We start from the raw sequence: 576716 nt of genomic DNA on the forward strand, positions 1-576716 counted from the left end.
CTACGCTTGCCTATCATAATATTATACAGAGTTTTGCATAAAGGCTATGGAAAAGGTTTTTTTTCATGAATTTTCAAAACATATAGACCAAAATTTGACCAGAATGACCCCCTGAGTCACCTTCTTTCGGCTTACCTGTTACAGTATACCTTGTTTGAAGAACCCTGTATATTAAGTTAAGCATACCTCTTGTTTGTCCGCAGACTGACCGCCTCGCCTGAGTCACCCTTTCGGCTCTGTAGCTATACCCTTTTCGCAACACCCTGTATATTAACCATACCTCTTGTTTGTCCACAGATGCGGTGTGCGTGGGCACTGGTGCTGCCGCTGGTGCTGGGCGCGGCGGCCGGATCCGACGTCCTCATGGTCACGCTGGGCGGGACCAAGTCGCACAAGATACCCTTCTGGGAACTCGCCAGGGGGCTTATACGAAGGTATGCTTACTACTGTTATTGACTTCATACTTGTTATCAACACTACAGAGCTGCCGATACACGGATTCGTTATCGACGTTAATTAACGTCACTATATCACAATTCGTAAAAAATACGGCGATGTGATTGTTGAAACGCGTTAAACGAGTTTATCGACGTCGATAACGAATTCGAATAGCGGCCGCAAAGAGTATATTTTTGCATACGATGCCACTCGAAGGATTAACTTTAATAATATTGTGAAACCCGCATCGAGTGTCCTAGATCCCCTCAGTGTAGTTAGAAGCACCTAACGATAGCGCAAAAAGGGAATCTAGCCTAGCACCACATACTCTGTGACGTCATGCTTCTCTAGAGAATATGTCGCCCCCGACCACTGAAGGCTAATGCAGTTTATCTAAGGCCGAGTTTTTTGATCCGTAGTCAACTTTAACCATTAGTCAAGTCACTTGTCAAACATGACAGCTGCATACGAATTTTGTTGGATTTTAACTAATGGTAGCCATTTTTGACCAATGGTTGAGTTAACTAGGGATCAAAAAACTGGCCCTAAGTCGTTTAATTAAGAAAGGAAAAAAACTGTCTCCTATTTTTTTATCTTCTAAAATATAAAATAAATTACTTTTTTTATTTGAATTTCCAAAACTCATAGACCAAAAGTTGTTCATAATGATTCTCTGAGTCACCCCCTTTCGGCTTAGTATGCCCTTTTTGCAACTACGCCAACTTTCATTACAAACAAAAAATACAACCACACCAATAACAACATCCATCTCTCATCCCCAGAAACCACAACATAACCTTCTTCAGCGCGTTCCCCCCTGACTTCCACCTGGCGGGGCTGGAGGAGGTGGCGCCGCGCTCGCTCGCGTCCTACGTGCGCGGCTACACGGACTGGGACCTGGTCGGCGCCAGGATGCGCGGCCAGGAGCCGCTGCAGCCCGCCGACATCGTGCGCTATGGATATGAGGTAATTGTGATGAGAATTGGAGACTTGTAAGAGAATAGGCGTAGAAAAAGAAGATTCGAAGGACGAAGCGCTTCGAGAAAAGGTAGGCACAGTCGCTAACATTTCGCTTAGCTCGTCTTGGTTCCACTTGTCCTCAGATACTTTTACAATAAAAGTAACAAAAAGACGCAAAAAAGCGCACTTTAAAAACTCTAGTATGGATATCAGTAACTATACAGGGTGTTGCAAAAAGGGTATACTAAGCCGAAACCTACATGTGCAGCATGGTATATCTAAGCCTGAAACTGAAATCAGAATTTTTAGGGCTTAGATATACCATGCTGCACATGTAGGTTTCGGCTTAGTATACCAATTTTGCAACACCCTGTATAAGGAGTGGGCTGCTATTACACGGATAGGCGTAAAAAAGTAAGGATCGAAGGACCAAAAACGTTGCGCTCTTTCAAAACACTAGAACAGCAGTCATAGTTGAGCTGGTGCCCCCTGACTCCCCCCTGGCGGGGCTGGAGGAGGTGGCGCCGCGCTCGCTCGCGTCCTACGTGCGCGGCTACACGGACTGGGACCTGGTCGGCGCCAGGATGCGCGGCCAGGAGCCGCTGCAGCCCGCGGACATCGTGCGCTATGGATACTCGTATGAGGTAATTGTGACGAGAATTGGAGACTTGTAACAGAATATGGGGTAGAAAAAGTAGGGTCGAAGGACGAAAAAAAGGCGCGCACTTTCAAAATGCTTGTACAAGAGCAGTTGAGCCGTCGTGCGGTATGGATATGAGGTAACTATAAGACGATCCGAAGCTTATTGTGAGAATAGGCGTAGAAAAAGACAGATAGAAGGACAAAAAAAGGCGCGCACTTAAAATCTTCTAATATGGAGGTAACTATATTGAGGAGTCTGCTACTATTTGGACGATAGGCATAGTAAAAGACGGGTCGTAGGACCAAAAAAAGGCGCGCTCTTTCAAAACACTAGAACAGCAGTCATAGTTGAGCTGGTGCCCCCTGACTTCCACCTGGCGGGGCTGGAGGAGGTGGCGCCGCGCTCGCTCGCGTCCTACGTGCGCGGCTACACGGACTGGGACCTGGTCGGCGCCAGGATGCGCGGCCAGGAGCCGCTGCAGCCCGCGGACATCGTGCGCTATGGATATGAGGTAACTATGAGGGCTTTTAGAGACTATTAGGAGAGCAGGCGTAGAAGAGAAGAATTTAAGGACGAAAAAGGCACGCACTTTCAAATGTCTTGAACAAGAGCAGTTTAGACATCGCGCGCTATCGATATGAGGTACCTAACTATAAAACGAGGCAGAGATCATAGTGAGAAAAGGTGTAAAAGAAGGGTCGAAGGACAAAAAAAGGCGCTCACTTAAAAAAGTCTCGTATGGATATGAGGTAACTATATGAAGAGTCGGCTACTATTTGGACGATACGCATAGAAAAAGACGGGTCGAAGGACCAAAATACGTCACGCACTTTCAAAACTCTCGAACAAGAGCAGTAGAGCTGGTGCCCCCTGACTTCCACCTGGCGGGGCTGGAGGAGGTGGCGCCGCGCTCGCTCGCGTCCTACGTGCGCGGCTACACGGACTGGGACCTGGTCGGCGCCAGGATGCGCGGCCAGGAGCCGCTGCAGCCCGCGGACATCGTGCGCTATGGATATGAGGTAACTGTGAGGGCTTTTAGAGACTATTAGGAGAGTTGGCATAGAAAAGAAGGATTGAAGGACAAAAAAAGGCACGCACTTTCAAATATCTTGAACAAGAGCAGTTGAGACATCGTGCGGTATGGATATGAGGTAACAACTATAAGACGATGCGGAGGTTATTGTGAGAATAGGCGTAGTAAAAGACGGATCGCAGGACGAAAAAAAGGCGCGCTCTTAAAAAAGTCTCGTATGGATATGAGGTAACTAGAGGAGTCGGCTACTACGAGTATTAGGACGATAGGCATAGAAAAAGACGGATCAAAGGGCCAAAATACGTCACGCTCTTTCAAAACACTAGAACAGTCATAGTTGAGCTGGTGCCCCCTGACTTCCACCTGGCGGGGCTGGAGGAGGTGGCGCCGCGCTCGCTCGCGTCCTACGTGCGCGGCTACACGGACTGGGACCTGGTCGGCGCCAGGATGCGTGGCCAGGAGCCGCTGCAGCCCGCGGACATCGTGCGCTATGGATATGAGGTAACTATGAGGGCTTTTAGAGACTATTAGGAGAGTAGGCGTAGAAAAAGTAGCGTCGAAGGAGGAAAGAAGGTACGCACTTTCAAATGTCTTGGAAAAGAGCAGTTGAGACATCGTACGGTATGGATATGAGGTAACTATGAGACGACGCAGAGATAAAGGTGTAAAAAAAGGATCGAAGGACGAAAGAAAGCGCGCACTTAAAAACGTCTAGTATGGATATGAGGTAACTATATGAGGAGTCGGCTACTATTAGGACGATAGGCATAGAAAAAGACGGGTCGAAGGACCAAAAAAAGGCGCGCTCTTTCAAAACACTACAACAGCAGTCATAGTAGAGCTGGTTCCCCCTGACTTCCACCTGGCGGGGCTGGAGGAGGTGGCGCCGCGCTCGCTCGCGTCCTACGTGCGCGGCTACACGGACTGGGACCTGGTCGGCGCCAGGATGCGCGGCCAGGAGCCGCTGCAGCCCGCGGACATCGTGCGCTATGGATATGAGGTAACTATGAGGGCTTTTAGAGACTATTAGGAGAGTAGGCGTAGAAAAGAAGTGTCGAAGGACGAAAAAACGTGAATCATCGTGCGCTATATGGAAGGGTTGAAAGACCAAAGGGGGTGACGCATTTTGAGTCATTAAAGTATTGAACAATGTAGTTGAGCTTGTCGCCCCTTACTTGCGGTCGGAGCTATAATGTTGACAGAGAAACACTTCAACGTCAGTTGAAAACACTGTTTCTCGTTTATCTTACTACCAGGTCAGTTCATTATAATATGTTATAGTTCTTTCAGGATTTCGTTATGTAACTTTCATAATGAAGCATGCATAAATAATATGACTCGAAAAATAACACCGTTCAAAAATTGACATTAACATTATGTTGAGCTTTTACAATTAATAATCGTAAATGCCTTTTATATTAAAAGCTTGTGACGGTTAATTAACTTGATTTTAATCTCTTACGAGAATTCATATTTATGCATTGTATAGCAATTTTCATTTAGCAAACAATGTTTTCAATTTTCGTTTTATAGGTCTCCTCGGAATACATTATGGATTATATTGTTTTTATTAAAATTACGAAGCGACATGCAAAGAGGATAATATTGGTTTACTGGGCCACCAAACTACAATAGCCACAGGGGTCCCATATTTCAGTAATTTAAGTAACTTGCATATATAAAAAGTATTGACCTAATTATACCTTATCACGATGCTGAGATCACAGTTTATTGCGGTACACCCGATTCCGCGTCGTTCTATGGGCATGGAATTAATAAGTACTTATAAGCAGTGGCGGCTGGTGCCTCAGATACCCGGTGGTGCACTTTATGGGTTTAGTAAATTTTGGAAGAAAAATAGATTAGGTACCTATTACAATTGAAAGTAAAAAAAATATAAGTATATTTTACCTTATTTATATTTTAAATCCATTCTGCGTTCCTTTTTTGACGCGAAATTGCCTCTCCGCCGAAACGAAAACAACACACGGAAAGCAAAATAAAGCATTTAGTCTCTCACATCCACATAACCATTTCTATTTATTGTACATTTCACTTTTGAAGATTCAGGTATAAGTTTATTTTTTTGTTTTGCACTCCTGTTTTAAGATGAGAAAAGGCCGAGGCGGCCCAGCAGATTTAAATGTCCAGTCTATTTTGAAATGTCCTACTGCTTTTTATGAAGTCCATATTGTATTTTGCACTCATTTTCACTCACACACACACATATACACTCACGAAATATTTACTACTTTCTTAGTTAATAAGTAATTAGAGTAACAAATTAATTACGTATTCGCGCGCGAAAGGTGAAACTGCGACAATGACATGACAACTTGACAAGTGCATCGTTCGTAGGTCACGCCACCGGTCAAGGCCGCCGCCCGCGCCTCCCGTGGCGTCATTCGTATGATTTCGGCAATTTCCGGTCGCGTGCGGCGCACGAATTTATCCTAGAACTGCATACAGTTTGTACTGAGCATCTTCCGTCTCACGCGCCGGGCGATTTCCATCCTGTTTCATACTATGTGTAGGAGCTCGCTCCGTGCGACAATCCGAGCGCACGAGGCCGTTTTTGTTCAAGCAAAAATAAGATCTAATTCTTTCGCAGTAGAAATCAAAATAGGCCAGCTCGATTTAATTTAACTCGTAACGTTCGAATGATTTATGTAATTTCTGTTTAGGGTAGGTATTACGGTTGTTATATTGGTATTTTTGTGAAGTTTTCTTTAGACGTACCTAGTACCTACCTAGTCTAGTATGGTATAGGAAGAAGGAAGGTACCTACATATTTAGAAGGTTTTTAAATGGTAGTGCGTTGCACGGGCGCACTTAAGGTGCAGCCGCCACTGCTTATAAGTACATATTACTTTCATGTCTATGGGTTAGTTAGTGACGCAGATTGCTGTACCGAAAAATCCAGGTTTGATTCATTACCGGATGACCATATTAGTAGGATATGTTCCATTGGGCAATTAAAATATTACAGAAATAAATGGACGGCTAGTCTATCACCATCCCTCAAGCACACCCAATAATCAAGAGCCAAATGTCTGTAAAAATAAATAACTCTAGAAAATCTAATAGATATCAAGAACTATGATATATGATTACTTATAACAATTATGTTTACCATACGATAACCGTGTAAATACTCACATCACTTTTATTCTCTCTTCCAGGCATGCGAAGCTTTCCTCAGCGACATAGAGACCAGATCCTTCCTGCGCTCAGGAAGGACCTTCGATCTCATCATCCTCGACGGCGCCTACCCAGAATGCGCCATGGGCATCGTCTACAAACTGAAGGTCCCCTTCATCTACATCAACACCGTTGGCTTCTACACCGTCTCTTTATCCATCGCTGGAAGCCCAGCCCCCTACTCCGTCACGCCATTCTTTGGACGCGGCTTTACTGATCAGATGAATCTGTTCGACCGAGCATTAAACGCTGCCTACAACTTGGCCACAGTTGTGATGCATTCGTTCAGCGTGTCCATACTTCAAGGGGTGTTGAGAGCGCATTTTGGAAGTAAGATGCCACATGTGTATGATATGGGAAAGAATGTGAGCTTCATTCTGCAGAATGGACACTATTCGGTGTCGTATTCAAGACCGTATCTACCGAATGTGGCCGAGATCGCCTGCATTCATTGTAAAGAAGCGAAGCCTTTGGATGCTGTAAGTATTACTACGAGTAGTTGATGTTTATATACCTAATTATTTATTAAGTACGTATATATTCGTCGCGTTGGAATGTCGGTGACAAACACTAGAGCTAGAGGGTTTTCCCTGAGGTGAACGGATTAGCCAATAAGATTAGCAACAGTCCCAGAATGTGCTAGATTAAGTAGGTAGGATTATAACTAAACTTAATACTAATACCTACAGTCACAAAGACTACTTAGTTACTAATTCGGTAACATATTTCATCATTTAAAAGGAAACCTTCATACTGGCTTTCCTCAACCAGCTACCTAAAACTAAAATAACTACTTACAATCGCTAAGTTTATATACGAGTATAAATGAAAAGCAAATGTGAAATCCCAATTGGGTTCTCGAAACTTCAACACAGCTCACTGTGTCAGCAAGAAACACACGAGCATTCTCGAGCTTTGTCTCCGAGATAAAGTTTACAATTAAATTTTCAGTGTATTTGTTTTCACTTGAGTTTCCAGCTGTTGTGATAATCGCAAGGCTGATTTCACCGCTTAAGACTAAAATCTCTTTGAAGCTACTTCTAGGCATCTCAACTGTACTATCTTGTCCTAACTAATTTGAAATATCTCTGTCCTACGTCTCAGAATCAAAAGCAAAGTCATTTCGGGGAATCCCGTAAAGACGCAATGTTTGCTTCGAGTAGTCCCCGCTTTATGCGCTGTTGAATAAACTAAGAAAAGTAGGAATAGGTAAGGCCCCTGTGAGTTATAATTTCAAGGACATAATCACATCAAACGCAAAGGCGAAGCTATCTAATAAATTGTGGCTGGCCAAAAACACACAGACAGAAGAAAATGAGTCATTATGCCCACGGGACGTGCTCTTATTCTTTTAAATAACCCATATATTCTTCCATGGTGACCCCAAGACATTGTGTAATCACGGAAAATGTAGGGCAATGTCACAGTTTACTCGTCGGACGTCTCTGCGTAATTCATTGCTTTCCTGTAAATCTTATTTTATTTTATTTTATTTTATTTTACATTTACGGAAAACTTACAGCTATTAATAATTGGATAGCAATTAAAACGTATAGCTAAAAGCCAATTATCAGTTTTCACTGATACAAAACTTAATACAATAATAAAGAACACATGATTGTACCTACACTCATACTTAATTATGCTAACAATTACTTAACAGAGTAATTTGCTAATTGCTATACTTAATTATTACACTACAATATGATTATATAACTAGGTATCTAAATTTTAACTAAATAACTTAATTAATCAAGAATTTATATAGTAGGTTGTACCTTCCTACATTAAAAACAAGTCTAAATGTATACTTACCTAAACTCATACATAAAACTTAAACATAAAACAATTATACAAAGAAACATGACACTGCTTAAAGGTAATTCACTTCTACTGCCGCTACGCCAAAGACGATACGAAATTGCGTATATAAGTTTCTTTAACCGTTTCTAAACTACTGCCAAATATATCGACCTCGCTTGAGTTGCAGAGACTGTTAATTGCATTACTTGTTCGTATAGAAAAGAAGTTTTGCCGAAAGTTAGTGCTGCAAGCGGGTATGTGCAGGGTTTTGAATTTCCTGGATGGTCTAGTTGGGACATTGAAGTTTACCATCTGAAGCAGCTCCGGACAATCTATGTGACCTCTAATTATTTTAAAAAAGAAAATAACGTCGGCTACTGTCCTACGCAGTTTGAGGGGAAGGAGATGGAGGCGTTCACAGCGGTGTTCGTAGTCGGTGTAGGGAATCTTAAATTTAAATCCGATGTAGCGTGTGAACTTCCTCTGTATCTTCTCCAGCCTATTAATATAAACCTCGTATTGAGGGTTCCAAATCTGACTGGCATATTCAAGATGACTTCGAACATACGCGCAGTACAGCAGCTTTACAGTCTTCATTGATTTGAAAGGCTTAGAGGCTCGCATGATAAAGCCAAGAGATTTGGACGCTTTACTAACAATATTGTCAATATGCTGGTCAAATAGCAATTTGCTATCATAGGTGACACCTAGATCACGCGATGAGAGCGCCCTTGCTAGGTTATGACCCTTGATTGTGTAAGAAGCTTCGAACAAATGTCTCTTTCTAGAAAAGGTAACACAGTAGCACTTGGCGACATTAAGGTCTAACTTGTTACTCGCACAATAGTGGTCAAGTCTACAGATATCCTCTTGGAGACGTAAGGCATCAGCAGCATTGTTGACGACCGCAAATACTTTCATGTCGTCTGCAAAAAGTAAGTGGGAGGAATTTTTAAAACAGGAGTCAATGTCGCCGATGAAAACAATAAACAGCAATGGACCTAACAGAGAACCCTGTGGTACTCCAGAAGGGATGTTTCTCCAAGCAGAAGTGTAACCATTAAGTACTACCGCCTGAGACCTATTGCTAACATAGGATGTAAACCATCTGAATAAATTACCTCTAATGCCAGCAAGATGAAGCTTGTTCAGGAGTAAACAATGGTCTATTCGGTCGAACGCTTTGCTGTAATCCGTGTATATTGTGTCGACTTGATCACCATTATTCAGCTTACTTGTAACAAAGTCACTAAAAATTAAAAGGTTGGAGACCGTGGATCTTTGTTTTAGAAAACCGTGTTGGGCTGGACTAAAGGTATGCTTCAGAGCGCTGTAGTATCTTGTAGGTAATTTACTGCCATTACTCAGGTAATTTGTAGAAGCTTGTAGTAGGATTATGCTCCCCGCTGTCGTAACTTATTAGGCGACATAGAGAATACGATAGTTTGGAAGATGAGATATTTTAGTAAATATGGCCTATAAATGTATAAATATAATTGGAGATTGGAGATAAAATAATATCTCGATTCGTCTTCCGAAAGTGTGATTAGGTATAGTACTGAATGAAATAAATATTGCGTCATATAAAGTAGGCAGTTGATAATATATAATTCATTAGTAATGATAATATATCATCCATTGGTGTATCAATAAAAAAACGGGTAAAGCCGAACGAAACCGCAACAAGCAAAAAGTTCAATTCGCGGAAAGTAAAACATTTTACTTTTTTGAAACCATAAAAATGCTTGTTTGTTTTATCCGGAATTTTATATTTTTCATTGCGTTCTCAACCAAACGTGAATATGTAATACGTTGACACTCAAGCGTTGGGTTTTGAGTTTTCCGTGTAGCAATGCAATACAAATACGCATTACGATGAATGATTGCTTGTTCAGTACCTACAGGGGCAGGCTATTACAAAAATAGTATTTTAAGCCAAAAGAGAGTGTCTGAGCTTTTAATCCAGACTTTCTATGTTAATTGGCTATGGAATTTATGCGTAAAAAATGCCCGTGCGAAAAATAATCACTAAACAACAAAGTTTGTATGGATTTTCGTCTTAGAATATCACTTTTGCTACAACCTACATAAAACACGTATAAAAATGCCAGTAAATATTCCACTGTCAGGGATCCTCCAAAACTAGATCGTTATTGCCGTAATCTCCACGCTTGGCAGGTGGATTAGATATCACATTACAGATGCCAACACTCAAACCAGAAAATAAATACCTGTTCCGGCCGGGAATCGAACACAGGATTCTTGCACCCCAATCAGAGGCACCGATCGACTTCTTCGCCATCCGACTGTCACCCTATCTTCCCAAAACCCTCAACACCCCTCCACCCACAGGACCTAGAAGACTGGATCTCCGGAGCCGGCGACGCGGGCTTCATCTTCGTCTCGATGGGCTCGTCAGTCCGAGCCGCCAGCATGCCTCCGGCCGCCCATCGCCTGTTCACCAGAGCCCTGGGCCGCCTGCCGCAGCGTGTGCTGTGGAAGCATGAGGCCGACCAGAACATGACCGAGGTGCCTCCCAACGTGATGCTGAGGAAGTGGCTGCCGCAACAGGATTTGCTTGGTAAGCGAGTGTTTGTTAAAGTCTGCTGTAGGGCTAGCAATTTAAGACGTGACCAAACTCAAAAATTCTCTAACGCGCTAGCTCAAGGTCGCCACAACTCTCTGTCCAATCATCTAACTACCTATCCTATCTAGCCTGGCCTATCTAAAAGTGTAATACACGTAGAAAGCTGCTACCGCTGCTAAAATAGATAGAGATATCAATCGGTGCTGTTAACCAGCTTTTTACAATGTAGGCACCATAAGCTTGCTGGTCCATCCGGCTATGTTTGTTTTGCTAAGCTAGTAAAGTTTTATTAAAATCCAATAACCGCTGATTATGGCTGGCCTATTGACTATTGGGTTACATTTACGACGCAATCGGAAACGTAATATTATGGAGAATTGTTAGGTTGGCGGAAGAGGCTTAATTTTCATTGCGGTAATTAAAAGACCCAAACGACTGCCATTAGAAGCGAAGCCAATATTTTCGTGTATTGAAAATATTGGTGGAGCTTTGTCAGTGATTGAGGCAGGTCAAAATATACAGTCGTAGGTTTATCAAGGATTATTTATATATGTAACTATGTTCTTATATAATAATAAATATATATATATATATATATATATATATATATATATATATATCTATATATATAGCATTATAAATCAATCTATGTACAAGAAAATAAAGAAAATTGCGAAAGAAATACTTACGTTTAGTGTAAAAAAGATACAAGGTCGTCCACAACACATTATATTTCTTAATATCTATTGTAATGTATTTGATTTTATATTTAACACCTCTTTTACCATTTGTAGGTGTGTGCTATTTGTTGTATATTTAGAGTATTTAGCATCTTTAGCATAGTAACGCCCCGACAACTTTGAAGTGACTTCTTAACCCCGGTACAAATATTAAAATATTCTTTGGGACCTTGAGCTGATGGCATTAAGTTTAAATTAAGGTTTCTGGTCTATGTTCACAAATATGACGATGATCTGTTGCGGTTGTCGGTTATGAACACTAGAGATGGACTGGGTTAGGTAATCACCTTGGTGTAAAGGATAAGCCAGCCGGGTGCGCCGGCCGTATATAAAGACCAGGTGATAGGTAACTTCAGGACCCTCCTTTCATGCACCCCAGAATCAAGACATTAATAACAAACAATCTCTTTCCAATTCCAGGTCATCCAAAGATCAAGGCTTTCGTAACCCACGGTGGCCTTCTCAGCATGTACGAGACAGTGTACCACGGCGTGCCCGTCGTCACCATGCCAGTGTTCTGCGACCACGACGCCAACGCTGCCAAGGCCGAAGCAGATGGCTACGCCAAGAAGATCGAGCTCAGAGGACTATCATCCGACCAGCTCTACAAAGCCATCAAAGAGGTCATAGAAGAACCAAAGTACAGGATTGAGGTTATGAAGAGACAAATCCTTCTTAGAGACCAGAAGGAAAGTCCGTTAGACAGAGCCGTGTACTGGACGGAATACGTGATACGGCATAAGGGCGCGTATCATCTTCAATCGCCAGCTAAGGATTTGAACTACTTCCAGTATCATATGCTGGATGTGGCAGCCCTATTTATAGTAGCGTGCTGTATAATCTTCGCTACAATGTCTTACGTTTTACGAGCTAGTTTTAAAAGATTAGCAGAATTACTCCACGGCAGAACAGTAGAGCAAACGAAATGTCTAAAGGAGAAGAAGATGATGGATCATACAAATAATAATAATATAATGATGAAGAAGAAGTTGTAGATAATAATTAATGTGATGTGAATGTACAGTTACCATGAAAGTTACCATTGTGTGATACGGGCGGCAGGGTGTGTAAAAAATTGTAAATACTCGATAGTTTGTAAGGCTAAAGTAATTAAAAAATTATTTTTATGTCTTGATAGTTTCATTTCCATGCTAAAAATAATGCCTGAAATAAATAAAATCGATAGATATTATCAATTAATTATCTACTATGAAATATGCCAAATGAGTGAGATTTAATAATAAATCAATTTATTTTCAGATTATTAAATCCATACAATGTGTTAGTAACAATGTTGATTTGGGAAATAAATCAGCAAACAAAATGTGAAATAAAACCGGTGATCATGAGGGAAAAAAGCTCGCGGGAATACCTATTCCAGAATAATAAAGTCCGAAACGTTACCTCTATCATGAATATTCTTGTAGTCTAGAAAATTCCGTTGTATCCAGGCACTTCATAAAACTAGGAATCCTTCTTGGAACGAATAGAGTGGATTTATTACAAAATAGCAACAATCCAATACCGCCGGCGAAGAATTGCCGCTGTAAAACTCGTGACATCCCAATATGTAATAAAAATATACACCACATGTTTAGATAATAAAAATAACGGAATAGTTTCTGTTGAACCGTAGACTAAATTACATACCTAATATGTAAGGGCACTGTTACAAGTATTAATTACTCAATTAGGTATGCTAAAGAAAACACCAATCACTTATTAAAATTAAAATAAATATATTCATCGATTACAGCCAATACTTTTTGCTGTGTAACAGCATCAATTCTTTTAACTATCGGAATCAAAATATAAGTACTTAACTATTTATTTTATTCCTTTGCCAACAATTAGGTAGGTATCTAAAGTAAGTTTTTGCTACTGCACTTTACTTAGTAAAAATTGCAACATGAAAGTAAAATTAAACCAAAATTTAAACTATAATGAGTTATTAATTACTTTTTCATTGTTTAGACTAGACTTAAGTATAGTAGGTAAATCATGTGATCCCACACATAAAAATAAAATTATTTAACTAAAATTAAAGTGCCTTCTAAATAAAAATAGAAAACGCAACGGAGTGTGTTTATTGCCTACAATAAAAACCGGCCAAGTGCGAGTCGGGCTCGCGCACAAAGGGTTCCGTAGCAGCAAATATAATAAACTTATTATGTCACCTATCTCAAAAACTATAAGAGATACTTTGATCAAACCAAAAATCGTTGAAAGAGTTAATTAGCATGCATCACCTCTATTTTTTTTAGAATTTTATACCCCGTAGTTATAAAAATAGAGGGGGGGGGACATACTTTTTACGACTTTGAGAGCTGATATCTCAAAAACCGTTCACTTTAAGAAAAATGTTTTTTAGAAAACTTTATATCATTTTGAAAGACCTTTCCATTGATACCCCACACGGGTATGTACATCGAAAAAAAAATTTCATCCCTCAGTTACATGTATGGGGGGCCCCACCCCCAATTCTTTTTTTTACTATTTAGTGTCATATTTTTGTAGCGGTTCATACAACACATATTCCCATCAAATTTCATCACTGTAGTACTTATAGTTTCCGAGTAAATCGACTGTGACAGACGGACAGACGGACATGACGAAACTATAAGGGTTCCGTTTTTGCCATTTTGGCTACGGAACCCTAAAAACGTACCTAGTTACTTAGGTACTTACTTGGGTTCCCATACCAATAAATCGCTTAATAATCTAAACTTTATAAGTAAGCCTTGAATATTTTTTTTTCAAATTAATCAAATTTTATTTAACTAACAAGCAACCTACTAATATGAAAAATTATGTTATGACGCATCCAGGACTTCGAATCGAAAATAAGATTGACCTACGCTCATAAATAATACCCACTCAGCTATCAGTCTCACATTCACATCCTTTGCCGAGCCTTCCTTACAGTGTAAACAAAAAACTTGGTCGCCACCCCAGTATACCCCACTCTGGCCTGGCGACTCCAAACAACATAGACCTTGAGGAGTCGCCGAACAATCGATTACATGTTGATTTTGGCCGGCTCCTGGGGTTGTCCGATGACGCTGACATCCTTCTGTTCCACTTCTTCAGGCTTGACCTTCGTCACTGCTGCAGAGCCGGGGCTGGATGCGAAACTCATTATGCGGTCTGTGGGTGTGGAGGAAAAGATGAGGGTAAAAGTAATGATGTAAATAAGAGTAAAAGGATAGTAGGTAGTCAGGAGTGATCTCCAAGTCAGCCACCCACTTTTCGTATTAATTTGTTCACGACCGCCCGACCCCAAACTAGGCAGAGCCTGTTAGGTATATGGGTTTCGGATAATTGATAATCTACATAGACATTTATACGTATACGTACCCATATCGACGGAACACAATCCGAGTACAAATATTTAGAACTGGGGACCTTCGGCGTAGCAGTAAGGGTCACTAACCGCTATATCTACACCATTCGGTCGTCTGACGATGTTTCCTCATGATGATGTTTTCCTTCTATTTAAATTTCTTTTACAAGGTCTAATAAAAACCATGATACGCTAACAAGCACAAGTAAAACAAAACTCTCAACACACCGTCCTCATCTTCCTACCTTTGTAGTGGTAGATGGTGCATCCGATGAGACCGAATCCCCCGAACGTGACCAGCAGCCACTTGATCACCCCCACCGCCTTCTTCGGGTAGAACAGCTGGAACTTCAGCATATTCACGAAGGTCTTGTTTAAGGCGAGACCCTGGAATAAGCAAGGCATTGTAACCATTGACTATATATTACTATCGATTTTAATTATATTTATATTACCCTTCTTTAATTGCATAGCGATCGCAAGTACCGACTGTCTAGTCAAGCCGCTAGCGTGTATCTTGCGTATATCTATAACAATTTGAATAACATCTTATTCAGCGCCCCTGACAGTAACGTGAGAAACTAACAAAACTTGAACAAAACGCATAGGTACAAAGTCTGGTGACTTGCCTAACGAATTACTGTCGTCAGCTCCACTCGTGATCGCTATGCTGTGCAATGCAACATAGTGAGAGTGAATTTGCGTTTTTATCACCATGCGCATAATGCTATTATAAATCCGCTCTACTCTTAAAGAAACGAGAGTAGAAAGAAAGGAGCCCTGCATTGACAATTTTGAAGAAAGTATTTTGGTACCTAAATCATACGGAAAGAATCTCGATTCACCTTTTATAAAAAAGACATACAACATTTCAGAAATACAGTATTCTAGTTTAACAACTCACGTGAAGAGTTTCCCATAGCAATCAGCATAATTGATAAATTAAAGTCCATTATTATGACGACGTGGCGGTCACCACTTAAATGGAATATTGCACATTTTTGCATTGATTTATACGGTTTATAAAGCTACGTGTCAAGGTCAAGGGTGGTCAAGGACAATATGTTTTATTGTTATACCGGGTGTTGCAAAAGTAGTATTAAGCCGAAAGGGAGTCGCTCAGGGATTCATTCTTAAACCCTTGCTTTTTCTAAAATTTTCTGAAGTCGTAACACTAAAGTTATGCTTAATTTCCCTCAGATAGTCATCCCCTTTAGACATAGTATATCTTTTATGCAACACCAATCAATCACAGCAAATTTTTAAACCAATTTGCATTAGTGGAGTACGAGTACCTACATTAATTATGACGTGGCACCATGAAACAGTGTAGTGATACGATAAGTGATTTTATTTGCTAACCGTACTATAATCGCCTATTCTAAAAAGCACTAAACACTTTCGAGTCTCTTCTAGAACTTACTTCATCGATCCAGAACAGTGGCACGATGGTGTCGGGTAGATTGTTGAGGAGTTCCACCTTGTCGTGCTTTAACAGCTGCATGTTGAATTGCACGCGCTGGTTGGCCACCATCGGGGTTCCACTGATCTGTAGACAATCAGAATTATATTATTATTATTTAAAAAAGCAACAACACTATTACCAGTCTTTTACTAGTCCGTAATCGCTAACTTTGTAACAGACACAACTGCCAACATCGAAAATAGTGCAGTTGCAAAGTAACCATTGTTGGACTTTATTTGTGGTATGGAAGAAGTCGTGGATGACAGATTAATCCAGGGGATTCATCATGTTCATTCATCTTGGACAGATATCCTGCAGGGTTGGATGATGAATAAAGGAAGCCTATTTCCAGCCGTGCATTATTATGATGATGATTGCAATTATAGAAATGGTTCTCGACAAAAAGAAAGAAGGAAAACAAAAGCAACAAAATAGATTATATTACTCAGGGACACTCAGAGTAGCTTCAAAGTCCAAAAACTTTCCGTTTGATGAACCATTCGACTAAAATAGCGCATCAAGGCAGTGCCTACCGCAATTTACAAACAGACCTTTGATGTGGAAGTACCTATCTGAAATTATACGAGTATTAGCTGTAACTGTAATCACGGCTGTGAACGAAACAGCTGGTACTGTGATCTGGAAGACCTAACCAGGGCACTTACGTTAACCACTCAGTATTTTTAAGGGTCGATAGCAATTACGGGAATATCGTAGCCTTGTAAATTAACTTACATTCAATTCGCTAGGGCAAGATTAGGTCGGGAAAACTTGAAGGTACAAACGAGTTACTAAAACGTAATTATTGGCTACATTTACAGCTGTACTACAAGATACGCTACATTTGAACACTTTTATTTGCACATTTTATCATTTGATAGTTAAAATAAGTTGATATGATATTCAAGAATGCTGGATATAGGTTTCTCCCTTGAGCTAGTTTGTCAACAGTAAGATTATCGTTAGTAGCTGACTATGTAGGGTGTGTGTGTAGGATGTTTTGTATAAAGTATACGTCACTGAAGAGTCACGATTCACAAGCAATAAAAAAAATCCACCTGACACTGCCGTTCCTTATGTCACTGGAACTTTTAAATTGCTCCCGAGTATATTAAAATTTGCTAGCACTCACCGGTTCAAAATCAATCTCAATGCCATGCTCATTTACATCAGGGTTCAGTCCTTTGACATTCTTCAGTAGCTCCGGATCACTATCCAGGAAATGTGGCATGGACGCGTACATGGGAGCCTTCATGCACTTCATCAGGTCCATCAGACCCTTCGGAGGGCAGGGTCCGTCGCAGAAGCAGTTCAGCTCAGGGTCGTTGGCGAAGTCCCCGATGTTGGCGATGTAGCGGTGGGTGGTTATGCCTCGGTAGAAGGACTTCTTTTGGTACCACGGTTTGAAGGACCTGGTGGAAAGTTTAAGGTTATTAGGAGAAATCAATGATCTATCTTATTAATAAGTTAAGAATAAATACAATTTCCCTTCAGATTAGACCCCTTCAACTACAAAAGCTTCGTGAAGCCCGAAGGTAAAACCTAGAAGGTAACTTATTTACATTTCTGTTTTGGTAGGATTATAACACAAAGCCCAAAATATTCGGCCCACAAGTCCCACAACGACATCAATTCTGAATTGCTGAATGAATCCCCCGACCTTCGCCTTTAATGAGCATTCGCTACATGAAAGAACAGACGATTGTTTTAATTAAAACCGTAATTTCAGTAGCAACCTGAAAACTATGGATACAGGAGAAGTAAAACGTGCTTGTTATTTGGGTTATTCAATTTCTCTAAGAATATTTATCATCTTCCGCTATGATTTTATATCTAATAGGATCTCTGATTTCTAGCGTTTATTATTGGTTTATTCATTGTATTAAATATATATTCAAAATGGAAAGCGATATTATAATAACAATTCCTTAGTTGGTAGCCGTTAATTTTTCATTAACTAAAGCTAGATAAACCAACTAGGTACTTAGGAAGAAGCCAGGTCAATCCAGGTCATATCATATTTTTATTGTTCTGAAGCAGTACATATATTCAAATAAATCCGGTTACGTAAGGTTCCAACTGAAATGAGCTTGAAGGCAACGTGCGATAATCATTCTAATTTTCTACCTCTGAGGTTTGGGGTCAACTCGACTTTAACACAATTAAAATTATACATTCCGACTTCTCACAATTTATATGAAAAAGCGAGGGTTAATTTTATTACGAAGATGAAAATTCTGAGCTTACTCATGTAGGTTAAATCTCAGTCAGTCCGAAAGTCTTATTTATGTAAAGACTAATATTATAATGTAGGAATTGTGACACAATACTCGTATTGAATAAGGGAACTATATCTTAATTATCTTAACTAATATTATAAATGCGAAAGTAACTGTGTCTGTCTGTCTACTGAAGTACTTTTGGCGTGAAAGAGTAACAGACAGACAGACACAGTTACTTTCGCATTTATAATATTAGTTAAGATGAATGAAATTTGGTATACATATGGTCTAGACGCTGAGAAAGAACATAGGCTACTTTTTATCCCGGAATTCCCACGGGAAAACTTTTTAAGGCGAAGCGAAGCTTGCGGGAACAGCTATAGTACATATAAATTACGAGATTCCTTATCATCATCATACGCCCGTAATCGTCCACTGCTGGACATCTCCCAAGGAGCGCCACAACAGCCACTACCGACAACCTGTCTAAGGTAAGGTCGTCGGTCCAATATAACATATAGGCATTGGTCACATACGACTAAACTCACCTGCACAGATCTCCAGAAAACGACTGCAGCCGATCATGTTCGGTCAGGAAAGGCGGGAACACGGTCCCGTCGGTGCCCTGGTACTCGTTGCAGTGGTCCCGCCACACGTCTTGTTGCGGCTTGCCGTCGATGGCCACCACCTGCGTTTGAAGAATTTGTTTACTGTTATTTTTACTAGATAGCGCTGCCGGATGCATTCTTCATCAGGCTATGGTTGACATGGTTGTGTTTACCAATCACTTATGGAGCATGGGTCTCCTTCCAATGAAGGATGGATTTGTAGGTCTAGTCCACCACGCACGATGGCCTAGTGCGGGTTGGTGGACCACAAGCAAGCTTGTGCTGAGAGAGTTGATGAGTAAGTGGTCAACCCGAGTAACCCGACTGTCAGATGTTTTCTAGTTGCCCGAAGGCCTCTGACTAGGCTTAACGACTGTCCAAGCAGCAACCGGGACCTACGGCAACATCTGCTTTACTCTTAGTTAAATCCTGTGCGAACCTATCAACCTTTAGTAATTAGTTTTACTACTAACCTGGCCCACGTCCATAACGTTCTTGATGCCGCGCTTCACCGTCACCACGTGCGGGTCGATGGTGCCGTTGCGCTGGAAGAGAGGGTGAGGTTTGTAGTGGAGAGTTGAGGGTTGGGGGTGTGAGGGGAATATTATTATGCTCTTACATAAGATTAGGTCGATTTATTGCAGTGATTGGCCAGTCAGTGGGGACAAAAACTAAAAGCTAATTACAGATTCGCGCCTTAGGCGACTGTGCCTAATTTACCAGTTCTAATTGGTTGGTTCAGTCGCAATTTTTTCTCCCCAACATTGTAATTGGTCAGAACCAAAAAAGCACACTCGCTGGTGCTGCCAAAGTTTAACTTGGTTTCCTTCCGCGTTGATCTAGCAGAATGTACATATCTACAGCTCCAGTAACATTAAAAATCATAGGTTGGTATAGCAGTTTCACTTTCAAAATATTGCATTGCCTATTATGGCTTTGGGTATATAAATATGTAATGAATACTTTATCGATAGGTTTTAAAAATATTATTATGCCCAACATCTATAGACTTACCGACCCAAACAAAGAGAACCTAAACTGATTATTAGGCTCCATCACAAGTCCATTAACAGCTTCCTTCTTCAGCGCCGTGCACACAGCCTTCGGAGCAAACTCGGTCCTGGCGCAATTGATCATGGTGCCTCGGAACATGATGTCCAGAGCCTTGACCCTGATGAAGACATCGGCGGGGTTGTCGAAGATCCCGTTGATGGCCTTCCCGATCATGTTCATCATGGCCGGCTTCTCTCGGGAGACCACTGTGGCCATTGCCTGTTGGTGTGGGGTTTGGTTTGTGAGGTGGTAGCTTACGAGTGGAAGTCTGGTGGAAGAAACATACCTAGTAGGTTGTCTGTAAGAGATCGCTCTTAAAGATAAGGGAGCTTATCGTGTATTATTTCTATAATTTGTATGTAGGTATTTATGATTTATATAATATTCTATTCTGTTCTAGTACTTTCGTACAGAGCTAGGGAAGAGCCGTGGAGGAGGGGAATTATAGGGAAGCGTGAAGAAGAATATGTACCTGTAGCACTAAGCGTCACGTATATGAGATACGAGTAAGAAGTTGGATAGGCACATAGAACGACTGCTGATGATGTGTTATTTGGTTCCGTTAAACAGTGCGATGGTAGAAATAGGATCTGAATGCAGAGACGTAATTTTTTTGGAGCTACTTGACCATCATGTATAGACACACAATTACACATGACAGTCATGTTAGATAGGCAATGAATCATACTCAATATTAACTACAAAAACTAAGGCAGTAAAAAAATCATTGTAGGTATCTTCGAAAGCTTTTAATATCGCAAGAGAACAATAGACACTAACAAAGTCTGCATATAACCGGAAGCCAAATGTAAAACTTAACATAAATTCAGTTCTCAGCCGGACCCCGGAGGGAAATTCCGCTGCGGACATCGCGTCCAATTCAACTGACAGGAAATATTGCACGATTCAGAAAACTGAGTTATATTTATCTGGAAACTAGCCTTTGCCTGCGAGTTTTGCGTCAAAAGAAGCCGTAAAGGCTTTAAGATTCTGAGAATTAACTTGGATACATAATTATACTGAAGGACTTTCTATAATTATTTGCGTAGATATCGTCATGTTTTATTACAGGATCGAATTAGGTTCATATTCAGTCGTGCTCAGTAATGGTTACGTGACCAAACAAGTATTTATATTTCTGATTGGAACTTCTTGAAACCGAATAAAATTGAGACATAGTTACTACCTCTATAATTGCCAGAGGAATTTTGAAGAAGGTAGGAAGCTGACACCATAGGTTAAAATTATATAGACCACTTTACATCCCGGAATTCCCAAAACTGGACAAAACTTTTTTCAGGCGTTGCGGGAAACAGCTACTTGAACAATAACTCTACAGATGTAGGGTTATCACCACCGAACGCTAAAAATCAATAATCCTTGTCAAATCTATCGTAACTTGTATGAAACTGACGGAAACTTGAGCCGACGAGCGACGGGACGCTGCTTAAGGAATGTTAATAGCCAATGTTTGGTGGTGGTAACCCCACTAAACTCACCAGCATGAAGACGTGTGGCATGGTGATGACCTCTTCCCCCGTCAGCCCAGGGCCCGACTTCTCTTGGTTGAAGTAGAAGGTGTCCCGCTTCTTGTACGTGATGGTGTCGTCCTCCTCGTGGTCCTCGATCTCGACCTTCTCCTTCCATTCACTGGAAACAAGGTATACAGTCTTTATAGTCATTCAATTACTTCGCAAGGCATAGGCCTTACATCATACTCTTCCTTAATTGGAAGGAGGGCGATGCCTCAGCACCCAGCAGTGGGGATGTGATGGGTTGTGATGATGATAATTTCACATGGATTTATCGCGCGAGATTCGCATGACCTGTAAAAGCTCAGAGGTGATGTAGCTTTATGCTGGTGAAAGCATTTGAAAAATCAGTCTAATACTCTTATGACAATTCAATACTAACAATCAAATATTTTCTCCTTTTTAAATATAGCGGAAGGACACAGTACAGTACGTTACGGTAGATAGCCATACCCATAATTCTGTAATTATTGAATAAATTGTACAAAACTACTCTCCTTTAGTTCAGGAGGTTAAAATAGCCTAGCAGTATACTGAATAAACAGTTGAATCAAAAAGTTAATAGGAAAAGAATTAAAGAAACTGCCAGGAACGCTGAGAGAGATAAAGATAAGAAAATTCACTTAAAAGTTTTCACTTCATATTAAGTTCCTTCTCATAGGATGAAAGTGTCTGCGGTTTGCACTACAGGATTTTTTGAGGTTATTTTCAGGTCATAAAAGCTTATATTCTATGAATGCTTAGGAAAGCTTCATACCAACTTAAGTTCAAATTTTACTCCTTATGAGATAATTTTACACGGGCGACGAATTTACATTTTACACGGGCGACGAATTTACAACTCTACTATTGATTGCAAAACCTTGTATTTTTACCTTCTGTACACCGCATTAAGATTTCGACACAAAAAGAAATGTAGTAAATAGTCTTGCTACTACTACAACTACAACATAGTGTTAGAATATTAGTTTTAAAATAGACACAATTTTTATTGCATTATGATAATTATAATATATTATTATGATACGCCACTACAGCGGGTCACTTTCGAAATCGACGAAAGAACGAACGAGAATTGTCACGCAATCGCCACGCTTAATACAACGAGATAGGGCCAGTTTTTTGATCCCTAGTTAACTCAACCATTGGTCAAAAATGGCGACCATTAGTTAAAAACCACTCAAATTTGTATGCAACTGTCATGCTTGACAAGTGACTTGACTAATGGTTAAAGTTGACCACGGATCAAAAAACTGGCCCTTAGACAGTCGATTTAGAGAGTGACCCTCTCAGGGGTGGCTTCAAGCGGGTGGTCGAGAATTGCCCGCAGTCGCAGCCTTAAATCTGTGAATTTCGTCATGTCTGGAGCCAGTACCAGCACGCCAGTAGACACCTGTCACGCAACAAGACTGGGAGAAGTCTCGCGACCCCCCGAGTGGTATTTCAAACATTCATGGATATGCTCCTAAAGTACCGTTAGCAAAAATATATTCTGTATGTTTCTATTTTTGACTGGAAATTAAAGCTGATTAGCTGTGCTGTTTTTTAGTGTGAAATAAATAATACGGTATATTCTAAAGCATTTTTTACCTTATGATTTGATAAAGTCTCTTAACTTCTATGTTTATTTAATAGCTTCATTGATGATAGTTTTACAATCAAACTTAATGTTATAAAAAAACAGACATTATATATTTTTTTAAATCTCGTTCTGATTCATCAAAAGTTTTTTTTGCAAACTCTCCATCACGTAAAAGCTAGAGAGGCCTATACTCACATACCTAAGTAGGTGTTCATTTTTCTAGACCCCGGGGTTGAAAAGTGGGGGCATCAATCAGATTTTCTTCTTTACTACCTATCTTATTCAGATTTTTTATATTATTTGTGCGGAGTCACCTCTGACTACCCCTTCGGGGATTACAGTCGTGAGCATACCTATGTATGTATATTTATATGCATTGTTGAAAATGAGACTTACTTCTGCAAGTCAATAATAATTATGTTTTATATAATACGTTATTATTTAAATAATACCGACATACAAGCACTCACATACTAGGACTAGCCAGTCCAATATATTGAGAACCCAGTTTTAACAACACATGTTGGTTTTAAAAGAAACATTTTGAAGACACAAAGTACAGTCGAATCCATAAATAATATATTTACGCAATAGCAACACTTGATAAACATAGTGCAGATTAAAATAATCCTTATTTAAAATCAGGATCGTATATACCATTTGAGTTCAAGGGTAAAATATGTGTCATATATAATTATTGTGGAAACTTTGACATCCATAAAGGGGTTGAGGTAATAATTTCCATCGATCCGCAATGAACTATGTGAATTATTAACGTGAAAAAGAACCGCGTACGTGTGAAAACATATGTGCAGGTTCACACCAACTGCGACTTATGCCACCACGTGAATTACTAAAGAAAATGCCGTTGGAATCCTACTAGGTACACTCACGGACAATTAAAAAGTTCCTTAGAAAAGCACCAAATTTTTCCTAAACATATACACACATACTCACGGAACTGATATTTATTTACAAAATGTCGTACTAAATACCTAGTTATATTTACGCCAGACCCGACATTGCGTACGAATATACATAATTTCAGCTGAAGCCTCTTAAAAGAGCTTGATTGTTACATAAAAGTGGATTTGTAACACCTATTTGACGTCTTCCGGTTCCGGTAAAATCTTTCAGTGTGAATGTAATACTTTTCTCCTTTACTGACCCTCTAGTACGGGTTTGGCTATTTATGAAAACGAAAAAAAAGTTTACGTTTTATCCTGTCATCTGCATACATTATGTGTGATAGTTTCCATTAGAGGCGCCACTTGGTATGCGAGAAAACGTAATCTTTTATAGTTTTCGACAAACTAAAAAAAAAAATCACGCACTCACGCCTTGTACTAATGTACTCCCTTGCGGGGTAGGCAGAGGTGCATTGCTGCACCCACTTTTCGCCAGAGTGTATGTTATAGTCCCAATGTAATAGGGGCGGGCCTATTGCTATTTTACGGGCACATCCAAGACCCGAGAACAAATATCTGTGTTTAACAAATATCTGCCCCAGCCGGGAATCGAACCCGGGACCATCGGCTCAGTAGTCAGGGTCACTAACCACTAAGCCATTTTCGACAAACTATCAAACCTGTATTAGACCCCCCCCCCTGGTGGGATTCCGGAGTGACTTATCAACTGTACTTTATATGTAACTATACGTCCGGTGCACCCTGGGCAGTCAGTGACCATCAACTGATCTGACTGGCTAATCCTCTTGCCTCGGTGAAAAACCCTAGTTCAGCTCTTGTGTTATGGTATGTTATATAACATATCTCACAATATGTTAGGTTATATAACATATCCGGATACTTGACGGAATCCTTAGACAACTAATTATAGACAGATGGTCGTTAGAGCCCTGCGAAGCCCCTTGGGTGAGGCCTATGTCCAGCTGTAGAGAGTTGTTTGCTGATGATGATATTAATCTCTGAAAGATCGCATCCGGAACGAAGTAATCCGACAGAGAACTAAAGTCACCGACATAGCTCACCGAGTTAGTAAGCTTAAGTGGCAGTGGGCCAGCCACATCTGTCGAAGAACCGATGACCGATGGGTTAAACGTGTTCTGGAGTGGAGGCCGCGACTAGGCAAACGTAGTGTGGGACGCACTCCGGCTAGATGGGGTGACGACTTGCGAAAGGTGGCTGGTTATGATTGGATGCGGAAAGCTAAAGATCGCATCCAGTGGCGTGCTTTGGAGAGGCCTACGTCCAGCAGTGGACTGCTATAGGCTGATGATGATGATGATAGTAATTAAGTAATTAATTCTATCTTTACATCAATAAACAATCATTTTCAACAAAAAAGCCAATTTAGTTAATACCCAGAAGGGTTGAAGAAAACGATCGTGAGGAAATGGTAGATTGTGTTATTTTTAGTTTTTTTCTTAGAAAGAATCGCGAATCAATTGTAACAAAGGACTATAGATAGTTCTGTTTCTAACCGAGTTCTATTTACTTTATTTCCGTAACTGAGATCCCTTTGAAGACTATAAAGTTTTAAAGTTTGGCCACAGCTGAAGTTATCTAGTCAAGGAGTCAGGCCTAGGCGTAACAGAGTTTAAGGACCTAACTTTTGTGAAAGTTTTTGATCAATCAAATAATGTCCAAAAGCCTCAAACAAGTAGGCCTTCTTACAAACAAATACAGTCAAGACCAATGTTAACAGACTCGTATACACGTGCAGAATTTACAACACTTCTCTTTTTCGGTCTAGACATCAAATATGCAGTGGAGAGTTAGTTAATTAAAACGAAATGTGAGATTTTCCTTCATGTAAACTGTCACCAAAGTTACTGCAGGAAATTTATCAAAATAATAAGGAAGAGGTTGTTAAAAGATAATAGGCAAAAATGAAAGAAAAAAAGAAAATAACGAACTTTGGCCGCCATTTTGAATAGAGCGAAATATTGTTCCTTCTATAGTTACATAGATGAAAGAAAAATATAAAAAAAATATTACTTTTCACAATGAATAGACGCTTTCCGTCTGACATTAGCTATAACTACAGAGTACTGTCGGGCACCTTAATAGCACCCTTCACAAATTGATATTTATCCAGTGTAACGTATCATGAACCAAAGCCCATATTTTCCTACGTTAAGTGAGATTATAGTGTTAAATAGTCGGTTATTATCCACTTCAAGACAATAAATAGCATTTCCGTTTATACATAGAAAATTCATATTTTTTTTGTTTACAAAAAGCGTTCTGTGATTGATTTCTTATTGTATGTTTTACTCTTTAAATTCAACGTGCCTAACATTTGTCTTCTTGTCTACGATCGTAAATCCAGCGCAGCGGGCCGGAGGGCGTCCCACACCACGATTGCCTGTTCATGTGTAATACACTCGCGAGCAACGAAAAAGTTCCAATTAAGTACTGCTAATTGACTAGACTAATGACACTGTCTGCGATATTGAAGTACATTTAAACAACGCATCAGAATAATATCATGACCAACTAAAATCGAAAATATTGTAATTAAAGAGAAATGAAATGATTAAAAAAATTAGGGTAAATTGGTGCTGGCATTTTTAGTGGACCTTTTTCATTACACGTGAGTGTAATTAACAGCGGGTCGCAACCTCTGCTGTCTGTACAGTCAGCTGCATAAGTAGCTGTACACTTTTGTACCTTGTCAAACTCACAAACTGCCTATTCAAACATTGTAGTCGGTTTGCCAATGTACAAAAGTGTCTAGCTATTTATGCAGCTGACCGTACCTCTGTATATGTAAATTATCAATAACTGTTTTTTTGTATCTGTAACTAATAATTACATACTGTATGACTTACTCGAAATGATAGGGACCGACTTCCTTGATGATGGGCACGCCTCCCTTCTGAACTTCTTCAGGATTGGTGTAGTTGTAAAGGTAGACCTTAAAGTTGAGGGCAAAGGGTATAGTTTCCCACATCTTGCGTACATCCGTCTTCTTTGAAAGGGCCATTTCCTGTAAAAAAAAGAGTGTTAACTTGAATGTTGTTCATCGTGCTAGCTCCCAGCCTAGTCTAGCTTTAGTGTTTATCATCGACACAGTAAACAGTGGAATAAAGTGATAGTAATAGTAAGTTATAATAAAGGGATTTTCATAAATGTATGGAGAAACGGTGTCGGCAATGCAGATGACTTTTGCGAATTTCTATACAGAGAACTACTGAATGAGATGCGTCCGTTGCGTATGATGTCGATAGGTGGACGCTTACCTTAACTAAATAAATATGTGGGGACATCTCACACACGGCCATCCGACCCCAAGCTAGGCAGAACCTGTGTTATGGGTGTCGGACAGCTGATATATCTACACAAATACATACAGGGTGTCCCAAAAGTCAACGTCATCCCTTAAACAGCTGATAGGTCAGCTCATGAGAGGCCAGAATATCACAATATGACCTTAGTAAAAACTCGATAATTTTCGAGATATTGACACTTTTATAAATTTGCTGAAAATCGACACCTTGGATCAGTTTTTTGCGTGCCGCCGCTACAAAAATCCATATTGTTAGAATTTGTTTGGTGTTGCATCACCCTGTATAGCCCTGCTATTGATCGCAGTCAAAAAAATTATCGAGTAATGTTGTATGTTTAAAAAATACACGGTTTTCAAAGTCATAAAAGGTAATCGTATTTTTTTATAAACAACTTTGACTCTACATACTGTAAAAAAAATATACCACGCAAACCTGGCACCTTATTTGAAAAGATTGCTCATTTAATGCAGTTTCCAAAATGGTATGAAACGTTGCTATTGTTTTAATTAACAAAAAAGTTATTGCTATTTTAGTACAAAACGACCTCGATGTAAAATTGTTTGAAGGAAATTTATCTGACTGAATTTATTAAGGGTAAGTCATGTTGGAATGAGTAAAAGTAAAATAGGTGGTGTGGCCGGGAGTGGGAAAAGAGACAACGTTGTCACAGTTAATTAAAAAAACGCATTTTGAGTATCTTTCTCGAAAAAAGTGGACTATAGCAACTCCACATTCCCCATAAATGTAGCGCATGGTAACGTACATTCCTGAGTAGTGCTAATGTGTGATATTGTACAAGTAAAACGCTTACACATGTACATTGTACACCCACAGTATCCAAAAAAGGGACAGATCAGTTTGTCATTAACATTACCTCTAATTACTTGTTATTTATATTAAATTTATTGTTAAACAAAGCCAAACTCTCAAAATTATGATTACGACCATTAATGAGTATAAGTTTTTGCTGATTATGTACTTAATATAATAATGTGGTGTTATAATTTTGAGAAATAAAAATAAAAGTCATTAAATGTTTGTTTGTTTTTAATAAGGTGTAAAAACGCAAAATATGTTTTAAAAGAGTTTGGTAAGTTTTTTCTTAGCTATTTTTGCATCATCTATGTTGCCATGGCTGACCCCACCACCTATTTTAGTTTTACTCATTCCAACATGACTTACCCTTAATAAATTTAGTCAGATAAATTTCCTTCAAACAATTTTACATTAAGGTCGTTTTGTACTAAAATAGCAATAACTTTTTTGTTAATTGAAACAATAGCAACGTTTCATACCATTTTGGAAACTACATTAAATGAGCAATCTTTTCAAATAAGGTGCCAGGTTTGCGTGGTATATTTTTTTTACAGTATGTAGAGTCAAAGTTGTTTATAAAAAAATACCATTACCTTTTATGACTTTGAAAACCGTGTTTTTTTTAAACATACAGCATTACTCGATATTTTTTTGACTGCGATCAATAGCAGGGCTATACAAGGTGATGCAACACCAAACAAATTCTAACAATATGGATTTTTGTACCGGCGGCACGCAAAAAACTGATCCAAGGTGACGATTTTCAGCAAATTTATAAAAGTGTCAATATCTCGAAAATTATCGATTTTTTACTAAGGTCATATTGTGATATTCTGGCCTCTCATGAGCTGACCTATCAGCCTTTTAAGGGATGACGTTGACTTTTGGGACACCCAGTAGATAGATAGATACTAAATATAAATATCAACACCCAAGACCCGAGTACCAATATCTGTTTTTAAACAAATATCTGCCCCAGCCGGGAATCGAACCAGGGACCTTCGGCATAGCAGTCAGGGCCACTAACCACTACGCCATTCGACCGTCTAAGTCTAACTTGAACGCACTAAGATTTCACATTGTAATACTTGAGTATATGCCAGGGGACAGTGTGCAATTGATCGTGAATCGTGATGGCTAATGTCCACTCTAGTATATGGATTGGCTTCAATGCGCATGATGTAAGGCGGACCTAGACCTACAATAATATTGTGCAATATATTTATTGTGCAATAAGTTTTTAATCGAAATGACGTTTGCGCAATCTTCAATATTAACCCTAGATGATGAATTATATTGCACAATTGTCAATATTGCGCAATATAATTGATCGTCTAAGGGCCGCCTAACGAGGATGTGCCGTAAATTGTGACATTGTGACATTGTCAATTGGTTAGAACTAAACTTGAAACTTAGTAAAGTACCTTATAATATTTAATATATTTGGGTATTATACTAAACGATCTGATACAAAAAAGATTGAGACGCTATTTGAAGACCATAAAAGTATTACATTGCAGATAGTGTTGTGAAGGGATAGGTACGGTGGCCTGCGCCTAAAAGTATACAGCCGGAGTTTTTAAAATAGCGATCTCAAGCTCACATGCTGCTGAAGCACATCCACATAAACACCACTGCTACAAACATCACACACAGCACGTCCCCGGATTTATAACAGATGAAGCTGGTCCCTTCATCATCAGGGATCGCTATTTTAAAAACTCCGCCTGTATACTTTTAGGCGCAGGCCACCGTACATTAAGTTTAATACTTAATCCAAATGTGCTTTGCAAAGTGCGAGCAACAATAAGGAAAAGCTCTACCGCATGTTTTACTGAACAATATTCGTATTTTATATTTATGACTCCGATGTTATAGGTGTACTACCTCTATTTTTTATTACTGTAGTTGTTAACAGGCATATATAAGTGTATCTAAGTTGCGTACTAGGTTTAATAAAAACTAATATATGTATATGCACTCACGACTGTAATCACCGAAGGGGTAGTCAGAGGAGGCTCACAAGTGAGCCACCCACTTTTCGCAGCACAATACTAATAGGTAAGGTAAATATACAATATTGCCACATTAACTTACTATAAGCAATGCCCAATTGCAACTTAGATTAGAATAATGCAGGTTTTAATACGTTTTGAAACAGGAATTTATGAATTAAATTTGACCGAAAAACTTGCAGAAACTGTGGGTTTCCCTTCTCGTTTTACCGCGTGAAAAGTTCAAAATGTCGCATGCATATTGGCACAACTGCACAGGCAAATGTGAACAACAGAAAATGCTTTTCAATATTGGACTCACTTTAGGCTTATATTGCCCAGGGGCAACGTTCTGTGGTAAGTAGGTATACTTTTTATTCAGGTAAGTATGTAGTAATAGTAAGTAGGTAGGTATCTAGAATATACCAAAATATACCTAATACTGAATAAAATTGGCGCTTAGCTATCCTAAACAAGCAAAAAGTTGTGAATAAAAGTTTTACTAGAGTAAAACAAAAGCTAAAATAATATCCTTCATTTTCAAAAATAATAATATTATGGATAAATATAAAGAGGTAAGTAAATATGGATATATGGATTAATCATCTAGTGGTGAAATATGATTTCCATAACTAAATACACTCACGTGCAAAGAAATAGTTCCACTTTCGAAATTAAGACACCAAATTAACCCATTTTTTTAAACAATTAATAGGATATTTGAACAAAATATTTACGTTTATATTTGGTAATATTCTGATGCACCGTTAAATGTACAAAAATATTGCAAAAAGCGCCATTAAGTTAGTTTTTTTTAGTTAAGGAGTAATTAGGTGTTTTTCCTCACTGGAACTTTTTCATCGCCCGTGAGTGTACTTTCTTACAATATAGGTACCTATCCTGTTTTAATAAAAATAATTTATGATTCAAAGTAACTGTAGAAATGTTATGAATAAAAATAGCAGTAAATCGTTCAATTTTCCGGTAAACGCTAAGATCTACAAAGACTCCAGTAAAAGCCCTATTTAAACTATAATAAGTACGTCGGGAATTTACAGAAGCATACTACAAACGTAAAAAGAAAGAACCTATCTATCTGCTGTTGAAATCAAAGGAAAGCTAAGAGGATTCCACCGGGCATTCCTATAAATAAAATAATATTGACATTGACTGTAAGCGAAGTAGCTAAATACCTACAATTACTATTCTAGCAGGATTAACCTTGTTTTACTTAGCTCAGTTACAAGGTATTTTAGGTCACATGGGAAGCCTTTCGAATCCCTGGACCAAAGAGCTTATCTTAATTTTTCAATATAGGCTATCTCTAATTAGCTATTTATATATTATTACAAAGTTTTGTAAATGCTTAGGTACTCGGAGTTAATGAACAAACTATAGCTGGTGAAAGTGGGCCCTATGGTCCCGAACTGCATGTAAACTCAGCTTTACACAGCATCAGTGGGTAATCGATAATCGCATCCGGTCACACGATACTTAGCACTAAAAGGTTTACATCCCTGAAGAGCTAGGGTACCTTTTTAAATATTTCTTCTACTATTTTCCAATAACATGAGCCAGTTTGAATTAAATTGCTTCATATTCAGAAAGTTTTTGGTTTTAACATGTTAATGAGATACCAAAAATAAACGAACCCGGCTTCGTCCTATATATTGTATAATACTTAAATGATATATTATCATAATAATATATTGTAAATATTGGCTCGGAAATATTCTACCCTTGTAACTATTATATACATATTAAATCATCTTATCTGACCTCTCATCGGTACGTGAATTGGCACGTTTGTAATGGGTCAACTATCCTAACTAATATTATAAATGCGAAAGTAACTGTGTCTGTCTGTCTGTCTGTCTGTTACTCTTTCACGCCAAAACTACTGAACGGATTTGAATGAAATTTGGTATACATACGGTCTAGACCCTGGGAAAGAACATAGGCTACTTTTTATCCCGGAATTCCCACGGGAAAACTTTTTAAGGCGAAGCGAAGCGCGCGGGAACAGCTAGTACCAAATAAGGAGACTTCTTGTTCCCTCTACTTATACCTACTCATCCCGTAAGCTGTTATAATATGGGGAGCGAGAAAGGGGCCTCCTCAAATATACAGTGCCAGCGACTGACGCTAATCTGACTGCCTAATTAGACATTCTTTCACCACAGTTTCAGACCCTAGTCGCGCCCTAGTTTTGGACCAACATACTAGAATCAGACATATGAAACTTTGCAACGAGGAAAAACGAATTTCTTGAATTGCGGTATCCCTAAATTCATGAACAAGAAAAATACGTGTAATGACAGAAGTTTCAAAACATGATAAAATTATAGCTCTAACAAAACTTTTTTTCGGTGTCAACACTTGTTCTGTTGCAAAGTTAGCATTCACGGAGTCTATAACGTTGTGTTATCATACCTTCTTCAGTTGCCCCTTCAGTATCGCTGGGAACATGACCCATCCGAATAGGATCCCGAACAGGAAGGCGCCGCCCGCGCCCGCCGCGAACTTGAGATGCTTCGGTAGCTTCATGCTTCACCCTCTGCACCACCTGTTAATACATTGCTATTTATATTTATAAATTCATCATCATCACGACCCATCACGTCCTCACTGCTGGGGCACGGGTCTCCTTCCAATGAAGTAAGGGTTTAGGCCTAGTGCACCACGCTGGCCTAGTGCAGGTTGGTGCACCCCAACACAAGCAAGCTTGTGCTGAAAGAGTTGTCGGGTGGGCAACCTGACTGTCAGATGTTTTCAAGCTGCCGAAGGCATATCTGAGTAGTAGGATTTTTTCGGAGTTTCTATTGGGAGCTTTGAGTATCAGACCGACATACCCATCTATTCCTCCATACCTCGGGTTAAAAAAAAACAATTTTACCCCTGGGGACATCGCGGCTCTTTGCTAACTATAGCAGCTATATCGCTGATTTATACGTAACAAGTGTTATTTTTTCCAGGCCCTTCTCTATTTTAGCATCGACTAGCTATGCAAAATCGATCATTATTACGCTTTTCCAGCCTATTAAGTTATTAACATTGACTTTGATTGCGAGTTAACCCTGTCGTCGATAATAATATGATTATATATGTCTGGAATTAACCCCGAGATCGATAGTTTGTGGGCAATAATACTGACGTGGTGTGGGCGCTCGCATGGCACTGAATTGTCTTGAATAAATTAAATTATGCTTAGGTATGATTTAAATTAATTATAGATATTAAGTTAGTATCTAATTGAGCTACATGGAAGAAGGTAAGAAGGCGGTTGAGAATTACTTAGAAGCAGCATCCTTAGGTTTAGCAACCTTTTGTTACAAGGTACTTAAACGTATGTCCGCAACACAAAAAGGGCATCTGACATTAATTTTTAAAAAATCTGCAAAACTGCATCGTCGAAATAAGTTAGTTCTACAACATTACAGTCCATCCTCAACGAGGGTTAAAGGTCCCCTTCACACTGGTTGCATGGCCGATATGGATAGCACGTGATATTATTTCTATATCTAAGTATTGATACCACGTCTTGGGCGTCTACACTTCTTGTTATTCTTACCTGAAAGCCTAGCACGGGGCGCAAGATGCATTCACCTGCGATGAAAAAGTTCCACCTGCCATTGAAGGTACAAACATCACTAGAACTTTTTCATTGCTCGTGAGTGTATTATTAGCACACTGTATGCCTGGGCGCATTTTCATACAAAGTACATGTGAGTAATCTTCCTCATATAGTAATTATTATTCCTCATCTTTCCTCGGTACGAAATATGACATAATATCATAGAAATTGCCTCAAGCGGACATTTTGATGAAACTGTCTACATTTATACACCTTGTGCAGTGACTGCGAATGGGCAGATAAGTTTGTTTCTAGTTATTACATTTCTTATTTCCCAATAAAGTGATACGTGATTTTTTGCTTTAAGTTATTTAGGTTAGTGCTCATTCTTACATAATATTATTTATATAATATTATTTATTTAAATTAAAATATTTAGGTACTTACAATATAAATAATATAGACTGCAACAAACTAGTATACGTACAATCTATATTGTATATGTATAACTCTCCATTAGCGCAAACTTGTAAAGGAAATAAGAGTAAACAAACTACTTTGAGTCAGGGAACATAAAAAAGGGAAACATAAATTGAGGCCTTCATAAAAAGCCGATTTAATCCCACTTCTGCCCGCCAAAAGCGACTAAGCTAATTAAAAGTATCCACACTCGGACTAGTCGTCTAACTTCGTTTACAACGAATAGGTTTTTTTGTGAATTTCGTAGCAAAATATTCACTAGAAGCTCCCGTATGGCTGGGCACAGTTCCGTTCATTTTATCTTTACAGTCCCTTGAATTATCGCATATCACTGAAGGGAGACTCTTGTCTGAATAGCAATAGAGAGTGAATTTATTAATAATGCTTCGGTGTGTTCTAGGACCCAGGGGTCAGTCGGTAGCGAACGCAGAGTAAATACATTTCAGAACTTCCGTTGTGAGAGTGAGTTATCCAGGAAGAGTGCTCAGTGATTTTTTTGTTGCAGTTATTCATTCAAGATGCATTGCCCTGCCACTGGTATTATGTCTGGTGACAGTGTTTCTATATTGGCACTAGGTTTAGTTGAGGTTTAGTCTGTAGAATCTGTATAATCCTGATCTTGACCGTAATAATTATAAACAGTTAGTTTGGCATATAATTATAAAAGGGAAATAGGTATTTGCTTGTAAGTGGGTATGAATTGAGAATGAATATTTTTTAATGTAGGTACCTATCTGCCTTATCATCTCCTAATAAGTAGGGGTGGGTTGAGAATCTTTGCATTTACTTTCTACCGGATACATAATAATATTTTGTATATTTTATAATAATACTTTCCATGTTTTGAGCATTATAAAACAATGGAAGATAAATAAACAAAAAAAAACACAAAAAAACTCCTATCTATTTGTACGAAAAGCTCGACTGGCGATGTAGCCGAAATGCAGCAAGGTACCACACGCCACCTCTTGTATTGCCACAGAGTAAAACTGCAGCCTTCCGAGGCAGCTTTAAGTACCAGGCGACAAAGTGCTGGAACAATATTCCCCCTCCACTGCGCAAACTTAAGTCCAAGCACCTCTTTAAGATTAAACTCCGCCAGTACCTAACATGTATTTAAGCTTCCAGCACTTATCGCCTTATCCTGTATTTTATTTTAATATTATACTAGTTTTTATTGATTAAGCATCAACCTTTTATGTATATTTATACAAATCACACTTACCCTATTATATTATGATATGTATATATATTGTTTTAAACTATTAACACAAAGATTCTAATTTAAACATAAATCTTTCGGAGCAAACACAGCACGTTTATATCATATTATATTTTAGCCGCGTACCACCCTAACTCGCTGGTTCTGGCAGAATTACCAGCGCTGTATACTTTTTTGTACAGCACATGCTGAGTCAGAGCCATTTTACTGACATAATACACACCACAATTATTGTTATTCATTATGCCACTGTACCTACATTGTTGTTTTGTATTTGTGATGTATATTTTGTGAGTGAATAAACGATGTGTCTATGTCTATGTCTATAAATATTTGTAAATACACATTTAGACCAGCCCGGAAAAGTTTGCATTGAACAAGTTGCTCTTTCAGGACGACAATGTGCCCTCTTAAGTTTGTGTTTAATCTCGATACTAAATTGACAGATTATTTACGATTTATCAACAGTCGAATGTCCCGCGGTTAAGTCGTTCTATCGGCGGGACAATCGAATGTCTATGAACCGTTCAGAATCTGTCAAGTGTCAATTTAGCATCTGAGATTAAAAAGCAGACTTTAGATTCCTCAAGCCACTGCGTACCCGGCCGGCGTTAATAAAATATGTCAGAAAAACTTACTAATAAAGTCGCGAAGGGTTCTGAACTTTTAAGTGGAAAACTAACAACTATGTACATAGCTGGTGCAGCGCTCGGCTTATATTTTGATTGAAATTGAAATTTTAAATATGAAGGAACTTGAAACTTTTGGTTTTATGGAGGAACACGGGTGCTCATTAAAATTAATAGGATGTGAATGTGTTTCATAGCGTCCAGTTGTTATTGTTCTAAATTATTTGAAATGTACGTTTCGTACTTTCGTACGAGTAAATAAAATGTAGCAACGACGAAATTAAATTCGTAGATGTATATTAATCAACGAGTACCTAATAAATAAATAACTCACTAGGTATGAGTGTTGATGCAATGTTGTTCATTTATTGTTGCTTCTAACTAAATCAGCCTCCAGTAAACTTCCTTTTACACAAATTTTCAATGTAAGTTTAGCGATATACCTATACATCAAATAAATGTAAATAGACTTTACTTATTGGACAGAATTAACATCCGGATTTATTTTTTTTATTCTAAGACTACCCGGCACCCTATATAGACATTGTAAAACCGGCATTAATTCTTATGGTAGAAACTATCACCCCAACATATACATAAATGACTTTTATAATCTTATTGCGTGTAGGTATGTAACCAGTCTACTCGATCGAAATAAATTTTATATACTATACTTATTTATTTTAATATAATTATTAATTATTGCAGTATATTTACAGACCTTATGGCAACGTCCGGGTGAGAAGGCGGCTGAAAGTGAACTCAGTCGTAATGCAACTCAACCGTAGAGCGGGCGGTACGTTTGGACAGACGGGTACAAAAGTGGTTAGCAGTGGCGAAGGGTCCGTACATACAGCGCGATTCCATTTTGCATTGCCTTATTTTATCTTCAAGATATGTCGTAATAGGTACCTTTTTACACACATCAGTTTCCCCTACAATGTGGTCAGCAGCCAACGTTCGACCGTTGCTGGACATAGCCTTACTCTCTCCCTGGAGCACTACAATACTTTCGTAATCATAATGTAATGAAAAGTCAAATAGCTTTTTCTACACTTTAACAGTTGTTAAATAGAAGAAGTTATCCAGAGTGAAAAGAACCATTTTTGTATCCCGCTTTTATCGGCAAGTTAAAAAGATGTACATAACTGAAATGGCGTTAGCGTCACTTTAAAAAGCTTTTCTGATTATTTTGTAGTAAGTAATTAATCTAGGTTCAGAGGTCAGGGAGGATATCACCCTTCTGATTTTTACCTATCTCTCCTTAGCCACAGTCAAACCATATTAACATTTGGTTTTGTGGGATGTATGTACTTATCATACTATCTAATACTTAACATAAGTTGCTTTTCTTGAATAAAGATTTATTCTATTCTATTCTATCTGACAATAGTTTTCCCCAGGTGAGTCCGCCAGTACCGCCCCGCCTACAGCCGCGGCGGCGGCGGGCGTGACGCAGGCATGGGAATTTCGCCATCGTCGTCGAACCACTAGCTGACCACTTGGTTTTACTTTCCGTTTTCTTCGTGTTTGCTTTCTTCTGAATATTCTAAACGAAAAGTGCGACGGCAACGCACAGAGTAGAGGTTTCGGAGCGCTCGATCTCGTAGAATTAAATAGTACAGTATTATCAGACAGCTCCCTTTCGTTAGTTTTTCGTCAATACAGAGTAAACCTCCTGGGCAATGAGCGACTGAAACGCTATCCTGCATAGCTATAATATATTATTATATTATATATATTATAGTTCTTTCGCCACGGTGACAAGCCCAAGATGCGTTTTGTGTGAAGAAGCCTGGTAACAAAGTTTGCGTTTTGTGATAGTGGAATCTTCTATCAGTATACCTATATAGGTACCTCTATAAGTATTGAATGTTTGTTTGATTCTGTGCGTCTGTGCGCTTTCTCTCTTATATCTACATAGGTACATAGTTTTGTCGTAGATATTAAGACCTCAATATTGAGGGAGACTTAACCCGCCCAAATCCTCCTATGAGGCGGACCCACTTCATCGCTACACTAGCCCATGGTCATTAGGTAAACGTAATGTTGTTTAATGTATTCAAAGCTAATTAATTACCTTCTCATTAATAATTAATACGTAAGCAAATCAGTCAATATTGAATAAGTAGCCCACGTTTGTTTGTGTTGTAGTCTCCTCTCGAGAACTTTCCTTTACCTACCTACGTTTTTCTACAGATATGATCATTGCCATTTTAGATGGCAGATTTTAAGGGCTTTGATGCTGAGACATATTTTAAATACTTAATACGGCTGTCCCATTTTAAAACACAGTAACAGCCATGAGACAAAATGTTCAGGAGAGCCAAAAAACATTTTTGTCCCTTCATTTCAATGCCCTGGTAAAACTATGACAGATATCTGAACAAATGTAAGCTTAAAAGAAGCGGCAGAACCTAGGCTTTACATACAATACTATTTCATTTAAATATAACTAAAATTGTTGCTGTAATGCACAAAAGAAAACACTTACTAGGTTTTATTTGGTTTTCTCACCCTAAAACCGCCCTCACTGACCATTTCAAAACCTAGTAAGAGCCATTATTGTGTAATTTAAGACAAGTTAAGTATATTGAAATTGCAATAATTGCGTAATAATTTCATTTTTTATATGTTTGGGATCCTTCACATATTATAAATCCAATTTTGCAGCACTTTTACACGACGGCACTATAAGTAATAGCTGAAATACGGGCATATTTTTATGTTTTTTTTTTTTGTTTTATGTAAATGAATTAAATAGCCATATTAAGAAGGCTCTAACATGAAAATTATTTATGGCTGCCTTCAATTAGACAATATTTCCTAAATTTCTATCTAAAAATCAGTTTTCTCTTATTATAATTTGTTTTTTTTTTGGTTTATGCAAAATAGGGCTAGTAGAAAGGTTCTGACGAGAAAGGTCTCTATGGCTTTTATAAAGAAGACAAAATTTACTTATGTTCTACTTTTAATTCAACTCTCTAGGTCTCATTGGTGCAAAGATACAGGTCGGCTGTCCCATTTCAAAACACAGTAACCGCCAACTTTAAAAAAAAACGGGTCTTTGATTTATACATTATTTTAGGCGATTCCGCACAAAACTGCATTGTCAGAATATCAAAAAACCGCTTAGAAACGAAAATAAAATTTCTAAAAACCTAGTAACTCCACCCTGCGAAATCAAAAATGCCACGAAAACCATTTCAAAACATAGTAAGAGCCACCAACCATTTTAAAACACAGTAAGTGAAAATGACTTACTAGGTTTTAAAATGGTCAATGGCGCTTACTAGGTTTTGAAATGGTCAGCAAAGGACAATTTTCGTCCGTTAATTTTAGTAAGTCACAAATGGCATACATTATTACTAACACTTTTTTCGAACAAAATATCAGACATTTCAGAACCTGTATCTTTGCACCAATGAAACCTAGAGAGTTGAATTAAAAGTAGAACATAAGTAAATTTTGTCTTCTTTATAAAAGCTAAAGAGACCTTTCTCGTTAGAACCTTTCTACTAGCCCTATTTTGCATAAACAAAAAAAAAACAAGTTATAAAACTGATTTTTAGATAGAAATTTAGGAAATATTGTCTAATTGAAGGCAGCCATAAATAATTTTCATGTTAGAGCCTTCTGAATATGGCTATTTAATTCATTTACATAAAACAAAAAAACAAACATAAAAATATGCCCGTATTTCAGTTATTACTTATAGTGCCGTCGTGTAAAAGTGCTGCAAAATTGGATTTATAATATGTGAAGGATCCCAAACATATAAAAAATGAAATTATTACGCAATTATTGCAATTTCAATATATTTAACTTGTCTTAAATGACACAATAATGGCCCTTACTAGGTTATGAAATGGTCAGTGAGGGCGGTTTTAGGGTGAGAAAACCATATAAAACCTAGTAAGTGTTTTCTTTTGTGCATTACAGCAACAATTTTAGTCATATTTAAATGAAATAGTATTGTATATAAAGCCTAGGTTCTGCCGCTTCTTTTAAGCTTACATTTGTTCAGATATCTATCATAGTTTTACCAGGGCATTGAAATGAAGGTACAAAAACGTTTTTTGGCTCTCCTGAACATTTTGTCTCATGGCTGTTACTGTGTTTTAAAATGGGACAGCCGAGGTTCTGAAATGTCTGATATTTTGTTCGAAAAAAGTGTTAGTAATAATGTATGCCATTTGTGACTTACTAAAATTAACGGACGAAAATTGTCCTTTGCTGACCATTTCAAAACCTAGTAAGCGCCATTGACCATTTTAAAACCTAGTAAGTCATTTTCACTTACTGTGTTTTAAAATGGTTGGTGGCTCTTACTATGTTTTGAAATGGTTTTCGTGGCATTTTTGATTTCGCAGGGTGGAGTTACTAGGTTTTTAGAAATTTTATTTTCGTTTCTAAGCGGTTTTTTGATATTCTGACAATGCAGTTTCGTGCGGAATCGCCTAAAATAATATATAAATCAAAGACCCGTTTTTTTTTAAAGTTGGCGGTTACTGTGTTTTGAAATGGGACAGCCGAATACTCATTGTATATTGAATTTATGTCAAAAAAGATCAAAAACAAACCCTATCCTATAATTTATTAACCAAGGGCTCGAGCGTGTGAATCAAAACGGTATTTTTCTGTCAATCATACATTTCAAATAACAGCACCTTCAGTTGAATAACAAACATGAAATTCTAGGAAATTTTACAATTTTATTTCTCTTCACGCCATAAAACATAGGACCAATAAAGGTAAATTTATTATTTCTTTGAACTATAAAATTAAAAGGTTAACGAAATATTCAATCAATGAATGGATGGCGTCCCTGGTCACCGCAATGAAGGTCCATTTAGTTGATGGTATTTCTAACAAAATAATTATATAAAGAGAAGTTTTCTGAAAATAAACTTAAACGTGAGGATGATAGGCAAGAAACTACATATTTTCTAAGCTGCGATGCAAAGTCTGCGACAGTAATCATAATTTACAATGTAAATTGATTGATCAGGCACTTCGTTTACAATGCAACGTCGCATTTCAAGCCCTAATAGGTCATCAATAAATTCCAAATCCAGGTCAAAAGTAGCATTAACATAAGACCTAAAATAACAAGGTGAATATCGGTGTCAAACCTGTAATTGAAACTACAGGTTGCCACCTCCCCACTTAACTCGTGCCATGAAACAAAACAACGAGTAGGTAACTGAAAGAAAAGTAGCAGAATTATTTAGTATTCCGAATGATACGTCTATTCTTGCTAGCCTGTAATTTTTGGTTAATAACTTATTCAATGCTGTATATGTCTTTTTTCTATGACGCTTTCCCGGATTTTCATACGGTGTTTTAACCCGTGTAAAAATACGGGGCTGGTAATATACTCGCAAGCAAAGAAAAAGTTCCACCTCTTATTCGCCGTTCCATATGTCACTGGAACTTTTTGATAGGTTTCGAGTGTATAGTAAGATGTATGTGTGCTCTGGCATTTTGATATCGTACCCATAAAATTTATTAATTAATGAAAGTATAGGATTAATTTCTCAAATTTTTACTATTGTCCAGTATCTTTTCTCTAATGGTGTTTGAATGATCAGTTGAAAATGTAATACGATTATACTGTTGAGGTATTATTTTATTCTATCTACCTACGTATGAAAAATAAGTAGGTACCTATGTAATTTAAAATTTAGCTCACATTGTTCCATATATTCTGAGATTCCTTTAAATCTAGAACAACGCTGGACTATATTATGATAAAATTTACCCATCGTTGCTTGCGTTGCCTAGAGTACACCCAATTATGGTTATAATGAAAGCATAATATGAGAGGAACAGATTACAAACTATGGAAGGTGCTGGAACGTTACTTCTATAACAAGCGCTACTGGCCCACTAGAGCAAAGGCCGGTTTACATGTAGAGAAACAACCACGTGCAAGCTAAGCACTTACCAATGGTTGGCCCTTTCCTTGACCATAGACTAATATACCAATTAGTCTATGCATTGACCAAGCATCCCCTTGCTTGGCTTCAGTGATCCGCGTACCGAATTAAAACAGAATTGTCATTATAGAAGTATCCATCATTCAGTAGCACCTACTACTTACTCAAATTAGTGTCTCAAATAACAATATACGGAGGAATCTAAATTCATAATTGCAGTACAGTAAGTAAGTATCAGAACAGTAGAATATTGGAGAGACATTGCATTAGAAGAATAAAAGCATTAGCTGTTTGGATAGCCTAGATAAATAACAGGCTAGGATTCCTAAATAAACAGACCTGTTTTATATTACCTGGGGCACACGATCGTCGAGTACGGGGAGGTTTTGTGCGAGGTTTATAGGGTTTGAAGAAGGTAAACCAGGGGAGGAAAACTGTCCGAAAAGTCGTGATTTAGGTGACAATTTTGGAGGATTTTCTCAACTTGCTCTTGTTTTAGGCATGTAGGTACCTACTTTGGTGAAAAATACTACTTTGACAAAACAGTTTAATCTAGGTTTTACACCGTATTAAAATAGTTAGACTGATGCATAAGGTAAGGGTTACACAGCACTAAATATCAATTTGATAATACAACGTGGCGTGGACTCGAGGTCCGTCCTAGTATAATTGATTTGCGTCCATGTTTCTGCATCGTACGCAACAGACGCATCGCATTCAGTAATCTTTGTTCAGACATTCACACAAGTGCGCCCACTTTATCGGTATTGCCTACGCCGTTTCTACATACATTTTTTAAAATCTGTTTGGTCCGATCCGTACAAGGTACATACCATCGATAGGTGGACGCTTTCTTTTAAAGCTGCGTAGTGCGTACAGACCGGCCCAACGAACGGCCAACGATGGATATTTATCATACATAATACAGGGCATATTGCAGCAACGAAGGTCAACAAAACCCGTTCGTTGGCGTTCGTTGGCCGGTCTATACGCAGCTTAAAAGGTACTTCGGCCAACGATTCCCCGACAGTGTCTCTGTCCCTATCGCTAAAGGGAATTCACACGTGAATCTCGACGCTATGTTATAATTGTGAGCGCTAAAAAGTAGAAAGTTATCAACCTGCGAGGTAAAACAAATTTATTGTACCATATGAATAAAGTTATGTTTAACTTTCAACTTATAAATGAGGCGATATTCCCAAAAGACAATGCTAAAGCAGTAAAGTTTAATTGGACAAAGTTGCTGCTTAATATTATAGCATTAGATTAGAAGTTTTATTAAAATATATTTTATTATTTTTAGGGGACACTACTAAGCAATTATACGTGTAGTCAAAGACCATGTAAAATACCCAATTTGTGGAAAGACAGGTTGGGAACTAAAGGGAACCTTAAAACGATTAAGAAAACTCGTGATTTTCTTTTCTTAATAAGATTTAAGCAAAAACTCTACAGGTACATATGCAAAATAAAATCATAATAATAATCTTTAAGAGCTATTAACCTCTAAGTAAATAATGTATTAGTTGCTTGAAGAACTTGTATAATACCTAATTAAAAAATATCTACATTATTTATTTCAGCTTGAAATGTTCTATCTTGTGTCCGACCGCCAAGAAGATGTTTTCCATAGTACACGGGTTGGCTGAAACAAAGGTATGAAAGGGTTTTTACATTTTTTGTTGTAAATAAATTGCTAGGTAGTTCAGTTTGGTTACAATAAATAAACTGTAAAAGAAGCGCAGTAATTAACTCATTATTAAGGTAAATTCGGCTTGATTTTTATCCCACCTTGTAAATTTCAGACATTGTAGTTTAACAATGAATGGAGGTAATATATTCGTATATACGTTCTAGTATGGAAATAATTAAGTCATCGAAATAGCTTCCAGAAGGCCTAACAAGAGGCGCAAGAAGCGCACGTCAAGACCTCACAAAAAAATTCCGTCGCACGTCGATCTCATAGCCGCGCAATGTGCGCGTCTTGGGCCCCGTGCTAGCCCTTCCACCAGTAAGGCAACAACTCACGTATATCGACCCACTGGTCATCATATCCGGCCTCGAGCCGCGCCGCTCGCACCGCCTCGCGCAGGGCGTGGGTCACCACCACCGCCAGGCACAGCGCTGGCTCGCCTGTCGCTGGAGGAGGAGGAAGGGTGTCATGAGCAATAACAGTCATCATGTTAGTGTGTATACAGTGTATGTAAAACCTACGCGTGCAGCATGATATATCTAAGCCCAAAAATGAAATCAGAATGTCAAAATTCGCGAAAAAAATATTCATTCTCCTAGTAACAACACATGACCAACAAAGTATCTATATATCCTTTTTGCAACATCCTGTATATTAGGAGATTTATTCAGTGATTGGTGGAATCCTTTCATCATGGCGATAAACCCTAGACGGGCTTTAGTGTGTCGAGATTGATACCGACACGCTAAGCAACAGAACTTCAACTACCTTAACCTTCTTCAACACACTCTAAGTACCTTTAGAATTGAGAACCCCACTGGGATTGCTGGAGTTCCTTCGGAAGTGTATCCTCATGTCTGCGGGGATATCCTTCAGTCCTGGAGGCTTGTAGTTCCAGGTCCTGGTGGTCAGCAGTTCCCCACTGCTGCGGTCGTACACCAGCTTCTCCGACGTCCAGTAGCCCAGACCCATCACGAACGCTCCTTCTATCTGCAGAAGCAAGATTTTTGTGTTGTCATGCCATAACTGGATACTTGAATTGATATCTAAAATCTCAAACAATTCATGAATATAAGGGACTGCAGCAATAGTTTTAATGTTGTTTTTAATGTTACTGCTTACCTGTCCAATATCGATTTCAGGACTCAAACTTTTCCCTGTGTCTTCGACTATATCTACTCTTCTTACGTCATGATTCCCCGTCAAGATATCGACTTCGATTTCAAGAATAGCAGCTGCATATATGTCGTAGCCTTTCAGCCCATCGTTCATAGAATACATGTAAGACGCCTGCAAATCTATTCCGGCCAGATACATTTTCTCTACCATTTCTTCCCATGAGAGTTTAGTCACTTTGGATTTAAAGGGTTCCATTCTTTTGAGGAGAATCTCACACGCTTTAATTGTCGCATATGATACGCTTTCACTGCCTACGCTTCCTCCCGTTACCATGGCGTTGGGAGAGGTGAATGAACTGGTAGGTTTGATGCTTATTTTCTCAAGCGGTGCTCCCAGCATGTATGCGCAGACTTGAGCCACTTTTGTGTTCATTCCTTGACCCATTTCCACTCCTCCATGAGTGATCGTTATGGTCCCATCACGGTGGTATATGGATATCAATGAATTAAAGTTTCCGAAGTAAAATAGATTGTAAGTCATCGGAAGTATCTTCATTGCACGTTTCCTCCATCTATTGTTTTCATTAAATGTTTTGACATTCTCCATTCTGTCTTCGTAGTCCGAGTCTCGTTTCAATTGGTCAATTATATCAGGTAGAGGATTATTTTCTTTGGCCATATTTTTGAGTCGTACTTCCATCGGGTCTAATTTGAGATTGTATGCTATTCTTTCCATAGCGTATTCAATCATAGCTATCCCTTCGGCGGAACCTGCAGAAAAATAAAACAGTCTAGTTTTATTTGTTATAAAAAAACACTACTCATCACTTCGTCAGTAGGTATAGTATCACACATCATTTCTTTCATTATAATCATAAGGATTTTCAAGAAGTGTTTGAAACTCGACTCATTATCTTAAAAAATCGGTACTACTACTACGTGTATACATTGAATTGCAGCTAATTATCCACATAGGTACTTAGTATTTTTTTTCTTAAGCCACTGTAATGTACTTATGAAATGTTGATCGGCAATCAGTTTGATCTAAGCCTTCACTAAATTATGACGACAAAAATAAATGTAGTTGACTGCATGTAATGTATGAAAGTAGCCGTAGCATGGAAACTCAAAGAGCCACATCATATCCTTTTATTCCGTGAAACCCTTAAAAGTACACAAATTATTGTTCACGTCGAGTGTCGTTGCTCCCAGTCTGCATGCTTATTGAATTAGTCGCGACTGAAATTAATTCTGCCAACGACTTCAATAAATCTGCATGAACTAGCGTTCCTAGCTTATCAATTGGGCTATTAATCTTGTTTTTTCCTATCAAAGCATCTACATGGTGTGTAAAATTGACTGAGTTGTACACTTATTAGGAATGCTGGGTTTTGAAAGTAATACTTTGCAACAGGTAAAAAAATCGCAGATGATAGAAAGTTTTTATTTGGCGTTCCGAGAAAAGGGAGGAAAGCGCTAAAAGCTTTATTATTACAGTCTGTAAGTACCTATGTGATAATTTGATAGTAACAGTAACGGTCATTTTAGGATTAGGTATTTGTGGGAGACGGACATCAAACATATTATATTATTTATCGGCTTGGCAGTTCCATGAAAATTTGCATATGAATTGAATTGAACTTTTCATTCATTTTATTTATATTTTTTCCGGAAAATAGATATGTTGGGAAAATGCCTGCACTGAATGTAGGTACTACATAGCAATCGTGAAACGATTCCTTTGATGAAAATAATGTTCTGGGAAACATTTATGCTCCATTTTGCATATCTGACTTACTTATCGATAGAAACAAGTGCCAACACCAAAGTTTATTAGAGCAACAATTACAACAGTTATTTCAGACACTGACGTTGTACGTCTTATTCTTTTTCATTCATTAAGGGCAACCAGTAAATAAAAGCTTTCTATCATCTGATATGTTTTACCTGTTGCAAAGTTGGCCTCTGTAACAACACGAGTGTGTTGCCACTGGTTGCCACCGACGATATTTTAATACGTAACTACTAGATGGAGTGTCAGTGCAAAACAAACGTCTCGACAAATACCACACCACTTCTACCACAGCAAACAAAATGCGGACAGATTTTGTTTTGTTTTTGTATATGACATACTATCGTTTTCGTATATTGTTAATCTAAGGTTAACACCAATGCAATTACTAATAACGTATAGCTAGAAAAACCGAATTATCGAAATTTGCTGAAAGTGAACATTTTGAGAGAATCGCTAATCCGCCCCGGTACAGTTGGATCACGAATCTTGTGAACGGGTAAATGGATGAACGGGTCCCCTACGGAATACTAAGCGGAGGGCTTAGTGTAGGTTTTTTAACCGGCTTAAAAAAAAAGAGGTTCTCTATTCATATTCTAAGAAAAAAAAAACATACATACATGTTTTTTTTCGTAACCAGTCGAGCAGTGAAACCTTACGCAAAATGTTATAACGCGTAGTGCAGTGCGTGTATCTGCTAGGTGGCGACTCTTACTACCCATACAAATTCACGTTTACTCGCCGTTTCTCGAACGGTGTAAAAACTCGCACTCCCCATGTGGGTAAGGGCGCTGAAAAATGTAAGTTATATGGAATTTGTTACGTAAACTGTGGCGTGTGGGAGAATCTGTGTGACTGAGGGATGGGAGGGTTTATGTTGATTTCTTTCCCAAGTGTGTGGAAGCGATGAGGGTTACGTGTTTGCCTGGTTTGTGTGTTCGTCTCTTCCATGATATAATATGAAAACCTAAGTACTTATTACGATGTAAAAATATACACCTATGTGTACATACATAATTATACAGCGTGTATTTAGACGCCCACCAAAAATTATTTAATACTATATCCAATAACTAAGCACTTAATTAATTTTATTGATGCTACGTCTTAGGATAAAAATATATATTTTGGGGACGTTTCAATAATTTATTATACTCATGAAAGTCATAAACCTAAAATATAGCATTCTAAAATTTTCGACCATGAAGACGTAAAGTGAATAAAATAAAATAATGAAATTCTGCCAATGTATGGCTGCTTTCTCAAATGAAAAATCTTGATTAGTAGGTACATGTAACTACTTAACAAATGTGGAAATAGACCATTCCATTCCAGGATCAAATTATTCCTAAACAGAAAAGACAAGCTTAATGACGCCGCACCGTCGTTTTAACTGCAATATTAATGTATATTTAGGTGGAATTTCACCAAACGAAAAACGTATTTAGTGACCTGTCAAATGTATGTCAGTTAGTACAAAAAGATTTGTTGATTTAAATACAATTTTAAATACCTACGTTTAGCGTTTGGTAAAAGTGACCCTTAAAAAAGCATCGGAATATTACCAAATAAAAAACGTAAATATTTAGATCAAATTCTGAATTAATTGTTTTAAAAAATTGGGTTCGTTTCTTGCCGCCATTTTGTTAGTGGAACTTTTTCATTGCTCGTGAGTGTACAAATACGCTACACAGTCGAGGCAATCTCAACAAAGAGCCAAGTTCGTGTGAATTAGCCTTGTCCTCGGTGCTTAGTTGCAGATACGTTGTTTGAGGAAGCAATAAGGCTTCACTCGACACTCGACACAACGGCACACAGGCCGCCATTGCGGCAACACTAATTGCTAATTATCATCGTTTAACAGACAGATTAAACTGATATTTAACTAACACTGACACCAAATTAACTATGTAACTATTAAATGTAATTAACTATTAACTCAGTATATATTTAGGTACTGCATCAACTCTACATGGCTACAAACACTCGGGGTAACATTACCTATGATCCAAAAAAACAAAATGAAAATCCGTTCAGCCATTTGGGAACTACGCTACAAACTGATAAACAGACACGTTAAACTTATAACACGCCTCTTTTTTCTTGGCGGTTAAAGTTACAACAAATATTACCTGGAGCCCTACACCAAGTGGTAGAAGGAGTGTCGGTGAAGGCGCTACCTGCCTCGACGAACCACCTCTTGCGGTTGTAGCAGCTGTAGAAGTGGTGGATGGTCATCTGGTTGATGGCCTCGTTCTTGGACGCGCCCAGGTCTTGGTAGAACCAGTTTTTGAGGTACTGGATCTCGCCGTCTTTGTTTACGCCGGCCTGGAATGAAACGGTTTTGTGGATATAGAAATAAAATGTTATGCCTATTAACAATAACAATCACGGTGTTAAAAAGGATATGAGAGTAAGATGAAAACAGACACGTAGGGGGTAAAATTTTTGTTCTATGACTCCTTATATGTATTTTTAAACGAATTTTCAACAGTCTTCAGTTAATCAAAGTCACCCCTTTTCGTGAAACGCAATACTATGCATGCTAGAATAGAATTACGAGTACTACTGTAATTGTTATTCTATGATGTTACCATAACCATACCAACGCAATTTTGGAACTAGTTTCATCATAGTCTGTTAGATTATTAACACCTATGTTACATTGTAAGTTTAGCCTAAAATTAAATTTCCATCTTGAATCAAATTCTTGAAAGATGTGTCAAAAGCCAACCACTAATCCCTTGTTATAATGTAACAGGGGCGTTAACAGAGTATGGTGAAACTACGGTTTAATCTATCAAATGTCACTCTAACCTCAAACTTATAGCAAGCCGAGCACCGTTTCCCAATGCACTTCATGTTCGTCATGAGTGGCAGCACAAAGCGGCAGGTCCTGCCCTGCAGCCGCGCCGCCAGCGCCGACGCGCACGCGACCTGCGCCGCGCGGCTGATCTTGCCGCCGTAGCCGCCGCCCACCCGCCGGACTATTACGTTTATGCTGAGGGGGGGGAGCTTTTGTTATAATAATAATAATAATATGTAGGGTCATCTCACACACGGCCATCCGACCCCAAGCTAGGCAGAACCTGTGTTATGGGTATCGGACAGCTGATATATACAGCTGATCAACAGATTTTAGGTGGTGTTTAGAAATGTCAGTCGTAGGGCACTGTTATATACATACCTAACAGTTATACCTATAACATTTTTTTCTAGCAGTTTAACTACTGATCCCAAGATTCGCAAAATGGCAGTCGTAGGGCACTGTTATGTTTTTATTAAGTATATACTTATCAGTGATGGTCAAATAGGTATGAATGTTCTGAAGATTCTCAGTTGTGGCGGTCTTTTGTTCTTAAGGGCCCTTACAGGGTGACGTGCCGCGCCAATTTTGGGTTTTCAATGCTCTTCACACAGCACACGCAGTGACACGCACACATGTAAGTTTGCACAGTGGGTCGATAAACTTTTACTCGCCAACTTTATTGACAATACTAAGCCGAAAGGGGATGACTCAAGGGGTCATTCTGAACAACTTTAGTTCTACGAGTTTTGCAAAAACGCGAAAAAAAAAAATCGTTTTCCATGGTAAAAAGTCACGTGTCAACAAAGTTTCTATGATAAAGGTTTTTTTTGGTTAATTTTTAAAACTCGTAGAACAAAAGTTCAGAATCAGTCTCACTTGTTTTAACCCGAAGGAGGAGAGTAATGTTTTTTGATTGTATGTATGTATGTTTGTAAGTATATTTTTTGGTGTCAGCATAATATTTTTTCATATTTTTAGAGTTTCGTACCTCAAAAGGAAAAAAGCAACCGTTATAAGATCTCTTTGTTGTCCGTCTGTCTGACTGACTGTCTGTCACCGCCCTTTTTCTCAGAAACGGGTAAAGATATCAAGCTGATATTTCGCATAGACATGAGGAGTACCCAAAAAAAATTGGGGTACTCCCTCTCCCATACAAGTAAATTGGGGCTGATATTTTTTCCGGTTATTTTGATGGTGTAGGTAGGGTATCGTTGAATAGGTCTTTTAATATAATAGGTATAAAAAAAGGTTAAAATATAATTATTTGGCTTTTACCCTTAAATTTGGGGACCACACCATAGACAAATCCTAATTTAAAAAATGATTTCAATAGATGGCGTGATTTTATGTTGGGTAACTCAGAATAAGAAGTGATGATATCTCAGAATAATAATGGTTAATGGTGCTATTCCGCTGAGCATCAAAACCGGTGGGACGCTAATGAAAAGTGGTCATGGAAATGCACCAGGGTAGACCCTGCTCCTAGAACAAGGCATGAGTTTGTGATTTGTGTGCGTGAAAAGCGAGGATGGAAACTTTGAATATTTTCTTGATTTTTTTATTATTGATGCAATAACATATAATTAGTATTATTCTGAGTTACCCACCGAAGTCACCCCGTGGCAGGTTGACTAGATATGTACTTTTGCAAATCATGCCATATATCGTTGTTTTTATTAGTGGCTACTGTCTATAGAAGATATTCCGTCATTGACAATTTTACGTTACGAATGAATTTAGTAAACCCAGTAAACCTAACTAATCCAGAGGAAACCTAAAATATCTTTCTCTCTCTCAAACTCGATTCTATTCTATTCTCTGTGGGGGTGTAAGTACCTGCACCTGGCTCTCTCGAGTGGAACCTTTGTGCATATCCCCAAGGTCTAAACTGCCTTCCTAAGCTTGAACCATTTCCCACCACGCTGGTCCACTGCGGGTTCACATATCTAGATGTGCTAAATCTAGATATGCAGGTTTCCTCACGATGTTTTCCTTCACCGTTAGAGCGATGGTATACATTGTACTTAAGTTAAAAGAACTCATTGGTACATGTCAGCGCCGTGATTCGAACCCGCATCTCTTGCGTGAGAAGCGGGCGCTTACCCGACTGAGCTACCACCGCGCCCAAACTCGATGCTTTTAGCTATTAAATCTTTGAAATAAAATTCAGTCACCTCCGTGTTACTGCCCTCATCAGATCCTCACGACACCATGCCTCAACCAGCACCATGAGACTGTGTTTTTGAATCCTAACCTAATCTTCCTACGTATTGTCATCACTTAGATCCATTCACTATATTCCTGCTCCTCATCCCAGGGCCGTGGGGAGGCACGTCAGCTTTTTAAAGACATCAGCAGCAGACTAATAGAAGTCTCAAGGGACCCTAGGGCTGGCACTTACCTATCACAAAGGCTAAGCATCGCTATATAGCGGGGTAACGCGGCCAGCGTCTTGGGTACCCTACCCGACAGTGGCAGCGATCTGGCCAGCATCTTCTTTTTAGTTTAATTTTAATTTTATATTAGTGAGTTTTAGTTAGGCATTAATAATTATAATTTAATCAAGAAGTACCATGGACTTAACTAATAAAAAACATTATCATTTAATTTATTGAATATAGTATAAGAATTATGCTTCCTCAATTTCAAATCAAATTATGTTGGTGTCATAAAAGTTGAAAAAGTGCAATGACAACCAATGTGCAGTGATTTTGTGTCTGTACACAATTAGATCGCGAGCTGTCAGTGCCGCCTAAACCGACGTGACCCTTCTTTGGAGGCCACCGGCCGACTGAGTCAAACGTCGCTTGTGTTTATGATTTTATAACACAGAAAGCCGCCATAGATATTTGTATGAAGATTTGAGGGAAAAAAATTGCTCAAGTTTGGGATTAATTTACACAAAATAGGTGTGTGTTTATTAAAAAACAAGGTATTTAGCGCCTAGTCCAAGCATTTATCTTTATAATTTGATAAGAATCATATGAAAATTCTTGATAATTACGACACAGTTGTTACAATACGGGAGTGTGATTTACTGGTTTTTCGTAATTAATTTACAGTTATCCATAAGCATTTACTTAAATTCGAATGATTCAGCACCTAGCTAGACTCTTCGGCTACCTGTGTGATTTTTTTCAAGGCTGTAGAGCATCATTTACTACATAATTCTATGACAATGCCAACCCTCGATTGCCTATTGCCGACCCTTAATGTGATGTAAAATGTTATTATTTAAATGATTACAACCGATTACAACCTACTACTATTTATTTACTGTATGATAAATATATATCTTAATTCTATACGCCGGCCTCATCAAACCTAAACATCCTAATAAGTACATAGTATATAATTATATAATATATATATTTTTTTGTTGGTACTTTATGTTGCTTCTGGGAACTACAAACTGCATACTACTACTTTAACTATTGTTACTTAATTATGTAAGTCGTTTTTATATTACTTATATGTATTCTTTGTTCTCTTCATGTTTATAACCTTTATATTTAACTATGTCCTCTAGAAAGACGATGATTTAGGACTTTAAGCTTCTTTACTGTTTATTTTTTATACGTGGAAACCTGTAATTGGCTTTGTTATGTAACCCCTACTATAATGCACAAATGTACCTAGATATAAGCTGTTGGTTTTCCCATCAATAAATAAATAAATAAATAAATTTCAAACAAGTAACTATGTATAAGTTAACATAAGTCGTGCGAAAATGGATCGTAGTATTTGATACTGGGATCCATTGTCTAAATCTACACAAATACATAGATAGATACATATTAAATATAAATATCAACACCCAAGACCCGAGTACAAATATCGGTTTTTAAACAAATATCTGCCCCAGCCCGGATCGAACCCGGGACCTTTGGCATAGCAGTCAGGGCCACTAACCATAATAATAATTACTTATCCATTAATTTACATAAAACATTTCGGAGAAATCAGAAAACAACTGAAAAATAAAGCAAAACTCAATCCAAAAAACATTCCAAGTAGCCTGTGGTGGATATTATCGTTGAAGATTTTGGATCCTCTAAAAGCCAAATTGTTATTCTAAAAATGTTGAGGTAGGCCCTTCAAAAATAAGTGGCAACCCTTTTTCATGAATAACATGAATATAATAGGGGCTAGCTACCCGCTTAGGTATAGCATTGTTGGTCAAGTATAACCTTCTAACGAATAAACATACCCATATGTTTACAGTCTTACTTCTAAAAGTTTTTTTTGTAAGTTACTTATAAGTACGTCGAGACTTATATCTTTCGAAATTAAATAGTTTGTCTCTTGCTCTGATAGTATAATGTCAGAGCAAGAGGTCATAGATTTAATTTTATTTAGCTTTGTTGTGCAAGACGCCCTTAGTCTTGTATGGATAACATTAAAAACATTAGGATAATTGTAGCAAAAACTTACCTGTTCACGGGAATTTTCAAACACTCTGCAATGGCAATATTACAAGCATCCAGCCACTGAGTAGCCGCATAGACTTCTAATCCATCCTCTGTATGTCTAGTGACACAAGTCTGAGTTTCCATCGTATAATGATACTGGGACTCAACCTTGTAATCACCGTAGACCACACAATTTACATCATGACCTTCTTCTTCAGGTTTAATTGTCGCGTCTATTGTTACTCTACTCTCTCTCTCCGGTGAATTTAGTACATCATCAATGTAGATTAGAGGCTTCTTCTTGCTGATTGATGCGTATTTGATTTTAACCAAAGTAGCAGCTTTTATTGCGATTTTATCTCTCGAAGCTACTATAATACCAGCTGGCTGACCAAAGAATAGAACCTTGCTCGAGCAAAGTATCTCTTCGTCTTCGGAGACGAGTGGGACTTTGGTTGGCATAAACGAGTTTTTGCCGGGTATATCTTTGGCCGAGTAAAATGCTACGACACCTGGAAGTTTCTGAAACAAAATAAAATATACAGTGTAAATAATTAAACTAATTGACGCACCATTAATTACTTTTCAGTATGATATGAACGAATTCCATTCCACAAATCTGTATTTTGATTGTTACTAAAATCGTTTTTAACTTTACTTACAAGAGCCTCAGTTGTATCAAAACCTTCAATAACACTTCCAGAAGGTACATCAGCTGTCACGAAGGCTGCAAAAACTTCATTGACATCAGTTTTCATATCATTAGCAAACACCGATTCTCCGGCACACTGTACTAAGGCTTCTATCTTGGGTATTGGTTGCGTCAACGGCCATACAGATTTGTCTGTGTCAAATGATTGGGTTCCTTGTGAGGTGGCTCGTTTGATGACATCTCCTCCTGATCTGTACCGCTTGTCTAGTCTGTCGTCTGGGCAGAGGTAGAGGATTGCCTGAAATTAAAAAAAAAAATCAAGTAGAACCAAAACCTGACGTCTTTTAGGAGAGAATGAGGGTATAGTGCCACAAACTTATCTATTCCGGTGAGAGCGAACTAAATTGGTCCATACCTCATTACTTACTAAATGAATTTCATATTGACATAGATTATATGGACCAATTTAGTTCGCTCTCACCGGAACAGATAAGTTTGTGGCACTATATATGTATCGATCTTGTCCAGAATGGCACTTGGATGCCTGCTTATCATCACTTCAACAGATGATGTTCACTTTAAGTGAAAAAAGAAAGAAAGAAAATGAATTTATTTGATACTGCACAAATACACCCACAAAATATTACCAATATGTTAAGGGATACCCTGCATGTTTTATTTACGTAGAGAGGTTAGGTACTAAATCAAATAAATGAGCCAACCTTATAAAACAACGCAATGGCCAGCATCTTCCTGTATTCAGCTGAAGGCTCAGGCGGAGCTTCTTCTGGATCCAACTCTTCACTCAAAGTCTTCAACGCTAGTTGCAACGTTGCATCGGTATATAAGTCTTTGCCAACTAAAGCTGCTTCGGTTTTCACCGCGTGGTTGAACTTAGGGTGGATGGAGCCAAAGACTATGCTGGCTCGTTCTATTAAGTTGGTTTGTTGGTTGAACTTGAAGAGGAAGCCAGCGTTGACTGCCGCATGCGAGTTTTGCGATCGCGGCATTATCTGCACAAATAATATAATATTAGAAAACCAAAAAATCAATTAGCAACATTAGTATTCCAACATACTTTGACAATTTTATAAATATCTATAAGTAATCTACCTGTTAAACTTATTCTACCACCCAACCACCGTTTCGCAACAGAACTACCTAATAAAACGATGTCTTCTTCTTTTATTTACCTCAATAGACTTTCCACGAGCAGTAAGCCCTACATAAAAGATATATTTTCTTGCACACGTGCATTGCATTGTAATGCAGCACAATCAATTTAAACTTAAGGGGATCCCTAAAGCTAAAATGCTAAAGTCGGCTTGATATACTTGATTAGATTGGAAAAACGGTGGCTTCTATCACATTGATAAAAATATATTTTGTAGCAGAGGGTATACTGAACATGTTAGTTGCTTATAAATTGGTGCAGGATTATAATAAGTATGTTAAAAAAAATTGCAAACACACCATGTCTTTTGCCATTTTTTGACTTATTATGAAAAAACCCTCGAAATCAGAGGGCCCATTTTCATGGAATCTTATATGTATGTGTAGGTAATTAAATTCTTAACAAAGTTACCTTAAAGAGTTGGATTTAATGGACCAGAAGTCAACTTTTTTTGCAAAAAACTAATAAATTCCGGTTTAAAAATGATGACACCGTGACAGATTTCAGATTTCTTCAGTCGTCGCCCTGGTGGCGGCCTGTTAGGAGCGATACCCACGCCATTTTATTTTTTATCAAATATTTCACAAAAACTGATTAAATCAATAAATTATGACTACAAGTATTATAATACATATGCATTTGCTATGGAAAGTTAATTTTCTAATCATTTTAGATGCAGAAAAGCCGAAAATTCTTAGAAAACATTTCGCCTTTTCGATTTGTTTACATTTTTTACTATAGAGTTACAGATGCATAGATAAAGGTAAACATTGCACATAATGACACTTATTAGATTCTCCGAATAAGAACTATACGGTCAATGCAGTATGCCAAAGCGCGAGCCTGTTTATATTCTGAGGGGTAATTTATTTTATTTTAACGGTTGTGTATGGTAGGTAAGCTACACAATATACAGGGTGTTGAAAAGTAAGTTCATAATTTGTTTTATTTGAAACCAAAAACCGTAGTTAATTAAAAATATATATATTTTAAGATGTGGTAGTCTGTACACTACAGGTTGTTAAAAATAAGTAAGTATTTTTAAAAATTGAAGATCTAAAATTTACATAATTTTTTAAATCTATTTAACAAGCTTTGCAAAAAAGCGGTTAAGTGCGACTGTATCTGGCCATGAAAAAAATGAAATGTTTACTGTAGCTATGAATTTTATGCGTTACAAGTGGAATAAAATACCGCATAATATTATGTACAACTATGTAAGAGCCTAGTTTTTAAAAAAAAACTCGTAAGAAAATATTAAATACACAGGTTTTTTAACCCCTGAAGGAAATAGAGGGGTGTTATAAGTTTAAAGTAAGGGCTGAATTTTTTTTTTAAATTAGGGTGATAGGTAATGTATATTTTTAATGATTTTTTCAAATAGATAAATGTTATACCATTTTTAAATTGCCATAAAATTACCTATAGTTATAGTTATAGAAAAGGGCAGGGCTACCAGTGCCCATTCGCCACTGCAACCTAAAAGATCTATAAATTATGACTCCCCATGCCGAGTCTCACTCTACAGGCCCAGGTCTTTTATAAACCTGATATTACCTATACAGGATGTTGCAAAAAGGGTATACTGTGCCGAAAGGGTTTGACTCAGGGGTTATTCTGAACAACTTTTGTTCTCCAAGTTTTGGAAATTCTCGAAAAATAAATTCGGTCTCTATAGTAAAAAGTCACGTGATCGAATAAGTTTCTATGTAAAAGGTTTTGTTACGTGAATTTTCAAAATTGTAGAAGAAAAGTGGATCAGAATGGCACCTAAATCCACTTTTGGCTAAGCTTTATACCCTTTTTTCAATACCTTGTATAAAATATCGTCAGCGTCACCTTAGATCGTAATCATCGTAACTCCTCGTGACCAAATTTTAGAGGAGACAAAAATACTGTTTTATTTGTAGTTCTAGTTGGCATACTACCCACCTAAAGTTTTTTTTAACTAGCCTAAAAATGATTTGTTTAGACAGTCTATCTTCCTGTTCAACCGCAGCCTGAGTGCCAGTGACCCAATGACTGAAAGGAGGCCATTAGTGCTCCTAAATAAATAAAGCAGGCCTGAAGATTATCTTTCAGTGTACCGACACATCTGATTGCTGTAAGAGCCTGATAAGCTCTTCGAACGAGTCATACCTCTGTGGTGGTACGGTTTCGACCTTTCGGACAGTCAGTTTGGCATCCGAAATGCGGATTCGAATAGTGGGTACAATACTTTGCGTTCGTTCACTGTCGGAGCAGGATAAGAACCACGGGCGAGTTGTTGCGCTGGCTGTTTGCTTAAAAATAGTAACCGCGTTCAACTCTATCCCCTAGAGGGCGAACCTTCCATCTATACCATCACTTGTCTTCTTATCTGCAGAAAATTGACAGAGGTCATACGTGTCTAACAAGTACATTAAGGATGCGAAAAGAGAGGGTTTGTTTTCACTGAAGAAGTTCAGTTGCGGAGTTCCACAGCGGTAGGTCTTGGACCCCTCTGCTGTGGAACTTGGCATACAACGCGGTCCTGCAAATCAAGCTCGCAAACGGCGTTAGCACAGTGCATTTTTCTAATGTCACACAGGTCGTGAGGTAGGCTGAGAGCCTCCTTCGGGGATGACATCCCAATGATTCATTACGAAAAAATTGCTGCAGCTGTGCTCGCCATGCAGTGCATGGGCTACTTCCGAATCTGGGGGGCTGTTGCAAAGGAGTCCGTTGCCTCTATACGGTACGGGTTCCGTGCGATCTATGATCCTTCCGGGAGCACCTGTCTTGTCAAGTCGAAGAGAATGGCTCGTATTCGACGCAACCTGCAGTACTGGTGGGATTGGTTGGAGGACAGGACAGCAGGAAGCTGCAGCAGCCGTCATGCTGTGATTCGACGCATAGATGCAAAAAAAAGTTGAAAGTAACTTCATGTTAATAAAATATTAGATCTTAATTTAACAACATAACATTGCAAAAGAAAAATTAACATTGTTGAGTATGTTATTGTAATTTACTAAAGTAGTAATAAAAACAAAGGCTTATTGCATAGTTTTCGTTCACGTTCGCCTACATCGCACGTTGTATATGAGAATAAAGGGTATAATTACTAAGTTTTCTTGTTTAAAAATCACGGTTTGGGGTTTAGAGGAAAACAAATGGTAAAATGCGGAATACAGTTTTTTTTTTCGAATAAAGAGGAAAACATGTGAATTCAAAAAACGTTTCTATTGACACCAAAGAGTACTTTTCGCCGAGAAAAGTGGAGTTACAATGTTTGCGATCTAAAGTGATGATAGAACTAGAACTTATTTTTTCAGTTCACCTGCTGTTGAGTGAAATCGTAATTAGGTAAATGACTCCTTGACATGAAAATAACTTTTTTTTTATAATCGTTATAACAAAACCGTTTTTTTTAATACAGCAATATTTGTAGGTGTACTTACAGTGAGCAAAAGAGCGCAGCAAGGTGTAAATTTTTTGGTTTTTAAGAAACAAAAATATTATTTCTATCATATCCCAAATACACATAAGTACTTAAAAAAAAAATACACACTCTCGCCTTGTACTAATGTACCCCCTTGCGGGGGTACTTACATGTTATTATTTTTCTGGTGACCTCCCCATATCCCTTTGCCAGCTACGTAACCTTTTGTGACACCCTGTATATGCAGAGTTCTGCAAACTACTGTTCTGCTTTTGAAACACCAAAAAAAAACAGGTCGTCTAACTAAAAGGTCACGTGACCAAAAAAAAATTATATGAAGAAGCGTTTTTTTCATGAATATAAAAAATTACGTAGGATAAAAGTTTTTTTTATTACACGGGGGCAGAGTTTAATACAACACCCTGAACTATTAAACTCTGATAATATTTTCGCGATTTTTTTACATTCTGATTTCATTTCCTGGCTTAGAAATAACATCAATAACATGCTGCACACGTAGGTTTCGGCATAGTATTAAACCCTTTTTGCAACAACCTGTATAAATATCGGCACGGGTACGACTTTATATATAATTAATTATTAAATATTAAAAATACTTTCAAATAAAAATAAATATTTTCGTATCACAAAACAATATTAGGTACTTACTTAGTATATTTTTAACAAAGTGGCATGTCTTCACTTTTATGTTTTCGAGTACTATGTTAAAATTTCATGTCATTGTCCGGAGAACGCCCCGCATACCTCAACCCCCCCTCACTAGATTTGACAGATTCTGATTTTCTTCCAGCTTTAGTGACAGCCTTAAGTCTTTCCATTCTTAGAAACCCGTTATGAAGTTATAACGATCGGCAGTTAGTTATACCTTCGATAGTTAGCTAGTCGCAAGTGCATTTCAAATTGGAACTTGCTAATAACTACGTCAGCGCAAACCGCATAGTAATTAATGCTATAGTTTTTAATTATAAACGTTTCAGGCTAGTTGGTGCTACTAGAGGGTACTAGAGGGGGGAAGAAGGGGGTTGTTGCATGAGTAGAGAAGCCTCCCAGCGCCACCCTTTATAGCTCTACATTTCTAATCAACGCGTGACAAATTGCGGGACCAACTTCACTGACCTTCTTTAAAGAGTTAGCATAACTAACATGTGTAGTAAGTACGTTTAATATAACTTTTAACTTTCATAATGATGACCGAATGGTGTAGTGGTAAGTGAACCTGAGTACTATGCTGAAGGTTCCGGGTTCGATCCCCGGCCGGGGCAGATGTTTGTTTAAATACAAATTTGTAATGGGGTCTAGTGTGTTAATATGTAATATTCCGATACCAATATTACACCCTCTGCCTAGCTTGGATTCGGATGGCCGGGTGTGTAATACTGTGTAATGTCTCAATAAATATTGAGCAGATTACAAGATTTTCGAACCTCCTTTAAAGTTGCGTATCGTCAACTGTCACTGTCAAATGTAAGGTGAAATTTGATAGTTCCAAAAGTGACTACGTTGGCGCTGTTTTTTCCTATAAATGTTTGTGTAGTATCGAGTTGCCACGTTAGCTCGTGATAGACCTTCTGGTATAATAAAATTCCATCGTCTCTACAAAATAATGGTTAGGTAACTAGTACCTTTTTTTAGGAAATATTACAATAAGGTCAAGCCAAACACGGATTTGTATTGGTCTTGTTGTTAAAACCGAGAACATCCTAAGAATAAAACGTAAGCAACAAGTTACATTTCTGAGAAAAACCGTCATTAGCTTCGGTCCAGTTACGTCTGAGGCGAACATCACAATGACCTTTACTTGAAATGCCTGACAAAATAATTTAATCCGGCTTTAGAATTGAATTAATTATTTCTCAAAATAATAAGTATAGTAGTAGACTTAGTATACCGGTTCAGAAAGGCTAGGGCTATGGTGACTTTGGATCTAAAATATGTTCCGCAGTTATGCGAAATATTTGAAGGAAATCCGCTCCCACCAGTGGAATGATATAATGCATCCATAGCAAAGTAGCAACGCACATCTTTGATGGAAAATCTTATGTCGGTTAGGAAGCTTATTTACTTATAATAAGAGTGTTTGTCAAGTTTCAAACATTAAATACCCTATGTAATAGGTATATATCTACAAATAGGTGCATAATACAACAAATAAAATATACAATACACTAACAAGAAATGAAAAAGTATTGTGTTAAAAATAATATAGGGTTATTGCGGTCGGCTTTTTCTAAGTGGAACTTTTTCATTGCTCGTGAGTGTAGCTGTATGTATTCATATATTATGTACCTTGTAAGTTCTCACTGCACAGCAATGCGACAGTGGCGGCAGCATGACGTTTATAATAATAACACCCCTCATGTCAGTGTTTAGAAAATCCATCATTGATATCGTCTTTTGTCTATGCTCGCCGTTAGCTGTAAAGATAATTACCTACTTATAGATTTTATACATTTGTTCAAGTTTAAAAGTTCATGTATAGTATGACCTAGCGTTTTCCGCATTAAAAGGGAAGCATACAAATAATTAGGTGTGTGCTTTTTTTTACATAGGAATTTTTGGTAATGTAACTGTACCTATATTTTTTCGACTAATTAAACTTGAAAACAGTATTGTGTTCCTTATAAAGGCAAGCGTCCACCTATCGGTACCGTACGTATCGGACCAAACGGATCTTCATAAATGTATGCAGAAACGGGATCGGCAATGCCGATGAAGTAATGCGATGCGTCCGTTGCGTACGATACCGAGAGGAAGACATATACTTTAAAGGTCTTCAAGACACACCGACCTACGCATAATACCTACGAAGATAATAAAATAAATATAAAGCCTTACCTACGGTGATCATCGCGCGGACAGTTTCCAGCAATAAGAATAAATCTGACTGAAACTCGTTGTGCGAGTGTTTCAGACACAGGTTCCCGGCGATCGTACCAATCTGTAATTAAAAATATATTTTGTATTAAAATTATGCAAGTGGATTAAAAGAAATACTAATTCTAAATTATGATTATGCTTGATATCATAATTATAGTAAAAAAAATGTAAAATTGGATAATTACCCGTAACAAAAATTAATTACTATCGTTATTTCTTTCAATTATAGGTACAAACAAAGGAGAAACGATAAAGTACCTGTTAAAAAAAATAAGATTTATAAAATTCCGACTTTTTTGTGCCCGTATCGTATCGTACAGATTAGAGAAAGTTCAGCAAATTGTGCGAAACAGTCGGAAGCTGAATAAAATAGTAACTAATTACAGAGTCGTAATCACTAATGACTGTTCGTGGAAATCAATGGCAGATACTAGAGAATACACCCTGTAGATGGTGAATTGCGGGTACGTAAATGAGAAAAAGTATAAAGAAAAATGTGTTTAATATTTTAAATCATTATTTAAGTGGCTAAACATACCTACTATAAAGCTTGAACTGGTAAGGAAAACTGAAAGAATTAAGAAAGTCATAATTTATAACCCAATACAATTCCAGATAGGTACATACTTTTACAACACGTAAACCCATTTATAGTGCCACAAACTTATCTGTTCCGGTGACAGCTCACATAAATGTTCAATATTTCTTAATTCTATAAGATTTCAAGTTTGCTCGTATTTTTAATTCGCTTTTGCGGTGTTAATAAACCCTTCTAATCTATATCAATGTATAATTCATTAGTAAGTTATGAGATATGGATCAACTTAAGTCGCTCTCGCTTGGGGGCTTGTCGCTCACGTCCGTAGGTACAAACCCTAGTTACCCTACACGTGCCCCCTGGGTGGTGCTAACGAGTGACAACGCCGAATGTCGGGCGGCGGTAAATCGACCCGACCTCCTCTCCTAGCAGAGGCGGCGATCTCCCGCCGTAAAAAAGGAGAATCACCAACACGCCTGCCAAGCGCGGTGATTATGGCAAATACACCTCCTAATGATGGAAAAAACAAAGCCCCGGCCCCCAGTCCCCGGCAGCCCCGCTATCCCGGACTCCGGTAGCGGTCACGGTAACGGCGGGGCAGGGGGTGCGAAGAATCTCCGGCAGAGAGTCGGCTACCAGCCCAACCGACCCTTGCACCTGGCAACATATAACGCACGGACACTGAGGGAAGACGTGAAGATAGAGGAGCTGGAAGAGGAAATCAGCAAGTTAAAATGGGACATTATAGGGTTATCCGAAGTCCGACGAGAGGGAGAGGATACGGAAATTCTCCAGTCCGGAAACTTGCTGTACCACCGGGAGGGCGACCAACTGTCCCAAGGGGGTGTCGGGTTCATCGTCAACAAGTCCCTCGTCAACAACATCGTTGAAATCGGAAGTGTGTCGACACGGGTTGCGTACCTCATCCTGAGAATATCTAAACGATACTCAATGAAGGTCATACAGGTTTACGCACCCACATCTAAGCACACCGATGATGAGGTCGAACTTGCGTATGAAGACGTATCGTCTGCCCTGCGTAAGTTCACTACTCATTTCACGGTGGTGATGGGAGACTTTAACGCGAAACTCGGAAAACAAGAAGGCGGCGAGACGAAAGTGGGGTCACATGGATTTGGAGTCAGGAACCATCGTGGGCAAATGCTGGCTGACTTCTTGGAGAAGGAGGGCCTCTATATGATGAACTCCTTCTACAAGAAGAAGCCACAAAGGAAGTGGACGTGGATTAGCCCCGATGGGAAGACTAAAAACGAGATCGACTTCATATTGACGGATAAGAAGCACATATTCAATGATGTCTCAGTGATCAGTAGGGTTAAGACCGGCAGCGATCACCGACTCGTAAGAGGCACTTTGAATATAAACTGCAAAATAGAACGCTCCCGTCTAATGAAGTCCACGCTCCGTCCTACTCCTGCTCAAATCCAGGATCCCGAAAGCTTTCAGTCTGAGCTTTGCGACCGCCTGATATGTTTAGAGAATTGCGTTACAGTTGACGATTTAAATAATAGGTTTGTGGAAACTGTCCGAGAGGTAGGATCGAAATATTTTTCGTCCCGAACCAACCGAGGACCTCAAAAACTCTCAGATGGGACTCTGAGTCTCATAAGAGAACGGAGAGAAATGAGGTTGCAGTCTTCAGTTGATATGGTCGAATACAGACGTCTAAACAGACAGATCGCCAAAGCAAGACGTTGCGATATGAGACGCTACAATTGCAAGCGCATTCAAGACGCAATAGAGCAAAACAAGGGCTCCAAAGTCTTTGCTAGAGATCGATCTGTTCGGCAGACTCTGTTGACCCAACTGAAGACCGACACTGGCAACACCGTTTCATCAGTGCCCGAAATTCTGGGAGAAATTGAGAGATTCTACGGACAGTTATACACCACAACACAAAACCCTATTACCAGCGGTGCTCACGACAGCCGAGCGCCACTCACCCGACACTATACCGAAGATATTCCGGACGTCAGTCTAGACGAGATTAGTATAGCTCTCAAACAGCTAAAAAACAACAAAGCTCCGGGAGATGATGGAATAACGACAGAACTTCTGAAAGCCGGCGGTAGACCGATTTTAATAGCACTTCGGAGGCTGTTTAATTCCGTCATACTCGAAGGCACAAGCCCGGAGGCATGGAGCAGAAGTGTAGTGACTTTGTTCTTCAAGAAAGGCAACAAAGCCCTATTGAAGAATTATAGACCCATTGCACTTCTGAGCCATGTGTACAAGCTGTTTTCGAGAGTTATTACGAATCGTCTCGAGCAAAGACTCGACGACTTCCAGCCACCCGAACAAGCCGGGTTCCGAAAAGGCTATAGTACCATAGATCACATACACACGCTTCGGCAGGTTATACAGAAGACCGAGGAGTATAATCTACCTTTATGTCTAGCGTTTGTGGACTATGAGAAAGCCTTTGATTCTATTGAGCTCTGGGCGATGCTTCAATCCCTTCAGCGGTGCCATATAGACTATCGCTATATCGAGGTGTTGAGATGTATGTACAATGCTGCCACAATGTCAGTTCGATTACACGAACATAGCACAAAACCGATCCAGTTGCAAAGGGGCGTGAGACAGGGAGATGTTATTTCTCCGAAACTGTTAACCTGTGCACTGGAAGATGTTTTTAAGCTTGTAGAGTGGAAAAGACTGGGCATTAACGTCAATGGCGAATATATCTCTCATCTACGATTTGCTGATGACATAGTTATTATGGCGGAAACGCTGGAGGAGTTAGGCGAAATGCTCACAGACCTCAATGATGCCTCTAAACAAGTTGGGCTGAAAATGAACATGGACAAGACAAAGGTCATGTCGAACGAACATGTTTCATCATCGCCCGTAACTGTAGGAGGTGTCACCATCGAAGTTGTTGATCAGTATCCCTACCTAGGACAAGTGATCCGATTAGGTAAATCCAACTTCGATAAAGAGTTAGCTCGTAGAATCCAACTCGGATGGGCAGCGTTCGGGAAATTACGACACATCTTCACTGAAAACATACCTCAGTGTCTGAAAACAAAAGTTTTCAATCAGTGCGTGTTGCCAGTGATGACTTACGGAGCCGAGACGTGGTGCTTCACCAAAGGGCTTATCCACAAGCTCAGAGTTGCTCAGCGTGCTATGGAAAGGGCTATGTTAGGCGTGTCCCTGCGAGATAGGATTCGTAATGAAGAAATCCGCAGGAGAACTAAAGTTACCGACATAGCCAAAAGGATTAGCACGCTGAAGTGGCAATGGGCTGGCCACGTAGCCCGCAGAGCCGACGACCGCTGGAGTAGAAAGGTTCTGGAGTGGAGACCCCGTGTCGGCAAACGGCGTGTCGGTCGCCCCCCAACCCGTTGGTCTGATGATCTGCGGAAGGTAGCGGGAAGCCGCTGGATGCAGATGGCGGGTGACCGTTTGGGGTGGCGATCGTTAGGAGAGGCCTATGTCCAACAGTGGACTACGGAAGGCTGAGAGAGAGAAGTCGCTCTCACCGGAACAGATAAGTTTGTGGCACTGTAACTGTAGTTTAATTTATTCCAGTGACATAGACCACTAGCGATCGTAAAGTGACCCTGTGTTCGTTTTTGCGTTTTGGCCAATTGGCCTTCACCTAATGTATAAACATTTATTTATATTGAGGTTTATAAACTGTACTACGCTTTAGAATATGTACCACCGTGAAAAACTACTAAATGCAACGGATGAATGAAAGAGTTGAAACGGTAATCACCCCTCTTAGCACCGTATTGGAAATTCCGCAACCAAAGTATATTCACGTGGGAAGCCCCATTAATTGTTGCAAATCTGTTGAACTTGTGATGTAGCTTAAAGCATTGCAGTTTCCTGTTCAAAGTTTTCAGTTTTACATGTTATTCAACTAGGCTACAGTAATTACTATCGGAAACTGTATCCACGATTATTTATTTATTTATTTATGAGTACACTAATGAGCAATTGAAAAGATCTAGTGACATATAGAACGTCAATGGCAGATGGAGCTTTTTAATGCACGTAAGTGTACTTTTTAGATGAACGATCAGGCCCTGTAGCACGGGGCGCTATTAAGACGTGACAAAAGTTCTCCGTCGCGCTCGCTCTTGAGGCCGCGCTATGTGAGTGAGCTCGATGCAAAACTTTTGTCACGTCTTAAATGCGCCCCGTACTAGCCCTTCAGGTGAACTTAGGGCTAAAATCATTATCAAGCAGTCATCCTGCAGGAGGTTTAAGGTACAAAAAATATGACTGTAAGTATTCGGATTCGGACCATCTTATTCTCGTTTTATTTTTATATTAAGTATTATTATTATTTTTTCCTGACATGTAATGAATATTATGAATAATAAATACATTTTTTTTAAGTCAGTCGGATTGCCACGAGGAGCTTTAAGCTAAAAATGTTATGCTGTTTGTGTTTTAAAGTTTTTGATTTTCGTCTTTTATAGTTCTTGGTGCAAATAAAGTGTACTTATTGTATTGTATTGATAAAATATCATAAGTGCTAATAAAACAGAGCTATGCTATGAATACTTACATTCCTCACAGGAACATGCGCCACCAAATCCATGTGGTCATAAAACTGCTTCAGGTACGAGAAGTCTTCGTTTTCTTCGGACAATTTCTTGAAAAGCTCCATCATGTCAGAAAGAGCCATACCTCCTCCCAATATTAAGTTCACGTCTATCGAATGTCCTTTAATTTCCTGCACGTTTGATATGTCGATCACTCTTTGTGGGTAATCCGTGACGTGGTATACACCTAGAATAAAAAAAATATATTTGAATATTGACGACAGAACCGCTCCTTGAAGTAGAACGGCTGATGATGACGTCATCTTAATTTTGGAACTAGCTACAGTAAACTTATAGCTAATTTGTGTTATGGGTTCGGAAAAAAATTATTATAAACTATTTATAAAAAGGGCGTAAACAAAATTACTTTAAATCTAATTTTAATTTACTTTGTGGGAAATTTTACAAATTGGTATTTATAATCACGTCTGTATGTTGTAAATCCGGCCATTGTGTTGTTGAAATATTACAACAAGGCTACCTACAATGATATTATTGCTATCATAAAATGAACCAAAAGCCTATTATTCAATTAATGTCACATTACCAAGCCACTTACCCTGCCCAGTGTTCCCTGCAATCAACTTATAGTCCGAACCATCACCCATGGCTTTAAAAACATCAGCCAACGAAAACGCTTTGAACCACTTGTGCGTTCCGCAATCAATCTCTATCATTTTATTATCACTCTTCTCCAGAACGCACCAATCTTCTTTCTCATCTTGTTCTGGAAGTGTCTTGTTGAAATTTAGCTTGCCGACTAGTGCATCAGTTTTCTTTTCGGCTTTATGCTTGCAGTTTCCGTAGGAGCATTTGACTCCACATGCCTTGAACATGCCCAGGTCTTCTAGATCGCAGACCTTATCTAGCAGGCGCTGGTCCGCATCAGTGGCGAAGGTCTTGAAGGCATCGGCGATGGGTCGGTAGCCGGTGCAGCGGCAGAGGTTTCCGGCAAAGGAGTTCTCGATTTCTGTTGTTGTTAGCTTCCCTTTCTTGGATTCGTACAAGCTGTTGGTAGGAATAAAAGGTCGATTTAAATAGTGGCGAGGGGAGTATAGGTACATGTCTTATAAATGCTACTATTATCCTTCTTTTGGAGTTCTTGGGTTCGTAACTTTGAAATTAAAGGAATTCTTTCAGCTTCTATGGGTGAAATTGAGTTGTTTTACCCAAGTATTCATATTAGCTAAGGACAATAATTCCTCGAGTGACGTTAGTATTACCGACTAAAGCTAATCTATTTTTTGACCAAGACAAAAACCCGAGCCTAGCTCTACATTTACATTCCTCCATGTCAAACACCAAACACTAACCTATACATGTTCATGACCCATCCAGGGGTACAATACCCGCACTGGGTTCCGTTGAAGTTGGCCAGTCTCTGCTGGATGGCGTGGTAGCCGTCAGTGCGGTTGCCTAGACCCTCCACCGTGGTCACCTCCCAGCCGTGGCAGGATAACACGGACACTAGGCACTGGAAGCAGAGAGGGGTAGGGTTAGTAAAGTGAATCCAAGGTAATTCTTGCCTCCGTTTTTCTTCAAAGACAACAAGAGCCCCTTTTGCCAATTACATAGTTTTAAAAAAAATCACGTTCAACAGATATTTTTTTATATTTGCTTGAGCAATTTTGATGAAATCTGTTATAAACGAACCCTCACACCCTGGATAACCAGTAAGTCAATGCTACTTTTTAAATACAAAGCATGCAATACTAGTATAATAATTATATTATGCTGTGTACCTACGTATGTAGCTACGAGTACTATTATTAACATACACCTTAATTATATTAGTAGGTATATTCATGCTCTTTGACTAAAGTCTGTGCATGTCGTTCTCTGGAAGGTTAAGATCATGCCATTAAATTATAATAATGTTATTAAGCAGTACACATACCTATTATAACAACGTATTGCAGGCCTTCATAACTTCTTCTTTGTAATACTCAACTAAGAACTGTACCCATGTTCAACATAAACTACCGAGTTTTTTCTTCAATTGTTTTATGTTAAAAAGGTTTTTTATTAGTACGCAAACAAAAACTGTAGAGGATCTTTGATCCGGATGTTAGTATAGTTATAAAAATGTCTGAGTGAGTTCCAAACACTATAGTTGGGTAAACTGTTAGGTATGAATATGTAAAGTATAATTAAGATTCCATAATTTAACAGTAAATACTTATCTATTTTTATACTGAACAATTTTAAGAAAGTAAGTAGGTTAATCTTATAACGAGACTATTTTTTCCGAAGAATCCGTCCCAAGACTATTAAGCTAATCTTTTTGTTCCTTTAGATATAAAGGTAACGATCGTTAGCAAGATTTATTTTTGCCACAATTAAAAACCTTTTTTTTGTGATACGAATTAAAATTGTGCCAGTGCCATAAAAGCCGTCAGTTTTAGATTTATAATTTACTAAAATAAAATTAGCATGCCTCCATTTTCTATACAGGGTTATTGGTAAGTAGACCGGATCCTTTCAGGAGGTGATAGTGGAAGGCATTTCCAGTCGATTGAACCCAATAATGCATTATCCTAAACTTTACCATTTCTAAGATATTTAATATTTAAGGTTTTTTAATTTTTTTGCCAAAATTTTATGCTTAAAACCAAAAATAAAAAAAATCAATCATATTTCAATAATTTTTTTGGTTGTTTTGCATAAGCAACACCCTAATAAAGTAATTAAAATAATCAAATGTGCATTATTCGACTTAAATTAGACATAATAATTCAAAATAGTTAAACATTTTGAAAAAATATTCAAAACGCAAAAACTAATAAATTAAATTAAAAAAGATTTTCATATGACATTTTTTTGTGCACTTTAGCTTAAAAACATGGTCAACTAATAAGCTTTCAAACAAGATAATTGAATACCAAATCGATTAAGGTATCACCAAGATATGGCCAAAACAACCAGCACAGACGGACAAAATTCAACAGGAAAACTAACAAAATTGGCCCAATTTAAAGGTAAAAAGTGTGATTGTTTTCAGTCCTGTTGACTTTAGTATGGAAACCCCTGCTAAGTTTTCTCCGCTTTGTCTGGTTGTTTTGGCCATATCTTGGTGATACCTTCATCGATTTGGTATTCAAATATCTTGTTTGAAAGCTTATTAGTTGACCATGTTTTTAACCTGAAGTGCACAAAAAAATGTCATATGAAAATCTTTTTTAAATTAATTTATTTGTTTTTGCCTTTTGAATATTTTTTCAAAATGTTTAACTATTTTGAGGTATTATGTCTTATTTAAGTCGAATAATGCACATTTGATTATTTTAATTACTTTATTAAGGTGTTACTTATGCAAAACAACCACAAAAAATATTGAAATGTGCCTAGTTTTTTTTATTTTCGGTTTTAAGCATAAAATTTTGGCAAAAAATTAAAAAAACCTTAAATATTAAATATCTTAGAAATGGTTAAGTTTAGGATACTGCATTATTGGGTTCAATCGACTGGAAATGCCTTCTTCTATCACCTCCTGAAAGGATCCGGTCTACTTACCAATAACCCTGTACATGTACTTAGTGCGAATATAGAAGAACATACTAATACTTTGTTATTTTACTAGAACTATAAAAAAACACACTCACGAGCAATGAAAAAGTTCCAGTACCATATGGAATGACAATGGCAGGTGGAACTTTTTATTGCCTGTGTGTTTCACTCGTGAGTAAGTACATAACTTTGTAAAAATTGTTTCGATGTTGCCGTTTTGGGATGAACTTTTCGTTTCGACATCGTAATATATTGTTTTTATTTTATCTGCATATTTACAGCAAACAAAAGGAGACGATGTATGACGTGAGACGCATATGAGGTGTCATCTACAGGGGTTCATTTAACTGCTTCAGCGCACAGCGGGGTGAACTTAAAGTTCTGTTTCTTGGAAGACACGCCGAGTCTTGTCATGCAGTTGATGTGTCTCGTATGATGATAATGTAGCTTCATATACATATTACAGTGTAGTTAATTTAATGTTTTATTCATGTTAGGTTATTCCGAACAGCCATTAACAATAGCACTGCGGCACAGGTAAAACCTCAACCTTATCATGAAAGTGCTATAAAATATGTATATGTTTTGCTTCTATTGTTTTATCATCACCATTATGATGGTATCCGTCCACTGCTGGACATAGGGCTCTCCTGAACTACTCTACAACAATCTTAAGTCATCCTCATCTAGCCCTACCTACTACCTGTCTAGTCTTTATCTACATTTATAAGGTCGTCAAACCAGCAGTTCGCAGGGCATCCCACGCTAATCTTTCCCTTCAAAGAACATCAGGATGTAGACCTAGGCAGACAAAGGACTTTTGTCCACAAGATATAGATCTCTTAAATAGTTCTACTGGTTGACAGAAGAAAAAGAGGCGATCCCTTTACGTTACGCTTTGCTGTGTCTTTTAGTCTTACCAGGCCCTGTAGCACAGGGCGACGGGACAAGAGTTCTCTGTCGCGCGCGCTCTTGCGGCTGCGCGATGTGAGTGAGCGCGATGCAAAAATCTTGTCACGTCTTAAATGCGCCCCGTACTAGCCTTTCAGAGCGGTATTCGATAAAATTCAGGTCTATCACCGGCAATATCTACTCACGGAGTTGACCGCCATGACCCGGCGCTCGCCCGCGTCCCGCGCCGCCACCGCCACGACGCAGGCGCCGCAGCCGCCCTCCTGGCACATGGCCTTGGTGCCGCGCAGGTCCAGCACCGACCGGATGTACTCGTTCAGGGACACATCCGGCCCGTACGCGCCGGAGACTGGAACAGGAATCACTTTTATGGCAACTGTGGGGTTACCACCAATGAACATTCATCATCATCACGACCCATCACGTCCCCACTGGGGACGGGGAACTGGGGAACGGGTCTTCTTACAATGACGGAAGGGTTTAGGCCTTGTCCACCACGCTGGCCTAGTGCGGCGGGTTGGTGGACCCCAACACAAGCAAGCTTGTGCTGAGACCAATGAACATTAGCAATTAACAATCCATAAGCAGCGTCGCTCGATTGTCAAATGTAACTAACTTGGATCTGACAGATGTTTTAGCGACGCCGTTTATTGATTGTGTCGGTGGTGGTACGATAGCTGTTCTATTTTATTCTTTGTGGGGTGTGAGTAGGTACTTGGATCTCTCGTATGGAAGCTTTGTGAATTATGCCCTTAAGGTTTTAACTTCCTAAGCTTGGACTATTTACAACGCTGGTCCACTTCAGGTTGGTCAATTCACTCTTCTAGATGTACTAAATTTATATGTGAAATATCAGATAAATCGTTGATTAACATGAACACAACAGTCCGCTGTACGGGATTTGTTTTATGTTATAAGTTTGGTTCATGGAACTAAATATACACCACCGTATGTTACCGTGAAAATATACGTACTTACCATAAAATTGATCCAGTGGAACGGAATCTATGTATACATATGCCGATAACGGCTTGCTAGTTATGTATTTTCATACGATGTTGACATTATTTGAAAAATTGTAAAAGGCACTAGGTATTCTTATTGTTTTTTTTTCAATTGGTTAGATTAGGGTTCGGTATAAAATGGAAAATTCCATAAAACAGGGTCCAGGGGTCATCCATTATTATTATTATTATTATTATTAATATTATTTAAAACGACCTTTTCAAACATTACCCAAACAACTGTCGAGATTCTAAATAAACATTTAAATAAGAATTCGAAATGTGTACTTACCGAACATATTATAATAATAATTAGTAAGTACCCAATATTGTTGTTCGGTGAAAAATCAACATTACCATTTATTTAATATGAGTAAAACTTGACCTGAGTAAAAACCCTGGAAAATTATCATTCCATCTTTGGTCAAGTCAACTTTTGAATTAATTTTCAAGGCAAGGTTTCCACGGTTTTAATAGTTCACCCACAACCTTCCTAAATATCAATGTAGGACATACATAACACTCGTTTTTTAAACACCGACAAAAACGGAGGAATTATGAGTTCCATCAATTATCATTACAATGTAAGTTACAGAAATTATGTATTGTGTTTATGTATTGTATATCTGCTCCAGCCAGCAATTGAACCAGAACTTAGAACTGTCAGCGGAACTTAAATAATAGCAATTAATAGAAAAAAGTAAGCACAATAGGCGGCCTTATCTCTAAAAGCGGTCTCTTTCTGGCAACCATAGGGTGAATGAAAGACTTATGAAATAAATGAGGAACGAGTAAACGTACTGCATTTAAATTAAAAAAAAACTACAGATATTTTAAAGTACCTAATAGTAAGAAAGATTACTCACTTTTGTGTGTGACTCCATTGATTTTGAACTCCACCTCAGCCATGGCCGCTCTCGAGCAGAACCTGCCAGCCTTTGAGCGAGAACCCGACAACCTGTGGATAACGACACAGTAATCACTGACCGAAGCAAATTGAACACTATTCAATTATAATCATTAGGCAGCAAATTGCAAGCGACTAGCTGTTGCCTCCGAGCTCTGTGTTTATTCCAAATAGACGACAAAAAAAACAGAGCTACTTTTTTCTAAAGATTCACTTCGTTGACACATAGGTAGTAGACGAGTTCTCGTGTGGAGATCACGAATAGACAAACGTAAACATTATGGGTCATCTCACAACTCCAACATTATAAGTGACCAATCTTGTTTATTGCTTCCACAATGACATGGTGTAAGTCTTCGACCAAAGGGTGTATGTATATAATATTGCATGATGTAATATATTATTTTATATTCAAATACCTGTTACTTGAAAATTGATTTTAGAATTCGGTCTGTAATACGATATGATAATTGACAGTTGTAAATAACTTCAGTAAATAAACACTTTCGCGACGAAGTGTAAGATCTACTGTGGCTAAAAGATCTACTGTGAACGTTTTTTATACTTATGTAGTTTTTTTTATTCTGTCTATATGTACTTTGTTTCTCATTGCTGCTACAGGAAAAAGGCCTCCCAAATCGTTTATAATACTCTAAAATTTAATAGAAACAAAATCTTTACAGTTATGGTCGGTATGTCAGCGATTATTACCACATTCATGCAATCATTAGGATTAAAATTCCTTTTCACCATAATATCCATTATATTAGGTATATGGCACTGGAATAAAATGTATTGCTGTATTGTTTTAGATTTCTTACCATCCAAACTCTATGTGCTTATAGAGTTTGGATGGTAAGAAATCTAAAACAATACTGCAATACATAATAGAAGCAGCAAGAAATAAAAAAAAAACACAAAACAAATATGTAGGTAAATGCAATCAGTTAAGTACCTTACCTTATAAGAAAATAATATCATGTACTTTTATGCTTATGTTTTTAAACGGTATACAAAATAATAAAACACTTAACTCACAGACTTCCGTATTTATAAACCACGATATAACACAATGAAACATCGACTTGTACTGGCGCCCACGGAAACTATGAAGGTGGAATAACACTGCCAAATGATTATAACTAAAACCTTTTGACCACTACTGTACTATACTATATTCATACATTTCATAGAAATGCTGATGGTAGATACGCAGTACTACGCACCTTCATAATTTTTCTCTAGCAATCTAGAAAAAGTTCTACCCAGATTATTATGAAACCAAATGCCCAATATATATTTTTATATTTAATTGAACACAATATTCAACGTTTTTTTGTTTTCGAAGCGGTCGTCATTAAGCTAGCTAGCTAGCACTGGACCTTTTTCGTTGCTTGCGAGTGCATAACAGTAATATTCTCGGGCCGTAATAACGTAGGTATCAACCTAATATCGCATATCTTATTATAGCATATGGTAAATATGGCATGCAGTGTAGTGGAATACAAACTTTATGGTAAGTCTTCCTTACTAGTACAGTAGATACCTTATCGTAGATATAATATCATGTTATCTTCATCATAAAACTTGACGGTCAATATCAGTAGTGCATCCAAAATTGTTACACCTAAATAAATATTATTGAATGATAAAGTAAAATACTTTGATATAGCGACCTTAAGAATGATTTGTCTACAGAAATGGTCAACATTTAATACGAGTATAAGTTATACAGAATGACCCCCTCAAATCCCTTTCGGCATACTAAACCACTTTTGCAACACAGGGTTTGTGTATATTTTGTGGAAATTGGACAACCTTGAGGTACCGAATATACAGAAATATGCTACTATTTTCTTTGTATTGTAACTGTACGAGTCTGAAATCTGAATCAGGTGACAAACACAAGAGCAAAGGCGATGTTTTGTCACACTCTCGTCACACTAGTGAAAGGATTGACCAGTCAATTAGCATAACAATATAAACTGTGAAACCGCCCCATGTTGGTACTTACTGTATGTACATATAATTTGATCACTACAATATTATAAAAATTGGCAGGCGTGGCACGCCATAGTACATTTCTGTGGCATTCACGGCAATAATAGCACCTCATCACTTGAGTGCCTAAGTTCTTATTTCCTGTCACATTGCTTGTGTACAATCATCAGGTGAAAAAGTGTGTAATTTATTTTTTCCCTACTCATTTCCACAATAAAAACGCACAGGTGCAAATATAATATAAAAATACAAATTAACAGCTACGGTACTTTTTTGAAAAAAAAAATCACCAACTTATTGGTAAAACCTATATTTTTAGATTTTCTTAAAAGTTTCATAAAGTTATAACTTTTTAATTTTCTTACAGAATAACCAAGTTGGTATGCACATAATATCATTTAGTTTAGGACCTAACTCTCTCTGCCCTTCCGACCCAATACCCACGACCCATCTATGTAGCTAAATAGCCAATGTAACACAAACAAGAAAAAGCCATGTCAACTCATTACAAACATTACCTATCTCACATTAGATCTAACAAGTTCATAACTTGCAGTTCTAATAACTTAATCAGTACTGCAACTGCGGACAACAAGCTAATTCTGTACCATTAACATGCATTAGTCCTTGTTATCTAATAAACTGATGGAATAGTCAAATTGCATGATTTTGCATCAGATAATTGGTATGCAGTTTATTGCGAGAGAAGAGAGGCTGAAAATGACAGTTGGATAGTGGAGTAGGCCTACCATGAATTCTCTACCACACGAGTGAATGATTAGCAATAGCAGTAGAACTGGGCTTATAATTATGTAATAATAAGGGTCTTTTGGAGCGACTATTCGTATTAGTTACTTTTATTTATAACGTGTAATATACGTGATCTGAGCACTCTCGGACATGACAGCCAATTTGTAGAATTAGATTATGTCCTATTTTCGTGCTATTATCGTTGTTTTACGTAATATTATTATTTTTATATTCTAATTATACTTTTTATCGGGAATACCATTTCGGAATGTAGGTCGTAAAATATATTGGAAAAAATATTCCATCGTAATTATATTTTCAATTCCTTAAAATATTTCATTCATTTTCTTTCAGTTTGTGAAGGAACGACAGTTACCACCGTCAAGTTTAACAAAACATGACTGTTAACATAACTTGTGAATACAGGGTGTTGCAAAAAGGGTATACTAAGCCGACACCAGCATGTGCAGCATGGTATATCTAAGCCCGAAACTGAAATCAGAATTTCAAAATTCGCGAAAAAAAATATTTATTTTTCATAGAAACTTTGTTTTTTACTATGGAAAATGAATATTTTTTTTCGCGCATTTCCAAATTCTGATTTCAGTTTCGGGCTTAGATATACCATGCTGCACATGTAGGTTTCGGCTTAGTATACCAATTTTGCAACACCCTGTATAACTAGAAGCCTGAATTTGCAGTCTTACAAATGTATTATGTTTTTATGGCATATCTAGAGCTTCGAAAGATCTAGAGGTATTATTATGGCGGAACAACATCATGGACAAGTAAGCAAACATCCTACCAATAACAGAGCGTCCGAGCATAATGCATGTATGTAAATGTACACAAACCTAAGTTCTAAGATCCACATGCATACTAAAGTGGCTTGAACTTCAAGACCAGTAGGGTTACTCTAGATCATAAATAAGTAACGAGGTTTCAGATGGAGGCGCTAATCATAACTCTATCCCGTTGCAATAAACCAACCTTTTGCATGACAATTTTGCTTTCATTCGTACGTATTTTGTTAAGATAAAATCACCCTCCTGTTATTGCAATCGAAGTAGTCGTATAAGTTTTATAATATTAGTAACAATGTACCAAGGGAAAGAAGAATGGCGAAATCTGACCCGCTTTGCGTAAGTTAGCAGCCACTAACCAAACCTATTTTAAGTTATTGATAAAAATGTCTACTATCAGGGAAAAATATTTAAAAAAATCTAAACTATGGGGTTCTTGAGGTATTAGGGTTCAAAAGTAAATTAATTAATATATTTTTTTTCGTTAAATAAGTTTTTGATGAATAGTACACGCACAAACAAGTTTTATAATCTAAATCATGAGATTCCCAATACATAGTGCATCACAAAATGTATTACATGATTTTATTTCTGCAAATAATATCAAGATTATTTTTGCACATTTCACACTCGGAAACCTATTTTTATAAAGAGATCAATTTCAAAAATTATTTCATTCTATTCAAGTTCCCGTTATCCCGAAGTAACATAGAATACTTTAAATCCAGGAATTCCCACGGGAACACTTTTAAAAACTATTTTTAGCTCAAGGGTAACATCTAGTACAGTAGAAAGACTTGATCTTTCGGCACTTATATCTTCGTTCTCCCATGCCTCATAATAATAAAATTAATACCAGTATATACTGTAGTCACGGACTACACATCAGTGTATGTTTCATCAATGGCCGCTCTGGGTCATGGCGCTATAGAGAAATTGCCATTCTCCTTTGTTGGTATTCCAAATTGTTACCCTAGAAAATTTGAGGAATCTGGGAAACAAAATATGTCCGAAAATTTACCTTCCCCTAGATTTAAAAATAGAATTTATCCAGAATGCACACTATTAATTTATTTTCTAATATTGCTAATCTAGGATGAAGAATTCTACAAACATCCCAAACCAAGGCTGGCTGTTTGAGGTTCATACGTAGTCGGCTTGATAGATAATCCGTGGTCCATTTAAGGGTTGGGTGCCAGGTACCTGCAATGATCTTTGAACTTTAGCTTTTGAGTAAAATGTTCGATTTTGATATTTTAAGAACAATAAATTGTATTTATATAATCTTACATAACATTTTTACATACGTTACGTGTGAATTTATTTACTTGTAAACACTGTATACGATATTTTTTTTGTTTCTATTAATATTGAGTAAGAGCCGGTGCAATATACACGTTGTAATGTTTTGAATGACGATATAGATAATTATTTTATGTACAATGACGGCCATTTAAATTTGTTAAAATAATATAAAAAGGTACACAGTGGTTACTACTCGTATTTACCAAAATCTTAATCTATGTAAATGATCTGAAGCTATCTCATCTCCATATTATTGGTAGATGCTGATCATATACCTACATAATATTTATTTATTTTGAATAGTTTAAATTAAATATGGGAGTTTTCATGATATAGACATCAAAAGTCTAAAAATAGATTATGAAAAGATAATAATAATAGATTCAATAAATAGCAGACGTAATGTTTTTGTTCTTAATTAAGTATATCCCCTTACAGATAGAGTTTAATATATTTTCAGTGGTAATTGGTCACTTAATACTTAGGTTAAGTATTTTTATTTATTTAAAACAATTCAAAAATGGTACTTATCTTTACAAAAATGGTACTTTTTACTTTATAAAGCGGGCAGGAAACTGTCCAATAGCAGTAATCTCTTCTCGACAGTACGTACCGGAAGTGGCGGTACGTACTTGGCGGTCCGCAACAACCAACTCGTATTATAAAGATGACTATCGGTCACCAGAGCGCCGACTGTATACTGTGAACTTCCGTTAAAATTGTCTATATACTTTTAATTATAAAGTGTATAAGATAAAAAAAAAACATGGGAGCAGAAAAGAGTTATCCGCAAGGTTATTCTGAAAATCTTATTAGGTTCTCTAATTCGAAAAAAAATAACACACGAGCAATGAAAATGTTCCACTTACAAAATTTTATATCGACTCCAAATGACCCCAATTAAAACAACATTTAGAATTAGGTATTATTTGAGTGAAATATTTTTGTTTATAGATAATGCAGACTTTTCTGTTTAGGAGTAATTTGGTGCTTTTGTCACTGGAACATTTTCATAGCTCGCGTCGCGTCGCGAGTGTAGTATACAGCTCAATATTCAAAGGTTCAGAGTTATAGTGGTTGGAGAAAACTCATCGATTTCCAGTGTCCGCTCTGTCGTAGTATTTATTTGTGGCTACCGATGCGAATACGGAAATGAACAGCTGTAAGTATCTGTCTATTTATGAACTTTAATATAAAGTGTACATTAAATAAGAAGCGTCCCTAATCGAGATAGCTTCAGCTTCAGTGATCGTAACTGATCATTGAAGTTAAGCAACACATGGCACGGTCACTCATCGGATGGGGTTCCATCCGTTCAAAACGTTGTTTTTTGGACGCTTCCGTGTTTTGGACGGCACATTATGCCGTGCAAGCACGTGCACACAACTGCCTCTGTGGTCTAGTGGTAGAAGCTTCGCTTCATGACCCAGAGGTCCCGGGTTCGATTCCCGGGTGGGACCATTAATTTGTGTTTCTAAATTGTGGTTCTAAGTTTGGTTAGGACATAGAAGGCTGATCACCTGATGTCCGAAACTGTGAAACGATCCATGCTTTCGGATGGGCATGTAAAGCAGTCGGTCCTGCGCCTAGCTCTCTCCAGTCGTGTCGGTCAATCCGTCCCATTGGGCTATGAGAGTGATGGAACAGAGAGTGCTCCTGTGTACTGCGCACACACTTGGGCACTATAATCTACTCCTGCATAGATGGCTGATCTCAATTGAGATTGGCCGCCGTGGTCGAAATTCGGCTAGGAGGACATCATCACATCATGCCGTGCGTCCCGGTTGCTGTTTCTTGTGTTGGTCGCTGAATTAGCATTGGGCCCGCCTGGTGGTCTAGGCCTAAAAACTTAGACAAAAGCCCTTCCTTGGGAGGAGACCCGCGTGCATCAGTGGGGCCGTGATGGGTAGTGTTAGTGTGTGATGATGATTAAATAAATTTTTGGCATAGGTATATTCTGGATAGTTTCAAAAAGCTTGTTATTTACAATTAGGCTTTTCAGTAAACATACTTTTTTACTAATGTTCTTTCTTCTAATTTCCGCTAGCTACCGATCCAAATACCTATCAGATCTAACACCGGCATGACGAGAAAATTATTAATTTTAAAGGATTCACCTGATTAAATATAATAACTATAGTAGCCTCTCTCTCTCTCGAGGAAAAAGTGAATTAAAAAAAAATATAGTTACTTTTAGTAACAATCTTTCATAGTAACTACCTGCCATGCCTACATAGACTAATTGAAACTACCCATAAAAACCTCTTTTTTCACAGAAACATGAGAATTATTTTATAAATAATTCATTAGGCTACAATGCGAATATATTTAGGCGCCCAATTTCATGGCAATTTATTACCGTGGTAACGCTTAATTATTAAATTTGTCGTAAGCTTTGTGAATAACAAATCTGAATAAATAATATTTTGGAGAGCAAACATTCCATTAACAACATGTGTGTTTTCGTTAAAAAATATAACATTTTCATGTTTTCATATTTCAAACGAATTGCAGGGTTAGCCAGATAGGATACAATTACATCACTTTTCTTACTTATAGGTACAACACGATAAAATCAATTTCTTTCAGTCAACTCAAATTATTAAGGGATAGTGATCAACTGATCAAGAGGAATAAGTTTAGCCTAAACAGCCAGAGGTCCCGGGTTCTATCCCGAGTGGGAAAAAGAACTCGTGTTTTTAAATTGTCATTTCCAACGTAGGACTGTTATGAGAGTGATGAATCAGATAAGTACTTCTCACGAGTACTATGAACACTTTCACATCGTAATCACCCCATGCGACTTATTTTTTAGGAAGAAAAACGCAATCGGCTGATGATACACACTACATAAATGTATTTCCATCCCTCACCCGACCAAATTAACGTTTAAACTCGTTTCTCTTTCCCAGCACAATACTATCAGCTCGTCTGCCTATACCAGCTGCTGCTGCTCGAGCTATGCTCTTCGAAGGCAGTCTACAGGAGAGACCACGCTAAGTTCAGTTTGGGGTCGATGTTCGACACCGGCCTCTCTTTCCTCCACCCGGCCGTGGCGGCGGGTTCTAGTCGGTGTAAGTATTGCATATCTTTTGTCATTATTTATTTATATATTTACGCACATAGACATATGTAAAAAAAGTTGGACTTATCGCCCAAATGCAATTTTTTCAAGACAACCACTTAATTTTAAGAAATAAAGGTACATATAGTAATCAGAGAGTCCAAGTGACCCTTAAAGAAGAAAAACGTAATAAAATCCCATCCAGTATATGCCTGTCAAAATGAATGGATTAAAGTTATTTTGTGTGATAAAAACCTTTACCTCTTTATTGCTCAGTGGATAAAAATCATTGTATTTGAAAAATCATTAATGTCAATAGAGAGCGTTTATCCAATATTGTGAAACAGGGCCCTAAATTCAATTCAACTTTAGGCTCCCTTGCCTGCCACACATACAAAGTGTGTATTTAGAAATTTGCTTTTCTAAATTTAATTGCGACATTAAGTTTGTTGTTTTTGTTCATTCGTCTTCAGTTTCCAACATAATTTGTACGGGCTCTTGCTTCTGGACGCACCTGTGGCTAACCCATGAGCTTTTGTTGAAAAACTTCTACCCTCTCGCAATATTGTTCGCAAAAACAATTGAAATCAACTCTTTTGTGCAACTTTTCAACTTTTCTTAAATTAATTTTCTTGACAAACTTCTGTGAGAGGCTTCGCAAAGCACGTAAAAGCACAAATTGTACTAAAAATATCTACAAGCTTTTGTTCCGATTTTGAGTTTTCAAAGTATTGCTCTAAACAACTTTCGCGGTCTGTTCGCCGCTTCTTAGAATATTCTTTTTTGCAATTTTTTCCCTCCTTTGTTTAGTCTAGGTGTGACGCACGGCTAAATGCAGATTGATGTGGAAACTTTTCAGAAAAAAAACTTTAATTTTCCTTTCCCTCTCAAATGTTTAATAATTTAGGCATTTTCTGTATCTATGGTTGGCTCAGCCAATTCATCACTGACTGAAATTGTATAACTTAGTTTGTTAATAGTATAACCTAATCAATAAAATTATTACCTAGTAAATTAACGATTTTGTAGATCTGTGAATGCAATAGTCTTCTTCTTCTTAACGTAACAGTGACAAAAGCGAAGGACTAGCGATTGCCACAGTGTTGAAAGGATTATCCAGTCGCCAGACGTATGTATGTATGAGGTTTAGTTAATTATGAGGAACGGCAGCAGGAGAGGTCAAGTAAAACCATGAATGATTTATAACTAATACTATATTCAATTGTCCACAATAGTTATCTAGTCTAATTAGAACTAAATTTAGAGACGTCCGATATTAGGTACGTCGCGCCGAGAAGTGTCTAAGTACTATATAAGAAAATATAACCTATGCTTAATTCTACGTAATCGGAGGAATACAAATCTACGTCACTCGCGTGTCGCGTCACTAGGCATCGTCGTCACCGATGCCGCGCCTGCACATAATCCCTGAGTGCAGTGTCTGGATGACGAGGCTGCGTAACAAGTTCATACGCCACTCCTTTTATTATACGAGATGTAGTATAATAGGATGGATATAAAAATATTGTATTTTCTTAACTTCTCTCCTCTCAGCCTATCCCACTACAAATCACTTTTTCGACATCACTAAAGGTGAACTGAATTCTACCAGTATTAAGTTAGCCTTAGTACTTACTTATTTGTTTTATGTACGGTGGCCTGCGCCTAAAAGTATACAGGCGGAGTTTTTACAATAGCGATCTCAAGCTCACATGCTGCTCAAGCACATCCACATAAACACCACTGCTACACACATCACACACAACACGTCCCCGGATTTATAACAGATGTAGCTGGTCCCTTCATCATCAGGGATCGCTATTTTAAAAACTCCGCCCGTATACTTTTAGGCGTAGACCACCGTACAATAAATATTTTAGTATACTCAACAATATTTCTTTCCAGGTGACAATCTGAAAAGCTTCTTCGGACTCACCTACGAGCAGATCCAAGAGAAAAACGCTACTGATTTCTTCAAACAACTCACTATAGACCTTATCACCAACGACACAACGCTGAAATACAACCTGACACACCACCATTTGGGAAGGGTTCTGAACAATGCTACCCAGGTACTATTATTATTTTTAGGGATCTATTTATTTATGTCCTCCATCTAGTGTGCCCGTAACTTAATGCGGTGTCAAGGGTAATGCATCAAAACACCTTTGTGTCAAAAAAAGAAAACTTGAAAATATATAAGTACATAAAAAAATATAGACTAATAAATTAATTAATAATTATTGAAAATAAATATATACCTACTTGTTAAGTATATATAGGCACATCTGTGGTCAAACCGGGTCGCTGAATTAGTCGTAGGTGGGATCCTTTAGGCGCCCACTGCTAGAGTCGATGCGGCGTCGCGGCGGCGTCGTTTTAAGGTGCCATCAATAGCCCCTGGAATATGTATCATTAACAATTAATTTCTCGCCCCGCCTGCTCCTCGTCTTCTGCAGTAAGCGTTCACCTGGCTCGCTACAAAACATAGAGAAGACCTGTCTCTTTGTCACTGCCGCTGCGACGCCGCCTCGTCTCTCGTGCAGTGAGCAATACATGTAACAAAATCATAATAAAATGTAGTATAAACAAAAGACAGTCCTAAATCAGCATCACCACCTTTCACAATCACAGATAGTGATCCTGATCCATGGATTCCTGGAGAGCTCCGACGGCTGGATGGTGCAGGCGGTGGCTCCAGGGTTCCTGAAGATGAAGAACTACATGGTGTTAGCACTAGACGCTCGGAATGTGATCACGATAGACTACTTCCGGTCCTCGACCTACGCCAGGTTCATGGGAATGAAGTTGGGGTCAACGCTTGCGCAGATTATTCAAAGTGAGTAAGTTTTTTTTTGAAACCCTTGACAAAAAGAGGAGTTATAAGTTTAACGTGTCTGTGTATCTGTTTGTAGTAGCGTAGCTCCCAAAAGGCTAAACTGATGTTCGTTTTGTTTTTTAGGTGGAATTTCACCAAACGCTAAACGTATTTAGTAGCCTGTCAAACGTCTGTCAGTACAAAATGTATTTAAAATTTGATTTAAATACAATTTTAAATAAGTTTAGCGTTTGGTAAAAGTGACCCTTAATAGGTAATGTTACCCCGAGTGGTCGTAGCCATATTTTATCAAAATCGGCTTAGCCGTTCAAAAGTTATGCGACTTTTAGTGTTGAATGTGTGGTTGGGTTATTGTATTCTAAACGGTATATGGTTACCAAATAATCTCAAGGGTGTCGCCAGCATTTTCCACATCGTTGGGCCTCAGTTGTTCTACGTAATTACATGTACTTACTACACAGAGTAAGTACCTACCTACTATTTGTTATTATCTGATCGCACGAGGTGGTTACAATAACAACGATTCATTATTATTATGTTTGTCCAGTTTTTCTGTAACACATGAAGCAAAAAATATGAAGGTAGCTCCTATATTTGGAGTTTGGCTGAGGAAATGAATAGGAAAAATATCATATTTTGATAATGGCTTAGCAAAAGTCTGGAAATTATAATATAATATGGAAAGTATAATATGAAAGTACTAACTTTGAAGGGTGTCTTGGAAAGAAAGAAAGCAAGAATATCGTTTTGTATTATAATATACTCACGAGCAATGAAAAAGTTCCAGCACTAAATATTGATAAGTACGTAGGTAGGTACATTAAACAGCGCATTATAATATTCTCCAACTAAAAAAATAAATATTTCGTTAAAATTTAAAATGAAATATTTTGTGAGTTAAACTTTTTCATTGCTTCTGAGTGTATAAACAATAAATAGGGCATTGTAGGTATCATAATCATACCTGACTTCCCAAATAATCTCTAATCTTCCACAGACGGCCAAGACCCCTCCACCATCATGCTAGTCGGTCACAGCCTGGGCGCCCACGTGGCGGGGATAGCCGGGCAGAGAGTCGCCGAGCTGACCGGGCGAAAGCTGGCCCGGATCACCGGCCTAGACCCGGCTCTACCGTGCTTTCCCCCGGACAACCCGGGCGGAAGACTAGATGCAACTGATGCGGACTACGTCGACGTGATACACACCAACGGAGGCATATTGGGAATGAAAGAGAGTGTAGGTAAAATATGTTGTTGTTTTTTGTGTGTGGCTTTTTTTTAATGTAGTTGTTGCTGTCCTATATTATGGTACCCCGGTGGTACAAAGGGCCTTCGCAGTAGTGTGCCACGCAGTCCTGTCTGATTTAAACCAGATCAACATAGAGACCTAAAATCCATTCGTTATGCGCAAAAAATGGTGTTATCTCGCGTCAACAGAGGTAAGTATGGTTGTTGCTGATGATGTCAACTTTATTGAAAGTGGCAAAGAAAGGAAATTACCAAGTTTTCAACTAGGAATGTTGTTACGTAGAATTGGTAATATTGAGTCCACACTGAACTTTCAACTCCAAAGTTCCGATGTAAAACTTTGCAAATACCTACTAGACGAGTTTCTGTATCCCTGTGTCAAATCTTAAACTATTCCTAACCCTTTACTCTTACCCATAAGGTTCAAAGTTGAAAGTGTCCTGTTTGACATTTTCTACTGTACCACCTAAAATGTTAACTTTCTTGACCCGTAAAACTTAGGCAATCTAGCCTAAAGCGACTTTTAAAGTGCCTACTATTGAGCAGAAACTATCTGAACGAAAACCGGTCTAAACTGAACCCTATTGGGTTCTTATAAGGATCATAAAAAATCGTAGGGAACAAAAATTTAAGTATACCAATAAAATACGCGAAGTTTTTCGAATTTCATAAAAGGATCACGAACATTGAACTATGTGATCGAAGATCGAACTCACATTATGAGTACCCTAATGTGTAATTCAGGAAAAAACCCATGTCCTAGATAGTTTTAAAAATATACGTACAGTCGTACATAATAAAACAGGGTCATGTTTTTGTCCATCATATTCAATGTTTTTGTTTTTCACGTCCATGTCAACAAGGAGACAACACGTTTGTTGTTTCAAAACAACAAAATCTTACAAAATAATTACGTAGGTATACGAACAATTTATAGACCCATATTATCAGATGTTATGAACCTAGTTTTGAGACCGGTGGCAGCTCAGTCGGGTGAGCGCCAGCTTCTCAATCAAGAGATGCTGGTTCGAATCCCGGCGCTGACATGTACCAATGAGTTCTTTGAATTTATGTACAATGTATTCCATCGCTCTTACGGTGAAGGAAAACATCGTAAGGAAACCTGCATTTAGATTTATCACATCAATCTAAATATGTGAACCCACCAACCCGCATTGGACCAGCGTGGTGGGAAATGGTCCAAACTTAGGAAGGCAGTTTAGACTTTGGGGATATGCACAAAGGTTCCACTCGAGAGAGCAAGGTGCAGGTACTTACACCCCCACAGAGAATAGAATAGAATAGAATAGAATAGAACCTAGTTTTCTTCAACTGAATTTATGAACATAACTCACTATACTTAGGTATATGTTATTTAAATAAATATGTAAGATAGATCATTATTTAGTAATTTCTAAAAGACTATCTCGGCTGAGAAATTATAATACAAGATAAAAAGGGGATCAATTCAGTAAAATAAGTTAATGAACGCCCCGCGCGGGCCTTAACAAATCTAAAAAAGAGTACTAGGTACATAATAAGTAATTATAATAACTGATTAGAATTAAAAATGGCTAAACTTATTTCGGGAAGCATTCATTATAAAACAGCAGAAAGCAACACTCCACGTCATTAGGAGCAAATGAGAGAATCTTGAATATCACTCTAATGAACTCTCCCAATGTAAATACAGCTTGTGCAGACGGAGAAAAATAATTAAATTATGTTTAGTTACAAATTAAGAACATTCTAGACTCACATATTGCGTGCCCCGTACACGGATAGTCGGACGGACACTATAAATTTAGATGCTTGTTTATACACTCACGTGTAATGAAAAAAATCCTCTTGCCATTGACGTTACATAATGTCACAGGAACTTTTTCACTGCTCGTGTTTATAATAGGCGCCGCCTGTTTTCAGTTAAGTTAAAAGAAGGTTAAAAGTTAGAAAGAAACAGGCAAATATTATTATTTTTTATTTATTTAATTCTTCATTGTACAAATATATAATAAATGCACAAAAGGTGGGCTTAATGCTAAGAGCATTTTCTACCAGCCTACCTACAGGAGGTACAGGAAAACTGGTACAAAAAAATAAATAAATATGAAAGATAAAAGAAATATTATAATATTATCATATCCGTACTATACGTATACATACAACTATCATGTGCTAGTTGCTATGTTTGAATTCTTCTTTTTATTATACAGATCTTAAGTTGATGCCTTGCTACCATTGTCTCTATACAATCCTTTTATTATACCAAAACAGCAAGCGTGAAAGTAATTTGACACTTTGTCGATTTGAATTTAATTCAATTTCACTGAACAAAAACGAACCGCGCTCCCCTCGCGTACATTGCTGAGTGCCCTGAGAATGAATAACTCATACGTTTGACGTTTGTCGACTTAGATTAACAATATACGCACGAGATGGAGTGTCAGTGCAAAATAAAAAACTTGACAAATGATACTCCACTTCTATCTGTGAGCTCTTATTTTGGGGTTCCGCTCATCTGGCATAATATTTATTGACCAAAACTCATTTCGCATATCTCGTATGGTCTAAACTTTTTTGGCCGAACCATCACTTTGCCAAGACTTATGTGGCATAAGGCTCGTTTCGTCTAAAACTCTTTAGGCACAATCTTTAAACACCTAAGTTTCGTTTGCTCAAATTTATGTTCGTCTATGCCTATGTATAATCTTGTTTCTCCTAATGTTATCTTAATAAATAATATATTAAGTATGTAGTAAATGTACAAATTGTGGTATTTTTCTCCTACATCCCGAAAATCACGATATTGTATGATCAAAAAATCGAAAGTTAACGACCAATTTAATGATCACAAACCCCATGAGATCGAAACCTAAAAATAGGTGCGACGACGAGCAAAGCGAGGAGGAGCGTGTTAGGTGCACATGTTCATCAAAACCAAAGCGGAGCGCAGCGAAGCGGAGCGGAGCGTTTTCCAAACAGCGGAAACAATACAAGGCACCAGTTTGCGCTATGTAGGGAGACGCTCCGTCAAAGTTAAAGCCACACAAATATTATTACTTTGTATAAACCTATGCCATAGTTAGCATTATTAGGCTATTCAAGATTTGGCCATACCATTATTAGGCTAAACAATGTTATGCGAAATAACTTTTTACTAAACGAGATTTATGCCATACGATTTTCGGCGTAACGAGACTTTGACCAAACGTTACTATGCAATACGAGATTAGGCAAAAAAATCTTATGCCAAAAAAGGTAGAACCCTTATTTTGAATTCGTACGTTTAGAAGTTTGTGATTTCATTCATTGTATGGTTGTCATTAGGTTGAACTTAAAACGGTTTGGCAGTGTAAAAATTAGGACCGTTCAGCTTTTTTTAATGTGACACACCATATGGTTCATATATTGTTAATCAAAGTCAAAACGGAACAAATTCCCTGTACAAAATGTATTTTATTTTGCGATACGCGTAGTAGATACCTGAAGGTTAATTAAAAAATACCTTTATCCCCAGGTCACAAGGACTTCTATCCCAACGGAGGGCTGAGTCAGCCGGGCTGCTATCTATCCACCTGTGATCACAGTCGTGCCTGGGAACTGTACGCGGAGTCTATCGGGGCACCGAAGGGATTTCCTGGTATGTTTTGTTTAAAAATATAGGGCTAAAAGCCAACAAAGTGTCCCTGACAATTTATAGCAAAATATTGGGTGGGTTCTTATTGGATTTTACCACCTACTCGGTTCAGTCCTGTGGGGGGGTTACAGTCATGTTTACACAAGCAATGAAAAAGTTCCAGTGACAAATAGTTAGCACCCGATTATACTCCTAAACGGAAAAGACTAGCTTAATGACGCGGCCGCGCCGACTGCAATATTCCCAACTAAAAACGTAAATATGGGTGGTCTGAAAAGTTTCCGACCTAACATAGATACAAATTTTTTTTTCTTAAAATTTATTTTTATTCTTCTACATAGCCTGTAAAACAGTAATTAGGCGGCGCCAAAACACGGATTTAGTGCGCCTAAACTGCGCTAACAGAGCATTGGAAATGTTCATTTGAACACGTCGTTGGTCTGAAGTTAGCAAACGCGGCAGCCAACGCGCGGACAGCCTTCTCATGCCTAAATCTTGATTTAATATGTGATAAACACGTTTTCTGGACATTTTCATTGCCTCTGCTATCTTTCTCACTTTAATTCGGCGGTCGTCTAACACCATTTGGAGAACTTTAGCGATGTTATCGTCAGTAGTTACAGTTTTTGGACGTCCCGAACGTTCATCATCTCCGAAGCTCTTACGGCCACGTTTAAATTCGGCTGCCCAAAATTTTACAGTGGTAAATGACGGTGAAGAGTCCCCGTACACAGAATCTAACTAATCTTTGATTTGCGTAGGGGTATTCCCTTTCAAAAACCAATATTTTTAGACAGCTCGATACTCGATTTTTTCAATTTTCACAGAAATGCCCACATCGACTCACTCAAACGACTGTAAAATAAAAACCACGCGTCAAAAATGGCTGAAACTTTGAAGTGTTGCTGTCAAAAGATGCACAGTTACATTCCCTGACTTTAATTGATGTGTGTTGCCATCTTCACGTTGCGGTCGGAAACTTTTCAGACCACCTACGTATTTCGATGAAATTCTAAATGAAATGTTTAAAACATTTTGTAAGTGAAACTTTTTTATTGCTCTGAGTGTATACGTGAAAACGGAAGTGGATCCTAACTAATTGTTACAGACCATATTTAATCGATGTATTTAATCCGTTAAAAAGCCATTGCGATACGGTATTTAATTTTTTAAATGTATGTAAATGTAAGTAAATAACTGATAATGATAACTGATCTTTGGAAAATCGCACTCTTTAATGTCAGAAATTTATAGTTGGACTGTATATATAATATATCAACATACATTATTATCTACCTACCTATTTTCCACAGCGCGAAAGTGCGAAAACTGGACGTCATTTCGAGAAGGACATTGCTCCAAGACTGAAGTGACATACATGGGATTGAACTCCGTAAAGGGAAGCCAGGGAGCCTACTTCTTAACCACTGGACCTAAGCCCCCGTTCGGACTTGGACCGACCGGCAGTGGGTGACATGACACGAGAATTATACATTTAAAAATAATTTTGCATTTTTTTTTCATTTGTGTTTAGCCCAATAGAATGGTTTATTTTTTAATTAATTTGTATTGTTTATACCTCTCAGAAACTATTTTCATATTACATTGCGCGACCAATGTAATAATTCCGATATTTCCAATTAAGTACCTACTAAAAACGTAAATATTTTGAATAAAATTTAAAATAAATGTTTTAAAAAATTGGGATCATTTCGGCTGTGCCATTTCAAAACACAGTAAGCGCCAACTTAAAAAAAAAACGGGTCTTTGATTTATACATTATTTTAGGCGGTTGCGCACAAAACTGCATTGTCAGAATATCAAAAAACCGCTTAGAAACGAAAATAAAAATTCTAAAAACCTAGTAACTCCACCCTGCGATATCAAAAATGCCACGAAAACCATTTTATAATAATATAATATGTGGGGCCATCTCACACACGGCCATCCGACCCCAAGCTAGGCAGAGCCTGTGTTATGGGTATCGGATAGCTGATATATCTGCACAAATACATAGATAGATAGATAGATATTAAATATAAATATCAACACCCAAGACCCGATTACAAATATCTGTCTTTAAACAAATATCTGCCCCAGCCGGGAATCGAACCCGGGACCTTCGGCATAGCAGTCAGGGCCACTAACCACTACGCCATTCGACCGACCATTTTTTAAACATAGTAAGTGAAAATGACTTACTGTGTTTTAAAATGGTCAATGGCTCATACTAGGTTTTGAAATGGTCAGCAAAGTCAAAGTCACAAATGGCATACATTATTACTAACACTTTTTTCGAAATAAATATCAGATATTTCAGAACCTGTATCTTTGAACCAATGAGACCTAGAGAATTGAATTAAAAGTAGAACATAAGGAAATTTTGTCTTCTTTATAAAAGCCATAGAAACCTTTCTCGTCAGAACCTTTCTACTAGCCCTATTTTGCATAAACCAAAAAAAACTCAAACATAGTAAACTAATTTTAGCTCAAAATTTAGAAAATATTGTCTAATTTAAGGCAGCCATAAATAATGTTCGTGTCAGACATGCCTTCTTAATATGGAGATTTAGTTCATTTAGATAAAACAAAAAACAAACTTAAAAATATGCCGGTATTACAGCTATTACTATAGTGCGGTCGTGTAAAAGTGCTGCAAAATTTGATTTATATTATGTGAAGGATCCAAATCATATAAAAAAAGAAAAAACATATAAATTATTACGTTATTATTGCAATTTCAATATACTTAACTTATCTTAAATTACACAACAATGGCTCTTACTAGGTTATAAAATGGTCAGTGAGGGCGGTTTTAGGGTGAGAAAACCATTTAAAACCCAGTTAGTGTTTTCTTTTGTGCATTGCAGCAACAATATTAGTCATATTTAAATGAAATAGTATTGTATGTAAAGCCTAGGTTCTGCCGCTTCTTTTAAGCTTACATTCGTTGAGATATGTATCATAGTTTTACCAGGGCATTGAAATGAAGGGACAAAAACGTTTTTTGGCTCTCGTGAAAATTTTGTCTCTTGGCTGTTACTGTGTTTTGAAATGGCACAGCCGAATTTGTTGTCGACATTTTGTAAGTGGAACTAATTCATTGCCCGTGAGTGTACTAAGAAAATATCCGTGGTGTATTGCTAATTTGCTAGTTAATGGACTCATGTTTAACTTCTATAAAGCTTTGCCCGATCCAGTCTCCACTTTAACTTGGTGATCTAACTTAGCTTTGCAATACCAATTGAAAGTTTCAAATTGTTTCAACTATCGCATCTTGTGGAGTTGGCAGAGGTCCAAGAGATAGACATTTGTACACATTTGTAACCCAACCAACATTAAATCTCCCAACATTGAACACAAAAATTTGAATAACTTTTCAACGACTAAGCCGATTTTGATAAAATATGGCTTAGAACACTCGGGGTAAAATTACCTATTAACCAAAAAAAACGTAAAATGGGTTTAAAAGTTTTTGGGGTAACTTTAATACAGATACACAGTCTAGTTAAACTTATAAGACTGTATTTTTCTTTAGGGGTTAAAAATACAAAGGTTAAATATACAAATTCCAATGGCCAGGTATAAACATCCAGTTCCAGATTATACATATAACCTAACCTAACAAAAAAATTGCTAATTATTAGAGTTGTAAAAATACTGAACTGTAAAAATAACCTAGTACAGTAACCATAGTTGGTCACGTTAGTTGATTTGGAAAGAAAAGAAAATAATACACCTGCCATACGTACCTAAGTTAATTTTCAAGTTTGGAAACCATAAAAACTTTTTAAACTTCTGCAAACAAACCGACGTAAAAAAGTACTTGCGAAAAAGCCTCTAGTCATTTATTTCCAAATTACGCACATAAACATTTCTAAAGTTATATTTAAGCTGTGTTTATCGTTGCAAAATATAAACTTAAAGTGTCACTTTTGTGGATTCTTGTGTTATTTCCGTTTTTTCATTCTTTAGTCGCGGAAAATTTTAATACTTTCCGAGAAAGCAGTAACACAAAATCCTTCAGCTACTAACTTGTACAAAGTGTTGTTTATTTAAAACGCTTTTTTCCAACTAACATCTTAGTTGGCTTCATATTCTGCAAATAAACCTTGGAACAGTGTAGCAACTACCATTTATGACCAACCAAACGGATTGACGATATTATGCTTAATGAAAGCAATATCTGTTTGTATTTTCTTACCACTCTACCCTTTTCTTGACTACCCTTAATCCTCTTCGAGGTAATTGGTAAGAAATTACTTTTACTACATAATAAAACCGCCAATGGTTTACAATTTCGTACTCAGGCACCTACTTGCCACATGTTTTGTGATTTGTGTGCAATATTCACAATTTAATTATCAATGTATCATAATTAAGATGTTACTTAGATATCTTAGGTGGAATTTCACCAAACGCTAAACGTATTTAGCTGCCTGTCAAACGTTTGTCAGTTGGAACAAAATGTATTAAATTTTTTTTAATACGTTAAGCGGTTGGTAAATGTTACCCTTAGTGTCCTTTTTTACTATCGGCGGCGGTGACAGAGACTAGATGTGTGTTGTATTTTATTGTATTGTAGACTAGACTGAAAAACACCTGAGCTGGATAAGGATCTGGAACTAACCGTGGCAAAAGGAATAGCCAAACAGACTCAAAAAAATATTAGATAGATAGATAGATAAAGCGTTTATTTGATCCAATTTCTTACATACGCAACAAATCACAATGACAGATATTTATACACAGTTGTATACTTATAACTAAATAGTACCTATGATAAAGACAGATTTGTACTTATTACGAGTCATTGATTCCCCATGAGATCCATAATGGGATCCATAATCCCACATCAATTTGAATTTTAATCCATGTATTTTAAGGTCGTAGATATGCTCTTTAAATTTAGTAAACACGTTTAGTACATTTTATCAGAATTCCTCCGGCTATCACTGACCTACCTGACCTAACAATAATCAAATCAATTTATAATTCATACTAACCAAACTGACCTTTATTGCAGACCTTTTGATAAATATTTTACTAGTTGGGCAGTTTTGAACTGTGGTTTGTTCGGTTACAAACAGTAACGGATTCAATAGTACATTGTTACCCAAGGGGTGAAAGCCCCTTATTTTAGTCCCCCAGGCGGGGTATGGTGGCTGAGCATAGAAATTGCGCTAATATTTATAAATACTTTGCTTTTCAAGACGAATGCGAAAAAAATTGTACTTTAAAACGGCTGAACCTATTTTAATGAAATTTCGTATGGAGTTAGCTGACACCCTGGATTAACACATAGGCTTTTTTATCGTGGAATTCCCACGGGAAAACTTTTTAAGAAGAAGCTCGCGGGAACATCTATTAAATAATAATTACCACTTATTATTGACTCATACCGACTGCATCTTGATAGCGTAAATTCGTAAATTGCATATAACTTCGACAAGGTTCCGGAGCATTGTCATTCTACCATTCTAGGGTGACTTACACAAGACATTTAAACGTATTTAAATCTATTGCTGTCTTGTTCTGTCACTATACTGTCAAAGCAAGCGAGCAATAGATTTAAATACGTTTAAATGTCTTGTGCAAGTCACCCTTATACGAGTTTCATTCAGTCTCCGTTGCACTTCAGACTCTTCAGGCACTTCGCTAAGGCTCAAACACAGGCAGCCATTGTCTCTCGACGTAAATACACTGAACACTCCACTTACACCATCTTACCGTTTCCGGGAAAGGTTTGTTTCAGGTCATTCTATCATAAGATAACCTAAACGATGGTAAAACCCCCGATATTCAACAGTAATAGTAGTATAAATTGAACGTCTAAGTAAATTTGATAAAATATGACTAAGAAACCGATTTACACAGTAGCTTTAATCAGATTTTATTCATGAAAATTCGTTTCAGCCGTTTGGGAGCGCTACCAGAGTCAGATTCGTTAAACTTACAACACCTCTCCTTTTGCGTAAGACGTTAAAAATCAAAGTATCAGAGGACTACTGCGTAAACCACGACTCTATGGCATTGTACTAAACTTACCGATTGCATGATGGCTCTCGTTCGTTCAGTTTTTAGCTAGCTAGAGAACTCTCTCTTCAGCGAAAAGGTACGGTTGAAGGATGCGCTTTGTGCATCGCTTGAGGCATTAGTCAGTACTTGTATTATTTATGAAGTAGGTACTCTGTAATGTAAGCTCACCAGATTTTTTTATACCTAGGTAACAAAATTTTATCTAAAGATGAACAGGAAGTGCCATTGTATAATCCTGAATTGATTTAATCACATATTTTTATTCATAATGTGTGTTTCTTTGATGGTGTGATGAAATGGTGAAGTGTGTTATCTCGTTTAAAATAATGTGCCAAAGTTTAAACTTTGCTGCTGGAGTCTGGAACTAACTAAAGCCTTGGAAAAATGTAGTTTGCATATAATAGGTGTACCCAACATCAGCTGTTCTAGATGCCGCAAAACTTTCTAAATTGATGGAGTTTTCTACAAGGTTACTTGCTACATGCATAACTAATTATTTAACTTCTTAGTACATCTTAGTATCAAGGCAAAATGGTGATCTTACATTGTTGAACTTTTTTAAGAATCATAATATTGGGCCGGTTTTGTTGTTACAGTGCCAAAAGTTCTGTTCAAAGAGTTGTATAGAATTTAAGATATTTAAGCTCTAGACTCCGACAATGCTAACTTCGTAACGAGTACCTAAATGATTGGAGTTATTTTTTCTTTAACTAGTATCCCTAAATGAAAAAAGAAGAGTGGGCCTTATGACGGTACATATAAGACGTTGATATACCTACTGCCTCTGTGGTCTAGTGGTAGAAGCTTCGCTTCATGACCCAGAGGTCCCGGGTTCGAGTCCCGGGTGGGACCATCAATTTGTGTTTCTAAATTGTGTTTCTAAGTTTGGTTAGGACATAAAAGGCTGATCACCTGATGTCCGAAACAGTGAAACGATCCATGCTGTCGGATGGGCATGTAAAGCAGTTAGTCCTGCGCCTAGCTTTCTGCAGTCGTGTCGGTCAATACGTCCCATTGGGCTATGAGAGTGATAGAACAGAGAGTGCTCCTGTGTACCGCGCACACACTTGGGCACTATAATCTACTCCTGCGTAGATGGCAGATCTCAATTGAGATTGGCCGCCGTGGTCGAAATTCCGCAAGGAGGACATTATTATACCTACCTTAGTAAAAATAATAATACCTAATAGCGAAAACTATTTTAAAATCTATGTGGTCATGATACGCTGTTAATATTTCAATTTACTAAGAAAAGTTTGGTGATTTATACGTACTTATATTTTATTAAATAATTATGAAGCTAGAATCATTTGCTCTTAAAAAATTCCTTTGTAAATTCAATTTGAAAACAGGTGCTTATTGCGTTGCTATATTTTATACGGTAAGATAATAGCCAAATCATTATATAATATATTTTCCGCTATCACAAGGGCACTAGTAACTACCACTATTTATGTGGTAATTAAATATTTTATTATGATTAAGCATAAGGCTTACGTGTTCATGATATTCATGGGGTTCCTCCAAATCCTACATACAAATCAGACTGGCCAATCCTTTATCCTTTAATATCTAAACAACAGATTCACTAACCTCCAGTCCAGTCTCATTGACCCTTCTATCTATTTTATCGTGGCGAGCTATTTTTCCGCATTTAGCCTCTTAGATGGGTCATTGAGTGAAATGGGGTGACTAGCAATTAAACTACCCAAGCTTACGGCAGAAAGCCAGTAGACAACCTAGGTTACTTATCACTTCCCGGAGAGACCCCGGAGATCGGAGGGTTTTTGCTCGCAGTGTCTCCACTCCTCTGCAATGTAAGAAGACACGGGAGGCTGTTTCATCTTCTTTCGTAACTCCTTGACCCTTTCAGATAGTCCTAATCGTCGTACTGATAGCTGCTATAGCGGAACTGATTGCGATTGGGAAGTATGACGCTACCTACAGATACCCGTGGAACCGTCCGCACGCGTACACAATATGTGCGGTTCTGTTCACCGCTACATGTCTGCTTGTTAACACCTTGTTTTTGATCGGGCTTCGGAGGGTAAGTTACTTTTTATAAAACGTATAAAACGATATATCTTTGTTAATAATTCATTTATACAGGACGTGGCAAAAAGACTATAGTATTTAGCCGAAAGGGGGTGACTGCTGACTGATGACTCAGAGGGTCATTCTAAACAAAATTTAGTTCAAGAATTTTTCAAAATTCGTGAGAAAATATGGATAAAGACTCATATCAACTCTACTATATCTGGCGTACCCTGTTCCATAACTGTAGATGTAGCGTAGATGTGGGCGCGTAGTAAAACTTTTGTCACATCTTGATGAGCGCGGCTTGCGCTCCGTGCTAGCCCTTCTGAATAGCTTTTTTTACCACGGTGACAAACCCTTGACAAGGTCTTATCACCGACACGTTAATTCTATTCTATTCTATTCTAAGGACCACCATACATATTTCCAGGGTAAATCGACGTTGGCGCTAAGCTGGCTGGTCCTGTCGACAGTGTGGGTGCTCCTCAACATACTGCTGCTCATCATCATCAGCTGCACGCACCGGGTGGCAATGTCACTAGCTTGCGTGATCCTGGCTTCCATATTCAGTGTCGTGTATATTGGTAAGTTTACGGAAAGACAGGAAATAAACTACCATCTAAAAATGTTACCACTACCACCATCGCACATTGGCATCAGCAATTCCTGTTCAATATTTTGCTAGAATTGAAAGAAAAAGTTGATTTCTGATTAGGTATATTATGTTTGACCAGAAATATATCATTTGCGCCCTTTGTATGTATGCATCATTATTATTATTATTTATACATTTTATTTGCACCAAGAACACAAATTACAAAAAAAAAACAAAACTTAAAAAAAAAACATTACAAAAAGGCGGCCTTATTGCTTATAGCAATCGAATATTAACCATTATGTATATTTTTCAGTTCTGCTGCTCTACGGACTCCTCATTGGCTTCAGCTACTGGGTTGCGTTGAAGAATTCTCGCCGAATAATTCCACAACAAATATAATTTCATAACATTTCATTTCATGTAAAATTTTACTTATTATTATTAAATTCTTTATTGCACATAAATTAATTTGTACATAGGCGAACTTAATGCTAAAAGCATCCAGTTAACCTTGGGCGTTGTGGAGAAAGTGATAGGTAGTGCGCCTTATATAATAAATATGGTATATACTATATATTAAACCTTTTATAATATATAAATATAGTCGTGTCGCTAGTCTAAGGTTGCTTGCACACGACCGACAACCTATGATAGACTTTAACCTGCTAGACAAATGGTGCAGTGAGCACAGAAGAATAATACATACTATAGGTACTAATATTATGAAGGGCGTTGAAAAAGTTGTATACTAAGAAAAATGAAAATAAGGTACTGCCGCTAGCATCATGGGCACATTTTCGTCGGCTATGTCTCGGGGCGGTTTATTTACTTAGCAATATCTAAGCTTAGTTAGTCTTATTTTGTGATATGATTATATGGTTTGAATAACACTTTAGATAGATAGATAGAGTACTCTTTATTTGTACACCGAGAAATAACTAGGGTACAAAAGGCGGTCTTATCGCTTATGTAGCGATCTCTTCCAGACAACCTTTGGATGGATGGAGATATAAATGGGGTACAGTGTAGTTACTCAAAGGAATATAGTTTAATTTAAGTCATTATTATTTACACACTTAATATAATATACTATGTAAAGGTTGTTACAAAAGTGGTACAATCAGCCAAAAGTAAATATGGTTAGAATAACACATTAATATAATACAATTTTCAATAATAATTTAACCGCATAACAATCGTAAAACTCATTTAACATCGTAAATATTTATTCGATGCAATATACAGCAACGAAATGGAATGCAAATACATCCCACTACCTACAGCTATATTACTATTACATACATACATCTCACAAATCTATTATTTCACCCATTATTTCAACTATTGTGATCAAATAGAATTCTATATTTGTTATTTATTTGAGGAACCGGATTCTATTCCGGAAAGTTATTTAACCTTTGCAGATTAATAACTATAGCAACCGATTTCTCAAACGATATTAAATGCACACAATTAATTTTGAATTATGATCAGGAATAACTGAAAGGTGCTCGTTCTCATAAACCGATATTCATTTCGGTTTAAAGGGTGTTCGTATAATATAATTATTACAGTGCAACATTAATGCGACATTCTTGAATAAACACAGCTTGAATAAACATTTAGTTCGTATTAATAAAATCGTAGGATGATGGTCAATGTTAGATCATGTAGGTAAGTGAAAGAGCGGTGGTAGCTCAGTTGGGTAAGCGCTCGCTTCTCACGCTAGAGATTCAGGTTCAAATCCCGGTGCTGACATGTACCAATGAGTTCTTTGAATTTAAGTACAATGTATACCATCGCTCTTACGGTGAAGGAAAACATCGTGAGGAAACCTGCATATCTAGATTTAGCACATCTAGATATGTGAACCCACCAACCCACAGTGGACCAGCATGGTGGGAAATGGCCCAAGCTTAGGAAGGCAGTTTAGACCTTGGGCATATGCACAAAGGTTCTACTCCAGAGAGAGGTGCAGGTACTTACATCCCCACAGAGAATAGAATACAAGAATATAAGTAGGATTTCAGTAGATTGGTATTAAACTTAACGCCTGTAGTCGACGAACGAGCAAAACCACATTGCCCGAGCAGAGCGTGTTGCATAGCGACCTCACACACATCGAGATGAATAACTCAAGGAAGACACAGAACAAACACAATCTTGTATTCCGTCAGACGTTAAATGCGGTTAGAACATGGGAGGTTATTCTAAAAGTTGTTGCAAAAGGGTATAAGCGAATCGCGATTTTACAAAACTCGTAGAACAAACGTTGTTTAGAATGACTCCCTGAGTCACCCCTTTCGCCTTAGTGTAGCCTTTTTGCAACATCCTGTATATGACGAAAAACTAAGTTCAGGCGCGAGCCACGACTCTATATCCTAAAATCCTAATCCTAACTAATATTATAAATGCGAAAGTAATTGTGTCTGTCTGTCTGTCTGTTACACTTTCACGCCAAAATTACTGAACGGATTTGAATGAAATTTGACTAGATAGTCTAGACCCTGAGAAAGAACATAGGCTACTTTTTATCGCGGTATTCCCACGGGAAAACTTTTTAAGGCGAAGCGAAGCTCGCGGGAACAGCTAGTCATTTAATAAACGTGACGATTGCACGTAACTCTCGTTCGTTCGTTTTTCGTCAGTATATAGAGTTACCCCCCTGGGCATGTATAAAGTAGTATATAATGTATATAATGCACGAAGCACCGCAACACGGCTCATATTCCTTATGTTCAATGTTGCAGAAAGCAAAATGAAATGTAAATGCATTTTATAGTTTTTATTTAGCCTATATTAAAATTAGAATAGAATATAACTTTATTGGTCACCAAAAATTGCAAAACAAACAAAGAATACTTATAAACTAGGAACAATGGACAAAAGGCGGCCTTATTGCAAAGAGCGATCTCTTTGAGGCAATCTTAAATGCAGGGAACAAGTTGTAACCGTGTCATAAACGATGACATTACACATATTTTAGTTCGTACTCCAACAAATATCATAGTCCTTGTAGTCCAAACACAATGGTGCACATTTTTCAATTTCAGAAGCTGTAAATTTTGATGTTGAAAATATCTCCCACTATTTCACTATTATCTTCCGCTAGAGACACAACGGAATTGGGAACAAATGGGAAATCAATAAAATATATTACACCTATGTGGCGGTAACAATCAAATGATTTACTTCATTTATCTGTCATATAAATTAAAGTTAATGCTTCACTTTTGTACATAGGGTGTCCCGAATAGTGGACCATCGGAAAACTATTGATACAGGGTTGTCTGGAATCCACAATACTTTTCTTTTTCCTTGGCTAGGTAGTTTTTGAGACACTTATAAATACCGATTTTTAATATTGACAGGATTATCCCCTATTGCTGCGTGCAGAAAATGTATCGCACCATTTTTCATGCATTTTTTTAGTTTTTATTTTTGCAGATAGTTGGGAAAAAAAAGCTTAAACATGTAATTTTTTTAATACTTAAAATTTGAAAATGATGCTGGTGTTTAAAGTGCTTTGGTAAACTAAGAAAATTATGTTTTCACCATAACAAAAGTCTACCTCTGTAATTTGAATTGCCAATGTAAGCCCGCATTAGTGCACTATTCCTAGCAGAAGCCATTTTTGCCGACCGTTAATGAACATCAAAACGGGGCCCTGAAATCTGAACTTGACCATTATTTTAATCGGGGCTTACTCAAAGCTAGTGATTCCGGGAGCTCAGAAAAATCACGGAAAGAGTACCAAAAAGCCAATCATCCTTGACAGCCGGCAAGGTTAATTGGATTATACCGGTTTGTTCAAGTTTAATCCGGATTTTACCGGTGCTAGTTAGGTACCTCGTGTGTCGTAATGTCAGTGTCATCCACGAGGAGTTTGGGTAGGTACTTGTTAGTAAACTAGCCTAGTTACTCGATCTTAGATTAACAATGCAGGAATAAGATCTTAGATTAACAATGCAGGAATAAGGAGAAGGTGTATCACATACAAAAACTTAGTAAATCACAAATCTTCTACCAAACTAATTCAAAATAAGAGCTCAAGTGTAAAAGTGGGGTGTTATTATTTTGTCGAGACGGTTCTGTTTCCCTGACACTTCATCTTGTGGTTTGGTTGGTTTGATTTTGTGTTTGTGTGAAAATAAACTTATATTAGGTACTACGTAAATAGGTACTTTCAATTTAATTTCAGAAATTTCAAGCTATTTTCTTGGCTATTTTCTCAAATCTCAGAGCGAGAAAACTATTTCAACATTTTGAAAAGTTTATAAATTCTTAGAATAGTTTTCCGCATTCTGGGGCACCGCACTGAACCCTGTTTCTTTAGTTATTATTTTACAGGTAAATACGTTATGCTGAGGTTCCTTACAATCTGAAATGTAATTTACCCAATGGGGGGAATTTTGTGATGTTACTCTGCCAGATGAATGTACTGAAATCACACTAAAACACTGTTTCGTGTTAAAATTAAATAGGTAGTTAAAATATTTAACCAAAAAGCTGATATTTATTTTGGTATTTCAGAGTTAGTCCCATGAATGTATGGTTAGGACTAACAAAATTCCACCCTATCCATAAATTAATTATCATCACTCCTATTTTGAAAAATGTAAAATGACTCCAGTATGTACGATGTGTTTGCTACAACCTTCTAGGTTCTTAATAAGGTAATATCTACTATACAGGATGTACTTAAATGGATTTGCTCCTGGAAAATAACACAATTTTTTTTATTAAAATATGATTATTATCTAATGTATAAACGGAAAAAATTGCGAGATTAATATAAAAAGTTGAAATAGGGTATGTTTATGTTTCTTTGGGAAAAGTTGTCTGATACGTCTAAGTAGCACTTTCAGATCATCTGGTTAAATAACACACACACACACACACGCGCACTCACGCCTTGTACTAATGTACTCCCTTGCGGGGTAGGCAGAGGTGCCTTGCTGCACCCACTTTTCGCCAGAGTGTTATGTTAGTCCCAATGTAATAGGGGGCGGGCCTATTGCCATTTTACGGGCACATCCAAGACCTGAGAACAAATATCTGTGTTTAAACAAATATCTGCCCCAGCCGGGAATCGAACCCGGGACCATCGGCTCAGTAGTCAGGGTCACTAACCACTACGCCATTCGGTCGTCTGGTCTGGTTAAATAACATAAAACAAAAATCAGCGGTTAACATAAAAAAGAAGCACTTAAACTTTGTTGGAGTTTATCTTGCACTGCCTTTGAGGCACTCAAAACAAAGTGGTTTCAAATCAGTTACATGCGCGCTAAAAAGGGTTTCAGTGGGTACATATAATATAAATAAATGTATGAGTGTAATATACTCATGTCAAGTATTCGTTTGACAAGCTGTAGGGTATAGCTATGATGGTATCCTAACTAAAATTATAAATGCGAAAGTAACTGTGTCTGTCTGTCTGTTCCTATTTCACGCCAAAACTACTGCACGGATTTGAATGAAATTTGGTATACATATGGTATAGACCCTGGGAAATAACATAGGCTACTTTTTATTCCGGAATTCCCCCGGGATTTTTTTAAGGCGAAACGAAGCTTGCGTGTACAGCTAGTTTAAAATAAAATGATGCGTTGAAGTTGAGCTACTAGAAACTCAGTCCTGTCAAAAAATTGGAAGATGTGATGGGTGGTGCAAGCGTCCACCTACTGGTATCGTACGTATCGGACCAAACGGATTTTCATCAATGTAGGAGAAATGGCGGCATCGGCAATGCCGATGAAGTGGACGCACTTGTGTGTATTTCTATACTAAAGAATACTTAATGCGATGCGTCCGTTGCGTACGATGCCAAAAGCCGATGACGCTTACCTTTATGGAACGGAACCATGAAAAGCTAAAACAATACGGTCGTGTATTAAACTTAACTCAATTACGAAAGATGAGAAAATACAGGCAATATTAAATAGTGCAGAACAGACGCCATCTCAAACTTTGGAATTTATTTTTTAAAAGATAAACCGCGATGTCTGCCTAATCTAAAGTTTTGAACTGGGTGAGCACGTAAAGGCGAAAGTTTCGCAAATAAAAAAGAACTTCGCTTGAAAGAGTTTGTAACTTTTGCTTTTCTTTTTGTCCTCTTAATACCTACTTAATTAATTGTAATTTGTTCACATCAATGTCATTGATTAGCCAACTGATTATATTCAGAGAGTAAAGAATATTTTGTTAAAATGCCCATGGGACGGATTAAGGAACTAAATTTTAGTAATACATCATACATTTTTTTTTTAATAATACATCATACCATTCATACCTAACAAAAAATAAAGGAGGAAAAAAATATCAATAGTATTATAATGATAAATTATCGTAAAAATTAAGTTTTTTTTACTTCTATCACTTTTGTAGCATTTGTAGCACAGTACTACCAACCGATACAATAATCGTAGTAATTCGTAGCATTATTTTATATTTCTAGAAAATATCATACGTTGTCTTTATAACCCCAAGCCACTTCCTTATAATATTTTTATTTGATTTTTTGTGTTTTTTAAAGTTTTAATTTTCTCTTCAGTCAAATAACAAATACTGTGTGTAAGAGTGTGTACATTAAATGCTAGGTATACTTATTAATTTCCTTGCATCAAGCAAAGCTTACTTTTTTCTAACTGTTTGCCATTTTAATATTAAATTAAAACGCTCGTGTATAAGAATTTTGCAATAAAGAGCTTAGTTTATATTTAATTTTACCTTTTTCATACAAAGTATGAAAGCAGAAATTCTTTGAGGGGATTTTAGGATCTAGAAAAGGCGTCCACAAAAACGTCCATAAAAACTCTTCAGATACCTAAGTACTTAAAACCTAATAAGGAAAGATTTTTTGTCGTAATAAAACCACAAAGAAGATATTAGCACACTCCAACGATTTTATGAACAAAATTTCATGGTCAAGAGCGGAGGGAGAGTGGCCAAGTCTGTCCAAGGGATAACTGGGAATAGTAGGACCCAGATAATACGTAAAAAATATAAACTCACGTGCAATGAAAAAGTTCCACACCGTATGTCACTTACTTACTCAACTTTTTTATTTCTCGTGACTCTCGTGAGTCTTGAGTGTAATAAACACATTGTGGTCCTTGTGGTCCTATTATTCATTGAACAGACTTGGTCGTTCTTGGGTTACGCTTCCCAATAAACTCGCGAGCAATGAAAAAGTTTCACTCACAAAATACCACATAACTTTGCGAAACAATGAATTGAAAATTTTAACTTCTTAGATATTTACATTTTAAGTTGGTAATAATATTCTGATGCGCTGATAAATTTACTGGAACCTTTTCATTGCTTACGATCGAGTGTATTTCCTCAACTTTTTACGCTGGGTCTTGAAATTTATCAATCTGTGTGTGCATGGCATATTTTAATTTCAAGAAACATTTTGTAGAACTAAAGTATATTATCTCGTCATTCGAAGCGTCTTCGCAACCGTTTGTGCAGGCATTCAATTGTTTTTGAGAAACAAAAGAGCTCCTGTCGTAGGTCTGACTCCGACAGGTTGTTGCATCAGGGAAGGACTCCCCGTGGGTATAAAAGGGGGTGGTGTAACCCTTATCCCGTTAGTCTCGGATGTCGCGCGGCCCGGGAGACACGCCCGCTCGCGCTGCGAAAAATATATCTTTCGGATCTCGAAGTTTTGCGATCGGAGCAAATTTTTTTCGTTGCGCAACTAAATTATATATTAAAGTGATAATATTGCCGGTGATAGGTACTTTATTCATGCGGTTTATTTGTCAACATTTAATAGTATCTTTTGATTGAATAATTTCAGAAACGATTAAGTACATTAATGAGTAACTAAAACAACAGATTGTGGGTCTGGATTTCCTTATTGAAGGTAACGTATTTTTTCATTATTATATTTAACTAGCTTTGTTTTCTCGTAGAAATTCCGAGATATAAAATAATGAGTTAATCGAGGGTACAGTAAGAGGCAGATAAACTTGACCCCCCTCAGAAGCATTGTTACTATGAGAGGGGGTTCAGGTTTCTCTGCACTTGACTGTACCTAGAAGGATTAAGCTTGCAATTTTATACATAACTACATGAATACACTGCTCACGACTGTAATCTCACTTTTCGTTACGTTGGTACTTAAACTGAGCAGTATTGCCGGTTTTGAATGAATACAATGCACTAGAGTACACATCAAGAATCTAGATGTACAGGTTTCTTCACGATGTTTTCCTTCACCGTAAGAGTATGTTAAATTCCTTATTTCTATTTCCTTTAATTCCTTGGTATATGGCAGGATTCTAACCCACGGCCTCACAAATGAGTACAGAGACCTTACCCGTTACGCCACCACGACTAATAAAATTAATAATCTGCAATTTATCATGTTGGTTTTTCGAATAAAACAGTAAAGATCCATGTCCTAGTAATAGGGACAGAACCTACTCCAGTTTCCTGAAAAATAAAAACTGTTATTCCAGACTTTTTTATTTACCGGAATTTCATAATTCTGTTAAGTACTTTAAAATTTACCCCGGCTAATCCATTTATATATGCATATGGCTACATTAGGAAACAAATAAATTTTGCCCTCTGGCTATGCATATTCTACACGGATATCCGGTCTGATTCCCATATATTCTAGGTAATTAACCCAGTTCGGTACATCCGCAAATATTTATTTGAGTGAGTATATTTTTTTGATCGTTTTATTTTATTGTAGGTAGGATAAAATATATAGCGATATTAATAAAAACCGGAAAGCTAGGCTAGCGACAGAATAACAGCGTCACGGGGCAATCCTGTTCCGTGACAACAACGCTGAGTCGCCCGGCCCATTCACACTACCACAACTAGTGTGAACCAAGCCTGTAACTGTAATTCAGTTAATTTATTACACAACTGCCCACAAAATTGTGAAAAAAAAATATGTTTATTTTACGTATAGTTTTTTGAAAAATATCTTAATTATGTCGTGTATGTTGTGATTTAGTGTGAATAAATGAATTGAATTTGAATTTGAAAGTGCGGGTCACACTCACGCACAAGAGGTTCTAGGAGGTCACTCTATATTATGATGAAAAACTATGTTTCGGAGCGCCCTGCCCGAGCCACAACTCTACCTCGTTGTATTTAAACGTTTCGATTGCATGACAGCTCTCATTCGATCGTTTTTCGTCAGTATAGAGTAACCCCCCTGTATAATAAGCTGAAACATAACTTTATATTATTATTATAAATTGTTTTGTGATTATAAATGGCATAGATTTAGTAATATGGAGGTATTGAAGTTAATATGTTTGTATGTACTATTTTCCCAAATAGTCTTAGACGGTAGAGCGTACAATTTTGCGTCTCTTGCACCATAAGTGGTTTTGTCTTGTGTTTACGTTAAATATAGACCTACCTTCTAAGGTTCAAAGATAATAAATCTTCTTAAATAAAATGTAATGACAAGGTCAGACATCATATACCCTGCCCAGAATATGTAAAAAGACCTTTACGGCTGATTCTAAACGATGAAATAGCAACTTTAATACTATTAAAGTTTTACTATACTGTATATCTTTTTTGTCGGGGGTTAAAAAGAGATCCTGTAAAACGGGTGCTGTATGAATGAACTGTAACCTCTATTTCATATCAAAACATATCCATTCTGTAGTATTATATAGGTTAGTATATAGCAATATGACGACCGAATGGCGTAGTGGTTAATGACCCTGACTACTGAGCCGAAGTTCTGGGGTTCGATTCCTGCCTGGGGCAGATATTAGATTAGATATTTGTTTAAACACAGATAATTGTACTCGGGTCTTGGATGTGCCCGTAAAATGGCAATAGGCCCGCCCCCTATTACATTGGGACTAACATAACACTGACGAAAAGTGCGTGCAGCAATGCACCTCTGCCTACCCCGCAAGGGAGTACATTAGTACAAGGTGTGAGTGTTTGTTTTTTTATATAGAAATATTACTACCATTCCAGTTTGTCATCAATGCAAATAAAATACCAACAGAGTATAAAATTATACTTATGTAACTAATTATATTATACTGGGCATCAAAAGATTACGCAATAAGGAAAACCATATCGGAAAATAATATATTAATATAAGGTACTTGCATCTTTTTATGTAAATATACTTTGTATGTGGTTTGTGGTGAGTGGCGTGATTCTAACGAGGAGTATTTGTACTGTAGGTTATACGTATGTTACTAGGTATCGTATTATCACCATACAATGGTAAAAGTGGCAATTTTAGTTATAGAAATGTACGAAAGATCCCGTTTTTTACAGTTCTTCCTACAACTATATACCTACAATGTAAGTTGTGCCAAAAGGAGTTGACTCTGGAGGTCATTGCTATAGAGAAAAGTTGTTCATAAATTACATCCAGAGTAAGCCCCTTTCGGCTTAGTATACCATTTTTGCAACATCCTGTATACCTATTTGACGGCAGCGCCAGCGGCACGACTATGATACATACGAAATCTAAGTGGAATTTCCCTAAGCTTTTCATATATCATTCGCATGTCAGCTCAGCGTGCGTGCACAACTCAGCTATGCTCACAGTTACACCTATGTCAAAGTAACTTCACGTTAAATGCCCACAACTTGACAGCTTACATATTATATTTAATCGCACAAGGGATTTGTTATTCTCGTAAGGCCAAAAAGGGTCTCAAAAATCAAATAAAACTAGACCACACTCACATAATATGAGCAAAATATATTAGGTATAAAATCACCTACTGTAAATCGAAGATTTATGACCTAGAAAGGGTTGTAGACGTTTTCAAACGGTCTGTCAGTGTAACAGTGATAGTGACAAAGATTTGAATAAACTAGCGAGAATATTATTCTGTAATATTTTAAAAAAGGTGTATGTTTCCACATCTATCGTCGATATATTTATAGCGCTTAATTTAATGTCCTTCTTTTTCGTTTAATTACATTTATTGAATTAATCATAGGTGGTTCTGTCATTATTCGTTTAATTCGTAAATATTTATACACTCATTTGCAATAAAAAGTACCTACCAGTCAAAAAATCGTCAAGTTATTCCTGGACGGAAAAAGCTAGCTTAATAACGCAGTCTGCAATATTGAAGTACATTTATAGGGTTACCAGAATATTACCAACTAAAAACGTAAACATTTTGTTCAAATTTTCTGTCAAATGTATTTTTAAAAAATTTGCCATTTATTTTTGGAATTTTGTAAGTGGAACAGTTTTTTTGCACGTGAGTGTAATATACATAATAGATAACATTTTTCAAAACTAAGAATTTGAACCATGGAAGAAAATGGGTTCCGCTCATCTGGCATAATCTTTATTGACCAAAACTCATTTTGCATAACTCGTATGGTCTAAACTTTTTTGGCCGAACCATCACTTTGCCAAGACTTATGTGGCATAAGGCTCGTTTCGTCTAAAACTCTTTAGGCACAATCTTTAAACACCTAAGTTTCGTTTGCTCAAATTTATGTTCGTCTATACCTATGTATAATCTTGTTTCTCCTAATATTATCTTAATAAATAATATATTAAGTATGTAGTAAATGTACAAATTGTGGTATTTTTCTCCTACATCCCGAAAATCACGATATTGTATGATCAAAAAATCGAAAGTTAACGACCAATATAATTATTACAAACCCCATGAGATCGAAACCTATAAATAGGTGCGACGACGAGCAAAGTGAAGAGGAGCGTGTTAGGTGCACATGTTCATCAAAACCAAAGCGGAGCGTAGCGGAGCGTAGCGAAGCGTAGCGGAGCGTTTTCCAAACAGCGGAAACAATACAAGGCACCAGTTTGCGCTATGTAGGGAGACGCTCCGTCAAAGTTAAAGCCAAACTAATATTATTACTTTGTATAAACCTATGCCATAGCATTATTAGGCTATTCAAGATTTGGCCATACCATTATTAGGCTAAACAATGTTATGCGAAATAACTTTTTACTAAACGAGATTTATGCCATACGATTTTCGGCGTAACGAGACTTTGACCAAACGTTACTATGCAATACGAGATTAGGCAAAAAAATCTTATGCCAAAAAAGGTAGAACCAAGAAAATGAATAGGTACATTATTTACCGACTTCCGATTTAAGCCTAAACTATAGCGTGACGAGTTGTGGCATTTTATAAACGTTATCCGTGCCAGCTAGATGCAGTAAAGCTAAAAATATTCTTGAAAATTTACTGTGAGAATTTTCCACCAAAGTACTAGGCAGTTATGAGCGCGGGGAGTAATTTGTTCTAATTAATTTATTCAGCCTGACGATAACCCTGGATGCGGAACTATTTAGCCCAGTTGTTTTCATTACAGAGAAAAAAACTGGAGTATACAATTAAAAAGTTCCAGTTAGATAACAACCAAATTACTTACTTCTAAACGGAAAAGGCTACTTAGCTGTGTGCAATATTGTAGTAGCTAAGAGGATGGGCAAAAATATATGGGAGCTGGGACCACCCTCCAATAGCAATAAGACTAACATCGTTGGATAGGTCTTGTCGATTAAGGTATTGTACTGCTCTTTAGTCAGAAGTATACTTGAGTATGCCTCTCAAGTTTGGAATCCAAGATACGACGTGTATATTTCCAAAATTGAATCAGTGCAACGTAAATTCGTCCGATATCTTAATTTCAAATTTAAATTACCTAAAAATAGCTATGAGTTTAACTGTAATAAATTACATTTGCTTCGTCTAAGTATTAGACGAAATGCCGCTGATTTAACTTTCTTATTAAAGATAGCTCAGGGCAAAATTGACTGCCCTGCTATTGGAGGGTGGTCCAGCCTCCAATAGCAGTAAGATGAACTGATGACTATCGGAACTTATAAGTCAAATATCTCTGAACGGACAACTGTGACAACAAAGCTGTCAAAGCAAAAGGTATTCCTATTGACAAGACCTATCCAACGACATTAGTCTTACTGCTATTGGAGGGTGGTCCCAATCTGCCCATTGTCATTTAACAGCACATCAGAATATGTTCTATTTAGAGTCGGCATTTTGTAAATGGAACTTTTTCACTGCTCGTGCGTGTACTCATCTTTTTGGTTGACTGTACCTATAGTTTTCTCTACTTGAAAAAGTCGTTTTTCACTGGCCCATATCACTTTTTGACAGGTTGTATCGACTACCCTTTTCAGATACCCTTACATCCGTCTAACCTTTTTCAACAATAGAAAACAGTGCGATATGAATCGGGTGTGAATAGCGAATTCGACCAAACTCGATTTTATTTAGGGTTTTATTCAGATTTTATTTTATTCAGACATCCAAATGGGAAACGGATTATGATATGACATAGATGGTAGGTATACATTTATGGCGGATGTGGTGTGTATTTATATACTCTGAACTATTAGTAGGGTTTTTAGAGTCATATACATTCGCGACCAAAAAAGTTCCATCTGTCATTGCCGTTCCTATTATGTCACCGTTCCTATTTTTCATTGCTGTGTTTTGTTTGTTTGATTTCTAATAATTTTACAAACTTAACCTAACTTTCAATCGCGCCCAAAAATATAATAAAACACCCTGCAAGTTATGAAAAAATATTAATCGCACTATCGCAAGTAACTTGGCCATCGATAGTGTCAATTTTAAAAAGCATAGGTATTTTGAGGTATTTTTGAATACATTTCACGGAATATCAATTATATTTAACAAACTTTGCGGTTCTCGGCGGTATGTAAATGTCCAATCAACATTGTTATCCCGAGAGTATTGTAGCCGTCAATAATAGAGCGAATCGCGCTGCGGACTATTAAACATTTACTTTCAAATCTACGACTTTTTTACCGATTTCGCAAAAGCCCCCTATCGCTAACTTGTTAGACAACGATTTTCGGATCCAAAATGTATTTCATCATCAACACGACCGATCACGTCCCCACTGCTGGGGCACGGGTTTCCTTCCAATGAAGGAAGGGTTTAGGCCTAGTCCACCACGCTGGCTTAGTGCGGGTTGGTGGACCCCAACACAAGCAAGCTTGTGCTGAGAGAGTTGTCGGGTAAGTGGGCAACCCGACTGTCAGATGTTTTTCAAGCCGCCCGAAGGCCTCTGACTAGGCTTAATGACTGTCGCCGAAGCAGTGACCGGGACCCACGGCTTAACGTGCCGTCCGAAGCACGGAAGCATCCAGAAAAGAACCACTTGAAATCGGTCACCCATCCAATGGCTTACCGTGTCAGTTGTTGCTTAACCTCAGTGATCAGTTACTATCACTAAAATGTATTTAATTTGACACTAATTACTTCGTAAATGTTTCTTTGTTATGATTTCGCGATACCCCCTCAATTCTTCATCAGTCTTTAAAAAATAAGAAAATTTTAAATTGTTGAAAATAAAAAAAAAAACAGCAATCGCCATCACAGTTACGCCTGACAATGACATGTCCAATTATATATTCATATATATTAATTATATACATATTATATCAATAGTTAGTTAGTTTATTTTGTGAATGTCCGATAAACTTGATCAAGATAATAGTTTTGGCTATTAATAAGCTTCTAGACAAACGGTTGTAGAGACAAGGGCGTACCCAGGTAGGGGCAGGGGGGGGCAGCTGCCCCCCCCTAGAAGATAAAATAAACGTAAATTTTCGTAAACATAGTTTCCGCTCTCGACGAAACAATCAGAGCCATCTACAGTGGCTGATCAAATTATTATGATCACTTGATTTTTTATGAAGAAAACGACTATGACTACGATCTAATATTTCAGTCATAAACCACCAGCAAACCTTTGAGTCTTCACGTCCAAAATTCCCCAGTGTCTCAAGACGAAAGTCTTTGAACAGTGCGTGTTGCCAGTGATGACCTACGGTGCCGAGACGTGGTCTCTAACTTTAGGCCTCTTGAATAGGCTCAGAGTCACCCAGCGAGCTATGGAAAGGGCTATGCTCGGCGTATCTCTACGTGATCGAATCAGAAATGAAGAGATCTGTAGAAGAACCAAAGTAACCGACATAGCCTATCGAGTCAGAAAGCTGCAGTGGGCCGGACACATTGCTCGGAGGTCTGATGGTCGGTGGAGCAGAAGAGTCCTAGAGTGGAGACCACGTACCGGCAAGCGCAGCGTTGGGCGGCCCCCCGCGAGATGGACGGACGATATAGTGAAGTCCGCGGGGAAGCACTGGATTCGGGCCGCCTCCGATCGGACAAGGTGGAAATCATTGGGGGAGGCCTATGTTCAGCAGTGGACGTCCTATGGCTGAGATGATGATGATGATGATGAAACCTTTGAGTATTGTACATATATCATTTTGTTCACAAAGCGTTTATGCGTATGGCAACATTGGATTTTATACATTGTAATAATATTATGTCAAAAATCATCCCTATCTGTCCACTTGGTGAAATTTGCTTTTGGAGATTATAAGTTCTGTAGTGCAATTCATTTGCTTTATATTGTTGTTTTTTGAATATATAAATTGTTTAGTTAATGGAATAACAAACATTTACCTTTAGATTTCACCATTAAAAGTGGTTTTTTATTTCGGTTTTTGTTAATTTATAAAATTTATATAATGGGTAAGGGTAAATACTAGTGTTGCCACGAATAGTGAATTGGCCGAATACCGAATACCGAATATTCGGCGACGCTGCCGGCCGAAGCGCCGAATATTTGGCCGCCGAATATTCGGCACTGCAACCTGTTTTTTTTGTTCCATGAACTGCTTTGAAGAAGTCGCTACAGATTATTGAGAAATGCTCATTATTAGGAGTTAGAATGCTGTGGCAAACGAGTTGAATTTTTATTTTATAATAGTTCGCCTAGATCGGATGGCCGATCCTTACAAGTGGTGGTCACTGGTCAGCAAACAAAAAAACAATACCCGAACCTTTTGAAATTTGCAAAAACTTATATTTCTTCACCTGGAAGTATATAGTGAGAGGTTATTTTCTGAGGATGGTTACAATGAAAAGCGCAATCGTGGTCTACCAAAAAATGCTGAAATGCTCGTTTTTATCCAGCACAACTTACTACTGATTAATTTTAAGTACTAAAATATTGTGATTTGGAAATAAATACACAATTTTGATTAAAATAACAAGTAATTTTTTACATGATTTACTATTCGGTATTCGGCCCGAATAGTACGCACTATTCGGCCGAATACCGAATACTGAAAAAACTGGCCGAATAGGCCGAATACCGAATAGTTGCCGAATATTCGTCGCATCTCTAGTAAATACATTCCTGAGGCAAAAATAGTTGAAATCAAAACATTACTACTCATTAAAAGTCTCTCACAATGTCAGATAGCTGAAAAGTGCAGTGTTGCTCAGTCAAAAGTCAATAACATAAAGAAAAAAATTGAAAAGAACAAGCCCTTTTGAAACATAAAAATGACTTTTCTGCAAGTGATCATAATAATTTGATCACCCACTGTAGGATTAAAGCCGAATATATGTAATTTGGAGAAAACAACATCTAGTGCTATGTAGTTACGGACGATAGGAGCCATCCATTAATCACGTGAGGTCGTTTGGTGAGGTTTGGGACCACGAAGCCAATACCACGAAGAACGTTCTATACAACCTATTCAACTTCTTCTGAGACAAAATATAAACAATCTCGATATGTCTCTTTAATACGTCTGTAACATTTGAAAACCTAGTAAGTGCCATGTTTGAAAAAAATACGGGTCTTTGATTTATGCATTATTTTAGGCAATTGCGCACAAAACTGCATTGTCAGAATATCAAAAAGAAACGAAAATAAAATTTCAAAAATCTACTAAGTCACCCTGTCAAAAAAAATATCAGATAAATCATTTCAAAACCTAGTAAGAGCCACCAACCACTTTAATGTTGACTTTACTTAATATTTTTTAAAATGGTCAATGGCTCATACTAGGTTTTCAAATGGTCAGCAATGGTCAATTTTCGAGCTTTAATTTTAGTAACGCACAAACATTATTAAACTTTTTTCGATCAAAATACCAGATAGTAATATAATACATGTCATACAGATACCCATATGCGGTTATTTGAGCTATTACTTACAGTACGGTTATATAAAAGTGCTGCAAAATTTGAATCCCAAACATATAAAAAATGTAGCAACACCGCAATAATTGTAATTTTAATATACTTAACTCGTCTTAAATGACACAATAATGGCCCTTGCTAGGTTATGAAATGGTCAGTCAGGGCGGTTTTAGGGTCAGAAAACCATTTAAAACCTAGTTTGTGTTTTCTTTTGTACATTTCAACAATATTAGTCATATTTAAATGAAATAGTATTGTATATCAAGCCAAGTTTCTGCCGCTTCTTTTAAGCTTACATCCGTTCCGATGTGTATCATAGTTTTACCAGGCCATTGAAATGAAGGGATAAAAACATTTTAGGCTCTCCTGAACATTTTGTCTCATGATTCTTACTATGTTTTAAAATGGTACAGCCGAATAGTAAAAAAAAGCATAAAATAAATAAACATAAGCAACTTATAACCGTAATGTCATGTTAATGTTATTAATTATTGTTCTTATTAGTTCTCTATCACAAATTTTAACATCACGATTTTTTTAAATACCTATTCCCGACCAAACATCATCTTGAAACAGGTATGCGCTGCCCCCCCCTAGCTGAAATCCTGGGTACGCCCTTGTGTAGAGATAGGACGAGAATGATAGATAGATAGACATAATGGACAAATTATATTTGCTTAATTTGGTCCATTCTATTCTATCTATCATTCTCGTCCTATAGATAATAATAAAGGGCTTAAGTTAGACAAGCAATTGAAAAAGCATCTTAAAATTTTGTAATAAATACGTAGATAATATAATAAACTGCTGACTGTTCGATTTATCAAAAACTTTTTTACAAGTATGCAATAACTGTGAACAGTGACGTTGAAATGGTTTATAGCTTCCGATTCATACATTTTTCGTAGCTGTAGTTGGCGGTATCTGTTCAGTAAACTGGGCCCTGAGTGCGAGTTCTTACACAGTTCGAGAAGCGGCGAGTAAACGTGAATTCGTATGGTGCGGGAGAGTCGCCACCTAACGGCACACGCGCTGCACTAACTCCGCGCTTATTTTGCGTTAGGTTATACGAATTAATTAGCGAAGACCATGACAATTCTTGTCCGTTCGTTTGTCGATTTAGGGAGTGACCCCTCTGTTCCTGATATAGAGTACGTTCGGCCCTCTCTGTAAAGTCGGCGTCTGATGCTAGCCTGCCTAGCTAATCACCTCAGCTCGGTAATAAACCCTAGTCTTGTGTTTTTGTAAGAAGAGAAGCCATATTATTAGAGGAACTGTCTTTATGAGTTACATAATAGCCATGCGAGTATCGGGGTCACTCGTTATTGTAACCAGCCGAGCAAATATCATCATGCCAATGATATAAAATGTGAATATTAATTGCTTTTGACACAACATGACGCATGTGAAAAGCGTATTCATATTGCCCTGTGGATATTTCACTGAGTTAACAATAAATAATCGTCCTGATTACATAATTAAGTACATAATTGTGACAAGATAATAATAATAATAATAATAAATTTATTTATTCCAGGTCACAACCCATATTTTTGATTAAATAACATTAACATTAATAATTATTTATAAAGCAAGATTACTAATAAATTATATAAAATTAATTTACACATCTGTATAAATTACACATGTGGTGGAATTTTGTATAAGAAATCATAGGTATAACATATAAACGGTAAAATAATTAAGGCAGGTTAAATTGATCCGACAGATGAAAAAATGCATTTTTTTTTATTCAGGAAGTTTGCATAGGTACATTTTATTTATTTGTTTGTTTGTCAAGGTACAATAGTACCTATGTATTATATATAAGTAGGTAGTTATGAAGCTGATAGTCCATAGATCTCTATTTTAACATTTTAGCCGCATCCTCATAGTTCCCAAAACCCATAATGTAAGTCTGCCTACAGCCGTAACTTATAATGTACCTAATTTTCATGCCACTTAAGGCAAGGGTGCGATTTACTGCCACAGATGGGTCAAACGACTTGACGTGCATAACAGAAACGTGGTATTGAACATTTGGTTCATGTTATTATTATAATATACTTTCAAATGAAATCAAATACGGTTTATTCGACGTAGAATTTTACAATGACATGTCGAATGTCGGTAGTCATAATAATACTCTACCACTATTTCACAAAGGCCCCGTACTAGCATAGATAAAAAAAATGTCATATACTTTGGTTTATTACGTTACGAATAAACTAATATGAATAAAAAATCACAGTTAGTTTAACTATCAAATAATTAAGCCACCTTTAGGAGATTATAACGGAATTTGAAATACAAATAGCGTACAACTGCGTAAAGCACGCGTATTTGATGGTGATGTTTACCCCGAATTCCTACGGGAAATCCTTACGGGAAGCACACTCGAAAATGTTAGTTATTAGTTGAACTTGTTTGAAATTTACTGTCGGTACTACAGTTTCTTCCAATAAATCAGCCGAGAGTTGAGACCAGATCTGATATTGTCAATACTTGCTAGGCTATCATGGAGAGTACGATCGTCCGATCCGATCAGGCCTGACTTATACAGTTTTGCCTGATCGGATCCGACCACATATCCGAGCTTATTCACCTTCAGATTACTACACCTCAAATTATACACACATGACACGGATTTTCATCCGTTCAGATAGAACTGAAAGTAAAACTGTCCGAACATTTGGCACTTAAGGTTGAGATATTACGTTCGTACAATGAGCGCTGAAGTTTCAGCTTCTGCAAAGAGAACGCTCAAATAAGGAGTCACATAATCTTTATAAATTCAACAAATCTCTGGCGGAAAGTAGAACTAATATCCCTAAGGTACTTTTGTCAGGAATATTTTTCTTCAAAGAATCCCTGAATTCTAGATTCGCCACAATTTTATAGCCTCTTTCGCTGGTGGAATTTAGAATACTTACAATGTAAAAAGGATTTATGTCACACGGTTAACGCGGGCGCGGCATCCACTTATGTATTGGCGCGTGGGTCTGTTGTACATAGGTAAATTATATCTGCTTTAATTTTGGAAAACAACGTATTAGGGTTCGCGCACATTACGTCATAGCGTCCCGGGCCGCATCTATTCTATTCTGTTATTTTTGGGGGTACCTGCATTTGGTTCCCTCGAATGTAGTTTTTGTGCATATCCCCCAGGTTTAAACCTGCGGGTTGGTGGGTTCACGGTTTCACAAATCTAGATGTGCACAAATTGATAATGTGTCTCGTCGGATCTATGCCTCTATGCATTCTCTTATTCGCCTTAAAAACTTTCTACCTTTCAAGACAAAACTTTCTCTGGCAACCTCTCTTCTCTTGCCCATTCTTGACTATGCTGATGTGTGCTACTTGGATCTGACGGAGGCATTGCTTAATAAACTGGAACGCTTGCAGAACACCTGTATACGTTTTATTTTCGGTCTCCGAAAATATGATCACGTGTCCAGTTATCGTGCTAAGCTAAAGTGGCTTCCTATTCGAGATAGGAGGAATGTACGTATTCTCTGCCTTCTTTTTTCTGTCCTCTTTGAACCTAATTCCCCTTCTTACCTTAAATCTATTTTCAACTTTCTATCAGATACGCATAACAGGCACCTCCGCTCCTCCCATAATCTTTTGTTGTCCTTACCACTACATCATTCAGGTTTTATGCTTAATTCCTTCTCCGTTACAGCTGTCCGACTGTGGAATGACCTCCCTGAGTCTATCAGGAAGGCTCCCAGCCGAGCAGTATTTAAATCACTGGTTCGGGCTCATTATCTCAGCAGGATAGGATAGAAGAAAGATCATCTTTTCTTGCACCTCTATTGTTGTGTGTTTATATAATAATATTATTTATGTATTTATGTATTATATATAGTATACATATATATATATATATATTAGGCATATAGGATTATATATTATCTATTAGTAAACTCCATAAGTATAAATTGTTGCAGGATTTTATATTTATTTGTTGCACTTATTTGTTTTTTTTTTTTTTCTCTCTAAAATCGTGTAAAGTTCTTTTTTTTTTTTTTTGCACTCCCATACAATTTGCTCCCGGTACCTCCTGCAGGTTGACTGGTAGAAAATGCTTCTAGCATTAAGTCCACCTAATTGTACATATTTACTTCTGTATATTGTGCAATAAAAGTATAAATAAATAAATAAATAAATAAATGTGCAGGTTTCCTCACCATATTTTGCTTCAGCTTCATCACATAAATTGTAAAGAATATTCATTGGTAGGTACTTGCCTGGATTAGGATTCGAACCAGCATCTCTGTGAGAGTATTTTTCAGGAATGAAATCAATACGCGGGTAGAACGGAACTATAGGAGGCCTGTAATATCCTGTTGGTAAAGTATCGTAACTTTTAACTTTATCGGGAAAGAGAAAAGTTTGATAAATTGTGGTAACTTCTTGTAAGTATTCTTAAGAGTCTCAAGAAATAATAACATAATACGTACCTAATTACATTTTGTAAGAACTGACGAGAGGCGGCACTGAATCAGGATTTAATATTATTATTTAAGAATCCAGGGAAACACATTTACCAGCATTAGAACTTTTTTCTCGTTTTTCATTCATTTCCTTTTGTTAAGCTAAAACAAACACAACATTGTATGCTAAATATAAATTCGTAAAATTATGTTTCCTTTTTTAAGGTAAACAAAAATTGTTTTAATATAATGTGATGTTGTTTAGTAAACAGTAAAGTAAGAAAAACCTCCCCGAAGGGGTACTAAAAAAATATGACTGCCCAGTAGTCGGTCAGTACGGCCATACATGACTCGTAAAGTGCGGTAAAACTTGCTTTTACTAAATAATAGTCATTAATAATACTTACCTATGTGTAAAATTTTCGGTTTTCTGGTGGATTCTCCGTATTTTAATCATACCTGCAGGGCGATGACGAAAAACAGAGCTAACGTATAGAATCGAATGCGAGTGCGACAACTGTCAATTCTATAGGTAAAAAGTGTTCGAAAGTGCTGTCAAGTTGACAATAGACGCACTCGAATTCGATTCTATATTTTTCGTGATCACCCTGCTGATCCTTTTGTTTTATAATTAATAACTAACACAGCAAAAAAAAAACAGGTATCGAATGTTATGCCAGTATATTTGTCAGTATAGCTGACACCATAAAAAATTGAAATGCATTTTTACCGGCATCAAAAAAAGGAGACGGTTCTCAATTCGATTGTGTGTATGTTTTTTTTCTCGTATGTCTACCAGTATTAGACCGATTTAGATAATTCTTTTTTCATAAACAGATTACACTAATTATGTTTCGTAACTGTCTACTTTGTTTCAAAATATACCAAGCTCAGGAGGCTTCGTAAAACAGAGAGGGAATACTATAAATATCTAAGCATCTTATTTAACAAGAGTAAAGTAGCTAAGTTAATTTTCCCAAAAACCTCCTTTCCCTGGGAAAAAGCAACTTTATGGTCCTTAACAGGTTTATTTTCTCTGTAGGACTTGCGGCTGTTCACTAGTTTTTGCTTCTTATTTCAGAGGTTGCGCCTTCTAAACATGAAACCAAATAACCTAACCAACGTTAAAAAAATCCCCAACATAAACTCTAGGGATGGCTTGCACAACAAAGTTAATCAAAATTAAATCTATGACCTCATGCTCTGACATTATACTGTCAGAGCAAGAGACAAACTATTTGACACAACTTTTGTACGAAAAAGTCGATTTTCGTAAAATATAGATAAACCTAAAATTGGTTCATCCGCTTGGGTGACCCTTGTTTTTGAAACCCTCTTTTCGCTTACTATACGACTTTTGAATTTACAACAGCCTTTATAGTAGTCAAATGAAAACCTCCACTGGGGACATTTTCATGAGAGCCAATGAATTGAATCTAATTTCAAACATCTTCGGGAACCTGAATAGAAATCAAATTACGATTTCTAAGATTAGACTTCTTTATGAAGGGTATTTTTATAGGTTAAAATCGGCTACAGTTATTGACATTTATACAGTAGATATCTTACCTTGTAGTATATCTACTGGCAAAACTGAAAAACTTTCCTAGGTAGTTAAATTTTTCAGGAACAATAATAATATGTCGTCGTAAATTATTTATTAATGGTTGGTATAGTTAAAGGGTAAGATACCTACCTACAATTTTATAAAAACTTTCCCTAAGAATATACCCTTGGATACAACATATAGACACCAAAAATATACATATAACTATATATTTACTCTGCCTTTGCGGATGCGGTTGTGTCGGTCGCCCCGCACTCTAGTTCTTAGTCAAAGCCAGTGGATCAAGGTTAACAGCCCTGGGTCATAGCCGGATAGTCACTCTTCCTTCCATTTATGTTTAAAAATATGTATGTAAGATACGGCTTTACAGCTAAACGAGAAAGTAGCGTACCTAATGTAGATTAAAATTTTCATGCGAAAAATTCAGACTCGAGTCAGGTTCATAAATACTTTAAACCCTTTGCAAACTAACAAACTGTCAATGTTTAAATGGATTACAACGTTTGTGAGTTTGATAAGGTATTAACGTATAGCTTCAGCCCATAATACCGTTGTTTCAGCATATACCTACGCGTATACAAAAACGGGACACGGCATACTTTGACCTCTATGCTCGAATCAGGTGGTGTAATGTCAGTATCAATCGCGCTTATACGAGCTTAGAAGCGCTTCAACGCCCGTACTAGTTGAGTTCCACAAAAGAGCTTTTACGCACTGAAAAATACGCTAGGTAGTCTGAAACCGCTGTTCTGAAACTAACTGTTCCGAAAGTCCACGAGCCTTACTCTGTTGTTTGTTTTTGTTTTAAAACATTTATTCCTCTTAAGCTTATTCTATTACAAGAAATATAAATATTCTGCCAAATTGTTATAATAGTTTAGTGGCAGACCATGCTCTTATACTTAAATATAGGTACTTAGGATAGTGACAAACATTAAACTAACATAATTACTCAATGCCATATACCTACAACCAACCTATGCCAATATATACCTACATATGCCAACCGTATTATTAAAGATACTCGTAGCCAAATTTTCATTTTTAAAAGATAGTGAGAGTTCAACTGAATGTTATTATTAATCTCCATTTTGTGTAAAAGTGACCGCTTAAATAAGAATTCTTTTTGGTTGTATAAGCACCGGTATTTAAAATGAAGCTAAAGTTTTGTAGCCATTAACACGCCACTGGATTCATTTTCAGCCATCTGTTCCGTCAGTAAATTAGTAAGTAGGAAAGACTGAAAGGATTTGAGCATTTATAACCTCAACCATGTCACTGAGTATTAATTATTTAAGTCAGCTCAAGACCAAATTCGAAAGAAAATTAACTCCTCAACTTCAAGACTTAGGTAGTTTAATACATAATGTAGTTAGGTACTTGTATTATGTAAGCAGCGGCATTTCGTAATTATACTAAAATAATGTCACCCACCTGACTATAAAACCTGCTGTCAAGCTTAGATACGTAGTTCATTTCTAAAATTTAGATTTAAGATCGGTAAAATTACCTACATGCAAACAGTTTGTCTACTAGGAACGCAGCCTAATACCTACATATATTTGTCTATGGTTGGTCAGTAAAACAGTTGTTGATGATAATTAATGTACTGATAACTAATAATTGTAAATGTATAAGTTCGTTCTTCTATAAATATGTGTCTTACCTATAGTGTTGTAAACTAAGTCAGTATCAGAGCTAGCCGCAGAATCAGCCGCAAGGCAATGAACATGATACTGATCTTGAATATTAATGTTATCATACTAGGTATCTTGACTTTAATATTAGGTATTATAGTATAGTGTCTAGTTGTAGATACAAGGCTGCGTTCCCAGTAGGGAAACTGTGTTCGCCAGTTACTACGCGCGCGTAACGTTGCAAATTTCGAGCGCAAAACTAGCAAAATATAGCAAGTAACAGGAATCATCTCGGCTGAAAAGAGGTATAAACCGACAGAAAACAGTTTGACTACTGGGGTCCTAGCCTGAACGTAAAAGACATTTTTCATCTCCTTCATACCTCGTCTGTGATAGCAAAATACAGTTAAGTTTAGTTATAAGTTACATATTTGCACCCTTTATTTATGTGAAGAAAACTTAGGTTTATCTTTTTCCGAACGATTACAGTGTTTCTCTGATAAACTCGAATATGCAACCACGCACAATGATTCAGACAAATTTTTAATTTTAGGAGACTTTAACATGAGCTTCATTAAATGGATTTCAACCGAATGTGGTCTCGAGGCGTTGACCGTATTGACCACAGAATGTTACTCAAAAAGTTCCTTCAGTCTGGTATTCGAGGAGACTTGTACCGCTGGTTTTCATCCTACATCAGTAACAGATCTCAGGCTGTAGTTTTAAATGGTTACACGTCTCACTGGACATGTATTCCCTCTGGAGTCCCTCAAGGATCCCTGCTCGGGCCACTCCTTTTTATCATTTATATAAATGACATTGGCACCTGTTTCCGTCACTCTAAATATCTTCTCTTTGCTGATGACATGAAAGTCTTTAGGGTGGTCAATAGTCCGATAGATTCTAGCCTTCTCCAAGATGATCTTAACCGAGTTATATCGTATTGTATCCTAAACAAGTTAGATATTAATGTTTCAAAGTGTTTTTCGGTATCGTTTGGCCGTAAACGAAATCTCGCAAGTGTTTCTTACAGTATTTACACCGAAACCATTACAAGTTGTAATAAAATCAGAGATTTGGGAGTGATAATGGACACTAAGTTGATTTTTGGTCACCACATTGAGAGCGTGGTTAATAAAGCATATAGAGCTCTTGGTTTTCTTATACGGTCTTGTAAACATTTTAAACGAATGAAATCGATCAAAATGCTCTATTGTGCCTTAGTAAGAAGTCATCTCGAATATGCATGTCAAGTTTGGAACCCACACTATGAGATCTACAAATTGAAGCTGGAATCCATTCAGAAAAAGTTTATTCGGTACTTGTGTTTCAAATTTAAAATCCCTAGAATAAGTTACGAATTCCATTGTAATCAATTCCATTTACTTCCTCTTTATATTAGAAGAGATGCGTCGGACATCGCATTTCTCCTGAAGTTATGTCAGAATTTCATGGATTGTCCTGAATTATTAACCTTTAACTGCCGACGTGGCCTAAACGCGCGACTAACAACGAGGTTACGTCTGAGAGACGTAGATATTTGAAAAATCATTTAAAAATAAAGTATTCGTTTAATTTAATTTATAACCACCCATTCAAATACTACAGTTAAATGGCTTATAATATATGGATAGTCAATAAAACAATTACTTAATTTAACAAGAAATCAGCCTGTATTGATGAGACCCCAAGTTTAATTTGAACATTTTTAGGAACTTTTATTAGACATATATATATTTTTATTTATACACATATCAGTAGAATTTTTTTATGATTTTACTCTTTTATAACTAACAAAGTAAAATAAAAAAGAATCAGCACAAAAACTTAACGAAATAAAAAACTGACACTCAATCAAGTTAGCATATTTATGGCTTGCAGCTATTGCATATTTGTAGGCAAAATGTAAGGCACATGAGTTTCTTCCAGAGACAACATGATTTTTTTGTGCGTCTTTTTAGTAGACTTGGACAAATGGCACAGGTCTTCCGAATACCCAGCTATTCTTGAGCTTATGCTCGGGCAGGAAGCGGTGAGGGCATATCTGTAGGACCAATAACTGGTTCAATGGAACAACGTAGTTCTCGCGGTGGTCTGATATTTCATCGCCTCGCACGTCCTGTCTCCTTTCTCTCAGTTTCCTATGATTATCAATTGCTTGATTTTTATAATCACTAGGTAGTGTCCTCTTTTTTGACCCTGAACTACCACTTTCAGACATTCCGTAGGAAAAAAACATATGTTAATTACGATGTGACGACCTCAAGACACTAAGGTAGTACATGAATTTACAACGTGGTGACGACCAAGAGACGTATCAAGTTTGGAACATAAACACCGTACTTACGTCTGTGAGACGTCTCGAGCTCCGCATAAAGCACCTGTGCACGCACCGTAAGCGGGACGCCTACAGCAAGTAGAACACGCGGGGGGAGGAGGGTACTGAGGGGCGGAACCTTGGCAACGCTTCGGGTGAAAAAATATTGTCAAAATAAAAACGAGGCCGTCTGTGAGACGGGTAGGTCGGCAGTTAAAGGTTAAATAAAATTAACATTTTAGTTCCCCAACGTCAAATCCGCCGTAAGTTAATTTTGCATGTGCCGGTGGTTCATACGAATTACCGTCGTAACTCATTTCTTTTAAGAGCATCCCACTTGTTTAACTCACTGGCAATTGAATGCAGTGATATTGATTTATTTAATAGTGATGTCAAAAGCATTTATTATTTCTTAACTGATAAGTTTAGTTCTAAGTTTGTCTAGCTTTTTTTTGTGTTGCAATTATCTTACCTTTAAGAATGTAGGTTTTAGTTTTATTAAAATTTTATTCGCGGTTGTACAAACAGCGGCTTCCCTGGCTTTTTTTTAATTTGTAAGCTATTAGTGAAAACTTTTAATTGGCTTTTTGTTTTTTACTTTTTACTATATATAATAAATGTGTTAGCTGTAAGTTTTCTTAAATAAATAAATAAATAAATAAAAATCCGAATCATTCTCAGGGGATTCACTAAAGATAAATAGATAGATAGAATATTCTTTATTTGTACACACATAAAATATACTTACATAACTTAAATTCTAACACATATGTACCTACCTACAAAAATGGCGTTCTTATCGCTTAAAGCGATTTTTTCATGACAACTCTAGGGTGGAAGGATATTTATGATCAAAGAGGAGTCAAGTGTACTAAAGAATTCTATACTCTATATTACGATTTTTTTTCAGAGCGCTGTTGCCTGACCTTAGTGCTTGAGCCACGAATCAATGTCGTTGTTATTGTACAGACGGTCGAATGGCGTAGTGGTTAGTGGCCCTGACTGCTATGCCGAAGGTCCCGGGTTCGATTCCCGGCTGGGGCAGATATTTGTTTAAAGACAGATATTTGAACTCGGGTCTTGGGTGTTGATATTTATATTTAGTATCTATCTATCTATGTATTTGTGTAGATATATCAGCTGTCCGACACCCATAACACAGGTTCTGCCTAGCTTGGGGTCGGATGGCCGTGTGTGAGATGTCCCCACATATTTATATTTATTTATTTTAAACGTGCCGACAGCTCTCGTTCGTCAGTTTTTTGTCAGTATAGAATTACCGTCCAGTACCTACCTTCACCAAATAGCGTATAATTTATTATTTTAGTAAAAACTGTCTGTAGCACGCTAGCTTCGCTTCGCCTTAAAAATATTATTTCCTGTGAAGGACTCCTGTCCGTCGGCCTGTCTCACCCCTTGAATAGCAATTAAGAAACACTCTAATTTTAGTTAGAAAACGTTTACTGTATGGAAATAAAGAACAATACCGATAGATTTTTTATCTAGAATTCACGACGTTTAAAAAACAGATTTTTGGAAATTGCACCATGCGTTATTGAATTATTTATGCGCTTTTAATTTCATTTTTATAATTTAAAATATATTAACTAAGCGAAATACAAGTATCATACTGGAAAGTAGTTGGAATAAATATTGGACCAGACATTTATCCAGACTTTATAGGTATAGATACGTAATATAGAAACTATAAGGTTATAGGAGAGTATCAACTCCGAAGGGATCTATTTCTGTTTACAAAGTTGGTTTGCCAGTTTCCAAGTAAGTTTACGAATTATCGAGACTTTCCATTAAACTTACGGAAAACCTACAGTTTGCGATACCTACTCGTAAATTTTACAATAGTTTTTAAGCCTGGAAGTTTGTTAGATCTGTATCATTGGCGAAGAGTCGTGCGTTTCTGAAGTTTTTAGAGAACAAAACATACAAACATAAATACAGTAATGCCCACGACTGTAATGCCCGAAGGGGTACTCAGAGGTGACTCGCAAGTGAGTCACCCGCTTTTTGCATATTGTACTCACTTGCGGTCGCGAGCTGTAGGTACTTATCGCAGTTTTTGAAAGAGTACTAGAATCGAGTAACTATTTGTTATTTGTCTGCCTCTTACTGTACCATTATGTATTCTTGGTTCTCACATATTTCGATATATCATTTACCTATATTTCTTGAACGAGGGATTTGAGGAACCACAAAGTTACGGAGCGTTGCTGTTCTAAGCACTAGAGTCGTGATGGCACGTAAATTCTCCGAAACTGCGTATTTTGTCAAGCAGTAGCAGTAGGTATCCCTGCTGAAGCTGTGGGTCATAGTAGAACTAGCGAACCCCGACATAATATATGTACCTACATTGCGGTTGCCGAAGCCTCCAGTTATTTTACCTCTAAAGGTGGCAATTGGCCGCCAACTACATGAGGTAGGAGATGATGTGTCACAACATCACTACTACATAGTTTGTAAGTAATAGTCACTTCCATGGAATTAATTTGGATGCTAGTGACTGGTCGTTTGCTGCAAATCTCTGCATCTTCTGCAGCCAATTGCTACCTTAATAATACGGTGCCCTCCCAACACCCCACAGGGTAGTGAAGAGGACCTGGTCCGAGAGGAAGTAAAGTGTAGTAAAGGCAAGTGATATTGCAGGGGCGGTGTATTGGAAAAATATACCGTATTCTTTTTATTTGAATGAGAAAGAATTTATATTTAAATTGGATCTGAAATAGTCTCTTACGATTCAATTAACGGGAAACTAGGTATTACTTCAAAAAGAAACTGGTTTCAAAAATTCATCGCGACTTCTGTCTTGAATTTTTTTGTATGTCCCTTTTTTTGTAGGTCATTTTACTTTTTTCACAAAATTAATCACGATTCTTTCCTTTACAGGTACCACCAAAAACAGTCGGCAGTGATGTGAAGTGCCAGTGGAGTGTATATTTCACTTAAGTGTAGTGATAGTGAGCAGTGAACATGACGACGATATACCAGGACGTCATAAACGACACAGTGGTCAGAGCGTACGATGAGGGATTCCCGCTTCTGATGCCGCGGTGGGGGTACGTCGTGTCGGCATTTGTTTTGTTCCTGATCGGATTCTTTGGGTTCTTTTTGAATCTGATGGTGATTCTACTGATGTTCAAGGATCGGCAGGTGAGGTGCTTTTATCAGTAAGTTTTTTTTTTCACTTTTGTCGAAATATCCGTGTTTTCGCAAATCCCAAGAATTTTCGTGAAAAAGAAGATAAATCGATAAAACTTATTGTTAATGTGTTTAACCTAAATGGGTGTTGCATATTCCCGCATCTTAAATTCCCATAAGTATTTATATATTTATTCTTATTTAAGAAAGGAATTACTGCTACTGAAAATATAATATCGCTTACATTAGAATAGAATAGAATAGAATACTACTTTATTGACTTAAAAACAATTTACACAAATAACAATTTACAATATAACGCAATAGGCGGCCTTATCGCTAAAAGCGATCTCTTCTAGGCAACCTTTGGGTGGAGGAGAGACTTAAAGAATAAATGAGGAAGGTGTACAAAATGTAGTAAACATTCATGTTTAATAATAAATACTTAAATACATACATACATAATGTAATCAAAGTTATATAGATTTATATATTATATAGATATAGGTAGGTACTATTGCAAGATGGAGGAAAGATAATGATCTTTTACCTGTTTTTTGAAACCTATAGCTGTCTTCGCAAAACGGATATTTACAGGTAATGCATTCCACAGTCTTATAGCTGTCACAGTAAATGAGTTACTGTAAAACTCAGTAGTATGCGATAGGAAATCTAATAAACGCATTTGATTACACATTAGATTGGTAACCATGGTGATATCGAAAAAAATCTGTTGTTTCATTCTTTCCATAGGGATTTTTAATAGTCAGCGTTTTAATATTTGAACTAAAATACTTTTTAAATGGAATAAATCACGTGTAAAGACGAGAACTTTTCGTGAAAGTACGTAGAAATGCCGTGGCATTTGTCCAGAAGTTCCAAATATCTGTTGGCCCTGGTTGTGGCATGCATGTTTATTTTGAAGTCATAATATCATACGGTCTACGTCTACGGTCGGCACTTAGTTACCTTTGCCTGCCAGAAAGTTATGTGCATATCTTGGAATAATTTATTTACTTTCTCCTTTCTTTTTGCACCGTGGCAGCACTAAGTTTAGCCTGGGCCTGAATTAAGTAGATTATAAAAAAGGTTAGAAAAGTATATTTTGTATCTCGTTTTTATAGGACGAGAATTATAGCCCATACATATAGGAATCGTAGTGAATACATTTATTTCACTAGTCTGGTAAGTTTATACCTAACTGAAAGTCTGAAATAATATTATTGATAATTTGAAATTCAATGTCGTTTCAGAGTCGAATATTACTATAGGTTAGTTAGTATACCTATTCTCAGAATGGCACAGCCTGAATAATCTAGTGCTGGACATGACCCTTACTATTCTCTAGTATGCGATTCTCAGAATCACACAGCTTATTATAATCCCCTGCAGGCTTAGATTAACAATATACTTACGAACAACATGGTGGTGCACATACAAAAACAAAGCAAAACCTTTCCGCATTTTGTTTACTGGAAAACTGTTTAAATTCAACCTATGACAACCATTGCATCAATGAATGAAGTTACAAATCTCCTTAACGAACTATATATATTCACTCACGTCTGTAATACCCGAAGGGGTAGTCAGAGGTGGCTCACAAGCGAGCCACCCACTTTTCACAGCACATTTATACTCACGTGATTGGTTGTTAACGAACTAATTCAGAATAAGAGCTCAGTGGTAGTAGTAGGGTGTTATTTATTTTTCGAGACGTTTCTTTTGCACTGTCACTCCATCTAGTTCTTATTAAATATATTTGACTGCAGGACACGGATCTCCACACATGGCAGGTGGGGTGGCGACGTCCTACAACATAAACAATTAGCACACATGACCGACCCCAATAGCAAAAGCAATAGCTGGAATAGCAGTCAGAGACCACTGCACTATCATGTTGTCTCGGAATAAAAAAAAGTTAAATAATACACTAAACGACACAATTTTTGCATTTATAACTATGCTGCGTAAAGGTTAGCAAGCATCCACCTATTGATATCGTACGAATCGCATCAAACGGATTGTCATAAAGAGTGGAGAAACCGCATCGGCGACGTCGATGAAATTGACAAACTTGTATGAATTTTTACAAAGATTAATGCGTCCGTGGCGTACAATGTTAAAAGGTGGACTCTTACCTCAAATGTGCATCTTAAAACCATTACATTTTCCAATGCTCTCAAGGTGTAGAAAGGAAAATCAAATGCCTTTGAGCAGCAGGTATGCATGTATGTATGTAAATGAATGTTGGCCGTTGAGTTTCTTTGTATGCAACGTCGGTGCCTTGAAATGCATATATGTATGTATGAGAAGGCTTCTGTCCATTTAGATCAAACAAATGCGCGATGCTTTTGACTCTGCTGCATATATTCAGGACCTGACTTCTGCTTTACCTTCGGTGATAAATATGGTGATAAAAATAAAGCTATGTCATAATATCTACTTCAAAAATTATAGTTTATTGGCTTACAAACGCAACTTTTGCTCATCCTAATCCTAACTAATATTATAAATGCGAAAGTCACTGTCTGATTCTCCTACTATAGAATAGATTTAACATATTAGGTTTTGTATTTAATTCAGACAACTGAAAAACTTTAATACCGCGATGTAGGATCTTCATATTAATTGGCCTCCGTTCCATACAAGCTCTCTGTATTGCGCTTTTAGTGCCATCTGTTGGATATATCCGGAACTGTCTGTCTGTCTGTCTGTCTGTTACTCTTTCACGCCAAAACTACTGAACGGATTTGAATGAAATTTGGTATACATATGGTCTAGACCATTGGTACTCAACCTTTTTTATGTAAGGGCCACAAACACGTTTAAGTCATGGGGTCGCGGGCCGCAAGCAATATTTTTTTTAACTATTATAAAGCGATATAAACTATCGAATAAAAAAAAAAAAAAAAAACACGCACTCACGCCTTGTACCAATGTACTCCCTTGCGGGGTAGGCAGAGGTGCATTGCTGCACCCACTTTTCGCCAGAGTGTTATGTTAGTCCCAATGTAATAGGGGGCGGGCCTATTGCCATTTTACGGGCACATCCAAGACCCGAGAACAAATATTTGTGTTTAAACAAATATCTGCCCCAGCCGGGAATCGAACCCGGGACCATCGGCTCAGTAGTCAGGTCACTAACCACTACGCCATTCGGTCGTCTATCTACTAATACTATCGAATAATAATATAAAAAAACACTTGCATATACTACTCTGTGAAATAAGAATCGGAAATAGATCAATAAAATAAAAAAATAATGTTATTCATACAAATTTATTTTATCATCTTCAAAGTATGCTCCTTCAGAAACGATACACATACAGTGCAACTAAAAAGTCCTGACAAAAAAGAGTGCGATTTTGCTAAGACTTTTTATCATTTTCAGTTATTTATTTACATAAACATACATTTTAAAAATAAAATACCGATTGATAATTTTCTTTAACTGGCTTTTTAACGGATTTGGCCTTAAATAAATATAATGGATCGATTAAATACGGTCTTAAACAATTACTTATAATCCACTTTCGTTTTTAGGACTTTATAGATGTACTGTACGCGATCACAACATTTTTTTAACGCTGTTTCCAGCGTTGTATTTAGTACTCGCGCCGAATTTTCCTTCTTGTCATCCATCGATTGTTAGTTAAAGTCATGTTGACTGTTTTCTTTGACTATCGTGGTGTTGTACACTCGGAAACTTTCTTGCCAGAAAGAAAAATGGTAGGAAAATAATATTATTTGCGGGTTATGTAGAATTTAATACAGCAAATTCGACGAAGATGTGTGGAAAAAAAATATAGAAAAGATTTTGCACCTCGATATCGCGCCTTTCGCACAAGGATCATCATTGTGAATGAATTATTGATTTGAGCAAACACTCAACTAATACCATCGAGCATCCACCATATTAACCAGATATGGCTACAGCTCACGGCTCTAGCTTCTTTTTTCCCTAAACTCAAATTACCACTTTGTGGCACTGTTTTCAATAGATAGAAGAAAATAAGGAAAAATCGCCGCGAGTACTAAACATACATAAATCATAGAGGGCGCTGCTTAGTAAACATTGCGAATTTATATCTCCGTACAAACATTTTTTTAAATAATAGTAAAAGTTATTCATCCGCTTCAAAAAGTGCTTTTGGACATTAATTACACAACTATCCTCAGTGACAAATAATAAGAATACGAACATATTTGTTCAAAACAGTGTTCTCTTGTGAAATAATAACTGTGCCAAAAAATACTGTAAAGGAAGTGATTAAGCTACTGATATTCCAAGTGCTATACAATAACTATAATAACATTGAATTATCTGCAGTTATAAGTGTGGTGATATTGCTTCTGTGCTAAAATATTCATAATTATTTATCATAATATCCTAATCAAATTTCGCTTATCATCCTCGACACTAGCGCCATCTAGCTACACTCTCTCGAACTAGTTCGTCTGCTTAGCGCTTTATAAGATCTATAGATCTGCATTGACACCTACGTTAACTCACACGCTTGCCTCATCGCTTGGATCTACCAGTACTGCGGATCAACGTCAGAGGGCGTAACCGGTAATAATGTTCCACTCGCCCGGTAAATATCAATCTAATCCGGACCTATCTGTAACCGATGATCGAGTCGTAAACGTAAGTCAGCGCAAACGCAAGCAGCCTGAATCTGAGATGATGGACGCGTTCCAGTTGCTTTCTTCTGAGATAAGAGGTTGGCGTTTAGATATGGATAGTAAGATCTCAACTATTTGTGACAGTATTTCTGTCATCAAACAGGATTTGGACACCCTACGCACTACCTCAATGGAAATAAAAAGTGAAATAAATTCCCTGCGTACCAATCAAGTCGCTACTAATGACAAGGTTCGGATTCTGGAGAATAAACAGCAGGATACTTCTAAACTTATCACTGAGCTCCAGTCGTCAATCGAATTTAACTCCGCTGAGCACAACGACCTCAAAACAAAAGTATCAAAACTTGGTTCCACCTCAATGCCGGAGCAGGTGACGAACACCGTGGCTATGCTTGAACATAAAATAGAATCCATGGAACAGCACGCCCGTGATTGCAACCTGGAAATATCTAATCTTCCTGAAAAACGAGGAGAAAACTTACTGAAATATTTAGAAAAAATTGGATCGGTCATCAATTTTACAATACAACAAAGAGATGTTTTATCAATCCACCGTGTGCCGCACGCAAACTCGCAAACTACACAACCGAAGAATATTATAGTAAAATTAGCCTCACGTTTATTGAGAGATAATATACTGAGCGCTTATCGCTTAGCAAAGGGTGTGAAAACCGATGTCCTGGACATACCTGGTCCCATACACACCATTTATTTTAATGAACACCTAACTCTGAAAAATAAACAGTTATTTCGTCTATGCCGCGATGCAGCCAAGCTCCACAAATATAAATACGTGTGGATTAAGCACGCCACAATACTTGTTCGGGAGACTGATACCTCACCTTCAATTGCGATCAAAACGGAAAAAGACATTGCTAAAATTCGCTCTAAAAACTAATGTGTACTACGTAATTTTATATAACAGATATTTTTGTATAGTTATGCTGTTTGTTATGTTTAAGCTACTGGGTATAATTAATATTGTAACATTTATTTTATATCCTGAATCTATCTTTATTTACAAACTACTTCTGGGTTTGATATATAGTAGTAAATATTACTGTAAATTTGGATGCGAGTGCACTGTGTTTCAACTTTTCATGTTTCAGTTATACCTACTATTCTCCAAGCGCATGGGTCCTATCGATGGTGAAATTGGATCTGGTACTTACACAATAATTTATCTTAGTAACCTATTTCTATTTTTGTACTAAATTATAAAAATGGATGATAAACTGACTATTTATTACCAGAACTGTGGTGGGTTTCGTACTAAGCTCAATACGCTATACTTTAATATCCTCTCAAATAACTTTGATATTATTGTTTTAACCGAGACTTGGCTCGTACCACATATTTCAGATAATGAATTTATTGATCAACGCTATACTGTTTTTAGATGTGACCGTGATCGTGTTTTGACAGGTAAAAAGGACGGCGGTGGCGTACTTATTGCAGTGTTACGTAATCTTCAACCATCTGTCATTATATCCTCGTTATCTCCTAATATTAGTGAGTGTCTAATTGTTCAATTGCCTAGCTCAACCCCTAAAAAATATAATCTAATTTGTGTATCATACATCCCACCGAAAACCCCCGAAGCAGCTTATAACATGTTACTAGACAAGCTGGAGTTAGAATTGGGTAGGCTAGACTTTGATAGTATTATACTAATAGGAGACTTTAACCTGCCCTCACTAAAGTGGAGTGTTAATAATACTCACATGGAATGTTTAACATCCGGCGACCCTTCCCCCGGTCGCCATCTTGTCGACCTTTTATCAAGAATGAATATTAAGCAATATAATTCGATTTTTAACTCAACTGGTGGAATACTGGACTTGGCTTTATCGAATACCGAGTGTGAAGTTTATAAACCGAATATTCCGCTTTTGCCAGAGGGTAAGTTCCATCCATCATTCTATTTAATAGTAAAGTTTAACGCTCCCTCACCACCACTAAAACAAAGTAATTCTTTAACTAAGTTTAATTTTTATAAAGCAAATTATGACAAACTTAACTCTAGTATTTTGGAAATGTCCTGGTCGTCCCTTCTAAATCATCTTTCTGCAGAGGAAGCGTTAAATGTTTTCTACGAAAAAGTATTCGAAATAATTAAATTAAACGTTCCTCTCTGTAGTTCCAAAACACGGAACTTCCCGGTCTGGTTCTCGAAATCTTTAATCCATATTCATAAAAACAAAAGTAGATACTGGTTAAAGTGGAAGAAATACAGTAATATTTCTGACTATGAAATTTTTTCTCTGTACAGGAAAAGATTTAAGAACGAATGTGAAAAATGTTTTAATAAATATATTATAAGCGTGGAGGATAGTATACAGTTGGATGCCAACAAGTTCTGGTCGTATGTTTCTAACCGTAAACATAAGTCTGGGATACCCTCACAAGTTAAACTTAACAATAAAGTGGTAAATGATCCTGTATCAATCTGCAATATGTTTTCATCATTTTTCAAATCAGTCTATGAACCAAGTTCACTTGATACCAGCTCCTGGCAACCCCCTTCTGTTCTCTCTGATAGCGATGTTCATCTCAGTGATATCCATTTATCTCTGCAAAAGATTCAATATGAATTAAAGTATTTAGATGCTAATAAAGGACCTGGTCCAGATGGCCTCCCTGCCATATTCCTAAAGAATACTTCTGGAAGCGTCTGCACTCCTCTTTACATTATTTACAACAAATGCTTGAGGGAGGGAACCTGCCCGGCTTTGTGGAAAATGTCGAACATTGTTCCCGTGCATAAGAGTGGTAGCAGAAGTGAAGTAGATAAATATCGACCTATATCTATCATGTCAGCCTTGTCAAAGCTCCTGGAAAGACTCATACATTCTGTAATCTATCCGGCTCTCCATAAGATCATACTGCCCGAACAGCATGGTTTCGTCAAAAAGCGTTCAACAACTACTAACCTTATGTTATTTACTTCGTTTATTTTTGAAAGTATCGATAATCGAGAGCAGGTGGATGCTGTTTATACGGATTTTCAGAAGGCCTTTGATAAGGTTGACCATGTTCTCCTTCTAAATAAGCTAGCGTATAACGGAATTAGAGGTAATCTTCTACGATGGTTCTGCTCATATATCTCGAATCGAAGCCAGAGAGTTGTGGTCAACGGATTTGCCTCCAATTCTGTACGAGTAACATCAGGAGTTCCCCAGGGCTCTATCTTAGGGCCGTTACTCTTCGTAATTTTTATAAATGATATAAAAAAATGTTTCCTAAATACGAAATTCTTACTGTATGCGGATGACCTTAAAATTTATAAAACAATTCACAGCATTGCAGACTGCAATCTGTTTCAAGATGATCTCGACCGCTTTTCTAATTATTGCATCACAAATAAATTACATCTTAGCCTTTCTAAGTGTAATACAATAATATTTACCAAAAATAAAAATATAACTCGCTTCACTTACACTCTCTGTGAGGCCCCCTTGCGAGAAGTTACTACGGTGCGCGATCTGGGTGTTACCCTTGACTCTAAATTTAAACTCGACCAGCATATAGAACAAATCGTCAGTAAGGCCTTCCAAATGTATGGTTTTGTCATGAGAGCAGCTGTAGACTTTAAGCGACCTTCAACATACCTACATCTTTATAAAACAATTATTAGACCACAACTTGAATACGCTGTGCCCATTTGGAATCCTTACTTCAAAAAATATATAAATATGATTGAAAGAGTTCAGCGTAAATTCCTTCGTTCAGTACACTTTAAATTTTTCAAATTCTCCCTCAGTTATCCTCAGTTACTAGAAAAATACAAAATTCTCTCTCTTCAGTCCCGACGCCAACTTTTGGAAGCCATGACTTTGTACGGAATCTGCCACAACAAATTTGATTGCAATCAGTTAACTAACAGTCTATGCTACTTAGTACCAAGAACCGTTCACCGTCGTGCTGTGCGCGTGCGACGATTGTTTGCCATGAGGACCAATCGCACCATTTCTGGTTCACGATCTCCCCTGTATCGCCTGGTTGAAACCTATAATGGAACTTTTGTGGACGTGGATATTTTTGCCCTTTCACCATCCTGCTTTAAAAACCATTGCACTCGTGTACTTATTTCTAATCAACAGTGTTTGTAAATGATTTCTTGTTCTCTTTCTTCTTGTTCTTGTTCTGATGTTTACACAAAATCCACATTATGCTTATAAATAGTGATTTATTTTTATTTTATTCACTGTTTGTAAGTGTGTGTTTATTTGGTTTTGTATTTACTGATTTATGTTTAATGCTATCCTAAGTATATTCTTATAGCGTATCCTCTTTTATAAATATTGATTCTTTGTAACCTGTGGACATTGTCGTGGGTTGTACATTTATGTAAGTTTTTAAATTTAACACAATGTATTACACTTTAATGTATAACTGTTTATTGTCCCTAATAAAGTAAAATAAAATAAAATAAAATAAACACAACTCTGAAAACAGCGTTTAAAAAAATGTTTTGATGATTGGATAATTCGTTGGCGTATGTGTACCGTTTCTGAAGGAGCAAACTTTCAAGGTGATAAAATATATTTGGATGAATAACAAACATTTTTTGTTTTATGGATATAATCCCGATACTTTTTACACAGAATGTATATGTATATTCTCTATTATCTCTCATGGCACGCGGGCCACTGATAAAGGCCTGGCGGGCCACATGCGGCCCGCGGGCCGCAGTTTATAGTATAGCTGGTCTAGACCCTGAGAAAGAACATAGGCTACTTTTTATTGCGAATTAGGTTGTAAGGGGTTAAAAGGGGGGGTTAAAAGTTGTATGCGAATACTTAATTTTAAAAGATAAAAATACTACGGCTGACTGGCGTAGTGGTTAGTGACCCTGACTGCTATGCCGAAGGTCCCGGGTTCGATTCCCGGCCGGGGTAGATCTTTTTTTAAATAAACTTTATATTTAAGCACTTGATGAGCAATAATTAAACATTTTGTTCTAGCGTTTTTGAAACTTCGATCTGTGAGTGGATAAAATAGGGGTTCATATTTTGTATGAAGTTCGTCATTTTTGAAGATAAAACATTATATTTTGTATTTAGGCACTACATAATCACAAAAAAATAATAATTAGCATTAAAAAAAAAAACAGTGTGGGGGTGTAATATAGGGGTTGAAAGTTTTATGGGTGTTGAGTTTTAGAAGTTTAATGTATATAGTAGCTATGTCCGCTCCTAGATGGCGTTGTCGGATCGGATATAGATCGCGGTATGGTTTGATTTTAGCTAATGTACTTATAGTTTGTATGTATTTGAAGTAAGATTTTTGAGGTCCTCGAAAACAACCCATAAACGACTGTACTTTTCAATACGAGGTTTCATTCATTGTCATTTGGTTCTTAATAGTTCTTATGCGTCATTTTTAGGGTTCCGTAGCCAAAATGGCAAAAACGGAACCCTTATAGTTTCGTCATGTCCGTCTGTCCGTCTGTCCGTCTGTCACAGCCGATTTACTCGGAAACTATAAGTACTACAGTGATGAAATTTGATGGGAATATGTGTTGTATGAACCGCTACAAAAATATGACACTAAATAGTAAAAAAAAGAATTGGGGGTGGGGCCCCCCATACATGTAACTGAGGGATGAAATTTTTTTTTTCGATGTACATACCCGTGTGGGGTATCAATGGAAAGGTCTTTTAAAATGATATAAAGTTTTCTAAAAAACATTTTTCTTAAAGTGAACGGTTTTTGAGATATCAGCTCTCAAAGTCGTAAAAAGTATGTCCCCCCCCCTCTATTTTTATAACTACGGGGTATAAAATTCTAAAAAAAATAGAGGTGATGCATGCTAATTAACTCTTTCAACGATTTTTGGTTTGATCAAAGTATCTCTTATAGTTTTTGAGATAGGTGACATAATAAGTTTATTATATTTGCTGCTACGGAACCCTTTGTGCGCGAGCCCGACTCGCACTTGGCCGGTTTTTTGAAGATAAAACCATGAAACTTATTACGTAATACGTACGTGTTTTTTAGGAAAAATGTGCAGAGATTTTCCATACGGAATTCCCATGACTGACACGCACACGATATCAACGCACAGGCTAAACGTAGCGTAGGCACTTGAAATTTGGAAGGGACGTAGCTTAGGTACCGTATTTTCCCACAAAAACCGGAGTTAGCGGGATTTCCCCGCACGCGTTCATACAAGTATTCATTGTAACGCGTGGAATATGCACACGAGATGCGGGAAAATGGCGTGCTATCCCACGTGCGTGATGAAATCTGCATGCTGTTAAAACAGCCGTAAAGCTTAGTTACAATAGGATATTGCAAGATACCTAGATGTTTTCAATCTAACATGTCTGCACACCTTAGTAAAGTTATGGTTTTGTTTTGAAAAATGGGAGTTAAAGTGAAAAACAAAGTAGTATGAAAAAAACCAAAACTGCATAAGTTAGATGCTTGAAATTAAACATTTATAAATTACTATTCTGCCATTGCTATACAAGTCTTTGCTCAATGAAGACATGAAAATCATTTTTAGTCAAGTATCTTCGTACTTATTTGTCAATTTTCATCTAATTTAATACCACCATGGCCTGTTATTGGGTAGGTAGTTCGGGAGTCGTCCACGACAAAATAATTTTAAGGCGAAGCGAAGCTCGCGGGCAACAGCTAGTTGTAAATAAATTTACTACGAGTATAGCATATACCTAACCTATGGTACGAAAATATTTATTGTTACGGAAGAGCGTGGCCTCCTAACACAGCCAGACACTTAATAGAAGGTCACAACCATAAAATGTTTTGTACAATTTTGGAACTACTTCTCCAACGAGAATGTTGAAAGGTCCGACCTAGGTATATAACTAAACAAAGAAACGTCCCAACGCTACGCTACATTAACAGTATGTATATAAAAAACAATACATTGCTCGATTTCATCGACACATCAAAACAAATAAAAACACTCGGTTAGTATAAATTGTCTGAACACAATAATTATATTCGATGTGTGTATTTGACGTCAATATTATTCAAACTAAATACATATTCTGGGTTCCGAAGCGATAAATAAGAATGGCCAAATCTGACCCGTTTTGCAGCCACTAAACAAAACTTTTTTTATTCAATTATAAAAGTGTTCTAAATGTGAGGGAAATTTATTTAAAAAACTAAACCAAGTTTAAAAAAAAATTTGTATGAGGGAAACATCTAGTCAGTACAAAGACTTGATCTTTCAGCACCTAAGTATATCTTCGTTCTCCCATGCCTCATAATAATAAAGTTTACACCAGGATACACTGTAGTCATGAGCTACACATCAGTAAGTATATTATGTTTCATCAATGGCTGCTCTGGCGGGTCATGGCGCCATAGAGAAATGGCCATTCTCCTTTATCACAGTAAACTATAGGTACCTAAAGAATATCGTAACTGAGGGCCAATCATGAAGTCAAAACCAAGTAATTAGTGTCAAATTCAATAAAAGTCAAAGCAAGTTCGAAATAGGGAGCCTGTATTATATTTTCTAAAAATAATCACATAAACTGACTTTAAAACATCCAAAACTTATTACCACCCAGGTTAAATGTCTAGTATCCGCAACATCATATTAAGTAATGGACCATAAATTAAGTCCACCATTTGTACTATTATTTCTAATATTTGTACAATTAAGAAATGTGTAAACTGTACCAATGCTATAGGAAAACCATTTTTTATCCTGACATTAATAAAAAAAATACTGTGAAAAGCTGAGTGAATTGTGTGACTAAATAGTAATAGGATCGCATTTGTGTGCAGAGTAGGAAACTTCAATTAAATTGTTATATTCTTTGTTCATTGGAAGAGCGTGTTTGAAGCTGTCAGGCGCAGGCCTACATCCTCTACTCAACCGTCATTATGAGTAATATTAATAAATTCGTTATTGATTTCAATTTCAGAAACATACATAGAGATTGTAGGAAGTTGCCTTTATATAACTTTGAAGGGGATGGTATTTAATTTGGGTGTTTTCGAATGGAAATACAATAATAACGGCAGTTGCAGGTTTCATTTATTATAGTAAATTAGGTACTTATAGAAACATTGTAATATAAAGGTTCTAATGTGATTCCTTACGTTCATACAGAAAATAAATAGTATACCAAATTCCCAGAGTAATAACTATCCTATAATATTCTTAGATAGGTTTCAGGTTTGTTTATACTATTTTTAATTCTACTTAATCTTGAATCTTTAATAATATCATACCCCGCACTTGTCCTTAGCCCATTTTTTTTTATTCTATGAAATTAATCTCAGAAACAACCTTCTTACTTCACGAAAATCTAATTCTTTAGGCTACAGTAATTTCATTAATGTTTATTATATAAGTTTCCTCGGAAATCTTTTTCCGGGGTATTATTACGATGTTTCCGTTGTATACTTAAATACCTATTTTATAATAGGTACTTAACTAAATAGGTGGTAGCTCAGTCGGGTAAGCGCCTTGCTTCTCACGCAAAGAGATGCGGGTTCGAATCCCGGCGCTGACAATACATGTACCAATGAGTTCTTTTAACTTAAGTACAATGTATACCATCGCTCTTACGGTGAAGGAAAACATCGTGAAGAAACCTGCATATCTAGATTTAGCACATCTAGATATGTGAACCCACCAACCCGCAGTGGACCAGCGTGGTGGGAAATGGTCCAAGCTTAGGAAGGCAGTTTAGACCCTGGGGATATGCACAAAGGTTCCACTCGAGAGAGCCAGGTGCAGGTACTTACACCCCCACAGAGAATAGAATATTATAATAGAATATAATAGGTACTTAACAAACACACACAGAGCCTCAACCAAGAATTAAGGGTTTCTGTTATTATCTCCACGGTTAGCAGGCGGGTTGGAGATAGCACACAGAACAAGCAATCAAAATGCGAAATTCGGTCGGTTGGGACTTTGGGACTCGAACATAAGGGACTTCAGCATACGTCAGTCTTATAAATCAATAACTAAGTACTAACGCCGTCTGTTCGTAAATTATACTTATTATGGCCAATTTCTTCATCGTTAGCCTATAGCGGTCCACTTCTGGACGTAGGCCTCTCGCAAAGCACGCCACTGTATGCGATGTTTAGCTTTCCGCATCAAATTTCTTACAGGAGTTAATATATCTAACCATTAAATTGTGTGACAATTCAGCCTGCCAAAGTGCTGCTTGGTAGACACATTAGTTGTGAAATCCACGGTTAGTTAATTTATAATATCTTAGAGAAGAATCTGGCTTCCTTGTACGTAGGTACAATCAGCAAAAGATATATGTGTACCAACCCTGCACAAACACTTTAATGTTAAAATCTAATGACGGTAGACATGAAAAATACAGAACTTGTCTATTTGTGTTGATAAAATATTATTAGATTCATCACCTATCTTATGACCCAATGATCTACAATGTAGGTGGATCTTGATGTTTTTTGTCAACTGTACATAGATTGTGTAACTAGCGTCAACGTGAAGATTATATCGTCCATTGTAGTTCCTTTGTTGCTAGTACAATGGCGTCGCTTTTACACTTTAGGCTAATTAATAGCAGCTTAAATTGTACGTTGTACAACCAAATTGTTTTTTATCGTTAGTTTAAAGATTTTCGTTTAGACATCGTTTTAGAATTGGCGCTTTGGATTGTTTAGAGCTGATTTAATTTGCTAAATTCCTTAAGCATGCCGAGTTCCATTTTTTTTTTATGAAATAATATTATTAGGTCTCTTACTAAGTACCGAAGAAGCTAGTAAGAATGATTAAGATAGCTACGGGAACAAGTAGAATGCGGGTTAGAGCTGGAGGGGGGCTAACGGACGAGTTTGAAGTCGTGACCGGACTCAAGCAGGGTGACGCCCTTTCGCCTGTTCTGTTCAATCTAGCTCTCGAACACATCATCCGAAAAGTTCTACTGATTGATGGGGGAGTAGAGTTGAACGGAAAGCACAAAATTGTAGGGTATGCCGATGACCTTGCGATCCTTGGGCAAAGTGAACGAGAAGTGGTCAAAATGACGGGGAAACTGGAAGAAGAGGGGAAAGGTGTGGGTCTCAGAATCAGCCACGAGAATACCGAATACCTTCACATGAAACGACATAAAGACCGCTCAACAAAGCGAAAAGACCTTCACGTGAATGGTATAACTTACAGGGGTGTCGACAAGTTCAAATATCTCGGGTGCACAATTACAGACACAAACCGGAGGGAGGATGAAATCGACATCCGTATAGTTAACGCCCTAAGATGTACCGCAGCCCTTCACAAGGTGTTAGTGTCCAAGTTGTTAAGCAGAACCACTAAAATCCGGATCTAAACAACTGTCATCAGGCCGATTTTAATGTATGGGTGCGAAACTTGGACGCTAACTTAAAAGGAGGAAAATAAACTTCTAGTGACGGAACGGAAGATTCTGGGGCCGACAATAGGAGAAGATGGGGAATGGAGGCAGAGGTACAATCGGGAGATTTAAAATATAGTGTCCGAGCCCAACATCATCGGAGAAATAAAATCTTCCCGACTCCGATGGCTAGGACATGTGGAGAGGATGGGAGAGGATCGAGCCGTAAGAAAAGCATATCTTGGTCAACCTTCTGGGCGTCGCCCGGTGGGGCGGCCGAGATACCGCTGGAAGGACGAAGTCGCCAAAGACCTGAAAGAGCTGGAAGTGTCCGACTGGTCAGAATTGGCACAGAAGAGAAGATTGGCGCACTTTAATGTCGGAGGCCAAGATCCACTTCGGGTCGCTGAGCCAGCGGAGTAAGTAAGTAAGTAATATTATTAGGTCTACGTATGTTTTAAAAAAACATACTTAATTATTCGTAAATTTGTTAAATAAAATTGTAAAGCTAACAAACGTTTTGTTTAAACTTTTATATTAAGGGCGTTGTCCTATATTCCAGTTCAGTTATAAGTAGGTAGTCAACTAATCACATAATTTTATGTAATGGCTCTACGAATTTTCAAAAGCACGAAAACAAAAGCTGTTAAGAATGACCTGAGTCATCTTATTTCGGGTTACTACTCGTATATTGTGTGTATATCAAGAATTTCTAACTTCTTCTAATTTGGGTGATTCTATTCCACTTAGTATTGTTTTAAATTACCTTCTTACTGAAAAGGAAAACATTATCATACAAAGTAATTATATACTTAGTATAAAAATTGTGCACAGCTCTTCCTCCTATTATTACGATGTCCGGAAATTCAGTTCAACAGTTTCGTATTATCTCACGACGCCTCGGAACGGAAAAAAGCATGAAAAGGCAACAAAACGGCGTGTACTGAAAAAATCCCAGTTAAAATAAAGTTGGATATTTCCAAAACAAAAGAGATAACAGGTACCGGTTTGCGAGAAAAGACCCTGAAGGAAAACTTGTTTTGGTAAAGCTGATTTGCATTATTTCATTCAAGCCTATTCGAAAGATAAAGTTCCTACAACAATAGGGCTATCTAAAGCAACACTTCCCCGGCTAAACTGCTCCAGTACGTTTATAAAACGGCTATAACAATAGCTTGTCAGTTCTTTCTTTTACGGAACATGAGCCTTATGTTAGTAACTTTGGGTAAAACAAGCATGCTGCTTCTTTTTTGCCATTTGATATGGGATGGTGAGATGAGGTGCACGAAGGAACTTAAATCTATCGCTTTATATGGGCAGAGGTTGACAGACATACGTATTTAAGAACAACCTTAGTTTAAAGTTCCTTGAATTAGACTATGACTAATCAAAGAGCTTCGTTTGGTTAATAAGAACAGTAGCGTTTTCTGCTGTGCTTTCTATTCGATTGTTTCAATATTAAGAAATTGCGTTGGCGTTTATAAAATTACCCTTTGTGGCCCAAGTACATACACAATATCAATCCTGTGGGTTGACTGGTAGAAAATGCTTGTAGCATTAAGTCCACCCTTTGTACACTTATTTTTATATTTGTGCAATAAAGGATTACTTAAATAAATAAACAATAGGTACCTTAGTGTTTATATGACATTCACAAACTTTACAAATTCTCATATAGGTAAGTACCTACATAAGTGACAAATTTTTTCACGAATTAGCATGCTCGCTAATGGCATTGTTTATAACTATGAAGATTGGGTAAAAACCTGACAACACCCAGTCAACCCTTGAAAAAGGCTTAATTCTCATGACACGTTATGAATGAAAAAATGTTAAACCGAGTAAATTGTTCTACAGTAAAACTAAAAATAAAGCCGTAACGTATGAAGGAAACAATGTTAAACCAATTAACAGTAGTTGGTACAGTCAACTTCAGAAATACCTATATGACAACTTTTGTAAATAAGAAAAATAAAACAGACTATTCATATTTTCACGAAGTACAAAAGTGGAGTCGACTGTACATGTCACAGGGGTGGGAATCGAACCCGCACCTTTATTTAAAAACTGTTGTTAATTATCAGTAGCCTGTTTTGGAGAATAAGGCCCTGTTTCACAATGTCTGGTTAGTGGCTACCTTTGAAATAAAATACATGTTGTCACTCCCTGTTATTATTTTTTTGACAGTGAGAGCATGTATTTTATTTCACAGGTAGCCACTAACCAGACATTGTGAAACAAGGCCTTAAAATTTTATAATGTTTTCTGATTAGCTTTGATGAGTAGTTTCCTAATGGGGGTAAAATTTCCTAGAATATGCCAACCCACTTCGATGTAGGTAGGCTTTGAAACTCGATAGCCATTATTGATCAAACAGTAACTATTTGGCTACTTGAGTTCTTAACACTATAATGGCAATAGAAAAACGCGAACTCACGTTAATTTTTTGTTACAGGAGTCAGAAAATTATAAAACTATACAGGGTGTTGCAAGAAAGGGCTTACATATTATACCATGCTGCACACGTAGGTTTCGGCTTAGTATACCCTTTTTGCAACACTCTGTATATTTGTTAGAAGAATGATACAAAATAATAAAATAGACGACACTCAGAGTGTTCACAGACAGCTAACTAGTTATTGTTCTGTGGCATAGATCATACAACAGGGTGTTGCTGTTGTAGGTTGTCGGCTTAGTATTCCCTTTTTGCAACACTCTGTAAAAGCTTTTCGTCCCATCAGGATACTTTATATGATTGCTAAGCAGTCTAATCAAGCTTTTATATGAATTCCTTTATGTCTAATTTCACCACAGTCTGTTAGATCATTAACACCCCTATTTTATTGTAATGTCAGGAATTACACGTCATATCGATAAATTCTTAACAGATGTGTCAAAAGTCAACCATTAATCCCTTGTTATGAGTCGTGAGCACAAGTTTCGATCCTCCGTTAACGTTGCGTATCGTCAACTGTCACTGTCAAAATGTAAGGCAAAGTTAGTTCCAAAAGTGACATTTGTTTTTTCCATAATGTTAGGTGGAATTTCACCAAAGGCTAAACGTATTTAGTAGCCTGTCATACGTCTGACAGTTAGTACAAAATGTATTTAAAATTTGATTTCAATACGTTTAGCGTTTGGTAAAAGTGACCCTTCGTGTAGATTCGAAAATAGTATCGAATCCCATGCTCGCAACAATGATCTATGTAACAGAGTATGGTGAAGCTAAGTCTTACCCTGTCGGCTTACCTTACCCTCCACAACTATTATAATTCTTTCTCTCCCTCTTAATCAACCCCTCTCATTCCTCAGCTCTGGACGCCCTTGAACATGACCCCGTTCAACCCGGTCTTTCTTTTACCCTTTACCCTCCACAACTATTATAATTCTTTCTCTCCCTCTAATCAACCTCTCTCATTCCACAGCTCTGGACGCCTCTGAACATGATCCTGTTCAACCTGGTGTGCTCGGACTTCTCCGTCTCAGTTCTGGGGAACCCCTTCACGCTGATCTCCGCTCTGTTCCACCGCTGGATCTTCGGCAAGACCATGTGTGTGCTGTACGGATTCTTTATGGCGCTTCTGGGTGAGTCTTTTATACATAAGCGAGCAATGAAATAGTTCCAATAAAAAAATACTGAAACACTAAATGGCCTCTATTTAATAAAACTTTTTGAGAACATTTTAACACAATATGGATACGTAAATAGTTGGTAATATTGTAAATTGAAAGTATTACAATATTGCAATTGGTGCTTTTCTCACAGGAACTTTTTCATTGTTTGTGAGAGTACGTTGTAAAATATGGCATGAGCCCTATGGCAACTGTCAAATCCATACATTTTATTTGTCATTTGTTCCTTTTCAAGCATAGAACAACGCGGACGCGATAATGACTTTATCGACATCGATAACAAACCCATGCCGCGGACGCAGGGGGTTATTCTGAACAACTTTAGTTAAGAATGATGAGAAGATTCAACCCGCTTTCGGCTTGCTATTAATTAAATTAGTTCAATAGCTAAAACATCCTATAACTTTTTTATGAATAAGGGGGTATTATATGTATACTAGACATAATTATAATAATATGTAAGTATACATACGACCTTAGGTACTCAGATTTATTAATCTCAGATGCTCATACAATATTGATGAGCCGCTGAATGCATTATCAGCACTAAGCTAATTGACTCAAACAGTTTGCGAGATCGATCAATCTCCGTCCTATTATACCCTTATGTTTATATTGTTTATCTCGAACGTTTCCCTCACTAATCCCTCTTGTGTGAGGTCAGTGAAAAGTGTATAAAGAAGCAGTTAATATCCTGAGTGTCTATAATGATAAAGGAAGAGAAATAACGAAATTTAAGACCGACAACGATAACTTGCAACGGTTGGAAGATGGGAGTTGATTTTTTCAGAATCTAACATTATTAAATCATCCGTTATTATTCTTATCCATCCTTATACCAAACAGTGTATTATAATTATTCTTTCTTAATTACTTAAAACGTATAACATACGCATAATATCATAATATTTATACCCCATGACAGCTGTGCACAAGTTATAAACCACGCAACACTGAAAAAAAAACACTAGTTTTTCAAATGTGATATCTGTCTGAAAAAACATGGGGGGAAAGTTTTTACTGGGCCAATAAAATCAATTCCAATATGTTTGCTTTCCGATAGCTGGAATGTGCCTCACATACTCCCTTTATACAGGGTGTTGCAAAATTGGTATACTAAGCCGAAACCTACATGTGCAGCATGTTATATCTAAGCCCGAAACTGAAATCAGACTTTGGAAATTCGCGAAAACAAAAACAAAAAATTCCATAGTAAAAAAGTCACGTGACCAACAAAGTTTCTATGGAAAATGATTTTTTTTTGCGAATTTTCAAATTCTGATTTCAGTTTCAGGCTTAAATATACCATGCTGCACATGTAGGTTTCGGCTTAGTATACCAATTTTGCAACACCCTGTAGTTGTTATAAACGTCTAGCGAAGACGATGCAAATACGTAGTAATGCTGTGGAAATCAAAAGAGCTTTTCGAATTTTTTATTTTATGTAAAGACTAGTCCTGAATCAAAAAGTATTTTTTTTTTTTATATTTACAAACGCTATTTATTTACAGTAATCGCAGAAAACTTGTCATGTTTGTTTCGGATGACGAGTTGCTATTTATATAAAAAGTTTCAATAGGTACTTTTGAAAGTTTGCAATTAAACTCATTGCTTGCACTGCCACGGAGAATAGAATATGACCTATTGAGTCACCCCCTTGTATTAATACAAAACTTTTGCAAAACCCGGTACCTACCCATATAATATTTTTTCCGCTGTATAAGTACATAATGATTCCACAAAAATGTACAACTCTCCATAGACCCTTAAGATAACGAGTAATATTATAGTTCTAAGTAGGTATACTTACTGGTAATTTGATCAACAATTTGAAATTAGGTTGAGTATTATCCTTTGATAAGTAAATCCATTCTGACTTGGTGAGTGTTGCCTTTCATAGAATAATTACATACATTACGAACCTAAAACGTTTATTTTTATAACTATTTAGGGTGTCCAGAAAATCTTATTTTCTTCTGGAGAGAATCTTTTCTAGTAAAATAATATGGGCTAAATAATTATTTAATTTTTCATCTTAGATAGCTCTCCAAATAGTAAGGAACATTTTTCGATCGTAATCTTCCGGCATATTATTAATATTACCTTCCTACCTATTCCTACTTTACTTTATGACGATAATAATTATTTATAGCGACCATAAATCACGGAAAAGGTACATATTGTCGCGAATGGGGGTGCAGTTTGTGGAGTCGAATTAAAAGATATTCTGATTATTTATCGATTTTATATTTTATTCAACACAAACACGCCATTTTGGTTTCGCTACGACGTCTCTCTTATTAATTCAATATTCGATATTCAAAATACAATCATAAAGCGTTCTAAAGTCTGTTTTTAATCTCATACTAAATTGGCAGATTCTGAACGGTTCATTACAGTCGATTGTCCCGCCAATAGGACGATATGTCATTTATTTGCAGGACAATCGACTTATCATTAACCGCTCAGAATCTGTCAATTTAGTATCTGTGATTAAAAAACAGACTTTAGGAGGTCCTCACACCGACGACCGAATAGCGTAGTGGTTAGTGACCCTGACTACTGAGCCAAAGGTCCCGGGTTCGATTCCCGGCTGGGGCAGATATTTGTTTAAACACAGATATTTGTTCTCGGGTCTTGGATGTGCCCGTAAAATGGCAATAGGCCCGCCCCCTATTACATTGGGACTTACATAACACTCTGGCGAAAAGTGGGTGCAGCAATGCACCTCTGCCTACCCCGCAAGGGAGTACATTAGTACAAGGCGTGTGTGTGTGTGTGTGGACCTCACAATACCTAAGTAAATATAGTTTATTTGATATGAGTGAGACTTATATGGACAGTTTTTTTTACAGTTGCCAACTGAATACTCATTTTATGCAGAAACTGTACTTTTCTCGCTCCGAGATCTCATTTCACTGTTTGAAGTAGCTGCTCATAGTGCTCCTAACTCTCATTGTATCCTTGTTTTCCTCTAACAAGTCAGATTTTCCAACTTTAACCCGCCAGTGGTGACGTATATGTCTGTGAGACCGGGTGGTTCGAAAAAGTCGAATAACTTTCTCGCTAGCCATCGATTTTTGTTGTGATTTCGGGTAGCTGCCTCATTTCCCATCCCCCATCGTCAGCCCACCCCGCGACGGTGACTCGTGCGCAGGTTTCGGAGTTTTGGCGCCAACCCGGTGCGTGAGACCGGGGTCACCGACTATGTAAGTCAAATTTAAAGATGTTTTTTTAATTTTTCATACATTTTTTTTATTTTTCTTGATTGTATTTTTGTTTTGTGATTGTAAATTTCATGATTGAACTATTTTTAATAGATAGTTGTAGGTATTTATACAAATATAAGTACTTAATAGATTTCAATAAGTTTTTACAGTAATATCAGCTAGTTTCAGCATGTCCTTGAAAATGACGACGGAGATAGCTGGACCTTCAAAAAATTGTCAATGTTATGATTGTGGATAGCGAAAATAACAGAAAAAATTAATATATTTGTCACAAAATGTAAGAAATATATATATGTGTTACGACCATGTAAGTGCCGTCTTGCAGAGACTGTTTGGCTGTGGAGAAACAATGACTTTTAGTGTATTATTATTATTATTTTTTTGGTAGTAGTATATAATTTTTTGTTTTTTCTTATGAAGTTCGTAGTGTTATAAAACTATAAAAGGTGGACTTAGTTATAAAAAATTACATCATTGTTGTATTTTTTTAATTTTTAAGATGATAGGTGAAAAATTATGTAAATATTAAGTGTTCTAAGTACCATGGTAAAAGGACTAATAAACGAGCCGTGATTTATGATAATGCTTTGTTTTTTTGTCAAACAAATACTTATCTTTAAAATTGAAATAATTTTAAGTAGCATGTGTAGTTAATTAAGTAAAAAAAATAAGTTTCAAAATCCCGGTGCGTGAGACCGGCGTCACCAACGATGTAAGTCAAATTCACGTCACCACTGGCGGGTTAACATAAAGTAAAATACAGTTTTCTAAGCACCTGCTAGCGTACCACCACCCAACTTTACCAATCTGTCAAAGCTGACATTATCTGTATGGACCTGACAGATGTTTGACAGATAAGCGATGCTGCTTACGGATTGTTGATTGATATAATTATATTGGTGAACATTAATAGGTAGACTTACCCTCATCCAAATTCTAGTACAGTAGTACCTAAGTTGTAGTATTTAAGTTTTTGATTGAAATAAATGAATAGGTAATAATATTAATCTTTGTTTTATTCCCAAAACCAACTTTTACTAGGTGTCAGTGGTAAAACCTAGCATTTACCAAATTCTAATGGTAAAAGCCCGAAAAAAATTACCCATTTTCACAAATTCTTACATTTACCAACTCATGTTGGTAAATCCTAAGATTTACTGGTAAATCCTAGGATTTACCGTTGTTCGGGCTTTTACAGTAACATATACATTTATACCTCTCGGGGTCAGGAGGCTATATATATTTTTTAGTATATGTATTAGCCAGCTAATTTTATTATAGCAGCAACATTTACACTTTAGAGCTCATTTTATTACAAGCTCTAATATACTACTATAATTATCTAATAGGTACGGTGGCCTGCGCCTAAAAGTATACAGGCAGAGTTTTTAAAATAGTGATCTCAAGCTCACATGCTGCTCAAGCACATCCACATAAACACCACTGCTACACACATCACACACAAAACTTCCCCGGATTTATAACAAATGTAGCTGGTCCCTTCATTATCAGGGATCGCTATTTTAAAAACTCCGCCTGTATACTTTTAGGCGCAGGCCACCGTACATTAACTTTTTAACTTCCGTCAGTGCTTTAACATCACAGTAGGATAATACTAATTCACTAACCGGGAAGCGAGCGTTGAAATCCAAACGTTTCCAACATTATTATTTATTATTATAATTTGAATTTCTCGTGAAACGGCCGCGAGTATTCGCTTTCTGAGTCGTGAGCACAAGTTTCGATCCTCCGTTAACGTTGCGTATCGTCAACTGTCACTGTCAAAATGTAAGGCAAAGTTAGTTCCAAAAGTGACATTTGTTTTTTTCCATATGTTAGGTGGAATTTCACCAAACGCTAAACGTATTTAGTAACGTGTCATACGTCTGTCAGTTAGTACAAAATGTATTTAAAATTTGATTTAAATACGTTTAGCGTTTGGTGAAAGTGACCATTCGTGTAGATTCGAAAATAGTATCGAATCCTGTGATCGCACCTCTGAAAAATAAAACGTCACGTTTTAAGATAAACTAGAGCTATTAAAATACCACTAGCATTTTAAAATGCTCCCAGCAGTTGTTTATAAAACATTGTACTTAAACTAACATTATATTTTATAACTGTTGTGTGTTTCCGACGTGTTCCGAAGTGTTTATTTTGCTTCGTACAATATAATATTAAGAAACTTTATGTTATAAACGCAACTGTAATGTTTCAACTCTTCGTAACTATCAGGGTCTGCCTTTCTTTCTTTACATTTTAAATAAAACTTTTTTTTATAATAAACAACCTTGACTACATTGTATAGGTATGTTCTATGTGCTACATCCTAACTAATATTATAAATGCGAAAGTAACTGTGTCTGTCTGTCTGTCTGTTACTCTTTCACGCCAAAACTACTGAACGGATTTGAATGAAATTTGGTATACATACTTTGTAGACACTGGGAAAGAACATAGGCTACTTTTTATCCCGGAATTCCCACGGGAAAACTTTTTAAGGCGAAGCGAAGCGCGCGGGAACAGCTATTAACTATAAGGTATATTCCAGACTTAACAGATTATTAACTAGACCAGAGCCACCAAAAGATTGTAATTTTTTTCTACACTTGCAAGTACGAAATGTACCTGAGGCTCACGAATAATTATGTCGGGAAACAAAGCTTAAGCGGCTCTGTTTAAGTACAGAATGATGATAAATCCAAGACAGTTTACGACATGGAGACGGGCGGGTGGGTGTCCCAACTTGAGGCATTCTCAGTTTATCACTCTCTCTGGCTGAGCCTGGTTTACTGGTAAACTTGGGATTAAGAAAATAAATTATATTACGCAGGCATATTCTAACCAAATTGAGAACACTCGAAAAATTGTCAAAAAAATATTTGGATGCTTTGGACCGCTTTTTGTTTGTGTGTGAATCAAAAATATAAAACACATTAAGTAATTTTAATGAGTTTATATCTGTTTTGAGATTATGTGGCCACAGCATGTTAGCCAGCTTGGACAGAGTATTTTTTTATCTATGGCATAAACCCCGCTTTTTTGCATTAAATGCTCAGGAAAGATCTGTGAAATTGAAGCGTCGCGATTCAACGCAAACGGAAAGGACGGGCGGACGCGGACGGGGCGAAGTCACGACGCTTTAACACTTTTTGTATGAACATGTTCAGAAAGGACATACCCGTCTTACTCCTGGATATCTGCAATCCCCTGTACATGCAACGAAATATTATGGTAGATTCCAACGGTATGACAGTCTAAATCCCAACTAATATTATCAATGCGGAAGTAACTGTGTCTGTCTGTCTGTCTGTTACTCTTTCACGCCAAAACTACTGAACGGATTTGAATGAAATTTTGTATATATATGGTCTAGACTAGAGTGTCTAGACCATATGTATGAAAAAACATAGGCTACTTTTTGTCCCGGAATTCCCACGCGAAAACTTTTTAAGGCGAAGCGAAGCTCGCGGGAACAGCTAGTTATATATATATTTGTCGTAGAGAGTGAAAAAAATAGTACCTATTATTTTACGGCAATTTGTATAGCGAAAAGCGGTGACTCACTTGCTAGCCACTTCAGATTACCCCTTTAGGCATTACAGTCTGGTAGAATATGTATGATAACATACTGAGTTCCTTTTTAATATTAATCGATGCTTGGATACACCCATACACCTTTGTAAAGCAAATAATCTTTCAGGATTTACGAGTATAGGTATTATTAGTACCTAGATACATACTACATGAACCAACATATCAAATAACATTTCAGACACAACTCATGAAATTCATCAGCAGTAGTCTTGTAGTAGGTAAGTAGGTACATATTATTATGTATTATAGAGGTACAATATACATGACCTGAATAGATGATTAATACACGCGAGCCTGTAATTAAAATACTGGGACTCATTCTAAAGGCACATTATTAAACTTGATCACTGTGACTGACTAAGTTAAATTTAGAATCTGGAAAATTAAATTTAGGTACTTATGGCTCGTTTACACAGTGTGAGCTGCTGCCTGGCCAGTAGACAGCTACTCGGTTTGTGTATTCGTACGCCAGTAGCTCGGCTCGCCTTTGCTGTCTACACGACACTGACGACACCCAGTCCTAGGCCGAGTCGAGTCGCGGCGTAGGACACAAAAAACACGGGTTCCACTGACAACTGTCCAGCTGGCACTGGCGAGCTCTGCCGAACGCGTCCAAACGATGCGAGCGACGGCCGAGTCACTGTCATGGGCGAGTTGCTGCCGGGCGAGCAGGCGAGTGAAAACAAAAAATGTTCAAGTACCTACCTACCTAACTCGGATGCGAGACTGACCAACTCGTACGTACGAGTTACTCGTCAGTTACGTCCAAACAGTGCGAGTTACTGCAGTGCAGCTACTCGGAAGGTTGACTCGTACGCTAGCTCGCACTGTGTAAACTAGCCATTAGACCATAATTAAAATTGAATATTGAAGACAAAAAATTTAATTTAGTCGTTTCAAAAATATATAAAAAATATATAATTATAAACAAACAAAAAACCCGACTGCACGCTAAAAAGATGAAAACAAGTCCCAATGTTATTGGAAAGTATCGTAGGCGGGGACCAGCAGAAGGTTTACCATTTAGCTGAATTGGTCCCCGCCTGCGATGCTTTCCATTAACATTGGGCCTTGTTTTCATCTTTTTAGCGTGCAGTCGGGTTTTTTGTTTTTTTATAATTATATTTTTTTATTTGTAACTTTTTAGTTGCTTTTATAATATGAAATTTAAAATACAAACATACATACATACATACATACATAAATACATACATTACCCTCCTCCTTCGGCAGTCGGGTAAAAATTGACGCATTCTGAAGTTTTCACTGTCTCACAGCAGATTGGACGAAGTCCCACGTTACGCAAGCCAATTGATCGTCGTATGTCAAATGTCTATTTATAAACGGGTGTACAGATAACATTTCACCAGCATTTACTTTCGAGATTCGCTTCCCTTAAAAAGTTTTCCTGTTGGGATTCCAGGATTAAAAGGCCTTTGTCTGTAGTTCCGACTACGTCTACTCTATACAATAATTGAATCCTGGAATTTCCACCGGAAATCTTTTTCAGTTCTATGTTGACCTCCGCCCGGTGCAGGCGTTGACCTGTAGTTTAGAAACTATGAATAGTATTAAACTCAATGTAATTAAAACGCTCAAACAGCTTTCTTAACTTTTAGACGACAATAAGTTGGTACACTCTAAATTGATAATCGACCGATACCCATATAAGTGTAATTTTTTAAAGAAATAGAAAGAAATAGAAATAGTTTTATTTGCACGAAAAGTGGTACAGTATAGGTGTTTAAAGAGTTTACATTACAATAATATAGGTTCCTCACAATTCACCTGTTAAGGCATGCAAAAATTTGTCACAAAGCTATACACTATAATTCATGTTAATTTTAATGTTAGGTATCTTAAAGTAACATTATTTACATAATTAAAACTTAAGTAGGTGTATTAAAATTTACAGTTATTTACGATATTATAAATGTAAGTTAGTTTTATTAGTTATTTGATACAAATATGATTAAAGGGTCCGATGCTGAGTTGGCTCTTGTAAGTTATTAGTAACTCAAGTAGAAAATACTGCTTAAGTATAGTATGATACCTCTATTTCCTGGTAACAAAATTCGGAGGTAGGTATTTATTATTTGCTTTAAAATAATATAAAACGATGCAAATTTGATTGTGTAGAACTAGCTAATAAAATAGGAACTGCTTGAAGTGGTTATAAAGTGAAGAAGTCTGGTAAGTGCCAACTAATTTATCAGGACCACTTCTTAAACAATTCTGGTACCTAAACACAATTAATTACTTAAAGTAATTAATTTGCAAGCAGTTTTCCTTAGAAACGACGAAAAAGTGTTACAAATCTCCAAGAATTGCCTGCTCTTGTACAAAGGGGTGTAGGTATAAGTTTCAAGCTACTTACCGTTCTGTCTATCTAAATAAAATGGCTGTTGAAAGTAACTACTATACAGGGTTATTGGTAAGTAGACCGGATCCTTTCAGGAGGTGATAGAGGAAGGCATTTCCAGTCGATTGAACCCAATAATGCATTATCCTAAACTTTACCATTTTTGAGATATTTAAGGTTTTTTTTAATTTTTTGCCAAAATTTTATGCTTAAAACCGAAAATAAAAAAAACTAGCCACATTTCAATATTTTTTTTGGTTGTTTTGCATAAGTAACACCTTAATAAACTAATTAAAATAATCAAATGTGCACTATTCGACTTAAATTAGACATAATACCTCAAAATGATTAAACATTTTGAAAAAATAATCAAAACGCAAAAAAATAAAAAAAAATTAAAAAAGATTTTCATATGACATTTTTTGTGCACTTCAGCTTAAAAACATGGTCAACTAATAAGCTTTCAAACAAGATAATTCAATACAAAATCGATTAAGGTATCATCAAGATATGGCCAAAACAACCAGCACAGACGGACAAAATTCAACAGGAAAACTAACAAAATTAGCCCAATTTAAAGGTAAAAAGTGTGATTGTTTTCAGTCCTGTTAACTTTAGTATGGAAACCCCTGCTCAGTTTTCTCCGCTTTCTCTGGTTGTTTTGGCCATATCTTGGTGATACCTTAATCGATTTGGTATTGAATCATCTTGTTTGAAAGCTTATTAGTTGACCATGTCTTTAATCTGAAGTGCACAAAAAAATGTCATATGAAAATCTTTTTTAATTTAATTTATTTGTTTTTGCGTTTTGAATATTTTTTCAAAATGTTTAACTATTTTGAGGTATTATGTCTAATTTAAGTCGAATAATGAGCATTTGATTATTTAAATTAGTTTATTAAGGTGTTACTTATGCAAAACAACCAAAAAAAATATTGAAATGGGGCTAGATTTTTTTATTTTCAGTTTTAAGCATAAAATTTTGGCAAAAAATTAAAAAAACCTATTAAATATCTTAGAAATGGTTAATTTTAGGATAATGTATTATTGGGTTCAATCGACTGGAAATGCCTTCCTCTATCACCTCCTGAAAGGATCCGGTCTACTTACCAATAACCCTGGATATTGCCTACTTTCAACAGTAAATAAACCTACTACTACTGTTTGGTCCAAACAAGAAGATAGTTCTGAAGCCAAACTAACCAATGCGATTACACTTTTGTGTTCATTCTTTCAAAGAATCATTCTTTCATACACAAAAGTGTAATCGCTTTAAACTTCAGAACTATCGAAGTGTTTTGTTTGGACCGAACTCTACCAGACTTAAGTAGGTAAAATGTATAATGTTTAATTACAAGATGTACAAAATAATATACTACTAGCAGTTCCCGCGAGCTTCGCTTCGCCTTAAAAAGTTTTCCCGTGGGAGTTCCGTGATAAAAAGTAGCCTATGTTCTTTGTCAGGGTCTAGACCATATGTATACCAAATTTCATTTAAATCTGTCCAGTAGTTTTGGCATGAAAGAGTAACAGACAGACAGACAGACAGACACAGGTACTTTCGCATTTATAATATTAGTTATGCAGAGCTATGTAGAGGTAGAGTTTTTACTATTCACCATGAACATCTGAGAAAGGTATTGCTCTCTATGGGGTCATACTTCTATTGAATAACAATCGGGATGAAAGGATTCAAATAAAACCAACGCAAGGCTGACCTCGATCTCAAACCTGCGAAGCACTTAAACGCTATTGAAATAGAAAATATTAGGTACTTATTACAAAAAGTTTTACCGGGTTTAAAGCGTGTTTTAAGGTATTTCATAGTACAAAATTACTTCTTCCTCATTTTCGCTTCTTCTGGACAAGTTCAGTTAGTTACAGTTTAAATTACACCATGGTGGCCCTAAAAGCGATCTATTCCAGGCAAACTTTTAGTGAATGAAAGAATTACGGAATAAATGAGTGGCGTACACGTCATTTCAATAAAAGTACTAAATATATTTTTCAGTTTTTAATAATTGATAAACACAAAAATACGAGTAGTATGGTACAGTGCTCTGATGTTTAGCTCTTGATTACTGAAACATTCTGAAACGTCCGGATGGCATCGGCAATAACTCGTGACCCAGACCAAGATATTAATATGCAAATATTGCAAATATACGCCGGGATATTGCTAAAGACAGAAGCCAGTATATAATCTTATATTGTCTTATTATAGAATAATTCCGTAAGAACTCGATTCCGTCTCCAATTCAATGTGATCAGTTTTAGAAACAGCCATGATAGATACGACTTTACTATACGTATATAACTTTTGAAATTTATTCCCCGTTTCAATATAAAAACCCGACTGCGAGCTGGATTCATGACTCCAATCTTGTGAAAAGAGGATTAGTTACAGACGAACGAAGAACTTCAACCAAATAACCACATAATTATTTTGAAAGATTAGGTATGTATGAGGAAATATAATGTACCCATGTGCTAGAAATAAAAAAAAAAAGTTAAAACTGAATGTTGATGTTTTATGATAAGACTACACCTCAAAGAAATATCTATTTTATAGGGTATACATGAGTAGATAGATATAATAATATACAGAATTTATGTAGGTACCTACTGACAAATAAATATAGGAGAAAATGGCGGTTACTAAGAAAGAGGGTGACTTACTGCCAGTTTTGATAAGTCTACGAGTATCTACCGATGACTGGTAATTACTTTCATACTTGTTTGACACATTATACATCGGCCGGCACATATAGCTGAGCGTCACGACTCACGAGGCTCGCGTTCTTCTGGTTTACAGAAGAAAAAGAGGCGATCCTTTTACATTAAGGTTATATGTGCGGTGACCATTAGAGAGTCATTCTGAACATCTTTTGTTCGGCGACTTTTAAAAAATCGCATTATATTTTAGTTGTTTTTCCCAATTATACTATGGTATTTCCATAAAGGCTTTGTTGGTCACGTGAATTTCCAAAAGTCGTGAAACAAAAAGTTGTTCGGGATGACACCCTGAGACACTCCTTTTCGGTGTATACCGCTTTTGCAACACCTTTGGAATTTTCACTTACTTTTAAGCAGAACTAAATAACAAAAGAATTTCAAAGGAAACCAAAGGAGTTTTTTTTTCGCGACAAGTGCTGAAGCTGGAAGACCAAGAAAACAAGGAAGAAAGAGATACAAAGATGTGTTAGTCCTCGGAAGGGAAAGAGACAGCAGGCGTCGTTTGTTGTGTCGATGGGCAAGCCCAAAATCCACTAGAAAGGGCGAGAAAGAATTCTAGAGGATCTTGGGCGCGCGTACTCGACACTACTGAACTACAAATTCACAGAAGAAAGGTTTGATCATTGGCAAATATATCAAATCTTACAAATACACCTAAATAATTGTTATGGCTAAGCGCTTTGACGGAGGTACATGGAGGACCAGAATGAATGAGGATTTTACAGAAGAAAGATTTGATTATTGGGAAATGTAATGTGCAATGGAGGACCTGAGAGTAAAGATTGAGGATTTCTCTGAGGATCTACATTGTGTATGTGTAAGTATCGAAAAACTTCTGTTCTGTACTAAACAATCCTATTATTTATCAAACCGAAAATAATCCAGGTTGTTGCAAAGTGGTTGCAAAAGTAACTACTTAGCAATAAGCCGAAAGGGGGTGACTTTGTTTAAAGCAGTTGCGTAGTAAATTTTTTTTTTAAACCTGTACTTATATAATATTTTTTTAAACTATTTTAAGTTGCTTATTAAATTTTGTGTGTTTAGATAAAACCTAAATAAATAAAACATTCTCATCATCATTAAAAATAAAATATTCTCACTGTAAGTAATTGACAATAAACTAAGATTTAATTTGGATATTTCAAGAAGGTCCGAAGGTCAATTTTCCTTTGTAAATATTTAGTAACAAAGAGCTTTGCCAAAATAACTTAATAACTTGCATACTTTGTTGTGGTTGGTAGTTCTGTTTTGTGTCCGCTTTTAAACAACTATGTATAGCTTTGTAATTAGGTATATGAAAAATATTGTAAGTATGACGACCGAATGGCGTAGTGGTTAGTGACCTGACTACTGAGCCGATGGTCCCGGGTTCGATTCCCGGCTGGGGCAGATATTTGTTTAAAAACAGATATTTGTACTCGGGTCTTGGGTGTTGATATTTATATTTAGTATCTATCTATCTATGTATTTGTGTAGATATATCAGCTGTCCGACACCCATAACACAGGTTCTGCCTAGCTTGGGGTCGGATGGCCGTGTGTGAGATGTCCCCACATATTTATTTATTTATTTATTGTTAATAAGTTTTGTTTCTTTCTTGGGGACGTACACACGGCTATCCGACCCCAAGCTAGGCAGAGCCTGTAATATGGGTATCAGACAGCTTATATGTATGTCGCAGGCATCTGGTTTAATCTCCTTTTTGATTGAACCACTAGCCCGTTCATTGGATGGCGCTATCCAATTGTATGACTAGACCGAACGTTGATTGTACTAGCGTCATAAAACTAAATCCATTTAATTAAATTATGCATGTATGAATAACATAAACTATAAACATAGACAGAAATAAAGATAATGACACTGTTATATCTCTATCTCTTCTTTAACGGGTCTGTCACTACTCACTAACTTCCAATCACCCTGTATATACAGATGTATGTAGATATCTTTACACACATGAAACTCTCATCTTATATCACTCCTCATTCTTTCCGCATGTTAGACTGAACTTGGCTGGTTCTGGTTCAATCTAATTTCGTCTACAAATCCCTTTATAAATCTTTTAGTTCTACGCTACGGGAATTGCAGTGCGGTATTCGAAATTTACCAGACACTGAGCTTGATGTATTGCTGTTGTAACAGCTAAAAATGTTGTCGTTTAAAACGCGAAATAAGGGTACCCGTACACGACCGACAATCGGTGACTGACTTTATGTACATAGATAGATAGATAGAATATTCTTTATTTGTACGGTCGCCTGCGCCTAAAAGTATACAGGCGGAGTTTTTAAAAAAACGATCCCTGATGATGAAGGGACCAGCTACATCTGTTATAAATCCGGGGACGTATTGTGTGTGATGTGTGTAGCAGTGGTGTTTATGTGGATGTGCTTTTGAGCAGCTTAGGTTGGAAGGAAACGAGTATTTTGATCAAAGAGGGGTCCAGTGTACTAAAGAATTCTAAAGGAATAATTAAAATAATGATTTTGTTTTATTATTATAAAGTCCCTACAAACTAAATATCTATAAACGTATATGTAGGAGGAAAATAGAGAGACGTTATACTTAACTAGGAAACATTATAATATTATATGATACAGAACATTATAAACGCGTTTTCGTAAAAATATAATATATATAGATTGTAACTACGAACAGACACTTCGGTACTTACGTATTTCATAGTACCTACTTATTGGTAATCCTTCTTTTACGTAAAATATATGGAAATCTCTACACAAGTTGGAAACTTGTAATGAAAATGCCAAGAGTCCACAAAATATATTGCTTTCCCTTTTAAAAAGTTGTTACTTCATAAGATGTAGTCTATAAAAGGTTTATTTTAGGTGTTCGTTATCCAGCAATATCAGACGGTAGACAATGCTAACTTTCCAACGAGAAAAAGAGGGTACATATTATTATGTCGCAGTAAGATAGTTATAGCCGTAATATAGTTATATCCCTAGGGATATGATTATATACCGGAACATAGTTATACGAAAGCGATTCATTACTATCTCACTAGGAATATAGTTATAAAACGGAACAAGTTTAGTGATATAGTTATATTACTAGTTCAGTGTTATAAATGTATTACTTGATTAAACTTAGTGAAATAGAAATCTACCTCATAGAATTAAATAAAACGATAGTATATTGGTTTTATCTTAATTAAAAAAACAACTTTGTGTTTCTGCAGTTAGTTACTTTGTGTCATTGACACGTATTAAAAGTAATTTTAAATTATACCTAATTAAAACAATCATACACTGCCGGGCAATGAAAAAGTTCCACTCACAAAATTCCGACAGCAAACGAAACCAATTTTTTCAAATAAAATATTTAAAACTGGAACAAAATATTACCGATTTTAGTTGTTAATATCCTGATGCTCTGTTAAATGTACTTTAATGTTGCAGAAGACGGCGTTAAGCTAGGATTTTCCGTTTAGAAGTAATTAGGTGATTTTCTCAGTGGAACCTTTTCATTGCCCGTGAGTGTATTTTTATTATCTTACTGCGACACATACATGATTTTTTTGCAAGTGCAGTTGATTGTGCTTCTATTTTGTCAATTTCTGGAAGTGAAACGTCTATCCATTCCATAGAACAACAGATTCTGATGTACACTACTTACCTATTTATATTATGATTTAGTTTATATCTTCTGAGGTATTGCACCCTAAAAAATATCAAAACACTGTCTTCAAAGGGAGTGCACGTGTTTCGTCGTATAGAAAATAAAATAAAATAGTGAATAGATTTTTGTCGAAAAATTCTCATTTAAGTTTGTAAATTCTATTTACAAATACGAACATCAAACGGGTTGGTCTGAATGTTTTATGAAAGCAATTTATGTATGGTCAAAGTGGCCTATTGAGCGAATGCAAAAATATGCATTCACTTTTCATTATTTACAGGCACTACTTGTCAAGCCATCGCTACGTTTGATGCTACAAAGATATATACCTACTGGATTTTTTCATACTTGGCATAAAAAGTAAACTATCTTAGTGTGTCTTTATAATCAAAATAAATTATAAAAGCTGGAGTTACCTCGAGAGTTTTCGTTTTCTTTTGTCGTAAACATAAAACAACGCGGACTCGAGTGTGTGACAGTTGCAGTGACTTGGTACTGTCTAAAATATTATATTTCACACCCAGCTTTCATAAGAACAACTTAACGCTAGAAGTTCTTATACCAAAAACGACCCAGCTTGGCAAATAAATCAGTGAACTTTAATGCAAAAAGAGCGAAACAAGTTTACGTCGGCAGGGCCTAAAAACATAGGAAATACCTAACCAAGTTTATGTACTAGAGCCAACTACATCACAGTTGTAGAGGACAACCAACAAGAAACGCTATATATTTAAGAACGTTATTTATATAATAATTAAATTTATTATATGAAGTTGGACAAAAGAAGGGAAAATAGTCTTAAGACGGGCTTAACGCTACGGTACGATTAAGCTACCCGAATATCCTGCAATCCTTTTTTAGCATTACGAGGACAGACAAAAAGCATTTTTAAAATACACATACACATTGACGTATATTTATCAGTGTTTCTGAAAATACAATAAAATAAAATAGTGAGATAATTTTTGAAATCGGGTTTGTTAGCCAACTTTATGTCTCGGAACCAAAATGTAAACCTTGGAAAATGTGAAGCTTTGCAAATCAGCCCATCCAAGTTGGCATAGTCTTGCAGTCTCCTTGACGGAGTAGCTTCTGCCTAGTCGAATAGTCGCCGGAGTTGCCTCTGACTAGTCAAATAGTCTGCTCGATGCAGTTGTAGTATTTCTGCAGAACTTCAATTGTTGCATCGGTATAATGTTAGATTGTTAGCATTGAATAGTCATGTCCAATTATAGTGTTCAGTAACGCCATACTGTATTATAACCATATAAATCCTTAATATTCTGCCAGGTCCTTCTATTCTATTCTCTGTGGGGTTGTAAGTACCTGCACCTGGCTCTCTCGAGTAGAACCTTTGTACATATCCCCAAGGTCTAAACTGCCTTCCTAAGCTTGGACCATTTCCCACCACGCTGATCCACTGCGGGTTGGTGCCTTGACATATCTATGTACATGTGCTAGATCTAGATATGCAGGTTTCCTCAAGATGTTTTCCTTCACCGTAAGAGCGATGGTATACATTGTACTTAAGTAAAAGAACTCATTCCCTCATTCACTCCCAGTACCCACCTAAAAGAAAACCATTTTTCCGAAGGATGACTCATAATTCATAATTCATTTATTTTCTGTTAAATTTACATCGTCAGCTTAATAATTAGGTATAATTAATTAATACAAATTAATAATTGTATATTAAACAAATTTACAAATTGATAATAGGTATGTCACAATGTGTCATTAAATAATTACATAATATATAACAAAAGGTATGTCAAATTAGTTAAATTAAATTAATACTTATGTCAAAGATAATTAAAATACAAATTTTTGTACCTATTGTACCTTAGCCATACTTATTTGTCATTAATAAATTCGTCAAATGTGTAAAAAGCCTTCTGGCTCAAATATTTCTTCAGATTATTTTTAAAAATATTGTAACTTGGTGACTCCCTTATGCCTTCTGGTATTTTATTGTATATTTTGGGACCAACAATGTCTATCGACTTTGTGGTCTTGGCTAGCCGATGTTCGGGGACAAACAAGTTATTTGGCCTTCTGGAGCTGTACCTACTAATTTTCGAGGTAAATGTGAATTCTGAAAGGTTCAGTCGCACATACTTGGCGACCTCCAGAATGAACAGACTGGGCACAGTCAGGACTCCTAACTCGATGAACAGCTCTCTCGCCGGTTCATCAGGAGGTTTCCTCATGATCCGTCGGATCATCCTTTTCTGGAGTACGAATGGTCTGTGCCAGTCAGCGGCCAGTCCCCAAAACTCTATTCCGTAGATTAGAATGGACTGGAAGTAGGCGTGGTAGGCCGTTATTACGTTTGACCTGGACAGAGTGGGGGCGAGGCGTGAGATCGCAAAGAATGCACTATTTAGTTTTGCGCACACATCCTCAATTTGGTCGTGCCACTGGAGGCCTGTATCGAATGTGAATCCTACAAATTTTGCTGACCTGTCATACGGCACAGTAGTGTTGTGAACAGTGACTGTGGGTAATTCGGTTGTGATGTGAAAGTTGTGTCGCAGCGAAAAATACAAAACTCAACTGGCAATGAAATTCGAAGTCGCTATCCTCCTACGTATGTTTGTATGTATGTGTGTGTATATATGTGGAGGTCAACTAGGAGAAACTTTACTTTAGTCATCAAACATTGGCAGTTTCGTGAGCGGAGCCGGTGGTCGATTGGTAAAGTTTTCCGCTTCCTATTTCGAGTAACTTATGTAGGAGTGAACGCGGGCGACAGGTAATTATGATGCGACATGGCTTATACCTAAAGGATCTATGCAGTATTTGTAAAATATATCTGGGGGCACGGTAGTGCCCCCACCAAGTCGAGCAAAAAAGCGGCACGGCCGTTCCATCCTTTTCTCGAAGCAATTCAGGCCATTTTTGACCCCCTGTAACTTCGTTGTGGATAAAACTAAAAGACTGTATTTTCAATAACCATGCAGGCATTGTAAAGATACGGTATATTTCAAATTTCATTCAATATGAACCAGTAGTTTAAGAATTATAACGGGTCAAAGTTTCTTAATTTTGTCACTGACTCACTCACTCACTCACTCACTCACCGATCATAAAAATTCTAAGGCACTTCTAGCAGACCTAGAAGCTTCAAATTTGGAATATAAGTAGTGTTTGGTGTATGAACCAAGGAAAAACATTTGGGGGCACGGTAGTGCCCCCACCAACTCGAGTAAAATTTTTCAATTTTGGTCCAGTTTTCTAGATAGGTACATAACTGCTTAAATAATTTCATAATCACATATCTGGGGGCACGGCAGTGCCCCCACCAAGTAAATATAGGCGCACGGTAGTGCCCCTGCCAAATCGAGCAAAAGATTCGCGTCATGCAAATTAAATCCGCAAAGGATGGATTACCTACCTACGGACAAATTACATCAGGCTACCAGTGCTACCACTTATAGTAAATTTTTCTTAATGTACAATGAACTTTGTGTATTGGAAACTAAGGTTGAAATTTAATTAGGGAAATTTGATGCAGTACGAAGTATCAAAGTTACGTTTATTCATTAAGTAGCCAAAAATAAAGATTCTTGATTCTTACCTTAAGTTTGCGATTTATGTGGGTAGGCAACCTACCAAACTAAGTTAACGCACCTACGTACCTAGAACGTACGGAAAAGAAAAAAAAGTAGATCTGTCTACAAAATACAAAAAAAATGAGATCCCATCAAAAACAATACTTGTCAAAAAAAACCAAGTCTCGTAACTCAGTTGTTCTACGGTAAAAAGTTGTGAGATCCATGTAATACCAAGTTTTATCCACGCACGCATCTCAATCTTAAAAATATTTAATGTTTTATATAAATATAAAACACGCATGGAAACACGTGTTAATCAAATTATTTAGTGCGATGACCAAGTCAATATAGGTATTTATATAAAACATTAAATATTTTTAAGATTGAGATGCGTGCGTGGATAAGACTTGGTATTACATGGATCTCACAACTTTTTACCGTAGAACAACTGAGTTACGAGACTTGTTTTTTTTGACAAGTATTGTTTTTGATGGGATTACTTATACATGTAGGTAGGAAGCGTCCGTAGTCGAGCGGGCTCCAGTGATCGTAACTGATCGCTGAGGTTAAGCAACAACTGACACGGTCAGCCATTGGATGGGTGACCAATTTCAAGTGGTGCTTTTCTGGACGCTTCCGTGCTTCGGACGGCACGTTAAGCCGTGGGTCCCGGTTGCTGCTTCGGCAGCAGTCGTTAAGCCTAGTCAGAGGCCTTCGGGCGGCTTGAAAACATCTGACAGTCGGGTTGCCCACTTACCCAACAACTCTCTCAGCACAAGCTTGCTTGTGTTGGGGTCCACCAACCCGCACTTCGCCAGCGTGGTGGACTAGGCCTAAACCCTTCCTTCATTGGAAGGAGACCCGTGCCCCAGCAGTGGGGACGTAATGGGTCGTGATGAAAAAGCATAAGGCTTACGTTTTCATGATATTCATGGGGTTCTTCAGAAGGCTGCACTGATGTTCTTCACGGGGTCCTTAAATTAAGTTATCACACGTCTATGAACTACTACAGACAGACTATACAAATAATTGTTATTGTTGTTTTGTACAGGTATCGTAAAAAATAAAAAAATCAGTAACTAGGTATATTTCAGTTAGCTAACTGAACCTGGCACATTACTCACGTCATACATAGGCTAAAGTAACGTACCTAGGAACATTTTCGACTACACCAACTTTGAATGAAGCTATCGCAGCGTACAACTAAGATTTTAATGCAATTTCCCTGTACAGAATGAAAAACAATTTAAAATGACTCTTTGCCTTTGGAGAAGAACGTAGGCAAGAAACTCCTAAGCCGTCTCAAAATAGGACTTAAAACTAGTTGGTTTAAGGACACCACACAAGAGTAACGTGTCAATGTGTTGAACGTGCCAGCTTTAGATAACTGGGCTATACACTACTTTGGCTAGATGTACCTACCGTAGAGATCTCGCTTCACATTTCTTAGTACACGTGCTCTTACTGTGATGGAAATCATCGTGAGGAAACCTGCACATCTAGATTCTAGATGTGTATCCTAAGTGCACTGTATATTATTCCAAAACGGCTATATGGTTCGCAACCTATCACGTGAGTACAAATGTGCTGCGAAAAGTGGGTGGCTCACTTGTGAGCCACTTCTTACTACCCCTTCGGGGATTACAGTCGTGAGTGCATATGTATGTATGTACAAGCGTAACGTGTCAATGTGTTGAACGTGCCACCTTTCCATAACTGGGCTATACACTAATTCTTTGGCTAGCTGTACCTACCGTAGAGATCACACGCTTCACATTTCTTAGTAAATGACCATGTTTCCGTTAGCTCACTGATAAATTGGCACCCTGTTTAATAATATTGAATATGCGTTACACAAACTTAATATTCAGTTTGGCCATATTAAAAAAAATATTATGCAAAAAATATATTAGTGTTATTGAATAAACCCACGCATTCAGAAATAGCCGGAGCTGTTGAGGGTGAACTATATGCGTCACACTCGAGTATTCGTAATAGCATAGTATTTTTCTACTACATAATAATATGCAGTTACGTAATTATACCGTAGTAATATATCTTGCATGTTACACAAACACCTACCTAGCTATTTTGCAGTTGTGCTAATGACTAACTTTCCAAATCTTTACATTTTGCTGTCACGTGAAAAATAAGGTTCCAATGAAGGAAACGAAAATAATGAACTCGCAGAAGAAAAAATCCAGTAAAAATTATTACATTATCATTATACATCGTATTCAAAAAATATAAAGTCAACAGACGACCGAATGGCGTAGTGGTTAGTGACCCTGACTACTGAGCCGATGGTCCCGGGTTCGATTCCCGGCTGGGGCAGATATTTGTTTAAACACAGATATTTGTTCTCGGGTCTTGGATGTGCCCGTAAAATGGCAATATGCCCGCCCCCTATTACATTGGGACTAACATAACACTCTGGCGAAAAGTGGGTGCAGCAGTGCACCTCTGCCTACCCCGCAAGGGAGTACATTAGTACAAGGCGTGAGTGCGTGTTTTTTTTTTTTTTTTATAAAGTCAACTGTACGTAGGTCTAGGTAGGTACCTACTAAATAATTTTATATACTTTATACAAAAGTCACTCGATAACTTTCTCATGACGAGGAACCGATCAACCGAGATACCTACGCTCCTTTCAGCTTAGTACTTTTTTCGCAAAGCGACGATAGCACTGAAAATATACGAGAATTGTATTGAAAGTTTCATACTACGAGAGTCGAACTACTCCAAGACTGGGAGGTCACTTTACGTAACAAAAAAACTAGTAAATGAGATCTGCTGCCGCTGCACGGGTTGGTTATCGACGTAGGTAAACGACACTATATCACGGTTCGCCTTAAATACAGCGCTGTGATTGGTGGAACGCGCATTAGACGAGTTTATCGACGTCGATAACTGGCCCGTGAAGCAGTCGCAGCGGCCGTTTGCAATCGGTAGGTTTACTTGAATTAGATAGAGCAATAGCGCTCCGATAATAAGTATTTGTTGTAAGTATTTAGTTTTCTTTGCTAAAATTGTCTTAAGTTTTTTTTTTGCACTCCCATACTACTCCCTGTACCTCCTGCAGGTTGACTGGTAGAAAATGCTTTTAGCATTAAGTCCACCTGATTGTACATAATTAATTACTTTTGTATATTGTGCAATAAAGAATAATAAATAAATACTTGGTTTTTCGCATGCTAGAATGATCCCCCGACTAGACTTCCGTTGAGTGAGATCCAATTCTCTTTTTTATTAAATAACTTGTCTTTGTTGTCTAGAATGTTGCATAACACAGCCAAACTGTACTACAGAACAGTGAATACTGTATATTATGTACCGTGGGTCCCGGGTTCGATTTATGACTTTTAGAGCTCATAAATTGCGAATAATGCGTAGTTATGTTAGTTTTTATGATATAAACTTAAATATTATTTCATTTACTTAGACCTATTATGTTTGAGGTGACTGTTGTTCTTAGCCAAATATCCAGTAAGAAGTAGGGTAGGTAGTTTAGTAATAATGATAGCAAGCAAAAATTGTACATTCAAAATTTATGTTTCTGAATATCGGCAACATCATACTGTGGGGTTAACACCACCGAATTTAGAAATGACCGATTCTTAAGCAACGTCGCTTGCTTGAAAAATCTGACGTAACTTGTATGGATCTGATAGATCTGCTTATGGATTGATCATTGCTAATGTGTCGGCGGTGGTACGGCTGCGGTAAGTTACAGACTGTAACCCCTATTTCTATTCTATTCTTTGTGGGGGTGTAAGTACCTGCACCTGGCTCTCTCGAGTGGAACCTTTGTGCATATCCCCAAGGTCTAAACTGCCTTCCTAAGCTTGGACCATTTCCCACCACGCTGGTACACTAGATCTAGATATACAGGTTTCCTCACGATGTTTTCCTTCACCGTAAGAGCGATGGTATACATTGTGTTTAAGTTAAAATAACTAATTGGTACATGTCAGCGCCGGGATTCGAACCCGCATCTCTGGCGTGAGAAGCGGGCGCTTACCCGACTGAGCTACCACCGCTCCCTGCTACTGTGACCCCTATTACTTACTAGAACAAACGGTCCTTGAGCAAATTTAGCCCATCCATTACTGGCTAACTCACGTAAATGCTTTGCTTGTTACTAGTTAACTATGCTTTCCATGCACTTGAGTATTTCGCACTGCCCTGTTCAAAGGTCGCTATAGCAACGGGGTTAAGGCGCTTAATTGAACGCCCCGGCGATCAGATTAGTAAAGTTGTCTGATAAATTATAAATTGAATAAGCAGTTGTTTATTTATTTAGATTAGATTCGCCTGCCGCGCCGGTTCGGTGGTAAATACTTAGGAATAATAACGATTTAAATCAAAGTATATAATATATATGTAGTTACTAATAGCTTTAGTCATCAAAAGGAGTAAGAAACCTCCCCGAGTGTCGTATCATCTGTTCCGTATACAGGTTGTTGCAAAAAGGGTATACTAAGCCTTAAGGAGGTGACTCAAGGGATAATTTAAAAACAACTTTTGTTCTACAACTTTTGAAAAATATACCACAAGTAACCACTTTTGCAACACAGCAGTGCAAAAAATTGGGGTCGTTTGGTGTCGACATTTTGTGAGTGGAACTTTTTCATTGCTCGTGAGTGTCTACTTTAATAACCAGCAAACACAGGGTTTAAAGCGCCTACCTGTCAAATACACACATCACTACTCGTATCCATTTATCCATTTAGGCCAGTGATATTTACTTAAACGGTGCTTTAACAAACAAACAAACACGGAAATTGCTAATTCAGTATAGGTAACCATTTTCCACTCTCATATTGTATCTACGTCGTGTGATATATTGCAAATATGTATGATATTTTGTACTAAGGATTTGATTACACATAATCATTTTTTGATTTACTTATAAAAGTCAAAAGCTAAAATACCAACTGTTTCTAAAATTGCATGTAAGTTTTGACTTGTTCAATGGTTGCAAATATAATTTTGAACGATTGTTAGTTATAATATTGGAAACGTGCCTAAGTCAGGGATGCCTTGTATATTATTATCTAGCAAACGGTTGATGGGAATGCTAATAGCATTAAGTTCGCCTTTGTTCCAATTTACTTTGTGCAATAAAGAATTTAATAATAATAATGGAATGATAGATGACAATTTTGATATATTTTTTTATTTTTTAAATAATGTCTTCCTTTTACAGTAAAAGAAACAAGTGGTTTGTCTAAGAGGATTAGACAGATGTTCTTTATTAGTACGCAAAATAATATAATATTGTACCTACATTACATTATTCTTAAAAGACGAAATGCTTTCTTTTCTTTGTAAAGTTAAGTACATACTTAGTATTCATCCTTCTCTGCGGCATCATAATCAACTTATCAGAACCGAAATATTATACATATACTTATTTATATTATTTTCATTTGGGCCGACATCTTCGTCTCTTTGTAGATAACAATCCAAATTACATGATCGGACTCACCTGACTGTGTATAATTGTGTATTATGATATGATATGGTTCTATTTTTAACGTGAGACGAATAAGGAAAAGTTCAAGAACGGAAGTTGTTCAGAGTCACCATAATAAATATACCCATCCTGTATACCTATATGTTTTTCACGCCAGATACACATACCTAACAGAAAATTCAATGTTAAGAAAACACAATAACATAAGTCGTTACAAACATATATTATAAAATTTCTCTAGGTACCTAAGCAAAGATATAACTTATTTGTTATTATAATAGTCCCATGGTCTATGAGTGTTCCCCTGCCAAGCCAATCTTCTGATGTCTTAATGTTTATATCTTGGCAGGGCTGGTAATGAATGCGCAATTTAGTTGCATGCCTGGGATTAGTTTGTGGATCCAAATGGACTACATCTGGCATCTATCAGCACCAGCAGTGACAGAATTGAGACAATTCTATTCTATGGAATATTATACTCTCGACCCAAAGTTGTCTAAAAGATTTTTTTTCACGCTTTTTTAACGCTTTTAGTGGCAAGACAGCCTTTGACTGATAATCATGTTACAATAAGGGTGGGTTGCATCAACATCCCGGTTATCGTAATAGTTAAGGTTAAACTTAGCAATGACAGAGTCGTTACAGTTAACATTTTACTGCAACGTGTTGCACCATCAAATCGTCGGTCATTGTTAATGTTATTAGGGTTGCTAATCGTTTGAGACATAATTATCCCCAAAGTTATTGTGGGAAACGTTTTTATGTAAGGCAATACCAAATCTAGCTGTCGGACTGAAACCGTCACAGAGTACATTGTAGCCAAATTGTAGCCGTCATTCTCTGTCAAAGCACTCAAAGTCAACATGTCATAGGACCTAAGTCTGTTGTTCCTCCAAATATTGACCAAAAAATTCATATACCAAAAGATCAACAATAAAACCCGCGACAAAGTAGACTCTAATAAGCCTTTATTAAGAGCGGTGGTAGCTCAGTCGGGTAAGCGCCCGCTTCTCACGCCAGAGATGCGGGTTCGATCCCGGCGCTGACATGTACCAATGAGTTCTTTTAACATAAGTACCTACAATGTATACCATCGCTCTTACGGTGAGGAAAACATGGTGAGGAAACCTGCATATCTAGATTTAGCACATCTAGATATGTGAACCCACCAACACGCAGTGTACCAGCGTGGTGGAGAAATGGTCCAAGCTTTGGAAGGCAGTTTAGACCTTGGGGATATGCACAAAGGTTCCATTCGAGAGAGCCAGATGCAGGTACTTACACCCCCAGAGAATAGAATAGAAGCCTTTATTATTAATTATCTTATTAATTCATTCTTAACAAGTTGAAATAAAAACTAACGATGTAATCTATTAAAATAATTATTTATTGATATCCTTCGATTATGCTCATCATTCCTGTTAACTGCATAGACAGGTTCCTCTTCATTAGATGATGAATCATCATAAAAAACCTAGCTGGTGGTACAGCACAGGGTCTCTATTTTGTTAACATAATATATTATGCAGCTATGCCGTAGCCACAATAATGGGCTGCACTCTTCTTAGTTCTTTTCTTATTTTCATTGATATATTTCTGTATTTGAGTGATTGCAAAATTTCTGAAAACAAGGTTATTCAATTAAAGAGTTACGTAGGTTACTTTGATATTAGATTGCTGCGCTGGACCGGCAACCGGCAGGTAGCCGGTAGTGGCTGGATAAGGAAGGCCGAGGGCACAGTGTTGTTTCGCTCCTTGGAAGAGCCCATGGCTAGAAGTGGACGCTTATTTGGTGGTGAAGATGATCATTACACCTACAACATAATAATAGGTGCACTTACTTCGTCGTTGGAGGCAGTAAGAAAGGTTCTAGTTTTAAAGCCAACACACGAGCCACATTTTTGAGACCTGGAACCTGCGAATCTATCAGTTCTCTGAAAGTACACCTTTCTCTTCATATTTCGTAAGTTCCGTACTTACTCCACCTCAATCTCAATTTCTGAGGAACTTGTTTCAAGCACTATTTCACGTAGAAGCGACATGATAAGAATTATTGAATATTAATATTTGTACGTGATACTGTTACTTTGAGGTTATACAACGGGTTTGACAGCTACCTGACTTTATCAATCAAATCAAATATTCTTTATTCTTTAACAAACTTATAGCTAGTTACATACAAGGTTGGAACCACCTAGTAAGCATAAAGATACTTGTGACAGGTGGTCCCGCTCTTTTCATAGCATACAGTGGCTGTTTTCTAATTAGGATGTTAAGTAAGTACAAACATTATTTTTAAATTAAGTAGGTAATAGGTATACAAATTAGTTATATTTAAAGTAATACGGTTAGTGTGTGTGTGTGTGTGTGTGTGTGTGTGTGTGTGTGTGTGTGTGTGTGTGTGTGTGTGTGTGTGTGTGTGTGTGTGTGTGTGTGTATATGTGTGTATATGTGTGTGTGTATGTGTGTGTGTGTGTGTGTGTGTGTGTGTATGTTTGCTGCTACATCCCATTTCATAATTTATTTTTGCTGTAAATAAATAATTACATAAATATATAGTCTACGATGAATATTTTAGGAGTTTCTCTACGTCACCGTAATCAAGTTTATCTAGCCATTCTGTAACAGTCCTTTTACAATCGCGAATAATCATAGGGTATATGCTAAGAACTTTGTTTGCCTGTTTGTATACGTGAGCTGCTTGCTTGTCGTATTGATTACTTGCAAATGCCGTTTTTTTAAAAATGGTAGGGATAGCAAGATCCTTTCTCCTTCTATTGAGAAGGGATTGATCAAAAGAAAAATGTTTATGAAACCTTAAAATTATATTCAAAATGTATAGCTTTCTCACAGTTAGGACATGGCTATTAGAATATAGCAGAGTAGTAGGGTATCTGTAATGCTTGAAAAACATCACCTTAACTTTAACTTTAACAGTAACCGGCCAACATGGGGTGGTTATGGTTATCGTTAAAGTTATGACGTCATTTTAACCATAGTTGAATGGTGCAACCAATTTTTCGCTTAACCGATACTTTGACAGACGATGTGACGTTTGTAATAGTTAAAGTTAAATGGTGCAACGCACCCTAAGTTTTGTAATTGTGTTTTGAATTAACATTGTCAAAGCTAAAATCAAATCTAATGTCAAATCTTTGTTCAAAAATAAAATTTTACCCCCTTATTCATGGAAAAGTTATAGAACGTTTTAGCTATTGAACTGTTATGTTTCTTGTTTTGCTATTGTTCAATAATTAAAACATTCTGTAACTTTTCTATGAATAAGGGGGTTAGTTTTCAAAGTTTAAGATAAGCTTCCACCTATCGGTAACGTAGGTACCTACGTATCGCACCAAACGGATTGTTATAAAGGTTAGAAGAGGCGCGGCGTCCGTTGCGTATGGTGCCAAAAGGTGGACGCTTACCTTAAGATTATGTTTTGCCTTATCGACACACTCGACATTAAGTAGTGCTTAAGTAATTAAGTAGTTGTAGTTTTAGATAATTAATTATTTTTATAGTCAAGCATTAGCGCCGCCTAGCTCAAGGCTATATTATTATTAAGTTGATTCTTAAAATATTTCTTACTTTATATCAAAATGGACAGCTTTCATGAGTAGTTAATAAGTATCAACACATTATTTTATTGTGTTCTTCTTCTTCTTATCGTGTCGACGACAAACTAACAAAGTCGCTAAATAATACATGCCCAGAACTGGGCCACTGATACTGCACCGCTTATTATGCCTGTGTCCGATGTGGCAAGCAGTGTAAGGCCCGTATAGGCCTGTTCAGCCACATGAGAAAATGTGGCTCTCAAAACCCACAGCCGCTGTAACAATCATCTGTCAAGATGCAGTGGCCAATGATGAGTAGCGGTCATGAGCTCTTCCCGCGTACAGGTGTAGGGACACGCGGGGCATGAAGTGAGGTGCGCCATAGTTTGTGGCGCTTCACACAAGCAGTTCAGGTTTTGTGCATCCGTGAATCCCCACCTAGCCATATTGTCCTTACTACGACCGACCTGTGTTCTAAGTCGGTTTAAAGACTTCCAGGTCTCCCAAGGCAATTTATGTCCAGGTGGGAGGTTCATTTTATTGTGTTGGTGCATTTGTTATAAATTATTTTGTATAATTTTTTTATTCCTATAGAGGTATAGAGTAGATACTTAAAAAGCAGTGATTGTAATCGTCACAGCAATTTAGTTACGTATCAATGAAATTATAGCGTTTGTGATAAGTAGGTAATTTTACCCAGATTATTATAATTATATAATGTATTGCAAATTCACAACCACTGCTTATAATTAGTTATTAGTTTCACCGCCTCTTTCGTAATCTCTGAATATCTGCTATTTCATAGAAAAGTTTCATTCAGAAATTGTGGAACAGGCTCTTAGTATACGTCACTAGAGTGCGACAACCCTAACTTTATGCCACGGGTAAAATATGGGAGACATTTTCTTTATTTAACTTGTAGTTAGCCCTAAATAAACAAAGAATAGTAAGTCAGTTTAAAAAAATACAAATAATAAATTCAAGCGCTAGTAAACATTTTTTATTGTTGCACATTTTTTCTCTGTTGCAAAGTTACTTTTGTCGCTCTCATACATTCTGTGTAAAAAGTATCTTCGCTAGTATATTCGCTTTCTTTTCAGATCATTCGCTAGTCCCACATCTTCGCACTCCTTCTAACACAAGCATCTTCTCACCTTCTACTATTCTCGTGTACCCCACTTGGTCTATCTAGCGATAGAGTGGTTGCTAATGCATCATCGCTAGAATGACTGAGGTGGATACATGGGACTTTCTTCGTTCTTACTAACAACTTCTGCAGCTATTATTTTGCCATAATTTTTATCTATAGTTATTTTATTATAAATATAGTTAAAAGGGTGTTAACAAGACGTATTGTATGAATAGAATTGGAACAATGTAGGTACTCGTTGTTTAAATTTACCATCTGTAATCTTTCGGCTTACAATACCCTTTTTGACACCCTGCCTGTAGACTTGTAGAGCTTATTTTCTATCATACTACCTAATCTTAGGGCTGATTTTTCAATTGTCAGATCAATGTTATCCAAGTAATAAAATTGTTGCTGTCACTGTCTAACACAAACATTCAGTCGCGACAGCATCATAATTATTCCACAGATAACTTTTATCTGACTATTGAAAAATCAGCCCTAGTGACCAAAACAACTGCGTATTTATTTAAGTTAAACGTTTTTCAACTATATACTGACGTGGAATTAAATAGAAGAGGAACTCTGACGCTTTAATGTAACGTTTTTATAGTTGCATGTATAAATCCTACCCTTTGAGGCTGTCCTGTGTTCACATAGCCGTTCACGTATCATATTTAATACGAACAAGTCCACAAAGGTTTGTAGATGTACCTTTTAAACCGTGCGCTATTGTGAAAAGCCCTCATACTAACATCTCTAGGTTAGAAAAGCGTTGACGTAGGGATAGTGAATTCGTTATACATTGATGCTCAGTAAACTCTTTTCCTTTTTCAGTCTGCCGTTCTGTCGTCAATGTATTACGAAGTCAGTGTTATTGTCGTAACGCGAGTTGTCTTGTATCTGAGGTGCACGGTAGCGCACGGTACGAAAGTGTTTTATAGCGTAGTTCCTAATGTTTATGAATACTTATTTAAATAATAACTTGTAGGTGAACCCTTTAAATGTATACATAATTTATCCGTAAGGTAACTTAAAGCCGACATGATTGTGTAAGGTTTTATTTGAAACAAAATCTTCTGTTAGCCTTTTTCCCTCGCTTTCCTTACTCATATTTATAGAACGGGATTTATCTTTTAGTTATAAATAGCGATACAAAATAATACCTGTTCGTACATATTTATTCAAATGAAACCGTTTTTGCTTGAAGGGTATCGACATTTCTCGATATTGAACCCTCAGGGGCTCTTAACTTAATCGCTCTTTGACTTCAAGAGGTCTATGGGCTATTAACCAAAAAGCTTTCGAGTGGATCCAGGAAAATGTGTAAGGATCAGACTGTTGTTATTATTAGTAGACCCAAAAATATTGTGCTTTATTTGTGAAACGGTAATTTATTTTGAGGACCGCTGGTTATTCGATTGTGTCTGAGTAGAGGGGTGGGAGGTACATCTACCGTCTGGAGGTTTACTCTAGATTAAGGGCCAGTTTTTGGTCCGTAGTTAACTCAACCATTGGTTAAAATGGCAAGCGTAATTTTAAAACCCACACAATTCCTATGCTGCTGTCATACTTGAGTTTCTTGATACGTACCCTAAGTTTGGAGGCTGTACTGCTAAGCGCCTCTTCATTCATAAAATAAATAAAATAAACATTAATGATGATCTCTATGACTAGTCGTAGTTGTATCTTCTAGTTTGACATGTTAGAAAATTAAATAAAACTAAACAGTTGGTTTGTGTTGAACTGTAGCAGCGTACTCTATTATATCTACCGATGGCAGTAAAGAATATCTCGTATGTCTGAATAGACCATTAAATATGGTGAAGAGACGTTTTGCAGGGTTATTAGTCGCAAACCACACGAACAAGCATCAACGTTCCGTTATAGCGGAATTTTCCCGAATAATGTTAGGGAAAAATTTATAAAAAAAATCTTTTACTGTCCAAGCCATCCATCTTTGGAACGCTCTCCCCTTGAACATAAGGCAAGCCCCATCACCTGCATCTTTCAAACGCATGGTAAAAAATCATTATCTTCAAGAATAAATATATTATTTTATTAATCTATGTTAAATTCTATTTATCTAATGTATTTTTTGTTGTATTAAGCGTACTTTGAGCTGATATAGGTATATTGTATATTTATCCATACTATATATGTATATAATATATATATATATATATATATATTATATTTATTTATTTATGTATTTATTGTGTGTATTTATATGAGTATTTAATTAATAATAGTTAGTAAGTATCAATGTCATTTGGATATGTATTTTTCTTTTTAAAATATTATTTGTAAATACACCTTGTAAATGCCCTTTTCTATGTTTATTTCTTTTCTTACAACGGTTGTCTGGAAGAGATCGCTTTTAGCGATAAGACCGCCATTTGTGCATCTCTGTTATTTAAGTTAGATTTAAGTTTTTTTATGGTGTGCAAATAAAGATTATTGTATTGTATTGTATTGTAAAAATGTATGTTAGCAAATACACACAAAATAACAGAAAATATGCGTTTAAACTCCCGCAAAGATATTAAGTGTACGAGTATGTATAGCAAAATAAATACTCTTTGAGGTTGTGCAACATTATTAAACTCGGATTAAAGCCAGTGAAATAGAATTGATCTAAAACTTGGATACAAAACTTAATAAGATACATTTTTTGTTTATTTTAAATACTTCTGTTTCTTATATATTTTCTAGTTAAAAAACATGAGATTGCCGTTTTACAAGTCACTGTACGTAAGTAGGTACCATTAATGTCAGTAATCTCGGCTGTGAAGAGGCTCTTTAGACGGAATTATGCCCTAAATCTGAGTAATGGCTGGCTGACACAGGTTTTAAGGAATCAGATTTAAGAAAATGTGAATGCTAGCATTATCGGGCAAATTTTGGTAGCCGTTTTTCTAGTAAAACTTTGCGTAACAGCGTGTCTTTTATGAATTTCATAAAAAAGTGCCAGATAAGTTTCTGTACGACTTTCCTTTACGGGATATTTATACACTTACGAGCAATGAAAAAGATCCACTGTACTGAGCTTCGTAGTAAACTTTTCGTCTTGTGTCGGTAAGCTTTACGGCGGCGTAGTATTGACTACTACTTGTCCATTCAAACCTTAATCGGTTTAAGAGCACTGTATGTATTATTAAGAAATATTATAAATAAATGAACAATAAAAAATAAAAAAAAACACGCACTCACGCCTTGTACTAATGTACTCCCCTGCGGGGTAGGCACCTAGGTTGCTGCACCCACTTTTCACCAGAGTGTTATGTTAGTCCCAATGTAATAGGGGCCGGGCCTATTGCCATTTTACGGGCACATCCAAGACCTGAGAACAAATATCTGTGTTTAAACAAATATCTGCCCCAGCCGGGAATCGAACCCGGGACCATCGGCTCAGTAGTCAGGGTCACTAACCACTACGCCATTCGGTCGTCCTAATGAACAATAAACAAACAAACTACGCGTCGTAGCACCTACTCGTACTACGCGTCGTAGCACTTACTACGAGTCGTAGCAAGCTACGCGCTGTAGCTTATAAAAATTGCAATTTGGTGTCGACATTTGTAACTGAAACGTTTTCACTGTCGTTTTTCAGTGTATAACTTTGTTTTGTGTTTTGGAATTCCTTTTATTACTGGAGTGTCTGGAGTAGAGTCAATCTGAATGGCAGCTATCGAATCGTGCGAAAGTTTATGCACCTTTATTTTTACAGTGAACAGCGACGGACGCAAGCGAGAGCTCACGAAAGGTTTTAATTTGATATTGATTTCCAACTGAAATGAAAAATAAATATGGACTCACAAAGAGTTCTTATTAATGAATTGAAATTGTGATACCGGCTGCGACGCTAGTTCGCTGCAACTATAACCAATGACTTGTACAATACAAGTGTTGTATTATTTTGTTATCATTGACAGAAATTAAGTTATGTAGCAAATAATTTTGTGGAATTGATCACTGTTTTGTTGATGTGAAGGTAGGTAATTTATCTTAAAAGGCTTCCACAGTCAGTACCTAATGCGGGGACAACCATATTATCCAGTTCAAACTTAGAAAGCATACTTAAAGACAATCACGTTCAAGTATGCTTAACAAAATACGTATTTAAAATTTGTAATTTTTTTTTATTTTTACAGGAAAACTTAACTACCTATATGACAACAATACATTAATTAAGACTAAATATAAAATACGTTTAACAACTGCTAATGAATAGAGTGTCTTGCTCTGTAGGGTATAGTAGGTTTATCACCACCGAAAATCAACAATCCTTAAGCAGCGTCACTAGCTTGTCAAATCAGACGTTACTTTTATGGATCTGACAGATGTTTGACAAGAGAGCGACGCTGCTTATGGATTGTTAATTGCTAATGTGTAGTTAGTGATATGGTAGCTGTAAGCCGGAAGGGGGAACCTCATATCTTAAAACAGCGGTTTTGTACCTGTGTGATAATTTACATACCCTTACTGCCTCATCTACATAATATCTTTCCCAGCCTCTCCGACAAACCATGAGACAATTTTAATACCTTACCTTGAATCGCTAACAGTACTGTAATACATGTTTAATTAAAATCGAGAGAAATAAACTTCAATAGACTGAGCCGTGGCTCTACAGACAGGAATTTTATCATTGGGCGTCCTGAAGGCAAGTTGACACACTGGTCATCTTTCATCACTATTATTTAAAGCAAAGTCTGTATGTACATAATATTATGTATGAATGTGTGTATGCTTAGATATTTATAATCAAAACGTATTTTGATGCAGTGTTTTAATTGATAGAGAGATTTAAGAGGAAGAAGTTATTTTTGAGTACCTATGTAATTTCCTGTCCACCTTCTGTAGTTACAGAGGAATGTGCGCTACATACTGTGCCAGAGGGTGTCCGACGCGAACTTATAGGTTTGCGAAGCATATGAGGAAGAGGGTGTCCCACGCTCTATATTATCTAGTCATGTGAGCAGACTTGCGGCCTAGTTCCTTTGCTTTCTTCAAAATGAGTTTGTGATACACCTTCTTTTCAGGATTTCATTCATTCCTTACATATAGAGTAGCATTGACTTTTCTCACGGTAGCTCACTGATAAATTTCCACCCCGTATAATACAGTCTTCATATTATTACGAAGCTGTCACAGGCAGAAGATGCTACGTCTTTCTACCTATTAATGTAGAGCCTTGTGAGTGACACAGGCTTACGGACCACGCGACTGGGCTATTCAATTCTTTACTCGAGGAAGTGATATATATAACAATTATCTTGTTGCAAAAATAATATAGCTACTTACCTACAGGGTATTAATATACATATGGGTGTAAAAAAAGGTGAAGTAAGCCGAAAGTGGTGGCTGAGGTCAAGCGGTCGTAATAAACTACTTTTGTAAAAAAAAACAAGAATTTGTAATAGTCTTGTTACGACAAAGTAAAGTTATTCAGAATGTGGATCCACCTATTTACAGGCTACAGGTTACATTTGAACATGAACAACAATTATTGAAATTGAACCAAATTTAAGCTCAATGTACAGATTGTATAGTGCTACTTTCTAACACTAATAAAGATCTGACAATGATGTCTATTCTGAAGGCGAAAATTCTAATTTTAATGCTGTCAAAACCTTAAATTCTTGGTTTAAAATTCGACTCTATGACTGTTCATTGAAATCTCATTTTATACTAGCATTTTTTTTGTTTGACAGCGTTAAAATTATAATTTCTGCCTTCAGAATCGACATCAATGAACAATAAAATTTATCAAACATGTTACATAAAAAAAAACAGACCCGTCCGGTGTCCAAGCTTGGCACCTTCAACACAAGAGCTAACATCCCCAGGGACTAACAGCCACTCAAAGGAACAAGCTGTTTCCAAGAGTTTCCCATAGCCTTAAAAGGTCTTCCCTCCTGAATTCTCTAATTCAAAGTGACGTACTTTCATACAAACTTTCAACCGTTATTTTACCCTTCTAACGTAATTAATTCACTTTAGCTCCATCAGTCTTGTTAACCTAGACACAGTTATGGTCTGTAGAATAAATCTAATAATCTACAGGGTTGAATTTTATGAGTGGTCAAACCATTTTCTGTTGTTAAATTTATATAAAAAGAAACATTTAAAATGACCTCTTCCAAGACACACTTGGGCTCGCGTGACGTGCACGCTGTCAAACGCAGGAGTCATTTCTGCTTTCTGCGTTGTCAAAGAAACGCGACGATCCGTTACGAGCCGTTCTGGAAACGTTGCGATTCGTTACTAGGCGCGACGATACGCTGGCGGAATTATCGTCTGTGGAGATAACCCAACACTAGAAGAAAGGATTCTCTAGCCTGTGGAAGCAGGGTGGAAGATAGATTAATGAAATGATATTTTATCGTTACATAGAAAAAACTTATAAATTAAGTATTTTCCAAGTCTGATGCATCACTCGTCTATTGATCATAAAATTATTACTTTTGCGTTGGGGTAGCATTAATATTCTCAATTTTACTGACTATATTCGTATATTCCACCAGAAATTGAGAACTAAGTTTCATAACTTTTCAGACAGATCTTCATCAAATATAAATAATAAAAAACCGGCCAAGTGCGAGTCGGGCTCGCGCACAAAGGGTTCCGTAGTAAGCACAATAACTTAACCAAAATTACAGTTAAATCAACCTATCTCAAAAACTATAAGAGATACTTTGATCAAACCAAAAATCGTTGAAAGAGTTAATTAGCATGCATCACCTCTATTTTTTTTAGAATTTTATACCCCGTAGTTATAAAAATAGAGGGGGGGGGACATACTTTTTACGACTTTGAGAGCTGATATCTCAAAAACCGTTCACTTTAAGAAAAATGTTTTTTAGAAAACTTTATATCATTTTAAAAGACCTTTCCATTGATACCCCACACGGGTATGTACATCGAAAAAAAAAATTTCATCCCTCAGTTACATGTATGGGGGGCCCCACCCCCAATTCTTTTTTTTACTATTTAGTGTCATATTTTTGTAGCGGTTCATACAACACATATTCCCATCAAATTTCATCACTGTAGTACTTATAGTTTCCGAGTAAATCGGCTGTGACAGACGGACAGACGGACAGACGGACAGACGGACAGACGGACAGACGGACATGACGAAACTATAAGGGTTCCGTTTTTGCCATTTTGGCTACGGAACCCTAAAAATCATCCCTTGGGAGGGCTTAGGGGTTTATTCTAGGCGAACTGTTAGCCACTGTTTTAGTACTGAAAATGAAGGTAGGGTGGATTTATCCAGAAAACTCTTTAAATTCAAATGAATTATTATTTAATATATTCGCCATTCCGTAAATAATGTTTATTTTTCAGGATGGAAAGACAGTTTAGTGAATCCTAAGGTACTTTCTGAAAACTTAATATAATAGAATCCTGATATCCCGTACCTTAGACTTGTGATACCTAAATAATAATACAAATACAATTATATCGATTCTAATAGCAAAAATTCTAATTTTAACGCTGTCAAACTATAAATTTTTCGAGCGAAAATTACATTTACGGGACCATTGATAGAGTGGAATTTTAAACAAAGAAATTAAGATTTTATCAGCTCTAAAATCAGAATTACTGCCTTCAGAATAGACATCATTGCAGGCACACAAGTCACAGACAGAGTCGGTATACTGTGATTGTACAAAGACAGACATGTTGTCAAAAAAGAAATTCCTTCCTGGTGCTTCCTGGAAAATATGATATTAACACCTGTCGATAAATTTGTGGCTGATGGATGTACCTATGTGACCGGTGACAGGGGGTTACTCTTTATGACGAAAAACTAAGTTTCGGAGAGCAGGCCCTGTAGCACAGGGCGCTATTAAGACGTGATAAGAGTTCTCCGTCGCGCTCGCTCTTGAGGCTGCGCGATGTGAGTGAGCGCGATGCAAAACTCTTGTCACGTCTTAAATGCGCCGCGTACTAGCCCTTCTGCTGCGCGAGCCACGACTCTATCGTGTTGTATTAAGCATGCCGATTGCGTGTCCATTCTCGTTCGGTCGCTGGTTGATTTAGAGAGTGACCCTCCAGGACTGATTCTAGGAACCGACCAATGTTCATAGTTTTCCGATCCATTTAATGATTCAAAGAATGTTGCTGAATATTCGATTTGAGCCCAATTTTTACCGGACGTAATAAATACCTACCTATAATCATTTCAAAAACTTTTCGAATGCATGGCCAAGCTTCTTACTGATCAAGTTTCACTATTGGTCCAGCTCGGAAGTTGCTAAAATAGCGGAAAAAATAAAACTGTTTCATGGTAAATTCCGTACCTACTCCACCGAAATCTATGGACAAGTTAGTTGAGTGATGAAATTTCAGCCTTGGCTCCCGTACACAAAGCTACACTTAACATGCTTGATTTCAGTCGCGTGGGGGTCATTCTATATGACGAAAAACTAAGTTTCGCGGCGCTGCAGCGAGCGATTGCTCACGTTCATTCGTTTTTCGTCAGTATAGAGTAACCCTCTAGGGTCTCGCGATGCGACGTCGGATCGCAGCTTTGTATTCAAGCCCTCTTTATGAGTGTGTGATGGCTTATGCACAAGGTATCGGTTTTACAGGATCCGTTTTTACAAATTTACACACACACACACTGAATAAGGGCGCGTACACATAAACGTATTATGTGAATGAGCCAGTTCACACACAATATCTATAAAAAAAACTGTCTGAATGATCCGTACAAGTAAATAAATCTCCTAAACTGAATAAAATAAATTTTATTTGGTTTATACCTACTTACTGTACCTATATGTCACGCGCGGTGTAAATTGTGACTCTTGTTTTGCCAGATTTGTCTTGGCATTACGACTTCAAACTTTTCTTGAACATACGTGTAACGTGAGTGAAACCAAAACTTCAGTTTTAAAAGTTTATCGCTTTCTAGAAATCTTTGTGTAACTTTTTGTTTAAATAATAAAGTAGATACAATATTGCAGATGCATGGTACTACGCTTAGGAAGCAATACAACAGGGTTTTGCAAAAGTGGTATACTAAGTGGAAAGGGGTTGACTCAGGTGGCCATCCCGAACAACTTTCATTCTACAAGGTTTGGAAATTTGCGAATTATTTTTTTGCGTCTCCATAGAGAAACTTTTTTAATTTTTTCCTATACATGTGAAAAATAACCTGATCCATAGGTACAGTGGGCCTTAAAGACACCTGATCCCCTATCAGTACCAATGTCACTTTTAAAGGTTTTTGTGCAGGCTACTGTACATCCGCTAAAAAGCCGTTCCAAATCACAAAAAGTCTCCTAGTCCAAAAACGACTAAAACAAAATATACATAGGTGCCTAGATATCTTTTTGATTTTACAACACTAGAGCTTTCTAAAAAACAAAAGAAACAACTAAAACAAAAAATATTGATTACTCGTCAATATGTATACAGGCATCAGCATGCGAATACCGTTGAAACATTATGCAAAGTTTCCTTCACATACCTGCTACAGTTACAGATACACACCGTATCTATCTGTTACTAGGGGGGGGGTCACTCTCTAAATCAACGAACGAACGAACGAACGAGTCATCACGACACATCACGTCCCCACTGTGGGGCACGGGTCTCCTTCCAATGAAGGAAGGGTTTAGGCCTAGTCCACCACGCTGGCCTAGTGCGGGTTGGTGGACAAGTAACGGTCGAGTATCGCCACGTATGTAACTGGCACGCTTAACATAACGAGTTAGTGTCTTATTTAGCGCTGCAGTTTTGGTTATTCCTAAGATTTAGAGTGCTGCGCTAACCACGGCTTTATCTCGTTGTATTAAGCGTGCCGATTGCGTAGTTTAAGCGGACAATTTTATCGTTCGTTGGTAGATTTAGAGATTGCCCCCCCCCTGGTATTCAAAGCGTTATGCATACTATACGAAGGTGAATTGTAACAACGGTGCTTTTTTTAACAAACTTCGAAAAAAGGAGGAGGCTGTCAATTCGTCTGTATAGTGCGACAAACTTATCTGTTCCGGTGACAGCGAACTAAACTGATCCATATATAATTATTTACTAATGAATTATATATTAATATTGATTAGATGGGTTTATTAAAACTGCAAGCGCGAATTTACACTACAGGCAAACGTAAAATCTTATAAAATGAAGAAATATTAGACATTTACGTGAGCTCTCACCGGAACAGATAAGTTTGTGGCACTGTATGTATTTTTTGTTTATTTCGCGTGTTATTTGTTTATGAACGTTTCGAAAACCGATTGTAAATTCTATAAATTAACCGGAACTGCTGGTATTTACGAAACTACTCGTAAAATGTCACGACACACGATTAACAGTAATTACACAAAGCGCCTCCTACAACCTTCTCTATATTATCTGTACGCCTACTCTTGAGAGGCAATGTATTGCATCTGTCTTGCGTTCTAAACATGAAAACAAACTTAACTTCTCTTCAAAAGCGTTTTTACAAAAAGTAAAAAAAAATGTCTGATATACTTATATAATACCTTAATAGGTAACGCCTCTTTTAGAACTTAGCACTAAAATAATAATATAATAATAATAAATCATCTTTATTTAAATAAAATCCAAGTAAGTACCTACATGTGGAATTTACTGTAGTTTCTGCTAGAAACGACCTTTTTGGCCTTATTTCAAAATATCTTTTAAATTGTAGGCATCATGTTCTTGTTTCTAGGAGCTTAAACCTCAACCTAGCTGAACTATAGCAAATTTGTCTTTATACTTTTTGGAAATACGATTTTGTAGAGATGTTATTATGATTGTTTCAAAATTGAGAACGCAAGACAGACGCAATACATGGCCTATCTAGAGTAGGGGCACCGCACACCCCCGCGCGTAACTTACGCAATATCTCAAACGGTCCCGGATCTACCGCACCACATGTAGGTAACAGCTCAAGAGATCTCTCTGAGCTATGGAATAATCTACAGGGTATACATACAAAAACGTTTAATTCCGAACAGCTAGGTATTGTTTTCAAGTTTTATTTATCATCTCAAAACCCTCTAGTTTATGTCACCGACATGATATGGATATTTTGAAATTCACAAAACATACTTTTGATTTCACATTATCTTCTAGGTATAGAAAATTTACGTAACCAACACATTTTGTGTGAAAGCGATGAATTTCCATAGATCAATTTTTTTACAAAATGACACCACTGTGTGACATTCTTTCGTCTTACAATACGCTATTTTTGAAACACCCTGTATATAGGTTGTACTTAATCGTCCCACTTGACGTTTGCCTCTTCGCGGTCTCTGCTCGAGAACTCGTCTATCTGAAACTCTACACTTGTGTACTTCTTAATAAAAGTTCACAGCAATCTTGCCTCTGGCAGAAAATTCTTAACCATACTCCTTTGAAGTCAAATGGTAGGTTGTGTTATGAAGTGTGGACTGCAACAATGGTGTTATAATTTTTGTGCGACAACTATTCATCAAGAATTCGTTGTATACTGGCATCAATAACAACCGACACACATAATCTAAGCAAAGGCAACGTTAAAAATCCACATTTACTTAACACTAACTAAAAATCGCATAACTTTTCAACGGCTAAGCTGATTTAGATTAAATATTAGCTTAGAACACTCAGGGTAACATTACTTATTACCCAAAAAAAACAGATCGAAAATCAGTTCAGCCATTTAGTACTTACGCTACCACAGACAGCTACACAGACACGTTAATCTTATATCACCCCTCTTTTTGGGTTAAAAAGGCACAACAACCCCAACCGTGCCACCCAACACTCACACCTACCCGTATAACAGCTCACCTTCCTCCGCAGGTATTACCTCCATCACTACCCTGACCGTGCTGTCATTCGAACGCTACATGATGGTGACTCGACCGCTCAGCTCGAGACATCTCAGCTCAAAGGGAGCCATCTTGTCGATCATGTTCATCTGGTCTTACTCCCTGGCGTTGACCACACCGCCGCTGCTGGGCTGGGGGAACTACGTCAATGAGGCTGCTAATATCAGGTATGTGTGAAACATTATTACACTCCCTAGCAATGTTTTTTTTAGTGATAATAGCACTGACTTGGGGTGCTTACATAGAGAATCGGGTTCCCTGTATCTACCGGTACACCCTGCATCTACTGTATGTACCGGTAACCTGATTATGCGAAAGCGCTCATGACATTCTTTTTTAAATCCGGGAAATGCTCCGTGAGTGAGCGCTTTCGCATAATCAGGTAACCGGTACAGGTAGATATAAGGAACCCGATTCTCTATGTAAGCAGCCTTACACCTAAACGGATAAGATGATGCCGCCTGCAATATTGATTTAACAACGCATCAAAATATTAACAACTAAAAACGTAAATATGGTCGGGTAAGTAATACGAGGTATAAAAACGCATGGTATAACATTCACAAGGTATACGCCCATATGATATAAATTTATTAAGTATAACGATCACTGTGCATAACAAACGAAAGGCATAGTTACTAAATACATAATTTTGTAAAGAATAACGTTCAAAAAGTATAATTTCAATTGATATATCGATTAAAATATATAACGCTTATAACATATATTGTTCACCGTATATAATAACATTATGTATAATGAACAAAAAAATATATTATTATTGGAGCTATGTTGGGAGACGCTCCGCTCCGCTTCGCTGCGCTCCGCTTTGGTTTCGACGAACATGTGCACCTAACACGCTCCTCCTCGCTATGCTCGTCGTCGCACCTATCTTTAGGTTTTGGTACTAGGGATTTTCACAGCATTATTATTATTGAAGCTATGTTGGGAGACGCTCCGCTCCGCTTCGCTGCGCTCCGCTTTGGTTTCGACGAACATGTGCACCTAACACGCTCCTCCTCGCTTTGCTCGTCGTCGCACCTATCTTTAGGTTTTGGTGCTAGGGGGTTTGACGGCGTTGGGTAATTAAACACAGATTATGCGATATGAGAAGAACTTTATACAAAATTATAGTATATATTTTAATTGATATACGTAATGTATGTTATACGAATCGATATTAGTCCTCGTGAGTGTTAGTTATTTTGATATTATATGAAATGTACGATATACCAATTGAATCTTATACCTTATGAAAATATAGATTTTGTTGTTATACGTAACGTTCATTATATGTTGTGAACGTTATTAATGTGAAATTATACATTTCGTTTTTATACGTCGCAATACGCACCCAATATGGTCAGATGACGACAGATACACTCGATTGTACTGCCAAAGTTCCCCTTGGTTTTCTTCCCCATTCATCGGAGTAAAACCCCTGAAACAAAACTACGTGAAATAAAGTAAACTTTTATGTACGGTGGCCTGCGCCTAAAAGTATACAGGCGGAGTTTTGAAAATAGCGATCCCTGATGATGAAGGGACCAGCTTCATCTGTTATAAATCCGGGGACGTTTTGTGTGTGATATGTGTAGCAGTGGTGTTTATGTGGATGTGCTTGAGCAGCATGTGAGCTTGACATCGCTATTTTAAAAACTCCGCCTGTATACTTTTAGGCGCAGGCCACCGTACCTACTTCCATTATATTCATATAACGTATAATGATGTTAAATCAAGAAGAATCTTGTTTGTCCGCCCGTGGTCTGCCATAAACGTAATCTATTGCTTTGTTTATCAAAAGTTTGCGTGGTCCAGTAGTAGGTACTTACTGGTAGTTTATAACCAAAACCTGCCCGTAAAATAACATTGCAAGTGCTATAATCTCATAGATAAGTTAATATTTAGCGAGCATAAATTACGGAAACTAAATTTGGAATGTTAATCCAATAATAACATTCCAAAATAATATAAAATTCACTAGCGGTGGCCGGCTAGATTCTGTTAGCCCTAAAATGTTTTCCGTTTGTATATAATGTATTCCGGTATTTTTAAAAATCCATAATGTTGTCAGGTTTTTTATTTTTCTATCAAAATTCGTTCAGTACTTTTTGCAAACACACACACACTCACAAACACTTTCGCATTTATAGTGTTATGTGATGGTGATATGTTTTATGTAGATGTGTATTCAACTATAACGGGCGTGTTAACGTGAACTTAAGTTCTATTCAATGGCGCCTGAAATCTGTCAAATTTACGTTACATTTGAATGTGAATTGCAATTTGCATCGCTACAAGACATGGCTGGGTGCAGCAGCTCTTATTTACACACACAATAGAGACATGATTACTGTGGCACACGCAACAATAATATCTCGCTTAATATTTCCAATATCCCCGACTGCGTTTTTAATATTTAAAAAAACTCTACAGTTGAAATGAAAATGTACGGACTACACGTCAGAAAAGAATGATTATGATAATGCATCGGCCGTGAAAAAGTATTCACACAACAGTCAACGTATAAACGTAGCGTTTTAACAAATACAGCTTTGTAGCAACTAAGAGTCACCAGTAATGAACCCCCCTCTACGCCCCATCGCCCTTTTCATTTGTTTCTACCCCCCCTCTAAGAACTTGTCCGACAATCATCTGTCTCTTTCTTTGCGGAAGTGGGCTATTTTTTGTCCCCGTCGCTCCCTTTTGTAGTTAAGTAATTAAAGTTGGTAAACAAAACCCTTGGACTTGAGGAAGTAATAGATTGAATGGCGCGGAACAATGCGAAATAAATAAATTACGGTATAAAGGAAAGGGTCATTAATTTAATACTACATAGGTGTTGCCGGCGAGCTTCACTTGGCCCTAAAAGTGTGCTCGTGCGAGTATCGGGATAAAAAGTAGCCTATTTGTTAATCCAGGGGATCAGCTTCCTGCATACAAAATTTCATGAAAATTTTTCGAGCTATTGTCCCGTGAAAAAGTAACAAACATCCATACTCACAAAAATCGTGTTTATAATTTTTAATAAGGTAGTGTTGCTATTTCCGAGAGTCCGGTCAACCCTTACACCAGCGAGCGACATGCTCAGAACATAAGCATCGAAATCATTCATCATCACGACCCATCACGTCCCCACTGCTGGGGCACGGGTCTCCTTCCAATGAAGGAAGGGTTTAGGCCTAGTCCACCACGCTGGCCAAGTGCGGGTTGGTGGACCCCAACACAAGCAAGCTTGTGCTGAGAGAGTTGTCGGGTAAGTGGGCAACCCGACTGTCAGATGTTTTCAAGCACGAAGTCGAAATCATAAATTTTTACCGAATTGTTATTAGGAGGAACTCGGAATCTGGTCAGCAAATTTCATAACTGAACTATTGGTTCTACAAAAGAACCAATAATTATATAATATATGTATATAACTTGTTGTTACCACGCTAATTAATTAGTTCATGGAAATATATTCGTGGTGGAATTAAAGTTATTCCTATATTTCTATTCTTAGAACTATGCTTCGTTATTTATTGTTTCAGGCTAGTTCGGAATTTTCAATTAAATTAAATAACAATTTCACTAATTTGCAAAAATAAATATTAATATTGAACTGAGCCCTTTTTGTCTTACTAGGTTCCTCTATACTTACCACTTCTGCAAGTTGCAACAGTCTGTAGATTTGACTGTCGGTATTTCAATTTATGTATGAAGGTTTTGATGAAAACTGTCACAATACCATAAATTGTTAAAAAAAAACCAACCCTACTTTTTGCAACATCCTGTATATTTATTATAACGAAAAACTTATAAAATCCCTCTTTTTCCATCGAGGATTAAAAACTTTCGAAATTATCATTAGGAATAATAAAAGACAGTAGTACGCTTCTACTCTATTATACTTATAATATTATATATAAAGTTACGTGATAACCCTATTTCAACATGCCAATGTTGAGTCAGGTTTGGGCGGTCCGAGTGTGAATGTGATAGTCAAGTTAATGTATTTCAGCCTAGGGTTGCCAGTTATAGGCCATTAGGTTCAAGATTGCGTAATCTTTCCGTTTCAGCTACAATACGCTTGACCGCGAAGAAAACGACTCTGTTGCGTAAACAAATAAATTGTTTACTAGTGCTTTTATTATGAAATTTTCGGATTTTAAAATTAATATGAGCTTTTCTCTTTGAGCTTTGCAGCGTCTTAAAAGGTTTTCCCGTAGTATTCCGTAAGCAACCTAATATAAGGAAATCTAAGTCTTGCAAACCAGGTATCAAATTGTATTTTTTTTTGTATTTACACATTGTTTATCTCAGGAAAAAATTCACCTCTTGGATAACAATGTACTATTAATTTTGTCACTGAAAATTGTAGGTCTGCTGGGTGCGAATGATAAGTGTCTGAATGCTTTCCCTGTGACACTGAAGTATTAGGAACCTCCTTAAGACCTAGTTTACCCACATTCCTTTGCTGGCTCTAGTAACAGTAGTTGGGTGTTTTAGCTATTTATAAAATACGACACCACTAAATATTCTTTACCTAGCTGGTGAGTTACTAATCTGTTTTATAATTTAATGAAGGATATACTCGTACCTACATAATGTAACGATGATCTTTTACTATAGTAGTACGTGGCAGCATGCAATATTTAAGTATAAATAAATATATTTTAATATGATAAATCATGTGTAAGATTAAATTTATCCCATACAAACGCTAAGTACCTATAGCATGAATCGCATAAGAGCCAGCCCATATTGCTGCGGTGCGACACTGCACTACACTGTTTTCCATTTTAAAAATATGACGCACCGCAGCAATGGGGCCTCGCCCTTATTCTATTGTTTTTTTAAAACATAATTTAGCGACAATAAATTATCGATTATCAAAGGTGCGGTGCGGTGCGGTATCTGAGGTGTGATCACAGGATTCGATACTATTTTCGAAATTTTAAATACATTTTGTACTAACTGACAGACGTATGACAGGCTACTAAATACGTTTAGCGTTTGCTGAAATTCCAGTTAACATTGGAAAAAACAAATGTCTCTTTTAGAACTAATAAATTTGCCTTACATTTTGACAGTGACAGTTGACGATACGCAACGTAAACGAAGGTTTCGAATCTTATAATCGCTGCACTGATTATGGAGTTTGCACGACACAGACGCGCATGAAGTTCGAAGCCATCCATAACCAAACTCCATGAACTTATTCGCCAAAGTTTACAAAACTGTACGTTTATTTACGGAGCCAACTGTACCTGTGATCCCGTGATCCAACAAGAGTCACAAACGAGACCCATCCGCGATGTTATCTCTGACTAACTACTGTTACCTAACACAACATCCTAACGAGCACATCCATTTTCACTGTCCCCAAAGGCCGTATCTCGTCTTACTAGAACATAGATACGTATACATATACCTCAAAGGGGCTTTGATAGGTTTACTTTGCTCTATTCGTTTGGAGTACCCATGTGTGTGTATGTCTAAAAGGTTTAAATTCTGTTAGTTACTGCCATCAGCTAACAAAGGTCACGTTTGGGTTAAGTCCTAAAGACAAAGGAATGTTTCTCAATCAATTCCACCGCTTAAAAAAAGCAGGAAGTAAAAAAAATAATCGCTTGTAAAGAGGTATAAAAATATAAAACCTTACTGCACACATTAAAAAAGCTATTTGAATATGGTTTAAACATAAATGCCATAGAAAATGTATAAATAACATAGTTATGTTAGAATTATGTTTTTATAGCATAATTATAATATACCTTTAAAATATACCTTATCCCTTCGATTCCAATGTGATTATTAAATGTCAATAGTGTGATTGATGATGTATTGGAATCAGAAGATACACGGTCTGTTACTTTTCCACTTTATTGGGAGGTATAAGTACCTACTTACACACCTCCAAAAAAAGGGGACAACAGATTTACGATTATTTGTTTGTCAAAGTTCGCACTTTATAGAAAATGCTATAAATCAATTAGGTATAGGATTTGACCTTGCAACCGCTGCCGCAATGGTGTAACTCATTTTGTTTTTGATAAGTATCTGTTGTCTCAGATTTTAAAAAGAAAAGTCACAATCGAAGTATCTACTTCTTCTCCTTCCTGACCTCAACTAAACAAACGAAACATAAATTTTACTGCATCTCCTGCGTAGAAACATAAAGTTTAGCTACCCCAACTGTCCATAATATCGGTAACTCCTCAAAAATAATATGCAGACAATTATATACGAGTATGTACTTGGGGCCAAAATTTGCCAAGAGTAGGGTCGCAATAAAAAGTGTCATAGAAAGGACGCAATAAAGTTTCATTGGAGGAATGAACATCAAAAAGGTAGGGTCGATTCACCATTAGAGCCTCTTATAGTCCCTTCACAAGCCCAAGGTACCAAAGAAAAAAGGCACCTGTTAGAGGGAAATACGAATCATAGGCTCGAGCTACAAAGACCCAAAGCTATACCCATATCGCGGGCTTCATGGCAAAGGGGCGTAAGCGCAAAAAATCGATTTTGCGTTTTTCATGCCAATCGATTCCTATACTAGTAATACACGTTCTGTAATTTTTTTGAAATTTTCAGTAAACTAGATTTTGAGATATTCATAAATAACATAAAGGCGTATACGATGTATCAATAATTTTGTGTCGTATCAAAAAGGCGTATAGACGGCGTATAAACATCAGTAGGACGCATTTCAATAATTTCGCCATGTCAGAGAGGCGTATAGACGTCGTATAAGAATCAGTGGGGCGCATTCAAATAATTATCGCCATGTCATATAGACGTATGTGCATTTTTTTAACAAAATAAAATGACAATATGCTTTCACTGTTGATATTGATGCCTAGTCCTTTCCAGTCCAGAGTTTTAATACATCTTCCAATGCATCACGGAACAGTATCGGAGAAATTACGTCCTCTTCCCTCACGCCCCTTTGCCTATGGATAGATCTTGTGGCTGGTTCTATACTTGGACAGTAATCGTTTCAGTGTCATTAGGCACTTCAGCGCCTCGATGTATCGTCAATCTATTGGACATATCTGCAAGGATGCCAGAACAGCCCAGATCTCGACAGAGTAAAAATTTTCGTAGTCTACGAAAGCTAGGCACAGAGGCCGATTATATTCTTCCTTCTTCTGTATAATCTGCCGAACTGTGTGTATGTGGTCTACGGTGCTATAACCCCCACGAAATTCGGCATGCTCCAGCGGCTGAAATTCATCAAATCAAGTCTCGTGATGACTGTTATAAATGTACATAAACATCTTATTCACGTGGTCAAGAGTGTGATCAGTCTATAGGTTTTTAAGAGCAAATTTGTCTCCTTTCTTGAAAAACAATAGACCTACACATCTGGGGTTCTGGCTGTTGCGCATGTGAAGCGTACAATCGTGCATTCCGGCTCAGATTCGACGATTCTGCTATGGCTGGTTGTCAATTTTTTCGTTAGGGTCCCTTCAAGTCGCCTGGCAAAGACATTCGATCCCCGGTTTTGTTTAATAGCTTCTTCAATCCGGAGTGTGTTAAACCACTGGAGGTCACGATGAAAATAGCCTTGCGTATCATTTTGTTGAGAGCCTCTAGTTCTGACGGAATGGTCCAGCACATGCCGTTTGGTCTCCGTAAGTCCAAGAGTCCCCCCTGAAAGCTTAGACTTCCTTCCCGTGTTTTACATTGCATAGAACCTAGTGCCATCTTTCTGTATTGCATTGATCACGTCGTTGCAGTGGTGTGGCGCAGAGTTGGTCAGAGGGTGGACTTCATCAGTCGCCGTTCTTCAAGCTTTAGGTCGATATTCAGAGTTCCTCTGAGTATACGGTGATTAAACTGACCTGAGATATCTGAATATGTGCCTCTTAATCAGTCAAGATGATGAAATCGATTTCATTTTTCGTGACAGAGTCCGACTTGCACCAGGTCCACCTTCTTTGGGGCTTCTATTTGAAGAAAGAGTTCATCAAGGAAAGCCCCTGCATTCTGCGAAGTTCCAGCCTCAGCCCTCTGTCATTTCTTTAAGGAGTTTTTTGAGTTTATGTTCACTTAATTAAGAGTAAATTTTGTTTTAACAGTAATTTTTGTTTTATTTTGTACTCTTATTGTTTCTAATAAATTATTCTGTGTTTTTTACAGCTTTACTATGTATTAAATAGTTACTTAAATAGATTGTTATTTTTTTATAGGCGTATCATCTCTCTTAAATTGAGAACATCCGTTAAATTACGCCATGGCAAAGGGGCGTATGAAATTCGAAAAAAATAGAAGCAGTTACATTTTTGGTTATATTTTGCTATCAGTATATTAAATGATTTAAGTGTAAAACAAATAAAATATATATAATATAATTGGATAACAAATAAAAAAGTTTGTTTATACGCCCATTATTCCTATAGATAATATGATAAAAAAAGGATAGCAATACAATAATTTCCGTCAAGGCAGATAGACGTATACGCCATAAAGTGTACTTAAAGCATAGATATTATAAAAATTTAGTTTTAATTAAAACAAAAAATAATTAACTACAGTATATGCAAAATTATAGCAAGCTAGATTACTTATTTAAAAAGTTATGATGTTTTTTTGCTCTCCTGAAAAGTAGGGTCGATGCGCATACGCCCCTTTGCCATGAAGCCCGCGATATGTGAGGATAGCTGTGGTTTATGAGAGAGACAATTGATATGAAATGTCTGGATGGTCGGAAAAGTTGATTTCGCTGTCCGCAATGAAACACAGAACACTATTACGCAAATTATAACGTGGTGATTAAAACCTAATTAAAAACTAAATTTTACCTATACCGTAATAAATATTCGATAACAATCATATTTTATGCTATTACACTAATCCGTTGCCCTGAACAACAGTAGGGTAAGATCAGAGCATTGTTAAAACCGCTTAGCCTAGGTACCCTGCCTGGCATGCCGCTACACTTTACAGAAGCTGAAAAATAAGGAAGATGATATTATGTACAAAGTGCCAAGATCAAGAAAACCAAACACAATCGGTGAACCGCCCTCCAAACTTTGAATAGATTATGATAGAATGTCCCTTCATTGATGAAACTTATCCTCTGTATGACGTAGGCATCTACTAAAAACGATTTTTCGTGCTTTAAGCCCTAAACGGATGAAAAATGGGGACGAAGTTTGTATTGGACAGCAACGTGAATCCATGAGCGGATTTGCCGAATATTTTCCATGAATTCTTTAACAAAATTGATGGAACACATGTTTCGTGTTTTATTGAAACTGATCGCCTGAGGGGTTAAGAGGGGGTAGACAGTTATTTCGACTGAGTTCAAGGACTAAATAAAAACAAATAGTGGCATACAAACAGTCGTGTTCAAAAGAGCATAATTCTAACACAAGGCATGCAATGAATGTCCGCAGTCGGTGTTTCCGCCCCCTGCATGCGGGGGCGGGCGGGGGCGGGGGGCGGTAAGCTTATTCTGTGCAAAAATCACGGTCATTTTTGTTCCACTCGAGGACTTCTCCGCTGAAATATTCTCAATTTATGTGCAGGCACGGGGTTATTTTGATTTTAGCATAGATATAGGCATACAAGTTGTGCCGTAAGGCCTAGACCTACTATGTAGATCTGAATACGGCGCATCATAACACCACTACAGTGAAAAAATATTTATTTACTTACCCTAGATTCCTTGATAGAAATAGATTGGTGTTGTAAGTTTAACGCGTAGTGTTTGTCTTTAACCTCTTAGCTGCGAAAAAACCATACTCTAGTTCTGATTTACTCGGGTGTGAAACTTACAGTAAAACTCTTGATTATCCCAGAATTGGACTATCTCCAATCAAAACATGGCCCCAAAGAACGAAAGTGTTGCATGTTCTAGTTTAGTATGCCGTTGAATTCCTTATATTTTAATCAAATGTTTTTTTACTCAGCGAAGCGAACGGATGATGATTGTGAATTTGTGATGATGCCGAAGTACCTATACCTACGTTCTATAATAATTAGGTATATTTTAGAATGTGACAGAGTGATGTTTTTATAACACAAGAGGATTTTTATCCAGATTTAGGCCTATTTTTGATTATACCTATCAAGCTGTTTTCTCTCATCTCTCTCGTTGACTGTACTCAATCCTATCCCATACGAGTACAATACCCTTTTTGTGAAGTGTGGAATAATCCGATGGGTGGACATGTGAGATCATTCCAGTTATGCCCGGCATGGGACGCCGCGTGTTTTGAAACTATACAAGGCCAGAACGCACCCATAGTGTACTAGCACTGTATAGTTTCAAGTGAAAAAAAATATTATTTCACTTGAAAATATACACGATTTGTGCGTACTAATCGCGTATACTTTCAAGTTGGGATTTACGGAATCGTTCTTGAAAATATACATTGCTATTACGCACATTGCTTGATTGGCGTACTTGACGCATATAATTTATACCTACATGCTGATTCTGATTTACTTAACTATTTCGGTGCCTATATAATGTTAATAAATAAAGATGAACAAGCTCTAATTTGATTGATAAGTTGATATTTAAGTATAGCAATCATACTTGCAAGTATGAATAGTAATATCTTATTATTTATATGAATTAAGAGTAATTCCAATACACTCATGGCTCCTGAACGGAAAAGACTAGCGCAATGACGCCGTAGGCAATATGTATATTAAAGTACATTTAACAGCGCATTAAAATATTATTATAACTAACCAACTAAAAACGTAAATTTTGATCAAATTCTAAAAGAAATGTTTTAAAAAATTGGGGTCATTTGGTATTGACTTTTTGCTATTTGGTCTTATTCATTGCTCGTGAGTGTAGTAGGTATTACCCTATAGAACTATTACAGACATATTTTTCCTCAATTTATGAATTCACCGTAATTGTCTTTTATGAAATGTTCTACATCCTCTTCTGAGATCATTTTTACTATTTACATACTTCTACAGTTTAATTTAAATCAATTTACTTTTTAACTGTACGATGTAAACAAAAAACACGTTACGAAAACAATGCCAAGTGCGGAATGATCATGCAATGTTTAGAAAGCAATAGACTTATTACTATTTCGCATGAAAGAAAGAGAGAGCAACAATTCAAAAGGGGTACCTGGTAACTAATCACGTATAGTTTAAAGTGCTCGCATTGCCGTTTGGCACTTGAAAATATACACGATTAGTACGCAGTGGTAACTGCTGCAGTATATTTTCAAGCCATAATTTTGGCCCAACTTACTTGAAAATATACGTGATTAGTGCGTAATGGCCTTGTATAATTTCAAGTAAATCATGGCACTATTTTAATTTGAAAATATACGCGAGCAGTCCCAACCTCTGCGTTCTGGCCTTGTATAGTTTCAAAACACGCTGGGACGCCCCTCACTCGAGGGTGCTATTATTGAGAATATTCAGTATTCAACCAGGGCCTCTAGTACGGGTTTTGCAATTTACGTATAAGAAAAAGTTTTGGTTTTCTTCTGTAATATTCTGCATATATATAATAGGTACTATCTGTCGACAGTTAAATCATAGTTTTACCTACTGATCATATTTCAGAAACCTTTCTTTAACTATATTAATGATGATAATAAGTAAAAATTAACGTTATCTAAATCATTGTTTTTATAAAAATGTTCTGTATTATCTCTTTAGGTAAGTAAATATATTTTGATAATAATAATTTTATGATAGAAATAAATGAAAACGTTAAAACGTTGAATGTATGACGCAAAGTGACCGTAAACATCCAGGATAGCATGTGACTCCCGGGTAGGCCGATTGCTTTTAAATATATACTTTTTTTTAAATATAACGTATTGTAGCTATACTGCAAAAAACTTTTTTTTTATGTAGCCTAGGTATTGTGTCCCAATGCTGGGCAAAAAACAATTAAATCTCAAAAATGATGCACACTTGAACACCATCTTTTCAGTTGAGGTACAGTGGGAATACTTTGACCAAAATAAATATAGGTACTCACCAAATTATGTGCAATAGACCAACTCAATGAACTATCAATTTACTAGCAGTATGCGTAACCTATACGGAAAACTGATGGACGCCCTAAAGCCTTGTTTGCCCTAACCCAGTAATTTTGTCGAGTAGAGATTAATTTATTGACTAATTCACTTGCTAGATACACGTTCATTTACTAAATTAGCCAATAGCAAGTGATTTTGTCACTATACTAGTGCAAACAAAGCTTAACACCGGCCGTTGGTGGCCGCCCTTTCATCATCCGTGTGTGGCCTCCCTTACACCGCCCGTGTGTGGCCAGCCTTACACCGGCCGTGTGTAGCTGCCCTTACGCCGGCCATGTGTGGCCAGCCTTACACCGGTCGTGTGTGGCCAACCTTACACCGGCCGTGTGTGGCCAGCCTTACACTGCTGTACACCAGCGGTCCGTAAACTGAGGCCCTCGTAAATTTCACTCATGGCCTGTTTCAAAGGCTCGCACGACGTATGGACGGAAAAGCTATTTGCCCACGAAATAGCCCTTATTTTTTCGCTCAACTAAACGCCTGGCCGTGGGAATTGGAAATGCATCGGGGTTTATTATGGATGAATTCGAATCAGCTGCGGGCCAATTTATTGCATGAGAAGTTTGGTTAGGTTGCAGTGGTTACGCATAACAAATTAAACATTAGACGAATAAGTGCTAATTTCTCCATACTCGGTTATCTAACCGACAGGGATTGATCTATAAATTAAACGTCATCTCCATATAAAATTCATGACAGATGTGTCAAAAGTTAACCACTACTTCCTTGTTATGCTCTAACCGAGAATGGAGAAATTGGCACTAAAGATTTTAAACTTTCACGAAGATTATTGTCATGGCAGATCTGTGTATGATTAATATTGCTACGATATTCATATAATCCGAAAATCCGTGCCATTGCGTCCTTGATCCTTTAATTTACAGAATCGTGAAAAGTTTTCTACCGATTATAAATTACAATGAGTATAAATATTGTAAAGTCTGCGATGTGGTTTTGAATAACTTCAGTTGGATTTTAAATCGATCTAAGAACCATTTATTTATTTACCCCCATTTTCTACCTGAAGTAAATCTACCTAAGCATTAACTTAATTTCCACTGAACCAATCACTTTGCCAATCGATGCATTCCACACTCAAATTTAGTTTAAAGTTGTGAAACAGATTTTGTTAGTTAACCAAATTACCTATAATAGAATAGAATAGAATAATATTTATTTCAGACAAAAGTCCATAGTTGTGTTAGTAACAATGCGTACATAATAACTATTATGAAATATTGAGATTATGAACAAGTAAAACGTTAATTATATACGCCCACTACTTTTTGTTGTTACGTCGTCGTGATAACATGTTTTCTAATATAATGTACTTCCTACTTCCTGGTAAGGAATATTACAGCGCATATTTTTAATAAGAAAATTGTGTCAGTGGAATACAGTTATTCAGGATTAAGCATTTTATAAGCGCTCCCTCACTAGTATCGTTGTTGAACATAATAATTACAAGTTATACAACATACTAACTTTTTTTGTATATTTACTGTTAGCTGAGTGAGGTTAGAAAGTTGGTAGGTACATATTAGATTACATATTTGATGGACACTTGAGTGAGGCCTACCTACACCCTTCCTTCATTGGTAGGAGACCCGTGTCCCAGCAGTGGGGACGTGATGGGTTGTGATCATGATCATGACTTTTTGGTGTTGGTTTGGTGTTTCTGTTTGACATGAACAGTCTGTTCATTTCTACCCTCTCTGTTCCAGCTGCTCCGTGAACTGGCACGAGCAGTCGATGAACACGCTCACGTACATCCTGTTCCTGTTCGCGATGGGGCAGATCGTGCCCTTCATCGTCATCACCTTCAGCTACATCAACATCATCAGGACCATTAAACAGGTAACTGTCTGTTGTATGATAATGGACCGTTGCGGTAAAAAATATGGCTTTATGATCAAAGTTCTTAGTACAAATTCTATGAAATACGTAACTTTAATATCAACAAACTGTTAATATTATTGTTTGTGAGCTATATTTACGACCTCATAAATTATGGAAATTAATTGAAAAGGTAGTTAGGCTATATAATATCATGTATTAGACATAAACGTAGCCATTATTATCGAATTATGTTAATAATATTATAGTTCGTGGCACCGCTGAAATATTCAACTATGAAATAATATTTAGTAACACAAAATCCATAATTAATTAACCAAAACATAAATTGGTTAATAAATACGAGTCAATGTTTCAGCAATTTCAATATGTCAGGCCGAGTTCTGTTTATGCACTCGTGTGGTAATCCGCCAATAACAGCAATAAATAATCCACTAATTAGTAATATTTGTGTGTTGTTCATCCAATAATAATTGCTCCATGGAAGAGAAATGTATGTAAGTAACAGTACCTAAGTTTACAAAAAACAAACGATTACGTAAGCAGCCTTGATATTTTTTTTGCTAAGATTACATTCTAGTACCATTAAATTTCAGAGACCAGACCCAACAGTTAAATCGTAAAGTTAAATAATTGTTCAATTCAAGATCAATGCAATAGTCCATTTTGTTCATTTTCCATTTGATACACTTCAACCCAATTTTATTAAGTACTGTAAATCAATCCTTGATCATTCTAGTGCGTTTAGTTAGTGCGCTTAGTGGTATAGCACATTGTTTCTCCTAGAACGTAATCAATGTTAATACGTAAATACATTTAATAATTGAGTACATTTGGACGAGGCTGGTTCGTGGTATCCCTAAATGGCATTTACCTCGGCCTGGCCATTTAATTCTAAATGCTACGGTTTGTGATGGCCGACCGCCAAGCATGCATTGTAAATGTTTAATATAGGTAGGTGCTTCCAAGACTTATTGTTCATATAATCAGGGTAGGTATCATTTTAATTGCTAATGCGACGTTACTACATTAAAAATAGCGTGCCTGCACTATCTAAAGATATTCTCCATATGTTCACTATAGGTACCTACATAAATGTTATACGTTATAACTAGGAAAATAGCTTTTTTATACGCTGCGTTTTTTTATAGTATCATAGAAGTATCTAATAATACCTAAATAGTTAGTTACGTTATGGTTAGCAGTTACCAAACTGACAAACAGGATAAAGATGGGGATTTTCACTCGTTTTATTTATGGAAAAATACTTTTAAATATTTGAAATGAAAATTGTATAGAGTCGCTTAGCGTGACACACATAGCGAGTAGGTACTTAGAGACTTCCTACTTGGCAGTGACAAAGTAAGTTGCATCGTCGTACATACCCTTCTGTGACTACACTTTGTCAGGGGTAGTATAGTAGTGTTATTACATACTTACCGTTTCTCTTTAAAACACTGACACGCGAATCTCATTTTTTAGTGACCTTCGTACCACCTTTCCGGGATAAAACGTTTTACTGCCTTATTGAAACTTAACCCTTTACGCCTCTTACAACCTAATCACCTATAGACTTGACTAACTTAACTTTACTTTGTATTTTATTATCAAGTTGTTATTAAAAAAGGCACAATGTTACCATAATTATTTTATAAGTAAGAGATAATATTGGTACCTACGTAATGAAAAAATATGAAAACTTTTGTGAACTGGCGTAATGCTTATTAGTTTGTGTATGACAAGTTCGATTAAAAATATTTCATTTTAGTATCTATACGTATTCCTATTCCATGCAGAACTAGATGGCATTTTTATTCCTAGAAGTCCTATGTGTAGAACTAATTGGACTATGACTAATTGGACTACTTCTCGTCAGCTGTATTCTGGTTCCTGACAGAACTGTCTGATTAATTTAGTTCCCATCTGCGTACACTTCATAACAATCCACTTTTGATATCTAAGATTTACAATATATGAACAAGATGGAGTGTCAGTGCAGAAACGTCTCGACAAATAACATCCAACTTCCACCACTGCTGAGCTCTCATTTTGAATTAGTTCGTGTAGAAGATGTGTGACTTTATTAATTGGTACAATGGTTGTCATTAGGCTGAAATTAAAACTGCTTGACAGTAAAGAAAATGACGACAGATTTTGTTCTGTTTTTGTATGTGACATTCCATCTGGTGCGTATATTGTTAATCTAAGATCACTATAATATAAATTAGAATAGAACAGACATCAAGGTGTCTGGTTACTTACATTACCTACGACAAAGCGGAGAGGTTTGGTTCGACATTTGAAACTTAACGCGCCCCATCCCTAACCGTACGGTGGCTTTTGAAATACCTCTGGGGGCCTATCACGAAGTCAAAACGAAATAAAATTTACGAAGTAATTAGTGTCGAATTAAATGCATTTTGAATTCGAAAATGGTTGTCAAAATAAGTTCTTGATAGGTATAACTGGTTAAGGTTCCGTTCCCAATAGGGAAACTTTTTGCTGTTACTGGGCGCCACGCTGTAAATTGCGCAGTGTGAGCGCAAAACTAGAAGACTGTGAATACTCGGCACAATAAGTCGGCCGCGAACAGTTTTTCGACTGGGAACGTAGCCTAAGGAAGAAATGTACCTCCTGATGGAACATTTCCTTCACGAAAAACTAAGTTCCAGAACGCTGCTGCACTTACCACAACTCTCTCTCGTGGCATTAAACGTACAGATTGGATGAAAGGTCTCCGAAACTTCGTATTTAAAAAAAAAAACACGCACTCACGCCTTGTACTAATGTACTCCCTTGCGGGGTAGGCAGAGGTGCATTGCTGCACCCACTTTTCGCCAGAGTGTTATGTTACTCCCAATGTAATAGGGGGCGGGCCTATTGCCATTTTACGGGCACATCCAAGACCCGAGAACAAATATCTGTGTTTAAACAAATATCTGCCCCAGCCGGGAATCGAACCCGGGACCATCGGCTCAGTAGTCAGGGTCACTAACCACTACGCCATTCGGACTTCGTATTTTGTCCCTAGAATAGCCCCCTCTATTCGTCAATCTGAGACTTGAATAGATCTTGATTACAATGGAGTACAACTGCTATTGAAATGTGCAAACAGGAAGAGACAAGGCGGATAATAACTGTGGCACGTGAGGCTGTGGGGCATGAGCTTTGTGCATTTAATTGGTAACTACCGCGATAAATACACTGAAACGGATAAAAGTACCTAACGAAACTATCTGTACCCGTATCACGAAAATTCGAGCTAACGAATAGAATCGAATGCGAGTGCGACTATTGTCAACTTGACAGCACTTTCGAACACTTTTTACCTTTCGAATGAGTTTCTAAAAGAATGACCACAGAGTACATAATATTATTCTGACAATGACCTATGGAATGATAGCTGTCAAACTTTCGCAAATCTATACACCGCCATTTTGTTGTTGACAGGTTGACAGCACTTTCGAATAGACTATCGAATAGAATGTGCTGCGTTTTTTCCGGATCGCTCTACTGTTGCCCGAGCACAGGATTCGAAACCTCCGTTTACGTTGCGTATTGGTTGCGTATCGTCAAATGTCACTATCAAAATGTAAGGCAAATTTGTTAGTTCCAAAAGTGGCATTTGTTTTTTCCATGTAAGGTGGAATTTCACCAAACGCTAAACGTATTTAGTAGCCTGTCATACGTCTGTCAGTTAGTACAAAATGTATTTAAAATTTGATTTAAATAAGTTTAGCGTTTGGTAAAAGCGACCCTTCGTGTAGATTCGAAAATAGTATCGAATCCTATGCTCGCGCCTCTGGTTTCACGGTACTAGATCCCATTCCATGGGGAAAGACATCTGACAGAACCCTTATTGCATTCAAATAAGGGTAGTTTTTGTTTGTATCAGATATCTTTCCCCGTAGAATGGGATATAGCTAGGGACTGTCAAAACTTGATGTACGCAGCCAATTATAAAATTGTTAATTTTTTAAAAGAATTTACCTTCGAAATCGCTGCCAATAGTTACTGTAGTTACAAAATCCCTTGTAGATGGCCTATCAGGATACCTAGCACGGGGCGCAAGACTCCACATAAAGACGTTACAAAAGTTTTCCGTCGCACCCGCTCTCGAAGCCGCGCGATGTGAGTGAGCGAATGTGAATTCCCAAAGAAAAAAATACCGTTTTTATATTGCTAATTTTTATTTTGGTTCTTCCACTATATTAATATAAAATAGCCATAGATAGACGTGGTATCTGAAGCCCTGTATGTTTATTCAGAACTCAGTGCGTGTGGGGCGCGCGGAGACCAAGGTCACGGCCATGGTGTTCGTCATGATCGTGGCCTTCACCGTCGCGTGGACACCCTACTCGCTCTATCAACTACTGTCCCACTGTTTAATGTGTATTTTGTAGATATTCGACAAAATTGACGTCATAATTTAGATGGATGGATACTGAAGACACAAAATTTAATTTTAGCACTGACAAAACTTAAAATTACATCCCATAAATCGTACCATAATCAAAGGTTTCTCGTTGGACATTACTAAAATTGAATTTAGAACCATAAGATTCGTTACCAATTACCTACTAAACTTTAGATAGATGTGGTATCTGAACGTGTGTATCTTTGTTCAGAACTCGGTGCGCATGGGCCGCGTGGGGCGCGCGGAGACCAAGGTCACGGCCATGGTGTTCGTCATGATCGTGGCCTTCACCGTCGCGTGGACACCCTACTCGCTCTATCAACTACTGTCCCACTGTTTATAATGTATATTTTGTAGATATTCGACTAAATTGACGTCATGAATTAGGTCGATTAATACTGAAGGCACAAAATTTCATTTGATCACTGTAAAAACTAAAATTGTCATTTACACTGTTAATACTAAAATTGCTTACTCTCTACAAAAAAACTCGTTCTGATATTGCTAATTTCAATTTTGGTGTCTTCTCTACTAGGATATAGGTTTAGTTCCATAACTGTAGATAGATGTCCTATCTGAACTATTCTGAACTCGTTTATCTTTGCGCAGAACTCGGTGCGCATGGGCCGCGTGGGGCGCGCGGAGACCAAGGTCACGGCCATGGTGTTCGTCATGATCGTGGCCTTCACCGTCGCGTGGACACCCTACTCCGTCTTCGCGCTCATTGAACAGTTCGCGCACGAGGGCATTGTGCGTATACTATTGATTTGTTTTCTTTTCTTTTGCGTTTTAGATGTATGTAAGTACCTACCTCTAATTTGTTTTTTTTTTGTCTTAGATGTTGTATATGTGTCGAAGGAAGGCAAAGGTTCGCTGATAACATTCCCACCTGGTATGTTTATTTAGTAGTTGAGTAATGTACTTAAAGCTTAAAATATAAAACCCTACTTAACAAAAACTAGGTATTTATATGGTATAAATTGTGTCATGAGTACTCAGATTTTATCTTTAAAATAGTGCAAAAAAATCTCGGCTCCTTACTAATATACAGGGTGTTGCAAAAAGGGTATACTAAGCCGAAACCTACATGTGCAGCATGGTATATCTAAGCCTGAAACTGAAATCAGTATTTTCGAGAATTTTCAAATACTGATTTCAGTTTCAGGCTTAGATATACCATGCTGCACATGTAGGTTTCGGCTTAGTATACCAATTTTGCAACACCCTGTATAGTTTATTTCCATTAAACTTCCATTTAATTATAAAATTTAGGATGATTTAATACACATTACGTCGCATGGATAATAAAGACAGCGTAACGTAAGTAAGTGCTTAACTTTTTCGCCAAAAGTTATGATAAAAGACTGAGTTTACTAATAACAGAGCTTTCGTCTCGCTAGAGATGTTATTGACAAAGTTTCATATAAAACTTAAATTGCGTACGTCAAGTGATGAAGGTTTTACTTAAAACTTACAAAACGATAAAACAACAAAGCAACAAAGCATAATTATTCAGTAAAAGAGACTTCTTCAGGTTTCAGGACTGTGAAACCCGGTAGGAATAAATCTAAGATGTTGTAAATTATTATTTCGCGTAAATTTCTTCGGAAATAATTCAGCTTTTCATGGTTTCTAGTTAAATATTTTAAGTAAATCAATAATCTTATAACAGATAGTTCGGATTTCAGGAAGTTTGTGATATAAATTTGATAAGTTTATCCGAAGGAAATTTCGAATGTAATAAATCTAGATATAACATAACTTACCTCGTTACTACAGAGTACCTACCACCCGAAGTTGAATAACTTTAAATATTATTTATTACTAGCTGTTCCCGTGAGCTTCGCTTCGCCTTAAAAAAGTTTTCCTGTGGGAATTCCAGGATAAAAAATAGCCTATGTTCTTTACCAGGGTCTATACTAAAAGTATACCAAATTTCATTCAAATCCGTTCAGTAGTTTAGGCGTGAAAGAGTAACAGACAGACAGACAGACAGACAGACAGACACAGTTACTTTCGCATTTATAATATTAGTTAGGATGTTGGTATTTTCTTATAATATAAAAGGGTGTTGTAAAACTAGTTACGAATTAGGGATGACATCATAATAGTATATGTATTACCTACACGTCTTGGGTATATTTCTAAACTGCCCGAGAGACAATAAAAAAAGCCAATAAAAATATAGCACAATGAAGTAGTGGAATGTCTTTGACATTTAACAACAAATAGAAAAGTTAAATGTCAAATCCATTTTAAAACTTCGGAGCTTTTTCATCCTTACTTTGAAAGTTGTAAGGGTTACCTTTACGGATTGTCAACTAGTCGTTTATTTTGAAAACTCGTAGAGCAAAAGTTGTTCAAAATTACCCGCTTTCGGCTTAGGGCTGTTTTTTCAATAGTCAGATAAGTGTTATCTGAGGAATAAAAATGTTGCTGTCACATCTGAATGTTTGTATTAGACAATGACAGCAACAATTTTATTTTTCAGATGACACTTATTTGACCATTGAAAAATTAGCCCTTAGTGTACTTACCCTTTTTGCAACACCCTGTATTATAAATCAAATAACTATTTTCCAGATATCCCCGGGTGCGGGGGTGATACCGGCTCTAGTGGCAAAAAGCTCCATCTGCTACGATCCACTCATCTACATCGGCATGAATACACAAGTGAGTATCGCACAGACGAAATCCGTAAACCATCTTTCCATTTACATAGATGCCCTATTGAAACCTCCAGTTCTAAAGAAATAGAATACGATATTCGTAATTGCTGCGCTGAAAATGTTTTTCAACTACGGTAACTCAAGCATACAAGTAGAACCGTCTACTTGTATGCTTGAGTTGCCCTGAATTGTGTGCCATCGTTTGCACATCAGTACTTACTGAAAACTAAGAAATAATAAACAATATTTTCGTCTCTTCCACATAGCCATGTCCCATATTATTATGCAATCGGTCCCTATCATGTGTTCATAAAAACTTGAGTCGCCGTCGATATCCACTTCAACTATGCTCGACGGGAAAAAAATGTACTGATCGATTTTTCCGCCCTATTTCCTTCTTTATAGAGGCTTGAACATGAGACGAATGGCGACCGACGCAGGAGATTAAAAAATACATGTACATATTCAAGATCTTTTGAATAGATTTTTTACCTGAAAGCAATCACAAGCAGATCAATTTAAGGGAATGAGTACAGATACTGGCGTATTTAACAACCCCAATATTGCCTTCATCATAATATATATTATCTCAGTATACGATGAAGCAGGTGAAACTTTTTACGATCAGCTGGCGGATTGGGAAATTTACGACATTTTCTAATACGATCTAGAAACATAAATCTAATCTCGGCACCTTACACCCAGTGACAAGTTACAGGCTTACGGTAACAAATCTGACGATGGTTATGTAATTTGCTTTCAGACCGAGTAACAAAATAATTGCGTCAGCGGCAAAATTACCTAGTTACACAATACTAGAGGTTTTCTTATTTCAAAACAAAACATGTTTTTATTTCTAAATTGTTAGAAATAAAAACATGTTTTGTATTTACTGTAATGTATTTACTCTACTGTTAAATTGACCTCTTGGTTCACCAACCAAGGAGACGGTGTTTCGTAGTGTGCTCTTGATACATGGTATATTATAAAGTTTACTTTTTGTTCACAGTTTCGTCAGTCAATCAAAAGGCTCTTCGGCATTCACGGCAAAGGAGGCCACACGCAGACTGAAAAGGGATACGATAATACGATTCTCCTTCCGACAAATCGTTTTTCTCGCATCAATGATAACACAAGGTTCAACTCATCTGAGAGTAACGTCTCAACAATACACAAGAAACAAGTTATAGTTAAAGACAAAAAGATAACAGTTACAGACGATCTCTGTGACTATAATAATAGTGAAATTAATTATCAAATTAACAAAATAGATAACATTAATCTGTGCACCATACAAGAAAACAAAACAGCTTCAGACAACGAAAAATCTGGTGAAACCATTTACGAAGAAGATAACAGCAATGGAAAACAGAAACTGGAAGTCTTCGGTGAGAATTATCAGTTATTTGATGATACGTCTCCGGTACTCACTATAATAGATTCCGAACATTTAGCATTTAGTAAAACGAGGCTTGTTTGTAAAGTGAGAGATGCCAATGCAGAAACGGTTGAGAATGTATACGGCAACAAAGCGTTTGTGGAACATTCTAGTGATATTACAAGTAACGAAGCTTATGAGACATCTAGTGATCAACAATTGAAGAAGAATAAGAGACTGCAGAGTAGTTATTCCACAGATATAGCGGGGATACAAAAAGAACCAAAGAAAAGAAAATTATCATCCGAGGCTATAATTAAAGGGAGTGTCACTAGTAACTTTTTTGAGGATCCGAGACACGGCCACGAAAGTTTCAAAACATATCTGTACATGATGAACAGAAATCTAGATGGAGATGATAATTTCGTAGTTTAAATTAAAGGGATCAATGTTGAGGAGAATGTTGTTGAAAATCATTCTTCCTTTGAAAATGAATTGCGAACAGACGCGGAGTCGTCCCGTTCATTGTAGGAGTATTCAAGCGGTGCTGTCTTTCCTGTAAAAGTTAAGAAAATTTAAAATGCGAGCTCTCGTCAAGTATCTGTGATATAGTTGGTACAAGTGCCAAATAAATCTAAATGGTTTATAAGGGCAATGAATAGAAACGAATTTTTAAGCTGAAATTAGGCTAAATAAATGTTATGGAAAATTATTTTCTTCACATGTGAAGAGATGTTTTGTGTTCACTTAACTATCTATGAAATTGTTGTCTGTTTTGGCAAAACTATGAGTAGTGTTTAAGAGTGCTTTATTAGATTTGTATTTAAGAGAGTTAGTTGCAATAGTTTTGTATTGATTTAAATTATTTATTGAAATATGTTAAATTAAATAATACCTACTTAGTAACGGTACGACGATTATTTTAAAAATTACGAGGTTTTAAAAGTTAAAGTTAAAATAACACGATTACTTAAACTTTCAAGTTATAGGTTTGTGTAACCGACTAAAAACTAAAATAATATAGATAGGTACCTATTATAGGAATGCATGATGCATAAGCTATCACAATAACATTGGTCCATTTTTATTAAAATTGATTAACATCTGCCTACCTATTAGAAGGTACGTGTACAAATATACGGTATATGTTTGCCTAAGGTGAAGATCTTACAAAATAAACGAAATGATGTATGAAGGTATGTTATCACTAGGTACTTATTTTGAAACCTATGCACTTTATTGGTTAATTTAACTAATAGAATAATAATATGTACCTATTACAAACGAACCTTTATTGGTTATTTGAACACTGAACAATGTTTGGAGTTTTAACCAGTATTTTACTTATTTAGTAATGATTTATAGCGTTATCATGATTTAATTATATTTAGAAATAAATTTTGGTCAATTAGTCTATTCGATGTTAATTAATTATAACTATTTTTAGGTACTTTTGTTTATCAATTTAACCAAAGTCGATGTAATTTTTTAACATGTTTGGTTTTAAGTTGCAAAAATAATATTTTTTATTCAATGGGTATTAATTAATTTGTTAATTTTATGTATCTCTTCACAACCCATCACGTCCCCACCCCACTGGGGTTTAGACCTAGTCCACCACGCTGGCCTAGTGCGGGTTGATGGACCCCAACACAAGCAAGCTTGTGCTGAGAGAGTTGTCACGTAAGTGGGCAACCAATTCAGTTAGGAGCACTAAAGATAGCTCGACTACGAACGCTTAATCTTCTTCACCTATGTATCTATGATATTTAGTTAATAAATTAGTTATGTTGGAAGATTTTTTCGGAAGATCAAGGTCAGTATATAAAAAAAATGTGACGATGCAATCAGGGATTCTCTAAACGCTTGACACGGAATCCCTTAGATACATGCTTAGGGCATGATTTTATCGATTTCGCTCAGTTCCATGGCATTACATGCAATTTAGCAAGACAATTATTTCATTTCACTAATTAGCTTTTATCTCGAAAACCGTAAGAGATATAAAAAAATTACTGAATTTTCACCACCCCCTGGGTATCTACACCCCACTAAAGACTTTAATTATTTAAGTTTAAGAATTTTAGTGGCACCCCCCCTAATGGCCTCTCACAGAAGTCCCAGGGGGGAACACTAATCGGGAACCACTGGTATACTTACTAGAGCATGATTTTATCGTTTTCTTGGTCTGCCAATGATACTCGATGCAATTTAACAAGAAAATTACGTTACATTTCACTAATTAGCTTTTATCTCGAAAACCGTTCGAGATATCGAAAAAATAACCGAATTTTCACCACCCCCAAGCTATGTACACCCCCACTCAAAACTTTTTTCTGAAGTTGTCAAATCAAATTTGTCTGGAAGAAATCGTTTTAGGACATAAGACTCCTGTACCAAGATTTGCTGAGCGAAAGTCGGGTAAAGTTTTTGTCGAACCGTTAAGAGAATCCCTGATTGCGGTGTTTTATGTTTACGTATATTTCCTTTTAAGAATACCTAATACAGTAAAGGGCAGATAAACCTGACCCCTCTCAGAAATCAGATTGTTACTATGATAGGGGGTACAGGTTTCTCTGCACATGACCGTACCTATCATAATTGAAAATACTTGTACCTACATACCTGTCGATGTTGTTTTATAAATTTTCAATCAGTACCTACTTGATACTTTTTAAAGATAAACCTTATACTCATCGTGTTATTTTTTATTGTCTCTTAATTAACTTACTGTCAACTCGATATTTATATTCATACCTAGAATTATTTTTAATAAACGATTGAAAACTATATTCATGAATTTAATTTTCCTCTTAATTTTAACCAAAAAGGCAGTGAGTGTGAGTCACTTGAAAAAAACAATGGTTCAATATTTTTGTAGGCATTTTAATTTAAATAATCTACATGAGGATATAATAAGGATATTAATATACAAATTTACGCTTAGGAAATACTGAACAAAACAATAAAATTTACAAATTTCAAACTTTTACACATGTAGGTAGATAGGTTCACATTTTAATAAATTAATATTTCTTAAAATTACAATTTATGGGTAACAAAATGTGGGTGTAACTAAAATTATATTTACAGACTGACTAAAATTAAATTTAAATAAAAGACCTATATATTTTTTCTCGAAACTAAATTAATTACATACTCATTTAACGAAAAAAATATGTAAGTTTAAACAAAATTTTGGTTTAAAATTATTATGGAAGTGAGGACACACAATTTCACAAATAGGTATCTACTATAAAACTCCAAAATCTAAGACTTGTTAGCTTGTTATTTAAATATCCAAAGCTGATATAAACGTACCTAAAATTGTATCAATCCCTATGTTTTTTTTATTACATTTATGTAAAGTTAATTTATTTTTAGATTTAAGTATAGATATCTAAGTACATTTTAGTACATGATTTATTTAATGTTCGTGATGACGTTTGCACAAATTATTAATTCCAAATTAATCAATTCCGATTATACAATATCAAGGTTGTTGATGTATTCGGGCAATATTTTTTATGTAATATGTGGCCTGCCATCTAGATTGCATAGTTACCAAGTTTGGTCGGGACAAGTATAATCATCTATCTATAATATCTCAAAGTCTGCAATCTGATACCAATGCCAGTCCTATATTACTGAAAATTACTGCCCGTTTACAAGCGTGTCACATTACCTAAAATAAATATGGCAGAGTTCTAAAATACTTATTATATTTTAGCAATTTATTTTTATAATCAACATTTTGAGTAGGCTATTTAAAAAGTTAAATTAAGTTTGCCAAAACACAAAAGTAGTCACCCTAAATTACTGTAAACTCACTCAAATCACACATCACTTGTATCGGTTACAGTAAAAATTACAAAATCTAAACTAAAATGTTTATGGAATCATCCAAACAGTCTTAAGACTTTATATATCAGTCAGTCCAGTAAAACTACGCGTTCAAAATGTGTGTAAAACGCAATACAAATGGTTTAAAAAATTAGGCACCAAAATAGCCTTCGTTGTTGTTGCCTTAGTAAAGTCAAATTTAAGCTTTATCACGTCAAAAGCAGTAATGACAAAAAAGTGGCTTACTTACATCGGATACCAATAGGTATACACTTAGTTATTATTGTTACTAAGATAATAATAATTGTAAATTGTTCTAAACCGTACATTCACAATACATCACTATTTAGATATTTGTATGACACAACTAACGTTTCAGGATATACTAGAGACCCTATGTCTAATAATAAGTAGGTATATTTTCCTAAAAACTGTCCACTTTGTGACAAATTTTCATGAACCACGAGCTTCGACTTCTATCATTGGATTTGAGTACGATTCTCATCTTTATTATCACTGACTTAGATCCTATCCTTACATTAACCTTCACGTTTGAGCTTACGCACATCGATACATAAACATAATTATGTATGTCAGTATTAGCCGTTCTATTCGACTTTGCTCCATTTACTATACCAAATCTTGATACTTTTTCATTCATAGAGAAAGTATGAGAATTGGCAGTATCAACTGGCGTACATACATCAGTAGAATACACCTTCTACTAGTTCTACTCAACGCAATCTACAGAACCACATAGACACTATAACCCGACCAATTTACGAAGCTGCTCAATTCTTCTGTCTCTCTCTCGAGTCTTCCCGGCAAATACCTCTCGGTGGTGAGTCTCGGCCTTTGTGACTGGCTTTCGACGTTTTCCTAGACCTTTTGAACTTGGCCACGTCATCTCCGAATACGTCTCCTGTTCTTAAAGCTGAGATGAGGTCGTCGAACTCTCCCTTCTGTCCGTTGGTGAGAGTTCCGTCTCTGGAGGTGTCGCCATTAGTGTGTCCGTTGCAATCTCCGTTTTTGTGGGATTTCCCGATGCCGAGCGATTTGCCGACGGAACTCAGGAGACTGGATGCCTGCTTGCGCTCCATGGTGCGTTTCTTCAGCTGAAATAATGAGTCATGATTAGGTAGGATTCTAGCGTAAGTATTACTTTAACGTTTGATGGATGGTAGATTTAATCATCATAAAATATTAAAGTCCATAACATACAAAACGGAGCCTCCTCAAGTGACGTATCGCTTGCCACTGACATTTGTTCGAGGTGGTCAGCGACATTCTCTAATATGAATGGTCCATTGGCCATTTTCCCACCACCATGAGTCACCCTAGTCTAACTCTAATATTTGCCACCGACACGCTAAGAGTATAAACACTCTTCAGTGACCTCACCTCCTGGTCGTGCCGGTTCCTTCGCTCCTCATCATCCCGTCTTCTCCTGGCCGCGTCACACTCGGCGCGGGCCTCCGACAGTTGCGTCAGGAATGAGGCCACGGCTCCGAACAGCTGTTCTGGTGATGACGAAGACTCTTCGCCGAATGCGTGCGCGCAGGACTCTAGACGGCTCTTCATGTCCTGGTAAAGATAGAAGGATGGTAAGGGATGTGTGCAGAGAAGTATTGGTGGGGACGTGAGGATGATAAGTTTCTGGGGGTGGTTACTTTGGTTAAGTATGCAGCTTATGTTATAAGTATTTTTTTCTGAAAGTAAGCTGATAATATAGATTGATATTCTTCATAAATTATGCACAAACAGGATACGCCATGAACCTAAGTATAACACAAATTGAGAGGGAGTTAGTGTTACCATTTCACAGCAAATTACAGTTAGTAGGCAGCACTGGTTATTTTCAAATATATGTGACAACTATACGATACGCCTAAAATTAGAAAATCTAAAGTGCTTGGTTCAGCAATCGTCCGCCAGTAGTTAGTGACTTGCTAATTTGAAATCACGGCGACGGTACTTATTATTCTTTCGAACAGTAACTTATTCTCCCTAGACTCTATCAACTTACCAATAGCTTATAAACAAATTTCTCTACAAAACCTGCAATTATAAACCTCTGTACCTGCAGCTGCGTGCAGCAGCAGGCGGCGCGCGCGTGGAACTCCCTCATGACGGGCGCGTACGCGTCGAACATGTGTCAGATACAAATAACGCCAGATTTGATAACCATGACCGACACTATAGCAACTAACAACCCTTAGCAGCGTCGCTCTGCTGTCTAAAATCTGTGAGATCCATACTAATTATGTCAGATTTGACATTTTAGCAACTAACAAACCTTAGCAGCGTCGCTCTGCTGTCTAAAATCTGTCAGATCCACACTAGTTATGTCAGATTTGACAAGCGAGCCACGCCGCTTCTTAAGGATTGTTATTGCTTATGTGTCACTCGGTTGTATAGATCTGACAGATATTGGACTATCGAGAAACGCTGCTTCAGGATTGCTAATGTGTCACTTGCTTTTAAAACCTGACGTAACTTGTATGGATCTGACATACATTTGACATATGTCACCCACCTGAAACAGGTCCTGCAGCTGCGTGCAGCAGCAGGCGGCGCGCGCGTGAAACTCCCTCATGACGGGCGCGTACGCGTCGTCCGCCCCCCCCGCCCCCCCCGCGCCGCCCGCCGCCGCGTGGTACTCCAACTCCTTGGCCACCTCCCGAAGCCCCGCGCCCAGGGATGACACGTCTTTCTCTAGCTGTTCCACGCAGACTTTGGCGGCTGCGCGGACGTGGGGTAGGTCCTCTTCGAGGAGGAGGATGTCTTTGAACTGGGGGGAAGAATTGAGGTGGTAAGTTGTGGTTCAGGTGATAGAGGGATGTGAACTCTTGTGAGTCATTTAGTCGGAGAAGTACGTTTGACTTGACAAGAGCGGTTTGAAGTTGCTACAATTGTATGGATGTCAGTTTATGATATGTTAAGAGAAGTAGTAGGTAATGTTCCTTGATAAGACTATTACAAATCAGGTGGGCAAAACGATTCGACCAGCTGTCGCTTGAAGAAAAATTTTGGTCAGTTTTCTTGCAAGTAAAGAATCGAAAGATATAAATTTAACAAGGCAAAGGTCGTTATTACAGCCAATACAAGCTAACAACATTGGAGGCGTGATGGGTCGTGATGATGACATCTAATCGTACCTGATTCTCGAGCACCTCGACGAGGTAGTGCAACAACGTAGTGTTCCTCGTGACGCTGGACTTGGTGTCCGCCAGCTTGTTCAGCGACGACAGACGGAACCCGGACGCATTGCCGCGAGCGCCCCTGGAAGAGAAACATATTTGGATAAGTACAAGAATGGGTATGATATTATTAACGTGATAAGAAGTATGGTTGAAGAAAGCACATGATAAGGCACGGTAGTCAGTTTAAAGAAGGCCTTTGCCCAGCAGTGGGACACAACACAGGTTACATAAACAAAGAAGTACTTATACAAAGATTTTATCAGTTCTTCTATGCTCACGATTTGAGGCATCTTCAGTCTTTACCAACCAACTTTGCTGACAATGGAAGTTAGGATTGCTTGTAGCTACGAGATACTGGAGTATGAGTAAGTAGATATATCGATATCGATACGCAAGTATGTAGGTACTGTGAGTTAAATTCGAAAAGGGAGTAGGGGCTACTGTGGAAACACCCTCCCCAAAAGATTTTTTGCAAGACTAGCTCTACGACAGAAGATGGAACTACGCACTACGCACCGAACACGGTCTATACCTTCACCCTTGGAATACGACGCCATCTTTCGCTCTTATCTTATCTTTCTTCTATAGCCGCAAACATGAAGACACATCAAACCCACCTGTTCATATAATTGCCCAGCGCCAGCACAATTTCCAACAAAGCCCTGAGTCGTCTAGACCGCTGCATGTCCCGCGCGGCCCGCAGCACTATCTAGGCGCGCGACGTGGCTTCTGACGAGGCTACTGCGAACTTCTTCTTGAAGAGCACCGTACGCAATCAATAGCGAACGATTTTTTGCAACACTAGCGCTACGACAGACGATGGAAATACACCGAACACCTATACATTTCATCCTTAGAATACGACGCCATCTTCCGCTCTTTTCTTGACTTTCGTCTACAGCAGATTTTTTTACTGCATAGCTGATACTCAATGGAATACGACGCGACGCCACCTATCGGTCTTATCTTAGCTTCCGTCTATAGCCGACTTTTTAACTGCATAGCTAAGGCTAAAAACATGAATGTCTTCTATATAAAACCCACCTGTTCATATAATTCCCCAACGCCAGTACAATCTCCAGCAAAGCCCTTAGTCGTCTCGACCGTTGCATGTCCCGCGCCGCCCGCAGCACTATCAACGCTCGCAAAGTGGCTTCTGAGGACGCTACTGCGAACTTCTTCTTGAAGAGCACCGTACGGACTCAATAGCGAACGATTTTTTGCAACACTAGCGCTACGACAGACGATGGAACTACGCACCGAATACCTATACCTTTCTCCCTTGGATTACGACGCCATTCTCTCACTCTTAGAATCTGAGCTTTCGTCTATAGCAGGTTTTTATACCTTTCACTCTTAGAAAACGACGCCACCTTTCGCTCTCACCTTCCCTTTCTTATATGGCAATTATCTTTACTGCATAGCTAACACTTGAGACACGAACACATCAAACCCACCTGTTCATATAATTCCCCAGAGCCAGCACAATCTCCAGCAAAGCCCTGAGTCGTCTTGACCGCTGCATGTCTCGAGCCGCCCGCAGCACTATCGACGCGCGCGACGTGGCTTCTGCGGAGGCTACTGCGAACTTCTTCTTGAAGAGCAGGGTGCGGACGCGTTGGTTGTAGTGGGGGATTCTGGAAGAAGTATTATAATGTTAATAGAACATTTTAAGTGCAGGTGGTCAATAGGTTTTATCTGGGAGGTAAGGAACCTGAGCCGTTGGTATCAATAACAAACCTAATGGTTATTGGTCAAGTGGCACAATACATAAAATCACCTATGAACGGTAGTCCTTTCTCTTATGATTCATATTCACGGGTATGACAATGACTTCCGTGACCAGATCTCCGCTCATCTTCAATACTGAAGATTAAACTGCTCTATCTTGAATCCGTATCTAGCAGCCCACCGAGCCATACCACCCTAGCCGAAGTATCCTCCCTTTGCTATCCCCTTCACACCTCCTGTCCTGTTGCTCCTCCATGTCTGTGTCAGCTGCTGACGGCACTCACTTGGAGATCTCGTAAAGGAAGCGATCGGCGCGCGCCATGTTGTCCAGCTCGTCCTGGTGTTCCTCCAGCAGCGCCGCCTCCTCCGCGCTCGGAGTGAACTTGAGGAGTTGTTCCACCATGTCGATGGGGAGTTGTTCCTGGCTGTCCATGCGGAGGATCGCTCTGGGGAAAGGAGAGAAAAACAATTGAAAAAAATACTGACGAATTGAGAACCTCCTCCTTGTTTCGAAGCCGTTTAAATATATTCTACAACGGTAAAGCTCTCTCTACTCTAGCGAGGCAATAGGTAAGAATAACATTGCTACTGAGCAGGTCATATTTTATTTTCACAAACTGTACAATAAGTCATTTCACAAATCTCAAAAGTCGATCAAAGCGACAAAGACTGACCCGACTATAATTGAAATAAAAAGGTACGATTCCAGGTAAGTTGCCTCGCTTGGCTCAGCTCTTGAGGTCTGCTAAAATTGCCGGTTTAGTAGAATTATCTTACTTTTAGGCCTAAACTATCAGGCGGTGACTTCTTATGTCTGAGGCCAAGATCCACTTAGGGTCACTTCACTCCTCCACTTAGGGCCAGCGGAATAAGTACATAAGTAAGGTGTACCAACTAAATTAATATTTATAAACCAAAAGATTTCTAATAGTAAAGTCCACAACATACTGGCAGATCTCCTCGTCACTCATCTTGAGTTTGCTCAGCAGGATGGTGCAGTTCTGTGCTCTTCGTCCGTCGATGACCGACAGGATCTTGGTGCGCGGCTTGGCGCCCAGCTGCCGGAGGTCTTCCACTGAACCCTCGTTCTGTGGGGAAGGGAGGCATAGTTATGTTGGTTATTTGTGCAGTAAGGGAAAAACTGGGAAAGTCATTATTCTTTATCTGCGCTTTGAAATGCATAGGGTGTATGAAAGGAGCCTCTTCATGTAACTTATTAACTGCCTAGGCACCTATCCATTGGCAACTAACAAACTAATGTAGGTATTTAGCGAATCTTTCTACATCTACGTTTGACATTGACACGCTTAGACGAATATTCCTCTCTATCGTTAAATTTAGGATACATAGGTCTCCTCATGTTTACCTACGCCAACTTTTCTAGTTCTGTGCCGTCTTATAATTAATTTGTTTCCTTGCTCTCGACCAACTCTCGACATATTACTCTTTATAGAAGAAAAAATCAAAACAAAACACCAACTCACCTGCACTCCATTCTTCTGATACGCGCAGAACATCTTATCAATCGTGTTCAAATCGATCTTATTATACAACTTGGTATCATCCAACTCTTGCCAGATCGTTCCGTGCAACTTAGCATCAGGCAGTTTGCTCCAGTTGAAGCTTTTGAGCGGGTTTCCTGGCTGGGGGACGTTCTTCTTGGGCTTCGGCGCCATGGGGGCGGGAGGGGCGAAGGGGGCGGGCGGGGCGAAGGGTGAGGGCGGCGGGCCGGGGGCGGGCGGCGCCAGCGGGGGCGGAGGGGGGCAGAACGACGGTGGGGGTGGCGGCGGCGGCGCGCTTGACGTCTCGATGACAGCTGATTTGAGGTTGCTGACCTGGAAGTTTAAAGTTGGATTATTAGTTGAGAAGGGTACCACTTTAGCACAAAAATATTGGTGTCATTTTAAACTTGTTTATGTACAAACCTTAGCATCATCGGGTATGCTTCCTTCACTGACTAGTTTTTCGTATCTCGCTCTTTCAGCTCTTTCTTGGTTGAGCTAAAAACAGATAAATAGTTATTAATTATGAGTTCATTAATTATTAAGTAGGTACTCGTTATAAAAAAATACTAATGTTATTGAGTCAAAACACAATCTCAACCTTCAATCGTTAGTGAAGAAGTTGGTTATAATATCTTTTATTTGTTTATTTATTTAATCTCCGCGTATAGATACATATAGACTGACTAGATACCATCATCAGAATCAATTATAACACGGAAACCTCACTCCATCTCTGTCCCACCTGTTGCTCGAGCTGATGACTCCTGTAGGCCGCCGCTCTCGCTCGCTCCGAGCACTCCATATGTGCTGCCGTCTCTTTCTCCAGTCGTTCCTTTGTTCGCGCCATACTTGACTCGAGTTCTTCCTTCTCTTGAGACTGTTGGTCCAACTGCTTCTCCTGATTGGTCCAACGTTAGTTTGCGGTTAGACGTGCGATGGGTTGTGGGTATTAGGGCTTTGGGATTAGGGTAAGTTTGGTTGGGATGGCGGAATGGATGGTAGATGTTTTGGTGGGGTTTTGGGGTTTATTTTAAGGGTAAGTTTGGTAGACGATGGTGTTTTGTATGGGATGGTGGAATGGATGTTTGGTGTTTTAAGGGTTTAAGGGTAAGGTCAATGGATGGTCCGTAACCAGATTTATGGAGTGTGTTGAAAATGTTGAAGATTTATTGAAGCATCGATTGCAATGGAATTGGGCTGAACTATTTATTATGTCACAATTCTACATATAGTGAGTATTCATAAAAATATATATTTTGTATTGATTTTAAAAAGTTATGTTGCTCATGCTCACAAACCGATCTGAGAGATGATTTATTAAGCTTAATAAAGTATCCTTGAACCATATTCTTTATTACTTTTACCCATAATATATAAAATCATACCTTCTTAGCGAGTTCTGTGGCCAAGTCCACATTTTCCTTCTGTAGGTTCTCTGCCTTGGTCCTGGCAGCTACTAACTCCTCCTCTTTGGCTAACAGGTGTACGATTTCACCGACATTGATTTCCAATGGCGCGATATCTGGGTTGTAGATCTGTAAAACCATAAATTATATTTCTTAGTCATATCGTTAATTACTTTTGTACTTTAACTACCTACTTACTACTGTCTTAGTTGGCAAATATTATGTAAAATAATGTATTATGTATAACCTACTCTTGCGTAGATGGCTGATCTCAATTGAGATTGGCCGCCATGGTCGAAATTCGGCTAGGAGGACATCATCATTATGTAAAATATTAAAAAAAAACTGAATACACTGACGCTTGTTTAAACTGAGCTCCAATAGTGGTCCTATCCCAATCCCTTGGGAAAACTAAGCTTCTTGGGAAAACCACTATCACCTTCGGTTCACATTTCACAACATGATGCTATGTGCTAACTACCACTGCAGCTCCATAGTTCCTTAATCTACCGCATGGCGCCACCATCGCTAGTTCCTCACCTTCCCGCACGGGGCGCTAGTGTCGCTAGTGTCGTCTCGCCTCTTGTCCTGTGACGACGTGGAGCGGCTGCCACCATCACTCACTATTTCTCCTGCATCCATCGCTACTCACAGCTGCATAGTTCCTAAATCGACCGCATGGCGCCACCATCGCTCCCTAGTTCCTCACCTTCCCGCACGGGGCACTAGTGTCGCTAGTGTCGTCTCGCCTCTTGTCCTGTGACGACGTGGAGCGGCTGCCACCATCACTCACTATTTCTCCTGCATCCATCGCTACTCACAGCTGCATAGTTCCTAAATCGACCGCATGGCGCCACCATCGCTCCCTAGTTCCTCACCTTCCCGCACGAGGCGCTAGTGTCGCTAGTGTCGTCTCGCCGCTCGTCCTGTGACGACGTGGAGCGGCTGTCACCATCGCTCCCTAGTTCCTCACCTTCCCGCACGAGGCGCTAGTGTCTCTAGTGTCGTCTCGCCGCTCGTCCTGTGACGACGTGGAGCGGCTGTCACCATCGCTCCCTAGTTCCTCACCTTCCCGCACGAGGCGCTAGTGTCGCTAGTGTCGTCTCGCCGCTCGTCCTGTGACGACGTGGAGCGGCTGTCACCATCGCTCCCTAGTTCCTCACCTTCCCGCACGAGGCGCTAGTGTCTCTAGTGTCGTCTCGCCGCTCGTCCTGTCACATCGCTCCCTAGTTCCTCACCTTCCCGCACGAGGCGCTAGTGTCGCTAGTGTCGTCTCACCTCTCGTCCTGTGACGACGTGGAGCGGCTGTCACCATCACTCACTAGTTCTCCTGCATCCATCGCTACTCACAGCTGCATAGTTCCTAAATCGACCGCATGGCGCCACCATCGCTCCCTAGTTCCTCACCTTCCCGCACGAGGCGCTAGTGTCGCTAGTGTCGTCTCGCCTCTCGTCCTGTGACGACGTGGAGCGGCTGCCGCCGGGCGCCTGTTGTAGCACCAGCTGCTGCGTCACTCGGTCGAGGAGTAGCCAGTGTTGCGTGTGCGGGTTGTACTCGACTGGGGAATGGATAAGATGTGTTATCAGTTATTACAAGATTCCGTGGTGTATCGGTAACGTAAGGTTTCATTCAAGTCAAGAATGTAAAGGAAGTATAGAAAAGAAATAAATTAACAAGTGATAACAAGTACAAGCAAACACCATATTGTTAAATTGAAATGTCTGTAGTGTGGCTTTACACTCTAGCATAGACTAATTCTAGTTCTCTCTGTAAAGTTGACCAAAGTTTCTTATGAAGTTGGTTGGAAGATTCTGTAAAATTAGGGCAAACTGATGGTAAAAGAGCCCTAGATGTATCCTACGGTTCAATAACTGTTCAGTAGTCGAATCTAAAAACATACAAACTAGAAACGTCTTTACAACTTACTAGGCAACAGCAGCAAATGTTGCAGCAGCGACAGTAAATGAGGATACGCAGCCGTGTGGCTCAACTTCCTTCTCAATAACTCGAACATTCCACTAGCACTCTTCGTATCCACGTGCTGCTTCTCGAACCTTCTCGCCAGTTCCTTCTCGTCCTCCAAACGGATCATCTCGAAGAAGTCGATGTGCCGGTCCAGGGTTTCATTCTCGTATTTGCGCAGCTTTTCAATCACTGAAATGGAGATGGAAAATGTTGAAGTTTCGTTTGGCAAAAAAGGAAAATGAGTCTTTTCATTTTAATTACGTCTCAGTGAAATTGTAAGTACATAGCTCTAAGGGTACCTAAATGTATTGTGATTTTTCTTGCTGGAATGGTGTTCCAAATGGGTCTCCAATTCTTTAACTTCAAAAACCATCTCCACGATAATCTTTATAAAAAATTACACTTTCTCGGATAGAGTGTTGGTACGTCTTGGTAGAGGCAGCCTATGCTTAGCAGTAGACGACTTAAGGATAACACAAAAAATAGTATTTCTCACCCGGCTGAATCCCCAACATCAGAAACTCGTATCTCAAGTGCAGTCTGAACTCCAAGCTCTCCTCCCCAGGGCCGTAGTTGAGCACTGCGTTCACAAACGACATGATGGCGGTCTTGAGACCTAGGTCGTCGCGGTAGGCACCAGTGGCGCGGTCTAGCTCATTCACGATGCCCTGGAACCTGGCACGTTCGCCCGCGTACTTCTGGTAGTGCACCATCGCTTCTAGCACCTGAGGATTGGGAGAGGGTTTTATGGTTATGATTAACTTGGTGAATAGGTAGGTTTCTGCCTTTATGCAAGTTTGGTTTTGAAGCTGACATGCAATTTATCAATTGAATACCCAATTAATAATAAGTGATATGTGTAGAGACGTGATTACAAGGCATATACCTATATAACCTAGCCTACTCTAACAGTAACTTAATGGCAAGTAGGTAGGTAGTTGAGAGATAAAGAAATTACCCGATAAAAAATAGATTCCTGTAATTGTTACGTTTGTATAATTTTTGTTTTGCAGCTACCGAGACCTAAAAATGGGACAAACGCAAACGAGAATGCACTTCAAGAATATTTTTTTGCTTCTTCAGCGCCGATAAGGGTAGGCAGTTATTTAAGTAAACCACAGAATCTTCACCTTCTTATGCCCCCCTGGTACCAGGCACACCGCTCCCAGGATCTCTAGCGCCGCCACCTTGGTCTTCACGTTCTCCGTCTCCAGCGACTGCGCGATCAGGTCTATGCTGGTAGGGTGCGCTAGTACGTGGGCTCGGCCGGTCTGGGGAATGAAGGAGAAATTGTTAGTAACAGTACCTTCTGTACCCTTGGTAGGTACTTATGTTAATTTATAAGATTAGAAGAAGCTTTGAAGTTATGTATTTTTTTTCTTTATTTTTTCATGATGATGATGATGATACTAATTGACGTATTGGATGTGCAATAGCTAAGGACCCTCTAGTCTAGATAACTTTAGGAGAGTATAAATAATTGGCCAGAAGTAGCCGTATGGGGCCGAATCCCTTTAGCTGCTTTCCTATGTTTTTAGTTACTATAACGGTTATAGTATAACCAATATCAAACAATCAAACTCTAGTTAGTCCAGCTCTAGTATTTGTCACTGTCACACTAAGAAGAACATAACGAACATGACACAAAACACTCACCGAATTATTCATAAGCGCCTTAATAGCCAGTATCAGGTTATGCCGCGTCACGGAGTCGTCTCGCGGCGCTCTCTGCAAGGCGTCCAGCAGAGCGCCCAGACCGCCCAGCTTGGTGAACCGCAGCACGAAGCTGTGGGCCCTGGTCCGTAGAGCTGTCTTCAGACCGTCGACTAAAACGCACGCTTCGGGAGGGATGGAGCCTTCTGATGATGCGAACGCCTGGAATAAAAGTGTGTTTTTGTCAAGATGATGACGTTGCTATTCCATTCTGTAAGGGGCAAAGCTTCTGGACGTTACTCACTCAGGTAGCTTTTAATAAGAATCCATTCTTATAAAAACCAAACCAAAACTCTCATTCATGACAAAAAATAATCACACAACCTTATATCAATGAGCAAGGCAAATATGGTGTGCGAAGCCATCGGTCCGCTAGACCGACTACTTTTAACAGCAGTTAACATGTCGCGTTCTTTGGCAGAGACCTCTGTGTCCATCAGTGCACGAATAATACGAGCTTTTGCCGCTACACGGGTTCGTTATCGACGTAAATAAACGTCCCTATATCGCGATTCGCCATAAATACGATTCTATGATTGGTTGAACGCCAATTAAACGAGTTTAACCACGTCGACAACGAACCCGTAGCCTCTGGTAATCATATAGAAGATGAAACTCACGTCAGCGATCTCATTGAGCGCCTTGATGTAGTCCTCGACCTCGGGCGCCGTGGTGAGCGGCGGAGGCTGCCCGGGCGGCGGGCGGCGGCTGCAGTAGATCTGCCACTTCTTGGCGGCCGGGAGCGCCATCATGGCCGCCCGGTTCACGGCCGTCAGGTCCAGCTCTTCCTGGAGAAGGAGAGAGAGAGAGAGAGTGGTTAGGAAGGGTGATGGAAACGTTTATTTGTGGACTAAACAGTTCGCTTCGCCTTAAAGTTTGTCCCATTGAAATTCCGGGAAGAATAGTCTTAATTCATAAAAAAAGTGTTAATAGGTACCGGGTATAATTTTCGACATTACCATAGTCGATCTTAAGCAATAACCTTTATTTATGTATCTTTGCAGGTAGGCATGGTTATAATGATGATACTGGTGATGTGCCACTTGTAAGAATGTATGCTGCAATATTTTTTCACATTACGTACCTATCTTGCATACTTTACTCACACACAGAAAATCATGGACGCTTAACATATTTTTTTCACATAAGGCCTACCTAATTGCATTCCCCAAAGTGCTAAGACACCGTGACCCAGAATGGAGAGAATGTAAATGAGAGAGATGATCCAACTAAGCCGGGGTCCACTTAACCACCAACTCCCGTAGCGGGTGACGATAAAATTTGCTCAAACTCCATAAACTCGATATTGTGACAGGAGAGTCAAACATGGTCATTGCTAACAGCCTGCGAAACCTGTGCCGACCGGATTTCCTTGATAAGGAAAAGCACAGTTTAAAACAACATGTTTTCCTATAAGTTTAACGAGTAAACTTTAGTTTAAAACTGTGTTAAACGCTGGAAAACGGAACAGAAAAATACATGGCCGATGGCAGTGAAGCACGATACAAAAAAAGAGACAGTGGTGGCATTCAGAGCTTTTTAAATAAATTATTTACATAATAATAATAATGTATTTCAAGTTTCAAGGGTTTCAAGGGGGTGTGAGGGTTTCAAGGGGGTGTGAGGGTTTCAAGGGGGTGTGATGCGCAAGATAAGGTCATTATCAAGAGTGACCTCTCAGCCTCTCCACCCCAACTCTTCACTCACTTTCACGTAGTGAAACCCGTTAAGTCGAGTAACTTGATGGAAGATTGGGTAACCAACCCCAGTGGGAAATCAGGTCGGCGAACTGACGAGTGTAAAGGGGGCTCGGTGGGAGCGGTAGCTTGGTGTCACACTGGGTGAGGGTCCCACTGAGTTGGGTACTGCTGGAGGCAGGACAGTACTCTGGACGGTGAGAGTCTCGGCGTCTATAGCCTTAGTCAGCTAGGCTACTGCCAATCCCTGCTAAGCCCGGTACCTAAGCCCGGGTTAGAAAAACGGGAAGGTTGGCGTCTGGTCGGCGGCCGGCTGTAAAAACCCCTGCCAAATCTGTATGCATGTCACGTCAAATAAATAATGTAAATGTTAGGGCGTCCCCTGCAGGCGACGCGCAGGTGCAGCACCCGGCGCCTGTGAGAAGTGGACTAGGGTTGTCGCACCACCCTGGGCGGGGGCGACGTAAGAAGCGAGTCCAGGTCAGGAGGCTACGAATAGGGAGCTGGAATGTAGGCACGATGACAGGAAGAGGAGCAGAGCTTGCAAACATACTACAGAAGAGGAGAATTAACATCGCGTGCCTACAGGAGACGAAATGGAAAGGAACGAAGGCGAGAGAGTTGTCAGATGGATACAAGTTCTTCTACTGCGGGAAAGACGGGAAGAGAAACGGGGTGGGGATTGTGTTGGATAAGGATTTAAAGAATAATATAATAGAAATTAATAGAGTCAGTGATAGAATAATTTACATAAGGATTTTACTGGGCGACCTGGCGTTGACTATTATGAGCGTATATGCACCCCAAGCTGGATGTGATGAAAGGATAAAGGAAAAGTTCTGGGAAGAATTTGATACCACCTTAATGAATGTACCCTCTGATGATCAGCTGGTTATAGGAGGCGACTTCAATGGGCATGTTGGCAAGAATAACCATGACTACGAACGCGTACATGGAGGTAAAGGATTTGGCAGTAGAAATTTTGAAGGGGAGTGCATATTAGAAATGGCTACAGCATTTGACTTGGCTCTGGTTAACACATACTTTCAAAAGAAAGATGAACACCTTATAACTTATAAAAGTGGTCAACATGCAACACAGATAGACTACATGTTAACCAGAAGAACTGATATTAAAAAAGTCAAGGATTGTAAAGTTATACCCGGGGAGCCTCTAACTAGTCAACATAGATTATTAGTCGTAGAATTAGATATTGATCTCAATAGAATTAATTATAGGCAAAAACATGTACCAAAGACCAAATGGTGGCTACTGCAAAATGAAAATTTTGCAGCAGATTTTAAAGATAGAATAGTAAGAAAAATTAGAGAAGTAGAATTTAATGAAAACATAACTGTGGATGATGATTGGAATGTCATCGCCAATACCATAAGAGAATCGGCAAAGACTGTACTGGGAGAGACAAAAGGAGTCAAGAAGATAGAAAAGGAAACATGGTGGTGGAATGCAGAAGTACAGAGGGCCTTGAAAGACAAAAAGAATGCATTTAAAAATTGGCAAGAAGAACTAACAGATGACCAATTAAGAGCAGAGAAAAGGCAAATATATCAGCTTATGAAGAAGAAGTCTAAAACATCTGTGGCGATTGCAAGGTCCCAAGTACAAGAAGAACTGTATAAACAACTTGAAAAGCCGGAAGGACAGAAAGCGCTATTTAGATTGGCGCGTAATAGGGAAAGAAATGCAAAAGATATGATTCAGATACGATGTATGAAAGATGAGAATGGAAGAGTATTAACAAAAGATGAAGAAATAAAGGTGAGATGGAAGAATTACTTTGAACAATTGCTGAATGTAGAGAATGATAGAGTTGGTTTACCGGAACCGCAGGGCCTTAATTTAGGAATGGTAGATAAGATTAATGAATGGGAAGTCAAGCTTGCATTACGAAAAATGAGTAATGGGAAGGCTGTTGGCCCAGATAACATACCTGTAGAAGTTTGGAAATTATTGGGAGATGATGGTATTTATTGGTTGACCTATCTTTTCAATAAAATCTTCGCAGAGGAGTCAATACCAACTGATTGGAGAGGGAGTTATCTGGTGCCAATTTATAAGGAGAAAGGAGATATTCAAGATTGCGGAAATTACAGGGGAATTAAGTTGATGGCACACACGATGAAATTGTATGAGAAGGTTATCGAAAGTAGGATTAGGAGGGAGTCGACAGTATCGGCAAACCAGTTTGGCTTCATGCCTGGAAGGAGTACAACGGACGCCATATTCGCAGTGAGACAATTGATGGAAAAGTTTCGAGCTGTACAAAGAAACCTGCATATGGTGTTCATTGACCTTGAGAAGGCTTACGATCGAGTCCCGAGAGACCTGTTGTGGCGGTGCTTGCAGAACAAGGGTGTACCCGTAAAGTACATAAGTATTGTTCAGGACATGTACGCAGGTGCCAACACACAGGTCCGCACCGCAGTCGGGGTCACCGACAGGTTCGAGGTCAGAGTAGGCGTGCACCAGGGTTCATCCCTGAGTCCATACCTATTTTTATTGGTAATGGATGCATTAACATCGGCAATTCAGAAGGAGGCGCCCTGGTGCATGCTCTTTGCAGACGACATCGTGCTTGTCGATGAGAGTGGGGATGAATTACAGGTGCAACTGAACCAGTGGCGAGATACCCTAGAGAGTGTGGGATTGAGACTGAGTAGGACCAAAACAGAATATATGTTCTGTCAATTCGGAGGGCCTACTTCAGCTGCGTCGATATCTCTGGGTACTTCGCCACTGGCAGTAGGTGAGGATTTCCGATACCTCGGCTCCCTTCTACAGAGTGATGGAAGTAGGGTAACGTAACGTACCTTGGGACGCTTGTACCTCGGGACATTGATTGTATTTTAAAAACCGGCTAAATAAACACATTAAAATTCTACCCTAGGTATAGTATTTTACTCGCTTGGCAAAACTAGTGAGTCTCGTGATCATACCAGCATCGAGTGTGTGTTGAAGACAATATGAAGTTTTTTGGAGTCAAAAGTAGCTTTTGTATAGTTTTTTGTGTTGCTTTATCTCATTGAGGCATGCTCAAAATAAAGACATGGATGTCACGTATAACTTTTCAGTTATTTAATTTTATGACATGGAAATTATCTGAAAGATTCCTATTAATTAAAAATAAAGATATTTAAATTTTGGTTAAATATTGCTTTTTTGTACCTTGGGACACGGTTAAATTTGTACCTTGGGACACTGTTTCCTATGGCTTTGTACTATGGAAAATGCAAACATCTAAATAACGCCTTATATCTCTGTTCTTATTAGTGCCAGAGTGAAACTAGACAGAAGAGAGATGCAGTAAATCAATAAGAACAGAGATATAAGGCGTTATTTAGAAGTTTGCATTTTCCATAGTACAAAGCTATAGGAAACAGTGTCCCAAGGTACAATCGTGTAACGTACCTTGGGTCAAAACAAGCCTTTTTACTTTTATCTTAATTTAATAAAATCTGGCCACACTAAAGTTTTAGCACAACTACTAGTGATAATAGATTATATATCCTACCGAATAAACAAAATTTCACATTAATATCTTAGTTGTACGCTGCGATAGCTTCATTCAAAGTTGGGGTAGTCGAAAATGTCCCTAGGTACGTTACGTTACCCTATTGACAGGGATGTGACGAGACGAATGAATGCAGGATGGATGAAATGGAAACAACTCACCGGCACGACGTGTGATCGCAAGATGCCAATTAAGATCAAAGGCAAAATATATAAAAGCGTCATAAGGCCGGTGATGTTGTATGGGGCTGAGTGCTGGGCAACCAAAGTATGCGATGAGAAAAGGATGCATGTGACAGAGATGCGAATGTTGAGATGGATGTGTGGTGTTACAAGAAAAGATAGAATACGAAATGAGTATATAAGGGGAAGTATGAAAGTGGCTCCTATAGTGGAGAAGATGAAAAGCCATCGTCTTTCTTGGTTTGGGCATGTCATGAGAAGAGAAGATGATTATGTGACAAAAAAAGTGTTGGAAATGAGACCCGAAGGAAGGCGCAAGAGAGGAAGACCAAGAAAGACGTGGCTTGATTGCGTGAAAGAAAATATGAGAGAGTGTGGAGTGAATGAGGATATGACAGAGGATAGGGTTAAATGGCGTGACATGACCACCAAAGCCGACCCTAAATAAGGATAAGGCAAGGAAGAAGAAGAAGAAGATAATAATAATAATGTATTGGTGTAATGCTTCGTGCGAATGAGTTTGAGTCTCTTAGGAAATAAATTAACATTCCGCTTCCGTCTTCGGGTAAAGTATCACGGTGGGTATCACGATACCCATTTTCTTTCTTTCTATTTCCTATCAATTTGGTTGTCTGGAAGAGATTACTTTTAGTAATAAGGCTGCCGATTGTGCTATTTATTTTCTTTTCTTTTTTGTAACTCTGTTTCTGTTTGTGTGCAATAAAGAGTATTTTATCTTTATCTTTAAAGTATGCATTGCAATCAGGGCTACGCTCGAGGGCAAAACATTGTAATTTAATTATTGTACATACTTAAATTAACAATAAAAATCTAGGATTGTAATATTCCTAACCAATAAATCAATGGAATGCAATAAAGTTATTTCGTTTCTCTTAAAACTGGAACAAAGCCATTTAAATCTAAACAGTAGCATTACAGGTGCAGCTAATCAGTTTTACTTCAGTCTGTGTTGAACAATAATATTTCAAAAGCTCATTCGTTTTGGATTATCTACTGATTTAGCCGAAGGCTCACTTGGTGCAATTACTAAATCGTCTAGATGCCTTCACTCCTTCGTTCGTAATTTATGTTCACTAATAATCGTTTATGTAACTAATTACGTCTGACTTACTTGATTGGCAGATTTAAGTCACACTATACTCATACGAAAGTCGCGTACCTATTATTTAGCTATACGATTAGTTATTATAATTAGCTTATTCAGAATTAATAAAACTTCGTTCTCAGAATAGAACATTTAAGAAGTGTTAAAAAAAACTATTATAGATAATAATTATGTACCTATGTGAAAATAGACAGACGACTTAGAAAGCTTTCTTTAGTGTAACTTCTAATTACCATGACACTGAAATAGTTAAAAACAAACAGAGAGCCGCTTCAAAGACAGTGCAGAGGAATCTTAGGAATGCCCAATACTTACCATTTTCTTTTAACTGTACCTGCCTATTGTTAAAAGGTTTATTTACGTTAGAATACTACATACCTATTAAGTACTATAATGTTTTTTTTTTCAAAAACGAAAAGTTAAGCACCTACATAATAACAACTTATGTTTAAAAGCTCGCTTAGACATTCCAGTCCATTTTAAAAAAGGTATTTAACATCCTTATTAGACTATGTGTAAAGTTTAAATACTATGTTAATTAAGGGACGGCCAGCAAATTAGCTTCGTACTCGAAAATGGTAAACACAGACAAAAACTTAGAATGTATAAATAGGCTTTTAAATTTTTAAACACACTTTATAAGTTAGCATTTAAATCTGAACCCATTCCAGGCCTACCAGTATTTAAGGTAAACCACCTTATACGGGCAGAGCTAGTGGGAATTCGGGGCCAACATTTAAGATGATTGCTGGGAATGCATTTAGACGGGTAAACCACTGGGCCCAGACCTTAACGGCATACAGATGGGTGTTTAGAGAAAATTGACGTATAATTAAGATGTGATGATGACGGCGCCGATTACACTCGGGATACGAGTCCACAACACTGTGGTGTGAGATTGTGTAAGTTCTCAATAAGATTTTTATTAAAGTTGATTATTATGACATGGAAGTAGAAACAAAAGTATATTTTATTCTACATCCATGAATTATGGTCTTTCTGTTTGCAAAGCTATTCACTAGCAATAGCATTCGCAGATTGTTGATCTTAGTGCTTAAATTAATGACATTTAGTAAAGTTAACTCAACTAACCCCATAGTTTTTTCCTCGATTTAGATATTGTATCTTTGGCTACTGGAATAGTTGCGTTTAGACAGGCATTACTAACTCAAAACTAACTTGCATTTGCTAAATGAAAGGAAAATTTACATAAAATATACAGTCATGTCTTTAAACATTAACATTCACTTAATCCTAAAATTTGGAGTATTTTTATCTCTTGTGAAACATCACCCTCCTATTGATAAAAACATAAAAACCTATAAGAAACGATGAAAATGTAAATTATATGTGACAGATAAAGTGCTAGTTCAGTTCATTTAACGGTATCGTGAGAAAGATCATTAAGAACGACATTGAAAGAACAAAGTGAGTAGGAATGATGAATGATACAAGGTCACCGATGATGACTTGTTATCTGAACTTAATACAGTTTTACTACAACACGGTTTAAAGGTTATTGTTTCTGATTGTAAACAATGTCATGATTGTTGATTAAATTAATTGAAACAATTATTAAAGACGACCGAATGGCGTAGTGGTTAGTGACCCTGACTACTGAGCCGAAGGTCCCGGGTTCGATTCCCGGCTGGGGCAGATATTTGTTTAAAGACAGATATTTGTACTCGGGTCTTGGGTGTTGATATTTATATTTAGTATCTATCTATCTATGTATTTGTGTAAATATATCAGCTGTCCGACACCCATAACACAGGTTCTGCCTAGCTTGGGGTCGGATGGCCGTGTGTGAGATGTCCCCACATATATTATTTGCTTTGAAAGGAACAATTAGCGATAACAAAACATAGCCAAGGTGCCGAATTAAATTAAGTATCGTACATAATTCTAAAGTATCGGAAAGATAAAGATCGCATCCAGTGGCGTGCTTTGGGAGAGGCCTACGTCCAGCAGTGGACTGCTCTAGGCTGATGATGATGATGATGATGATGACATACTTAATTCTAGAAGATGCAAGCCACACACAATAAAATATAGTTAAGTAAATAATAGACACTTTAACACGTATATACGAAATATTAAACTAATACCTAGATAATTCTATAACGACCACCTGTCCGTGCAAGCTTTTTGCACAAAGACTGCCCATCAATCTTGTACACCAACGGGCACACTTGACTAGATTGCAAATTGCTTCATAGTGTGGAAATTTATCTGTGAACTTCCCATAGGTAGGTCAATGGCCCGACATACTAAGATCTTTCGATATAGGAATAAATAATCTGTAAATCACAAACCTACTCTTTAACAAACTGCTGTTCATAGTTACGTTAAAACCGAAATTCTTGAAATAGCCTCTTTTTCGTGATTTTGGATTTTGTATCATAACGAAAGACGCACAGTATGTTGGGTAAAATGACCTACCGACGGGATCACACTATCAAAATTCTACACTAGTATATGTATAAAATGTAGAGACTCGTGGAGTCTGGAGGGTCTCAGCGGGATCTAACCAGCAATCATCACGATGTTACGGCTGACATTTGCGGAACTGTAGCAATTTCACACCAGCGGATTTCACGGTGAACTCACGGTCTGGGTTACCGCTCTGTCATTTCTGTGCTATACAGCTGATCCGTTTTTTAAGGCTTTAACATGAATGTTTCTCCTTCAAGTGCCATCTCCAATCATCTTCATCAAAACAATAACATTCTTAACATTAATAGTTATATTTAATTTTAATTTTATAAGTCTACTACTAAGTATCTATTCTTTATAGGAATGTTAGTTTCTGCATCTGGCTCTCTCGTATGGTACTTTTGTGCATATCTCGAAGGTTTAAACTTTAATTGGAGCTTAGTGGGTTCGCACTTCGCACATTCATATTATAATTTTGGTGTGATACTTAAGTGCTTAATTTAATCGGTTACTTTGGATATTTATAACCGTCCGCTCCGTTCTTAACTCATCATTATCATTATTACGAGTTTAACAAAACAAACACCAGGCAAGCATGCAAAGCGAGGAGAAGTGTGGTTCGACTAAAACCGAAAGCTCCGGGTTGCCCACACACTGACCGGCGACAGGTGGCACTTTCTACGATTTACATGTGGACACGCGGCAGACGCCGGCACATTTGACAGAACTTTCAAACTAGTGTTGCTGTTCCATATGTCGATAACGATAGTTCAACATTCGATATCGATAGTCAATTGACAGTATATTATTGGTTAACAGATATTCTGCCCTCTGTCAACCAATGGACAATGGATGTAGAATTGTAGATAGGTACTATTGATAGTATTGATCTGTAGTATCGGAATAGTCAATAACTATATTGCCTTTATACAAACACATAATAATATAGGTAAGTAAAATATAGATACCTAATCAAGATATTATCAATAGTTTATTGGAAGCCGTGACGATAATTATCGATAGCTTAGCTATTTACCAAAATATTGCAATAGAATATATATTTTCGGAGGAAAATCGATTACAAAACTATCGATTTTTTGACAACACTATTTCAAACCTGCGCCTGCGCGGCCGCGACATTAACATCATTCACATTAACCTGACAACGTGGGAAGCTGTTCAAAACGCAACGTAGCGAAATCTGTAAAACACTGCAAAACAGATAAGATTCCGATAAACCTCTCGATCAATCGGCCGGGCGTGGTCTTTATGTTCAATTTCAAAGCGGTCTTATTTCAATTTGTGTTGGCGAAATCATTTCATAAGTACTGTAATCTAAATTTTACAACGCCGTTCAAGTTTTATGTCGGTGATCTATTCAGACTGTCCCTATAAATAAACCAGGTATATGATCAATGCCATATTACAAATACAACAAATCCTATATCCTAAGTGTGTTTACTGCTTCCATAAAGCTATACAAGAGCCGACCTAATGATTACCTTACCTCCACAACTAAGGCTGTTTCTTAGTAAGTTAATCCGTAATAAATTCTGGCCTTTCCTTCAAGGTATAAATGAACACGAGTTAATAGAAAGCCCATATTATAGCCACATCAGCGTAATGAAACTGTCAGTACTGTACTAGCGTGTAATGTACTGAGTAACTGTTGAACTCGACTTTCCAACTACGAGAGGAGAAAATTACCTAAAACAGCTTACTGCAGGTCTGCGGACCTACATAGGTATAGTTTGATCAAATTACAAGGTGAGATATGGTTAGATGCAGACAAAATACCTAACCAGTATAACAGTAAGGACATAGTAAGAAGGATGTCAAAAGTACCAACTACTAACATGGGTACCTACCTATACAAATAAGTTTATTACTTTGAGTTACAACAAAAAAAAATATCAAGGCACACAAGCACTTCTCTAATTAGATCATACATATTATTATTACCTATACAAATGCCGGTCTTGAATAAAATATATATTTACATAATTTTGTTACACAATATGCGAAAGTTGCAAACAATGACACTAATATCAAGTCAACGTGCAACAAAGACATCGACTCAGGAAGCGAGCTGCAAATCTCCTGAGACTTCCGATACTGAGCTGCTCGGTTGAATAATATCTGGCTCGATAAATTATAGATAAACGACCTGCATTTGCAAAGCAATGACAATTTATACAGACTATCTAGACTAGATATACTTAGCCGCTTCCCATTGAAACAGTTGCATATAATTCTATGGAAATCTAATACTATGGACACCATTGGTACCTGTACGCTGTGAAGCGGTATAATAATATATGTAATATAATAAATTCAAGAACATCCGTTATTTCATCACAAAATTAGGCCCGCCCTCCTCACTTGGATTACGCCCGTGAGATAGAGAATAAACCTCCAAAAGGAGTGAAAATCAAAGAAAAAGTATACTTAATAATACATTTATCATGTTTCCAACTCACACTTTGCTTTAACAGATGTAACTAAACATCAACAATACGTAGACGATTTATCGATGCGTGACATAGACCAAACAACGATGATGGTACAAAAATTGCATCCATTCAACAACATGATTGACAACGTAAACACACAACATTCACAATGGGACACGAACCGCACGCCACACTCGCAAACACGAAGAAAGTTGTCAAATACCAGAATACTATCGACAGCACCAGGGCCCGCTACATAACATTATCAACACCACTGTCACTTTCTATGGAGATTATTGCTTTTGATCTGGTTCCTATGTTTCCTTAACCTTTTCAAACGGGTTGTATTCTAATCGTGAATCAATACCGAGGCGCGGCTGTAACTGTATCCATAAAATTATTCACACTATTAGCATTAGCTATAAGATGCCATTGAAATGGTAAGTTAGGTAACTGTTGATGATGTCAAGACTAGACTTTCTAGGATAATCTGCAGGTGTGTTCAGATTCTTGCCTTCTGCGTAATCAATTATGTATTAGTAGTTTTTGTTATTAGATTTATGCATAATTCATAATAAGCCAATTTTCGATGACATTTTATGGTAATGTCTTTTTTACGACAATATCGTGGTCCATAACCTTTGATATATATTCAATAATAGAATCAAAAGGTAAATGGTTGTTTATCTTACATTCTTGGCCTTCAACCCGGCTCGGATCATGATCCGTCGTTGAAGCCGGCATTCCAACAATTTAATATAAACTTTAACACCAAACGATAATGGGATCAACTACTCGATTCACGTTCGCTAGTTTATCAATATATATTATGTCGCTGTTTGAATAAGGCACATGCTACTGAACCTAGAAAAGAAATAAATATTAAACTCGTACATAATGAACTTGTTCCGAAGTCAGGTGTCGACAAATGAATCGAGCGCGTTCGTGACCAGACGAAGGCTGTTACAGAATAATTTCATGTTTACCATTCTGCTAATGAAGTGCAAAATAAACATAGAAATTGAAACTGAGAATGCTTCTAATGACATGAAATAATTAGAGGAAGTTGACCTTACAACTAATTGTCTTTGCTATTGATACAATGTTTTTGAATAATAATTAAACTACATTTTGACGGGACCAATTAGTCAATCAGACAGAGAGGTCGGTTAGGCCAATTTATAATGGGCAAGTTATTATAAATAATTACGAAATTAATACTTAGTCAAAATATGTACTAAAGTTTTCCTTACAACACAATGCTCGTAACGCATAATCATAACGATACGTCAATAAACATCGTAGGTGGCATTAATTACCTACCACTGTAAATGATTGATGATGAAATTAAAACGAAACCGCTAAGCATGAACAAGTAAATAGAAAGAAAATGCAAGCCGCAAATGAAAGCCTAGTAAAGAAAAATCATCCAAAGAATATTTTTTACCACCCGGGGAAAATAAAATGTGATATTCCTGGATGTTACTTGCATTGTAGAATACAGAATTAATATTTAATAAATACACATAGCCTAGTTCAAATTCAAAGCTATCAACACCTCCAAATAATGATTGTACTTAAATTCCTTATTTCTAAAGAATTTATTGGTACATGGCAGTATTCGAAGCCACGGCCTCACGAATGACAGCCGAGACGTTACACCACCACGACTCTCAAGTAATTTAGGCCTGGGTCTCCTATTTACTCCGTAGGTCGCGTCAAGTGTCACCGCCGTAGGCCGCGTCACGATACTCACTACATCAACGCGCCAACGTCGGCATGTGAGGGAGACTGCATCAATACATTTCTATAGTGAGCATCGTGACGCGGCCTACGGCGTGACGCTGGACGCGAGCTACGGCGCGTAATAGGAGACCCGGGCCTTATAAGTATGTATATCTCTTTATCAGTCATGGAATAACTACAAAATCTACAAGTCATCTTCTAACACCTCATCATTACCTCATTATGAATACTAAGCGTACAACATCATCACTGTCTAGCATATCTTTATTGGCACCTTTAGGAAACCGAGTCAGAGAAAGTAGCTATACACAAAAAAAACCTGATCAGTATTGTTGTTGAATCTAACACCTTCAACAATTGAATTACTCAGCAATTTCAGGAATGCCAATTTAGTTACATATACTATAACCCAACGATGGTAATGGACATAAAAAGCTATGATGAAATTAATCAGTGGTTGGCAAAAACTCCATGTCATTGACCCAGGTAGTGTAGTGATGTATCGCGTCAGGGGTGACGGGCTAATGACTATGCGGCGCCAGATTTATTGGCTCATTTTAGTATCTATCTCTACACACTGCCTCAACATTCATCCAGAGAATATACCTAGTCCTTATTCATAAACAACATTTTTGAAACTTTCGGACCAATTGTTTTTTGTTAAATCTAGGACGTACTTCTTCTATTAATTTTCTCTACAAAATTTCCCATATTAATACCTAGATTTATTAATCTAGGTAAATCTTATATCTTTAAACACAAATTCTGTTACATGCAGATCTCCATCTTGCAATCGCTTATCATAATCATCGGCTTTCATCGTGCATAACTGTTGATCGTACTCTAGATGTTCATTATTATCTCCGATAGCCATCACTGCTTAATCATATACAGGCATAGTCTTCATCAGCTTCGCAACTATGTTATTAATGGTGCGCCACATGGTATCTGTCATCTGGGCATCGGAGTGAAAGTAATTACTCTGAATTATGTAAGTAGTAACATAGTAAACATCAATAGTAATCTCGAAGATGAGGATAAAACGATAAAATACTCTTTGTTGCACACAAATGGTTTCACAAACATAGAACAGGAAATAAATAGCACAATCGGCGGCCTTATTACTAGAAGTAATCTCTTCCAGATAACCACATAGATAGGAAAATAAAGTAAAAAAATGGGTATATATCATAATTAATGTCTGCAATTGTCTGATTATCTGAATTGTGCAGTATTTAGATGATTATTATTATATAGGTTGAATACATATAAGACTTTTAAATAGGGCAAGATCGCAGATCAATTATTTAGATATTAAATAACTGTAGAATCTCAATAATTAGAAATCGAAACAGATAAATCTTATGGATGTCAATAAGTAACCGCCCACTATCATCACTCGATAACTACTACTACACGATGTAACTCCATCAAAATTATAATTAAGCGTCTGTCACCAATAAATAACAATTAACGGCGGAAATAATCCCATATTTTTTTACATAAAACAGACAGTTATAAGTATTTAGCAACACAAAGAATGTTAATATTGAAAAAAGAAATTCAATCATTTTTAATAGAAGATAAATGTACAAGAGTATGAAAGAATGATTAACAGGACATTTTTTTTTTTTTTTTTTTTTAAGATTTTATTATCACTCCACAGACTTTATGTCCATGCCTTTTTGAGAGATCAATATATTGTGAGAGTTTGGTTGTTTTTTGTCTTCATCTTTTAACTACTCACTACTCAATGTGGAAGCTTATAATATATATATTTTATCTTTTATATATATATACCTATATATTATTAATAATTTTTTTTTTTTTTTGCACTCCTGGAGGAAAATCTACACAGACACCTGGGAAGGGGACCCAGGTAGTGTCGGCCTTTAACCGACTAAAAACCCCCAGTTGTGCATTTCTTGTTTTTTTTTTTTTTTTTTTTTTTTTTTTCTTTGTTTCACACAGTCACACTTACAATTATAATGGCAACAAACATTTGAAGGGTAGGGCCAGTGTCAGCTGTCTTCAGAGAACTTAACAGACGCCTGTCAGTGGCCACACACTCCTTTTGTCATCGCTGTTGTTTTGCCTGGTGTTAATGTGTGACAGTGTTCTTAAAACTATCTTAATTTTATTGGTTAGTTCTTATACAGATAATATAAATTCATGATACAATCTGATTAACAGGACATTTACATCGCGTAAAGCAAAAAAAAAACTAGTTAAACACGACGATCAAGACGACTCACGAGTAATTCTAGTTGTGTGTACGTAGGAGGTATCGATAAAAGGAGGTTGTATAAAATCAAAAGTGAACCGCAACTTGAATGAAGAAGATGGAGAAACCGGCTTCACCTACATTTTATTTGCGGATAGAAAACTCCATGGATGAAGGTCACAGTATAATCACAACATTACAAGTAACTATATACACATAATACCTAATTATATGTAAGTACACAACATAGACGTAGGTACAAAGTATTCTTTCTGTGAATCTGAAACATACACCATACGGTGTACATAATAATATTTATTGAGATATTTAGTATGTAAGATCATAATGTTACAATTTTAAAGATCCTATAAGTATTTAAGAAAGACATACATTTCCTGAGATTTCGGTAGATATGAATGTGGTCATCAAGTCACCTAAAAAACAAGAAGTTTAGAAGAAGGTACTTAAGTAATGGCCAACGACGATAATTATGTAGGAACAAAGTCTAGTAATAATAGAAAGATTTCAAGAAGGCGGAGAGTAATAAATCAAATTAAATAGAGCATTTCGTATCAGGCTTATTAAGGACCATGCTCTGTGCCAATAAATAGGGTTGCCAGCGAGAGTAAGTCAGTAACGATATAAAACAGATAATGTGAATTGTTTGTGGACTACAAATTTAATACAGTCATTAAATCACAAAAAACCAGCGCTAAATTAGATTTTCTTGTTCAATTGCTAAATAGGATCGATCATTAAACACAGTAGGTACATATTGATTATTTATTTTAACTACACATAATGAGGTAAGTAATCTGTCCAGCTTGAGTCATGAAGCCAGAAGGTACTATGCATTAACTTCATTTACTTATTGACACTTATTTGGATGACTCAATAATAACGGGAGTCACCTTTCCATACAACCATTATAAGCAATATCTAATTCGTTAAATAATAATCCCATAAACAAAGTAAAATACCTAACTAATAATGATGCCGTAAATAAAATAACTTCATTGCAAATTGCAATAGACAAAATTAAAAACATATAAGTACCTACCATAGCAATTTTGTGATAAACATTTATAATTACAATCGGTGGCAACCCTAGCCCTAAATAGGTAGTTATTTAAAGGAGAAAGCGGCGTCCCTCCAGCCCTCAGCAATCGGACGTCTCGGCGGCGCCTCCGATGACGTCCGATAACGTATAAATATAGGGGCCTGAGATAATGCTGCAGGGGGTCACTGTATACGACTAAAAACCAAGTTTCGGAGCGCTGCTGCGCGAGCCACGACTCTATCTCATCGTATTACAGTGCCACAAACTTATCTGTTCCAGTGACATCTCACGTAAATGTCTAATATTTCTTAATTCTATAAGATTTGAAGGGCCATTTGCACAAACATTTAAATCTAGATTTAGTGTCAAATCTCGATTTAAGAAACGTGAATCCATATAAAATTTTACACTAAATCGAGATTTAATATGTTGGTGCAAGTGGCCCTAAGTTTGCCAGTAGTGGTAAGTAATTCGCTCTTGTGGTTTTAATAAACCCATCTAATCTATATCAATATATAATTCATTAGTAAATAATGAGATATGGATCAATTTAGTTCGCTCACACCGGAACAGATAAGTTTGTTCGACGCTCACGCGATAGCTCTCGTTCTTTTGTTTTTCATCAGTATAGAGTAACCCTCTTGGCATCCTCGTAAATATACACTTGATAAAAGTATTCGGCGAATGTGCGAAGATTGTTGATGTAGGTTGTGCGAAAGATGGGGACGTAAGTGGCTGAATTGACGTTGTTGATTCTGCTAAGTGTAAATATTTGTATACAGAATGCTGCCTTTAGTTAGTTTATTTGTATAATATTATATTTACGTACAAAATAATCACATCGGGAATATACTAAATTATAATCAAAGACTTGGGACTAACATAACACTCTGGCGAAAAGTGGGTGCAGCAATGCACCTCTGCCTACCCCGCAAGGGAGTACATTAGTAGAAGGCGTGAGTGTGTGTGTGTGTGTGTGAATAATAAAATAATTAACACAGAGCATTCTTTCCTCAAGTACCTAGGTAAATTGGAAAACTACGACATCAGCGGTTTGTTAAGCTCACGTAAACTGAACTTAATTAAAATGCTCTTAAATCAGACAATTTATTTATACGTATCCATGAACTAGATACACTGCAATGTGTAGTTATTCTGTGGAGACATCTAAGGCCTGGGTCTCCTATTTACGCCGTAGGTCGCGTCCAGCGTCACGCCGTAGGCCGCGTCACGATGCTCACTATAGAAATGTACTGATGCGGTCTCCCTCACACGCCGACGTTGGCGCGTAGACGTAGTGAGCATCGTGACGCGGCCTACGGCGAGACGCTGGACGCGACCTACGGCGCGTAATAGGAGACCCGGGCCTAAGTAATGCAGCTACCTTACAGAACAGTAGCAATCCTTAAATTGCCATGTGGCAATCCATCTCAACCGAGTCAAATTGTGCCTTTTACGAAACTGGGCATAAAAATTACAATGCACCAAGTTTAATTAAAGAAGTCTGGTATTTTCATAGCCGGCGTTTTGTGTTATGGGAATTCCGATTTGCTTTGTGTCTGGCTGTTAATTGTTTTATTAAAAGGTTTAATTCATTAATTGTTACTTGCATCTTCAATGTCAAAGTACGACCATGAACCGACATTACTTATTACGATTTTGTTAATATTTTTTTTGCCAATAAAATAGTGATAATGACATTATTAAAGGAACCAAGCTAGGCATTATACAGTTTACAACGTAGCTAGCACTATCATACGAAACGTAGCTTCATTAGTTAACTTTTGAAATTGTTAAGTTAATAAGTCCTAGAACACATGGCTAGGTCATAGGTATCATATGTAGATACGAAATTGTGATTGATGACACAAAATTTCCCGTGCACAAAGGAAATTGTGTCACCTGGCCGAGCCCGGGCTAACGAAGCGGGTCGAATGCATCCTCACACGAATATTCTCTGTCGGAAAATTAAAATTTTATCAGTTTTTACAAATCAGTGTAAAAGCTTAAGACTAAAAATACACACTGAAAGTATATGGGTCAGTCTCTAAAGCTGTTTTTCAATTTTATGATAGTACTGAACAATTCCGTCACGAATTTCTAATAGTCATAGAACAAAAGTTGTGCAGATTAACGTATTGATTCACCATATTTCGGCTCACTATTTAACTTTTGCACCTCCCTGGTCCAGCGCACCCACAACATTGAAGCACCACGGTGATGTACACCCTTAAGGTAAGCGTCCACCTTTCGGACAACGCCTTCAGTATTCTTTGAATACAAATTCACACAACTTGTGTCCACTTCATCGACATTGCGATCAGTGGCGGCTGCACCTCAAGTGCGCCCGTGCAACGCACTACCATTTAAAAACCTTCTAAATATGTACCTTCCTTCTTCCTATACCATACTAGGTACGTGTAAAAAAAAACTTCACAAAAATACCAATATAACAACCGTAATACCTACCCTAAACAGAAATTACATAAATCTGATTATCGTTACGAGTTAAATTAAATCGAGCTGGCCTATTTTGATTTCTACTGCGAAAGCATTAGATCTTATTTTCGCTTGAACAAAAACGGCCTCGTGCGCTCGGATTGTCGCACGGCGCGAGCTCCTACATGTAGTATGAAACAGGATGGAAATCGCCCGGCGCGTGAGACGGAAGATGCAGTACAAACTGTATGCAGTTCTAGGATAAATTCGTGCGCCGCACGCGACCGGAAATTGCCGAAATAATACGAATGACGCCACGGGACTTGACGGGACTCGGGATCGGGAGGCGCGGGCGGCGGCCTGGCGGTGACCTACGAACGATGCACTTATGTCATTGTCAGTTTCACCTTTCGCGCGCGAATACGTAATTAATTTGCTAATTACTTATTAACTAAGAAAGTAGTAAAGATTTCGTGAGTGTGTATGTGTGTGTGTGAGTGAAAATGAGTGCAAAATACAATATTGACTTCATAAAAAGCAATAGGACATTGCAAAATAGACTGGACATTAAATCTGATGGGCCGCCTCGGCCTTTAGTGCAAAACAAAAAATGAAACTTATAAGTACCTACTACCTACCCGAATTTTCAAAAGTGAAATGTTCAATAAAAATAAATGGTTATGTGGATGTGAGAGACTAAATGCTTTATTTTGCTTTCCGTGTGTTGTTTTCGTTTCGGCGGTGAAGCTATTTCGCGTCAATAAATAAGGTAAAATATACTTATATTTTTTTACTTCTAATTGTAATAGTTGATCTATTTTTCTCCAAAAAATTACTAAGCCCATAAAGTGCACCACCGGGTATCTGAGGCACCAGCCGCCACTGATTGCGATACCAATTAAGGACGCTTAACTTAAAGCAGAAGAAAATTTTGTTTCTCATATATTATGTATGGTCGGTGGAGCAGAAGAGTCGAGTGGAGTGGAGACCACGTACCGGCAAGCGCAGCGTTGGGCGGCCCCCCGCGATATGGACGGACGATCTAGTCAAGTCCGCGCGGAAGCACTGGTTGTGGACAAGATGGAAATCATTGCGGGAGGCCTATTTTCAGCAGTGGACGTCCTATGGCTGAGATGATGATAATTATGTAGAAAAGTAAACTCACCACCAGCTCGGCGAACTTGGCGTCGAGCTCGTCCGGGGGCGGCATGGGGTGCGCGGGCGCCACGGCCTGCAGCGCCAGCCAGCCCTCGCCGCCCACCACGCAGTACGTAATCTCGGGCGGCGAGTCATAGTGTATACAGGGTGTTGCAAAAAGGGTACTCTAAGCCGAAATATACATGTGCAGCTTGGTGTATCTAAACCCGAAAATTAAATCAGAAAATCAACATTCGCCAAAAAAATATATCCAATTTTCTGATTTCATTTTCGAGCTTAGATTAACATGCTGCCCACGTCGATTTCGGATTAGTATACCCTTTTTGTAACACCCTGTAGGTAGGTATAGCAAAAGGTCTTTAGAATTACAAAATTCGCCAAAAAAAATCATTTTCCATAGGTTTCGGCTTAAAATACCCTTTTTGCAACACCCTGTAGACATAGTAAAAGGGCGCTACTCACCACCAGCTCGGCGAACTTGGCGTCGAGCTCGTCCGGGGGCGGCATGGGGTGCGCGGGCGCCACGGCCTGCAGCGCCAGCCCGCCCTCGCCGCCCACCACGCAGTACGTGATCTCGGGCGGCTCGTCATTCTGCGGAAGAAGGATGAGGGTTAGTCTAGAACTATAGTATTTTCTGGAGCGAACATTAGCAATTAACAAAAATTAGCAGCGTCGCCCGCTTGTCAAATCTGAAGTAACGTGTATGTTTGAGAGGCGAGCGACGTTGCTCATTGATTGTTAATGTGTCTGTGGTGATAGGGTTGCCGGTGTGTAAATGAGGACGGAGCATACGGGTGTGCAGCGTCGCACCGTAAGGGTTTGACATTGTAATTTAGACAGTCTACAACGCGGACTCGGGTGGGTGTAACAAATATGCACGATGAATCGCGCACATCATTGTGAAATTACAAAATTAAAAATGTACTTACAACCCGCGCAAAGTTTCTAGACACCTGGCCCAAAAATCTACCCCTCTCCCCTTTCCCCGCGCGAGGCCCCGTTCTCGTCCTTTTGTAGCGTTAGCATAAGCGAGGAAGAGGAATATGAAAGTGACATGTCTGTTATCGAAGAATTATCAGACGATTAACATTTACCCAAAAATAATAAAAATATTTATTATTTTTGGGTACTTACAATCTAAATCATCACCAAAAACAATTTTTGTGCGCTAACGTCTAGCACCTATTATAAAAGGTACATCTACTTAGCGACAATATACTTTATCTGGTTTGAAATAAATTGAAATGGTGTTCATATAAATTTAGGAGCTAGGCTGGCTGAGCTGAAATCAAGGGGATATGTACAAAGGTTCCACTCGAACACGAACTACAGGAACTTCACCCCCTACGAGAATAGAATAGAATAGATATAAATTTAGTTATAAATATAGTTTTTTTTCTACAAATATCGACCTTACCGCATTCACTAAAGATTATATCACCTAGACAGTGAAACAGTGCTTATCAAAAATATAAGCGCTGTTTTTCCGGGCCGTTTTTCGTGTATTGTTGGTGTATCTTGGATAAATATGATCGAAGGATAACCAGAATAATTTCAAATATCGGGGCGCTACATGTATATTATGTTTACGTTCACACAACAATTTTCTTTATAAAATTAGTTCCATTAAAACTGCGCAGTATGGCGAGGTTTATTATTTTTCTAGCCGAGCTTGGTTATAAAAATACTGATAGCAAAGAGGAATAAAAGAAATATTTTTGGTAATATCAATATTACTTTTTTTACACTTAGTACTAAAGACAAATGTCATTTAACTCAGGTGTCTAGTTATCTCGCCCGCCTTGTAGGTTTTTTTTACGAACCTATTCTTCTTACAAAAGAATTATAAAATAATCTCTCCTTAGTTAGAAAAACAACAGAAATACAGTTTAATTTCTTATGAACCCTCGACAAAAACAGACAGGGCTTTACCCGAACGTCGGTCGTGACCATTCTTTCCGTATAAAAAACAAAACAAGTAAAGTAAAAGGAGATAAAGGGGAAAAGTTTAAAAAGCACTCACATTACCAAACCAAATTATACCATATTCGGTTAAATACAAATTAAACCATCCTACAAATCAACGAGTCGAGATTTAAGACGTAAAGATAAAAATAAAACGAGGAAGCTCTTATTACCTGCCGTATAAGGGCCTGACCACCGCAACTGGAACCATTGTACGGTAAAGTATACTTCGCGACAACACGGGGGTCACTCTATGTAACGAAAAAATAACTTTTCGGAGCACGATTCTATCTCGTTGTATTAAACGTACCGATTGCACGACAACTCTCGTTTGTTCGTTTCTCTTCAGTATAGAGTAACCTCCAGCCCCCGACTTACGAGCTTGTATTCGAGAACACTTTACATTGGTCCCAAGTTTGGCGCTACTTGCCATAAGGAAATGCAAAGTAAAGAAGTTGTCGCGAATGCTATTGGTCAAGTGTAGATTTGGTTAAAGGGTTCCTTCGTTATTTATTTTCTGTAAATCTTCAATTATTATTAGTATTCTTTTGGAACTGATAGTCAGACGACTTTACATCAGCAAAACGTTTTAAGATCTATGTATAAAATAATTATTGTTACCGTAACAGAATGTTAGGATATCGGTTTCATTTAATATGACGAAGCTTAGAGGCTACTTGTCTGGACAGTTAGGGCCACTTGCAGAAATATATTAAATCTAGATTTAGTTGGACAAAATTTATATGGACTGACGTTTCTTAAATCGAGATTTGACACTAAATCTAGATTTAATATGTTTCTGCAAGTGGCCCTTAGAGGCTGACAATTACACTCACGGGCAAAGAAACAGTTAAACAGTTCCACTTACAAAATACTGACACCAAATGACCAAAATTTTTTTAAACATTAAGGCCCTGTTTCACAATGGCTACCTGTGAGATAAAATACATGCTGTCACTCTCTGTTATTATTTTTTTGACAGTGACAGCATGTGTTTTATCTTACAGGTAGCCACTAACCAGACATTGTGAAACAGGCCCTTAATAGGAAATTTTACTAAAGTCTTTACGTTATTAGTTGGTAATAATTCCGATGCGCCGTGTAATGTACTCAAATATTCCAGACGGCGCCATTAAGTTAGTGTTTTCCGTTTAGAAGTAAATTGTTGCTTTTATCACTGGAACTTTTTCATTGCCCGTGAGTGTATTGATCTCAGTAGCAAATCCTTTCACCACGGTGAGAAACCCTATCCAGCTCAGGTGTTTATTAACTTACGCTTACTTACAACATGATTTTATCTTACAATGTGTGACTGTCGAACCCCAAAAATTACGTTAAAATGATTTCTTCGAAGTGACGGAACCACATTGGAAAGGAACCGCAATTAAACAGTTGATTGACATATAGTAATCAGTGATTAATTGCTCAATATAAATTGTGATGAATGAAAGCTGTAAATTGTTGAATACATAAGTAATTACACCTGTAAGATCTCTTTAAACAAACAAGGACCTCCCATTTTATATTTCATACCCTACCTACTTTACCTACCTACCCTTTTTCATTATTTCTATGTCCTTTCAATTTGGTTGTCTGGAAGAGATTACTTTTAGTAATAAGGCCGCCGATTGTGCTATTTATTTTCTGTTCATGTTTGTAATACTGTTTCTTTTTGTGTGCAATAAAGAGTATTTTATCTTTATCTTTATCTTTATCTTACTTTTGAGTCATTGACCGTGCTAAAAGCCACTGAAATCCAAAACCAATAATAATTGTTTATATTAACTAACAAACTAAAATATTATGTACGATACTGACTACTAAAGCATACTTTCACGACTAAACGTAAACTTGAAAAGACTTAACAATGTGTATTTTAGATAGTAGAACACAAACAAAGTCAGTGTCACTTGTTCTACGGAGATTACCCACTTTATCATATGTGTAACAGCCAACTAGTGAATATTTGTGCTTCAAAATACATAGTTAATTCTAATTTATCTATTTATTTAAGAGCGATACAGCAATGTTTTTGATGAAGTCACGTTTCGTTTTAATCAAGGATTCGTAGAGGATGTCTCCTTTATGGCTAGTAGACCAATGTCTATATTTGTAAATCCATTATATATTATTAATTAATAAATCAATTACGCTAACAGTCAACGTCACGCACAAATCAAGATTTATTACGCATAGCAGTGCATTGCTGCTCGGGTAACCACTTTCTATTCGCAACTGTATGTTGGAGCGCCGATGTATCACACATACACCAACACACACTAGACATGCACCCTTTGGTGCAAATTGGTTTCTTAAATCTAGATTCAGTGTCTAATCTCGATTTACGAAACGGTAGTTCATATAAAGAGAATGGCCATTTCTCTATGGCGCTATGACCCGCCAGAGCAGCCATTGATGAAACATATACTGATGTGTAGGACTACAGTATATCCTGGTGTAAATTTTATTATTATGAGGCATGGGAGAACGAAGATATAGGTGCTGAAAGATCAAGTCTTTGTACTGACTAGATGTTTCCCTCATACTAAGTTTTTTTTTAAACGTGGTTTAGATTTTTTTAAATATTTTTCCTTCATTTAGAACACCTTTGTCATTGAATAAAAATAGGTTTGGTTAGTGGCTACAAAGCGGGTCAGATTTGGCCATTCTCATTTATGGATCATAAATCGAGATTTAGCACTAAACCTAGATTTAATATGCTGGTGCAAGTGGCCCTACGTACGTTGGAAAATATAACTAAAACTATGTCACAGGATTTCAACCTGAGCCGCGTCTGTTCATACAATGCCGCTGAATGTTAGTCACTTGTGTAAACAATTATTTAGGGTACCAGTGTTGTGTACTAAATCATTAACCTATTGATAATTCGGTTAATTTAAATAATTTGTAGTTACTTAGTAGCCGTACCAACAAGTGGAATTTCCTAGATTCAAAAGCCTATTTTTTTAGGGATAACCCGGTAAATGGATTCTACTAGGTATACTAATGGCTGATAGCTATAAATTTACAGTAATTATCTTAATTTCAATAAAAATTATACGTCTCGACAACTATGCATTATAATTTATAATAGAACCGATAAATTAACCTTAGCATCGGATTTTTTCTAAGATGGAACTGCTTTTTATTTACTTATAACAAAATTAAAAACAATGTCAAAGTTATTTTCATTTCTCCCAATATAAAACACAGTCACACATGCACATTGCACACATCCTTGCCTTTTTTGTCGGTGTTTACAAAGATTCAGCAAGAAGAATTCCTCTTAAAAACATCACAGATTGTTTACGACATTATGACCATAAACATATATGAGCTGTCTTCGCGCAGACGAGAGGTGACCGTGTCCCGTGAGTCACCAGCTTGTCACCAGTCACCACATTGTCTGGGAGGGTAACGCTGGCTTTGGAAAAACGAGTGGATGAGAGCTGTCATGCAATCGGTCAATTTTATGTAACCACTAGCTGTTCCCGCAAGCTTCGCTTCACCTTAAAAAGTTTTCCCGTGGGAATCCCAGGATAAAAAGTAGCCTATGTTCTTTCTCAGGGTCGTCATGTATACCAAATTTCATTCAAATCCGTTCAGTAGTTTTGGGGTGAAAGAGTAACAGACAGACAGGCACAGTTTCTTTCGCATTTTTAATATTAGTTAGGTCGTTTAATAAAGAGTCGTGGTTGGCGCAACAGCGCTCCAAAACGTTAGTTGGAGTGATTCCACCGGTCCCAGGGCGATCCTTGATCTGCAGAATGGGTGTAGCACGAAATACGCACAATATTAAGTGTTTTGAACGCTACAATATAGGGTTGGAAGAATAACTTTACATTTTATTTAATTAAAGTATTTTAGGCTTACATAAAATAATGTAAAAACTAAGGAAGTTTGTATAAATAATATCGACAAGAGTAAGTACTTGAAATAGTATAATAATATATAAATAAATGTCTAAGTTATCTGCTTTGAATATAATCATGTATTGTAATGTAAGAATCAAGTATCAAATTACGGACTTCTCAGACAAGCACTTATACAGATAAACTTCATCATCAGCCTAAATATCGTAGGTATGTATTATAACTAGCATGGATAAACGATGAAGGAAATAAAAAAAATAAGGTAAAAAAAATGACTATCCAGCAAAGTACTTACTTATTTGTTATACTTTCCCTATAACACGGCATTCACCAAAACACCACAAGTAAACGAGATAACCCTACAATGCAATGCGAGTGTGTATTGTAAACGAAAGTGAATCCGTCGATGATATCACTGCCGTCTCACTTCAATGCACTGATTTATTTATGCTCTGAAATGGGCATCTTTATTAACCAGGTCTGATATTTTATGATGTAGATTATTGAAGGAAGATTTTACGAGGACAATAATACTCGTATTTCAGATTTTTTTACACACACCGACAATAATATGCCATGTCACCTTTCAGATTTTCCCATAAAAAGACTGTCGAAGTTGAAACACGACTGCCGACTGTATACATATTTGAGAATCTTCTCTTGAGAAGAATATAATTAATCAACAAACCTACACCTAAAATACTCTCCATAAAGCAATAATCACAATAATTGTTAGCTACAATACTCACATTCCTCTTTCTCCGTTTGAAACTGAACATGCGACACCTCTCCATAACAACAAAACAATCTGTGCACTGTTTACTTTAACGATTAAAATTTATCACAGCGACATCCCGTCATAAATACCTATTAAGAAAATTACAAACACAGACGAAGAAACAAAACGACTTGACACTGCCACCGACGCGTACGACTGAGTGCAATTATTGCAGCAACTATCTATCCATCCACGTCCATTGTCCACACATCGCATCGCGCCACTCGGCCAATTAATGAACCGAACGCACGTTTAATAACATCTATTGTCAACTAGAGACTGAACGTAAACTCTTTATCCTGTACATTCGTCGGTTTCAGTTCAGTAGTATGTTGTTATAGGTTTAATTAAACGGGGCTACTCAGGGTAGGATGTTGGGGCCACTGTTTTTTCATATTTACAGGACAGCTCTGCTTGAAAGTGGTAAGGCTTCTATTTATCCTGCAGTTTTGATGGGCAGTATGTATATGCCAACTTAGAGCTATATTTAAAAAAATGTTATGATAAATAAAATAGAAGGGAGAAACGGACAGAAATTTCCTAACAATATAGATTTAATTTGAAGTATCAAGATAGCTTTTGAACTTCGTTCCAAATGTCAAAGTCAACAGTTTTGGGCTTGCGTTGCACAAAAATTGGTTCAGTACTGTCGAAAATAGTAGAACATCTGTAATTGGTATCATTGTAGACCCCGTCAGTTTTATTGAACCTATTCAATCAATTATTGACCCCCTAAACTGCACCCTAAAATACAACAAACAACGCCAATCAATACAATGATTAAACTGTATCTACTTATCACAATGACCTTTATTCAATTTGGTCCTCAAAAGAGTCAACACAATATTATTGAAGTAGTTAATCATGTTAAACCATCCTTTGTTTCAATCGCTACCATCTAAATAAATGTATAAGGTGTACCTATCTAAGCATTTCGTTGAGCATTTTCCACTAAGTACCTACTCTGCTGTATAATATAAAACATTGTAGAGTATTATGACTATCTAGGTAGTTTATAAATGTAATAGTATGTATGAATTTTCCAATTGAAAATCAATTTCCCGTCTGTTCTTCGATTCCTTATAAATAATTTCACTTGCAGCAAAAAATAAACTATTCCGCAGCGACATCCTTAACTTACCAGAATACCGAATTAAATCTTTGCCCAAACATGATGTATCTCTCCCAAAAGGGTTTCAAGATGCATTGTCTGTCACTTTACAGATTGACGTCAGTCGTTTATAAAAAATAACGATAAAACAATGATCACATAACTTTCTCGGTTGGTAATTTTATTAAATTATTCCCGTGGACACGTGGGCCCATGTGGCGAATCTTCTGATGATAAATATGCGCATATCGCCCGACATATTGGCCCGGCTTTCCACGACAACGGGTTTTTTCTTACTCAAAAACGTGGTCGTACTATAGGGATGCCTCTTATTGCATCTTAATTTGGCTTTCAATGTTTTCATATTTTTTATTCGTCTTCTGTGTCTGAAAGAATCTAGAGTGGCTCTAGAATAAGCCAGTCATAAATACAGCCGATACTTTACAATTATATATTAACTAGGTGTTGTGTTTTAGTCATGATGGTTGGTTGGTTGGTTTAGTCCAACTAACTGTTTAAGTAGGTAGACCACGAATTGATTTAGGTCAAGAGTCAAGAAAAACCAGAAGGGTTTGTTTAGTGTCACTTATTCTCATTGCCTATGTAATTCAATATTTATGTCAATCGTTTACCACAGTACAGTGTTCTGTTTATAATATATTTATCATTGCCATCAAAGTTACAACTCAACATAATATGAATGAATAATTTAACGAGAGTGATTTTGAACTTGGCATATTTGTGTGAGCTCGAGCTGCGTGCATCCCAGTTGTTATTATTTCGTCCGCATGCATAATTCATCCGCACTGTTCGTGAGCACTTGTGTGATAATTAACATAATTACGACATACCTATACGTACGTTCATAAAACGTAACAAAGGTATGTACGTATCTGTTTTCTTTTAGATATGAAATCGTTTAATTTTTATGTTATTTATACTTTTATTAGCTGTTCTCGCAAGGTTTAATTATATACTCATACAATAGCTATAAATAAGAAAGAAGCAGCCCTAAAGAAAGCGAAGTAAGTAACGTCGACGGAAGAATCGGAAGTGAAGATTGTAAAGCAATTTTAAACAACTTACTATAATCAGAAATAAACCTGTGGAACAACTTATATTGGCCGAGAACTTTTAAAAGCATCTCATAAATTATCTCAGATAATAAAACTTGTAAATGAACCCCGACGTCCGATGGAACTATTAAGATTCTTTGAAAGTTTTGGAAAACATTTTGAAAGTGTAGCTAAATGGATGATTTATAGGATTGAATTTCACCATCAGTGTTATAAAGATTAACAGGTTAAATCTTAATAGGTTCCATTTACTTACAAGTACAAACCTATACTAATATGTCTAGTGCAATCCACTGTGGCGAAGGTAAATTACATAAATACCAGATTAAATAAAATGAAAACACCGATAACGCAAAGTAAGATAAACCCTTTATGCAAAACCCTATGTGCATAATGTATATTGATTGAGAAACCTGCAGTTCCTAACACTCGGTCAGTAGAATAGGGAAAGTGGACATCTGATCGAGACAGCTTATTGACTAGAAGAACGTAGAAAATGATTCTCGCAAAGTCTTACCTTACCTATAGGAATGCAATACATGCAATTGTAAGTGAAGATGAAAACAGAGATATTAGAGCAAACGCATAAGTAATGACACTAATAAGGTTTTTACATAGGGTTAATACCTTGCTTGATATTACTGGAAATAAAGCCCTTATAAGTTGACAATATGAAACGTTCTAGCTCAATAGAACAATATTAAATTGTGACGGAACTAAAATTCTTCAAGCAAATTAACGTATAAGGATGTAGATGATTGAAACATTAAAAGTGTATCTTTTGATTAGTATTTTTAAAATTCATAGATAAATTAGTCTTATTTTTATTATAATCTATACTAAATATTTTAATTTAATTCAAATTATGATTGATACCATTTAAAATCCATATTTATAATGTTGTATTAGAATAAACCGTATCAATAAAATAAAAACCTTGAACTTTTCTATTGATTTACTTATTAAAAAAAAACTAGGAAAAAACCTCATTTAAATGGCTTATAATAAATCAAGCTGCTTACTGTGATAGTGTAGCGATTCCGAGATAAAGTCCAGGGGGTTCACTCTATCTTACAAAAGACAAATATTTCATATCATGTTGAGGTAGTTGTGATGGATGATCAAGGATCTCCCCAAGACGGCACCAGACGGCTCACTCTAGCTGACAAGAGACGAGTTTCAGAATGTTACTGCGCTAACAAATCTGCTGTTTACAGATCCCGGATGTGAAAATAAATATGAAGTAGCTAGCTGTATGTGTACGTAGATGATATTTAAACGAATGATAGTATTAATCGTTCCAAACAAATTACAGTAGCTAAAAGGACGCTTGCTAAACTTGATGCCTTGATCTCGAGCCACCGCGATCATCAGATAAGATTACAAGGAGAGAGCATGTTATCAAAGAAGCAATTTGACATTTACCACGGCGGCGCGGCGTTCTGCATCTGCATACTGCATAATCGATGACAGATTTACCAGGAGGATTAGTCTAGCTTTACAGTCGTGATAAAATGCTCTCTCGTAACCTTATTCGATCTTCTGCTCTAGATGTAGCTAGTGCTAAGTGCTTGTCGACAATAAAAATATATTGTGTCTCTTGTAGGAATGGGTCATCGAAACGTGTGTGGTCAATGGCGTGCACAGTTGCACACTTCCAATACTCCTACCATGTTACACAAGTTATCACAAACTACCAGGATAGCATAAAAGAAAACAACTCACGTGAAAGCACGGGCACAGCGGCCAGCGGCGGCGCAGGGCGTGCGGCATCTTCTTCCTCGGGGGGTCCTCGGCCGGGGGCTCCTCGCCGCAGGCCCAGCGTACCAGGCGAGCGCGGGCCGCCTCCGCCGCCTCCAGCCCGCGTGACCAGTCCGGCAGACCCTGGGGAGGAAGAGAAGGTGAGGTTAGTAGGTGTCTTTTGTGATGATAGAAGATGAGTAGGTTATGTACATCTGTGGAAGAATTCATCACATTACGGGGTGTAAAGTGGAGCCCGCTTTGATGTATTGATTGGTCGGTGAAAAGGACCAAGGGAAGAATGTCGAGGTACTTATTGGGTTATTTTGTCAAGCAGCAGACGTAATCTGATGATGCCCAAAAATAAAGCAATATTATATACATAATTATACGTACAGGTACGTTTGTGAGTGATGTTATAAATCAAAACAAATACTTAATGACTAATCTCTAACGTAACGTCTTAAAAACCATTAATGCTAAACAGCGCTTAGCCTTACAGCTCGAAGCCTATTAAGAAGTCATCGTCAATCCTATAATCGCATTAACTAATGCACCTATCAGTACCAGTGAGCCAATCCTATTACGATACAGACGCGTGCGATTAGCAGCTAAGCGGAAAGCGTCAGTGAAACTGGTCATGTTTGGGTGCCAGTGAGTCGCAAGAGGGTTACTATACCTTGGCAAAAAAACGAACGTACGTACACAGATAACATTGGAACTTCGTTCTTCGTAACGTAGAAAGACCCCGGGACGAACCTTAGTCCGAACCGGTGTTTCCTTGCATTGCTATGACGTAATAGAAATGCTGATGGTAGATTCTGATGTAGCTGACATATTTCGGCAGATTTATAACTGGATTGATGGCTCTATAGTAATTTATTTATTTGTCATCAGATTACTACAATAGTATTACATTTACCTAAAATGCAATCTCTATGTTGAGCTCTCCCTGGATTTATTTAGTTATGCTGTAAGTTTTCAAAACCCCTTGAATCACTTAGGTATACATTTATTTATAACGAATCTTTGAGACGATTTTTAGAAGCGATTTCGTAATTCAAAACTTCAGGAACTCAGTCTAGACAGTTTATCTCTCCGGATATAGATTTTAGACGGAGATTAAAGTTAGTCATTTGCTAAACGGAAATGAAACGACGACGATCCAATTTAATAGATCAAAACATCTGCCAATAAGAAAAACATAAATAAATACTAGAGACGCGAGGATAAAGCTTGCTTTCATTATAAATAGATTATGTATACTATATACTACATAACACGAGATTGTAAACTTATCTAAGCCCAGCCAATCAGGAAGCATACACGATAACATAACTTCCGAAGTTATTTTCTTAGCTAGAAGGAAATTGAAGCAAACTCGAGGCAAGCTTGGACGTTGAAGCATGGACTCGGTAGAAGGGTGTTACGTATTTAGATGTATACATGTATACGATACTTACATTAATAGCAATAAAGTTACAAACCTGTGATCAGAGTTATGAAATTAACATGAACTTCATTAGTACTCGAAGTACTTATTGATATACATACTCGTAGTAGCTTCATAGAACTAATTAAATATACGTGTACTTAAATTAAATTTAAATTATGTTTACTTTTGCTGAAAATTTTACTCATATTATTTTATGTACTTTACATCATCATAATAGTTGACCCAGTTCAAAACACCTTTCGTTATAAAATAAAGGTTATTATTACAACTGAAAATATTGGAACAAAAATTGTTAACCAGATTAAATGATTCGAGATGCTACAAGACACTGGTCCAACATCAATCCAACGTTACGGTTACCACAACAACAAATTATCTGAGTCTTTAAGCTTAATAACAAAAATTACATTGATCTTTATTACATCAATTTATTTCAGGATTCAGCGTGATTATGATTACACCAGAAGTGTATTTCGATGGAACCATTTTACTTTATTACCGTAAAGCAATCCATCATTGTCTCAATATTTTGAAATACTTTATGGTATTCTCGTTTTCTTTTATTGAACAAAATTTATAGTATTTTTGACATAGTTAAGCCAATCTTTTCTACTTTTGATACTTGAGTAGATTACATCAAAGAATGCATCCAAGTCCATATCCCTGATCTAATTCTAGAAGCAATCTCATGCACGCCCCAAAACAGAATCATTCCTACGTTCCTCAGTTTCATCACACACAGGCTGTATTGTTCGCTTGAACTTTACAAGCGTTTAATGCCAAACTATTGCGAATGCACCATACTGGCGGGTTACTCTATACCGACGAAAAACGAACGAACGAGAGCTGTCATGCAATCGGCACGTTTACTACAGCGAGATTGAATCGTAGCTCGCGTACCAGTGCTTCGAAACTTAGTTTTTTGTCATATAGAGTGACCCCCTGATATGGGCCGAGATAAATAATCCCGTGAATGGATCACCATTCGATTCAACGCCGGGTTATCAGTGAAGGTGTAAATGAAATTTATGATGGTTTAGATCAATTGAATGATAGTGGTACGCATTAAATTGATGTAGATCGCGAATTGGTGCGTTGTGAAGGGGCAGTTACGTCAAACATGTAGGTACCTTCGTAACCTACCAAAAGAAAAACGAAATACTTAGGTACTTACATACAACCATCAAAAAAATAAAAAGGAAAACAAATCTGCTAAACGCAAAGTGGAATACAATAGTAAATCTAGATAAATATATTTTTGAATTGTGGATAAGAAAATACCTAAGGCCTTGGTCTCCTATTTGCGCTGCGGGTCGCGTCAAGTGTCACCGCCGTAGGCCGCGTCGCGATGCTCATACATCTACGCGCCAAACGTCGGCGTGTGAGGGAGACCGCGTCAGTACATTTCTATAGTGAGCATTGTGACGCGGCCCACGGCGTGACGCTGGACGCGAACTACGGCGTAAATAGGAGACCAAGGCCTTAGTATGCTACTACAAAGGGCGTGTACCTATCGAGCATTATAATAACATAATATATATTTTTTTTATATTACGAGGTACCTACCTATCGTTAGTCCCATTCAATATCACTTTACTATGGATCTTCATAGTCGTGCTTATGCTTAGATAGCTTATGTATGTATATGAACAAAACGTTAGAGAGTAAAACAAAAGTAATTAGTGAAGTGTAACAAATCCTGGAGATAGGCCATGACGGACACTCGATGTGTGGACTTGAATAAATAAATAACATCAACAACGCTTTCTTCGTTACTGACCTTTATACAGGCTTTTTAAATTACCAAAACATATGTTTTTAAGAATACAAAATTACGAATACAAACACTTGAGTTGAGAGAGGCTTATATACTTCCAGAAGTGCACGATTACAGCCAACTCAATAGCTAAAGCTAATACGGACTTTTTTAAATATTACTTTCCACAAACAAAACAAGGAAGTAACAAAAAGAAAAATAACAATACTTATAATTTTAAAAATCGAACCACGCACAAACTTTCCTGACACTGACCTCCTTCTCCCAGCACCTGATCCAAGTGGGCCATTAGATCGAACATCGCCGGCGCATGGCACGTACTAGGGGGGTCACTCTATATCACGAAAAACAAACGAACGACAACTGTCGTGCAATCGGTATGTTTAATACAACGAGATAGAGTCGGGGCTCGCGCAGCGGCGCTCCGAATCTTTGTTTTTCGTCAGTATAAAGTAACCCTCTAGGTACTCTGTGGATCGGCAATACGCACACCAAACTGGGTAATGGTGAAAGTAAAATCGTCGTTTGTTTTTATTTCGTCCGCAACAGGATGCGTTGATGTCATTGGGTGCACAGTGAAACCAACTGACCGACGGTAGGTAAACAGCCAGGTCTCTACCAAACGATCCATGGCGCTCCCATCGATGGAACGCGATAGATCGTTTGGTGGAGACCCGGGTAATGAATCTTACGAATGATTGACAGAATTATGGCGATAATAATGGAAGACGTGCAGAAAAGTCGCAGGGTCAAATGAGTTGGGTTGGGATAGCCTAAACTGAAACCTAGGTTTCAGTTTCGTTTTAGGCTAAAATTACAACCCACCTAGCTAGGTGTCCCATCTACAACTGTAACTACTTAGGATAGTATGAAAATGAATGCCCAAATTATGGTCTGTATCCATGAGCACCTTTAAAAGATGCTTCAGAATTCAGTATTGGCTTCACTCTGCTTTAAACATTATTCCTACATAAGTATATTAGATAATTGTGCAATGTGTGTAAGTTCTGCGTAATTACCTAAGAAGCTACCTTTAAATTATTATTTCGAAACACTGATATTTTGAATTTGGAATACACGCTGCACATCAATCTTGGCCATCCCACGCTTTGTCATTTAAATTTTAAAGATTCGATCGATAACGACCAAATTGTGCGTACAGTGTACACCAGCACGATAAAGGGCAAGCAGTTGAAATTAGACTCCTACTGCACTAGTATTAAAATCATTAGTACTTAATTCAAAGGTACTGAGTATATCAATTAGTCCAATGTACCGCAATCATAAATCTATTATACCAAACGACAGTTAATTATACAATTATCTACGTAGGTACTAATCTTAATGCTTATAATATTAAGGGCCTGTTCCACAATGTCTGGTTAGTGGTTACCTGTCGGATAAAATACATACTGTCACTGTCTAAAAAATAATGACAGAGAGTGACAGCATGTATTTTATCCGACAGGTAGCCACTAACCAGACATTGTGGAACAGGCCCTTAGTCTAATTTTACCGAAATAGTCAACGGGACAAGCATAAATTATTTTATAACCTACTATTACTTAAATATGAAATTTCGATGTAATGGCCACCAAATAAGACGAGATGTTTGTACTCGTTCTTTTACATGTTCGCTTTATTATTTAATTAATTATATTATTTACAATATCAATGGCCCTCACAAATCATGACATTTTGTGATGAAGATAACTAAGTAAAACTAAGCCATAAGTAGGTACGTAAGTACAGGAGGAACTAAAATAATCTGCAAGACCATTTAAGTTGGTTATCATAATATTAGTATTATTTAGCGACTTTGTTGGTTTGTCTCCGACACTATAAGAAGTTGGTTATTAATACCTACCTATCTATTCACCTACCTGACTGAGTATTTCCCTTTGTAATACTCCCTGATTACCCTTATTTGATGTAAATGCAATATTTTAAATACAAACGACACAGTAATTTCCAGTTTTATCTGCAACAGCTATGAGGAAGACTGCATAATTAGGTTCCGACCAGACTGAATGGAACGCACGCAATTTTCATCCATATCTCTTGAACATTAGCTTTCAAATCTTATAACGATGGAGTTATCTACAGATAGCTTTACGCTGTGAATTCTTTGTTAGACTAAAGACCTTAGTTATGCCATAAATGGGAAACTAAGACTATGAAGGTCTGTGGAGATAGTTCATAAAGGTTGATAAGGAAATTTTAATAAGTCACGATTCATAGCCATAGCTGTTTCAATAGATCGTCGGATCGGTTGTATGATGTTTTTCATTTTATTCGGATAACATCCGATCTGGACAAGATCAAAGACTTGTTAAAACTTACAAAAAATTATGCTTCTGTAGGTATAGGAAGCGTCCGTAGTCGAGCGGGACTCAGTGATCGTAACTGATCGCTGAGGTTAAGCAACAACTGACACGGTCAGCCATTGGATGGGTGACCAATTTCAAGTGGTGCTTTTCTGGACGCTTCCGTGCTTCGGACGGCACGTTAAGCCGTGGGTCCCGGTTGCTGCTTCGGCAGCAGTCGTTAAGCCTAGTCAGAGGCCTTCGGGCGGCTTGTAAACATCTGACAGTCGGGTTGCCCACTTACCCGACAACTCTCTCAGCACAAGCTTGCTTGTGTTGGGGTCCACCAACCCGCACTTGGCCAGCGTGGTGGACTAGGCCTAAACCCTCCCTTCATTAGAAGGAGACCCGTGCCCCAGCAGTGGGGACGTAATGGGTCGTGATGTGATGTGATGATGATGTGTATGGTATAAGTAACATAAGCGTTTTGGTAGTCAATCAAAAGTGTCTTTTAAACTTGAGAAGTTTAATTCCACAAAATTCAAAGAACCTTACCACAAAAAATAGACAGTGTTTAGCGCATTCAAACGGCTACAAAATCTGTCAAATTTAGATTTAAACACTTGTTAAACAATGTTTAAAGTTTTTGGTGGTAGCACAGTAATTTTCGTAGAAGAAATTCTGCTCAGAATGATCTCCTGCTTCCCGTCTCTCTGCTTACAATACCACTTTTACAATACTATAGGTTTATCGATCGTGTCACAATCAATGCTGAACGATTCACAAGCTATATCTCAAAAACTCTGATTGATATCTATCAATGGAGTTTCTCGGAATAATTACCATTTCATAGACTCCAACGACATCTGTCGTGAAGTCATCGCAAAAAGTGCAATAATTATCAATCACATTGCAATTTATTGGAATGAAAGTGTGACAGCTGGCTTTATGAATGTTGTGAATTGTGATGCAAATAAGAAAATTAGTAGTGTAAGGGAAAAGTTGAAAATTACTTAAGTAAGTAAGTACAGTGAACAAACGCATAATGTATTGAAGTGTTGGACGTAAACAGGAAAGAACATGAATTTTATTGACTTAGCAATCTAGCGAACCCAAATAGTTAGTTAAATTTTACACGTAATAAGTCATAAAATACATACATTAAAGACTGAGTTTAATAATTCCCAATAGTTACACTTAATGTGATGGCGTGACGTGGTGCTAGCCGACCAGCGCGATCTTCAGGCTAGCAACTGGCAGGACACAGCACAGGACCGAGGAGAATGGCGAGTTCTTGTATCGGAGGCCAAGACTCATTTTGGGTCGCTGCGCCACCGGAATAAGTAAGTAAGTAAATTTATGCATGCTTGCTTAATTGTGCTTAAAATCCCTAAACCCCTAATAATGCTGTATCATTAAAACGTTATAATTTTATAAAATATCAATGCGTTACAGTCAAAAGCCGTTTAAACTAAATACACTCCTTAACTTATTTCCTATATTTTTTTTCATTTTAGTTCTTCATCAGCATTGTGTAAACGTACAAACAGTGCGTATTGTTCGTGGAGAAACTACCTATGAGGCTATTTACAAACACCGACCCACCTGTCAAATAAAGAACCATTTAAAAATAATATTTACTTACCTCTTTGATTATATACAACGGTTGTAAATGGTCGAAGACTTACCTATATAGGTAGCTAAATTTAGTATTTCTAAAAGAAATTCATCTGCATCAGATTGTGTTCGTTTTTAAGTTTATGGAATTTTATTACTTTACCCGAAATGCGTAGGAGGCTTTAGTAGATTCACAGACGCTTTCTTAATCAATCGCATATGTTTATAGTGACCAAAATCCCATTTGTTTTAACGATACCAATATCTCTCTTGCAATTTTACGTGAACGACGCCAGTGAAAGGGAAAGGATGATAATGATTTGCATATAAAATCAATAAACAAGATCACTGCGCCATTAAACATTTACAAATGGTGGGTCAAAGTGCGATAGCTTGGCTTTTTTGCTAAATAAATTACGACTTTTTAATCTGTTACATCACGATTAAGGAATCACACAGACTGAGCAGAAAATAAAATATTGGTGGTAGGCCGTAAGTAATTATTTTGTGCATTTTCCAATTCCAATAGTTTATTAGTCAAAAAAGAGATAGGTATAAGAACAAAGGAATTTGAATGCAATTTCGAATCTTCTGAAGCAAAGAAAGTGTAATAAAAAATAAATATTATACTTAATTAAAATTTTGTTAAATTTTAAGATAGCAGAAAAGGTGCTAATTAAATAACCTATTCAAGAACAGATTTCCTGAACTATAATAATAGGTGCCGAATCCATTCGCGTAAGTCTGTGCGTACCCTGAACCCTGGCCCGGATGTGCCTGACCCGCGCAACAGTGAGCCGAGTTCAATCGCATTCGTTCGCTCGTTCGCGACTTCACATCAGCATTGACATTTCTTTTAGCAGGGTTTTAATTTTTTTCGATTACTTAAGATACTTTTATTTTCGTAATTTTATTGCTGCCGTGGTATGTGGTTACGTGGTTATCATTGTGGTACGCTCGCATTTCATTGACAATTGATTGTATAATTAAATTTTAATACCTTAACTTTAGGTACATCTTAAAGCAAGTATTTTTAGTAGGTACCTACTAACCAAATGAAGGTATTTACATAAGTAGGTACTTTAAGAATTTTAACATCAATATTAGATAAAAGCAAAACACTTAAATCCTAGATTGTGGCTAGATTTAGGAAACCCTATTATTTTATAAGATTAAAATGAAACTATTTTTTTTAAACTTATTTATTTAATATAACTTATATACTAGATTACATTTTCTTATTTAGCCATACACGAAAACTCGCAGAGTTTATCACACAATTTTAATTAAATGACCATAAAGTTGTTACAAAATTAACACATAAAATGTGAACTAAACATAGATTAATTCTGACATTCCTAATAACCAGAGATCCAAGTTCAAGCTTCCACATCTACGGTATTACTGTACGAAAGTGCTCAGCGAAAGTAAGTTTATACTCAGCATAAGCCGTCATTAGCATCTATGTACGCACTACGCAGCCTTATAGTCTGTGTATGTACTTATTCTGTGAAAGACGCCAGATTAAACTCGAAACGCATAAGATATCTGGGGTCAATAGGCACTTGGCCAGTTAGCCCACTTACGCTGCGGCTTAGGGCTGGCGCAAACTGACAACATTTTCTACACTCACGGGCAATGAAAAAGTTCCACTCACAAAATGCCGACACCAAACAAACTAAATTTTTTCAAACATTTAAAACATCAATGTTTTCAAAAATTATATGCATAAGGGAGGAAAATACAATAACATATTCGTAGATAATAAGATATATAAAAAAGTAATTAGGTATATTTCGAAACCGCTTGTGTGACTATACGCCTAAGAAACTAAAGCTGAAAGCAAACATTGCTTTAACAACAATGACTAAGAAAGATCTCAAGTAAAACGAAAGTTGGCCATCAAGCAAATACTAAAGATGAGTTTATATACTAGAGATTATAACCGAAATGTGCTAGAATACACTCGCAAGCTACGAACAACATAGGTTTGACAAGGTAAAAAAGTGTAGATACATAAAAAGCTGATTTTACTATTGCAAAATCTGCATTTAACTGATTGTTTAATTATTAACAGAACGTCATTCGACCTCAGCGTTATAAAATAGTTGGTGTTTACAAATGGGCTTGACCTCCGCGAAATAAAACAGCCTTTTAGAAAAAAATATTGCTGCTTTAATAACAATAAACACAAGCACTGATTTTTTTTTATAAAGTTGGAAATTTTGTTTGTGATCAAGATCAGAAATTAAATATGATAATAGGTATATATAGATTAGAAAGTTCCCACGCTTCATGTTTTATACCTGACATTTTATTATCATTCACAAGAAAACTATGCTTTCAGGGATTTCTGGACACCAAAGTAGGTAATTTAAATTCAATTGTAATTCCCATTCCACTCAATTTACCTACTCGTACATTTCAATATTCCTTGTGTGTACCTAATAATAACATAAATAAACACGGTTATTAGGTCCAAGCACACATTGGATTCCAATGCTTCCACCACATGCCAACAAAAGGTAAGTAAACTTAAATTAAAATGTAATTTGATATGGATGACGCACGAACAGGCAAATCCACCGTGGGACACCCTCGGACCGACCCGCTGGACCGACGACCTAAGATGGTCACACCACATATTATTATATTGCATCTGAGGTATTGGCCGGTTGAGGAAGGCCGAGGACAGAGTGGTGGAATAACACAACAAATTGCTGTCCATAGCATCTAAAAGGCACCAGCTCAGCATGTGTTGTAGACAAAAGGCCACAGCGCTGGTTTTCAGCTGGCCCTGGATGATTAATGAAACTATGATTGTCATTATACACTAGCTGACCTGCCGCGAGCTTCGCTTCGCCTTAGAATGTTTTCCCATAAAGGAAGTTTTTTTTCCGTCCCATTTCCTAAGGATAGAGTAGCCGTAGTAAAAAGTGAAGTTGGTGTTTAAAAAAGTGGTGTAATTGTTCTACGAACGAATTGGAATAGGTACTTTTTTAGGGTTCCGTAGCCAAAATGGCAAAAACGGAACCCTTATAGTTTCGTCATGTCCGTCTGTCCGTCTGTCCGTCTGTCCGTCTGTCACAGCCGATTTACTCGGAAACTATAAGTACTACAGTGATGAAATTTGATGGGAATATGTGTTGTATGAACCGCTACAAAAATATGACACTAAATAGTAAAAAAAAGAATTGGGGGTGGGGCCCCCCATACATGTAACTGAGGGATGAAATTTTTTTTTTCGATGTACATACCCGTGTGGGGTATCAATGGAAAGGTCTTTTAAAATGATATAAAGTTTTCTAAAAAACATTTTTCTTAAAGTGAACGGTTTTTGAGATATCAGCTCTCAAAGTCGTAAAAAGTATGTCCCCCCCCCTCTATTTTTATAACTACGGGGTATAAAATTCTAAAAAAAATAGAGGTGATGCATGCTAATTAACTCTTTCAACGATTTTTGGTTTGATCAAAGTATCTCTTATAGTTTTTGAGATAGGTTGATTTAACTGTAATTTTGCTGCTACGGAACCCTTTGTGCGCGAGCCCGACTCGCACTTGGCCGGTTTTTTTTGTTTTGTTTGATGTGTGACAATACAGAGTACCAACAATAAATTATTTGAAAACTTTTACTTTTATTCCCACACGTTTTATTTTACGTAAACCAGTAAATCTTATTGTGTGAATACACCTCTATCTTTGTATTAAAGTGAAATTAAATGTCACATGCCAATAATCTGAGCAAAATATAAAAACCAAACAGGTATACTTTTTAATACATGAAAAATATGATCGCTAATTTCAGGCTAATTCAATAAGTATATTAGTTCCGGAGGTACAGTTCTGCCGACACAAAGATACAAGTATACACATGAACCCAAAAGGATAATAAGGATCCCATAAAATGACCCAACGCAGATAATATCGTAGCGGGCGCAACTAATAGGGTCTGTTCCGTAGTAAATAAAAATCGTTGCCTGCCATGAACAAATATTTTCACAAATAGGGGCACTAACAAACTCAAATTAGTACTAATGTTTAAATAACTATTCGTTAATACATTTTCAATACGTATTGAATAGCATAGCACACAACATAATATTGATACAACGATTGACGAACAAGACGACAATGAAGATGAAAGTAAAAACAACAAAACAGTGGCAGCTACAACAATGAAATAATCTCACAACAGACACAAAGAACAAGTTCAGGCGACAAGGATCACTGCATTGTTTAGTATAAACGCACATACATATTTAAATAAGCTCTGAATATGAACAAACACAGAATCGTAACAATTGCAATGACAAACCTAACCTAACCACAGTTTTTAGTACTTATATCGAAAATTTTAAATGAGGTTTGTTGGATTTATTGCATATCTGTTAATACTTATCCTATTTACCTTATTTTAATTTTACATGACCATAGCAAGACGTAGTCATGATTTTTATAGAGATACTTACCTACGTTATTAGAGCACGTAATTCATTATCATTATATGCCATCTTGTAAACAAAACCAATATCGTGTGGAAACACCGTTACTATGAGCGTCATTGCATCAACATGTATGTTTTTATGAGTAGGTTATGTACAGGGTGTCCTGAAAATAGTCCGCAAATAGATTAATTAAAACTCACAGATTTGTTAAGTATTTTTATTATAATATTATAACATGTAAATTTTTTATGCATGTCACCCTTAAATTCACACAAAAACTGATAGGTATAGTGCGCTCAAGTAAATAGAGGTAAAATGCGAAATTAGATGGAGTAATATAACACGCAGCAAATGCAGCTAATGATAATAAAAAAACCAACTAACACGATAAGAAGTAGAGCAATGGGTGTGAGATCTTGGATTGAAATCGACAGTGGAATTCCACGATAGAAATATGTTTCCATCGACACTCGATAAAAGTGAAAACTGTTGAAGCAACGGCAACGGTTAAAATCACTGACATTGAACAAATTAAGAAAATTAAAAAAGATTGCAAGATCAACCTTGATGAAGTGCGATTAATAGAATAACTTTTTGATGTAAACTAAACTGTTTTGGCCTATGAATGTGTTGGAACGATAAAACCTTGATAACATGTATTTGTTTATACCTACTATAACATTTAAAACCATTGTATATCACTTAATGTACACTTTAAATATCACTTAATGTAATATTTGTACAATAAAGAGTTAAATAAAATAAATAAATTAAATCGCTTCTGCTAATAACAAACCGGTAAGCAATCACTTTCTTCATCTCCATATATCCGCATTATTTTCATTATACACTACTACATAAGTGCACAGTATACAATACAAGCACTACGTAGTTGTTTTTAAAGCATACCTAACACAGAATAGATCCCATTAGGTTAATTGGTTAAGACCAACACCAACACACACCAAAAGTCAAGTAAGCTGAAGAGATACACAGCTACTGAGTACCCAGTAGTGATACTGGACTAGCCAACAGTATGTCATCCAAACATTTAATATGAAATACCTCAGGAGCAGTGTAAGAAACCACAAACACGCGTACAATACTCATTAATTGGTGAGCGTGAGCGAGCACATCACACACGCTTCCTTTTTACACTTTCGACTGTTCTGGTTTGTTATATTGATGAATAAACAAAAAATATAAAACTTAAAATCAAATAATAAGTAATAGTTTCAATTAGTGGTCAATGGTCGTAAAATGAACTATCTCATTGTGTATAGAGCTTTATTACAGCTTTTATTTCTTAACATAACGTAAATACAGTTATAATCATTATAATAAGTTCAACGTAATATTCAAACTTTTTGTGTGTTTTTCTATTTACTTAGAAAGTAAAGTACCAACCAGCATTTACTTAACACAATTATCTTTAAAAAAACTGGCGGAAATAGCACTTATAATTTCCTGCAAACTTCCTGGCTGGTTAATGACGCTGAACCACTTGTCATTGAACTTCAATCAATCATCGGAATAGTGATGGTGATATTGGTGAGATAGAACATAATAATAAATATGTAAGTACGAAAAGCATGGAGTATGAATGGTCCACCCGAGTCCGCGTTGTTTTATGACGAGATGGATATTGGACGTGACTTCTCCAAACTCAAAACATACACTAAAATATACATAATATCACTCAGGAATCTCAGGATTCAGAAAACTTCATTAATTAAAGAAAAATTCAAGTTATACGGTATTATTCATAAAAAGTTACGGGAGACCTATAGGCCTGCTATAAGCAAATGTCAAAAAAACTTTATTCATAAACGATCAATAGCGCTAAAGAACTCTCCAACTGATTCGTAAAACCTTGATATGCTAAAGTTGGCTGGACCCTACTATACACCTTCCGTAAACCTCCTATTGTACAAAAACATGGCGGCCGGTCAACAGCTGTTCTGCTTTATTGACGATTTGACATTTGTTGTGAGTTAATATTTGCTGAAAATAAGTTGCCATGGTAACGTAAAAATTAAATTTTTTTTTTTTTGTGGGTTTTGGCTTGGCCACTGCGCCTTTAAGCCAACGTAAACTTTTTTAAGTGCCGCGCCGTGGCTAACATAGATAATAGAGATTGATAAATGAATGAAAGTTTTCGCTATTTTTGTTTATGGTTTCGTCAGACCGGCAACTTAATAGGGTAAATGTCAAAATGTTTGGTCTGTGAAATCTATTAGCATCACTATAGTTATTGAAGGTTTACGGGACTATTATGAATAGAGATTTTTATGAAACCTCAAATAGGCTTAAAGTGTTCCGTAGCTATTGAGCTAGTAAAACTACTTTAAGGTTTTTTTTATGAATAAGACCGATAATCTCTAAAACCCGGTAAACAAAGTCATCCGTCAATGTGAGATCGTAAATTTTATTACATAACAAAAGATGTTTACAAAATGTTAGCATAATTACTTATATCTTGCATGCCATAATAAATGAGGTTCTAAATGTCACGAATCATGAACATCGTGATTAGGAAAAGATGAGGAACTTAGATGAAAACTGTTTTTCAAACCAAAGAGTACAGCATTATCTGAGGTTATTTTTAGAAAATGAACATGACTAAAAAGGACTTCCTACGTACAATAAAGTACTTACAAAAAATACATAATAAGTATATCCAAATAAAATAACAAACCAATCCATTTAAAATACAAGACATAAATGTATGCGTTAATTCAGTGTCCGATTAAACCAGATATGAATTCGATGGACATGATAGTGTCATATTCTAAAGTGACATGACAATAGCAGGCGACAACGCGCATTCTATGCAACAAACGCCCACAGACCTTGGTTCTATTAGAACTTTTGTTAGACGATCACCATTATTTATAGCAGAAATACATGAAAGAAACGGATCCTGGCTAGATTTTTTATGCCTTGTGAATAGATATTGTATCTTCGGGATTAAAATGTATCGGTGAATTATGACACTATTTTTTATATAGAGAATACAATACTGGTCTATCCGTAGAGCATTTTATACCTGAGTAAAGCACTAAAGACGACTAATAATATTTACTTACTTTGATCTGCTTTAATATTTATCTACCAATTACCAATATAGTGGAAAAGGTAAGGTATTGAAAAACCAAAAAATATTTACTTGATCATAGCACTTGCATAATTTTTGACAACATAAATTATTTTGCGAAACACTAATGAGTGTTGATGATCACGAACCCATTAGATAGCTACATAGATAATATTAATTTATCTTAAAATCATCACGAAGTTATTAGCTACATCCATCCAAAAAAATTAAATGGTCAAGAAATGTTTCAACTTTTCTCAATCATACTTAGAGCAACCTTGGCACATAAAGTGTTAAAGATATAGGTATCAATATCTCACTGCATAGGATATTTGAGTAAAAAACTATCATTGTCAGAAATAACAGTCTATTGCTGGACATGTGTAATATGTGTATAGGCTTTCCCAGTGAGAGCCACAAGTCACAACGACAACAGTCTGTCCCTCGCTCGTTGTCAAAAAAAAGAAATGCAATCTGTCACAGCCACAGTAGGGTATAAAAGTACCAGCTAGATTCTATTCTATTTATTCTATTTTCTGTGGGGGTGTAAGTACCTGCACCTGGCTCTCTCGAGTGGAGCCTTTGTGCATATCCCCAAGGTCTAAACTGCCTTCCTAAGCTTGGACCATTTCCCACCACGCTGGTCCACTGCGGGTTGGTGGGTTCACATATCTAGATGTGCTAGATCTAGATATGCAGGTTTCCTCACGATGTTTTCCTTCACCGTAAGAGCGATGGTTTACATTGTACTTAAGTTAAAAGAACTCATTGGTACATGTCAGCGCCGGGATTCGAACCCGCATCTCTTGATTGAGAAGCGGGCGCTCACCCGACTGAGCTACCACCGCTCCAGCTAGATTTTTCAACTTCCTTCCCCAAATAAATTGCCATTGACTTTTTGTAGGCAGCCCACGAACCTCGTTAACTGACCTTTCAATTGTTTTACAATTATCTGTTCACTTGTATTTGATTTGAGCAATCGCCTCAATGCTACCGTATTGACAGCACTTAAAACCTCGTTAACCATTAATATATCATATGTTTCAATAAACTTGTTAGTAAAGTATGCGTTATTATAAATTTATGTTTTTGTTGAGAATTCTTACATTCAATAATATATTGTGATATTTAATTAAACATATTGGTAGGTACCAACGTACATTAACTACTTAACACATAATACATATAAATAAAAAAACTTACCACATTGATCTTGCCAAGGATGTGACTAATCTGGTCTTTGCTGCACATTTTAAAATTATTCCAAAATGTCTTCTTCAATCACGAATCACGATTCACATTTCACTACTAGTCATTGTTATATTTTCAGCTCATTCACTTTTGCTTTTCTGCAATAGGGCAGGATTCTTCTTGAGGCTTTTACGCAATAATAAAATAAGACCATATTAGTAGGTAAAAAAATTATATCTTAATTAAGATTAAATAACATAATGAGACATAAAAAGCTGAGTTTGGTAATCGAAATCAATCGAGGCATATCGCTTACCGATACAAGTAATAATAAACTAATTAAGACAATAATTACAATTACGAAATTTGTTAAGGAATAAATGAGATTGACAAATAGCCGGCCGTGTCAGAGGCAAATAACCGATCGATATCGACACAAATTGGGATTGGTAACCATGTTGGACATGATTATGTCATTATTGCAAAAAGTTGCAAACTTTTTACGAAATTGTGAACATTTCTATTTAAAGATTAATTTGCCCTCACTTTTTCCACAAAATATTTAAATGTTATGTTTATCCCTAAACGCTAGTTTATGCCAAATCGATACGCAAACGGATATGCGATAACAAATGGTAGTTCATGAATATTAACCCTTTACTTCATACGAAGCCATAAATGGCTCTTGGAATTTAATATTTTATTCTACCCCAACCAAAATAAATATTTAAAAAATAATATCGCTATACTTTTAGTCACTTCTTTGTTTATATAAACATATTTTTTTTGTCCATGGTATGTGTCATCTGCGAATATAATCGCAACTTATCCCAGGTGCAATGATTGCTTTCTGTAAATGTGATTTTTCTGAAACTTTGAAATTCTACAAAAAATATAAAAAGTACGTTGTTGGTAGTAAAAAAAATGTTTTCCGTTTGTGCATACCTTATATTTTCTGGAACTTGTCAATTAATTAATTATTATTAGTTTTATATATCTTATTTTCTCAATTATCTGAGAAAGCCATTTCTGGCTTCCTATGCGTTGAGGCTATAATATTTATGCCAGAAATGGCTTCCTATGCACTCGTACATACTAACTAGATTTTTAACCTATCTTTTCAGAACAAATACTTCGCTTATTTATACCTAAAAAATACAATACTTGATGTTGACTCCTTACGTAATTTCACTAATGAATTATTTTACAAATTTTAAAATTTACTAATTATTAACTAAATTTACTTGTATTATTTAAATATATATATATGTTCTGATTTAATAATAATTTGTCACTGATAAATTGATGATCCGAAAAAAGAGCTGTAATAAAGCAATTCAGGAATTGTGATAGTATTTATTTGCCTCCTGCAGTAGTCCAGCTACCATATCCCAGGATAGATGGCAAGGGAGACTCCTCAATGTTATCAAATGCTAGCAGAACAGACAATCTTACAGGTAGATACGAATCCCCTGGACCATCCCAAAAAAAACGTTAAACTGTACCTGTAGAGATGAGGACCTGCTTTAGCTGTGTTTGAATTTGATAGAAACAAACAGAATTAACATTTTTCAATCCAATTATGAAAAGTTTATAGTTTTGGTATGTCTAATCAGAAAATTAATTATATGAAATATTTTCACAAAAACTGATATCTGTCTATGTAGTGCATGGGAAGCCATAAATGGCATAGATATACCAAGTACCAGTGCATACGAAGCCATTTCTGGCTCCTAATTTTTTTTTCTAAAATAAAGTAGCTAAATTTTTTTTAAACTTAAAAATGTTGTTATTATCCCTTATTAAACGATATTCAAGTAAAAAATATTTTTTATCTCAATCCCTTCATAATTCATGCAGTAGAGGGTTAATTTAAAGTGAAAACTATCACCTTATTTCTAGTTACCGAGTTAACTGACACAGAATATTGTTTAGAGAATCTGTAGGGTTCTATTATATTCTATTCTATTCTGAGAGGGGGTGAAGTTCCAGTATGTAGCAATTTCGAGTAGAGCCTTTGTACCATCGGTAGGGTTAAGCAACTACGTAAAATGATTAATGATGTCAACGAACAAAAACAGGGACCTGGCGAAAAACTAATCAATGAAAAGTAAAAACAACATACCGAGACGAATAAACCGTAAAGGCAGAATTAACGAAGATAATAGTGGCCACCGACGAATTGTAATGAAAGAAAGGCCAAGGCCAGTACAAGGTTGTAACGTAGAGGATGCACGCATGTTGAATGCAATTATAAAACTGCAAAAAATATGTAAACACACACCACTCACTAAAAATACTAATATTTTTATTTATAAATAGAATTTGAATCAGCAATATTTATGTTTTTTCTATCGGGTCGAAGACAATGGTTTTCGTGTTGTGTGCATAACGTCCGTCAATATAGTAAAAATATGTTTATTAAAAAAAACCTTACAGTCACATTAACGAGATTACCTGCTCCCACTACTATAAGGTAGGCATTACCTACATTTTGTTTACGATAAAACGTTTAAGGAATTCTTGATTATATAACATTTCATCATAACTTTCACAGAAACCACCTAATCGGAAGAATTTGATATTTAAATAAATTAACACAAAGTCCTTCTTCGAATAATTTTAACAACATTCTTATGTTGGAATCCGAACTTACAAGTTCACTTTCGTTTCACAGCTGAAACATCACTTTTACTCGCCATGAATGAACAATATGACAAACAAAAGAGCTACGTCGACTAGGGTTGCTCACCGTGGTGAAAGAATAGGCTTGTCAGATAAGCTTCAGTGGTGCAACCCAGGGTGCGCCGGACGTACAAAAGGATGCGTCACTCGAGAAGGCTCATTTTGTGCACCTATCTATATGGTCACCTAATACACAGCATGTGTACAGGCGTATACTACACACTCAGCACAAATAATTAGGGACAGCACCGGCACGTATATCACAGAAAAAGTGGTTGCATCACACAATTTTCTCCCATGGCGCGCTGGAGGCAATGACTTTGCTTTAATACGCAATTTGCCGTACATCACCTCGGCGCCGGTTGCATAATCATCATCGTTTCCGTCTGCCGGACTACTACGTGAAATAATTTCAATCAGAACGTAAATTGCTCCGACCGTAGGCCTGATCTAGGCAGATCCTATTTCGATTTGTACATTACCGTCGTTTTTACGAAGCTTTATGGGACAAAGTCATATAATATGAACTACGTGGTTCTATTACTATGACAAAGTTAGAGTAAGATTTAAGACTCTAAAGCTTTGTATTTATAGGCTTTTTTTATCATGAATGAATAAACAATTTTCAATCAAAAATGAAGTAGGTAGATAAACTTACTGACGGGATAAAAATAAAAATATGTCAGAAAACGCATTGTCGAAGTCATAGTTCCAGAAGACCGGTTATGATTACGAAAAAATAAGTGTTGATCGAAGATTTATGCGCATCATCTGGAGATAATCTACATGACGTTGAAGAAAGTTTCTACATAATAGTTATTTCATAATTGCTATCGAAAAATTACTTCCTCAGTACAAAGTTGCTCAAGCGTGGCGAACGATGAAATATGTGGTATATTCAGATTCATACATATAGGTTATTCTGTAGCGTTAAAGTGTGTGTTACGATGATAGCTACCGCTTTCCGTAAAAGTTACATCCGAAGTCGATCGTTAGGTAGGTATCTAATGCATTGTGTGTATCAGATAACCTAACAATTACACGTTGCATAACACCTCGTCTAGTTCGCTTCACTTTTTGTGGCCCCATTTCTTTCTTCATCACACGTTGAATCTGTTACGATTGTTGCATTATCAACATCCGTTTTACTAATCTCATTGCATCCGCTGGATAATGTGGCTTGTTTAAGTCTTCGGGTGAATGGATTTATTCATAATTTTCGTATCAAATGCGCGCTGTTTGATCAGATCATTTGAATCGCTACGATCTATTCTTATTAATTGGGCACTAGCATAGCGAAATATGTTTATACATAACGGGAAAATAATAAAGCTAAACGGGTGATATTTCGCTCGTTGCCAGACGGCGAGGCATGAGTATGAAACACTTCGTGCGTAATGTAGAATAAAGTGTGCGAGCGTGTCTTCCCGCTTGCTCATTGTCGACGATGCAATACCCATCAAAGCGAGAAGCCTCTTGTTGTGCTGCAACTTCCATTACTCTGAATGCCAACAACTGAGGAAACCGAGAAATGTGGACTTTAAAAATAGGCTCGTATGGGTTATATCTCTTATAGTGACAATGTTTTATGCTTAGTTCCAAACAAAGAGAATTGGTAACGTTAAGTCATGAAGATGAACGTTCGGTGGAGCCAAAATTTTAAGTTCAGGAAGAACTCGGCTTGTAATGTGTAGTTATATTTCTTGATTAAAAAATTATGTTAACATGAACTTAATCCGTATCTGATAAATAGACCATTATTTGTAGAATACCGCAGTCCTGTGGTTTTAAAACAATATGATCTACAAAGGTACTAAGTATAGGTATACATATCACGTCATGTGTATCGTCAGTACCTTTGTTAAGTAAGGCAAAGATGAAGAATAAAGCGTTTATTAATCTAACAATAAAATTGTTACTTTATAGCTATGTCATACAAAAAAACGTTGAAACAGTTATTGGTACCGATTCTGAAGGGCACACTTCCTAATTTTAAAATGAGCTAAAATCTCTAAATTTAACTGACAGCGCTAATTTTTGCTATTCTGAAGGCAACGATTTTAACGGCCAACTAAATTTAATAGGCTGATTTGACGTCTTTAAAATGAGTGTTCCCATGCTTAGGACAAATACCAAATGATGGCAGCGAAATATAGATATCATGGAAATATAGTCGTTATTTTATTTTTTTAATCTTAATTTACTTTAAATACATAAAAACATGTTAAAAATATATTTAAAAATATACTAAATGCATTTACAGCCTATTATTGTCGTGAAAAGCATAACTATTAGTGTTTCCAATGTGACTCATTATAGGTAATTTAGAAATAAATTACTGGCAACCCCAAAAAAATACATTGACTTTTTCATTGTTTTCTTTCTCCGATTGCCGGGAAAAAATTCGATGGTGATAAATACGATACGAAAGATCTTAAATTATCCGTGATAGCTACTTGCTTACAAAGGTTTTCATTACACAAGTTTTCCTATAAGGTAAGCCATAAACATAGTGAAATGTATAAGTACATGTAACTTGACGGATTCGTCTTTGGAATTCGTGTTGATTGTTACGAAGATTTTGTGCAAATCCATTATATAAAATGAGAAATTCGCACCTTATTCATATTCTGCTTATTCGTGTATATTTGCTTACGAAATATTTTATAATTTCAGATGCAAACATAACCTTAAAACATCAGCCAGCAAGTTATATGAAACACAACACCTGCATCAACAAGTATGAAAGGATCCAGTCGCATTCCCGTTCAGACTATCTAAGTTACCTAAACAGAAGGTTAGTATTTATACTTACTATGTAATAGAGTGAAAAAAAAGAAAAACCTATGTAAGTACTTACTTACAAAATTTACAAAATTAAATGATTGAGTATTAAAGATACTTAAGTACTTCAATCTCTCTTAGCGGTGAAACGATTCATCATCAGCCCATAATCATCCACTGCTGGACATAGGCCTCTCCCAAGGAGTGCCACAACACTCTGTCCTCGGCCTTCCTCATCCAGCCACTACCGGCTACCCGCCTAAGGTCGTCGGTCCAGTGGGCAGGAGACAATTAGCCAGTCTCATTAATTGTCTACCGCTGATTGCATCAAAGTCTATCTTGGTACCAACCTACCTATACATACAGTTTGTTTTATGCAGTGCACTATGTGATGTAGTGAAAAATATTATAAATTATTCAATTTAGTTAATGTTATTCATATACTTATCATATTATTATTGTTACAGAACTAAATTGAAACCCAGGAAGGATTATAAAATCTTGTCTTCTCGAAGCGAACTCTTCCAAGACTCGTCAGTGCATATGATAAACAAGATTATTATATTTCATACAAAGGAACTTTGATAGATACATGTGACTATGTTATAAAATGAAATAAAGCTTCTCTAAATTGTGTTACTTTCATTTTCTAGTTGTAATAAAACTTAGTTGGCAGTGAATAAACTTAGTTAGTAAAGATAACAAACCCCCTCTATTAATTATTTCAAAGATTGACTTTTGGTTACTTTAACAATGCAAAAAGTTTTATTGCTGCAACATCATAACCATTAATTTGTTTGGATAGAGGGGAGATGACCTGATCAGTATAGGTTCCTATTACTTTACTCTTTAGTTCCTGTTATGATAATCATTATACTTAGGTAAGAATACTCAAATTGAGCCAAGTACATCTACCTGCTTTATTATTAGCTAGTTAGAAAGATATGTACTGATCATAATCATTACAATTATTAAGAATTAGCCCTACTGTTCATCTTATCATAGGCAACAGGATTTTGATAGTTAAGAAGTTTTGTAGTAGGTAGGTAAGTAAGTAGGTACTTTTCTTTGAGAAGATATGTAGAGTCCTATGATACTTACATAAGTAATAATAAAAAAACCTACTTACCTAGGTACTCACCTCTATTTCAGTAATCAAGATAGGTAACCTAAACTTAATGATTCCTCCTACTTACATACCTTTTTAAAGTACCTACGTAGCCTGTTGATTGTAAGCAACTTCTTACCTATACTTAGATACATAGTTTAATCCATTTTCAGGTTTATTTTTGGTTTATAACAATATTTTAGGTTAGTAAATAGATTAAATATATTCTACCTGTACACAAGGAATAATTAAGTTTTATTGTACCTACCTAATAAGGTACTTACATAAGGAAGCATCCTATCAACAAGAGCCCTACTTTGGTTGATTTTCGTCACAATTTGTACTCTCAGGGTTGGTAAAAATAACACAAATAAGGGGTAATTTCACATATTTATTTCTCCATAAAACAGTACACTTATATCACTGAAATTTGCTTAACTTACTTAAGGAAGACCTAAACTCCAGATTAAATCCATATTTATGCACCTACAACAACGATTTCCCATATATTTCACGGTTTTACTTTTAGAAATTTTAGTATAATTTTAAGAGGCACCTTTCCAGACCCCTTTTAAATTTAGGAAGAAAGTTGCTAATTTTACGTTGACATCGCTAAAAATGCGACCTTCAGAATACCAATTCGACCATCTAACCTAAGTTGAATAGTTTTAACGCTGTCAGATTCAAAATTTAAAGTGACGTCTCTAATTTTGGAGATAAACAGTGCCTTCAGAATGCCAAATAAATTTAGAGGGAATGTAAGCGTTTTTTGACAGCGTTAAAATTAGAATGTGCCCTTCAGAATCGATACCATTGTGTCATGAAAATTTTGTTGAGAAAAATCATGAATAATTCGATGTGTTAAAAAACACGCACTCACGCCTTGTACTAATGTACTCCCTTGCGGGGTAGGCAGAGGTGCATTGCTGCACCCACTTTTCGCCAGAGTGTTTTGTTAGTCCCAATGTAATAGGGGGCGGGCCTATTGCCATTTTACGGGCACATCCAAGACCCGAGAACAAATATCTGTGTTTAAACAAATATCTGCCCCAGCCGGGAATCGAACCCGGGACCATCGGCTCAGTAGTCAGGTCACTAACCACTACGCCATTCGGTCGCCTAATTCGATGTGTTAATTTACCCTGAAAGCCTCAGTTTTTCACCTTTCCAACTACGTTTGCCTTCATTTGTTTCGCCCACCATATCACTGGATTCACAAGGCTCATTTGCAAACAAAAACACACAAGTCCACATAGCAGGTAGGTACCCAGAGCTATCGAAATCAAATGTCATGTTCACAACCTGTAGCCAGAACCTACCGCATAGTTCAAAATACCAGCATCAGTATGGCAAAAGTGCAATCAGAACTAGCATTTATGGTAAGTTGACAATATTTACAATTATTATTTAAAAGTGGATAGCTAGATGAGAGAAGTTTAAACGTTTGTTAAGTGTTTTTAACCCTCGACGCAAAAAGAGGAGTGTTATAAATTTTGTTTAATTTATAAGTTTAATATATCTGTGTGTTTGTCTGTACGTAACGTAAATTTTGTTTTTGTTTTTTTTTTCGGAATACTTATTTATAGACATTATCTACCGCGAGTGTTCTTAACCATATTTTATCAAAAGTTATGCAACTTTTATTGTTGAACGTTGGTTAGGTTATACTCGTTAATAAGAGATAAGAGAAGAGTCTTGTAACTCTTGTTCGTAAATTACCGCCGTATCTAGGTCCCGCGAGAACCTAGACATTTATAAACGGCTCATTGCACATAATGCACTAATGTTGTTAGTTGTCGGCAACATGCTTTTACCTTAAGTAGGTACTTGTGCGGGTTATTAGTACTGGTAATGTATTGCTTTTATTTGCAGTACAGGTACCTTAAGGGAATAAGGTTTTATATATATTTATATAATTATAATTATCCACTTTCGTATAAAGGTATGATATATCCTTTGTAATAATTCCCACAGATTTTCAAAAAAATATTAGGTTATAAATTAAGTAAGTGTATTCTAAAAATGGCTCTTACACTAATCGTATGTTCGATGATTTGCCATCAATCAAATTTAACATGCATTGTTAAAACAAAAGAGAATAAATTCACGGTAACATAAACCGTATATCATCCAACAATACGAAGCCTTACGTGTCAGTTTAACAATTAACTACTGCGTATCGAATCTGACTAAACAGCTAAATGACGGTAGTCTCAAATTTAGATTAATCGAGTTGATGAACCGGTAATTTAAAATTAGCACTTTCTTTTACTTGTTAAGTTTTATACGTCTAGATTTAAAACCAGATAACAAAAAAAAACAGCCGCACAAATTTTACCTTCGCATGAGAGGAAATCCGTACAGTAAATAAAACAAACAGTAGTAAAAGCCTCAAGAAAAACTATCACACACTTGCAAAACGTTCAAATAACAAAAACATCTGGCACACAAGACACACTTTGGAAGAAAAAGAAATTAAAAATGTGGCGCCTAAAACGAGAACGGTTCAAATTTGGAATCGATCGTTTAGGCGCACTCGGTTCGCGGCATCGGGTCGATGCGTGTGAGCGGCGGGCGCGGCGGCAGGTGACTAGCGACCTCCTCGCGGTGATAGTGGCGCGCGGTGCACGATACCACAACCCGCCAGCGAACCGGCGGATACATGTCACGGTGTCGCAGAGAAAATAGCCGAAGAAAACAGCCACAACTTACCATACTTTACAAGAGACAAGTACTTTACACTTATACTATGGGATATGTTATTTTTACTGTAGTCTAAGCTTCATTGATGAAATTTGATATGGATAGGTAAATAAGAGGTTGCTTACCAAAATATGAAGTAGCAGCTGATGCAGTAACGGATAATGCTTTCGGTGATGATATCGGGGGTGACTAACCTGAAAATAATCAAAAATCATCTTGAATATTGTCACAAAAACTATTTGTTACAGTAACTAGACGTAAATTTGTAAAGAAAAACACAAAGTCGAGGAACAATATCATACATAGATCGTGGGGAACCGAGGCTCTCAATCAAGATAAGATTGCTGCATTTAAATATTTGAGTTCTCTGCTAACGATAAGACGAGATAGCGATTACTTTCAGGGTCAAACATTGTCAGTACAGATTGTGCTTATGAATACTGATGCCGTAAAATTTTATATTAACCATCCCAATACATCATTAAAGTAAAAAACAGGAACTGCACATAGTACATAATAAGGATGATTAAAATACATATTTCGGGCGTTATTTGATTATATATTTTAAGGAAGATAAACACGCAGCTTGTTTAGAAACAAAACATAATACAAACAAACAGTTCATTAATTTTAACGATGTGTACGCAAGCTTTTCAATTAACGGCATATTATAAATTATAATTTAGAAGAAACGAAGACTAATTCAAGGGATGTTTATTGAAAACAATATTCATAATTACCTATTAGGTTTTACAATTTTATGAGCACTAATTGTGACTATCGTCCAATTATAAATTAATAGTTTTTAAGCATATACGAGTATGATGCAAATATAAGCTGGCAGTGATAGAGATAATTAAAAAAGTAGGTACCTACGTAAGTTTATTGATGATGGCTACAGAAATAACAAATACTTAATACCGTTGAAGTAAAGTATTTAGGACAAGAAAAGGTAACAGTAAATGACAATCAAGCTCAGAAAACACATAAGCAGCAAAACTAGATTGATGTTGTACATAAAAAGAAATTGGTACACAACAGTACTATACTTGACGTTGTCTCAATAACATGCTAAGTATCTCAGTAAAATGAGATGATTAACAAGAATCTAGACGCAACTATCAAGGCCAGAGCACTAATTACTTGCACTCCAATAAGCATTAAAACACTGTGTTGCCATCAAACACTTACATAATACCCAATAACTTAGGATAAGAGCAATCGGTTTGAATAAATTTGAATAATTTCTGCACAAGCATTTCTAAATTTTTCGAGTTACAAAAATAAAATCAATTTAAATCCTTTCAGTTACGAAAATGGGACAAATTGATTAAACAGGAAGTTAACCCTTTACTTCATACGAAGCCATAAATGGCTCTTGGAATTTAATATTTTATTCTACCCCAACCAAAAAAAATATTTAAAAAATGATATCGCTATACTTTTAGTCACTTCTTTGTTTATATAAACATATTTTTTTTGTCCATGGTATATGTCATCTGCGAATATAATCGCACCTTATCCCAGGTGCAATGATTGCTTTCTGTGAATGTGATTTGTCTGAAACTTTGAAATTCTGCAAAAAATATAAAAAGTACGTTGTTGGTAGTAAAAAAAATGTTTTCCTTTTGTGCATACCTTATATTTTCTGGAACTTGTCAATTAATTAATTTTTATTAGTTTTATATATCTTATTTTCTTAATTATCTGAGAAAGCCATTTCTGGCTTCCTATGCGTTGAGGCTATAATATTTATGCCAGAAATGGCTTCCTATGCACTCGTACATACTAACTAGATTTTTAACCTATCTTTTCAGAACAAATACTTCGCTTATTTATACCTAAAAAAATACAATACCTGATGTTGACTCCTTACGTAATTTCACTAATGACTTATTTTACAAATTTTAAAATTAAGTAATTAACTAAATTCACTTGTATTATTTAAATATATATATATGTTCTGATTTAATAATAATTTGTCACTGATAAATTGCTGATCCGAAAAAAGAGCTGTAATAAAGCAATTCAGGAATTGTGATAGTATTTATTTGCCTCCTGCAGTAGTCCAGCTACCATATCCCAGGATAGATGGCAAGGGAGACTCCTCAATGTTATCAAATGCTAGCAGAACAGACAATCTTACAGGTAGACACGAATCTCCTGGACCATCCCAAAAAAAACGTTAAACTGTACCTGTAGAGATGAGGACCTGCTTTAGCTGTGTTTGAATTTGATAGAAACAAACAGAATTGACCATTTTTCATACCAATTATAAAAAGTTTATAGTTTTGGTATGTCTTAATCAGAAAATTAATTATATGAAATATTTTCACAAAAACTGATATCTGTCTATGTAGTGCATGGGAAGCCATAAATGGCATAGATATACCAAGTACCGGTGCATACGAAGCCATTTCTGGCTCCTTATTTTTTTTTCTAAAATAAAGTAGCTAAATTTTTTTTTTACTTAAAAATGTTGTTATTATCCCTTATTAAACGATATTCAAGTAAAAAATATTTTTTATCTCAATCCCTTCATAATTCATGCAGTAGAGGGTTAAGTATAAAATAAATGTCCCAAAACTTTCATACTGGCACCACACTTAGCTATTCGTATTTGTTATTGGATAAGCAAATTCAGCAATAATTTTGGCGAATATACTGACCACACATGTCAGTTTTGGTACATAAATACGCAAATTCGAATAGTCTTCGAAAAGTGGGGTGGTAGCATCAGATAACGCCAATAGCATTAATACCGATATTTCATTTTATTATTGTTGTGTTGCGCACGCGCAGATAAGATCTGTAGCAAATTGGCGGATGCAGATAACCACGGTCTCTCGCCTCACTGATTGATCGGATTATGTAGTCTTATGTAGTCGACGCACGGACTGACGGACACTCCCCACTTGCAGATCATACAATGCATGAACTAAATGGATCACAACACAATATTGATTAACACCATCCATATTATATGATTTAGGAACTACAAATTCCAATCATAATTAATCATACAATATTGTGAACTATAAATATATTAAGTAGTATCAAAGTGGACATATCTTAGAATATGAAGCATTTTTGCATGTAAATAATCTAAGCAAATTAAAGGTATTTATAGATGTGAAGAAACTTGTATTTCGTTAGGTTTTTAAAGAATTTTAATGGAGACCTTCACCTGCTAGTATTTGTGAAGCCACCGTTGTGCTAAAACTCCTCTTTAATTACAACATATCAAATTGATTGTTAGTCAATAGTTGTGGAATTTATGTTTGTAAAGAAATCTATTGATCGTCATAGCTACCGTCTGTTAGATAATGAAGATTTACCTAAGTGATCATGAATAATAATTAATAAGACGTACGTTATGTTTAAGCTATATATTCATTCACAGAAAGTCAGTAAAGAAAGTAGTCGGGAAAATCCGTTTCTGGGAGCAGATATACCTACGTACCTACCTATATCGAGTTCCAGACGGGAAGACTATGCAAAGCGTCTGCGTTTTTAGACTATCATGAAATAGAAGTTGACATGATTGATATATTCTCCGATGAAACTTAGCTTCCCAAACTTTACCATAATATAGAAACTTACATCAATGCGTCAAACTATCGTTTACAAAAGCTTGTTTGAGAAGCGCTGGGTTGATGAATCCACGCTCGGCTAGGTAGGAACAATGGGTCCAGACAGCAGCTACCGAGATACGCTACACACATATCTAGACGACATACTAGCGAGCGATGCTACCATTATTTTGCTGCAACTTATAAAACGCACCGCTGCACTTAGCAAAGGAAATAAGCTACTCGTACCATCAGAGAGTAACCGTGTTACAAAGTAACCGATCATTCGAACGATTCCAAATCGAATGACAGACATCAATGAGACTACGAATGCGAGGAGAAATCTGCCGCGAACATCAGATTAAGTATTTTCCACGTAGAATTGACCTTACACTTGGCCGTTATCACCTCACTTTCACCTCGTATCTTAGTATCGAACCATTCAATCATTTATAGTTCCGATACATCATAGATTGCATATTCAATAGTAATTTATGTGTCGGATGGGTTTCACGCGGGTGCTTGGCACAGATAACCGAAAAAGGTGTGACCGTGATTTCGAAATGCCGTCATTACGAGACCCATCCATGGCTCAATTGGAGTGCAGTATGGTGTGAAACCCATGGGTGCACATCTGACCTAATTGGGGCGTATATGGCGTGCGCGTGTATAATATACTTACATTATGAGATATACCTATATACATCTAGGTATACAAATTATGAGAATCACGCCGCATCATTTGTATACAATGGCAGATGTATATGGCGAGCGCAATAAAGTTTAAAAAGATCGTGGCATTGCCACACAAGTACACATAATTTAAGAAGAAAATAAATTGAATAACCATTTAGAAAATCGACCTGCAAACGAATTCACGTACGCGAAATAAATACGCAGCAATCGCAGCGGTCGTGACGGGCTGAAATGAATTAGCTTTTTCAGGTAACCATAAGCGTATTGTTGAGTGTAAATCGAGTACATATTCCAAATGGAAAAGTTCCCCAACGAAGGAGTTGCATCAGAGCAAAAACATTTTAACTGGAAATGCGCGATCACGTGCCACATTCTCTTCCGCGTTTAAATATAGACGAAGCTCAAAATACGGAATGAAGTTTTTTTTCTCCGATATGGATGCAGCTGGATAGCAGGGGACCGCCCAGAGGGGGCGACGAGTGTGTGGGGGTCACTCTATATGAATAAAAACTAAGTTTCGGAGCGCAACTGCGCGAGCCATGAATCTTGTTGTATTAAACGTGTCGACTGCACGTCAGCTCTCGTTTGTTAGTTTTTCATCAGTATAGAGTAACCCCTCTGAAACAAAAAGGCATGACGAAGTAAAGGCCGTGACGACAAACTATTAGAGCAGACTTGAGTGATTTAACAGAATCGTTTGTGTGCAGTGCGTAGGAGTCAAATTATTGTATTTTTGACGGCTAACGGCTTGTAAATTTTGTGACTTATTTAATTGAAATTCAAATTTTAAAAGGCTTGTTCCTGTAAGTGAATCTGTCCTATATGTATAAATATTGCCCTGAACATAATATAGAATAGAATAGAATATTGCTTGATTGAACACCACATTAATCAGACATACCTATAAAAAAACATACTTATAGACTAGAACTAATGTACAATAGGCGGCCTTATCGCTGAAAGCGATCTCTTACAGGCAACCTTATATATTGCGGAAACAAACGTGATAAATATATTACATTACAGTACCTGCTTATATTAATTGTAAATTTATGCATGCAGATTTTAATGTTTTCAATATTATACATGAAAGACAAAGTATGTACATACCTAACTAGGTTTGAATTTTATTCCTCAGCTCGACAAACTCTCTAGGATTTAGAAAATGTGGCTAAAAGTCGTTATAAAATTAATGTGGGTGATAAAATTTGTTGCATTTAGAAATCGCTCATTTGTCTTGCAAGCTTAACCAGACACAGACACCCGATATAACCGGACCGGGGCAAAATAAACATAACAACACAAACACACCCGTCCTCACATTAAATTGGGAACAACTTTTCTTAGAAGACTTAAAAGCTGCAGATTGCTGTAGATTAAACATGACAAATCACTGTAAAATGTATACGAAAACAAAGCGGTTCTTGTAATTTGTAAGGGGTAAAACTTTCCACCAAAATTATGTACCTATAGATGATTTTTATCAAAAATTAAGAAAATATTGTTGTCCATGTCGTGTCAATCCTCTTTTTAGTGTGGAAAATGTATGTTAAATTTATAGGTATGAAAAAAATATAAGCTTAAAATTGTGTTACTATAATAAACCTAGTTGCGAACTATCAACCTACTGATAGTTCGTATAGAAGTAGAATAAAAAAAAAGTTCAAGACATGCTTCGGTAGCCATCCATATAACAGCCGTGTTCAATAAAGTCAACAACAAAATGCATATATAAATAATTATAATAGCCCACCATTCAACATAAGTAGGGCTTACAGGCGAAAGCACCACGGCAATTTAGTAGCAAACAACTTCATTATACATTAAGTAACTATATGGAATATTAAACAACTGGCGATATTATTGGCCCTATAAAACAAGCTATAAAAATAACGATAAGTACGCAGAGCTTGCGCGGAGAATCGTAATGTTTGATTACGAATTGTACAGTTTGAATTCATTTCATAGGGCACCCTCAGACTAAAGTCTGTTTTATAATCTCAGATAAGTACTAAATTGTCGTATCGTTCTATTGGCGGGACAATCAACTGTTGATGAACCGTTCAGAATCTGTCAATTTAGTATCTGAGATTAAAACAGACTTTAAAGACCAAAATTATGTCGATTCTGTCTGTGACAGCTAACATTCAGCCAATCACGGTATTCCATATTATTTTAATCGTACTTAACTTGCCATTCTCCAGCGAAAAAAAGAAGTATAATGTGTATATAGAATGCCTTTAGTCCGTAGACGTAGATACCTTTGTATTAGGTACAAGGAAAACGTGTGTAGAAGCGAACATTGTACGATAATCGGCATTTCCTGAATGTAACCGCAATGTGACGCCAACACACGTGAACAAAGTAAGATTTTCTAGACAAATCTTATCTGATCTTGATTCTTAATCATCAACAACAAGAAAAAATGTAATAAGTTTCACTTGTGTAGGTTTCTATGTGTCTGTCTGCAGCTACGTAGGTAAGTATCTCTAACGCGGATGCATCGATTTGGATGTTATTTATGTTTATGGATCATAAATTTTATTGTTCTTGCTAAAGTTAAAAGCCTTTAAATACCTAACAGTATAATCAGGAACTACTGTTTCCTGAAACACTGGAGCTATTATCATCTGCCACTAAAATAATAATAACTGACGTTCGTTACATTTTCAGTCGATAGTAAAATTTGGAATTTTTATAAATAGAAATGGAAGATGAGGTGATCGAATATACCCAAAACCAAAAATCTTGGGTATTAGGTATGAGTTGGATATGAAAAGAATTGCCTGCTGTAGGAAACTTACAATATGGAACTATGAACCGGTGGCACACTGTGGTGTCGATTTTCAACATAATTATTTATAAAAGTGACAATGTCAAATAGCGATATTTTCGCCACTACTTATGGGGCTGGCATATCAGCCCTCCAAGGCATGACGTTGACTTTCTGGACACCTGTATAGGTACCTACCCTGTGGTGAGAAACAGAACTCAATCTGTGAACATTGCAACCTTCAAACGATCGTGGACGTCGAGTGGACGTCGGAATCATTTGCCGCGATCCATCAAACACGTCACAGCTGTCGCGTCCAATCCGACGCATGCTAACGTTACACTTATAATTATGTGCTTTACTGTTTTACATATGTCATGTGACAATGTAAGTAAAATACTTCAATCAAAAGAAACTGTTAATTTGGGCCAGATTTAAACGTGCAGTACAGCCATACCCGTTATAAGCATCAACTGTGACAGATGGGTGATGATGATGAACCAGTGAAGTTATGAATGGAAGTAGCCAATTTTAACCGAAAGTGGAGGGAGAAGGTGACGCTTTTTTGACGTATAATGACGTGGCAGAAGCTATTCATAAAACATAAAGAAATTATGAAACAGTCATGATGATAAAATTAGGTTTATATTATCTACCTAGGTATATAACTTTTTATTATTTTTTAACGATGATGTTCACTAAGTAAATAATTGTGTACCGACATAACTAATCGCAACATTTTATCACCATAACGAGCAAATTGCAGTTTTATAGCACAAGTTTTCATCTTCATAATGCGGAAATCTCGTGAAAGGGAAATTGCACCTTGAGAAATAAAAAGCTCCCTGTTTTATGATAATTGATAACATCTGGTAAAAAAAACGCGTCATTTTATATTACAAGCTTATGCTCATGAACACGTTACTTGGATACATTGAACTTCGTTCCGTTTTGTATAAAAATAATAATAAATAAGTTTAAATTTAAATTATTATCCTAAAACAAACCAGTTTCTCCAAAATCACCCGAAGGCAAAATAGATACTTCGGTACCTATTTTAATTAGTGCAAGAAGATAAGAATCAGTGTTACCTATTTAATTGGATAATTTTGACACCGCGTAGGTATGTAGGTACATTACCTGGAACCCTACTGCAAGGCTATCAACTAACCTTATAATCGTTATAATCTATCAACCGAAACATGAAAAGGTGTTAATGTTTTTAACTGACAAATTAATTAGTGATCCTAGCAAATATTGAGGTAAAACCGACCATGCATTGTAGCTGTTAAGTACCTTCTAATATTGTTAAAAAAAGAATATAATATATCTAGGTACATAAGTATAATATATTTGAATGTTGGTTTTAAAGTTCGAAACTGAGACTAGGTAGGTACTGGTAGTTTTGCTGACAGTGGTTAATGTCACAGAGACCACTGTTTGTCCCGGAAAACCCATGGAAAACCTACCACGGAAAAAAATCTAGCAATGTTTTCAAGTATTCATAGGGAGCGAAACATTTCTAGTAAACATTTACTCTCACTCTCAAGACGTAAAAATTTACTACTTCATACAAACATACATAAGTATAGTTAACTACGTCTATACGTTCCAACTGTTTTGTTCACCGTGACCCTTGTGCAGCAGTAGTCAGTTAGTTCGGACAGCCACTACCGTCCATCCCGCAAAACAAACGTGAGAAAGGGACGTAACTTCACTTTAAATTTACATTTCCGTGAAAACGACTCTTTGAAATGTCTAAAATATTCATTAGTGAAGTTCGCCGGCCTCTGGCATGTAGTCTAGCATGGCACACGACTAGCTGAGAAACACAATATAAGTCCGCGCGAGCCATAGAGCTTCTTCTTCTTTTTATCATGTTGGTGGGTGACAAACGTTGGAGATAGACTTGAATTTACAAGATGAAAAACCATGGTGAAAGGATTAAGGCCGGGGTCTCCTATTTACTCCGTAGGTCGCGTCAAGTGTCACCGCCGTAGGCCGCGTCACGATACTCACTACGTCTACGCGCCAACGTCGGCGTGTGAGGGAGACCACATCAGTACATTTCTATAGTGAGCATCGTGACGCGGCCTACGGCGTGACGCTGGACGCGACCTACGGCGTAAATAGGAGACCCAGGCCTTAGACAGTCATATTAGCGTCAGCTACTGGCTGTCCAAGGAGTGCCGGACTGTATAACAGCCTTACCACCACAGACACATTAGCAGTCAACAATATTTGAGCAGCAACGCAAGCAAATTATGCCAGTTTTGACAGATAGACAATGCTGCAGGGATTCTTGATTACTTATGTACGGTGCGGTGGTGATACGTAGCATGATAGCACCTTCCGTGCACGCTTGCTATGATATGACAATAGTGTTTGTGTCGGGTTGCGCGGCCATGCTGCACCCCCATGTAGACCTGAGTGCACTCTCGTGTTCCCGAATAGGGCTGGAGTTATTCAAATAGAAACGAGGGCCCTTGTCTCCTTGCACATGCATTATGTGCCTAATGTTGCAGATAACGTCTATTATTTACTTTGTAGTATTCGTTTGGTGCACTCAGATTCTTAGCAGTATTCGCATTTGGTTTAATACACTTGCGATATAAGTGCCTAATACCTGCATAATAAATATTTGTTTATGAAGAAGTAACTACTTCAAAATACTTTTCTCGTCCATAAAATACAGCCGGCAATTTGTCAAATGTCAACGCTAGGTGTCGTGAAATGAATGGCGCCCAACACTTTCTCTTCAGATTTAAAGGGTTTCGTGTAAATTTTGGGCATTCCACGTTACGTTACTTAACATCTTTTGTTTCGTCACCTGTTCAATATGCATAAGCACGCTTTGCAGATTGATAATTGAACACTGAATCCAGTTAACTGTACCTACATTTCGCCAATTATCAGCCTGTGTTCGATATTCAAATAAGATACAGGCTGTAGCAAGAATGCGGGCGAGTTTTGTGGGCGATAGGATTGTGTTGCAAAATTAACTGTGGTGTCGGCGAGGCGGTGTCGTTGAATTAGCGACAATTTATCGGCCAGAATTGCGCGCTGCTGGGACCAAGGGGTCACTCTATATGACGAAAAAGCGCTGCTACGCGAGCCACGACTTTATCTCGTTTTAATAAGCGTGCCGATTGCGAGAAAATTATTGTTTGTTGGTTCGTCTACTTAGAGAGTGACCCCTCGGTCTGTGCTCCGGGGCCTGATGGTTATAGTGGCAGTCCTCAATTGAAACAGCTTCGGAAATAACAGCTACAATACGTAAGGAGCTAGACAATATTAACCGTGTATGGCAGGTGCAAGACTTACTATAGTGAACTAATGTTGCAGTGAAAAGGACAAAAACTTGATCCTAGTTTTTTGCTTCAATTCACTAACCAGCTTACCTTGCGTCCTACCTCCGCATTGCAAAGAATCTAATACACGTAGTGAGCTGACAATATCAATAATAACTGTGCATTTTTTATATGAACCTTTAGACTTGAAATAGCGTAAAAATATTACCAAATTATAAAATACTGCAGTCAGAAGCCATTGTTCCGTGCCATTGACGACCTAGGGTCCAATTACCTATCATTGAATCCTCAACTAGGCAAAGGAAAACACCGGAGATCCTTCGAATAATAACAAGGAGTGGAGTATCGGTGACCGAGCGGATGACGCCACAACTGTCGGCAATTTGAATCGGAATGTATAAATAGTGATGAGGAGGTGGTTTATGGAAGTGGACCGGGGCAGAGGTCGGCGGGTCCCTTCACCAAGACACGCTCCGGTAGATAGACAAATGAACACGAGCGAGGTGTCAGAATAAGGACTGGGTGAGAACTGAATGAATGTAATTGAATGGTACGGCGATGATATTCTGATACCATCAGTAACGTTAAGACAACTAGACACAACAACGAGGGAAATATAGCAGGAAGTGCGCTACATAATGATAATTAGGATGCTGCGTTATACTTTGGTAACATTGGTTTTTACATATTAGTTATGAGCAAAAATGCCACTAACTATATAAGTATGTAGTTATAGTGCTACTGCACTACAACCTAACCTCAGTAGAAATAAGTTGTTCAGACACAACACAACATGCCGGCACTCGGAGTAACACGCGCAGACAATACCCCACAATTACATTTACAGTCCATTCTGCTATTATCTGATGAACAAAACAAACGAAACGCCTGCGGAAGATATCCGGCCGCGGCTTGTACCACTTGGAATCATCCGCAAAACAATCCCCATTCGAATGTAGCCTTCTATACCTTGGTGGTAAGGATCATTGTGTATGCGTGTATGTGTCCCCTCTCTTATCGCGTGATCGGGCGACCCGACACGATTTGTCACTCCCTGGACAACAGGAAACGAGTGAAAGTGACCAAGAAGCTTGTTCTTCAGTCAGTGTGCCAACCTTTGCTCCTCAAGTCGGAAGGTCCTCAAATATTTCGGTTCACCTCGAGTTGATTTGTTCCAGTAGCTTAGCCGTGGCTTATCCGATGAACTTTTGAACCGTGAACGAAAATAGACGGGTGGAATAAGTTTGACATGTTTTTGTCCAACTGAGTACTGCCGGTGTGTGTCTGACGGGCTGTTTGGTTGAAAGGTTATTTATTATGTTATTAGGTCAACTTCTACAATGAATACCTACACAGGATATCTTTCCTGGTTACTCAATACCGTTGCGTACTTCGACAATCCGGGTTTTCACTTGTGCCTAAAAGGGCCACGGCCTGACATTCGGGGCGACCTTACATGATTTGTCACTTTCACCAAACAACAGGGGCCGAAAGTGCAAAGCTAATAATTAAGCCTATAGTTTAGCGTGAGCGTTATGGAATTCTTTGAATAAGTATATTTATGGCGATAATCTCGTTACATAGTATTTTAGCGAAGACAATAAAAATCTAACATCGATTTCATTTATCATTGAATTGACCAACCACCATATTTACGTACGTATTTAGAATTGATAACACTAATAGGATTTACCTACCTATTGCCCAACACCCTTTTAACGATATGAATCATAAAGCCAAACCCTTATGCTATCACTATAAGTACAACAAAGGATTTATTGGTTGGATAATCTTATCTTTATAACGTGTTTACATCTATGGGTAAAATATTAATACTTACCTAAAAGTTTAAGTTAAGCCTCTTTATTGCAAAATTAATAGCTATTTATAACATTAAAATCAATTCTAGAATTTTCGACACAATAGGCACCTGTAACACTGGGCGGAACTTATCAACTAGCTTATTGGAGACGTTGAGTTGTTTGGTCTTTTTATGCTAGTTAAGATATTGAACGAAAAGCGTTTTGAATTAACTATAAGTGCAGTGAACATTAATAAGTGTAGATATAGGCTGATGATGATGATGATGTGAGAATATTCTGCTGAAAACGATAACTGTTGAGGAAGACGAGTTCTCGAGGGATGACCACAACACAAGTAGGGTAGCCTGACGGGATGACCTGAACGTCAAGAAGCCAGTAGTGGTTGTTGGCTGGCGACGACCGAGGAATAAGTGGGTCTAGTCGAGAGGCTTATCTTCAAGAAGATTTTAATTTGGTTTTTATTTTTATTTTATTAATAGATATACTTAACTACGTTTATAATAAATAAAATTGACCCCTTACGAATCGTGTGTGTCAGTTCAACTCGACCTCTTCCATCACGGAGCTATTGATGACTGTCTCCCAGAATGTCTCCCATACCTTGGACCTCTTCCCTAACATCTTCGAGCTGACAAGTGGGTGGCTCATATCGACCTTGAATCTGACAGCTAAGTAACACACTGACCGATGAAAAAACAATAGGCCCTTGCGATAGTCCATTGTTTTACTTGTAGGTTTTTTTCAGCTTGGCTTTTTGATAATTTTATTGCTCATTTGGTATAGTTAGGTTTGGGTTACGTAAATAGTGCTATTAGTAGAATCAGCTACCCAACAAATGGATCATATTAAAATTTATTATTGTAAGTGTTTCCCACTTTCTATTAGCTAGGTAGTTACGTACCTATGGCCGTTTCCCTGCATAGCTGTAGGCGATCACGTGAAAATTATTGTCTAAGAATAGTCCGACGAGAGGGAGAGGATACGGAAATTCTCCAGTCCGGAAACTTGCTGTACCACCGGGAGGGCGACCAACTGTCCCAAGGGGGTGTCGGGTTCATCGTCAACAAGTCCCTCGTCAACAACATCGTTGAAATCGGAAGTGTGTCGACACGGGTTGCGTACCTCATCCTGAGAATATCTAAACGATACTCTATGAAGGTCATACAGGTTTACGCACCCACATCTAAGCACACCGATGATGAGGTCGAACTTGCGTATGAAGACGTATCGTCTGCCCTGCGTAAGCTCACTACTCATTTCACGGTGGTGATGGGAGACTTTAACGCGAAACTCGGAAAACAAGAAGGCGGCGAGACGAAAGTGGGGTCACATGGATTTGGAGTCCGGAACCATCATGGGCAAATGCTGGCTGACTTCTTGGAGAAGGAGGGCCTCTATATGATGAACTCCTTCTACAAGAAGAAGCCACAAAGGAAGTGGACGTGGATTAGCCCCGATGGGAAGACTAAAAACGAGATCGACTTCATATTGACGGATAAGAAGCACATATTCAATGATGTCTCAGTGATCAGTAGGGTTAAGACCGGCAGCGATCACCGACTCGTAAGAGGCACTTTGAATATAAACTGCAAAATAGAACGCTCCCGTCTAATGAAGTCCACGCTCCGTCCTACTCCTGCTCAAATCCAGGATCCCGAAAGCTTTCAGTCTGAGCTTTGCGACCGCCTGATATGTTTAGAGAATTGCGTTACAGTTGACGATTTAAATAATAGGTTTGTGGAAACTGTCCGAGAGGTAGGATCGAAATATTTTTCGTCCCGAACCAACCGAGGACCTCAAAAACTCTCAGATGGGACTCTGAGTCTCATAAGAGAACGGAGAGAAATGAGGTTGCAGTCTTCAGTTGATATGGTCGAATACAGACGTCTAAACAGACAGATCGCCAAAGCAAGACGTTGCGATATGAGACGCTACAATTGCAAGCGCATTCAAGACGCAATAGAGCAAAACAAGGGCTCCAAAGTCTTTGCTAGAGATCGACCTGTTCGGCAGACTCTGTTGACACAACTGAAGACCGACACTGGCAACACCGTTTCATCAGTGCCCGAAATTCTGGGAGAAATTGAGAGATTCTACGGACAGTTATACACCACAACACAAAACCCTATTACCAGCGGTGCTCACGACAGCCGAGCGCCACTCACCCGACACTATACCGAAGATATTCTGGACGTCAGTCTAGACGAGATTAGTATAGCTCTCAAACAGCTAAAAAACAACAAAGCTCCGGGAGATGATGGAATAACGACAGAACTTCTGAAAGCCGGCGGTAGACCGATTTTAATAGCACTTCGGAGGCTGTTTAATTCCGTCATACTCGAAGGCACAAGCCCGGAGGCATGGAGCAGAAGTGTAGTGACTTTGTTCTTCAAGAAAGGCAACAAAGCCCTATTGAAGAATTATAGACCCATTGCACTTCTGAGCCATGTGTACAAGCTGTTTTCGAGGGTTATTACGAATCGTCTCGAGCAAAGACTCGACGACTTCCAGCCACCCGAACAAGCCGGGTTCCGAAAAGGCTATAGTACCATAGATCATATACACACGCTTCGGCAGGTTATACAGAAGACCGAGGAGTATAATCTACCTTTATGTCTAGCGTTTGTGGACTATGAGAAAGCCTTTGATTCTATTGAGCTCTGGGCGATGCTTCAATCCCTTCAGCGGTGCCATATAGACTATCGCTATATCGAGGTGTTGAGATGTATGTACAATGCTGCCACAATGTCAGTTCGATTACACGAACATAGCACAAAACCGATCCAGTTGCAAAGGGGCGTGAGACAGGGAGATGTTATTTCTCCGAAACTGTTCACCTGTGCACTGGAAGATGTTTTTAAGCTTGTAGAGTGGAAAAGACTAGGCATTAACGTCAATGGCGAATATATCTCTCATCTACGATTTGCTGATGACATAGTGATTATGGCGGAAACGCTGGAGGAGTTAGGCGAAATGCTCACAGACCTCAATGATGCCTCTAAACAAGTTGGGCTGAAAATGAACATGGACAAGACAAAGGTCATGTCGAACGAACATGTTTCATCATCGCCCGTAACTGTAGGAGGTGTCACCATCGAAGTTGTCGATCAGTATCCCTACCTAGGACAAGTGATCCGATTAGGTAAATCCAACTTCGATAAAGAGGTAGCTCGTAGAATCCAACTCGGATGGGCAGCGTTCGGGAAATTACGACACATCTTCACTGAAAACATACCTCAGTGTCTGAAAACAAAAGTTTTCAATCAGTGCGTGTTGCCAGTGATGACTTACGGAGCCGAGACGTGGTGCTTCACCAAAGGGCTTATCCACAAGCTCAGAGTTGCTCAGCGTGCTATGGAAAGGGCTATGTTAGGCGTGTCCCTGCGAGATAGGATTCGTAATGAAGAAATCCGCAGGAGAACTAAAGTTACCGACATAGCCAAAAGGATTAGCACGCTGAAGTGGCAATGGGCTGGCCACGTAGCCCGCAGAGCCGACGACCGCTGGAGTAGAAAGGTTCTGGAGTGGAGACCCCGTGTCGGCAAACGGCGTGTCGGTCGCCCCCCAACCCGTTGGTCTGATGATCTGCGGAAGGTAGCGGGAAGCCGCTGGATGCAGATGGCGGGTGACCGTTTGGGGTGGCGATCGTTAGGAGAGGCCTATGTCCAACAGTGGACTACAGAAGGCTGAGAGAGAGAGAGAGAGAGAGAGAATAATCTTTATTTGAAATTCACAAATGGTGAATATCTATTTCTAACTGCACCAAAGAGGTAGGTAATAACTGCGACTAAACAGTAGGTAAATAAGGAAGTTCTTTATACTTTACCAACCTATGTATCGCAATTTTCTGATTTTGACAGTCAACTAACTATCTATAGCTACGTATAATAACTATGTATAATATACCTACACTAAACAAAGCCTACCAATAAATTTGATGGTACGTGACAAGAAACCCTTTAACCAACTGGAGCAGGAAATGCTACAGAGCATCGATCTCATTTGTAGAAAGGAGCTCACATCAAATTCGCTGATAGAATAACAATCGTTGGCGCAACGTTTGTCTGACTCGTCGCCAAAGACGGCTAACGGGGGCATCTGGGCCGGACACAAATTTATACACAAATAATGTGTTTTATGGACAGATTCGCTAATAAAACAAGCTCAAGTATATAGTAAAACACAGGCACATCAAGGCATTATGCCAATAACTTTCAGCCTGTGATCCGGCTGAAGGTACGTTAAGTACGCAAGGAGCATATTATAGCCTAGCTAATAAATAATAATAATAAAATAATAAAGATTAGGTTATTTCCAGACGCTTTCAAATGTGTAGTTAATGGAATATTTGCGCAAACTCAAAAGCACAGAAATAAAACCTCCAAGGACCCTTTTAGCCGAATAACCACAAATCCGCAAGTTCAATCAAATATCAGCCGTTTCAACTTCACATGCAGCCGCAAATTAATTTAAACAAACTAGCCCGAAACATACTTACACAAATTTAGCAGCCGATGGCCCACACCGTGACCCAAGCTCATGATGGAGCACTTTCCTCGAAGCGGATACGCACTGACAGTGGATTAAACACCAGCGAAACATGTTTAATTAGCTGCACTTGTATCCAATCATTACGTTACTGTTACAGGTTAGGTAACAGTTCGGATGAAAAACAATCTTACCCAATCAGTGAACGCCATGCATTGTTACACTGTACCTCATATTGTTGCATAGAAAGTAGAGGCTATTATTATCGCCGGTGATATTGATATGGCATATATTGTTGTGGCTCTAACACCTATCGATGATATGGGAGAAAGTGCAATTGAAAGATCATTGTAACTAAGTACGTTGGAAGGTGCCTACGTAAGTGGGTAAAGTAATGAACTGTTAACAACAATGGTTTATTATTTTACTCTATTCTCGTACCTACCTACTCAGCTATGGGTAAAAGCATAAGTATCCCATCCATCCATCACGTACCAACCTAACTAACATATTTGTTAATCCTCAACTAAAACCAAACAACGATAAGTAAATGTATATACATGTGCGTGTGTGTTTAAAAAAATCTAACGTTACTGATCACCTTGTCATCAACATAATAATACCTATCCATAGTCGTAAGTAGTTGTAGGTAGCATTATTTTTATTTATTTAAGTAATTCGTTATTGTACATTACCTATTATTTGTAGGTGGTAGTCATTGAGTATGAATGGTCTGGAGACGAAATAGGCAGACGTTCCCCTCTGGCGGGGTGGTAGGCCAGAAAGGCCCACCGATTTATAAAAACTAGTAGCAGTCTCAATTTTCACTAGACTCAATCTAGTTGGCAAAGCGTTCGTTTCATAGAAAATGATTTGTTTACATACTAAAATGACAGCTTCAATTCATAGAATATCCGGATTCCGGATTTGATCACAGATTTGGTCATGGTTTATTGTTATTATAATGTGGCAAGTTACTTGGCGACCCTCCTTGCGGGGTGAAAGAAGTGGCGGGGGCGAGGTAGCACGACATGCTACACACGTAGAAAAGTCTGCCCGGATTAATCTCGCGATAGCTTGTAACTATTTCTGACGTAAGTAAAGTTTTATTCTATGAGTGTTCCCGTAAATGTCATATTTAGCTTAAAATTTATAGTTTGACAGCATTAAAATTTGGATGTTTACCTTCAGAATATCTACCAATTTGAATTTATTTATGTAAAAGTGTTTTATTTTATAAATTAATTTCCATGTCACTTTCATGTTCACTCTCTGTTTGAACTTGTTCATCGTCGTCGTCATCCTCATCTTCATCATCGTTTTCATTAACTTCAATTATAAATCTAAGACAAAAACCAAAAAACATTGTATCTACTTTGAAGTATAAAGTACTAGAGTACGCCAGTCATATTAGTTCAGTGTACACCTATAATATTTTATGTTTAATTTACATTAAATTATAAATAAACAATAACATACCTGTCCAATACATCGTCAAATACTCTATCAGATTTATAATATTCGTCTTAATTTTTTATGACATGGTCGTCACAATTTCTCCACTTTTCAGGCGAATAATTAGAGAAAAGCAACTCTAAGTCTTTTATCTCTTTATCTAAGTTAGAGATGGTTAGAGTCAATCGACGTTCTTGCGAGCTCGCCTTTCACGTACCGCCACACAAGTTCAATAGGATTTAATTCCGGGTGGTATGGGGGTAGGCGAAGCACGATATGGCCATTTTTTTTCAAAATTTCACCAATTTTGTAATTTTTCTCTGTGTTTTGCTCATTAATTACTTTCATTAAATCACATAAATTTTGGTTGCTTTCCTAGTTACAAGAACTGACAACTGACGCACTGTCATATGGACTCTTCGTCTTTGTTGTTTACTTTTTCGTATCTGACTGCGCAGTACCAACCTTTAGCCGCGTAGCATGACTGATCCGGTACGCTGTTCTACAAGTAGGCTATATTGAGACATTATACGATTTGTTGTTTTTAACGTTATTTTGTTGACGAATTATAGATACCTAATAATAATATAACGATAATATGAAAAAGGCCTCAACACTCATCCTAAGACTAATGGTCTCAGGATCAATGATCTCAAGTGGGTCGCACTCAAATTATGACAGACTATATAAGACATGTGGCCGCCTCGGCTGCGCGGCCGAGACTGCCGTAACAATGACATGCAGTGCACGCGTTGCCCTTCCCCGCTACCCTCCCGCTACCCGCTGTCGTCTTGGGTACCTCGTCCCCTCCGCGTCTTTCACCCCTCAAGGAGGGTCGCCAAGCAACTTGCCAATCTATAGCTGTTTCCTAGCCACCAATGTCAAAAAAATGCAATAGTGATGTACCGGTATGTAGATATGTATTAATCGACAAAAAAGGTCATAGTTGGGAAGCGTCCGTAGTCGAATTGGATTCAGTAATCGTATCGTAACTGATCACTGAGGTTAAGCAACAACTGACACGGTCAGCCATTGGTAGGTACAGCATGAGTTACCGATTTCAAATGGTTCTTTTCTGGACGCTTCCGTGCTTCGGACGGGACGTTAAGCCGTGGGTCCCGGTTGCTGCTTCGGCAGCAGTCGTTAAGCCTAGTCAGAGGCCGCCCGAAGGGGCGGCTTGAAAGCATCTAACCGTCGGGTTGCCCACTTACTCGACAATTTCAGTGCATTGTACTCATTCAAAAACGGCGATACGGCTCGCGACCTATCACGTGAGTATAAATGTACAGCGAAAAGCGGGTGACTTCGTTTATTAATCATTCCTAATTAAATTTAACTATACCTAATTATTTTGAAATTAGTATTCCTAACCCATGTTCTCGAATTCATCGATAACACTTATCGATAATTGTTACATCCATTGGCAAGAAAAATGAAGACACTGTGTTCATTATTAAATGACACTTCATGTAACCCTTATTGCTGGGAATTAAAACTCATAATGATATGTCCCATGAGACATAATCATGGTAAACGGTAAAATTTCCCCCCGCAAAAATTGGCAGACTTTTTTGTATCAAGAAAGATCGCTATGACGCTTCCCGAGGGTACACCCGAGTCCGCGTTGTTCTATGGTGGTAGTGGTTGACTTAGGGTTGACTTTTACAACCATTTAACTAATGGCTAGTTTACACAGTGCGAGCTAGCGTACGAGTCAGCCTTCCGAGTAGCTGCACTGCAGTAACTCGCACTGTTTGGACGTAACTTACGAGTAACTCGTACGTGCGAGTTGGTCAGTAGCTCGCATCAGCTCGTTGACACAGTGCGAGCTAGCGTACGAGTCAGCCTTCCGAGTAGCTACACTGCAGTAACCCGCACTGTTTGGACGTTACTTACGAGTAACTCGTACGTGCGAGTTGGTCAGTAGCTCGCATCCGAGTTACTTCAACATTTTTTGTTTTCGCTCGCCTGCTCGCCCGGCAGCTAATACTCGCCCATGACAGCGGCTCGGCCGTCGCTCGCATCGTTTGGACGCGTTCGGCAGTAGCTCGCCAGTGCCAGCTGGACAGTTGTGAGTGGAACCCGTGTTTTTTGTGTACTACGCCGCGACTCGACTCGCACTGGGACTGGGTGTCGTGTAGACACCAAAGGCGAGCCGAGCTACTGGCGTACGAGTACACAAACCGAGTAGCTGTCTACTGGCCAGGCAGCAGCTCGCACTGTGTCAACGAGCCATAAGTCACCAGATCGACATTTATGAATGCTATTAAAAAACTCCGTAATCCTGGCAATTAAAATTTTAAGCACAAGCAATGTTGTTTAATCGCAATAGAATCCCATAAACAAATAAAGATACTTATATTCAAAATAAAAAAGGGAGTTGAACTGGTCATTACCTAAGAAGACCAGAGTCTGCTCTCTAGTCACATCGCCAAAGAAGCATTAAGTATACTTAATATCTAGATTTAAATTTTTGGTTTCCTCTATAGAAACGATGGGTGATTCTCAAATAATGGCTCCAAAAGCATAATTTCTTTGGCGCATTTTTTTTTTCATGTTGTTTGAATATTATACCCCACATATTGTAGAGGCTTTAGACCTCTTTAGTTATCTCTTATTGGCCCTGAAATCTATCGAGCCGATTCAAAGTTACAGCGATTTTAAACAATTTTGGGCCAATGAAATTAGATTGGCACCAATGAAATTAGAAAACACACCAAAGAAATTATAAAAGGTCCCAAAGAAGTTAGTTTAAAGAACAAAGAAATTAGAAATTATTTAAAAAAAAATAGTTTTATACGTAGATTGCAAATAATACACAACAAAACAAAAAATCACGCATATCTTTATTTGTTTTTAACATAATTACCTGGTCACGTAAGGGTGCAAGGGTTCTAAACATCCGAATGAACTAATTGCCAACCTCACCTGCCCGTGGTGCACTCTGCTAAATAACAGACGAGGCTCTGGTGCTCATCCAAAAACAGCTACTCTAAATCCCATAGGCCGGCGATGGGCAGCAGCGTCACCGGTATAAAAAAAGTGTAAAGAGGACGAGGACACGATGACCCTGGAGTCCGGCCACATGTTCTACCATAAGGAGGGCGACCAACTGTCCCAAGGTGGCGTAGGATTCCTCGTCAACAACGTAGTGGAGATCAGTAGTGTGTCAAATCGGGTAGCGTGCCTAGTACTTAAACTAACCGAGAGGTATTCCTTGAAGGTCGTACAGTTATATGCACCAACCTCGGCACACTCTGACACAGAAATCGAAGCAGTATACGAGGATATCTCTAGGGCATCACGTGTACTGCTAGGACCCAATACACCGTTGTGATGGGGGACTTCAACGCCAAAGTGGGAGTACAACAATGCGACGAATCGAGGGTAGGACATCATGGCTTTGGTAGCAGAAACCAGAGAGGGCAAATGCCTGTAGACTTCCTCGAAAGGGAGGGGCTTTCTTCCTGATGAATTCTTTCTTTGAGGATCGGCCCCAGAGGAAGTGGACATGGGCAAGCCCCGATGGTAGGACGAAAAACGAAATCGACTTCATTATGACTGACAAGCGGCACATATTCAGAGATGTCTCAGTAGGTTTAAAACTGAGTGATCACCGACTTCTCCGAGGCACTCTGAATATCAACTTCAAGCTGGAGAGGAGATGTCTGGTGAAGTCAACCCTTCGTCCCACACTACACCAAATTGGAGCTGTCAACATCAGCTTCTAGAGAGGACTACAGTTCTTCAGAAGGGTGACCAAACCCTTCAGAAGGGTGACCAAACCCTATAGACCGATCTCGCTTTTAAGCCATGTATACAAGCTGTTCTCAAGGGTTATCACGAATGGTCTTGCCCAAAAGATAGACGAGTTTCAGCACCCGGAGCAGGCTGGGTTTCAAAAAGGCTTTAGTACAATAGACCACATCCACACAGTAAGGTAGATTATACAGAAGACCGAAGAGTATAATCAGCCTCTGTATCTAGCATTTGTGGACTATGAAAAAGCCTTCGACTACATCGAGACCTAAGCAGTTTTGGAATCCTTGCAGAGATGCCAAATCGACTGGCGCTATATCGAGGTGTTGAGGTGTCTGTACAATACCGCTACTATGACTGTCCAAGTATAGGACCACAAGACAAGACCTATCCAACTGAAACGTGGAGTGAGACAGGGGGATGTGATATCTCCGAAACTGTTCGCCAATTCACTGGATGTCTTTAAGACGTTGAAATGGAAAGGACATGGCATATGTATAAATGGCGAGTACATGTCACACCTCCGCTTCGCGGACGACATCGTTATTATGGCAGAATCTCTGCAGGAACTTAGCTGGATGCTAAGTGGCCTAAATGCTGCTTCCCGACGTGTAGGCCTCGGTATGAACTTGGACAAGACGAAAGTCATGTACAATACTCACATGAAACCGGAGCCGGTTGTCGTTGGTGAGGCAACAATCGAAGTTGTGCAAGAATATGTCTACCTCGGGCAGACTATTCGGCTAGGCAGAAGCAACTTGGACAAGGAGGCTGCAAGGCGCATCCAACTGGGTTGGGCTGCATTCGAGAAACTTCGTCACATATTCTCCTCGTCCATTCCTCAGAGCACGAAGACAAAAGTCTTCAACCAGTGCGTCCTGCTAGTGAGGACGTATGGTGCTGAGACGTGGACACTGACGGTAGGACTGGTCCACCGATTTAAAGTCGCTCAGCGTGCTATGGCTCTCCATAGAAACCCCAAGCATAACTCTCTAGTTATGCTTGGGGTTTCTCTGATGGATCGTATCAGAAATGAGGTTATCCGTCAGAGGACTAAGGTTACCAACATAGCTGTCAAAATATGCAACCAGAAGTGGCAGTGGGCTGGTCATATCTGCCGAAGAACCGATAACCGTTGGGGTAGACGAGTTCTCGAGTGGAGACCACGAACAGGCAACCGCAGCGTGGAACGCCCTCCTGCCCGCTGGACTGACGACCATAGGCGGGTAGCCGGTAGTAGTTGGATGAGGAAGGCCGAGAACCGAGTGTTGTGGCGCTCCTTGGGAGAGGCCTATGTCCAGTGGATGATTATCGGCTGATGATGATGATGAGAGAATTAACCATAATAGACATTGAATGCATAAAGTTAGCGTTATTAATGGTGTTTCATACTCAATACTAATTTCTTTGTATGAAAACTAATTTCGTTGGCGCAGAATGCCAAAGAAATCCAAAGAAATTATTGCCAACGAAATTAGAAATCATCACTTAAAATTTATTTTTACAGAAAGCTGATGTACAATTGGAACCTCTTATTGACACGTGCATATTGTTTGAATAGACATACGTGGACAAAAATATGTATGCAACAAAAACAAATAATAGCATGAAAGTAACAATCGAAGAAATTAGGCACTTACCTGACCAAAACCCGTTATGGCGCAAAAAAAATTTTTTTTCGTCATACTCTGTAAACTTACGCTCCTCTGCTCCTGGTCGAAGATAGTGGGGGACTGAAGGGTGAGGGACGCATGGTGATTATGTCCGGTGATCGTTTAAACGCAGAGTAGGAAGACGGTATCGTTACGCCAAAGAAGTTAGTTTTTTTTCTCGGACAAAATTGAATGCGTTATATTTTTGAAAACTAAACCTAAGAGTGAATAGAAACCTAATTTACAATTACCATAAGTATCTGTTATAATGATAATATATAAATCATAAGCTTATTTTACTTTAAAAAGTGAGTTTTTCTTGACCTAAAAATAAAATCAAGTGAAGGACGCGCCAAAGAACTTATGATATTGAGTTTTAAAAAATCATTGTCGCTTTCTTTAAAAATTTATGCATTACATTACTAATGTATAAAAACGGTCACAAGATACATTATTCAAAAAAAAATACATCCTGGTATAAAACTATCAATTTCATGTATTTTATGGCTTGGACATACCAAAATCGCGTCATTTGAGAATCACCCCGATACGAAACGTTTGGTCTTGCACTAACTTGGATGCGATCCATTTTCAATGATCGAAATTCCATCGAGATTTCCTTGGATGAAGACAAGAAAAAAGCCCAGTGAGAAGAGGCCATCTTCAATAGAGAAATAAATAATAGAATGTCTTTAATAGCCACCCTACTTCGACAGCAAACATACCTCTCCCTAATAATACTACACTAACTAAACAAATGACCCAATTCAAAGGCTATTCTCTAATCTAGATTCGTCAAGCCGTACTCCCCGGGCCATTGTCCGCAGTGAGAGTTGTTTGTCGGACGTCCGCGCGTTTCCTGCTGTGTACAAAACTGCGCGCGCAACCGGTGTGTGAATCATGCGCAGGCGCACGCCTGGCCCGTACTACTGGATCGTAACTCGAATGAAACTCAATGCATTACCTATACACTCGCGAGCAATCAAATAGTTCCAGTGACTATACAGGGTGTTGCAAAAAGGGTAAGTATAGTAAGCAAACCTAGGCACACGTGCAGCATGTCTAAAAACTGTTTTTATGCAAATTTTGAAATGCTGATTTCATTTTCGTGCTTAGATATAACACGCTGCACATGGTTTCGGCTTAGTATACCGTTTTTGCACCACCCTGTAGATACAAATTACCTACTCCTAAACGGAAAAGCATTTGCAACATTGAAGAACATTTAACAGCGCATCAGGATATTACCAACTAAAAACGTTACATATTTGGTTCAATTATAAAATTCAATGTTTTTTAAATTGTTAACTTAAAAAAAGGTCTATTTTGTGTCGGTCTTTTAAAAGTGGAACTATTTATTATATTATTATTAAGAACTGCTGGTGAGTGTATTATGGGATTTATATTATGGGGTAAAAAATATTCGATTTAGGTACAGTTTAGTGAAAGCACCCTTGGTACATGTTAAAATGACAAAGGTACACAACATATAAGTACTTACTTAATATTTATGCTCACGACAAGCGACTCTTATTCCGTCGCGTTGAGTAGTTACAATTCACTTAGATGTCTTTACGATGTTTTTCGTAAGAGCAATACGTGACGTGGTACAATTATACCTAGTTACTTAAATTCCTTATTTCTAAAGAATTCCATGTTACATTGCATTGGCAGCTGCAAGAAAAATCTTGAAGTAAAAAAAGAAAAATGCCATCCAGAAAATAATTAAATTCTGTTAATATTATGAACATAGCTAGACTACGAAATCAAATATGTAAAAAATTAATTATCATTAATATTTACCTAGGTATATAATTAAAACCAAATGACAACTTCAAAATATTAATTAAAAGTACCTAAGTACATACTAAAGTCGATCACTACTCGAATCAAAAAGTCGACTATTACAAAAAACACACAGTAGGGCTAGTGGCGCCTACGTTTTCAACTCAAGAACGACCTACCTGCAACATCTTACACATTATGAATTCAATTTTATACATCTACTATTAAAGTCGCTATTCAAACCACTATTTATCAAATAATTACAAAAGATCCCCATCGTAGATGATTCACGGGTGCGATTATAGATGCTACCGTTCAGAGTTTAGATATGAAATTCTTTTGAGCGTTATATTTGAATCTCGCACGTGTGTGAGATTGCCTTATTATGGGGCACGCGTTAACGCTTCCTGCTAGGTAGGTAGTTCCGACGGATAGGGCACGAACCCAATCCGTACCGTACCGTATCGTAATGAGAATTAGACTATTGCGCACGTTTTCTTAGAACTGTTATTTTGAATATCATCATCATCACGACCCATTACGTCCCCACTGCTGGGGCACGGGTCTCCTTCCAATGAAGGAAGGGTTTAGGCCTATTTTGAATATAAATAGTACTTAAGCGGTAGGTAGTTAGGGAACTGAAAACTGAAATCATCGGACATTCCTTTGCGATTGCACGGTTTGTGGATCTGTGTCCAAGCACTAAAGTTCATAATTTTGTTATAACTACTTGTCGTTTGCGCAAACAAATTGCGAAAGCTCGTTTTGCCAATAATTTTTTTTACGACAGTTCATCCTCTTTGTTCCCATCGAGTCACACATCAAACCAGTCACACTGTATACAGTTGGGAATTCTTCATGAAAAGTGTGCCATCTAGTCACAGTGTTACTCGATGGGAGTGTTACTCGTTGGGAATGATTTATTTCTGAATTCCCAACCAGCCGCTGTAACTGGATGGGAACATAAACTAGAAAATTCCCAACTGTTCTCCCGTTACTCGTTAAGATTTGTTCAGTGATGATGAATGATGATGATGCCTAACCAGTGATAGGTACTGTAACTTATACAGTGTGTTGTTTTTCGGACCCGATGGGGGTTTTTTCTCGATGATATTACTCGTAGAAACCCTTAAAGTTTGGGTCCGAAAAACAACACACTGTATAAGTATTTATTATTACGATTTTTTTTATTTTCGTTTCTTGAAAAAGTATGAAAATAGAAATAATTATTCCGAACAACCAAACTAGTTAACAATAAAATTATAAAATCAAAACGGAATTGTAAAATCCAATCATTTTTTTTCTATGAATGATAGATATGTAGATACTGGGTGGGTAGTACAGCAGTAGCCACAAAATAATAGAGAAAATGAAAACTTTCAGTTCCCAAATTTTGCGTGGAGGTGACTTTATGGCAGTTTGATATTTACTTATCGACTCATATCTGCTCTGCTTCACCATGAAGAAATAATTAGGTACTTCCGAAGTACCTACCTCAGATTAATGATGATCTGGCGCTTACACCGCGGGCGCGCCTCGGACATAGACGGAAGATGCAGATGATCTCAAAATAATGGCGAAAATTATGGGGACCAACACCGATCTAGTACTTACGTACTTATTTATTTATTTTATTCGGAAAACTTAAACTAGTTAAAACTTAATATTACTAATTTGCATAACAGCCATGTAGTAATTATAGTTATCGCATATGGTGGAATTCAGATCCATTGGACTTGTATTGGCTCAAAAGACTTGATGAGGTTTCACTAGCGCCATCTACCTTAATCTCTTATTCCCTCCATCCAAAGGTTGTCTGGCAGAGATTGCTTTTAGTGATAAGACCGCCTTTTGTACCATAATTAGGTTCGTCATCTTTAGCCGTCGCCACTGCTGGACGTAGGCCTCTCCCAAAGCACGCCACTGGATGTGATCTTTAGCTTTCCGCATCCAAATTAAGTTACAACTTGTATATTTTATTATTCTTTTGGGGTGTACAAATAAAGTGTATTCTATTTTATAATAGGTTTTTGTCTATGGTGGAAAATTCTTCATTGAAAATCCCAACAAGTTACTGTGACTTGTTGGGAATTTTTATTTTCATAGTCCCAACTAGTTACAGTGTTACAGTTGTATGTGACACGTTGGGAATGAAGGAAAAGGGTGTTTCAACGAGTAACAGAGTGTGGACTGATGGGAATTTTGAACATAAAATTCCCAACGAGTAACAGTGTGACTGGTTGAGGTGTGACTGGCTGGGAACAAAGGCTAAATTTTAATAATTGAACCCAGTTTAAGTTACACGTATTAATTCCCGTTGATATGACTGTACAGTCTACCTTATTGACACAAACCATAATTATGATAAAACTGTGTGTACCCGAGGTATTGCCCCGACACTTCCCCATCACATGTGTAATTTGCAAACCCACCGCAATTACGACTGCACTCGGGCGTCAGAAGTCAAAAGTTAGCAATTTGCTATTGTTACAACACCGGCCGCTCGGATTACAAGAGAGTGTTGCTGTGTGTTCTGTCTACTGCTTTACTGTAATGAAATGCTACTCTTTAGGTGTCTCCGTTGTTTTTGTACACAGTATTGGATATTCGAGATGGAGAATAGACCTTCTCGAATTTATCCAAAATCAAAGTTACAAGACAATGATAGTTAAAAAAATCTTCCCTTGAAACTATGTTTCCTGTTATAGACCACTATCCAACACGTAAGTAGTTAATAAAATTATTCATGACAACTTTTATACTACTCTTCCCGATTGCAGACATTTTCCTTTACCAACTTGCAACATCACCTAGCCATAGCTATTCTATGCACCTTCAGCCGACTAGTATCGATCGGCAACAGCTGCAGTCTACAGATTATACAGCTATAATAGTATAGTCTCGTCGTAGGTCGTATATAACAATGCCTACAATGAATATTCAAGCCCTTTGTACACCGCGGTAGGGGCAGAAAGGGACATATTTTTATTAATGTTTCGCCTGTGCGTGGGATGAACCAGAAATCCTAACTGGAATGGTCCGGTTCTTATTTGTTATGTTTGTGTTGTTTATTTTGGAACAAGGTTGGTTCTAGTTTTGATTTGGGATTAAAGTAACTGAGTAGGTATAATAAAATTTACTTACGTCTTTATTAGTGTGGTTTTTTTCTCTATCCGTATAACCAATTGCCCCAAGTAACATTTTTGGTTTTAAAAAGGTTTTGAAAAGGTTCTAGAACCTTTGTATGGAAATCAACTCGTGAGACTTAGAAGGCTCGATAACCTTATATTAACCTTATATTAACCTCCTGAGTGCAAAAAGGGCCCACGTTTTAGAACCTTTCTGAGAGCTACAGCAAAACCTATAGCTCAAACCCAGAACCTTTTGAACAACTTACACAGAACCTAAATAAAACCTTCACAACCTTAATTTAACGTTAACATAACCTTGGAAGACAGCTTTTAAGTTCTAAATTAGTCCTGGATGTAACTCTACTATAACTTGAAACACATTTGATGGATATTTGTAATGCCTTCCCAGGACTCTCGGGTCTTAAAATGTTTCTGTGTAAGATTTTATAATAATTATAATAAATGGCGCCATTACCTGACACTTTCCAAGACACAAAATGGCTAACCTGTAAGTGTTGTATTAATACAAAATATAGTAAGTAGTTAGGCTGAAGTCAGGAAATATGAAAACCTTGTGCGACTAGCACTTTATTGTGATACTTTCGGATAATAGTTCTGTATAAGTGACGGGCCTTTTGTAAATGATAAATTTGAAGATATTTTAATTTAAAAAAATAGATAAAATTTTATGTTTGGTGTAAATTTATATTAGAAATAAAAGTACTGTCTATATAAAGAAACATATATTTGGAATAGTATAGGAAACGCTACTGAATTTTCCCTTATTAATTAAAATGTATCTTTTTGGTAAGTTTTTTTTTTATTTCAGTGAAAAAATATGGCGGCCGTTAGGAAATTACTAAAAAGCATTAAACATATTTTGAGGATGCCTCTAAAGCTTTAAAATATTCTTGTAGGACTTAAATCATGCCTTTAGCTCATAGCCAGTGCTTAATGCTTTTGGTTTTCACCAAGTAGTCCTAATTTGTTTGCCTAGACAACTCTTATCAACCTAAAGGTTTAAGATAGGTTTTAAAAAATACTTATAAGTGATTTAAATATTCCATAACTTTATGGTTGTATCAAGGTTAAAAATTTAACCTTAAGCTCTCACTTTAGCATTAATGCTAGCTTTTCTAGAAGTAAATCAGGAGTCTACGACAACTATAAGATCCTAGAACTATATGCTCCTGAAATACATGTTAAAATAACGTTAATATAAACTCTTATCAGCAGCTACAAGGTTGTATTAATAAACAATTAGTTTTAGGACTTAGTAATCATTCTCAAGTACTCAATATGACCAGATAGCAAAGCATTAACCTTTTCACAACCCTTATAAAACCTAAAGGCATTTCTTACAACCTAAGCTCGAATGAAATGTTACTTGGGATGTGTTCCAAACTTGGTTTCTAAAAATACTTATTAAGTATCAGTTGTACTTACTTAGCAATATTTTTCAATACAGAGTTCAAGTTCTTACTTATTATGTATTCCTTGCATTCAACATTTCGTTTGCACACGCACACCACATTTTTACGGAACAAAAGAAGACGTAAATTGATCTCGAGACATGCGACACCGTCTCGAGTGCAGTAATTTGCAACCCTTGTGTAGGGCTAGGGTGCAGGGAGTCACCGCTAATGAACTAGGGACAATGTAGGGTTTCTGAAAATTCTTTAGTCTAGGGAACTGAGTAAGGACACACTGAAAATAACAAGCGACGCGCTACCAAAAGGATCACGTTTCAAAGTAGCGTCTCTTGTGTTGTGCCTTGGAAACTCGCGATTTATCAAAGTTTTGCAAACTTTGTAATTAATACTAGGTAGTAGTGATGTAACGAATATTCGCATTCGCATTCGCGAATATTCGCATTTTTTTGGATATTCGCATTCGCATTCGCATTCGCTAAATTTTGTGCGAATGTTTGCGAATATCAGTACTTATTAAAAAACTATTTGAAAATAATGGTAGATAGGTTAACAAAATCTAAATCCATTCGTCTATAACCTTTTTATTACAAGTTACCCTGTTAATCACATTTCCAGTCTTACTTGATCATTTGGTATTATTTATTTACTTTGGGAAATGAAACTTTACATATTATAGTTAATAGTTTCATAAGACCTAAACATAATAAAAAAGCGTATTTTGACAGTATACAGGGTTATTTGCAACCTGACCTGATCCTTTCAGGAGGTGATAGAGGAAGGCCTTTTTCAGTCGATTGATTCCCTATATTATCCAAAACTTAACCATTTCTAAAATATTTAATATTTAAGTTTTTTTTTTTTTGTCAAATTGTTATGCTTAACACCGAAAATAAAAAAAAACTAGCCATATTTCAATATTTTTTTAGTTGTTTTGCATAAAAAAGTGTCAAATATATTTTGGCCATATCTTAGTTATACCTAAATCGTTTTGATATTGAAATATCTTATTTGAAAGCTTATAAGTTGACAATGTTTTCAAGCTGAAGTGCACAAAAAATTGTCATATACGTAGGTGGTCTGAAAAGTTTCCGACCTCAACGTGAAGATGGCAGCACACATCAATGAAAGTCAGGGAATGTAATTGTGCATCTTTTGACAGCAACACTTCAAAGTTTCAGCCATTTTTGCCGCGCGGTTTTTATTTTACAGTCGTTTGAGTGAGTCGATGTGAGCATTTCTGTGAAAATGGAAAAAATCGAGTATCGAGCTGCCTTAAAATATTTGTTTTTGAAAGGGAATGCCCCTACGCAAATCAAAGATGAGTTAGATTCTGTGTACGGGGACTCTTCACCGTCATTTACCACAGTAAAATTTTGGGCAGCCGAATTTAAACGTGGCCGTAAGAGCTTCGGAGAGATGAACGTTCGGGACGTCCAAAAACTGCAACTACTGACGATAACATCGCTAAAGTTCACCAAATGGTGTTAGACGACCGCCGAATTAAAGTGAGAGAGATAGCAGAGGCAATGAAAATGTCCAGAGAACGTGTTTGTCACATATTAAATCAAGATTTAGGCATGAGAAGGCTGTCCGCGCGTTGGCTGCCGCGTTTGCTAACGTCAGACCAACGTCGTGTTCGAATGAACATTTCCAATGCTCTGTTGGCGCAGTTTAGGCGCAATAAATCCGAGTTTTGGCGCCGCCTAATTACTATATGAGAGACTATGTAGAAGAATAAAAATAAATTTTAAGAAAAAAAATCTTGTATCTATGTTAGGTCGGAAACTTTTCAGACCACCCACGTATGACATTATTTTTTAATTTAACTTATTTGTTTTTACGTTTTGAATATTTTTTTTAATGTTTAACTATTTTGAGGTATTGTGTCTAATTTAAGTCAATTAATGCACATTTGATTTTTTTAATTAGTTAATTTTGGGTGTCACTTATTTATGCAAAACAACCAAAAAAATTATTGAAATAGTTTTTTTTTATTTTCAGTTTTAAGCTGAAATTTTTTGAAAAACATAAAAAAACTTACATATTCGATACCTATGTAAGAAATGGTTAAGTTTCGGACAATGCATTATAGGGTTCAATCCACAGAAAATGTCTTCCTCTATCACCTCTTGAAAGGATCAGGTCTACTTTACCAATAACCCTGAAGTGTCAGAGCAAGACAGCCATAGATTTAAATATTTTAAATGTTTCGTGTAAGTCGTCCTCAGAAACCGCACACAGTCGCAATGTGTCGTAACAGTTACGGGGCTAACTAAAGTGTACTTTAAAAAAAAACTGCGACAATTATTGGCTAGTCTGATTCGGAATGCGTCTTGAACTGAATGTACTTACCTCGTCCAGTACTAGATAGTCACCAAACCATGCAAATGGCCCCAAATTTTAACACAAACTGAATATTCGCATTCGCATTCGCGAATGTCGATATCAGATATTCGCATTCGCATTCGCATTCGCGAATGTCCAAAAACACACATTCGTTACATCACTACTAGGTAGGTAGTAAGGTTAGGTTACCATTGTAGTTGACAAAATGTATTCATATTATGCTGGTTGAAAAACACAATAACTACTTTCCTAGAAGGTAAGTACATAACTAAATCAGCCATTATTAGTTCTCAATGGACATTAGCAATGAACTCTAGATAGTGTCCAAGGCATTCATTCTGATCACGATGCAACTTGATAAACTAGTTCTAAAGAAAAAAATCTAGATTCAATCACGAACTGGCTCACTCAACACAATGCTATAAGAAAACATTTGTTGGTAAAAACTTGAGATCCCAGTACAAGTGAACGCCTGCTGATCAGTGATCATGAGTATTGATGCTTTGGATAGGTACTTATTACATAATAAAAATAATAACTTAATCGTTGTTATTATAGGTTTATAATTATCCATGCGTATTAATGATGACAAAATCATAACTAAATATTATCCAGAACATATATATTATAGGTACATTAGTATACACTACCCCCAAGTAAGGTGATGTCATCAGCGTGCAGATCTAAATTTAGCCCTTTCTTTGCCACTGGAGGGGAATTTTGAAGTTCAAAGACCTCGCGAACCGGCTGGAACAGTCACGATAACGCAATTTAGTGAAGCATGCGAGACGAGCATCGGGAATCATTACAATTTTAAGTTCAGGGACAGAGATAAGGACACAGACGTCAAGGACATTAGACCTATTAAAAGCTTTGCTTTTAGTTTTACGAGGAAGAGATAACATTCATTCGGTCCGCAGAGATCTGTTGGGCCTTTCAATTACTTTTTACCGAGTAATTTGTAAAAATTGACGTTCATCAGAAAATTTTATATTTGTACGATGAATAAAAAATTTTGACTTTGACTTTGACTTTACCTTTTAACTACGAGAAAGACAAGATTGGACTTAGAACTAAAACGACGATTTCGTTAGCATTAACTATACCTCTTTATAAGGAGTTCCTTGGCGGTTGTCAGAAGCAATGTGCAACGGCTTCAATTGATAGTCACATCAGCAATTAACGTCTGTAATGAAATGAATGTAAGTACCTAGGCTATGGAAGGTAATCTAACTACATACTAAAACGTCTGCCTAGAAATGGAAATACCTAGTTATGCAAGGATTTCATGCTGCTGGCACTCTTCCAAGGCCTATAAGTGTTGTGCTTGGATTAGATTCTTACTTGTCAGACTTCCTTAACTCCAGATATTTATTCTCTATTTCTGTACCTTAGTCATTTTACAGTATATATAGATTTTGTAATAAAATACAGTTGTATTATTATATTGTTAAGTCGTCCTCATGAACAGAAAGGTAACTGACCTAGGGCATAGCAAGAAACAGTAGTAGGTACCTAAGGAGTTGTCTTATTTTAAGGGGTTCCAATAATTATATAATGATGTAAGTACTTAGATAACTCATCCCATATTTGACCAATTCAAGGAAAAAGTGCAACCAAATTCCATTGAAAAAATTGCAAAGAGGGCTGTAGATGGACAGACCAAATTATGAGTAGGCAGGAATGTAAGCATGCTCAAATTGCTTCGAATAGCATCCCGGTGGAGGAAGGAGACCAGGTAGACCCGTACAGAGCTGGAGAACGTCCGTGGAGGCGGAAATGAAGAGAACAGGGATATCGTGGACACAAGTACCTCAAGGTGGCGGCTCAGGATAGGGACGTGTGGATAAGAATACCAGTAGCCCTAAGCTCTACATGGGGGTAACAGGACTAGAAGAAGAAGAAGAATGGTAATGGGGTAGCATTAAATCTTCTGCTGGAAGTTTAACATTTTGGGTGTCAATCTCTGTAATCAAGGCAAAAACCAGTATTTCGTGATGATGATCAAAGCAGGAAGTGAAACAAGAGACATTAAAGAATGCATCAAGACGTGATGGTAATAAGAATAACTAATAAGTCTAATAACTATTATTTTTATTCATAATGATCGAGGTCGTATGAATTTATTTTTGTCATCATGTTATTGCAGGAACGGTGAATCCTAATTAATGATGACCGGGTTAATAGTTTTAAGTGGTTCAAGTCATTACGTAGGTCACTACAATCATAGGTAGGTACCCTGACTAGGTATAGGAACCTAGGTAGGTACACAATACTACAATAACGCATCAGTTAAATACTAATGTACCTACCTTAATTTTAACGTCATTGCAAATAGTAGGCAAGTAGTTTATAATTCTGCGTATTCTAATATAATATTATTACTTATGCATTATTTTTTTGGAGTAAGTATCTGCCGGATATTTAAAACATTGTGTTAGTGAATGGGTTGTTAGGGTTGATAGGTTTATACTGAGATGATTTTTATAGGGGTACCTACCAAAGCACGTGAGGTTGGCATTCGTGTGACTTCTGAGATGCACTGTTTCTCGTATTTTCTGTAGATACCTAGGTTCTCTAACAACTCATCAGAAATCGATCTGTTTATAAAAATTAAAGCCTGGTTAAGTACCTACCTTCCTATATTTTATTCAAAGAAAACTTAGACTCAGGACGAAAAGCAAGTGAAGCCAGGATTACATTTCAATAACCAGAAGAACAATGAGCATTTAGAAGCGGCGAAACAGTAAGCTCATGCACCAATGTTATGGTTCCACCTACCTGATGAAAACAAACGACGGTCGAGTCGCCGGCACTCCGTATTCATAAACACTGCACTATCACTGAATCACACTTTAACCAATCACTATTTCAAATCACCAATGGTTTGCAGCTGCCGGGGTCAGAAGGATTTGTTTATCCGCGATTGTTAAAAATCAAGGGCATATTTTAATCGCGCCATGTTGAGTTGAGGACGGGCGCGTGTCGACTGCCGATGCGCGCGCAGCCGCCCCTTGCGCATGCGTCCTGCGTCCTGCGCCCATATATCACACCCCCTTTGTCCCGCGCCCTCAGCCGCCCGCGCCCCTTGCAGTCGGCACAGTATACGCACGCTTTGGAGATTAAAATCTATTGTCTTTTTTGCACAGATGAACAACTGCCTTGTATTGTTGAGCTAGCTGTCGATGTGGACTGCGTTGCATAGTTTTGCAGTCTCAACTCAAACAACGTGATTTTTTAACACTTCGTTTGGTATAAACTTGCTATAGATACCTACCTAAATACTTAATGCGAAAAGGTAAATTAAATGTTTATAAATAATGTTAAACTGTAAGTATGTGACCTATAACGATGTGAATCTTTTGCATTATACCAAGGTACTACTAGGTAGGTATAGGTATGTCCCTTTGGCGGCTACAGTCATGGGCCAGACGGGTTGGCCGTGGTCGTGGGTGGTGGCCTGTGGGATGTGGGCTAGATATCCATACGTGGGCTAGAGATGAGGTATCTCGCTTTACCGCCACGATCTCAAATGCACTTCAAATTATGGCCGAGAACATTATGTTGTATTGTAGCCATGTAGGGATCTTGGGAGAAGTCTTCTGAGTAGGTACGTATAATATTTACATACCTATGTAAGTATATCTACAGTAGTGGATTGATATAAGTGATTGTGATCTAGGATCTACGTCCATCGGCGAAATATTCACTTCCCCGAGTGTATGCGTTTATAACAAGTCAAGATGTTCCGCATAGTACCTACATAGCGCACAGGTACGTAGGTAAGACAAAAAACGGAGCGCGCAGGAGCAGGTACGGTGGAAGCTCATGCTTTTAATATTGCTATAATATAGGCTTCAGGCGTATCGTAGTATGAGAATAGCTAGGCAGAGAAGTACAGGTTAGGGAACTTATAGTTTGCTCTTCAAAGGACCACAAGGACAAGAGGGTAACGTAGGTACCTACTTACTTAAGATTCGACGAGATAAGTACTACTTTCTTCACGTAGCGTAGGTAGGTACACTTAGAGCCTGGAAAATAGATTTAGGAAATCAAAACCTTTTTTTTACCTTTTTTTTTCACCACACGTAACTTGGGTATATAATACCTATATGTAATTATGTATATATTTTATATGAAAAATAAAGTTAGAAACTTGAGCCGTGGTAGCTTAGTCGGGAAGCGCCTTCATCTCATGCCAGGGATGCGGGTTCGGTTCCCGACCCTGACATGTAGGTACCAATAATGATAACCAATGATTTCTTTAGAATGTAGGTATAAGTACTTAGGCCTAATTTCACACCATTCGGTTAGGTTAAAAATACCTACCTCGGTTTGGTTACATGATGGACCGTTAAGGTTAGTGAGTGTCCCACCATGCTAAATCAAGGGGTTAACTCCCTCAAACGGTTGATTAACTTAATTGCTGCTGTGAGGTTCCGTTAAGACTTGGTTATGACCGGTAACTTTTGACACATCTGTCAAGAATTCAAGATGGAGAAATGAACAGAGCCTTTGATAAACAATAAGTATACGAACTAGATGTTGTGTGACATAAAAAAATGAAGCGACATACTGTCTGGGTTTTATACTGTCAAACCGAGATAAAAGTAGCCTACCTGGAAATCGAACCCGGGATCCCTGGGTGATAAAGCTGAGCTTCTACCACTAGACCACAGAGGTAGTAGATTCAAGAAGTCAAACCTAATGACTTAATGAGAACTATTGAATTAATGGTATTTCCGTGTTTTGTAGAATTTTATTACCATATAAGTTGACGCAAATGCTGTTGGTTCTCCATGAACAATATAAATAAATAAATAAATGTGAAAAATCTTCTAACAAAATATTTTAAAAGTTAAGTTGTCCCGAAGCTCGCCTTTATGTGATGTCCGTGCCGCTAAGTGACAGGCGCGGTGGCGCAGCTCGCGGCGCCACTGCTAGCACCCATCACTGGGCACACTGGACCTCGACTGCTGAAGCAGCCATCCCTACCGGAACGATCCTCGGATCGCCCGGTTGACGCCTTCAGAGACGATGCGTCTCTGATTTCTAGCGCTTGATCAAAAAGTGGCTCTACTAGGGTGGTATGGTCAGTGACCACATCCACCTGGATCCGGCTCGAAGGACTATGAAAAGGCTTGGTAGCCTTATGATCGGATCGCTGGTAGTAGAAGCAATGTTTATTGATATATTACAAAGGGTTATGAATATAGAAGATAACTTAATACCGTGATGTACAATACAGGATAGTGACATCTGTAAATACCTGATGACTATTTGATAACTGAACAACCTTACTTAGAAATTGAGGTGTTATTTGTTGAGTCGATTCTTTTGCACTGACACTCCATCTAGTTCGTTGTATTGTTTTTCAAAGGGCAAGGCGTAATAATATTATTTTCAATGACGTACGTCAAAAAGCAACCTCGATAGAAATAGTAACCATGGTAACCTCAAAACCAAAAAGTTTGGTTGTTTGACATCACAGAGACATAGACACAAATTTCAATAAATATGACAGAATATTGAATGATGTGTGAGTGAATGATTCACATAATGCTTGATTTATGAATGGTCTGTTAGATTTTCGCATGATTTTCGTCATGGGACTCATCCAATTAACAAGGGTATTAATCCTTAAACGAGTCGTCAGTAAATCCGTGATTTAGACTGTAACTAACAGAATCATGAGAAACCAGGTCTTAGTTTACTTACCATCGCTTTAATGGTGAAGGAAAACATCGTGAGGGTAACCTGTCCATCTAGATTTGTGAGTGAACTCACGTTGGTCATTTACTTTGCAGGTACGACGTACCTCAGAATAACGCCTCGCGCGTGTCTATGAGATACTCTGAAATGTCAAGTGCAGACGCAGTGGCAGATGACGTTGAGTTATGTCTATCCTGCTATCCTGTCATAACAATGACAGCTTGTTGAATGACAGTTAGTTGTCATTGGTACAGTACAAAAAAAGCTTGTTTGTTTATTAATTTCACAGCCATTCTAAGGCTCTGTTTTATAAATTTTCACTTAATTGCATACAATATGCCGAAAGATTCAAAGAGAAATCTGTGAGTTGAAGTTATAAGTAATATTATTGTGATAAGTGAACATTATTTTAGGTTATGTCTATAATATATTTTCGTTGTTACTTTCAGACACAAGAAAGATGAGCAAGAACCTAAAGATCAAAGAAAATCTAAACAAACCAGATCCAAACAACATACAAATGAAGAAAGCCAACATACAAAACAAAATGTTGATAGAACCCCATTGAGAGGTAATTAATCAAGTTTTTATGAATACTTACATAGTTGATAACATTCCTTAACAATTCTGAAGCTCATTAGTTTCATGGACATATTTTCATCAATTTCAGATCCTGATAGTGCAGCGGCACCTGTAAAAAATATATCAAATATGGAAAGTAATGATGTGCTGGCAATATCAGAAGGTTCCAATTCAAAATATAATAAAAAAGAAATTAAAAGCAATTGGGATAAATATGAGATTCCAATAGAAACTTACGATGAGATTGAGGAACAGGAGCAAATGGGGGCTGATTATGAGGTCAGTTATACATAGTGTGTTTGTATAATATGTGTGTCCTGGTATACAGGTGTCCCAAAAGTCAACAATATGCCTTGAAGGGCTGATAGACCAGCTCATGAGTGGAGTGGCCAGAATATCATAATATGATCTTAGTAAAAATTTGATAGTTCATATGCCCATAACATGACTAGTTGATATTTGTTTTTATTTTACACAAGCTAAGTTCCATGAGACTTAAGACTCTAGCTAGGGCTGATATTATTATGCTGATAAAGCAGACAATGTTACTTACCAATGTATTTTAAAACTTTATTATTTGGTTCCTATCTTATTTATTAATTTGGAACTATTCGATAAATGACTGAAAGCAATGATCTGAGTGTTAACTTCACCATAATCTATTTTCAGAAATTAGTTCAGGCACCAATGTCTGCCGGGGGACATTTTCAATTTAAACATGAGAAGTCCTGGGACAGCTCTACAACACCATCTGAATTTGACAAGTATTTCCACATAGATATGGATAATTTAGCCATAGCTCTATGCAGTATACCATTCCATGAAAGAAATGGGTTAGATATATCACTTTTCACTGATGCTGATGTGAACACAATGCAACAACGGGCAACTAAATACAAAAGGAAATATTACAATGATGTGAAGTTCACTACTCCTGAAATGGATGCATCAGAGAAGATATTAAGCTCCTTGAAGGCAGATTTTATAAAGGATAACATGACAAAAAAGGGCCATAACATAGAAACTGAAAATAAAATGAATGTTATAATCTCTGACCAAAATAATGATGGTAAAATGGATAAGAAATCAAATCAAGATGGTGCTGATAAAATATTAGGAGCAATGCAATCTACGACTGTAACTCCACAAGAGGGAGCAGAAAACACTGCAGGCTTGCAAACTGGAAAAGGTAAGATAATCGAAACACATTAATGGCTTCAAATATTTATTTTGGAATGATAACAATAAACGGCTTGGTCCAGTTTTATTTAGTTTCCCACCACTGAAATTGCGGAAGCCAAATAAAATTAGAAATACAAAAGATTACTTATGAAAAAAATATGTTATTGACGCACTTGTAATCTAAAAACTATTGATATATTATTGTTATATTTATTAATTCTTCATCTCTTCAGTGGCTGACAATCCAGTGCAGGAGGCAAGCAGACCAGTAGTAGAATCACCTGAAGATCTTGAAAAGTGGCTTGATGACTTCTTGGACAGCTAGTTTAAGTATTTCAAAATAATATAGGTACTTACATAACTTATAGCTATACAATACATACTTACCATCTTAAACATGTTTTTTCTTTAAATGGCTAAAACCCAGTAAGTACATAGGTAGGTGCACCATGTTTATATAATCTTGGTAGAAACACTTAATACATAAGTAGGTATAATAGCTTAAAATGGTTCATATTCAAAATGAATAATAATAACAGAAACGTTATATTTCACATGGCAGATTGAAATCCATCTTCTTTGTTAAAATCTTATCTCAGTCTCACATACGAAGACCATTTATTTATACTTACCTATTTTAATAATGAAACAAAATAGGTAATAATTTTTTAGGCAGTCAGAAACGCACAAATATACCGTACAATATGCTTTGAGTCTACCGTCCTGAGTCTCGCATCTGCATGTGTTTGAGCTTTAGTAAACCCATCACAAATAAAACAATGCATTGAGTGAAGCTTACCAAGTATACTTCACGTCTTACAGCTAGATATACATTTATAAAGGCTTAGTTACTTATGTAGGTAATAATAGATATTCAAGATCAAGATGCAGTCAGTTCTTCAATATCGGTTAATTAGTCGAATCTGTACCTATAGTTCCTATTTATCTCACATGGAAAGTATTACCAAAGCCTTTTCTGTCTTTAAAGCGTACAAAACAATGGTAAGGATATTCCTGTAGGATATACAGAAACTATAAAAAAATATTTATTTTGCGACAAGCACTTAACACGAACCGAACTCCGATTTAGCGAGCATCAGTACCTATAATTTCCATAGTTATTATGATACTGATTGCCGCCTCTGTCGTAATCGTAGTCGTAGTTGTTCTGTGGTCTGCGCATGTACTGGGCGCCGGCCGGGGGCTCGGGGTCTTGCTTGAGGGTCTTGGCGCGCGCCGCGAGCTGTGAGACGAGCTGCGCCGGCGTCATGTGGGCGATAGACATGGTCGCCCCGCCAGCGCCCCCACCGGGGGTGAAATGCGACTTGGAACTGATTAAATCTTGCTCCACAACCTGCGTATGCGCAGAACTGCAGAAGTGATCTGGATCGATGGAGGTGCCGGCGTGGCGGGTGGTGGTGGCCTCCCGGATCTCGCACGCTTCACAGAAGGGTTTCACAGTCTGGCAGGCGACTTCCCTGGTCTCCCGGCGGTCCCGCTTCTTAGGGCGTGATACGACGCGGTCCAGCCCGACGGTGGCCACGATGCTGTCGATCAGCTCCTTGTTCCTCTGCGCCGCGGAGTTGCTGTTCGCCTGCGTGAAGTGGAACTCCACCAGCGGCTGCCTCTTCAGCGGGGAGCAGAACTTCGGCATCAAAACCTTCGGCTCAGCGCCGCCCAGCTGGTTCATTATCACCAACTTGTTCGGCAGGTGTAAACTCGCCAATTTGCTAACGGCACTGTTGCAACGACTCAACACTGGAATGAAATGGGGTGGCACGTTTCACAACTATCACGTTTTTGAGTATTCACTCGGATGGCCGCGATGGAAACGGAATAGAGATGTTACATATAAATACAAAGGTACTCCAAGTAAAATGAAATAGTTATAAGTAATGTGGCAGAAGGAATTCACGAATTGTACACTTGCATAAAGCACACTTCTGCTTCAGGTGTGAAAATCATTGGACTAGAAATTCTCTTATATATAAATTAAAGGTACAGTGAAATAATACATACGCTCAACTTTTTCCTTCAATTCCATGGGTGTAGCGGCTTTTAAACCTGAAAAGTTAAGATAATAAAATTGTCATACACATTATTTTATAAGGTAAAATACTTATTGAAAATAATAAGTACCAATCAATCTGCAAGTTCTATCTGAAATTTAAAATATTTCATTTAATAAATATGTTCATGCATTCTTTAAATAAAATAAATATGAATAATGGTTTCTATTCTACCTTTATTTGGTGTCAGCTTGAGATAGTCTTCTTTCGAAATCTTGCCATCAGCCACTAACTGTAACAGTCAAATAAACATGATCAGCAATAACAGAGCATGATCATGTCTGCATAAAATCATATAGGTATTAAAAAAACAAAAAATGTGTAACAAAACAGTTAATTACTTGTGCCAAGGCATCATACGGCGTTTTCTTGCTGTTGGAGTTTTCAACTTGAGGGGGCTTGTAGACTGGAGCTGGAGTAGGCACAACGGGGGCTGGAACCATTGCTGGTGGCGGCAACACCGGGGTGGGCACTGGCGCTGGGACCGGCTGCGGCGCTGGCACAGGAGCTGGCGGTATGTACCCCGGCGCAGCGTAAGGAGCAGGGGCTGGCACTCCCGGCACCGGCGGCATCCCTGGCATCCCCGGAGGCTGCGGCTGTGAGTAGTCATATCCACCATACCCTCCAGGATAGGCTGCCCCTGGCGGTGGAGGCCCCATAGCTGGATAAGGATACCCCGGACCTGGTGCAGGATATTCACCAGGAGGAGCACCTTCCCAGTGTGGCGGCGGCCCATAAGATGGAGGATAACTTGAACCATAAGGAGCAGAATGAGGGGGACCTTTTTTGGAGTCAGGGTAAAGGAAGTTGTCACGGTTAGGTGATCGGCGGTAGGCAGGGGAGCGGGAGCGGGAGCGGCGGCGGTCCGGGGAGCGTCCGTAGGGGGAGCGAGAGCGGCGGCCGCGGCGGGGACTGCGGCGCGGGCTGCGGCGCGGGCTGCGGCGGGAGGGCGAGAACCTCCGGACCCTTATAGGGCTCTTCCTGTAGTGTCGAGGGGACTCGCGGCGGCGCGGCGACAGCTCCCGCCGGCGCGGTGGCGAGTCCTTGCGGCGCGGCGAGGGGCGGCGCGGCGGGGAGGCCCGGCGGTGCGGGGGCGACGTGCGGCGCGGCCGGTACAGCGGCTCGCGCGCACGCGGCGGCGACTCGCGCGCCCGGCGCTCCCGCGGCGACCGCGACCGAGGCACTTGAGTTTCTTCCTTCACCTCCTTCTTAAGCGCTTTCTTCTCCGAATTTGCGACGAAAAAGTCATCAAGCTCGGTGCCCGGCGGCCGGATGTCGTCAGTGGACTCGAGGCTCTTGGCTAGATACTCCTTCACCTTCATGTCCTTGTCTTTCTTGATGGCTTCATTAGTTTTCTCGGGGTCGCGCCGGCTTCCTGGCTTTATGAAACGATCGAGGTCTTGACTGCTGGATCGGTTGTTACGTTCCGAGCTAGTCGCACCTCCGCTGTTTTGGTCTCTTCTTACCGGTTTACCGTCACGAATGAGCTCTCTTAAATCCTTAACACTTTCGACTGTTTCGGCGTTAATCCTCCTTTTACCTGCATCATCATCCCAACTATCTATTACGCTTAAACCCTCAATAAATTCTTCTTTATTGAAGTCGTCGAAAAAATCACTAGGGATATCTTCGGTCTCTGATTGACCTTCTTTATTATCAGTAGCTTCAGTAGCCATAATTGTAAATTAATATTCTAAGCAAATATAATTCTATCAATTCTTACAGAAATAACAGCGATATTCCCTAAATAATTCACAATATTTAGCTTAGGTATTTATTTTTGTTATATGAATATGAAAACGAAATAGGTTATGTGTTGTGTCTAGTCTATGGTTGAGGTATTCTGTGTTTGTGGCATAACTTAAATAGTCTATGGTTTAGTTAGGGCTCGTTCATTACTTTTTGTACAGGGCTCAGAATAATAACAGTTTCTCTCTAATACAAGAACTTCACGTTAAAGTTTCACCCCTCAACATCATACACACTGAGAAGGATAATAAAATGTGCATGTGAAATACCTTCCGTTTCTAGGCACTTGGCTGAAGCCCGTTCATTTCATATTATCACAGAGTACTTTGGTGAAATCCTCAGCGTCAAACGTCAAAGCCACAAACAACTCGACGTCAAAAACGGTCAATTGAAAATATTTCGCGGCGGAATATTCTGAAACGAAAAGCTTTGTATATTCATATTTAAGGTGTTTATTGGATATGCAGGGCGATGGAGTGCACTCAGAGGCTTGAGTGTACACAGGACTTAAACCCCGAATCTTACACTCAACGGACTGGCCCAGATCAGGTACAGTGATGAGCTACCTATTTACTTTTCATAACTTTTGGTAAATAATATATCTGTATATTTATGACCAATATAAAGGGATACTATACTAACTATGGTTAGATCAAGCATTAATTATAAGAAAACTAGGTTATGACAATACAAAAACTATAGAAAACAAATCCACATTAATTGAATTTTATTGTAGGTTGGTTTCCTTGGTATATGTGGACAAACATACCCAATACACGTCGGGCCAAACAAGGTTGGAAGAGACCCTCAAACATGCAGCATTGTTTTGGATATGAATGTAAGTTTTCATTCATTCATTCTATTTTCTGTGGCGCTGTAAGTACTGCGGTCATAACAACACTAACTAACACCATTTTTCTATAATTTTCAGTCACTGTCCCGGCAGCATGCCGTCATCAATGTGCTGGCCAGCAGCAGCAAGAAAGAATACATGCTTATGGACTTGGGATCAGTTAATAAAACTAAGCTAGGACTGGTAAGTTGACTAGGTATTGATTTATAATTAATTTAAAATCTATCCTTGGAATATACTTACATCTTTTATTCTAATATCATCATCAGCTTTATTTGAAGCACTGCACAATACAGCCCTCTCTCATACAGGTCAATTTCAAGTCAGTTTGCATACCTAATAAAAAAAATGTGTTGCTGTACATGCTTACAGAAACCTAGAATGCCACTTACCTAAACAAGCTTCTTAAAAGTCTGTTACTTTAACTGTTATTTTAATAAAAGCAGTGATTTAGATAAATATCAACATCCAAAATAAAATGACTTTGTTTACTTTGTTATCTAGATATTCAAATTTAAGTTGATTTACTACTTTAACATTATACTTTAATCTTTTTTCAGAAAACCCTGCAGCCCTACATACCATATACACTTCAAAATGGCGACACAATTCAGTTTGGAGATGTTTTTGGCATATTCAGGTTATTTGAAGAGGATACCGATCTTCCAATGACTCAGGACATTGGTATTCCGGACACTCCTGTGTTCAGTCGCCAGATGTCCAAGCTTGGCCACAGCGCCATGACTACTGTCCCTGAGTCACCGGATGTTAGTGATAAAGTAAGCACAATTACCATTTTAAACTTTGTAAACATTAAAAACCTCTAACAGAAAATTATGACATTACTGCCTCTCTTTAGTCATTGAATGGCAGGTTATAAAGACTCATGCATAAAATATTGCTCTAAATTCCCTCATCATTTATCATATATTTGGCTCATTCAATAGGAAGCAATAACTTAACTTTAACTTAGCCATTTTAAATTTCAGGATGACTCTTTCATTGGCTCATCACAACAGCCCAAAGACCCAGAGTTCAAGAGTCCAAGAAATAACTTTATTAAACCTTCAGCAAAAACAGTTCTGAGACCATCAATAGGCACTAACAAAATAAACAACATATTTTGGACTTCATCTCAGAAATCACCATCTTTGAAACTAAATCTCGATGACTCTAGTGACTCTTTAAATGAATCATCATCATCAGCCAGTACCATTAAAACTGTAACTACCAATGATGCCAAAGATGTGCATGAGATGGACACACAGGTGCCATATGCCACAAATGATCTAAATGAATCTACAGACTCTATTTATACAGCCAACACTCAACTACCTCAAAGCAATTCTCAGTCAATTCATAACTTAAATACGCAATTACCTACAAATGAAAACTTGCCAGTGGTCAATAAAATTACTGAGCAACATAATATAGAATTTGAGCTGTCTGTTGCAGACAACAAAGACAAAGAAAGTATATTTGATGCCAAAACTCAACTATTTGTACCTGATGATGTACATAATGCTGAAACGCAGGTTATGGTATCTGGGAAAGATAAATCAATAGATAATGGGAGACAATCATTAAATGTTCGTAAAGATAATGAATATGAAATACACGACGCCAAAACACAAATCTTTACTGAGCAGCCACAACTATCAAACAATAATGAAGAAGCTGACAGAATATCACAGAAAACAATCAGTGAATCAGATGAAGAAATATTAAATGATGAATTTGTCAATGATGATTTTGAAATGAAAAACGAAGAAAACATGAGAAAGGGTTTAAATGCAACGAAAGAAAAAGAGTCCGTGTGCAAAACTAATGAATCAGATGATGAAATATTATTTGATGATTTGGATGGCCGAGATGTTATGTATGATAATTTATCACAACCACTACTAGGTCCAGAAGTATCGCCTAGTAAATTGAGTGATAAAGAAAACATTGAAGTACAGATGAATGATAGTCAAAGTACATGCTCTCCAATCATAGGCAGAAAAAGAAATGTAAAAAGACTCGATTCAGATAACTCTACCGATTGTGAAGATTTACTATTACCAGTTCAAAAGAAACCTTCTAAACCAGTTATAGATGAAGACGAGACAGATTGTGAAGATAATATTGCAGGCGATAGAAACGAAATCAATGAAGACATTGCAATATTACCCACACAGCAAATTGTAATTCAGAATAATATCCCTGATGATGATGAAACTGACTGTGAAGAAGACATTTTCAATGACGATCCAATAGTCATTAAAAACAAACCACCAAAGGCTGATAATAAACCTGTAGAATTTGAAGATATGGCTACTCAATTATTAGAGGAAGACACTACTGCAAACAGCAAAACTAATATTGAAGATATGCAAACGCAAATGATTGATGAACCCACTGATAAACAACCAACAATCGCGGATGGTGATTGTTTGGAAGACATGGCGACACAAGTTATAACAGTTGAAAATGAAAATAAAGCTGATGTAGCCAACAATGATGCAAGTCCATTTAAAATACCTTTTATGTCGCCGATAAAAGTAAAAAGAAAAGATATCTTAAAGCTAGCTCCAAGAAGTGTGACACCTCGACCTGCACTGAACCAATCAACATCCAAAAACAATGAAAAGAACAGTGAAGAGGCGTATTACGCAGCGACGCAAGATATACTCGATGATTTGTGTACTCAAAAAGTATGTGAGGACGATGATGAGATTGTTCCCTGTTCAGTAGAAGATTTCGAAGTTGGGGATCCATTCCGACATATAGATGCCGACCTGACTCCTAAGAAAAAAATACTAGTAGCTGATAAATCCTTTGGATCCTCGGACACAGAAGAAAAAATCGGAAATTATGTATCTAGTTTGTCCAACTCGCAAATTAAAGAAGTTGTCGGTGTTAAAGATGTGTCTGTATCGGAATTATCAAAGAAATCGTCAAGTGATATGTCTGACCTAGAAGTGACTCCAAAAAAAGTCCGCCCAATAAAATTCATGAATGTAGAGCTTCCAGACAGCCAGGAAATTAAGACTAGCGTTCACCGATCTGCTAACTGTGCCACTACAGAATCTTCCAGTGAGTCTGAACAAGAGGCTGAATCGCAGGAAAACACACCCATCCTTTTCAAAAAGAAGAAACGATTGAAAAAAAATGATGCTAAGGTTGATCTCAAGACCAAATTCCAGTTAGAGGCGTTACCGACCCGCTGTTTAACACGGGTTCGTAGACCGCCAATTAAACTAGAAGATCAAGCTAAGACGTTATCGGAAACTATATTAAAACCTAAATACCTCACGGAACAAGAAGATGATATTGACAAAGAAATATTAACTGAAAATTTAACACGACTTAAAAATGACAAAAAGAAAGCTACGGACAAAGAAAAAAGAAACGATGATAAAGACACAGTACCCAGTGTGCAGAAAGAATCCAGTATAAAAAAAGAACAAAGTGAAAATAAATCAAAGGATAAAGCTAAAGGAGATGATTTGACAGTGAATACTAGAAATAAGTCTAAAAGAAAATCGGATGAGCAAAAAGAAAATGCTAACAAAAAATCATCCTCAAAATCTAAAAAAAATGTAGCTAGTAAAGTAGATGATCATGATAAAGTTGATGTAATTGATACTAAAGAATCGAAACGTAGTGTCAGAAATTCATCGAAAACTAAAAAAGAATCGAATGAGATACATAATAAAGCATCCACGTCAAGTGGTATGAGATCACCTAGAGATATTGAAATGAAAATGTCAAATGATAATGAAAAAATAGGAATCAAGGAAATTAAATCTACTGTGAGTAGTCCCACAAAACATAAAACGATTGCGACTAGAAAGTCACAAGGCCAAGATAAAATGAAAAATACGGAGTCTACTTCGAAAACGAATTCTACACACAACAACAAGACATTGAAGTCAAAAGAAATTGAGACGTTAATAAATTCAGCAACTGATGAAATAGTAAAGCAAGAACCAGCTCCAACTACTAGGGGAAGAGGCAGACCTAGAAAGGAAAAGCAATCCAAATCTCCAGAAAAACAAAAAGAGAAAGAAAAACCAAAAACAACAAGAGGAAGAAAAACATCACCATCACCTCCTACAGAAACCTCCAGCGTAAGAAGAAGTAAACGACAAAGAACTCCTAAAGACAAAGGCGATAGTCAATCAGACTCACAAACCGAAAAGCCTTCAAAAGAAAAGAAAGAAAGAAAAACTAAATCAGCAAACAAAGATGTTAAACCAGAACCTCTTCTCAAGTCAATATTGAAAACAAGAAACAGTAATCATGAAATGAGCACTGTCTATAATATGTCTACGGAATCCACGTCGGCTGACACTCCAAAGGGTTTGAAGAGGCCATCGACAGAAACAAGAGAGCCAAGTCCAAAAAGATCCAGGTCTTCAGCAGCGCAAAATGCGACACCAAATAAAGCGGTAGAAAAACAGTTTGTCTTGTTCACTGCATTCCCTAATGAAGAAGTGAAATCAAAGTTGGTGAAACTCGGTAAGATATTTATTATTATATTCAGCAATTTTAGAATGATATCTACACATAATTATAGTAGCCCTGCACTTTCTTTGATTAGTCATAATCTCCAGAAAATAAACTCATCTGTTTGTTAGTGGTTAACAATATTGGATTGAATTTATTAATATATTGCCTGCCGTTGGAGAGGCATATATCCAGCAGATGAAGTATCAAATAAAAAGAGTTTTTTTTTAATCCACCTCTACCCATTTATCCACAGGAGCGGTATTAGTCTCCGACGTGTCAGCCTGCACCGTACTAGTCACATTACAAGTGAAGCGAACATTCAAGCTACTATGTGTGGTGGGGCTCGGAAAGCCGATAGTCGGGCCAGCCTGGGTGCAGGCGTGTGTTGACAGCAATACTATTGTTGGTAAGGAATGCTGCTATTGTCGTTAATTTCACCAAGATTATGGTTGGTAGGTGAAGGAGTCTGAGCCTCAGCAGTGGATAATGTCCAGTAGTGGGTGGTTGTTGACTGATTCACAGGATGCCTTGGTATTTTTTTTCTGTAATGTCATAAAACACAAAATTTATTATTGGTACTCACGACTCAAATGGTATACCCGAAAGTGACGTGTTTTGCGAACAATAAGAATGAAAATTATTTAAATTATTAATGGTTTCTAAAAAAACTTTCATCATGAGATAAAAACGATTTTCCTTCAGGCAACCATTTTATTTCACTGCATATAGCATTGGCTTTGTGTGTAAATACGAATTATCGCATTATATCATCCCTCTAACCCTCCATCCCCCCGCAGACCCATGGCAACACATCCTGCGCGACGAAGCTGCGGAGAAGCGGTTCCACTTCGACCTACACCGCACGCTGACCGGCCCTCGAGCCTTCCTGCGCGGGTGCAGTGTGTCCGCCACGCCCGGCGTGCTGCCTAGCGCGCCGGAGATGAAACGTGAGTGACATGTGCTGTAGACTTACTGCCAGTTTCAATAACTCTATCTACCGATGACTGGCAGTTACTTTCATACGATTTGGACATAATCAAAAGTAAATATATTAATATAATATATCAAAATCGTATGAAAGTAACTACCAGTTATAGATAGATCGAGTTATAGAAACTGGCAGTTAGTGTATAAAGGCAGTTTTAACAGCATGCGGATTTGATCACGCACGCCGGATTGCCCCGCACGCGTTCATACAAGTATTCATTGTAACGCGTGGAATATGCACGCGAAATCCCGGAAACTGCTGTGCAATCCCACGTGCGGACTGAAATCCGCATCCAGTTAAAAACAGCCTAACGCGCACAGATATATAAATAATCTCAAAATGAATATTGAAAGACTTTATTACTAACACACGCATACGATACGGCTAGATAGCATTATTGCGTCCGCCATTTTTATATTGTTTGTTTATACGCGCGCCTTATAAAGACTGCATTTTCCGTGCACGGAAAAAAAGAAAAACTCATGTAAAAGTTTATGATGAAACGTCTCCTTCTTGGGTTTGTTCAAAGCTCTATATATATATATAATATATATATATATATATATAATATATATATTACATGCTCCCGCGCAAATATGTTACTTTTATATTTATACCAAGGAAGAGGTTTCAATGTTTTCTGCTATCATGGAATTTTACTTACCTGTATATTTTTGTTCCAGTAATCGTGGAAAGTTCCGGCGGCACTTGGAAGGAGGGCGGTAAGAACTGGCTCTGTGTCTCCCACCCCAATGATAAGGCTTTATGGCCGAGCCTGAAGCGGAGAGGAGCAACCCTCGTCTCTACTGAGCTGATATTAGGAGGCGTTTTACGACAAAAGTTGGATATTGAGCAGAACAGGCTACAAGTGAGAGTGTCCATTGTTAATAACTAGTTGTTAGGGCTTAGAGTTTTTAGTGATCACTGATTATGGATTAATCGTAAGTTGGAATAGCCCCACAGTTGAGAGTTGATGGGGAAAAGGGAAACAATGCCATGTGATATAACTTGAAAAAAATGAGTTTTATGTCGAGATAACTAAAGTTATTATTGATTGTATGTACTTGTTTGTACATTGCATTTTTTCATGAAAATAAGACGCCGCAGAAATGTTTTCATACAGAAATCGGTGATTTTAAAGTTTGTTTCACGTTTATAATTTAGATTTAATTTTCTCAGTTGATTTGATAATTAGTATGTACCTGCAGTTTGTTAATTACTACATTTTAGTTTTAGATGTTAAGTTTTTATGTGTTGTTTTATGAACTTTTGGGTCATTTTCTTAGGGCGTCTTGCACAACAAAGTTAAATAAAATTAAATCTATGACCTCTTGCTCTGACATTATACTGTCAGAGCAAGAGACAAACTATTTAATTCTATTTAACTTTGTTGTGCAAGACGCCTTTAATGTCAATTTCAAGTAATCACTCATTACAATCGGGGCTCGATTACTAAATAATGTCTTGAATAGTCTTGATATTAGTGTTTTGTCAATTCATAAGTAATATTGATGAGATATGTAGTTATTGATTATATACCTATACCGTCAGTATAATTTTTATACTTATAATATCATTATTATAATTCTCGAAGTATATTACTTATGTAAGTGTTTGTAAATATACAATACTTATTTTTATAAAGATTAATGTTGATTGTGTCAACCAAAATACAGAACTACCTGTTCCACTGTCTGAAGGGCTAGCACGGAGCGCATTTATGGGTGAGGCCACACGAGCGTAATTTTGTGAGTTGTCTGGAGTTGTCGAATTCTGTCGGAATTGTGCGTGTGAGTCGACAAACAACTCATTTTGCGTCGCCGTGTGAATCAAATAGGTCTTTTCTTTGAAACCGAATACGGTAGATATTACGCGACCGAAAATGAGCGACTCACAACTCAACTCACAAAATTACGATCGTGTGGCCTCACCCTAAGACGTGAAAAAATTACTCCGTCGCGCTCGCTCTTAATGTGAGTGAGCGCGATGCAAAACTTTTGTCACGTCTTAATTGAGCCCCGTGCTAGCCCTACTGGATAAAATATACTTATCTATGTGATTTTAAATTAATCTGATAAATCTGTGATTTGGAAAGCGTTCAATAAAACTGAATTGAGTTTTTAAATTATATTTTATTTTTTACTTGCTAAATTTAAATACTTTAACAAATTAGGTATACATAATTATTTATTAAAAGTTAAAACATATAAAATATAGGTATAATGCATTTACATATTTATAAACTATGGAATGCTAGATTTTTTGTGACAGCAGCGTAAAAATATACAAAATACTTCTTCGGTGAACCCCACAGGCTCCAGTCTATCAGAAAATTTTATATTTATACGATGAATAAAAACATTTGACTTTACTTTTGGGTCAGCCTCTGCGCTGGACCGGAGTGTATGTAGCCGCCATTATTCAGGCGGGTTAGGTACATTGCATAGCTTTTTCAGAATAATACCTACCTACCCTCATTACAACTGGACGTAGTTGTGGTCTAATTTGGGAAATGAATAGGCTGAAATGCCTGATTTATTTTACCATACATACATTGGAAATATGGAAAGCTAATGCATGGTACATGAATACGTTAGGTACCAGCCATTACTAGGAGTTAGAGCGAAAATAGAATACTTAGTTTACATTGCATCACTAGTTTATTTTCGTTCCTTTCATCAGGTATATTGTGATTTTGAGACATGCATACTTTAGCCACCCTTCATAAGCTTAAGCCCAAAAAGGCTTTAGCTTATGCTGAGTAGTTTCCTAAAACATAATTTTAAATACTTGAGACGGATTCAGAATTTTCATGTTGTGATTTTGATATTCTATATATCTGGGTTTAATCTACTCTAACAGGGTTGTTTTTAAATCAATTATTGCACATATTAAATACATAAAAACTATAAGTTCCAGTCTCACAATGTCTGGGTAAAAGTAATTTGGGATAAAAATCATTCTGTCACGGTCTAACCAGATAACTCGTCTCCAGACATCGCAAAAGTGACTGTAAACATAATATATTATATTATTACAAAAAATAAACTATGTTCAAGATAATATAATTATAACAAAAGCTACATTTTACAGCAGACACATCATGTTCAAAAATCATAAAAATAATTTATGCACGCAATCGTTTTCCTCATTTGCATCAATTAAGTGTATAAGTAAAATAATAATTACAACAAATATAAAATAAACAATAGCTAAGTCAGCTAAATTCTTAGGCTTCACTCCTTCTTTCGGTATCTTTTATAAACTGAACAGATGGTTTTCTGAAATAAAAATTAATATTTATTGAAACCGATACATGACATGCAATTCCAGCGTTCCGGATCTTATGGGACAGCCCTGCTGGTCGGTAAAATTACTTTAAAAACCGCTATTAAAAATCTTTAAAAAAAACTCTAAAAAGCATCATTCATCGGTGTTTTTTTTTAAAGTTACGCAGTAGAAACTTAATTTAGATCATGTAATAACTTAATTTAGATCATGTAATATTATGGGGTTTCCAGGACCATAAGAGTCAGTAAATTAATTCTATTAGATTAGGAAATAAATGTTATATCAAGTTAGTAAATATCCATGCAACATGCATACACCTTCAATCCAACCATATACGTGTTAAAGTTGTCTCTAGCCTTAGCCCAGCTTAGACGACCGAATGGCGTAGTGGTTAGTGACCCTGACTGGAACTGGACTGGCTGAGCCGAAGGTCCCGGGTTCGATTTCCGGCCGGGGCAGATATTTGTTTAAACACAGATATTTGTTCTTGGGTCTTGGATGTGCCCGTAAAATGGCAATAGGCCCGCCCCCTATTACATTGGGACTAACATAACACTCTGGCGAAAAGTGGGTGCAGCAATGCACCTCTGCCTACCCCGCAAGGGAGTACATTAGTACAAGGCGTGAGTGTGTGTGTTTGTCTCTAGCGATAAGACTATTGTGCGTTGTTAGTGTTCCAGTAACTTAGGTATCTGTGTCGACTTTTTAATTGAGTATGATTGTGGAATATTCAAATTCGCGAGAAAAGTGGAAGCTGTAGCTGTTAGTGATAGTGTAGTAGGTGTAAAGCCCGTCTACCGTGCCTGGTTACCAATCTCCTTTACTATTATACTTCAAGCATCCACAAGCATAATTTATCCAGCTATTGAGCAAATGATTTCTAATCCACTACTAGCATTCACAATATTCACATGCGTCACATATTCATGCATCCGTCGTCATTCTGACCTGCACCTACGCCTCGGGGTTCCTCTTCATGAGGTCAAGGTCAGCGCGCACCATGTCCTTGACCAGTTCATCGAACGTGACCTTGGGCGTCCAGCCGAGCCGCTCGCGGGCTTTCGTTGCATCGCCTAGCAGGAGGTCCTGGGGATAGGGGAGGTATTTATGAAAAATAAATTATGTGTGAAAATATTAGGTCCTTACATATGAAATTGACGTTTTCTATAGGAGGAACATAACGTCATTTTTTTTTTAAAATGAAATATATTAAATTAATCAAAGTATGTACCATTGCTATGTATGCACTTTTGCCATCTCATAGGTAGTTCATTGATCCCCTTACTAAAAAAACCATTCGGGCGGGAATCAATAAAATCTTTGAAGGCGGTTTGGACTGCCCCATCGGAGTTGAATTTTTTTCCTTGCAAGTAGTTATCCAAATTGCGAAAAAAATGGTAATCTGTTGGAGCAAGGTCCGGAGAGTACGGTGGATGTCTAAGACATTCTAATTGAAGCTCCTCTAATTTGGTAGCCGTCTGTTGTGCAGTGTGTGGTCTAGCGTTGTCCTGAAGCAGCAGTGGCCTAGAGCGATTGACCAGCCTCGGTTGTTTAGCAGCTAGCTTTTCCATCATGGTTTGCAGTTGCTGACAATAGATATCTGCCGTAATCGTCTGGCCAGATTTAAGAAAGCTGTAGTGAACGACACCGGCACTAGTCCACCAAACACTTACAAGCAACTTTTTTTTAGTAAATTTTCGCTTAGGGCAGGATTTGGCTGGTTCGCCAGGGTTCAGCCATTGCGATGAGCGCTTCCGATTATCGTAGAGGATCCATTTTTCATCACAGGTAATGATTCGATTTAAAATTCCTTCATTATTGTGCCGGTTGAGTAACGTAACGCAGCAGTCGACGCGCGTTTGTCGGTTTGCTTCACTCAATTCATGAGGTACCCACCTTTCAAGCTTTTTCACCTTCCCAATTTGTTTCAAGTGGATTAGAATAGTTTTATCACTAACACCGGAGCCTGCAGCTAACTCGGACGTGGTTTGCGATGGATCCGCTTCCACAATAGCCTTCAATTCTTCATTATTAACTTTGGTCTCCGGCCGTCCACGAGGCTTGTTCTGCAGGTCGAAATTTCCAGAACGAAAACGTTGGAACCAAAAACGCACTGTGTTTTCTTTTGCGACACTGTCACCATACACATCATTAATCCTTCGAGCCGTTTCTGCAGCACTGGTGCCACGGTGGAACTCATACTCGTAAATAACGCGATATTTCAAGTTTTCCATTTTGTAAACAGAGTGACACAAAGAAAAAAACAAAAGAAGAAAAAACAAATGAATTAGGGGGTTTGAAACACAAATGCATGAGTAAATAGCTGTATGAATTTGAATTTGGAATTCCTAACCATAAAGGTAATATTTGAGATCAAAGTGGCCAGTACGACAAAACGCCAATTTCATATGTAAGGACCTAATATTTGTACAGAGTTTTAAGAGGAGTGCTGTACTTGAGCTTGAAAATGGGTGTACGTATCAGCTGGTCACTATAAACAATCAAAAATTTCAAGTAAGACTTTTGCAAATCCAATAAAAAATGTTCGATCTACAAAATAAGCTTCAGTTTTTTTTGCGTGTAGACTAACTGTTTATGAAAAACCCATTATTTTACGATTTTCCAATGATAAGTAACCATTTCAATCAATTATCCTCGGCTTTTAATACATCGGCGTGTGACTTACCACTTCAGTAGGCCTGAAGTACTTGGGGTTGACCTTGACTAGCAGCTGCCCCGTGGTCGCGTCGTGCCCCGTCTCGTCCACGCCGCTGCCGCGCCATTCTATCTGGAACAAGCATCGTAACGTAGCTTTTTTATGACGATTAAGTCAGGATTTATGTTTTGACCAATGAACATAAGTACTTCTCCAACGAGAAGCTTTTGATCTAGCCGAATTGTGATTTAGATAACTTGCAATAATTTGATCGAGCTGCTACCAAATAACTTTACTCAACGTAACCCCACCGAAAGTGAAATTGTTCAGAAGCGAGGTACATACGAGTAGCTTTAGTCACCCATGTAAACTAAATCTATCTAAATCAATTTTCTGGACACGACTTGCTCGATTCATCCCCACTCGGCTACTCAACTCAACACACTGAGTACGGAGTGTGTGTCTGTATGTATTGTGTACCTGTCTGTCGACGCACGCGAAGGACTTCTCGACGAACTCGCGGACGCTGTGCGCCTCGCCCGTCGCCACCACGAAGTCTTCAGGGGTGTCCTGCTGCATCATCAGCCACATCGCCTGCAATAGAGTAGCGACGATTAAATAACTTGACTATTTCCGTGGTTTGGACAGCATGTTAAGCCGTGGGTCCCGGTTGCTGTTTCGGCAGCAGTCGTTAAGCCTAGTCAGAGGCCTTCCGGGCAGCATGAAAACATCTGAAAGTCGGGATGCCCACTTAACCGGCAACTCTCTCAGCACAAGCTTGCTTTTGTTGGGGGTCCACCAACCCTTCCTTCATTGTAAGGAGACCCGTACCCCAGCAGTAGGGACTTGATGGGTTGTGATGATGACTTAACTCGTGATGAGAAAGGAGGAAGGAAAGAGGTTGCATGACTTCTCCCCCAGTAATCTGGAAACACAATCTATTGCGTCTTGGAGAAGCGCTTTTGAAGAGAAGTTATGGTGTATTTAATTTTGAGAATGCAAGACTAACGCGAATAGATTGCGTTTCAAGAATACAAGGGCTTATCGACGTAATAAACTTGTTTAATGGTACCAATCCCATGGTTGAGTTTACTCGTAATTATGTTTATTTACGTCGATAAAGGTATATCGCAGCGTAAGTAAGAGCGTACGTAACAAAACTTCTATGACTCAACGACTGCATTAATTAGGCCTTGTTAGAAGCTGTACAACTTAAATGTAAGTAACCTAGGCTGCCTGGAACTGTTTTATGTATAGATCATAGTAGCTAAAATACATTATGAATAAATCCAGTTGTGTGGATGCCAGTCGCTGGGATAATTTTTACGTTTCGTAGCGTGAAAATACGAGATAAGTACATTCGTTACAAAGCGATGTATTTTCAATTGAAACGGTTGTTTAGTACCTATACGTCAGTATAGCCTTGGTGTGACTCGTGCCTAGTATTAGTATGTAATAATGAAATTGAATAGGTACTTCTAAAAGAGATGGTGCTGTTATGTTGATGGCTATCACGATACACGATGTCACGCAAACTAGTACACCTAATAGTTAAATATGTCACCTCTATTAAACTCTTTCATGTTATAATCATAATAAAAGTAACTTTTAATTTGTTATATAGGTACGCATTTGTCACTTCTATGCAGATCCCGGCGGAGACGACCGAGTAAGTTTTTTTCGCGCGATTTTTTTTCCGCAACTGCTACTCCTATAGTATTCAATGTGTTACAGAATTGCGAAAAAATATTCGCGCGGCGAAATATTCGCAGTGCGGACAGGGCCTTAGAGCAGAACAAAGACATTCTTTTAACGTTGGCAACAGAACCTTGACTCATTGTATTGTACCTGTAAGAAGGCTTATTTTTGCTTGCGCACCCCTTTTGTCTACTTATTTCATAATGTCGTAAATGGAAAATTTGTAGTAAAAAACAAATCTCACCTCAACATAATCCCTCGCGTGTCCCCAATCCCTTTTACTATCCAGATTCCCCAGCTCGAGACACTCCATCAGGCCGAGCGTGATCTTGGCTACTCCTCGCGTGATCTTGCGAGTCACGAAGTTCTCCCCCCGCCGCGGACTCTCGTGGTTGAAGAGGAGGCCGTTGCAAGCGAACATGTTGTACGCTTCCCGGTAGTTCACTACTATCCAGTAGCCGTAGAGCTTTGCGCACGCTGTGGGTGGGAGAGATGGTTGGGTGGTGAAGGGTGTGGTGGAAATAGGATGGTTGAATAGTTTATAATAGAGGTGTTATATCTATTGCAACTGACCTGACCTTCAGTAAATAGCACCTTGATAGTGAAAGTCGTATTCACAAAATTCCATGTCATTTTCCACCATAATGTTACATGAAATTACATAGGAGGATTGGAGGCATTTACAGCTTTTAAAAATCCAGCAATCAAGGGCTTTTTCAATAAGTCCATTAAAGTAATTCATAGGTCTTGGTAATGCCCTATTACAAAATTAATAATCCCTCCACTTACCATAAGGTGAACGAGGGTAAAACGGCGTCTTCTCAGTCTGTGGCACCTCTACAACTTTCCCGTACAGTTCTGACGTGGATGCCTGGTATATCTTGGTCTCCTTCTCGAGGCCGGCTGCTCTGATCGCCTCTAGCAGCCTCAGGGTGCCGAGGGCATCCACCTGTGCTGTGTACTCACTGAGCTCGAAGGATACCTTCACATGTGACTGGGCTCCCAGGTTGTAGATTTCCTTTGGTCGAGTCTGTTGATTAGACAGATGTTTGAGTTGGATGTATATGTATGTGCATAATTTAGTATTCCTATAATTTTACCTTGGAAATTTTATTTAAGAGGACAAATAAAATTAAACATATTTTGTTTACTTTCCAGTTTAGTGAATTTCCATATTTCTTCTGGTTTTTTAACATAAATACATTATAAGAATAGACAGGTGTTTCAACAATTATGAAAAATAAATAACACACTCCTACATTTCCATTTCTTCAAGGCAGGAAGTGTAAAAATTAACATTCCTAATTACATACTAATTGATGAATGAAGATATTTATCAGAAATTATTAATTAATAATACCCATACTTGTATTTTACTCTTAGATAAGATTAATATAATTACTATATCACTTGGCTATAGCTAATTTTGTCAAGTGCATTACACCCTATTGTATAAATCAGTGTTTAATCCACTTGACACTATTTGCAATAATCAAGTGTACATGATATTCTTATAGGGCATATGCAATCACATTAGAATCAATCTTGTAAGTACTTTCTAACACATTAATACATACCTTTGTAATGATACTGATAAGGCAAGTGGTATCAGTCAGATCTCCGTAGTGCAAGTGCATGCGTCCCCCGGTGTGGATGGCCGGCTGACCGTACAAGTGCTGGATGCGCCCAGTGTTGAACGAAGACGAGCGGCGCAAGATACCATGCACTTCATAGCCTTTTTCTATCAAAAACTCTGCTAAGTATGAGCCATCCTGTAAAAAAACACTGAAAATTACAGACTGGTCTTCCAGAAATAATTAAATCAAGTTTAAATTACTTATTGAACTTAGATATCATAAATAAAACGGGTACCTGGCCAGTTATGCCGGTAATAAGCGCAGTTTTCTTATTCCCGTCGCCATTGCTGCCTTCCCCTGACATTCTAGAGGATTTTCTTGCCGGTTACTGAGGAAACTAAACACAGTGAAGGTTTTCTATCAGCAGTAGTACCGGAAAACAGCGTCAACCGGCAACGCGAACGAGTCACAAACACAAATAGTAAACGCTGCGCGTAGGCGGGCCGAATCGGCGCAGCGGCAAAGTGATAAGCTGATAACAAGCTTATGATAAGAATATCATATCAATAGCTAAACACATAAGTTCGGTGTGTTTTAAAAAAGTCTCATTATTTAGGATCCTCAAATTAAGCCTGAAATAACTTGGTAATATAACAATTTTCTAAGTTTTATTATTTTAAAATTTACAATAGTCTTCTTTCGACAATGACAACAAGTTTGAAAAAAAACAAATAAACACAGAGCAAAATGTTGTTTGCGAGTTTAAAGCAAGTTTAACGTCAAGCTAGTGACAGATGACAGCACTGTACTGTATGAATCATTATTCTAAGATATATAGGAAAATCAAACCACTCAATCAATGTACCGACCGAGGATATTACATCACACACAAACGAAATTAATCACTGAAGTTACAGCTCCACTGTCTGCGCTACATCTCCCTGTCTGCTATAATAAATTCACGCTTTTTGCAGTCTAGAAGTGGATAAGTTAATATTCGGAGATCACACTTTTTGTTCTGTGGACAGCGATCAAATGTCAAAAAGTCAAACCTCTTTCTTCAACTTCATCTCTTTTCATTTCATTTTATCAAAATCAAATAAAAATGTTTGTTTTCTTGAATTTTTAAACCTTTTACTCGTAAAATATACTGCTCTTTGAAACATAACTGAATAAACTAACCTACTCTACATTGCTGGTCAGTGCTAAGTGAAAAAGACGGAAACCTGGAGGTTATACTTATCTGTTTACCTAAGTTTTTTGTGACTGCCGCTGATTGATTCAACTTCCAAGATGCCGGATATAAAGATCACTCCTCTGGGAGCTGGCCAAGATGTCGGTAGAAGCTGCATTTTGTTGTCAATGGGAGGTAAAAACATAATGTTGGACTGTGGAATGCACATGGGGTATAATGATGAGCGAAGATTCCCAGACTTCTCGTACATAGTGCCAGAAGGCCCCATCACGAGCCAGATAGACTGTGTGATCATATCCCACTTCCATCTCGACCACTGTGGAGCTCTCCCTTACATGTCTGAAATGATTGGCTACACTGGGCCAATATACATGACCCATCCCACTAAAGCCATTGCTCCAATACTTCTCGAAGACATGCGCAAAGTGGCTGTTGAAAGAAAGGGTGAATCCAACTTTTTCACTTCACAAATGATCAAAGACTGTATCAAGAAGGTAACAGCAGTTACTCTGCACCAATCGGTGATGGTGGACAATGACCTTGAGATTAAAGCCTACTATGCAGGTCATGTGCTTGGAGCCGCCATGTTCTGGATCAGAGTGGGGTCACAGTCAGTGGTCTACACGGGAGACTACAACATGACACCAGACCGACACCTCGGTGCTGCCTGGATCGACAAGTGCAGACCGGACCTCCTCATATCAGAGTCTACCTATGCAACTACAATAAGAGATTCCAAAAGATGCAGAGAAAGAGATTTCCTTAAAAAAGTACATGAATGCGTTGAAAAGGGAGGCAAGGTCCTGATTCCAGTGTTTGCTCTTGGAAGAGCTCAGGAACTCTGTATTCTATTAGAAACATACTGGGAGAGAATGAACTTGAAATACCCTGTGTACTTTGCATTGGGTCTGACTGAAAAGGCAAATAACTATTACAAAATGTTCATCACATGGACCAACCAGAAGATACGCAAAACTTTTGTACAGAGAAACATGTTTGACTTCAAACACATCAAGCCATTTGACAAGACATACATAGACAACCCGGGTGCCATGGTGGTGTTTGCCACTCCTGGCATGTTGCATGCAGGTCTCTCCCTCAACATCTTCAAGAAGTGGGCTCCATATGAACAGAACATGGTGATCATGCCTGGCTTCTGTGTGCAGGGAACTGTTGGCCACAAAATCCTGAATGGAGCCAAGAAAGTAGAATTTGAAAACCGACAAGTTGTTGAAGTGAAAATGGCTGTTGAATACATGTCCTTTTCAGCTCATGCAGATGCTAAAGGCATCATGCAGCTCATACAATACTGTGAACCGAAGAATGTGTTACTGGTGCATGGTGAGGCCCAAAAGATGGAGTTCCTGAAGGAAAAGATAGAGCAGGAGTTCAAAATCAACTGCTACATGCCAGCTAATGGAGAGACCTGCACCATCAACACTCCTACCAAGGTGCCCATTGATATCTCCCTGAGACTCCTGAAGGCTGAATCAGTCAGGTACAATGCCCAGCCCCCAGACCCTAAGAGAAGAAGAGTGATTCATGGCATACTCTGTGTTAAAGACAACAGAATGTCTTTGCTGGACATAGATGAAGTGTGTGAAGAGATTGGCATCAGCAGACATGTGATCAGGTTTACAAGCACTGTGAGGTTTGATGACTCTGGCCCTGCAGTGAAGACTGCTGAGAAACTTAAGACTTTGCTGGAAGAGAAGCTCCAAGGCTGGTCCATTACCATATCTGATGGTAACATATCGGTGGAGTCTGTTCTGATCAAGGTTGAAGGAGAGGATGATAGTACAAAGAACATTTATGTGTCTTGGACCAACCAAGACGAGGATTTGGGAAGTTACATTCTGGGCCTGCTGCAGGCTATGGTTGAGTAGTAATAATTATAATTTAGTACCTAATTAATTATGCTAGATTTTAAGGATATTTTTGTTACGTAAATGAGATTTTCCAATAAATTCCAAGAATGTTGGTAACTGTTTATTATTATTAATTTCTTTCATAAATACCTAGACTAGAAATATGTTATTTTACAATTTAATTACACCAACTAACATCAATGTTACACTTTCCTTGATACCATAAATACTGCAGTTTGTTAGTCTCAGTTAGGTTCTTCAGTTTACTATCGATGGTAGCTCCAGGGGTCTGAAAAAGTAAAATAGAATCGGAATAAGTCCTACTTTCATATACGTAGATGATAAAGTTATAGATTAAGTGTTATATTATACCTACCTAACAAAAAATAATTTTATAGATTTATTATTATTTTGCCGGTCGTTCGGTCGGCGACGATATTTATGGAAATGGGTTCATTAAGCACTGGCTTTTCATGCACCAGTCGGGGAATAAGAAGTAGGCGAATGCATTTAACATTTTTATAATTTTAATTGTAATTTGTCCATAGTTTTACTGCCCCTATACAGCACTCTATTATATTTTTATGTTTATTCAGTTTTAAATATTGTTCTTTTATTGTATTTACATGCGTGCACGCCTGTGCACCTGGCTAGGATTCGGGTGCGTGATAGTTCTGTGTGTGACTGCGGCACCAGCGAAGGATCTGTTGACCACCTCTTCTTTGAATGTCCCAACCTACAAAGTTCCCTCTATGATTTCCTCCCCCCTTCTATCCCAAGACCTGTAAATATCAATTACCTACTAACACTTGTACATACTCCAATCGCTAACATCCTGTACAAATTCCTCAAAACTAACAATATTAAACTATAAGTTTGTTTGTGTTCACTATATATACTAAAAATTTTACTAACCCTATATTTGTGATGTCCTTGTATAAATTGTGTACGTCTGTTTCAGGTATTAATCTTGTAAATATCTCTAAATCACCACCGTAAAGACAGTTAAAAACATTGTGTGTATCTCAACACTATCGTAATTGGCCGGATTTGTTGTGTTAGTCACACACGACATATAGCCACAAACAAGATTGATTGATTATTGTATTTACATATGGGTTTATTTTGTGATTTTAATTTTAATGTAACAAATGATGACCTGAAATAAATGATTATTTATTTATTTATTTGCAACATCAAGGCGTCAATGCCATCTATCCTCATCTCGAAACCTTACCCCCAACTTACCATAGCAGGAGGAAACAGTCTTCTAAAGTCTCCTTTATGCAGAAACTCCCTGTGCGCCTTCAGGAGACTTCCCCTCATTCTACTGCTGAGGCAGGGCCGACACAGACCACAGACATGGTCCACGTCATCACAGCGGTCTTTGCAGATGGTGCTGCATTCGTTACCGAACACTGCTATGTTCTTCTGTGCTGCCACCATGTTGACTGCTGCTGGGGATTGATCTCTGTAACATGAAAAAGAAACATGGTAAGTATACTAAATAAAAATACCTAGGTCCTGATGGCTCTTATTAAGTTATTCTAGGTAACATATGGTGTAACGGAGAAGATCTGGACTTGTATTCGAGATGCCGTGGGCTCAAATCATGCCACTTAGTGGGATCGTACCATAATACCTTCCGGTGTTTATCTCGGCTTCCGGTCTATACTCTACAGTCTACATCATACTCTATGGTTAGGTACTATTGCTACTCAGTAAACAATAGGCGCCCGGAAGGAACAGTAGGTAGGTAGTTAGTAACGCTGTTGTTTTCCGAAGGTCCCAGCCATTAGTATTTAAAGGCATAGGGTATCAAAAGATGGCAAAAGGCCCGCCTTCAACTAAATAGATTGAGCGAGTAGTGCGTGTGGGAATAGGTTACCTATAGTTAGTTCACCTCTACTGTACCTACCTACTAGTGATTAGCAAGACAAGACAAGAGTATTAAAAAGCTCGTTAAAAATTCAAGAGGTAGGTACTTTACAATGTCTTCTTCTTCTTCTTCTTCTTCTTCTTCTTGTCGTGTCGATGGCAACTGTCACACTTCCGCGGCCCAGTGGGCCGCCACGTCGATACCCCTCTGGTTGGCCTTGAGGAGGTCTTCCCGGGTGCAGGTGTTGGGACATCCAGGGCACACCATCAGGTGCTCCATGGTCTGCGGAGACGCACCACATGCGCAGATGTTGGAGGCAGGGCCGCGGTAACCCCACCTGCACATGTTTTCTCCGCATCGGCCCATGTTTGTCCTGAGTCGGTTGAGTGACTTCCATGTCGCCCAGGGTAGTTCGTGTCCGGGAGGCAGGGACTCATTAGGGGGGATGAAGGAGTTCGCCATCGGGTATTTTGCCTGCCATAGGTCTATCCTTTCCTTCGATGGGTCCTTGTGCGAGGCAACTGTAGACCTAAGGAAGCTTTTCCGGCTTTTAAGTCGGTAAGGAGCTGGTTCTTGGTTGTAGAGCGGGTGCCTCGGGTCGGTCTCCTGTCTGTGTTTTTCTCGAGAGCAGGCAGCCTCTCTACGCACATCGGGGGGGGCGATACCGCACAGTGAGTACAGCATCCAAACCGGTGTCGGTTTAAGGCATCCCGTGATTGTCCGGCAGGTGTCGTTTAAGGCCACATCCACTTCCCTGCAATGCGCAGATCTCGCCCACACGGGGCAGGCGAATTCACCTGCAGAGTAGCATAGTGCCAGTCCTGTGGTCCTCAGTACATCCGGTGATGCTCCCCACTTGGTTGACGTAAGCTTCCTGAGTAGGTTGTTGCGTGAGCTCACCTTCCGTTTGAGGCTTACGCAATTCCATTTAAAGGTGAGGGCACGGTCCAGTGTGATGCCTAAGTATTTGGGGTGGTCATTGTGCTCAATTTTTGTCCCACGCCATGTGATGTTGAGTGTGCGTTGTGCTTGGCGGTTACGGAGGTGGAACACGCAGGACTCCGTTTTGGAGGGGTTTGGCTTCAGCGCATTGTCCTCGTAGAATTTCCCCAAGCCTTCCAGAGCAGCTCCAAGGTTGTCTTCTGCTTCCTCGAACGATTTTGTTTGAGTAGCTAAGGCTAGGTCGTCGGCGTATAGAAAGCTTGACAGGTCCTGGGGCTGATCATTCGTGTATATGTTGAAGAGGATTGGCGCCAGGACACTGCCTTGGGGGAGGCCGTTTTTCTGTGTGCGCCATCTGCTTTTCTTCGCATACAGGGACACCTGGAATCGTCTATTTTGCAGCATCTCACCCAGAAAGCGAACAAAGTCGTTGTCCTTCGTTAAGCTTTGTACCTTTCCCAGCAGCCTTCCGATGTTTACTGTGTCGTATGCGGCTGATAGATCGACAAAGACCACACCAGTAACCAATCCTTGCTCGAATCCGTCTTCGATGTACTGAGCGAGCTTTAGGGTTTGGTTGGTGCATGACTTCCCTGGCCTGAATCCAGCCTGCTCGGGTATAAGCATCGGATCTATGCGGCTGGATTACAATGTCAAATCAAAATGTACATAGATACAAGGGCTAAAAATATGCTATTTTTATTTATTCGTGAGTAAAAAGATAATCAATGGAATAAAAAGCAACGATAAATCTTAATTCATAACAAAGTATTTTAATGTAATGAATGGAGATCGGTTTCTTTTGTTATGGATGTATACCTAGCTGTTAGCTACTGACTTCCTGAATTTTCGAAACACAATAGGTAGGTGAAGCCTAATAAAATATACATTTGTTCCTTATTTATACTAAGGCAGGTCGGTATTTTATAGCAGGTAGCATTTTTCCGGTAATTAAGTGAAATATAGATCTTTCGTTATCTTATTTACTGATACAATTTTGGATTTCATAGAACTCTTACAGGCTATAACATTAACGATTACATTAAGTATAGTAGCCATGGATGCTATCATCTAGTTCGTCTACCACTATAGCTATCCTAAAGTGAACTTACCAATCTTAGTTACCATAGCACAGTAACTAGGTACCTACCACCTGTATCTATCTATGTAACGCCTCCCGCGAGTATTGCTTCGCCTAAAAAAAAATCCGTGGGAATTCCGCAATAATAAGTAGCCTATGAGTAAGCCACGGTGTCAGCTAATTCCTCACCAAATTTCATTTTGATGTGAAGAACTAACTAACACACATACACGCAAACACACATTCACACTCACAAACTTTCGCCTTTATAATATTAGTAGGATGCGACGAGATAGAGAAACACGATTCCTCTCAAACCTCACCTGCTCTCACCAGCAACCCCCGTCAATCCGAACAGGCTATACAGCACTTGTTCATACAACAGCTGATTGGGCGGGAAGTGCGCCGAGCTGAGGTTGGGCGACATGTTGGCCTCCAGCAGGTAGACCTTCAGGTCCTCATCGAGGACTAGGTCGAAGCGCATGAGCTCGAAGAAGTTGTCGGGCGACGGGTAGTGTTTGAGCTGTGGAGAGGGTGATGTTAAATTTGAGGTGTTTTGAGGGTCGTGATCGTAAAGGTGTTATATTGTAAGTAGGTAATTTTATTTTGTGTTACTCTACATAGAAAGAAACTGTAACGGGAATGAATTCTATAAGTCTTTTCATTAGGTTACTTGTACTTACAATGTTTACAATGTTTTATTTTGATAAAAATGTACCTAGCTAAAGAATAATTAAGCCTAATTAATATTATGGAGAAAGTACCTAAAGCCTTTAGGTAGATACTTACAGCATCAATGATGTGATGTTCCTTTTTCAGGAAGACTTCAGTTATTGCCTTTTCCACATCAGCCCATATTTTGGACGGATCTTTACCCTGAAAATAGCCACAGAAATAAAAAATACATTAACTACTTATTTCAGTTCCAATATCTAGAAACTAATTAAGGTCGACCTGCCTTTTAGAAGTTAGCTGATAAATTACCACCGTGTATGTATAATTAGAGACCCAGCAAAGACCTCATACGATGACATAAGATGTAGAGACCCACGATAGGGTTCAGGCTAGATGCAAAGTTAAGTTTGCAGCAGCCAAAAACTCAGGATAATCAAGCTTCAACTTAGATTTCAAAACCAAAAATATTTTGAACCCTCCAAACTTACCTGTGCCCTAACATACACATCAAACGCGTCCTTCATTCCCAGCCCGAGCGCGGTGTAGGGGTGCGCGAGCGACGGCACCTCCCACGTGGGCAGGTAGTCGTCGGCCACCACGTACTTGTCCAGGTCGCGGGGGTCGAAGGGGTAGTACTTGGCTGGACAGTATCTGGAATCATGGAGGAGGAAAGTAAGGCTGCGGCCCCAGTCTTGTTTTTAGCGTGTCGGTGACATCATGAGACAATAAAGCGAGTCTTGGGTTTTCACTGTAGTGAAAGGAGTGGGTAGACAGAATATGGTAGCGGTTGCTGACGGTCGAAAGCAGACACACACAATTTTATATAGATAGGCGAAGCTTTGGGTTTATAAGAGTCATGACGTAGCCCGCTATACTTTAAAAATTGTTACTTACTAATTAGTTATTTAAGTATTGTAAGGAAATATCAAGACATCACTTTCATTCATCTCTATTTATAGCGTTTCTGTAATACTCACGTAGCTTACAGTCTACAAGCAGAGTGCCTATTGGCTACCTGCTCTTCAATGTAAAATATTTAATTATAGCCTTTCTGAATAGGTGCCTCAGTTAATTAGGGAATTAGCGTCCAGGAGCTTTGAACATTACTTCATTCATAATTAAAACATATTAATTTAGGTCCATTAATATTTTATAATATGACCTAAAATATATTCTTAGCCAAGCTTTCTTCAAGCAGGTAAGTATACTAAGTAGTTCGTTAACTGTTAGTCTCGGGTCATGTAGATTCCTTTTTATTTAGATTGAGAACTATAGTTACTTACTTAAATAAGTCGGAAACTTACCTAAACAGCACATCTCCTTTGTACCAATACGCCCTCAGTGGATTAACAGACGTGAGCGCCACATACACTCCAATATCAAACTTATGGCCATCCACTAAAAACGGCTTTTGCACGTACTCTTGAACAAAACTTTCTCCACTTAGCAAGTCGATTTCCGTGACATTCTTCAAAAATACGCCTCGGTGTTGGTTGTGCTTCTCCAAAAACATGGATTTGGGATTCTTTTTAGCGTACTCCATAAACGCTTCCTTATTCTGTGGCAGTTTGAATGCCTTCGGAATGAAATCGGACGTGGAAGTGGCCAAATCAACTTTGTTCGTAATGAAGCCGGTACCAGGGAAGTGGTTGACTTTCTGGTGCGGTTTAAGTCTGTGTAAGTTGGGGTAGAGAGCTCTGAACGGGTAGTCGTGTGACCAGAGGAGGTGCCAGTCGGTTTGGTTTGAGGACTTCTCGTATCCCGCTCTTTCTAAGACTAGATGTACATGTTTTAGGAGGCCGGTTTTGCTCTCTACGTTTGCTGATGCGGAGTAGACCCAGTAGTTCTTGGCAGTCCTGGAGTCATCTCTGGCTGGGATCCTCCTCCTCTGCACGTTGATGATCTCGAGGGCGATGGCCAGGGTGACTCCGATGATGCAGACGAGTAATAAGACGTGAGTGTTGTTGTCTATGGGCTTCGGTTTGTTGTTGTTGATCTCGTCGTTTTGGTCTTTTTTAGATTTTTCGAAGCTATTCAGTTCAGCTCGTTTTTTCTGAAACCAATAAAAAGTTTGGATATGGTATACCAATGTAATATGATTTAATTTACTTATAAGTACTTGAGGTGTTCTTGTCCTCTTTAAATGAAAAGCATTAGGAACCTAGCATCCTAAAAATAAAAACTAATCCGGAAATTGAACCTTTACGTCAAACTTCTATCCTCGGTCTTTCTCAACTAGTTCTGATGAGTAGGTACTATGAGTTCAAGTACTGTGAACCTTTCAGACATGATCTATTTATAAACATATAATAATGCAGGTTTGTCTCCTACTTACCGAATTTATACAATCACTTAGGTAACTTAGATTAATACATAGTTAGTTACCAGGATGTATGTATTGTTTTACTTACTTACCTCTTTATTTAGCTCGGCCATTATAATATCATGTAAGGAAATCCTGTCCATCACAATTAATAATAGACTGCTACCACAGCACAAATTTTGCACATATTCAAATTAATTTTATTTAATATAAACTTTAATCTAACTTGAACTCATGATCTGCGTTTGCGCACAAAGGCTAGTAGGACTTAACTGAGTCTTATGTGTTTACATCTTGCGGTAGAAGAGGATAGCTCTATACTTATTTCGAGTTGTGAGACAGAGACAAATACAACTTTCTAAAAGACCCGTTCAAGTAATGGCATTTAAGGTCACATCCATGGAGATGTGTGTGTGATCTGTTTACGTGTGTGTGTGAGTGTGTGTGTGTGTTATGAATGAAACTGATGGAAAAACTTTTACTTTTTTACGTAGGTGTGTGTGCCCAGGAAGGAAGAGTGGAGAACGGATCTCTGAGTGGTTAGGTTTAGAACCGGAAAAGATAAAATGACTATAGTCAAGTAAAGGACTTTGAATACATTTCCTTGACTGGTAGAAAATGTTTATGGATTTAAGTCCACATTTTGTAGAGTAATTTCAGTATGTTAGTGTAATATAATAAGTTATATTAAATTCAAACTTACTTACTTATTATGTTACTTAGTTTTCCAGTAAAGAAAACTGGGCCTTAGATCTAGTAGTTATGTATTACCTAAGTAGACAGGTACTAGGTATGGTATATGAGTGTATCCCAGACGTATTTCCCAGAAATAATCCTAAATTAAGCACTAGATAAGTATCAGGTGTAATTCTTTTTCAGGCGTGACACTGTGGCAGACACCGCGTGTAGGGCGAAGATATAAATAAATATAGGATCATAGGACTTAGGACACTTGTTCTATTTTAAGTCTAGTAGTAGCCAATTAGTTTATAATATAGTCGCGTCCAATGAAAAATTTACCACTAATTTAGGATCTACAAGACATCAAAGTCAAAACTAACCACTGTACCACGTCTTCCCCTAACCAAGGGAAGTACCTACTTAGTTATACATACATGATTTTATAGACGAGCTGTAAGTTTAGATTTGCACTGCATCATCCCACCAACATTAAACGAGTGGGCTGTTTGGTGCCTTATTCGGGACAGCGTGGCGTCGTTGCTGCATTTTTATAGCGAGGTGAATTCGAAGCTAATCTAAGCTAGAAACTATTTTCCAGAGTGTCCTTTCACTTTAACATGAATATACACTCACCGGGCAATGAAAAAGTTTCACTCACAAAATACCGACACCAAACGACCCCTATTTTTTCAAACATTTAATTTATAATTTGAACAGAATATTACCTTTTCTAGTTAGTAATATCCTGATACCCTGATAAATATACTTCAAAATTGGCAGGCTTTACCGTTTAGTAGTAATTTAGTGCTTTTCTGAATGGAACCTTTTCATTGTCCGTGAGTGTAGTACCATAGAGGCAGAAGCTAAATCGTCTTTGTCCTATTTATTTTCAAATTGTAAGAAGTGTTCGGTATTCCTAACATTAACCGCGCATTCCTATAAAATCTACGGTTTAACTTGTGGTTTAACCGGCTTATTAGTTTAATCCTCACACCTAATATAAGCGGTATCAAATTATTATGGTTTTGCTTTGGCTTTCCAGCAAACGTCAGGAACATGTTAAATTTTTCATACTCCAAGTCCTGTCGTACCGGTCTAAATCATTGTCGCTTTAGAAACGTAGAGTGCACAGGAATAGGTATAGGAAGTAATAAAAGAATACTGTTTACGATTGGAAGAGACAGTCAGACTGGCGCCAGAGGTCTTATGATTGATAGTCTGAGTAAACTTTGGTACATTGTACTATCGATCTCAAGAATACGCTTTTTGGTTATTTACAATACAATATTCTTTATTTGCACCAAAATAGAACAACATACAAAATAAAAACTTAAAAATAAAAACAGTACAAAAAGGCGGCCTTATTGCTTTTAGCAATCTCTACCAGACAACCTTTGGATGGAAGAGAGTTTTAAAAAAAATTACAGTCACATTCTTATAAAGTATGCTGGGAAAGGCTTCATAAATGAAACAATCTTATACCTATACTCTTTTATATCTTGTACGTAAGTACTTGTAATAATTTATACAGCACATTTATGCAATAACTAACTATAAACTTTTTACTAGACTTATTAAGTCACTAGCTGTGCCCGCGAGCTTCGCTTCGCCTTTAAATTCATTGTTACTAACACTTACTATGGACTATGTGGTCTGAAAATAAATATTTATTATTATTTAAAAGTTTACCCGTGGGAATACCGCGATAAAAAGTGGCATATGTGTTAATCCAGGGTATCGCAGCTAACTCTACTAGCTAAAAATAGTAAAAATACAGTGCTCCATTGAACGGCTAGTACCGTCCAATAGGGCACAAAGTGCCAATTTCTCCATTGTCGGTTATCTAACCGACAGGGATTGATTTATAATTTTTTTTTGAAAGTTGTATTGTATTGTATTGTATTTATTCACAAAAGAAAAAAGGTAAGATACAGAGTACAACTTACAAATTATTTTACAATAAAATATGAATGACAATAGGCTGTAATCTTCATTGACATGTAGCTTCCAGCAACCGCGCTAGGTGGTAACCTGTGTTACAGCTGCTGGTGCCCCATATAACGGTTTCACAAAATTAAAAGGTAAGCCTTATAATATTTTGCCAATAAAAACGTTATACTTATAGTGCTCAGTGACATCCGTCTTAGGGTGGATTCGACCAAGCTCGAGTAACTTTTATTCAAGAGTAAACTACCAGTTACTCGGGAGTAAGCAGATTTTGCACCCTACCAAACCTGAAACCAAGATAAGTAGCTAATACGACGGATTGGGTGATTTGGACGAATCCACCCTTAGTATATTACTTACATTTATTCATTTTATTAGAAGTTAAGTTAAATATAATAAGTAAGCTTAGTTTATTGAGAGATGTATGTAGGCGTGTGTGTGTGTGTGTGTGCGTGCGTGCGTGTGTGTGCGTGTGTGTGTGTGTGTGTGTGTGTGTGTGTGCGTGTGTGTGTGTGTGTGTGTGTGTGTGTGTGTGTGTGTGTGTGCGTGTGTGCGTGTGTGTGTGTGTGTGTGTGTGTGTATTGTGATGTTATAGATCACTTGCTATTTTGTTGTATATAGTAGATTTTCTGTGTCTCCTTGCCCGATTTCCAAAAGGTACTTGGTAACAGTTCTTTTGCAGTCTAGGTGGTTCTGATTATAAATTTCTAATGTTTTATTTACTTTGTTATACACGTGAGCGCCCAAAAATGTTTTGAATCTTTGTGCAAACACAGTGTTACACCTTTTAACGTTAAAAACGAGATCTTTCCGCCGCTTCTCTTTCAGATTAAAGACGTCAGTTTGTTTTTTATGTTGGCTCATAATAATACTCAGAACATACAGTTTTCTAACACTGAGGACTTGGACCTTATTGTAGAGCTGTGAAGTAGGGTGCAGCACTGGCAGGAAGTGCGCCACCTTGAGCAGAGCTCGCTGGGCGCGCTCGAGTCGCATCAGGTGAGTTTGGGCCGCTCCACCCCATACTTCAATGCAGTAAGTCAGTATTGACTGGCATAAAGACAAATATACTAGCCTAATGTGATTAGGTTCTGCGATATTTCGTAGTTTTTTAAAAATAACCATTAGCTTTCGAGTACGATTTGACAATGCCGCTATGTGATCCCGGAAATTTAGTTTATTATCTATTATCACACCGAGATATTTAATAGATTTAACTCTTTCTAGGTTAATGCATTCAGGTGAAGGGTGATTTTGGCAAGAGCTAGAGAGCACGGTTATGTTGTAATCATTGTTTGGGGGCTGCGATCTCTCTGTGATAGAGAAAGTTATATATTTTGTTTTTTCTTCGTTTAGACTGAGAAGGTTGTTGCCTAGCCATTTTATAACCTTATCTACTCCACGTTGGGCATAATCAAACGCATCTCTCCAGTTGACACCTTTGAATAGAAGTGCTGTGTCATCAGCAAAAGAAACGACTTGTCCATTTGCAAGTTCCAAATCACACAGATCGTTTATATATGCCAAAAATAGTGTCGGAGCTAGTACACTGCCTTGGGGAGCACCGTAATTTACTGGCAGAGAGTCGCTTACTGTATCAGAGACTTTGACAGATTGACTTCTGTTTTTGAGATAGTCGGACAGCAATTTCAGCGGTTGTCCTCGTATTCCAATGTTCTCTAGTTTTTTTAGCAGGATAGGTATCGATAAGGTATCGAAAGCTTTACGGAGGTCCAGGAATACAGCAATACATTTTTCACCACTGTCCAGACTTGCCACCAAAGAATCGGTAATTTTTGAAACGGCGTCAGCGGTGGATCTGCCGCTTCGGAAGCCATATTGGTTTTCTGATAGAATTTGGAATGACTCTAGGTATTTAGTAAGTTGCTTATTTATTACACGCTCTAGAATTTTGGATAAGGTAGGCAATATTGAGATTGGTCTGTAGTTATTTATGTTATGTTGGTCCCCAGATTTATGTATAGGTGTTATTATAGATTTTTTGAACGCGTTCGGAAATTCCCCTGATTTTATTGACAAATTGCAAATATGCGTTAACAATGCAGCAAGGGTGTGAATGTTTTGTTTTAGTATTTTTGCGGAGATTAGATCCCAGCCACAAGAATTAGTATTTTTTAAACATTTAATAATCGTTATTATTTCTGTAATGTCTGTCTCTAATAATACAAATGAGTGTTTTGTTTGTTTTGAAACTTTTGTTGCTGAAGGCGTGTCTTTATCTCTCTTACGCTTGTCTATGATTTGAGCTGCAAGTTTTTCACCCACCTGTGCGAAATATTTATTAGCATTATTTACTGCAATTTTAGGAGTAGTTGTTGAGTGTAACAGATTCTGGGGTGAGGTTTTACGTTTTTTATACTGAGTTATATTATTAATTATCTCCCAGGTTTGTTTTATATTGGTTTTGCTTGCTTTATCAAGTTCGGAACGTTCAAAATGCCTTTTAAGTTTTTTTAAGAGGTTGTTACAAAAGTTGCGATATCGACGGTAAGTTGTTGCTAAGGTCAAGTTATTTGGGTTCGTTTTAAGCTGCTTGTGCATACGATCGCGGTTTTTCATGCACTTTAAGAGACCAGGGGTGACCCATGGTTTCAATGTGACGCGTCTTTTAGGTATATTTATTGTTTTAGAATTTTTTTGTATGATGCTCATGATTATGGATGTAAGTAGGTCTGTAGCCGCATTGCAGTCAACACATTTAAATATAAGCTGAAAATCTGTTTTTTTTATATCTTCAGTGACACCTTCGAGATTAACCTTAGTGATGGATAAGTTTTGAGTTGTGTGTTGCTTTAAATCTAGTGATAGTAGTGCAGGTTCGTGGTCTGTTAAGCTGTGATTAATAACTAAGGTAGTTGACTGGTAGACTGTTTTCAGCATGATGTGATCGAGACACGATTTCTTACGGGTGGGAAATGTGTGAGCTGGTAGTAATCCATGATATGCTAGAAGATCCAGATAAGATTGAGCATTTGTATCGGCTGAAGTTTGTTCTATGTTAATATTTATATCTCCAATTAAAACAATGTTTTTATACATACTAAGGTTTTGTAGGGTGTTATTTAGGGATTCAATGAATATATCTGTTTTTTTATAGGAAGGTGACCGATAAATAGACAGGATAGCAGTTTCATTATTGAGTATTGTAATGAGGCAATTACCGTTTGAAAAGATGGGTTCATAGCTTGTTGAAATTAGGTCATCCTTTATGTACACGACGATCCCTTCATTTTTGTTATTATTATTGTTTGTTGCTATCTGGTTGTAACCCTCAATATTTGGTATTATTTGATTAGATGGGCAATTTAGCCAGCATTCTGTCAGCACGATAACATCTATGTTGACTTTAAGGCTGTTTAAAAATATGGCAAAACCATCAATATTGCATGAAATACTACGAATGTTTTGTGTAATTACGTTAACATGTTTATTATTACTAAGATATGTTTTACAGTCCTCCGGACTGCATTTAAACGGTTTAGATACCGCGAAGTTGTCAATTTCGGTTATTATTTTACTAAGGTTGTGCTCCATTATATTTTAGAAAAAAAAAAGTAAAAGAAATAAGTATATGCGTACATGGTATAATTTGGTAGGTATATGTATAAGTATGATAAAGTAGCAAGTAGGTACATTTCGTTGCTAATGGGGTGTATAGAGGGCAATCCAGCAAGTGACTATGCTTTATTAAACATTTACTAAGGTATGAGTTTGAGTGGTGTGTGAGATTTGTGTAGTAGTGTGAGCTTATTATTAAATTATAAAGTACATGCCTTATAATAACTAAGGTAAAAAGAACAGAATAATCAAGATTGTATAAATTGCTTTCCAGGGGTTTTTGAAGACAACTACTCCCTGGTTATGCTAACCGAGAATGGAGAAATTGGCACTAAACCTTTGAACAAAAAGTTTTATTCATTTCCTGTTGAGTACTGCACCTACGCCAGCTTCCAATACCTCAATGAGCTATGTCATTCTATGCGGTTACTCTAGCTTAAGAAAAAACGAATGAGTGCTGTCATGTACTCGGTACATTTAGGCCCTGTTTCAATGTCTGGTTAGTGGCTACCTGTGAGATAAAATACATGCTGTCACTGTCAAAAAAATAATAACAGAGAGTGACAAAAAGTACTTTATCTCACAGGTAGCCACTAACCAGACATTGTGAAACAAGGCCTTAATGCAACGAGAGCTTGTTGGTTAGCCGTTAGCGTAGCAGCTCTCCGAAACTTCGATTTTCCTAGACTAGAGTGACCCCCTCTGAAACTTTCACGGGCGTGGGCGAAGGCAAGGGCGTTGAGGGTTCAACGTTGTTACTGAAACAATTCTTTGCCTACTATTCATTATTAGTAATGTATGTAACTAGACTAAGAAAGATTAACTATAATAGTAGGCCCAACATTCGATTCCCGGGTGGTTCACATCACATTGTGTTTCTAAATGATTGTGAAGCGACTGAAGTCTCTAAGCGCCATCTATTTCTTGTGATAATCATAAACAATGCCAGCGTATTTTGTTCCAGTTTGTATCGTTTAATTTTTTTTTCTTACGAGTTTCAATGTTTTCTCATGGGAATTTCGGGCGCAAATATGTATAGCCTATGTGTAACTCCCGGGTATCAGCTTCCTGCAAACCAACTTTCATAAAAAGCGTAGTTAGTAGTAACCAACAACCATAGTAGAATATTTAACAGCTCTGCTGAAGCTCTACAGAATAGTCCCGCTGAAAGTTACAGTGGTTACAAAGGCGGGACGCGGCGCCGGTCCGTCTGTCGCGCCCATTGATTGCACGCACCCGCGCCCCACGTGAGGGATATTCTGGAAGATTGTTATCTGAATATTCTCTGGTATGACTTATGACACTTTGCAGAGTAGGTAGGGGTTATGTGAAAGCTATGAAAGAGTAAAGTACTAAGTTAGTACTTACCATAGATAATAATATTATGAGAAATGTAAACTTTACGCCAATATTATTAAGTAAGTATTGTTTCAATTCTTTGCCTTCTAATCGGTGAACGGATTGATGTAAATCTCTCTCTCTCTCACAGTGTAGTGAGTTACAATGCTTCAACAGCTTATTGATGTACTTTACCTACTTAAAATAAGAGTTATCTAGGTAGGGGTATTTTAGTGTTTGTATCCTTATGTATCTGTTGGTACGTTGACATATAGGGAGACCCACGACAGTGGTTCAGACAAAAGACAAAGTTGTGATTTTTTTGGTCTCTGGGTCTCAAAAGGCACTAGAACCGTGAGGAGGTCCAGAATCTCCCGCCACCGGCGCCGGCGAGTCTGCCGCGGTCATCGATCGCACGCAGCATTCTGTTCTGTGCGACTGCTCTCCGAAAAGATAACGACAACCGGCGCCGGTGCACATGTAGCTTTGTAGGATTCTATACTCTACACCTTTTGTTTCAAGTTAAAAAATATATAAAAGTAAATAATAGGGGTAAAGTCGTATTTATTAGGTATTACGGATGTCACATGATTAGTGCTATGAAATGACTAAATTCTTACATTTTCAGCGGCAGAAGATAGGTTAGGTACCTATCAATCTAATGTAGGTATGCGTTTATCAGCATTTCAGGAATTATTTAACGGGTTCCCCTCATCTCGCCTAATCTTTATTGCCCAAAACTCGTTTCGCATAACTTGTAACTTGTAAAGGTAGAACCTTATTTAACAGAACATAACATATGCCCATTTATAGATAAGTACTCAGGTGCTTATAGAAATAATTTGTAAATGAAATGGACTTATTATTATAGCCTCGATTAGAGGTTAGGGGTTATTCAAGTGATCCAAGTAAAACATTGTTTAAGAACTAAAAGTATTTAAATAGAAACCCTCGGAGAATAATCAAATGGCCTTATCTGAATACAAAGTTTGTAGGATCTAAGAGACTTATTCATAAGATGATAAAAACACCCACACAGTACGTATCTACATGGTACCTACCTATCAAATTCAAAATTAAAAAAGTAGGTATACTTAATAACTATAAAAAAATACATAATTATTCGAAAGTTTTGAGGAATATTTATTAGAACATAGATAATTGCCATTATTGGGTACGTCTAGGGCACTCTAGGGATAGGGATAGCCTAGAAATATCCCTAAAAATAAAAAAAAAGTATAAACATAAACACCTACGAGTACCATAGTGTAGTTAATAGATATTATGGCAATCCGGCTCACAACCTATGCAGATACCATGGGCTAAACACGATAGCTGATGAAAATTAAAAGGTTCTTAACAATGTTTACAATGTTGTAGGAAACTTTTACCTGTACCTGGCGATGCAAACAAACGTTTTTATAAGTAAGTGAGCATTTATCTTTATCGAGAATTATTTAGGTACTTATTGGTAGGTTAGGTTAGGATAGCTAAACTATTGTGTAGCTTGACCTCACTCATCGTTCCGCTAACTTGACTTGTAGGTACTACCTACCTACCATATATAAACAAGCTGTACCTTCCATGTTAAATCTTCAATGACTGACCTAGTCTTACTAGGTCTTTCGTGTTGCCTGTGCTTATCTACCTATAAACTAGGTCTTACGCGATTCCTTTCGTAACAAATTTTGACCGGCTCCCATTCTGCTAATAAAGTTAGCTTGCGTTGGCGAATTCTGAAATCCCTCGCCTATACAACTTAGTTGCAAATTGCAATAGAATGTTTTGGTGTTGTGCCAAGCCAAGTTAATTGCCAAATTAATCAGATAAAGTCAGTCATGATCCATTGTTGGCATTATTCGTATTATACAGTTGGTTTCCGTAAGTCCTTTGGCCACAAAATCATAAAATACTTTAATAAATCAGCCTTTTATGTCCTGACCTAACCAAACTTGGTAACAACCGTCTTCAAAGTGTCCAACCCAGGGACTCAACCCGGGACCTCACGGTGGTGAAACAGAACTTTCACAGACCACATATACATAAAATAGGCATAGGTACGTAGGTACGTACCATCTTTGCAACATCATATTGTCCTCTGGGTATATATACAGTCATACCTATCATACCTAGTTACTTTTGTAAAAACTGTACTAAGTAGAAAGTGATAAAATTTACATACCAATCCATTGCACCGTTGACCATGACTTGCAAATGTCCAATGCATGCGGCTCACAATATGATTTACTAGAACCGGAAATAAATAGAATATTCACGAAGCACGTTGACATTCCAAAGGCCCCTCGCAGCCTCGCAGTTCGCACAAATTCACTTAGTACACCCGTGGGTTGCTCTATCTAGACAAAAAAACTAACGAGCGGAACTGTTATGCTATCAGTACGCTAAAAACTAGGAGAAAGAGACTTAGCGCTTCGAAAATTATTTTTCGAAAGCTAGAGTAGCCATTTTGTAGGAAAAGATCGAAAAAAGCCTATTTTAGTCCTTACACAGCTAAACTAGAGAGACAGTTATTTTTTAACAAAAATATAAGGTTTGGCTACTGATTCGAGTTGATACAACTGGTGGTCAACCAGTTATACGGATCTGCCGTAAGATTAAGAAGAACACTCTTTAAATAAAACTTTAACTTATTCAATTGTACTGGATCACCTGCCGAATATTCGGTATTCGGCTGAGAGTGTCGGCCGAATATTCGGTATTCGGTATTCGGCCAAATCACTATTCGTGGCATCACCAAGCTAAACACATAATAAAAACTTCAGAGTCTGAAAAATTTTGTTAAGAACGGAATGTATGTCAGAGCCACAAAGATGTATTTGCTTTGTGGTCAGAGCTTAATGTTAGGTGTGAAGATAAAGTAAAGATTACCGGCCAAATATGTATTAATTTATGCAACATACTATATTTTTTAAGTATCTAATCGTCAGTTCACCACCAGAGATATGTCAACCACGTGGTTTACTTGTCTAAGTTCACCACCCACTAAAAAGTACGATCAAAATTTAATTATCAGTTTAACTTCCGTAATCCGTTACTCGATACCAATAATAAGCAGCGAAGAAGCTGAGAATACCAATGAGGGAGGTCTAAAATTAACTTTATTTCATCAAGAATCATTATATTAAGTTATATTTTTCAAGCATGACCTTAATATTAGAGGTCTTTGAAAAGTTGTGAAAAATGATTAAAGATTATCTGTAGAAATGGTACCATCGGGGAAATCATGCGTCTGATTTAAAAACAGTAAGTAAGTAGGTATCCATTGCCAAACATGTAGTCCGAGCTTCAGTGTTTGTAGTGAACACTTCAGGCAGGCTCCAAGGCGGTTTTAAGTTTAAAGTTAGGATTTGCTCAGCCGATTCCCCGATTGCACATTAATCAGTTATGGGACCTGTAGGATCATAAATGAAAGCAGTTGTAATAATTATGAAAAAGTTGATTTATTATCATAATAATTATTATAATACAGTTTACAATAATTACAAGCGATCACCAAAACGGTGAAATAAAACAGCGTATTAAATTATTTATTTATTATTCGATTTAGGTTATAGAGTCTTTTGAACGCGAGAACAAAATATTACACAAGTCGAGAATATTAGTTATAATCGATTCGGATAACTCGGTTTGGAGAGCGGCAGAAGCGCACCGCGATCAGGGTAGCGAGCGCTGGCGGAGCGGAGCGGAGCGGCGGCGGCGGCGGGGCGGGCGGGGCGGAGGCGGCTAGGGGCAGCCGCACTCCTCCACCACCATCTCGGGCAGGTCGCGCTTGATGATGTTGGAGTCCTCGCCGAAGTAGATGAGCGACAGCGCGGAGAAGCGCAGCGGCGCGCAGCACGCGGCCAGCTGCAGGCGCGCCGCCTCCGCCACCTGCGCGTGGTTCGTGGCGAAGGCGAAGGGGCTGCGCGCACACGCGCCGCGGCAGTAGTTGGCGTGGTAGCCCTCCGGCGCCACGATCCAGTCGTCCCAGCCGAGCTCACGGAAGCTCACGTAGTAGGTCTGTCGGCAGCAGTGGCCGCGCGGCGCGCCCGCACAGTCCAGCGCGCGGCGGCGGCGGCGCGGCGGCGACTGCACGCGCAGCCGCAGCAGCGGGCGCGCCGCCTGCCCGCCGCCCAGCCGCAGCCGCACGCGCCCCGCGCAGCCCGAGCAGTCCAGCAGCAGGCGCCAGTCCGCCGCGCCGCCCGCCGCCCAGCGCCGCGCCGCCGCCGTCACGTCCAGGCGCTGCCACGCGCGCGCCGCCACCCGCCGCGCCGCGCCCGCCAGCGCGCCCACCGTCGCGTTGTGCACGGTGAAGGCCCACAGCGTGGCGCCGCCCGCGGTCCGCGCGCCCCCCGCACCCCCCGCCAGCGTCTCGGCGCGCACCACCAGCTCGGCGGAGACCACGCGCAGCGGCGCGCCCGCCGCCTCGTGCCCCAGCCGGAACTCGATCAGTCGCTGCCCGTTCAAGGTCTCACCTGCGAATCAAACACGATTGTTGTTGCTCTATCGCCTCTGCGGGTGGGGTGCCTACTCCTGCGGTCCCTACTGCGAAATGACCCTCGGCTGCAGTGGTGTCGGGGCGCGCGGGGGGCGGCGGGGTGCGCGGGGGGGCGCCTGGCTGCGGGCTGCGCGCGCGGGGCTCGCGCGCCACCCCCCCGGCGCCTCGGGCCGGAGGAGCAGCGCGCGCGCCCGGCGCGGGGTGACCGCGCACTCCCGCATTACAATAGCAAATCCTATCTCCGATAGTTCTTACAAATGATCAAAACTTGGATCTATCAAACCGTCGACCACTGCACCCCCTACCAGAGAGAAGAATCGATTAACATTATTAGGTATGTCGTGTCAGACTACAGCGCGTCCACCGCGGGGCCGGTTGCTCGCGTGTCCTCGCTGCAGCGTCCCTGCAACAAACAGACATACAACATTCATATTTATATTTATGAACTGGATCCAGGGATGTTTGCCGGAAGGGTGTGATAGGTCCTAGGTGATGCAGTTTCTGGGTCAGCGACGCAGATCAAAGGGCTACAACTGTTGTCCACTCGAGCCGTGTTTCATTGAACTGTGTTAAAACGACTGCTGGTAATAATGATACTCGTATAATGTCAACTATTTCAAGGTGTGTCCGATGTTGAAACATAAGTAGAAACTATAATCAGTATTTATTTGAAAACAGATTCATCAAGTTCACAATGCCACATCCGTATTCGCAGCTAACTAACAATCATTTTTGAAATTCTGAACAGAAACCGTATTATCTTTATCTACTACCTATACGAACACATATTAAGTAGATAGACATTAATATTTAACAGCTAGCAATAAGCTAACCTACTTAACGCTAAAGCCTTGTACCCACTAGAGGAAAAATACCGAGCGGTCCGTTTCACCGGATTTCGAAAAGACATCGCACGATGTCTTGTCTCTTTCCACATCAGCAGTCGAACCTATGACTGCAAGTTGCAGGACATCACTGGATATATAATGTTTGGCGAGGTCTGATGACGTCATCAGATGTCTTCGGAGACACGAGTCTCTCTACAATATTACCCAAGCTGGTACTCAGCTTAACCCGGGTGCGCCGGACCGGGTGTGCCGGGCCGGGTGTGACGGGCAGTGCGGGCCCCCGCCCATGGCCGGCCGCTAAATTATGCACCGCAGTCGGATCGACCCATGAACAATGCACCATAAATGCATGGCTTGAGACTTTGCTTGTTTCGCTTTACTAATGCTACTTAACTTCCTACTTGTGGGACAGATAATACAATATGGAGTAAAGTTTGAGTTTTTTTTTATGAGATGATTCTGTTTTTAGCTGGGATTGATGATGTAACGCCTCTTGTTACGAAGTGTGTAAAAAGCTAACGTTAACTAATCATAATTTGAGTCAGCTGAGAGCCACATTATGTCGATGCAGAAAGCCTATATTCGAACTTATAAGTATAGGTAGAAAGTATTTTAATCAACTGCTTAGTAAGATATAGTACTATATATTTGTAAATGTAATTGTAATAATTGCAAATGTTCTTTGTAACTATGCTTGATGTGAGAACAAACAGCTGTATGGCCTGTAGGCTAATGCTGTATCCTTGATGACTGCTTCATTGCTGAAGATTCAAGCCATGACCTTTATTTTTCAAGACCTAAGCCAAGTTGACTAATAGGTACTTCAGGGCCTATTGTGTATAGCAGTGATCGACAATAACTAATGACGATGATGATTTATGGTAGGTAAGTAGTCCACGACTTGTTTTACACATTTTGTAAAATAAATAGCAATTAAATATCAATTTAAAGCCATAAATAATTTGACCTGAAATCTAGATGCATTTGTCGATTGCTTTCGCTTGGTGAACGTCAAACTTCAGCGGCTCAAAAAGTCGCTTATTTGAAAACTTTGAGCCAAGGTAGGAGAATCTTCTTCGAGTTACGTATTCAGAACCGGCCTAAGATCTACAAAAGTCGGGTGCATTTATTTTATACAATAAACGACAAGTCTGTTTTTTGATCTCAGACACTAAATTGACAGATTCTTAACGGTTCATCAACAGTAGATTGTCTCGCGATTAAATGATCGACTGTTCATGAACCGTTCAGAACCAGTCAATTTAGTATCTGAGATTACAAAATAGACTAGGCATTAATACCTAGGTACAGATGAAAATAAGGTGAAACTGTGTGCCATTGACTAGCCCGAACGGGTGTATAATTAGGCACTTATTCCGACAAAGCGGCTATGTTAACTCTATAATTAATTAAAACAGAATTACAACCCATCTTTATCACTTTAATGCTAAGGTTGTTATGTAACTACTCATCATTTCCAATACCAGTGTATTGTAACATGTACTGTTGATGTGCCATATATAAATAAATAAATAAATACCACCTTGAAAACACTTCAACGCTAAGGCAGCGTTCCCACTACGCCGGACCGGCAGATCTGCCGAAAACCGGACACCGGACAGAGTGTTCACATTACATCGGATCCCGGAAGAAATTCAGACAGTCCTCAGTTGAATTTGGACCTGCGCGCACAATGGACTACGAAATTGTTGTGTTGTGGTGGTATCTTAATAGAAGGCAAAATAAAAGAAAACATTGGGTACACCCTATTTTACGGGAAAGATTTTCCATTCTTTTCATTTTACATCCAGGGGCGAGGGGAGCACGAGCGGGGCGAGGGGGGACAGATACCGGCACAAACTCGTTCACATTACTCCGGGCCCGGTCGTTCTACCGGCAATTCGTAGTGACAAAACGTTCGGTAGAAATGCCGGGCTCGGCAAAAATGCCGGACCCGGGATAGTGTGAATAGCTTCATATAAATTGTACAGCCACTAGCTCTTCCGGCAGATTTACCGGCGCGGCAGATCTGCCGGTCCGGCGTAGTGGGAACGCTGCCTAAGGTCTTTATATGTTACTTCTCAGTGATTCCAATACCGCCTTGGAAACGCGTAGTAGTGCAGAATAGAGCTCCAGTAATTGCAGTGGGCTAGTGCTCCACTCAGCCTATGCTAAGTCTTGTTTCTGGGTTATCGATCTACTCCATAAAGAAAGCGATTTAATGCCTACTTAACGCTTAGGTATTTTTTGGAAGGTTAAAAAATATTTTGTGAAAATTATTAGTACAGACTCGCCGGATGGCTAATAAGCGGTGTGTAATATACTGACTGTTATGCCTAAGTTCCTGGGTGTGAATCCCACCCAGTAAAAATGTTTTTTATCACTATGTAATTATTACTTTGCTCTATTTTACAATCATCAAGGAATTAAAGGCAAAATTTTAAGAAAGTGTGTTTTGAAAAAAATCAGATAATATTTATAACGTATTAAATCCAGTTCGCAACCGGAAATCTTTGGGCCGGAGGGATTAACTTTCTAAGCGAAATGTCCGGACAAAAAGGTCCACCAAGAAAGTAAGCCAAGTATAATTTATAATATGATAAACATATTTCCATCACATTATATAAAAGCTAAAATGGTCAGAAGGCGCGTGGGAGGCCGCTGAAAAAGCTTACGAAAAAGTTTCGCACGTGTCTCTTTTTCCCTTATAAATATAATTGAGGACGATTACGAATAATATAAGGTAATTTTTCATTGATATGGGCTTGGTTAATTTGTATACAGCGTGTTTTAAAAATGGTACGGTAGTAAGTCAAAAGCGGGTGACTCCGCTAGTCATTCTGAACAACGTGGGTCAAAAGTTTTAGCTAGAATGTGTAATTACATGTTACAGTTAGTAATAACTGTATGTATGTGTTTTTATTTTAAATAAACTTACACCTTACTTACGTTTGTATAGGTAAGTATATAATGTAATCTAATACATTAAAAATTCTCATTTAAACTGAACAACAACCTATTTTACTTAAAAAATCTCTCTACGGCTGAGGAATTATGATGTTAATATGAATTTTGGGTCAAAATTATAATTGCCTGAATAATGCATAACTTATTTTACGAGTTACGCTAGTAAAACCAGCATGCATGTTGTGTACGGGTACTCCGGCAACGCGATCCACCTTAGCATACGAACAACTTTAACAAATAAGTGAAGAATACGTAGCTTAATATTATTTATATTTTTAGAAAAAGTGTCTTTACACACCACTCCAATAAATAGTTGCAATAAGCTATCTAATAAAGATAATTTTTTAGCTTAGAATAACCAAAAGAGGCATTTTTGGTTTAGTTTTAGAATTTTTCTTCTATCTGTCAGCAAATGCTGCTTTGATTTACTGGTCGGACTATTAAGAATACTAGGTAGTGTTCAATTTTTTTTAATCCGTTCCCAAAATAATATTCTGTCTATAAGCGCTACCACATACCGCGAAAAACCCAAAAGCTTACTCACCTCGAGACTTCAAGTTGGGAAATTCCCATTTCCCATTACGGGGTTGCGTAAAAAGTTCGTTGACCCCTCCATCGTGGCGACTGCTCCTGACGACCTCTGCGGGAATACTGCCGTACCGCCGCTCCGATCCGGCCTTTTATACCCGCCACGGCTGTAGGGGCGAAGATGCTGTGATACTTTTATGGTGTCCTGGTACATTGACTAAGATATGTAGATTTTTTGGTAACTTTCCCATTATACTCTGCAGTTTAGAATCAATAAGATCAGGATTTATGAAACAATATAGTGTTTAGTGTTACGGATTATGGACGTCAGTGGTTGAATAACTGCGTCGACGTTGCATAATCTTTTATCGATTATCTAACTCAAAATAACTCAAAGTAATTGATTCTGAGGATACAAAATTAATGACCGATTTCTCTTGAAACATGCATTTATCTATCATAATGTGCTATTCAATCGGTTTTCAAAGAAAATACTTTATTGCCATTCTTATTACTACTTATCGAGTCTGATAAAAAGACAATTTTAAGTTGCTATGTATTTTCGTAGCGTTTCGTAGGCGCTGCGTAGGCCCGCGTAGCACTTAGCGCGTAGCCGATACATCCAGCGTAGCGCGCGTAGCACCTTTGTAGCACTTACCAATTTTATTATCATCATTGAGTGTCGTTTTATTTCGCATAGTTTTTGTCATAATCATTAACTATGTAAGAAGTGATGATGTGTGAAGTGTTGTCAATTCACAATGTCGAGATCAAGAATATTTTTGTAATAATAGAATTCATCCTGTCACTCTCTGAAATGATATTTAAGACGAAGCATATCACACCCATAACTTTTATCGAGACGTGGTAAAATTTTAAAGGCGTGCTATGAGCACACAAAAAAGGCTTGGTGTTTTGGCGCAGATTTTTAAGTTATGCCTCTTCTACGAAACGTGAAACTTGTAAATGTCTTTCCTGTAGTAAGTATACTGTGCTTTATTAATGACCTGATCGGGCAAATTTTATTTCTAGATTTAGATTTCCACAGAACTATTCCCTCAGATTTTATTTAGATCGAATGTATGGGGACATAATATTTTCCACTTACGAGTTACCTTGGCTATATGAAACATGCTCTAATGTAAATTGGTTCTTTGAATCGAATGAATAAAATACTGACGTCAACTTAGAATCTAGCTTAAATAAAACACACTTAGTTTATTTTTAGTAGGTAAATGTCTAAGGTTATCCCTATATCCCTACATACTAACAACACCACATTTTTCAATCTTAGACACCAAAAAAACATATATTCTTGGTAGGTAATGGTCTAAGGTTATCACTACATACTTACAACACCCTATTTTTAAATCTTAGACCCCAAAAAAAGAAAGCAGAAACAGCTTAAAGCTTAAATCGGGCATTCCTGGATACTTGTAGTAGTAAGCTGTAGGGTGCTGGAGGGGAGAAGCGGCTAAGTAGGACTGCGTTGGTATAAAATTTTGGCAGCCACCCAGACTACCCCTTGTTTGTGCGACAGTCAGGCGCCTGCTTTTATTTCATTACTGTGGCGTAGGGATGTGCTCGAGCTCGAGTCAATATCGATAGTTTTTGCATCCTTTTTGGTGTTAACAGCTTTTCGAACAATCGGTAGATACTTAAGGCGTTATTATATGCAGAACTAGTGGATAAAATCATAACTTTCGTTTGAAAGCGTTTTTCCAAAAACTGTCAAGGCCATGCTAATTCCAATCTTTACAACCTACCTCCTAATCCCTTGTTTGTGCTTGGAATCTAGAAGTTAATCTAAAAATCGCTAACGACGGCCGTTTCTCGGTATCTCCGGCAACCTCTAAACATGGTAAAGAATACCTATCACGACTGTGTCTGCCTGTTTCGTCTTATATACGTATTCTAATTATACCACTTTTGCAACACCATACTTATAATGGATTGATTTCGTCAATTAACGTATATAAGTATTTGTTTTTTTGTAGAATACCTATTCAGTATATTCTTGTAGTCATAAGATTCTTTTCATACACGTGTGCTACGTCACTAGCCACTTCCAAAAAGCCAAGCAAAGTTAAACTGTATCTCGGACCGCAACGGTTGCATTTTCTCCGTTTGTATTATGTAACAGGATAGTCAGTTGTTTTGATTGAGCTCGCGATATCAATCGGATTGTGCACTTGTGCTTGAGGCTATTTATGTGACTTGATTTTATTGATTAGTTATGATTTGTGCATAGAGTGGAGGGGTGTTGGGTGGCATTCGGGCACGCATTTTTTGCTCTTTTTATTTTTATTTGAGTTGTTACTTATACAGGTGTTGCAAAAAGGATATACTAAGCCGAAAGCTACATGTGCAGCGTGTTTATTTTGGTAGAAACCTATACAAAATATACCATACAATCTCCAAAAATATACCTCTTTGTAATAATAACTCTCCTCTCAAACATTTTATACAGTGACAGACAGATACACACACGTTCACTAACAGCCCTACTTCAGTCGTGTAGTCTCTCTAACGATAGTGCGCCGTTCTCATCAATGTCATCAACATCAGTAAATGCGTAATACATGTGGTATTGAAACGACTGGCTTTGAGATTTTATTGGCTTTTATTCAATGATTTCAAAAGGAAGGATAGGCCCTTCAGAACATTTTACTCAAACCTTCTTCATACAATCAAAATAACTGTTATCTGTCATAATTTGTTTGAACTATGTCAGTGCCTAGCAACTATATTGACGACGTAACCTTGTACGTGCGTTAATAATTTACCATCCCGGACATTATTTTACTATTTGCAGGCGCCATATCAATAATTTAAGACAAATTCAACTACTAAAATTAAAACTGTTTTGGGCTGTAGACCTGTAGAGCGTCCCGTACAAATGGACTAAAAATCACGCTCCAAAACGTAAGTGTGTGCAACAAGAAAATGTTCTCGGAGGATAGTCAACAAAAAATGACGTCCGCACAAGGTTACAGTGCGCGGCCATTGTAGACTTTGGTAGTAAAATAATTATCACTTTATAATGTGTTTATTACTTAATTTAATGGTAATTACCGATGATACGATATTCGATGTTTCTTTTTGACCTTCGTATAATGGTTTTTGCAGCCTTTCACAACACAACTACATATTTATCACAAGATTCACAAGAACATCTCTCGGCCACAGACAACTGTCGACTGAGGAGCGTTGGCCCTAAAATTACGATTTTAGGGCCAACGCGCGGGTGCCATTTTTTTGAGTTGGAGGCCCTGTCCTTACGCTAGTAATATATATGTCAATGCTTTTATTATAAAATAAATCCAAATAAGTACACGTCTTTCGTCTTTCACTCTTCTTCCTTTTTTCTCACTCTGTCATTCCTCACCATAGACACTTCCTCTTGAGTTCCAAACCCCACATACAGGGGCGTATTTACCCTAGGGCTAAAAGGGCTACAGCCCGGGGCGGAAGGCGCCGAAGGGCGGCCCAGGGGCGGCCGGCAGGCCGCCCTTGGGCTTTAGGTTAGAGGAGTAAAAAAGTACAGAACAATATTTTAGGACGTAAGCCTAGAACGGCCCTGAGCCATCTTTCCAAATGTTGATTTCATGTCTTAAGAAATATGATTTAAATTATGAAAGCCGCCTTCGCTCTTTTCTGAACCGGCCGGTGAATAGTCTTTTTTTTTTGAGTAAATGTACCATAGTCAGGGGGGCGGTACCTACCACAGTCGCATAGGTTGGTACCAACGGTATAGTCCCACTTGCAAAGATTGTCCTTGCAGCGGCCTACCTCTGCTCGCAACCGATTTAGTGTATTCGAAATGTGCCAGGGGAGACTGATACCGGGAGCAAGTTTTTCCTCAAGAGGTAGGAAAGGATCCTGAGGCTTCTTTTCTTCCCAGAACCTTAGCCTTGCGTTTTGTGGGTTTTCATCCGTTAAGGACACCTTACTATTTAGGAACGCTTTGCGGCTCTTAAGGCGGGAAGGTGCGGCAGTATGTGAGTAAAGTGTATGTCTGGAGTCGCATTCTTGTTTGCCCTTCTCAACAGAACATGCCACTTTTCGCCGTATGCTAGGGGATGCTATCCCAGCCAGAGAGTAGACTTTGTAGAGCGGTGTCGGTTTGAGGCATCCCGTTACTATACGAACTGTGTCGTTAAGAGCAAAATCTACTTCTCTAGGATGCGCGGACCTTGCCCATATCATCATCAGCCAATAATCATCCAAGGAGCGCCACAACACTCGGTCCTCGGCCTTCCTCATCCAACCAATACCGGCTCTACCCTCCTAAGGTCGTCAGTCCAGCGGGCAGGACGTCCAACGCTGCGATTGCCTCGTTCGTGGTCTCCACTCGAGAACTCGTCTACCCCAACGATTATCGGTTATTCGGCAGATATGACCAGCCCACTGCCACTTCAGCTTGCTTATTTTGACAGCTATGTTGGTAACCTTAGTCCTCTGACAGATAACCTCATTTCTGATATGATCCAGCAGAGAAACCCCAAGCATAGCTGTCTCCATAGCAAGCTGAGCGACTTTAAATCGGTAGATTAGTCCTACCGTCAGTGTCCACGTCTCTGCACCATACGTCATCACTGGCAGGACGCACTGGTTTAAGACTTTTGTCTTCTGGCTCTGAGGAATGGAAATCTTACCCATATAGGGCAGGCAAATTCGGCTGAGAAGCAGAGTGCTAAGCTACTTATTCGTAGAACTTGCGGAGAGGCGCCCCAGCTGGTAGACGTAAGCCGTCGCAGAAGGTTGTTTCGGGAGCTTTTCTTCTTGGCGTTTTGGCAGTGGGTTTTGTACGTGAGAGATCTATCCAGGGTCACTTTGAGGTATTTTGGTGACGAGCAGTGCTGGATTTTTTAAGTATGAAAGCCGGCCTCTTCTTTTCTGAACGGGTGCCGGTGGAATAATCATATTTTTTCCGCCTCTGTATTTTTTAAGGAAATCTAAAGAAAAAAAAATTGCCTCACTCAGTTGCCAAAGTTTATTTAGCTAAACGTTCTAAAATGTTCTCGTCTATCCAGAAAAATCTTTTTTTTTCGGAAGATATCATTATTTATGCAAATGTATGACCACATACTATTCTATTCTATTCTATTCTATTCTCTGTGGGGGTGTAAGTACCTGCACCTGGCTCTCTCGAATGGAACCGTTGTGCATATCCCCAAGGTCTAAACTGCCTTCCTAAGCTTGGACCATTTTCCCACCACGCTGGTCCACTGCGGGTTGGTGGGTTCACATATCTAGATTTGCTAGATCTAGATATGCAGGTTTCCTTACGATGTTTTCCTTCACTCTAAGAGCGATGGTATACATTGTACTTAAGTTAAAAGAACTCATTGGTACATGTCAGCGCCGGGATTCGAACCCGCATCTCTGGCGTGAGAAGCGGGCGCTTACCCGACTGAGCTACCACCGCTCTCCTCGCATTGTATCACCACAATGTTCTTATACATATTATGTAGGTCGGTAGGTACTAGGTACTATACACATACTAGACTGCTCTTTTTGATTTAAACCGACTTCGAAAAAAGGAGGAGGTTCTCAATTCGTCTGTATGTATGTTTTTTTATGTATGTTCACCAATTACTCATAACATAAATGGTATGGACCGATTTTGAAAATTCATTTTGATGTATTGGGTTGAGCTCAGGGGTGGTCCCATTTTTTTCCGAATTTTATTCCACTCCCAAGGGTAAAACAAAAAACAAGGTAAAGGGGTAAAACAGGGGTATAAATTTCCATTTTGGGCACTTATCAACCGATTCTAATGAAACTTAGAACGTAAATATAGTTCTTATAACAAAAAAAATATGATGGTGACCTTGAGCTGATCTGATGATGGAAACGGACGGCAGTCAAGGGAACTCCTCAACGGTATATAGCAACTACCTCGTGTTTAGGCTTGAATGATTCGTATTGATAATTATTGCAAATAAACTAAAAATAATAAAATAAAATAATAATTAAAAAAAAAAAACCGACTTCAAAACCCACCAAAAAGTAAGAAATAATTTAAGGTTAAGACCAATCCTAGGTGACAGTACCTGCTTAGGTATATTTGTACTATCACCTAGGATTGGTCTAAACCTTAAATTATTTCTTACTTTTTGGTGGTTTTTTGAAGTCGGTTTTTTTTTCTTCTTTCATTCCTTGATGGGGCGGAAAACTACAGGAGCCCAGGGCGCGCAATATTTAAATACGCCCCTGCCCACATACATGTATAAAGTCATTCAAAAATCAAAAAATTCAAAATTGTTTATTTACGTAAACCAAAAATATGCTTAAATGCTAGTTGCTGAAGCCTCCTTTTAAGTATTACGATTCTTAAGCATTCGAGGAGGTTTCTTTCATGTATCTAATAATAAATGGTGTAAGTAGACTTTTTGAAAAATTTTAAGAACAGATAAATATACTTACCCCAATTTCAATAACGGATTTAGTTAAATTAAATTCACATAATCACACTTCATAAGTATTTATTTCGTAATTTGTTAGTACAATTTTAACAATCACAATTTCTACACATTTAAATACATATAATCATATTATAAGACACTCATATGACTCCTCTAATGAAGATTCAATCTAATAAATAAAAAGTTAGATAAGTACATAATACTTATACTAAATACAATATGATTTTTTATTGTTTATACAATAAGTACCGATTTTAAATATAGTTTTCTATAACAAAATTAAGTATACTCATCTAGACTCCAAACATAACAAGACACAAAGAATTATTTCATAGTTTAAACGTAAGGTTGCTTTTGCAGATTATGTTATCATAATGGAATCAGGCAATACAATTATTCTGATCTGATGATACTTACTGCTGATAACACGATTCGAAAACTTTTATGGCAGTGATAATTTTAATCCGAAATTAATATTCAAGTTTCAATACAATTCTCTCAATCGTATCGATATATTTTATTAAAACTGAATTTAGCAATATGAATCGGGATGAAAGTTTATGAATTATAAATTCGATATTCGTATTGTTCATGAAGTTAAAAATAATAATAATTTCGTAAGTATATAAATACTTACATGATTCACTTGAAAATTAAGTTTTTAAAGACACTCAAAAATAAAACCTACGTTTCGGAAGACATTGCGAGATTTGTAAATAATTAGGCGGCTTCAAAAAAGGAGGTTCTCAGTTTGATGTATGTACGTACCTCTATGTTTGTGCGCGATTATATGGAGTTTGACTGACCGATTTTAATGGGGTCTGCAGTAACATATTTTGTTACACATATTATTATTAACTTTGTACTGCATTACATACTTTCATTCTGAAATTAAATAACAACTACACAATGTTTTTCGTTGTGTATGCCTAGTTGCCTACCTTCTACACACATTACCACATACAATATAAGTATGTTACCGAAGATACACTCACGACTGTAATCCCGTAAGGGGTAGTCAGGGTACGCTTTTTGCTGTCCATTGTTACTCACGTGAAAAGTTGCGAGCCGTATCGACATCGTTCATTTTAAGCACAACAATTTCTAAGTATTAAATGCTTCTTACCTAATATAACAATAATATGATAAGGGGTATGTCTACAGTAATATTGTCACATCAAGGACTTTTTTGTACGACATCGATGCCGGCCAAGCGGGGTGATTTTAACCACCCGCCTGTAAGTGGTGCTTCTTTGTAATACTGACAATTTTTTAATGAATTCTAACACTCAATAATATAGGCGAATGGTTGAAAATAGGCCACCTGGGCTAGATCAACCATATAAGTACCGGCCGGCCGTAACCCATTAGAGGAGAAGGGATAGTGATATTACAGATACTATATCTTTATCTTTAGTAAAGGGTGGTGTGATGGTCTCTTCAGGGCAGCTGCAGCACCATGATATTGAGGGCTTCGTGAGGAGGAGACACCGGGAACACAATCTGAAATTTCGAAAGAATAATATAAGTATTTTTTTTTCAAGTTAAGTGTTTGAAAGAATGTTATTACTGTGACTTCATGTGTGAATTAACTCAATACTCAATCGTTGATTGCATCCATAAGTTTACAGGAGTTCAATACATAAACTGACCCTATAGTAATGAAAAGTTAACGCGAATTTATATGACATAGAGAGTCGCCATCTAGCGGTAAATGTACGAACAAAATTCGAATTTAAAAGTAAATAGTTTAGTAGTAGTTATTCTCACTGCTCGAAGCGGTGAGAATAACTCTCACTACGCTAGCTCCGCCTACTATCTGTGGCGGTTCATAACATACATAACTCGAATAAGACAATAAGGAAAACATCGTGAGGAAACCTGCATATCTAGATTTAGCACATCTAGATAATTGTGAGCCCACCAGTGGACCAGTGTTTTGGGAAATGGTTCAAGCTTAGGAAGGTAGTTTAGACCTTGGGGATATGCACAAAGGTTCCATTCGAGAGAGCCAGGTGCAGGTACTTACACCCCAACAGAGAATGGAGTAGAGTAGGTGATAATTTTCCAATGAATTCTAACACTCGACTTGAAAGGCTAGTAAGTAGTAGTTTTAAATTGTCTACCTGTCCATGTTCATCGCAGTAGGTGGCGTAGGGCACGCGGCGCAGCGTGGTGAGGCCGAGGTTGTTCGCGATGCGGTGCGAGTAGGCCCCCGTCGCGTCCACTTTGAACAGCTGGAATAAGGGAATAAGCACCATGATTATAATGAAACTATTTGTGAATGGTACTTAAAGGTTTCCTTTTTTCCTTCTGATTAGGGTATCAGAAACAAAGAGCTAGGTTGTCAAGGGTGGTCAAAGGGAATTGCTGGCTGAACGTGGATTGGCTATTAAAATTAAGACGGTTTTTTACCATTGGTCCACATCTATCTTTATAAACATTCATACTGAATGAACAATCAGTTCACTTGTAAATATGTTTTTATGATCCTAGCATATAGTATTATGCATAGGCTGGTATACCCTACTTAAGGTGGACCCTAGACCTACAATAACATTGTACGATATATTTATTTTGCAATATCATTGAATAGCTTTTTGAATCCAAATGACGTTTGCGCAATCTTCAATATTAACGACGATCAGATCTAGGGGCCGCCAGGCTAGTTAGAGGTGACCTCCAGGCTACCTAACTATAACTACCTACAACTCAACTAACCTTAAACCCATGCTCCTTCGCCACATCGACGCTCCTCTTCATCAGCTCGTGTCCGTACCGGCAGCCCCTCGCGCTCTCCGCCACCGACACGACGCGGCACTCCAGAATACGGTCCACCCCGTACGTGGTAAACAGGTCGAGCTCGTGCGTCACAGAGTAGAGGATCTTGAAGATCTTGTTGTACTTCTCGTCGCCGGACTGCTGGATGTTCTCGATGGATTTCTCGACGTCTCCTGGTTTGAGGATGCCGTTTAGTGCCACGCCGAGGATCTGGAGGTTGAAGGGTTGTATTGATATTTAATCTGTTGATCAGAATATATGTATACTATATGTTAGGGATAATCAAAAGAAGAGCGACAGATCCGTCGAACTTTATGGATCACCGCTATACAGCGAGTAGGATTGATTAAGAGACTGAGAAGGTCTCCCAGTTTGCTCTGTATAACTACTTGCTGCCAATTTCCTTACACATAAACTGCGGATCGGCGAATTCTAAAAGTCTGCATCTGCTTACATAGCCGGATCCACACCAAAAGCAGTAAGCGACTGTTCACGTACCGATCGCTCGCGCAGCAATATCGTTTACTTACCGCGCGCGATCTGTTTGTCTGGGCTAGATCTGGCTAATCAGGTATTTTTATAAAAATTCCTAGCTACCAGTGAGGTCATTTATATTCTTACCTCATTACCATCAACAGCGGCAACAGACAGCCCGTCGCGGATGGTGTTAGCGCACAGGCGGTCGAGCGCGGCGTGCCCCTGCCCGCGCTCGCACAGCCCCACGGCCGCGTTCAGAGGCTCGTCCGCGAAGAACGACTCGCGCAGGTGTGTGAGCACCGCGCCCGTCATGTCCACGGTTATAGGCACGAAGCGGGCCATTTTCTGAAATATGATTTAAAGTGGTAATTAATACATGACATTGGAGTTGGACCATGAGAGAGACCTAAGACACGATCACCTGCTGACAACAAATCGCGCCTGAAAGGGGACTCGACAGGTGCTCGAATTACGTGTCACTGGACTCACAGGAGTCAACGAATGACGTTATTCTGATTGGCTAATCCTTTGGCGAAATTATTGGCCAAAATGCGCTCTAGTGCCTCGTGTTTGTTATCGACAAGCATAGAAGGATATCAAATGATATAGTTGAAAAAAAAATATAAGAAAATAATCGCCTATCTAAAATCTAAAAGCATTTAGGCACATTCTGTGTGAAAATCAACAAAAGAAATCAAGGAAAAATCATTTTCATCCTCTATATCTAAGCAGGTTGTAGTCTAAACTGTAATCAAGAGTCGCCCAATACGTAATCTGGCTCAGTACACAGTAATGTTACCCTTATTTGACAAAACACAATTAGTCTTACCACAAAAAAAATTGACGTGTGTTGAACACGATTTTAATGAAAACGTTACCACAATAAAGTGTTTATCGCTTGGTTAGAGCAAGACACGACTTAAACATAGACCTAAATTTAGACACCGGAATAAGCTTGTTTGTTGTGTGTCTATTGGGTGAATATTTTAACATCTTTCACAACTTTTATCACCTGCTAGTACGCAATCGGTATGTATGTCGCAGCCGGATCGTTAAATCCGCCCTATTACATTACGGCTGGCCGCATTACGAGACAGGGCCGCTTTGTAATGCGGCGGATCAACGTTTAGCCAGATTGTCCTTTCCATACGTTCTTCAATACGGCGGCCCACGTTTAGCCGCATCGTACTACTACTGAAATTGTATGGTGACCATGTCCATACTAAGAATTACATTACAGCTGAAGGAATTTTGTGCTATCGGTAGTTTAAAAAACATAATAGAGTAAATCTATCTTATTTACTTCCATTAAAATACTGTTCCATAGGTACCTACTACTCGGATTGTAGGATCAACGGAATTATTGTTCTTCATCTTCATCATCATCACTTCTGGACGTAGGCCTCTCCCAAAGCACGTCACTGGATGCGATCTATAGCTTTCCGCATCCAATCATAACCTTTCGCAAGTCGTCATCCGATCTATCCGGAGGGCGTCCCACACTACGTTTGCCTTGACGCGGTCTCTTCAAGATCAAATAATCTTTGCCGACATTCATATTTTTTGACCCAGTAATAATAATAATGTCCTCCTAGCCGAATTTCGACCACGGCGGCCAATCTCAATTGAGATCAGCCATCTACGCAGGAGTAGATTATAGTGCCCAAGTGTGTGCGCAGTACACGGGAGCACTCTCTGTTCCATCACTCTCATAGCCCAATGGGACGGATTGACCGACACGACTGGAGAGAGCTAGGCGCAGGACCGACTGCTTTACATGCCCATCCGACAGCATGGATCGTTACACTGTTTCGGACATCAGGTGATCAGCCTTCTATGTCCTAACCAAACTTAGAACCACAATTTAGAAACACAAATTGATGGTCCCACCCGGGAATCGAACCCGGGACCTCTGGGTCATGAAGCGAAGCTTCTACCACTAGACCACAGAGGCAGTTATACTGTGTGTGCGTGATAACTTTTGTATGTTTTTCGCAGTTCCGCATTGATCGGAATAGAAAATATTTAATTTGACGTCAAAATTGTTCTTGAAGTCACTGTTTACTGACATATTTTATACGATTTCTTCGATTTATCGTATCCAACGCCATTGTTCTTGTTATGTCAAGCAGCGCCAGTGTAAAAATTGAAACTATTTTTTATAAAGCGGCGGCTAATCTCTCGCCGTATTACATAACGGCCAGCTGTATTGAATGACGTATGATGTCGAATACAATCCGGCGCATTTTCATTCAGCCATATTCAATACGGCTAAACGTTGATCCGCCGTATTACAAAGCGGCCCTGTCTTGTAATACGGCTAGCCGTAATGTAATACGGCGGATTATACGATCCGGCTGCGACATGTACAATGTAACGAGATAAAGTCGTGGTTAGCGCGGGAGCTCTACTAAACTTCTCTACCTCATCTGTAATCTACCTCGACTCTATATTATTGCATCAAACGTACTCATATGCCTGATAACTTAACTGGGATTAAGTATAGTTAGGTAGTAGGTACACCGCCCCCAAATTTTCTTTTCTTTTATTTCTTTATGTTTAAGGTTGCCTGTAAGAGATCGCTCTTAGCGATAAGGTCGCCTATTGTTCATTGTTCCTAGTTTATAAGTTCTCTTTGTATGTTTTAATTTGTGGTGTTCAATAAAGATATATTCTATTCTATTCTATAACTGTGTAGCGAGCATAGGATTCGATACTATTTTCGAATCTACACGAAGGGTCGCTTTTACCAAACGCTAAACGTATTTAAATCAAATTTTAAATACATTTTGTACTAACTGACAGACGTATGACAGGCTACTAAATACGTTTAGCGTTTGGTGAAATTCCACCTAACAGAGGTCGGGCAACAGAGTCGTGAGCAAACCGAAACCTCCGTTTACGTTGCGTATTGCTTGCGTATCGTCAAATGTCACTGTCAAAATGTAAGGCAAATTTGTTTGTTCCAAAAGTGGCATTTGTTTTTTCCATGTTAGGTAGAATTTCACCAAACGCTAAACGTATTTAGTAGCCTGTCATACGTCTGTCAGTTAGTACAAAATGTATTTAAAATTTGATTTAAATACGTTTAGCGTTTGGTAAAAGCGACCCTTCGTGTAGATTCGAAAATAGTATCGAATCCTATGCTCGCGCCTCTGATAACTTTCGCTCGTCCGTTTTTCGTAAGCTACAATAATAGTGACCCCTCCAGGTCTCCGAAACTTCGTATTTCGTCAGGCAAGATCAACCCGGGCGGGGGCTCGTCCCGGCGACCTTGGCTGCGGGCCACGGCGGGGGAGGCGCGGGCGCGGGGGGAGGCTTAGGGGCTCGCTCATTAATGTCCCACTGTTTGCCCCTGTCGCTAGGGCAACCATCTTTCATTACAATAAAAAAGCCGTATTTTTTGGGGGAAATTGGGTGACGGGAAAATCGGTACTGAAAACTGTGTGTTGTTTGTCATTTTTTTTGGCTTCGTTGGCACGTTGGAAGCAGGAAAATGCTGATACCTTTAATATTTCAGAAAATTTTATTCATGTGTAAATAATCATTACGAGTTTATGTTTAAATGTTTTCGTAAAGTGTAACAAGCGTAATGTAACATACAATAAAGTGTTTAAAATAAAATAAGTCTAAAATATATTTTGCATCTTATTCAATTATTATAAATACGAAATTTACTAATAGAAATCAAATCGGAAAGCTACATAGTACTCTTATTTCAAGGTGATAACCCATTTTCAGCTAACAATACATAGTCATGTCTTTGTTGTATGTCCGGGTGGCATTTATCACAATAGTCACCCTTTTCGGCTTACAATAACTTTTTCTAACTTCCTGATATACATAGAGATATCTTAAGATATATTATAGCCTCAGGGTTCACACCCTTACCCTTGACCCGCACGGATCATTGATCGGCACAAAATTCCTTTTTATTAAATGTCTTTCGCCTTCAGATACCGTTCCGTAGGTTAACCATGAGTCGATACAAAACTTCGGGATGTGAGTTTTTCATCGTAAAATTAAATGATTTTATATGATTTTTAGGCAGTAAGACTCCTTATGACTCTTTATGACTTACAAAATGTATTCAGAATTTACATAATTGATATTTCAAAGTTAGTAAATTTAAACAACTGTTTTTATCAGAAATTGTACCGCACTGTTTTGGATACATGTCGGCAAACATAATAAATATTAAATGTATTATCGATATACCAAATAAATATCAATGTATAAAAAATACACACAGGTATGTCATCAAACTTATAATTTTCTTTCGAGATACTCATATACAAGTATTAATTCCTTATAAATACCTAGATTTCTTTCTGTAACATTAGTTGATGAAACATCATGCTATCAAATCGCACACAATGTATTGTCACCCTACAATCAGTCCGTGATAGATCGCTGAGAACCTTTCATGGAGCTTTGGCGCGGCCATCGCTTTATTCCTCCCCTATTAAATATATTGCTCCGACCTTCGAATCCGCTTTTCTTTTTTGTGTAAATCTGTCTGTTTTTTTATCAGGTGCTAAGTAATTGATGTAATTGAAGTGCCTAAAGTCGTGTTGGTTACAACTTCCAATGGATGGGTTTTCAAAAAGAGAGTGATCGAGCTTGTACAGATCTCATGTACTTAGATAAGTACATTTTTTCTTACAAAAAATATGGACTGTGTGTGCTCCAATCCATTTACATTAAAAAAACATTTATCTAGTAGAAAAAATCTAAAAAGTGCTCAATGTTCATCTGCCTACCCCGTAAGATACTACAAGAGTTACACAGCAGTACTTCAAGTTGTACCTACACAGAGTCTGCCTAACGAACCGGCTCCAGTTTTCGAGATAATTAATTAGTTTTGAAGACGGCTCGTTGCCTTGAGGACGTCTAGAACCATTGAGTACATAAGTAGAGTTAGATATTGGATATGGCAATGATGTTACATGGAGGTGGCCTACAAATAGGGTTATGTCTAGCTGTAGACGACTATCTACTGGCTATTGATTAAATATTTGCTTTAGGCAACCAGTAAAAAGCTGAGCGAAAGAGTTTGGAAAGTCATAGATTGGTAAAAAAAATACGAATAGACAATGCCTTCAAATACCGTATTTTGTTGATGGAAGGATAGTTCAAGGTTGGTGTGGCAGCTCTAAGCATTAATTTTAAATAGATTGAGTAACAATGATAACAAACTGTCCGAGGTTACGAAACATGCTACGAGTTTTCGTAGTATAGCTGCTACAAATTTCGTAGCAGCGTCAAGTGCTACGAATTTCGTAGCAGCGTCAAGGGCTACGAATGTCGTAGCAATTTTAAACTTGAAATTAATTTTTTTCTAGTTTAAGTTTATTATACAGGGTGTTAAAAAAAAATCATTTTCCATAGAAACTTAGTTGGTCACGTGACGTTTACTATGGAGAATGTTTTTTTTTTGCGAATTTAGAAAATCTGATTTCGGATTCGGGCTTAGACATAACATGCTGCACATGCTGGTTTCGGCTTAGTATACCCTTATTGCAACACCCTGTAGGTATATATTATGATATTTTTTTTCCACTACTATTTATTTTTTACTCAATAATTCGTTTTCTCGTCACAAAAATGCCATATCAATCGTTTCCAAGGCCCGTCCACGGGCAAAGAGCTTTGTCGTGAGAGAGGAATGTGCGCCTCTCAATACTGCCTGTCTAGCTCTACCTATGTACCTATTATGGAGGCTATTACCAACTTTATCGGAGCATTTTTTCAGCAAATAGTCCATTGAATTGATGCGTTCAGTGCTGTTAGGATGAAGGTCAAGATGAGATTAATTGCTGGTTTTATTGTGATGTCTTTCTATGGATGGATATCAGTACAGTAAGGGCGCCTTCAAATTAGTCGCTAAGTGTCGCGCGACTGCAGCGCTGCTGCAGCGCTGCAGTCGCGCTGCTGTCAAAATCCATATAAATTTTGTAATTTAAAAGATGCGCGACTGCAGCGCTGCCACAGCGCTGCAGTCGCGCGTTAATAATTTATATGGAATTTAGACAGCAGCGCGGCTGCAGCGCTGCAGCAGCGCTGCAGTCGCGCGACACTTAGCGACTAATTTGAAGGCGCCCTAAGGGGCACAGAAACCTGACTCCCCTCAGAAGCATTATTACTATGAGAGGGGGGTCAGGTTTTTCTGCACCTGACCGTACCTGCGTATACTGTACGTAGGTTCTGCCATGATAGGTATGTACAGATACTCTGCTGTACCGTGTTAGTGTTGGTTTTAGTAACAGAATTTTCTAAGTGGATTGATGAACATGAACAGTGCCTATGTTTTTAATACAAGATACCTGCTCTGTGAGCTTATACATAATAAGTATTTTAAATATTTTAGGAGATATAAATATTTGGTAGATACAAAAATATATTATCTGGGTATAGAATTATAATAGGTTGTCTGGTAGAGATTGCTCTAAGCAATAAGACCGCCTTTTTTGTACTATTTTATATATAAGATGTGAAATTGTAATGTTTTCTTTAATGGTGTAAAATAAAGAGTATTCTATTCTATTCTATTATGCATTAACAAAAAAAAATGAAAACCATAGTGTACCGCACATGAATCAAGAAAATCAACAGGTTTAGCTTCGCCGACCGAAGCTGTACATAAAACATCCATTACATTTTATTTCATCAGTAAAACAACCTATAAAATGTTTCGAACATTCAATCGTTTTTATACCCAACAATACCTCTTCTCGTTACTAACATTTTTCTATGACACAAAGTTGACAAAGTCCTAATTAGTATGGTCTACCACGGAAACGTTTTTATTATAAATAGGAATATATATTTTTTTGTATTTGCATTGATTAAAAACTGCATGACATCAATTAAGAAAGGTTAAATTCCAGAGTGCATATAGTTTAGGTGACCGTTTATTGAGATTCGAGACCGTACTAAGAGCTTAAGGCACATAGTGTACATGTAGGTACATACTAGTTATATGCTAGTGAGTAATGTATGCGTACGACTACATTACAGAAAGCCCCATGTGTGGATGCGGGCTTAATGTTATTGCGTACATAAATGACCTACAAGGCTACAAGGTCTATAGATAAATAATAGGTACTTAAGTTAATAGGTATGTAGAATTGTAGATAGACCAAGATATTTACATTGATTTCTCAAATTAAAGTTATTGAGTTACTTACTTTATGCTACCGTGAATTTAATATTTCATTTATGTAGGTACCAAGCAGGTTCTAAGTCACTGAAATTTATTATAAAGCCAATTTATCTAAGGCCGTATATTAAACTTTGATCGAGTAAAATGTACTTATTAATTTACTACTTAATTAATAAAGCAATAAAGGTGAAACTAAAATTAATGATCACGTACATTTCTCTCAACGACACACAAGAAGGGAAAAATATGAAGGAGGATGGTTTATTCCTTTCAAACACGCATTGAAATATTACCTACTGGTAACCCACTTCCGCCTTTATGACTGAGGAAATAAAGATCAGTTTATGGATGTGAGTAGACGAGGTTGCAAGCTTCATAAATTTACTACTTACTGCTGATAGTAAAGTTATGACTTTCTAGTGTTGTGAACCATTTATGTTTGTACCACACTTCAACTACTTAGGAATTCAAACAAAAAAATTATTAAAAGAAGCTTCGAAATCACTGTTAAAATAATTAACCTTAACAAGCACCGTATACAAAGTCTACACAGTTCATCTCAGTAAAACAAAAAGCTACACAGAACTATCATCCCATTTCACTCTCCCGCACAAAAAAAAACAAAATCGTGACAAAAGACAGTTGAAAATTGAAACGCGCGAAGTGAAACCAGTCAGTAGTTCGAAAATTGAATTTCGGCAGTGAGTGTGTGGTTTATAAGGTTTGTTATGGTGTGAGGAGGTTGTGTAGGACTCACCTCGACGGCTGCTCGGCGCGGGGGCGGGCGGGACACTGGCTGTGATAAGGCGGGCGCCCCGGGCCGACTCGTTTCGATTTGAGAGACGTTTATAGACAATGTAGAGCGGGTAGGAGAGAATTTTGCGCGCGCTTTCGTCGAGCTTAACTTTTCATGTTGAGATTTTGTAGGTTAGTTTTAACGGAATTACCAATCAACTTTACTATACTTAATACAAAATAGATAGCTGTTATTATTGTAACGTAGGTACGTACATTGTATCTGTGTCTGGTTATGGTAGGTATGTTGTTGTCTTCAAAACGGATACAACAAACCGAATGATATTAGGTACTTACAACGTTTCTTAAAGAGTCCAAACATTTATAAAAACAACTTGTAGTAGGTACCTACATAGAGGTGTGTAATTTTTACTCCGGTTAGACGTTTCCAGTTCGGTTCGGTTCTCCCGGTGTAAACGCGGCTCGTGAGACATAGCTATAGCTCGAGCTCGGAGTTCGGACCTCATAAATGAGATAGGATCGCGGAGCCGCCTGTCGCACGAATTTACACTCGCTTTTGTTTACTCCGACCAAATTACTCTTAGGCCTCTTTAGCTAATTACTCTGAATACTTCCCCCCAAATTAATTTATGTAAGGATGGAGGTGTTAAGTATTAGGTATATTATTGTAGTAATCATCAGAAGGATAAAACTTGAAGTGGATGGAAACCTAAAGAAAGCGTTTATCGTAACTAAATACAGTCCAACTTAAATAGTCTTCGGGGGCATACTCTATTTGATTACAAACAATCAATAAAAACTTACATCATTTTTATTGTAAAAATTGATTTGCTGACCTTACAATAACACAAGTCAGGTTGCTATTGTTGTGAAATACAAAACCTCATGAAATTCTTATTTCATTTTATTATACTTAGAGCGTGGTGGACTAGACCTAAACCTTCCTTCATTGGAAGGAGACCCGTGCCCCAGCAGTGGGGACGTAATGGCGTGATGATGATGATATACTTACCTACTCCTTATTTAATGTTATAAATATCATTGATTTCAGAAACTACGCACAACTGTAAAATACTCGTAGCGTGCTACGAACTGCGTAGCGGGCTACGCCGCTACGATAATCGCCAGATTGCGCCCGAAACCTAGCCATCACAATTACACTTTCTCTGGCATTATAGGCGAACAAGATCTTTCAAGAATAGAGATGAGTATGCAGAGCTGACCGCCAACCTCCAATAGTGGAGAGGCACTTGAAGAAGAAGAAGACTGACACCGTATACTCACAAGCAATAAAGAACAAAATATTTTTTTAGAATCATTTAGTTTCTAATACTGCAGACGGCGTCATTAAGCTAGCCTTTTCCGTTTAATGTAGCATCACATTTAGGCAAACGTAGCATGGGACGTCCTCTGGATTGAGACAGGTGGCCGGTAATGGAAGGATTTACGAGGCCGAGAAAGGAGCGCGACGGTGTTAGAAGTTTTGTATTTAGTAGTGCTCGATTATTGACTGAAGATGATATTGATTGTCGATTGAGAGTTGATTGTATTGAGAGCGGTGGTAGCTCAGTCGGGTAAGCGCCCGCTTCTCACGCAAGAGATGCGGGTTCGAATCCCGGCGCTGTACCAATGAGTTCTTTGAATTTAAGTACAATGTATACCATCGCTCCTACGGTGAAGGAAATCATCGTGAGGAAACCTGCATATCTAGATTTAGCACATCTATATATATGAACCCACTAACCCGCAGTGGACCAGCGTGGTCTGCGTGGTGGCAAATGGTCCAAGCTTAGGAAGGCAGTTTAGACCTTGGGGACATGCACAAAGGTTCCACTCGAGAGAGCCAGGTGCAGGTACTTACACCCTCACAGATAATAGAGTAGAATAGATACAAATAACTTACCATACAAGCGAAAGTCCGCCTCGTTAGATAGTGGATAGTCATCGGTCTATACTTGTGGAATATACACCTCGAAGTCAACTTGATAATATCTCTCTGCCGCTGGCTTATTTCTTATTGTATTCCGTCATTCAATCAATATTATAATTTAACACAAAATGCCAGCCTTTTAGCTCATGCATAATTACGTATATTAGATAAATAAATGATAAACTTTGATCCAACTTCGGTCCGACCACGCAGAATAATATAATGTACCATAGACTAATATTAATGTGAGATTAATGTACTCTGCTGGTACTCTGTACTCTGTGCGATCACGACCAACGACCACGACCATCTTGATCAACCTCTTAAGCTGCGTACACACCGGCCCAACGAAGGCCAACGAACGGGTTTCGTTGGCCTTCGTTGGTGCAATCTGGACGGATTAGCGAATGCCAACGATCGCTCGTTGGCGTGTGCCGGCGATCCGAAGCGTGGCGGCAACATCAAAGAATTTGGACGGTCGCCGAAGGCCAACGAACGAACGCAAAATTGAAGCAAGAGTGCGTAGCGTGTAGACGTCCAATTTGATAATTACTTGGATATTTACCGCCATTTAGATCATGCAGAAAAACAAAGAATGGAGTAACTACGACATGTTTTCAATTATAATGATGTTGTCGTCGTCCATGATTAAATTGCGAATGAAAGAGAAAAGATCCGGAATCAAGTGCCAACGAACGTTCGTTCGAGCACTAATTGTATTTGGACGTATTAACGAACACCAACGAGCATGCGGAGGCCAACGCTAGCGGACGATAAATATCCTTCGTTGACCCGGTCTGTACGCAGCTTTATCAACCTTGATATATTTCATAGATAAAACGAGTTGGTTTTCACGAAGAGAAACAAACCTCATTATATTACATAATACTTATTCTAAAGGACCGACAAGACAAAGAGGCCTACAGTGAAACTATAAAGTCCTGAAATTAATGTTTGAGGAACTAAAATTTTCAGGAGCCTGGCACCATTAGAAAAGAAACATAAAAGTCATAACAATTGTTTATGTCAATAGGCGGTTGGCTGTTTTTTTGAATTTTCTTATTAATTATAAGGATAATCTAGATAAAAGCAACAATTTACGCTTGGTTGCAATTAGGAAGATGAAGAAAAATATTCGTAGTCAAGCTAGTGAAGTTATTTATCGAGTTTTAATACAATGTTTAGCGGAACATCAAGCTGGACACATTTTGTCGAATTTGGAGGATGTTTACGCTCGTACAGCGTCTATGACGGGTATGTAGCATTGTACAAATTGTAATAACTCATTTTTTATTAGTACCAAAGCTTCATTTATCGATAAACCTAGGTTTAGAGCCCAAGTCGAACATTGTTTACATACCACTGATTGTAGGTTTCATCTGGTTTCAGTTGAGTCAAACCTTAACATTTTGATACTTGAAGATACATGTTTGTTTACTTACTAAATTCACATTGTGTGAAATTGGGGGGCATTGTGTAACTCAAAAAGATTTTTTTATTTTATTTTATAGTTATATCGGACCAGCGTGCCAAAGAGGGCAAAATATGGAATATTTCTAACTCCTGGAAGAAACAGAACTGGCCGTCCAAAAAGAGAAATTGATGTCTTTACTATGTGTGCCCTTCGTCAACAGATCCAGTTTTTTTATACAGTTGTAATAACGTTATCTAAATAAATATTTATTGGCTTCACTATTAGCCTTCATATTTACACCTTCTAGCTTGTATAAGAGCTTTTTTGTGGATGGTAAGTTGTTTTTAAAATACATAAATAGGTAGGAAGTTAAAAGGCAAAATTTCAAGTATCAAAGTCAGTTATGTTTCGCTATATAGGGTTGCTACTTGAAAGATAGCAGTGCCCTCATTTAATTTCAGGACTTTATAGTTTCACTGTATGCAGTCTGGACCTTCTCGTTAAAGAAGTACCTAAATACTTACTTATTATGTTCCTTGGTCTCCACTCTGGACGCACAGTCCCACAGGCACTTATTACTTCCATGCCCACAGGTAGTAGTCCGTAGGTAGTCCAGGCAACACAAAGTAGAGCAGATTGACTGTAGGCTAAAATAGTATAATGGTATCCTGCTAAAATTCGTACCTTCTTGCGCCACGATGTTCTATGAAAATGTAAGTAGGCATTTCTGAGGGAAACAATTCTCACTAGTGTGAGTTCTATGAACGTATCAGCTAGATACTCTTAAAATAGTAGTACCTACTTAGGTACTTGCTGCAATCCTAATAAATCTTCAACAGTTGTAATTCGATCCGTTCGTATTCGTTAGAGGGTAGTTTGTTAATCCGGCGTCTATGTGCCTCTGTCACGAAGAACATTACTACATACTCCAAAGTTTGTTATCATAGGGTAGAATGTTATCAGGGAACATGCGGTGGCCAGAATTTTAGTTCGCGTGTACTTCAGCAAAATAGAAATAAATAATGAAAACACAAAATTTCTTGAAATCAATCATTTATATTATGATAAATGATTTATTACATTTTAAAATATACAATAAATAACACATAACTTGCTTAAATGTCTATCTACCTATATATTTCTACTAAAATGTTTGTACCTCAACTAAATGCAACTCTACCTAAATATCTAGTCCCGATTTCTACTAAAAGTTTCCCTATTTCTTCTAATATGTTTGTACCTTACGCGATTTTTAGGAGATAAATAAATCACATTTTCTTATTAGAGAAACAAAACATAAAGAACAAGATGAATAATTTTCTTATAAAAGACGTTACTTCGATTCACTGACCTCTTTTCAAGCTGTTTAGGTGTTTCCATACCTGCCCCGGCCGGGCATGGAACCCGGTGAATGGGCCCAACAGGCAGCACAGCGCTGCATAAACATAACCTCTGTGCTATCCAATCCGTAATACTAGATCGTTTTTTTAAAGCATGTTCACACAGTCATGTAATTGATGTTTAAAATATTTGATTTGTCAGATATCACATAAATCATTATAATATACATGTTCTACAATCAAAATTCATATTTTAGCCGTCTGTATTACCTACTTAATATTTTATTCCTACAGCTATCTAATTTAATAATACTTTACCAGTACTTTACTCAACACTACATTTAGAGAAGGCCCCATGTCATAAGCTAATATTATAGAAGCAACTTATAAATTATATGTTTTTCTCGTATAGTCTAGTTCTTAAATAATATAATCAGCCAGATGATATTATATGTTTCTTAGAAGGCGTGGCATAGCTAATTTTCAATCACAATTATTTTGAAACATCACCACTGAATTATTATTTAAAATTGCATAATAAATCATCAGCAGGCATTCTTACTGTGAAAATTCATGATCAAACTCACACATAGTGATTTGCAAATAAATACTATTCTATGATATGCAAGATAAAGAGGGATTTATCATTATTATTAGGAAACTGATTATTGCATAAGCAACTGTACATAAAGATTTAGTCATTATAATTACCTTATTGCCTTAAATAAATATTTCTTTAGCTTTGAATATAATGAGACTCAAACATAGTCGCCACAGGTACTTCTTATACGTACAGATACTTCTTAAATACTTAAAATTCGATATATAGGACGTTCCGCATCCAGCGGATGAGATTTCATTTTAACTCAAAATTTTAACTGGGGTTCAAAATAATATTATAACAATAATTTCATTGTTCTAACAAAAAACCGCTTATTAATAATAAAATCAGATCAACGGAGAGAAAAATACTTTTTCCCGAGTACAAATAAATATACCTTTTTTTCTGAACATCATCGCAACGAAAATAAACACATAATTCAACACTCTGGATGGACTTTTATCAGTGAATCCATCGAACAGCGTTTCAGATTTTCTACCTACTCTAATAACCCAACCACTGCACCAAATCCACCCTACACTTAACCCATTCACACTTCAACTAGTAGCAGTATTCATATCAATAGTAATAGACCCGCCCACACCAGTGACCTTATCCACACCTTCAGGGTTAAACGTTATAGTGATTCTATGATCAGGAACCGTATTATTCTCCTTATTTTCCACGACAGGTGGCAGGTTGTCTTGGCTGATGATATCAACTGGCAGTTTAGTGAGGCTGGCCAAGTCTGCGTCGTTCAAGTAGTGTATTGGATAGTGTTTCTTCAGGTCGCTTAGGATTCTGAATCGCATATCGCACACTGAGCATCTGTAAGCAAAAAAAAGGGAATGATATTTTATTTTTTGCACACTTCAAACTCCAATGAGACTTAAATAATGCTAAAGGATATTTGCACAGTTATCAAGTTCTTATTCTTTGCGCGCCGTTAAAAAACATCCAGTGCCGGTGTAGGTTTTATTAACCACCAACGGAAAAAAGAGGGAGTTTTAAGTTTGTGTATCTGTCTGTCGAAGAACAATCGGAATAACATTACCTATCCCCCAGTAAAAACAAATCGGAAATCCATCCATCCGTTTTGGAGCTACGCTTCCACAAACAGATACACAGACACACAGACAATAGGTAAGCGACATACTGGTGCACGTTCTGGCCGAGGTGCGTGCGCAGGTGCTTGGCGCGGTCGTTGCTCTGCGCGAAGCGGTATAGAATAGAATATAATAGAATAGAATACTACTTTATTGACTTAAAAACAATTTACACAAATAACAATTTACAATATAACGCAATAGGCGGTATCTATCACTTTAAACCTAATCAACGTTTAAAAATCCCCGGAATTTGTAACTAAAAGTCGCATAACTTTCGAACGGCTGAACCGATTTTCATGAAAGATAGCTCAGAACACGCAGAATAAGATTACCTATCATCCTAAAGAATGAAATCAAAAATCAATTCAGCGGTTTTTGCGCTACGCGACCACAAACATATACACAGACACACAGACACTAGCTACATCTACATACTGGTGCACGTTCTGTCCGAGGTGCGTGCGCAGGTGCTTGGCGCGGTCGTTGCACTGCGCGAAGCGGCGCGGGCAGTGCGCGCACGCGTACGGACATAACGTAACCAACGTTTAGAAATCCCCGGAATTCGAAACTAAAAGTCGCATAACTTTTGAACGGCTGAACCTATTTTGATAAAATATGGCTCAGAACACGCGGAATAATACTACCTATCACCCGAAACAAACAAAACGAAAATCGGTCTACCTATTTCGGAGCTACGCCTCCACAAACAAATACACAGACACACAGACATCGCTCTTTTTCAGTCAGAGGTTTAAAACATGAGGTAAGTCTACATACTGGTGCACGTTCTGTCCGAGGTGCGTGCGCAGGTGCTTGGCGCGGTCGTTGCTCTGCGCGAAGCGGCGCGGGCAGTGCGCGCACGCGTACGGCCGCTCACCCGTGTGGACACGCGCGTGGCGCTTCAGGTGGTCTTTTGTGCCGAACCTGTGGGGAAAGATTAGAGAAAATTGGGGGAAATTTTACTGCGAAGTATTGTGGTATAAGCATTGAAGGGTATTTTGGATGGGGCAACTGATCATTCACTCACTGATTACCTTATAGGGCACGTTCACACCGAGATGTATGAGCTCGTGTTTGTTCAGCGACTGCAGCTTGCTAATCATTCATTCATTCACTCATTCCTTCCTTCACTCCTTCATTCATTAATTACCTCATAGGGCACGCGTCAAACTTTAACAGCTTCACTCCGAGGTGGATCAGCTCATGCTTCTTCAGAAACTGCGGCTTGCTAATAATTCTTTCTTTCTTTCATTCATTCATTCATTCCTTCACTCCTTCATCCCTTCACATAAGACAAGAGCGGGGTCTCATTGGCACAGTTTCTTTCAACTCTGGCTCAACCAGTTTGTAAATGGACATTGTAGAAAATTTGTTCATTACCTCATAGGGCACGCATCGCACTGGAACGGCTTCACTCCGAGGTGGATGAGCTCGTGCTTCTTCAGCGACTGCGGCTTGGTGAAGGCGGCGCCGCAGTGCGTGCACTTGTGCGGGTGCGCGCCCGAGTGCGTGAGCAGGTGGGATGTCATCTGACCTACGGGGAGAGAGAAAATTTATGGTTATTGGTGAAGATATAATCCGATGATGATGATGAAGCTATAGAAAAAATTATTACATACTAGCTGTGCCCGCGAGCTGCGCTTCGTCTTATAAAGTTTTCCCGTGGGAATTTCGGCATAAAAAGTAGCATATGTTCTTTCTCAAGGTCTAGACCTTATGTGTGCCAAATTTCATTCAAATCCGTTCAGTAGTTTTGGTGTGAAAGAGTAACAGACAGACAGACACAGTTACTTTCGCATTAGTAATATTAGTTAGGAAGTTAGGATTAGTTAGGATTGGTGATGATGAAGATATAATAAAATTAGTAGAGATTCAGGCAGTCTGTTAAATTTGCTACGACTTAAAAGGTTTTCCCATGGTAATAATCTGGATGAATAAAAGTGGTACTTCATACTGTTTGATAAAATTATCCTAGTTGTTTAGGTGTAGACAAAACAACAATCAAATGGTTGGATATGTATGTTATGGTAAGTGATCGGGTTTGATCAATTCTTTTTGCATCAGTAAGTATTTTGTCAGAGAACTAAGGTCACCGAAGTAAAATTCCTTGAAATCCTTGTCCAAACAATCTATTACTAGAAAATCTTACATTCAGTACTAACCCTTAGTAGTAAACTTCTTAGGACACAAGCTACAAGTGAACGGCTTGACCCCAGTATGCCTCATGATGTGCTGGCGCAGGTTGGAGCTGTTGTTGAAGCCCTTGCCGCACTCCGAGCACAGGTACGGGGTCTCCCCAGTATGTGTGTATGTGTGGTCCTTCAGGTTGCACAGTTGGGTGAAACCTGGGGGAAAAATGTTGATAGGTGAAGTGATGAGAGTGGTGTAGATTAAAAGTGATGTGGTTTAGACGCTATATGCAAGAGTGTTTCTGAAGAGGACTGGAAATTTAAGTTCTTGTTGATAAAATTAGATATTAGGTAATTAGGTATATCCCGATTTCAGCATAATAATAGAGATATAAAATCACTAAGTAGCAAATTTATGTTACTTTCATAGTCTTTCCAATAATAAAGTTAATTTGAACTGTAGCCAATATACAATCTTAGGATTAGGACACTTTGATTCATTGCATTATGCACATATTTATAAATCTAGTTAGCATAAATTGCTAACAAAACCAATACCTACTTTTTGGTACAATTCCTATCCATAGCCCATTCGGTTTTGAATAATTCATGTGCATTAGCATACATAATACATACCTTTGTTACAATAAGGGCACATGTATGGCTTGACGCCATCATGCTTCTTCAAATGTTCTCTCAACTGATCCGGTCTAGAATACTTTTTGTCACATTGATTACAACTATAAGGCCTCGAATTTGTATGCAATCTCATATGACGCAAGAGTAAATTCTTCTTAGAAAATACAATATTACATTCATTGCATTCAAAGTGTTTATTACTAGTAGTGTTATGCTTCTTCAAGTGACTGGAAAGAGATCTAAGTTTTGTAAATTCTAAGTTACACTCAGGACATTTATGCTTGTTTTCTGTACTTTCATTTTCAGTCTTAACCTCTATGTTGTCTGTGTGTGTGAGCATATGGTCTACTAGTTGAGATTCCTGGGAGTATGATTGGTTGCAGAGAGTGCACACATGAGCCTCATGTTCAGATTCATGCTTCACAGTGTGGCGGTCTAGAGTGCTTTGTTTTCTAAAACTTTTATTACACTTTTTACACTCGAATTTTTGTTTTTCATGTGAGCTAAGATGCTTTATAAATCTTGCCTCAGATTTGTACTGTTTTTCACATTTATGACATTCAAATGTTTTGGTGCTATCCTGCAGACAGGTATCACCCTCATCATTACAGGATATTTCCACTTTCGGTGATTCATCTTGAATAAAATCAAAATCTGTTGTATAATCATCCAATGTTTCAGATTCTTCAGCTTTTATATCTGTTGGTTCATTTTTTATGCTACTTTGGAGCAGGAATGATTTCCTTAGTTCAAATTCTGACTTCAGCACTTGTGTTCTAAATGAATATGCTATTTCTAATTTCTGTATACAATCTTGACACAAACTTTGTGGTAAACCATCTTCTTTAGCCACCTGAAATAATGATTTCAAGGATTAAGTTAATAGAAAAAATTACAATAATATGCATAACAGATCCTTCGATGGGGAGAATTACAAAAAAAAACAAATCTGAAACTGAGGGCTTCTCTTATATGGCTGTGAGGACTACCAACTTTACCAACAATAGCAGTAATATTACCAGAGCGGTGGTGCAGAGCGTCAGTGCGTCAGCGAGCTGGCCCGCGCTGCCCAGTGACCCATCGCCGTCGTGGTCAAGGTGCCATGGTTCGAAGAGGGCAATTAAAGTTACGTTACTTTTGATACAAGCACGACATGTATTTGCAGCGTCGAACATGATCCGCTATAAGCAGCGTTTTCGCTTGCAGCGCAGGCAGGGCATTTATTTTTCTACTTGAATTTATGGCGATTTTCTGGTTTTGCCGACTTAAAGTTCGTGAACTCGTTCGATTCTTTGATTGTTGACAATAAAAAACTGTAGAAAAAATGAGAAAAAACAATACTCAAATCTGACGTACGGATGACAATTAACCACAGACAATAAAAAGTGACCTTTATAGTCATCATGGAGATAACTTTAGTCATCAGAATGATAACTTTCAATCGTTGCAAAATAATGAGGGAGAAAAGCAAGCGGAACAAAGCCAAAAGACTGGGGAACTCAAGGGGCCAGAAGAAGGGACAGGAAGGAAGAGTAGATTCATTATTATGAGAATCTATTGGCCAGTTTAAATCATAGATTATTTTGACATTAATGTCAATATATCAGCTGTATTTGACATTAGATTTTGACGCTCAGCTCAGCTCAGTCAGACCAGTCAGTCAGTTAAAATATTTTGATTGTGGTGTTGAAGCGTGATTAATTTTGATTTTATTGCAGTGTCGTGAGATTAAAGTACTTTAACCGACCTTGCTTTCTCCAGTGCAAAAATTTCGACACTACACATGTACCTAGCTAATAATATAACTTCCTCTTTAAATGGTTACATAAACAAATATTTTGCTATATCGAAACTTTTCTAACGTTTTCATCGAAGACTACAAATTATTGTTATCAACTACATAATCATTTATTTGTTTGTGATAGATAATGCTATGGGCGTATCGTTACTAAATAATCATGTCGGTGTTTGATGGATTAGTGACTTTCTGCCTCAGTTCGACGGATTTATAGTGGGTAATAATTTATGTTAATTTCTAAACTTTCATTTAATTTAATCACTTACAATAATTGTGTTATAAATGGTTGGTAAGAAGTTGTTCATTATATTATCTATCAAATTTGTTATGTGATCAATATTGTTATAATGGATAGGTGTGTACTTTCAACTCATTGTATCAAGTCATGTTTATTTTAAATCTCAATGTAGAGACAATGTATTTATAATGTTATAATAATGATGACTAATACAATCAGTGCATGCTACACATATTGTTATCATTCAGTTGTGATCAAGCTTGACACAGAAAACTAGATATTGCCTAAAGCTTTTTTTTCTATTTACTAGGTATTTCTAATTCAGGCATAATAATAATAAAAAAAATTACATTTAGTATTACTCCCTTTTTTTCAAAAAACTCATTCAGTTTCTCACATAAACCCTCTTTCTTTCCAGTAAGACTGATTGACATCCACCCTTCGAACAATGGGTGAGATGATGATGATGAACATGTGGTTCTGGAGCGGGTACAACATGGGGGACCTCCTGTTCAAGGGGCTGAAGGTGGACAAGCAGTGGACCTTCGCCGTCACGTGGATTGTGCTGTTTCTGGCTGCCTTTGCATTTGAGGCTTCTAAGGTAAGTGCAAGGTTTGCTCTATTCCTAACACACTTTAATACCCTAAGCCTTTGATGAATGCAAACATTAGCTTCCAGCAGGGCAATGTTTATACATATACAGAGAATCTCTATGGTTAGAATGCCATCTGTAAACAGAAAAATGCATAGTGTTTTTTTTAATCAAATAACTAATTTATTAATAGTCACAAATTTTTGTTTGCCAATGATAACAGAGTCATATTTTATCTATAACTTAATCAAATAATACTCCAATGTTTGCTATCCAATCAACTTAAATCTAGGGTACGTTTATTTAAGTCCAGCAAAATAAATAAATCTTTGTAACTTATAGAGTACATTATGATCATGTAAGTAAATTTAGTCTACTTTATTTTCAGGTGTTTCTGGCTAAAATTCAACGGCAGGCTCAGACAAAGCTGTATCCACATCGAAGATCTGACGAAAGAAGAACTTTACTTCATGAAAGGTAACAAAGACTTTCATCACATTTAATACCTTCAGATCTAAAGTTATCGAAAGCAATCACATTTGCTGAAGAGCCAATAGTTATATGTTTTTGTGATGAAAAATCTAGCGTGCGACACCCTCTAGTCTGCGAGGCCTTGGCCCTTAGCCAGGCCAATGAGTTGTTGCGTTCCTTAGAAGAGGCATACCTATGTCTAAGACTCTACGCTATTGGCTAACAATGGTGATTGGTAGACAGCAACTTTAATGCCTATATATTATCAATAATAATTAACTAAATACTTAGTTGATATGCGTAGTGTCATACTTAGATAAGTCTAAATGGGGGCATGATGTCCTCAAATACATGAGCTAAGGGGCCGTCCATTAATCACGTGAGGTCGTTTTTCTCATATTTTGACCCCCCCTCCCCCCTGGTGATATTTAGTGAGGTATGGGACCAACCCCCCCTACCCCCCTTGGATCACGTGTATTTTTTGGGAGTCTATGTAAAGGCTATTTTTCACTAGAAAAAATATAATGAAAATTGCATTTTGAATTGAAACGCAACGGCGGGCGAGTCAATCAAGGTAATACTACAAATCGTTCAAATTTTTGCGCCGTTCAAAATTTCGGCTTAGAAATACCTAGCGCTTTTTAGCAAAAAATTAATACACGTGATATCTAACGAGACCCCCCTCCCCCCCTTTTGAGCTTCACGTGATTTATGGACGGCCCCTAACTCAATAGCAATGCAATATCCGATAAATAACAAACAGTATACCTACTTAGCTAAAACAAAGTTCGATTGTCTATGGCACACAATGAGATCACTAATATCAATATTGAAAATAAGATGAGTATTGTTCTTAGACAAGTAAATCTCTGGTATTGTTATATCGTTTATTATTTATTTAAATAGTTATTGTTACTTAAGTACCTATCTATATTAGCAAACTGACAACATTGATAAGCCATGACGAGAAATTGGCACTAAGAAGTATAAAAGCATTGCTTACAAATGTATTTTTCAGGGAACAAGGCATGGAGCCGACCACGAGTCGCAACAGCGAGCCGCGGCCGCCCGCGCGGTGGACCTCGATGCGAGTCAGGTATGAAACCAGATTTAGCCGCAGTTTCACCACACTCTGTTAGATCATAACAAGGGATTAGTTGTTGACTTTTGACACATCTGTCAAGATGTTAATATGGAGAGATGACTTTACAATATGAGCGGTGTTAATGATCTAACAGACTATGGTGAAACTAGGCATTAGTAGAATCTCTATAACTAAATACTGAATAAAGAAAGCTGCATTCTCAAGTGGCATATTATCTACAGTTCCTCATTAGTATATGTCCAGCTCGAGCATTTGACTGACCAATACATTCACAAGAGCTTGTCGACAACGACAAGAAAATCGTGTCTAACAGTTTATCATCAGCAATATTTTTTTTCGTTGGTTGCTGTTACAATTATTGGGTTTTCTTTCTACTCTCTTTCTTTTCCACCCATGCAACTCTCTTAGCTTGAAGCTCAGGGCAGGTCTACCACCACCGCTAGGTCACCCGATAATAACGACAACATTTTCCAAAAACTTCCCCACTCAGCATGTACTCTAACCGCAGGGTGCTGATGGTGGGCTCTCAGTCGCTGCTGTTCGTGCTGCACAACGTGGCCGGCTACCTGCTCATGCTGGTCGTGATGCTGTACAATGTGTACCTGCTTCTGGCCGTGGTGTTGGGCATGATGATGGGTGAGTAACTATAGTAGCTTATACAGGATGGACTAGGCCTAAAACCCTTCCTTCATAGGAAGGAGACCCGCGCCCCAGCAGTGGTGGCGTGATGGGTGGTTGTGATGATGATGATGACTCGGTGTTCAAAAGTGATTGTGTGCGATTTTCGTGGAAATTTCGGGAGACAAAGTAGCAAATGGTTTAATTCAGAATGTCAGCTACCTTCACATACAATTTCATCAAAATTGCTCTAGCTATATTCTTTTGATAGAGTCAAACATCAATCCATAGTAGTAGGATTCGTGACTTCATAACTATCCTTAAACTGTTTCAGGCTACTTCTTCTTCGGGACACAACTCACGATACTGCAAATGAAATGCTTTGGTACTAAGAAGCTGGTTATCTGCACCCCGGAATGTGATGATACAGGTAACAAAATAAAAGAATATTCAATTAATAATTACTAGAGTCCCCGCCACCACTGAAATCTTACGGCTGGTATATTCACGTTCTTAAATCGAGATTAGACACTTAATGTAGGTTTAAGATTTTGGTGTAAGTCGCCCTAAAAGTAATAGCATAAAAGAAGGTTTATGTACCTAGTCAGTCACGGTCTTTCTTAATCAAATTCGAATAAGTTTTTAATATTCAATTCGATAAGGTAGTTCATAGATTCGCGCTGGCCTCAGAGCCTATAGAATACCTAAACAAAAAAATATATATAACAAGACAAATGTCTAGCAGACAATTTATTTTGTTATGCCAAATGGACGGATAGCGGCTAGGTGGTGTTATTATTTGAGAGACTATTGTTTCTTTGTTGCAGCGCGGCCGCGGGCGACGCTAGCGCCCTCTGTGCGCAGGTTCATGGCCTCTTTGCCGAGCTTTGCCTGCAAAACTAAGAAACACTAGCATCTTATTATTGGTCCGAAATTATATAGGTATATTTATCGTTCAGTTTTTCAATGTCTGATATGTATAGTAACTCGTGATTCCGCTAAATCAGTCCAATTTACCTATATAGGTATATTTATTGTTCAGTTTTCAATGTCGTGATTCCGCTAAATCGGTCCGGGCCCACATAATTTTTAAAATTATAAATATACAGTTGTCACTGTATTGCTCTACAATCAAGTAACTAGAATTTAAGCTTCTTCAGTATGTTTTTATACATAGGTAGACATAGTTAGGTCGTGTGATGATACTGATACAATGTATTACAAGTAATGCAAGTCATTAACGTGTAATTAATACAACTTACCTGATAATATAATTCTTCCTGACCTACTAATATGTATTAAGTGATAAGACTGATAAGACGTAATATTATTCAATCGGAACGAGTTAGATAGCGATCTAATTTAACAAAATGAAATAAATTATAACTACAACTATGTATCTTATTAGAAAAATACTTATGATAGCAGAGCACTAATTTCTTTTATTTCGTACACACATAACCACGGTCCGTACAATAGTAGCTTAGCTATTCTTACTTGTTCCAAGCGTCAAGTACCAAACCCATACCTACCAACATATACGAGTACTCTAAGCTAAGCTACCAACTAATTACATTGTTCCTAAACCGACCGCACGAAAGGCGCCACTGTCGCCTAACTAAAAAAAGGTTGCAGCAAAGAGGTTACTTAACCCTATAATAATGAGACCTATTTGCGCACGAAGGTCGCTGTAAGAAGAAGGCGTGCAGCTGGGAGCAGTGCGAGGGCAAGCTGTGCAAGCAGGTCAACTCCACCGAGCTCACGCACATCGACTTGCCCAACGGGCGCAGCGATCAAAACGGACATAAACCATAGACTGCTGTTAGTTTTTTTTTTGCAAAAGCCGTTTGTTTTTTGGTTGAGATAATTTTGTAGGTTGCAGTGAATAATTCGTTAGTGTAGACGTAGTTTTAATAAAACGTATTTCTATCGTATATAGCTATCTGTTTTTAATATGATATCTCATCATGCATTTGCTTTCCATAGGTAAGCTAATCCCAAGAAAGCATATAAGTAGTGCTGAAAACGGCCATCGGCGAGGCAACCATCATGCCATACATGTTTCTTTAGTAAGTTAAACTAAAATGTATTTACTTTTCCAGCGGCCAGCTCGACCCCGCCTCTCCTAGACCACTCGTCATCAGAATCCGACGTGTTCATCTGTCAGACGCGCGCGTGCGCACAACCCTCACACTACTTTCCCGCCAACTCACAAGATAGCGGCACTTCCTCCTGCCATTATGGCGCGAAGCAATGCCCGTCGAAAGTTGCCAGAGCGAAAAAAGCTTATTTGCAAAGCCAATGCGGGAATGGAGAGAGTGAGAAAGAAGATAGTCCGGGCGTTGAAAATGCTCAACTGCTGAGGACTGAGCGTCAGGGTTGCTGCAAGAAAAAACAGGAGCCGCCGCCTGATTCTTGCTGCTCCAAGAATGTTTCGAGTCAACCAGAGCCTGAAAACGGTTGCTGTAAAAAGAAAACGGTGGAAGAAGAATCGGTGGAGGAACGACCCAAACTGACGAGAGAAGAAAGTCCTCAAATCACGTGTTGCCATAACGCTAAATCTGTCACGACTGAAAGCCAAGAGCAGATTGTAGAGAAATAGAAAGTTAGTTTTGACTCTCTAGTGTAAGATTTTGTTATTGTTGACAATAGTATACCTTTGACTATATGGTATAGATAGTGGTGCTTTACAAATGTTTTGCATAGTAAGTACCTATTCGTTACACATATCAATTAATAACTAAAAAGTCATGTTTTTAATTATTTAAATAGTTCAAGCTTAGTATTATATTTTTACTCAAAGGATGAATGTATTTGTTAATATTATAAACAGAGTTTTTGTTGTATATTTTTATACGAATGTTTGCTGGATATGGATAAAATGTAGCGATTAGTTGGCACAAAATATATTTTTCTTTGTTTTATTTTAAATATTGCTAGATAATTATTAATGTAAAAAGTGCCTTTAAATATCCAGTGTACCTAACTGTGCCAAATATTTTGTACCTACTGATAAGGTTCCTAAGTAACTAAAATTGTTGACATGTTAGATTTACAGGATATTAAAGAAATATTATTTTAGTAATAACCACTTGTTTGATTGTACTGTATTTTTTCGAATACCTACATACCTACTGGCCGCATCCCGAATACTTTTGGCATTTTTAATTAACTAGATGGTTCATTCGGTGACTCACCAGAATTTTTATGCGTTTTATGTTTCTTTCAAATACGTTTCTCAAGGTTATTTTATCAAGATCTCATACCAGCAAATTGCCTATCGACATGACAGTTTCAAACTTATTCGGCATACAGGCCGTATCCACGCCGTATCATCCCTCCGTCTGTATACGTGTACCATGACCACTATCGTCAGTTTTTACTTCTGTGATGGCGACCAGTCTGTATGTGAGTAGGTCATCACTACCGAAACCGTGGCGAATAGGGGAATCCCTCAGAATAATAACGGCCTCGAGCTTAGTAAAAAAAAATCCTAAGGGGATTCCCTTGCAGCTATTGAAAGGAACGTAGGACAGAAAAGTTCTTAAAACAACAGCCGAGTTTGTTTGTTGATGCGTATTTTGTTAATATTTTTTTTGTAAATCGGAACGTAAGTGGCAAATGTCAACAAGTGGTTTTTCAAAAGCATATTCATAATTATGGTTTCTATTTGTAAATTCGTAATTTAACTAATTTAGATAAACACATTCATTAGCTAATAGATTTTTTGCCTATTTAACCGAGTCCATATAAGTTAATAGACTTGATGAATCCGATTGTTTGGTATTTTCAATATAATAATAATCTATTTGACCTAAATATGCACACTGTAAAAACTTAGTTATCAAAACAGTTTCCGAGAAGGAAAAGTTATTTTTGTACCTTGCCGCAATCTTTATTTTAGTACTTTTAATGGTGGTGCATAGTATTCTTCCTGTTCGAGTTGTGTATTGTTAAAAATGGACGATATAGTGTTCGTTGGTGACTGGGTGAAAGACCGAGTGCTGGGCTCTGGCAGCTTTGGAATAGTGATACTATGGAAGCATAAAAGAACCGATGAAAAACTCGCGATTAAAACATGCAAATGGGGCAATGAACTCACTGATAAACACAAAGAAAGATGGACCAAAGAGGTGGAAATGTTACAAACCTGTGATAACCCAAACATAGTGGGAACTAGAGAACTACCCCCGGAGTTTAAAACAGGATTAGCGCGCGCCAACCCCTCGGGGCTGCCGATATTATGCATGGAGTACTGCAGCGGCGGCGACCTGCGCCAGCTCCTCAACAAACCAGAGTCATGTGCCGGACTCAAGGAACTGCAAATCAGACAGATACTCAGCGACATCAAATCAGCCATGCAGTTCCTATACCAAAACAAGATCACACACCGCGACTTGAAGCCTGAAAACATTGTTATGCAAAATATAGACAATGTTGGAAGAAGTGAAATAGGCTCACAAAGCCAAAGCAAGGTACTCTTCAAACTTATCGATCTTGGCTATGCGAAGGAGATTGACTCCAACTCTGTCTGTGCAAGTTTTGTTGGGACTCTCCAATATTTGGCTCCAGAACTATTCTACAGCAAGACTTACAGTAACTCAGTTGATTTCTGGTCATTTGGCCTAGTGGCCTTTGAAATTCTTTGTGGAGTGAGGCCGTTCCTTCCAAACATGCCCCCTGTGCAGTGGATGCCACATATAAAAAAGAAGGCACATGAGAATATTTGTGTCTATGAAACACACCATGGTGACATTGAGTATTCAGATGAAATATTCCCTGAAAATTATATTTCAAAGCCATTTAAGGCATTGCTGGAGAAATGGTTCAGGGTGGCATTAGAATGGGATCCTAAGTTACGGGGAAGAGATGCTCCGTCTAAAGTGACCTTCAACCTGCCTACAGAGGAGAAGGGAGAGGCAAGCAAAGTGATATTGTTCAGCATGTTAGAAAGTATTCTGGCCAAGAAGATTATTAAAATATTTTGTGTTTATAACCTTTCATTCATTGCATATGAAATTGATGACAACACTTCTATAGCAACATTTAAATCTTGGATACAGAAAGACACTCAGATAAAAGTATCAGAGCAGATATTAATCTCCCGAATGACTAACCTTGAAATAAACAATGAGGACATGATAGCCAGATACTGGAATGACCAAGGCAACACAATGCTGTACCTTTACAACAAAACTCAAATTATAAATGATAATGTTGAAATACTTGTCCCAAAAGCGGTTCAAAGGTCATTGGAGCATCCAAAAGCATTGTATAACTACAACAACAGTCAGAACCTGTACAGAAGTGGGTTTTATTTTGTCATTTCCCAGATGGAAATTTATGACGCATTTATTACTGGTCTCTTTGTGAGAGCTGAATCACTGAAGCAAGAGAGCAAACAGCTACTACTGAAACACAACAATGTAGACAAAGTAATTGGAAAGTTATTAACTAAACAAGAGACGGTGGAAAAGATGATTGATACAGGAAAGAAACATATTGAACAGTTAAAAGAAAACAGGACAGGAACCAACTTCTTGGGTGGATTTGAGAAAATATTCAAAGAAGCAGATGAACTATTTGAGAAAATCAATAAAATTCAGACTGCTTGGTCACAATTGACTATAAGACTGCAGTCAGCAGCCCGAAGAAGCAATGAAATATTACTGGGAGATCTCAATAATTTTGTTTCTAAGTACAATTATCAATCCCTTTATGTAGCCACACAAAAATGCTACATTTTTTACAGAAAGAATGAAAGAGAGTACAGAATTAAAGAAAGACCGTGTCATGAAATCATGAAGATTTGCTATGATTGCCTGAAACTCAGAAGTAAAATGTTGCTTGAAATCAAAAATCAAGCTTTCCTACTGAAGTTAATGGATTTAAGTGTAGAGTTTTCCAAGATCAGTGATATAATAACCACAGCATCTGAAAACATGGATAAGTTAGGGGCCGATCTCTCTTCTTCAACTGATGAGCTGACAAATTGTTTATGGTCTACTATTAGTGTGTTGAGCAGTGATGCAGAAAATATGACAGATCTTCCTTACAGTGTTGTCTCCTTCCAGAAACGAGATTTTAAAATAGGAGATGCTGTAACTAACCACAAACACAAAACTACAAACAGCTTAAATGAAGATGATGAAGTTAGATTACTTGTGGAAGAAAGTTTGAAACTGAGGCTCAGCCAATCGCAGTTGACTGATAAAATCAATTTGCAAAAGAAAATGCTTAATGAGTCCATAACACACTTCGGATTTTAAAATGATATAAATGTTGTAGGTACTTCACTAATTATTAGTAAGTGTTTCTTACGTAACGAGAATCTATTTAAGTGTGCCTTATTATTAACAAACAAATATTAGGTTTATAATAATTCGTTTATAATGTGGCTTTATATGCAGTTACCTACCTACTTACATGCTTCTGGTAGGTATTTTGTACTTATTCGAAATATTATTGTTAGGTATTTACAAAATTTATTAGGTACTTACTTAACACATTTTTTTTGTTTCTAGTCAATATATTGTTATCTTTCTATAATATTTTATAATTGGTTTATAATAATTTACATTTAAAATTGTTCTATACTCAATCATTGTAACTTTAATTAAGTTAAGTAAATAAAGTTTATATTGTTTTGTGAATTATTATTTAATTTGAAATGACGTGTAGGTGGTATTAATAAATAACATATCAAAATGGTTTCTATTTAGGTATAGTGCATGAAAAACAAAACAATAGCAGGAAAATTTAAACACAGAATTGCGTGTTGAATTAAAATTATCTACAAGGAAAAAAGTTTACATAAAACTTATGACGCCACCAATAAACTGCTCCAGCCATTCTTTAAAACTATCCATTATTTTGTGCAATTTCTTGACGTCAGCTGGAGTTTGAAGATATTCTTCGGGGGCGAATCGAGGTTCCGGACTACCGCTCACATGAAGCCATATTGCGAACACTGCATCCTCAACGTTGGCTACTGATCTACGACATAATCGAGCCGAGGTAAGGCTCGCCGATAGTAAAGCTGACATACTGCCTACCGACACGCCTCTAGAATTTTCTTTACGAGCTGCTAAAAAGTAACTTCGTAAAATCCTTTCTGCGCGTTTATCAATTGACACAGTTATACCTGCCACGAGATCTAAATAGTGTTTCACGTCTTTCAGAGCTTGAATCTCTTCTTCAGTAGTTTCCAATGGATCCACCGCATTTTGTAAAATAAAGTCAACCATTTCATCATTGTGTTTCCCGAAGTCTCCACGACAGACAAATCCAAACACACTGGCCACGTTATAGAGAACGATCTTCTTGAGGTCCATTCCTTGGGCCCACACGGCGCTTTTAAGCTTAACCTTACAGTTTTCTGTTGTTACTTCATTGCATTCTATCGAAGATAAAATTGAGGACGTTTGTTTCGTGCTGTAAGTATGCAGGGGAAGCGGCATCACACACACTCCTCCAGAACTTCCCACCAGTGCCGTTGCAACAGACGTGTTGGTCGTTCCCAACAATACATTCCTTTCGGCCAACTTAGAGGCTTCTGTCATAATGTCTGCAACCACACTCGTGTCGAAACCGGCCACTAACACATGCAATATTGACGACCCAGTTAGAGTATTTGCTCTGATGCTAGCTAGACTTAGTAGGAGGCTTATTTTTAGGTGCATGAAGCAATTTAATGGGCAAACATTTGTGCCTAGGCTCGACGCTAGGCAATAAATAAACTTCCATGAAAGTCCGTCGCACACATCATAAAGTTTCTGTATATCGATTGGTGCAACGCATGTTATTGGTGCAGCGAGGGTAGTGACTTCTTCTAACAACCATATTGCCGTTATTTTTTTGATGACTGACCCAGCCAACAGATAGCTCGCTCCTTCTTTTAACTTTGATATCAAGTCGTCAACTATCACAAAAGTTTTAGCAAATTTACCATTATTCAACAAAAACGTAGTTTTTACCTTTTCGCCACATCTTCTCATGCCACTATTCTCAAACAGTACACTTCTGCAAATGCAACACTTTGGTGAAGACTTGGGTATGTATTGCAAGACAATTTCGTTTCCTTCACATTGTTCAGGGCAGGACCAAACTGTATGGTAAACATAGCTGGTTGGTTTAGATGTGTGTATCAGTATCCCCTCAAAAGATACGAGTCCAGTATTATAACGTCTGTTGGGGCGGCATAGTATACGGGGTAGGGCGTACAGACGCAATGTGACGGCCACTTGTGCTGGGTCCACCTGGCAGTCTGCATCACGTATCAAAGTCTGCAGACACGAATACAATATATCCGAAGCAATCTGGTTCCAAGCCAATGGTTCCTCCAAAAGCATCTTACCAAGGTCTGGAAACTCGTCAAGTAACTTCATTACATCAACTTCTAACACATAGCGAAACGGTAAGAATCTATTCATAGGTTTTTCTGAAAGCTCCTTCAAGAACTCTTTGCATTCGATTTTCATATCATCCAATAAACGCCTTCTATCAAGGTACAGCAATATCTCGCAATTAACCTCCATTTTTTCTTTCACACAGGCGCTTTAAAAGTTTGTCAGTAACTAGTTTTGAAAGCTTGAATGTAGATAATTTATTGAGATCCAGACCTGACACTAGTATCGTTATATTAATTATTTTACTACGAAAAATCTAATTTCATAAAGATAGGTATCGTTCCTACTACACTTAATAACATTTTAGTATTTTCCCGCCTTTTTACTTTCAGTACTTACTATTATTTGTGCTTTGACTTTTTACTAAACAGCCAGCTGAAATAAAACAAATTGGTACTTATTCTAGGAACTGAAACGAATGGGTTATAATGGCCAAAGAAGTAGTAAAATACAAAAGATATGACCTAATAATCGGTTTGCGACACTATCATCGCCTACGCGAGGCATTTAGGCCTTTGCCCACGCTTTTGAGAAAAAGAAACATTTGCCTTACGCAAGGTCAGTAAACAATTAGGCGGCGATCGGAAATATCGAATCGAATATGCAAAATAGTATCGAATTGAAACAAGAACTTGCCTACTGACTTACTGCCTCCTTGTTCATTCATGGTTTTCTTATGTGGATACACTTGCAGAGAAAACGCTTTAGGTTAAAGCAGGTAGCTTGGTAGTAGGCTCTATAGGCAGTCAAGATAAAAGTGTAGGTGCCTATTTTATTATAAGATACGGTGTAGCCGTAGTATACTCAGGCTGCAGGTGCAGCAGCACCTATTGTGAGGCTTGGTCTTGATACCTATGTAGGTAAATACCTATATACTTACGTTATTTATATACCTCACTACTGTACCAACACTACCATTTTGTATTTTACTTATAAAACGAAGCCAGGTTCAGATAAGTTAAACTGCTATTCCGAGTAGCTTAACTTGAAGATGGCCCGGGTCGGAGGCAGTTCCGGCGGCGACTGTACATGAAGGAGGCAGTCGCGTGGGAGCAGTGAGCGTATTTTTCCGGCGGAATGTCCGCGCGGGCGGCGCGTGGGGCGCAGCCTCGCCGCTGTGCGCTCACTCCATGCCCGCGCACGACTCGTACCAGCTGCGACCGCGGGCCGCGCGCTCCCGCGAGCCGCGCTCCCGCCGGGCGCCGCAGCCGCTCAGCAAGTACCGGAGGAAGACAGCCAACGCGCGCGAGCGCAGCCGCATGCGCGAGATCAACCGCGCCTTCGAGACTCTTCGGAAAGCCGTGCCCGCCGCCGCCATCACCGGCGCTCCGGTTCCTTGCGAGAAGCTGACGAAGATCACCACGCTGCGGCTGGCTATGAAGTACATCACGGCGTTGTCTTCAGCGCTGCGGGATGACAGGGAGATGTCGCCGTCGCCGTGGTCGTCGGGCCCGTCCGAGTGCTCCACGGAGCCGCGGGACACCAGCTCGGACTGCGCGGAGGATCCTCTCTCCCCATTCGACTCGTTCCTGGCCGAGTTCGACTACGAGTACCTCGCCGAGCGGACATTCGCGTGACAGTGACTGTGTGAACTCTTTGGGTGATCGTCATCCTCTTTGCCATATTTGTTTTTTTTTTATTATTTTATTTTTATGATAAGAGAAATTTTTAATTAACATTTAAGTAAGTATTTATTTTGTAATAAAATTTAATTGTTGACGTTAAAGTAAGTTTTGTTTCATCACTGTTTTGCGAGTATTGCGACATGTTTCCAACTTTTTCTAAGATTCTAGGTAGGTATAATTAAATGTCTATAGCATTGACAAAACGGCTAAAAATATTTATCATTACAAACTATTCTGTTTATATTGTCGAATTTCCGCATTTCTAGTGATTTTAAAATAAGAATCGGTCTCTCGATTGTCTGAGAAGTCGTTATCAGTTTGATACGATACCACACACTACTCTGATAACGGTTGATAACATCGAGATACAACTTCCTATATACTTTAGAAAAAGTTAAGTGTAAAAATCTAATACGAAATACGTATTTTACGGTTTTTCGTGTTCTACAAATTACGGGAACTTTAGAAGCTGTTAGGGTACTACGAAACGAACCTAGGTACCTATTATAACCGTAAAAAATGCGTTAACTTTACTTAGAAGATTAATAGATTAATAGAATACAAGATTAATAGTTTTTATTACTTACTTACATAACTATGTTACTTACTGATTTAATCGTTTGTGGATTTTGCCCACTCGGAGCCAACTTTTTCAATGGTCAGGTTTCTCCAGCAATTGTTATTAGAGTCTGCCTACCTAGGTTTTTAAACGAAAATAAATGTACCGTGAAGCTCTCATAAATCAAAATCATTAAGCTTAGATAATAAGTTCCCCAATTAACTTTTTTGTATGTCTGTTTCCGAGGTACAATCATAATAAAGCATGTTCATGATGCAGAAAGAGCATGGACTGTGTTAATTATTTTGTAACTATGGAAATTATACTTCGAAAAATAGTGTAGGTATTACTTAGAGGTATATAGTACCTATACCTAGCTACTTAATGTTATTACACTTTAAAAAAACTTTAACTATGTATATTCTACCCCCTCTCTACTGCAGATTGATACAGAATCTGTCAATAGGGCGTACGTTGAGCATAAGTGCCCCACAAAATATAGCGTCTCTGGGTTTTTTTTTCAGGATAATCCATAAAATTATACGTATAGTTATAGATGGGAATAGTAACTAGTAATTTAGCGATGAGTCGTAAGTACAACAACCTCATTATTCATTATAGGTAAGGTATCTATTTAGTAACTATACTATGCAATGTTGTAAACTGGCTATTGTTCTTCCTACGATAAATTTTTACGAATCTTCCAAGTCAATGTTGCGGAATGATTATTACTTTCAATAAATGTAGTATAGTATAAGGAGTTCGGACTCTGTTGGAGGCCTAGATAAGGTGGTACCTACACATCTTCCTGTGGGAGATAAACCTGGGTATCTTATCAGTGTGTCGCAAAATATGTAGTAGTCGTATGGTATGGTACGGTAAGTAACTCAACTGATTATGGACAAATTTTGGAAATCCATGAAAATAATGTAAGTAAGTAAATTGCTGACTGTGCTGTATAATAAAGCCGCAGCCCACTATCCCAAAAATGCCTTTGTGTATTCATCCAACAGCAAAAATAATCGCTTAAGTATGATAGTTTCTTGTAAATATACCGATCTGGTAAATTGGCTTTATATAAAACTAGCGATTCCCGCGAGCTTCGCTCTGCCTTAAAAAGTTTTCCCGTGGGAATTCCGGGATAAAAAGTAGCCTATGTTCTTTCCCAGGGTCTAGACCATAATATATACCAAATTTCATTTAAATTTGTTCAGATAGTTTTGGCGTGAAAGAGTAACAGACAGACAGACACAGTTACTTTCGCATTTATAATATTTTAGTGAGCATTAGAATATCGTCCATATTCCCAATCTATCATTTCATTCCATCCGCAGGAAGCGGTAGGCCGAGCCCTGCTGCCACAAGGATTCATGGCTGGAAGATTCTGCTGCATCATTGGAACCTTGTCACTGTTACCTAGTAGACTGGAACGCCTGTGGGCAGGCCCACGCGATCTCTCTCATTGTCGTTATATTCGTCTAGATGCAACCTCACGATTGGTTAACACGCCTTAAGACTATAGATATAAGAATGAAAATGTGAGTTAGAGAAGCCTAATATCAAAAGATCTGTTCCTACGAAGATGAATGGTTGTTTCCGATTCTGTTTGACAGTGATTGTTGAGATTGTTTCATGTTTGTGGAAAGAGAAAATTAGTTCTACATACTTATAGACGCAAACTGTATATTTCAATAACTAAGTCTCCATTTACAACCATGGGGGCTTGATTTACTTGACTATGATGACTAGGTACAGTTAGGGCTTCCCTAATCCCGACGTCCAAAATTTTATTAGTTTAGAATGGAGTGTCACTTTATTCGCGTCTTTTTCAAAAATAGACTCTACCTAACACAAAACCACTTCTAACTAATCCTAATGACAACAAATTAGTGTTTTTAAATTAAATATATTTACCTATGTACTTAGTTACTTAATAATAATAAATAAAATACCTAACTAAGTAACTACTTACGCATTATTTTGCAATGGCAGATTCAAAGATTACCCTTACGAACTACCGTACCTGGGTAGACATTAGACATGCTGCGTGTGGGTAATACAGATGTAGGTAACCCTATGGTCAGTACAGCGAACTAAGTAAGTACCTACCTATACATAATTATAATACTCACTCAATCCCAAAAGTAGGTGAGTCAGGGAGGAGGAGAAGTATTCATTCGTCCATTGTCCTCTTTGTGTTATGATATTTCAAATCAGAACACAAATAGAGAAATAAAAAGGATGTCCAAAAATAATGTGCAAGCGTCGGGCAAGTTCATTATGACCCCCTCTTCGCGGTATCTTTAGCTCGTTTATTTTGACAAAGGACAACGACGTTTATAAATACAGGACCGCTCGCTTATATTAATATTTCAGAATGTAAATTTGATAATCAAGAACATGTACCTACTCAAGTTATACTTATTGACATAGACCAATTTAGTTAATTCACTCTGTTTTGTGCAAAAGAGGGTTGAAGATTGTAGGTACTTTTTCTTTTTTTATTGGCGTTTAAGTTCTTTTGTCCTTATTATTTTATTCCATGAAACTTAAAGGCACGCGCGTCTCCCATCATTGAAATCACTCATTTAGGTATGTAAGTACAGCATGTTTAAATTTCAATAAATAACTATAATAAAATCATTGCGGTACAAAAAACATGGAGCAAGCTGCGCCATACTTATCTTTAAAACCTTCTTTATTTGGCGTCGTGAAATGCTCTAATCAAAGCATTATGTGACCAGCCACCCTGCTGATAGACAGCGTATGCATAACTGTCAAACCACAACCAAAATCTCTGAGCAACTTCCAAGCCATTTCAGTACTGTGCGTTCATCATAACAGCAACCAGAAATTGGCAACGCTGACGATGCCTTTCAAGCGATTTTGGAACCTATTGGTACCCTAGCAAGATCGACGTGGCAGTGTCACCACAGTTAAGTCAAAGGACTAAAAATTCTGAACGTACTTTACAGTGTCATGTCATTTAATCACATAATTCAGTGAACTGTCATGGCGTCCGTATTTGGCGCGAAAGCAATCCGCTTATGGGCTGGCCAACTCCAACTACCGTTTCACACGACTTTACGGCCTTGTTGTTAGGGCTTGTTTTTGGTTGCTCAAGCGCCAGTGTTGCCAGTGGTGGTAGTACCGATTCGGGCATACATCGTGGATACGACTTTTTGGTTCTTTATTGCGCGACACGCTGTATGTGGCTTGTTGCATAAGGTGGTGCATTTTATTGAAACTGGGAGTGGTGTTTCATTTCAATTTTGGGAATTTTAATTTAGTTTAGGTTTAACTGCTTAGCTCTTAAACCTAGGTTAATGCGGTCAAGTGAGCCCTAAACACAAATTCCTATGCAGATTGTTCAAAATGTCAAGAGGAAAATTTTATCTATCCAACTTAGCTACGTTGACTTTAGTACTTACCCAGGTACTATAAGAACTACTTTGCATGCCTGCCTATACAGTGATGGGATGAGCAAAAGCAGCTGACTGCTGCAGCCAAGGACTCGCATTTGATTCCCGTTCCCGGCCGCGGTCTTAAAAGCTTCACCAATTGAAAGCTCGGGGGTGCGCGAAAGCTTCCCTACTGACGAAAGCCTTACTATAGCGACTGACGCTATGACTGGCTCCTTTCACGAATACTAGACCAGCTCTTTTGCTTGTCACATACTCGCTAAGAAGAAGAAGATCGAAAACTCTGAACCCTAAGTCGGTATGAATGGCATCATCAGCATTATCTCTAAAGGTCAGCGTGTGACGTGACGTCACAACACAAGTGAATTAAATGCAGTAAAGCCACTTTTTGTTGAGATTGAGCAAATCCGCGTAGGCGTTACGTGGGCCGCTTGCACGCTGCCAAACTCTTGAGGAAATAAGTTTTAATCTTATTCCTTTTACAAAAATTGCAAGCCTGACTGGCCAGCAACTAATTTGGAGAAGGCATTTTCGCGGTCAAGTCAATGGCCTATGGAAATGTTTTTTTCAAAAAAGAAGAGTGGTTTATGGAGAATTTTAATGTAGAGACCTTAGGTAGAGCTAGAGACTGATAGTCTGACTATTTCAGGCAACTGGGGGATCATTTTTTTAATTATTATTTATAATAATCCAAGTTTCAAACTAAGCTTATCTGTTTGCATTAAACGTAGGAATTTTAACGACAATACTAAAGTAAAGTTATAAACGCAGCTTTATAGGCATTAGGCATTGTACCTACTAGCTAGAATATGTAAAGTGAATTTAAGTGGCCATCCCGCACCGGACCGTCCTGTCTACCAAAGGGTTCACTTGAACATTAGTTATTATTCTGTGCTTGTACTTAGGTATTCCATTTATATGTGCCTATGCTACTACTTGCACATGCATTGACTTCAAGGTCTCCAGTTGGATTTAGATACGAGTTAGTGTATTTTCTCGGAACATTTATCTTACAATCTCGCTAATAAGAAAAGCCGAATATGGCTGAGAAATCAATAGCAGTCGCAATTATCGACGCTATATTGTGCCGCGGTACAGTGCGGCCGGCAGTAGTGTAACATGTCCAATCTAATAACCTTCTTTAGTGTCTTCTTACTTAAGTTTATTAAATTTATTTCTTATGGTGCCTAATGAAGGGAACGGGCCAGAGTGACATAGTATCAAATGTACGTATCTCATATACGCAATCAGCTGCTGACTGGGTATAGACTTTCAATCATCTCATCATGGCCGAAATAAGCAACTGTGATTTTTGATCACGCGGAATTTATAGAGCTGAAGAAACTTGTATCATAAAAAGTGCTCAGTCCGAAACTGAAACAGCTTGACAAATAGCGATTTAACGAGAGCTTTAATACAATCGGTGCGTAATATGGAGTCTTGTTTAACACGACTAAGTTTTTCGGAAGCTACAGTCATAGACTAATTCACTAGTCTATGCTACAGTGACACCCCTGTTCACACTTGCGCTGTACCCACGGTGTTACACTATAGTAGCCTGGTAATTATTATGAGCCCTGCAAACATGGCAGTGGGATAAATGAAACGTTTAATCGATAAACTTATCAATCGAACAATTACAACTATTTAACGGAGCTTGTGGAGCGGCTAATGTGAGTCCATAAAATGCTGGGAACTGAATTTGAGTTTCGTCATTGTCTTGCCCTCATGAAATGTCAAGTGTAAAATAGCACAAAGTGATAGAAGTGCGGAAAGTGGGTCATTACGGTCGATTGGAGTGCAAACGAAGGTCACCATGATGGGACTTCATGGGACCATGCGCATCACACTATTTACATGACGATTTTCAGTTTACACCTTCTGAGAAAACCACAAAAACACTATTCCGCCCTATTAGTTATTCCGCCCACGTCATTTTGGTAGTAAGTACCTATAATACTCTTTTCCTGCAATCTGTTGTAATTTAGTAAGTACCAACCTATGGTAGTGGTAGTGGTTTATGATCTACTGAAAATAGTGGACCACGGAAAGACTATAATACTTTACAGAGCGAGGTAATTAAAAGAGACTTAAGAGCTACAAACTTCTACCCACAAATTCCTCCTCCCTCATTAATCTATCTTACGGCTACCGAGGCTCATAAGTCCCCATTTAACAGCAACGATCAAGCCTATGTACCACCTTATATAGTGTTTATTTAAGGCACATCATAACTTGTGCCGTGGGAACCCAGGCGAGGCTCGAAGTTGAAGCTTCATTGAATTTCATGCGATGACTATTGCCGTTCTACCCTCGTTTAATACTAATACGCATATAAATCTAGCGCACTTAGATAATGCGATAAAAGCTATAAAGTTCAGCCAACGGTGTAGGTACAGTGCGTTTGGGGTGCAGCTAGTGTTGCACAACCTGCTTTCAGGTTGAGCACTGCCGTCCATTCTACCCTCTATAGGTTTGATGTATTACCGATGAGTGAAAATTCCATCAGCAACCGTACCACCAGTGTCCACCACCGACGCATTAGCAATTATCAATCCATAAGCAGTGTATCTCACCTGCAATTCTTCTTTAATAATTATTTAGGTAAAATATAAATAATGTAATTCTTACGTGTTGTGGCTACATTTGTTAGTAGGTACGGTGGCCTGCGCCTAAAAGTATACAGGCAGAGTTTTTAAAATAGCGATCTCAAGCTCACATGCTGCTCAAGCACATCCACATAAACACCACTGCTATACACATCACACACAACACGTCCCCGGATTTATAACAGATGTAGCTGGTCCCTTCATCATCAGGGATCGCTATTTTAAAAACTCCGCCTGTATACTTTTAGGCGCAGGCCACCGTACATATACCACGTAATTTATCTTTAATTTATAAGTTAAATTGTACTTGTCTGTTTTGTAGTCCTTAAATAATAATGAAAAAAAACAAATTTTCCATTTGTGTCGGTGTCAATATCTAGGTTAGGGTTTGTCACCGTGGTGAAAGGATTAGCCAGCCAGATAAGCTTCAATCCGTCACCAGGGTTGCGCCGGACTATAAAGATCACACGTGTATGTTTGCAGTAGAGGCTTCAAATAAGCTTCAACCACTTGGTTCCATATTATTATGGTTCAATTCCCTGACCGTACCAACTTTACCCTCTTATTCATAAAAAAGTTAGGGGACGCTTTAGCTATTGAACTGATTTGTCCCTCTCTGACAAAGAACAAATTATTCTCTGAGAGAGTGACAGAACAGTTCAATAGCTAAAGCGTCCACTAACTTTTTTTATGAATATGGGGGTTAGTATTTTTGTAAACATTTGCAGCATACTGCATGATCGACTGGTCAATATAATGAGGTAATTACTGGCTATTGGTGATGTTATGCCGACGGCCGCGCCACAGGAGGGTCATGCTGCGTCAGCAGGGCTGAGTCTTCATTTGTTTCTGTGTATTAAAGTAGCTGTAGTAATAAAGTGGCGAAGCGTGGGACGCCCTCCGGCCCGCTGCACCGACGACCTTAAATAGGTGGCTGGTAGTGGCTGGATGAGGAAGACCGATGATAGAGTGTTGTGGCGCTCCATGAGAGAGACTATGTCCAGCAGTGGTCAATATTGGGTTGATGATAAAAGTAGCTTACGGAAGAAGCTGCAGTTGACCGAGTGACTGCGTATGCTACTCGTAATGTGTAAACCTAGTGTAAACAGGTGATCCTAGCAATCAGCAGAATTGGATAATGGTCTATTTTCATGCCAGCTGGCTATAATACCGAGCTTACTCTTATCGTCTCAACCACCCTTTTTTCAAGAGATACGTACTTAATGTTTTAATAAACCGAAACAGCAAATGAATCGAGGCTTTCACGACTGGCAGCCCTCATGTAACCAAGCCAGTCATGTAGTAATCATGTACCTATATCTTCACGTACATACGTAGGTACATGTGATGTACAAACGTATAGAACCCCCACAGTGTCCGCGGGGCGCCGCTGGACATCACATTATCACATCGCGCAGTTGTAGCTACAGAGAACCAGCAGTGAGGGAGATGTGAAGTTGAGCCAGTGTTTGCACGAAATTGCACGAGAGTCGAGGCGGCGTCGCAGCGGCGGCGCAGCGGCGGCGGCGACAAAGCAGCGCGCTTGTGTATATTTTCTAAAATTATTTGTTAGCCCACGTCGACGTTCACTGCAGAAGTCGAGGTGTGCGAGGTATAGGTGAGTCGAGAACAGACATCACCGCGACGCCACCTCACCACCGCCGCTGCCTCGACTCTAGCAGTGGTCGCAGCGCCTTATGTAGATGGGTTGATAAATCGCTTGTTGTATAATATATCGCCTTCTCCTCTAGCAAATCCTCGGAGCACGAAAAACAACGTACATAGACGTTCATGTCCAGTTTCAAAAGAAGAAAGAAAGAACACGTTTATTCAGTGACTGCACACACACACCAAATACAAACAGAAAGAAAGCCTAGGTTGTACTTCAATCCGATTTTACTGATGTTGCTTGCTATTTTAGAGGAATATTTTCCCATTCTTACATCCAACCTACCCTTCCCCTACCCTATCGACCACATCTCTCTACATTCCTTGTTCTGAGTCGCAGACTGTGAGAAAAATCCGTAGCCCTAACCTACATACGACATACTGAGTAGCGCCTCGAGATAACTCAGTAATGAGTGTGAGGCGAATAGTAAATAAACATGCCCTGTCTTATGATACGTGTGTCTATGTCATACGTTGATGAAGTAGGTACATCTATAATACCTACGTATGTAGGTACATAAATAAGTGATATGATAACTGATAACTATAGTAAGTTGTACGAAAGGAGCCACCTCTAGTGACGTATCATCTGTTTCCTTATACAGGGTATCGCAAAAGTGTGTAGTAAGCCGAATGCTCGTGACTCACCTCATAGTCTTAAACAAGTTTTGTTTAACGACCCCTTCATAATAACGAGTAGGTAAGGTAATGTTATGTGATATCGTTTCGGATGTGCCCTTTATCTTTATACACGTACGTACACTAACATCATCACACTGTACAAAACATGTGTACATATTAAAGCTAATATATAAGTAAACAAATCGGAACCGTGAAACCAATTGCTGCAAACCGAAAGTACTAAGCATAAACTGGAGGAAGTTAGCTTAGTGCATTTACACGATAGAAGAAGAAGAAGTAGGTGCTATACCTATATACTAATTATAAACTAACCAAAGGCCCTTACCACAGCACAGATGCCATCGCAACACCTCAAGTCCCCTGAACCCAGAAGCCCCAACATAAACACTCCGATAGCAATCTAAGCACAAAATGATAAACTCGTGGAATAAGTGAAAATCGTTGTCAATAGATCAATGACTGCCGTCCATATATGGAGTAGAGTGGAGCTGGTGACGATGACATCAGCTGATTGAGTCAGGGGGCAGCGCCGGCACAGGCGCAGCTGTAGCAGTGAATATGCAATTACAGAAGCAGTTTAGGTTAAGTGAAGATGCAATTCGTGAAACAGTTTAATACAAAAGGCGGTCACAGTCACAAATTTCTTCCAGATAAAGTAAAGATTAGGTGAGTATAAAAGATAGTAAAGGGAAAATATAGAGAGACCAAAGGGCATGACTCAGAAGGTCATCGAAAAAAATACACTAATAGGACATTTAAAAATTGGTGAGAAAAACAACTAAGTAAGTAGGTACTTCCCTTAATTTTTTACTAAGGGCTTCAGTTTTTTGCGAATTTCATAAGTGGTAAGTAGTAGATCGAAAAGTTGTTCAGGATGTTTTTCTCATGCACGTTATGGTTAGACTACTACTTCTACAGGTAGTTAGTATAATTTAACTGTACCTTTTCAGATGACGTAGGTATTAGCTGATTATCAAATAGTTAGCTGTTATTGGTGTTTTTAGAGACACGATTTTCTATTTTGGATCCGTTATCCAGAAGGGCTAGCACGGGGCTCAAGATGTGCGCGTCGAGACATGACAAAAGTTTTGCATTGCTCTTACTCTCGCACATCCGAGCTTTCGAAACTTTAAAGAAGCTGCGTACAGACCAGAAAATCTGCCCTTTATTATGTAAGTCAACCGGGGCCATTGCGCCACAATACTTTGACTTTCATATTCATTTGATCATAACAAACAGACTATACGCCATATTAAGCTATAACTTGTGATACATATTAGGAAATTTTATCTAGGTAGTTTCATATTTTGATGCAATTTTGTAGAATTTTTAATATCTTCTACGTGTGAACGACGTTTCTACAAAAAATGGCATTTTTAGGCGCAATAACCCCTAGTGGGGCTAATGCCTCTTTCACTAGTTTTGTGTGCTTGGAAGAGGTTTTTACAAGTTTAAGTAGACATAATTTATAGAATTAAGTACTATTAACGTAGCTAATTATTAGCTTGTAAACTAAATACTACGCTTAGTTAAGGAGAATCAGTTGATCAAAATTTTTTGGGGCTATGGCGCCTACGTAGCCTAATTTCTTGTAGTGGCATTTACCCCATCCAAGATTCCAGGGGTGCTCAACATTTTATTTATGAAAACTTTATTGGACTTAAAAAAGTAAGTATAAATACTTACGTGACAAATTAAAATACAGTATAAAAGCATACAAGGGCATATTTTTTAGAATTTGCAATCGAACCACAACTTTAAATTAGTAAGTATACCATTTTTAGAGTCTGACGGAATTTTAATCATTACAAAACTATTGAGAGTTTTAAAAACAAGTGGGATCATTCTGTTAATATGACTATTTTTTATTTATTATATGATTATTTTCTATATACCGTGTTAACAACATTATAATGACGACACCAAATGACGCCAATTTTTTAAAATATTTAGTTTATTATATATTAAAATTATTTACGTTTTAGTTGGATTACCAATGTAAGAACGTTAATTCTGATACGCCGTTAAATGTTCTTCAATATTGCAGAAGGCGTCATTAACCTAGTATTTTTCGTTTAGGAGTAATTTGGTGCTAATGACACTGGAACTTTTTCATTGCTCGTGAGTGTATTAAATATATTTATCATAACATAAAATGTTTAGAACCTCTGAAAATAGGGCTATTGCGCCGCAATAGAGGCAATAACCCCATCAGCCCAGAGGCATTTACCCCAAAATAAAAGCTAAACCTACAATTTGTAATTACATATTGTGTCCAAATCTTACGTTATTTCAATAAAATAATCAAAACAATATGTAAAGCAACAAAACAATAACAGTATTTACAGTTAGGAAACAAAGATTCTTTTAAACAAACACACATTTGGAACGATTAAAAAAAACGTGTCAGGAAACCTGAGGAGGCCGAAAGAGGTGAAAAAATTAAAATGGCAGATTTGTTAAGAAAATTTACCCGGATACGACATCTATTGGTCAGAGGTAAAAGTTTCAGTTACAAAGATAGATAGCAGATGACTCCAGTAGTTCTAAAGTATGTGGTTCGGAAGATAAATGGATTCGAGGCATTAGCCCCGTAGGCGACTTGGCCCCGGTTGACCTTATGATAAATAATATAATCGTTGGGCGTTCGTTGGGCCGGTCTGTACGCAGCTTATGGTGTCAACGAAACCTCTAGGTACTCTATGTGCACGAGTTATTTTATTCAGGTGCTCACAATAACGTCTAAAATTTCAAACGACACGTTCATTGCCCAATCGCATGCATGCCCATATAAAATTCAAAATTCGAATGCGAATACGTGACGCCTCATCATATTGAGCAAAAGATCGGGATCTATAGATCATCTTGGCGATTCGTGTATCTATTCATACCATACACATGTTCCATAGTCCATACAATTTTATTGATGGGTATTGGTATGACATGTTTTTTACGAAAGCTCTGTCACGAAATTTCATTCTAAGTAGGTAGGTACTTATGAGAAAGCTCCTATAACTATTCATGCTTATACATTGTACGATAACCTCTATACTTAGGGTGCTTACATAGAGAATCGGGTTCCCTGTATCTACCTGTACCGGTAACCTGATTAGTTATGCGAAAAGCGCTCAACAAAGCATTTCCCAGTTTTTTTTATCTCTCAGTGAGCGCTTTCGCATACCTAATCAGGTTACCGCGGCACAGGTAGACAGGGAACCCGATTCTCTATGTACCTAAGCACCCTTACTGACCAGCACAAGGGCGTACCCAGGATTTCAGCTAGGGGGGGGGGGGGGGGCAGCGCATACCTGTTCCGAGATGATGGTCGGTCGGGTTATATTGAAACATTATAGATAAAAGAATATTAAATCAAAATATCTGACTGATTCTTTGTTTCCAACACTTCATATTGCGCACAGTAAGTAACACGTTTTTAATTCCCACTTGGCAGGAAAATTTACGTTTATTTTATCTTCAAGGGGGGGGGGGCACCTGCTCCTACCTGGGTAACCTGGGTATAGTGCCACAATCTTATCTGTTCCGGTGACGGCATCGCTGTGATCGAATCCAGTGGTGCCATCGATTAAATTTTGCCTATTTGTGGTTTAAACGACAATGCATTTCTGCTATTGCCTATTTTATAATTAGGTACATTCATAAGTATAGTATATAAATAAAATATTGGGTCGATAGTAAATGAAAGAGGATATTATATATCAAACGACATTTGTTGTATGGAAAATTTGTACACGGCGAACAGAAATAAAATAAGCTCTAATTATGTTCTGATATAGGAGATTAAATCTAGATTACAATGGTATAGGTAATATCAGATCTGTGGGTCGTGAAAATACCGAGATAGACAGACTTAAAACAAAAACTATTAATTATTATTTATTTATTTATGAATACTTTATTTTACATTTTCTAAAGTAACAAGAAATAAGAGCATAAAATTAAAAGAAATTCAGACAAAGAACAAAAAGCAATATCTTCTGATGTCATTAATCATCATTATTTCGTCTAAAATCGCTGCAGGTGCGCGAAATTCTTCTTGGTATACTGCCTTAGATTTAAAGTGACATGTCACCTGTAATCAAAGAAAGATAAATATTATATACTTTTCATTATGACCCATCCCGTCCCCACTGCTGGGGCACGGGATGGGGTGAAAATATTAATAAAATTACATGTGAGTATATGGGTAAAAATATTAGTCATATTTGGCAACACTAACCTGTAGCCGCTGCAACTCGTTCTTCCAATTTTTCAAACGGAATTAAAGGCGCCTGAATACGTTATTCTTCCTGCATAAAGGCCAATATATATTGTATTACTTTTCTTGCATCACATTTAAGCGATTTTGGCCAGATTTTGGCATTATTTCACCCAGAAAATCACAAAACAAATTAAATAACGTAGCGTCAGCCTCTTCGCAGAAATTGACAACTCAAATAACGCACAGAGTATGAAATGACGTTTGACAATGACGTCTCGTTAGTTGCACATTTTGACCACCGGAACAGATAAGATTGTGGCACTATACGCCCTTCCATATGTCACTGGACGTTTGTCATTGCTCGTGAATATATTTTCTGCAATTTTCTGGCGCATGAGCTGAAAGCCAAAAGAGTCTGAGTAGGTAACTACCTATTACGTACCACCAAGTAGTACTTATAGTAACTACTTACAGTAAGTTAATATAGGTAATAATAATAAATAATATATTATAATAATAATATAATATAATAATAAAGTATTACTTATGCATACTATTATAAACGGTCCAGTGTCTACCTACAGTACAGTTAGGAACCTATGTACCAATGGGTACAGTTAAAACAACCATATAAGTGCATTTAAATTCCAAACCGTATTTAAAACCCTTTGGCTGTCATCGCGGGTTGATTTACCGATCATGATCTTTGCAAATGACAACTCAATTACCGTAATAATGGTAGAATTTATTATTCCGATGTCCAAAGACAATCCCTGAATCACTGATAGATATCAATCATATGCCGTTTAGTATCTAGAGGTCGCTTGACTGAGGTACCTTAGTTGTTAGTAAAAGTAGAGACTCGAAAAGAGTAGTTTTGAAGGTCTACAGATTAACCAAAAGTTACTATAGCATACAGTGCATAACAGGTTGGCTATTACTTAGCTGGCTTCATAGTAATATTTTTCAATTTGTAAATTTATTAAATCGTAACTAAAGTGTGTTAATTGGTACCTAGGTACTTTTTACTGATGATAATTTACCGATAAGACGAATATACATAAGCTCAATTTTAGCTTTTTAATAGAAATTTACAGTAAGTAGGTACTTACTCCATGTTAAGAAGAATGACTGAAGAATGTAAGACAAAAGTTATCTTATCTTAATAAAACGTTGCGAAAGGTTAAAGATGTCGTTTGTTTACGCCTACAGGATAGGATTAGCTGGCTAACCTCGTTGGTTTTATTACACACGTCGACCAGAAGGGCTAGTACGGGGCGCATTTAAGACGTGACAAGAGTTTTGCATCGCGCTCACTCACATCGCGCAGCCTCAAGAGCAAGCGCGACGGAGAACTTTTGTCACGTCTTAAAATAGCGTGCCGTGCTACAGGGCCTGTATCGTATAAAGTCACACAATCAAATACAGTATGAAGGTAGGTAAATGTAGGACCTAGCCATTGCAGTCATAAACCAAGCTTAACCCTTATTCTTCACTAAAACAACAAGTGAAAATAATGACTTTGAAGTTTAAAAAAATGGGTTAAATACGAATTTATAAATACATTTTAAAAAATACGGCTCTCTATTTTTGTTATAATCTTTCCGATAATCGAATAAGTAATAATATTTAAGTAGTTAATAAAAATCACTACTAGAGCTTGCATGCGCTGCACTAGCGCTAGCTAGAGCGTTTTTTTGCACTACAGAATTTTATTGTTGCTTTGAATTTACATAAAAATCATACTCCGGCACAGTAGCGCCACCGTTTGTGAGATAAATAAGACCTTTAGGTTAAGACGCTAGTTAAGCAAATCTTTCATTTATCTGCATGTTGCATGTCAATTGAGGCAGATTTACCTTATATAGTGCGATACCGACAGACTCATATATTCAAGCTTTTAAACGATCATTTTAATAAACTTCTTAAAATAACCAATTTTCATCATGCATTTTCTTGTTCAGCATGCCTACTACTTTATTATTATTATAAATACTTTATTGCACATAAAAAAAAACATTGTACAAAGGCGAACTTAATGATAGTAGCATTCTCTACCAGTTAACCTTTGGTGATGTCGAGAAAGTGGTTGGTAGTGCGATAGGCTGAGAGGAGACACAGAGATATACTTACTTATACATAATTACTATACAAATTATAATACTACTTTGTAAAATTGTATTACTACTTTGACTTTGTGCGGATCACTTCGACCGTTTCATGAACTATTACTATACGGTGCGAAGGAAGTGGCGGTTGCACCTGTTTGGTTCTTCAGGAAGATGAGGAAATGCCACTGACGTAGAGGTAGCTATATATTAGCCTGTTGAGTCTTCGAAATAAAACACTGGTATTATTGTTCACAATTCACTGGAGATGTTTACTGTTTCACTCTTTCTATTAAACTGACTTGCTGTGAGGTGTTGGCGTCTGCCTTTTATACTAATCTCTACCGAAGATAGAGAATTCCAGGAAGCTCTAGAAAAGACTCATAAGAAGTAGAATGTTCTAGATGGGGCTGCCATCTGTTGTCGAGTAGCTGAACTACATGGTCTATTTAGTGCACTATTGTTCTACTTCGTTATGCTATTTCCTACTAGATGGCGCTGGCCTCCACACTTCCTGTCACTATTTACTAAAGTAGGTAGGTGCTCGAACAACTAGTAGGTAGGTACATACTTAAAACTATATCTATATCTATACACACACATAAGTAAGTATTTATCTTAGCGCTCAGAACCTTCGCGAGCGTAATCGAGTTAACTACTTGATCTAGTTATTTCTATGAACTATTTACAAATAAAACAAAACTTCTTTTAGTCGTTCCGTACATCTCTCCCGCCGGTCATCGCCTGCAGGGCGTTGAATTCTTTGGTCGGAACGTCTGGAGCTGTAGGCAGGATCACCAGCTTCTTGGTCGGTCTTCTAAGGGTTCCTCCTTTGGTTTGGACGTCGACTGTTCTTACGATGCCGTCTTGTCCGGGGTAGACAGCCGTGACAACGCCCTTTGGCCACGTGTTGCGCGGTAGGTTGCCGTCTGCCACCATGACAATGTCGCCAACCTTGACTGCTTCGCCGCGTCCGTGAGGCTCCCGCCGGTGCTGAAGTTCAGGCAGGTACTCTCGTAGCCATCTTGCCCAGAAGAGGTCGGCCAGGCGCTGAGAGGCGCGCCAGTGACTGCGGCTGATGAGGTCCTTGTCGTCGAAGCTGCCAGGCGCGTGTACGCGTCCTGATCCGCCGAGCAGGAAATGGTTCGGTGTCAAGGCCTCGGGGTCGTCGGGCTCGAGTGACACATGCGTGAGCGGGCGGCTGTTTACTGCGTATTCTGCCTCGGCTAGCAGTGTGCGCAGCACCTCTTCGGCTGGGTGCTGCTCGTTCAGGACGGCGTAAAGGGCGGTCTTCACCGACCGCACCAGTCTCTCCCAGGCCCCACCCATGAAAGGAGCCCCAGGAGGTATGTAGCGCCAGTTGATCTTCTGTTGGGCCGCTTCATCAGCTGTAGCGGCGTCGATTGATTGCCGCAGCTCTCTATCAGCCCCGCGCAGGTTCGTGCCGTTGTCGGACCATAGCTCAGTAGGTGTTCCGTAGAGTGCCATGTGCCTACGCAGCGCCATCACTGCCGAGCTAGTGGTGAGAGAGTCCACCAGCTCTAAGTGTACGGCGCGCGTCGTGAGACACGTGAAGAGCGCCACATATCGCTTCTGTCGAGTGCGGCCCACGGTGACTGTCAGAGGCCCGAAGTAGTCCAGGCCGGTGTAGGTATAGGGCCTGCAGTGGTGTGCAAGGCGGCTCGATGGGTGGTCTCCTGTAGGTGGCTGCGGGGGTGAATCTTTCCTGATGCGGCATGGTCGACATCGATGAATCATCATCTTCACCACTGTGCGAAGGCGGAGTATCCAGTAGTGCTGTCTGCACTCATTAACTGTAGTTTCGGCTCCTGCGTGCATCAGCTGGCGGTGTGTGTAGTCGATCCACAGTTTGGTGATTTGATGATTGCCGTCGAGTATTGCAGGGCTGATGACTCCTTGTTCTATATTGAGTGTATGGCCGATTCGCGATTTCAATAGTAGTATTCCATTTTCAGCGACGACCGCAAGGTGGCGCAGCCTGCTTCTCGCGTTCAGGGTTCTGTTTCTCTGTAAGTCTTCTATTTCTGAGTCGAAGGCTTGCTGTTGACTTAGGCGTACGAGTAGTATTTCCGCCTCACGTAGTAGCTGCCCGGTGAGCGGGAGGTATTTTCTGTCTTCTGTAGTTTTCAGTGTCGCACGCTTGTTCGGTTTCGTAGCTGTTTTCTTGCGCCAGTCAGGGTCTTTTTCGCTATTTTTCGCAGTTCTTTTGTAGTTGACTCGCTGATCACGTGGCCGGCCCAGCTGTATGAAGTGTAAAACTCTTGCTGTAGCTCGTAGCAGTTTTTCCCACTTAGAGAAACGGTTGTAGTCTGGCAGCGCCTCTTTTAGTTGTGCAGACTTTTCGGTAACTGAGGTCGTTTTCTCTTCGCCTGTTTTCTTCGTTAGAAGTGGTTTTTCCGCCGGCCAGGCAGTAGGGTCCTCGAGTAAGAAGGATGGGCCCTTGTACCATCGGTGGTCAGCGTCGAAGTCGCGTGGCACATCCCTTGTAGCGTCGTCGGCCACGTTGAGTTTCGTAGGTATCCAGCGCCATTCATTTGTAGAGCTGTTTTCCTCGATGTCAGCTATGCGGTGCGCGACGAACGGGCGGTACGATCTTGAGCCGTTCTTCAGCCATGTCAGCACCGTCTTACTGTCGGTCCAGAAGGTCTTCGATTCGGGCTTAACTTGATGTTCTTCAATGACGGCTGCGGCCATACGGCAGCCCATAACGGCGGCTTGTAGCTCGAGGCGCGGGATCGAAGTGAGCTTGAGCGGTGCCACTCGCGCCTTTGCTATGACGAGCGATAGGTATGTCTTACCCTCTGCTGTTACCGCCCGCCAATAAAGAGCGGCGGCGTATGCGGACTCGCTCGCGTCGACAAATATATGTAGCTGTAGACTCGTAGCGTCGCTGTAGCGGGCGTAGCACCTCGGTATTGAGACACGGCGTAGCCCTTCCAGGTGCATCATCCATTGTTGCCATTGTTCTAAGAGGTCTTCATCTATTGGCTGGTCCCAGGTAGTGCCGCGCCGCCACGCCTCTTGAAGTAGCTGTTTTGCTAGCACGGTGACAGGCGCGGCAAATCCGAGCGGATCATACAGCGACATGACGATCTTGAGTGCTTCTCTCTTCGTGGGTATCTTCTTTTCTATGACTGCAGGCGGCAGACGCGCCAGGTCTAGGTTGAAACCGAGCGCATCGGACTTTGGCCGCCAGATGAGACCTAGGACTCGTTCGCTTGATCCATCGTCGATCTTAATGTTCATGGGCTCGTTGCCTGTTTCGCCGAGTGCTTTGAGTACTGCCTCGGAGTTCGATGCCCATTGCCGCAGCACGAAGTGGCCTCGCCGATGTATGTCGCGGACGTCCTGCGCCACCTTGATCGCTTGCTCTTCGGTCTTGTGACTGTCGAGGTAGTCGTCGACGTAGTGTTTGTTGATGATTGCGTCTACTGCCTCGGGGTGAGTGGCTTCGTACTTGAGTGCGTTAATATTCTTCACGTAGATTGCTGTTGATGGTGAACTTGTAGCGCCGAATATGAGTGACGTCATTCTGTATTCTGTTGGCGGCCCATCACGCTTGTTGCCCCTCCACAGGTAGCGAAGGGCATCTCGATCCTCAGCGCGTATCTTCACCTGCATGAACATCTCGGCGATATCAGCTGTCACGGCGACTGCATGCTGTCTGAAGCGCATTAGTACTCCCGGCAACGACTGTAGTAGGTCTGGCCCGGTGAGTAGGTGGTCATTTAGTGAGACGCCTTTATATGTGGCTGCTGCGTCCAGGACAATGCGAATCTTGCCCTTGTTCGGATTGACGACTGCGAAATGCGGTAGATACCACACTTTGTTTGATGTGGTCGGTGGCGCGACTTCAGCGTAGCCCTTTGTAATAAGGCTCTCCATCTGTTTCTCGTACTTTTCTTTGAGGTCAGCGTCGCGATCAATCTTCTTCTCGATGCTGTGAAGTCTCTTCAGCGTGTTCTCGTAGTTGTTTGGCATGCTGAAGTCATCCTTCTTCCACAGTAGAGACGTTTCATATCGGCCGTCGTCTCGTGCTATGGTGTTCTTGGTGAGCAGGTCGAGTGCTCGCTGTTCTGGGTCAGACTTTGGTGTCTTCGGTGTGATCGGTGTGATCGTTAATGAGTCGAGCGCGAAGTGTCTCTTCAGCTGCTCGTCCATGCTGTCTTCGAGGTTGATGATGTTGTTCACGTAGTGCACGCGCTGTCCCAGTGCGCGCGTGTGTGCACCGTGTAAAACCCAGCCCAGTGGTGTGCGTGAAGCCACTGGTTGGTGTCGCTGTCCCGCTCGCACTTCCGACGCCATGAGCAGGTGCCAATTGTCTTGCCCGATGAGCAGGCCTGGCTTCATGTCTGCGTGCTTCAGCTCGTGCTGGATGTCTTCTAGATGAGGGCAGCCGGCAAGGTCTTGCTCGGTGACACGCTGTGCGGCGAGGTGCAGCTTTCTTACTGTGCGTGCGTTGACTATGTGCGTCCCGCTTGCCCCCTCGAGAGTGAGTGTGACGCGACGTGATGCGGACTCTTCGACGCTTGTGTCAGCGATCACTTCTATGAAGAGAGGGTCAATAGGCCCCCTGGCTCCGATCCTCTGTGCAATGTCACTGTCGATGAGCGTAACAGTAGATCCGTCGTCTAGGAGCGCGCATGTGTCGACCGCTCCCGCTGGTCCGGAGACTTGCACCTTTACTATCTTGAGATACGCTTGCGTCTTCGGTGTCCACGAAGAGGCGACTGCTTCCGTTTTCTTTAATTCGGGCTCGTCTTTGCGCACGAAGTGAAGCAGTCGGTGATGTGACCTCTCGCAGCCGTCAACTTCGCATTTCTTAATTCTGCATCGGTGCGTCTTGCTGCGGTAGCGTAGACAACGAAAGCAGAGTCTGCTTTCCTTAGCTAGCTGCCAACGTGAGTCGATGTTGCTCTCTACAAACTTGCGGCATTCTGCTATGTTGTGGCCGGCGTTGGAGCATACTGGGCACGAAACTTTCTGTTCCGCAGTTGCGTGTGCCCTTTGTGCCCGGCGTGGCTGCTGCTGCTGTTGCTGCTGCTTCGGTTCGTAGGCGATGCTCGACGTCTTCTCATGTGCGTGTGGCCCGCATATCGAGGCTTCCCGAGTGAGGAAGCGGCTGAGCTTCAGCAGGTCGGGTTCCTCGGGCGACTGTGCGGCGGAGAAGTCGAACCAGCGAAGCTTGTGGGCGACGGTGAGCTTCTCGACTGTGAGCTGCGTGATCTCGGGATTGTTGAGGTAGCGGTCGCGGTGCAGCTCTTGAAGTGTCGTTACGATGTTGCTTACTTCGTTTGCAAAGAAGCAGAACTCTGTAGCGATATCCGTAGGCCGGCGTAGTGCGCGCAGACGTTCCAACTCGGCGAGCGCGATGCTGTCCGGGCGCCCGAAGCAAAATTCGAGTGACTTCATCACGTTCTCGGGCGTCGTGCTGGTGATGAGCAGGCGGCTGACAGCTTCCTTCGCTCTTCCTTTCAGGCATCGACGTAGGCGCCCCATGTTGTCGCAGGGCGCGAGTGATGCAGCGGACTCGGAGTAGGCGGTCTTGAACTGTAGCCACTCGTGCGGCGCGCCACTAAAGTACGGTAGCTCACTAATGTGACGCGGAGCCGGTGGTGGTGGCGGCGGCGCCCCGGCTCTTGCAGCTAGAGCAATAGCTTCGGCGAGGGCAGTGAGGCTCACAGAGTCGCTTGTCCGCGGCTGAGCGACAGGGACGGCGGCAGTGGAGGCAGGGTCGACGGCGGTGGCGACTGGCGGCGGTAGAACGTAGTCCTCATCATGCTGTCTGGACTCCTCAGCAGCTTCTGTTGGCGGTGGTGGTGCTGCTGACGCGGAGTGAGGCTCGTTCTTGATGGCCAGTACATTCTGCTGTGTCTTTAGCCACGAGTCGACCTTGAGCGTACTCTCCATCTCGGTACTGATGCTGCCGTCGTCGTCATCGGTGTCGGATTCAGCTTCAATAACTGCGAGACGGGCGGCGGCGAGTTCAGCTTTACGACGTGCTATTTCTTCTTTACTACGTGCTATTTCTTCTTTTGCTTCGGCGATTTCAACTTGACGACACGCTAATTCTTCTTTCGCTTCGGCGATGCGGCGTGCCTTTAATGACTTGGCCTTCGATCTTGCTGTAGACGCTGGCGGAGTAGCCCGGATGCATGACGGTGGGCAGGGCGTTCCGGCAGCAGCTGTAACCACCCTCGCGGCAGTGGAGGGCGGTGGCGGTACTCCCCCGAACACAGGGAGCGGTGCCCCCCCTGTTATGGGGGGCGAGACGCTATCCACCCTGGCGGCAGACGAGGGCGGCGTCGATACTCCGGTGGACACACCCGTCGATGTTGATGCTTTCACGGCGGTTGACGGCGTGTGCGTGTCGGAGTCTGTAGCGATGGCGGTGGAGGCGGTGGCGCCGGCGGCCGACGATTCTTCAGTAGGCCTCTGTTCTAGGCCGCCGCGCTGTAGCCTCCCTGTCGTGGACCTCGTTACAGGCATTCCAAAGTCTTCAATCCGGCTCCGATGGACCAAATGTGCGGATCACTTCGACCGTTTCATGAACTATTACTATACGGTGCGAAGGAAGTGGCGGTTGCACCTGTTTGGTTCTTCAGGAAGATGAGGAAATGCCACTGACGTAGAGGTAGCTATATATTAGCCTGTTGAGTCTTCGAAATAAAACACTGGTATTATTGTTCACAATTCACTGGAGATGTTTACTGTTTCACTCTTTCTATTAAACTGACTTGCTGTGAGGTGTTGGCGTCTGCCTTTTATACTAATCTCTACCGAAGATAGAGAATTCCAGGAAGCTCTAGAAAAGACTCATAAGAAGTAGAATGTTCTAGATGGGGCTGCCATCTGTTGTCGAGTAGCTGAACTACATGGTCTATTTAGTGCACTATTGTTCTACTTCGTTATGCTATTTCCTACTAGATGGCGCTGGCCTCCACACTTCCTGTCACTATTTACTAAAGTAGGTAGGTGCTCGAACAACTAGTAGGTAGGTACATACTTAAAACTATATCTATATCTATACACACACATAAGTAAGTATTTATCTTAGCGCTCAGAACCTTCGCGAGCGTAATCGAGTTAACTACTTGATCTAGTTATTTCTATGAACTATTTACAAATAAAACAAAACTTCTTTTAGTCGTTCCGTACAGACTTTGACTTTAAATTAATTCCGTTCTAACTCGAATAACTTATTAAGTAGTAACAAACCAAACATGTAGCAAAAAAGTGCGTCATCCCAAGAATGAGTTTTCATTCATAAGAAACCAGCACCACTAATTGGCAGTACAGGATGAAGTCAACCGCCATTAAACATTGTGGTTAATAAATTCTAAAAATCCTCACAAAAACTGGTAGCACGTTTCTAAAACCCAGTTACAGAGGGCGTTAGTGGCAATATATCATATTTTCTCGTACTTTAATGACTTTTTACATTTCAATGAACATAGTTTTCCTAAACATGATTTCATTCACGCAAGAAGGACGTTATTAGGTACGCGTATTATACGCTAGGTATACGAAGGGATTGTTTCTTCAGATAATCATCATCAACTTCTGGGCATAAAGCATATTAATGGGCAAAGCATACTTATTCTTCTTCCAGCTACAACCGGCTATCCAAGAAGCGATACCGACATGGATCATTTGACTGATTAAATTTCACCCTGTAAATTACCAGACCAATATACTATTTACTCGGGAAATAGAGTTTTGTGCCCAATTAATCAATTAGATCTACTATTACCCAATTCCCTGCGGAAAACTGTGAGAAACTAAAGTTTAAATTCCAATTATCCAATAAACACAGATACTTACATAGGTACGTACGTTAGGTAAAGTAGAGTAAGTACAGCATCTATCTTAGTTTATTTTCACTATGGAGTTCAGTAAACGGAAGTTGAAGATTTTACTTATGTACTTGCTGCGATTTTTATGAAAAACCATTAAAAACAGCAAATCGAAAATGGTTCATCGATTTGGGAGCTACGCTACAGCTACCGCAGATAGACACACAGACACGTTAAACTAATAACAACTTACTTTTTTGTTAGGGGTTAAAAAAAACTTTATTGACTTAAATAAGTATAGGTACTTACCTCAGAAAGCCATCACACTTTTTACCTTTAAATTGCGCTAATTTTGTTAGTTTTTCTGTTGAATTTTTTCCGCCTTCTCTGATTGTTTTGGCCATATCTTGGTGATACCTAAATCGATTTGATATTGAAATATCTCATTTGAAAGCTTATAAGTTGACAATGTTTTTAAACTAAAGTGCACAAAAAATTGTTATATGAAATTCTTTTTTAATTTAACTTATTTGTTTTTAGGTTTTGAATATTTTTTAAAAATGTTTATCTATTTTGAGGTATTGTGTCTAATTTAAGTCGAATAATGCACATTTTATTATTTTAATAAGTTTATTAAGATGTTACTAATTTAAAAAAAAACAAAAAAGTATTGAAATATGGCTAGTTTTTTTTATTTTCGGTTTTAAACATGAAATTTTGCCAAACATTCAAAAAATCTTTAAATATTAAATATCTTAGAAATGGTTAAGTTTCGGATGATACATTATAGGGTATAATCGACTGGAAATGCCTTCCTCTATCACCTCCTAAAAGGATCAGGTCTACTTACCAATAACCCTGTATACTTCCGAGTACCTAAGTAAGTATAGTTAGGCGCCTACTCAGTCGTGGTCCGTCTGTAAGACAGCTCGTGTCAATTAGTAAATACTGGCCACTATCGGGCCGAAGCTCCGTATTAAACGACACTACGGCTGTTTTTTTTTATTAACAACATCGTTTACAATTTTTAATGGCCATATTTAGAATTACAGATTACTTCACTAACACTTATTACCAGATACTGGTTCCGTTTTTCTAGAGGTTGCTCCCGTGAACAAAGATTATGTATAGGGTGTTACGACTTTACACTCTGAGCAATAGGATACTATTTTGGTATATTTACCTACAAATATGAACATTGTGTTATTGTAGGTGTAGAATGTAGGAAACGCTTTTAATATACTTAAGTACCTCCTTAAAATTGTTACCTAATAAAAGAGTAGATTTGGAGCGGTGATAATTGCGACTAGCTATAAAATTTATAAGTTTTTAAACTTTAAGTTAATTAGTTTGTAAGTAAGTACATAAGTTAGTAGGCCTATGCATGTATCTGTATAATGTAGTTTAAATGGGTGACTCGTGCAAATAAATATGCTGATTGTGAATGTTATGACAGTCGCAGTCAATCGTCTTATCATCACGATCGCATTATCCCGTGATTAAAAGATTAAACGTAAGCCTCATACAGGTGTTGAAAGCCTTGACTGCTGCTAGGAAAGCTAGACTTTCAAGTCGCACCCTAGACCGTGCATTTCGAGAAATATTCATTAACCAGGTATCTTTGAGAGGGTATACCCGAAAGCTAAATTTTAACCCTCAACTTCTTAGAGCTTTCTGTCACTTTAAAAAGGATTACAAATGAAAACATTTACAGGGTGTTGCAAAATTGGTATACTAAGCTGAAACCTACAATGTGCAGCATGGTATATCTAAGCCCGAAACTGACATCAGAATTTGGAAATTCGCGAAAAAAAAAATTAATTTTCTATAGTAAAAAGTCACGTGACCAACAAAGTTTCTATGGAAAATGTTTTTTTTTTGCGAATTTTCAAATTCTGATTTCAGTTTCAGGCTTAGATATACCATGCTGCACATGTAGGTTTCGGCTTAGTATACCCTTTTTGCAACACCCTGTATATAGCTACGAATTGGCCTTTTTGACTGACAAAGAGTCGAAACTCGTGTTTTTTAAAGTTATTTGTTAACCTCCACTAAACTTTAAAATACGGTCTATGAATATAAAGGGTACAAGTAATTTTAGTTCGGAAGGCGCTAAAATAACGGAAACAAAATATAGGTAAGTAAGTAGTCATAATTCATTTATATTAGGTAAGTACCTACCTATTATCTGAGTAGGCACTACATTTTATGAATCAGAGAACAAGAATATCAATTTTTTTCTTAAAATAAATGTTTGTATTAATTAACTATGATGCATGAGAAGCAAAAGTGATGATGATGACTCAGAGGAAGGAATCACTAAAAAAACTTATTGCCCCATACTAGATCGAATCACGACTTTTGAGGCCATGATTCAACCAATCTTGGCCAAGTTATATTTAAAGCCGAGAGTTGATCTCTTGCAGTCATATAAGCCACGTCTGTTGACATTTATCGCGCCATATAAAGAAGCTAAATTACTTTGATTGACATCGCACCTAACTCTAGATTGATTTAAATGCTAATAATTGTTTGAAGTTCCCAAGACCCCACCTCAGCCATTATGGGTCCAGCCAGACTCGTCCCATTCCACACTCGACCCGGCCACACTCGACCCGAATTTCATAATTTCGATAAGGTTCATTTTTGTTTGTATTTTTTTTCTTATCGCAAAGTACAGTCGACAGAAAATGTTTATGGATTTCTTAATTGATTGCATATAAAGTGATTATCACCTAAATTTAAGAAATATGTTGACTAAACTAGCCTAAGTTTGTCCTCAGTAACAGAGAGAGGTAGTTTACCCTTCTCATTGTTTTAGCCTGAAATAAACGGGTTATCGATAACAATGGTCAAGATTTGGATGGCCTGCATCCATGTCTTTCGCGCACTTAATTGTATTGTAATTTATGCATTTGATAAGCAAGGGCTACTGCGAAGTAATTATAATTTTATAAACAGCAAACGGATTTTATAAAAAGGATTTTATACATATTTCATTGTAAAGATATTTTGTGTAACTGTGATTTTAGCACACATAATTATTAATAGTTACTAATTTTGTTAATATTTATTATTAGGTAATTATTACGTTTATAATTCAAAACATGTGTTACCTACTAATAATGTTTATAGAAAATGATAAATAAATGATTAAAAGTACAAATTATTACTTTTGTTTGAATTAATCAGCACATAAATCACCTAACTATAATTTCAGTAAAAAAACTCTTGTGGCTGACAGTACATTTCATACATTTCAACAAAAGTACCTAGACATTATCGTATTTTAGAAATTCGGGTCGAGTTTGGCCGGGTCGAGTGTGGAATGGGACGAGTCTGGCTGGACCGGCCATTATTAGCCCTCAGCCTGATAGGTAGTTAAGATTAATAAATAACTGAGGGATACTTAACTACGTACATACATCAGTACCTAGTACCTACTTACTTACTTATCATGAAAAAAAATTGTGGAGTCGTAAATAAATAAATGAAAGGTTTGTTAGAATAAATTGCCTCAACGACTTTTTCACCTTACCTCATTTTGAAAAATCCCTGTAAAATAATACTACAGCTGATAATTTGTATGACAGTGTACGATTATGAAAGCACAAATAAAACACAAATTAAATACCTATCTACGTTAGCTAAGTACATCAAAAGTTAAAAAGTAAAAATACCTAAATTATGCCTAGTTTCACCATAATCCCTTCTTATGATCTAACAAAGTTTGGTGAAACTGGGGCTTAAGATTAAAGGAACTTACCTGTACTTACCTAGTTAAGTGAAGTTTTCGACGCTATTTATGAAAAGTTAAGTAGGTATACCTTTATGTTTGAAAAATTTAAAATATTTTTTTTGCTGAAATCAAACTCGACCCATATGAGCATTAAATAGGATTTTTCCTGCCAAAAAGCTTTAAACAAAAATCAATACTTTCTCCCTTTGATAAAAATACTTACAAACAAGTAGTGTTTGTAGTTTATTTTTGTAGTTTAACATACAAAAACAAATCTAAATACAGTCAGTATTTTGTTTACTGTTAAACCGAGACAGACGAGACGTTTTGGGTTGGGTCGCTAAAGGATAGCTTGCTTGGGTGTAATCGCGTATTTTATAGGTCGAATATATTTATTACGAAGGAGGTACCTACGTCATTCATTATGTTTACTTTCGGATACGTAGGTACTCACCGGTCTCGAATAATGAATGACGGCTGCAACGCGTAAAACACATACAAATACCGATGAACCCAATCGAATAACTAATGGGCCATATATAAGCAGTTTTTTTATGTTTTTTAGGACATTAAAAACGTAAGTACAGTTCGGTTCAAGTAAGTTTATTGGTAGGTACGCCTCGCGCATCAAGTGCTATTTTGGTCATCTTTCATGAACCTAAGTTTACCTTGTTGTTGTACATTGTGAATTGAGACAATCTTGATGTCCGGCGCCGCACATTACGTCACAGATTTCATCTCGACAACAATATGTGTTGCCGCCATATTCGGACACCCTCGTTGCCTTTACCAGTGCTGTAATTACGATTCTACCCTAAACAGACATGGGTCTGACTACTGCACTTTAAGAGCCTATTGTTTACATTTTTATCGCTTTTTAGGGTTCCGTAGCCAAAATGGCAAAAACGGAACCCTTATAGTTTCGTCATGTCCGTCTGTCCGTCTGTCCGTCTGTCACAGCCGATTTATTGATCTTAAAGTTGGTAAGGGAATTGTAGGTTGGCATTGCACCTTAAAAATATGTACTTAACTAAGCATAGCATAACCCAATTAAAGTAACTATGAACCTAAAACTAAGTTACCTATCTAGTTATGTATGTAGGTACGTACCTACGCAAGTTGTTTTCGGGATTAAATATGAAATATGACACATGTACGTAGTGAAACCAGGATAAGTGGGATATACCCATCAAGGGACCTATAACTTTATCCCACTAACTTGTGACTGGGCCAGTTTTTTGATCCGTAGTTAACTCAAACATCGGTCAAAAATTGCAACCATTAACTAGATCGAACAAATTTAATTTACAGATTTCATACAAACTTGACAAGTTGCTTTGAGCAAGGCAAGGGATCAAAAACTAACTAACTAGCCCTTTACTGCCGGCTATTACTACGTTTGAAATGTTACTGTATTCCTACTTATGTTTATTAAAAAACTGTTTTATATCCATACAGAGAGCGTGGATTCTTGTAGGAAGGTACTCGCCTCTGTAGGTAGGTAGGTACATAATCAAATCGTAATTTGTATGTTTTTTTTTGGGATCACGAGAGGTCTCGCGCGGCGTGCTCATCCTTTTTGGTCACTCGACCGGTCCTCCCTTATAGGGAATGAAATTTGGCTTTCGAAAACATTTGCAAAATATTCTTATCGGTAGGTATCGCAGTTGTTTTGGAAAGTAAAATATGTAGAGATAAATTAAGTAAGTACTTATAGTGTTTATTTGGATAATGTTTGTTGATCTTAATGTTGCAAAATTAACTAGTTATTGTTATCCCAGAAGAAAATAAATATAATGTGGTATAGTATAGGTGACGGTTAATATTACTAAAATAACTTACTTACTTAGTTCTTCGTTAGAGGCTCGGGTCGAACGATATCACTGGTAGTTAGTAGTTGACTCGGTTAAGTCGGGTGGTTGAGCCTACCTAACTACGTAACTCATAACTGCCCTATATTTTTTGTAATTTTGCTTCTTACCAGAAGGAGGTTGGTAAGGCTGTAATATACTTATTGTACCTACATACCTAGTTACCTGTATTAATTCTCATTTGTACATAAGTTTGGCAAAACCTGATAGGTAAAAGGGCAATTTGGTCACCTGCTGCTCCTTCATCAGCCAGATGGATCACTTGCGGCTGCGAGCATAGTACGAGTTTGTAGGGATTGAGACACGCACGCCACAGCGGAAATAATTTGCAACTTTACTATTACTAGATCTCCTACGCAACAACTGGCCAATCAGCTGTCACGCTCACTCACAATCATTTGACAATTTGTTTGACATTGACATACGAGTTGTCAAAATAATATTCAGTAAAAAAATACTCCGCGAGGGGTTTACACAAAATTTACTTATCACGAGCTCATAAAATATTTAAGTATTGTAAATTAAACATGAGGTGACGTGGTTAATTTGTGTAAGCCGTGTACTTAACATTCCATATTGCGTTCGTTATCGATAGTCGGTGCATCATGTCGGGTGTCCCTGTGAAGTTAGGTTCTATTTTATCTGTTTGTATAGTGTTGTATGGGATCGTGTACCGCCAGAATTACGATGTGGACGAGAGGCTGGCTCCTGTGAAGGAGCATTTGTTATATTTGGAGAGCAAGAACGCGGTGGGTAAAGATGAATGGCAGCCTAAAGTGGCGCTCGGGTACGGAGCCTGCCACGACCTCTTCGTGAATGCGACCTCGTTGCTCGACTACGGGCAGCTGGCCGGCGCGCCGGAGCACTTCAACGAGATCTCCAGCAAGGAGGAATTCCTCAAGAGCTTCACCTACTTCTTCAAACATGGTGCTGCTGCAGAGTAAGTTGAAATTTAATTTAATTTTGTAAAATAAATTACATTCACTGATGCTACTGTTATTTAGAAAGGTGGGTAATAGATTTTTTATTAATTTCATAATACTTCTCTGTTACAGGAGGTTTGTGTCAAATAGCAAACTGTATGATGATATTGTGGACGAGGCATTAAAACTATCAGACACACGGTGGAGCATCGGCGGCAATGCTCCCCTCATGGCCAAAAGATTCCAAATGGAGGGATGGAAAGTGCTGCTTGGTGCTAAAATGAGCAATAAACTGAAATCATACATTCCAGAAAGCATTAAAATAGTTGGTGGCGAAGATAATGAAGTTATCAAAGATGATATTCACATGATTCTAGAATACAGAGCAGATGAGAGGTTTGGAGTGTACAAGGCACCGCGCGCCAACAGATACATTGTACACAATGATGAGAACAATCCACTTTTAAGTTCCTTAGAGAAGTTTGGCGAGTTCTTACCAGATTTCAATCCTAATTTACTAGTCATTAGTGGTTTACAAATGATGGATAATTATCCTTTCACAAGCAATCAAGCTGTTGGTAAGAATTTATGCATATAACTATTGCAATACCTATGAGTAATTAAGCCAATTGATAAATATTTAAATAATAACATTTCATAATTGTTTTCAGACTTGAGAGCAGAGAGGCTGGATCTAGTCAAACAACAAATATTGTCTCAGCCGTTACACACACTCACACACTTTGAAATGGCAAGCTATGTAGACTTGGACCTGCTGAAACAACTCACATCAAAGCTGGTGCCTTTTGTGGACTCAGTGGGCATGAATGAACAAGAGCTCACTAACCTTCTCAGTGTCCTTGAATTTGGGAAAGTGAGTATTGTAGCTGACTCCAACCCGAGGGTAGCTACTGCTCTTGACCAAATGAGGAAGACTTTCCTTCTTATTAGAGAAAAGAACAAATTAAACTCTAGCAGAAGAAAACTGACCAGAGTACATGTTCACACATTAGCTTACCAGGCTATCTTGACTGTGAAGGGTTCTCAGTGGAAGAGGACGGAAGCTGCAGCAGCTAAAGCCTCTTTGACAGCGCACCGGTATGTGTGCAATGACGCAAACATCAACTTGGAGAAGTCAAAACTCATATTGGACGACAGCTTCTCAACAACAGCTGATAATGACAAGAACAGAGTGTTCTTTGAGCCAAGCAAGCCAGTGGCGTGCTGGAGTGAGGTGTTGGACGGTGATGATGTGGAGATCTGTGTGGCCCCAGTCCTCATCTGCACAGAGGCTCAGCTCACTGCGGGAGCTGGAGATAATATCTCTGCAGCTGGACTTGTACTACAAGTTGAAAAGTAAATACTTGTTTTAAAGGAAACTTAGTTGAGGCTTAATGAGCCTGAACAATTAACAAATATCTTTATCTAAGTCAAAATGTTAACAAATAAGTTTTATATTTGTTTTTATCATTCCACTAAGTTATTATCATTTTGTATTGAATGCATACAGAATGTGTGCCATTTGTGTAAGTTGAACAATTTAATTTATTAAAGTACAATGTTCCTGTAATATGGTGTTGGTATGATTTTTTATGAAATTTAAACACTATAACATTAATAATCATTTTTAAATCTTGTTGTGACATTCCTATACTGCTTGCTGTAAATTTTATTTATTATTACTGCTGTAATAAAATAATACCATTTCAACTTCTGAGAACATTTTATTTCACAATTTACACTTGTAGAAAATTACATGTAAAGCTAAACACAAAGAACTAATTATAACACAATGTTATTTTTAAATGAAAGTAAATATTGGTCAAAACTTAACATTACCTAAAACAATGACTATAAGTTTTTAATAATACAGAGAACCTACCTACCTAATATCAGATAACAGTGTTTATATAGTAGATTCAGTCTTATTAACTATTAGTTAAAATACATTACATTACAAATAATTTAGAGGTTAATCATCAAATTTGATTTTCTTGTTGAGAGGTTTGTCGGCGGCCTTGTGGTCGTAGAGGCCGCTCTTCACGAACCGCTTGGCCGCGTCTGTGTCCACCTTCGGTCGCTTTTCTCGGTCCTTTACTTCTTGCCATCGCATCATCACTTTCTTTATCCTTTGTAGCTCACCCTTGATCCGAGTCTGAGTGGGATCTATACCTTGTATGCGGAGGTGCACCCACTGTAACGAGTTCAGGGTGTAAACGAGGAATAAATCGAGCTCAATCTGCGCATTTGTGTCCAATTTATCGTAATGTTGCTTCAATTTAAGTAATTGGTCTAAAGTATTTTGAAGTTCAACGAGGTTTTCCTTCAAGTTTTCACACTTTCCCACGAAATCTGTGTCGCTTTGTAGCTCACCGTACTTAATATTCCAATTCATATTGAATTAAAATGTTTTTTATACGGAAATTTAATGATTTTCGCGTAAAAATACACCACGTTTTGAAGGTTATATTTTTCGTTTGTCAATTTGACATTGACAATTTGAAATGAATGAAGTTTCACTCATAACTCGTAATTTAATTTCATTCACTCCCACAGAATATTATTCAAGAATATTTAATTAAATAAAAGTTATTATTTTGAGGAAATTCTTGTTGTGGTTTTAGTACTGCTGCTATTCCCCAACAGATGGCGCTAATTAAATCTTTCAAACTAAATATTTTTTTCATTTGTTTTGGCCAATATTCGACCACGGCTGCCCGGCGGCTGCTGGATGACCTACACGACTGCAGACGCGCGAGCATAGGATTCGATACTATTTTCGAATCTACACGAAGGGTCACTTTTACCAAACGCTAAACGTATTTAAATCAAATTTTAAATTCATTTTGTACTGACAGACGTATGACGATACGCAACGTTAACGGAAGATCGAAACTTGTGCTCACGACTCCCGAGAGTGTGCAGAACCGACTGTTTTATGTCTCAACCCAACATCATTAATCATTGCTCTTTTCGATGATCAGGCTTCCATGTCGTAAAAAATTTGGAAACCATACTCGTAGCCTATCCCAGGGTTTTTGAAAAGTTCAGCCTAATAGTTTAGCAAAAAAGAAAAGACTGAGCATACGTAATTAAATTTTATTTCGTTAAAAGTAACACATTACAATTTCCTGTTAGTAATGCTCTCCATATTCTATTGCAATAATGACGATACTGGTTCAATACATTCTAAATGATTCAATGAGTGAGCCCTAACTACGCTTAAATGGAGTAGTTGCATCAATCGTCGAGGAACTCGAAGGGTTCTGGGGGTTCGGGCTCCTTCTCTTCCTCGGTTTTGGGTCCGAAAGCGGCCACGGGTTCGACTAGAGCTTGCTCCGCGTCGTCGCTGTGGTTCAGCATCACGATGCCTCCGATAGTGATGTCCTTGAGAGGCGTGTAGCCTGATTCCACTATGGACAGGTTCTTGAGCTGCTGGCGCATCACGCGCGCCGGGTTGCTCAGGATCTCGAAGGTCGGCTCTGGCTCTTTCTTCTCCTTAGTTTCTTTATCTTCGCCTTCTTTCTCCTCTTTCTTCACGTCTTTAGAGTCTTTAGACGAGCTCGCTTCCTTGTCTTTATCAGACTTGGCGTGCACAGTGATGCTGGGGTTGGGCGACTTTGAGGGCTTCTTGTCTTCCTCATCGACGTCCATTTTGGAGGTGGTGGAGGCGGAGAGGCTGGCGGCGCCGTCGGCGTGGCGCGTCCGTCTCGCCTTAGCCGCGGCGATGCTGAGCACGGCGGTGGTGACGCGCTCTCTTTCCTCGCGCTTCTTCTCCTCGAGCGGCGCGGGGTAGGCGAACAGAGACGGCCGCGAGTTGGACTTCATCTCCAACAGCGGCATTTTCAAGTCCGAGTTGAGCGCGATGACACACGTCGGCGTGAAGGCCAGCGACAGGCAGTGCGCCAGCGGGAACCAGTACCAGTACTGCGTGAACACCAGCATGCCCACCACCGCCACCATGTTCATGTGGCCGGTGCGGTTCTGCAGCGACACCGTCACGTTGCGGCCGCCCGCGTCGATGATGCCTTGAGCCAGGATGGCGCCGAACTTGGCCATCACGTCCTCGTGCTTGTTGCTGATGACCTGCGCGTACAGCTGCCGGAAGTACGTCACCTTGGGACAGAGAGCTTCTGTCTGCTGGATGAGGATCATGGCGGACGCGATGAGCGCGCCCTGGCGGACGAAGTTGACGGGGTCGAACTTGACCATCGGCTCGAGCAGGCCGATGGCCTCGCGGTTGCCGGTGCCGGCGCACGCGATGCCGAGCGCCATGGCGGCGCCGTAGCGCACGTGCGGGTTGTAGGACTCCGCCAGCAGCGACACCACGCTGGGGCACTGCTCGGGCGTGCGGAACAGCAGGAAGCCGAGCGCGGTGACGGCGGCGCGGCGCACGTCGTCGTTCACGTCGCTGACGGCCACGTGCAGCAGCGTGCGGATGGAGTCGTTGTTGCCGGTGCCGCAGTAGGCCAGCGCCAGCGTGTAGCAGCCGGCGCGCCGCAGCAGCGGGTCCTTGTCGCGCAGCAGCTGCGCCACCAGCGCGTCCGCCTCCTCCAGCCGCCCGTACATGGTGCAGGCCACGCCCACCGCCAGCCCGCGCAGGATCTTCTCGTGCTGCGTCTCCTGCGCGTACGCCACCATGTCCTCGATGGCGGCCGCGTTGCGCGAGCCCAGCATCACCATGCCCATGGCGATACCTGCTGCTTCACCCGTCACCGCGTCGTCTTGGTACAGGTTGAACTTTAGCTGCTCGTACACATCTTGTCTGTGTGTGCCCATGGCCGCCAGACCCAAGCCAAGGCAACCTCCATGACGAACCATCTCATTCTGCGCATCTTTTAGTTGAGTTAAAAGATAGTCAATGATGTTGGCGCCGTGGTTGGCGTGGATCAAGCCGAGGGCGTAGAGGCCACCGCCTTCGGAGTAGCCTGATGAAGGACCAGCTTCTTTAGGCAAGTAGGACTGCATGAGCGCCAGCGACTCCCCCTCATGACCTCTGTGGATGACTCCGAGAGAAGCTGTGACAGTAAGTTTAGCCCAGTTGGTGGCTCTCGCCAGCCACTCCAGGTTATCTCTCAGGAACTGGTCGCTGGTGGTGCCGGCATGCATGAAGGCATTGGCTATAACTGTAGCTGTGTGGCAGATTGAAACTCTGATTGCATCTTTTGTGTTCTTGAGTATAAGCATATCAGCATGGTTTGACCTAATTAAGAACTGTAGTTGTAAGCCTATTGAGACATCTCCACCCAATATTGATATTAATTTCTCTACCCTCTTTTGGTGTTCTTTCTCCTCATCATTCAGGCTTTCTATATCTCTCTCTGGTTTTTTGGATTCCTCTGCAGGTGTGTCAACCTCCATGCTGGCCTCCGGGAAGGGTCCTCCCTGGGGCTCCGGCTTGCCTCCGAGGGCACTGGGGATGGGGGCTGTGCTTCTCAATGCTTGTAATACCCTGCCGAGGAACTGTTGTGTGGCTGAGTCATACAAGTCGAAACCAATTTGGTAAGCCATAAGTACTGATTCCCGAGGGCCACTGATTAGTTTGTCCAAGATTTCTGCTACTGACAGAGGGTCTTCAAGGAAGATAAGACATTGACACATGTTGACATAGTCAGGGATGTTGAGGCCTCTGTATAGGCCGACCAGCGACCGCAGGACTGTGCTTCGAAAACCTCTGTTCTGGAGCAGGCTCATGGCAACCGTGAAGGAGTATATCAGCATACCTGGAAATGGAAATAAGAAGTTTAGTTAGTTGTTATTCTTATCATTGTAATAATACAGATACAAGTTATTTTGGTTAAAATAGTGATGATAACATTAACTATAAATAACTGTGAGCATTATGACCTTATTGAAATTTTTTACAGACAATACCTACATACATACAACATTAGCAAAAATTGCAATTCATCACAAACAAAAGGTTCCAACCAACAAACTTACCAGGTATATCATCTGACTTCATGATGGATGCCTCGAAGATGTCCATGCGGCGCGTCTCGAGCGCCAGCCCCAGCGCCTGACGGTACTGGCCGTCGTCCAGACACCGCTGGAACATCCGGTTCACTATAGCCTCCAGACGAGGGTCAATAGGCTCCGCAGAGCTGTCGATGAACAGAGCCTTCCTCTTCATCGTATAGAAGTCGATGGCCTTCGCGATCGTTGTGTCCACATACTCGTTACGAGCGTTCACATCGAACAGGTCACCAGCCCCCAGTGCGTAGGTCAAGGAATCCTCAAACGCTCCCAGGTGGTAGTACACCTTGCTGGCCACCAAAGCGGCGAGTTGATGCTGCGAAAACACTTTGTCTTCATGGAGAATCTCGATCTTCTCGATAGATTCAGATATTTCAGGCCAAAACTCATCGACGATGTTGTCCAACCTCTTCAGTGCGAATTCCTTCACTTCAGGCATGGGCTCGTCGAGCAGGGAGATGATCCCCGCCGCCGATGTGATATTCATTTTGAGGTTTTGCCACTAAACACTATTATCAAGTTGAATTTCTGTATTCTTTTGTAGATTTTCTTCACAATTTTCTGTACTGAGATGAGTTGACAAATTTCATTGGTGTCATTGACCATAGACAACAAATTTCTTGTTTTTAAAATGCCTGCCTCGTTGCAGTTGCTAGATTCAATAATATTTCTTGTTTGGTAGTATATTTTGAGGCTAAATAAAAATCAAAATACCTAGCAATCAAGGTGTACTTAATAATAGGGATGTAAATAAACTTGATTACTCATATTGGGCACTGCAAAGTGACAATGCTGTCTATCCTTATATCTAAAGAAGAATTATTATTAGAATTATTAGAATTTTTTATGCAAAATCAGGGGTTCCCCAAGGTTCGCACTTAGGACCAATTCTCTTCTTAGTTTTCATTAATGATCTTACTGTCAATATCAAATATAGTAACCACTCTCTCTTTGCTGACGATCTCAAAATCTATAGAACAATCAAATCTCGTGACGACAGTTACCTTCTTCAAAATGATCTCAATAATATTTTAAATTGGTGTCAATCAAACGACATGACAATTAATGCGCAAAAATGTTATCACATAAAATTCACTCGTAAGCGAAATCCTCTGAACCACAATTACCTTCTTGGGACCGATTTACTTACTGAAGTTTCTGAAATTAGAGATCTCGGTGTAACAATTGACTCCAATCTAAAATTTTCATCTCACATTGATAATATAACCAAAAAAGCAGCACAAATGCTAGGATTTGTTAAACGTAAGTAAAGAATTTAAGCCCGAGACCAAAATTTTACTTTTTAATTCTCTTGTGCGGAGTCATCTAGAATTCTCTTCTGCTGCTTGGAGTCCATCTTATTCAGCACACTCACAGAGAATCGAAAGCATACAAAGATCTTTTACTCGTCATCTAGCCTTCATTTCCCGCAATATTTCCCACAGATCTCCTTATGAGCACCGCCTTAAATTCTTTAAAATGTCCTCATTGCGTAATAGACGTGAAAAACATGATATCATATTTCTGTACAAAGCTTTAAACAATTTATTAGACTGTCCTGACATCCTTGAATCTATCTCTTTCCCTATCCCATACCATCTCCCGAGACATCCCATTAAAAAACTATTTTGTGGCCCTCACTCTCGCACAAACCTAGGAACCCATTCTCCAATTAATAGGATATGTGACCTATATAACATATACAACCATAAACTAAACCTTGACATCTTTCATGACTCTTTCAGTTCGTTTAAGAAAAAAATATGTCAGAATTAGTTAAGAATATTTGCCTTGTTATTTCTGATAATATTTGCCTTGTTAGTTTTGACCCACTAAATTTTAACATTGTTATTTTCTGTTCAAGTTTTAATATTGTTATAATATGATATTATGCTTAGATAATTTAGTTTTAAATCACTGTTGTCGTTAAGATAGTATTATTTGATAATGCCGTGATCGCCTATAATGGTTTTCACAACGAAATTTCTATTATGTTAAATTTTCTGTTAAGTATGTCTGTTGTGTTAACTGCTGGAGATCCTTATGTTAATAAATAAATAAATAAATAAATAAAGAAGAAGATCCTTACAATCTAACTATAACTTATGTTTACATTAAAGAAAACTACATCATATTCGCATAGGCACAAGACTTATTTTCGATTCCGCTCCGCTGCCGATGCCGCTACTCCGCAAACAATGCTAAATATACCAAATCAGGTAGTTTCTTTTAATAAGAATGGCATCAATAGCAGATTTGGAGTGTGCGTTCGAAAACATTATCTCTTAGTAAATATTTGTATTATGTAGTCTGAGCCTATCTGAAACCTAGTTAAACATTGTGAGATATGGCGTTTCGACTTTCTCCGTGTTCGGCATCATAAGGGTCACAGTGACAGTTAAATAAAGTCCATTTTTCTCTCCACCTTTATTTGCAAGGTGCGGGTGCCTATATAAATAGAGTGAGTCGCCCGCGCGCCTCAGTTGGTTTTTGATTTTTGAAGTGAACACTTCGGCAAAATGGCTCAATGTAGCCACGGTTCTCGTCGGCTTCGCTCCGACGGGGAAAAATATAATATTGAATTTGCGGAGTCCTCGCTGCCGGGAGCTGTAGCGTGATGCGGACCAGGCGGCGCGGGGCCTGCCGGCTGCTGCGCACGCAGCCATTGCTGAGGATTTCGCAACGAAGGTTTGAGTTGATAAGCCGTGAGTAAAATGCTATTATTTACTGCTTTTAAAAGCTCAGCCACTGGTCATAATGCTCCGGCGCTTGGGGTTTTTATCCCACGCAGTAGGGTCCGATTCAATAGTCGTGGTGATGATTGATCACATATTCCGGTCCTACTAGTGGCGCTTGAGCTAGATACTTACATTAATGACCGCTTTAAGTAAAGCATATGTTAATTTTATACAGGAAAAAATAATAAAAATATATTTTTCTACCCTCAATTTCTAATATTTTTAGAAAACTGTTGATAAAAACTTTGCTATTACAATAATGCACTTGATTATAGCTTATGTAAGGCTTTACAAACAGGAGCTTTCCAGGACCGTCATAGGATTTTTTACAGGAAGCACGTGGCTCCGAGTTTCAGTATGTTGGGACATTGTGGCATGTGCGGCGAGTAATGTGATCCGCCGTTACCTACCCGCTGAGGGTAGGCAGGCCGATTCGGTGAAATAAAAGTTTCGTGTAACCTGCACCCGGCCCTGTGCTCCTGCGCTGGCCGCCGTCTCGTGGCACCTGCATCGCAGCGTACACCCGGCCCTGCGCTCCTGCCCTGACCACCAGTTCGTGCCACCTGCATCGCAGCATACACCCGGCCCTGTGCTCCTGCGCTGGCCGCCGTCTCGTCCCACCTGCATCGCAGCGTACACCCGGTCCTGGCCCTGGCCACCGGTTTGTGGTACCTGCATCGCTGCATAGACCCAGCCATGCACTCCTGCCCTGGCGGCTGTACACCCGGTCCTGGCCCTGGCCACCGTTTTGTGCCACCTGCATCGCAGCATACACCCGGTCCTGGCCCTGGCCACCGGTTTGTGCTACCTGCACTATGCAGCCATAGACCCAGCCATGTACTCCTGCCCTGGCGGCTGTGTTGTCCCACCTGCATCGCTGCGCACACCTGGCACTCCTGTTCTGGTTGCCAGATCCAAACGCCCCCTGTCTGGGAAGAGATTTTATGCTCAGCGGAACCGCCTGCACTATTGCTAGCACGGTCATCATCATCATCAGCCATCATTATGAGTGACTTATTTAGAAGGTATCGAGTAACGTGCGCTATTCATCAGTGATTTTGGCATATGCAGACGAACGTTTACTGCCAAGGTTGGTCATGTTAGCCATACAAGGGCACACCAACGAAGCCTGAGTAACCACCTGCAGTCGCCGTAGCCGCATCGGCATGGATGACGACAAATCGGGTAACGTGTACCGCTTCTAAAAGTGTTATAGTACTTCAATTTGATGCCTCCGCTGAGGTAGGGTATTCTATTAAAGCAGCTTTCTTCTGAACTCCCCGAAGTGACCTGTAGACTGCTCCTGGGGATAGTTGTGCAATCAATTTTTTATTTCGATGTCTCTGCTGAAGAAACTGTCTAATGCAGCTTTTGTTCTAAACTGCCTAAAGATCATTGGACTGCTCATGGGAATGGTGACGCACGGTAAGTACAGGAGCGTTACTCTATACTGATGAGAAACGAACGAACGAGAGCTGTCGTGCAATCGGCACGTTTAATACATACAAACAGATAGAGCGGCTCGCGCCGCAGTGCACTGAGAGTTCGTTTTTCGTCATATAAAGTGACCCCCCAGACACTATCTTAAGTGTCATGACACATCGGCAGATTCCAGCTTTGAGTCTTTTCTTTTCTCGGCTGTGAGCAAAGTGAATCCCACCGGCGAGTGTTCAACCTAAAAGCACTGAGCTAATTCCTGATTTCGTGAAAGTCGCTGTCGCTATACCATACCGCTTCACAAGTTACCGAATTTATTATGATCCTACTGTCGGGTGATCATGATCGGAGTGTCATCGCGGTTTCTGAGTGGCACCATATTAGCTGTCTTCCTTATGTTCCAGTGGATTGTGAGTGTGTATAATCCGAGCTCTTTGTTGAAAAATGCGTGAACCTCCTACGCAGCAGCTGTCTACTAGTTGTGTATCGAATAAATCGAGTAACGGTGCTCTTGCACGAGACGACTACCTTTTGGTAAAATTATAACTTCCACTATTCTGGGAACATGCATATACCTACTGTGTACTGTGTATCACATCACGTGTAGCCGCGGCCCTACTCAATGTACGGGGCTAGATAATAAACAATGGCAGTCGTCATTAAATTTCTATGAATTTCGAAGGTCATCATTTGGAGCACAATCCAAAGGGTGAAAGTACCTATTCATGCGTAGACGGCTTCTCTAATGAAAATGTATTTTTAATTCAATTCTGGCGCAAACGTTTCATAACTATTTTTCAACACTGTATCTGCTGAAACTACTTAGACTGACTGGTTAAGATGCAGACGTGCCGTTTTCACAATTCCATTCTGAGTAATCCTCAACTGTTTTATGGATCTTTCAGTTAGTTACGTAACTAGTTACCAAGTAAAAAAATTACTTGTGTCATGCTCGTACTCGCATCACATTTAGGAGCTCTCTGGCCTCTAGCTGAAGGCTAGAACTGGTATATATATCTACTAAGCTAGTACAGAGTTATAACCGGGCAGCGGTGACGTGGTAGCTGCTTGATTTATTAGAGTTTGCGGAAAACTTTCTAAATAAGTAATAATTATTAGTCATAATATTAACTCTTCGCAGTTCTTTCAGAATGCAATACCAGGTCGCTGAAGTAGGTAACCTTCCTTAGCTGGACAACAACAAGCCTTTTTGTTTTAAAGAATGTCAGTTATTCGCCGTTCCACTGTCATATCGATGTCCAAGGACTTTTTCTTGGGTATAGCTAACTACCTAAGTTTACCTATAGATAGCCGCAAGCTATCTGCTGTTGGCGAACTGTCAGTTCTGATTGATAAGTCAGGCTCGAGGTGGCTCGTCCAACTGTCCATGTTCCCGCCACCATGATTGTTGCTTCCACAGATTAGAGAGTCTATGTTGGCTATCGTTGCATCAGGTCTGATCAGGTACAACTAACATCTTTACGTACCATCTTTATTTAATCGAGCTATTTTATTTTGTTTTATCCAGGTTGACTTAATGGTTTCAAAATCGAACCTACAACAATGTAAGTAGGTACCTACCTACGTACCTTTGAAGTTGCAACAAGGCGAAGCCTTAAGGTTTTGGCCGAGACCTGCCCTTAGTGTTGACGAACATACCTAAAGGTGACCTTGTTAATGTTTTTCATATGAAGTACTGAACATTTTACTTATCCTGGTGGCATGACTGATCATTTACTTACCCAGTTAAGACATGTTAGCCGGGTTTCATTTATCAACTATTATAATTGTTATTGTTGTGTTAATCAATCTTTATTAATTGATGTCATCTATCAAGGAATGCTGCCAGAGCTCATAATATTCACACATGATGATACAGAATGATAGTAGCCCACGAAATCGAAGCAAAGGCTTATAAAATAACTTTCCATCCTAGTAGGACTGCACAGGAACTCGTTAACCGCCGAGTTAGTTAGAATACAAAATTAGACTGTGTGTTACTTGTCAATCTAGAATATGAATATAGTTACCTGCATCATGTTTTGAAAAACTGAATACTTAGTTATCCGCCAGTGTCACAGCCTTCATCTAATCTTTTCCAGAGCTGATGAGGCTGAGATATTTAGTAAAATTATCTTCCCTTCAAGCACCACTCCTCGTTCCAAGGACTAGATGCCGCGCCAGGTGTTGCAGGCCGTGTCCTCGTACAGGGCTGACTGAGCAGGTCCTCGAGGCTCCAGGGTCGCCTGCTGCATTTCTGAGGTCAGTCCAGAATTACATACCCTAGTCAGCATGTGCTGACCTGAGCCCCAGCGGCCTGGATCGATATTCTACATTTTACAGCTTTTAAATATTGTTGCAAAGTATTTCACTGGTTCCATCCATTCGGCTAGTGTATGTTAAAAATATTGCCTTGACAATAACAAGATTTTGATCAATAATTACTAATAAGTATTGCTTTCGAAGAGGCACTGTGTGTATCCATATGTATAAATACCTACCTATATGTATAGGTACATACCTTCCATAACTTTCTGACAAGTCAGGAATAATAAGGAAGTACTTAAGTCTTATGTATACTTATACCTTTCTTTTTAGTATATCTATTACCTAGAAATCTATGCATTATAAATTTATAGATTCAAATATTTATCTACTGATATACTCATCAGTAGCTTATGGGTCACAGTTGGTTTTCTCTCCACCATGCGATAATAAACACATCTCACAATGTTTAACTAGGTTTCAGATAGGCTCAGACTACATAATAGACGCATTTTTCCTGAAATAAAAATGACATATTATGTATCTAGCCTATCTGAAACCTAGTCATTTCTGCATGGTGATATTACAACTGAGGCGCGCGGGCGACTCACTCTATTTATATAGGCACCCGCACCTTGCAAATAAAGGTGGAGAGAAAAATGGACTTTATTTAACTGTCACTGTGACCCTTATGATGCCGAACACGGAGAAAGTCGAAACGCCATATCTCACAATGTTTAACTAGGTTTCAGATAGGCTAGATACATAATATGTCATTTTTATTTCAGGAAAAATGCGTCTATTGTTTTACGGTACCAAATAATAAATGCGTAAATCATAAAAAACCTTCAAAATAATGTATGTTTAAGACATTTTTGTATGTTTTTTTCTCAGTTTTTTTTTCTTATGGGATAAAAAGAAGATTCTTAATTGAGTCAAATTATTAGTAGATCAACAACAGGTTCAGAACGCACCGATGTGTAAACTTGTGAGTTGTCATTTTTCTGTCATTTCAAGGGAAACATCTGCGAGTACGATTCTTTCGCTGCCTAATTATTAAATTAACACAAAATGTTGGACCTATTCAGCATCTTTAGCAAAGGAGGCATAGTGTTATGGTGTTTCCAAAGTACTGGTGAAATTTTTTCGCCGTCCGTGAACGCGTTAATCCGTGGAGTGATATTACAAGTACGTTCATGATCATTTCAAGTCCTTGATCTCACTTGGCTAATGTAATTAGTAAGCAATAATGAGGATAGACCTTGGCCCTTTCACCTTCACTGGTAATTTCATTAGTTGACACGTATATCGCCCTATACAAAATTTTATCTAACCATTTATTTGTTTCTTTCAGGAGCGTTCAGGAAACAACAGTTTCAACCATAACGCGCTAACACTACAATACAAGCTGGACAATGAGTTCGAGCTGGTGTTCGTGGTGGCGTACCAGCGGATCCTGCAGCTGTCGTACGTGGACAAGCTGCTCAACGATGTGCATCTCGAGTTCAGGGATAAGTACAAGAACGAGCTCCGCGGCGGGCAGACGATGATAGACTTCGACTTCAAGGCGTGCTTCGACAAGATCCTGAGGCAATCTGAACATTGGGGTGAGTAATACAGCTTTTGCATAACATTTTTGGTACAAGAAACTGGTTTTCTAGTTTTCTAATTGTTATACTTTCATGTATTGCACTAGTACTGGTTTGAAAAAAGCTGAACCATTAACAACCATTACCACAATCATACATTTCATGAAAAAGCTCCACCGTTACATACTTCTTTTAAACATTCCATTGAATACTTTGAAGAGAAATCCAATTTTATCTATCCATATGTTTAACCTACTTTTACCATGAAGCAATACTTGGTTGAAGTCCCAGCTGTTACCTATTAAAATCCCTAGACATGCTGTTGATTGATGTAGAACTCTTCTAAAAACCACAAACTATTACAAGAAGTTTGCTCTATAAATATTTATTATGTGAATGTCTCTTTCAGCTAAGACACAGGCTAAGATTCCAAAACAAATGAGAACTTTTGAGGACTCAGTGAAGTCCAAGAAGACTGTCGCCTCCATGATAGAGAGGAAGGGAGACGAGAAGACTAAGAAGACAGGTATTTAATATAATTAACAAAGTAAATAATTATTAAACATAACATTACATTATTACCAGTAATATCATAAATTGATGCAATATTATAACATTTATTCATACAACATAACAATAATGCCTAGTTTAAAAAATTGAGTAAATGTATATTTTTGATTAAGCTTATGGGATATGTAATATTTGAGACAAGATTTTAAAGTTATGCCCCCAAAAACATTTTACTTACCACATATTATACTCATAAAACTCTTAGCTTTCACTCTCTGTATGACCACACAATAACCTCAACTGTCTCCCTCCACAGTGAAGATAGTGGAGAGCAAGCCCGTCCCCAACGGGCGCGAGGAGTCCCCCGAGGAGGACGACGTGGTGGCCGCGTCGCGCGCGCGCCTCGCGCAGAAACTCGCGCAGTCCAAGAAGAAGGATGCCAAGTAAGCTCTTATTCTTAGACTAGCTGTTCCCGCGAGCTTCGCTTCGCTTTTAAAAAGTTTTCCCGTGGGAATTCCGGGATAAAAATTAGCCTATGTTCTTTCTCAGAGTCTAGAGAATATGAATACCAAATTTCATTCAAATCCGTTCAGTAGTTTTGACGTGAAAGAGTAACATACAATACAGACAGACATAGTTACTTTCGCATTTATAATATTAGTTAAGATTAACAATATATGAACGAGATGGAGTGTCAGTGATGAAACTGGCGTAGTCCAAGAAGAAGGACGCCAAGTAAACTTTTAATCAAATTTGCGAATTCATGAGAAAAGAGCTGGAGAAATGTAGATGTAATTTCGTCCCGGAATTCCCACTGGAAAACATTTTCAGGCGAAGCGATGATGCTTTTTTTTTTTTTTAAATAAATTATTATCACTCCACAGACTTTATGTCCATGCCTTTTGAAGAGTGGTAATTTTTATGAGATAGTTTTTAATTCATTTATCTACTTGCTAATAAGCGATGATGCTCGCAACTAATAGGCAAATTTTTATCTAGGAAATTCCACGTGATAACTTTTTAGGGTGAAAGCAAGAACCAGGAAACCTGCTAGTAACCTATAAAAACTGAGTCTATAAAATTATTAATATTATGCATTTGCTTGACATAATACGTAATATCTGATATGGAAAGATCGGTTTCTACCTAGGTGACCTTGACATTTTTTTACTGCGCAGAACTTGCTTATCAGTAGGTAAGCAAATATTGATTATCTTGTCCAATGTTATTCATTATTCATGAATCTATCTATGTGTGAATATATAGATAGATAGAGAGTACTCTTTATTTGTATACCAAGAAATATTTTAAATCAAAACTTAACTAGGGTACTTAGGGACTTAGACTTATCGCTATGTATAATCTAGCTAGAAGTATATGAAAAAGAATTACATAGCATCCTCGTTGAAAAAATATTTAGGCATTTAGATTTTCATTTGGTACAAATAGATTTGTTCCTGATTCGAGTAGCCCTCTAATACCTACCATACCCATAGAAAGTCGTAATTACAAACTATAGAGCATAATACTATCTATAGTATACCAGCAAAATGTTCGAAAGCAAAGTCTGAAAATCGTAACAAGCTTACAAACAACAAACCATAGAGTACATTTTCTTCGCAGTATAACACCATGATACCAACGATACCACCAAAGAATCCAAACATCGTAACAACAAACCATAAACTATACAATCTTCTTCGCCGGAAGATACCAATCTTTTCGTCTTCTTCGCAGTAAGTCACCAAAGAGTCCGTATAAGTACAATTTCCTCCTCTTTCTCCACAGGAAGTCACCAAAGAGTCCCAAGCTAGCTGACAGCAAGGAGGCGAAGGTGAAGAAGCCACGCGTGTGGGAGCTCGGCGGCAACAACCGCGACCTGCCCGCATTAGACTTCTCTACTGACAAGCCCGAGGACGCCGGGAATTACACTAACTATGATACTACGGTTTGTGGGATATTTGTATACTAGCTTTTGCCCTAAAAGGTTTTAAGAAATACATAAAAACCATACTTACCTACATTAGACTTCTCCACTGACAAGCCGGAGGTCGTCGGGAATTACACTACCTATGATACTACGGTTTGTATAATTATTGTACCTATAATACTATTTTTGAATTGCCGAAAGGGACTTTAAGATAATGTCGACCTCAAATGTATAGCTGGCTTGCTTTGACAGAAAGAAACAGACACTAATATAGTAGACAATAATAAATTATTATGTATGCGTGTATGTCTACGCTGGACTTTTCCACGGACAAGCCGGGGGATGCCGGGAATTACACTAACTATGATACTACCGTTGGTGTGCTGTTGATTGTATGTTTAAGGTCTTCGCACAGTATAACAACTCAACGGCGACTCGACTCTATGCTAGACATTGATATACTGTGCGAAGACCTTTATTGTGGCAAGGTGGCCTTACCACCACCGACACATTAGCAATAGCAGCATCGCTTATCTGCTAAACATCTGTCAGATTCGTACAAATGATGTTAGTTTTCACTGAAACTGTTATTACTTGGGTTGTTTGGCAACAAAACACTTATACTACATCCAGAATAGGTTCAGCATCAGTTATCTGTTCCCTGCATCGCAGATTTTGTAATTTACGATTTTGTAAAAGAGTAAACTGTTTCAAACAAAAGCAATTTTCACTCTACCGTCCACAACGGAGACACTACTTTGACTCCCAGACTAACCCAAACCTCTAATCTCCCCAGATGGTAGGTCAGATGGCGGGCAAGATCCGCGACCTGGAGGTGGAGTCGTCGGACGAGAGCAGCGACGAGGAGCTGCCGGCCAGCCCCAAGAAGAGCGGCGGCATGTTCAATATATTCAAGGGTGAGGATTATTTATCTATGTATTGTGTATGGATTTTGGGTCACGATTATGTAACGCTAGCTGTTTCCGCGAGCTTAGCTTCGCCTTAAAAAGTGTTCCCGTGGTATAGCCTATGTGTTAATCTAGGGTGTCAGCTAACTTCATACCGAATTTCGTTAAAATCGGTTCAGCAGTTTTGACCTGAAGAAGTAACAAACATACACACATACTCACAAACTTTCGCCTTTATAATATTAGTAGGATAAGTTAATATATATTAATGAAACTACATTCCTTTTTAACATATACACTGCACCTAATCTCAATCTCTTATTCCCTCCATCCAAAGGTTGTCTGGCAGAGATCCGCTTTTAGTGATAAGACCCCCTTTTGTACCCTAATTAATTTTAATTTTGTAAACTTTATTATTCTTTTTTTGGTGTACGAATAAAGTGTATTCTATCTATCTAATATCCCCCCCTTCTCCCCTCCCAGGTCTAGTAAGCTCGGCGGCAATCACAGAACAATCCATGCGTTCTAGACACCTGGTGTTCAATGTGTTAATATTCCAAACCCCTTCCCAGGTCTAGTGGGTTCTTCAGCTCTCACAGAGCAGGCGATGCGTCCGGCACTGGACAAGATGCGCGACCACCTGATAGCCAAGAACGTGGCCGCCGACATCGCCAACAAGCTGTGCGACTCCGTCGCGAGCAAGCTGGAGGGGAAGGTGAGAAGGAAAACTCGCTTAAATTGATTGATTGAAAGTTACGTTATAGTATTAAGAGCTTCTATACATTCAGAGTATTTAAGCGCGCGCTTTGGGATATAGCAGTCTATAGAAGGAGTACACACGCAAGCGCAAGAGAAGCGCGCGCTAAACGCTAAACGCCTAATTTATACACGCTCTATAATAAACTAAGCCTAATTTATAATATACTACGCCTAATTTATAATATACTACGCCTAATTTATAATATACTACGCCTAATTTATAATATACTACGCCTAATTTATAATATACTACGCCTAATTTATAATATAATACGCCTAATTTATACACGCTCTATATAAGGGAGTCATACAAAACAAATTTTATCCAACGGCTTTTGAAAAAACGAGATACATTGTTTTTTTTTCTTTATGAAGTCGTAAAACAAAACATGTTTAGAATCACGAGCTGAGTCACCCCCTTTTGGCTTACTTTACCACCCGGCGAGAATAATATTCCCAAATAAATATAAGTAATGAACCATTACATGCAGTTGTAACTGAGAACGTAATTATATGATTTCAATCCGGAAAGTTTAGCCAGTCAAATACCTAACCAATTATTCTTCTACCCCAGGTGCTAGGCACATTCGACAGCGTGGCCAAGACGATAAAGTCGACCCTCACGGAGTCGCTGGTGCGGATCCTATCCCCGAAGCGCCGCGTGGACATCCTGCGCGACTGTCTCCAGGCTCGGCAGGAGGGCCGGCCCTATGTTATGTGCTTTTGTGGGGTGAGTCACCTGTTAGGTTTTTTTAAACCCTTAGGCTGTTATTAATATGGTGCGAATTCCATTACGCAAGTCGGATAGAGCCGTACGTAAGCATGACACCCGCATGTATTATTTTTATACCACTATTTACTGTAATGCGTGGAACACGCACGCGGCACGCGGGAAAATGGCGTGCGATCCCGGGCGTGTGATGAAATCCGCACCATATTAAAAACAGTCTTAATTGCGCAGAATGATTCGCTCGACTCTCTAGGTTTAGAAAATGCAGGGTTGAGAAATTTTGTCCCGATTCACTCGGGCACCTACAAGATCAACCATATACCACTATTGCAACACCCTGTATGGTTAACGCTATTTAAATTCACAAAACACACCCCTTCTCTTAACTTAACCCTTCTCTCCTCCGAGGTAGTGTGGAAGAAATTACTCTTAGTAATAAGGCCGCCAATTGTGCATTTCATTGTGTAATTTCTGTTTGTGTGCAATAAATAATTATCTACCTATCTACCTCCCCAGGTGAACGGCGTGGGCAAGTCCACCAACCTGGCCAAGATCTGCTTCTGGCTGATCGAGAACGGCCTATCCGTTCTAATCGCGGCGTGCGACACGTTCCGCGCCGGCGCGGTCGAACAGTTGCGGACGCATACAAGACATCTGAATGCGTTGCACCCGAGTACAACTGGCCCGGCCATGGCTACGCTGTATGAGAAGGGATACGGTGAGTGCGCCAGGGTGTTTTACTAGTACCATCGTTAAATTTGTACTACCATCCAAAAAAATCCGAGCTATCGAATTACAAGCAGGTTCTTTAGTTCCAAAGGTAGCTACAAGGGGGCGCTAGTTTCCTATAAATACCAGTGCCGGCGCCGTAGAGACAGCCATTTCAGTAGGTTTAATAGCGAATTGAATCGAGTGAGATTCATCGCGTAGATATGACATTCCGTACAAGCCAGTTACTAGTTACGCGGCAGCACGCATTATACACAATACATAGAATGCAGTGAGGTATTTAACTTGATTTATTATATATATGGAACTATGGTATGGTGTAATAGTTATCTATGGAACTAGAAGCGGGTTCTTTAGTTCCAAAGGTAGCAACATGGTGGCGCTAAGTTCCTATAGAATCCAGTGAGGTATGTAGTTCCGCGCCGGCGCTGTGGAGCAGCTTCGCACGCACACGAGGCATCTGAATGCGCTGCACCCGAGTAGTGGGGGCCGGCCATGGCCACGCTGTATGAGAAGGGATACGGTGAGCGCGCCTGGGTGTTTTACTAGTACCATCGTTAAATTTGTACTACCATCCGGAAAAAACCGAGCTATCGAACGAGAAACGGGTTTTTTAGTTCCTAAGGTAGCTAGTAAGGTGGCTCTAGGTTCCTATAGATTCCAGTGCCGGTGCTGTAGAGCCAGCCATTTCAGTCGTTTTACAATCGAATACGTTTGAATCGAGTGACATTCGAGGCCTAGATATGACATTCCGTTTCCGTTCATACCAGTTACTAGTTATAAACACGGCAGCACGCATTATACAGAATACATAGAATGCAGTGAGGTATTTATCTATGGAACCTGGGGGCGCTAGGTTCCTATAGAATGCAGTGAGGTATTTGTCTATGGAACTAGAAGCGGGTTCTTTAGTTCCTAAGGTAGCAACATGGTGGCGCTAGTTTCGTATATATTCCAGTGCCGGCGCCGTAGAGCCAGCCATTTCAATCGTTTTATTAGCGAATACGTTCAAATCGAGTGACATTCGAGGCATAGATATTAGATTCCGTACATGCCAGTTACTAGTTACGCGCATTATACTCAACACATAGAGTCCAGTAAGGTATTTATCTATGGACCTAGAGCGGGCGGGTTCATTAGTTCCAAAGGTATGCTACATGGGGGCGCTAGGTTCCTATAGAGTCCAGTGAGGTATATAGTTCTGTCGGTGCTGATCGCGGCGTGCGACACGTTCCGCGCGGGCGCCGTGGAGCAGCTGCGGACGCACACGAGGCATCTGAATGCGCTCCATCCGTGCAGTGGGGGGCCGGCCATGGCCACGCTGTATGAGAAGGGATACGGTAGGTGTTTTGTCAATATTGTGCTGTAAAAAACTGAGTTAACGTATAGGATCGAATTACTACCTCCGCCGGTTCTTTAGTTCCAAAGATAACAACACACGCTAGTTTCCTATGGATTCAAAGGCGATCACCGTGGCGCGCACATATACATAGTACCTATCTAATGCAAAAATTGCAAAAAATATACATTTCAATCGTTTTATTAGCGAATACGTTTGAATCGAGTGACATTGGAGGCGTATGTATGACATTCCGAACATGCCAGTTACTAGTTACGCGGCAGCACGCATTATACACAAGACATAGAATGCAGTGAGGTATTTATCTCTATGGAACTATAACATGGGGGCGCCAGTTTCCTATAGATTGCAGGATTGCAGTGAAGTTTTTAGTTCCCAACACTACTACCGAGGCGCGCGGACGCCGTTGAGCAGCTGACACACTTACTGATATTTCTCCTTGCGTTTAAAATCCAAGCCTGGCTGTCAAATTCAACCCTAACTAACCAACTTATCAATCCACAGGCAAAGACGCAGCGGGCATAGCGATGGAAGCCATCCGCTACGCCGCCGACACCAAAACAGACGTCGTTCTCATCGACACGGCCGGCCGCATGCAAGACAACGAGCCCCTCATGCGAGCTCTAGCCAAGCTGATCAAGGTCAACGACCCAGATTTAGTCCTATTCGTCGGAGAAGCCTTAGTAGGCAACGAAGCCGTCGACCAACTGGTCAAATTCAATCAAGCACTAGCCGACTACAGTTCCACGGCCAACCCGCATACGATCGACGGTATTGTGCTCACAAAGTTCGATACGATTGATGATAAGGTGGGCGCGGCTATATCTATGACGTATATCACTGGGCAGCCCATAGTGTTTGTGGGCACGGGGCAGACGTACACGGATTTGAAAGCGCTTAATGCAAATGCGGTTGTCCATGCGCTTATGAAGTGATGGCACGCGACGGGTTCTGATGGTCAAAGTCGTAACTTCTGTGGGATAATAAAGTGGAAAATGTGTTGGCTGCAGGGATAATGGTTAGAATTGGCACCGAAGTTACGACTTATGATCGTAAGATTACAAGGATTGGAGGTATTCAAGGTTTGAGTTTTAATTGGTTGGTATTTTTAAAGGCATTTTTGTTTTATTGTGTTTAGGTAAAACCGAAACAGTAAATACCTATTGTCCGAAAATTATGTTTCACAAATTATGTTTTTATTTTTTAAAGGATGAAATGTTTATTTTCTTATAAAATGATTTATGTTAAATTAAGGTTGTTTTATTTACAGGGAATTTATTTTTGTATGCATGTAAATGGCATAATATTTAAATGATAAAATATAATTATGAATGATAAGTGAGTATTACTGAAATTTCAATACAGATTAAAGACAGCCACCTAAACAAAAATTAAATAGCAATAACATATCTACATAAATTTATATTTGAAAAAATATAATAATCAATTTAATCACATTGGATTCCACAAGTATTTCAGGTTATACTATATTTTGCAAGTTTATGAATTTTATATGAATTATGAAATCACAAATATTGTATTTAGTGCCTTGTAATTTACAGATACATAATGTTAGCGTAAATATGCCTTTTGCATTGTCACTAATATAACGAACAATCCCAAATCAAGTTCACAGATTTTTTTATATTTATTATAAGACATTTAAATTATTTACCTGTGATTAAACAGTTATTTGGTTACATGTTCGATTTTAATGATTGCCATTCTATTGGAATAATTTCTGAAATGTTCTTTATTAATTATTACCTATTAATATCTATTATATTGTATTGAGTACAAATATTGTTCATTCCTATTTACTGTTGGGGATGGTTTGTGGTTAAGAACCTTGAATCAGATTTTGTAATAAAATATCTAATTGAATAAAATCTGCGTTTTATTTCAATAATACAAGTCACTTCTTTATGTTCTAACATGGTGGTATAAAATCATAAAACTAGAGGAATATAAACTTAAAGAATGCAACATTTTTTAATTACTTACATAAATGATTCGCAAATTATAACACTTAACTTAGTCACACCGTGGAAGACTATAGAATTCTTTCGTTTTAGGTTACAGTGCCATAACTAGATCTGCGCCTTGAGAAATATTTAAACAAATACGTAAACGTTTAAACTATTCCTGTAATGCTAGGTAGGTATTTATAGTTACCTACTTCAAATACAAAAATATATTTTGGGATTTACCTATATATTTTTTTATATAAAAAAAATTGACCGAGTTTCCTTATTTTTTTTATTAAAATCGTACTTGATATAAACCGTTTACATTTCTAATGTTAACTGTTAATTAGAGACAAACTTTGCCTGTCGTCACTTAGGAAAGGAAATATATACTGGGATCTTAAAGAACCCTAATATAAATGCCTTCAATTCATAAACCCATGAAATTACAAAAGTAAATTTTGCTACTCAAGAACAAAATTCTCATAATCATAGGATGGAAATATGTCACAAACATTTTACTTATAGGTCTAAAACGTAATGAAAATAATGGCACCAAAATTGGACGAATAAGCAAGAATAAACAGAGAGAATAATTCTATACATATAGGTATTTTAAGTATATATCGTTATGTTTACCCTCTTTTACTCTGAAATCCTAAGCTGCACATAGATCTCTCCTGTCATAACCATCGTTGGCCCAATGCCAATAATATTAGGAATTAAATCGGCCATCTTAAGCCACACTGAGGATTCCTTATACTTTTTATATGGACTAAATCTCAACACTAAAACATACAAAACAGACTTTTAGTTTTTGTTCCAATCTCACTTTATAACTTGGTATAAAAGTTCGCTTTCCAAGGATCAGGCTGTATAGCACCAACACATAACAATACCACCAACTTATAATAAGACTTATCATTGTATGTTTAATCTTATGGCTGATGTACATTGTACTGCCAAATAGGCATGATTATGATGAATCTTTAGTGGAAATAAAGAATGGGCATGCCCCATGCCCTATTGGGCGATAGATCGTATTCTGTATGGCTAGCTAAACAAGGTTCACTTTTCGAGATTCTAATTTAAAACACCAAAATTTAAAGTACAATGAATCATCTCAAATAATAACATAGGATTCTGCAAAAGAACTATAATCAATAAAAAATAACAGTTTTACAGGAAACAAAAATTTGCATGAGTTATGATTTCACACATTACATCCTTATACTTATTGAACTATAACATATATTATAATTAACATTGACCCTGAAATTAGAATGTATAGAAATAAACAATAGCATTTATAGTAAATGTTTTACTTAAATTTGTTTTGGTTTTGACTAGAAGGTGAGCCGCGACCTGAAAACAATAGAATTAGATTTTTACTTGAGTAAATAGGTACTATTTTATTTCAATGCATAAAAAATATAGCTTGTGTGTCCTATTGCTGGGCAAAGACCTCCTTTTTTTCAACTACTGTGTACGTATCACGAATATTGTCGACTCCACAAAGCAAATACATAGTAGAGCTGTTGTAAGCAACGTAGCCGTGACGTAGTCAAGTTCGACCTGTCGTCACACGGTCTGTAGTTCAGTTACTCCACGCTTGGGGTGCTGACATCAGTGCGTGACAGGTCCCGAGCTTGAGCGGTACAATTGAGTCTTGAAATGATTTTATTTTACGTGTTTCTCGATCAAAATGAAGTTGTTGCATTGTTGGATGTAAGAGCTACAGTGATGATAGAAGATTTGTGGACGAAAGCAAAGTATATTTTCACGCGTAGTAATATTTTAAATTATATTTTATTTTACTTCTAGAACATTCTAAATTGCTGGAAGCCATCTATTGTCAAATAGAAATACTAGTAGGGGCGAACTCAGGCCGGTTAAAAAATAAATAGGGGGCGTCATGTTTGTTATGAATTAAATATTTAAAGATAAAGATAAAGATAAAATACTCTTTATTGCACACAAAAAGAAACAGTATTACAAACATGAACAGAAAATAAATAGCACAAACGGCGGCCTTATTACTAAAAGTAATCTCTTCCAGACAACCAAATTGAAAGGACATAGAAATAATGAAAAAGGGTAGCGTGTGAAAATAAGAGATATTTATAAACTACATTAATAGAAATACATTAATTTAAAAACATAAATACATTAATACATTAACATAAATATATAAATACATTAATTTAGTTTTTTTTTTAGATTTCCTGACACTGCATTGAAGCAGCAATGAATTAAACTAATCCACAGGCTGAGTCCAACAAAATACAGCAAAGTATGTTCTCTACATTTTAATGCGAAGGACATACATACTAAACACGAAAAAAAGTTTGAAAAAAATAAGAGAAGGTGCTTACCCTAACATTCCATCACAAGAAAAGCTAACTTAAATTAATTACTAAAACCATCGATGTTTTAAAAAAGGCGGAAGGAATCTCGCTAACTAAACACTGAGGCACAACAATGGCGGCGACATGGGAGTGTGTGGGTGCGTCGTGATTATGATTATCAGCCATAAATGAGGATTGGCTCCATTCACTAAATGCACATATCCAAAAACAGACACCTTTATTTAATCATATCACACACCTCTCCAAAGAAATTATAGAGAAATATATAAATATTAGATTCAGGCATATTGCTACTTACAAACACAACAGAGTCACAAAGCGACAGCATTTTAATAAGACTGTTCTTTTTACAGGTGATTAATATTATACCTGATTTTAATCACCTGAATATCCGAAATGAAAACGATTCCGTGTTTGGAGGGCACGTTGAGCTGTCGATCCCGTCATCTGGTGTTTTGGTCCGTACTCACATACGGTATTACTCGATCGAGCTAAACTGTCGAGTATAATATAACCCATGGCATGGACTTTCATCCACCCATTCAGCTTTGATTTATCGAGTGGGGCGCGTCGTTTAGTATTCACATACACATATTTCGAGCGGCTTCGAGTAGGTTCGACGAAAATTACTTTCATTTAATTCCATCGGGCCGGCTCGGCGCGAGCCTTCGAGCTTTTTTTTGAGCTGAGTTTTGCGGTCCATACGTAGATTTTTACTCGACTTCGAGTAAAACTATTGAGTAATAACGATAGTGAGTACTGTCCATTTAATTAAAAATAAGTGTTAATATATAAATAATAAAAAAGTTAACTGTTAAGTAGGTAACTATATAATAAACATATTAAAATATTTTTTTCATGTTTCCCTATTCTCATACTGTATTTTATTCTGACCATTTAGCCCCCCATTTTATATTATGCCTTAGTCCGCCCCTGTCTACCAGTTCGGAATGACAATTAAATTTGAAATACATTACGTAATTTATAGTCTTCTTTGGTTTTCGCATATTATATGAGCTACGCAATGTATAATCACCGATGCTAGTTTTTCTACTCGAACTTAGATGGCGTTAACCTGAGCTTTACATAAAAGTTCATCTACTTGAACTAAGATGGAGCTAGCGTCCCGCACCCCCGCGCACCTCAGCCTTCAACCCCGATTAGTGGCCTCATCTCATCCTATATAGAAAACGAAATATGGCAGCTCTACTTTGTATTTGCTTTGTGGTCGACTCAATCACTCAAGTCTATAGCGTAATTCGATAGCAACTTGTTTGACAGCTTCAATAAAACGCATACACCCTACAGTGACTCGACTAAAGGCGACAATAATCGTGATAAGCACACAGGTGGGATGACTTCGACAAGCTCCTAGCTTGTAGTCATCTCACTATCTCCGCCATGGCATTATATGTGCTAATCATAGAGCATAACGTGTTTTTTTTTAAATAGCGTAACGGATATAGACGGGGCTTACCACGTCCGATGCCGACGGTCAGCGAGGGGAAGTTCACCTCGGACAGATCGGGCGCCTCCCTGAAGTTCTTCGCAACTGGAAATATACAGAAATATAAAAATGTTAAGTAATCACACAAAGTTTTATTGAAAAATTACTTAAATGTACTAAAAAGTCAGAAGAAGTATGTAAATATTTTTCTCCCGAACTAAAGTTTGAGTAAGCTCCTTTCAGCTTTGATCATGTCATTTTATCTGTGGTCGCAGACATAGTCAACTTGCTTCGAAATGAGGACCTAGCGACGACGGTTTTTATCACCATTTCAGTAGTAAAAAGTAAAATTAGTTAGTTTAGGAGCTCGTGTACCACAGGATGGTGAATATCTCGCACCCAGTACAAGTTAGAGTTTAGTTTTATTTCTCGCTCAGTGAAAAATCAGCCACTAGGCGGCGCTCATCATCATCATCATCAGTCTATAGCAGTCGACTGCTGGACTCAGGCCTCTCCCAAAGCACGCCACTGGATGCGATCTTTAGCTTTCCGCATCCAATCATAACCAACCAGCCTTTCGCAAGTCGTCACCCCATCTAGCCGGAGGGCGTCCCACACTACGTTTGCCTTGTCGCGGCCGCCAGAACACGTTTACCCCATCGGTCATCCGTTCTTCGACAGATGTGACCAGCACCTTAAGCTTACTATGGGTGAGCTATGTTGGTGACTTTAGTTCTCTGTCGGATTACTTCGTTCCCAATCTTTCAGAGAGACTCCAAGCATAGCTCTTCTATGCTATGACTAGGCGCTCAGAGAATTAAAATTATACCGAGGCACTCAGTGAATTCAAACTATTCAAAGTAATTATAATGAATTTAAAGGTTTAACTCACAGTCGGTGCGGGGCAGCCGGGGCACCTGCGTGCGAGCCGACGAGCGCGAGCTGTCCTGCGACGTCGACGCTGCAACAATATTCATTTTCATAAATACAGGGTGTCCGGTAAAAAGTGGACTAATGGAAAGGGAGTGACTCAGGAGGTCATCCTGAGCAACATTTGTACGGCGACTTTTTTAATTCGCGGAAAAATAATGGATTCCCCAAAGAACATTTACAATATTACTAACTCGGTTGGTCTTGGTCACTGGTCATTTTACGACGTAGAGCAAAAGTTGTTCAGAATGAATCCTGGAGCCACCTCGTTTGGGCTTAGAATAACACTTACATATTACAGTTTTAGTCGTAACAATAACCCATATCTCTCTCTCAATATCAGAAATGTGCAAAAGACATACACAGCACTCGTTTGTAAAAAAAATACCATATCAATAGTACGTACCATCCCCCGCGGCGCTGGACGCGTTGAGGCTGCGGCCCCACGCCGACGCCGACGCCGAGGAGTCCAGGGACTCGCTCACCATCGAAGAGTTGCACGACGGACTCTGGGCCACAGAGTATAGACAAGTAAACAAACAAATAGGTAATTCTTTAGGAATAGACAAGTAAACAAACAGACAATTCTTTAGAAATATGGAATTATACTACGTACGCTTACGGTGAAAGAAGACAATGTGAGGAAACCTGCACATCTAGATTCTAAATGTTCATGAATAACTCCCAAGGGATATGTTGAAGTTTGTTGTGTATAACGAAACAATTTCTATTGTAGTCGCACGCCCGCCAGGTGGCGCCACTGAATACAAATCTATCTTCTCTGTGGTTGTAACTTGTAACCTAATGTTTGTTTGTGCAAAAATTACTTTTGAATAAAATACTAACGTTTATCTACTAACGGCACACATCTAGAATCTAGAAGTTCCGGTTAGGTTACGGTGTTTTTATTCACCGTATGAGCACAAGGCCGTAACTAAACAATTTTCTTATTTGATAATAATTAATGTCCTTTTGAATTAAATTTTTGAAATGGTGGTAGAAAGTTTAGGAAAGACTTACCCTTGGTCCCCCGACGGATGGCGCGGCCCGCTGCTTCCTCTTCTCTTGATAAGTGAGGATAGACTGAAAAATAAAACGTCACTTTTATAAACTTACGAAATACTAAAGAGGCATTATTAAGCCACTAAATTACGATTACATTAAATGCTATTATTAACTACTGGTTACTTATCTAAAGTCGTCGAGTATAACCCCTTAATTCTATAACTGCCCAAAATTCATAGTAAATAAAGTTACGCCAACTGACCGACATGTTATAGTTATCTGACACATAAAAGGCTTGCCACTGCCACACAAGTTGCACAATGCAAATAAACTCTTATTTCCACAGCCGGACACGTTATAGTTGATTTGATCAAAACAAATACCCCTTATACAAACTTATACTGTCCGACATGTGATGGTCCGCTGGTACATAAAAGCCGCTAGCTGGTCATCCATATCTCAACTTCTTCAAAGCAAATACAACGCCCAGCGCTTCACACATAGCAACTACACCCCTATGTCCACTGACCGACATGTGGTAGTCCTGTGGCACGTGGCTGCCGGGGCGCACGTCCAGCCCGGCCACGGGGCAGCAGTGGTCCAGCACGGTGAACGCCCAGCGCTTCACGCGGGACTTGGTGCACTCGACCGCCTTGTCGCCGGTGCCCGTTGTCTCGTGGTGCTGTGGGCGGAAAATTACATTAAGATTAGTATTATTACCTGCTAATGACTTTGTAATGTGAAAAAATTGTCTGACTGCCCAGGGTGAATAGGTCACTTATGCAGCGTTTCATCAAATAATATACCTGACACAGACAAAAAATACCCTTATTCGAATGTATATAATAAGGGTTTTGATAGATGTCTTATTGGGTGAAGCGGTCTTTAAGAAGGTTGAGGCTGCTCGATATAAGTATGCCTCTAGTTCTGAACTCATTCAAAAATAGCGATACGGCTCGCGACCTGTAACGTGAGTATATACAAATGTACAGCGAAAAGCGATTGGCTCAAACAGTCGCGAGCATTATCTTTATATTTTTTATTGTGGTTACCTCGCAAGCCAGCCCCGGGTTGTACCGGAACGAGTCCTTCTTGAGCTGCGCCAGCGCCAGCGACTCCTTGGGGAATCCCTCGTCGTCTCGCGTGCGGATCGCGTTGATGAGGTGGTAGAACAGAGTGTCCAGCCTGTAGATACGGAACACCGTCTCGTCTTGGCCTGGAGGGGTTGTGGTCATGTTGGTTAGTTTACTTATTAGATAAATAGATAGAATACACTTTATTTGTACACCAAAACAGAATAATAAAATTAACAAAATGTAACTTAGTTAGGGTACAAAAGGCGGTCTTATCACTAAAAGCGATCTCTGCCAGACAACCTTTGGATGGAAGGAAACAGATTATTATTTACATACGATGAAAAATAAACGGTAAAATTTCATTACGTTTCGCATTGAAGTGGTTTATTTACAATAACAGTCATAATCTATTATTATCTATACACCATAATAACAGTGGCTTTTAGAGGACGGTTTTTGAAATATTATTTCTTTCACGGCTTATCGTAGGTCTCTCTTTCGTCCCTACAACACTCATTCCTCGGTTTTCTTCGTCCAACTAAGTACCTGCTACCTGTCTAAGCTCAATCCAGCGGGGGCGGTCAACGCTACGATCACGATAGTCATATTTTGTTTATGAATAGTGCCATTCAATGAACGAGCTAGTGATTCAATCAAAAAGGAGATTCAACCAGATGACTGCGACAAAATCATATTTCTCTTATCAGTGGTTTCATGTATCTATAGTATATCTACATGTACGACACCGTAACGTGTTGTTGGATAGTAAGACATTCTGTGGGCGGCATGCGACCATTAGTGGACTCGTATTACGAAACAATAAAGAATATTGTTCTTACAAAGTTGAGCATTACAATAATACATTGCAGAGTGCGATAAGACTAACACAGTTCGTTGAAGAGGCATCGTAGATAAAGCATTCACAGAAAAATATGTTTACACTTGAGTCTGTGTTGTTCCATGGTTGTTGCCGACTATATCTAGCTTGCTTCTAAAATTAGATATGATTAGTTCATATAAGCCATGCTAATTGAGTTAACAATTTTACAATCTTCTTCAAGTATAGTTACCAACCTATAGTAATCAATCTCATCATACACCTTATTAAAAATAAATATGGCTTAATTCTTTTTAAGTAAAATTGTAGGTTTGCTAAAGCTCCCCCCTGCTCTCTATCACTCACGGCAACATTGTTGATGCCATCTGTAGTAGTTTTACCAAACTTAGCTTTGAAATAAGACATCATCATCACAACCCATCACATCCGTACTGCTGGGGCACGGGTCTCCTTTCAGGGAATGATTTTAGGTCTAGTCCACCACGCGGGCCCAGTGCGGGTTGGTGTCCCTCGACACAAGCAAGCTTGTACTGAAATAAGGGTGCTTACACAGAGAATCGGGTTCCCTGTATCTACCGGTAACCTGATTATGCGAAAGCGCTCACTCACGGAGCATTTCCCGGATTTTTTAAAGTCATGAGCGCTTTCGCATAATCAGGTTACCGGTACAGGTCGGTACAGGGAACCCGATTCTCTATGTAAGCACCCTAAGACATGAAAACCACTTACTAGCCCTAATAGACAGTTGTTGCACGAAGTTCTGTATGGGCGGCACCTTGTCCGGCATGGAGTAGATGGCTGGCAGCACTGTGCGCCCGCCCGCGTCCTGAGAATAATACAATGCATTGGTATTTGTTGTGTTGTGTCTGCGTTTCAAAGAAGGATCATAGTTATACTGACGGTCGAATGGTGTAGTGGTTAGTGACCTTGACTGCTATGCCGAAGGTCCCGGGTTCGATTCCCGGCAGGGGCAGATAAAAGACAGAAATTTGTACTGGGATCACGGGTGTTGATATTTATACTACTAACTACCTAAATACGCTGGCCCACTGCGGGTAAAACAAGTTCTTTACTTTAACCCTTTATAAAACACAGGATGTATTTTTTGGATGCCAAATGATCCAAGACTTTCACCAATAACAAGGATATTATCTCCGCAGATACTGAAACAATGTGAAAATGGCGGGCGTTACATACCTAAGTGTGAGTAGGATGAACTAGACACATAAATGGTGGGACACAAATGTGGGTGCCAAGTGACTCCATCTGCAATTTTCATTCTGCTATACTCAAAGACTTTGAGAGAAATATGGTGTTCGTAGTTACCTGGACACGAAGGTAGTCCATGATGTTGGCTATGACCTTGACATAGTTAGTTCTTCCATCAGGGTCCGGCATCTCGAGCCCTAAATCAGCACATGCCAGCTTCGCGTCTGACGCGTAGCCTATTGGGATTGTACCTGGAGAAAAAACATTTATCTATAAGCCTTACCCATTTTACAGACAGTGACTGAAATATTTCCGCCCTAATTATTTTAAATTTTATGTCATGGAGTTTGGGCACTTTTACCAAACGCTAAACGTATTTAGGCCCTGTTTCACAATGTCGGGTAAGCTACCTGTCAGATAAAACATATGCTGTCTCTCTTTGTTATTATTTATTAGGGCGGATTCGACCAACGTCGAGTAACTTTTTACTCACGAGTAAACTACCAGTTACTCGGGAGTAAGCAGATTTTGCATTCTATCAAACCTGATAGCAAGATAAGTAGCTTATCCCAAGAATAAAAAGTTATACCGCCAATATTTACCGTGTAACGAGCTTATCCGAGAGTAATTTTGTAATGGCGGCGGCACATCAGCTGATTAGAAAACCGTCATATGACAAAAGCACGTTAAAAGGCAAATTCTCAAAATAACATCAGCGATTCAAATATTAAAACCTTATTACAACATAAACAATTTCATACTATTATAATCCATTCAAACTAAGTTGGCATGTCATTCCATTGCATGCTTTGAAAACGCAGGTATTTTTATTTTAGTTGCAGTACAGTTTCGTTCCTCGTTCATTCAATTAATCATGGTATAACTTGGTAGAATGCAAATGTACTTATCCCAGATATTTACTCGCGTATAAATTTTATTCCGGTATAGTTATTCTCGTGTAACGTGATGTTTGGTCGAATCCACCCTTAGACATTTACAGCTTGTACTTTATCTCAGACTATCCAGACATTGTGAAACAGGCCCATAAAATTGTATTTAAATCACATGTTTGGTGAAATAAGTATTTGAATTTTTCTATCTTGCTTTTTAGATAGAATTCTATATTATGTCACAAGATAAGTGGAAGCTCAAAACATATTATGAGCTAAGATTCTACTTTCATGCCCATAAAATACAATCCCATATTTGGTGCTCAGGTCAAGTTACAGTCAGGGATTTTTCAATGCAAACTTAATACAGGTTCATATTAAACTTTGGAAGTGTACTAAATTAATGCAAGGAGCCATGGCATTAGAGCTTACATTGCTGCTCAGTGACAGATGCAGATGCACTATCATCATCATTATCAGCCTGTAATTATCGACTGCAACAACATTGGCCTTCCTCTTACAGTCGCTACCGGCTGCTTGTCAGTTCAGTACAACTAATAAGTAAAACAAATTTAAAAATATCACATAATTTGACACACCCTGTGTAACACAGGGTTGGATTTTGTACCATATCTTACCAGGATTTATTATCTCATGGTAGTCATCTTTGATGCCGTCAGCGAGATTGAAGCGGAGTATGGTAAACTCAGCGATGACATACTCCGAGCCGGCCAAACAGTAATAGTTTACATCCATCAGATAGAAGTCTTCAAACTTTATACCTGTTGGACAAGGTTTTTTTTATTTAATTTAGTGGAAGTAGTTTGTTTTCTCTCAGTAAATCAGCATCAGTCTGATTGAGCTTGTTGTTTCAAGAAGTTAATTTAAAATAATATCTTCTAAATAGCCTATACATTTCACATTTAGCTCTACTAATTAACAGCTATTACAAAATGAATTTTTTAAAAGTACCTACAGTCAAACTAAAAAGTCCTGTAAATAAAGAGTGCGTTTTGCTAAGACTTTATATCATTGTCAGTATTTACTTACTTTTACATACATTTTAAAAATAAAATACCAATTGATAATGGCTTTTTATCAGATTTGTCCTTTAATTAATATAATAGATCAATTAAATACGGTCTTTAACAATTAGTTAGGATCCACTTATGTTTTCAGGACTTCATAGTTGGACTGTACCTATGTCATGATTTTTTAGTAGTAGAATACTTACTGTCGTTAAAAGCCTTCAATTTGACCATGTTTTTAATGTCTTTCCTCTCATTTTCTTCTGCATTTTTTAATTCTTTTGCTTGTGCTTCAATCTCTGCAAAGGATATTCCATGTGATGTAAACTTCATCTCCGGAATATTGTTCTTTTGCTTCTCTTTCTTCGCCATGTCTTCAAACTGAGCCCTCACAGCAGGTGGCGCGTCCTAATGATAGATAACAATTTTACTTTCGGTTTTTACAACCTTATCCAACTAAATTAAACTGTAAGTAGTGTTTGTTCTTTACAATATTATTGTACATGTAACGTACCCCCAGCTCCTGAATGATTGGGACAGTGGGGAATAAAATTAGAGAGACAAAGAACCGAGGTTACAGGCCTTTGAACCACTGCTGGAAATTGCTGGAATTTGAAGCAGTGGAAGAATATTAGCTGATGACAATGACAATATGGATGATAGTAGTCCCAACGAATTACGATTCTTACCTTCCACAGTGGTCCTGCTGCTTCAGCGACTTCTGCCAAATTTTTATACATGTTTCCTCTTTTACGTTCTTCTTCTTTGAAATGCTGCATGTAGAAGTAAAAGGCATTGCGTGGCGGCTTTTTAGGCATCTTGCTCTGATTGATTGTAGGTTTTATTTGGGCAGATAAATCTCCTCTCATCAACGCCTGCAGCAAAACTTAAGAACAATTTGCTTTGCAACAGATTTTCAACAAGTTAGCAAAAATATCCTTTGCCTTGCCGGCAAAAAAACGAAAGAAAAAAGCAAGACAAATATAAAAATAAAAACGTCAAACACCAGTGTTGCCAACTGCTACCGAAGAGACCATAGTAATCTACGGAAGAGACTGCTAAGCTGATTTTATAGAAAGTATGTAACCTAACATCCTGATTTAAAATTTTTGATTGCGACAATCCTAAAATAAAAAGGTTATTCCCCAGAAATAGATTTATATTGACGTTTTCACTGTTTTCACTGATAAAGCGTTTGTCCACCGCACGCCGTCACGTCACGAGAACGAAATGACGCGTGTCCATCGGGCATCTGTCACGTCGCCGTCAAGTCATAATAAACCATTAATAAACTTGGCCTGAAATAATCTCATTCTCGGGACGTGACGGCGACAGTGTGCGGTGGAAAAACGACCATGGATCCAATATTTTTTAGATTAAAACCTCAGTATAATAACGAGTTACGTTGCCATAAACGTGAAGTAATTAGCTTTATAAAACTTTTACTCTGTGATTCATTTCTGACAGTTTAATGACAGTATTCATTCATTTCATTCAAACAAAATGTCACTTTGTTATTAGTGATGTGAAATTTTTTATCGAGTCGATGATTATCCGAACTAGAATAATACAACATAGCCTGGAAAAATATTTGCATACGGTATGTATAAGATAAGAGAAGAGATAAGCTATGTTTTTTATTTATTAAATATTAAATCCAATTATGCTTAGAACTTAACCCAACACAAAGTTGTTGCTAGGTACAAAATAAAATACAAGATATACTTAATTTAGAAAATATACCTACCATATACAAAGTTGTACGTGATGTCAGATTTGATTTGATGAATGGGCAATGCTTATGAGTTCTGCTAACGTACCACTACGGCATAAATCAATCAACAATCCTTATGTAGCATTCTTACAGATGTCTGAAAGATAAGCGATGCTGGTTAGGGTCAATTCACACGTACCATAACCACACCACAGACACAACCACACCACAACGACGCCGTGTGGTCGGGCGTATATTTTGTATGTAAAATGAATAATCCAATTCACACGTGCCACATTTTGCCATTGTTATCGACCACCTGTGTAATATGACCACATCGCAACCGGCGGCGGCAGCGCGGCCACATCGCCCCTACATGACGGTGTCTACGCGACTTGGGAAAAATGTGTCTACTTCACACGACCACGTGGTTACCACATCGCAACGACAGCAACAACGCAACCACATCGAAATTTTGTCGCTACCACAACGCAACTGCAAAAAGCTGCTGCGACACTATTCACACGTAGGGAATACAATCCCGGCCTTTATTTGGAATCCCGGGATTTCGGGACTGGATGAAGACAATCCCGGGATCCCGGGATAGTCCCGGGATCAGGGTCACAAACAAAAACACGTCTATCGAATCAAAGTTTTTAGGTTTATTGGAGACACAGTTTTTATAATTTAACTTTCTCAGACCATACTAAGTTGAACAAAAAATATACTTCTAAAAAAAAGATAAACAATTACTTAAAATTATTCATTTTGTTAATCATCTTACACAAAACAAAATGTATTATAATTATCTTAAAATAAATATAGAAACTTCTATGTTTGCAATTCAAACTTCTTTATATCTAGTATACACAATACAATGTATTTATTTATTTTAATTTAAATGTCACTTATTCTAAATAAACAAAAATAGGAACTTCTTTTAACTTAACCATTAATAACAAAAATAAACAGTCATATTTCTCAACCTCTCTATTAACTTTCATTTGTTGCGAAAGTATGATCTTAGGAACAATAAGGCGTCCAAAGTTTCGTCGCCAAGCCTGCTTCTCGATTTGTTACACATATTTGCAGCAGCTGAAAAAGCTCGTTCGGCCTCGACAGATGTTGGAGGTATAGTAATCAGGTAGTTATAAGCTTTTTCAAGATTGTAACCTCGAGTAGAACCTGTAGCCTCAAATAAGTTCATTTCTTGCTTCACTATTTTTGAAATCTCGCTTTCTGTGTGTGATTCTGCAGGTATTGACATCTTCATGCTATTTTCAATTTGCAGCTGAAGTTGTTCTTTGAGCGTAAGATCAGGTTTACTAGTTGTTGCTTGATTACTTTGACTGTGAACGCAGATTTGCTCTTCATCCTGAACGCCGCCGTCATTGCTATTTAACCTCTGAATCAACGAAACAATCTGTTTTTTAATGAATATTTTGCTAGGACTTGAAAATAAATCTCCAAGCTCGGGATCTACATCCAGACTTTCACTTTCACCTTGAGGTTTTTGCAGATAACATAAAACGCCAGACAATTCATTTCGTCGACGATCTTTAAGGCGCTCTTCTAAATGTGTTTTAAATTTAGAAGCCAACACAGAGTGGTTTTCGTTCAATTGTTTGAAAAGAAACTTTATTGCAGCATCTGCTGTGCACAAATTTGCATCTGAACGGCAAAGTGCCCCCACCGTCAATTTAGCTGGATCCAAAACTTTCGTGATCTCATTTATAAGATGAAAATCACACTCTTTCAAATGGACTGGGTTATCTAAGTCTAACAGTGCTTTCTGAATGCTGATTTTTAAAAGCGCAAAGCGTTCGAGCATAATAAAAAGACTGTTCCACCGTGTTTTGCAATCGAGCAACAAAGAAAGTTCTTTTCCATTTGCCACTTTTACATATTTTTGTAGAATTGTGTCATTCTTCAATGAAGATCTTTTAAAAATAAGAACTACTTTGCGAACTTTTTTAATCACCTCCTTTATATTGAAGTCATTAGTTAGATCCACAGATTTTTCCTTATCAATAATTAGTCCTGAATCTAAATCTTCACCGTCATCATCTGAATCAGAATCGATAGTCTCGGCGGTTGGCAAAACGTTTAGTACATTTTTTTTGTATAGTAAATCGCACACAGCCAAATGAATTCCATGTGCAAAACAAACGTGGTGTTCTGCATTTATTAGTCTTCCAACTTTTAGCATAACATATGGCCCATCAGTCACAATTGCCACAATGTCATTGTCAAGGTATAAGTCAAATTGAGAAAGTCTTTTAAAATCTGGATACAAACTTCAGCCTTTAATGATTCATCAATTCGAATGAGGCCCAAACTCCGAAAATGTTTCTCCGAATGAACATTAACATTCATATAACGCTTATTCGAAGTCGACGTCCACTCATCAAAACTTAAGCTGAATCGTTGGCCTTTACTTTTTAGTTCTTTTATTTCCGCTTTTATTTCCTTTTTTATTTTGTGACAGTATTTGACAACATGATTGCGTATTGTTGTTGCAGATTTTGGCAATTCAGAATATCCTTTTGCCAATAACAACGCTCTCAAATCTTTTGAAGTCACAAACACGCTAAAAGGGAACCCGTCCAAGGCTGTCATTCGAGCTAAAATCTCATCCAAAGTATCATTTTTAACAAGGTAGTCCGATACAGAATTACTATGTTTTCGTTTTAACAGCGGCGGTTCTTCGTTGTTTTCGTTACTTGAAGTAGATGGCCTTGTTATTTTTATATTATGCTTTGATGATAGATGAGTATGCAATCCTTTGGTCGATCCTCCTGAAGTCTTCAGTATACTCGGGCATTGTTAACATTTTGCCGTTTGACCATCTTTGGCGACAAGAAAATTACTCCATATTGATGTTGAGTCTCCGTCCTTCTTATCCTAACTATCCTAACTAATATTATAAATGCGAAAGTAACTGTGTCTGTCTGTCTGTCTGTCTGTCTGTCTGTCTGTCTGTCTGTCTGTCTGTCTGTTACTCTTTCACGCCAAAACTACTGAACGGATTTGAGTGAAATTTGGTATACATACGGTCTAGACCCTGGGAAAGAACATAGGCTACTTTTTATCCCGAAATTCCCACGAGAAAACTTTTTAAGGCGAAGCGAAGCGCGCGGGAACAGCTAGTGTTGAATAAATAAACTATCTTTGGAAAGCGACATTCTTCTAATTTGCGAAGCTTTTTACCATGAATACCTTTAAAAAAGAAAAAAAGCCTGCATCAGCGCAACAAAAACATAACCCTCAGAAATATGTCTTAATATCAATTCATGACATAGCCGTTGGTTTAAGTATGCAAACAGACATAAAAAGCAGATAAAAGTTATATTAAACAATACTTACTGTTTAAAACCTTTCTCACATCACCAGTTGAACCTCAGACATAGTTGAACAATAACAACAGCTGTTGACCGTTACTGTCAAACAAAACAATATGGCCGACATTGTAAGATTGCGTTTACGAAGAATGGTACACATGTCGCAGCCGGATCGTATAATCCGCCGTATTACATTACGGCTGGCCGCATTACAACACAGGGCCGCTTTGTAATGCGCCGGATCAACGTTTAGCCGCATTGTCATTTCAATACGTTCTTCAATACGGCGGCCCACGTTTAGGCGCATCGTACTACTACTGAATTGTAGGGTAACCATGTCCATACTAAGCATGACATTACAGGTGAAGGATTTTTGTAATCATAATAGAGTAAATCTATCATATATGGACTTCCATTAAACTATCAAAATACTGTTAATGGGCACTACTCGGATTGTAGGATCTCCGGAATTATTATTCTTCATCATCAACATCTGGACGTAGGCCTCTCCCAAAGCACACCACTGGATGCGATCTACAGCAGTCCACATCCAATCATAACCAGCCACCTTTCGCAAGTCGTCACCCCATCTAGCCTGAGGGCGTCCCACACTACGTTTGCCTCGTCGCAGTCTCTTCAAGATCAAATTTAATAACCTTTGCAGGCCACATTTATATTTTTTGACCCAGTAGTATTATCTGGAAATCCGCCGACCAGCAGAATCCATGGTCACTTTAGCTGATTGATGTGCGTTATATCTTTTGTACGTTTTTCACTGTACCGCATTGATCGGAATGGAAATTATTTAATTTCACGTGAAAATTGTTCTTGAAGTACTGTTTACTAGCATATTTAACACGATTTCTTCGTTGTAATCATCATCAAATATCTGTATCCAACGCCATTATTGTTGTTATGTCAAGCAGCGCCACGAGTGTTAAAAATCAAAACTAAAATCTTTCAAAGCGGCGGCTAATCTCTCGCCGTATTACATAACGGCCAGCCGTGTTGAATGACGTATGATGTCGAATACAATCCGGCGCATTTTCATTCAGCCGTATTCAATACGGCTAAACGTTGATCCGCCGCATTACAAAGCGGCCCTGTCTTGTAATGCGGCTAGCCGTCATGTAATACGGCGGGTTATACGATCCGGCTGCGACACACACACATGGTTAAATAAAATAAATATGTTACCTGGGTCTGGGTTCTTATTCATTTAATTTATCCTTTTTTGTCAATCCCGAAAATCCCGGGATTGGTCAATTATAATCCCGAAAATTTCGGGACTGAAAAATGACCGGGATCCCGGGATTGTATTCCCTATTCACACGTAACCGCAGCTTTACCACATTATATCGCTGCGACGGCGACGTGGTGTGGTTGTGGTACCTACGTGTCAATTGACACTTAGGGGGTTGCTGATTACTAATGTGTGGTGGTAAAAGGTCCACAAACATTTCAATGACGAATCGGCCATCGGAAAACTCCTTCAAACTCAAACTCAAAATTTTTTATTCATCGTAAAAATATAAAATTTTCTGATGAACGTCAATTTTTACAAACTACTCTCCGTTCGGATAAGGGGGGGCTCTTTCTGTCTAAGGAGAAGAACGGAGGCAAGAAACTCCTGAGCCATCTTTTCAAAAAAAAGACTTAATACTAGTTAGTATACAGTAGTAGGTAGGTACAGATTATTGACTAATCCCTGAAATGTAATTGAAAGTATTCAATTACATTTCAGGGATTCATTGGGATACTCGGACGGGATTAAGTATTAAATAGTAAAATTATCGAAATAACTTTAACAACTAGGTATGTAGCAATCACATCACTAGTTATATTGAAGTTTGTCCCGACCCGATCGGTCGAAGCGGCTCCTTTGCGTTGTGATTGTGAAGTTACATTTTACGATTTATTTTAAATTTAATGACTTTCATTAAGTTTACGTTAACGCTATGAAATAAATCTGCGATAAGTGTCTGTGAGTGAGCGTGTGTATTGTGAAAATAATTTAAACTGCAAGTTGGAAATAGTTGGAGTTGCCAAAAACTGGTTTAGGTAAGCTCTGATTATTTGAATATTAGTTTCGTTTTTATTGACCTATGACTCGTGTTGGAGTCGTCTATCATTAGTTGTAACATGTTTGCAACGAACGATAAGCCGCGGTCGGTGTGTTGTGTATATGGACTGAGATTTCATCTAACTAAATAGTCAATATCCGGCCGACAGTCCATCTCTGCTGTATTATAGTACTTATAATAATGTCTATTACTAGCTTTTCCCTGAAGCTTTGGTTTGCCATAAAAGGTTTTCCCGTGGGAATACCGCTTATTATATATGTACAGCTTACTATAAGCAAAATAACATAAATTTGGTTCAGCACTTTTCCAATGAAAGAGTAAGAATCATCTATCCATACTAACAAACTTTCATGTTTTTAATATTAGTAGCAAAGAACCTATTAAAGATAAATAAATACTGTATGCCTCCAAAGATATCTCCTATACTCTTATACAAAACAGGTTGGTTGTAAGTTGGACGTAGTTACGCAGAAAGGCCTCAATCCACAACTTGGTCAAAATTGAGTTATACAGGGTGTCCCAAAAGTCAACGTCATCCCTTAAAGGGCTGATAGGTCAGCTCATGAGAGGCCAGAATATCACAATATGACCTTAGTAAAAACTCGATAATTTTCGAGATATTGACACTTTTATAAATTTGCTGAAAATCGACTCCTTGGATCAGTTTTTTGCGTGCCGCCGGTACATAAATCCATATTGTTAGAATTTGTTTGGTGTTGCATCACCCTGTATAGCCCTGCTATTGATCGCGGTCAAAAAAAATATCGAGTAATGCTGTATGTTAAAAAAAAACACGGTTTTCAAAGTCATAAAAGGTAATCGTATTTTTTTATAAACAACTTTGACTCTACATACTGTAAAAAAAATATACCACGCAAACCTGGCACCTTATTTGAAAAGATTGCTCATTTAATGCAGTTTCCAAAATAGTATGAAACGTTGCTATTGTTTCAATTAACAAAAAAGTTATTGCTATTTTAGTACAAAACGACCTCGATGTAAAATTGTTTGAAGGAAATTTATCTGACTGAATTTATTAAGGGTAAGTCATGTTGGAATGAATAAAAGTAAAATAGGTGGTGGGGTCAGCCGTGCCAACATATGACGCAAAAATAGCTAAGAAAAAACTTACCAAACTCTTATAAAACATATTTTGCGTTTTTTACACCTTTTTTTAAAAAAACAAACATTTATTGACTTTTATTTTTATTTCTCAAAATTATAACACCACATTATTATATTAAGTACATAATCAGCAAAAAATAATACTCATTAATGGTCATAATCATAATTTTGAGAGTTTGGTTTTGTTTAACAATAACTTTAAAATAAATAACAAGTAATTAGAGGTAATGTTAATGACAAACTGATCTGTCACTTTTTTGGATACTGTACATGTGTAAGCGTTTTACTTGTACAATATCACACATTAGCACAACTCAGGAATGTACGTTACCATGCGCTACATTTATGGGGAATGTGGAGTTGGTATAGTCCACTTTTTTCGAGAAAGATACTCAAAATGCGTTTTTTTTTTAACTGTGACAACGTTGTCTCTTTTCCCACTCCTGGCCACACCACCTATTTTACTTTTACTCATTCCAACATGACTTACCCTTAATAAATTCAGTCAGATAAATTTCCTTCAAACAATTTTACATCGAGGTCGTTTTGTACTAAAATAGCAATAACTTTTTTGTTAATTGAAACAATAGCAACGTTTCATACCATTTTGGAAACTGCATTAAATGAGCAATCTTTTCAAATAAGGTGCCAGGTTTGCGTAGTATATTTTTTTTACAGTATGTATAGTCAAAGTTGTTTATAAAAAATACGATTACCTTTTATGACTTTGAAAACCGTGTTTTTTTAAAACATACAGCATTACTCGATATTTTTTTTGACTGCGATCAATAGCAGGGCTATACAGGGTGATGCAACACCAAACAAATTCTAACAATATGGATTTATGTACCGGCGGCACGCAAAAAACTGATCCAAGGAGTCGATTTTCAGCAAATTTATAAAAGTGTCAATATCTCGAAAATTATCGAGTTTTTACTAAGGTCATATTGTGATATTCTGGCCTCTCATGAGCTGACCTATCAGCCCTTTAAGGGATGACGTTGACTTTTGGGACACCCTGTATACTAAAACATGCTATTTAATGTAGGGTCTAGCTGTCAAGAAAACAAACACAGTAAAAAACCAACTACAACATACTTTTTTGATGTGGGGGACCAACCCACATTGTATGAAACACACATTTTTTTGTTTCACATAAAGGACTCAAACTGTTTGAGTCCTTTTACAGAAACGCATTTCCTATGAAACCATGAAAAATTTAGTTTTTCATAAAAGACTCAAGCGCTCTGAGTCGTTTTAGAGAAATACGTATTCATTAAAAAAAGACAATTTGTATTTAGCAGAAAGGACTCAACCCGTCTGAGTCGTTTTAGAGAAATACTTATTCATTGAAAAAAGACAAATTGTATTTAGCAGAAAGGACTCAAACCGTCTTGAGTCGTTTTAGCGAAATGCTTATTGATTGAAAGAAGTCAATTTGTATTTAGCAGAAAGGACTCAAACTGTCTGAGTTGAGTAAAGAGATAAGTTTTTAATAAAACAGTTCCTGTACTACCACAAAAAACTTTAAACACTGTTTAACAAGTGCTTAAAACGAAATTTGACAGATGTTGTAGGCGTTTGACAGCGCTAAACACATGTTAAATACTGTCTAAGTTTTTGTGGTAAGGCCTTTCAAATTTTATTTGGCAGAAAGGATCCAAACTGTTTTTGTTCCTCTCTTGGCCACTATTCTGTCACCGCATTTTTCCACCTTCCGTCCCCCCACGAGCCAAGTATCCTGCCACTCCCATTTCAGTTCGGCGACCCGCATACCGACGTTGAACACTTTCCTCTTTTGACGGATCACCACGTTGGGAATACGTCTAAGCGAAATACTTAACATGGCTCGCTCTATAGCTCTTTGTGGAACTCTGATTCGGTGCACAGTTTCGTTGGTCATCGTCCATGTATCGGCACCGTATGTTAGTGTGGGCAAGTCACATTAGCAATTAACAATCCATAAGCAGCGTCGCTCGACTCTCAAACATCTAGGTATCAGATTCATACAAGTTACGCCCGATTTGATAAGCGAGCGACGATGCCTAAGGATTGTAAATGGCTAATTTTCGGTGGTGGTAACTCCAAAGGAATTTCACAAGGTGACTTGATTCTCACACGACTGTCGGACCGGGAACCAAATCGACCACATTTTGATTATTCGAAAATGAAGACATTCACTTCTAGATGTTAGAAATACTTAAGAAGGGTTGCTAAAGTCAAGAGTGATCACCACTTAGTCGTTGGAAAAATCTGCTTGACGATAGCGGGAGCTCAGAAGCAGGCCACAAGATCTGCCAAAGATGTCGCTGTAAATAAGCTGCAAAATAATAAGACACAAGGAACACTTAAAGAAAGAATGGATGTCTAAAGGAACATGGCATATGATAAACTCTCCAAGGAAGACTTAAAATCGAACTAGACTAAAGAAGCACGAGTTGCGTACTAGTATTTTCTTTGTGAACAAAATATCAAACGTAATTTAAAAAAAGGACCAACGCTGTTAGTCTGATTCTGTATCTTGAAGAAAACAAACAGCGGCTGCCATGAAGGATCTATAGAAAGAATCAAATAAACTTTGCAACAAACCCCAGGATATCTCCTTGTTACTATGGAAGACCGACTTGTAAGATTGTATGACCACATTGCCGAAGTTTTTAAAGATCTAAACCAGTCTGCATCTGAGGAGTTGGATGCAGATTCAATAAACCAGGAGCATCTTGTATATCCAGATCTTGATGTATATCAAGAAGCATAATCGCAATCATTATGATTATAATAAAATCGATAGCAGTCGTTAAGCCTAGTCAGAGACCTTCGGGCGGCTTGAAAACATCTGACAGTCGGGTTGCCCAATTACCCGTCAACTCTGTCAGCACAAGCTTGCTTGTGTTGGGGTCCACTAACCCACACTGGGACAGAGTAGTGGACTAGGCCTAACCCCTTCCTTCATTGGAAGGAGACCCATGCCCTGGCAGTGAAGATGTGACGGGTCGTGATGATGGTTAATGATTATGAGATTTATAATTATTCTGCATCTTGACATAAATTTTAATATCCAACACCAAAGTAAAGTCGAAGTGTTACGGACCATACGATCGCTGAAATCCCACTTTTCAGCAATCGTATGGTAAGCACAAGGAACGACGGATATCCTACGGAGGCATAAAAAGGAGGATAGTTGCAATATACCGAGGATGATGAAGTGAAGTTAGAGTAAAAGAGAATTTTATTTATGTCTTACTTTATCCTTTGAGGTTTGCTTATGTTCATATTGCTTTATCCAGAAAATTATGGGATAAATACGGGTCGTAGACACTTACAAAAAAGTAGGCTTCCATTTCGTAAAAAAATATATCAAAATCTGTTAAGTTGATCCAGAGTTTTGCTCGTGGGAACACATTTCCGGTTAGAATTTTATTCATGCCCAACTTTTTTCTATGAGGTTTGCTTTCCGTCAAAATGCTTTTTCCTGAAAATTATGGGATACAAACGGGTCGTAGATACTCACTAAAAACGTAGGCTTCTATTTTGTAAAAAAAATATCAAAATCGGTTAAATTGATCCAGAGTTTTGCGCTTGAGAATACAGTTCCGGTTAGATTTTTATATAGATGTGAAATGTTGTTTCCGATTACATTTCAATATAAAATATTTAATAATAGGTTTACTTTTGATATATAATTTTTATTTTGTGTAAAAAAGTAATGTCTTGTGTCTACAATATAAATATTTTACTTTAAAAACCATATTGTTATTAAAAAAAATATTTTATAAAAATAAATATTTGGTTGGATCCTTTCTGCGAAACGTTGAATTTCCCTGCTTGCATAGAAAAAGCTATTTAGGAGAAAGGACCCAAGTGCATATTTTCATTAATAACTCAATAAATATTCGTTATAGCTACACCATGATTTGCAATAGTAAAATAACAATAAATATGCATAATTTAAGATAATTTCCACATATAACATGCTTTTCATTGCTGAAGAATACCGATTAGAACTTTAAACGTCTATATCTCAGAACTAGGTTTGTGTGGGTTGAGTCCTTTCTGCGTAACTACGTCCAGTTAATAGACCGTAACACAATAAAAAAAAACTGATAGAAAATTATAAATATTTTTTACTGTAAACATGGAGGAGCAGGAGCGGTGGTAGCTCAGTCGGGTAAGCGCCCGCTTCTCACGCCAGAGATGCGGGTTCGATCCCGGCGCTGACATGTACCAATGAGTTCTTTTAACTTAAGTACAATGTATACCATCGCTCTTACGGTGAAGGAAAACATCGTGAGGAAACCTGCATATCTAGATCTAGCAAAATCTAGATATGTGAACCCACCAACCCGCAGTGGACCAGCGTGGTGTGGAAATGGTCCAAGCTTAGGAAGGCAGTTTAGACCTTGGGGATATGCACAAAGGTTCCATTCGAGAGAGCCAGGTGCAGGTACTTACACCCCCACAGAGAATAGAATAGAAATAGAATACTGTAAACATGTACATAATTGGAATTAAAACAATATGATGTTGCTGCGATGTGCAGGTTTCTACAGAAAGTTTTGACATTTGGTTTTCATGTTTACCTTCTCCTACTAATATTAGCCATCTATAGGCCTTTATGTACTGAAATAAATATTTTTGTGTTTTATTGTAATTCAGTTCTGAAAATGGCAGTTTATCTATGTAGTATGTATTATGAATATATGTATAGGCCTTTATGTGTATCACTACTATATGTATCAATTCTCTGGGCTAAAACTGGTTCCAAACCAGAACTACATTTACCCCCTTATTCTTGGAAAAGCTATAGGACGGATTGTTCTTTGAACGAGAGGGACAAAACAGTTCAATAGCTAAAATGTTCTATATCTTTTCCATGAATAAGGGGGTAAGCCTATTTTTTATATTAAGGGATATTGTAGTTTATGAGTGATCACAGTATCTACATACAGGTTAAAGCTACATAGGTTCTAGGCCCTAGGACCTAGGGAGAGAGATGTTAGCATTTTGAGACCTGTGGAGCAACTGTGGAGGTCTTTTCCTTAGCAGATGGGTATTAAAGAAAATCAGTTAAAGAGGCTACAAAAAGAATGATATGTAAACCAGTAGCAAAGAGTTAATTTATTTGTAGGGGAAGCCAGTGAAAAAAATATTATACTTACCTATCATAAAATAAAGTGTAGCTCATGGAAAGGGTCCTCTTTGCCACTGCTAAGCTAAACACACAGTAATTATTGTTACTGACTGATAACAATTATGTTCCATGTATGTCTACATCCAGATCAATTACCATTACCTACATGATAAAATAGCTCAAAATGATGGTGCTGGCTAAAATTATATTATTAGTCACTGATTTTGTAGATAACATACTTTTCATTCATTTTGAAATAAAAACAAGTTGATGTTCACTGGACAATCACCCTAATCAAAAGCAAAACAAAAAAAAAAAACTTGCCGCGCGATGCGAATGCAACGCAAGATTTTTGTCACTTCTTGTTTGGCGCATCTTGCACCAATGCTAGGTATGATGACAAAGACTGAATTAATGTTAATGTTGATGGCACATAAGAAATGATATGGATATAAAAGTGAAAAGAAGTGGATATAAAAAAAAATCATTTTCCAGGTGCAAGTGTAGAATGTGCACGTTTCCTTACGATGTTTTCCTTCTCCGTAAGAGCACACAGTATAATTACTTAAATTCCTTATTTATATGTAAAGAATTCATTGGTATACACCAGAAGGCCTAGCACGGGGCGCAAGATGCTCTCGTCAAGACGTGATAAAAGTCGAAGCTGCACGATGTGAGTGGCGTCTTGCGACTACTAACTTACAAGTTACAAGACGCCTTGACTGTCCGCTATGGTGTATAAAATACATTGTAGAGACATCATAATCGCCCCCGAACCGTGCATCCATCAAATTTCCAGAAATTGGCCACCCAAACGCAAATATTCGAAGCATGGCATGTTGTCCCAACATTCTGAACCTCCCGCATCAGACTTGTTTCGTATCGCCGGCCATGAGAACGTAGCATGTATCGTAAAGGCACCGGCACACTAGCGGACGTGGCTTACGGACGCGGCTGTCAACCGCGACTGATAGTGTGCACGGTTTTTGGGACAGTGCGTGCGTGCATCACTCTCGGACGTCTGAAAGCTGAAGGTCAGCCCAAGGTTACGTCCGCGACTTACGTCCGATAGTTTGAGCAGCGTAGTGTACCTTCCTAGTAAACAACTAAAAAGTTACTCCTTACCTAGATACCTTTAAGTCGCGGCTGAAAGCCGCGTCCGCTAGTGTGTCGGCACCTTAACTCTTCGTAATCATAAACCGTAAATATTCGTGTCGAGAGTCTGGAGCGCGCTTAACAGATTACCCATTATCATACCTATCCATCTGTGAATTAGTTTGAAATGTTTTCGAAACACTGATTGTTTGTGCGGGGCTCCGAAGATACTCACCTGTTTCCCACAAGAATAAGTCGGAATACCGTCGACTCTTTTCCCAAATTGTTTATTACGAAGATACGTGCCTGCACCTGCTGATTCTTTTATACTGACGTGCGAAGCCCCTTTTTCGAATGATGACTGATTGATGATGATTAATTCCTCTAACTCCACGAGGAGCATAGGGCCTCCACAGTTCTTCCCCAGACGTTCCTGTCCTGGGCTCTTTCCTTGGCTTCGTCCCAGGAGATTCCGACAGCATTGAGGTCGCTTTTTCGGATGATAATGAATTTTAATTGATATATTAAATGTATTTTAATGTTTCTTAGGCTGAGTCCGTATTGGTGCAAAGCAACGCAGCTATATAGGTACATTTAAGGTCAACATTAGCTTAAAGTCCCTTTATGCAACTCAGCGTTAGATACCTATTAATACTATTAAATAAAAGATAAATTTATTGGTTAATTCTTTGATCTTTTTGATACAATACATCTAGTAGGGCTACCCTCTGGTTTCTATAGCATAGAATAAGGAGTTATAGCACCAACACTTCCTACATAAACATAGCATATCCAAGGCGTCTATGCTCAGCGGCGGCGCTTTACATCATGCAAAGAAAAATAAGAACGAAAAATAACAACCAAGAATCAAGAGTGACGTGACAACTCTTAATATTCTCATATCTTATCATCATCATAAATAACGGTGTCTCGCCTGCAAGTTAGCCTTAAGCTTTGACAGTTGTAAGTATCCCTTAAAGCATTAAAGCAAAGACAAAGCAGAACATAACAGTGTCCCAGATGTCCACTCGGTAAAGCCATAAATCCCAAACATCCATCAAAACATCTAACAGCCAATCCCGTTGCAGGTGTCGCGAGCGCAACCAATCAGAAGCATGCCGTAGCGGCGGACGATGTCGTTCCACGAATACGCCATCATGTACGTGTCGAGCTGGAAGCGCGTTGTGGTGATCCTATTCGTGATCTGGGCGGGCACGGTGTACCTCATGCTGTCGCCATCGAGGTGCGGCCTGAACGAAGACCTCGACATTGTGGAGCTCACTAGCTTGAAGTCACAGCTGGAGGAACTCAGGCAAAATAATTTAAGGCTGCTGGCGCAGTTCAAGTGAGTTTCGCTCTTGTGGCGGTAGGTTTTAAACATTGACTTAAGTATAAATATATAAAGACAGGGCCAACCGCTCAAAAAGTGGCACCCTCGCGCTGGCCCTAAAATCTCATACATCTGTCATAATTTGTTTGAATTGGGGCCAGCGCGCGGGTGATATTTTCTTTGAAATAATTGGTTTTAAAAGGTTTTTTCTGTGGCGTGGTTTGTTTAGAACAGTGATGATTGTGAAGAGATGCGGTTGGACAGTTGGACACGGTAATTTGTTAGCCTGTTGTTGTGATTGGTTAATAAACAATGACCTTTTCCAAGCATTTAATGTAAGTAAATAAATTAGTACCCGTCCTTTTCTAAAAAAAACAGTTACATACATACAATAAATATAAAACCTCTGCTCATCGCAGTCGGGTAATACCTAAAGGTACTTCTAATACCTACATGAATATTGCACGCGTATTGTGTGATACGCTAGCGGTGTAATACATTGTTACTCAATATCTGAATGATGTAACACTTGCAACTGTAGTACTTGTTGCACAGAATATAAGGTCTAATGTTATGTGGTTTGTTGAGGTTCGATTACCCCGCCTGCGGTCAGTAAGTGTGAATATCCTGATTAACAATGGCGCTCTTCCTTTTCTACCAATATCTGATTTATGAACTCGGTTACCTTTTCGATATTATAATCTTTACTAGCTGTGTCGCCTTAAAAAAATCCCGTGGGAATTCCGGCATAAAAAGTAGCCTATGTTCTTTCTCAGGGACTAGACCATTATGTTCATATGACCATCATTTTCATTTTCATGTATACCAAATTTCATTCAAATCCGTTCAGTAGTTTTGGAGTGAAAGAGTAACAGATAGACAGACAGACACAGTTACTTTCGCATTTATAATATTAGTTAGGATAATAGCACGATTATTTTGCTACTATACGGGAGGCTAATGTATTGAATAGCCTATGTATTAGATAAAACTATAATCTTGCATTATTTGAATATTTTTCTCAATGATTGTGAAATGTTTTCATGTGTTTATTGGAAGCTTATCTTGAATGTAATAAGTGCAAATAAAGATTTTGATGGAGAATTACATGAGGCAGCACTCAAACCGAATTTTAAACAATAAAGGGCTATAAATACATGAGCATTAAGTCTAATGTGCCCCCAGCAAGAAACTAGCGCTCTACGCACGTTTTGTGGTATTATGAAATGTACAAGAGCTGATAACAGAATGTTATAGAGTGCCGAAATTAATGTGTGTGATAATGATAAAACAAGGTCTTTAAAAGCTTTACCGTGCAATATATATGGTATAAAAAGTAGCCTATTTATAGCACACATCCATAATGTTAACATTATAAATCTTATCACACTACCAATCACTTTCTCTGTCGAGCATTCTCTACCAGGTTACCTGGTAGAGAATGCTGCTAGCATTAAGTTTTGTACTTATGTTTTATGTGCAATTAATAATTTATAATATACATAATAATACATAATGTTAGAGAGTTAGTTTTCTCAAATCGAACCAGTAGCTTGGGCGCCTATTCAAACAACCAAATATTTCCTCTTTACAATATTGCCGTACCATAGACAAGTGCAATAAATGCCACATCACATAAAAGCGTAACGTAAACGGATCGCCTTTCTTTTCTTCTTCCAACCAGGCGTTCGCGAGCTCGCAACAGAAGAAACAAAAGACGTATGTGCCATGACGTTAAACCACGACCTTTCCCGCAGACAATCCGGCCTCCTATCCAACCTGGACCCGGGGTCGTTGCCCTTCGACTCGGGGCAAGGTCCGCCCGTGGAGTATGAGCACCTGCGGCGGCGCATCTACTCCAACATGAAGGAGCTGTGGTACTACCTGCAGCACGAGCTGGGCGCGGCCGCGGCGGGCGACGCCGGCGGGGAGCGCCTGAGGGACATACTGGACGAGGCCGAGGAGCGGAAGAGGTGAGGTTCTTCCAATGAAAGCCACTGGATGCGATCTTAAGGTTACCGCATCCAATCCTCGCCACTCTTCCTAGCCGAAGGGCATCCTAGACTACTTTATCCTAGTCGCGGTCTCCAATCCATGTTACTCCATGGTTTATAGGTAATTCGACAGATGGACATACTGGACGAGGCCGAGGAGCAGAAGAGGTGAGATGATAGGAATTAAGTTAAACTTCTTCTTAGCATTCTTCCTAGGGATATCCCAAAGCAAGCCACTGGATGCGATCTAAAGGTTTCTGCGTCCAATCTTTGCCAGCCAACTTTTGCAAGTCGGCACCCCATCTAGCCGGAATGAATCCTAGCCTTAGCAGAGATAAGCTATGCTGCTGTGTTGCGAAGATGGGTAAGTAATCAGTTTCCACCAGTGCTGAGCTATGTTCGCTATCCATAGCAACAGAGGCTCAGGAGAGGAAGAGGTGAGATGATAGGAATATTTTAACGGATACTTCTTTTTCTTAGCGTGTCGGTGGCCAATACTAGAGTTGGAATAGGGTTTTATCACCGTGGCGAAACGATTAATCTGTCAGATTAGTTCTCAGTCGCTGACAGCCCAGGCCCTGTACGGTGTACGGGGCACTATTAAGACGTGACAAAAGTTCTACGTCGCGCTTGTTCTTAAGGCTGCGCAAATTGAGTGAGAGAGATGCAAAACTTTTGTCACGTCTTAAATGCGCCTCGCGCTAGCCCTTCAGGTTGTGCTAAACAGATTCGTCACTCGAGGAGGTTCATATTTCATGACATTTCGATTATCACTACAAACTTACAAACATTGAATCGGTCCATCCGTTTCAGAAACCCTAGCCACAAATGGACAAATATGTCCACTTTGTCCACATGCCTGACTTACAAACTCACTATTTATTGGTGTAGAAATCAGAATCATGATTGCACTTATAAATACATGAAAAATCTGTAATTTATAATCCACAGTTATGAGACGTGCGTGTAACCTTTTGAGCATTAAAAAAGTATTTTTAGTTCCTTGCAATTTACGAATATGGTTAAAAAATTAACTCTTTAATTGACCATAACTATAGGTTCAACAAACCAGTACCTACTCCAAGGCTATAGAGTCTTATCGTGAGACGAATGAGACGATTAAATTATTCGTTGATAAATTTAATTATACTCGCAAAATATCTCCGCCGTATTTGGAAAATGTGTGATTCATAAAATCCTATGTGACTCACTTCGTTCATTATTTTGGGGGTTATTGATCTACATACATACGTGTGGCTTACTTCATTATTAGCATTACCAATAAAAATCCGCTGCTGCATCTTTAGGCATCTTGAAAGGAGCAAAATAGTGTTCTGTCTCGGCCGTCCTCATCCAACCACTACTGACTATCTCTTGAAGTTTGACCACTATATTGGAGTTTCTTATTTATCTTTTTTAACAGTATCCTGTAAGCTTATCTTCGTAGTGTAGAGTCTATACTAGTAGTAGAGGTTTACATCGACCACGGCTAGCCATTGAAAATCATCATCTTGATAATATTAAATTTTCTTGTTTCAATCTTTTATGCGCAATTTTTCAGTAATCGCGTATTTTTATTGTTAATGGTTTTATTTAGTTAAAGTCACGTCCATTTATGAGACATCATTAATTATATTGTGCTCTATTTAGATACACATCAGTCAGGGGAGTGGTTATGATGTCATAGCCAAAAAGTAGGAACCGACAAAAAATATTATAACGAAAATTAATGTGGTAGCGTGTTTTAGAGGCAATTGAATAGTATCCCACTTGCTTACTTTCAGTCTAAAAAGGATTTGAGAGGGTCGCAGAAGACTTTTTTGTGGATCTAGAATCAGATGATACACGAGTTGCAATCCTCTAACTTAACCTTTTTTACGATATTGTCAGAATTCCGAAATATAAAAACGCCTTTTTCATTCAGAAATAATGTAACTTTATAATGTAATACTTTTTTAATTGGTCCAGTAGTTGTGAATTAGATTAAATACAATGAAACAAATATTTCTTCTTGATAAATATTAGCGTAGATAAAAATTAAGTCTGTAAAATGAAGCCTACCTTATCTCATTATACGTCGTTAGGATCTGAGTTTTCCTAGAGATCGTTGTAAAATGTTCTTTTTAAATTTAGTTGCGTACATAAATGTAAAATTGTTAAATAGAATATCAGCAAACTACACATTATTTACTGCGATACATGAGCTTACATGTTGCCATAGCGCGCAGGTTCTAAAATGGGTCCGAAATAGGTCGGCAACAATCTATTTGTGACACCCTCATCTAAGAAACGTGACCGTAGCAATAGAGACAGATTCTGCTGGGATTACCGAATATTGATGGTTTATGAGATTTTAGAAAGAAAATGAAAAGGATATGATCGCTTTTATATTGACGAAAGACATCCTACATATAAAGATACAATCAACTTTTATTATTTCCGGAGGCTTTTTTAACTTGCCTATGTCCACATATAGGCACATATAGGACATAGGCATGGATTCGAGTGAATAAGGAGAACAAAAGGCGGCTCTTCCGAACGACTTATCTCTTTGGACATCAGTAAATTATAGCAACGTTTTTCTTTTTATTTAAAGTCTTACGAGGTCGCTGCACCTGCTCATAAATATAGCCTTTGTCTTGTTGTCATTCTACTTTTAGATTTAAGTATATATTCTTACAGAAAAAATACTTTGCCTTGCCTTTTTAAATTGTACGTTCCTTACAATGTATTCTTAATTTCAAGGAATTTACCACAGATAGCATAATAATATAAGAGCTTCTAGCTACCGGCGTATCTATGCTCTGTTCTCTTCTAACATAGCATACCGGTATACCCTGGCCAGTCAGCATCCGACAACTAATCTTACTGGCTCATCATTCGCCACGGTGACACATGACACGCAGAAGCATAAGGCTACAGGAATGGTAAACATACTACACTCACAGACAAAGAAACAGTTCCACTCACAAAATGTCGACGACACCATACAGCCCCAATTTCTTCAAATGTTTAAATTAAAATTTGAACGAAATATTATAGTTTTTAGTTGGTAATATCCTAATGCTTAATTAAATGTACTTCAATGTTGCAGAAGGCGTCATTAAGCTAGCCTTTTCCGTTTACTAGTAATTTGGTGCTTTTCTCACTGGAAACTTTTCATTGCCCGTGAGTGTAATAACCAGCCAGGATTTTTTTGGGTCAACTTTTACTCTTTTCTTTAATAACTTCCTACGTGACCTACTGCTGACAGGAGCCTGCTATTTTGGCCTCTAATTTATTATATATATTTTTGTGTACAAATAAAGAATATCTATCTATCTATCTATCTATATCGTTGCGTCCTTTTCAAACGCCTATCCTCTTACATCCACCCTAAACACCCGTCACCCCGCAGGTCGCTCCTATCCGACATGGAGAAGCTGCCCTCCCTGGACGGCTACCAGGAGTGGCGCGAGGCCGAGGCGGCCAACGCGAGCGACCTGGTGCAGCGGAGACTGCGCTACTTGCAGAACCCTGCAGACTGCGCCAACGCGAGGAAGCTTGTTTGCAACTTGAACAAGGTGAGGGTTTATGCGCTGTTTGTACATGCTACTACCTTATAGATACAGAGGAACGTCGCAAACAAGAGTTAAATGCAAAGCGTGATGCACTGAGAGACCGGCCACGTGCGGCCATCATTTACAACTAAGACGGCGGTGTTCTTACTTGTCCACACTGTGCGAGGAACTTCCCCGCCAAAATTGGTTATATTAGCCATCTTAAGGCGCACCAGGTAAAACATATAATGTTGTATAGGAGCCCGCGCACTAGGCAGCCACGAATTCCCATATATTTTACTGGCTGCCGCAACCTGGATGCGCAGCCAAGCTGCCTAGTGCGCGGAGGGCCTTAGGCGTTACAGTAAGTTAGGAGTCGTTGGCAATCGTCATATATGAAATCGGTCGGAAGGTCATCATAGACACAGACTAGCAGTGACTATCCGACATGGAGAAGCTGCCCTCCCTGGACGGCTGCCAGGAGTGGCGCGAGGCCGAGGCGGCCAACGCGAGCGACCTGGTGCAGCGGAGACTGCGCTACTTGCAGAACCCTGCAGACTGCGCCAATGCCAGGAAGCTTGTGTGCAACTTGAACAAGGTGAGGGTTTGTGCGTAGTACTGCCCTATAGATACAGAGGAGCAAACAAGAGTTAAATGCAAAGCGTGATGCACTGAGAGACCGGCCACCAGCGGTTATCATCTATAATTATAACGGTGTTCTTACTTGTCCACACTGTGCGAGGAAGTTCACCGCCAAAATTTGTAACATTAGCCATCTTATGGCGTACCAGGCGCTTTAGGCATCATAGTAAGTTAGGATAGGACGGCGATATGGTTCGCAACCTATCACGTGAGTACAAATGTGCTGCGAAAAGTGGGTGGCTCGCTCGTGAGCCACCTCTGACTACCCCTTCGGGGATTACAGTCGTGAGTGCATATGTATGTATATGTATGTATGTAGTAAGTTAGGAGTCGCTGGCAGTCGCCATGGCCGAAATCGGTCGGAAGGTCATCATCATCATCATAGATACAGACTAGCAGTGACTATCCGACATGGAGAAGCTGCCCTCCCTGGACGGCTGCCAGGAGTGGCGCGAGGCCGAGGCGGCCAACGCGAGCGACCTGGTGCAGCGGAGACTGCGCTACTTGCAGAACCCCACAGACTGCGCCAACGCGAGGAAGCTTGTGTGCAACTTGAACAAGGTGAGGGTTTGTGCGTATGGGTAGTACTGCCATATAGATACAGAGGAGCGTCGCAAACAAGAGTTAAATGCAAAGCGTGATGCACTGAGAGGTCCTCGCACAGTGTGGTCAAGTAAGAACACTGCGGCCATCATCTACAGGGTGTTGCAAAATGGGTATACTAAACCGAAACCAGCATGTCATCAGTTTCGGGCTTAGATATAACATGCTGCACATGCTGGTTTTGGCTTAGTATACCCTTTTTGCAACACCCTGTATAATTATGACGGCGGAGTTCTTACTTGTCCACACTGTGCGAGGAAGTTCACCGCCAAAATTGGTTATATTAGCCATCTTAAGGCGCACCTGAAGGGCTAGTACGGGGGGCTATTAAGACGTGACAAAAGTTCTCCGTCGCGCTCGCTCTTGAGGCTGCGCGATGTGAGTGCGCGCGATGCAAAATTCTGGTCACGTCTTAAATGCGCCCCGTACTAGCCCTTCAGGCGCTTTAGGCGTCACAGTAAGTTAGGAATCGACGTCAGTTGCCATGGCTAAAATCGGTCAGAAGGTCATCATCATCATCATAGATACAGACTAGCAGTGGCTATCCGACATGGAGAAGCTGCCCTCCCTGGACGGCTGCCAGGAGTGGCGCGAGGCCGAGGCGGCCAACGCGAGCGACCTGGTGCAGCGGAGACTGCGCTACTTGCAGAACCCCACAGACTGCGCCAACGCGAGGAAGCTTGTGTGCAACTTGAACAAGGTGAGGGTTTATTTATTAACTAGCTGTAACCGCGAGCTTCGCTTCGCCTTAAAAAGTTTTCCCGTGGGAATTCCGGGGTGAAAAGTATGTTCTTTCTCAGAGTCTAGACCATATGTATACCAAATTTCATTCGAATCCGTACAGTAGTTTTCGCGTGAAAGAGTAACAGACACACAGACAGACACAGTTACTTTCGCATTTATAATATTAATATCATTAATTTATTTAACTCAATTATTGCACAAATCTTGGAAGACCCAGAGAGAGACCTTTACCCAGCAGTAGGACAAAAAAGCACAAATATAGTAAACAAATGTACAGAAGGTGGCCCTAATGCTAAAAGCATTTTCTACTAACAAGCCAACCTACAGGAGGTACAAGAAAACTAGGTTAACTGGGAATGTATCTTTTTAACCGACTTCGTAAAAAGGAGGAGGTTCTCAATTCGTCTGTATGTATGTTTTTTTTATGTATGTTCATCGATTACTCATTGCTATGTTCTATGTATAGTTTTGTGCTCGCCCGATGATATAGGTGTTGGAAGTTTGAAGCGTGAGTTTGTCCGTGGTAACATACGCTCCAAAATGTATAGGCTTTTTCTAAACGAAATGTCGTATCGTTAATTTACTTATCACGAATCACGTGTACACGATCATAGGTAAAGCGTGTGGCTATAAACATTGTGGGGATATTTCTAGTAAAAGTAAAAACACATCAAATCATGCCGTTTAACTGTGACCAGTTAAAAACACATAAACTGCGATATAGCAGGCAATGAAAGTGTTTAGTTTTGCAATAAAGTTATTTTCACCGTGTTTTGTTTACAAAAGTCTAATCTTGTCTTTCTAAATTATGTTTAAGGCGACGCGCATTTCCTAAATAGCATTGCAATTTGTATGTAACTTGCCAAACATACTTTCTCCTTAGGCGAAATTTTTTGTCCTTCTTTCCGAGTTCTTTCCCCCTGTGCCATTGCAATAAAGCGACTGTTTCAGATATTTTAAAGTAACGTATTTTCTTACTATCTTTGAAACTTTAATAAGTACAACATTTTGTACAAAATAAATTATATTAATGTTACTAATTGTGGAAATTCGTTCCAAATAGGAATATGTATAGATAATTTCCGTCAGATAACTGTACAAGTACCTATCAATATCAATGAGATCATATCGGTCACGCAGTCACCACAACATTGAACTATAGGGGGGTCAAACAACTGGCATTGTACACAGTATCACAATGTATGTGTCAACTGGGTCATAACTCCATGAATACATAACACTGGACAACGGATGGTTTACATTTTAGAGATGGTTATCTGTTTTTGTTGCATGGATGAAAGCTTTAGATAATGGACAATGGAAATGACATTCGTAATGATTGTTATTTGGATTTCAATGTCGGTATGGGATACGGGCTGTACCTAAGTGTATGTGCACCTTTGTGCATAACCCTCTCAGGCCATGCTACCGTACCACCAAAGACACATTAGCAATTAACAATTCTTAAGCAAAGTCAATCAACTGTCAGATCCATACAAGTTATGTCAGATTTGTCAGGTGAACGACGCTGCTTATGGAATAATAATTGCTAATGTTCGGTGGTGGTAGCCCTACTGTTCTTATATTAACCTGTTACCTGTCTGCGTATGGATCTTTCCGAGACAAGTATAATTTGTGTCGGATTTCCCTACAATTAAGCGGTTAATAATCTAGTTTTTGCTCCCCAGGGCTGCGGCTTCGGCTGTCAGATGCACCACCTAGTCTACTGCCTGATATTCGCGTACGCCACGGAGCGCACCCTCATCGTGAACTCCAAGGGCTGGCGGTACAACACCAAGGGATGGGACTACACCTTCTACCCGCTTTCGGAAACTTGCACTACGACGTTTGACGATAAAGTGCATCCTTGGCCAGGTAACTTGATATACGATAAGTAAATAAGTACCTCAATATATACAACATTAATTGAGATTAATATCACATCGTAAAACAAAATAATATTGCTATTGAATTTCACATTCTTTTGAATTGGCGGGGAAATATGGCGATCTAAATAATTCATTGATTCAATTAGTACTGTGCACAGAGTACTACAGATTACTAATAAGTTACTGACCTAAGTAGTGCAGTAAACACAATACTAACAGTACCTATTAATTATATTTTTCAGAATCGCATTGGTATTCACTGCTGACTAACTTTATTGCTTCGCCGCCAATGCGTAATATATTTTATGTTAAATATTGCTTACCATCCGCTTGATCAATTCTAAAGGTGTCAATTGACCGCCGACGACATATGGGTATGACGACGTGTCGCAACGTCACTAATAGCTTCTATGGGATTAATTAGGCAGCCACTAACATCGCTCGATGACATGTCGATAGAAATACATAGAAACCAGTACTAAGGCTGTTTTCAACAGCATGCGGATTTCACGTGATCACGCACGCGGGATTACCCCGTACGCGTTCATACAAGTATTCATCGTAAAGCGTGTAATATGCTCGCGGGACGCGGGAAAATGGGGTGCAATCCCGCGTGAATCATGAAATCCGCATGCTGTTAAAAACAGCCTAACGTTGCGACAATTAACAACTGAAACCTCATGTCCTCTGCTGCCAAACGACACCTTTATCCTCCAACTTCCTCACCGTGTCCTCAACTGTCCTCAGCGCAATCCGAGGCGAAGGTGATCTCTCTGCCGTACATCGACTCCATCTCTCGCAAGCCACAGTTCCTGCCGCTGACTGTACCTAAGGACTTGGCTGCTAGAGTGTTGAAGTTTAATGGTGAGTTACTTCTCTATAATCTTGTACTTATTCTTAGCAAGACGCTACCGCTGTCGCCGCTACTTTATAGGGATTCGCATGACACAGTAATAGTAAACTGTATTTAAATAATTTAATTTGGCTACGCTCACTGAACTCGATACATACAAGATATACATCTACTTACTACAGATAGCTAGGTAGGTATTTGTGCGTTTAGTACTCCGTAGATGCAGCTAGAACACAGGGGTTTAGACAGGAGGTTGGTAATGACTGGAGGCTCCTTGGGAGTTGCCTATGTCCAGATTGACCAGCATTACCTTGGTTATAATATCTGCGGTATATCCCTACAAGCACAAGCAACAGAATATCAGCGCTGCAGTCTTACAGTTTAGCTGTAGCTTTATGCTGAATCAGAGTCCTTTCACTGCTACACCATAAATTTTATGGTGTAGCAGTGAAAGGATGGCATAAAATATAAGTACTTAATGCTATTTATAATCCTCCTGTTTTGTTGTAAAGTGCTTTGCATAATTATATTTATTACTGGTAGTGTATGTTGTAAAATTGAATAAATTTTTTATCTATCTACAAAATTAAATAACTAACATGTTCCCTGTACCCCAGGCGACCCGGCGGCGTGGTGGATCGGGCAGGTGCTCAAGTTCATCCTGCGGCCGCGGCCCGAGATGCAGCGCGCCATCAACGAGACCATCGCCAAGATGAACTTCCAGAGGCCTATTGTCGGGTAACTATTGTTTCTGGATGACGTTCTGATTATAACACAGACGTCTGTTATACTAGATTACACAAGTGTACCTACTGCGCGTGTCAAAAACTAGTCAAAAGGTTGTGCATTTCTCACTTTTGTTCATACATTTAGTTCCGTCCAGCTGTCATTATCAGTAAAAAAAATCATAGAAATGTGTGGATTTGTGGTGTCTAGTATAATAGACGTCTGTGGATTATAAGTATGTCGGTGACAAACACTAGGGCTGGTAGGGGAGGTCACCGAATGAAAGAGTTATTTGGACCCGATTTCATAATATAAAAGATAAAATTGTGAAATTAATGATGACAACCAATAGGAATATCGACCAATAGGTACATAGAGGTGATAGGTACATCTACACTAGCTAGAGCAAGTGTGTGTTGATATTACACCTCAGTTTAACCTTTTGTTTTTTGTCATATAAAATAGAGTAAATTCAGATTACTTGTTAGTGGAATAGAAAGGATGAATTCCAATGAATCCACTTTGCGTAGTTATAGCATAGGTACATGTGTTGATTTTAATATAGCATATTGAATTAAGTACTTATTATGTTTTGTGTTGATACAGTGGTTAAATATTTGAAATTTTCACGGTAACAATTGAGTATTGTGTGTTGTAAAACCCGGAAGGGTTTATTTTTTAACTTCCATACTTGTGGTCTTTAGAATCTGTTGTTTATATATAACAAAATTTAAATCACAACGTATATAAATATATCAGCCATCAACAATAGCATCAGTTTTTGAAAATCTGATAAAAATACCAATTTTGAATCACTATGCCTATCTAATAAAGGTTGTAATAATTTCATGAAAAAAACCACAGGCTAGGGACATAATCAAAAAAACATTACGGGCGTATTTACGGTCACTGTTAACGCTAACAGCCAGTTATTACACACTTACATAAGTGGCTTTTATTTTTATGGGGAGTAATCAAAAGTCTGTGTGTGCTATGCAGAGGTATGTAGGTATTTGATCTAGTTGTTAATAATCGAGTGAAAAGGTAATTATATGATTGAATATTTTTGGGTATTTAGTAAATATCTGTCGATGGTGCAGTGGGCCGCAAATGGTTTTTTATCTATCCTCCATCAAATATAAAAGCATTTCATAGCAGTAGCCGGCCATTTATATACCGAATAACCGAACCGAAGGACCTATGTCGAGCAGTGGATGATAATGATAACAGGCTGATAATTATGATATTTGCACCATTTGGGCACATCCAAGAATGGAGTACAGATCAATATCTGTTAATAATATATCCATGTGGCAACAGTAAAGCGTAAACGCTGCTACGTACGCATGTGTTGTTTTACGACCGATGTAAAAACGATAAAACTTGCAACGTAAACTATGAAGCGAGCTAATCATTTTAGTACAAATGCAATTATTATTGATGTTATCGGAAATTTTATACGGCTTCTACTATGCTTTAGGTTTACTAGTATCAGCTATAAATGTGTGTTTTATAATTATTTGGTAGTGTTAATAGTATTTATAGTTGTAGGCGTTTAGAATTATACTGGTTGGATGAGAATAGCAGAGTACACCAGTCTGAAGGAATTACATTTTATTTCAGTACTGTCAAAACTTAAATTTTGAACATGGTAAATAAGATTTTTGCAGTCGATTGCATACAATTTGGAAATTGCTGAAGTGATACTGTCAAAATCGTTACCAATAATGAACAACTCCCGTTTCAGCATCCACATCCGCCGAACAGACAAAGTGGGCGCGGAGGCAGCCTTCCACCACATACACGAGTACATGAAGCACGTGAAGCAGTACTACGACAAGCTGCAGCTGAGCACCGACGTGCGCGCGCGCAGGGTCTACATAGCCACTGATGACCCTAATGTGAGTACAACATACCGCAACTTTGGTAAAATTTGGGATTTTGACTTTTTGAGCTGTAGACCGACTTAAAACTCACTGCTCAGCAAAATGGCTTTGTAAAAAGAGAAAAATTACAAGTGGAACGATAGAAACATGATTTATAAAGTTAGACACCAGAGGCAAATGAGTGAAAAATCACTTAGTCCATTTTTGATTTTTGAGTTAGGTCATTATTGTACTATAGGTGCGATACATACATACTCATGCGGTTGCGATCTTGGTCATGTTATATACAACTATAATAGTTGTAGCCAAATTATGGAGTTTCATAGGTTTCTTCCTCACATTTTAAAGCAAAACTAAAATTTACAATAACCATTATTCTCTCCTCCCACAGGCGTTATCAGACGCCCGGTCCAAATACCCGGACTACACATTCCACGGCGACCCGTCCATAGCGAAGACGGCGGCGCACCGGCGGTACACCCCGCTGTCCCTCACCGGGCTACTGGTGGACTTGCAGCTGCTGTCTTCATGCGACTACATCGTGTGCACGTTCAGTAGTCAGGTGAGAGATGGATAGAGATGACCCGTCCATAGCGAAGACGGCGGCGCACCGGCGGTACACCCCGCTGTCCCTCACCGGGCTACTGGTGGACTTGCAGTTGCTGTCTTCATGCGACTACATCGTGTGCACGTTCAGTAGTCAGGTGAGAGACAGATAGAGATGACCCGTCCATAGCGAAGACGGCGGCGCACCGGCGGTACACCCCGCTGTCCCTCACCGGGCTACTGGTGGACTTGCAGCTGCTGTCTTCATGCGACTACATCGTGTGCACGTTCAGTAGTCAGGTGAGAGACAGATAGAGATGACCCGTCCATAGCGAAGACGGCGGCGCACCGGCGGTACACCCCGCTGTCCCTCACCGGGCTACTGGTGGACTTGCAGCTGCTGTCTTCATGCGACTACATCGTGTGCACGTTCAGTAGTCAGGTGAGAGACAGATAGAGATGACCCGTCCATAGCGAAGACGGCGGCGCACCGGCGGTACACCCCGCTGTCCCTCACCGGGCTACTGGTGGACTTGCAGCTGCTGTCTTCATGCGACTACATCGTGTGCACGTTCAGTAGTCAGGTGAGAGACAGATAGAGATGACCCGTCTATAGCGTGATTTAGTCTGCTTTGTGAAAACTAGGTGGGTAAATAAGAAATTATTTTAGGATATTCTGTAGACAGTTGAGCTGTTTCGTCGATAGTGAAGATAGCCTAGTTCGTCTTATTAGCGTATCGGTGATAAACACTAGAACTGATTAGCTTTCAATCAGTGAGTGCCCAAGGTTCGCCGGACATGTTATACATACTATAAGCTATAACTGTAAAGTTGATATGTCACTCGGTGAGGCTCCTTTCATGCACCTCATCGGCTTTCTAACCGGGTTCAAAATAGGAGGTTCCCAGTTTGCCCTGTATATAATGTTTCTTAGCGATTATCTCCCGTTGACCCATTTTGAAGCAGTTTTCAGAAAAGCATTTTAGACTGATAAATTCAACACAAAACAAACTAATTTCCAATTCTATCTTTCCCACAGATCGGCCGGCTAGCGTACGAGATGATGCAAGCGAACCGCGCGGACGCGTCCAACAGCTACTTCACTCTGGACGACATCTACTACTACGGGGGGCAGAACGCTCACAACAGGATAGCGGTGCTGCCTCACAAGGGGGGCAAGCACGAGGATATCTCTTTTGAGGTAAGTTTATTGTATATCTGGAGACTTGAACTAGAGGAAATGGCTAAAGAAACGGCTGAAGGGGCTCAGTTGTATTGTTGACGATATCTACTACTACGGGGGGCACAACAGGATAGCGGTGCTGCCTCACAAGGGGGGGAAGCACGAGGATATCTCGTTTGAGGTGAGTTCTTGCTTATACAGATAGAGATGTTGCAAAAAGGGTATACTAAGCCGAAAGGTGACTCAGGGGGTCATTCTGAACAACTTTTGTTCTACGAGTTTTGAAAATTCATGAAAAAAATACCATAGAAACTTTGTTGGTCACGTGACCTTTTACTATGAAGAACGAATATTTTTAGCTTAGTATACCCTTTTTGCAACACTCTGTATGGAGACTTGAACTAGAGGAAATGGCTAAAGAAACGGCTGAAGGGGCTCAGTTGTATTGTTGACGACATCTACTACTACGGGGGGCAGAACGCGCACAACAGGATAGCGGTGCTGCCTCACAAGGGGGGCAAGCACGAGGATATCTCGTTTGAGGTAAGTTCTTCTTGCTTATACAGATACAGATGTTGCAAAAAGGGTATACTAAGCCGAAAGGTGACTCAGGGGGTCATTCTGAACAACTTTTGTTCTACGAGTTTTGAAAATTCATGAAAAAAATACCATAGAAACTTTGTTGGTCACGTGACCTTTTACTATGAAGAATGAATATTTTTTTTCGAGAATTTCCAAAACTCGTAGAACAAAAGTTGTTCAGAATGACCCCTGAGTCACACCCTTTCGGCTTAGTATACCCTTTTTGCAACACCTTTATGGAGACTTGAACTAGAGGAAACGGCTAAAGAAACGGCTGAAGGGGTTCGGTGGTATTGTTGACGACATCTACTGCTACGGGGGGCAGAACGCTCATAACAGGATAGCGGTGCTGCCTCACAAGGGGGGCAAGCACGAGGATATCTCGTTTGAAGTAAGTTCTTTGTATACCTGAAGGGCTAGCACGGGGCGCAATTAACTGCAACTTTCTATAACTCTATCTACCGATGACTAGTATTAATATTCATACTATTTTGACACATTAAAAGTTACAACCTATCAAAATCGTATGAAAGTAACTACCAGTTATCGGTAGATAGAGTTATAGAAACTGGCAGTAAGACGTGACAAAAGTTCTCCGTAACGCTCGCTCTTGAGGCTATGCGATGTGAGTGGGCGGGATGCAAAATTTTTGTCACGTCTTAAATGCGCCCCGTGATAGCCCTTCTGGAGAGATTAGATAACTTGTTAAAGAAAATGGTTGGAGGTGTTCATAAGCCTTTTCGCGAATTCACAATATTCGAAAAACAAAAAAAAAAACTGAATGATGAGCTGAGTGAGCTCACTTTTGGCTTACCATATATCTGCCATAAAACTCATGTAATAGTTATTTTTGTCATTTGCAGGTGGGAGATTTCATAGGAGTAGCCGGGAACCATTGGAATGGTTACGGCAGAGGAACAAATAAAAAGACTAATCAGGTACGTTAGCAATACATTACACGATATAAAACGATATTTCACGAATGTTTGTATAATCATATACCTACCTACTTATCTTATTTTATAAATATTTTATTTTTCTTTCAGGATGGCCTGATCCCCTGGTACAAGACGGCGGACCACCTCGTTATGTACGCATTCCCAGAGTACAAACAAGTCCCTCTGTACAAGGGACAGAAGATAGACCCGGATACGTAGCAGGCAGAAAAGAGGTCCGGCCTGTAAGACCTCGTTAGTGAAAAAAAGTTAGCAAACTGACAAAAAAAGTTTAGTGCAAAAGTGTTTTCGGCCAGCCATAAAGTCGGCTGTTTTTGTTTCGTTTGGGGCTGTGCAAAGGCTATGGAATGTGTTGTATAGTGCCACTAACTTCTGTGGTCCGTTGACAGCTAAAGTGCGCAAACTTGAATGCAGTGGATACGTTTTTGGTTGGCTGTCATAGCATCAGATTTTATTAGTTGGTGTCCTTGATGTTTATTTAACTTATTCATACAGTTTCAAGAGATTAAAATCAATGATGAATAGACTTTTCAGCATATTGAAGGAACATGTATGATCAATTTTAGTCCCCTGAAATTTTACGGAATTTAGATTATTTTCAAAGTCATGAATAAAATTAGTCATGACTTTTAGTTATTAATGAGTCTCATCCAATGTGCTCAAACATTACTTCATAAAGTTCAAGAAAAACGATTTCTATTACCTAAATATTTGTGGCCGGCTGTATAAATGATATTTTTCATATTTCGAGATCTGTCGGAGCTAAAATCTCTATTAGATCTTTAACTATTTTAATAACTCCAGATTACGGTTTTTTCTCCTTTAGTCCAATTAAAGTTATTAGAAGAATAAAATAGTGGCCATCACTGTCTTTCTAAACTCCAGTTTCCGATAGTTCGCCATCACTGTCTTTCTAAACTCCAGTTTCCGATAGTTCGCCATTTTATTTATTCTGTCGTTTTTAATGGAGATAGATAAACCCAGCAGTTTCTTAGTATGTTAATATTATAACGAGTAATTTAGTTTTGATACGGGAACCAAGTCACAAGCATACCGATTTTAGTGAGAATATCTAAATATTTCATCGTTTTAGTTTTTAAGTTTTTTTTCTTCCTCTGATTTAGCCGTAGAGTTTGAACATAGATCAAACTCTTATTATTTAGTGTAGCTATGACTACTGTACCTTTTTTCCAACTGCAAACAGATACCTTAATAATTAATATGATTTCGATATAGCTATTTTAAAAATGTACCTACCTCCTTCTAATGACTAACAAAATAATAAGGCTATATTTCCTATAAATAATCCAGTTTGTAATACATGGAATTTATATTTCAGAACAGAAATATTTTATACAACATTGATCGATTGGTTGATTATAACTGCCGGTATTTTTAAAAACATTCCACAACAAACTATGCTATACAAGTGCGCTATAAATCGAATATTTTAGCGTACTTTAAAACATCATTCCACAATTTTTTTATGAAACATTCGTACCATAAATACAAAAACTTAATAGGCTTTCCACTGCGTTTAGCGGAGGTCCATCGCAGTGGCGCCGTCAGTTTACTATTGTTTGTATATACTGGCAACTGCCACTAATGAAGTGTTCTGTTGCTTGAGCTCCGGACGTCCGCTTAACACAACGGAGGGCCTTAGAGCGATACTACACGAGGGTTGTTTGTGCGTTGCGTCGATAAAGTGGTAAATAAATATGTGGGGACATCTCACACACGGCCATCCGATCCCGAGCTAGGTAGTCGGACAGCTGATATATCTACACAAATACATAGATAGATACATATTTAATTTATAAACGAAAACCAGACACAAGTCAAACCCAAATGCTCACTACACAAATGTTTGGCCTGGGCGGGATTCGAACCCGCGGCCCTCAGCTTCGGAAGCAGCTTCTCTACCGCCTTAGCTACGGTGTCGCTCGTTCTGCATATAAATCTAGATGACGCGACTGCGTTGGAGTGCGTTGAAGTGGTGCAACTCACATTTAACGCCCGTGTGGCGTCGCTCTTACACTGCTTGAAAATCTATTTTCACCTTGTGAGGTCGCAATTTTTACTCAAACCTACCTACTATTTTTATATTAACTTTTCTAACATACCTTAGCGTAGATTTAATATTTTTTAATCCTCTGGAATCCTAAATACGAAATTAGAAACTTTACTAAAATGAGTTTGTCCATGTAAATAGATAACTTGCATTTTGTCACAATCTTTATAATTTTAAAGAAACCATGGTTTAGTTTAGTGCATATCTGCCCGGACTACTATTAATCTAAAATTTATACATAGTAATTAGGGTACAGCCAGCAGCAATACACATTCACAATGTAAATATTTTTCAATGTTGCATAAAAAAAATATCTAACTTTTTTCATTTAAATGACATTGTGTCTGACTGTACACGAGTATAATTTACTATGACATCTTAATTGTATGTAATTTACAGTATAAGGGAGCACCAATAGATTTTACTGGAGTTTGTGCAATCATTTACAATATTTAGGTGAATATGTTTAAAATTGGTTAAAAATAATCGCCTAATACAATACAGGGTGATTCAATGCAGGTCCATTTAAAATCATGTCTTGTTTGTGACATAATAATTTAAATCACCCTGTATAAAAATAAACCCCAAGTGATAATTTAAGTTAGTATTGATAAATATAATTCTTTTAGTTTTATTTTAATATTTTTTTATTTGGGTTGATCTGTTAAAAAAGTAGAATTCTGATTATATTTACTACTAGAAAAAATATTATTTATTTGGAATCTTGTAGATCTTTTGAATTGAGTTAAAACTTTAAAGTTATTGTATTTTGTTTTTTAGTGTAGGTACTAATTAGAAGTATTAATACGTTATATATTATGTGATCAAAAAACTGACTCAAAAATATTCCTATTGATTTATTATTTATCTACAAAAACATTGTATTTTGTATGTGAAAAAGTATGCAGTTAATACTCTGGTTATTTATGTTAGCTAAAATTTATTTATGTGGGTTGCATTCTTGTATTACACAACTTGTATTGTATATACCAGCATGCCTAGCACGGCCCATACCCGCAAATTTCGAGAACGAGCGCGATGCAAGATGATGCCATGCCTTGTTTTTCGCGTCTTGCGCCCCGTGCTAGGCATGCAAGTCCTATATTTTATAGGTATGATATGACTTATTTATGGTCACACTTTTTAAGGCTGTAATTCAATGTGGACCTGGTTTTTATTTATTTAAAATTGATTTTTTTTTCATATTTTAAACAAAATTCAGGATGAATTGTTTATGTCAATACTCAACAAAATATTGCTTATAAAGTTATCTTATCAACCTATTAAGTTCATTGTTTTTTATGTAGAAAGAAAACCTACTTATAATTTACGAAATTGTAATATTCAGAGCTTTATCAAATTAATTACCTCTCACAAATATTTACATTTTTTAATATTTTAATTTTTATTTATCTAGGCTATTTTGAGATTGACATTATTATCATTATATCTCAGCATTGTATAAATTGATAAAGGGGTAAGAAAAACTATGGTAACAAAATATACTAAATTTCATGTAAAAGGACCTAAATAGGTATATGTGTGTATTGTATAAAGCTTTATCTAATTATTGTATATATTATAGAAAAATGGTACCTAAATTGTATAGCAATGAGATACAATAAATAAGAATGATGAAACAGGTAAATTGTAATGTCATTTTATTTAAATACCTTAATTTGTATATTTTTTTGTACATTACTATGTAAGTAGGAACACTTAAGATATTACTGAACTTTAGACTATGTACCTACAGTCCGCATAACAGATACCTGACCCTTCAGTAAAGACAGGAGAAAGTTCTCAGGGAGAGAATTCTACCACTTCAGGTAGAGCGGCTTTGTTGGTTTGTCGTCGACACGATAAGAAGAAGAAGGAAGAGTGGTAGGTGATGCTGCTCAAAGTATCTTATTGCCAGAATTTAGATTGTGAAGATGTTATGGTTCATCAACAGACGATTGTTTACCATACCATTAAATGTCATATAATTTCTTGTAACAAACGCTTCACCCACAAATATGTACATAGTTTGTAGGCAAAACTTTCGTTGGCCGAAAGATTTTGTGGGCTAAAAGTTCATGGGTCAATCAACTGTTTATGAATCGTTTCACACTCGTACTTTGTGTCTTATTTTCAGTACGCGTGCTCGAAATCTGTATATTTACCAAAGTCAAAAAGAAAGCCACTTTTGTTACTCAGCTTAAACGCTGATTCCGCAGCCCCAACCCGTGGCGAAAGTTGCGCCTCTCAAGTTCAATAGCACGAGGCGGATCATAACAGTATCGCATCTGAAGCGACGCAGCCAACGCTTCCTATGCACTTCCCTCATTCTTTATTTAAAATTTGAAAAAGGTTCAATTTTAGGCGCCAAGTTTTGAGTGTGTTTTTTTCTTAATTCTCTCCAGCCAGGGCTAAGTTTTATTTTTAAAAGTGTAATGGAATATTAGAAATGAGGAACGTTGCTATTTTGTTTGTTTTGTGCTGTGTGGCGCCGGTTGTGCTGCCGGCCAAGTATTTGCCGAAATGGAAGAAACAGGTAAGTTTTCCCAAAATATTAAGATAGAGTCAATTCTTAAATTGTTTTATGGGCTAGCACCATAGGTTTCACAAATCAATTCATCAAGTCATAAGTAATTAAGAAAAATGTTACCTACCTATTTGATTGGCAGTTTCCGGTTAAACTAACGTGCTGAAGATGCGATCAAGTTCATGATATATTTATGTAAAATCCTACGTTAGTACAACAATTTAGTACTAGTGTTTAGCTATGCCTTGAAATGGGGTCAAACGCTAGGGGAGGTAACTGTTTACTATCTTCAAACCTGTTTCTAGAGAAGCAGGTCCTAGATTTTAGCCTTATGTAGAGCACTAGATAATTTAGATATAGCTTCCTTGATGAGTTTATCTGAATCTAGAATTCTAGATCGATCGATGTTGGGTATTAAGTTAGGATTTAAGTTGAAATAGAGTGACATTGCTATTGCTATTGAGAGGGTTTCTTTGTAGTCCTGTGTAAATAATTACGTTTGGCTGGGTCATATCTTTAGGTTGATTATATTGTGAGGTAATGTGATTAGGTTATTGATAAATTTTACGTATTAATCGTACATATTATGCCTTTTATTTTAAGCTCTACAATAGCAACAACAAGGAACTGTTCGAAGCAGAACTAAATTTAAGTATCAATCATCCTAATCGGATTATGACTAATTAGAAACCGCAACTAAAACTGTGATCGCTCTAGAAAACCTCTTCTTAAGTGTATTTATTTAAAATCAGCGTCGTGATTCACACGAGCGACTAGAGTTTTCACCCTGGTTTTCCTGTCGGCATACTTTCGAAACTGCTTTCTCGCACACCGCTTATTAGAAAGTTGTGACTCGTATGTTTGTCTGTAGGAATGGCAGGTTTTAAGGTCCTTTGTCTGTTTGTATTGCGCACGCGTTGTTTGAAAGCGAGAGTGACTTTCGCTGATTGGTCGAGGCGCCGTATTGCGTGGCCTATTGGATAATGCGTGGACGATTTCGGATCAATGACACTTTGGTTTTGTTTACTTGGTTATGGTCAGCGGTTTTAGAGACGCAGTTATGGAAATGTCACGTAATGTAGGATGCCAGAGTTATGAACCATTTCCCACCACGCTGTCCTACTGTGGCAAACTTCACACACTAATGATTTCCTCTTAGTACCTAACTAGTTATATCACATTATAGTTTAGTACCTAGATGTGCAAGTTTCCTCATGATGATTCCCCCGGTACTAGTTATTATTCTGTGCCCGGGCGACCGGTGTAGTGCCGGTGTAGTACCGGTCTGGGTTCATCACCGGCAGGGATAGATATTTGTTAGTTAAATAGATATTTGATCTTGGGTTTTGGGTGGTAAATTTTGTGGTAGTTAATCCAATGTGAATTGATGATTGTTGGCCGATGATGATGACAAAAATACCGTCTTCTAAAATGTGATCTGTATTTATTATTGCAATATTAGCAACTATGTACTACTACTAGTTAAAGTATAACTACACTCGCGAGCAACCAAATCGACTCAAGCCTTCACGGCGCACATATACATTGATTTTCCTAAAACGATAAATGGTAAATATAAAAGTGATATGTCATTCGAAAGCTGAAGAATTAGGCTTTCAATTAAGATCAATACCATAAAAAAAAACTAAGCGCAGATTTAATGACGCATTTTAATTGCCCGTCAGTGTTAATTACCTCATTAGGAATCCACGCCTTGCGCTACCTGATCCCGCTATAAAACCTTTCCACATCCGGTGTACCTTATCAGTCGCTTGTTGCAAGTTGACCGGTACACATCTCGTTGCATTGTATTCCTTGTTTTCGCAAACCCATGGATACCACACCAGAAGAAGCTGCTCAAGTTGTTGCCTTGCTGCAACAAGGGTTAAGTCAGCGAGCAGTCGCTGCCCAGCTCCACTTGAGCCAGTCTGCTGTATCCCGAGTATACAGACGGTTCCAAGAGACTGGTGCCTTCAATCGAAGACCAAGAACGGGCCGCCACCGCTGCACTTCAGAGAGAGACGACCGCTTCATTGTCTCAACCTCGCTGCGCAATCGACACCTTACGGGCGTTGATGTGCAGCAAGAACTGAGACGTGTACGACAAGTGGCTGTCAGCGAGTGGACAGTGAGAAGACGCTTGAAGGAAGCCAACTTGACACCAAAAAGACCTGCATCAGGCCCCAAATTGACTGCAGGCCACCGACAAGCGCGTCTTCAGTTTGCTCGAGAGCATCTCGATTGGAGCATTGCGCAATGGCGGTCGGTCCTGTTTACTGATGAGTGCAGAGTGTGTCTGCATGGCAGTGACAGGAGAGGCCGGGTCTACCGGCGTCCGGGGGAACGATTTGCCCAATGTTGTTTCGCTGAAACAGTAGCATATGGCGGCGGTTCCTGCATGATGTGGGCTGGTATTTCTCTAGAGGGAAAAACCGCACTTGTTTTCGTGCCTGGAGGCGGCCGAGGAGGCGGGTTAACAGCTGATCGGTACATCACCGACATTCTACTCGGTCATGTTGTGCCCTATGCAGAATTTGTCGGTGAAGACTTCGTGCTAATGCACGACAATGCCCGCTGCCACACGGCACGAGTCAGTCGGCAGTTTCTGAGAGAGAAGGAATTGCGCACGATGGACTGGCCTGCGCTCAGTCCTGACCTGAATCCCATCGAACACTTATGGGACGAGCTCAAAAGAAGAGTTCGGGCCAGGAATCCAGTCCCTGCAAGCGTGGACGAGCTGAAGACAGCTTTATTAGAGGAGTGGGACGGCATTCCTCAGGAAACTGTCAAAAAGTTGATAAGGTCTATGAGAAACAGGCTGCAGGCTGTAATTAGGGCAAGAGGGGGCAATACAAAGTATTGATTTAAATAAATAAATTTTTATCTTAACATTTTTTGTTTAATTTGTATAATACGATACCCATACCCTTTTTTCCTAAATTCCCGTTTTTCCTACAATTGCGTTCAGACATCATTTATTTCAAAAATGATGAATGGATTTCAATAATAATGATATCAAATTAAAGCTGACATCTTAAGCTTTTAAATGACATATCATTTTTATTATTTCTATTCATAATTTTACTTGTATTAATGTATGTTTGCGCCGTCAAGGCTTGAGTCGATTTGGTTGCTCGCGAGTGTACATTGAAGAAGATGCTAATTTAAAGTTGCAGGCTACTACTTTAGCATACTTTCGAAGACTTTCTTCTTTAAGTAAATATACTTACTATCAAGTATATGTAAATGCTAGTACTGTAGTCACAGTAAACAAATCATGAGCAGAAACTAAGGTGCTTACATGTTATATTTAAAACCTTAATTTGATCGTTGCGTTTCAATCAAAGCTTTCAAATGTTCATTGACATTACAACTTATATGTTATAAACGCCCCCGCTTAAAATTCAGGCGCTTAATCTCCACCCTACCATTGAACCTTCCTCCCACAGGCATGCGAGCTGCCAGCAGTGCAGAGCGAACACAGTCACTATGTATGCGACGACAAGGGCGAGCCCAAGTGCCTGCCCGGCTGGCAGGGCGACCTGTGCGACGTGCCCATCTGCAAGAAGGGCTGCGACCCGCTGCAAGGTATGTGCCACAGCCACCCAAGACCACCGGCAACACCATCCCCATTTTAAACTAACATTTGTGATATATAATGGGTGCAATTTCATCAGCTACGTTCCCGTTGTAAGTTCAATGTTGGTCTCATAATAAATGTTGTTCAGAATAACAGGCAAATGAACCCGGCAGGAGGAACGCCACTAATAAAATTCCATCCTGTATACCACCCTGTTTAATCTAGTTTCGGCATTGACCAATAATCTCAATATAATGGTAATTAAGTCTCCGTGATCATAAAATCAACAAAATTGGTCTATCAACTACAAAGAGTCTAGTCATCCATCCCTAAAAGGTGTAATTCAATAGAGATCCACAATACATCCTCTACAATAACATCTCTCCTTCCCTCTACTCCAGGCTACTGCAAGCGGCCAGGCGAGTGCCGCTGCAAGCTCGGGTTCTACGGAGAGCGCTGCAACAAGTGCATCCCTCTACCGGGGTGCCAGCATGGATCGTGTAACGTCAGCTTCGAGTGCATCTGCCAGGAGGGCTGGGACGGACTGTTCTGTTCTGAGCGTGAGTGTACATTATCAGTGAGTTTGAGAAGCTGGTTAGCTAAACTTAGTAAGGGATGCCGTCTTGCTGGACGGAAGACCTTAGATATGTATGCGGTAGTGGTTTGATGAGGAAGGCCGAGGTCAGAGTGTTGTGGCGCGTTTATGTCTAGCAGTCACAGGTCACTGATGATGATAGAGTTATTTCATTCAGCAAAATGTCAAACCCTATTGGTCGCGTCAACTCCTGGATAGATATGGTGCTGCTATTCTATCTTTCCAAAGCCGTCTTAATTTGCCTGTTCGTATCTCTACTTCTACTCTAATTTTTTAATTATCAATCTTTAAAGAGCACGTATTAGTATAGTTTTACTTATAGAACCTTCAAAAATCCAATATATCACTTTTTCCCTAAAAACCAACTTCGATCCTCAATGTCCCCACCTTTCATCCCTCAGCAATCTGCCGCTCAGACTGCCACCAGACGCGCGGTTTCTGCGAGTCTCCGGGCGAGTGCCGCTGCCGGCTGGGCTGGTCCGGGCCCACGTGCCGCGCGTGCCAGCCGCTGCCGGGCTGTCAGCACGGGTACTGCGACAAGCCGCTGGAGTGCAAGTGCCTGCCGGGGTATACTGGGCTGTTGTGTCAGACGCGTAAGTATTAAAAATATGTAGTAAAATCAAGCCAGATATCTGCGTAACTCCCACTGCCTGGCTAATATTACCATCAAACTCTATTGTATTGAAATTCTTAATACTTACTCAAAAGAGTGCATAATAGACGACCTTGTTTCTTATATATCTACGACACATTCTATGTACGGTGGCCTGCGCCTAAAAGTATACAGGCGGAGTTTTTAAAATAGCGATCACCGATGATGAAGGGACCAGCTACATCTGTTATAAATCCGGGGACGTGTTGTGTGTGATGTGTGTAGCAGTGGTGTTTATGTGGGTGTGCTTGGGCAGCATGTGAGCTTTAGATCGCTATTTTAAAAACTCCGCCTGTATACTTTTAGGCGCAGGCCACCGTACGTAGTCAGCGAATGAACCTAATCTGATTGTACATAATCCCATCTGACCGCGGTGGCAAACCCTAGACGATGTGACAGATGAGCTTCTATGTTGTATATCGTACCTATTGGTTGTTAGCTCAAACTACTCGTAACACATAATTTACTTTTCTCATTTTGTATTTTCCAGCTGTCTGCGCCCCAGGTTGCCACAGTGAGCGCGGCTACTGCCGACGACCGGGAGAATGCCGCTGCAAAGTGAGTATCCCTCTTCACCTTAGTAGACTGTGGAGAATAGCGGAGACGAATGGCTCCAGAATGATGGACAGCCAATTTTTTATTGAACGAAGAGAGTCCAGCTGTCGGTTTTGTAAAAGTGGTAGGTACACCAAAAAAGAGGTACACCCACCCTATTTGTTCCGCTGTCTGAGAGTTTGAAATGACATCACAGCTCGACAACATGAACAGGTGGAGATTTTAGGATTTATTTCTTATTTTATTTATGAAAAAAAATCTAAGCATCTTAATTAACATAGTTTGTAAGTAGGTATTGTTTGTAAATAAGGCAATTAAAGGATTTCACTATGTAAGAAATGGATGAAATGTTATCCATACGTACAGGATTGTGTAATGGCACGCGGCATACGATGTAAGGTGCCTTATATCGTGCCCCGGGAGGAGATTATGTCATGACACGCTGAGAAGGAGTTTTGTTCTACAGAAGTTTTCAACCCTATGCTTATTTAGTAGTACGATTCCTAACTATCCGCCCTTCCTACTCCGCAGGTGGGGTGGCGCGGGGAGCGCTGCGCCGAGTGCCACGCGTACCCGGGCTGCGTGCACGGCTCCTGCACCCGCCCCTGGGAATGCAACTGCGAGCCCGGCTGGGGCGGCATGCTTTGTGATGAGGGTAGGTCATACATATATGAGTCGTAATCATCACTGCTGGAGAAAGACCTCTCTGAAGGAGGACAGTTAAAGTTAGGCAGATGCTGGATCGCTTAGGCTAGCTTTCTGAGGCCGTCGATGTCGCATGCTTCGTCTGCATCTTCTTGGCCGGGCTGGGGCGGCATGCTTTGTGATGAGGGTATGTTATAATTATACGAGTCATCATCAACATCTGCGTATAATCGACCAATGCTGGAGTAAGACCTCTCCGAAGCAGCGCAACGACACTTTAAGATGGGCAGGTGCTAAGACATCCTCATCCAGCCACTATATACCGGCTAGATGTGGAAGGTCATCGGTGAACCACGCTTCGCCGGGGTCTTCTTCGTATTTACGTTTACCCAATTGTTTATTTAGTACTTAGCTAGTTTTATGTACAGTTAATCGTGCTTGCTCTTTGATGTACAATTTCCTGTAATCGCTACAAACGGCTGGAGCTTAAAAACTTCACAAAAATACGCCACTAGACGATACGATACTAGAAAAATAATTGTTATTCCTCTCATTCCAGAGCTAAACTACTGCGAGAAAAACGCAGACGTCTGCAAGAACGGTGGTAAATGCCAGTCCCTAGAAGCCAATGACGGCCACTTCCGCTGTCAGTGTCCCGCAGGAATATCCGGGAAAACATGCGAGGTGGTCCCGGACCACATGACCACGACAGAGTCGGCCAACAGCACGATCTCGGCCGAAGTGGTCGAGGTGGCCGAAATGGCAGAAATAGCCGAAGCGTCCAGCGGTGAAGAGGTTTTGGCCGACGCGACTAGTACGACAGAAGAACCCAGTAATGTAGAAAATGAGACTGAGTAGTTGTATAGTTTAGTATTTTACAGGTCCTATTATAGTGAAAAGATAGCTATGGTGAAAATGTATTTTAGGACTATTGAAAAGAAATAAGTACATAGAACGAATAATATTATGTAATGATATAAATTGTGTTATGCCCGGTTCCTCAACTGATTCCTTTGCATTAAAAATACCTGTAACTACGTATATTAATTCAAAAGACTAAATTCACCTATTGCAAGTAACTGTACCTGTACCTATTGCAAATGTAATCCAAATCAAAACAATTTGAAGTCAGCAGTCCGTATTATTAAATTAGTTTTATATTGTGAATAGGAATGGTAATTGGTATTGTGTGAATGTAATTTATTTAGTATGTGTGCTATGTTTTATTGTTTTGGTGAAGTAGTTGTGCCACATATAAATCCAAATGCATTTAAATACCTAAGTAACTATTTATTTTAGTTTTAACATTCTGAATGTAAGTGAGAAAATAAACATTGAAATGATAAATGACTTCATTACTTTGATTGCTCCACTAATTACGTTCACTTAATTCTGCAGAAAACGCCTTATGTACTGTTTATGTAATTGGAGAAAAAACTGTACATAATATCTATCTCATTGGCCATTGAAAGATTAATCAAAGGAGATTGGCCTATGGACCACTTAATACAAACATACGCCCAGTTGCGCATTTTAAATCTGAACTTAAGTCTTATTTAGCAACAATTTAGTCAATCACATCCCGGCATTCAAAACTTAAGTGTTGATATCTTAATATTCTCCAGTCAGAAACTGGGCGATAAACATTTATTTACATAATAGGTAAAGACAAATCCAGTTATATATACTTATCCCTTGCTTGATCGTTCAACTAACTACCTATTAATTAGTCACATTTTGAGTTACCTGTAAAATTATTTATTGCCTAATACGCCTACTATATACGTAGGTAGGTATGTGGCATTAATCTATTCACTTCCAAAACCGTAAAGACCAAATAGGGGGAGAATTTTGACGTTTTTTAGATCACCTTCCAACATGTCGGCACAGAAACAATGCGTGTACGCAACATTACCCGAATATTTTAGGAGGTTACTTATTGGGGTAACCACAAAATCATATATCTTGTATAGTCCGTCCAAAAACCTCTGGGGCGATGAGGTCGGTATGCGTGAACAGTAAGGCGCCTGGAGAGCGAAAGAGACCAGTGGCGACTTCTTGTCTCTGAGGCCAAGACCAACTGCACTGGTCGCTGAGCAGAGTAGAGTAAGTAAGTTTGACAGAAGATATTGATTTTATACTTGGTTTTCTATACTTACAGTAAAATTAATTGTAAACCACATTATGTAGGACATGTAAGGAAGTAGATGAGACGGTTGAAAATATTCTGTTAGCTTGTCCACCTGCTACAGAAACAAGATTATCTATTCTTGAACCAACAGGGCGCGTATCTCAGCTATTACAACATCCAGGCTTGCTGCTCCAGTTTACTTGGGAGCTAGGCTGGCTGAGCTGGAATGGCTACAAAGGTTCCACTCGACAGAGCCACGTACAGGAACTTCGCCCCCTCTCAGAATAGAATAGAACAGATGTTTAGAATATTACCATCCTAGTCTATTCAATAATTCACTACTAAGTAATAGCAAAAGGCCTAAAAGCAGTAACTAAGTATCCTTATACGACCTTACGTGACAAATCTTATGATTGATTCTTAGAATAATCACATAATTACTATTACATCACCTGCCACTAGGCCTGATGATGAAGTTCCTCGGTAAACTGCAAGTTATGGTCACCCTACAGCCTCAGCACAAACCGGGCCCGCCATCGCCAGCTGCATATTCCAGCAATCCGATCTGGAATAGATTAATTTGTGGCCAAATATGTGACAGGCCGCAATACTGGGGATTCCTAGGCATAGCCGCTGACTTCACTTGCTGGATTTTCATGTAAGGAGTGTGCGTTTCCATTGCCTGGTACGAGATGGTGATTTTAGTTATAAACTTATTATATCATATATTGTGTACATGATGATCATAATATACCATACATATTAGATACTGGATACATATCATATATAATTTAATACATCAGTTATTCCGGTAGGAAAGATATTTTTTTTGGAGCATTAAATTTTGCTACCTTTAGAGTTGTTCTCAACAAGACTACAAGCTAATAGCAATACTTAACCTTATCATATCACTAACCACAGGCACGGTGATTGCTTTCATAAAAAATATAAACTGAAGATGACAATGCGTAGTAGTTTGCTACGAGCTACGAAAATAATCTCGCCATACAAAAGACATCAACGCGTTTACAAAAAGAAAGTTCTATTTCATAGATGTAGCAATATTTTTTTTTAATGTTAACAAACATAGTTTTGTGATTAGATATAATTTATGTTTTAATATCTATAAATCAGCAATGGAACCGTACCGCTGGCTGAGCATTATCGAATCAATTTAAGTATAAAAAGGTTCGCCCAGCCAACTATCAGTACAGAGTGGCTCAAAGCATCGATTCAGCAAGAATAATCGATTAATTTTATCGATTTTTAAATGTTTCATAAATTTGTGTCGTTGTGATCTCAGTTTGTAGACTTTAAGATGGCGGTGTTTCCTATTGTTATGGTAAGTACAGCCTAAAAAAACCAAAACCAAAAGTGACTTAATCTGGGGGCACGGCAGTGCCCCCACCAAATCGAGCAAAAAAGCGACACGGCCGTACCATCCTTTTCTCGAAGCAATTCAGGCCATTTTCGACCCCCTGTAACTTCGTTGTGGATAAAACTAGAAGACTGAATTTTCACTAACCATGCAGGCATTGTAAAGACACGGTATATTTAAAATTTCATTAAATTTAAAACAGTAGTTTAAGAATTATAACGGTTCAAAGTTTCTTAATTTTGTCACTGACTCACTCACTCACTCACTCACCGATCATAAAAATTCTAAGGCGCTTCTAGCAGACCTAGAAGCTTCAAATTTGGAATATAAGTAGTGTTTGGTGTATGAATCAAGGAAAAACTAAAATATTTGGGGCACGGTAGTGTAGTAAAATTCAGTACCAACTCGAGTAAAATTTTTCAGTCTCTAGACTTGGTCCAGTTTTTTAGATAGTTACATAACTGCTTAAATAATTTCATAATCACATATCTGTACACCAAGTTCTGTTCGTATCCACGCACGCATCTCAATCTTAAAAATATTTAATGTTTTATATAAATATATTGACTTGGTCATCGCACTAAATAATTTAATTAACACGTGTTTCCATGCGATGGCCGAGTCAATATATTTATATAAAACATTAAATATTTTTAAGATTGAGATGCGTGCCTGGATAAGACTTGGTATTACATGGATCTCACAACTTTTTACCGTAGAACAACTGAGTTACGAGACATGGTTTTTTTGACAAGTATTGTTTTTGATGGGATATAAAAATAGACGCATTTTTCCTGAAATAAAAATGACATATTATGTATCTAGCCTATCTGAAACCTAGTTAAACATTGTGAGATATGGCGTTTCGACTTTCTCCGTGTTCGGCATCATAAGGGTCACAGTGACAGTTAAATAAAGTCAATTTTTCTCTCCACCTTTAGTTTGCAAGGTGCGGGTGCCTATATAAATAGAGTGAGTCGCCCGCGCGCCTCAGTTGTAATATCACCATGCAGAAATGACTAGGTTTCAGATAGGCTAGATACATAATATGTCATTTTTATTTCAGGAAAAATGCGTCTATTATGTAGTCTGAGCCTATCTGAAACCTAGTTAAACATTGTGAGATGTGTTTATTATCGCATGGTGGAGAGAAAACCAACTGTGACCCATAAGCTACTGATGAGTGTATCAGTAGATAAATATTTGAATCTATAAATTTATAATGCATAGATTTCTAGGTAATAGATATACTAAAAAGAAAGGTATATAAGTATACATAAGACTTAAGTACTTCCTTATTATTCCTGACTTGTCAGAAAGTTATGGAAGGTATATACCTATAAATATAGGTAGGTATTTATACATATGGATACACACAGTGCCTCTTCGAAAGCAATACTTATAAGTAATTATTGATCAAAATCTTGTTATTGTCAAGGAAATATTTTTAACATACACTAGCCGAATGGATGGAACCAGTGAAATACTTTGCAACAATATTTAAAAGCTGTAAAATGTAGAATATCGATCCAGGCCGCTGGGGCTCAGGTCAGCACATGCTGACTAGGGTATGTAATTCTGGACTGACCTCAGAAATGCAGCAGCCGACCGTGGAGCCTCGAGGACCTGCTCAGTCAGCCCTGTATGACGACACGGCCTGCAACACCTGGCGCGGCATCTAGTCCTTGGAACGAGGAGTGGTGCTTGAAGGGAAGATAATTTTACTAAATATCTCAGCCTCATCAGCTACTGGAAAAGATTAGATGAAGGCTGTGACACTGGCGGATAACACTAAGTATTCAGTTTTTCAAAACATGATGCAGGTCACTACATTCACAGTCTAATTTTGTATTCTAACTAACTCGGCGGTTAACGAGTTCCTGTGCAGTCCTACTAGGAAGGAAAGTTATTTTATAAGCCTTTGCACCGATTTTGTGGGCTACTATCATTCTGTATCATCATGTGTGAATATTATGAGCTCTGGCAGCATTCCTTGGTAGATGACATCAATTAATAAAGATTGATTAATACAACAATAACAATTATAATAGTTGATAAATGAAACCCGGCTAACATGTCTTAACTGGGTAAGTAAATGATCAGTCATGCCACCAGGATAAGTAAAATGTTCAGTACTTCATATGAAAAACATTAACAAGGTCACCTTTAGGTATGTTCGTCAACACTAAGGGCAGGTCTCGGCCAAAACCTTAAGGCTTCGCCTTGTTGCAACTTCAAAGGTACGTAGGTAGGTACCTACTTACATTGTTGTAGGTTCGATTTTAAAACCATTAAGTCAACCTAGATAAAACAAAATAGCTCGATTAAATAAAGATGGTACGTAAAGATGTTAGTTGTACCTGATCAGACCTGATGCAACGACAGCCAACATAGACTCTCTAATCTGTGGAAGCAACAATCACGGTGGCGGGAACATGGACAGTTGGACGAGCCACCTCGAGCCTGAGAACTGACAGTTCGCCAACAGCAGATAGCTTGCGGCTATCTATAGGTAAACTTAGGTAGTTAGCTATACCCAAGAAAAATTCCTTGGACATCGATATGAGAGTGGAACAGCGAATAACTGTGACATTCATTAAAACAAAAAGGCTTGTTGTTGTTGTTGTCCAGCTAAGGAAGGTTACCTACTCCAGCGACCTGGTATTGCATTCTGAAAGAACTGCGAAGAGTTAATATTATGACTAATAATTATTACTTATTTAGAAAGTTTTCAGCAAACTCTAATAAATCAAGCAGCTACCACGTCACCGCTGCCCGGTTATAGCTCTGTACTAGCTTGGTAGATATATATATACCAGTTCTAGCCTTCAGCTAGAGGCCAGAGAGCTCCTAAATGAGATGCGAGTACGAGCATGACACAAGTAATTTTTTACTTGGTAACTAGTTACGTAACTAACTGAAAGATCCATAAAACAGTTGAGGATTACTCAAAATGGAATTGTGAAAACGGCACGTCTGCATCTTAACCAGTCAGTCTAAGTAGTTTCAGCAGATACAGTGTTGAAAAATAGTTATGAAACGTTTGCGCCAGAATCGAATTAAAAATACATTTTCATTAGAGAAGCCGTTTAGGCATGAATAGGTACTTTCACCCTTTGGATTGTGCTCCAAATGATGACCTTCGAAATTTATAGAAATTTAATGACGACTGCCATTGTTTATTATCTAGCCCCGTACATTGAGTAGGGCTGCGGCTACACGTGATGTGATACACAGTACACAGTAGGTATATGCATGTTCCCAGAATAGTGGAAGTTATAATTTTACCAAAAGGTAGTCGTCTCGTGCAAGAGCACCGTTACTCGATTTATTCGATACACAACTAGTAGACAGCTGCTGCGTAGGAGGTTCACGCATTTTTCAACAAAGAGCTCGGATACACTCACAATCCACTGGGACATAAGGAAGACAGCTAATATGGTGCCACTCAGAAACCGCGATGACACTCCGATCATGATCACCCGACAGTAGGATCATAATAAATTCGGTAACTTGTGAAGCGGTATGGTATAGCAACAGCGACTTTCACGAAATCAGGAATTAGCTCAGTGCTTTTAGGTTGAACACTCGCCGGTGGGATTCACTTTGCTCACAGCCGAGAAAAGAAAAGACTCAAAGCTGGAATCTGCCGATGTGTCATGACACTTAAGATAGTGTCTGGGGGGGGTCACTTTATATGACGAAAAACGAACTTTCAGTGCACTGCGGCGCGAGCTATCTGTTTGTATGTATTAAACGTGCCGATTGCACGACAGCTCTCGTTCGTTCGTTTCTCATCAGTATAGAGTAACGCTCCTGTACTTACCGTGCGTCACCATTCCCATGAGCAGTCCAATGATCTTTAGGCAGTTTAGAACAAAAGCTGCATTAGACAGTTTCTTCAGCAGAGACATCGAAATAAAAAATTGATTGCACAACTATCCCCAGGAGCAGTCTGCAGGTCACTTTGGGTAGTTCAGAAGAAAGCTGCTTTAATAGAATACCCTACCTCAGCGGAGGCATCAAATTGAAGTGCTATAACACTTTTAGAAGCGGTGCACGTTACCCGATTTGTCGTCATCCATGCCGATGCGGCTACGGCGACTGCAGGTGGTTACTCAGGCTTCGTTGGTGTGCCCTTGTATGGCTAACATGACCAACCTTGGCAGTAAACGTTCGTCTGCATATGCGAAAATCACTGATGAATAGCGCACGTTACTCGATACCTTCTAAATAAGTCACTCATAATGATGGCTGATGATGATGATGACCGTGCTAGCAATAGTGCAGGCGGTTCCGCTGAGCATAAAATCTCTTCCCAGACAGGGGGCGTTTGGATCTGGCAACCAGAACAGGAGTGCCAGGTGTGCGCAGCGATGCAGGTGGGACAACACAGCCGCCAGGGCAGGAGTGCATAGCTGGGTCTATGCAGCGATGCAGGTAGCACAAACCGGTGGCCAGGGCCAGGACCGGGTGTACGCTGCGATGCAGGTGGCACAAAACGGTGGCCAGGGCCAGGACCTGGTGTACAGCCGCCAGGGCAGGAGCGCATGGCTGGGTCTATGCAGCGATGCAGGTACCACAAACCGGTGGCCAGGGCCAGGACCGGGTGTACGCTGCGATGCAGGTGGCACGAGACGGCGGCCAGCGCAGGAGCACAGGGCCGGGTGTATGCTGCGATGCAGGTGGCACGAACCGGTGGCCAGGGCAGGAGCGCCGGGCCGGGTGTACGCTGCGATGCAGGTGGCACGAGACGGCGGCCAGCGCGGGAGCACAGGGCCGGGTGCAGGTTACACGAAACTTCAATTTCACCGAATCGGCCTGCCTACCCTTCAGCGGGTAGGTACCGGCGGATCACATTACTTGCCGCACATGCCACAATGTCCCAACATACTGAAACTCGGAGCCACGTGCTTCCTGTAAAAAATCCTATGACGGTCCTGGAAAGCTCCTGTTTGTAAAGCCTTACATAAGCTATAATCAAGTGCATTATTGTAATAGCAAAGTTTTTATCAACTGTTTTCTAAAAATATTAGAAATTGAGGGTAGAAAAATATATTTTTATTATTTTTTCCTGTATAAAATTAACATATGCTTTACTTAAAGCGGTCATTAATGTAAGTATCTAGCTCAAGCGCCACTAGTAGGACCGGAATATGTGATCAATCATCACCACGACTATTGAATCGGACCCTACTGCGTGGGATAAAAACCCCAAGCGCCGGAGCATTATGACCAGTGGCTGAGCTTTTAAAAGCAGTAAATAATAGCATTTTACTCACGGCTTATCAACTCAAACCTTCGTTGCGAAATCCTCAGCAATGGCTGCGTGCGCAGCAGCCGGCAGGTCCCGCTCCCCGACGCCACGTGTCGCGGTGGCCGCGCCCCGCGCCGCCTGGTCCGCATCACGCTGCTCCCGGCAGCGAGGACTCCGCAAATTCAATATTATATTTTTCCCCGTTCGGAGCGAAGCCGACGAGAACCGTGGCTACATTGAGCCATTTTGCCGAAGTGTTCACTTCAAAAATCAAAAACCAACTGAGGCGCGCGGGCGACTCACTCTATTTATATAGGCACCCGCACCTTGCAAACTAAAGGTGGAGAGAAAAATTGACTTTATTTAACTGTCACTGTGACCCTTATGATGCCGAACACGGAGAAAGTCGAAACGCCATATCTCACAATGTTTAACTAGGTTTCAGATAGGCTCAGACTACATAATACTCATGTAACCTTTTGTGGGGTTCGTAGTAGTTAGAAGAGCTATAGTATATATCGTGACTATACATGCATACATTTCGTTAAATCAATACGATTAACAATGATCTGCTTTTCACCCACCGCTATCGAAGTGGTCTGAAGAAAGATTGATTGCAACAAGTACAGTAGAATTAATAAAATAAATGAATAAATAAAATTAAGAAATCATTATAAAATATGCAAATTGTGATACATTTGGACCTGAATATAGAGAAAGAAACTTGTATGAAACGCCAATAAACTAATATACCACCTCGTAATTATGAAAAACAGTTAAACATTTTCGCCAACGTTATGATGTCTGAAATCCCTTTGTATTAACGGGTTGAACCCCGTGAAATGATAAACAATAGAAAATTATTGTTTTTCGCCCAATATCGCGACTAAGGGAAGCAAAAGGTTAATCATATAGGTGGCTTTCCTACGGCCATATCATCAGTTTGTAATCCAATAATCACTGCTCCTTTAGGTTATCTTAATACTGCTTCATAGATAACACTATACATATAGAGCAGTTTTTTCTTGTTCCTGACAATCACTGTCTCGCATTATTATTATTATTATGTGGGTTGCTAGAAATTAATCATATTTGCATACTCACTCATCGCATCGACAACGTCGAAGTGCGTATCGCACAACGTCTAAGATGTAATTTATGCATTTTTCACACGAACACAGCACGCAATCATTATTTAATAAGTGTTTATACTTGATTACTCTATTGACTTTACTTCCGACCAAGTTAACCTATAATTTAATACACAGTTTGTTCAGCAATGTACGTAAGTGATTTATAAATGAGTCTACAACTATGTTGTAAGTTCTATATTAACACATAATACTGTATGTAGTTTATAAATTAGTAATAATTCATTCTAGTGTTAAAGCAGTCTATACTTATGTAGTGCGTTCCGTTATGCGATATAAGTACTTATTTTACGCATAAAGTTACGCTGCATTCCTTGATTAATCACTTAATTTTCTATATGAGTGATTTACTTACCCAAGCATAGTGATATCCAAATGACAAAACTTATACCTTATCCCATCTCGTGATATCCTAAAAATTACTGCTGTAATCTAGACTTGCCCTTAATCGTCACATTCTGTAAGTGTTATCTAGGGAAGTTTGTTGCATCTTATCCGCTTCAAAGTAAGGGAAATGTCGTAATTCCATAAGTAACACATGTTGCGAGAATGTAGAGCTTCGGCATCTGATAATTATTAAGGACCTAGTCCGGTCGCGTACCGGGAATTCAGAAGTTGAACGTAATTTGTTGATTCCGCAACCGAAGTGGGTACCTTCCTATATTAGGTCAGTACAGTGATACATCAGTTCTACCACAGACCTGTATTTGAGTAGACAACGCAAGTGCATGTACTTCGCGTGTAAAAAGGGAGTGAAATTATCTTCCTTTAGCGCAGTGTCATTAGGGACGTTCCTAAACTAAATCGTTCAAATGACGTGACTGACGTGACAGTAGGTATAAAAATAATGGCACTCTTGGTTTCTATACAAGGATTGAGACAAGCGTTGTCTATTCAAATACAGGTCTGTGAGCTCTACAACATGTATGTTTACGGTTTTAAAGATTTCACATTGAATAATCAGTGGTTTTTAAAAAATACTGTTTTACATAACACCTATGATTAACTACTGATAGATAAGATGAGATTGGTGCAACTTGTAACAAAGCACCCTACAAACATGGAATTCGAATAATCGATAACCGAATAACTATTGCTCGCTGATGACCTGCTTCACGGCCTTAACCGATGAATCAGTTATCCACTCCGACAAAAAAAACCTAGTAAAACATAAATAACATTCTACTTTCTTCTTTCAGATGCTGCTTCTAGCAAGCAGTGCATCACTAGCGAAAGAAACAGAAGAAAAGCACACGACGAAACTGCTGGAGTCTGGTGGCATCAGGGACGCTCCGTCCGGCAAAGGCATCAAGCGGCAGGTCTTCTCCACGGGAGTCCTGGGTTCACTGACACCTTCCCCCTTCACCCCGTCAGCTGTGGACCCTACTGGAGGTCTCAATGTGCCGATCCAGGCAGGGCCACCAGTCGTGGCCGCACCAGCCGTCCCACCGCCGCCGGTGCAGACCTCCGTCTCAGTCGACCCCAACCCCGTGGTGTTGAGGCAAGAAGTGCCGCGCTTTATTACTAGAACCGTCACCAACCAGGTGCCGTATGCTGTGCCAGTGCCGTATCCTGTCGACCGACAGGTGCCGTACCCGGTCCGAGTACCCGTGTCTGTGCCGGTCGACCGCCCTGTGCCGGTTCCTGTGGTGCACAGGGTTCCCGTGGAGGTCACCCGCCACGTGCCCGTCTACTACGAGACCAGAGTGCCATATCCCGTCAAAGTGCCGTACCCAGTGCCTCATCCGTACCCGGTGACAGTGGAGCGTCAGGTTCCAGTTGATCGCCCAGTTTATGTGGACCGGCCCGTGCCTCAGCCCGTGTATGTGGACCGGCCAGTCAATGTGCCAGTGCCGGTGGACCGGCCAGTAGCGGTACCACAACCTGTGGTGGTCAACCGACCGGTGGCGGTCCCACAACCCGTGGTGGTGAACAGGCCAGTGCCGGTGCCAGCCGTTCCGGTCGCGCAGCCGCTGCAGACGTTTCAGTCCCTGCCCACTGGATTCGGAGGAAACCTGAACTTCCAGGACTTCTCCAACAGCATCGCTCTCAACGGCCGCTAATCATGCCATCCCTTCATTATCATGTAATTTATTATGACTATGTACAAATCCATTATCATTATTTTTGCAATAAAACATGGCGTGACATCAAAATCTTTATTATTCACTTGTTTAGAAAGTTAATAGACATAGCTCGAAACATCTTAACCTACTTCAACTGGGACGGGGCGAGCGCGGGTCCAGGGCGGCGCGGGACAGACTCAGATAGCACCTGAACACGTCCATAACATCGAGATATTTAAAACGTTATTTCATAGACTTGGACACGTCCCGATTTGTCTCATAGCCAATGGCTCACATTTCGCCTCGTTAATTTGACAGTAAACTCCACAGGTCTTGGAGATAAACTAGAAACAGCATTGAGTCGAATTGGGACGTATTCGTCTAGTATTCTCAGACACCTACAACAACATGCAAATTCATCTAGAAGATGAAGACAGATCACAACACATTGGCCTACAGGAACTTCTAAAAGGGAACACATTTGTCAACGGGTTCATACAGATTTCACATTGATTAATGGATTCTTGGAGAAGTTGCCTGACTGGTCTGCGGATGGGTCTAGAAGATGACGCACTGGTCGGCGGGGTTCATCTTGGAGCCGCGGGGGCAGTTCCAGGCACGTGCGAAGGCGTCGTTGTTCTGGAGGGCGCCCCGCGCTCGGAACTCATGCGGGGTGTGCTCGTCTTGTAGATCCTCCTTTAGGGAATCCTTGGTTGATACTCCGCACCAGAGCTGAAGCAAAATTAGTAGGTTAATGTAAAACAAAACCACCATTTAGTGTGTTTTATTGCAGTATATTAGGACAATCAACAGGTTTAAAAATATGGCGTCTTCAGAAACTACTTATAGTTTAGGGCTATTAGGGCTGTGCTGTAATCGTCGCTGTAGCGGCTGTGGTAGGATGGTTAAACATTGGAAACAGATTGTTATGGCACCCTTCGGGAGTAGACTATCGCCATCAATTGTAGATAGTTGGGTCCAGGAAAGCTCATGTAGACCCTTCCAAGGGATACCACAATATGATTGGCAAGGGTTATAGATCCGAGTATTCAGACTTCAGGCTCACATTTCCATAGCTCAAGAAGAACAGCTGTTCAGGCGAGTACTCCTCGAATCCTGGTAGAAGCAGCTCCTCTCCATGCCGATAGCGATGCTCAGTGAGCGCCGCGAACGCCTCCCGCACGCCGCCGTTGTCCGCTATGTTCTCGCCCAGAGTACGGGCGCCGTCCACCTGGGGAAAGGACGCTCGTTATATATTTTGATGCACCGTTAAAAATTAAATATGTGTGTTTACAAATATGTGGTGTACAATGAGGTATAATGCTGAATGCGTTCTAGATGGTGTGCAAACATATTATGGTTTTTATGCATGAAGCTAGCCTAAATATTTTGTCTAGAAAGCCATTCAAAACCATAGAACAACGCAGACTCGGGTGTTCACAACTTCACAACACGTACGAAACACATTCTTCATAGTATACCATATACCTAACTCTTTTTGACACAGTCTCGTCAGTTTATTATATTCTCATCGAATTTATAATCGCAAGCTAGAAAAATTTAAACCCAACGCCCTCAACTTACATGCTCTTTCAGCTCGTCCACATAGAACTGCGAGTACTGCTTGACGAAGCACTGCGTCATGTTGACGTACGAGCCGATGGTGGCGTTGCTCCACCAGGGGACCATGTTGCCGTTCTTGTCGAATTTACGACCTTAAATACAAAGTTGTAAGGGTTACTTTTTAATTGCTTTCACACATAAGCTCCATTACATCTAAGGGCCGGTTTTTTAATCAGAGAGAGATCAAATTTAACTATTCGTCAAGTCACGCGTCAAGTATGACCGCTGCATATGGCTGCATACGATTTTGAAGTACCTACTTAGTTTTTAACTATAATGTGGCAAGTTACTTGGCGACCCTCCTTGCGGGGTGAAAGAAGTGGCGGGGGCGAGGTAGCACGACATGCTACACACGTAGAAAAGTGTGCCCGGATTAATCTCGTGATAGCTTGTAACTATTTCTGACGTAAGTAAAATTTTATTCTATGAGTGTTCCCGTAAATGTCATATTTAGCTTAAAATTTATAGTTTGACAGCATTAAAATTTGGATGTTTACCTTCAGAATATCTACCAATTTGAATTTATTTATGTAAAAGTGTTTTATTTTATAAATCAATTTCCATGTCACTTTCATGTTCACTCTCTGTTTTAACTTGTTCATCGTCGTCGTCGTCCTCATCTTCATCATCGTTTTCATTAACTTCAATTATAAATCTAAGACAAAAACCAAAAAACATTATACCTACTTTGAAGTATAATGTACTAGAGTACGCCAGTCATATTAGTTCAGTGTACACATATAATATTTTATGTTTAATTTACATTAAATTATAAATAAACAATAACATACCTGTCCAATACATTGTCGAATACTCTATCAGATTTATAATATTCGTCTTAATTTTTTATGACATGGTCGTCACAATTTCTCCACTTTTCAGGCGAATAGGTAATTAGAGAAAAGCAACTCTAAGTCTTTTATCTCTTTATCTAAGTTAGAGTCAATCGACGTTCTTGCGAGCCACACAAGTTCAATAGGATTTAATTCCGGGTGGTATGGGGGTAGGCGAAGCACGATATGACCATTTTCTTTCAAAATTTCATCAATTTTGTAATTTTTCTCTGTGTTTTGCTCATTAATTACTTTCATTAAATCACATAAATTTTGGTTGCTTTCCTAGTTACAAGAACTGACAACTGACGCACTGTCATATGGACTCTTCGTCTTTGTTGTTTACTTTTTCGTATCTGACTGCGCAGTACCAACCTTTAGCCGCGTAGCATGACTGATCCGGTACGCTGTTCTACAAGAAGCCCCTATATTGAGACATTATACGATTTGTTGTTTTTAACGTTATTTTGTTGACGAATTATAGATACCTAATAATAATATAATGATAATATTAAAAAGGCCTCAACACTCATCCTAAGACTAATGGTCTCAGGATCAATGATCTCATGTGGGTCGCACTCAAATTATGACAGACTATATAAGACATGTGGCCGCCTCGGCTGCGCGGCCGAGACTGCCGTAACAATGACATGCAGTGCACGCGTTCCCCTCCACCGCTACCCTCCCGCTACCCGCTGTCGTCTTGGGTACCTCGTCCCCTCCGCGTCTTTCACCCCGCAAGGAGGGTCGCCAAGCAACTTGCCAATCTATAATGGTGCCATTTTTGACGAATGGTTGATATAGGTAACTGAGGATAATTACGGATCAAAAAACTGGTAAGTATAGGTAACTTACCGAAATTGTCAAAGCCGTGAGTTATTTCATGACCAATTATCGTACCCAGTGATCCATAGTTGAGAGATCTGGAATTAAATACTCGTTATGTATGTACAACTTCATTCACTTATAAGTAAGGAAACCTGACTGGTGCAAACCGATGTTTCCATGAAAATAGGGTGCAAAAGAAGACGTTTCTCCAGTAGTGTTTGACGGAAATAGGCGATGATGATGATGATGATGACATGGCGTTTGATAAGCCTAAAATACTTACTCCAATCCGAGATCGTAAAAAGGATACTGCACCATGACTAGTGGTATAGCTGCGTCCAGGAAAATACACTATTAGTACAATGTTACAAGCTACCAGATATATTTCAGGAATGTTTTATTACTGCAAACATTTTAATAAAACTTACACTAACAAAATCACAAAAATGATCTCTCATTGGACTAAAAGTGATGTTTAGTGGATAGTTCAATCGGTGCAAATTATATAAGTACCAAAACTTACTTATAGTATTATCCTGGAACACATGGTACGCATTAACCTCGGTCGGATCAGTGGCCCAGGCGGACTTGTCAGTATTACGGAACTTATCCAGAGCCTTCTTCGTCTTGAGCTGGACCACATTGATCATATTCTCGAGATGGGTCTCCGGGTTTATCTTCAACCCTTGGTAGTATTCTTCCAGTTTTCCGTTTTGGAGCATCCATTCTGGGAAGCCGATGAGGCTTTTCATCCGTTCTATCTTCTCGTAGGTGGCTAGTTTCGTGTCGTCGTCCATCCACTTGGCCAGGCCCACCAGGTGAGCTAAGCCGTTCTTCAACTCATTCAGCATTTTCTTCAGCTGTTTACAGAGGAGAATAAGATTAATTATGTGGTTATGGAAATAGCGAATACATAATTGCACAATATAGCCGGAGTGAGGCGCTGTTCTCAACATGGCAAGTATCAAGTAAACTTTATCTTAGCCACTATATAACCTGCATTGCACATCACCTCAACTTCTCCAACTGTTGAATCAACTATACCTTATAAATCCGGCGTACATTCTGATACTTTACAATCCACCCTAATGCTGACAAACTGATAAGCTACACAAGCAGTACAACCAAACCCCACCTTAGGTTTAGACACCGTAACAAACTTCTCATCCAGGATGGCATGCGCCACGGCCAGCCCCATCATGTCCGTGACCAGGGCGGCGCACTGAAGGCTGCGCGAGCGCCGCCCCCCGCGCCCCTGCAGCGCCTCGTACGCCGCCTCGAAGCGTTCCCGGAGAGCGGACGTTGTGTGCACTGACATCACTTCTACCACCTGACGGATGTAGAAGGATTAGCCCCAGTTTCACCTGATTCTGTTAGATCATAGCAAGGGAATAGTAGTTGAATTTTGACACATCTGTCAAGAATTTAATATGGAGATGACGTAGGTATAATTGATGATATTACAATGTAACAGGGGTGTTAATGATCTAACAGACTATGGTGAAACAAAGTATTAGACTACAGCAGGATAATCAAATTGATAGGCTAGAGTAATCAGCAAACATCCCATGTTTCATATTACTAGCGTATTCCAAGCAGCGATAAAATATTATGTAGGTCTCTCCTACTGGCATGGTAGCCTAAGCTCTAAGGCTGAGCTGGAGGGTGTTTACGGGCGATTAAGAATAGGCAAAAGTAGCCATCCTGTCCGCTGGCCCAACCTCTTAGGCAGATAGATGCTGTCGGAGGATTACCGAACATGGTGTGGTGTGGATGATGATGATGGCAGTAACACAGTCTCGACCTATCAGTACACTTGTCAATCAAACACGATAGATATCGACCGACCTAAAAACTAGACAAGCTGTAGGTAATTACAACAAATATTAATAATACCTTAACCCAGATATACAGCTCAATATCCACAGCCGGAGTTCTAGCCATGAGAAGCGCCATCTTTTCCATATACTCCATATCCACATCAGAGACCATGATCTTATCCGTCGCGAAGTCTAGTTCGGTTTTGCTGACGGCGAAGACTCCTTCAAGATATCTTTTCCAGATAGGCGAGGCGGATTCGTTGTTGGCTGCGAGGACTGCGTCAGTTCTTGCCTGAATCTCGTCTGCGGTGTATTCTGGGTAGTTCTCGTAGTAATCTAAGTCCACTTCGTCTGTGGCGTTTATATTTTCTAGCTGAAAGAGTAATTACACGTTAGGTGTTTACATTTACTAGGTAGTTAGGACTAGGAAAAACTAGGTTAATATATTATCTAGAATCTAGATGACCTAAATTGTACGCTATCGTTTCTTTAGTACTTTCCTAGTTATTATTTTGTACACAATACGTGGGTACTTACGTACTAATTTATTCATCTGTAGCCCCTCTCAGAAGCATTGTTACTATGAGAGAGGGGTCAGTTTTGTCTGCCACCAACCGTACCTACTCATATGAACTATATATAATAATAGGTAGTAACTTTGTTTTAGATGTTCAATAGTTAGTGTACCTAAATAACCCGTTTACGTTTAATAATAGGTCGTTTAGTCTTCGTAAGAGTTTATGATCTTACAGATGAATAAATGAGGATCGTTACTTACTTAGTAACGATGTTTTGTGTATTGCTAAGGAAATATTTAGTACCTAAGTACTAAAGAAACCATCGCATACAGTTTAGGTCATCTAGATAAAATATAAACCTAGTTTTTTTTTAAGTACATCACATGTCACTACTCACATCGCATGCTTGTATGCCTGTTATTATTGTAAAAGCTTTAAAGCTTTATCTCTTGATTTTTATCGTGCTAGTTATTGAAAATAGCGTTAGGTACTTAGGTATACTGTAAACATTATTAATTTTGTAAAGGCAATAATTGTTAATAATAATAATAATTATAGAAACGTTAAAAAATAACTGAGATCTCAAGCTCAGCTATGGTGGTACTCGTAAAAAGCTGTTACTTCACTACCTTCACTATGTATTAAATTTTTAATAACATACATGTCATACATGAGCAGCCGTATGAAGAAGGGAGCAGTGTAGGGGGTAGATTATATCTCTATCTATGAAGGCATATCTAATAATGACTCTTTTATAAAACAAACTATAATTAGGAACATTATTACTTACCTCGTACAACGTATTGTACAAAGCATAATACTCCTCAGCAGCATTCTCAGCCTTCTCAGCCTCAGAATAATCGATCGTATTATTTCCAGAAGCCGGAGAGAACGCAGCAAAGAGGAACTTATAGAAGTTGATGTAGACCTCTTTAGTCTTATCGGCCGAGATGGATTTGGTCTTTTTGTCTATGCCCAGGGGTCCGTTCCCGTTATGTTTGAGGAATATCTGGTGGAACGAGGTGGGGCGGTTGGGTTGCAGGATCGGTATTGGCGCCTTTTTGCCTATTTTGTGTTTCTTCTTTTCATTGTGCATGCTGGAAGTAGGAATATGGTTTATAGTGTCCGAGAGAGTTAATTGGGTACCTGGCCGAAAATAACCCTCAAATGTTAACAACAGACAGTCAACATTTTGAATTTTGAAGGACTTTGACATTTTACTTCATAAATGTTTCATTGTTTAGGTTTCAGTTCGAAACGGCCAGGCTTCCGCTTATAAAAGATGTGTAGTCGAAAGTTATTGTCGGTTGGATGATACTTCGATAAACAATACATGTGTTCATACATGATTTAAGAAGTTATGGGTTAGAATGCTAGAAATGTACTAAGGACATACCTACTAACAAAAATTTTACCTCGGAAAAGGATTAGTGGTTCCAGGAGTGCCCATAGCCAATCTATACACTGACGAGTTCTTCGGATCATTAAATATCTCGAACCCAATGAGCACATCCATTCCCAACATGGTCTTCACATTCACCACCACCTGCACCCAGTCTACCTTGACCTCTGAATGCTCTTCCTCTGGGACCGCCAGGTATGAAGGGTACGGGGGTAGTGTGAGGTCCTTGAGCTTCTCCTTCACTGGTTCTAGGCCTTTGCTTTCTATGTGGTCTGTGAAGGGTTTGGTGTGTAAAGAAATGTATTTTAGTCAGAATCAAAATCATAATTCCTGTTAGAAGTTTAGGCTGATTCATGAGTTGTAAAACAGTTCAGTTAGTTCCACAGCTGGACATAGCCCCTTTGCTGGTAGTGGTCGGGGAAGGAAGTCTGATGACAGTATTAAGAAGCACAGGCCCAGCAGTCCACGATTATTGGGTGAAGTTGAACGGCCAGATCCACATAACAACGCAGACTCGGGTGGAGTTTAATACATTGAGGTCAGAACCGTTAAAATTAGGCGATTCAATCATTCATCATCAATACGACATAGACATAATTTGTATTACTGAGCATCACCTTAAAAATGATGACATGAATTTTAATGTAAAAAATTACAATGTTATTAGCTCATTTAATAGGAAATCGTTAGACAAAGGAGGATCATTAATATTTGTAAAGAAAAATTTAAAATGTAAGGATAGGAAAGATATTGTAAAATTATCGGTCGAAAGAATAGCTGAACTAGCTTGTGTTGAGATGGACAAGTATATAATTTTAAGCGTGTACAGGCCCCCCTCTTCTGACTATAAAGTATTTGAGAAAGTGATGGAGGATAGTCTTACCATCTTATCTAAGAGCTCAAAACAAGTGGTCGTGGTGGGAGATTTTAATATTGATTTATTAGTTGAGACTTCTATGAAATGTTGTATAATTAATTTGTTCAAGTCATATAATTTAAGTAATGTCTTCCTGGAACCTACCAGAATTACTCCCACCTCAGCCACTTGTATTGACAATATTTACTGTAATTGTGATTTTACTAATCATTCTGTAATCAATTGTTTACCATCCGACCACAGTGGGCAAATTATTACGTTTCCTTGTACTTTTGAACGTAAGTCAGCCACTTTCAAGTTCAGACCAGTAACATCATACAGAATTGATAAGTTTAAATCTCGATTGAACAGTAAACTTGGCTACTGTAGAAGCTCTGAAAGAAATCCCAATGATGCCTTTAAGGAAATATTTCAAGGTTTGTCTCAAGAATTTGAAAACGTGTTCACTAAGAAAGAAGTAGATGTTAATTGTAAACTAAGTCTTAATGACTGGGCAACATCGGGAATTTATAAGAGCAGACGTAAATTATATGATCTCTATGAACAGCGTACATTTACTCATGACGATAACTTTAGAGATTATGTAAAGAAATATACAAAGATATTCAAAGCCGTTTGCCACCAAGCTAAATCAGATTATATAAATAGAAAGATTAAAAACTCTAATAACAAGATTAAAACCGTATGGAATATCATTAATACTGAAACCGGGAAGAATAAACCACGTGATTTAAATTTTGAACTTAAAATTAATGATAAAATTGTTTCATCTAGTGAAGAAGTGGCTTCCATCTTTGAAGATTTTTTCCGTAGTATACCGATAGCTACAACTGAGAACCTTGATTCATCTTGCGCTGAAGCTGAACGTTTGCTAAGAGGGAATGCACCGCCTTGCGATCTCGACTTTCAATTTCATGGTATAAATACACAGACCATAATTACCACTTATAAAGAATTAAATTTAAAAATGACAGAAGATTTATGGGGCATGTCCGTTAAAGTTATTAGTCATGTTATTGATATCCTAGCACCCCACTTGGCTAATCTTTTTAACAGATGCATTGAGGTCGGTGTATTCCCCGATTTGATGAAACTTAGTAAACTAATACCGCTTTTTAAATCTGGTGAGAAAAATGATCCCAATAATTTTAGGCCTGTATCAGTTTTGCCAGTACTGAGTAAAATATTTGAAAAAATTATGCTGCATCAAATGCTTTCGCACTTTAGTATTCACGGCCTTCTCCATAACCAACAGTTCGGTTTCACCAAAGGTCGATCTACAACTGACGCTGGTGTCGCGTTGGTCAAACACATATTTAGTGCTTGGGAGGAACGTCTTGATGCTGTGGGTGTATTTTGCGATCTATCGAAAGCATTTGATTGTGTGGATCATGCCACTCTACTTATGAAACTTAAATATTATGGGCTAACTGGCAAAGCTCTTACATTATTGGAATCATACTTGAGCAACAGAACTCAACTAGTTGACATAAATGGAGTGCGTTCGGCTGGCTGTCCTGTCAGTATGGGTGTTCCCCAAGGCTCGATTTTAGGACCATTCTTTTTTCTTGTATATGTTAACGATTTACCGTTTTTGGTAGATAAATTATGTGAGATAGTACTGTTTGCTGATGATACTTCACTTATATTTAAGTTGAAGCGACAAGAAGTCAATTTTGACAATGCAAACAGTACTCTTTCCATAGTTGCTAATTGGTTCACTGTAAATAATTTAGCTCTTAACTCCAAGAAAACAAAATGTATTAAATTCACTTTGCCTAATGTAAGACAAGTAGAGACATATTTGACATTGAATAACGATAAGCTAGAGTTAGTAAATGAAACGGTATTCCTGGGTATTACAATTGACTCAAAGTTGCAATGGGGACCCCATATTGAGAGGATAAGCGGTAGATTGAGTTCTGCAGCTTATGCGGTTAGAACCATTAGACAGTTAACAGATGTAGATACAGCCAGGCTTGTGTATTTTAGTTATTTTCATAGTGTTATGTCTTACGGAATTCTATTGTGGGGACGAGCGGCTGACATTAATCAAATCTTTGTTCTGCAAAAACGAGCAATTCGAGCCATATATGTATTATTGATTTGCGCGCGCGCATTCTATCTAAACACGTATTTATTTGTCTCCCATTTGTAAATTCTTAATGTGGTGCTAAAAATATGCCGCAATAGTCGAAATTATATTCATTCTAAAGTGCTATAAACGGACCTTCTAACAGTGAAAACAGTTTTTAAATTAAGTGACGCGTTACTTCACAATAAGCAAAAACATTTTTAAATAATCTCTAACGGCCGAAATAACATCGAGCGTACCAGTGCTAAGTGTGTGATTCATTCATCGAATATCGTCAGATGTGCAGAGGGCATTGACCGTGTTCGGCCGAAGAGACTTCCAGTACAACGCAACCCAATATACTAAGTACAAATTTCACATCAACATCCATCTGTGTCGTTGGCTCAGGCGTTAACGCGTCGGCACCGAGCGCCTTGCAATTAATACGGTGCGGTGGTTCGATCCCCAGAATCCGAAGATACTTTTTTTATTTTTTAAATTATATTTGTCTTTCGGCGATGAAGAAAACTGCTAACACTAACCCCCTGGCTGTAAGAACAATATTTCAAAAAATGAGTACTTAGCATGCTCAACCTGTAGGGGAAAATTTGACCTTATCTGCGCAGGAATTTCAGCAGATTCATTCCGTCAATTTGGCGAAGAACATAAAAAACGCTGGAGCTGTCCCGAGTGTACTGGCAAGTTGCCTAGAGGTGACAATACTGATACTCCAGTACGCTCTCGTAATGATTACTTACAAACATTATCTACTAATGTTTCTAATGAAAATGTCACACTGAGAAATAAACATAGCATTACATCAGCCGTGGATAAGTCCCTTACCGAAAGCAAATTGCGGGAAATCATCAAGGAAGAACTATCGTCAACTCTGGACAGAGCAATAAACAAACATGTCACCGACCAACTTAAAGACATAAAAGAGGAAATAATGTCGTTCCGTGATTCTCTAACTTTTTTTAATAAGCAGTATGAGGACATGAAATCACGATTGGATGAGAAAGAAAGTATTATCAGTAATTTGCAAGAGGATAACAATACACTGAACCAACAGGTACACGAGCTATCAAATAGACTCGTCCAGGTAGAACAATCCATGCGAGAAAATAATGTGGAAATCAACGGGATACCTGAGCACCGAACTGAAAATCTGCTTACCACTGTGGCACAGCTTGCAAAAACAGTTAATAGCAGTATTGTAGACAGTGACATACTGCAAGCAACTAGAGTCGCCAAGCTAACTAAAGACACTAATAAACCCCGCTCTGTGATAGTTAAACTTCGCTCTACTGGACCCCGGGATGCTCTTATAGCGGCGGTCAGCCAATACAACAGGCAAAACCCTAAAGACAAACTGAACAGTCACCACTTAGGCATCAGCGGAACCAAAGTGCCTGTATATCTGCAAGAACATTTAGCGCCGTTCAATAAAAATATCCATGCAGCTGCTCGAAAGAAGGCTAGGGAGGCTGGTTACAAATTCGTCTGGATTCGCAACGGAAGAATACTTGTACGAAAAGACGAGGGTAGCCAAGCTATTCAAATAAGAAACAGCGATAGTCTTAAACTAATTATTTAATCATAAGTATACATATTTTCTTACCAACAAAGCTTGCATGTAGTTTTATTATATAATTCAATATATACTATCAAAATACAAACGGTCTCCGGACCAAAACAAATGTAGTTTTAAACAATATTTTGCAGAATAATTATGAGTGTATTGTCTTCACTGAAACTTGGCTTAACTCAAATATAAATACTAGAGAAATTATAGACTCGAGGTATACGGTGTACCGTAGGGACAGACTTACCTCTAAATCTAAGTTAAATGGTGGAAAATTAGACGGAGGTGGCATATTAATTGCGGTACACAATGATATCGAATCTACTCGGGTTCAATCCTGGGAGAGTGACGCAGAAGATGTCTGGGTAACATTAAAAGTAAAACTTAACAATATTGTTAGAAAAATTGCTATATGTGCCGTTTACCTGCCACCTCCAGTAAAATTGGAACACCTTAAAAGATTTCTTCAAAGCGCTAATGATGCTCTGTTTAATGTTGACGATGCTTTGATACTTGGAGACTTTAATCTAGGTTTTATACGCTGGACCCGAGATATAGCATGTAGTACTTGTCTACCCTCAAACTTTAATAGCAATTTGGGTTATTCTCTGATAGATTTTTTAGCCTTAAACACCCTAAACCAATTTAACAGCAATGTAAATGAAGATGGGAACATTCTTGACCTGGTTATTTCTAATATGAATGGCGTATCAGTCAGTGAGTCAATGGATAGGCTTAGTAAACTCGATAAACTGCACCCCTGTCTTTTGGTAAGTCTTGTTGCCATCACGATCCCGGAAACTATCAAACCTTGCAAACGCTCATGCTATAATTTCTATAAGGCCGACTATAATGAAATTATATCTGCTTTAAGTGTAATCAAATGGCAAGATCTACTAGGAAGAGCAGCAGGGGATGTAAATGAAGGGCTGTCAATTTTCTATGACGAGGTCAAACAAGTTATTGATAAATTGGTACCGAAACATAACCCCAAAAAAATAAAATTTCCACGGTGGTTTAGTAACAGTTTAATCAAAATACTAGCTGAAAAGGAAAAACTAAGACGTAAAGTAAAAATCTTTAACAACCCCCGCGATAAATATGAGTTCAATCTAATTCGAGAGCGCGGCCACAAGGTTATGAAGCAGTGCTATGATAAGTTTCTTACTAGTGTGGAGGATGGCATAGGGAAACATCCTAGAGTTTTCTGGCGTTTTATAAACGAAAAACGTGGTACTGATCATGGTGTACCCGCTTCAATGAAGCTAAACAACACTGAAGCACAAACGGGTCCTGATGTTGCAAATCTATTCGCAGATCATTTCTCTTCGGTTTACAGCTCCTCCAATCCATCAGTGGTTCCATATTGCCCTGTCAGTAAATCTCAGTCTCACTGTATTGGTCTCCTTAGCTTCAGTGAATACGATGTCATGAGACAAATTAAACGACTAGATATATTTAAAGGAGCTGGTCCAGATGGAATACCGCCCGTGTTCATCAAACGCTGTGGCACCGTATTGGCTTTACCACTGACTATAATTTATAATCAGTCTTTAAATACGGGTGTTTTTCCCACTGAATGGAAAAAAGCACGTATTGTTCCTGTTTACAAGAAAGGGGATAATAGTGATGTAAAGAACTACCGTCCGATTTCAATATTATCATGTGCTGCGAAGCTATTCGAGAGAATGGTGTATCCACTCCTTATGAACCACACAAAGCCTTTTCTAACGGATAGTCAGCACGGGTTTATAACAAAACGCTCTGTTAACACCAATCTTGTCACCTTTGTATCTGATCTTTGCCAGGAAATTGATAACGGTAGTCAGATAGATGCAATATACACGGACTTCAGTAGTGCTTTTGACAAGGTCAACCACTGTCTTCTTCTCCGCAAGCTCGAATCATTTGGAGTGTATGGCCCTTTTCTCGAGTGGTTTAGGTCTTATCTTGATAAAAGAACACAGACAGTGGTTGTGCGTGGTTATGAGTCTCTGAACTACTATGCAGATTCTGGAGTCCCTCAAGGGTCTCATCTTGGTCCGCTTTTGTTTCTACTGTTCATAAACGACATAACCTCCTCTATAAGGCATTGTAAATTCGCGCTCTTCGCTGATGATTTAAAAATCTACAAGAAAATTGAATCTCGCAACGATATGGAGCTAATACAATCGGATCTTAATAGCATTAGTACATGGTGCAACAATAATAGTATGGTACTAAACGCAGGCAAGTGCTTCCACATTAAGTATACGAGAAAGCGAGAGCCAATTCTGACATCCTATCACATAGATGGAACAGTACTCCAAGAAGTTGACCAGATCAGGGATCTCGGCGTTCTGATAGACAGTAAACTTTGTTTTACTGCACACATTGACAAAATAGTCAGTAAAGCTTCACAGATGCTGGGATTTCTCAAACGCAACTGCAAGAGTTTTAGGTATGCCCGCACAAGAATATTACTATATAATGCTCTTGTGCGAAGTCACCTAGAATTTGCCTGCACAGTCTGGAGTCCACTATACGCTGTTCACTCGCAGCGTATTGAGTGCATTCAAAGAGCGTTCACACGGCATATAGCCTACATCTCCCAGGGCATCTCTCACAGAGCGCCTTATGAAGACCGATTGTCATTTTTCAAAATGAACTCCCTCCGCAACCGACGTGTCGTGCTTGATCTGAAGTTTTTATTTAAAATATTAAATGGGTTTGTCGACTGCCCGGGCATACGAGAACAGCTTTCCATCACTGTGCCAAGGCAGTGTCCCCGTTATCCCATAACCAAGACTTTTTGCCCACGATTTTCAAGGACAAATCTCGGACAGTTCTCTCCTATCAATAGATTAATGACTGAATACAATAATTTAAATAATCGGGTCGGAGATGTTGACATCTTTCATATGTCTTTGGCCAAGTTTTCTCAACTGCTAGCTGAATTTTTTTAATAATATAATTTTTATAATTAATTAATAACTAATTTAATCCAACGAAAAATTTCATGTTAAGTATACCAAATAATTTAATTCATTTAAAAATTGTACATAATTTACATTAATTAATTATTATTTTTTATTTGTGTACCTAGTTTTATTTCATTTTATTGTATAAATTTTATATCTTAATTAATATTGCATGTTTTTTGCCTATATTTTGTAATTTACCTAATTGTAATTTAATTTAATACATTATTTGTAAATGCTGTGCATGTCTGTTATGTGTGCACACTTCGGACCTATATTATTATAAACTTACTTTTAATTCAATGTTTGTAGTGTGTGCTGTTGACGTGCCAATAAATAAATAAATAAATAAATAAATAAATATTATAGGGTCTAGAATTTCATTAAGAGATACGTTTAAGGAAATAGGTATACTAACTGTTCCATGCCAATATATCTATGAAAATATTATGTATGTTCGTAAAAACTTAAATTCATTTAGTAAAGTAGGAGCCACTCACGGTATTGAGACCAGAAACAAAAATAAGTTGCTTTTCCCCACACTCAGACTTTCGAAAACAAACACATCATTCATGGGGAACTGTATACGTTTTTATAATAAATTATCAAATGAAGCAATAAACCTTACTGAGCAAAAATTTAAGAATTATGTTAAAGCTACATTATGTAGAAAAGCTTACTATAGTATAAATGATTATTTAAACGACAAAAACGCGTGGTCTTGTCCACCTCAGCTAAGGCTATTGAAAAAATGAAATGGATATAGGTACTTAAGTAAAATTGTAGGTACTAGATATAAGTAAAAATTGTAATAGATTATAAGGAAAAAGTTGAAAAGATGCTCGAGGAGTTTCTTTCGCCATTTCTTTCCTTCTCAATGACGGGGCCTTTGTGAAATGGTGGTAGATGACTATCGACAAATAATTGTAAAATTTTACGTCGATTAAACCATTTGAATTTGAATTTGAATTTGACGCAAACGCGTGGGAAACCACGTAACAGATGTTCATATCAAGGGGAGAAATGAGCACGTGTACGTATAATAATAGATGTGTGTACGTCGCCAGTTATAAATAATTACACACGAGGATGTCCTTGGTATAGAAAGGTAATTGGAAAGTAATCGAAGAGCTTACTTCAATGTCTTTACTGTTGGCCATATTTTCATATTACAGAAAATATTAAATAATATATTTTCTTATGCATTATGTATTATAGAGAAATCGCAATACAACTTTAAAACTAAATTTATGCAAGTTTCGCGAGGGTCTAATACAAGCAGTTATTAAAAGAAAAGAAAACGCTACCAATACTTCACTATTACACCTACACCTAGTATAAAGTAAAGTCGCTTCCCGCGTCTGGGGACTATGTAGGTATGTAAGCTAGCGTTTCAGATAAGTCAGAGTCATTATCACAACGGTACTTAATAGAAAAATTTAACTATTCATAAAAAAATACAAAATACAAAAATATTTAAATCTTTAACCATATAGGTAGGTTGTCAAATACCAGGTTTGAATCTCCGGTGCACTAGGTACCTGTTAGGCTAGAAGAAACCTCTCTTTATTAACATATAGGTATAGTTATTAATATTACAAAAAGACCATCAGCAGTATCATCATCACCACTCACCCAGATCCACACACCCGTCATACATGAGCTTGGCCTGCTGCACGGGCGGCGGGCACCAGCTCAGGTTCCTCGCCAGCACGTCCCGGATGCTGGAGTGCACGCTGAGCTGCTTGATGCGGAACCAGTCGTAGGAGCTGTACGCGTCCGGCCGCGGGTGCTCTTGCACCCAGTTGCCGCATACGTACTGGGGAGAGGGATGAGGTGAGAGGGAAGTGTGAAGTGGTTGACGCTGCATTAATTATCTACCTGTATCACAGATGCAGAGTTTACCAGATAAAACGTGGTATTTTTATGTGCTCCTTATATTATTATTATTAGTAGTACCAGTATATAGGCTGCTTTCATACATCCCATGGTTGCATCTTGAAATATGCAAGATTATAAGTGCCAGAGGCCTTCCATCCGGCTGAACCGACGATCTCAGACAAGTAGCCTTTAGTGGTTGAATTAGGATATAGGTAGTGGTATGGGTGATAAGACTGCCTTATGTACCCTAATTAAGTCGTTATGTGAAATTGTTAACTAATTATTTCTTAGTGTATTAATAATAATAGTACTCTCATATCTATCTGTTAGGGGCTGATAATGCTGATGGTTCCAACTGACCTGGTAGAAGTCATCACAAGGGTCTGCGCTGGTGTCCATGGAGATGGCGAGGTTGGCGGCGGACCGGAGGCACTGCTTGCTGCGGCACACGTCAGAGGGGTCGTGGTTCAGCCCCCGAGAGTCTGTGGCACCAGTAGTAAGGGTCAGGTAGAAGATTCTTAACCACCCGCCTTGTGTCACATTATTGTGATATGCCCGCACCACTGGCGGGCAACTTTAAATAAAGGTGGGTGGTTGAGATTTACAAACACTCGCTTTTAAGGAGATAACTACAGCAAAGTTGCGCAAAAAATCGTAACATTCGTTTAAAAGCGTTTTCCCCAAAACAGCCTATAGGACGTCCCTAATTCACGGTGCCTGGAATAATTGGCGATACATATTGCCCTCCCCTGTCAGTGAGGTATAGAGTCGGGTTGTCAAGCATTGACTCCCAGTCTAATATTCCTGCTCCAAATCGCGCGAATGGGTATTTACTGCATACCTCTATGATAAGTTGCTGTTTTCAGATAAAGGAGTTTGGCGAAGATGTGAGTCCCTACTTAGCAAACAAAGGACAGTGGAAGAAACAAGAAATGAAGCATAAAAGAAAGAGTATACTCACACATATACAGCAGGATGGCGCTGGTGATGGTGAAGAAGACGAGCAGCGACACGTACATGTAGCGGACCACCTTGTTGCGGTACTTCTTGCGCAGTCTGTGGACATGAACACAGATTAGAGTACACCCCCTATATGGTGGTCTTAAAGTCTGTTTTTTAATCTCAGATACTAAATTCACAGATTGAATGGTTCATCATCGCGGCACAATCGAATGTTGATGAACCGTTCAGAATCTGACAATTTAGTATCTGAGATAAAAAACAGACTCTAAGCTTTTGGTTTTCAGCTGTTTTTTAAAGATTATGAAAAAACAATGGTATACCACAAAGACTACATATATATTTTTTTACTCTTATCAGCTATTTAACTAAATAATACTTCATCAAATAATAACATAACGTATGGCACTTGTCTTTATCGCAAAGCTCAAAAATATACGGCTTAATTCATGTATGAGACAACGTATGTTCATCAATATCAAAACTAATAAGACAGTGGGTAACTCTTGTATTTTTATAGAGTCCTATTGTGACATTGACGACATTCATCGATACTAACAACACCAAATAACAATAAAAAATACACCAAAATACTATACATTTTCATAATAATATAGAGATAGTGAACCAAATGCAAAACCTCTCATCTTTTTTGAAGTCTTTTTCCACTTTTGTCTTAACCAGATGACATATTTTCTCAGTATTTCCGCGTCTTCCAACATAATAGATAGTTGGGGGCGAATCTACGGGTCTGAAACAACAACATTACAACGCTTAACAATTTCACATCAATGAAAAGATTATACAAAATTAATAAAGGTGACTCGCAAGCAAGAACTCCGCTTTTGCCATAGCCAGCTTTTACAAAAAAATACAATTAAATCCTTAATACGTACCCGAAGTATTTCATAAACATCGACAACAGACGCACGGCGAAGTGAATGAACACTACATTGAGCACCAAGATCACGCAAAAGTATCGGAACGCCGATATATTGTGTACGTAAAGCTCGATGGTAGTGAACATGGACTCCACGGGCCGCTCCCATTGCTCCTCCATGGTGGAAGGCAATCAATCTAGACCCGCTGGATCTAGACTATCCCGGTCTAGACTGTCGAGTGACTGGCTGTCGTGACGCACGCATAACTCTCCCAAAATCGATAAATTGCAGGCCCCCGGGCACTGCATTTGCGCACTGAATCTTTCAGGTCTCAGCTACAACCTAGTTTTGATTTCCCGGAATTTTCCCCTATCCGACCCATTACCTGCAGCCTCAATACAACCTGGCTAGCACCTGATAGCTATTCTATCACATGAAATGAACATACGAGTGTTGGGATCGCTCCGAAATGGCACTAAGTTGTATGTAGTGAAAAGTCCATTTTGCAGTGGCAAATGGTAACATTCAACAAGTGTCTGATTTTCGGATTGCACCCTTGTTGCACGGGGTTACGAGCTATAATGACCTGTGGCACACTGGCTAGGAAGCTGGCTGCTGATGTGAATAATGTGTGGAGTAAAGTAGAGATACTTAGTCAATCCTTCTTTGAAAGACCCGAACTATAATACTTATACTTTAGGCATATATTTTAAGCTAAACAGCCTAAAGCTTGGCAAGTGAACTAATATACTAGGCATCTAAATCATAATATATTATGTAAGTACTTGAATTATACTAGCATAACTGTAAAATTTATAAAAAGAAAGAAAAACTTACTTACCCGTTTAGTTCTTTAAATAAATGCAAATACACTCCTTTTTCAGGTCCACATCCGGGTTATTTATCCTTAGATCTCGTCTGATTAATTTTTGAATAGTTTCGGAACCATAATAATTATGCATTTAGTTATCGTGGCGAGAGAAATCGTCAGGTAGTTATACTATATAGGTATTTTTAAACATTATGGGGTGCGTCGAATGTACTTTCTTCTATTGCCCAGATCCGAACAGAGAGTAGATTGTAAATCCGTTTATCAGAATTTTTAATACCTATTTATACGATGAATAAAACATTTGACTATGACTTTGATCCGGCATTGCTCAATTTTCACCGCTCCTCCCTCACACACCTCACGCTCCTCCATGATATCTAAACGAGTGTTATACGTTTGGTTCCTCGTGTGCGTGTGTGTGTGTTACCTGGCTGTGTACAGTGTAAACCTCCATGATATATCAAGGAGTGCTATACGTTTGGTTCCCCGTGTGTGTGTGTGTGTGTGTTACCTGGCGGTCCTTGTGCCGACGGCGATGAGGTAGCCGGCGGCTCGCATGTCGCTCCCGTTCTTCAGGGGAGGCGCCTCCTTGCCACTTCCGGTTCCTGTGAGCAACCAGTACCACATATTTGTACTGAATATACTGACGATTGTTATTTTAGTGTTAAGAGGCTTAACGTTAAACGCAAGCTCACCTTAATTTTTTTACTAGCTACCTCTCAATAGCCAGATTGGGAGGTAGGTAATAAAAATTTGAATTATAATGAAGAGCATGTCTGTTGTGTTAACTGCTGGTGATCCTTATTTAAATAAATAAATAAATAAGAGCATGAAGCGTGGCAGTTTTGGGAAAAATGCTTTCAAACGGAAGTTATGTTTTTTTTTTTAAATTGGCGGCGCTAGTTCAGCTTGCGTTTAACCGAGAATATATACATAGCGTCAAAATTAAACTAGGCTATCCAAATAATATATTTACGTATCTCTTATTTGAAGTGAAATATTGTATGTACTTTGCGAGATATGTCGTATGTTGGGATAATGTCGAGTGAGCGAATACTGGCCGCCTCAGGGATCAGATCTAATATCTGCGAGGCAGACCGTGCAAATACCTAAATTATCCGGTCGTAAAAACACGCTTGAAAATCATGGGCTTTAGCGTGTGTTCATGTGAGGTATTTTAATTGTATTTTGTCAAATTGTTTCTATTTTATGAACATTTTATTACACTATTGTCAGGTTTTTGTAACCGAATTTCATTAAAATGTACGACAATATACCTTAGAATTATAGTGCGATAATGGTAACTAACTATTTGCTAACTACTTCCTTTTTAATTTAAACAAACGAAATATGACACATTCAATCCTTTCGTCTGAAACCGGCAGTACAGTCAGCAAAAGAGATATGAACGTCAGTGGAAAAATAGGTAATATGTATAAATGCTACTTTATATACTACTTATAAAGGCGAAAGTATGTGTGTGTGTGTGTATGTTTGTTACCTCTTCACGGCAAACGGCTGAACCGATTTTAATTAAATTTAGTATGGAGTTAGCTGACACCCTAGATTAACACACAGACTACTGTTTATCGCGGGAAACTTTTTAAGGCCAAGCGAAGCTAGTTAAATATAATACTGAATCGTATCACCTATCCTATCACTGATTAGATCAGTGACGTTATAAAGTAAAGTGTTTTCGCTGGCTGCATTCTGTCTCTTTTGCACACTGTATCTTATAAAGCATGCATGTAAATGAAATGCATGAAATGGGGCACCCATGCACTGAACAAGGCCTTGTACTGAATAATTTAGATAGTATATTACAGCTCAGATGTTATCTACATATTTTATAGCTGAAAACCTTAATTTTATGTGGCACTAAAAAGCAGGTGATCCCGTGTCTATTTAAATTAAAATTAATATTTGAATACCTACTATCTGCAATGACGACCGAGTGATGTAGTGGTTAGTGACCCTAACTGATATGCTGAAGGTCCCGGGGTTCGATCCCCGGCTGGGGCATATATTTGTACTCGGATCTTGGGTGTTTAATTTAAAGTTTGTGTTGTGTTTATACAATTACACCTGTTATAAATCTATCTACATATATGTATCTGTGTAGATGTATCAGCTGTCCGACACCCATATCACTGGCTCTGCCTAGCTTGGGGTGGGATAACCGTGTGTCATTTATGAGAGATGAGACTCTGAGATAACACAAGTTTTTGTGACCTGTTTCACATAGTCTAAATAAGGCTTTTGTAAGTTACATGTACGATAATGTTTCGGTATCAATAATGATAAAGCACCCTGAAATGCACAACAAACATTAAAAATAAAAAACGGTGTGTCGGATAACTATGGTTTCGGACGATGATCATATTTTTTCTGGTAAGTAATAACAAACTTACTCGTAACAGATGCGCCCATTACGTCCTCACTTTCTGGCCGATCACCCGACCAAGCCCGCATTTTCATATAAAAACTACTTTAACACTAGGTAACTTAGCACAAACAATTAAACTGCACTATAATATGAATACTGAACTAAATTTGGACCGCTTAAATTTCATTTTATTTTATTGCTAAGTTATTTGTCGACGTCTATCACATATCACATTTTGTTAGTCGTAAATATTTTTTGAACTAAAATATCGAAGCGACCAGTTTGAGGGCATTTGTGTCACTGAAAGTTTACTGTAGCTTACTGAAACCTAGAGTATATATTTTGTAGGGTGACAAAGCTTCAGTTGATCCACGTGGCTCAGCTGTGAATTACAAAATGTATACGGTATTGTTAAATGTAAGCTTTTGTGATGAAACAACGGCGTACCTAACAGTGTACGTATTGTATACAGTCGTAGTTTAGATTGGATTTTTTAGTAAGGCACGCATATTTTTTGTAGTCTTTGCCGTTTTTAGGGGTTAAATTGTGGTTAATATACCTACCTACCAAGAGATAATGAGACCGTTTGTGACTTTTTTGACATTGTGACCTTTCACTGGTCTGCGAGTAATTATGGCCATAATTTGCCGAAATATTTTTTTTACATTTTACCTATCCAGACTTTTTTATTGACTAGGTTAGTGATCTACGCCAGTCCCACAACCCACTAACAGTATGGTCACTCTACACCAGACCTAATTCATAGGACAGTGGTGAGGCGACGTGCGGCACGCGATCGCTAGTGATGTGCCACGTTATCGATATCGATTCAACAACCACCGCAATGTTCCCATCCCTTCGTGTTTCCAATGTAAATGTTAGTATTACCTCGACTGGTGAGCTACCATTATGGTTATGAATTATTGAAGTGCCTGAAAGTTTAGAGTTTGCGGTAAAGCCAGTGACCGGTGGAGTAGAATAATTTGTAGGTTCTGTCACCTCCATCAACAAGATAATTATCGCTTGTATGTAGGTCTATAACAGAGCCACTAAAGTATGACGTAGTGGTATGGTGTGGTGTTTGAAGGCGTCAAAGATTTAATAATAATAATAATAAATCATTTATTTCAGACCAAAATACATAGTCCATAGCGTGTTAGTAACAATTTATCTTATTCTATGTAGTGTTAGTAAAACAAATAAACTGAACTTTGAATTTGAAAGCACCGCCAAGTCTTATTTGGTTTCGGTGAGATCAGGTTCCCAGAAAATATCTATTCTTTCCCGTATGGGGGCCAATTTACGAAGTCGGTTTTGTAAAGTATAAAGTGTAGTTACCTAATATTAAATGGACTGAAAATATAGCCAATGTAAATTGTGAACCTTCTAAAAATAGCACATATACGTAAGCAGATACACTTTAAATTTATAAAGCAGCGTTTTATGGTGTTAGGCAAGGTGCCTTATTTAGCATCCTCTGGTCAAGGTGAAGCTGTCGACTGCAGGTGAAAAAGGTAGGTAGGTAGTTTAGTCGGCTGTCCTCTGATACGTGAACTCTTGCTTGTCTGGTTCAACCTATACCTAGGTTGGATACCTTCTATTCTATTCTATTCTATTCTATTCTATTCTATTCTATTCTAGTTGGATACCTTTTAAAACGATCGTTTAAACTTTTTACATTTTAGAATTTGGAGATTGAGAAGGCTGTGTACAAAAATAGGTATTAATATGACCCTACGACCTTATGATAGTCGTACTATGACCCAGGAATGCGCCTCGCTTTAATGATTTTTTCAATCGAACCACTTTTCTCCCTCGAGCGTGAATATAATATGAGCTTTATGATCGTTCTATGTTTGCTCCAGTCTGTTTGCCAATAACATCGCTGTTCAGTTGTTTGTTTTATTGATCTTTAAAAGGTAGGAAAAGCGTTTTGTTAAAAGAGCTTCTAGCTGTTATATTTTGTGTTTCATGGTTTTCCTGATTCTTATTACTTGCTATTTAAGTATAAGTAATTCAATCTTAGTAAAAAAAACTTCATTAATTCAGTATAAAACATTTTATTAGCACCGCATCACAACACGGACTGGATCTCGACGCATAGTTACAATAAAAATAAATTATTTACATTCTGTCAACATAATCATCATTATCATCATCATCATCATATCACAATCCATCTACCAGCCGTGGCCGTAGCCGTAACCTCCATATGAGACCAGCTTTTGTACCGGTTGGGCCACTTGTACCGAGTGGACCAAAGGCTGGGCGTAGGTTTGGACCACTGGCGCGGCGTGAACCACCGGGGCTGCATGGACCACTGGGGCAGCTTGGACCACCGGCGCTGCGTGGACCACGGGCTGGGCGTACGATACTGGGTGGACTACCTGGAATAGAAGATATGATGATCGTGAGTTTGAGAGCTACCAAATTATGTTGTTATTTAGATGAATTTGATGAATGACGATATTTTTACAACTTTGAAATGATTGTTGGAAGGGACGGTATACTCTGTTGGAAGGGATGTTATACCCTGTTGCAACGGACGGTATAGGTACTCCGCTGAAAGGGACGGTATACCTGCTGGAAGCGAACTTATCCCTGCTGGAAGCTACGTCATACTTGCACTAAAGGACGGTATATTTCTGGAAGGGACGGCATACCATGTTGGAAGGGACCTTATCCCCTGTAGGAAGGGACAGTATACCTGCTGGAAGGAGGAGTAGCTGGTGGCGGCGGGCTTGGCGACGGCGACGGGCGCGTGGACCACGGGCGCGGCGTACACAGGCTGGTGCTGGACCAGCGGCGCGGAGTACACGGGCTGCTGGACCACGCTCACCTAAGGAGACATACGCAGATGTAAGATTGTTATTTTTATTCATAGTATTTGGAAGCTAGAATCAGGTCAATCACATTTAACAAGAAAAACATTAATAAAAATATGAAAGAATAAAAATATATGATACGATTAGTAAAAAAAATTTCTTTTCGCTCTCTTGAAACCCTGTCAAAATGCACTTTGGCCCTTAGGTATCTGAAGTCCACAAATATAGGGGATACATAAGCAATAAGCATACATCATCATTACAACCCATTGCTGGCACAGGTCTCCGGCTTAAGGCATAATGTACCTACGTCTGTACCACACTGGCTTGGTGCGGGTTGGTTGACCCCAACGTCCCCAACACAAGCAAGCTGAGAGAATTGTCGGGTAAGTTGGCCACCCGACTGCCATAAGTTTTCAAGGGTTAACGACTTTCGGCTCGCTATCCTTTTATTAAAACCCTGTTAATATACTAAAATACTGTTTATTTTAAGACGAGGTCCCATTAGGGCGTTGCGTCGACGCAGCGTAGATTTCCAAAAAAATAACTAAAGTGGTCTACATTAATAGTTATCTGAGTTTAAATCAGTGTGTTGTGCTCACGGAGTGTCCTCCCCAAGGTGAGTAAAGGCCGCCGGGCCGCGCCGCCGCCACCGACACCAAAGCGAAGAGGATCTGAAACAAACATCACGTAGATTAATCACAGTCATGAGCTTCTGAATCGACCTGATAACAGAAGGGTTACTCTATACTAGTGAAAAACGAACGGACGACGAGAGCTGTCGTGTAATCGACCCGTGAGTCGTGGCTCGCCCAGCAGGGATCCCAAACTTGTTTTTCGTCATATACAGTGACGAACCCCTAGAGTCTAGGGCCTAGACACTCATAACTTACAAGTTGTGTCATATATTTTATACAGGGTGTCCCAAAAGTCAACTTTGGGACACCCTGTATACCTTCATACAATGTGCTCATGACCGACTGTAATCCTCGAAGGGGTAGTCAGAGGTGACTCGCAAGCGCGCCACTTGCTTTTCACTGTACATTTGTATTAATTCATAATATTTATTTAGCCCTTTATTAATGAACTAGAATGATAGACTCGTAAATATTTACTATACTTATTAAAAAAAATATAATTGCTATCAAATTAATAACTGTTAGTAATCTAATAACTTAATCGCATAAGTTATTTGAATCAGTTTTAGATAAACATAGTTTAAACTCACCAAAGTTTTCATATTGCTTAGTTTGACGAGCGTCCGGTGAGTAGGAGAGGGGAATGTAGTCTAACTATTTCTTTGAAATACCCTCCTTATATACTAAGTTGGAATTTTGAGGTGGACCAACAGTAGGGTGACCATGTTGCATGACGATTTTCCTGGGAGGTTAAAACTTCAAGTACATAGAAGTGACTGTAGGCTGGTCATTGGTCATATTCAGAAAAAGCAGAAGAGATATACATGATGTAGAGTGGACTGACAGGTGAAGCTGCTGTGAGAAGTCGATGTTGAAATGCTGGTCCAGCCCGTCTCACCGTCGCCGGCAGCGATGAGCAAGGCTAAAGCGGCATGATGGCGCTCTTTGGAAAACACTTATTGAATAATGATTAATTCAATGATTTTTCACATGATAAGTAAACTTAATTATATCTCTTTACATTCCACGGAGATAGTCTTGATGCCTCGAAAAATATTTATTTATTTACTAAAAGTGAAAAATATTACAGTATGTTGCTTAAAATAATAGACCTCTATTCTAGGATAACACAGGTTATGTTACCACTCTTATTACTATTCTATCAAGAGCTATGAAGAAATGAATAGTGTTATCTGCCGGCCGGCACGGTCTCGCTCGCTGTATTTTTTTGTGATCGTATGTTAATGTGCTAGAATATTTTTGCTTATATGGCTTATACCTACTTATATTGTATGACTACGTTAATCATTACTTAAAAATAACTTGTATGGTAGATTAAAATCGCATCACACACAAACCTTTGAAGGCTTATGTGGTGTTGTATACTGTTAATTATATGTACCAATATGTGTTTGTTAATAAATAAATAAATAAATAAAAAAATAAATGTATTTTTGAACTATTGAAGAAGTAAACATTTCTAAGTGGTTTTCCTTAAGGCATGGTCGCCCTACTTGAATCAGGTTGGTCTTCGGAGCAGCACTATTTTAGGCATGCAAGTCCAGGTGATCTATAGGTCTAGATCGAATATGTGGAGCTCTATCTATGTGCTAAGTGCACTCAATAATATTTTAATAAGGTGTTGATAATTTGACTTGAAGTCGTTAGTTATTTAAAGAACTATTTACAAATGTACATACGTTTATATAACACAGCCACAAGTTGATGATTATATTTATTTGATTGTATTTTTTTAACGTTCTATGGAAAGTATCCAAAGAGGTCAGTGATGTAAAGAATTCTATTAAAAAAACTAATTACATCGAAAATAACTCATTAGACACAGGCATAAAATCTTCATAAAATTCAGTTACAAAAGTTAGGATACAAATATACCAATATAATGATAGCGATATTTGAAACTATATTTTGCGTGTTATTTTTCTCCTGTATTCTTATAAGGTATTGAAAATCGCCGTATCTTGTGCGCATGGTAATATCCTCCTGACACCTGGCGTGCTATGAGTAGGACATTGAAAAATAAATAAATGTAAAGTTTAAAAATACCTATATTAAAAGTTTTATGGAGTATCCCTGTTATTCCTTTAAAGTTTTATAAAGTACCTATCCCTTAAACAATTTGTTCTTTGACAAAGTGACAAAACAGTTCAGTAGTAATTTTTTTAATTTTTTTTTAAATTAATAACATTGTATTTATTTATACCTCTCGGGGTCAGGAGGATATACTCGGTAGCAATGAAAAAGCTCCAGTGACAATAGCTCCCAATTTTTCTTCCACCGAATGGCGTAGTGGTTAGTGACCCTGACTACTGAGCCGAAGGTCCCGGGTTCGATTCCCGGCTGGGACAGATATATGTTTAAAAGACAGATATTTGTACTCGGGTCTTGGGTGTTGACATTTATATTTAGTATCTATCTATCTATGTATTTGTGTAGATATATCAGCTGTCCGACACCCATAACACAGGTTCTGCCTAGCTTGGGGTCGGATGGCCGTGTGTGAGATGTCCCCACATATTTATTTATTTATTTATTTATTTTATTTAATTTAACAGTGCGTCAGAATATTAGTGCCAATTTCTCCATTCTCGGTTAAAGCATAACCAGGGAGTAGTGGTTAACTTTTGACACATCTGTCATGAATTTTATATGGAGATGAACTTTAATTTATAAATCGATCCCTGTCGGTTAGCGATAACCGACAATGGAGAAATTGGCACATTTAAGTGTAGTAACTATTTTGATAAAATTGGGATCATGGTGTCGATATTTTGAAAGTGGAGCTTTTTCATTACTCGTGAGTGTACAATACATTTAGTGGATTGCAAACATAGGGCTACGAGACTAACTTCCGCACTCGTATCACAACATAATGTACTTAATATTAAAATTATTATCATCATCATCAGCCTATAGTAGTCCACTGCTGGACTTGGCTTAGCTTTATTCATTAAACATCAGTGACCAAAGCTTTGGTTTAGAGACTTACAAAAAAACTTACTCAAACAGCTTTGAAGCTTTATCATATTTGGTTCAGCAATGCAGTCACATACGCCGTCATATTGAGTTAGTTCAATGAGTTATTTACTTCCAAATATGTACGGTCATTGCGTTTTTTAATACATAACAATTTGTGATATTTGCTTCTAGTTAATTTATTGTGGTTAATCTCTGATAATCTATTACTTAAACGGACAGTGGATTATAAACTGAAAAATATGAATGTTTTGTACTTAGAGAATATGATTTATTGAAATATCTAACCAATATTAAAATTGCGTAAAGTAACTGTGTCTGTCTGTTACTCTATCACGCCTAAACTACTGAACGGATTTGAATGAAATTTGGTATAGAGATGGTCTAGACCCTGAGAAAGAACATAGGCTTACTTTTCATCCCGGATTTCCCACGGGAACAGCTAGTTGTTTTTAAAAATACTTAATATTATAAACTCCTAAGTACATATTACTAAGCGTTTGTAACATCTATAAATACTTGTGAGATTATAGTACCTAAGTATATAACACATACAGCCAATTACTATTGCCATTTAAAATTCATTCATTAACATAACTAACATATATGTGATTTGATCTGAATCAGTAAATAAGAGCATTTACACTGATCTAAAAGCCTTGTTTAACAGTTTAGAATATATTAGAGATTTACTAGCCAGGTACCTATGTTGCTTCGGCATTTCATATACGATATTCGGAAAGCTTAAACCGTAAATACTTATATTACCGATGATGTTTAATTGTTTAAGTATCTACCTATAGGATTAATTTAATAAGATAAATCCAACAGAGATCAATCTTGGTTATATTAGGAAGTCTTAGTTACAAGCTAGGGTATGAGAGAAAAGGGTTTTTAAAATTTAGCTGTTGGAGTTTTACACTCACGGGCAATGAAAAGGTTCCACTGAGAAAATCACCAAATTACTTCTAAACGGAAAAGGCTAGCTTAATGCCGTCTTCTGCAACATTGAAGTACATTTATCAGAGCATCAGGATATTACCAACTAAAACTAAAATATTTTGTTCCAATTTTAAATTAAATCTTTGAAAAAATTGGGGTCGTTTGTTGTCTGAATTTTGTGAGTGGAACTTTTTCATTGCCCGGCAGTGTAAATCATCTAAACTAACCCAATACTTACTCAAAAGTGCGTAAGTACTTACTTATATGTACTATATATGTATAGGCGAGTGGGCAAAGTAGTGAAAATTTAATTTTACGTAAAATCTTTCCTGTAAAATAGATCGAATTTATTTTTTCTACATATACCTCGATGGTCCATTTGTTATAATAAATGATATCAATAGAAGTAACAATTATCCCGTTTTGTATCGCGACAAGATGTTACCTTTTTTGAAAACCCTCCATTTACATAAAAACGTCGCTCCTACCTCTACATAATTGAGCTTTTTCATAGATAGTTAAACATAACGGCGCCGGTGCCTGAAAAGGAATAGGCCCTTATTTAAACTTGGTTTTTAGAGTAGAGGCATCGAAGGTGACATTTTATTGAGTGTTAATGAAGTTCTAGTTTCGCCGTTTAGCTCCATGAAGTCCTGCGACCGTGTCCGTTAGGTAGGTGTACCTATATACGAGTACATAGATAGATTTCAAAGATACCTTTTCCTAATAGCAAAAGTAACTTGATGGCAATATGTGAAATTAAGAGTAACTTTTGCCTAAAATTTCAGGAGCATCATACACACCATATGACATAGCAACTGTTTCACCCATACTATAAAACCTAATGTATTCTTGGGTATAGCCCACCCTGGTCTCTAATCTTGCTGGCTAATCCTTTTACCACGGTGATAACCCGGTTTGTTTTGTTTTTGTTTGTTTTGCTTGGTACTAATAATTATTATTATTTTAAGTAATTAACTGCTATTGAATTTCGGCTATTCTTTGCCTATCTAATGATAAATGATCCGCACTGGGATATAAAGCAAGAAAGACGAGCTCCTGAAGCCATGAGATTCTGCACTCCCCGGCACAAATTACAAGCGTATTAATACTTATGGATTTTTATATTAACAAACAAGCCAACAAGTAACGAGGTGAGAATAGGACATTTCACATCTTTTAAGACCGAATTAAAACTGCAATCGCTACACATTTGACATGGCTTCGACTGTACTCCCAGTAACGTACACATTTACGCCATTTATTTCTCATTTAAAGGCTGCAACAGTTTTGCTTTTAATTAAGGCCTTTTAAAAGTAATATGTTTGAAATAAATGCACTTGTGCGAGGCAATCGGTTTTTCTAGCGCTGCTCTAGTTGCGTCAACCAGTCCGTTTATCATCAGGGAATATTTGGTACCTACTCAGTATGTATTTAGTTAGTATTAAGACAAGTATGTTTACAATGTGATACCTATATGATGTTGCAGAAGTGGTGTTATTATATTGACCGATATTAGAAATACAGTTTTCCAACATTGCCTGTGTTAAACTTATGTGTAAGTAATGCCTCGTTTTTATTGTAAGGTTATTAACTTTTAGTAACTGAATTAATCTAATACACGTCATAATAATGACGTCATCCTTATCATAGACAACAAAGCAAATCGTACAGTTTATGGGTCACGGTAAGAAATCGATACAGAGATTAAAAATGCATGCGCTATCGACTGGCGCTAGGGTCGTTCACTGTCGGTAAAGAGGGTGTCATTTGTCGATATAATCGTATCTTTCCAGATATTGGGTTGGGTATCATCTGTTTTCTAAAACAGATTCAAAATGGAATTCGTTTGTGGTCTTTCCTCTTGGCAGGCAGACTAACTGCCGTACCCAGAATTGCTTGATCGCCAAAGATTTTTATAAGTAGTACCTATTATTAATAATGATTAAGCTAGAGAGTACCTACAGCAGGACTATCTAACTGCGTTATGTCTGGAAGATATTGTGATCTAATAACTTGTATTGCAAAGACCCTGTGTTTTTCAATTGTCTGTCTGTCTTTTATTGAGTGATATTAGTCTTTAAAATTTATTGGGTTGTATTATATGTGTTCGGTACCGACGAACACTTTAATAATTGTATGTACCAGGTTCTTATATTTGTATGTGGGTAGGTTCTTTTATTTTTGACAGTCTACTCAGTCGTTGGCAGCCTCTCGTCGGGTTATCTGCTCTGGTATTTCGGCGCGGTCTCGATATTCGCAATATTTGTATTTTCGGTTAAATATTACCAGCTGCTATTAGGCATTATATTTGTGTATACGATTATAAGTGGACATGTGATTTTGTGTGTGAGAACCTCAAGATTAAAACGGATTACTCAAGCATCGGGAGGGCCCTCCACGCCGAGCTTTGGACCTTGAACCTTCACGTGAGCAAAAACCTATATAATATTTATTTTATTAAATATATTTATCCAACATTTTGGTAGCAGAGCGTGGTTTTAATACGGCTATATTATTAGGTTTTCGTGTTACGTAAGTTTTTGAGGTTAGCTCAGGGCGGCGTTATCAATTCGGTTAGCTTCATTGCATATTGTTTACGTAATAATTTTACTTTCGGAATACAGTTTCTATTGTACTTATTGTTTCGGTTCGGTCAATACTTATATTTGTGTTGGTTTTCGTACGGTAGGTACTACGGTAGCTACGGTAGCTAACTACTTAACTTTACGGCTATAATTTGATTATTATTGTAACTCAGATATTCGGTAGGTACAATTACGTCTCACGTTAGTAAAATACCATATTGTCTCAGCTCGCTATGGGCGTTGAATTTATTTATTTATATACACTTTATTGTACACATACACAAGCAAACATAAAAGAGAACAGTTACAAATCAAAACACAAGACGTATACAAAGGCGGGCTTATTGCCAAAAAGCAATTTCTTCCAGCCAACCTACGACTGGGTGAAAGATAAATGACATTAGATCCTTTAACTAACTTGAGTAGGTACAATTAATAATTATCAAACAGAAATTAGCCTATGGTTTAAATCTAAAATTAAATTAACAGTGCATGATTACAACATAAAATAAACATAATATTATAACATATAACTTATATATAAATATATACTACATATATATAAATATATATACCTATATATCTATTTTACCTGCCAACCTAATGATTCAAAATAGTGATGTCTAACATTTTTTTTAAAAGTTGCCATTGATGGTGACCGTCGTACTTCCTCTGGCAAGGAGTTCCACAAACATGCTGCCTTCATTGCAAATGAATCGCTATAGGAGGCAGCATTATGATCAGGAATGCTCAACAATTTGTTTTCTACCGACCTCATGGCTCTACCCTGAGAATGAGAACACAAAAACGAAAACTTGCACTTCAGGTATTGGGGAGATGAGGGGTTATTTAAAACACTGTACAATATGTTGAGAATATGAGTATTCCGGCGAAGGCGAATCGGAAGCCACTGTAATTGAGCTCGATACTCAGAAATGTGATCATATTTGCGCAATCCGAAAATGAATCGGATGCACAGGTTCTGGAGACGTTCGAGTTTGTTGAGTAGCTCTTCAGTGAGGTCAAGATAGCTTACATCGGCGTAATCAAGAATGGGAAACAGTAAGGACTGTGCCAACGTAACTTTAGTGTTCAGTGGTAGGAAGTACTGCAAGCGCTTAAGAGAATGGAAGGACGCGAACATTTTCTTGCTGACAGCATCTACTTGGGGAATCCAAGAAAGTGTGCAATCCATGATCACGCCAAGATTTTTTACCGAAGCTACGTATGGTATGACAGTCTGATCGTACATGACTCTCATGGCAGCTGAAACGTCAATTTTACGAAGCATCCGTGAGCTTCCGAGGATAATTGCCTGTGACTTTGATGGATTGAGCAGTAGGCCGAAAGACTTGACCCACTTAGAAATAATTTCCAAGTTTTCATTAATAACACTAACGGCCGCGCTCAAACTCTCTGGTGGTGCACCGGCATAGAGCTGAAGATCGTCTGCATATAGGTGGTAGTTAGAAGTAAGTTTGTTAGCCAGGATGTTGATAAAAAGGGAGAAAAGTAAAGGAGAAAGGACGCCGCCTTGAGGGACGCCAGCAAGAACTGGACACCAAGAAGAACTCTCGGCATCAGTACGTACACACTGCTGACGCCCTTTGAGATAAGACTCGAACCAACTTACAACTGCCGGAGATACGTTAAGAGATTGAATGACACCAAGGAGTAACTCGAAGTCAACCGAGTTGAATGCATTGCTGAAGTCCAGCAACGCAAGGACTGTAACTTGTTGATTGTCGATGTTGTGCCTGATGCCTGAATCATTTATCTTTTAAGTTAAACATACATACCTATTTACTTGAAGTGTATCTTTATACTACCTATATTATAATCTGATATGTTACTCTCTATTACGCTGTATCTGTATGAGTGAGTCAGTAATAAACGATGAACTGAATTGAACGGTTGTTTCCCTAAACCTAACCTACTTCATGGCGACCCTGCCAGGCCCGCCTCAGTGATGCAAGTCATACTGTTCCAAATAAGGAGTGAATTTAAAAAATATTAATATGGAGCTGTATAAAGTTCGGTTCGATGTTATTGCGCCTGCAACTGTGTTCGTGATAGTACGAGAAAATTATTTAGTACAAGATGGGCAAGACTCTATCTAAAGAAGAGACCGTGATTGTGCAAAACGCATCAGGAGGTGGAAATACTGCTTCTGTCTCGGAACTGCGGTATCACTTGTCGAGCATCAGCGTCCTCATGACAGTCCTCGTCGCGTTCATGGGCATCGGTCTACTCTACGTAGCATTCCTTATGTATCGGAAATGTCATAGAAGGTGGATCCAGGAGGAGTTCGAGCAGGGCGCCACAAGGAGAGCGTTCTATAGACGCCAACTTCAGCAGGAGAAGCCGACTCCCGACTTCGGCAATCATTCCAGTGTGTGAAATCGAAGTTCGATTAATTAAATAGTGCCGCGAAAAATAAAAGTGTTTGTTACGCACCGGTGGCGTATCTTAATTACAGTGTCGGCATATTACGGTAGTAAAAATCGGAAATGTTCATGTGCTTATTGTAAATTTAAAAGACTGTAAGTACCTTATTATGTGTTCTAATTATCGCTACTTGTCCACTATGAACTTGATATCTCGTAACGTAAAAGGAATAGCGCTGCATTCCACTGCCTTATAGACGGCGTCCGAACAATTTAGTTGGAGTACTATTCTAGTAAAGTAAAACTTTAACCAACTTAAGTTGAAGCATGATTATTTAAAGTAATATTTTATTATCTAATTAACTCAATGGCTTTTACGTGTCCCGATTAAGAAATGCTAATTAATAATATAATTTACGAGTATTATGCCTGATAAAAGTGATCAATTAATAAAATATTACAATGAATTGTTAATAATTAAACAGTATTTAGTGAAGAAAGGCAAAGCTAGGTATATTTGTAAAACCACTGAAAATAAATTAGTGGAAAGTAAACAAATAGTACAATATTGTGAAAAAATAATTGATGCTATTCCCACAGACGAAAAAAAATTGTTTGCTATTTGTAAAACCACTGAAAATAAATTAGTGGAAAGTAAACAAATAGTACAATATTGTGAAAAAATAATTGATGCTATTCCCACAGACGAAAAAAAATTGTTTGCTAAGTGTGTCCAGATTTATGAGAATATAAGAGAATTATTTTCACAAATAACTATTTTAAGTAAGCCACCGATTACGACTACTTCGCAAGAATCATCCAAAAAAATGGAGTTTGATTTAAAAGCAGCGTGTGACTTGATTCCTGTTATGGACGATAGTGGTAAAAATACTAAACGAATTATTGATGCTATTGAAATGTATGCAGATATGCTCGAAGAAAAAAATATACCATTATTGATTAAATTCGTACTTAAAAGTAGGCTTTCTGAGAATGCCAAATTACGCTTATCTGATAATTACCATTCGGTAACTGATCTTATAAAAGATCTAAAATTACATCTTCTTCCAAAGAAGTCGTTCACAGCCATACAAACGAAACTTCAGAACATCTCTCGAGGTTGGAAAACTATTGACCAATTTGGCACCGATATTGAAAAATTAATGACTGAACTTACAATTTCGCAAGCGGAGGGCGATTCTACTAAATATTCAGTGTTAAAGCCAATTAATGAGAAAATTGCGCTTAAGAGATTTTCTGAAGGTATTCGTGATGCGCGATTAAGCACCATTATTGCTTCTAGAAATTACAGCTCTCTCAAAGACGCGATACAAGGTGCCAAAGATGAGGAGGTGTCGTCTGCTTCGACATCAGCGGAGGCCAACGCCGTGGAAGCTTCACCGAGAGGTCAATATCGAGGAGGTAGGTCTAGAAATAGTAATTTCAGCCACAGGTTCCAACGAGGGAGACCATATGACAACTATGGACGGGGAAATTATCAAAACGCAAATTTTTCGCGAGGAGGCTATCACCACTATGGTGATCAACAGGAATATTTCAAACGTGACGCCCAGTACAATAATAGGCGTGGTAACAGAGGAAGTTATAATCGAGGTTATTCTACAAGAGTGTATAGAAACCAAAACCATAATGTTTACTCAGCTCAGGAAAACTGCGATGCAGAATTGACCCCGTCATCTGAAAATAACAATCAACCTACTCAGTTTTTTCGTGACTAAGGGTGGGTTGCATCAATATCCCGGTTATCGTAATAGTTAAGGTTAAACTTAGCAATGACAGAGTCGTTACAGTTAACATATTACTGCAACGTGTTGCACCATCAAATCGTCGGTCATTGTTAATGTTATTAGGGTTGCCAATCGTTTGAGACATAATTATCCCCAAAGTTATTGTGGGAAACGTTTTTATGTAAGGCAATACCAAATCTAGCTGTCGGACTGAAGCCGTCACAGAGTACATTGTAGCCGTCATTCTCTGTCAAAGCACTCAAAGTCAACATGTCATAGGACCTAAGTCTGTTATTCCTCCAAATATTGACCAAAAGATTATCATCAATAAAACCCGCGACAAAGTAGACTCAGGTTTATTATTAATTAATTCTTAACAAGTTTCGTTGAAACGAGCAGGTAAACGCAGCGTGGGACGCCCTCCTGCCCGCTGGACTGATGACCTTAGGCGGGTGGCGGGTAGTGGTTGGATGAGGAAGGCCGAGGACCGAGTGTTGTGGCGCTCCTTGGGAGAGGCCTATGTCCAGCAGTGGATGATTATTGGCTGATGATGATGATGATGATGAAGTTGAAATTAAACAAAATTAAAACTAACTATGTAATCTAATGAAATATTTTATTTTTATTAACATTCCTGTTAACTGCATAGACAGGTTCCTCTTCATCAGATGATGAATCATCATAAAAAAAACCTAGCTGGTGGTACAGGGTCTCTCATTATTTGTTACATAATATATGTATTATGCAGCTATGGCGTAGCCACTATAATGGGCTGCACTCTTCTTAGTTCTGTCCTTATTTTCATTGATAAATTGCTGTATTTGAGTGATTGCAAAATTTCTGAAAACAAGGTTATTCAATTAAAGAGTTACGTAGGTTACTTTGATATTAGATTGCTGCGCTGGACCGGCAACCGGCAGGTAGCCGGTAGTGGCTGGATAAGGAAGGCCGAGGGCACAGTGTTGTTTCGCTCCTTGGAAGAGCCCATGGCTAGAAGTGGACGCTTATTTGGTGGTGAAGATGATCATTACACCTACAACATAATAATAGGTGCACTTACTTCGTCGTTGGAGGCAGTAAGAAAGGTTCTAGTTTTAAAGCCAACACACGAGCCACATTTTTGGACCTGGAACCTGCGAATCTATCAGTTCTCTGAAAGTACACCTTTCTCTTCATATTTCGTAAGTTCCGTACTTACTCCACCTCAATCTCAATTTCTGAGGAACTTGTTTCAAGCGCTATTTCACGTAGAAGCGACATGATAAGAATTATTTAATATTAATATTTGTACGTAATACTGTTACTTTGAGGTTATACAAAGCGTTTGACAGCTACCTGACTTTAACAAAAGCAGTAACCGGCCAACATGGGGTGGTTATGGTTATCGTTAAAGTTATGACGTCATTTTAACCATAGTTGAATGGTGCAACCAATTTTTCGCTTAACCGATGCTTTGACAGACGATGTGACGTTTGTAATAGTTAAAGTTAAATGGTGCAACGCACCCTAAGAAGTTGATATTGTCCTGCAATAACAATACTAAATACGTTACATTAACATTAAACAACGCGTCATGTCGTCTGTTATTAGACACTGGAGCTTCCATATCGGTAATAAAACAAGCTGCCGTACCACGAAATGTCAACATTTATGGAGACAATATGTTGGTTCACGGCATAGGTGGTCAAATTTCTTCTATAGGACATGTTTATTTAACACTTTATTCGCAAAATGGTGTACCGTTTCAGCATAAATTCCAAGTATTCAACAACTTACCCTTAAAGACGGATGGAATAATAGGTTTAGATTTTTTAACCAAATACAAATCAAACATTGATTTATGTACGGACAATTTAACATTAAATCTTAATGTGAAAATATGTAACATTCCTTTACAGGATGTTACTTGGTATAATAAGGAATATTTAATTATTCCCTCAAGGAGTGAATCAATTCACTACATTGAAACGGATTTGCATTCAGGTGTAGATGTCGTAATTTGTACAAAAGAATTAGCGGAAAATTTATTTTTGGCTGGAAGTTTAGCTACAGTAAAAAATGGAAAAATACCGATAAAAATTTTGAATGTTAGCGAAAAGGAAATTAAGTTACCAAAGTTTAAACCGGAAATACATTTGCTAAATAATTATGATGTTTTTGAATTTGGTCAAACGACTTCAACAGCTATGCGTGCGGGAAAAGTATTGCAACTTTTAAACTTAGAACATTTAAATGAAGAAGAAAAGCAATCCATAGAAACTATATGTAAAAAATATTCGGATTTATTTTATTTAGATGGTGACAAACTGACAACTACAAATATCTACGAACAAACAATTACTCTTAAATCGAATTCAAGTCCTGTTTACGTAAAACCATACAGGTTGCCTCAATCATTAAAATTAGAACTGAATAATCAAGTAAAACATTTATTACAAAATGACATAAATAATGTCCTCCTAGCCGAATTTCGACCACGGCGGCCAATCTCAATTGAGATCAGCCATCTACGCAGGAGTAGATTATAGTGCCCAAGTGTGTGCGCAGTACACAGGAGCACTCTCTGTTCCATCACTCTCATAGCCCAATGGGACGGATTGACCGACACGACTGGAGAGAGCTAGGCGCAGGACCGACTGCTTTACATGCCCATCCGACAGCATGGATCGTTTCACTGTTTCGGACAACAGGTGATCAGCCTTCTATGTCCTAACCAAACTCGGAACCACAATTTAGAAACACAAATTGATGGTCCCACCCGGGAATCGAACCCGGGACCTCTGGGTCGTGAAGCGAAGCTTCTACCACTAGACCACAGAGGCAGTTTTACAAAATGACATCATAGAAGAGACAAAAAGTGAATGGTCTAGTCCAATTCTATAGGTACCTAAAAAAGAAACAGGCAAGTGGAGGTTAGTAATTGATTACCGAAAATTAAACGAAATTATTCAAGATGATAAATTTCCCTTGCCAAGTATTGTTGAAATTTTAGACTCACTTTCCGGTTCAATATATTTTTCCCATCTGGATTTGTATTCTGGATATTACCAGGTTAGTTTAGAACCTTCAAGCAGGAAGTATACATCATTCTGTACCAGCACTGGCCAGTTCCAGATGAAACGTCTACCCATGGGACTTAAAGTTAGCCCAAGTGCTTTTAGCCGGGTAATGTCTGTAGCGATGTCCGGCCTTAATTTTGAGAAATGTTTCATTTACTTGGACGATTTGATTGTCTTTGGCAGAAACCTACAGACTCATAACAAAAATTTTGTAGATGTATTTGAAAGATTGAGAAAAGTTAACTTGAAACTAAACCCCACAAAATGCGAATTTCTTAAAAAAACAGCTTTTATATCTAGGACATGTTGTTTCAGCAGAGGGTGTACAGCCTGATCCTGAAAAGACGTCTGTATTACAAAATTATCCAATTCCACAAAACCCTGATGACGTTAAGCGCTTTGTAGCGTTCTGTAATTACTATCGTAAATTTATCATAAATTTTGCACAAATCACATTGCCATTAAATAAACTCTGTAGAAAAAATGAACCATTCAATTGGACCGAAGAATGTCAAAATTCATTCGATTATTTAAGAACAGCAATGATGAATACTCCAATTTTGCAATTTCCAGATTTTTCAAAAAACAATACTTTTATCCTTCAGACAGATGCTTCAGGAACAGCGGTAGGCGCAGTTTTATGCAATGGAAATAAAAAACCTGTTGCATATGCTAGCAGACCGTTAAGCAAATCAGAAAGAAATTATCCAACAATACAGAAAGAGTTAGTAGCTATTGTGTGGGCGGTAAAGTATTTTCGTCCATACTTATATGGAAGACGCTTCATCATTGAGACAGACCATTAACCGTTAATATACTTGTTCAGCATTAAAGATCCTTCTAGCAGGTTGCTAAAGTTTAGACTTTCATTAGAAGAATATGACTTCGAAATCACATATATTAAGGGGAAAGACAATGTTGGAGCTGACGCGTTATCTAGAATACGTATTACACTAGACGAATTAAAAAACTTAACACAAGAAGTAGCTATAGTGTTAACAAGAGCTCAAACAAGAAAATTAGAGGATAAAAATAAAGATAGTGAGATTCAGATTATTCCTAACAAACCTATTCAACCTCAGAATGATCAACCGGATGTTGTAGAATTATTGAGGAAACCTAATAATAGTATAGAACTATTAATGATAGAAGGGAAAGAACTAGATAAATTGAGACAGTTAAAACAACTATCAAATGAGACTGAATGCTTCTCAATGCAGAGAAAAAATAATATTTTAAATATAAATCTTAATTACCAGTCCCATTTCTCGCGAGCCGAATTTGTGGAAAAATTAAGAGAATATTGTGAAAAGTTAAAAATTAAAGAATTATGTATTGTTAAAAATGAAATGAATAAAGATTTTATAAAAGTATTATGTGATGAAATAAATAAAGATAATGAGTGGAACGGACCACGATTAATTGTGATAAGAGGAGTAAAAAGAGTAATTGATGAAGATGTGAAATGTCACATCCTTAATGATTTTCATTTACTACCCACCAGTGCTCATGCTGGTACGCGTAGAATGATAAATAATATTAAAAGACATTTTTACTGGTCAGGGATAGATAAAGATGTTTTAGATTACGTGAAAAAATGTCCAAAGTGCCAAAAGATGAAGCACTCTAGATACATAAAACAACCGATGAGTATAACTTCCACTGCTACATATGCATTTGAGAAGATATTTATGGATATTGTAGGTCCCTTACCTATGGATTACGATGGCAATAAGTACGTTCTCACTATTCAATGCGAGCTGTCCAAGTTTATTGAAGCGTACCCACTAGCGAACAAGGATACGGTAAGTGTTGCCAAGGCGCTTGTTAATAATTTTATCCTGAGGTTCGGGATTCCGAGAATTATTGCTTCAGACAGAGGTAAGGAGTTTATTTCGACTACCATGGAAGAAGTGTGCAAATTATTAGAAATAGAAAAGTTAAGTTCTACTGCTTATCACCACCAATCGATAGGTTCATTGGAAAATAATCATAAACACCTAAAATCATTTCTGCGAATACAATGCAGTGAAAATCAAGATACTTGGAGCCACTGGATACCATTTTGGTGTTTCAGTTATAACAGCACTGTCCATACAGAAACCAAGTATCAGCCTTTCGAACTTGTATTTGGTAGAGTAAGTTCAATTCCAAGTAGAATAAGTAGTGGTTATATAGAACCCATATTTAATCCCAATAACTATTGTAATGATATTAAATATAGATTACAAGTAGCTTTAGGTGACGCACGTAATAATCTACTCATGAGTAAAGAACAGAGAAAGTATAATTATGATAAACATGTTAATCCCATTAAATACCAAGAAAATGATAAAATTTTAGTTAAAAGCGAAGTAGGTAATAAGTTAGAACCTATATATAAAGGCCCATATGTAGTGATAGATGATTTAGGTAGTAACGTCAAAATTGTTAAAGATGATAAAATAGATATTATTCACAAAGATAGGACCAAACCATATTATAATCAATAGAATAAGATAAATATATTAACCAATGTTTAACTATGTAGGCGTGAATACATATTATATTAACCAATGTTTAACCATAGAGTAACCAATGTTTAACCAACTATGTTTAAAAAAAAAAAAGAAGTTTTATAAATTCTTTTTTTTTTATTTTTTTAATCACCCCCGGAGGTGAAGTGTATCTTTATACTACCTATATTATAATCTGATATGTTACTCTCTATTACGCTGTATCTGTATGAGTGAGTCAGTAATAAACGATGAACTGAATTGAACGGTTGTTTCCCTAAACCTAACCTACTTCATACTAACTAATCGTGCAGTATTGCTGTGGTGAGATTTGGTCGGTGATTTGGTGATTCGACCTGAGAAAGTACCTAGTTACTTTATGTTGAATAATTTACGGCTATAATATTGAAGTGTAGTTAATATTATTGTGAATTTAAATGGCGGTTGGTTTAGTCACTTTGTAACTTCGATTTCTTAGTAACTATAGCTTTTTTATTAAAGATAACTGGTTAATTTCATAGTAAATATTATACTTATAATACGGGATAAATTTTTATTTGAATAAATTTCAGGAGTTAGTAAATATTGACGTTATAAAGTGAGGTGATATTCATAACCGACCATCGAGTTCGGTATTGTTGCGTTGCTTATTGTTTAAGATTGTAATATGGCTTTGAGAGCATCGTTTTCGGTATTTAAAGTAAAACTTCAATGGCTTATTGACAGTGCTGATTTGCTGGATCGACCTGAACATGTCAACCGTGTCTCTGTTCGACTGTTAACGGTTAATACGGAATTTACGAGTTTAGAAGCTTCATATCAACGAATAATTGAACTCGCGGACCCGGAAAATAATTCGGAAAATCAAATTTTAGAAGCGGCACGTAAGGAGTATGTGAGGGCATTAGAAGCTTTTGACAAATTAATGTATGAAAAATTAAAACAACGCCGAAGCACGAGCGGTTCCACGGACGAGTCGGAGCCGCGGTCAGACGGACACAGGTTCGACTCAGAGGCTTTGGTGTCGAGATTACCTACCCTGCAGTTACCTATTTTTACGGGTGATTTGGATCAATGGGTCAGATTTAATAATTTATTTGACAGCTTGGTAGATAATCGTACGGATTTGTCACCCTCACAGAAACTAGCTTATTTAATGTCATGCATTTCTGGTGAGGCTCGCGGGCTAATTCAACATATTAAAATATCGGATGCTGGTTATAAAACAGCTCGTGACCTTTTGATGCGGAGATACCAAAATTCCCGCCATCTAGCGGACGTTCATGTCGGTCAAATTATGAACTTGCCAATTATTTCGTCAAATTTAATCGGATTGCGATCGCAATTTTTAAATCCATTAATTATGGCAACAAACTCGCTGGAACGTTTGGGATTCCCTGTAGCTGAATGGTCCTTTTTGCTACTGTATATTGCTAGTACTAAATTGCCGCCATCAATTAAAACTCGGTTCGAACAAAAATACGGTACGGAAACAGATGTTATACCAACATTCTCGGAGTTGGTACAATTTTTAGAAACAGAATGTCGGTTATTGGAGAGTACCAAGAGAGAATTTGTTTCTCATAATAATCGCGAGGACCAGCGCCCTCCACGGCGCCACCAAAGTTATGCGGTTGCGGCAGCGCAAGACCCGTGCTGCGCTTACTGTGGTGAGTCGTCGCACTCGGTGTTGAATAGATGTTCACGGTTCAGGGAACTTACACCCGTAGCTCGGAAGGAATTTGTTACTCGGAAGCGGCTATGTTATTTCTGTTTGGCTAATCATCACTACCGTGACTGCCGCCAGGTGCCGCAATGCGATGGATGTGGTAGCCAGAAGCACCATCCATTGCTGTGTTTCAATCGGGTAGGCACTGCACAGCCTCGTGTGAATAATGGTGCATCGGACAGACGCTCGCCGCCGCGCGCGGGCGGGAGCGCGGAGTTTTATCGTCGCGGCGGCGGCGGGAATCGAACCCGTTCACCTCGGATGTCACCGGCTCGCGCCGCGTCCCCGGAGCGTCGGAGGAACGACCAGTGGAGCCCGCGTCGTGTGGCTCAAGTGGGCGGCAACGGTTATTCTCATCACCCTCAGCGTGACGGTGATGGTCGAAGGGATCAGCGGTGCGAACGTGAGGCGCCGCAGCGATCTTGTAATGATCGACAATAGGATACGGCTCCTACCTACCCATTGCAATCACCTGTTCAACATAAAACTATTTTACTTCCTACGGCTATTGTAAGAGTGCATGGTGATAACTTGGATGATTTTGTTGAAATTCGGGCTTTATTAGATGCAGGATCCCAAGGCTCTCTTATAACCTTAAATTTAGCTAGGAAGTTAGGATTAATGTTAGAACCTACGGATGAGCTGGTGAGAGGGGTAGGAGGATTAGAACTCGGTAATATTTTCGGTCGGTCTTGTGTTTCATTTTCACCTTCGGGAAAGCGGTTTCCGGTTATTTCCACTCCGGTTACTTGTTTACGGAATCTTGTCGGTAATCAGCCAACATTTAATTTAAATGAATCGGTATTAAATTTATGTGAAGGACTGTTCTTAGCTGATCCAGAGTTTCATAAGTCCAAACCAGTTGAGTTATTACTCGGTTCGGATGTTTACGGTTCACTAGTCGGTGGTGATAAAATTACTTTAGGTACAAACGGTTTAACGGCGTATAATTCGGTATTTGGTTACATTTTATTGGGACCTATTGATCATTCGTTTGACGTAACTTCGGAGCCAGCAGGTGATGTTTTTGCTTTATCACTTTCGGATGCTTTACAAAAGTTTTGGGAGGTTGAGGAGCCTCCATCGGTTTCACAGATCACCCCAGCTGATGAGGAGTGTGAACAGCTTTATAAGCAAAATACACATCGGCTATCAGACGGTCGGTTCTCTACTCGACTTTTATTTGTTTCCTCGCGTCCAGTGTTAGGTGAGTCTCGTTACATAGCCGAGAAACAATTTCATGCGGTAGAAAGACGGCTTATGAAAAATTCGGTCTTAAGAAAGGAGTACATCAGTTTTATGCGGGAGTATGAAGAACTGGGACATATGTCGGTTTCAAAATTTAATTATAAATCGGGCGAGGAACACTTTTTTATCCCACATCATGCGGTTTTTAAATATTCGGGTGACGTGCCCAAAATTCGGGTGGTTTTTAATGGCAGTTGCGTCACATCTACGGGCGTATCATTGAATCAGTGTCTTCACACTGGTCCCAAATTACAAAGAGACATAACGGACATTTTATTAAATTTTCGGAGACATAAAATTATTTTCATTTGTGACGTCAAACAAATGTTTCGGCAAACGGTAATAGACGAATCGGATCGGAAGTACCAACTTATATTATGGCGGGAGTCTCCTGATCAGCCTCTCCTCACATATGAGTTGTGTACTAACACTTACGGGTTGCGGTGTAGCCCGTACATTGCTAATCGAACAATCTTGGAGCTCGCCGAGCAAGAGCGTGAAAGCCTTCCTCGTGCGGCAGCGGTTTTAAGAACAGATGTGTACGTAGATGACATAATCACTGGTACGGATTCGGAATCTGATGCGTTGAGCCTTCAGCAAGAACTCATTACTTTAATGAAATCGGGTGGTTATGAGCTCCGTAAATGGATTTCAAATAGCTCAGCAATTCTACAAGGTTTACCTGATGATCATAAACAATTACCTCTCTTATTTGAAAATTCGGAAAATCCCCATACGGTTGCGGTTCTCGGCGTTTTGTATGATCCGGTTCGAGATGTCTTTTCTTATAAACTAAATCTTGGTGCATCGAGTTCGGACACTAAACTATCTATTTTATCTGTAGTTGCCCGGATATTTGACCCTAAGGGTTGGATTTGCCCAGTAGTGTATTGGGTTAAATGTTTACTGCAGCGTTTTTGGCTAAACAAGCTCGATTGGAATGATCCTTTACCTTCGGATTTGTTGCGTGAGTGGCAAGCGTTTCGGGAAGACTTGGTTAACCTTAAAAGGTTGGCTATTCCTCGATGTACTATGACTAAGCCTGCAAGCAGCTACTCATTACATGGGTTCTTAGATGCTTCGGAGTTAGGTTTTGCGGCAGTGGTTTATTTGCGATCAAGTAACCAAGACGGCTCGGTGTCGGTACACTTGCTCATGGCTAAGAGCAAGGTCGCCCCTCTCAGGACACGTCCCACCATTCCTAAATTGGAGTTGTGTGGAGCCGTGCTACTGGTTAAGCTTCTCAATCATGTGAGTCTTTGTCTTCAAAGATCCGTTGAATTTGAGGAGATAGTTGGATGGACCGACAGTATGATTTCTTTGGCATGGATTAATACATCACCTCATACTCTTCAAGTATACGAGGCTAACAGAGTTTCACAAATTCAAAATTCTGCGGTTACTATCACCTGGCGACATGTACCTGGCAATTTGAATCCGGCAGACGTCGCTTCACGCGGGTCAACGGCTTCAACATTACTTTCTCATCCATTGTGGTGGGAACCTGCCTGGCTTACTCAACATGAGTCCGCCTGGGCCTCTCGCGAGGTGGAGAGGCCTTCGGAACTGCCTGGTATTAGATGTTTTGCAGTTACTAAAACGGAATCGGATTCGGAATTTGAGTGGATTTTAGATAGATATAGTTCACTTGATAAATTAATATCGGCTACAGGTTGGATTCGGAGATTTATTCATAATTGTAAAAATAAAAATAATCGGATTTCAAAGCAATATTTAACGGTGACAGAAAGGAAAGAATCCTTACTTTGTTGGGTCAGTTTGATTCAAAAGAAACATTTCGGTTCGGAAATTGAAGCTCTAGGTAACGGCGAGCAGATCAGAGGCAATTTAAGGAGTCTTACTCCATTCGTAGACTCTCGTGGACTGTTGCGCGTTGGCGGTCGGCTCCAAAATGCGGAGATCGGATTAGAAGCAAAACATCCCTTGCTTCTGCCAAAATCGGGACATTTCGTAAAACTTTTAATTTTGGATTTGCATTTGAAAAATTGTCATGCGGGACCAAATGCTCTTACGGCTATATTACAACGGAATTTTTGGGTACTTTCAGCTAGGAGAGCTGTCAGGAATGTCACTTTTAAGTGCATTCAATGTTACAAATTGAAAGGCCTGACGACTCAGCCATTGATGGGTAATTTGCCTCGTGATCGCGTTACTTCGGCTAGACCTTTTCAAGGTATCGGTACGGATTTTGCTGGACCTTTCCAGGTCAAAACACATAAGTTACGGAATCCGAAAATCACCAAAGCATACTTATGCGTGTTCGTGTGTCTGGCCACAAAATCGGTTCACCTGGAGTTGGTTTCGGAACTATCTACTGAGGCTTTTATTGCCGCCTTGTCTCGGCTTGTGTCAAGGCGCGGCTTGCCCTCCCTTATTCGGTCGGACTGTGGCACTAATTATAAGGGTGCTGATAATTATTTAGGGGAAGTTTATCGTTTTTTGGAACAAAATCAAAATTATATCGGTCATAATATGTCTAAGCGCGGTATTACTTGGATTTTTGATCCTCCAGCTTGTCCATCATGGGGTGGTTTGTTTGAGGCTGCGGTTAAATCGGCGAAAACTCATTTAAAACGGTGCATAGGGGAAACAAAATTAACTTTTGAGGAACTTAGCACGGTTTTCTGCAAAATTGAGGCCGTACTGAACTCTAGACCTTTGTGTCCCATCTCCTCAAGCCCTCATGATCTGGAGGTATTGACCCCTGGTCATTTTCTTATCGATCATCCGCTGGATGCTCTACCGGAGTATCCGTTGCAAGATGTGAAGATGAATAGATTAAGTCGGTTTCAGCTGTTACAGCAAATTTCACAAAGTTTTTGGCATCGGTGGCACTTAGAATATCTTCACACTTTGCAACAGCGGGTCAAATGGACGGACTCCACCTCTCCTCCTAAGGAAGGTGATTTAGTTCTGCTGAAAGAGGACAACGTCCCTCCTCTTCAGTGGAATCGCGGTCGGATAATTAAACTCTACCCAGGATCGGATGGTGTGGTCAGATTAGCAGATATTCGGGTTGCAAATGGAGCAACGCTCAAGCGGGCAATAGGTAGGCTATCTAGACTGCCTTTAGACTAATTACAAAAAAAATCGGTTGTACGTATATACTTGTATACTTATTTATTTTTAAGCAGCGGTTACTGCTTAGGCGGGAGAATGTTCGGTACCGACGAACACTTTAATAATTGTATGTGGGTAGGTTCTTATATTTGTATGTGGGTAGGTTCTTTTATTAACCGACTTCAAAAAAAGGAGGAGGTTCTCAATTCGTCGGGATCTTTTTTTTTTTTTTTTTTTTATATTTTTTTTTATGTATGTTCACCGATTACTCCGCCGTTTATGAACCGATTTTGAAAATTCTTTTTTTGTTGTATTGGGTTGAGCTTCCAGGTGGTCCCATTTTTTTTTCAGAATTTTATCTCACCCCCAAGGGTGGGTAAAAACAGGGTATGAATTTCAATTTTGGGCACATATTAACCGATTCTAATGAAATTAAGAACGTAAATATAGTTCTTATAACAAAAAAAATATGATGGTGACCTTGAGCTGATCTGATGATGGAAACGGAAGGCAGTCAGGGGAACTCCTCAACGGTATATAGCAACTACTTCGTGTTTAGGCTTGAATGATTCGTATTGATTAGTAGGACATTTTGGTATCATTTGCACCTTACTTTTGATTGAAAATTATTACAAATAAACTAAAAACTATTAAATAAAATAATAATTAAAAAAATTAAAAAACCACTAAAATGTAAGAAATAATTTAAGGTTTACACAAATTCTACTCGTATGAGACAGTACAAATATACCTAAGCAGGAACTGTTCTTTTTTGAAGTTGGTGCCATATTTCTTCAGATTACTTTGTCACCGCACCAACATCAAAAAAGAACAGTTCCTGCTTAGGTATATTTGTACTGTCTCATACGAGTAGAATTTGTGTAAACCTTAAATTAGTAAGTAATTTCCGAAAATCTGAACCCATACGGTGGCTGATGACATTGTTGGAGATAACCAAAGTTAAAGTGTCCTTACGAAGTGCCTTTACATTCGCGACTAGCTACAGTGCATTACGGAGATTAGTTGGCTCTACACCTCAACGGCGCGGCGGCGGCGCGGCGTTCAGATTTCACGTCTTTACTTCATAATCATACATAAGGCACCGAGGCTTAGGCGGTAGTACTCGCTGGTACTAGTTATTATTCTATGGCGGTAGTGAAGCTGCTTCACAAGCTTAGGGCTGCGGGTTCAAAACCCAACCAGGGCAAACATCTGTGTGATGAACATTTATGTTTGCTTTGTGACTGGTTGTCCGTTATTTTTTAATGTGTATCTATTTTTATTTATTTATTTATTTATTTATTTAAATCCAACAGCGTTACAAGTTTTTATAAATATGTTTATAGCTAGTTATAATAAGGCCACTAATAGGATTTACATTTTAAACTGTAGTATACATTTAGGTCAGATACAGCTGTTTCTTTTAACACAAAATAAAAAATACAAACAAAAAATAAAAATAAAAAAAAATAAATAAGTGCAGACTCAAGTACAAGCATCAGCATACCATCAGCTTGGCACCCCGTCACAATTACATCACAACTTACGTCATAAACAGAAGCTGATTACTATAAATTAATAGGTGAATAGTTAACATTGTAACAAGGTAACACGCCACACCATAAGCTATTGCCAAAGACCGCACATAATTATTCAAAGTGAAAATTTAAGTTAAATTAAGATTAAGATGAGCAAAGTAATCGAAAAGATTTATTAAGCATGTACGTAATTGTACATAACTGTATGTTAAATTAATAATTAATAAGCGACCCAATATCATGATACATATTAAACATAGGTAACTTAGAGCCTATTTGTTATAGAAGTAGGTGTAAAAATATTGAGATAAGAATAATAAAGCGATTGTTTGGCGTAATTAAAAAATAAATCAATTTGATGTGGGTTATACAATTATTCATAAATATATCTATACATAAATATGAAGTACATATATGTAGAAATACATAAATACTGATACATATATACACAATAATAATTGTAATAGGACATCTCAGCTCCGACAAAATTCTCACACATACTCATCTTCCTCAGCAAGCAATTTAATTATTAGACTTTTGAAAGTAGTTTTGGAACAGTTGAAAATGTCTATATTAGCAAACAGTATCTTATGTATTTGTGTAGATATATCAGCTGTCCGACACCCATATGACAGGCTCTGCCTAGTTTGGGGTCGGATGGCTGTGTGTCAGATATCCCCACATATTTATTTATTTATATTTATTATTATCATAATCATAACATAAATCCCAGAGCAACACCGATGCTAATCACAATACATTATTATTATTATTATTATTTTTCTTTCTGATTGTTTTCAGCTCAGCTATTTGTACAAATAACTGGTGTAATGAACCACACGGGCCTAAGCCAAGTGTGATTCATGGGGTATGTGTTGGGTCGGTTTTATTATAAAGTACTTAATTAATAAAGAACGGTCATTTGATGAATGATTTTGATACTTAAATAAAGTATTCCTTAGTCCTATAATGGTCTAATCTTGACTTTCGAACTGACTATGACTATCCTCTTATTCAAGTAGACGTGGGACATACATACATACATACATACATATGCTCACGCCTATCTCCCAGAGGGGTAGGCAGAGACTATGGATCTCCACGTGCCACGATCCTGACATACTTCTTTCGCTTCCTCCACATTCATAAGTCTCTTCATACACGCACGTCGGTTTCGGAAACTCCTAATTTGGCTCTTCTTGAGTATGTTGCCTATCTGGTCGACATACTTTCGCCTAGGACGTCCTCTACCGACACAACCATACATCTCCGCACAATAAATTTCTTTCGTCAGTCTTCTTTCATCCATCCTTTCAATGTGACCAAACCATCTCAACATTCCCTTTTCAATTTTGGTCACTACGTCTTCTTTTACTCCGACTCGATCTCTTATAACACTATTCCTTATCCTATCATTCAGTTTCAGTCCACACATACTTCTTAGAGAGCGCATCTCAACAGCATTTATCCTACTTTCATTCTTCTTCTGCCAAACCCAGCTTTCACTTCCATACATTAGTGTAGGGACCAAAACTCCCCCATGAACAGCCAAACGAGCCGAGAGAACGTGGGAATATACCTAAAATACAGGGTGTTGCAAAAGTGTTAAGTATATGAAGCCAAAAGGGGGGTCACTCAAGGGATTTATGTGTTGTTGTTGTTTTTTTTACTGTGTTTCCATTTGGCAACTATCGATATAGGTACTTAGGTAGGTAACTAAACCTAGAAACTGTTTTACTTCCTACACTGATCGTATTACTCAAGCATGTCAAACCATGGTGACGGTAATCAAATAATAGTCCAGTTAACTGTGACACCTGAATCCTTGGGCCACATGATGCAATACGCGGCAGTAGCACACTCCGATTGTGTACCAAGTGGCAAGGAGCG

The 576716-nt window shown here is 38.4% G+C and overlaps 31 protein-coding genes and 1 long non-coding RNA gene across 47 annotated transcripts; 17 read left to right on the forward strand and 15 right to left on the reverse strand.

Annotated features, from left to right (window-relative positions):
• The first annotated feature begins 299 nt into the window (after positions 1-299).
• On the forward strand, positions 300-12532 carry LOC105384359 (UDP-glucosyltransferase 2). Of its 2 annotated transcripts, XM_048627465.1 has the most exons (5): positions 300-434; positions 1221-1404; positions 6257-6754; positions 10431-10659; positions 11826-12532. In XM_048627465.1, exons 1-5 carry the CDS (start codon positions 364-366, stop codon positions 12398-12400), a joined length of 1557 nt encoding a protein of 518 aa, XP_048483422.1. In that variant the 5' UTR covers positions 300-363; the 3' UTR covers positions 12401-12532. The 2 variants fall into 2 exon arrangements, with proteins under 2 accessions (XP_048483422.1, XP_048483423.1); XM_048627466.1 differs by lacking the exons at positions 300-434; positions 1221-1404 and adding an exon at positions 3843-4074.
• Positions 12533-14163: 1631 nt separating this feature from the next.
• On the reverse strand, positions 14164-74636 carry LOC105390508 (xanthine dehydrogenase 1). The gene is made up of 28 exons (XM_048627467.1): positions 74485-74636; positions 73484-73575; positions 71799-71962; positions 68508-68668; positions 67754-68202; positions 67158-67381; positions 62029-62131; positions 61480-61607; positions 55321-55611; positions 54609-54896; positions 53969-54468; positions 49543-49726; positions 48858-49053; positions 44938-45704; positions 44613-44805; positions 44151-44261; positions 43701-43767; positions 33426-33491; positions 32709-32823; positions 27007-27164; positions 21596-21746; positions 20058-20315; positions 19517-19588; positions 18984-19123; positions 17346-17625; positions 16172-16297; positions 14994-15135; positions 14164-14552 (listed from the first exon to the last, which is right to left on the reverse strand). Exons 2-28 carry the CDS (start codon positions 73524-73526, stop codon positions 14425-14427), a joined length of 5505 nt encoding a protein of 1834 aa, XP_048483424.1. The 5' UTR covers positions 73527-73575; positions 74485-74636; the 3' UTR covers positions 14164-14424.
• A 4723-nt stretch (positions 74637-79359) lies between these two features.
• LOC105396661 (phospholipase A1 VesT1.02) lies at positions 79360-90675 on the forward strand. Of its 2 annotated transcripts, none has more exons than XR_007267337.1 (7): positions 79360-79545; positions 81296-81457; positions 83353-83519; positions 84082-84286; positions 85284-85522; positions 89051-89173; positions 90484-90675. XR_007267337.1 is itself a non-coding variant. In XM_011568670.3 (7 exons), exons 1-7 carry the CDS (start codon positions 79536-79538, stop codon positions 90642-90644), a joined length of 1071 nt encoding a protein of 356 aa, XP_011566972.3. In that variant the 5' UTR covers positions 79369-79535; the 3' UTR covers positions 90645-90675. The 2 variants fall into 2 exon arrangements, 1 of the variants encoding a protein (XP_011566972.3); XM_011568670.3 differs by having other exon boundaries at positions 79369-79545; positions 85284-85526.
• Positions 90676-96421: 5746 nt separating this feature from the next.
• LOC105396335 lies at positions 96422-98318 on the forward strand. Its single transcript, XM_038113813.2, has 4 exons — positions 96422-96590; positions 97083-97256; positions 97677-97830; positions 98158-98318. The coding sequence occupies exons 1-4, from the start codon at positions 96504-96506 to the stop codon at positions 98241-98243; spliced, it is 501 nt and encodes a 166-aa protein (XP_037969741.1). The 5' UTR covers positions 96422-96503; the 3' UTR covers positions 98244-98318.
• Positions 98319-105455: 7137 nt separating this feature from the next.
• LOC125489864 (melanopsin-like) lies at positions 105456-146600 on the forward strand. Its single transcript, XM_048627250.1, has 3 exons — positions 105456-105717; positions 127718-127981; positions 146379-146600. The coding sequence occupies exons 2-3, from the start codon at positions 127802-127804 to the stop codon at positions 146571-146573; spliced, it is 375 nt and encodes a 124-aa protein (XP_048483207.1). The 5' UTR covers positions 105456-105717; positions 127718-127801; the 3' UTR covers positions 146574-146600.
• A 17686-nt stretch (positions 146601-164286) lies between these two features.
• LOC105397418 lies at positions 164287-210943 on the forward strand. The gene is made up of 6 exons (XM_048627511.1): positions 164287-164389; positions 187696-187891; positions 201472-201604; positions 206631-206771; positions 208605-208694; positions 209700-210943. Exons 1-6 carry the CDS (start codon positions 164287-164289, stop codon positions 210501-210503), a joined length of 1467 nt encoding a protein of 488 aa, XP_048483468.1. The 3' UTR covers positions 210504-210943.
• A 2565-nt stretch (positions 210944-213508) lies between these two features.
• On the reverse strand, positions 213509-316439 carry LOC105396640 (disheveled-associated activator of morphogenesis 1). Of its 7 annotated transcripts, none has more exons than XM_048627395.1 (21): positions 280835-281220; positions 271932-272077; positions 256016-256174; positions 245951-246079; positions 226056-226223; positions 225379-225597; positions 224853-224993; positions 224219-224447; positions 223684-223911; positions 223164-223315; positions 221736-221885; positions 221093-221248; positions 220771-220845; positions 220330-220680; positions 219794-219933; positions 219130-219291; positions 218572-218751; positions 217070-217193; positions 216448-216702; positions 215313-215495; positions 213509-215026 (listed from the first exon to the last, which is right to left on the reverse strand). In XM_048627395.1, the coding sequence occupies exons 2-21, from the start codon at positions 271977-271979 to the stop codon at positions 214703-214705; spliced, it is 3573 nt and encodes a 1190-aa protein (XP_048483352.1). In that variant the 5' UTR covers positions 271980-272077; positions 280835-281220; the 3' UTR covers positions 213509-214702. The 7 variants fall into 7 exon arrangements, with proteins under 7 accessions (XP_048483352.1, XP_048483351.1, XP_048483354.1 ...); XM_048627394.1 differs by having other exon boundaries at positions 271932-272105; XM_048627397.1 differs by lacking the exons at positions 271932-272077; positions 280835-281220 and adding an exon at positions 316205-316439.
• Positions 276556-278020, forward strand: LOC125489880. The gene is made up of 3 exons (XR_007267313.1): positions 276556-277100; positions 277281-277401; positions 277856-278020. It is a non-coding gene; the product is annotated as an uncharacterized LOC125489880 (long non-coding RNA).
• Positions 316440-319374: 2935 nt separating the features above from the next.
• LOC105396326 lies at positions 319375-321295 on the forward strand. The gene is made up of 5 exons (XM_011568324.3): positions 319375-319497; positions 319585-319706; positions 319806-319996; positions 320387-320906; positions 321133-321295. Exons 1-5 carry the CDS (start codon positions 319472-319474, stop codon positions 321222-321224), a joined length of 951 nt encoding a protein of 316 aa, XP_011566626.3. The 5' UTR covers positions 319375-319471; the 3' UTR covers positions 321225-321295.
• Positions 320930-324800, reverse strand: LOC105396631 (pollen-specific leucine-rich repeat extensin-like protein 1). 2 transcript variants are annotated; one of them, XM_038114201.2, is made up of 5 exons: positions 323310-324800; positions 323143-323200; positions 323039-323059; positions 322919-322963; positions 320930-322657 (listed from the first exon to the last, which is right to left on the reverse strand). In XM_038114201.2, the coding sequence occupies exons 1-5, from the start codon at positions 324642-324644 to the stop codon at positions 321996-321998; spliced, it is 2121 nt and encodes a 706-aa protein (XP_037970129.2). In that variant the 5' UTR covers positions 324645-324800; the 3' UTR covers positions 320930-321995. The 2 variants fall into 2 exon arrangements, with proteins under 2 accessions (XP_037970129.2, XP_037970130.2); XM_038114202.2 differs by lacking the exon at positions 323039-323059.
• Positions 324801-325084: 284 nt separating this feature from the next.
• On the forward strand, positions 325085-332334 carry LOC105396316 (myosin-11). Its single transcript, XM_011568313.3, has 8 exons — positions 325085-325266; positions 325454-325555; positions 325649-325753; positions 326131-326349; positions 326560-330076; positions 330321-330473; positions 330865-331014; positions 331739-332334. Exons 1-8 carry the CDS (start codon positions 325189-325191, stop codon positions 331948-331950), a joined length of 4536 nt encoding a protein of 1511 aa, XP_011566615.3. The 5' UTR covers positions 325085-325188; the 3' UTR covers positions 331951-332334.
• Positions 332335-333814: 1480 nt separating this feature from the next.
• On the reverse strand, positions 333815-340988 carry LOC105396301 (GDP-mannose 4,6 dehydratase). Of its 2 annotated transcripts, none has more exons than XM_038114188.2 (8): positions 340573-340988; positions 340278-340472; positions 339490-339730; positions 338945-339177; positions 337483-337596; positions 337033-337134; positions 335305-335432; positions 333815-334336 (listed from the first exon to the last, which is right to left on the reverse strand). In XM_038114188.2, exons 1-8 carry the CDS (start codon positions 340639-340641, stop codon positions 334285-334287), a joined length of 1134 nt encoding a protein of 377 aa, XP_037970116.2. In that variant the 5' UTR covers positions 340642-340988; the 3' UTR covers positions 333815-334284. The 2 variants fall into 2 exon arrangements, with proteins under 2 accessions (XP_037970116.2, XP_037970117.2); XM_038114189.2 differs by having other exon boundaries at positions 335295-335432.
• Positions 340989-341347: 359 nt separating this feature from the next.
• On the forward strand, positions 341348-343462 carry LOC105396292 (integrator complex subunit 11). Its single transcript, XM_011568284.3, has one exon. The coding sequence runs from the start codon at positions 341571-341573 to the stop codon at positions 343356-343358; it is 1788 nt and encodes a 595-aa protein (XP_011566586.1). The 5' UTR covers positions 341348-341570; the 3' UTR covers positions 343359-343462.
• Positions 343449-350466, reverse strand: LOC105396283 (probable tubulin polyglutamylase ttll-15). The gene is made up of 7 exons (XM_011568275.3): positions 350333-350466; positions 349222-349970; positions 348406-348568; positions 348032-348118; positions 347566-347765; positions 344589-344811; positions 343449-343629 (listed from the first exon to the last, which is right to left on the reverse strand). The coding sequence occupies exons 1-7, from the start codon at positions 350381-350383 to the stop codon at positions 343519-343521; spliced, it is 1584 nt and encodes a 527-aa protein (XP_011566577.3). The 5' UTR covers positions 350384-350466; the 3' UTR covers positions 343449-343518.
• A 10761-nt stretch (positions 350467-361227) lies between these two features.
• On the reverse strand, positions 361228-366798 carry LOC119692761 (inhibin beta chain). The gene is made up of 3 exons (XM_048627461.1): positions 366643-366798; positions 362637-362686; positions 361228-362260 (listed from the first exon to the last, which is right to left on the reverse strand). The coding sequence occupies exons 1-3, from the start codon at positions 366669-366671 to the stop codon at positions 361530-361532; spliced, it is 810 nt and encodes a 269-aa protein (XP_048483418.1). The 5' UTR covers positions 366672-366798; the 3' UTR covers positions 361228-361529.
• Positions 366799-374335: 7537 nt separating this feature from the next.
• Positions 374336-386390, reverse strand: LOC105396272. Of its 3 annotated transcripts, XM_048627469.1 has the most exons (6): positions 386267-386390; positions 386140-386206; positions 376460-376660; positions 375779-376048; positions 375184-375294; positions 374336-374560 (listed from the first exon to the last, which is right to left on the reverse strand). In XM_048627469.1, exons 2-6 carry the CDS (start codon positions 386179-386181, stop codon positions 374498-374500), a joined length of 687 nt encoding a protein of 228 aa, XP_048483426.1. In that variant the 5' UTR covers positions 386182-386206; positions 386267-386390; the 3' UTR covers positions 374336-374497. The 3 variants fall into 3 exon arrangements, with proteins under 3 accessions (XP_048483426.1, XP_011566566.3, XP_037969980.2); XM_011568264.3 differs by having other exon boundaries at positions 386140-386381; XM_038114052.2 differs by lacking the exons at positions 386140-386206; positions 386267-386390 and adding an exon at positions 384238-384395.
• A 2226-nt stretch (positions 386391-388616) lies between these two features.
• On the reverse strand, positions 388617-394723 carry LOC105396263 (gastrula zinc finger protein XlCGF57.1). Its single transcript, XM_038114009.2, has 6 exons — positions 394418-394723; positions 393396-394251; positions 392793-392975; positions 392011-392164; positions 391408-391554; positions 388617-390349 (listed from the first exon to the last, which is right to left on the reverse strand). The coding sequence occupies exons 1-6, from the start codon at positions 394571-394573 to the stop codon at positions 390079-390081; spliced, it is 1767 nt and encodes a 588-aa protein (XP_037969937.2). The 5' UTR covers positions 394574-394723; the 3' UTR covers positions 388617-390078.
• Positions 394724-395046: 323 nt separating this feature from the next.
• LOC105396233 lies at positions 395047-401308 on the forward strand. 2 transcript variants are annotated; one of them, XM_048627193.1, is made up of 7 exons: positions 395047-395413; positions 395853-396035; positions 396415-396503; positions 397516-397593; positions 398111-398238; positions 398555-398650; positions 400323-401308. In XM_048627193.1, exons 2-7 carry the CDS (start codon positions 395883-395885, stop codon positions 400820-400822), a joined length of 1044 nt encoding a protein of 347 aa, XP_048483150.1. In that variant the 5' UTR covers positions 395047-395413; positions 395853-395882; the 3' UTR covers positions 400823-401308. The 2 variants fall into 2 exon arrangements, with proteins under 2 accessions (XP_048483150.1, XP_048483151.1); XM_048627194.1 differs by having other exon boundaries at positions 395047-395409.
• Positions 401309-401809: 501 nt separating this feature from the next.
• LOC105396222 (inhibitor of nuclear factor kappa-B kinase subunit alpha) lies at positions 401810-404827 on the forward strand. Its single transcript, XM_011568209.3, has one exon. It carries the CDS (start codon positions 402180-402182, stop codon positions 404487-404489), a length of 2310 nt encoding a protein of 769 aa, XP_011566511.3. The 5' UTR covers positions 401810-402179; the 3' UTR covers positions 404490-404827.
• A 38-nt stretch (positions 404828-404865) lies between these two features.
• Positions 404866-406861, reverse strand: LOC105396211. Its single transcript, XM_011568198.3, has one exon. It carries the CDS (start codon positions 406755-406757, stop codon positions 405030-405032), a length of 1728 nt encoding a protein of 575 aa, XP_011566500.3. The 5' UTR covers positions 406758-406861; the 3' UTR covers positions 404866-405029.
• Positions 406862-407644: 783 nt separating this feature from the next.
• Positions 407645-408354, forward strand: LOC105396200 (helix-loop-helix protein delilah). Its single transcript, XM_011568189.3, has one exon. It carries the CDS (start codon positions 407759-407761, stop codon positions 408203-408205), a length of 447 nt encoding a protein of 148 aa, XP_011566491.2. The 5' UTR covers positions 407645-407758; the 3' UTR covers positions 408206-408354.
• A 15371-nt stretch (positions 408355-423725) lies between these two features.
• On the reverse strand, positions 423726-429990 carry LOC125489917. The gene has a single exon (XM_048627512.1). The coding sequence runs from the start codon at positions 429988-429990 to the stop codon at positions 424189-424191; it is 5802 nt and encodes a 1933-aa protein (XP_048483469.1). The 3' UTR covers positions 423726-424188.
• Positions 429991-437337: 7347 nt separating this feature from the next.
• LOC105386847 (ADP-dependent glucokinase) lies at positions 437338-439544 on the forward strand. Its single transcript, XM_011557493.3, has 3 exons — positions 437338-437847; positions 437963-438408; positions 438502-439544. The coding sequence occupies exons 1-3, from the start codon at positions 437513-437515 to the stop codon at positions 439188-439190; spliced, it is 1470 nt and encodes a 489-aa protein (XP_011555795.3). The 5' UTR covers positions 437338-437512; the 3' UTR covers positions 439191-439544.
• On the reverse strand, positions 439542-440321 carry LOC105386848 (nuclear nucleic acid-binding protein C1D). The gene has a single exon (XM_011557495.3). The coding sequence runs from the start codon at positions 440223-440225 to the stop codon at positions 439803-439805; it is 423 nt and encodes a 140-aa protein (XP_011555797.1). The 5' UTR covers positions 440226-440321; the 3' UTR covers positions 439542-439802.
• Positions 440322-440915: 594 nt separating this feature from the next.
• LOC105386849 (26S proteasome non-ATPase regulatory subunit 1) lies at positions 440916-444421 on the reverse strand. The gene is made up of 2 exons (XM_038113983.2): positions 443774-444421; positions 440916-443553 (listed from the first exon to the last, which is right to left on the reverse strand). Exons 1-2 carry the CDS (start codon positions 444291-444293, stop codon positions 441071-441073), a joined length of 3003 nt encoding a protein of 1000 aa, XP_037969911.1. The 5' UTR covers positions 444294-444421; the 3' UTR covers positions 440916-441070.
• Positions 444422-451244: 6823 nt separating this feature from the next.
• On the forward strand, positions 451245-459747 carry LOC105396158 (signal recognition particle receptor subunit alpha homolog). Its single transcript, XM_038113969.2, has 10 exons — positions 451245-451434; positions 451601-451853; positions 452245-452361; positions 452662-452788; positions 454134-454293; positions 455072-455192; positions 455756-455898; positions 456517-456672; positions 457189-457390; positions 459266-459747. Exons 1-10 carry the CDS (start codon positions 451318-451320, stop codon positions 459694-459696), a joined length of 1827 nt encoding a protein of 608 aa, XP_037969897.2. The 5' UTR covers positions 451245-451317; the 3' UTR covers positions 459697-459747.
• Positions 459748-460410: 663 nt separating this feature from the next.
• LOC105396147 (protein maelstrom homolog) lies at positions 460411-472742 on the reverse strand. The gene is made up of 12 exons (XM_048627249.1): positions 472210-472742; positions 471727-471928; positions 471131-471274; positions 469720-469853; positions 469123-469219; positions 467532-467695; positions 467009-467161; positions 466495-466557; positions 465881-465983; positions 465437-465505; positions 464575-464649; positions 460411-462093 (listed from the first exon to the last, which is right to left on the reverse strand). The coding sequence occupies exons 1-12, from the start codon at positions 472387-472389 to the stop codon at positions 462050-462052; spliced, it is 1428 nt and encodes a 475-aa protein (XP_048483206.1). The 5' UTR covers positions 472390-472742; the 3' UTR covers positions 460411-462049.
• Positions 472743-478403: 5661 nt separating this feature from the next.
• On the forward strand, positions 478404-504380 carry LOC105386852 (alpha-(1,6)-fucosyltransferase). 2 transcript variants are annotated; one of them, XM_048627290.1, is made up of 13 exons: positions 478404-478636; positions 487099-487355; positions 489098-489313; positions 492732-492897; positions 496551-496737; positions 497499-497615; positions 498222-498342; positions 500078-500231; positions 500608-500778; positions 501802-501911; positions 502437-502488; positions 503391-503465; positions 503574-504380. In XM_048627290.1, the coding sequence occupies exons 2-13, from the start codon at positions 487144-487146 to the stop codon at positions 503682-503684; spliced, it is 1692 nt and encodes a 563-aa protein (XP_048483247.1). In that variant the 5' UTR covers positions 478404-478636; positions 487099-487143; the 3' UTR covers positions 503685-504380. The 2 variants fall into 2 exon arrangements, with proteins under 2 accessions (XP_048483247.1, XP_048483245.1); XM_048627288.1 differs by lacking the exon at positions 502437-502488 and having other exon boundaries at positions 478405-478636; positions 501802-501963.
• A 3289-nt stretch (positions 504381-507669) lies between these two features.
• LOC105386853 (delta-like protein 1) lies at positions 507670-515457 on the forward strand. Its single transcript, XM_048627338.1, has 7 exons — positions 507670-508090; positions 511531-511669; positions 512063-512221; positions 512658-512849; positions 513399-513466; positions 513995-514118; positions 514668-515457. Exons 1-7 carry the CDS (start codon positions 508004-508006, stop codon positions 514964-514966), a joined length of 1068 nt encoding a protein of 355 aa, XP_048483295.1. The 5' UTR covers positions 507670-508003; the 3' UTR covers positions 514967-515457.
• A 2000-nt stretch (positions 515458-517457) lies between these two features.
• Positions 517458-526397, forward strand: LOC105395467 (BCL-6 corepressor-like protein 1). The gene is made up of 2 exons (XM_038114245.2): positions 517458-517581; positions 525225-526397. The coding sequence occupies exons 1-2, from the start codon at positions 517558-517560 to the stop codon at positions 526086-526088; spliced, it is 888 nt and encodes a 295-aa protein (XP_037970173.1). The 5' UTR covers positions 517458-517557; the 3' UTR covers positions 526089-526397.
• On the reverse strand, positions 526171-547865 carry LOC105386901 (endothelin-converting enzyme 2). 2 transcript variants are annotated; one of them, XM_048627336.1, is made up of 15 exons: positions 547577-547865; positions 545677-545770; positions 543454-543548; positions 542853-542974; positions 542247-542430; positions 533129-533387; positions 532504-532810; positions 531272-531568; positions 530511-530705; positions 529899-530235; positions 529659-529707; positions 529403-529470; positions 527676-527806; positions 527158-527322; positions 526171-526823 (listed from the first exon to the last, which is right to left on the reverse strand). In XM_048627336.1, the coding sequence occupies exons 1-15, from the start codon at positions 547641-547643 to the stop codon at positions 526650-526652; spliced, it is 2544 nt and encodes an 847-aa protein (XP_048483293.1). In that variant the 5' UTR covers positions 547644-547865; the 3' UTR covers positions 526171-526649. The 2 variants fall into 2 exon arrangements, with proteins under 2 accessions (XP_048483293.1, XP_048483292.1); XM_048627335.1 differs by lacking the exons at positions 545677-545770; positions 547577-547865 and adding exons at positions 544093-544203; positions 544349-544705.
• A 1729-nt stretch (positions 547866-549594) lies between these two features.
• LOC105386902 (cuticle protein 70, isoforms A and B) lies at positions 549595-551616 on the reverse strand. The gene is made up of 4 exons (XM_048627513.1): positions 551605-551616; positions 550979-551050; positions 550259-550390; positions 549595-549938 (listed from the first exon to the last, which is right to left on the reverse strand). Exons 1-4 carry the CDS (start codon positions 551614-551616, stop codon positions 549732-549734), a joined length of 423 nt encoding a protein of 140 aa, XP_048483470.1. The 3' UTR covers positions 549595-549731.
• Positions 551617-576716: the final 25100 nt, after the last annotated feature.

Source organism: Plutella xylostella, chromosome 18 (assembly GCF_932276165.1).
Source record: "Plutella xylostella chromosome 18, ilPluXylo3.1, whole genome shotgun sequence".
In the NCBI taxonomy this organism is placed as follows: Eukaryota; Metazoa; Arthropoda; class Insecta; order Lepidoptera; family Plutellidae; genus Plutella; species Plutella xylostella.

Excerpts from the sequence above, each read along its gene's own strand:
- LOC105384359 (XM_048627465.1), top strand. The coding sequence starts at position 364 with ATGGTCACGCTGGGCGGGACCAAGTCGCACAAGATACCCTTCTGGGAA. Across the intron at positions 6,755-10,430 it reads AAGCGAAGCCTTTGGATGCT|GACCTAGAAGACTGGATCTC; the intron begins GTAAGTATTACT and ends CTCCACCCACAG. Across the intron at positions 10,660-11,825 it reads GCCGCAACAGGATTTGCTTG|GTCATCCAAAGATCAAGGCT; the intron begins GTAAGCGAGTGT and ends TTCCAATTCCAG.
- LOC105390508 (XM_048627467.1), bottom strand. The coding sequence starts at position 73,526 with ATGGCTGAGGTGGAGTTCAAAATCAATGGAGTCACACACAAAA. Across the intron at positions 71,963-73,483 it reads CAATGGAGTCACACACAAAA|TCTCCGGCGCGTACGGGCCG; the intron begins GTGAGTAATCTT and ends TTCCTGTTCCAG. Across the intron at positions 15,136-16,171 it reads CACTGTTCTGGATCGATGAA|GGTCTCGCCTTAAACAAGAC; the intron begins GTAAGTTCTAGA and ends TGCTTATTCCAG.
- LOC105396661 (XM_011568670.3), top strand. Across the intron at positions 83,520-84,081 it reads TTCTGAACAATGCTACCCAG|ATAGTGATCCTGATCCATGG; the intron begins GTACTATTATTA and ends TCACAATCACAG. Across the intron at positions 84,287-85,283 it reads GCTTGCGCAGATTATTCAAA|ACGGCCAAGACCCCTCCACC; the intron begins GTGAGTAAGTTT and ends AATCTTCCACAG.
- LOC105396335 (XM_038113813.2), top strand. The coding sequence starts at position 96,504 with ATGAAGCTAGAATCATTTGCTCTTAAAAAATTCCTTTGTAAATTCAAT. Across the intron at positions 96,591-97,082 it reads GCGTTGCTATATTTTATACG|ATAGTCCTAATCGTCGTACT; the intron begins GTAAGATAATAG and ends TGACCCTTTCAG. Across the intron at positions 97,831-98,157 it reads ATTCAGTGTCGTGTATATTG|TTCTGCTGCTCTACGGACTC; the intron begins GTAAGTTTACGG and ends TATATTTTTCAG.
- LOC125489864 (XM_048627250.1), top strand. The coding sequence starts at position 127,802 with ATGACGACGATATACCAGGACGTCATAAACGACACAGTGGTCAGAGCG. Across the intron at positions 127,982-146,378 it reads TGATGTTCAAGGATCGGCAG|CTCTGGACGCCTCTGAACAT; the intron begins GTGAGGTGCTTT and ends CTCATTCCACAG.
- LOC105397418 (XM_048627511.1), top strand. The coding sequence starts at position 164,287 with ATGAACAGACTGGGCACAGTCAGGACTCCTAACTCGATGAACAGCTCT. Across the intron at positions 201,605-206,630 it reads TCATCAGGACCATTAAACAG|AACTCGGTGCGCATGGGCCG; the intron begins GTAACTGTCTGT and ends ATCTTTGCGCAG. Across the intron at positions 208,695-209,699 it reads ACATCGGCATGAATACACAA|TTTCGTCAGTCAATCAAAAG; the intron begins GTGAGTATCGCA and ends TTTTGTTCACAG.
- LOC105396640 (XM_048627393.1), bottom strand. The coding sequence starts at position 281,414 with ATGATTTTTGATTATTTTCAGGTTAGTCACCCCCGATATCATCACCGA. Across the intron at positions 224,448-224,852 it reads TACCAGGGGGGCATAAGAAG|GTGCTAGAAGCGATGGTGCA; the intron begins GTGAAGATTCTG and ends CCCAATCCTCAG. Across the intron at positions 217,194-218,571 it reads CTGGGGAATTATATGAACAG|GGGCGCTCGCGGCAATGCGT; the intron begins GTGGGTTTGATG and ends TTTCTCTTCCAG.
- LOC105396326 (XM_011568324.3), top strand. The coding sequence starts at position 319,472 with ATGCCGAAAGATTCAAAGAGAAATCT. Across the intron at positions 319,707-319,805 it reads TGATAGAACCCCATTGAGAG|ATCCTGATAGTGCAGCGGCA; the intron begins GTAATTAATCAA and ends CATCAATTTCAG. Across the intron at positions 319,997-320,386 it reads AAATGGGGGCTGATTATGAG|AAATTAGTTCAGGCACCAAT; the intron begins GTCAGTTATACA and ends ATCTATTTTCAG.
- LOC105396631 (XM_038114201.2), bottom strand. The coding sequence starts at position 324,644 with ATGGCTACTGAAGCTACTGATAATAAAGAAGGTCAATCAGAGACCGAA. Across the intron at positions 323,201-323,309 it reads CGTATGATGCCTTGGCACAA|TTAGTGGCTGATGGCAAGAT; the intron begins GTAATTAACTGT and ends TGACTGTTACAG. Across the intron at positions 323,060-323,142 it reads CAAGCTGACACCAAATAAAG|ATAGAACTTGCAGATTGATT; the intron begins GTAGAATAGAAA and ends TTTAAATTTCAG.
- LOC105396316 (XM_011568313.3), top strand. The coding sequence starts at position 325,189 with ATGGAGTGCACTCAGAGGCTTGAGTGTACACAGGACTTAAACCCCGAA. Across the intron at positions 325,267-325,453 it reads AACGGACTGGCCCAGATCAG|GTTGGTTTCCTTGGTATATG; the intron begins GTACAGTGATGA and ends ATTTTATTGTAG. Across the intron at positions 330,474-330,864 it reads TGACAGCAATACTATTGTTG|ACCCATGGCAACACATCCTG; the intron begins GTAAGGAATGCT and ends ATCCCCCCGCAG.
- LOC105396301 (XM_038114188.2), bottom strand. The coding sequence starts at position 340,641 with ATGTCAGGGGAAGGCAGCAATGGCGACGGGAATAAGAAAACTGCGCTT. Across the intron at positions 339,178-339,489 it reads TTACCCTCGTTCACCTTATG|CGTGCGCAAAGCTCTACGGC; the intron begins GTAAGTGGAGGG and ends TCCCACCCACAG. Across the intron at positions 337,135-337,482 it reads TCGCGTGCGTCGACAGACAG|ATAGAATGGCGCGGCAGCGG; the intron begins GTACACAATACA and ends TGCTTGTTCCAG.
- LOC105396292 (XM_011568284.3), top strand. The coding sequence starts at position 341,571 with ATGCCGGATATAAAGATCACTCCTCTGGGAGCTGGCCAAGATGTCGGT.
- LOC105396283 (XM_011568275.3), bottom strand. The coding sequence starts at position 350,383 with ATGGACAGGATTTCCTTACATGATATTATAATGGCCGAGCTAAATAAA. Across the intron at positions 344,812-347,565 it reads GGGGTTGCTGGTGAGAGCAG|AGATCAATCCCCAGCAGCAG; the intron begins GTGAGGTTTGAG and ends TTCATGTTACAG. Across the intron at positions 343,630-344,588 it reads GACTGTTTCCTCCTGCTATG|ACCCCTGGAGCTACCATCGA; the intron begins GTAAGTTGGGGG and ends TTACTTTTTCAG.
- LOC119692761 (XM_048627461.1), bottom strand. The coding sequence starts at position 366,671 with ATGGGAATTTCCCAACTTGAAGTCTCGAG. Across the intron at positions 362,687-366,642 it reads TCCCAACTTGAAGTCTCGAG|GGACGCTGCAGCGAGGACAC; the intron begins GTGAGTAAGCTT and ends TGTTTGTTGCAG. Across the intron at positions 362,261-362,636 it reads GGCCCCGCGGTGGACGCGCT|GTGAGACCTTGAACGGGCAG; the intron begins GTAGTCTGACAC and ends TTTGATTCGCAG.
- LOC105396272 (XM_048627469.1), bottom strand. The coding sequence starts at position 386,181 with ATGACTATCCACTATCTAACGAGGCGGACTTTCGCTTGTATG. Across the intron at positions 376,661-386,139 it reads GGCGGACTTTCGCTTGTATG|AAAATGGCCCGCTTCGTGCC; the intron begins GTAAGTTATTTG and ends ATCATATTTCAG. Across the intron at positions 374,561-375,183 it reads ACTGCGATGAACATGGACAG|ATTGTGTTCCCGGTGTCTCC; the intron begins GTAGACAATTTA and ends TCGAAATTTCAG.
- LOC105396263 (XM_038114009.2), bottom strand. The coding sequence starts at position 394,573 with ATGTTCGACGCTGCAAATACATGTCGTGCTTGTATCAAAAGTAACGTA. Across the intron at positions 392,165-392,792 it reads TAAGAAGTTTACTACTAAGG|GTCAGATGACATCCCACCTG; the intron begins GTTAGTACTGAA and ends CTCTCCCCGTAG. Across the intron at positions 391,555-392,010 it reads TGCGATGCGTGCCCTATGAG|GTTCGGCACAAAAGACCACC; the intron begins GTAATGAACAAA and ends CTTTCCCCACAG.
- LOC105396233 (XM_048627193.1), top strand. The coding sequence starts at position 395,883 with ATGGGTGAGATGATGATGATGAACATGTGGTTCTGGAGCGGGTACAAC. Across the intron at positions 396,036-396,414 it reads TTGCATTTGAGGCTTCTAAG|GTGTTTCTGGCTAAAATTCA; the intron begins GTAAGTGCAAGG and ends CTTTATTTTCAG. Across the intron at positions 398,239-398,554 it reads GGTGTTGGGCATGATGATGG|GCTACTTCTTCTTCGGGACA; the intron begins GTGAGTAACTAT and ends AAACTGTTTCAG.
- LOC105396222 (XM_011568209.3), top strand. The coding sequence starts at position 402,180 with ATGGACGATATAGTGTTCGTTGGTGACTGGGTGAAAGACCGAGTGCTG.
- LOC105396211 (XM_011568198.3), bottom strand. The coding sequence starts at position 406,757 with ATGGAGGTTAATTGCGAGATATTGCTGTACCTTGATAGAAGGCGTTTA.
- LOC105396200 (XM_011568189.3), top strand. The coding sequence starts at position 407,759 with ATGCCCGCGCACGACTCGTACCAGCTGCGACCGCGGGCCGCGCGCTCC.
- LOC125489917 (XM_048627512.1), bottom strand. The coding sequence starts at position 429,990 with ATGCCTGTAACGAGGTCCACGACAGGGAGGCTACAGCGCGGCGGCCTA.
- LOC105386847 (XM_011557493.3), top strand. The coding sequence starts at position 437,513 with ATGTCGGGTGTCCCTGTGAAGTTAGGTTCTATTTTATCTGTTTGTATA. Across the intron at positions 437,848-437,962 it reads AAACATGGTGCTGCTGCAGA|GAGGTTTGTGTCAAATAGCA; the intron begins GTAAGTTGAAAT and ends TCTCTGTTACAG. Across the intron at positions 438,409-438,501 it reads CACAAGCAATCAAGCTGTTG|ACTTGAGAGCAGAGAGGCTG; the intron begins GTAAGAATTTAT and ends AATTGTTTTCAG.
- LOC105386848 (XM_011557495.3), bottom strand. The coding sequence starts at position 440,225 with ATGAATTGGAATATTAAGTACGGTGAGCTACAAAGCGACACAGATTTC.
- LOC105386849 (XM_038113983.2), bottom strand. The coding sequence starts at position 444,293 with ATGAATATCACATCGGCGGCGGGGATCATCTCCCTGCTCGACGAGCCC. Across the intron at positions 443,554-443,773 it reads GAAGTCAGATGATATACCTG|GTATGCTGATATACTCCTTC; the intron begins GTAAGTTTGTTG and ends TTCCATTTCCAG.
- LOC105396158 (XM_038113969.2), top strand. The coding sequence starts at position 451,318 with ATGTTGGACCTATTCAGCATCTTTAGCAAAGGAGGCATAGTGTTATGG. Across the intron at positions 451,854-452,244 it reads GAGGCAATCTGAACATTGGG|CTAAGACACAGGCTAAGATT; the intron begins GTGAGTAATACA and ends TGTCTCTTTCAG. Across the intron at positions 455,899-456,516 it reads CGAGCAAGCTGGAGGGGAAG|GTGCTAGGCACATTCGACAG; the intron begins GTGAGAAGGAAA and ends CTTCTACCCCAG.
- LOC105396147 (XM_048627249.1), bottom strand. The coding sequence starts at position 472,389 with ATGAGAGGAGATTTATCTGCCCAAATAAAACCTACAATCAATCAGAGC. Across the intron at positions 466,558-467,008 it reads CACAGGACTACCACATGTCG|TCTATCCTCACTTATCAAGA; the intron begins GTCAGTGGACAT and ends TTTATTTTTCAG. Across the intron at positions 462,094-464,574 it reads GACCGTCGGCATCGGACGTG|GTCGCGGCTCACCTTCTAGT; the intron begins GTAAGCCCCGTC and ends TATTGTTTTCAG.
- LOC105386852 (XM_048627290.1), top strand. The coding sequence starts at position 487,144 with ATGTCGTTCCACGAATACGCCATCATGTACGTGTCGAGCTGGAAGCGC. Across the intron at positions 498,343-500,077 it reads TTCCAGAGGCCTATTGTCGG|CATCCACATCCGCCGAACAG; the intron begins GTAACTATTGTT and ends CTCCCGTTTCAG. Across the intron at positions 502,489-503,390 it reads ACGAGGATATCTCGTTTGAG|GTGGGAGATTTCATAGGAGT; the intron begins GTAAGTTCTTCT and ends TGTCATTTGCAG.
- LOC105386853 (XM_048627338.1), top strand. The coding sequence starts at position 508,004 with ATGAGGAACGTTGCTATTTTGTTTGTTTTGTGCTGTGTGGCGCCGGTT. Across the intron at positions 511,670-512,062 it reads GGGCTGCGACCCGCTGCAAG|GCTACTGCAAGCGGCCAGGC; the intron begins GTATGTGCCACA and ends CCTCTACTCCAG. Across the intron at positions 514,119-514,667 it reads CGGCATGCTTTGTGATGAGG|AGCTAAACTACTGCGAGAAA; the intron begins GTAGGTCATACA and ends CTCTCATTCCAG.
- LOC105395467 (XM_038114245.2), top strand. The coding sequence starts at position 517,558 with ATGGCGGTGTTTCCTATTGTTATG. Across the intron at positions 517,582-525,224 it reads CGGTGTTTCCTATTGTTATG|ATGCTGCTTCTAGCAAGCAG; the intron begins GTAAGTACAGCC and ends TTCTTCTTTCAG.
- LOC105386901 (XM_048627335.1), bottom strand. The coding sequence starts at position 544,512 with ATGGAGGAGCAATGGGAGCGGCCCGTGGAGTCCATGTTCACTACCATC. Across the intron at positions 543,549-544,092 it reads GACTTCAAAAAAGATGAGAG|ACTGCGCAAGAAGTACCGCA; the intron begins GTTTTGCATTTG and ends TCATGTCCACAG. Across the intron at positions 530,706-531,271 it reads AGCTGTATATCTGGGTTAAG|GTGGTAGAAGTGATGTCAGT; the intron begins GTATTATTAATA and ends TACATCCGTCAG.
- LOC105386902 (XM_048627513.1), bottom strand. Across the intron at positions 550,391-550,978 it reads CACCTTGGGGAGGACACTCC|GTGAGCGTGGTCCAGCAGCC; the intron begins GTGAGCACAACA and ends ATGTCTCCTTAG. Across the intron at positions 549,939-550,258 it reads GCTACTCCTCCTTCCAGCAG|GTAGTCCACCCAGTATCGTA; the intron begins GTATACTGTCCC and ends CTTCTATTCCAG.